Source organism: Neolamprologus brichardi, chromosome 14 (genome assembly GCF_056152115.1).
Source record: "Neolamprologus brichardi isolate AB-2024 chromosome 14, ASM5615211v1, whole genome shotgun sequence".
Lineage (NCBI taxonomy): Eukaryota > Metazoa > Chordata > Actinopteri > Cichliformes > Cichlidae > Neolamprologus > Neolamprologus brichardi.
Genome location: NC_142117.1, coordinates 24,586,114 through 25,162,829, shown reverse-complemented (window position 1 = coordinate 25,162,829; position 576,716 = coordinate 24,586,114). Strand labels below are relative to the sequence as shown.

The 576,716-nt window shown below is 40.3% G+C and overlaps 17 protein-coding genes across 27 annotated transcripts; 9 read left to right on the top strand and 8 right to left on the bottom strand.

Annotated features, from left to right (window-relative positions):
- Nucleotides 1-15,434: 15,434 nt before the first annotated feature.
- LOC102799608 (ras-related protein Rap-2b) lies at nt 15,435-18,068 on the bottom strand. The gene is made up of 2 exons (XM_006795298.3): nt 17,149-18,068; nt 15,435-16,570 (listed from the first exon to the last, which is right to left on the bottom strand). Exon 1 carries the CDS (start codon nt 17,749-17,751, stop codon nt 17,200-17,202), a length of 552 nt encoding a protein of 183 aa, XP_006795361.1. The 5' UTR covers nt 17,752-18,068; the 3' UTR covers nt 15,435-16,570; nt 17,149-17,199.
- A 20,015-nt stretch (nt 18,069-38,083) lies between these two features.
- On the bottom strand, nt 38,084-42,314 carry p2ry1 (purinergic receptor P2Y1). Its single transcript, XM_006795299.3, has 2 exons — nt 41,993-42,314; nt 38,084-41,736 (listed from the first exon to the last, which is right to left on the bottom strand). Exon 2 carries the CDS (start codon nt 41,705-41,707, stop codon nt 40,646-40,648), a length of 1,062 nt encoding a protein of 353 aa, XP_006795362.1. The 5' UTR covers nt 41,708-41,736; nt 41,993-42,314; the 3' UTR covers nt 38,084-40,645.
- Nucleotides 42,315-67,174: 24,860 nt separating this feature from the next.
- On the bottom strand, nt 67,175-133,919 carry LOC102800179 (muscleblind-like protein 1). Of its 5 annotated transcripts, none has more exons than XM_006795301.3 (10): nt 133,730-133,919; nt 110,624-111,634; nt 88,651-88,821; nt 82,189-82,413; nt 79,237-79,476; nt 76,198-76,348; nt 74,321-74,356; nt 73,407-73,498; nt 73,041-73,110; nt 67,175-70,901 (listed from the first exon to the last, which is right to left on the bottom strand). In XM_006795301.3, exons 2-9 carry the CDS (start codon nt 110,795-110,797, stop codon nt 73,054-73,056), a joined length of 1,146 nt encoding a protein of 381 aa, XP_006795364.1. In that variant the 5' UTR covers nt 110,798-111,634; nt 133,730-133,919; the 3' UTR covers nt 67,175-70,901; nt 73,041-73,053. The 5 variants fall into 5 exon arrangements, with proteins under 5 accessions (XP_006795364.1, XP_087707147.1, XP_006795363.1 ...); XM_087851021.1 differs by lacking the exons at nt 73,041-73,110; nt 133,730-133,919 and adding exons at nt 77,182-77,235; nt 126,859-127,006; XM_006795300.3 differs by lacking the exon at nt 133,730-133,919 and adding an exon at nt 126,859-127,005.
- Nucleotides 111,120-166,545, top strand: LOC102783319 (succinate receptor 1-like). The gene is made up of 3 exons (XM_087851638.1): nt 111,120-111,170; nt 111,348-111,662; nt 165,592-166,545. Exons 1-3 carry the CDS (start codon nt 111,120-111,122, stop codon nt 166,543-166,545), a joined length of 1,320 nt encoding a protein of 439 aa, XP_087707764.1.
- Nucleotides 166,546-168,786: 2,241 nt separating this feature from the next.
- On the bottom strand, nt 168,787-175,888 carry aadac (arylacetamide deacetylase). The gene is made up of 5 exons (XM_006795306.2): nt 175,435-175,888; nt 173,870-174,098; nt 173,253-173,322; nt 171,994-172,165; nt 168,787-170,076 (listed from the first exon to the last, which is right to left on the bottom strand). Exons 1-5 carry the CDS (start codon nt 175,573-175,575, stop codon nt 169,462-169,464), a joined length of 1,227 nt encoding a protein of 408 aa, XP_006795369.1. The 5' UTR covers nt 175,576-175,888; the 3' UTR covers nt 168,787-169,461.
- Nucleotides 175,889-193,505: 17,617 nt separating this feature from the next.
- igsf10 (immunoglobulin superfamily, member 10) lies at nt 193,506-207,413 on the top strand. The gene is made up of 10 exons (XM_006795307.3): nt 193,506-193,610; nt 193,888-194,166; nt 195,785-195,914; nt 197,194-197,584; nt 198,184-198,948; nt 199,182-200,960; nt 201,068-202,648; nt 202,916-203,819; nt 204,745-205,111; nt 205,201-207,413. Exons 2-10 carry the CDS (start codon nt 193,964-193,966, stop codon nt 206,749-206,751), a joined length of 7,671 nt encoding a protein of 2,556 aa, XP_006795370.2. The 5' UTR covers nt 193,506-193,610; nt 193,888-193,963; the 3' UTR covers nt 206,752-207,413.
- A 12,590-nt stretch (nt 207,414-220,003) lies between these two features.
- p2ry12 (purinergic receptor P2Y12) lies at nt 220,004-223,494 on the top strand. The gene is made up of 3 exons (XM_006795308.2): nt 220,004-220,139; nt 220,462-220,718; nt 221,173-223,494. Exons 2-3 carry the CDS (start codon nt 220,467-220,469, stop codon nt 222,013-222,015), a joined length of 1,095 nt encoding a protein of 364 aa, XP_006795371.2. The 5' UTR covers nt 220,004-220,139; nt 220,462-220,466; the 3' UTR covers nt 222,016-223,494.
- Nucleotides 223,495-232,584: 9,090 nt separating this feature from the next.
- p2ry13 (purinergic receptor P2Y13) lies at nt 232,585-235,586 on the top strand. The gene is made up of 4 exons (XM_006795309.2): nt 232,585-232,988; nt 233,581-233,784; nt 233,897-234,286; nt 234,625-235,586. The coding sequence occupies exons 2-4, from the start codon at nt 233,599-233,601 to the stop codon at nt 235,117-235,119; spliced, it is 1,071 nt and encodes a 356-aa protein (XP_006795372.1). The 5' UTR covers nt 232,585-232,988; nt 233,581-233,598; the 3' UTR covers nt 235,120-235,586.
- Nucleotides 235,587-241,043: 5,457 nt separating this feature from the next.
- Nucleotides 241,044-250,610, top strand: mfsd1 (major facilitator superfamily domain containing 1). The gene is made up of 17 exons (XM_006795310.3): nt 241,044-241,273; nt 241,450-241,502; nt 241,837-241,949; nt 242,096-242,138; nt 242,280-242,347; nt 242,717-242,825; nt 242,937-243,039; nt 243,425-243,523; nt 244,450-244,561; nt 245,220-245,276; nt 245,469-245,625; nt 245,840-245,937; nt 246,495-246,607; nt 246,734-246,781; nt 246,969-247,035; nt 249,722-249,827; nt 250,032-250,610. The coding sequence occupies exons 1-17, from the start codon at nt 241,129-241,131 to the stop codon at nt 250,089-250,091; spliced, it is 1,551 nt and encodes a 516-aa protein (XP_006795373.2). The 5' UTR covers nt 241,044-241,128; the 3' UTR covers nt 250,092-250,610.
- A 59-nt stretch (nt 250,611-250,669) lies between these two features.
- Nucleotides 250,670-251,659, bottom strand: LOC102783896 (P2Y purinoceptor 3-like). The gene has a single exon (XM_006795516.2). The coding sequence runs from the start codon at nt 251,657-251,659 to the stop codon at nt 250,670-250,672; it is 990 nt and encodes a 329-aa protein (XP_006795579.2).
- A 467-nt stretch (nt 251,660-252,126) lies between these two features.
- schip1 (schwannomin interacting protein 1) lies at nt 252,127-469,326 on the top strand. 2 transcript variants are annotated; one of them, XM_006795311.2, is made up of 15 exons: nt 252,127-252,228; nt 252,471-252,558; nt 261,002-261,069; nt 262,235-262,321; nt 264,696-264,837; nt 319,796-319,860; nt 320,913-320,984; nt 321,215-321,350; nt 429,438-430,223; nt 457,294-457,412; nt 458,747-458,864; nt 459,490-459,687; nt 466,337-466,460; nt 467,131-467,224; nt 468,311-469,326. In XM_006795311.2, the coding sequence occupies exons 1-15, from the start codon at nt 252,206-252,208 to the stop codon at nt 468,360-468,362; spliced, it is 2,172 nt and encodes a 723-aa protein (XP_006795374.1). In that variant the 5' UTR covers nt 252,127-252,205; the 3' UTR covers nt 468,363-469,326. The 2 variants fall into 2 exon arrangements, with proteins under 2 accessions (XP_006795374.1, XP_006795376.1); XM_006795313.3 differs by lacking the exons at nt 252,127-252,228; nt 252,471-252,558; nt 261,002-261,069; ... (3 more) ...; nt 320,913-320,984; nt 321,215-321,350 and adding an exon at nt 426,099-426,632.
- A 2,917-nt stretch (nt 469,327-472,243) lies between these two features.
- il12a (interleukin 12a) lies at nt 472,244-473,605 on the top strand. Its single transcript, XM_006795316.2, has 7 exons — nt 472,244-472,262; nt 472,376-472,521; nt 472,649-472,738; nt 472,888-472,929; nt 473,036-473,179; nt 473,293-473,334; nt 473,471-473,605. Exons 1-7 carry the CDS (start codon nt 472,244-472,246, stop codon nt 473,603-473,605), a joined length of 618 nt encoding a protein of 205 aa, XP_006795379.1.
- A 777-nt stretch (nt 473,606-474,382) lies between these two features.
- Nucleotides 474,383-504,663, bottom strand: si:dkeyp-97b10.3 (uncharacterized). Of its 2 annotated transcripts, none has more exons than XM_087851019.1 (17): nt 504,535-504,663; nt 487,890-487,921; nt 485,297-485,329; nt 484,014-484,085; nt 483,457-483,486; nt 483,251-483,286; nt 482,825-482,866; nt 482,681-482,730; nt 481,654-481,706; nt 481,338-481,564; nt 480,960-481,213; nt 479,375-479,500; nt 478,551-478,686; nt 478,376-478,423; nt 478,208-478,279; nt 477,773-478,060; nt 474,383-475,646 (listed from the first exon to the last, which is right to left on the bottom strand). In XM_087851019.1, the coding sequence occupies exons 1-17, from the start codon at nt 504,540-504,542 to the stop codon at nt 475,618-475,620; spliced, it is 1,536 nt and encodes a 511-aa protein (XP_087707145.1). In that variant the 5' UTR covers nt 504,543-504,663; the 3' UTR covers nt 474,383-475,617. The 2 variants fall into 2 exon arrangements, with proteins under 2 accessions (XP_087707145.1, XP_006795384.2); XM_006795321.3 differs by lacking the exon at nt 504,535-504,663 and adding an exon at nt 490,179-490,665.
- Nucleotides 500,764-501,844, top strand: c15h3orf80 (chromosome 15 C3orf80 homolog). The gene has a single exon (XM_035909745.2). The coding sequence runs from the start codon at nt 500,962-500,964 to the stop codon at nt 501,607-501,609; it is 648 nt and encodes a 215-aa protein (XP_035765638.2). The 5' UTR covers nt 500,764-500,961; the 3' UTR covers nt 501,610-501,844.
- A 174-nt stretch (nt 504,664-504,837) lies between the features above and the next one.
- On the bottom strand, nt 504,838-545,603 carry ift80 (intraflagellar transport 80 homolog (Chlamydomonas)). Of its 3 annotated transcripts, none has more exons than XM_087851017.1 (20): nt 545,244-545,603; nt 545,054-545,112; nt 544,607-544,830; nt 542,735-542,845; nt 542,533-542,601; nt 537,059-537,168; nt 535,994-536,083; nt 535,777-535,914; nt 520,000-520,179; nt 518,471-518,589; nt 517,763-517,837; nt 517,016-517,179; nt 516,861-516,925; nt 512,485-512,617; nt 512,180-512,327; nt 510,395-510,566; nt 507,986-508,075; nt 507,647-507,819; nt 507,296-507,419; nt 504,838-505,553 (listed from the first exon to the last, which is right to left on the bottom strand). In XM_087851017.1, the coding sequence occupies exons 2-20, from the start codon at nt 545,086-545,088 to the stop codon at nt 505,443-505,445; spliced, it is 2,331 nt and encodes a 776-aa protein (XP_087707143.1). In that variant the 5' UTR covers nt 545,089-545,112; nt 545,244-545,603; the 3' UTR covers nt 504,838-505,442. The 3 variants fall into 3 exon arrangements, with proteins under 3 accessions (XP_087707143.1, XP_087707141.1, XP_087707144.1); XM_087851015.1 differs by having other exon boundaries at nt 504,839-505,553; nt 512,485-512,620; XM_087851018.1 differs by lacking the exons at nt 545,054-545,112; nt 545,244-545,603 and having other exon boundaries at nt 504,840-505,553; nt 512,485-512,620; nt 542,735-544,252; nt 544,607-544,726.
- Nucleotides 545,604-546,058: 455 nt separating this feature from the next.
- On the top strand, nt 546,059-564,945 carry smc4 (structural maintenance of chromosomes 4). Of its 2 annotated transcripts, XM_006795323.3 has the most exons (24): nt 546,059-546,246; nt 547,607-547,758; nt 548,748-548,938; nt 549,480-549,671; nt 550,706-550,882; nt 552,888-553,052; nt 553,434-553,561; nt 553,811-553,951; nt 554,554-554,704; nt 556,470-556,634; nt 556,721-556,954; nt 557,056-557,241; nt 557,331-557,492; nt 557,646-557,871; nt 557,997-558,073; nt 558,659-558,811; nt 558,979-559,105; nt 559,375-559,564; nt 561,526-561,670; nt 561,896-562,069; nt 562,339-562,521; nt 562,800-563,032; nt 563,965-564,148; nt 564,593-564,945. In XM_006795323.3, exons 2-24 carry the CDS (start codon nt 547,617-547,619, stop codon nt 564,755-564,757), a joined length of 3,891 nt encoding a protein of 1,296 aa, XP_006795386.1. In that variant the 5' UTR covers nt 546,059-546,246; nt 547,607-547,616; the 3' UTR covers nt 564,758-564,945. The 2 variants fall into 2 exon arrangements, with proteins under 2 accessions (XP_006795386.1, XP_006795387.1); XM_006795324.3 differs by lacking the exon at nt 546,059-546,246 and having other exon boundaries at nt 546,995-547,758.
- A 218-nt stretch (nt 564,946-565,163) lies between these two features.
- trim59 (tripartite motif containing 59) lies at nt 565,164-574,821 on the bottom strand. Of its 2 annotated transcripts, none has more exons than XM_006795325.3 (5): nt 574,674-574,821; nt 567,726-568,030; nt 567,399-567,620; nt 567,098-567,307; nt 565,164-566,910 (listed from the first exon to the last, which is right to left on the bottom strand). In XM_006795325.3, exons 2-5 carry the CDS (start codon nt 567,978-567,980, stop codon nt 566,308-566,310), a joined length of 1,290 nt encoding a protein of 429 aa, XP_006795388.1. In that variant the 5' UTR covers nt 567,981-568,030; nt 574,674-574,821; the 3' UTR covers nt 565,164-566,307. The 2 variants fall into 2 exon arrangements, with proteins under 2 accessions (XP_006795388.1, XP_006795389.1); XM_006795326.3 differs by lacking the exon at nt 574,674-574,821 and adding an exon at nt 568,151-568,255.
- Between the last annotated feature and the right edge of the window lie 1,895 nt (nt 574,822-576,716).

The following is a 576,716-nucleotide window of genomic DNA, read 5'->3' as shown; positions in this document are numbered from 1 at the left end:
GTTGGAATTCATATTATTGCAAGACCGAATCAGGCAAGGAAAGAGAAACAGCAGTCCATCATTACTCTAAGAACTAAAGGTCAGTCAGTCCACAAAATTACTAAAACTTTGAGTGTGTCCCCAAGTGCAGTCGCAAAAACCATCAAGCACTATGACTAAACTGGCTCATGTGAGGACTGCCCCAGGAAAGGAAGACCAAGAGTCGCCTCTGCTGCTGAGGATAAATTCATCCAAGTCACCAGCCTCAGAAATCGCAAATTGACAGCACTTCAGATTAGAGCCTGGATAAATGCCACACAGGGTTGCATGGTTCCCACAGTGAAACATTGAGGAGGAGGTATAATGGTGTGGGGATGCTTTGCTAGTGACTCCACAGTCACCTGACCTAAACCCAATCAAGATGTTTTGGGATGAGATGGACTGCAGAGTGGAGGCAAAAGGGCCAACAAGTGCTTAGCATCTCTGGGAACTCCTTCAAGACTGTTGGAAAAGATCACAGTTAGACTTAAAACAGGTCCTTGTACACCATTAAACACATATAAGAAACTTGTGTTTCTCAAGCTGCTGTTTTCTGCCTCGTGTATACAGGTGACAACAACAGTGGACATTTTACTGTCACGCAGCCATGGTCATGGTCAAATTATAACTATGGGCTGTAATGACAGCTTACACAAAGTGGTTGCTTTTTGAAGAAAGTCCTAGCGATAGTGCATCTGATAAACTATTCACTCCATTTACTACAAAGTTTTAGTCCGCATTAGTTAGTTATTAGTAAATAACTAATGTTTGTTCCCTACACACATTCAAATTCATGACTTTACAATCAAAATGTTGGTCATGTAAATCCGTCACATAAAAAATGTGTTTTACTCCCTTATCATATTAACACTGTAATCACATTAGAATGATATGAATGAAGCATGTGATCACATTAACTCAGAAGTTGAACAAGAGGCTGCATTAAAAAAAACAAGCGAGGTCAGTGTGTTTGTGGGTCTCTGACAGGGCCTCCATTCACCAGAATACAATGGTGCCAGCTAGGACAGTCGCCCTACTGTCCCGTCTGGTGGCCAAACGGCAGAATGCAGAGTGACCTACAGTATGGCTTCTCTTTTTCATTTTTTAGACTTTTTTGGGGCAGGCATACTCATTCACACAGCGCACAAGAGCCTACTCAGTCCAGGAGTGAGTAGAAGCATTCATCAAGGGAAAACAGTGAATATGGGAAACCATTTGGCCAGGAGGGGAGAGGGCAAATGTTCAAGCAAGCAGCACATACGCATAGACACAAATTTGAAGGCACACATTTCCACCCTGTTTTAGCTTCCTGTCAACGGCTACAATAGTATCTGCCTGCAAGCTGTGTAACCCAACCCTATCTTATCAACTGCAGGCTCAGACACAGCCACAAAACTCTACAGTATGTGAGGGAGAGAGAGAAAGTGTGTGTGTGTCCGTTAGTGTGTGTTCCCCAAGAGGCATGGGGAATGAATTCACTTCACAGGAATGCACAGCTGAGTCTGGGTGTTTTTACATCAAAACACCTACTGTATGTTTTTTGATAAAGCTTCTCTACCTTCTCCTAATTTTGTCATCGGTTGTGCTTTCCACTGATTTTTTTCCCCTATTCTCTGAGGTAGCAAAAACCCAAAGTTATATTTTTGGATAAAAATAAACAATTTTTAAAAGAATATTTTTTTTCTTAAATAATTTTTTTTCTTTTGACCTTTTGAAAATCCAATTTCTGGCACTGCCTTGATCAGGATCTACAGGATGGGTAGAAATGTTTGCTAAAGAAACATCTAATGCTACATAAGTTAACAAACAATGTATTTTCCATTTACAGATAAAGACAGGGTTAGTTGTGGTTACGCTGTGTTAAATCCTATGCAGGCTTTGCTTTCTATTACTGATTTTTTTATGAATCTACTCCATAGATGTATAGCACAGTGAGCATTTGGGCTTCTTTCATCCTATGTACACATATGATTTTTGTCTTCTTATTGTCCTCTAACCATGCCTGTACTTCTCTGTCACTGCAGCTGTTACAATCTTAAGAGAATAGCTCCATCATGCCCTGGCTTGAACATTTACTTCTTACCGCCTACAGTTCTCTGAAAATAGACAAATAACTCACAGTGGAGCCTGAAAAACACATTTAAGGCTCTGCACCTTGAGACACAGTAAATTGTCTTTAGCCATGCACATTACCATCATATCATCGTGCTCTTAGTTCTCCCGCTCGTTCTCCCTCTCGTTCTCATTTTTTTCTACATTTTCTGGAGTGTGTTTAAAAAACCTGATGATATTAAAGAGGATGGAGGACAGGCATAATTAAAGTGAAATGTTAAAACCTAAAGTATCTTGTCAGACACGGATTCTGAGTGTGTGACAAATGTATTCATCACATCGTCTACTGCAAGCAAGATTGAACCTTAAGCTGCTAAAACCTCTAGACATTATAAGGCTTAGGTGAAAATGCAAATGATAGTTGTTAGTTAGTTAAACATTAAATGATTTTTCCTCTGATAGCAGCAGAAAGGTGATGCAGTGGCTAGCACTGCTTCACAGCCGGAAGGTCTTGGGTTTTAATCTGAATGCCAGTTTTCCCTGTGCCTGCATGGGTTCTCTCTGACGTCCTCCCACAGTCCAAAGACATGCATGTTAGGTTATTCGGCAGTTCTAAATTGGCTTGTATGTTTATGTGAATGTAAATATAAATGATTATCTGTTTCTCTATGTCGGCCCTGCTATAGACTGATGACCTATCACCCAGAATTGGATAAGTAGAGGAAAATGTATCAATGCATGATTATATGGATGGTTGTGTGTGTGGATGGATGGATGGATGGATGGATGGATACCCAGACAATTTTCTACTACAGAATGTTGTCGGCTTGTGATAACATGAGAACTGCTCAAGTAATTGTCTGGTGTATTCACAGCATTCGTCATATGCCCTGCAAGTTTTGTCCAGGCAGGAGTATTTTCAGTAGAGAAGCTGACTGTTTTCACACCTGAAGCGTACCATCTTCTCTTGTGTGCTGTCTGTGTAAACATCAAACAGTGTTCTGACCTGATTCAACCAACCCTGTTCAGAGTTCATGGACGAACTCTTACAATAAATTGTTCTGTCTGACAAGAAGCCTGCAGCTGAACTATGGCTACAGGCTCATCTACAGTGTCTCAAACATCTCTGAAAAACATCACTCAAACTGCAGTCAATAAATACGTCGGGCAAAATAAATATTAAATTCAGTATGTATCACAGGCACAGTGATCCTAACCACTGGACTTAATCGTTCATCCTCATTTTATTGATCCAAATACTCAACCGTAATATGATCTGACTGTGATGAAAGTTGATGCGTACTACTGTATTACATTACAAACCATGCAAATGATATATACTATAGATAAGTGGGTTTGTGCTTGTTTGTGATACCCACAAATCACTGTGCAATTATATACTGTACATAGAAGGAGTGGATTGAGATACAACAGACAAGTGCAGACAGCACCAATTAAATGGTGGTTTAAGTGTGTTGTTGTCATGGTGACTAAGCTAGTGGGCTACCTCTGAAATTCTGTTTCATATTAAATGCCATTGCTTTTGTTCCTGTGCACGTCTCTATTCTTCACCTCCCTCCTCAGTGCATGCATTTTACTTCATCCCCGCCTGTATCTCTTTGACTGGCTGAAAAACATCAAAAACAATCCCAGTTAACCAGCTTTCAAATGCCTTGTCTCGTGCACTGCTTCACTCTTTGTATGTCTCTTTCAGTTTCTCTCCCAGCTGTGCCCTCATCCATGCTGCCACGTTAGACAGTTAGCAGACATTGTGGCACAAGATGCAGTGGGGGTGGAGGATTTGTGCCACAGGGGGTTTACAGTCTGTCTCCCCCCACATTTCTAAAGGAAACAACATGTTTCATTGTTTACCCTGGTGTACAGAGACACTGAGGTAAATGGTTTTATGTGATCTGCCTAATCTGTGAGAGAAAGCCTGACTAGCGGAGAAGCGTGGGAGCTTTGGAGTATTTTGATTTTAGTGACCTTGCACACGCAGGCAGACAGCCACACAGACAGCAATATGCACAACAGGATCATATCAATATTAGCTCCTAAACTTGAAAACATGGATAGATTTCATGCCTATTGTCATTAACTACATACATAAATACAAATACTTTTGTAGTGATAGGGAACAGCTGAGAAGAGACAACACGACATCATTCCTGCAGTTGGTCTAATGAGAATACAACAAAGAAAGAGGAGCCGCACAATCTAATGTCATGATGTGATATGAAAGTTACCTTTCATCTCCTTTTGGCTACACTTAATTGCGGCAGATTGTTCATGTTTTGTTTCTTATCAAGAGACATTAGTAACTTACTTGGTGAAGGCAATGTTAGTTACTTTTGGCAAGGTCTAAGAAAAAAGTGAAAGAGTTGATATTTAATATGATATAAATACACAGAGTCAGGCAGATGGAGGGAGAGAAACAAACAGAGGGAGATGGAGAGAAAGAGGCAAAACTTTCTGAAGCAGCAAATTAAATGTGAGCCGCTGGATGTGTGGGAAGAATGTATAGTACCGGACTTATATGTTACAACTCAGGAAAGGGCTGATGACTCAGAAGGCTGTGGGCAAGTTGCTTTGGAGTAAGATGGAAATCAAGGGATGTAGACAAGTATAGGCAGGCAGGTAGAAAGCAAACCAGCCTGAGAAAAGGAGGAGGGAAGAGCGAGACGAGCAGACAGACTGACAGATGATCACAAGACAGGCCTGTTGGGTATCGCTGTTATACAACAACAGACGTGAAGGTGCAGACTAATTACAATATACAAGTACATGATACAGAGAATAGGCTAATCGTGTGAACGTGTGTGCACTGGTGTCTCTGCTGCCTTTGCATGCGGGATTTATCTTTGCCCAGCAGGCAGTGTTGTACCATATGGTCCACAGAGTAGATATTCCTAAAACAACACACAAACACTCACACTTAGATACAAAGACGTGCAGGCTCACACACAAATGGAGACATTTGCAGAGATACACACACACACATGCATGCACGCACACAACGTGGTAGAGAGGAAGAAGAGGAAGAGAGAGACAGAGAGTCATCGGTGAGCACGATAGAGCCATCTGCCCGGCCTGGATTGCTGAGATCCACAAATCACAAACCAAATAATAATTAAACAACAAACTAACATTGCCCTGTGACAAGCAGTGAATTATATTTGCAAATATGCAAAATGTTTGGGCTTACGTAAAATCCAACAGGCACAGCAGACGGACTGAATCAGAGAAAGTGAGAAACTAAAATGATAGTAGCTAAACGAGTTATTATTTTTTGTCAGGACAGAGAGTTTGAAATAGCTGAAGAGATGACAAGACGCCCTCCGTGAACTCACTTCAGACAGTAGGTCCCCCCAGGGGGGGACTGGCTGGAGGTCCACTAAGCCCCTCGGAGCCCATATGGTTTGAGGCTTACAGACCCTGAAATGCCCCGTGAAGGCAAGCCCACAGGAAGAAGATACAGGGGTAACTGGGTGGTGTTTGGGGAAAGGTGGTGGGGTTGGGGGTTGGGGGGATTGGCAGCATGTTAAGAGCGTTCAGAAATGTGAATGAAGGGCGTATTCTAGGGAAAGCGCAAGTTACAGTTCTGTGTTTGCGCATCTGTTTGTATTTGCTTCAAGGTTTTAGTGCGTTTGATTGATCGGCGTGACGTGCGACACGATGGAATTTATGTATGAGCTTGTGTGTGGGGATAAATAAATAAAGAGCAGTAATGACCGTATGTCATATGATCTTACTGCACAGTGACACTAATGGCATCAACAGATAAAATTCTCCTTCTGCTATTTAACAAACTGCCACGACGGAATGACAGACGTGCTGCTTGGGCTCCTCCTATCTTTAACACCCCTGTGTTTTCTCCTCTTGTCCCCTCCCTCTGTCATTTATCTTACACTCTTCCCTCCCTTCTTCTGTTACATTCATCTTGTTTATAGACTTCTTTTTAGATTGTCTGGGAAAAACTATAACATTTAGGCCTATTTGCCATCTTGGAGGATTTTAAGTAAACTTGGTAATAAACATCCCAGTTATCAGCACGACAACTCAGAGGTGTAACGAAAAGGATGCGAGAAGTGTCAGGGCGCCGTGTACGGACTATTAAGCACACAAGTACCTCGATTGCTTGCTGTATATATATCAGTACCCAGAGGCGTTTTAGACTTAAGTCATTGTGGAAACACTTTAAACTGCTCGTTGAACATGCCGGTTCCCATGCTCATTTTGTATAACAAGTCATTATGTTCTCAATCCTAAAGATGGACCCAGTCTGCTATCTTGGAAATATAGAGTGGTTATTAATAATGCTGACTAAATAATGCTAGGAGTTTGTGCTTGTACTTAGATACCTCTAAGTAATCATCACAAAGGTCTCTTTATCAAACTCTCTCTATTTCTAAGTTCAGCTCTTTGGTGGGACTAGGGTATTTTCAAGTGGCCTTAAATACTTGGAAACACCTGAGTCCCAATAAGGGACTGATATGTTAAATTAATTCTTTTATACAAGAGTTAGGAAAGCATTATTTTCTTATGAATTTATTGCCATTTAAGAAAAGTCCTGCTAACCTAATCTGGTGGCAAATTCAATAAACAGTTTGAGATCAGGGACTCTGGTTATTTGCTTTCTTGCCAAGTGTTAAGTGAAAACATCAAATGCAACTGGTACTCTTAGCTTATCATGCAGAATGGAAATGGGCAAACAAAAGCTTCTCCTCAAAGTAAACCACTATGTCCACGGCTCACTTCACGAATTATATCTTGTTTGTTTAGTCCAATAAAATTGTACAAAGCAATGATTTGTGGTTTATGATGGGGTTGTGTGCTGGACTACTTCTTGGCAACACACAGTGCCTTTACAGAGTCTTGTTATCACGTACCCAGCCTGGAAATCGTCCCGTAGATAACCTCTTAGCTAAACACAAAGGTTAAAGAACACATGGTCAAAAATGGTAAAACTTCAAAATACAAAAGTTTCTCTTGAATCAAATGTTACCATGCCATCAAAAAAAATGTTGATGGCAACATGTTTTTACTAAATCTGGACCCATTGTGGAACATTTTAAAGGAAGAAAACGGTGACAAGTAAGAGAGGATAGGTTTAGACATGCCCTGGAGGAGTGAAGGGAAAAGAGCAGCACAAGGATCGACACTGAGTCACACAACGGGACAGGAAGTCTTAGATGGAGACACCCTTCCTTCCTGTCAGTCCACTGATCACCAACACTGGACACCATTCAGTCTCACATCAGATGACACATGTGGCAAGTATTATGGCGTACAGCACCACGAGTTGTGCTGTGTAGGTGTGCCGCTTACATGGAGTAGTACTCTTCTGTGTGCTGCCTCTAGTAGCCAAATTATTAAAACTCAAGTCTGACACTCTGGCTCCACGTGAAGCCGCTCAGTGTGGAGCCTCTCAGGGAACAACATAGTTTTCTTTTGGGAACATTTCAGCAGCCAGACAATAAGCTTAAGTACAGGTTGATCAGCAAATTACTCCCTAGCATAGCAATGGGCGCCAAAGGCAAGAAGAAAAAAAAAAGCAAGTTCCAGATTTATGAGCAGCTCCCAACTGTCTACATGCTTTTCAGTCATATTATTGTGCCTGCAGCACAGCAAGATTTGCATTTGAACAGACTGCAAATATCATTTTAACACCTTCTTTAAATGAACTGAGGAAGCCTGGGTACAATTTTCACAGGCAGATATTGGCTAAGTGAGATCACACTACTAAGAGTGTGATCTGTTTATATGGAAGAAAGAAAACAGCCAATGGCTACAGTGTCCTCAAATTAGATATTAACCACGCCCGCATAGCATAGCTCCACTATTATTCCTGTTGTCACGACAAACTCCGGGATGTAACTCTGATTCTGAGATGTGAAGAATTTCTGGAATTTGTATACAAGCACGAAAGATAAACAACTGTTAAGACACTATTAGCAATTACATTTCAATTAGAAAATAGACTGAGTCATATATACTGTATGAGCCGTGTTGACTGTATATCTTATCAGGGATAGCATTTGGCTACGTGCACTTTAAGCTCTGGTTTAAAGCGAGTCTGGCCTTAAAGGCAGATGAGTTAAAAAGGCAGGAAGTACATCAACTGAGGGTCTGCACCAAGGCCTGTTAGATAAATAAATAATATTTTCAACTGTGTGTCATCCAAAGCTACTTTCACATAGCCCATGAAAAGCAGGCTCATGTTTTGTTCTGTCTTAAGCAGTACTAGCGTGAACACAAACAGCTACGTTTGTATAAGAGGATCCTAATTCTATCACCAGTTTCACACTTTTCCAGTGACAGCAATGTGATGCCGGGGGACAGAAATAAGGAAAAGCTACAAAAAATAAACAAACTAATAGCTCATAGGAGCCGTGCAACTTTCAAAATGTTACAAACACTTGCAAATGTGTAATGATGAAGGATATCAACTGTATAAGGCTTCAACTATCCAAATGATGTGATTTGTAGGGAAACACTGAATGCTAACAGCTGTTGTTTGCAGACAGAAAAACTCCCCGGGGCATGTTTAGAATAATTGCACCAATAAAACAATGTGACGTCTTATTCACTTACTGATACTGACTTGTTTTTGTTTTGCTTTTTCATTTGGCCTTACACTGCAATGCAACACTGCTGGCTACAGAATAGCTGAATCCAAAGTCCACTGATGTGGGTCAGTAGACTGGAGACTCCTGGTGTCATAGGAGACTTCCTTTTCCACAGCTCCACACAGGATATGAGTAATTTCCTCTGAGCCTAGCCTATCCAAAATTCTCAGAATTCAATTCAGTGCAGAGGGTCATATCTAGGGCATCTTTAGGATAACATGTAATGACAGCTGTGTGGGCATTATGCACATGAATGCAGGAAGAACGAGTCAGTCTGCAAACAGGTAAGATTGAACATGTACACTCTGTCCTTTGCCAGCACAAAAATATCACAGTGGTTTTGGTGAAAATGAAAGAGACTGATGTGTGACTCATGTGGTAATAACACGGCGCTACGTGTTAACACTGATTTGGCTGTGGAGGTATGAATATTTGTTTCTGACTGCTGTGCTGTCACACTTACTTCCTGCAGTGTTGTGTTTGAGTGTGAGAATGATACGCTGGCATCCTTGGGTGGGGCTATTGTGCAATTTTTACAATGTAAACTCAGTGAACACTCAACTCTGCCACACGCTTCCTGCCGGGACCAAATATGGAAAATATTTCCGTAATGTAAACAAACACGCTCTGGTTAGGAGTCAGAAAGCAATTTGAAATTGTACAGTAAGTTTTTAACTGTGTGGGTGAGCTGGTAATGTGATGCTTATGTGAAAGCTTGCAAAAACATTTTGGCACTGTCAAACCATTATTACCACATTTTGGACCGAAATAGAGCCTCACAAATCTTCTCTCCAAACTGACAGGAAGATAAATAACAACAGTGTGTTACACATATACTACACATAAAAACTTCAGGTCTTCTGTTTGTAGTTGCTCTCTCCCACAGAGTTCTTTTTCTGCACTTCGGTTGGTGAGGTTATAAAAGAGCTGTTGCATAAACCTGCCTCAGCAGGAAAGTTTGATGATAAATCTGGACGTTTAACAGGCACAAGAAAAGTGACCAATGGAGAGCTGCAGAAGAGGGGTAACAGACGTCAACACTGAAACTGAAACACTTAGGGCGTTCATTGTCAGGCACATCATTTTGACATGAGGGCAAAGTATCACTAGGAACAGGTGGTAGAGTTCACTGCACACAGCGTCATGATGTGAATAGTAGGGAACTCAGCTGGGAAATGGGGTAAAGATGATGTACAGAGGGGAATAAAAGTGGTGTGTAAATGGGGGAGGAAGGTCGTGGATGTCATGCCATGTTAGTCAGAATTTTGAATCTGCTGTTATGACAGGAGGGCAAAGCCAGTGTGGTAGGACAGTCACATGACCCAGCATCAGGCCTTGGATGTCACTTCTTCCTACAACATCATTTCTACCAAATTGGGGTGACTGGGAAAAAACAGGAGGGCAACAGAAGATGACAGCGAGTTGTGTTTATGTGAAACAGCAAAAATTCTGGAACCATGCTGGATTTACAGAACTGAAAACGCAGAAGAATGATTATATAATTGTTGGAAGACAAGATGTCTTTCACCAGAAGAAGCTAACATTAAGCATTCCCAACAAGCAGTCAGCTGCACTCAGTCTTTTCAGAGGTTTAAACTTAACCTAGGCTATAACATATTTCTCCATGTTGGGCACATCAGAGAGCCCTAAAACCCACTTTAGCCCTTTTCCCACAGAAAACTGCCGCTTTGTGTAGTCTGAAAACAACACTGCTTAGAGAAGACGATTGCAAAGACAATTCCATCTAAAGCTGATGGATGTTGAATATTCATAAATTTAGTTGTTTTAATTGGGCACCCTGATTCTGGAAATCCCAAGGCAGCACTAGCTGGTAGATTTTAAGAGGTAAGCAGGGATTTTATGCATAAACTTGGTAATGTGTTTAAAAATAGCTAGTCCAACCCAATCCAGATATAGTGATAGTGTGCTGTAGCAGATTTTGCCCTAAGATCTCTATGTGATGTTGCTAGCAGTGGTTAAGGGGTGTGGGTATTATTATATTAGAAAAAAAATCTCCATAACCTTTATCACAACTAGTAGTTTAAACCTTTAACTGCACTCTGTGGTTTCACCCTAGACGTTCCAGCATCACACAAATAGCACGACTTAGCCACGACATCAGCTTGCCTGGTCGAAATGTTACATCATGTGCCATTCCTAAACATCTGATCAAAGAATGAAACACACAATCAAGAAATTATTTAAGGACATTCACTTCCTGTAAGTCATCTGAGAGATAAGCCAGCCTGTCAGCCAAGCATTAAACCACACCCAAACCACAGTAGCTTCATCTGAAGTCGGTCGTAGAGCACAGACGTTAGTATCAAGTTTGAGCTACTCGGGTCAGAGGTAAAACTGACTTATCAGAGGTGTTACTGAAGGTGTTAATGCTTATTTAAGAACTCATTTGTTCAGCTCTGGATTTTAATTATATAAGTAATTATACCTACAGAAAGATCAAAATCCATTGTGCCATGCCACCACACAATCCATGACCTGATTCTTCCCCCATCATAATTAAAACACTGAATGAAACTGAGCTCAATTACAAATCAGGTCCTTAAGCATTACTTGTCCTCGCTAACACCGCTGAATAAAATCTATTAATCCACACGAGGGACGCTGCAAGTGACTAGTCCTGTCTGACTGGCTCCTTTGGCCTAGTTTCCTTTTCAGATCGAGCTGTGGTGCGATCCGAGGCAACTGTGCTATGATTATCTAAAGATGGATATAAGGAGCAGTTTGACTGCGTGCCCAGTGGGATCAATCTTGTGACACAGTGGGGCGGTGTCTGGGGGGCCTGTTTAGACAAACCCTGGGCTCTATCTTTTATCCTTTATCACAGCTGCTCGTTCTTTCTCTATTGTTGTGTTAGTTGTAGCCTCTGGATCACACAGGGTTCTATCGGGGCTGTGATCAGAGATCTTCAGCAGATAAAACTCAAGGCCAAAGTACTGAAATTAAGCATGCAGAACACATTTATACCGCTTCTTATCATATCACGACTTCTATCCTTCGCTCTTTTATTTCAGGCTAAAGACATGTCCAGACATTACAGTTAAAGGAATGAGAGGAATGGGAGGAATTCTGGGGCATTCCCATCTTGGCACAGTCACCTCTGAGCGAGAAGGCCACTCCCTGAATTACAGGCAGAGTTGAGGGAAGGAGATGATTTGCCATCAGTTTACCGAACATCAGCCTGTTCAGTAAACACAGACAATGAAAAGTAAAGAGGTTAGACTTCAAATTTACAGCAATATGTCTAACTTATGAGTGTTTCAGAAGCTGCTGTTAATACTACCACAAGTAATGCCAGTTCAAGGAAAGGTAGAAGAACACGTAAAACAACTGCAATGATTTAATACATGGTTGGTCAGGAAACTATTAGGTCTAAACCAGTCTACTGTTCCTGCTAAGGAAGTTAGTACATCAGAGGAGGTGAGAATAGCTTAAGTGTAGCGTATATGTGTGTGTGTGTGCGTGTGTGTGTATATGTGCGTGTGTGTGTGAGTGAGTGAAAAAGAAAAGAAAAAAAACAACCTTTAACGGTAAGACAAACATGGACATTCCTGCGTTGTTATGGTAATGCCCTGCACAAAAGGAAATAACACTGTCACACAGAATAAATTAACAAATGCTGCTGCATTTAAAGCGAATTAGACTTTTTGTTTGTGTGTTTCGGTGTGTTTGTATTAGGGTCAAGTGAGCAAGCCTAATAAAAGTCAAATGGTTTTCAGAGCATATTGCTTTAGACAAATACAGTACACAAGAGGCACATCTGCCAAGAAGAAAAAGGCAAGACCGCTCTCCTGAACACAACAGGGCCTCAAAAATAGCATGATGATGCTGGGAGAGAATGAGAAGCCTGTAATTCAACAAGGAGCCTATATAGTGATTAAGTCCCATGTTAAAAAAAAAAAATGCAAACACACACCACCCACTCTCACTGGCTCAGTTGCAACATTTCCTGTCAGAGCAATTGCTTCCAACAGAAGAAAAAAAGAGAAGTCTTGCATCAGTGCAACAAGCAGCACACTTATCTTAATCATTAAGAAATCGATATTTTTGCTTTAATGCAACCAGAGCTGCATATTCAAACCTTACAATTATCTTTACGCTCCAGAAATTCTCTTTAAAGTTCAGTCATGCTTCTTGTCAAGACCTAAGAAAGTATATGTTTGTGGCAAATGAGAGAAAAGTGCTCAAACAAACCGGCACCCACCCTTCCTCAGCCGACAGTCATCATTCCAGCAGTGACCAAACTCTCACAGGTCACGAGGCCACCCTGAACAGCCATACCACATCCCAACCCCCTCCTTGACCATGGCAACCACATCACATGACTATCACTCATGATCGGGAACCGCTGACAAACTGGACCGTCTGTAAACCTGCGCCACTGATTTCCTGCCGACTGCAACTGAAACCTTTAAAAATAGTCAAGATGTGAAGACAACGCGACAACTCAGGTATTCAGAACGTGACGACAACAGCAACAAAGTGAAACTGGATATCTGAACGGCTGAAGCCAATTCAACCCTGAACGCGGAGATAGCATCAGTGCTGAGTTTTGCACAAAATGAAGGAAGTGAAACTTTCACCTTGTTGCTCCCTAGAAAAAGACAGATAAAAAGAAGCTTGAACTCGACGGGTCCTTTTCTCTCCAAAGGGCAAATTCTTCTGCTATCAGATGTTTATACCACAGCAAGAGATTGAAACTGTGCAGCAACAGCAGCAACAGAGGAGAGTGGTGTACATTTACAGTAACTGGGGCACTGCTGTACAAACTCCTGCCATCTCATCCACTACCAGTTCAACAATATCGTTTCAAGGCAGAGTTCAGTTTCAGCTCTGTTCTTACCTAATTGCACAATCTGTATCAGGGCCTCAGAGGAAACATGCTATTATCCTTGACTTCACATAGATAACACAGCTGGAAAGTAGCCACGGCTTGTGGTCGATCGGAGGGGAGAGTCGAGAACTGCTATCAAGAGCTGCGCAAAAACAAAGCTCTTCTGCACACGCTCAAACCGAACATTAACGTGTGAAGATGTTGTTTGAGCTTCAGGGGTAAAAATTTAGAGTACGTGTGTGTACACGCTCAAGCTGCTTTCACTCACACGGGCAAACTTGAAAAGGAATACGAAGAATATTTATACATTCATATATATATATATGTAAAAGATAGCCAATAACTTACTATTACTTATTCAATATGAGTTAAAAAGTAACAAAACTGAGGATAGATTTTTGTGTGACATATTTACCTAATATAATGGAAAGCAGAAGAGCAGACTAAGCAACCTGATTACTCATTTGTTTTCTCATACACCAACTACAATGTCATATCAATATAAAATTTTCAGAGTGAGGTAAAAAAAAAACAAAAAACATTTTAATACCACAGTATTGATCTCAGTCATATTGCCTCATCTGCTGTGCAGCAGTGTTCAATTGTAGGTGTTAGAAGTAATATTTGCACTCCACTGCACCCCTGGCTCGCCATGCCCCACAGTCACATGGTATTGGCAAAGCCAAAGAATGCATATGATACCAGTGCTTACAGTGGCTACCAGGCATAAACACACGAGCAACGGTGATGAGCAGGAGCGTGCGCTCAGACTGGCAAGACACATATAAGAAATGCTGCAACACTACAAACATACTGTGCAGGCTGAAAAATCAGAGCTCATCCACTCTCAAAGACCGGACTTTATGCAAAGCTCGTCTTGTGTGTGTTTACTCTCTCCCCCACCTCAAGTCATGCTGTGGTCTACCAGCCAGCCGGGGCTAGGTAATCCCCGTAGGTAAACAGAGGCAGAACGGTGGCCTGCTCACTCATACCCGCCTCTCCACATCACACCACAGCACCCACACACACTGCAGCCAGGCTGAACCTCCGGACTGGAACATTGCTACACCCACACAGTTAAAAAGAGATAATTCCCGGGTGTAGCATTGCCCGGCCTCTTCTATTAACGTCTGTGAAGATGCTGAGTGGATAGAGAGAATCTGAGTCCATTTTGTTGGTGAATCCAACCAAATTCACCTACGATGATTGTGCAGCTACTTTACCAGCTTAGAAACAAAACAAAACCCCTAAATCCCAAAGCTTACTTTGCAAGCTTCATGTAAACACAAAGGAGCTACTCATCTCTTTCAAACTAGTCATGTATGTACGTTCTATTATCTTTCAGTTTTTTCATTTTACGTCACAGTGGTCTCTGTCTTAACCACATGACAAGTTTTGTTTTTAATGACGAGAAATAACAGCGGTAGAAAGCCAAAGCTTGATTTCTAAAGCAATGAAAAGCAGCTTTCATGTTTCCACAAACGCTGCAAGTAGCTGAGCTTGTATACAGCTGCCCATCGAGTTTGTGACACAAAGAGCAATAAACACCAGCAATTTTGCAGCGTTTTCATATTGTAGTTCTATTTCCTGTTAGGAGTAGGTCCACCACACATGCTAAACCGTGAAACAGCTCATGTAAATTTGGGTTGTTTTTAGGGGGGGGTCATGTTACTGTAACATAAGCACACTGAACATTTACTTTTTCAGCAACAGCTTACTGCGGGGTTTTCTAGTAGCCAAATTATTTGTGTGCATTTAAACAAACCTCAGCTGCTGTTTAAGCTAAATTCTTCACCGAACGTCTCGTGACATGTGGTGAAATGCTCAAAATGAGTAGATGTCCCCAAAGAAAAAGAAAAGAAAAAAAGAAAACACAGCCTGGGTTCTTTTTTAAAAAAGCCATTTGTATTAAAAGTCTTTTTTTTTTTTTCAAAACAGCCAACTGTTAAATGGCTGGTCTGAAATTAAACTTACAATCAGGTTAGATTTGTCAATGGTACATTATCACATTTCCTGTTAAAAATAACAAAAGGAACGGAACAAAACAGAACTCCTTTGAATTGATTGGCCTGGAAATTAAGTGTCGAGTGTTGTCATCATGTCTAAGGGGTTCCAGTACCTGTGCATTTCAAGACATGGGTTCATCCAGACCAAGCAGACATTGCAAAAATGAACACCTTAGACTTCAAAAAGGCCAAAGTAAAACAAACAGAAAACTGCCATTCCATTCAAGAGAAGCCTGCTGTAGTTTTTCCATTGTCAGCTTCCATCCTTACGACACTATCCAGTAGAAGAGTTCACTAGTTTGTGGATTGTGATGTTGAAGGGTTGTTTTGGTTGTGGGTTGGCACTAAATCTGAACAGCTGATTTGTTTCGGAAAGGCACTTGACACAAGGGCGATCGGGTCAGTGTCCTTGTGTCACTTCAGTTAGGGTCCTCTCACACACTTAAAGAGAAAGTGAAGTAAAAACAAACAAAAAAAAAAAAAACAAGAAGTGGCACTCGTCACATTTTCTCCACCACCAGAGACGTGGCGTCAATTTCTTCTGACTTTGGAAAAGAAAGCAGGATTTGGAGTGTTGTGGAGCGTTGCTCCAAATTAGATCAGGCGGCCCAACTCTTTATCTGTCCCAGACTGTGCAGTTACTTAACAAAATATATACTCTATCTCCCTGTGTTTTTCTCATACAGAAATATCCATTTATGAGTTTTCTTTAAGTGTTTCTTTCCATCTTTTCCATTGGGATGTAGCTCCAGTTGGAAGTACAGTTGGAACCGGTGAGGAGGGGGGGGATGAGGCTGAAACTCTGGATCTGACACTGTGTTGACATCAATGGCGGACACCGATCGTGCAGTACAGATACTCCAACCCAGCAGAATTCCTGAAGAGTGGACCCCTCCCTGTCTCAGTTGCTCCCCCTCCTCCTCGTCCCCCTGCAGCATTCCTCCCTTCATTTTCCTCCAAGGCCAGGGCGAGTCACGAAGAAGAGCTCAACAGTACAGACTTGCTGCAACACACTGCCACAAACAAGAAAGGTGGAGAAAAAGAAAGTGTCATGAATGAACTAGAACAACTTCTAGGGAAAACAGATTTCTTCCAAAGCTAAATCTAATCTCGAACTTGCTGACTCTTGAAATGTAGGCCACACAAAAACACTGGAATCTCCCTGTAAACCCTATTGTGGAATATGGCATTTGGCAGTTCTTTTAATAGCTCCGAACTGTAGCTGCACCGATTGAGCCACAAAGTTTGTAAACCTAATTAAGTGTGCCACTGGCATGCCACATCCAGTTCTGCAAATGAATCAGAGACTTCCCCTATCTGCAAAACAATGGACTGCAAGTGTCCCACTGTACGTTACCGGTAAAAAGTACTGCTGAGTTTTTATAGCCAAGTACTGACAAAAAACAAACTTTAGGCTACGCATTAAAATGAAGACACGTTTAGCTTACATCCGGTGCTTTGCTGCTCGCTAAACAGTACTTAATGCGGGCAAGTTGGTAATAAGTACGCTGTTTATTTATAGTTCTTGTCACTGTAGTGAACAATCAACCGTGTCAGGTTTACACTTTCGGTGTATGGTGTTCAAACTTACCATTGCAAACTTAAAACCGAGCAAAGAAAACTTTGTGATTGTCCATTTTCCTTAAAGAATAACACAAGACGAGCAGCACTGGTCGTCGCCATTTGGTGTTGAGGCATAGTTCATCTGTCGGACTATTTCTGCAAACAGTTCGTCCACAGAGCTTTTATTTTTGGCTGAAGTTTCCATGAACGGGCAGTTCCATTCGTCCGCCAGAGCCTTCCCTTCACCGGACGAAACCTCCCTTTCCCCCTCCAGGTCCACTTTGTTTCCAACCAGAATCATCGGCACTCTTTCGTACCGTTTCACCCGAATGATCTGATCCCTCATCGGTTTGATGTCCTGGAAGCTCTGCTGGTTCACCAGGCTGTAGACCAGAATAAAACCCTGGCCGTTTTTGATGTACAGGTCTCGCATGGAGGCGAACTGCTCGGTCCCAGCCGTGTCCAGGATCTCCAAGACGGACGGAGAGGAGTCCACCTCGATCTCCTTTCTGTAAAAATCCTCTATCGTGGGGTCGTATTTTTCTATGAAAGATCCCGTCACGAACTGGACGGTTAGTGCCGATTTACCGACGCCCCCGGACCCGAGAACCACTACTTTGTACTCTCTCATGGTGCCTGAAACAGCCGCCGACGCTGCTGCTGGTTCCTCTCCGCTGTGAGCCCGCTAGCCGCCCTGCTGGGTTTCAAACCGCTCACCGTTGCACCTCCGCCAGCACTTTTGTACGGGCTCCGGTCGCTGAAAACGGGGCGTGGCTGTCAACTATCGCCGTTCAGGAGGTGAATACAGTTGTTTTGCGCCCACGCTCACCATTTGTATTGTGGCATGCTGAGGTCCCGAATACAGCCCTACCGGTTCTTGAGCAAGCTTCCCCCGTTTTCGTTCAAGTAGCCACCGTGCGTCCGTAGCTTTCTTTTTCACAATCAAGTCGAATGTAGCGGAAAACAACTGCTTCCTGTTTGAACCTTCAAAATAAAAGTGCTATATCGATCCATGCAGTAAATTTCACCGTATTATGTTTTTATCACTCATCGAATACATTATCTTTTTTATTTAAATCATATTCAATTTAAATCTAGATTTTTTTTATTGCTAATTAATCGTTTTAAGGAATTTATCATAGACTCCCAATCATAATGCTTTGATTTCCGGTGTGAGCATACTAACTTCTGGATACCTGACAAAGAGCCTGCCCTGCCTGCCCACACTCGTCACGCAGTCTGCGTCTTACGTCACTCAGTAAATACTCTGGCCAGTGTTTAGTTAAAGGTGCAGTACGGCTGTTATCGCATAGTCAGCGTGGTTGATAGCCTCAGTACTCATACAGACTTGCCACACCTTAGTTTCGACATCACTGATCTTTGGGCTTACTACCGCTTGACTCATTCTAAATAACTTACGGGAAAAGCCAGCCTTTTGTGATTTCTACACACAGCTTGTTGCGTAGCCATTAGCAATGATGTTTTTCCCCCTTCCTCTCATCACAAACATTTCACGAGTTTCAATATTTCCAACTAGGATTTAACAAGTCAAGCTGAATTACAATATAAGATGTTAATTATGATAATGATTAGGAAATATGTGGCCGACGTGCTGGTTGTGCTTAACGAGGGAAGGGCATAGAGAACAATGAAATGCCTCATGTGAGACGTGAACCCCCCACCCCCCTATATGTGACACATTGGAGGGCTTTCGTCTCCAGTGTGTTTATTTTTTATTTGTTTGTAAAGAAACCTCGAATCAGATAAATCTTAATTTCCTTGTTCAGCAACTTGGTTCTTTGGGCCACTTTTGTGAGTCAGCCAAAACATTACACATGCAAACCCACCAGGAAGGAAAGTTGTTTTTCTGTCATGCACAACTAATGGCTTGTGTTGCAAACTTTAATCCCAGTGAAAAGCCATGTGATAAGCTTTTAATAAAGTAGTTATTTAAGTCATCCCATGTCTTTGTACGTGCATGTGAGTGTGTTCACAGTCATCATTATGTCTGCTTGTAAGCTTGTAAAGTGTCCGCTGATTTCAATCAGCGCCTGGAAGCAGTGACGATTAAACCACAGCTGTGACATAATCACCTCCAAGGATGCCTTGGAAAATTCTTCTGAATCAATAGAAGTTTAATCTTTCCACAACTCACCATCAGTGATACACCACACACTCATGAAGTTTGATTATAATGCAATAATGAACTAAACCCATGAGTCAGTCTTAAGCCAAAAGAATACACTATATTTTAAAACATTTACACACAGATGGAAACAGACTTTTCCTTAGAAAGTCTGAGGATTTTCCCATAGGTTTAGTTTGAGGCGACGGTATGGGAAATGTGTGGATTTCACCATCGTGTGGGCTTCCCAAAGGCCCTGCAGGCAGCCCCTACCCAAATCCCATTAAGAAACAACAAGCCAAAGCCTATATGAAGACAAATAGCACTCAAGCCTCGGGGGAGTGAAGGGTAATGTGACTTAAAGCCTTGTGATGTGGATTGTCACATCTGTGAGAGTGGTCACTGTGAATGTAAGGAGCAGACCGTCCTGTTGGAGTTTATTTTCACACACTGCTGATAATTAGATAGACATGGCCACATTAACACTAAACCCCAAAGTGAATTGTTAACAAGAAGCTATCAAAGAGCTGAATAATTGTGATCTTTGGCCTTTGTCTGGCTCCGTGAACAAAGAACAAGAGTTGCTGGGGGGAAATTTGAAAAACATGGAACATGGAAATGTTCTAATCTTTTAAGTCGTGTTCATTTCACCAATACAGCTCAAGGGAGAATATAAAGAGTAGTACAGAGTAATATTTTGATGTCCAGAGTTCCTATTTCTTTTAACGCTGTTTTTTAAATACACCAACACTTGAGGGAAGTAGTTGGCTTGTCAGCAGTGGAATGCTGCCTCACAAATATTCAGCATCGTCTGACTGGTATTCGGTGCTGGGCAGGTGAGTTTCTAAAGAGTTAAAAAAAAAAAAACATGTTTATCTAGAGGCTGATCAGAAGTGACACCGAAATACAGGTTACAAACCAGAAAATCAAAATCTGATAGTTAAAAACAGACACACATATTACTGAAGTAATATTTATTACGATACAGCAGACTTACGTAAAGTGGACGTTTAAAGAAAAAAAAGTTCTTGACTTCGAATCTAAAGAATAATGTCACACTGAAAGTAACAGGTTGCTGACGCCGCCTTTTCGAGATTGTGTTACTTTAAAAACATGACGTCAAAGCAGGCTGAAGGGTAACTGAAACTTCTATTCCAATAGTGTGAAAACATGTTGGAAAATCCCTGATAGTCAAAATAATTATGGGACAGAAGTGTTCTAACAGCGTGACGTAAATGTGGTTTCATTCATTTACATAACTGTGGAGTTGTTTTAAGAGTAACATTAAATATTATTTGGTCAGTATTTAGGTAACTACTGAGCCCTGAAGTGTGGCTCTGGGCCATAGTTCATGCATGACTGTCAGAAGAGATCACTGGTGAGTTAAGGATATGGATGATAGCCAGATCATGATCATTTAAGTATCTGCACTGTAACACTTGTAGGTGTTTCTTGTGTGGGCTGATTATATTTTTTAAACACAATGTATTCTTATTAAGTGCTTTATGGCTGCCAGTTTGTCTTAGATTATGTAAAAATATTCCATTTTGTGAAGTAAATGACAAAATGACATCTGAGAGGAGTGTTGAAAGCGATTTGTAAAAGCTTGATTCACTAAAAACTAGAGGCACAGAATTCAATTTGCTTGTTATGTCATGTCTTCAGCTCTATATAGGTTTGCTATGCAAGCAGCTTATTCCAGTACCTATGTTTTAATTTAGCTTAGCAGTCTCCAGCAGATGTTCCAGGTGTGTCATATGAAAGAGCAACATAACCCAGTTGCCCACACCGAATTTCCATTGAGAAAACCCTCTAGTAGCTGTAGTAATTATTTAGCACTTATTATACATTGCATTGATTATACTTTTAATCCAGAGATCTTACATTTTACTGTAATTTTTAACACGGGACCCAGGATCATATTGCCCATTACCTTGTGGTTTGCAATACTCCAAACTGATATAGTATTGATCTGTTACCAAGATCAATACTTGGTAACAGTATTGATTTTGGTAATACTTTAAAGGTACCTTATGTAGGTACCTTTAAAAGTACCTACATAAGGTACTTTTAAAGGTACCTTATGTAGGGGAAGAGCAGTATCATTTATGAGATCATCATCAATTTGCCAATGTATATATATATATATATATATATATATATATATATATATATATATATATATAAAAAAACAACACCCAGCTCGCCCCTGCGGGCGGTTTATCCTTCAAGCTCGGGTCCTCTACCAGAGGCCTGGGAGCTTGAGGGTCCTGCGCAGTATCTTAGCTGTTCCCAGGACTGCACTCTTCTGGACAGAGATCTCTGATGTTATTCCCGGGATCTGCTGGAGCCACTCGCCTAGCTTGGGAGTCACCGCACCTAGTGCTCCAATTACCACTGGGACCACCGTTACCTTCACCCTCCACATCCTCTCGAGCTCTTCTCTGAGCCCTTGGTATTTCTCCAGCTTCTTGTGTTCCTTATATATATATATATATATATATATATATATATATATATATATAGATAGATAGATAGATAGATAGATAGATAGATAGATAGATATATAACACAATTCAGCAGGCAATATACTTAACTGAGATGACGGAAACAGGGTATTGCTCCTATTGCGCTAGTATCAATCTGATATCATTACTAGCATTGATATACTACTATATATTATCGATATTTGGATCAATCCACCCACCTCTTCTAGTTAAACCTTTATAATATCCATAATATCTGGAGGACTGTTCTCTCAGCTGAACATCTACAACAATACAATAAGATGTACAGTGACGGGTCTTTAATCTTCACTCCTGCTCCTGTGAGAGTTACAGTAGACTAATTAATATGTCTGCAATCATCAAGCTAATTAATGACAGTGAAGTCTCCTCTAACATTTTCACCCAACAGAGACATTTGACACAACAAGTTTTAGGCTCTAATTTCAAAAGATGGAAAGTGTTACAGCAAAATGTTATTACTTGGTTCTGATGTGGTGTCTATAGCCTCATGACCTTAGTTTAATTGCTTTATTTTTATAATTTACTGTTATTCTCTGTGGCAATGAGTGTGTTTTAATTTAAAAATCCAAATGGTGAAAGATGGCCATTCACTAACGTCACAGCACTGTGTAATGATTTTCAAACACATTATGTAAATAGACTTCAAAGTTAGTCATGTAGCCACAATTGTGACATAAAAACCATCATCCATTGTATTTATATCTTCTTATTATCCACAAAAGAAAAAAAATTGGCAGCAACTGGTAAGGACTACACAGACACTGATTAGAGATTAAATTTATCATACCTCTGCTGCCACTAGTTTTTGCATCTGCTAGTATGCAGGGCTCTCAAGTGAAGTCTAAGACATAATAACATCACCAGTGTTGTGGCTCTTACTCAAAAAAAAGAAAAAGAAAAAAAAAGCAGAACATAAATGTAGGTTTTCATCCGGCCACAATTCACAGGTTAGCGTAATGTGTGAAGTGCAGGAAGAAAGTGATAACGTTTCTTGTCACTTGTTGGCTATATTAGTCGAATTAATGGGATTTAAAATCCAATGAGACTCGCAAACAACATTTGCCAGACAAGTTAATCTCATTCAACACCAAATGAAGGTGTCTGACGTCAAGGGTTGATTACTACAGTTCAGTAGTAACTAAACTAAAAAGCATATATCAGCGAGTCATAGCAGTGTCCGTATTACTGATGTTAGTATAACAGTGATAAGAAGGCACCAACCATACCTTCTGTCATCATGACCACAGTCATCATGATTAACATCACGTCACAGGATACAGGTGGTATGTAACATGTGTGGCAAAAGACTATTTCCCGCTGTCACATCATATGGTGTTCCAAGAAGTTCTTCATCATTTTCTAAATGCAAAATGTAACAACAGCAAGAATCTTATGTTACCGATGCAACAGCCGTAGTTCTTGACTGCTCTAATGTAGTTCAGAACATTAATTATGGCATTTACGTATGGCAGAGGGGCACATACAGACTCTCATCTAATAAACATGACAATACTCTTGGGTGTAGTAGTTCTTATAAAAAAGGACAATTGCCAGTGAAATGACAAATATGACCTCAACCATGAGCGTAAATTGTGTGAAGACGCATTAGGAGATCATTGTATGTAAATTTTTGATTGAATTCTGGCCAACGCTGTCAGAAGAAGAGTAATGGTTCCTGTGACTTCTGGACAGATGGCTTGATGCCTCGCCATCACATGAGCTCACCTGTTATGGCTGGATGAGCTAATAATTTAGTACATATCTTTATATCTTTACATTTTTGAGTAAAATGTACCAACATTGCTTATCTCTGCTTTTGTCTTTTGTTGATCATCACCTTTGGCTGCTTTACTGGGATGAGTGTACACAAGCTTAGTGTTAGCGTCATGTATAAATGATGCTCTTGCAGGTGGGTGTAGAGCTTTGATGTTGTGGTGGATTGCTGTTCCGGGACAAAAAGCAGTTTCCTCTTTTACATCACATTCCTGTAAAGAGGCAGGAACACTCCTAACATGAATTGTTCCTAAAAGACTGTTAATGGCTCTACCACTTTTGTCCTATTCCTGAAATGAGGTCAGTGCAATTGTTGAACAAAAATGCATAAAAGGCAAATGGGATCAGTTTTTTTCCTATTCTCCCCGCATGACTTAATTGAAGAACGTATGCAGTTCAAGTAGTGACTTAATGGTTTGATTAGTAAGTGCAATATGATCACTGAATGTCATACGACAATGCATTATAGTACTGCCTTACACACATGAGAGATGTGATTATAGTAATGGGTTACTTTAGAGCATGTTGAAGCCAATGCTGGTTACCACAATACATCTTTTTATGTGTAGGTTGCTAATTTATGACATCATGGCCCCAGCCCTTACCCCAACACCAACAATCTTTTTTCATGATTTTGCAGCAACAAAACAGCTAAAAATGTTTGTGCCTGGACACAAACCTTGAACCATGCCTGAGTAAATGAATAATTCCACAAAGTTAAAAAATAAAAGTCAGATTTATTCATTCATTCAGTATGACTTGAAGCAACTGAGCCTATAAACTCATACTGAAACATTTTTACAGAGAACATAGAGTAGTGGAGCCAATGGCTGTTTTTTACAAACAAAGCTTTTCTGCAACCACAGAAGTCACCTCCTGCTGGTAATTGCAGAGAATAGCAGTATAAAGCACTTGGGCTTGGTTTAGGTTCTTAGGCTAAATTTCCACACCCAGAGGCTATGTACATCTTTACATTCAGTCTGGAGGTGGATGTGTGCTTATCCTCCACATCCTCCTCCAGTTTCTGACCTGAAAACCGAACTACAAAGGCAACGGCTCTACATACATCCACCACGTGATTCCAAGCAGAAAAAAAATAAGTATTTCTGACAGCTGCAGAAATTATGGGTTCGCATTTATGTTTATTTTGCAACAGCCTTGTTTATCTGCATCTACTGAAGATGACATTTACATCATATGCACACCAGTGCATGACTTGCAGATGCAGAAAGTATGACACTGATGCAAGATAGGCCGCTTACTGCACAAAGTCACAAACTCTAATAGATTCCTATTTCAGTTTTAACTGAAACTAACACTGAAACTCAGTAATTCAGGTTTCAGCTGATGCACTATGGGGGTTATAAAGCTCTACTTTTCAAAAGTTGATCAACATCTGAGTTGTTCAATTGTGATTGCAGGTCCAGATCAATCTGTCTCCTGCTTCATAAAACAGAAGAGTTAAAGTGTGTTCTTGATCTAATAGTTTGACAAACAAACAAACAAAAAAAAAACCTCGGCTTTTCTCTAAATACATCAAACATGTACTTAGCAAAGTTTAGCAGCTTGACACTGACTTTTCCCAAAGTTTATAAACAGGTGTTCACACTGATTGCATGTTCCTACAGAATACTGGGTCAAGGCTTTTGGAGACAGCTTTTGCATTTTTTTGACAACATGTCTTTTCATCTCATCAATATCACTGATTGATGCTAGAAGTGCTGTGGTCAGTGTAGAAGCTGTATTTTACAGTATTTTAACAGTATTTTTTGAAGTTGTCTTGGTTTTTGATTTATTTTTGTTGAAATTATAAATGTCTGTTCTGCACTTTCCATCAACAGTTTTGTTTTAATATAAATCTGGGAAAACAGCGTAAACTACACTTGAAGCTACTCAGTTGAAACAAGACTGGGCTGTAATTCTTAACCCTTACAATTTTGCAAATTTGTTCCATATCTATTCAGATGGATTTTAGACCCACAAATGTGGGAAAATGATAGTTTTAGAGAATCTTGAAACCGTAAAAGTGTGTGCAAAGTTCAAAGGGGACCTTGACACTGTCACAATAATTGTCTGTGTTCCCAACACTTTTTCCAGGTTCCCAGGCACTTTGACGGATCAGTGTAACAGTGTAAGAGTTGTATGTGGTGCACAGAGGTCAGAGGAAGCCGTGGTACAGACACATGATGTGTAATAGAGCAGCATGGTGCTTAGCACTGTCATCTAACAGACACAAGGTTTCTGCTTCAAATCTGGGTGCTCCAGCTTCCTCATTCAGTACAAAGACATTCCTGTTGGGTTCATTTTTTACCCTTAACCAGCGAGAGAGATAAAATAATTGAAGTGTACAGAATAAAATGTTGTATGAATGTGTATAGGACTTGTGTGTAGGACTTGTAATTAAACACACGTTGAGTAGTCAGTAAGACTTGAAAAACACTATATAAATGTGAATATGTTTGTATCCACAGTGTAAGAAAATAATCAAAAATGAACAACAATCACTCTCACAAGGTTTCCTATCACCACTTTGAATGCAGTATTTTGCAAATAAATAAATAAATCTTGTGTTATAAGTTTTAATTAAAGGTGAATTAATATTGGTAATCAAAGATGATTTTAGATTGTAGTTTACATAATAAATACCAGCAATTCCAGAAAGTTGTTTCCATTTTAATTTTCATTTAAATTATTACATTATTAACTCAATAAAAATTATTTAAATGAAAACATTTAAATGATCATGGTTGTTATGTTTTTGTTACTTAACTAATATGCACTTATTGTGGGTGTATTATGGTATTATTATGGGTCAAAACTGACCTGCACCACACTGTGAAGACATTAAAAGTGAGTAGTATGTAAAGGTTAAATGAAAACCAAAAATACTTTTCCTTAAAGAGTCGTTAGCTCAAAAGCTATGAATAGATGGACCAGAGGATCAGGTCTGTCTTACTTTTCTGCATTGGCATGCATTATCCAGTGGAGGGCAGCAGACCTACATCCATCCATGCTGATGTGGTGACATTTTGTACATTGAATTAAAGGCGGACAAGAAGGAAACCCTCAGGTGAGTTATTTGTGAAATTTTAAGTTATTTTACACAAAAAGGAAAAAAAATGCCCAGGAAAATGTGTGGGAGTTGACATGTTACTGTTATATGATTTGTTGTGATCTGCTATATGATTTTGCTTTTTTTTTTTAAAAAAAAAAATGCAAAGATTCTGAAACAGAGGCATATAAAATTCACAAATATACCACAAAAGAAGATTTTCATTTAATATTACTGGATACAAATTCAGTATTGTCCAGAGGAAATGGAGACAAACGGCTGTTGTGTTCTGTGAATTGCCACTATTGTCACCAGCAATGCCAGAATAGTCTGGAGAAACTGATGGGGCCATTCAATCTGTGACATACAACTTTATAGCTGATCAAAAAAATTAATCAGAAGAGCGCATGAGGATATGTAATCCAGGACAAGGCAGAGGACAAAAAACAGAGAGGACTGGTAAGCAGAAAGAAGCAGGCTGAGAAAGAAAGGGGAGACACAGGGTCTTTCATGCAGACCACAAAGCCGGCCTTTCATGTGTGGAATTTGGCCATCATTAATAATACATACATACTCTATACAGTTCAGTACAGCTGAGTGCTGGGGGTTAAAGTTTAGGGATGAGAGTCACAGAAGCCATCATCATCACAGTGAAGAGTCTGACATTCCCACTTCCTCAGTGAAGCTGATGGGGGAAGTTCGTTAATAATGAGAAATGCTGTAAGCGAGTGTGTTTGCTTCATGGTTTGGAGTTTGAAGGTTGCCTCGAGAGACTGCGGCAGCATTGCAAGTATTCTTGTCATAAACAGATGTCATTCGGGAGAATGTCTAAGGTTCAGTGTTGTGGTCAAAAGGAAGCTACTGAATCGCAACAGCGATGCCATTACTGCTGCTGCAAACACAAAGGGAGTAATTCATCTGTTAAAATAAGAGGCACTGTTCCTCTAACCTACTCCAAGCACACAGACACACACACACACACACACACACACACAGTGGAAACGGCTTCGAATAAGCACAAATAAAGTACTTCATATATCTTTGCCTTCCGCCAATGCAGGATGTGCTTGAACAACATTCAAGTTCACACTATGAGAAAATATTTGTGTGTCAAAGGATGCCTGCACTTCAGGATCTTTGTTTTTTTTTTTTAACAATTTCATCTCTAATAGCCAAATGCTATTTTGGAGCATGGCACAATTTTTTGGGGGAATTACATCTTGGAGCAGTATGTTTGCTTTCTTGAGAATCAAGGAAAAGAAACATGATGATGAAACATACAGTATTTATAAAAACATCACAGCAAAGTGAGCATGGGACATGTTTAACTGTATTTATCTAGAGATGGACTGAACAATAATGAAAAACCAATGTGGTGTCTAAGCAAAGCAGCTGGTTAAACTTTGGAAATTTAGTTAACCAAGTGATTTCTCACAGATGTTAATCTGGAAATGTTGTTGGACCTTTAATCTGTGGTTCACATTTAGGGTCTGTGGTTCAAGGTGGTTTAAAGAAAAGAAAAAAAACATCTGTTATGATGATAAATGAGAATGCTCGTTTGTTTTCTAATGGTAGCTCTATTTCCACACAGATGGTAACTGATTTCAGAGAAGTGAAAGCAGAGCCAGCAGCAGCTTGTCTAGTACGTTATTCTCCCATCAGTCTCCTGTCAAAGACCAGAGGTTTATCCACAGTCTGCATTAGCAAACAACCTGCTGCAAGCTGCCGGCCTCTCAGCTTGACAAGCTCTAGCCAACAAGGGCATAGACCTACCCCATACAGATTTTAGCATCTCTGTTTGTCAAGCTGCATTAATTCAGGTTCCAGAGGCAAGAGCCAACTGCAGCCACAGGATGGGAAATATATAACGGATGGATGCAAACAGATACGAGACTTTATGACAGAACGCTGTCTGAAATGAAAAAAGAGAGACGATTTTACTTTGATATGTTACAATGGATATTCATTTTTAGATTTCACTTCACAAGCCCTGCCTGTCTTCCTTGCCCTCAAGGAACACCGCTGCTTTGGATGGACTGTTTCTTGGCCTGACATTATGACTCCATGCAGTCTTTTCTAATCTTTACTCAAGCCAGAGTTTAAACTTTTCCACTAGACAGACTGTGTGAAATGAATATATTAGAACTGTAATCTAAATGAAAGACTAAAATCAGTGGTCCCCAGCAATGACTTGATTATCTTACCCCACTCATTTATTTTATAAACCATTTATTTTATAAGCCATCAACCCACCAGGGACTGCTGATAAAGAAAATATCCCATGTGTCATGGTCGGACGGTCCTTCCCGGGGTGACCTGCCTGTGTGTATGTGTGTCTTTCTCTCTCTCTCCTTCTCCTCTACCCAGTGGCTGACACACCTGCACCTAATTTGCCACCCACCTGTCACTGATCATCCTTCGTTGTGGGCTGAGGTATTTAACTGTGTGTCCAGATGGCAGTCGACGCTGGATTGTACTTGAAGCTCGGTAGTCAAAAGTGGTTTTTGACTTGTAGCTTAGCTTTAGCCGGCTAGCCTCCTCATCTGGTGTTTTTGCTCGTTTTTAGGAGGAAAAGATACAGAGCTGGAGGTTGGAGAGAAGGAGACCGCGGGGTTAAGCTATTGGAGGAGAACACACACTTGGATGCAGTGTTGGGAAGGTTACTTTCAAAATGTATTCCATTACAGAATACAGAATACATGCCCCAAAATGTATTCTGTAACGTATTCCGTTACGTTACTCAATGAGAGTAACGTATTCTGAATACTTTGGATTACTTAATATATTATCATGCTGTTTACAACTACATGAATGTACTATTGCTGTTTATTATTACTGTTACTGAAGGTCCGCGGCTCCGAACCGTAGTAAAGGGACCTCTGGCTAATACGGTGGGTTCTGTGTCGGGCTAGTAGCTGAAAACTAGCTTTACTTTGTTGTCTGGGTCAACTTTGCCAGCGAGAGACAGAGAGAGGCGTTGAAAGGCTGCTCCAACGGAACTTATTGTTTTTGGAGGAAAACACGAACACAGCGTACAGTCGAGTCTTACTTACAACTGGGCTCGTCAGGCACTCTTCTTGGCTGCAGTGGTTATTATTATATTTACATGCTTCCAGCTCCCGCTTTTGCTTGATGACAGCTCGTACTTTTCCTTTTTCTCCTCGCTCACAGACACATAACGTGTATGGCAGTCCATTCTCCCTGCAGCACGGACTACACTGCCCATGATGCTACATTCTTTAGAGCTATACCTGTAGCATTCTGCCTATTAGCTTGGCACAACAACAACAGGCGCTCTCTTACCCAGGAAACACGCAGAGAGAGAGCGTCACCCTGTAACCATGGCAACCGTAACGCTGCCGCCTGGAACAACAGAACGTAGCTGTCAAACAAAACCCAAACAGTCCTGACCCGCCACAATATGAGACAGGAAAGTACCGCCGTGTAATCCATTTATTTCAACAAAGTAACTGTATTCTAAATACCACCTTTTTAAACGGTAACTGTAACGGAATACAGTTACTCATATTTTGTATTTTAAATACGTAACGGCGGTACATGTATTCCGTTACTCCCCAACACTGCTTGGATGTCACTTTGGAAACTCACCTGCGCACCACTGGGAGTTTGGAGAAGATCACTGTGGGACTTTGCACTTCACTTTGTGTTTTGAAACTGTTTTTGGGCACTGTAAATAAACGCACTGTGTACTTTGCATCCAGAGCTCTGCGACTGAGTCCGTATTTTTCCATTACCCGTGACACCATGAGGCTAAATCTGGCACATTTCCATAATGGATCCAAGTTCTCATGATAATTAATGGGTATTTACCCCTTAACCAATCAACGTAAAGACTTAAGGCTTATGGAGTTAAAACCAGTGCTTTTCATTAGCAATCATAACTGCGTAATCACCAAGGCTAACTGCAAAAATCATGGATATCATGGATTCAGTAGCAACATAGAAGATTAAATTACTTTGTTAAAGGCTTGGACTCGTTCAGCCTTTGAGTAAAACTAAAACCTATTTTAGTCTTTTCAGTGAAAAGATAAGTGACCGTGAGCCATCATTCACAATGCCAGTACACTGAAAGTGAAGGCACTAACTGAAAGTCAGCCTTCACTGATTTTATTATCTTCTTCTGTGTTCTTCCTGCTTTCTCATGTCGAAATTTCCTTCAGTAGAAAGGGCAACAGAAATACAAATATCCACAATAAAACCAGAAAAAAAGGATATATACAATCAGAAAAATAGATATCATGCTGTAATCAATGTTCTAATAAGGCCAGTGTCTCAAAAAGGAATAAACCAATTTTGAAGAGACAATCGCAGCTTTATTCGTTTATTCGTCTGCCTACATGTGGATATGAGGGAAAATGACTATATTTAATATGTATCAGTACGTACATGACCTTAAACCCACTGCCCGCCTGCAAACCTCAGAGTCCAGCAGAAGTGACTCACACAGCAGCCACCCACTGCTATCCTCAGCTAGATCAATATTCATTTGATCAGCTAGTTTGTGTGTCCCGAGACCCGCAGGCTAAAACTACATGCAGGTGCATGGCAATTTTTAGTCAGACAAAGGTTTCTGTTCAAACTAGCCTCTGAATAAATCATATCGATGATCATTCAGTCATTGCTGCAGTACCTTGGCTAAGTTTAGCAGGGAATCCAGGACAAGTAGATCACCTTACACACACACACACATTAGTACAGAGAGAATCACAGACATAGGAAACAAAAGTTTGTACAGGAAACTGTGGTATGGTGCACTTTTGTCTTAACGGTCATTTTAAGCAATCGCAGTTTCACTGAAAAATGCTCAACTCCTTTTTTAATGCTTATCACTTCCACTTCATTTTCACTACATCCCCCTTTCACTTCCCTCTGTGAACCAGTGCACTGAGACACTATTTTGTTTTTGAATCTGTTTTTGTGCAGAGAGACATCTACCCCAGACAAGACATTAACAGGACACCTGTAAAGTGTGTGTGAAGTATGTGCATGTCCGTGTACGTGCATGTGTGTGTTAGTTGCCATTCTTCACCTCGCCTAAACCCAGACCATTAATCATTTGCAGACATTCGATGGCCACTACACTCTCATACTGGCACCGCATGAAGCCTACACAGACATCTGTGAACACAAACAAACACACACACTGAACTGCTAGGATTAATAGGGTGAGGCAGCCAAGCAGCACAGGATAATAGAATCTAAACAACAAGGCTGGAGGGAAAGAAAAAAGAGGAGAGAGGAGAAATAGGGGGAGGCATCTGGAGACAGAGTGACTAATCACTGCACGACATGGAGAATGGAAAGGGGAGAATATAGGCAAGTTAGAAAGGTCATGGGTGAAACGGGGAATATGAAAGCAGGTGTTGTATATAAAAACTGTACGTTTTATTGCAATTTTGTGCCTTTCTTCGATTAACGTTTGGCCCTTTAAGATGTGGGCAGGTGCTGATGCTTCAGTTTTAGAGGGCAGAATGTTTCATCAGCTCTTTTCTTGAGAGGAGAATGCACTTGAAGCTGATTGTCTCTTTCAGCTAATGGAGAATGGGTACAGAGTGCAGATGCAGAGAGTGGATGCATCTGTGCATGGGCTAGTTCATATTTGAGTGTGTGTGTGTGTGTGTGTGTGTGTACCTAGAGCTGAAAGAAAGTATGTTATGCTATGTTAGGTGGTGCGAGAAGACCAAAGAAAAGGATTACACACTATTTTCTGGCTGACTTATTTTCTTAATTTCTAGCTAGCTGATGAAGCCTTATCTTCATGTGGGTTTAATGGGGAATGACAGGACCTTCCCTTAGTACATTTTACACTTTAAACACACCTAAACCAATAGTGCTGTAGTAATAAAAGCACAATGCACCCAAGAGTCACCTGCTAAGCATGCAAGGAAAAACACTCCTCCCTTGGGAGACTTCTTATCTGTGGTTGATCAGTAATAGGCCAGGATATGCTACACATGGTGACTGGGTACAAAAGTACTGTCAGTGTGCACGTTTCTGAGAAACAGCTACACATACCATAAGTGCGATACAGTGTTAAATGAATGAGGCGCTAAATTAAAAGAACTCTGAACTCATTAAGTCGGAAGAAACTAAATCAAAAATACAAAGGCAAAGTAAAATACCAATTAGCACAATGTGTCAGGCTCAGAAGGGATCTGCAGTCGCTGCTTTTTCATGAGTGTTTTCAAAGCTGCCGTTGCTAATTAGATTCTAAAGAACTTTGCAATGTTTAAAACTATATTCATTCAAAATTTGACGAATTGTCATTGGACTTGTTTCTAATGTTTTGCTTTGCTGAAGCTGAAACTTTTGAAACACTATTTTCCAGTGTTATTAAAACTGCAACACCCTGCAGCGCTACATGCTGAGATTCTTTTCAGCCTATTGTGATTATATGAAATTATGGCACAGAGGTTTGACCACACAGTTGCAGAAATAATTACAAGCTAAATTTGTAAGAGAATTCCTTTACATGATGTTCCACATGCTGAAATCAATGTGCGTGTCGCATGGTGCCATGCTCATAAATCTCATAGAGGCTTTTGAAATGTTTACACTTTGTTTTTCAGTGCTTTCTTAAGCGCTTTGCTCATTTTCCATTCTTCAGTCAGAGAGCAAATAGTTAAACCATTAGTGCTGAAAATATTTGGAATGTGGAGAGGCAGAACATTTTCACAAATGAATTCCAGAGAAATTTGCAGGATATAGTATTGTCCCACCTACCCTTTTGCATTTGCATCACACGGGAAATGAGAAATAATTTGTTTGGTGTAGGTGTGGAAGCTGCCTGGATTAAGGGTGCTGTTTACTCTGAATTCACCCGACTCTTTCCTTTTTCAATTCCCATCCTGTACAGCAGGAATGGAAGAAATCACATGGACCATAACATGGAGCTCGCAGGCTCCAGGGCTCCAGCACAAGTGGGACAAGAGTTCTGTTCATTGCTCACCGCGGCAAGATGAGGGCCTGCTATTAAATCATTCAGAGTTAGGTGCAAGCACAAACAGAAAAAGTGTGTTAAAGATGTAGTTCCTCGGGCACCTGGAGGGAACATATATTAATTACACATATTAATTATTAATTAAAGCAAAAGACTGGATATAAGGATTTATTAATCCTATTATTCTCATTTCAACACACGCTCCAACTGTATACAGCTTGCAAAAAGAACAGTGTAGTGGTTAACAGATTTTCTTGTCAATTTGTTTGATTCAGGCCAGAGACACAAATCCTCTTTGGGTTTGTGTCAGGAAGGACATCTGTTGTGAAATGAAACATGCGCACAAGCCACTTTCTGTGGTGACCCTTTGTGACAAGGGAGCTGCTGAAAGTAGCCTTTTTAGGTGATGTATGGCTTTATTTATTAATTTATTTTAGGTCAAATACTGTACAGAAAAAAATTAATTAAAGTCATGACCTTAGGATATGAACTCGTGGCAAAAGCCCTGAACATCAATGCCCTGACCCAAGCTTTAGGGTGAAATTTTAAGAGACTCCTAAGTCTTCCGCCAACTTAACAAACAAATAACCATTTGTGGTCATCTTGCAAGAGTCACCATAATATGATGGATGCTCTTAGAAGCCACGTGATGGCCAAGACATGACCCCTCAGCTTCTGAATATTTTCTACTTCTAAATAAAAACAATTCTGAATAAATTCAGGAAGTTCCTAATTTCCATTATTCACCTGCTCTGTACAGTACTGTGAATTGAGTTCACAGGAGTGCACATATGCAAAACACATGAAGCAGATAAACAGGTTGTAAAACCGAAAGCCAGAGTTATTTTTAGGCTAATTTAGACTCAGAGAATTCCACATCAAGCATTTTTGACACTGTCCAAAGAAAGAAAATCCAATAAACAGGTACAACTAACAAAACTGTGGTGACAAATACAAAGGAAGTAAGACACACGGACAACTAAAAAAAGGAAAAGACTGAGTATAATTACAAAGATAACTAAGTGTGGGAAAGACTCGGGTAAAATTAAGGTCAGAGAAAGGAAGGGAGGAAAGGGTTACAAAATAAAACAGGAAGTACAGTGCTGGCATGTACACAAATACAAACACACAGAAGATAAAGAGATAGGGAAACATCAGAAAAGAACCCAAAACAAATTATGGAGCACAGCCAAGTAAAGGGTGTAAATTAGAGCATATCAATGACTTGCCCTAAAATTCAGTTTTTCCATACACAGAAGCTTTTTTCCATTTCTGCTAATACACACACTAGCCCACTGTAAATATGGAAGTGTGAATGTAATCTGCTGGAACATAAACTTTGATTTTGAGAGATTTATCATCCATCCTTCAGCAGGGCAATTAGCAGACTGATAGGCTGCCAGCTAATAAAAGCATTAGACTCTCAGAAGGGTGCATAGCTCAACATCCTTCAGAGGAGTTTCACAACTTACGGACAAGCTGCAGGCAAAGGGAAGCCAGTTTTATATTCTTCCTTTATTACAGCAGGCCGTAGCTATAGCTAAGTTAGCTGTAACTCTTAATTTTATTCCTTTTTTTTTTTTTTTTTTTTTACATGTGAATGTTCAGTGATTCCATTAAAAGTAGCTACTGCTGAAGGCTTTGCTATCTTTTTCACGTTATAAAAAGCTCTTGGCTTTCTATAATTCATAGTAATTTCAGGGTGTATTTAGGAAAACACATCTTATCTTTCAAGAAAAGGGCACCAGACATTAAACAACAGACAAATGATGTGAATGGAAGACCAGAGCAGCAGAACATGCACGAGCCTCTTCGATTATTAATCTAATATGTTATTAAGCAAGCCTTTGTTTCTTCTGTTTGTAGCCCTCCCCTGCCTCATCCTTTAGTAATGTCCTGTATGTATACTGTAATATGGAGTTAATAAAGTGCCTTCATGTACCCTTTTCTATCTTGTGTTTCTTGCCTGTTTTTCTCCTTATGTTTTTATGTCTCCACAACACATTTGGTATCTCCTCAGTTCTCACCTTCTTGTTCTAACACCTTACACCTTATCTTATCTCGTCCCTATATTCCCAAGCAGTAGAAGCCCTTTAATTTAACCTCAGTTCATTTTGCAAGGATACTTCCTATCTCATAACTCTTATCAGACAGTCCGGCCTTTCTCTGCACTGTCTGACAGCGCTATCATCACCCAGCGCTACTAGGCCCTCGGCAAAACTGCATCTTTTGATATCGGTTAAAAGGGAGTTGATTTTCCTTCTTAGGGTTTCTCTAATTTGGGGATAAACTGCTTGATGGGCTAATTTTTACCCCACTGTACAGAATCAAAGGCGCAGGTTTGTGGATGTTAGCCAGTGAGACAATCGTTCAAGCTGATTGATGACGATGCCAAGAAGCGGCAGAAAATCAACAAGAAGCGAGACAAGAGTGGCTGCAGAGATATTGATCATATCCCTTATGACAGCAAAAATATGACAGCCCTTCCTCTGCCTCACACCCCCCCTCACACACTTGCTGCTCCAGCCTGATCTAATCCTTCCACATCTTATATGCAATAACACACTTCTATGAATGGTACTGGCTGCAGTCCAAGCCATACGCATTTGTGGTAAGTGTTTAGAAAAACACTGAGCTACCACAGAGTATAAAATTCTGAAAGTCCCCATTCATTGCTGTGCATATTCCATACGCTTATTCCAATATGCTCACTTCAGCTGCATTTCTCCACCTATTCCAGGAGGAGAAAGGCTGAGATCTGACAGGGAGAGAGAAAGAGAGAAGGACAGCACCCAGCAGCAGGAAACACAACACTATGTCACGTAACAATCATATTATGCGATAATTACTGGTGCATATCTAAGCGGCAGTTTAATCTTTCAGCCGTGTATGGAGGAGCAAATTTTTCCAATATTTTATGCACTGTTGGCTGGTTTAATTTGCTGGATAATTTTACATACTCCATATCAGTCTGTAATTTTAGCATCCAAAAGATAGCTGTGGACTTTTGGTACTTAATGTAGTTGGTTTATTTCACTGTTTACAAATGCTTATAATATGTGGACTGTAACACAGCTTATTTCTCTAGCTGACTTTCCCTGGTAAAAAAAAAATAAAAAAAAAAATCCATGGACCCATGATGCAAATCTCCTGTTCTGCCGCATCCCAAACGCGCTCTATCGGACCAAGAATTTTCAGATGATTTGAGCTTCGTGACATAGTGTGTTATCATTCTGGAAGCAGCCATTAGAAGATGGGTACATTGTGATGAGAAAGGAATAGTCATAGTCAGCCACAACACTCAAGAAAGCTTTGGGGTGAGGTGAATGATGATAAACTCGTACTGAGGGGTCCAAAGAGAGCTAACAAAATATCCCTCACACTATTACACCAACTCCAGCAGCTGAACCACTGATACAAGGCTGGATGGATCCATGCTTTCATATTGTTTGTGCCACATTGTGACTTTACCATTTAACAAAGGCAATGTTTTTCCCAACCTTCTGTTGACTAATTTTAGTGATCTTGTGTAAATTGTAGCTTCAGTTTCATGGTGTTTCGAGGGACTCTTCTTCATTGTAACAAGTGCTTACTTGCCTTCCTTATCAGCACAAAACAGTCAGGCCATTGTCTTCTGACCTCTGACATCAACAAGGCCTTTTCACCCAGAGAACTGGATATTTTCGGATCATTCTGTGGAAATCCTGGCACTATTACTCTGCCTGACATAAAAGTAAACACTTATACTTGTAATACTTCTTTTTTTAACAGTAGCAAAGCAAGTTCAGGTTGATATCTGACCTCCAAAGTGTCATCTTAGTTAGGATATCTTAAATACACACACGCATTGGCAAAAGGCATGCTGGTTTGCATTTGGGCATGCAACAACAGCTTCAGTCCTTTCACGGGTATGCCAACTGCCAATGAGGTGTGAACTTTCCCTACCTGTCCGGCAGTGTTTGGTCTGGTGTTAGAGTGAGGGTTCTTCTTTCTCAAGCACGCTGCTGGCTCATATGGGTGTGGTTAATGGGAAATTTTTCATGAATTGTTTTCTTTTCTTTTCTTTTTTTTTTTGTTTGAAGTCTAGGATAATATCCAAAATGTGTCAAAGCAGTCTGACTTTACCAAATAAGTGCAATAACTTTTACCACTGTTCTGCTGTGGGTCGATGACTGATAGGAGCAAGTAAATACATGTTAATATCAAAGCACATCAGTATCAGTACTGCAGCACTGTAACCAAGAGTCACATAGCGAAATGTTTTTATAACATATTTACTTGGCTGCAGGAGCAGGAAAACACATAACTGGTTGTGTGACTTTTCTTGTAAACTGCTCCATGTTCTGCACAAACAAACAGTTTCATGCTTGTAAAAAGCACTTGAAGCTTTCCAGGGCACTTAAATTGTCCCAGAAGTGCAGTGTTTTCTATAAGGTTTTGTGCACATGTGTCTTGTAATATGTTACTATTCAATATCATGAGGCTTTTTCAGAGTTCACTGATAACACAGAAAAAATTGGAAACTTATGTAAACAGAAGTTTATATTGCCTTGTGGGTATTACAGCACTGTCACATGACGTGAATGCAGCCACTACAATTTGTGACCTAACCACAGCCTTCTCTTGATTGTTTGTATCACAGGACAACACACTGACATTTTGATTACATTTGTTGTTTTGCGGTTAGGGATAGTTTTTGGCTAAAGCGGACAGTGCTCCCTGTGATGGATATGGATCCTGTGCCAGGTCCCACTGTAAATCTGTGGAACAAAGTTGTGTGTTTTTGTTTGGCTGTCTTGACTGTGATTACTCTGCAGGCCCTGTACCACCAACAGGGTTCTCTAGAAAAACAAGCACAAATTTTCTTTCTCCGCAACTCCCATTACTCTTTACACTTGATTCTTCCTTCTGTTGTCCTCCGTCTTCCCAACAATTATTCAACTAACATTCTGCCTCAGGGTAGTAAAGTAAAGAAAAGGTTATTTTTTTTCTGATGCTAAATTCAGAAACGAGAGAGGAGGATGTTGGAGAAAAAAGGTGAAAGGTGGCTAAGATGGGAGGAAAGAAGTACTGGCAAGCATCCCAACTGTTTGCAAGTCAAGATTTGACGCCCATGCGCAAAAGCACTGATGTTGGCAAGATATCCTGCTGTGGTCGAATTTAACCTTCCTTCCATGTGCATGCAAACAGTAGCTGCTTTTGAAAATTAAAACACCACTACCTAACACACCAAAATAAAGGCTACAACAGCCACCCACTGGAATAAGGTCTTCATTGCCTTCAGGCTGTCTCATACAGACACACGCACAAACAGCGAATACATACACACACACATTTGCAAAGGCCAGATATGCAGTTTGCACCTCAAAGCCAGGAAATCAAAAGCCGTTTGTATTCACGGGCGCTGTGTGGAGGAGGAAAAGGGTTGGTTGCTTTCCTGTGCCCGCAACACTGCACCGCCGCCGGGTCCTGGCGACAGCTTCACACCCCTGTCTGCTTCAATGGGTCCGTGGCATTGTGACGGACACAAAGAAAGTCTTAGGATAAGCCAGGAGGAAAAGGTGCCACTCTTTATTCCTGACTCGTCCCCTCATTTCCTCCTAGCTGTGCTAAAAGAGAAAGTCAAGAGCAGTGATGAGAACAAGGGGGAGCAGCGAGAACAGAGCTCTGCACGAATGTCTCCAAAACAAGTGGCGTTTGTTCTCTCACACCTCTGCGAACATTTAAGCGAGGATGCGTGCAGCTGGTACAAACAAGGTGAAATTATACAAGTGCTTATAAATTGTCGACTGTAAATACAAAGATGTACTGACACAGATATGTGTGGCCCCGTATCTCCTGTATAACTGATTTACTTCCTTCCTTGACACTTATAAATGACCACATTACAGATTTACAAAGGAAGTACAGACAGCAAACATTTACACAGACCAGGGTAAAATATATACCGATAATTTCTCCAGAATGTTTACAACAGATACACAACAGAAGTGATTATCTGCCAAAACTCGGACACAGTGCACCAGTTACTTTGAGGTATCTCATTCAAAAAAAATCTTCAATATGCAGATTGAGTCACAAAGCAGGTTATAAAGTATGTGTGTGTTTATGCGTTTAGATCATTTAAAAGCTGATAGTCTTTATTTTGTAATATACACTTGAGTACTCAGAACCTGTTCTGGTGATTCAGTCTGAAGATACTGATAATGGATTTTGATAGTAGGCTCATGTATGAAGATCTGCACTAAAGATAGCGACAGTTAAAAACACAAAACTAATCTGGAACATCACAATATTCTGCATAGTCCACCTAAGAGAAACAAAGATATTATTTTTAGTATCATATACACAAAATACTGTCATTATTTTAGTAGGTAAAAGGAGTGAAAGCTTGCTGTAACAGAGCCGTTGGAGACCTTCACCTCGGAGCTGTCAGAATGAAAAAGTAGTTGACCACATTTCACACCCCTTCAGTAATAGAAAAGAAAGAAAGAAAGGAGGAGGGATAGGTAGCCCTCTAAAGGGAGAGGTCCCAATCATAGTGCATTACAATGTCTGTATGGCACATCCATGCAGCAATCTCAGGTTCAGTGCATTTAGTTTTTTCCTCTAAAGGAAAAAAAAAAGATCACCCCATGTCCACTTCCTTAGGCACAAGCTCTTAGGTGTTCAATAGCTATTGGTTATTAAACGTCAGCTTGTGAATAGAAAATGTGCTTCTAAGTCCTATTTTTACTGAACAAATAAATGAACAGTTTTTTAGTGCCTGTAGGAAAACCTATTTCCCCGAGCCTGGTTCATCGCAATGATCACTAATGATAAGAAAGAAGAGTGATTGCTCTACCATTTAAAGTACAATACAAGTACAGGACGATACAGTACAGTAGCTTATCAATATCAACAGGCTGCAAGCAAGCGATATTTATCACAGGGTTAAAATGACTATTTATCCTAGTTTTATCAACTGTTGTCCAATGAATTCTACATACAGTGTTCAGGCCACACACACTGCATTTATTTCTGCCAAGTCCAAAATGTTTTCTAAAGCTAAAAGAGATCCACAACCTGGTACACACAGGTACCTCGTTACAGCCTCCGGCCCCCATTCTCCACATACTCAGCTAGGCTGTTAAGCGCTGTTTCATCACTCTTTGATTGAATGACATTCTCTCCTTTCCTCGAAGTCTTTTTAGTGGCCCGTGACAGCTTCCTCCTGAAGGTGTCTCCAGCCAGGAAGTACAGAATAGGATCCACACAGCTATTGAGGCTGGCCAGACCCCGCGTCACCTGATAGGTGGCATAGACGCGGTTATTAAACTCACACATGTCAGGGGTTTGGAAGTACAGCCTGGCTCTCATGTTGAGGTTCTTCATCACATGGAAAGGCAAGTAGGAGACGGCAAAGACTGCAAGCACTATGATAACTAGGTGAATGGATTTCTGCCGCAGAGGCGCATTGTTCATGTCATTGCAGATTAATGCTTTGACAATCATGCCATAGCAGCAAAAAATGACAATAAATGGGATGCAGAACCCAAAAACCGTCAAAGTCATACTGTAGATGAAATACCCCGGCAACTCGTCCTCTGTGGTGGTGTCGTAACAAGTGGTTGCGTTACGCTTTAAGCCAGTCCGGGAATAGTAAAGGATGGGGGACATGCTGATAACAACCAAAAACCACACCAGTGCACTGGTAATAACTGCATTTTTCTTCTTCAGTCGACCCAGAGACTTGAGCGGGTGCACCACTCCGGTGTACCTGTGAACACTGATGCAGGTCAGAAACAGAATACTCCCATAAAGATTCACATGGAATATAAAGCGCTGCAGTCGGCACAGAACGTCCCCGAATATCCAGTCTGTTTTGTTGAAGTAGTAGAAGATGAGGAAAGGCAGTGAGAGGACGTAGCAGAAGTCAGCCAATGCCAGGTTGAACATGTAGACAGAGATGCTGCTCCAGGGTCTCATATGGCAAACAAACATCCAAATGGCCAAGCTGTTGCCCACCAGCCCAGTAATGAAAACTAGGATGTAAACAGTGGGCAGGTAATAGAACTGGAAACCTGTCTTGGTGAGGGAACATCCTCTTGTGTGGTTATGAAGCTCTGTCACATTCATTAGAGAGGTCAAGTTCAAGTCTGTGGTCATGGTGTCAGGGGCAGAGGAACGTCCTTTCACTGCATGAAAGCAAAAGACACATGAGTAAATATTTAGTATCAGCTGAACTATATCAGGTTAAACTGATCTGTTTTTCACACGCTATAGGCTGGCTGCTTTGTTTAAAGATGACCTACGCCTGAATTCAAAAAGCAGTTGAGCGCACACTTGGCATTCAATTGCTTAATTTAGCAGAATTCCTACAGTCCGACAACCACTTGTGACTGAACACACACGAAGCGAGCGGGGGAGTGACAGGCACATTACGGCACTCACCGTTGAGGCAGAGTTGTATTCCACATTCCTGAAGCCTTCACAGTTGGACAGATTTCAGTCAACACGCTGACGGGGCGTCACGAGCTGTCAGGTATTCCTTCCGTCTCCTTCCAGTAATGGAAATTGATTAAAAGTTGCGATTTCCTTCGGGTTAGCGCTGATACACTTTAAGGGAGTGGAAAATCTGCTGTCTGTTCGTCACGCGGGACGACGATTTCCCACAACAGCGGCAGTGGGACGCAACTGAGACAGCTGCAGGCTCTGGCATGAAGAGCAGAAAACAGGATCCGTAAAGAGAAAGGAGGCTCTTTACGCGCGAGAGGGGAGGTGCGCACACACAAAACCACCGCACGGTTCCCAAACGCATTTTCTGCTGCTCCCGCCTCCTCCTTCATCCGAAAGGCGTGCGACAATTCATTCTAAAGAAACATGCCTATAAATAATCGCCTTTGTTTACCTTTAACAATTGTTATGCTAGTTAAACTCACTTGCTTACAGTTGGAGTCAGTTTCAGTTGACGTCCCTGCTGTTAAAATATAACCTTCGCAGATCTAAGATTTTATTTAGCTGTAGATTCGTCTAAGTATAGATTCACAAAGCAAAAAGTTCCCTAAATAACAACACTGTTTTTCAATTTGACGTCTAGTGGGAAATGTTAACTATAAGAAGATAAATCAAGGTGATTATCTATTCAAAATATTCCGAAAGTTATTATTGCTCGGTGGTAATCGAAGAAAAACAAATACTATTTAAGTGTGAAGTGGGCAGACTCCTCATTTACTATAGTGATTTGTTATATTTATGGGTTTGTCTTTGCAACTCTCATTTTGCACGTTCCTCCACCATTACTGTCAAAGCTTAGACAAAATAGACGCATTAAAAAATCTAATGTGTTTCGTATACATGGACATCGATGATCAGTTTGTGTCTCCTGAAAAGCTGAGACAGACAGCTGGATGTGTGCATCATTGCCAAGGACAAACCAGACACTGGCAGAGACATGGAGAGGCTGGTGGAGAATAGTGAAGGCTGTGCAATGACGGAGCCAAAGGTTAAGTTAATTTAGCTGCGATGCCAAACATCTTAAAAATGGTGGAAAATGCAGCGAGCCAAGATTCAAGCAATAATCTAATGGATGGTATTAATAAGACAGACAATAAATGGCCACCATTAACTTGGACGAAGATCTATCAGTGGATAAAAGATAAGGTAAAGTTACCACCCCATCCCCCCCAAAAAATATTAATAATAATAATACATTAATACACAATTACATATATTGAACTTAACAAAAGTGGACAAAAAAAAATGGCAAAACTCCATCAAGGCAGCTCACTCCATGGGCAGTATTTACTTTCACTATTGCATTCTGTATATATTAATTTTGTTTACTTTGTTGTTTTTAAAAATACTTTAATAAGTTTGTAGTTCTGTGAAATTACAGATTACCTTAACAGGAATAGGTAATGGAGGCTTGACAAGACTTTCTTTAAAGATATTTTGGGGTCAGGTTTAAAAAAAAGGCAAATATGAATTGTAAAAGTGAGGTCAGAGGTCAAGAACATTACATTTGAATAAAATCTATAATATGGATAAATATATATAGAGAGGGAGGGGCTCAGAGTAGAGCCACTGCTCCTCCACATCGAAAGGAGCCAGCTGAGGTGGTTCGGGCATCTGACAAGGATGCCTCCTGGGGTTGGTGTTCCGGGCATGTCCCACCGGGAGGAGGCCCCGGGGCAGACCCAGGACATGCTGGAGAGATTATATCTCTTGGCTGGCCTGGGTACCACCTCCAACTTATTCCCCCGGATAAGTTGGAGGAGGTGGCTGGGGAGAGGGAGGTCTGGGCTTCTCTGCTTAGGCTGCTGCCCCCGCGACCCGGCGGATGAAGATGGATGGATGGATATATATAGAGAGAGTAGATGCTTAGAATCCACATATACCAGCCTAATTTCCTAAATGCTGCCAATACAAACAAAAGCAGTAGAATTTAAAGCATAGTTTCAAAGATAAGACTGTGAAAGTCTGACCTTATTTGACCTTGAAGAGGTGATATCAGTATAATTCCATATATGCCTATATGTTGTCAATATAAATAATTACAGTAAGAAACCACTTTAAATGGTTCTATATAGCATAATTGTCACTTTGACCTTGAATTCAATCTGTTGGCTTTGGAGGAGAGGTCAGAGGTCAACTGTGGCATGATATTTAAAATCTTTACATGGTACTTTCTATCCTGACAATACACACAACACTTCAGATCAGGATCATAGCTTCTATGTTGTACGGCTTTTTGTCAATTTTGACCAATAAATCATTCAGTTGACATTGAAGATTTTGGTGGATGTAAGACACATTTTAATGGATCGTTAACGTGACCCTGCTCTACACTCTACAAAGTTTTATCAGAAATGACACCATTCTTTTTGAGCTATTGTGTTCACAGGCAGAGAGAATGACATGTACGAAAACACTAATAAAAAGATAACCACTTCACTGGAGGTAATAACATTGTGCAAAGGTTACTGACAAGAAAAAACTGGTATAACCCCCTAGACTTGTAATTAATGATTACAACTAATAAGCATACTTTATTCCAAGCAACTGCTTCAAGGTTAAACTAGAAAAGTGCTTTCCTGGTTCGTTCTTCAAAGCGCCAAAGATATATGCTTAACAAGCACAGTAGGTTTAGTTTCTCCCAGTTAAAACCAGCCTGAGGTTTTGTGTAATGCTGTGAGTATGCTATAGTTAGAAAAAAGTGCATGATTATGATGTGTAATAAAATAAATAAACTGAAACTACTGAACTCAAGTCACAGCTTGGCAGCCAACATGAAGATCCGCTATTAGCTACTGTACAGAGATGCTTAACAGTCACATATCAAAGTAACTCTCCCGTGAAACTGTATCATTCACATGAATGAAGCCATCACATGAACAGATGGGAGAATGCAATAGAAAACCATTAATGGAAAAAACAGTTAAAAGGTTTAACTGTGTGTAAACATTAAGATTAGGAAATGACAAAATGAAGTAATAAGCAGAGAACATATAGGGCAAATTTGGTCACAACTATGCTTCTTCCACACTATTTGAACATTTGTGGCCCCATACACAGTTATAAAGAGTCGTTTAAGCATCTGTTTTGGAAACCTGCAGCATGGTAACTCTCTTTAGGTATATAATCAGTTCAAGATATGAGATATGAGATATGATAGGTTTTGCATCTGCCAAAAGTGAAGCATGCTGGTTGTAGTTTATCCTGTCGGTGCACTACAAACACAGCAAGTAGGCACTGTTGGGAAAGAGTCAGTCAAAACAGATTTCTTCAGGCTTTCAGCAGAGCAAAGATTGACATGTGACATTTAGATTTAGAGTGTATCTGCTTCTTCTGTTCTGTCTAACGTATGTCCACGCCAAGCACTTGTCTTATAAGACCGAAGTTAATGGAAATATGTAAATCCAAGGTTTTGAGGGAGGATTAGCAAAGTCAGAAAAATGCTGCCTGCACTTGCCATTACGTTTCCTGCCAAGGACTCTATACTATTTGGCTCTAGCCTCCATTTTCTTCCCCAGAGGCTGACAGGGACAGAGACATATTGGGCATGGCTTGATGCTCACAGTAAGTGGAATTTAAATCTAGAAACCACCGACACTGGCAAGGTCAGTGGACCACAAGAGCAATTATGCTTGGTTAAGATTTTCACCACCTTTGTAAAGTTTGTAAAAAAAAAATTGTTGTGATTCACCCATTTAGCAAAGACCACAAATAATAAAGAGTATGTCTAAGGGGCTTGGACTTCTTTAAGTTGCCTGAAGACGTTTCACCCCTCATCCGAGAAGCTTTTTCAGTTCTAAGAGCAATTGGTGGAGAGTCCCAGATTTTAAGCCCCATGGGAGTGTCCCCAAGAGGCTCATGGACTGCCTGTTGATCCTCTACCTAATCACATGAGCCAAGGAGTGAAAACACGTGTAGGTCACAATCAGCCAAGGTTTCAGGTGAACCTGCTGTGAAACCTAGCCCAACCCTATCATGTGATGTCCTGAGGTCAAAAGACCCAGGATGTGAGTGGGTGTTAAAGCGTCTAGGAAGGGATCTCAAAACTGGATTATAGATGGCAGACAGTTGATGTCGTAAAACACAGTTTACGACATCAACTGTCTGCCTCCTTAGACTACAATGACCTGGAGATTTTGCACACAGACAAAGAGTGTGAGTTTCTACAAGTCAGTAATACACACACACACACACACACACACACACACACACACATATATATATATATATATAATAGTTACTTTTATATATTGTATTTTTTTTTTTCCAACAGCTGCTGACATTTTGATTAAATATACCTGAATTCAAGAATGAAAAGATAAGTTCGCCTCAATGTCAGGCTGTAACCTCCAATGAAAAAAGATGTCAAACACTTAATATACACATAATATACAAGATTTGGTAGTAACCTAGAACACTGCACAAAGGGATGGACCATCAACAAAAATAAGTGATTTCTGGCTGCTCTGGAGCTTTCACTGATATCACATTGGTTGTTCTTAGCAGACAGAGTTGGCAGTGTTTAGTATTGAGGTTTATATTGTCCTAAGTACAATGTTAAGGCTCCAGTCACACAGGCCTAGAGACCACTCCACCACCATCTAGCAACCCCTAGAAAAAGACATACATATTGCCTGATTGGTTGGCAAGAGGCTGCTGATAATCACTGGGAAATTGATTGTTAAAACCCCAGATACACTGATATTGAGACCAGTAGGTGACGCCCTGGCAACCACTGGTTGCTAAGATAAAATATTGGCAAAAACCAGTTGGCGAAAACCTTGTGATTGTTGCTTGTGTTGTACTTTTCATGGAAAACTCCCACTTGTCTACAAGCAGTTGGCAGCTACTCTCTGAGGTGTTTTACTACCGTTCAGCTCATAATTAGATATTATTTACAGGCAGTTTGATGTCTTTTAGGCAAACTACAGGTGACCGCAGATATGTGCTAGCAAACCAAGCACAAGGAGGTTTTTGGTGCACCACATATTTCACAGCCAATTTCACCTAGTAACAGCCAACAACCTCCAGTGACCACTCGCCAACTGCTCGGGGGATACATATTTTTTTCCTTAAAGCTGGTGGTTGTATCACACCAAATATGACAGACAGCTCTCAAGCAATGTCTGCATGATGTGATGTGAGGAGGTCCTGAAGGTGATGACATTTTTCTCACCAAAGAATTTTCCCACAGTTGACATGGATTAAAGATTAAATAAAAAGTATACACATCAATTTAAATATTTAAAGTTTATCCAAAAAAGCACGTTATGATTTGTTTGTTTTTGATGAAACATTATAATGTAAACTATAACTGCAAAGTTGAAGCCAAAAGCAATGAAACATGGCCTTGAACATCTCAGTGCGCTCAGGGGGTTTGTAGCTTTAATGGTTAGAAGCTAAAGGTGGCAATCACATGACAGACATTCTTGTCTTTTGAAAGGATCATTCATTTTTATATAGATTTCAATTATGAACGTATTTGTATAGTTAAATGATATTGATAAATCAAATATGAAAAAAAAACTGCAAGCCCAGTGGCATAAAATCTGCACTCATTACAATTAAAAAAACACTGAGCTGCATGATGAACATCATTTATGGATAAACCTGGCCTGACTTTCCCTTACTCTGCACACACAGTCATGGATTTTGGTGAGTCAGCTGTTCCCAGTCAGAACCAATCCGTGTCTGAGGGAGCAGTGTTCCCTGCACATGCTTCCAGGTGTGAAGCTAGATAAGGACAATGCTGAAATTACCTTCTGCAGCTGTCATGGCCTCACCCCCATGGATCTTCAAAATATCTCAGCTGTCAGTTTGATTTGTGTAAAGGCAAAAAGAGAGCAGCAAGAAGCACAGCTTTAATTCAGGCACTTTAAAACAGGTCACTGTTTGAGAGCTATAATCGAAGCCCATCCTTAACTTTGAAAAGCCCTTTGGATCCTGTTGTTTCTCAGTGGTTTCATTCCCAGTGTGAAAATTCTCTAAAGTTATTCCTCATATCACTGATATGATCATAAAGTAAGCTAGAAAGCAGAGAAGGGGAATTCTATGTGTCTCCATCTCTGAACTGTGTTCATTTACATCCTATTTCACTGGCGCCTCTCACAACCCATTTATTGCAAGTTACGATGGCTATCAGTGTTTCCTGCTTATTTTAATTTCATTAGCTGTGGAGGAACTGTGCCCCTGAAAAAGAAGTAACAAAGATTAAACCCTAAGTCGCATTAGTATAGTTAGACCAACATCTATCTTCCTCAGAAGCAAAATCTAATTTGGCAAATTGACATATGTGTGAGACAATTATTTCCCACTGTATCTCCTAAGCTCCAACGACTGTACCCCAATTAGCTCTTTTGTTCTTCTTCTGTCCTGTCTGTCACCTTTTTTTCTTTGACAGTCTTTCCCCCATTTTTTTTCTGATAAATTAAAAATTTTCCAATTCCAGCCTCATCACATCCCCACAAGAAAACCAAAACACGCATGACTGTGATGAGCATCTCAGCTGGTTCTGATCTTTCTTATCTACGTCCAACAGACTGGGGTGGAAAATAATGAATTTTTCTTTTGCAATTATTCTGCATCACTCATCCGTTCTGCTTTCTTTTGGGGGCTCTTTTGTGTCCCGCGCTCTTTCTTTCATTCATCTTTACTTGTTTAAGATGAACGTGGCATTTTTTTTCTTTTTCCTTGAGTGAAAAAAGCCTGCAGACGAGAAATGGCTGGAGTTTAAATGAGATTAAAACCCAACACTGGAACTAATGGTAGCCTGTGTTTTCTCAAGCCAGTGAGTGGCTGTGTTCCCAGGCTAAACACCTACCAGTCTTCTTTGAGGGGTCTGGGAGAGCAAAACATTTTGCCACATTTCCAGTAAGAGAACGTCTGATTGCCTGCTTTACTTTCCCCCGCGAGACCCTTGTTGTAATTATGCTACCAAACACAGTGTGACACAATCTCTAGCTCAGTTTTCAAAAATGCTAGTGCTGCGTTTAAAATAGCTATTAGCAGGGCAGCAGGGCTCAGATTTTGTTTTTAATCTTTTATATTTGGGATGATTTATTTTAAATTACATTTTTTTAAGTTGGTGTTGAGAATGTGTTGTTTGAAAGAAGGTTCAAGTTGGCAGGATGAATAAACTGATTGCACAGCTCTAACTATGATGATTTGTGTAATCCCTGTGAATATATAAATCCATGCTGGGTCTCCAATTGCACACTTCTATACTTACACTCCTCATTTCAAGTGCTTTAAATGTGTGTTCTCTAACAAGTATAGCTACACCCATTTTGTGTTAAGGTCACAACAGCTAAAAAGTTGAGTTTGGAACCCTGCACAGTAAAAACAGTGTATCCTCCAGTTCGAGGACAGTACATGTGTTGTTGATTTGGCATTCATGCATTTCAATCTGTCCAGGAAGACCACGCCTAACAAGAACATGTGTGGCCTGATGCTCGATAAGCTGTGTTACTATCGCCATTTAGTATTATCTGGTTAGAAGTAACAGCTTTATAGAAGCGCACAACAACAATGAAGCCTATAACAGCGAAAGAGCAAGATTACTATATTACTATAAGTCATGGTTGGAAAGACCACACCAAATCAATGCTAATTTTGCTTACTTCTTAACAAGTTTGCCCTATCAGCCCAAAAGGTGATAATATATGAATTCTGTGTTCACTGCACATATTGTTACTTGTAAACATATTATTTTACTAACCTTGAAAAGTTGTTATTCATCTAAAGTGCCCTGCTGATCTGCTCGTCTGCTATGATTGGCCAAGAGCAGGCGTTCTCACTGAATGGGCCTTGAAAGAAAGGTCAGTTAAGTCAGGAGCGCTCTTTAGTTTTTAGTAAACAGCTTGGTTGTGTTCGCACACACGAGCACACACATGCTCACTCAAAGGTCAGCTGCACCCTAGGGCTCCTCTGCCTGCAACTGTGATCAACAGGCTAAATCTTTTGACCAAACCTACGTACAGCCTTCTCTCTTCATCTTTAATCTCTCATCTCTCTCCATTTTCCTATCACTCTAAATGCATCCTCTTATCCACTGTGTGTCCAACTTAACCAATTGGCAATGCATCCATTTACATTTGTGGGCCCACATTTAGCAACTGACTTTTTAGAACGTGATCAATTCAGTTGAATGTCACAGAGGCTTCCTATCAAGTAGAGTGAAGGTCAGTGTGTCTGTTCTGTCTAAATACCACAGTAACATAGTGCCAGACTGTTTACAGTGGAGAGATTCAAAGGGTGGCTGATATTTGAGCTTTTGTAAGCTGCAATGTGAATAGAATTTTTTCATGTTCTTCTTCATTCAGCTGCTCACTTTAGGGGTCGCAACAGCGGATCCTCTTCCTCCAACTCACACTATCCCTAGCATCCTCTTTTGCCCCACCAACCCTCTGCATGTCTTCCTTTGCTACATCCATGAATCTTCTCTGAGGTCTTCCTCTTTTCTACCTCCTGGCAGCTCCATCCCCAACAACCTTTGCCCACTATGCCCACTATACCCACTATCCCTCATCTGCACATGTGCAAACCATCTCAGCTTCGTCTCTCTAACTTTGTCTCTGAACCGCTCAACCTGAGCTGTCCCTCTGGTGTGGTCATTTCAAATCCTGTCCCTCCAGCTCACTCCCGCTGCAAATCTGAGCATCTTCAACTCCGATGTAAACTTTCACTTTCACTCTTGTTGCTAAACACCACCTCTGACACTCACCATCTGCTCCACCCTGCCTGCACTCTCTTCACACCTCTCGTGTCCACTTTCACCAGCTTTAGTTTGTTGACCCTATTTAAACTAATCTACTTTCACAGCTTGTACTTGCATCTAAGCAGTCTCCTACCTTTGCCTACTCTGCATATAGCTCACAATATCATATGTGAAGATGAGCCCATGGTGACTTCTGGCTGACCTCACCTGTCCATTATCAGAGCCACATGTATGCTCAGCAAAATCTGAGCTGATTAACAAGTGGGGCAAAAGATTTTGAGTGAAAAGGCACACGTTAATAACAGATGTTTTTTGTGCCTAAATACCTTCTTAAGTTGAATCTAAGGTGAGATGCTGTTCACATAGAAGCTTCAGTGTCATGAACAAGTATGCACTTGTATGGACACCTACAACAACAGGCAGCAGTTTGGTATAAGGCAAAATACTTCCATGCTGGATAATTTAGTTCAACAAACTTGGTGAAAAAATTTTAAAAAACACTTCAGATAATCACAGTTTAGGGATTTGTTATCTCATCCAGTTGCTGATCCTCTTCTTATTCTCCCTTTTCAAAAAGTACAGAGACCTTTCAGCTGGTGGTATTCGTGGTTTCCAGTGAATGGGAGTAAGTCATCTGGCAATTAAGGATGTAAATGCTTTAATGGAGTGGGCCGCTGCAGTACGCTGAATAAAGCAAAAGGAAATTTTGAAATATCTTTGTGGATGCATTAATGTGTTAGGTAGTGAGATGACTGGCCTCCACAGTCTGACATTAGAAGTCTTTAATGTCAGAGCCACGATGAAAGTGATCCCCACGTGGATCGTGGGGCGATCGTGGCTCAAGAGTTGGGAGTTCGCCTTGTAATCGGAAGGTTGCCAGTTCGAGCCCTGGCTCGGACAGTCTCGGTCGTTGTGTCCTTGGGCAAGACACTTCACCTACCGCCTACTGGTGTTGGCCAGAAGGGCCGATGGCGCAATATGGCAGCCTCGCTTCTGTCAGTCTGCCCCAGGGCAGCTGTGGCTACAACTGTAGCTTGCCTCCACCAGTGTGTGAATGTGAGAGTGAATGGGTGGATGACTGGACGTGTAAAGCGCTTTGGGGTCTCTAGGCGGGACTAGTAAAAGCGCTATACAAATACAGGCCATTTACCATTTACCATTTAAAAGGATTACCATCTGACCATTAAAAAATTCTGACATGCATGGCACTATTTAAATGGACACTTAAAAAATCTGCAAAGTCAGACCATGAAAGTGTATAATTCAATATTACCTTCTTTTTTTTCTTTTAAAGTAATATTAACTATAGCACCCTAAACAAGAAACAGAGCTTTCTAATGTCACAAGCCAAAGTGCACAGTATTTTTTGTTTTTGCAAAATGATCACCACACACACACACCAGGAACAAAGATACAGGAAATCTTTTTCACAATTTATTGTGCATATTATGAACTATTATGAAATTTACAGGGGATATTTGTACACATATGTTCGTTACATTTATAGACTTTGTGGTTGTTCATGGGTCTGTGTGCATGTACTTTGATGTCTTACAGTCTAAACAAAACCAGTTAAAGTCTATGACATGACAGCTGGATCAGGAAATAGCTGACTAGACATTTCAGTTTTATACACTTTCATGTAATCCTTAACCAGTAAAATAAAATCTGTGCTGATGACAAGTAGTTAAACTAAGTGTGACCCTTAGGCCATGAAAGATGCTTTTATCCAATCCCAATTTTATTTGTTTACCTCAAGGAAAACCATTTACAGGCCAAAGTACATTTTTCAACAGCGAGCCTGTAAAAACAGACAGAGACAAAGGCACATAACCTGATATATGAGAGGAGCAGGGTCAAATGATCAACCATGCCCAAAGTGAGTTCAAAGTAGTGTGGTGGGTAGGAAAGCTAGCAGTAAGGGTGAATAATGGAGAGAGCTTTCTGTTAATTTTGTTGTCCCAGTGACTGGAAACAAAAGGAAACTGAGATGTTTCAAGCAAAGTGGGAGTGAAAGAGGCTAATGCTGCATTAGCGTAAAGCTTCTTGTGTGGCAATATAGTGGAGCTAATGCTGACTCACAAAGACTAAGGAGCTTAATTAAATATACAGGATGTACATTACTATGTTTTCAGGAGAGCCTCTATTGATCTGGGGACAGAACTAAGTGACATTATACTCAAATAGTTAAGGATCACTTTCATTTTTACAAATCTTATCCATGAATTTTGCACTAAAGAGTAAAAAATGTGTTGATATTTCTGTGCATATTCACGTGACTTTATATTGTTTGATTAAATATCCTCTCTGGTATGAAAGAAGAAAGGAAGAGCCATCTGAATTCACAGACCTGTTGCAGCTTCACGTGTTTATTCTTAGATCGTTTTAACTTCCTTCACTTTAAAGCCAGCCTTCCTTTAAGCCAACTTTCTTCCAATTTGCTCAAGTGGGAATTATCTAATGTCAGGAAAAAAATAAATAAAAATTAGGAAACACAATTTAAGGAATGCATGTAAAAATGCATATATGTATCACTGAAACTGCAGTGTCGAGTATTTAAGAACAATTATCAATGCGTTAGCATAGCAGAAAATCCAGCTTCATATTGTGCTCTGATGAAGTGCTTTGTCCCTGAAGAAGGTCAAACTATTGTAATATTCCCACAAATACAAAAGCATTGTTTAAAAATGAAATACTCTTATGGAGAGCTGTGCCTTTTGCTTGCACATGCACAGAGCTCTTTATTTGAAACTTTCGCTATGTTTGTGATCATGTTACAAATGTGATCACCCACCAGAGAAGCTCTGATTCACACAACTGGAATAAAGCAAGGCCATTAAAGATGGCAGTGACAAACGGAGGGTAAAAGGGAGCAAAAAGAAAAGAGAAAACAAAGTGTCAAACTTTTCCCATTAATGATGCAAACTGGTGTAAAACTGCTTCCGAGTGTTTGATAAATGAGGTGCCGGATTTTTAAAAGCAATGTGCACTGGTGAAAAATACCAGATTTATTATATTTGAGACAAAGCATCAGATGTAAGAAGTAATTCATTTCTCTAGAGTCGGTACTGTACGGTGTGTAAACGAGCATGTCTAAACGTGCTTCATGGCTTTACAGCATAATCAGCAATAACAATGAAAGAGAGGGAAAGGAAGACTGAGTGAGCAAAGGAAAAATGAGAGGGTAAAAATGGAACGGGCATGATGCAACAAGTTTATGTCCTTATACACTCGCACGCCGTGTCTCGTTCTCACACACACTTGCCTTTAGCCGTGCAAGAAAATTAATGCAATTAAGTACTTTTTATCATGTTTCAAATAGGGATTAACCAAATTCCAATTCCCTCTTGATTCAATCATCATATCCATGGTTTACCACGAATCAGCTTGCCAATGTCTCACAAATAATGAGGAACATTATGTGTTATATGAAAAGGTTTTAGAAGGAGTTGCAGTTACGGGCCATCCCTGTTAGACTGTGAGTTATCAGTATTCAGCACCAGGAGAGGTAGGGAGATGGATGAATCCCAGGAGGGAAGAAGGCTTAAAAGGCAGATGAAGGGACGACACATAGAGAGGAGAGAGATGTGACGACGGGAAGCATTAGTACAGAGAAAGGGACCAAAGGGTGAATGAATAAAAGCGAGGAGGAGGACGACAAGAGGGAGACAGTCAGAATATAAAGCACCAAACAGAGAGGGAAACTGGCAGTTATGAAAGGAGAAAGGGAGCAACAGTGTGTTACATCTGGAGAGGAGGGAGCGCCAAGAAGTGAAACAATTCATCCTTTCTTATTATTGAAGGCAATGAAAGAACAGGAAGGCAGCAATGCACCATGGGAGTTCTGAGGCATATAATTGGAGATGAAGAGAAGCGGGCCAAGAGGCAGGTTCAAATTGAGTAGCCCCCCAAAAAATTATTTCAGACTGAGAATGAATAACTTTCCTAAAAGTATCTAGCTTTTGGAGTGTGAAACGGTAACTGTGAAGTTTGGCTTCAAAGGTTAGAAAAACTATTTTAATATGCCAATAAAAGCACAAACAGCTGAAGGTCTAACCTTTTAAACCAGTGTCTCCCAACCTTCTGGAGCCACTGCACATATTTCACATTAGAAAAATCAAACGGCACACATCCAAAGAAAAAAATGTCACAAAAAGCATATTGATAATTTTTCCCCGTGCACCAGGTATAGAGGAATTGTCCCTTGCCCCACAAGGGACATTGGAGGAAAAAAAACATGAAGATGAACTTTTGAGAAATCCCAAATTACCTTTGCGAGATCTCGCAAAATAGGCAGCATCCTTTGGAGGCCGACAGCTCAAAGCTGACCAGGAGGTCGAGGTACGATGTGCTGGGAATGCGGTGTTCTCGCCAGCTCTAGTGTGCCTCAACCTCCCAGTCACCTTCGAGCTGATGGGTAACAGAAGTCTCCGAAAACCTCGGAGCACTTTTGCAAATATGTGACGTCTTGATGAACCGAGCAAATATTTGAAGTTTACACAGCTACATTCTCGCCTGAAAATATCTGAAAAGTTTATTTTGTGACTCAGAAAGAGTAATATTAACACGAAGTAGCTGCCGCCATTGTTGGAAAGTGGAATTGCCTGGGCCGCGCTATGAATTCTGGGATATATTGGGCCACGACTCCCGACTCATCCATCAAATTCGGGGAAATGAAGGACGCATTTGGAGCAGCCTTCGAATTGGGACAGCCTTCGTAGCCTGGCTGAGACGTAATCAGCCTTCAAATGCGGCCTCCAAAGGATGCAGCCTAACTCAGGATCTTGCAAAAGTTTTGTGGGATCTTGCAAAAGTTAATCTTCATTTATTTTTCTCGAATGTCCCGTGCGGCGATCTGTAGAATTGGCTGGGTTTGTCCCCAGTATATCGTTTTTGCTTTCTTTGCTTTCTTTTGACTACTAATCATGCTAGGGCCTTCATCTGGGTCTCACAACATGATTGTTATGTAATTTCTTCTTCATCTTCTCCTGTTTTCCTGGCAGTTGGCAACACATTTAATTAGAGCAGGTAGTTGTGCTGCCCTCTAGTGGAAGATAATTTAATTGTTCTGCCCGTTACGCCGATCTCTTTAGTACTAATCATGTGGAACCAGATAAACTTCCACGGCACACCTGATCATGTCTCACGGCACACCACTGCGGCAGGTGTTTGGGAAACACTGCTTTAAACATGCAGTGCTGGGAAGTATTTGGCCCCTTGATGACTTTTACATATTTGACCCATTTAAATGTTTCAAATTCTGAAACAAATTTTAATTTTCTATAAAAAAAATTAATTGCTTAAACACAAAGTGCAGTTTTTCAATAAACATTTCACTTATTTAGGGGAAAAGTCTCCAAACTACCGGCCCAGTGGGGAAAATAAAACTGCCGTATACGTGATTAGTAGCAGTGCCTCCCTTGGCAGCAAGAACTGAACTAACAACTGAGTGTTTGCAATAACTGGCACTGAATCTTGCATATCACTGCGGAGGAATTTTGTCCCACTCTTCTTTGCAGAATTGCTTTAATTAGCTAGAGGGTTTTTTAGTGTCTTTGCAATCATGGCTAAGCATCTCAATAAGATTTACTTTCACTTTGCTTGGTTTTTTTCTTTGTTTTGTTTTGTTTTTTAGCCATTCAGAGGTAGACTTGCATAACTCAAGTATGCTTGGGCTTCGGGGCATGAAGTGATGACCAGACATTCTCCTTTTTCTAGTAGAGAGCAGAATTCATTCATTTGGCAAATGTGGGATGATCCTTTGTCTTCTTTTTGGTCTGCATTGGTTTTCTGGGCTGTAAGGACAGCAGTGGAGCTCTCCTATGGATGCCATTTTTCTCATTGTTAATTCATGAATCTTAACTGAAGCAAGTGAGATCTACAGTTCTTTAGATGATGGTCTGGATTCTTTCGTGACATTAATGAGTTAATAAGCTCTTAAAGTACTTATGATGGCCCAGCCACTCCCAAGAAGGTTCAGTATTGTTGCAAGTTTTCTTAATTTGCTGTCTCAGACACTTAGAAACAGCTTTGTAATCCTTTCCAGACAGACAGATGTCAGTGCCTTTTTTCTCTCAGCTGTTTGTTTAGATTGTGGCATGATGTGCTGCTTGTGGAGCTCTTTTAGCCTACTTCTTTTTGTCAGACAGGTTTTATTTATATGATTTTGTTTCTATTCAGCAGGTCTGTCTGTAATCAGGTGTGGGTGTGGCTACTGACATTGAACTCAGCTTCCCAAACAATGTAGTTAATCACAGTTATTCATGATTTAATAAGAATTACTTTCTTACATAGGAACAGATAAGTTTAGATAACCTTTTTAAATAAATAAAATCATTATTTAAGAACTGCAGTTTGATTTACTTGGGTTATCTTTGTCTAATATTTAAATTTATTTGATGATCTCTTTAAAGTGCAAAAAGAAGAAGAAAAAATTAGGAAGGGCAAATATTTTTTCACAGCTTTGCAGCTGTATGAGATGATGATGTCGGAGACTTCAAGGCATTAGAGTTGGTGGACATTAGGGATGTTAAAGAAAGCAATTTTTAAAATCATGTACAAGGACATGAGTGGGCCTGATAACTATGATTTAATGGCTTTAAGTAGCAGATACTATAGACAATGCTAATGTTAATTTGTCTCAATATGGGAAGCAAATCTGTGCTCCAGTGGTACTGAAGAACTGCTTACTTACAGATAAAGTTGTGATTTTAAACTTGCTCTCCAGTCATTCATTCACTGACTCTGTGATGCCCTTATTCATTTACTGCAACTATTGCTTTCCCCTTCCCTCACATTCTCCAGTCTTTTTTCCTTCCAGCATATCTCACAAATTAAACCAAAGGAAAGTTATGCTACATTTTTCACTTCACATTAGATAGCCGTATGGTCTGGTGAGCACCATTTTTCCGTGCCTAATAAGGTAAGAGAAAGGATTACGAGAGCGTGTCGGTCCAACTTCAAAACACGCCTTCATTTCATCCACTGGAACCTGGTGATTTTTTGCTAATTATTAATAGTAGATCTGCAGATATACAGATTATTTGATTTTCACAATCATACAATCCAACAGTGACCCAGATAAAAACTGTGTCCTGAGGAGCTGTGGTTTTGGGGGAGGGTTCAGGGGATGCTCGTTTTTTTGGTGTCTCTGACTGTCACTCTGGTTTTAAAAATTATTCACAACCAGGTTCATAAGAAGCTGCGTGCCTTATTTTTGGCTGTCTACGTGAATACAGTCAGGCCAAGGTCACATCAAGGAACACAGTGGTGGGATGGGCTGGGGAACAGGAAATAGCAGAGAGATTATACACACAGCAAAGCACTATTTTTCTCCACCCTGGTGGGTTTTTAAAAATACTAACATAATGTACAAAGATTGTGTTTAATGAGCCTTTTGATGTACTCTGTATACTGTGTGAGTTCAAGGGATGAAAAAAAAAATAGAAACAAATGTAGGAAACCAGAGGAAATGAAACATGTTCTGTGATAGCTGTCTTTTGTATGCACGGCAATAAATGCTTCCTGTTTCCTGTTGGTGCCAAATAATTAAAGCTAAAACAGGAACAAAAACAAACAAGGAGGAGGTGCATGAGTCCCAAAATCTGATGTGGCATGACATGCTAGAAAAGAGTTAACTGATAAAATTCACTTTTTTCTTTCTTCTTTTTCAAAGTGTTACATGAGAAAGTAAAGACCACTCTCCCATCTGGCCATTAATCATATGATTATGCAGACTGATCTCATTTATGTTTTTTTACTGACGATGAAAAAACGAGTCACTACTAATGACTTGTTTACAGTAGACGCAATGGAATGTACAGTAACAGAAGGCTGCTAGGTTGTTTGTTCACTTGTTTGCGAGTAAGAAATGAGCTTAGATTTCAGTTATTGGAGATAAGGTATCGGAATTTCAGGAGCGGGACCACACCTCCAAACGCGCTCCTTCCGGTTCTCATCTATATATGTCCCCCCAGCTCTACAAGCTGTTCATTCTCGTTGATGTGCCCCACCCACCTTCCCCTTTTCAATTCTTTAACTCCTTCACTTCTGTTTAGTACATGAGCCGTTTGGGGACCCTTCAAGGCTTTCCCCAAACCGCAGCTCAACTCATGTCCAAGCCATTCACCTTTACCTACTAAAACGCTGTCAAACCTAAAATGAGGGTGGGTGGGTCCAGCTAGTGAATATAGACCTAGACCTCCTTGGCAACCACGGGTCACAAGGGGAAAATGGACACTTTAAGACCAGCTTGTGAGTAGTTGCTGGAAGTTGCTGTGAATTTGTAGTTTCTATGTGATTCTGTGAATTGACTGCAAATACGGTGCTGTACCGCAACCCCCCCTTTGTGATTGACTTGAATGCTAGCAGACTGCTATGATTGTCCCTACTTGCAGGACACCAAAACATGTTCCAACTACTGACTGAGCAATAGTGAAACTGTGAAAAGTATAACAGAAATTGAAAATGCCTTCAAAATCTAAGTTGCCCATTTTGAAACATGTGGATTGCAGCATGTTTCCTTTTTGAGTCTCACTTTTTCCAATTTCACTTCTGCTTATGGTGAGCGTTTGCAGACAAGTCAACTATAGGCAAGTGCAGCAATACACTAGCAACCAAAGTAATCACAAAGAGGTTTTTTGCCAAGGCACCCTTTTTGCGACTGATTTCACCCAGCGACAGCCAGCAACCAGTCAGGGATAACAGATTTTTCCCGAATGACTTGTGGTTGCCAGGGGTCTCTATGCCTTTTTGACCAAGGCTTTAGGGAAACAGCTTGCTCTTGCATTTTGCTCTGCTCAAAGGTAGGTAATGCACTGCCTAGAATTCAGAGTAGTAGTGCACTCAATTCCTAAAATGTAAAAAGACATATAGGTTTTAAGGATTTGGGAAAAATAAAAAGATGGTCACATTTCTGCACTAAGCCATGCTCAGCATATGATGGCTTATGTCACCATTAGAGCACTGGACCACTCTAGCTTCATTTGTACATTCCCAGAATCAGAGTCAATCAATCTTTTCTTTCCACTCACAGCAAGAAAGTATATACTTGTACAACGTCAAACTTTGGTTTTTAGAAGACCTGTATGTAGCCCAGAGAGTAATGAAAAAGCAAGTCTTTATTGGATATTTTTGGGATTCAGAAAAGTGTCAGCTGCAGAACCAGAAGTAGATAAATGAAGCTGAACCTGATGAAACACAGTGAGCATTCTAATGCATACATATATCTGCCATATCATGTGCCTTACAATAAACTGCCTTTGTGACTCTTCCTAAATCAGAGTGAATTAATTAAACCATCTGTGATTTAGGTGCCAAGTGTCGCTGTGCTGATAGCCTCAGTGAACAGGCTGCTTTATGAGCGAAACAAGAACCACACAGATGGACTACATAAGAAAGAGTGAGGGGTAAAAGAAAAGAATAAGCTGTTGAGGAAACCCATTAATCAGAGTAATGGTTTAAGGGTAATACACATACACACACAAAACATGAGCAGCATACTGATTTCCGCTCTGTCTTTACATTCAAAGCCTGTGAAAGGGCGATCCCGACCAACCTTTTCCCATTTCTGCCCTCGCAGACTGCATGCAGGGTGACACTGTGAAAGAGTTGACTTGAATCCATTCTGGCCTCTCACTCATGACTCCTCATTTCATCCTCTAGCAGTCCACAGTCCTGTCACAAAGCTGAAGTTTGGCCGACATAGCAGCTGTTGTAACAGATTTTTGTTTTCTCTCATTCTTCCTGTGGGCTCTGGTATCACTGTGAGATTTTTTCTTTTGGGGTTAGGATTAGGGTTTGTCTGTCTCAGTGCAGCTCTTACTCTCCATCAGGTCCTCCCAAGTGCAGTTTCATATTTCCCCAAATAGCACTGCAGCTCTACAAGGAGAAACGTCCGGCGAATTAACTCACAATAAGGGATATCATACAGTGTGCCAATACTATAGCATGCCTCTGGTGACCCTCAGTCTCTCTCATTTATTCCCGTCTTTGTGCGCTACACGTAATGCCGAGGGACATCCTGTCACCAAGTGAATAGTGGCTGTTCATCTCTGGGTACAGCTGTGCCCTCACTACCCTCTTTGTGTGACCCATATTCTGTCAACAAAAAGCTCTGCCAGTTGTTATGTACCCCCTTCTTCTTACATTATCTAACAGCTAAAATATTCAGTCAACTACATTCTATTCAGTATCGGCTAAAGGACACACTATATACCTAAAAGTTGATTTGATTGCTTTTTGTCTCATTATATTGCCATATAAATTATGAAATGGGACATATGTGCCCACTTTCTTGCTTCGATTTTATAAATTAATATTAAAAAAAATGAAATGAGAAGGTGTGTCCAAACTTTTGACTAGTAGTTTGTATCTGGCTTAGAGTGCACATTTTTTGCATCCAAGGCTGGTTCAAGGCTTCTAACCTGGGACCAGTGGGACAGTATGCTTCCTGCTTGCTGCCCACTCCTGACCTGGGAAATGCAGGGGTTGGATGCAAAATGTGTTGCACATCATCTCTTTATAACTAGCTCCAGCCAGCTGTCATCTGTCTGTTACTGTCCCCAGTATAGATGGCTGTTGAGAAGTCAAGGGGACTTCCATCCATCGGTGGTACGCTCAACACACTGGTGCAAGATACAGTAGGTTACAGGCTTACCAACAACTTGTGATTTGTGGCTAAGCTGGTAAAGCGTAATCCCAATAGAAGTTTGTCTTGCTTGGAGAGTTGAGTTCCAGTTGGTGGTGTTGTATGGTAAATCAGTGCAATTGCATCAGACTGGTGTCCAGCAGGGGTGGGGAAGTCCATGTGTGTGCTGCACCTTGAGGGGCCCATATGTAGCCATGTGAATCCTCTGCAGGACAACTAGTTATGAAGAGACTAGTATGTTGGCAGGGAAGGCTTTCTTAAAAGTTGCTAACCTTTTCACTGCACAAATGTAGCAAGCAAGCAAGACTCAAACCTTGTTAGTACCAACACCAGAGAGGAGGATAGTGCTACCGAGGGACCAACATCCCGTCATACTCCCTAAAAGGTTCCTATAATATTTGATTTAAGATATTTGCAGGTAATTTTTGGTCAATTTATGGGACAGAATAGATTATTTACTTACAAGGTTACAAGACTTATGATCCCCTCTTGTAGCCTGAGTGCTACTGGCCAATCACATTTAAACTGGCTTTGATTTGTTGCTGTTAAACAGTCCACATGGAGAGGAAAGAACAGATTGTGTCTGGTGAAATTCAATCTGAGAAAGATTTTGTTTTTTATGACCTCTATTTGCAAAAAGTAACTCACACTCCGAACATTAAGTCTTGGCCTGGAAATGGTTTATTGTATTTACTAGGACATGATCCATAAAAATTTTTTGGAAACAACATTTAGTAGTTTATAATATCAAAAGACACCATAGCTTTACTGCAGATGAAACTAATACAAAATCATGTAGTTGTCAAGATGTTGCTTTGAAATCAACACATAAGTGAGAAGTTTGATCTCACTCTAATTTACAGCTTAAAATGTTCAAGGTTTTTAGCCAGGCCTAAATTGCAGCTATGCATCCAGCATCTTTGGACAGGCTTCAGTTACACGATATCAAAACACAACCAAACACATGCGTGTTACTGGCAGAGCAACAGAGAGCTGCAGAGATTCTGCAATGGACTTGAGCTGGTCGGATCGATACCTCCCTTCTTGCTGGAGGAGATGCGATTAGCTTAACATGCGGAAACTCTTCCACACTGTCTCTGTTCCACCAACACAAGAAAATATTCACAGACACTTACTGTAAGCAGACACAGCACATTTCTGTAAACAAACACCTGGATGCTGACAGACACACACACACACACAACATCCCACTTACACCCTAGAGAAGATCGAGCATTTCAGCTGTGCTCCACGTAGCAGTCAGTGAAAGTCGTAGTGACTCAGCAGTCAGACAGCAGTGAGGGAGAGACAGCGACATCACTCAAGTGACGGTGGGGACATCGGACAACAGAGCAAAGTAATAAAATCATTCTGTTAAAGTAAAGGTGACAGTGATAATCTATGCTGTCTGTCTTTGTGATCATTGTCTATCAGCCTTGGAATTACCTGCCACAAATCCCTTTATGATGCCTGTTTTCTAAGATTTATTATTTACCTCTGGACCTAAATGAAAAACACGTGCGCTCCCTTTAATGTCATTGTGCATTTTGTTTTTCCTCTCTTCCTTTATTTAGCTCTCTTCCCCTTTCTCTATCTCCTATTCCTTTCATGAGTGCCTTCATAATGAGGTCAGAGCATTAGTCCATTACTGGGTCACTTTTAACTGCTTTTCTAACCCCTTACTAGAGCAAACACACTGCTCTTTACACTGTATCTATAATTTAAAAATAGAAGGACTCTTTTTTTTTTTCATTACACTTCTCAACATTTTTCTCCCCTGAGAGGAAATTCATTAAATGATATTTATTGTGTTTTAATGCACACTTATGGCTGAGTGCTCAGAGTGCAACTGCTTTTTGTCCACATGGCAACTTGTCTGGAGGTTTCAGTCTTCTTGTATCCACACAAACAATGCACACACACACACACACACACACACACATTCAGCTTTATATATTGTTTTAAAGGGAACCTAATTGAAAAAAAACGACGACATGTTGAGGGGGTAGTAGTAAGTGAGATTCGTGATGTGTTGAGGACATGAGGTCATATATCATACTTTGTGCAGCAGGCGACAGAAGTTGCCATTATTGGATCAGCACTGCTTCATTAAACCTCCACACGCCGTTGGACAGAGAGATGAAGGGAGGGGGAAGGAGAGAGAGAGAGAGACTTGAGAAGGAAAAGTGAGGACAAGGCAATAGAAGGAGGCTTATCACTGAGTGAAGGAAGGGAGAGAGGTAAAATAGTTTTATTAAAAGACCGGGTGGGGGGGGGGGGGGGGGGGGGGGGGGGAGAGAGGTAATGTGGAAAACAAACAATGTAAAGAAACCTCAACCATCCAAAATGTTCTCTAATGATTTTCTTGTTTGTTTCAAGCAGATAATCTGCCCTCGCCTGACAGTTTCCTTTCAGTGCTGTCAACATTTCCCCAGAAATTGATGCGTTGGGTCAGCAGCCCACCAGATCTTACAAGTTCCACAGGTTGATTTCCCAACATTTTTCTATCAGTCTAATCATAATGTAATTTCCCTGACATCTCTCATTGTCATTCTGTTTGATTTAGTCAAGTTTCAGAGCAAATGGCATCAACAGAAAGTTATGGAACCTAAAAACTGTCATAACTTTCAAAAGTGCACATTGAACCGGGCAGCACTTTTTTGAGGATGAATGGAGATCTGTTTGGATGCCATAAAAATTATTAACTAAAAGATAAGATTGAAAATTAGTATGACCACCTTGCGGTCTGCCTAAGAGTTGCAACCAGCTCCAAGTGACTGAAAAGAAACTAGCAAGGAACAACCATTCAACTAAGAGAACCATCCTTTATGATATCTACATTACCTTATCTTTTAGTTGTGGGCATATTAAATATTTAGATAGGTTATTAATAATAGCTCAGGCTTTGTTGAATAGAAAAAAGACTGGCATCTAAAATAGATTAGGCACTCCTTTACTTGATATTGGTATGGCCAAAGGAAGGGACAGCGTCAGAAGCAATCATTTCAGTCTATATATAGACTTATTACTAATTTAAAAAAAAAGAACTGTTCAGAAGCCTTAATTCACAAAGAGAGGGTGCCATCTGGTGGGTGTTATTTGAATCGCACTTTTGAATCAACATAATGGTCCAGCATACGTGTTGGGTCTCTGAAGGGAAAAAAAAACTCGACACCAAAAAGCTCCTGAAAACTTGAAGTTATACATTTTTATGAGTGTGTAATTAAAAAACAAAAAACAAAGAGGACGGCTGAGTGTGAACATGCACGTGGTCTGTCCTGTGGCTCCTGAGCACTGGAAATACAACTTGCTGACAGCAAAGATGGTGTAATCCCGCGGCAACTTGATCTTTACTGTCTCATCAACATCTTCTGTTTTGGCTGATTAAAGATCCTTTCGGATTATATGGGATAAGGAAACGTTACCAGTGTTAGAGAACTCTGGGGTCATTTTAAGGACTAAAATGCTGACATAAAACTTTACAAAATCTTCCTTTAATTAAAGTATTGTGCCAACAAATCACACAATTCCTCATTCTAATTAGATAGCTTGCTTTTTAAAAGACTGCAGCCAAGTCACGTTTAGATTCTATCGGTTATTGCATCTCTATCTCAATTAAAATCTTTCCTCTTAATTAGAAATTTCGGCAGGCAGGACAAACTGATCCATCATATATAGAGAGATAAAACAAGATTTTAATGAATGCTACAGTATAAATGTAGCAAATTGCTGGCTGGAGGGGGGGGGTACATAAAAATTACACGTATCTTATTTGAAGACAAAAATCTTTAACTGTACACGATAAAGACCTATCATGTTTGTAATGTGAGTTTACAATACTGCATTAAATTCCTACTGATTTTGTGTGGTGGCTGTCATGTATCTTGACATCATCCTTTGTGTGGTTGTAGTCAGCTATGACTGCTGAAACAGAAGCGCTTAAATTAACTAAAAGGTGAAGCCTGCAGCTCATTAGCGTTAGCTTGGCAGAGAGAGCGGAAACAGCTTTGTCTTTAAAAAAAAAAAAAACAGGTCGCAGGCAGAAATTTTATTTGTCTGCAATGAAATAGAATTTCAAGGCATTTCATTTTCAATTACAATGTAAATGAAAATAAAATGCTACAGCCTCATAAAGGGAGAATAAGAGGGTAACAAGCTAGGTTTTCACGGGAAACAACGACATAATTATATTGTAAGTAAATTTAAGTACTGTGTAAGTAGTGTGCAATTTTATGGTAATTTTGCAGTAAAACAATATTTACACATTTCAGATACTAAATTTACTGTACTGCGCTGTGTGTGTGTGTGTGTGAGAGAGAGAGAGACTTGTTTACCTTTTAATACTGCTCTTTTATTTGGATACGAACAGAATGTGTAGGCCTACCTGTCAGGCAGGTTGGCAGATTACAGATGCCTCAAACACAACACACTCACGCTCCTCTCTCGAATCAGGCAATGTTTTAATGCTGCCACTTTTAGCCACGACTTCTAAGAGAGGGCGCCATTGAGCCAAAAAACGTCGCAAATACATTGCTGTTATTATGGGAATCACAGTGGAATTAGATGCAACAGTAACACTGTTGCAAAGGTAACTTACAAGAGAAAAAATGTGCAGGTCTGTGGAGCCAATTGAGTTTTTCTTTCACAATCACTGTTGAAAAATACAGTTCAAAAGGAGAATACAGGAAAACAGTGTCCCCTTTCCTGAAAAAATCCCTGTTAGGCAAGGTTATGTAAAATGGGGAAATATCTTTTGTTTTGCTGCAAAATCACCCCAAAACTATTCAATGCTTCAGATTATAACAAACTACTTAAATTTACTTAGAGTATTATTATTTGCTTCTTGTGAAAAAAAAAAGACTTGTTGTTCTCTAATTCTAGTGTAACAACATTTATGCATTTGTGGGTAAATATAAATAATTTCAAATAAAATTAAGTATTATGAAGTGTTACAGTGAAACATGTAAAGGCCACTTGTTTAACACTGAATATTCTGCTTAATACAGCATGTCAAACATGTGGCTCGGGGGCCACAATCGCCCCACCAAAAACTCAAATCGGGCCCACTGGAAGGCTTTGGAAAATATGAACAAAGACAAACATTTTAGACTTTTAGTTGTATTTTTGTAAGTTTTGTAGTTTTTTAAATGATAAAAACTCCTGGGATCAATCATAATACGCTAGACTATTGAAGTCATTTGATGTCAATAGATCAACATTTAAATAACATGTTTTTTTTATAGTTAGTTTCAACAAAAAAGAAAGAAAAAAATTAAAGTGAAAATTATTACTACTCACAATTCAGTCCCAAAGAGTCATTCTAACAGATTTCTTCTATTTACTATAGAAGCATTTCTTTATCGTTTACTGTAGAAAAACAGAGACATGTTGTTGAAATAGTGCTTATTTTTTCTTGAAGATATAACTGAGGGTTTCAGTGCGCGGTTAAACTTCTTAACAATGACAGAAAGGGAGGTTTCACTGGTGTGGCTCACAAAGGACAAAGTGGCCTGTATGTGGCCAACAATGTAAAATAAGTTTGACATTCCCTTTAATACAAAAATAAAGATGAATATGTTGCATTAAGCTTCATTTAACGCTTGTGCTACACACAGCCAGGACAGCCGCTCGCTTCTTGTTGTGCACAGAAACGAGCTCTAGTATTGTAATTTGTGTTCCCTTAAATTACCCAGAACATCCCAACCTTGAGCTCAAATGAAACGACACATTTTAAACAAATTCTCCTTTACTTGAGTTCATTTGTAAATTTTTATTACATTTTTTTTATTCATAACAGCAAGAATCAAATATAGCAATGCAGGCCCCGTGAATAAAATGGGTCACGTACTTTTTCTCTTAACTCCACACATCCATCAGTGTTGGCACAGCACACCACAAGCTATACTAACTACCTCCATGACTGGAATTATTGCATGATGCTATAGTTAATAAAAACCAAGGCAAACACAATCCTGTGAGATCCAGAACATACCACACCCCACCTCTTTATAATTTTTCTCATATTTCATTCAGATGATTGGATTTTATGGCTTTAGACTGTTGCAATCAGTAGTTTTCTCTACACACGCTTTCCAGATGAGGTGGCTGGTATGCAAACATGACGCATCCTTTCAGGGGGCCCGGAACAGTAAAACAAGCAGAAACAAACTGCAGCAGAAGACAGAATACATCATCTTAGCACTACAAGCAGAGAAAACAAACGACAAACCAAAAAAAGTTCAGTTTACATTATATCATAAACGTAAGCATGCGTGCTTGTAGAAGATGAGAGATGACTAAGGTGATCAGGACAAAATTTCAAACTAACTGGTTAATAACCAAACTACGAAGCAGTATATCATTCTGCAGTTATTCTTAAATTCTGACCTGATGTTGAACTACGATCGGGTTCGGTCAGTTTCATCTACTAGAAGCACAGCTTACATAAACATAAAGAACATACTTATAGCTATGGTGTTTGTGTTGCATGTATTTTAACTCTCCAAGTGGTGAAACTTCAGTGAGTATATTCTCAGGAATCTTTTTTTTTTTAAATAAACCACTATTCTATTTTTATATTTTTTTAATATATATTTTATTCCATTACATTGATAGAATATTGTATACTGTAAATACATCTTTCTGTGTAAATGTTTTCTTAATCAATATTACTGTGTTGTGATTTCTTTTTTTAAACTGTATATGTATTTCCTTTAACATGCATTCCTCTCTGAGTACAGTAAAGAGACAGGACGTGTTGTGATTGGTTGGGCCTGGGCGGGCGTGGCCATGACACACACCTGTGCAGTACAGGCGGGTTGGGGGACCAGACAAACCCAGTCAGGCCCTTACCCTGGAGGGTAGTGGACGCCTCCTCCGGAAGGTTACCTGGCAAACTACAAGCTGCTGACAAAAAAGAAGAGCAACACTTGGCCTTTTCTGAAAGGGGTAGGAGAGTGAGAACTCGGTGCCCTTTTGATGCAAGCAATTTTGTTCAGCCTTTCATAAGATTTTTTTTTTTTGTTATCCTAGCAAAATTCCTTGTCTTGATAGACATTATTTTTTTTATTCAAAATAAGATCTCAATATACATGATTCTTTCTTTTTTGACTATGTACAGAAGTGCAAAAAAGTCAACCATTATCACCTCAAGATTTCCCACCCCACCCTTGTTGTTTGCAGATGGCTGGGTAAGAAACGAGAGCTCAGACTCGGTTTCCTACTCGCCACGTTCACCTGACCCCGCCAGCAACGCCCCCAAAAGTGATCAAATATGCAGCTTGTTTTCCAACATGGCCCAATTTCCAGGGAGAGTAAAAACATTAAAACAATAGTTACTATTTGAAATGGATACAGTAGAAAATAACATCTTTACTCTAAACATCTAAGAACTAGATTTTTATAATAGTCTTTTTTTTTTCTTATATGACTAGTTACAAACCTTACAATCGTTAAAATATTACTCGTTTATTGGCGACGGTTGCCACAGCGACAACCTGGGCCTCTCTGTTCTATTATTTCATTACTTTTAGATACTCATATAAAACATCTTTGTTCAAAGAAGACAAAAAAAAAAGACTAGCGAAATGAACAATATGCATACAGTTCAACAATATGCATAACGTAGAAAATATTGAGTTTACAATTGTAATCATACGAAAATTAACATTACATGGAATTTCAGGGAACTGTGCATGAGGAACACGCAAACACACACACTGTACCTTATATTCATTATAAGAAAGATAAATATAATAAGCCAAACTGAAAAACTGAACTAATATCAAAAAAAATCATCCAAACAAAAAAATCAAACAATTGTTGTTGTCTAACAAAGAAAACCACAAGAGAGTTAAGAAAACACAGACAAAAAAAGTGACAGTTACATAGTGCTCTCGCTGTGTGTTAATATGGCGTGGATTAGGCAACTGGATGGTTCAAAATGGCATGTTGCATTGTGCTGACCCGATAATACATTCTAAGGCTTTGGATGAGTTATACAATCGTTTATATTCTTGCCACTTTCCCTGTACTTTCCACCAATTGACTATGCCTGAAAAAACACCCAGAATATTAAAAAATAAAATAACATAAAGAGTTCTAGAGATCTACTCCAAACACTCGATCCTTCTTTGGGCTACATATTTTTAAGAATTTAGCCCCACTAGTCTATCCACAACACCTAACAACAGTGACACGAAAAGACTTTGGCTGACTATCTGAAAAACAGTTCTCAGGTAGACATAAGAACAAATACTCTTAAATATGTCTGACTTTATATACACTACACTGAATTTACTTTAACCTGTCTTAAAATATGAATAACGATACCAATGAAAAACAAATCGGGTCGTACAGGTCGCGTATTTGCCAGTCACACTGTAGATTTTGACTTCTGTCTCACAGCAGCGTGGACATCATCTGATCCTGACCCTGTGGTGTCATCATAACAGTTTCATCGCTGAGAGAGCTTCTTTGGTCTCTCACCCAGGCTGAGATCTCACAGTCTACTCGTCTGATGTTTAGAGTCAACAGACTTAATGGCCGCACAGAGCTCGGATTACGAGTCAAGACATTTCACGTCTAAACAACTGACATCAACAACAAAGTTGAAGAAAATAAAATGAAAAGCTAATCATTCAGTAGAAGATTTATGTAAAGCACACGATCCGGGGACGGTCATCTAATCAATGGGGCGATGGTGCTCTTAGGGAATCACAGACAATGACGGGCTATGACATTGGACACTTCATGCTGTCCAAAAGAGAAAAGAGACGTATTAAAGGGAGTCGTTGAGTTGCAACACTTTGTAACACTGCTTCTATACCATTCATGTAGTTTGAGATGTATGGCACTTTACAGGGAGGCCTGCAACATTAAAGACATGTGCTTAAGAGATAGAAAGGTAGGCTACAAAGGTTTGAAAGACACCTCACAGACATTCAGTTGCTATTTTGCCTCTGAGTGCACTCATGTAATTTCCCTTATATCAGGTTTAACAAAATCAAATCATTAACAAAATCATTGTGCATGCATATGTGATTCAGTCAGATTATTTGTTTCGTTTTTCCTCAAATGAAATACAAGGTGCACCTTTGTGTAAACAAAAGACCAACAACCGATGAATAAACACGCACAACGTAAGTCATGATTCTTGGTCAGCAGACGTACCGATTCAGTCGACGTGTTCAGCGACTGCTCCACACATTTACCTTATGTTAACATTCAAAGTGTGTCTGGTGAATAAAGGTCAGTTGCCTCTACAGAACGCAAGGCAGTCTTTGATGCGATGTTGTTCTTTTCTCTTGTTGTGTAATAGTGTGCATGAAGTACACATGAAAACGCTTCTAACAAACTGTGCCTCCTATGTTAACATGCAGATTTATTCCAAACCAGTTCGGTCCTCCGTTTCGCTCCTGATGTTACGAGCATGAAGGGTGACCACTAATCTTGGACTTGACACCAGCACGCTGCAGCTCCATCTGAAAAGAAGTGCATGAAGTGCAGGAGGTCAGTTGTGAGCAACGACAAAATGGCGAAGCAAAGTTAGTGAGTTTACTGCTGACTTAGAGTTCAATCAGACAATAATGCTGATAATGGAAGCCTCGAAGTTTCTTTCTAAAATTTCTGTCTAAAACAAATGAATGTATGGTTTCCATAGTAACTGTGAATTACAAACTGTACTTGAACCACTCATTTGTTTTATTATTTGTTTATATATACATATAAAGCGCTGATTTTTAAAAAAAAATGTGCAATCATATATAGAAATACATCATGTAAGGCAAAAACTGATAATTTACCATTTTAACAACCTTGAAAGTCAATACTTGGTATGACCACCTTTATTATTCAACGCTCTAAGGGAAGCTCTCTTGCAGTTTCTTCAAGTAATAATAATAATAATAATAATAAATTTTATTTATAAAGCGCCTTTCAAGACCCCCAAGGACACTGTACAATAGATAAAAACACAAAGTAGTGTTCAGGAGTAGTTGTACAAGATTCTTGAAGGACAATAATGTGATCCAGGCTTTGGAAAACCACTGAATAACTGGAAAATGTTCCACTTGTTTTTCTATCTGTTGTTACTGCAGTGTGTTTGCGATCACTGCCCTGCTGAAAAGTGAGGCGGATGGTGTTGCACGGTGGATCAAAGCGAGGATAATTTCATCAGTTATGTTCTCCAACACCACAGGCTGAAATACACCTCTAAACTTTGACAGAGCCTCAACACTGTTTTACAGAGGTCTGTAGATGCTCACTGTTGTACTTGTCTTCTGACTTCTTTGCATATTGATGATGATTTGAATCAAAAATTCAAATTTACTTTTTAACAGCTTCTTGAAAACCATTCAGCAGATCCATTTATGATGGATCAGCTGAACTGCGGCAGCTGTGTCAAACTCCTTGAAAACAAAATCTAATGAATGAGAGGTGGCTCAAAACTTTTGTACAATAATGTACAAAGTTATAGTTAGCGAAAATCAAGGCAAACAAAAAGGTTAAATGAAGATCTCTGAGGGGAGGCAGACTATTTCATGCACTGTTACTGAATATTAGAACCCATTAGCTGCACAATTGTCCAATATGAACATATTTCTTAGAAGCACAAGCTGCTTTAGAACAAGATGTGATATTTGACATTTTTGATGTTACTTATTTGTCATCAACGTTATTAGTATTTTATTATTTCATATATTATTTCATATTATTAATATTAACTATTTTTATGAGTTTTATATCGACACAGGTTATATCAATCAATTCTATAATACATTGTTTATGTTCTACTTTACTAAAACACTTAAAGAGCTGAGATATTCACAGCTGTATCAAAAAGAAAACAAGATTTTTTTTTACGGTTTTCATACTGATTTTGAAAAAATATGTAAAAGTATGCAAACACTGAGTGGCTGAAATTAATTTGATCTAGTTCAGCTGTATGATGACTATCATATCGTAAATCTCATCAGCGGGGAACCAGGAGCGCAAGAAAATCTGATGGATCACTGTGAAAACTTCCACAGTGGCCAAGTCATACAAGACAAACAGGATATTAATTCATCTCTGTTGGCTTGTGCTGTTTGATAGTGTGGAAGCTTATTTGCTATTCCTGGCATGTTGTAGCTGCTGGCAGCTTACAAGCTAGTTAATGTTTCCAGCAACCATTTAGAATCACAACTTTAAATATTGGCAAACATTACTGTATAAATTTCAACATGCAGGGAGGGAATGTAAACAGATAAGCACTCGACGCTCTACTTGGCAGCTTTTAATACATTTATTTATTCATATTTCATTTAGTTTTTTTTAATTCTACCTGTTTTGCTGTGTTTCTCTTGATTATTCTAAGCTAAGTTAAGCAGCTCCTGACTCCAGCTTCATCTTTAACCTTCAAATATGAGAGGAGACGTAATCTACTCTTCTAACTGCTACCAAGTAAGTAAACAATTTTATTTTGTAAAAAACATTCCTGATTAGAACCTTAACTCCCCCAAAAAGCAAACAAAAAAAAGCTTTTGCAACTCTGTCACATCAGGGGTTTGGAGGTCTTTTTCAGAGGAAAAAGATTTATTGTTCGAATGCATTGTGTGAGGTGCTGGAGGTGCAGTACATACTGTTCTGAGACTTCTACATCTGGGTCACATACTTGTGACTAGTCAGATGGTCTGCAGATATTATTGGAATCTGATTGGGAGGAGAAAAGACAAATAGGGGAGGAGGGGGGAATGGGAAGACAGAGGGAAATAAACAGAAGGGTCTACTGCAATGAGGACAAAACCACAACCGCTAACAAGCATAAGCATAGCGATTATGTCTACAATCACAAATTGAGATATTTAGAAATAACTAGCAAAGACCAGAGGTGAGCCTTGTGCACCACTCATGCATTTTTCATTTCATTCACATTGAAATTGTACGATTAGAGGAGAAAAAGTCAGAGGTGATAGCAGACTGTGAAAGAAGGCAGGAGAGGAGCAAACCTGATTGGCTGTTGCTGTTGCAAAGGGAACACTTGTGGCAGATGTGGTGGCTGCAGACACAGTGGCTGGGGTAGCACCGTGCATCATGGGTACTTGGAGGGGGAAAGATCACACAGGCAGTTGAACCAGAGCAGATTTAAAGCTTTTAATGCTTGACACTTCATTTGTATGTCTGTGTATAGAATGCTGATAAACATGAGATCTAAACAGGTTCAGATTTATTGTCTGCTTTCTAGCAATCTTTAACGTTCTATCTACAAATATCCCAGCAATTTGCGTAAACTCATAGCAACTCACCTGCTGTGGAAAAAGAAACGAAACGTCAGGGAAATTATTTAAATAGCGGCTAATTGAAATTTGGACGAGCATATCATATCAGGTGGCAGCGTGTTATTTTCTTGGCGGGGAGCATTCAAAACTGAATAAGAGAGTTCACTGGGTTTTGCAAAAATTACAGTACAATCAGGATTGCATAAACTTCACACAACATCTCTATCCTTTCTTCCGCTACCACTGATAAATCCTCATGTTTATTTGGCATTTATAACCGGACAGTATAATGAGGTGCTCAAGAGGTTAAAGAGGTTGAAATGTAAGTTAAACAAAGCAGGGGTCAGGGGATTTTGAACTGCAACAAGCATTAGGTGACAGACAGATCTGTGGTGAAGCAAAGAGGTCTACAGTACAGAAAAGTAAAGCACATCATTTCCAATTGAAATTACACAAGTATGCTCACAATCAAAATTTGCAATTTACATTTGAATAGCCTGTGTTGAAAATACACTGAATATCATTTTGAGTACATTTCAAAGTCTAAATTAAAAAAAAAAACTGTGCTCACTTTATGTGGTGAGTTAAATGAGAGTGACTACAATGGGGTTCAAAGATAATCAATAAGGAAAGCTGGCACCTACCAACACTTGTTGCAGGTGTCATGCACAATATCGAGCCTGCCCATCATGCATTGCAACAGGGAGTGGAGTGAATAGGGGGGAGAAGAAATCAGCAAAATGCATTACAAGTGTTACAAAGTCAGACAATATTGGATTCATTCTGGATGTAAACATGTGAACTCTTTCATAGAGTGGCCACAGCTTATTATATAACAGCATTGGTTATTATTACTTTCATGGCTTGCAGTTGCTGTAACTGCACATACTGCATATTTAAGAAAACATATGCATGCAAGTTCTGAGTGGGAAGAGGTGTAAAAAACTGAAAAGAAAACAAAACTTGCTGGCCAACCCCAGTTTACTGTTCAACTTCTCCATTAAAGTGAAGGGCAAATTAAACGCTACCACTACCCCAATTTTCCTGTCAGGGCCATGGCAGCTGTTTGTACGGTGACAGGTTTGAATGGCTTGCTTTTTAAGCCCTCGAACAGTGTAGCTGTAGTGATCTGACAGTCCAATAGAGTGGGACATATGAGGATCTGAGGATCTGAATGTCTCACAGATGGGAATCGATGGCAGGCTATTGTTAGGCTGTCACAGGAGAATATGGGGCACAGTTAAAGATGACTATGCAGTGCCCAAAGAAGAACATTTTAAAAAGCTGTGTGCGTGTGCATTTTGTGCATGCACATGTAGTGTACACCTTGGGTATAATTTACACTGGCAGAGAGTGAGGAAGTGCCCCTCATGTTCCAGCAGTCGTGGATTGTCTTGCCCCATTTTTCAGAATTTCAGTTCAATTAAAGTCATATCTTGCTCCTGCTGTTCCTTGTATTTTATATAATGAAAAAGTCTTATAATGTTTTTATACCACACAAAACATTTTGAGCCCAAAATGTTGATTTGTGACTAATTTAATTAAATGTATATTTCCCATGTAAATGTAACATCAAATGGTCAACTTAATGAACATTTTAATAAATATTTAAATAAATAAAAACTTTGATTTATTTATCTCAGTTGCATCTTATTCAAAATTACTGCTTCCTGTTTATTAGGATGATCTTTTGAGCATGGTTTATGTGTATTACTAAGGGTGTTTTAAAAACCTGCAGTGCTTAGTTCATTGAAACTCTGGTTTGTTTTTTCCCTCAGTGCGATCATTTGGGCAGATGTGAAAACAGTAATTGGACTCGGGTGTAAAACAATCGCACCGAGACCCTTTGGTTCCGAATGGACTCCAGAGCAGTTCGTTTTTCATGTGAACATGATCCGACCCAACTGCGTTCCAAGTTTGAGCTCAAAAAGTTCCCGTTACCATGTATGCTTTGTATTCTGAATGCGGCAAGGTACTATAAATGTGCCAAAGTCTGTGCGGGCAAACAACTAACCGTGAAATGAATATAAACTCTCCTCTAGTCTAGAATGCAGCACCTTCTTCCTGTATTTACTGTTGTTTCTCCAGCCCCAGACTCATCTGGCCAATAAGCAGCCTAAATATTTTCACGTTGTTTTTGTAGTGAAGCACTTTGGTTCACTTGGATTTCTCCGTGTGTGAAAACAAAACAAACCACCGGGAAAAGCTACAAGTTTACAAACTCATGAACTGACTCGGGCCAGAGAAAAGAAAAAAAATACAGGTGTAAAGACATCCTAGCACTGCCTGCCTGTTTATAAATGAAAAAAAAATTAACCTTTTGACTATTTCTCTTCCCACTTGTGACACCAAAGTTATGCCCATGCAGTACATATATGTGCAAATAACACTGTGCAAGTTTTTCCCCCATCATTTCACACATTCAGCCAGTCAGTGCAGATACCAAACCATAATCAAAGGAGTGTGAAATGTGAATAGGATAACTGCAACAAACACCAGTTAAAGAAGACTCGGACCTTACCTGATGGTATGAAGGCAGCCTGCTGCTGAAACTGCATGTTGGCCAGGGCCTGTTGGTACGGGAATACACCAGCATTGAACATAGTGGTGGCACCGTTGGCTTTTTCAAGTGCAGGTCTCTTTGGTAAAGGAGGCAAGACGGGAGGGAGCCCCTGAAGAGGGGACAACATCAAAACAAAAGGATGGGAGTGAGGGAAATCAAAGTATGGTAGCAGTGACATTCAGGACAGAGAGAAGAAAGAAATTCATTAGAAGATTAAATTGCCCATCAAAACAGCGATCAAATATATTGGCAAGCAAGCAGTGGACTACATTACTTCTGTCAGAGCAGGCGGACAGAGGTGCTAGCTGACAAAAAATTGTGTGACATATATCTTACGACAAGCATAAAAGTCCTCAAGATATTGTCATGAACCTTTTTACATGATTTTAGAATATTACAGTAGATACAGTCAATATTTTGCTGGCTGAGAACTCGAATTTTCTGTAAAGAGAACTTAGCAGCTGCTTAATATAAGCTGAAGCACAGATTGTTGGACCACCAATGGAAATGATGTAGTTAGGGAAAGTTGCGCTGTCAGCTCCATGATAATAGTAAACTATACGCCATGTTAAGACTGTCATGACATCTCTTTACCAGTTACACATGCAGTATGGGAAATGACCAACACATGCAAAGACTACCATAGCTTATACCACAATAAACATTTGCATTTTCATGCTTCCAGTGAAGTGTTTTTTGAGATTCACTTAAGGTGATGAACTGACATTGGAAAATGTAGTGCATTTCCAGTTTTGAGCCACTGTCACATATTCTTCGCTGATGTGATTGGAATCTGTTTTTAATCTTAAAACGTCAAACCAAAGGTTACAATCAGTTCATCACCCTTAAGTGCTTTCTCATTTAGTTAGTTAAACACAGCTTCAAACTATATCTATCACACCACAGCTGCATGCCAAGCTAAAAGGTGAAAGGTCATAGTACCAGATCAAAAGTTGCGTCGAGGGGTCGCTTCAGTGATTTGACAGCCGACTGAGTCTTAATTAGCAGGCAGCGAGCACATGATGGCAATGGGCCAATGGGGTTCAAGCGCATTAACAAAAACCAGCAAGCGAAGGTGCGTCATGGGGGCAGCAGTGCAGTGTGGGTTGGTGAGGAAAAAAAACAAACAAAAAAAACAAACAAACAAACAAAAACAAATCATTGGAATGCAATATACAACAATTACAAGACTTGTGCATGCACATTAATGGCTTTAGGGTTACTGAAAAGAATTACAGCCCTTGGCAAACTTTGCTGTCAGAAGAAAGTTTTTATTTTCATGAATACGAAAATTCTATGCTATGGTCCAGAAAAGATTATTAGCCAATGAATGAGCTTTGATCAAATACATTCATTTGAAACAGACTATAAATATTATCTAATGTGATTCTGCCCTCTGCTCCAGATGCACTACTTTCTTAAAGCCTGTGGTGGCTGGACTATGGCAACTGCACTGAAACAAATTTCCTAAAGTGGCACATGACTCTTGGTCCTAGGCCCGTTTTAAGGGTCTTAAACGACTGCAGTTTCCAGTACTTGTGTGATTCTCCTCTTCCTGTTTTTTCTGTTTCATTCACATGATTTGAATAAACCATAAAAAAATCACTGACATCTTCAGATGTGTTTGTTCCTAAATTCTTACTATAATGATCCTAGGGTACATGTATATATCCTATCTTCTCTTTAACAGGTGGGCCAATCTGAACAAAACTTTTGTATCACATACACTGATTATAAAATTGTAGATACATTTTAAAATGTTTTATTACTAAATCCTTTGTCCTGTCTCTGTCCCATCGCCCCCAGCCGATCATAGCAGATGGTTGCCCCAGATGCTGCTTCTGCTGCAGGTTTCTTCCTGTTCAAAAGGATTTTTTCCTTCCCACTGTCGCCAAGTGCTTGCTCATGCAGGGTTGTCTGATCATTGGAGTTTTCTTTCTAATATTATAGGGTCTTTACCTTACAATATAAAGCTATAAAACACCTGGAGGTGCTTGTTGTGTTCTGGCGCTATATAAATTAAATTGTATTGAATCATGTCATCCCCCTGCGAATGCGATGCTGTGTTCTCTGTTTGAGATTGTTTCATGTGTCACAACTAAATACTCAATGAAGACTTTGAAAAAGCGTCACAGGTCCGGCTATTTGTAATAAAAGAAAAAAAGAGAACAATAATTTAGTCTAATTCTATAGATACACTGTCGTAATAATTATCATTGTGCCATTATATTCATACTAATTGCCATTTTATATCCCAGGAAGTTACTACATTTTATTTGGAAAAGATGAGATTGGACATGATAAATGGCAGGCCTGCTCAAATTGTGCTGAATCAATCGAAATAAACAGAAATGAAAGGTTAACTGAAATAAAGCTGACCCATATTTTTGAATTCAGTGATGCACAATATTATCTACTTGGCGGAGCACGACCTTTTTACTGTCTCTTTAGAGAAACCGATCACTGCATTGCGGAAACAAGATCCAAAATATGCCGCAGTCTACACAATTGTCTTCTCAGCAAAAAATGTTACACATCTATCGATTGTGAAAAAGCAAAATGTAAAACTAACAAAGCAGCAAAACAAGGAGGAGCAGGCGAGGGGAGGCTCAGTCACATACTAGCACGATTACTGCTGCTGCTAATAAAGCACACATTGACACAAGCTACATCTGTATCGTTTTAGGGCGTACTGAGTCAGAGCTGCAGAGGCACAACGGCGACTAAAGGTTGAGGTTAAAAGCAGGGTAAAATGTACTGGCTCAAGCAACGCTGTCGATACATAGAAAATTATCTCCAGATTAGAGTATTTGTGGTGCAATGCTTCTGCTCCAAACTAAAAAAGAAATTATTTTTGGAAAAACTATACATTTTAAACTTTAATGTACATTAAATGACATTTAGCTTTAATTGCTAACAGCAGGTTGTGAGATTATAATACATGAATGTTTCTTAGTTTGATTTGCTTTTGGAGGTGTAATGTAAACAGATACCTACCATGGCTGCAGCAGCTGCAGCTTGGTTGACTTGGTGTTGGGCGGCTTTGATTTTGGCCTGCAGGTGAGCCGGAGGGTGAAAGTACTTGCACTTCTCCCTCGAGCAGCGGCCCTTTATGTAGTCCATACACACGGTGACTGTGTTGTCGTTGGTGTCGATCATGGTGCTATCTGCAGGATGGGCAAAGCGACAGTCGTTCTCCCCACGCGTGCAGTTACCCCTCTGATATTCCCGGCATACCTGGGGCAATGGTAAGGATTTGATCATAAACCTAACACACATACACACACATACACAGTTACACACATAAGTTACAAAGTTACTGGTGAGTCCACGTGATAAAGCAATCAATCTGCTCCGTCATTTCACATGGTATCAGACAAGGTAACCGATCTTAATGATGGGTTCAGCCATTAATGTTGATTGATAAGCAGAACAGATCCTAACCAACGTTTACAGACTCATTAATCACACCGCATTCATCCATTATTTAAATGAGAACTGTTTTTGTCCTTCCTGAGTCTGACAGAAGGGGGCAGCACTTGCATGAAGAATTGGGAAAATGCCTTCTTCATTCTGAACGTACAGACTCAATGAGGCTCATGGGAAATATGAAGGTGGTTACCCTCGGGGGAGGCTGTAGCTGACGTAATTGTCAGCCGCTGGCACACAGTAGCAAACACACGCACGCACACACACACACACAAAAGGTGGGTGTGTATATATATTATAAGGCAGCACTGTTTTTTTTTTTAATTTAGGCACTTAAAGAGCCTTGCAATAACTTCAGATCTCTGCTCTCGGCGCTCCATCAGACCGTTGAGTCTGAACTGGATTCGAGATGCAATCCTCCACCAAAAGAAATGCAATTTCATGGTGCGTTGTATTGATCTATCAGTTACTGTGATGGAACAAGCCATTTACTAAGTCTGTTTACCAGTCTCCCTGTCTGCGTGCATAAAGGATTTGATTTGTGGTGGACCGGCTGCCAGACAAAAGGCCACCAGCACCGTTATCTGCAAACTGCTCTGTCTCCAGTCCTGACAGCTCATCATCTACGTTCACTGACTGCTGTGAGTGATGGCGTTTCTCTCTTTGCCTGTCCCTTGTTTCTCGTGGGTACCTCTCCCTTTCTCAGATATGTATGCCTACACGTGCACACCACCCCACCACTGCTAACCAGTAACTACTGTTACTTGTCTTATTTTTTTTAAACGAGAGACTGCCTTGTTGTCAGGCAGATGTTGTAGAGGCGGGTGAGGGAGGGAGGAAACTTGGAGAGAAGGGAAATGTAAGCGTGGTTGACGAATATAGAGTAAAAAGACGAGGATGGAGATGGAGGAGAAAGTGAGAGCCTTTGGTGATGAGGTGTATGTAGGCTGTCATAGGAGAAAAAAACAGGAGAGGACTGAATGATAGGATTTGATGTTCTCGGGACCAGATGTCTAACTAGCCCCCTGAGCCACTTGCATCACCATGGTTGCAGGTGACCAACATATGACTTTATGCATGATGACATGTTGCAGCATACCGTATGTAAGGAAAAGACAGCAAGACTTCTGGAGCATATTTTCTCAGGAAAACTGTCTGGGGCATTGTCTTCTAAAATTGGAATTTCTCACAGCCTAAAGGAAACAGTCCGAAACACATCAACTGAGCGGTATGTGTGTCGCTCCACAGAATTCCAGCTATGTTTACTTTGAACGACACACACTGGAAACTGAAATATGACTGGCCCCTTTCTCTAAGATATTTTTAGCAAACCTAGTTCCTTTCAAATTAAGAAACTAGGATATGAAATCTCCTCATCAAAAAGCTTCACCCACACATGCAGCCTCACTACCTCTCCCGCAGCCTGACCACCGCAGATGCCGTTGACCAACAGGCCTCTCTATCTAAAAGGAAAACAAAAGTGGAATGAGGAGAGTATTTCTGATTTGGCTGATAAATAGTTCATATCCTTTTGCTATCGATCTTTTGCAGGACAAATCGTTTTAATCCTTTGTCTGAATCGAGAGGTGCATGCTCTCCTACTCGCAGCGTCTTGCCTCCACTTATCCTTAACCTCTACAGCATGACTTTTACTAACGCCTCCATAAAATTCAGTCAGCGGCCTTTGCTTTGTTTCTGGTATCTCTGTCTCTGCCTGCTCCAACCCCTCCCCTGATGACCACAACAGGTCTACAAATTGATTTCCTATCTTCCGCCTCCATCTCTCTTTCCTGTCAGTGACCTGTTCTGTCGCTCTGCATGTTGTCGATTCATTCACTTGGTCCAAAGACTTACTCAGCCTCACCCCCATTAATTACCCAGCTACCCAACATTACATCTTAAATGTAACCTTCCTGCATTCTTGCACGCCTCCTGCCTGCCTCCAACGATTTCCCCATTATTCCGCTGCCACTGTTTCTCGGGTGGGGCTACATAATGGATGAGATTGACTTACTGTCCAATTAATGATTATCTGAACGCAGCTGGAGGAGGGGCGCTCATCAGGTTTCAAAGAACTAATTGCTTTCCGAGAAGAAGTAAAGATTTTTCTGAAAATGACATATGTACATTATAACCCGAGCTTGTGCCAGACAAAATTATCCCCTTCGTATCGATAGAGTCAGCAATGGTAATGTTTGTGGATGCTTTCATTAACATCTCATTCTCTTGCTTAAGTCTGAGAAATAAATCTGTCTTGGTAATGGCATGTAGTTAGTGTAACAGGAATGGTGTATATACACAGACGTACAAACAAGACTGTTAATATTGAACAGACAGATCCTACATCTGAAAAGCTTCTGTTAGAAAGGTGTGAAAAAGGTATTTCTCCCAATCGTATTTTATAATCTGCGAGTATCAAAGGAATCACAAAAAATTATGCAAATCCTCCCGATGTGCTTACATATATTTTTCCCCCACTTTTTCTTGCGAATGTGTGTAAATGTTTGTGTTCCTCCTCACCTCCAGTCTGTCTGTCCTCATGAGTTTCTGTGCAGCAGCGGCGGCAGCAGCAGCAGCAGGTATGGGAACGCTGGGGTTGCTGGTGACCAGTACGGGGGCACTGGGCAAGATGTCAGCGGGCATCAGGCCGGGCGACACAGGGCCAAGGTAGGGGTTAAATGCAGCAGCCGCTGCTGCAGCAGCATTGGCATTGGTTGCAAGGCTGGGTGTGACTGAAAACATGGGCTGAGAGCACATGCAAAATAAGAGAGTTGGTCAAAATTGATCCACAATGATTTCTCACAGTCTATGTATAAAGACGCTACATATATAATCACATTGTTTCTTCCTCATATAAATATTACGCCTTGTGGATATACAGCATATGAGGCAGAAATAGAAGATTATCAGTAGCAAAGCAAAAAATAGGAACTCTGATTGTGGATGTGGAAGGAAAGATGCAAAAACAGATAATTAACATCTGAGGAAAAAGAACATGGCTGCTTGTCTTTCATTTGCACTAACGCCCAGAGCAAGCGTCAGTATGTGGTGTCACCTTCTTCCATTGATCAGATGGAATCACATGCTTCATACCCCAGATATCAGACAGTTAGCAGTACTGATGAAGGACGTCAAGCTGTGTGAGCATGTGAGTGGGGAGAGAGGCTTCACTGTAAGATAAAGTACTGCCTGTATGCGTTGCACTGGAGTTTGACAGAGAGAGGAGTATGCACTGCAAAGTTTTCCCTGCCTGATCCTGACCTCAGCCCCAGTCTAAGAATTGTCTTTTGAGCCCCTGCCAACAGGACACAGTGAGTAATAGAGGAGCGGCAGCCAGGGCTGTACTGATACATTCTTCCTAAAACCTCCTCACTGCTCAGCGATGACTCAGAAAATCAGAAATAATTCTTTCGGCACTGCCCTCTGGAATGTCTGAAGAGTTGTTTGCGATCATAAGGTGCTCTGGAAAAGCAGATGTGTCTCACTCCAGGTGCTCAGATATCAGTTTGAGATATTTGCAGCTTGGGGTTTGGATGGAATAAGCATGATGTCATCTAAAACATTTGCGGTCATGGGGTTTTAACTATGCAGTGATATCATCTTGCAAAGAGTTTGAAAGCTTACTAATAGGCCTTTTTTGGAACACGTCGAAGTTTCAGTATTGATATGAAATTGAATATTCACATTAATTAACAAAAATGTTATAACAGAAACATCTGTAATTGCATACAGGGCTTAATTACGGTTCAGCAGTATTTGTTTTCACTATTCCCAGTAAAATTTGTTATCCTCTCTTTTTCTGGGCATGTTTGCTGTTGTTGTTTTTTGCATAACGGTGGAAAACCTAAAGTTAAGTTTTGCTGAAAAGTCCCCACTACAATTATAATGATCATGACGGTAAAATGCGACATAACAGTCATTGCACAACTTTATTTATCTAAATTGTGGTTTTACCAATTAGCCACTGAACTGGTTATAATGGACTAAGAAACATACTATATAAAGATATTCAATACATATTGAAACTCTTTTTAAACAAGCTTAAATTCAGATTTGAATATTCTAAGATTTGTACGTCAGACGCACTGACCTAGTTTGACCTTTCTTTGTTGTAGTGCAAACACTTTGCCACATGAGCCATAACTTCAGCTCCTAAATATTTAAACACAGAGATGTGGCCAATTACAGCCAACCACTGGAATGTCATTGGATTGTGGCTTCATGCTTTGACTTATTTTATCTTCAAAGAGGATCTGTACTAAACAGGTCCTTTCCTACTGTGAGTGAGTGACAACCAGCTGTGACAGACCGTAACCACTTCACTGTGTTCATGGTCCAATGCATGAAATTAAAGTAGGTTACCTACATACACTGAGGAAGGATGGATAGCTGCAGATAAAAGAAAAAAAGGGGGGAAATAAAATGTGGTAGAGATACTAAGGGTGGAAGAAGGAGACTGAGCTACAAACACACGGTGAGGTTAGGAAGAATAAAGTCTGATTCCTAGAAAGGTAAGTACCCGGTTTTACCCTTTGATCCCTGTGCACAGAACATGCTCTATTTTCTTGACTTTTCTTTGTAGTGGAGGTCTAAAGCCATCTCTCCTCACTGCTGTCATCCTATCTCCTTCACTTTACCTACCTGTCTTACCCTGCCCATTTATCTATTTCGGCTGCATTTCCTTCTCCCTTTCTTCTTCTGCTGTGTCCTTCTTTGTCAGCTTGTCTTCCTGCTTCTTCTCTCGTCTTGCTTTCTCTCACCCCATGACATAAACAGAAAGGAAGGCTTTGCAGTTCCAGGGAGATCTATGCTTCTTTAAACCCCATCCCTCCCAATGGGGCTCTCAACTCAGCCTCTCTTTTCTAGATAGGGTTGATAAGCCATCAGCTAAGTGTGCACTTGCAGATGTGCGTCAAAGCACACAGCATCTTTTGAACTCCTTTGAATAGTGTTAGACAAATTCACTCCAGTGCTCTCACTTAAACATAAAGTGGACAGTGGAGATGACAGAGGAATTACTTCAAGCCTGACTGGCAGTTCTCATTGTTTCTGTAAGGTCTCTGGATCGGTCATGGAAGGATTCATTTGGCTGAACGGGGCTGTGGCTATCACCTTGAACATCCTTGAAGCATGCTGCACATACATAGAGCAACATTTTAATTCAGTTTGTTGTGTGTGTATGTTATATGGCTTTATGGATGTGCTGCTAATCATTTAAAATAATTCCCTTCATTGCCTTATACCAGGACTGGCTATCCATCCATCCATCCACCCATCCATAGTTAGAACCTAACCCAACTGCCTATTTAATCCATTCTGATTTGCTAAACATAAATGACCAAAATAAAGGTTCACGTATTAGTTTTGTAAAGCAGTTACTAGTTTTTTAGTTTTCTATATTATGCAATGTACAATCGAAAGGGAAAGTAAGAATAAACTTTCATCAAATTAACTAATTCTGTCAATTTTCTTTAAGCTAAACATTTTTTTCAAACTCATTCACAGAACTGTTTTTCATGGCTTTCATGTTTTTCAAGTTCATTTAAAGAACACTAAACAGACAAACAACCCAACCCACCAGCAGTCCTATGATCGGCCTAAGTGCTGATCATATGATTGCCCTTATGATCGGTTTACATTGGACAAATGCTACAAATATTATTTTTAGGGGGGTTTAAAATCAGGAAAAGAAACGTTTTTATTAACCCTTACAACCTGTTTATACTTCATACCTTTGTAATATGGTCCTATTTGGAATGTATTTGTTTTATTGAATGTGAAACTGGCAAGAACATTCTGGAACTGCTGGGATTTATTATATAACCACTAAACCTATAAACACTGTCTTTATTGTTGTCATTAAGCAAATCCTAGGAAATTACCAAGTATAATTATGAATGTTAATTTAGCAATAATAAACTGTTAGATGACAAAGCACACAAAATTGCTTATTGCAAATTAGTCTGTGCATTCACAGCAGTGGTAGGAAACTTTGTGTAGGACTGTTTTTCCTATACTCACTGAAATGGCATGGATTATGGTCCTTATGAGCCTCATGTCTGATCAATCTTGTGCTATTTCACATACAGTGCTTAACAAATTATCAGAACACCCAGTATAAAGTCTGCGTCACAGATGATCTTAATTACACAGCATAATTACCAAAATCACTGCTATCATTGTTTCTGTAGTGATTATTCCACCAGTAAACATCAGCTAATCAAAACTATGCTCCTAATGTTAGAATATAATTGCTGCTGTTATCCATCCAATTTTCAAATGTAATGTTTTACAAAAGAGTTGAAAAAATAACTAGAATATCATTAATTAAGATTAAGACGCAACATTTCAATTATTTACTTGCTGGACAAACAAAAATGTATGTTATGCTTGATTAATTTCTGACTTCTCAGAGAGAAGTCCAGTGTGCCGACTATTTGAGTCTAAAATGTGAATTCAGTTTGTTAGCTGTTCAATAAATACCAATAAAACAAGACAGCTTTCTGAAATATTTGTGTTTTTTTGTTGTTTTAATGACAAGTCGTCTAATAAATTTGTTAAGATCTGTAGAGTGGTAAGCAGTATGTGCTGCACTGACACTCGATCGAGCCAAAGTTTTGGCTGGCTACTGTGCCAAATCTGTACTGTGTAATTTTTTTGTGCCTGCTCACTGTCTTCATATAGAGTATGTGTGTCTGCTTCCCATCATTCTTTGTTTCTACTGGTCATGTCAATGAAGAAGCTTCCGAGACAGCATGTTTGCATTGCACCTTGCCAAACCATTCATGCACGGTACAAACCACAGGAAATAATGGTTTTCAGAGGGCAGCGGTGCTGATGTCACATTTCGGGCCCTCTTACAGGAACCTGGGCAAATATGGTGGGAACGCAGCTCTCGTGACAGTGTCAGGTCTCCTTTGAGCTGTCACTACTGTCTCATAGAAAAAATTCACACTGACATCACATGTGCAGTTACACAGTTTCAAAATTCACTAAAACCACCATTTTGACCCAGACTAGTGGACATAAAATCCATCTAAATGGATATGGGCCAAACAGAGCCCTCAACTCATTAACATCAAAGGACTGACAAACACAAAACACCTTACAATACTCATCAAAAGACTCAAAAACAAAAAAATCTTACACGAATCCACTACAAACTGTATCTGGGAAAAATATGCTTATTTGCACACTCAGTCACATAGTTACTGAACACACATCTAAAATATACTATATTTGCAGATTTTGCATCTTGCACATCTTCGTCTTGTCTCGTCTACAATATCTTGACAATAACTTGAACCAAAGGAAAAAATGGAGTCAAGCTAAGTTCAATGGATATAACTTTTTAGGAAAATTTAAACAAGAGTTTGTGCTGGCCTTTAATTCACTAAAATCTAACTTCTATCCTTTTTTAAACCCTGATATAATTGTGAGTATTTTTCCGATATCAAGCAACATTTGAGAACCGCTGCTATAAATGACTAAATTCAATTAACATTTTGCAGTTAAATATTTTTTACCTGTTGAAAACAGAACATTTTAGACATATGGTCATTGGTATGGATATTTATTGTAATAATTATCCATAATTAAGCCCAGAATGTTCAAACCGTTATATTAATAGGTAAGTAACCGTAAGTACTCTGTCCACTGACAAGGTCCAGCAAATCAGGCCAACTTGCATATTAAAAATGGATGGCTGTAGAGTGGTTATTAGTTTTTTGGACGTGTATTTGAATAGAATTTTTTATATGCAATGTGCAGTTAATTGCCACTTTATTAGGTACATAATTATTAATAGCTTTAGGCCCCATTTTGCCTTTAAAACATCTTTAATTCAACAAGGTCTTGCTCAGAGACTGTTTTGAAAAGTGCTTTGTTGGATTAAGATCTTGTGACTGGAGCCCATTGGAGTACTGTGGACTCACTGCCATGTTCAAGAAACCAGTTTGAGATGAGTCTGAGCTTTGTGACATGGCACTTTAGTCTGTTTAAAGCGGGCATCAGAAGGTGGGTACACTGTGCTCATAAAAAGATATATTCAGGTAGGCTGTGGTATTTAAATGATGCTCAGTTAGTATGATGGGGCGCCAAGAAATTATTCGCTACATCATTAAACCACCACCACTGGCAGCTTGATAGAAGGCATAATGGATCTATGCTTTCTTGTTGTTTTCGCCAAATTCTGACCTTACTACCTGAAGGTCACACTAGATATTGAGATTCATCACACTGGGCAAAGTTTTTCCAATCTTCTGTTGCCCACAAGATTGGAAAAACTTGAACCTTGAAGCAGTACCCCATCTACTTCAAGGTTTAAAAGGTTGTGCATTCAGAGAAGCTCTTCTGCATACTTTGGCTGTAGCAAGTGGTTAGTGGAGTTACTGCTGGATTCCTATCGGCTCAAAGAAGTCTGTCCATTCTCCTCCGACCTCAGGCATCAACAAGGCATTTTGCTGCTCAGTGGACATTTTTCAGAGCAGTCTCTACAAGCCTCCAGGGTTTGTAGAGAGGTGTAGAAAGGTGGACAAGAATATACCTGCTGCTCGGTCTGTGGCTTTTTGTCAGACTCCGGGACCACGGCGTTGTTCTTTGTAGACATATTTTCCTCATTGCCTTGTTTAAACCGCCAAAAATGCTGGTTTAAATTTCGTGACTCACTGACGAACCATTTTGTGGCATGCAGTCTAACGACATCACATTTTGGTGACTGCTCGGATCACTTGGAACCCCAGGCGAGCAGATACTAAAAAAGGTACCTGGTACCAGGGCACAATGACCTAATGGAAAACCCTGAAAAGGTGGCGAACCGTGCCAAGTCGATCTGAGTGGGTACTGATGGAAAACTGACTTTTGACCATGTCTACATGCCAAAATGCACTCAGTTGATGCTATGTGATTGGCTGATTAGACATTTTTGTTAATGGGCAGTTGAACAGGTGTACCTAATAAACTGTCTGGTGAGTGACTACTCACCACTGGTTGTAGCTGTGTGCCGGGCATCATGGCATTAGCGAGCTGCATCTGCTGGGCCAGCATGGCCATGTTTTTCTGTTGGATGAGGTTGTTTCTTCCATTGATCTCCAGCTGGGTCTTTAGGTGAGGAGGAGGATGCAGGTACTTACAGTTCTCTCTGGAACAGCGGCCCTGATGGGATGAGAGACGAAGAGGAAGGAGGAGACAAGGAGGGCAAAATCAAGGGAGGGGGGTGGGGAAGAAAGACACATGGGAAGTGGTGGATTAGAATCCTGTTCCCTTTAACCACAGCCTAATGTATAGACGTAATGAGCCTTGAATTAAGTCGCTTCCCTCCTATTTAACCGGCGCCGACCTCACATCCTTGACATCTGGGCCTGCCACTCTTTTTGCCATAAAGCAGACCAATCAGTTCTGCAGTAGATGTGGGCTTACCACCTTCTCTATTTTCTCAAGGTCCCATTGGGAGACAAATTAGCTCCAAGAGCAGAGATAAAGAGGATTAACTGTCTATCTGCTCTTTCTAAGAGATTGCTTTACACAAAGCAAACATTCAACAAACACAATGTTGCCGTATACTTGTGATAACAGGAACACTTCATTGTCTGGAAATTATTTTTTTGGTTTCATTTGTTTATTATTTGATCAAAATCACCAACTTTGTGATCATAATTTCTTCAATGCTGAAATAACATCTTTAAATTAAGTCTAATTTTAAAAGTAAAAACAATTGCGTTGAATTGATTCGGCATTGTTGGTCTAACCCCAAAGAAAATTTGTTTTGGGAATCTAAATTAGCAAAAGCTCCCCAGTCTCCTCTATCCTACCACCTAAGAAGCTGTTCAACTTGATGCTCGATGTTTTAAAAAGCCCTGTGAATCACCATTGATCTCCACTCATTTCAAACAAATGAGCCATGTGTCAATATCGGACATAATTTCAGTAAAGATGAGGCGGGAGAACTGATGTAGGATCGATACGTGATTGGAGACTCCTGTGACACGAAACATAAACACATTATGGCAATCTAATGCTGTATTATGCTACTATGCTAGAGACTGTGGTCTGTGTCTGTGCGGACTCACTGCTGTGGGTGCTTATATTCATCCTGCAGCCAGCAGCCCAAAGGGAGGAGAGAATGTAATTTACACTCTCATAATGCCTGCTCCACTGAACACTCCCCTGGCTAGGTGTAATATCTTAGATATCTCCACCTCTCTTTCACTCCCCCTTTCTCCCTCATTTTCTCCCTTTCACATCAATCCCCATACATCCTGAGCCCCGTGCTGATATTTGCTCTCCTCATCATGAATACAGAGCAGCGCAAGTGCCGACGTACCGCTGTGATCTGTGTATATATTCATGTATGTGTGCAGCATTTGTACTACTCCTTGCCTTTGTCAGCTTCTCTCTCTCTTCTTCTTCTTGTGCCTCAACCACCTCATCAAAATGCATCCTCAATCCATCTATTCCCATTACTGCTTTATGTAAATCTTTTTTCAGGGGGACTGGGAAACCAGCCCTACGTCAACTCCACAGTGTCCCCTCCCATGGGGAATTAAAGGTTGGCTGTCATGCGACTGCTTATCTCAGTGAGATTACCTGCTGCTCACTGTGGCCTACTATGACACCTTCCTTCACAGCCTAACACATACACTCTCCCACTCTGGCTTTATGCTTAACACCTCTCTTCTTTCTCCTCCTTTCACTTCCTGGTCTTGTTCTGTCTCTGCCTCTCTCTCATTTATTCTGCCTAGCTACAGCATGAAAGGTACTTTGCATTGGAGAGTAGCAGAATGTCAAGACTTCATCCAGCATTTTGATTGGCTAAAAGCTGTGAGGAATAGCATTCCCAGCCTGACCATTGGCCCAAAGGCACATATTGACAATGCTCCAAGTCATCCCTCCCGGTTCATCCCTATGTGGCTGTAAACTATTGATCAGTGTTAATTGGTTAATGTCTTTTGATTTTCAGGGTACATTCCCTCTGGACTCAAGCATGTCAAATCCAGCCGTGTGTGTGTGTGTGTGTGTGTGTGTGTGTGTGTGTGTGTGTGTGTGTGTGTGTGCGTGTGTGTGTGTGCAATCAACTGTGACAAAGCGGCCCCTCAATTACATAAATTACAGCTCTATCTGAGGGCTGTAATTTATGTAAGCTCTTTTTCAGCGGGGTTCCCTGCATCAGTTTTCAGTGGTCAAAGCTCAAAAGGTTTTAAACACTTACACATTTTAACAAGCCATACTGGGAATAAGCTGCAAAATAATTACTTCAAGAATAAGAAACTTTTGTAAAGGTTTTTAAAGAAGAAAAGGTTTAAGCTTCTGGTAAACAGGTGGTGGAAGTGCTTTTCTATGACGAGCAAGAATGTAGTTGATCTCATGTTGCCAGTTTTTTATCGAAATATTTATATAAAAAACAACTACCTGGCATTCTGGTGCTTTTAACTGGCACCACTCAATCGTTCACTGCAGTCAAACAGTGTTATTTTCAAAATAACATGGACAAAATTCTTAGGTTATGTTTTCGACAAAAAGGTATTTTCTTTCTCGAAGATGAACAATATCAGCAAATTACGTGGACCCTGATAAAGACAGAATCTGAATTATCATTTATTGGCTACATTCAGAAAGGTCAGCACCCTGATATATTCATCCCCTCTATTTTCACCAGCAGGGCCATTATCTATAGCAGCGTTGTTGTTCTCCGAACAATGCCATGCATGAGCCCGAGGTCCTTGCCAATCATTGTCTGTGATGTTAATGTTTTGGCTTCTCTCTTGTGCCTTTTCACCTGTCTGCCTGTCCTCCATGGAGACGTTAATATGCTAACAGACTACTAGCATCTGTCTCTCAAGCACTCTCCCTACTGTTCCATCTTCTTCTCCTCTCATCTTATTTTTGTCTCTTCTGTCTTTTTCCAATTCATCAGGTCCAGTTCTCTGCAACTCCCTGCCCCATTCTTTCTTCTTAAGAATTAAGCAAGTTTCACATGTTTGGTTCACTCTCCTAATAATGAAGGTAGCTATTCCTCAAATCCAGATTCTAACACTTGAACCAATTTACCTTCCCAATATTTTAGTTGCAGCAAAGAATAGTTAAATGGTTAGCACTTTAAAGACAGGAAATCACTTTTCACTATTAAGGTGTATGGAGAATAGAGCAATCTGTTCTTAAAAATCCCCTTAACCTCATTAAACCAGATTTCTCCCGTGTTTATTATAGTTCCACACATGCAGGTTATTCTGGTTCGGCACCCAGTACCAATTTTCCAGCTGGTCTTCAGCTTCACTATATAAAGGGGAGAAATCTCATTAGCTTTATCATGCACACCTGTCCCTCGAACCTCCCTGACACTGTCCCTTGAGCTCACAGTACCAAACCTCCCCTGCAGCTCCGCCACAGTAAGTAACAAGGAAGTCTTGGCCAAGATGTTCGACAGCTACACTGAGAGTTTCTGAAACCCACAGAGGCAATAAGTCATAAGTAATAATAACTTATAAGTCAGTAGATAAACTGATTGATTTCCAGATTGTGAGTTTAACCCAGCAGTTTAACCCAGAAAATTTGAGTCTTGGTCGAGAGTGCAACATCCTCAACGTCTGGGCAACCACCTTCGGTCACAAGGTGCAGTCGCAATCCTTGTAGAAACTGCAGTTCCTCTCACACAGATTGGAAAATGTTTACAAATAATTGCTTACCAAATTGCTTGCTAACTTAATAAATACAACAAATTGTTACCAGATTCCAATCAATCTGCCCAGATGAGCAAAACTCGTCTGTGATGAGTCTCTTTCCAACAGCGGACTTAATTCATTTAAATGCAAGGTGTTTAAGTTCTGGTTATATTCCTATATAATAGCATGGCTGCCAAGTACCTATGTAGTTTCAGAGCAACAGAGACAGTCAGTCTGCTGACTGTCTCTGTTGTTTTATCACCGTCTTGACGTACCAAATTCTCTCTGAAAACGGCACATGACTGTGAGTCGTCATAGACCAGGTCCCTAACTTTAACATGGCCATTTCAAGCCATTTCAAGATCGCAAGTTTATTGCACACCGTTGTAATAATTCTGTGACTGAAGCCGGTACAAAGATCAACAAATCAATTTGTGTCAGCATGCAGTGATAGATAAGTAAGTGGATATGAAAAGATTTTATTCTGAAATCTTTAATCTTAAGGAGACCCTTGGTTGTGACTTGTGGGGCACAGAATTGGTAATTATCTGCTTTTTGTTTTTTCCTAAGTATGTCATGTATTTATAAGAAGGAATAAAACAATTTAATTTCAGGAATTATATAAATTATTACTGCTGTAGTAGTAGTAGTAGTAGTAGTAGTAGTAGTAGTAGTTGTTGTTGTTGTTGTATTATTAATACTACTATTCCATAGCAGTAATTACTGTCAATATGTTTTTTTAACTGCTGCTTTATTTTATCATCAAATGTAAGTGTATTTTTTGTCATGTCTCGCTCCCATCATCCCCTGGTTCTGAGATTTCTTCCTGTTAAAAGGGAGATTTTTGTCCCCTTTGTTGCCAAGTGTTTGCTAAAAGTGAATCATTTGATCATTTTATTGTAGAGGTTTTACCTTCAAATATAAAGTGTCTTGAGGCGACTGCTGTTGTGATTTGGCACTATATAAATATAATTTAATTGAACTTAAAATGTATTATATACATAAAGGGATCAAGGGTCAAGACACTGACCCACATGTTTACGAAGTCATCGAATCACTATTTTTGCGTACATGTGAATGTTTTGGGGCACTGTGATCTGAAACGCGCAATGTCGGTCTTACTTGTTGCCTGCGGTGCTTTGACAGCTCTCTGAAAGATGTGCCTGAGGAATTCCAGTGAATAAAACCTGTGGCAGAACTCCTCTCAGAGATTGGCAACAGAGGCAAAGACAAGAACAGAAGAAGTAGAAGGCAGACAGTCAGAGAGAGCTACAGAAAAGCAAAAGGGAGTGAGACAGACAGAGACACAGATGCAGAGTGTGCTTTTCATATTAATATTAATCAAAGTGGTCTGTGCAAGTGATTTCGGCTGTGCCTTTGTTGGCATGTATCTACAGTATATCCTCCAAAGGGCTGAACGGCACATTGCTTTCCACAAAGTCCTTCTGCGCGTTCACTCCCGTAATCACACACTGATTCTGAATGATCTTTTAATCTACCCATCCAGAATGACTCATTTCAACATAATCCAACAGCCTCTGATCTTTTCCGCATTTTCACTCTGTCTCTCCTCTCGGTGTGCCTGAGCTCCCCTCAAACCACGGCTGCACCGTGAACACCGTGACCAGTGTGACAACTGTAGAGCTTAAGTCTGGACGGCCACCGTTCCAAGTCCCTTTGCATTATTAATTCTCTCTCAGTGGAACTGCCTTTCCCTCCTGCTCCCAAAGACAAGCATCAATCAAGAAAGTGCCGTCTGGTTGAGGGCTGTGGGGAGAATACACAAGCTCACACGCAGACACGCACTCTGGTGCATGTGCTTTCCTGACCAAAGGTTCCTGTTGGCAAGCATACGTCAGACAAAATATGACATCAGATACGGTACAAAGAACAGCCTGTCTGAGGACTCAGAGTGCTGCCAGACAAGCCAATGTTGTTAGTACGCGCACACATACACCCCACAGACACACGTACACACTCTAAAACAGAATTTTATTAAGCAATACAGTTCAGCTGCAAACCACTGGCAAATCAGGCAGTATGTTAGCAGGTAAACTCGATGACAAACATGTTTTTCGGAGACAAAAAACATCCTGTTTTCATTGCCTTCCCTTTTTCCACCTCTCCCTGTTCCATAGCTAATACCAGCCGGCTATATAAGTCTCATTATCTCGATCCAATCATTTATTAAATCTGGAACACCCCAGGTGCATTAGTATATTAGCCTGGATCAGTTAATGACCTTAAAATCTCATTTAACTGGGCAGAGGGATAAGCCGTTGAGACAACGACAAAGATAGACGTGTGGACAAAAGAATCACAGACAATGATAGACGAGGTGACGCAACACACCTGGTAGAAACTAGTAATGGAACATAACAGCGGACGAATACCACCGAACGTCACGGCTGACGTAGAATCCGAGGAAAGCTTTTAGCTGCAGTGCTCAATTAGCCAAAACACCAATTACATTGCCCAATAGCACACAGAGTATTAGCATGTTTTGGGTGGACGTTGGTACAAAATCATTAGTGCAGGAAGTTAATGGCGGGGCAAAATCATTAGCCCCCGTGGCTAATGACAACACTCTGCTGCTGCTGAGCTGAACTGCTCTGAGTTTGTGATCTATTACCATACATGACGGACATATCTAACTCAAGTAGCTCATGTCAAAGGAGCATTTGACATTTTGATTCATTTATTACTGGCTATCATTCTCCTTTTTTTAAATTAATATTATGCTCTGCATTAATCAGTCCATTTTCAAGGTAAGATACAAAGAGAGCTCACAAATCCCAGTGCTTCTTTTATTTGCTCTGAATACACAGGCTAAATCACATCAATCAAAATATCAAAAACTAATGATAAAAGCCTAGAATTAGGATTTGGTAGGATTTTTTTGTTAAGATTGTCTGGATTTAATCATGAAAAAAAAAACAGATCCCATGCAGGACAGATTTTGAAATTCTTTCCATTTTGCTGTGAGGAAATGAATGAAAGTCTCCAAACAGATGATCAAGAAACAGGCACTTGCTGAAATCACATGAAGTGGACAGAAACGTCTGAGGAATTACAGTGGCATTGCAATTTTACCACCAGTACTGACTTATTTCACAGTGGGCCACCCGACAACTAAAGGAGTGCACTGGAATTGGTTCAGAGAGTGTATACCATGTAATCATTAGACTCCCTTGAGGCCGGGCAAATGAGGATAAGGCATACCTTCTGTATCTGCTGCTGACCGGTCTGAAAGTGAACACGAGCATGGTTAAAAAAAGTCAGCATTAGCACCCAAGAAATAAAAAAAAGGATTAAATGAAACGTCAGCAGCAGAGCCTTTTTTCATCTTTGCTCACTATGCTCCTTTTACTAAAATCACACAGCTCAGACTTCTTCATTTTATTTTTCACTTGCTTATAGGGCTGTTCGATATAACGATATATATCGGATGACGATATAAAAACGTCTATCGTTTCATTTTACGCTATCATTTGTTTCGTGGTGTCGCAAAATAAACTGTTTACGGCAATATTTTTTCATCGTTTTGATGGTCACTGTAGTGGCTATATTAATTTCTTAAAGTTCTCTCTTTCTTTTATATTTAATATAACCACACTACAGACAAGCGCTTGTTTTTATGCGTTGTCGTTATTTTCACATAAACCTTTCACAATAAAGCTCAAGATCCTGTTGAGACTTTTCAAAAATAAACTGAATCACGTGAAAGATCTAGAGTATTTACGGATGAGAAGCAAAAAAGAGCAGTCAGGTGCTAAAAAATAAACCATAGACTCAAACAGAACAGGCTTTTCCCCGCAGCACGCTGTGTAATAAATACTCACAAAGAAAACGGCGGCCGTTACAACCTATGTCTAAAAATGTATAATTTCATGCATTGGTTAAAACACTCGACTCCAAGTACATGACGCCCAGCTGGAAACACTTCCCACAAGTCGAGCTGCCCGAGATTCACAGAATTTACAGAAAATGTTACATTTTTGTGATTTATATTGTTATCGGACGATAGATGTCTTAATATCGGGATATGAGATTTTGGTTATATCGCACAGCCCTACTTGCTTATAGAATCTGCTTTAAAATGCGGGATGAAAACGTTCAAATAAAAAAAGTCTCTGGGGCGTCTGACCCTCTCGGCTGCATTATAGGTGGGAAGTGTTATCTTGGCTCCAGCGGGAACGTCATTGTAGAGTTGGGTAAGGCAAAGTCCCTAATTAGCTTTGTTCTCATTTAGTCTACAACGCTATCTCCCCTCGGACAGACAAATACACACATTTTCAAACACATATACACACATATAGACAGCAATGCAGAGAGAGGCGAGAGAGACCACCCCACAGCCCCTGAGATCTGGCCCTTCTTCTCTATTTCTCTTTCAATTAACCCTCTTCCTCCATCCGTTCATCTTTTTCTCTCGGCCTTTATCTCTCCTTCACTCTCTGTCTGAGCGTTCCCTATTCACAATCTTTAAAGTTTAGTCTAATTCAGTTTTATCTCCCATTCACTCTGTCAAAAAGGCAGGCAAAGAGCAGACCCATTAAAACAGGCTTAATGGAAGACTGTTGAACAGGCAGACAGGATTCAACAGCTTTTAGACCTAATTATTTCCTGCCCATCGTTGTAACGCTCGTTCTGCAGTTATACTGTATGGGCGTCACTGGCTGCTGGGGAAGGACCTCTGTTCTTTTTTTGGATTTTCTTCATCTAAACCTTCCCCCTCTTCTCATATCTTGCTCTCCATCAATTTTCACTCTGCTTAAATTGCTTTACACTTATTGTCATTAAGTGTTCATTAAGAGGTGGGCTAAAGAGGTTTTTTTTTTTTTTTAATTGTTTGCTTATGACTCTATTTCAAGGCGGGGGAAAAAAGATGGAGTTGTCCTTGTAAATGAACAAAAGATGCTTGCTGACAAAGAATGGCAGCTGCCTTTGGTTTGTGCTGTGATCTTTAGCAGCTACATAAAGTGGCTCCGAAGTGAAAACAAAAGATGCTGTTGGCAACAGGAGACGGGCAACAGAGAGCGCTGCTCTCAGCCAGTGAAAACTGCATTTGACCTGGTCGCTGGAGAGCAAGAAGAACAGTTCGATGCCTTCTCTGCATAATGACCTGAAGAAGGCCTTAATATCAAATGACTGTTCTTTTTTTATGAGTCAAGATCAGATGCAGTAAAGTCAGCTGGCTGGAATGTTTTATTCAGCTCCTCTGATGAGTCATGGGGGACATGGCAGATAATCACAAGACCACAACCTAAAGCTTCAGAGTGTGAAAAACTGTGGGCAAGTTGTCAAATGCTAGTAGAGACATCTCTTCTTACATCCATGTGTGGCACATCTTCATTCACGCTCACACATACTCCTTCAACAAAGGGTGTCACTGTACTGGCATCAGCAGCTAGTGTCATTGCCTTGAGGTTAAAGCAGATAAGAGAGGATTAGCATTCATTACTCCACAGAGTGATGATACACCCACTGCAAGCACACACAAAATGATGCACGGGCATTCTTAAAGCACACACACTCGAGGAGCGTAGCCAAATGCTTTTCTCCAAAGATTATATTAATAATAGAAGGGAAGTACAAAGGAAACAACAGTAATACAGCATGTAATCCTTTGTATCATCAACAACTGCAGAGCTGGAAATCCTTAAACTGAAGCCTTTGGGATACATGACGAGTTTTGGCATTGTTGGGGGAAAAGAAAAAGAAAATAAGCACAACAGTAAAAAGGAATTAGCTATTCAGTATATTCCTTCTATTTCCATAATGGTTTCATGATGAAGTTACCCGTTTCCCATGTGCACTACCCAAGAACACTCAGAACAAAAGTAAGAATTGTTTAGAAAACTGATAAATAGGCGTCTTTCCCCCCTCAGAATCTTGTCTTCTCTACAGGAAAGGAGCATTCAGCACAGAGTGTCTTTTTCCTGTAAAGAGCCAAAAGGGAGCAAAAGTAAAAGACGGGCAGAAAGAATAGAGACAAAGACTGAGATGGAGTCACGGGTTAAGGATGTATTCTGTTGGGGTGATATATCATGTAGAAAAGCATGACACAATGTGTCTTAATTCTCTCCCACACACACTGTGCACAGCAGAGCAAAGGGCCATCACCCCCCTCCGTCTTCACATAGCGCCTTCCGGCTGCACACTCATCCACATCGATCCACATTGATCAAAGTCGGCTTGTACCACTTCAGCAAAGAGCGGGGACACGCTGGACAGGCTGATCACCTTCTCTAAGCCTCTCTCACAATGGACTCATCTTGTCAGAGGTGCCACTGCCACGTATTGTATCCCGCTGTAGTCGCAAAACGTAATGTTGTCCATCCACAAAGCCAATTAGAAAGAAAAAAGTATGAACAAATTCGGGCTAAAACTGAACAGAATTTATACAGGAGCTTACATGAAAAAAGCTTGCTTGAGAAAATAAGGATCTGACTGCACTCTAGATGTCATTCACATCAAATATTTGTGAGGACATGTAGTCCAGTCTAGACTTAAAATACCAGCAGGGAAGCTGCGGTGGTAGACACTGCGGTGACAGACAGCAAGCTGTCAGCAGACCCAACACAACACAGCTGCTGTAGCCCTTCTGATGGCTGAGCCTGATACCGATGTAATCCGGTTAAAGCCTCCTGAAGAATCACAATGTCTAACAGCAAGCCCTGCAACATGCACTATAACAATAAAGGGATATTACAGACATTCTTCAATATTGCACATGCCGAAGAGCCGACTGGCACCACTCCCGTTCACTTCCGCACTCCCTTTCTCTGTTATTACTTTCCTTCCATCTGCACACCATCTTCCTGCACTTCCCTTTTCTCGACCTCTCCATCATTGTCCATGTGACATAATTTGATTTCTGTCCATCACTCTTTCACTGTCTTTCACTTTATTTCCTTGCTACACAGTCTCTTTTCCTTTCTGACGCCACCCTCGTGTCTCATCCGTGTCTCTGCAGGGATTACACTCTCGGTGTCTTTTATGTCACGATGATGCAACTGGTGATGCAGACATTTTCTGCAAATGACACAGTCTCATTGCGTCATCTCACCTTGTTTTATTTGTCATTGTTTACTTGTTTTATTTCATTTCATGTGTTCATTTGCTCAGGTTTGCATGAGTTGCATGTTTCCGGGTGGGTTTTACAGGTAGTCTTTGTAGGAAGAAAAAGAGAGAAGAGCCGTGCTGAAAGCAGCCAAACATCCGCTCCATAATGGTCACGAAGGATCAATACTGCATGGCGACAAAGTGCTGATAAACAGTGTGGTTTCTGTTAATTAGCACTTCTCTAAAGATCTCTCTCTCACACACATTTTCTCCTCCTCTTTTCCCTACTCTTTCACTTTCTGTACTTCCCTCCCACCCTCTTCATTCCCGTCCATTAAAACCCTTTGTTTCTCTGACTTGATCGCTTGGTCACTCCTCTAAGTCTGCTGACGCTGTCCTCCCAACCAACACTCTATCTCCGAGCAAAGAAAACAAAGTGAGGGGAGGAATCCGAGTTCTTTTCACAAGCGTGATGAATATCCCACTCCTGTGTTTGTGGCTGACGGCTCTCAAGGATGAGATTTAATGAAGCTCTCATCCAACTCTGATTATTTTCTAATTAAAGGAAGGAGAGATGAGGGCAATAAGTAAATTCATGAATGCATGTTTATAACTGCGAGGCAAAAAACCCCCCAAAAAACAAAACGACAAATACGCCAATGACAGACGCCAAAGACAGCAATCATACTCAGCTGAATCTTGTTTACTGCGCTCCATTGGGAATGGAGGTCATTTGGCAGGAATACACGATCGTAGCACTTAAACAAATTACAAATCTAACACAGAAGTATGTTTAACATGTTCAGCAAAATGCGCATGCAGCTGCTGTAAATATTTTTTCTTACTTGCATTAATTCGGCTGGACTTCATGGCTAAGAAACTGGATATCTGCAAACATTTTTCTTAGGATGCTCGGGAGTTAGGAAACTTTAGAGGCAGTTTTTCATACCTCTTGTATCTTGCCATTCAGTTCTTGTACCAATAATTTAGTTATTTGTCAAATGTGTTGCTTAGTTGGCCTTTTTAGAAGGTGAAAAAATAAAACCCTAATTAATATCTATGCTGTTTAATGTAAATGTTGTGTTTAAAAGTCCTTGTTGTATTTCAGAACTGAAGGTTGTACAGAGAGCGCAGCTAAGGTTTGGTTCTGCTAAGAGTAGTCACCAAGCGTAGCTGGTCAGTAAATCCCTTCAAAATATCAGGCTTAACCATTTCTAATTTAATATGTCTTCACATTAAGGATGTTAACCATTAGTTTTTTGTCAAATGTTTGTGAAAATAATAATAATATGAATAACAATCAAAAAATACCTTTTTAATGAGTAATGCATATGTTGTTTTTATAAGTTATTTTTTTGATATCAATACTGATTGTTAGGATCCGAGGTTTGCTTACACAAATACATTTCTTGTCTTTCAGTGAGGCTTTGACGTTTTTAGCAATTAGCCTAATTAGCCAAGACACTGTTTTGTTTTCATCCTGTAATCAAATGCACTGAGTCTATACTCCCTAAGCGTAACAATAAGACAGCAACAGTATGCAGTATGGGCTCAGTGTTAACACCAGCTGTTTAGAAGTAAAATGTTAATAATGACAATGATCCCAAACATAATGCCATGCATGCATGTTTGCAAACCATGATAGAAAAACATAAAAGGGAACACTATGAGTTACGGATTGGCCTCCCCAGAACCTCAACATTATTGAAGCACTGTGGGATCATCTTGACCCTAGAATGAAATAAAAGGCAGCCAACATCCAAAGAGGAGTTTTGAATGTCCTTCAAGAAGGCTGGAAAATGAGAAAGCTTTGCTAAAAGTGTTCAGGATGCGTTGAAGTCTAAGCTACTTTCAACTGCTTGCTTGCCACAAGGGGACACCACAGCAAGTAGCTCTGCATGTTTGATTTCAGTTTTTATGCCAGATGCCCTTCCTGACCCAACCCCAAGGGGCATGTGTGTCTCCAGCTAAAATCGAAGCAGAGACCTTTCTCTTGCTAAACAAGTGTGTTAACTACTACACACTGGAGAATAAAACTGTTCACACCAAATATTGACTTGTTAAAATTGTATAACCTCTGTTTTTGCCTTATATACTATGTCTTAATCTGTGTTTTTACATGTTTCATGTGACCCGGGAGCAGCTAAAAGTAGTTTGTTTCAATCACTGCACCTATTTCTCATTGTCCTAGAAAATGCACAGTACTGTAGATGAAAAACAATTTTCAAAGACACAACAGTTTGTCGTGTGGAGACATTCATTTCAATCCAGTTTGGTTTCACACAACACCACAACTATCAGCCTCTTATTGGAAGCAGTGCTGCAGACTGCCCGTACAACACGTCTGCCTTTGTTTCCACTTTGATCATCCATGATTCTAATTTCTCTGTTCCAATGCGTTGTGATTTGCGAGCTATCCTGCCGTGGCTTCCGTGACGACATAATCACTTCAAAAATGTCCAATGACACAACAGCGTGAGACATGCCCAGCCTCCAGTTTCCTGCCTGCTCTAGCCTGCAATATCATTAACCAGGCACCAAAGCCACTCTATCGTGATCACCTACCTGAGGTGAATACTTATTATTTTTCAGGACCCTTTGTGCTTTACTGAGATCAGCGAGTGTGCTTGTGTCATTGTGTGAGTGGGTGTCTGCAGGCGAGAGTAAGTCTTTGTTGCTCATGTCAGTTTGTGTGTTTATGTGTTGGAACCTGAAAGTGAATGATTACACTTCAGAAGAGCTACTGCACGATCCCCGCACTGGTGCGATTGGATGAAGAGTGCGGGGTCAGTGACGGATAGAGAGAAGCGGAGATGGAGCAAAGACGGGGGTAGGCAGAATTACGGTGCAGCCAATCGACAGAAGCAGGAAAACAAGTTGGCAGATGACTCTCTGTCCTGGGGTGAATTAATGTTCTGTTGCTTCCACTCTCCATTTACTTCACCCTCCACCCCCGTACACCTTACTTGTCTGCAGTCTAATTTAAATGTTTGTTTTATTACATTAACCTGAAAGAATTACAAATGGAGAGCTTTGAAAGGAGCCCGAAGATAGAGAGAGGTGAGGTCAAAAAAGGGGAGGAGGTGGAAGAGGAGGAGGGACAGCGATCAGCACACGCGGAGAAAGACGATGAGTTAGTTTGGTGAGACGGGGGACGGGGATGGGGGGAGTCGAGACAGGCTAACACGAATGGATCGCGCCATAACTGATTAGATATTCTATCCACAACAGCACTAGCAGCAGGAGCAGCAATAGCAATGGGACATCACGACTCAGCACGCAGATATGATGTTACCTTCAGACTTTCTAAATGTCCAGGGCCCTCCAGTTTGTTAAGAAAACACATGCAGAAGTACGCATACGCAATGCAGGAAGAATGACACACATATTTGTAGAGAAATACGCAAAGAAAGATCACAAGTTGAAAAATGAAGGGTGCCAAAAGGTGAAAGAGGGAAGTTTCCATGAGCTGGGAGGCTATTCCTGAATGCCCTTGTATATATTTTGGCTCTGGTGTTGTTGTGTCATGTCTCCATGCTGATGCAGCATGTTTAAAGATGGATGTGTGTGTGTGCGTACGTGCGTCTATGCTGATGCAGTGTATCCACAGATGGATGTAATGGTGGCCTCTCTGAGGACAGAGAGACATTTAGAGGAGACGTTTCAAGGGAGGACCTGCTCATGAATATAGCCAGACAAAGTTAATAGCTGCTGGCTGCGTGTTTTCACTCCTCAGTTCACGGCAATGTGCTAATAAAAGTCTCTCTTAGGCCAATATGTGTGAAAGATTATATATAGTATATCCTGCTTAGGAAGACCAGACAATATAAAAATGGATCTGCAGAAACCGTAAGAAACAAACAGAAGTATAAAAGTACTGATGATCCCACAGTGACCGAAAGGTGACTTTGGGGTCAAACGGAAATTTGTATCAGCTAGAAAATCAGCAAATACTCTCTGGTATGTAACTTGTTCTGCACACTTACTTGGTAAAAAAAAATAAAAAATACAGTCTAATTTATTTCACTCTAATTTTCTGCAGTGAAGCAGCCCTTGACATAAGTGTTTTTGCCACAGAGTGTAAAGTCTAATGGGAATCACTGCTAATTTTAGCAATCTAGACTAACTAGCTTTCACTTCCTTAATTTTTCAAAGTGTAATGGGAGCTCCCAAATGCCAGGACACAGCATCTGCTAACAATGCTCACCTGTGTTTGCCCAGCAACTGATTACTCAAAAAAAGAAGCTCGTTTACTAAAATATGTTAAATATGCAAAAAAGCATAATGATTGTAGATTACTGAAGTAATTACAGTGAAATGAGCAAACAGCCTGGAAACAAACTAAAAACTGCACTCTAATTAAAAAAATATATATATAAAAGAAATAAAACTTATGTAAAAATATTACACCATAACTCTGGTCCCCGGAAGGCCAAAGATAACATTACAAAGACGCTTAAATTTTGTCCATCGTCTAACTAATAAAGCCCCAGACAAACAAATGTCTCACCAAAATATGATGAAAAGTGATAAAAGATAAAATCGCTGTGTGTGAAATGGAAATGAAAGTGTCTGGGATGCCTGTAAGGTAAAAAAAAAAGAAGAAGAAGAAGAAAGGGGAGAAAGAGGGACGGAGGGTGGGATGGGTTGAGTAGAGACAGATTAACAGAGGTAATGAGAGGAGAGGATGAGAGCGCAGAGCATGGCAGGAGAATACAGATACAGAGCAGATTAACTCTGTCGGAGTACGTTTCCTTTTCAAAGAGTCCTTATTCAATATACTGCATCCCTCTGTGGACTACACACTAACACACGCTCACACCTCTCCTTCTGTTTTCTGCCGGGCTCTCATCTCAATATATATTGCCTAGTCTACTCTGCTGTTATCTGTTCTCGTTGCTTTCCTCTCGCCCGCTCTTGCTCACCCCTTACATTTTTGAAAACGTTTTCAAGGACTTTGAGGTATACAGTATAGCTATGTAGGTCACTATACCTTCCCAATGCTGCTGGCTTGTGTGTCTCCGCAATGTGGCGATGTATGTGTGACTGTTGAGTGTAGCTTTTAAACACTGATCACTGTGACAGGGACACCAGGTGATCATTGCGTAAATATATTTGTATATCGCAAACTAAGCATACAGTATTGATTCAAACACTAGAGCTTTACAACACAAATACATCAGCGTTGTTGGTTCAGAGGATAATGAGTTTACCAAAGCTGGAAAGTGGGTTTTTTTTCCACTGACTATCTTGCATGAATTATTAAGGTCCTTTGGGCGACTTTAAACAAACATAATAATACTCCATCTTATTTGATTAGAATGTGCTTATTTAGTCCCCACTGGTTGGTACATCAAAGTCTGTTTTTTTAAGTAAGGATTCAGCAGAAATCAGACCTTGTTGTAGACTACAGCCACATCCCAGCGACTCTGATAACAGCTAACCTTTTTTAAATATTAACATGAGCTTCTGTGGGTTTTTTCAGTGCCTACGAAGCTTTTGCTTTTTACAAGAAACCATTGTAATAACCTCACTTGTTGCTTGCGCCACTCTATCGCTTCCTTAATGCACTTGAACAGGCACTCTGGTGTTTATGGCGGTAATAACACACATCACCATTGGTGTGATGATAGCAAAGGATTCTCTGTGTTATTGCAATAATACAGTCACCATATCTCAAGTACACGTGGAATCACTGGTATAATCTTGAATGCTAAATGTGTGCGTGGAACATTTAATATGCATAAACAGTGGCAGGACTTTATTAAGCTCAGACAATAAATGCACATTTACAGGCCAAACTTTCAGTTAAGAACTTGGCTGCGTTGGGTCAAACAAACAGCATCTTGGAGAATATACTTCAAATGCTCTGCTGAATGAAAAGATCCAGGAAGGAACGGCACTTGTGTGCTCAGCTGTAGGCCGTCTGGTTCTCCAGGGCTTTATGTGACACATCACTGGGGTTTGGCTCAAGTGTGAAATGAACATCCCCTGGATTGCCAAATCTAAATATGTCCTTACCTAATAAAAGTCAGACCCCACACTGGCCATAAAACTTGAGACAAAAGGATTGCAGGACTTCAAACAGTGTTTGATCTTTCATTGCTGAACTTTCTCTTTGTCTATGTTAGTTTTCTTTTGCCTTTTTCTTTCTGGTAACTATAGTTTTGAACACAATGAGCAAGTCAAATTAAATCAAACCAGCACCCCTCTATAAACACATTCTTTATAAGATGTTTTTTCTGGCTTTGTACAAAGAGTCAGAATTGAAATCCCTGCTGCCTGATTGGTTAATTACCATAAATCCTCTAACAGCCCATTATTCAACATTACATCAGAACAAAATTGCTGACAGACTGTTAAAATTGTGATATACTATATTTACACCATACGTTCGACCAACTTGAATGTAGGCCACCAAAATACTTGTAGCTTAGTGTAACATGCAAGCATGTTTACTCAACAAAAACTATTAATAATAAAAAGAAAAATATTAAATTGTGCAAGAAAGAGAGAACAACTTGACAGCACGCACTATGCTGTTTTTCACATTTATTCACCACATGGCAAAGAAAGGCTGCAGATTCAGGACACAATGCCCTTGCAGTTTACTCAGTGAAAAGGTGAGGAACAATTACAAATACACTCAAACTAAATATAACTTTTTCTCTTCATAATCTTTCATGTAACATTTTTTTCTGCCAAACCTCAAGTTCCACCAGCATAAATAAGAGAAGGGCAGAGAAAATGCATTACTTATACAACATTTAATGCTCCCTTCTCATCACAGAATTTCCTTTAAAAACTACTAATATATGTCTGTGAGGACTTTGAAGTTTTTGTGTGTGTGTGTAATGTTGTTTTCTTTGAAACAAATAATTTGATCATCCTCAGCGGGCTTGTTAGAATTCATGTAAATATGGAATAACAATATATTCCGTACAAGATGAAAAAAATCTTTGTAGTGAAATTGTGATTATAAAAACTCCCGCTCCCCAAAGAGCAAAACTAAGCTTCCTCACGTTTCCTGTTAAAATAATGTATTTTTAAGAATAGAACACATTTTCAACAATGTATCATTTAGTAACTTTGAAAGTAGCTATTCAACACACACAAGCTTTAAAGGGTTCTTAACTTCTTATAGAAAAAAGCCAATTTACTACATTTATAGTGGAATCAAGTTTAATATTTTAAAATAAATACCAATGGCCAATTAAAAAACAGAAGTTTTAATGAGAAGAAATTGCTGAGGAAGTCAACTCGCTGTCAGATAATTTTAGCACAGTCATCAGTAGCCAGTCAGAACCCCTTTGGATTTTTTGGCTCACTCTCACCTATTTCCCATCACAGTCCAATGGTAAGTTTATTGTATTTCGGCAGCTTAAATGCCCCCAGATTTGCTTTTTATTCACTTGCAGTGAAACCAGCTTTCTGTCCAGCTGTTAATAGCAACAAGCTGTTGAATTCCTTCAGCAGGAGACAAAAGAAAGAGCATATCCCACTCTTTTCCATTCTCTCAAACAGTTACAAAAATACATTGTTTGTTCAAATCTTCTGAAACGGACTCTTTAGCACACGTGAGTACATCCTGATCTGGCATCTCTTTCTGTTTAAATGTAAATCATTTTAGAGACTATACAAGGTCACTCCAATGCCATGACATCTAAAGGGGAATTTCTGCACCAGGACATGGCATCAAGCTACTTCTGTGCTTGGCAGGCTGAACGGAGAAATTTTTCAATACGACACAACTGCACGCAAAGTCAAAAGTGAACACCAACTCACAGAAACTCACTGTTAAAAATGAGAACTCAGGTTGTAGACATGTCTGGTTCATTTGAAAAACTTGAAAAAAATGACCTATTAGAGAAGAGTTTTGAGTATTTGAACAAAGTGGTAGATGCTGTTTGATTTATTATCGTAGACGACCTCTAAATAGAATGATGGCTGAAAACATTTGAAGACTGGTAAAGAAGCAATGCATTACATTATCATTACTTCTTCCAATAGTAAATTAAAACTAAATAAAATCATTTTGAAGTTGTGCTGTATACCCAGACAGATACCTCATGTCTTTGTAAACATCGTATTCTTTGTTCCAGGCCATGAGGGTCAGTCTCACTGTAATATCGGCCAATCCTAAAGAGCCTCTGCCTCATTTCCTGTCTGCTTTTATCAGTCCATCCTCTGTTATACGCCCCGTAAATGGAACTTTACACCATATTCACCACTGACAAAAACCTATTTTTGTGACATTACCTAATGGCTGAATGAAGTTTAGGTATAAATAAAGGTATTATCATAAGAGACCAACTGGTAAGAATTCACAAGGCTGTGATGTGAAAATAAAATGTGCATTTACTGAATCTGAGAAAGACTTGATTCAATACATAAAGAAGATAAAATTAAGGAAGCTATCCATGCGTCTTTCTATTTCTCCTGCTACAAGTCCTCCTTTCCTTTGCTAGCCTGCATTGTAAAAGCACCGAAGGGCGGGTGGTGTGAAAAATTATCCAGGGGTGGGAAGCCACGTTTAGCACCATCCATCCCTTTACTCCTATTTTTCTATCCACATTCTCCTGCCTGTCCTTCCCTTATCCCCTTGCCCCTTCTCCATGCCTGGCTATGTATTATGAATTCATCTGCAGATAAAGCAGATCTATCATTCTGTCATGAAGGCAGGGAAGGGAGGTAGACTGTGGAATGCCCTGGCACTGAGAGCAGGGAAGGGCTGTGCGCATAGTGCTATGCTTCCTTGCGCATTCCCTGCTGCGCCTGCTCTTGCCCTCTCCAGCTCTGTCTGTCTGTCTGTTCTCATGATCCATGCAAGGCCCCAGCTGCCCCCCTTATCCATTCCTGTCTTACCTGTACCAACTAAACCCACACAAGCCACCTTAGCTTCAACCAAACAGCCCATAACTGTAATAACACAGTGCCTGGCTTAACAAGAAATCCATCCCCAGGTATAAACCAAGGCCTGCACTGCTTGACTGACTCTCAGCTCAAGTCTCCAGTTACACAGAATAACACCCTGCTTGCCAATCAGATAGGGGACAAATTACAAGACGTGCACAAGAGAGTACACAGAGCTCTAGGATCCAGAACGATTGTGCCCATTGGAGCCAAAATATAGAGATTTACCTCACCGATATCTCTGCATTCAACACATATGAAACATATGAAGTAATGAGAATGCAGTTAGAGGCATGTGTGTGCATGTTGTACATTTGTCTTGTGTTTATCCCGTGTACGTTCACTTTTATGATCTTTCGATGCAAAACAACCTCTCGGCCATCATGTTTGGCTCTCAGCCACTGCACAGCCTTTACACACAATCTCGTTAATGTTGATCAAATAAAAAATGAACTGCATATTCGATGTGTATGAGTGTTTATAACATTTTGCAGAATCAAATTTAAGAATACATCCATCCAATTTTCTTAACCAATCGAATTCCTATCCCAGCTGTCATTGGGGTAGAGGGTGGATAGAAACAATCATTCGCTCTCACAGTCACACTTAGAATCATATTTAACCTAACGTGGTTTTTGACTGCAAGAGGAAGAACCCAGCAAACCGGCAGAACCAAACCCAGGACGTTCTTGCTTTGAGACGGTGCTAATCACTGCACTGCTGTTCCACCTACATATGTGTGTTATCAAAATTTACCTCCTTGACTGTCTTATTTTCTCTTCTTTTTCTTTAACTAAGTTCACATCTGACTCCTTAAAATTGTGTTTTATCTCAAAAGAAAAACGCCTGAATTAAATTACGTCAGCATCTCCTTATCAAATTAATAACATCTGAGATATCAAAATGTTTATGTTGGCATTTGTTCCCCTAGAGTATCTGCATTTCAATATACAGAGTATAATGTCAAAACGAGGTGTTTATTCTTTAACTATGCTAACATTATGGTGGTAGGGTAAGTTTTGTGTCTTCTTGGTGATTTCCTCCAGAATCACCAAGAAGCAGATGTTTCTAGTTTGGACTGAACATTGTTTAGACTGATTTTGTTCTATTTGTAAAAGTATTAACATTCCCATCAGTCTCAGCTATACTTTGTGTTTAGCTGGCAAACATTTGTATGCTAACATGCCAAACAACAATGGGGGCAGCTGTAAAGCAGACACATTAAACATTATCACTAATCTTAGCATGGCTCTAGATTCAGTTCTGCTCAAAACTGGCTCAAAATCAGAAAACTCTCCAACCACAGTGGTTAGCTGCCGTGAGCTAACACTCATGAGTCAAGATGCAAAACCTCTCCAATGTCTCCAGTCGCCAAAATCAAACCTTTGTCCTCTGTCCACCTTTCGTACCACTTACACTGACAACAAAAGCAGTTAAGCTTATTGCAAAATGTATTAAGTAAATTTTTTTGAAAGCCTATAAACAGATTTGGTGACAAGCTACACTGCGACATAAATATCTGTGTCATTTCTTCTGGAAGTTTTAATCAAAACTTTACTCGCGCCTAGGGCGTTTTAATCTCTTTTAAGCATTGGATAAATAATTCTCGCCCCATTTATTATACCTTAATATATGTATTTGTGTTTTCTTCACAACATCTCAGCTCAGTCCATTTTCCTCCCTCTTTCCATCCACTCTGCCGTTTGATTTTTCTTCCCCTGTCTCGGAGAGAGGAGTTGCATAGTGGGAGTGTGTTGTCTCAGTGCCAGGGCAAAAATAGACAGTAAATTACAGAGCCTTCTGAGAACACCCCACTGTGCTGCATGACCTCAAAATAACACACACAGACATATACCCACAGACTTACATACAAACGTGAATTACACAGTATTCTGTCCTACTTCTCTATTTCCCATGCAGCCCGTTGATGTGACGATCACACAAAATCCTTTGCAACTTTGTGCCAACCAACAGTCCTGCACCAGAGTTATGTGCCTGCAAAGGAAACTTTGAGTCTGATTCACAGATGTTAATGCGATTATGGCCTCATCTCAGCTTACCCTGACACACAAACATACTTTTAAAAGTATTTATACAGATCTATATGCATTCTATTGCCAAAGTATAACCAAATGTAGTCATAAGAAGCACAGCAATAAAATAATATTTTGCCTATTTTGTAGTCGAGTTAAACAAACTGATCAATTCTCAGACCACCCTTGTCAGCAGCATAAGCTCAAAAATAAAAATAAAAACTCCACAAAAACAAAAAAACAGGGCAGTGCTGATTGAACATCACAGGTGTTTGTCATACTCACCTTGAGAGAGTCAAAACAGGCAATGACTCTGCCATTTTCCACTTGACAGCTCTTGGCGGGGTGGGCGAACTTGCACTCACTGTCTGGTCGTGAACAAGTTCCTCTCTGGAATTCCCGACAAACCTCCAGTGTCAGCCACTTTGTGTCCCGGATCGGTGTCACATTCACCGCCATTTTAAACCAGGAAGGAGGGGTCGATTAAGAGTAATAGATATCCAGCAAATGCAGTTATGTCTATTTCTGTATGTTTCTAATAACACTGAGGAAAATGATGAGAAAGTACAGATAAAGGACATGGGAAAAAGGCAGACTTTACAGGTTTTCTCCCCAGGGTTTGACTCTGAATTTAAGCCTAAGAGGCCTTGCTGTCGTCTACCACCTGTGGCCCATCCTAAGAGTTTGTTTGGGGCTCCTTCAGCACCTGTCACCCAGGGCTTAGGCTGCTGACGGCCAGAGAGACCTGCTTTGTAATCGCTCTCTTTCAAACACCCACACCATGCACACCAGTTCTCCCTGTGCCTTGCTTGCTCCTCAGCTGAACTGTCAGGTGAGATGAATGGCAAAACACATTATCGATCGAGTTGGCCCATGATGAAAAGATGCATGGCTGGAGGAGAGAAGAAAGCAGGAGAGGAGGAGGAGGGGGAGAGGGGCCGGTGGAGGGGAGAGCAAAGAGACAATCTTCTTCTGCTAAAACGAGCCGATAAAAACGCTGTGTCTTCAGTATCGGCCTCTGTCTGCGGAGAAAGGTGGCGTGTTTGACTTCCACAGAGGAGGGCTGAGTAGCATGGGTGGAGAGAGGTCTGGCTGGCAGACAGAGGAAGAGATGGAGGGGAGGAGGGAGGTGTCAGTAATGTGGAGACAGCCTCAGCGGACGAGGCTGGCAATCATGGCAGTCCTGGTGCTCGTGGTGTGGCTGGCAGCTCCAGCAGACATGGACAGGCGCAGAGGCACACGCGGCTTCAGCGGAGCCAAACAGCCACAGGGGTCAGCGAATGAAGGCACTTCTCTCTGTGGAGAAGGAGGGAAGAGTATCAGGGTAACAGCGCTTATTGCACATACATGCTCACAAACACAAGGCTAATACTCTTCCTCTCAAACATACACAATTGGATTCAGACACAAAGCCTCATTTGAACTTGCCTCCCATTCATTTTGTCGCGCACGCTCTCCCACAGTAGCTCTCGCAGACACTACCAGGCTCTCAGCTGGAAAATCAAACACCACATTGCTAACAGGAAAGCTCAGCAAAGCTCAAGCATTCAGGCACAGACAATTTATTTCAAAAGTCGACCATGAAGAAGAGAGAGGGGGGGAGACAGAAAGTGGAAGAGGGACAATTATGTTATGCATCTTCGGCTGCATCAGTATTAATTAACATTTAGAATTAGTGCCGTAAACAAACAGAAAATAATGAATGACAAGTGAACGATAACGAGACAATACAAAGAAAAAAAAGAAACACAATAAACAAAAATCAAGTAACTATACTTCAAAATACTGCAGCCAGTACTTACACGCAGCTAATGGCGAGCACTCAAGTATCAAAGTATTGATTCGTGATTTAACAATCGGCCCATCCCCAGTAAGATTAAAAGTAGCCTATCAGCAAGCTAGACGGTCCGAGCGTCACTGCTGGAAGGTTGCCAGGTAGGACAAACAAGGCAATGACTTGTTAAAGGTCGCTACAGAAGAGGGAAATATTTGGGACGTGCTTCTTTGTTTTACTTTTGTTAGACTCATTTCTGTGTGATATTTAAAGCATTTTATCCGAGAAAAAGTGGTTGCTGAAAGAACATGACTGTCCCTCAAATCTCCAACAGCTTACAGGAAGTGCCCAAAAACCTACATCCCACCAGTGATTACATCACTTCTAGGTCTCCCACACTTTAAGAGATGAAATGTTTCTGTGACAGTGCTATCATGAAACAGTGGTATGATGTTTATATAAAGCATCCAACTCGATAGGAGTCCTCTGGTAACTTCAAAATGACCTTATTTAGAGTGACCTCTCAGTCAATCTCACCGTGGCCTGTGATTCACACAGAGGCTCTATTCCTAAATATGTATTCCTGGTATTAGGTAACGCCTCTTTAACTCCAAAGCATGGTATAGTTTCAGTGGGGTTAAATTAGCATTTAAAGTGTGTAGAGGAAGAAAACTAAGTCAGAAAAAAAACAAGCAAATCAAATCAAGTCTGTGTGGATAGATATCAAGTCTTAAACATGACTTTAAAACTTACTCTCAGGTGGTTGTATTAAATCAAAGCATTTATCTCACTGGGCTGTCACAAAAAAACCCTTAATGATGCCAGATATTTAACAGTAGAGGAGCATCAAGGACCAACTTTTTTCAGATTTTTAATCAGTAGCAATGTGGCCAAGAGTTAAAAATGACAGTTTGAAGAAAAATGAAGAGGTACATGACTTAGGAAGGGAAAAAGCATAATGAAATGAAAGTACTTGGTCAAGCATTGATTGCTCCTATTTGGGCCAGTCACCACTTCGTGAACTACTTTTTCAGCCCAAAGCTGATATTTTGGGCAAGTGGCAGCAGAGTGAATAGAGAGATGACTACTGCTTGCCAAAATTAGTCTTCTACATCACCCACTCTTTCTTCCTGACCTTTCTGGTATCAACATATATTCAAACATTGTTTTTATTTCTGCTGAAATCTCTAAGACACACATGTCAAGATGTGAGTCAGCACTTCCTGTATGCAGACAGAAGTACAGGAAGTACAAATTAAGCATCAACAACTAACAAGTCAGGAAAACCACCGGTTACATTCAGGAACAGGAAGCCGTGCACCGAAAAAAGAAAAACAATTCTTTGGACAGATGAAATCAAGATTAACTGTTAACAGAGCGATGGGAGAAGAAAAGCACAGAGATGGAGAGAAACGGTTTATGACCTGAAGCATACTGTAACATCTGTCAAACACAGTAGAGGCACTGTTATGGATGCTAGTGGAATCGAGTCACTAGTGTTTATAGATCATGTAATTGCTGATAAAAGCAGCAGGATGAACAGTGAAGTGTACAGCGATATACTCTCTGCTCAGATTCAGCCAAATGCTGCAAAACTAGTCAGATAGTGCTTCACAGTGCAAATGGATAACCCTTAACAAGAGTTTCCCAAGAAACCCAAGAGTTTCTTAAGGCAAAGACATGATATATTCCTTGGTGTCCTAATCAGTCACCTGATTTCAGTACATCAGAGCATGTTTTTCAATTATTAAAAGTAAAACTAAATGCAGAAACCCACAAGCAAGCAGCATCTGAAGGTGGGTGCAGTAAAGGCCTGCAAAGCATCTCCATAGAGGAAACACAGAAATTACTGATGTCCATTTGTTCAAGACTGGACATTCATTGACAGCAAAGGATTTTCTTTGAAATGATATAAAATGATGTCCGCCCAGTTACTTTTGATCATCTAAATGTGTGATATAAATGTATAAAATGGCTCTAATTCCTAAGCATTTATTGAAAAACTTTTGTTAAACCCCTTAAATTAAAACAGAAAGTCTGCACTTCCATCACATCTTGACTGCTTAATTTAAAATTCAAAGCATCACGAGGTCAAGCAAAGGCTTGAAAGAGAATTCGTAACAACTTTGGAAAAGAGAACCAGAAAATTGAAGGACCCAACTAAATGGTACTTAATGACTTGGCAGCAAATGTCGTGGGTACGTTGTAGCTGCTGGAGCTGAAACGAAAATATTGTGAAGATGAACTAAAAAAAGCACATCCATGATACTTTAACTTGTTGTTTGTCTTTGTTTGTTTGTTGTTTTGCAGGCTATATAAATGTGGACATCTGAAAAAGATTACCTCATTACCAACGTTGTAATTTTAAAACGCTGAATCTAAAACATATAAAATAGAATAAAATGTTTGTCACACTGAGATTAGTTGCTCATCCTGTAGATTTATATTTCTCCTATCCTGTGGATAAAAACATCAAGTTCACCAGGGAAGACACAAAGGATGACTGTTTGCCTTTCCTGGACTGCGCTGTGCACATTGAAGAGAATGGCAACCTCAACATCGAAGTTTACCGGAAGCCCACACACACGGACCAGTACCTCCTGTTTGACTCCCATCACCCTCTGGAACACAAACTTGGAGTAATTAGGACCCTACACCACCGGGCAGAACATGTTCCCTCTAAGCCTGAAGGGAAAAAGAAGGAACACACACATGTAAAGGAAGCACTCAAAACGTGCGGCTATCCTAAATGGGCGTTCTTAAAGTCAGCAAAGAGGCACAGAAAAGAAGATCAGACACCAGCGAGGGAGGATAAGAAGGACAGACGCAACAACATTGTCATCCCCTATGTAGCCGGTGTATCAGAGAAACTCAGGAGGGTTTTCTCCAAGCATGACATCCCGGTGTACTTCAGACCCAGCAACACACTCAGACAAAAACTGGTTAACCCGAAAGACAAAACGCCAAAACACAGACTTAACAATGTGGTGTATGCCGTACAGTGCAGCGAGGAATGCCCAGACCTCTACATTGGAGAGACCAAACAGCCACTTCACAAGCGCATGGCACAACACAGAAGAGCGACCTCCACAGGACAAGATTCAGCTGTCCATCTGCATCTTAAGGATAAAGGACACTCTTTCGAGGATGCCAATGTTCACATTTTGGACAGAGAGGACAGATGGTTTGAAAGAGGAGTGAAAGAAGCCATCTATGTCCACTGTGAGCGACCATCTTTGAACAGAGGCGGTGGTTTACGACACCAACTCTCTGCCATCTATAATCCAGTTTTGAGATCCCTTCCCAGACGCCTTAACGCCCACTCACACCCTGGGCCATCTGACCTCAGGAATTCGCATGATAAGGTGGGGCCAGGTTTCACAATGAACTCACCCGAAACTCTGGCTGACCCACACCCAGTTCCACACCTTGGCTCAGGCGATTAGAGGATCATCAGGAGGTCCTTTTGTCCCTCTGTGGGGGGACACTCCCACCAGGTTTACATCTGGGACTCTCCACCATTTGACCTTAGAACTGAAGAAGCCTCTCGGATGAGAGGTGAAACGTCTTCAAGTAACTTAAAGAAGTCCAGACGCTTTTCTTTGCAAGCTCCTTTGACTACGATGACCTGGATGACTGAGAACCTTCACAGACATTTCTCCTTCCCGCTGTGGAGATGATCCAGTGTACCTCAAGTCTTTATTAAGGCATTCGGCATCTGTGACTGAATTAAAATTAATTAATGATAATCCTGAAGTCTGGCAATACAGCAATGCTGAAACTGATGGTAAACCTTAAATTTATTGTACTGATGTATGTATTCACGCTATTTATTTATAGCACACTCTCTAAATCTGTCATGGTCCCTGTGCCTCACCCTGTGTTTTTGCTCTTTCTTTCTCTCTCTCTCTCTCCTGCCGGGGCGGTGCTCATTATGGGCTCCCACCCCTGGCCCACGCACCTGCTATCTCCACACCTGCTGCCTATCTTCGCAATCCCGAGCCCTACTTAAGATGGCAGCACGGTGCTACTCGTCGCTGGATTGTTGAGCAATCAGCGTCAGTCCCCCTGCAGTCAGAAAAATAGATTCTGTGAGTTTCTTTCTGTCAGTCTGCTTCTAACCTGAGTTTCTGTGTACAGATCTTTCCCAGACCCGGGAAAGTAAATAAATTCCCTGTCTTCCTTGCAAGGATCCCTGGTCTGCGCGTGAGTCCGTTTACACCCCGTGACAAAACCTATTAAACCTTGGTACTAACTAATGCAGATTCTAATAAAACAGCATGATATCCATGGCTCACCCACGAGAATAACAAACTGTTGTATGTCTAAAACATATCATCACATCTACAAGTTATAGTAGGAAATGCACCGGTAATTAACATTTACACGATTTGTGTAATCATTTTTTTCCTCGAACAGCTTCGAATTCTCCGAACTAAAGCCATTATCTTCTTTCCTCTTATTAAAGATGCACTAGTGCATCCGATGGTAAGCAGTGTGACAAAGTAGGCACCAAAGTACCTTTCCTTAGTATTTACAGAAGTCATCTGTCTCGTGTTATGGCTGCCACACAGACGCTTCCAGTTTGAACCATTACAGAGCAAAACCTTCACTTTCATACAAAGCAGCATACGTTTCTCCGAAAACATGTATTATTGTTGCCTTTATAAGTGTCAGCTATCCCATGTGCTCTGATTATATTTGAACTGTGAGTCAAGTGGCTATGATGTCATATTTAAATTTGATTTGCCAGACTACAGGACAGTATTCTTCATAGGACAGTTCATAAGCCTTGCAAACATTTCCATTGCAGAATCATACCCTATGAGTTAATCACAATAGCTGTGCAGCATTCCTACCAACGTTTTTAAGGGACACATAACTTTTTCTTTTCCAAAATCCACATTAAAAATTCAAAGTTTCAACATTTTTTATTGTTTTCATTTATTAAAAGTAGTTTCAAAAGTGTAAATGTCTCACATGCACTATATTATGTTTATAATTTTTCAAAGTGTTGATCAGCATGACCAGAAAACGGACAACAGTTGTACTTTTCTGTAACCTAAGTTAACAATGTAACACAAAATAATGGAATCATAACTGAAGTGCATCAAAAACGATATTCCCAAGTGGGGGATGATCCTGGGTCTCCTGGTTAAAAGTCTTGTTTTATTTGGTCTAAGCACAAAGGACATGAGACATCAGAGCATAACCCCACAGTTCAGTTGCACTGAACTCTCGCATATGCTCATATAAAAGGGAATATGCCTCATTTGCAAGGCTGCATGGATAAAAAGAAAGCAAACAGAGAATGTACATGGATTTGATTAGACAAACTTACCCTTGGGTCCTAAGGCAATGGCATGCTAGTTTTCTGTTAAGAGTTATGCTTTCTGCGGGTTCTGGAATATCCTAAATGAAACAGCTATGACAAAATAATATAGATGTAATGGGGCTCCACGTTTACATGCATTATTAGTGCCAGTTCCACACGGGGGAGGGAGTGAGACCTTAGTCGACTCTCACCTCAAAGCAGGATTAAAACTAAGAGGTAACAAATGTGAGAAATGACTCTGGCACAGAGGAAATATATAAATAAAGAAGTCATCAATAAGCATCTTACCACGTGTGAATAATGCATGTGGCCATTTCCCATAGCCTGAGGCAGAAGATATTATTACACCATCAGATCAACTAGCCAAAGTAATAAGTTGGAGTGCAGAAACCTGGGGATGTTACACTCCCACAAAACACCCCGATTTCTTCAAACCCCAAACAGACACATGCACCCCTACACACACACACACACACACACACACACACACACACACACACATACACACATAGAGTTCATTAAAAAGAATAAAATACTGGCTGAATATTCTGTCTCATTCCAGGCCAACCCCAGCTGTTGACACGTGGTCAGCACAAAGCAGACTGTAATGCCGAGTGTCACCAGGGTTCACGTATCTGCTCGTTTAAAGAGAGCCATCTGATCTTGTGTTAATCTGTCTGGTAAAACGGTGCCATTCATTTGGCCCAACTCTACATTATTTCATGCATATAACAACTGACCAGGAAAAACACACTGATTTAGCTTAGAGTGACACCCCTGCTGTGGAAGTACTGACTACTAAGACCCTCTTACTAACATATCTGCAACACCTTTATAATATTGCAAAGGTAACACTGATTTGGCAACTAATTTGAACAAAAATAAGACTCAACAAAAATAATATCATGTTATGTCTGTGAGAAGCTGCATGTAACGCTCAAAATGGAGAAATCTGTGACCCCATGAGCGACTCAGCCTCTGGGGACAACAGCCAATGTTTTTGTGGCTTTCTGTTATCCAAATATTTGAGTCAAGATTTCCATTTTTGTCCTCTGGTCATTGTTTCCACATCCAGATAAAGAACAAGAAGGTAATAAAAAGTTACAGCTCATGGTTTATGGACGCTATATCCAATTTGCTTGCCAAACGCAGGTTTTATCTGCATGCAACCACAGCCTGCTCACACATGAAAAACTCAAGGTAGGCTACAAAAACCTGAAAATATTCATGTAGCAAAAAGACTAATTTGTTAAGTAGCTATTGGTAGTAGTAGAGACTTATCCACTATTAGCTAGAATTGAATGAAAAGATCACCAAATTTATTGTAAATCATTCTGAGCTGCACACCAATATCAACTAGCAGTTGTGGCATTTCACATAAAAATGCAAATGTCACCCTGCAGGTGGCACCACTGAAAAAGTCAGCAGGGTTCATCCTCTGGGCACCATGAACGTCCACGTAAAATGTCATGAGACTTAAATCAGGAGTTGTTCAGGACGTCTGAGCCAAAATGGCAAGCCAGCCAATAAAACAGAAAGAAAGGCCAAACAGAAAAACAACACTGCCATTTGTAGCATAGATATAACTAATTATACATTAGTTGCTCAGAATGATGTCAGTGCTATTTTTTATATAGTTGCATACCATGATATTAATTTGTACTGTTGAGCATAACACACATGAAACTGAGCTGTTAACTGAAGCAACATGCAGCCCTGCATCTGAGAGTAATGAACAGACAAAAAGAGGAAGAATGAGGAAGATTTTTGTGAACACAGGCCAGAGATCTGAGTCATTTATTCACCTTGAATGACTTCCAGAAAAGGGAAAAAAAATAAAACCAAAGGTGAAGAAAAGAAAGCTAGAAAGCAGGTTCCTTCATGTTTGATTTCCTACGGATGATCTACCAAACACAGTTCACTGAGAAACAGAAGCTTGCTGCAAACTAAGAGAAAATAATATGCTTGAAAACAGAATTCCCCAAGAGAGTCACACGGTAAACTCTGATCTACTAAAGTGCCTTCGGAGTTGCTGTCTAGCATTTGAAATGTCTTGTGTGTTCATGCAGTAAGTTGATGGTTCAGCCACTCTTTAACTGTTACAAATTCAGCCAAGAGTTCAGAATCTGTTTTTTATGCTCTTTCTCTCTGGAATTTGGGAATACAGCAGGTTAGAAACGGGGATTTTTATCTTCTGGCTCAAATTTAATTGTTCAGTAAGTTTGCACTGCGGGTATTAAGGAAGAAGTTGGTGGCGTAAGAGGCGAGGACTGGGAAAAAAGAGAAGGGGAAATTCAGTAATGTGAGAGGTTAAAGGGCGCTGACTGCAGCAGCAGCAAAAAGCAGATGCTGGACGCTTCGTATTACACCGCATCACCGGCTGACCAGGATATCATCTATAAACGACCTGAGCTGCCCTTTATACTGATAGGCACATCAGGGAGAGCCTGCGAGAGACAAATAGAGTAAAGAAGACCAAAGGTGGTGACAGGAAAAGGCTAGAAGCTGGAAAGCGATTGATGAGAGGCAAACAGGAGCAATTAGTACAAGTCTGTAAGAGACAGAGGTCGGTGTCTGGTAGTAAGACAGGAAAATCAAGGTGTGAACTGGCAGGTACGCAAGAGGAGGAATCAAAGGGGAAAGCAGGGAGGGGAAAAAGCAGAGTTTTAAAAAGCACGCCTGGCATTCTGCTGTGATATCATTTCAACATTTCTTGTACCCTAATCTCCACCTGTTCTCCTTTTCTGTTTCTTTACACATGCATGCTTCAGTGTTTCACTTATTTTTCTCTCCCCAAGTCTTTATTCTTCAAACAAATCTGCTCGCCTTCTGCTAAGTTGCACTCGCAGTATCATGTGACATAAACAACTCTGTGAACGTGGCTAGTCTTTTAATAGTAGCTGTCCTCGTTTTATTCGCCCACTGTCTCAGCCCCCTCTATCTCTCCTTCTCGCTGTCTCTATACTCATTCCTTGTTCACACAACACCTTATGCTGCAGTACCACCAGTAATGTGCTGCAAGGTCACCATCGCCACGGCAACTAGATAAACCATGCTTAAAGCAAGGACAAAGTGGTTAATGGTGTCAGGTCCAGCCTCATATCATAGCAATATAAGGGAAAGACACAGAGTTTTCAAATGACACTGTGACATCGGGAACGGCCACTGGGCTGTCCATTAATGAGGCTGCAGTGGTTAGGAGCAGGGGTAGCGCAACGGCAGGAGACAACGCCTGTATATATGCATATAGCTTTGCCGCAGGAGTGTCAAGCATAAGGTCCGGGGGCCAGAATCGGCCCGGCAAAGACTCCAATAAGGACCATTGGATGTGAAGGACATAGATTTTGGACTGGTAACTGCAACTTTTTGATATAAAAGTTTTAGACAAAGTTATTAACTTACGGATTTGGGGGCGATCGTGGCTCAAGAGTTGGGAGTTTGCCTTGTAATCGGAAGGTTGCCGGTTGGACAGTCTCGGTTGTTGTGTCCTTGGTCAAGACACTTCACCCATTGCCTACTGGTGGTGGTCAGAGGGCCCGGTGGCGCCAGTGTTCGGCAGCCTCGCCTCTGTCAGTGCGCCCCAGCGTGGCTGTGGCTACAATATAGCTTGCCATCACCAGTGTGTGAATGCGTGTGTGAATGGGTGGATGACTGGATATGTAAAGCGCTTTGGGGTCCTTAGGGACTAGTAAAGCGCTATATACTGTAAATACAGGCCATTTACCAATTAACAGATTTCTGTCATTTTACTTCTTACGATACATGTTGACAGAGTTCTTTAATTTAATACAACAGCATTTCAACATCCATACATTCTCTTCCGCTTATCCTTTTTAGGGAGCCTATCCCAGCTACCATATGGCAAGAGGCAGTGTACACCCTGGACAAGCTGCCAGTTTGTCATAAGGCTAACAACCACTCGCACTCAGATTCCCACCTCACATTCACACCTAATTTGGAATGACCACTAACTGCATGTCTGTGGACTGTGGGAGGAGGCCATAGTTTCCAGAAAGAACCCAAACAAACACAGGGAGAACATGCAAAGTCCACACAGAAAGGCCAGGTGGTGGAATCGAACTCAGGACCTTCTTGCAGTGAGGCAACACTGGTCTGGTCTTTAAACCACACATCTATCCAAGTAGTTTCAAAAGTTGTTTTTGGTTATTTTCTGGCCCAGAATGGTGCATACTATTTAAATACATTTTAATAATGGAAATAACAGATACACTGTGCTGCAAAATTGAAATTTAATGTGCTATGACTTAACACACTTGATTAATGGTGTCCTTTCTGACCTGTTTTGGAATATTGCATGAGGGATTTTGTTTTCTGAATACAAGTTATATTGAAGGTTTACATGCAGTCCTAATTAGAGAGGAAACTAATTTCCTCGATACGAAAACATCAAATGTCACAGTGACAACGAAAAATGGATTGTTGCCTTCAGATGATCCGCAGTTCTGCAGCGAGAGTGCTGACAGGGAATAGAAGGAGAGAGTATAATTTTCCCATATTAGCTTTTCTTCATCGCCTCTCTGTTAAACTAACAATCACATTTAAAAGTCCTCACATACTATAAGGTCTTGAATAATCACGTCACATCTTATTTTAAAGACCTGATAGTACCTCGCTCTCACACTGCTGGCTTACTTGTGGTTCGTAGGATATTTAAAGTTAAATGGGAGGCAGAGCCTTCAGCTTTCAGGCCTCTTAAGTTTGGATTTGGGAGACAAACACCCTCTCTACTTTTAAGATTACACTTAAAAACTTTCCTTTTTGATATAGCTTAAAGTTAGGGCTGGATAAGGTAACTCTGAACCCTCCCTCAATTACAGTGCAATAAGCCAAGTCTGCTGGGGACTTCCTATGATCACTGAACTTTTTTTTTTCACTTTTATTATTTGTTATTAGATTAACTATTACATTAGTTAATAATTAATGTCTGGTTCTCTTCCACATTGTGTCTTCTGTCCTCTGTCCCTCCCCTCGCTGCCCCTCCCTGCACCTGGTTCTTGAGGCTTCTTCCTGTTAAAAAGGAGGTTTTTTCTTCCCAACTTTCGCCAAGTGCTTGCTTGGGATCGTTTAATGGTTGGGGTTTTCTCTGTATTATTTTAGGGTCTTTACCTTACAATATGAAGTGTCTTGAGGCTACTGTTGTTGTGATTTGGTGCTATATAAATAAAACTGAAAACTGTGCCTTAGTTTGATTTTAGGCAATTTTCTCTTGAATCTACAGTACCTCAGGAAAAATAAAGTCTTTGCTTGGTTTCCTCCCTCTCAAGCTGTTAGAGGAACAGTGAGGGGGATCTTAGTCATGGCACAAGTGAACTCAAATACCTTGCTGGGGGTTTAACTGAAATTATAGGGCTCACACATGAACCCTGTCAAACAAACTCAAGCTGGAGATTTGATCTGACAGTCTTCAGCTGAGTGTTAGTCATTGTGGAATGATACTCCATTATGATGACGGTTAGACAGATTGTACCATCAGGGTAATCTTATACCTCATTCTGATGCCGAGTTTGCGACACTCATACACACACGCATTAGCACTGCGACAGCAGGCCTGCATCAGCTAGAGGAAACACAATTGTAGTGATCAACGTAAGGGTAACCAAGTGCATTTATAATCAGGATACTACCATATGAGCGATACATATGCATATGCACATCAACGATCTCTCGTGCACTCTCTCTAATTCACACAAACACATTAACCACACAGTCTGTGACTCCCTCCTTTAGCTGTAAGACAAACAGAGGGGAGGGGAGATGACAAGGGGCAGTCAAGTGGCACGTGTGCAAGCTGTCGTCTGCACTGTGGTATCAGCACAAGTGTTTAAAGAGCCTGACATGCACATTGACAGAAGGGGGAGGCACTTGTAGCACACTCATATGACTTGGGATGTGTGAGATCATACAGATCATACAGATATGTGGTTTGGTATGCTACACAGGGAGAGGGGATTACATGCAGTCCTCATGTACACATATATTGTGTGGATGTACACATTGTCTTCCTCATTTACTGCAGTACGGCTACTTTGCTATGGTGATGCCAGCCTGGTGTAATGCAGCGGCAGCAAGGGTGTCACTGAGTTCATGGACATAAACCAACCCACTGCCAGACCAGTCTGCTCCTCTCTGGAATAGCAAAAGTGTGGGTGGGAGGGTAGATTTTGAAAGATTGGAAAACGCTGAGAATGAGAGGAAGAGTCACAGACCGAAAGACTGATAGAGACAGTGAGTGATAGAAGAAGATGTCCAGGGGATATAGATTTAATGGCTGGAAAGGTGGAAGACAGATGCTCTTGAAAAAGGAAAAAAAGCCAAAATTGTAAATTCACTTGGCGTCTCAGCATGTGTCATTTCAAGCACAGGGCCATTTTCAGCAAACGCATAAACACAATCGATGTCACTGACATGACTGTTCAGTTTAACAATGTCTGTTTCGCTTTGAGACATGTCAGCCTCGAAAGACAATACAGGCAGACAAGTGAATGCAAAAGTTATAATAAAGAAAAGCGACACAGTTAAAGTGACAGACAGATGGAAAGACAGGGGAGGGAAAGGTGGCATGGCCTGAGAAACATAACAGATATTTTGCAATAATGAGAGGAGTGAGGAAAATGAGCAAAAGGTACAAAAGGTAGAGCAAAATGAGAATTATTTATGAGCTACTTGGCTGTGGAATTCCTTTACAGAAAAAAAAAAGATTAGTAACTGTGAGATGATCCCCGATAAGGAATGGAGGTCTGAAAAAGCTTAATAACGTAACGTAAAGTTCAGTAGATGAAGATTATTAATGCTAATGATTTGACCTTCTGGGACTTTTTTCCACATCCAAGAGTCTGGCATTTTTGATCAAATGAGGAAATACCAAAGAAGTGCCCCTCTCAGAAGAAAATATCACCACCACACCCACATACGAAATGCAGGATCCATGGCTTGTCATCAGATCAGCAATCGGCCAAACATGGGGATAATCTGTACTCTTCAGCTGTCTCTGACCAGTGATTCTGTTTGACACCTTAATCTGTAGAAACCACAGAGGGCTGCTCTATGGAGCCAACTGTATTTACTATAGATTACATCTTCCACTAGTGTGCATTAGTCCGGTGACAGCTTTGCAGACTGCAGGGAAAACAGCAATCATACACCATTGACTGACTCACTGTGACTTTGCCACTCGCCAAATGGCCTCGTAGGACTTCCCCAACCATTTGTCTGAGTGGCTGTCTATCTGCCACTTACACGCTCTGTGTCGAATTTCTGAGGCTTGGAATTCAAAGTCGTGTCCGCTCACGTTCTTTTGCTTTCACCTTGATCAAAGCATCCACACCATTTTCTTATTTTCTGGTAACTGAATAATGCAAATCAGAGTAAGGGTGAGTTCATGTTGTTATGCACATACACTTTAGCTTTTTCAAACAAACACACTGCTCATCTGCATTCAACAGACTGCCCCATGGCTGCTGAAGACAGCAGGGAGATGACATCACTTCGAAAGGACAGAAGAGGTGGTGGATGAAACTAGAAGGTGGGGGAGGATGAGAAATGAGGACAGACCTTTTCTACATTTTTTTTTAAATTGCAAAAAATTCACAAACGCAGGTAATCAAGCATTCTCTCGCTCTCCCTATTAGAGCATCTTCTTGCCTTACACACTCCTAGTTGATTAGTCAGAGTTATGCGTGCTGTGAAATTCAGTATGTATCTGAGTGCCTCCACACGCCGCTGTTCTATACCCTAATGACCTTGTAGATCTGCAGAGAAGTTCTTTCAACCGACTCAGACACTGAAAGAGAAGCAAAGCGAGAGCCACAAAAAAAGCAGGCAGACAGAATAAAACTGAAAGCTGCAGGGAGAGACAGAGACAGAGATGTGCAATATGAGAAAGTAATACTGTGAAAGAGAGTGGCAGGTGTGGAGATAATGATTGATAACAAGCAGCAAGGAGCGTCAGTTTGTGTATGTGGGCTCAAATATGGTACTCGTTTTACTTCTACCACTATACATAGCGGTAGGTGTGCCGCCCACAAACAATCAACATTCAGGCATCATTGCATTTTTTTTCTGCTAAATTTTAAACCTGTATTTTCAATTTTGTGAGTCACTATCAATTGCCATGACACTGGAGCAAGATACCATTAAGGGAAAATCACCTCGCAGCATCAAAATAAGTCTTTTACCGGTAAACCACCGCAATGCTTTTATTGTGTTTTTACTGCTCTGGAAAGTGATGGTATAGTCCTAAATGTGAGCAGCTATAAGCTGTGCCTTTGATAAATTAATATTTTACCTTCTTTTTGATAAAAAAAATAAATCAGAAAGTTCAAAAGATTTCATAGAGAATTTTAGGTGTGAGGCACTCATGAAGCTTAAAATGAAACCCTCCATTCTGTCATCGAAGAGACATCATGCACCACAACCCCTTTTTGTGCAGTGTGGAAAATGTATGTAGATGAGTGGCAAATGAGATGTGCATGAAGATAAACTGGGAATCACATTTTTTAACAGAAATTATGCACATGTAATAATCATAATTTCCTCACACGATTGCTCCTCATTTCCTAACCAATCCTGGTGCAACGATAATAGCATTTAATGTACTTTTCTTAACGGACACACAGTTAAGCCCTGTACATATTGTGAATATTTTACATTACACACAATATTCAACAGATTTTTTTTTTTCTTTTTTGCACGTGCGTTTGTGTGTCAGTCTGAGTAACGTTCAGGTCATTTCCTGAGGGCAGCTGCACTGTAAACACCAGTAGCCTTGCTTTTGTACAGAAGTGCAGGACTGTTCTCGAGTCAGAGATTGAGTTGGTGTGTGTGTGCGCGTGTATTTATGTTTCTCATTCAGGTATCCATCAGGGTGAGAGCATATTTAGCATTAGTGTTACCAGCAGTTTTCACACAACAGGGACTTTATTGCAGTCCAAAAAAAAGACAGACACGGTGTAAACTGCCAGAAAAGGGAATGTGTGTCACTGTGAGTGTGTGTGTCTTTGTGTGTGAGTGTGTGCTAACTACTCTGCAAAACATTAAACACCAACCTTACCCATTCTTTTTTGTCTGCTCAGCTCTTTTCCACATTTATGCTCTCGCAAATCAAAACTACCACACATTAGCAGCGAGGCGCAATGTCAATCTGCACATGTACACACATACTTAGAAACACTCATAAAACTCACTCAAACACCCATCAACACATCAACACACTCAACGTCCAGATGGCAAATAAAAATGTTCAAAAGCGAGTCACGGCAGAACAAAGGAGAAAAAGTAAGAATGGACAACTCGGTCTTGTTAACGCAGAGTAGCACGCAACCCACACAAACACACACACTCACACACACACAGGCACACACACATATAAACTGAGTAAACAGCAAGACTTACTGTATCTCTGCATGGACTCATCTGACTGCTGCTGAGGGGAGAATGGAAAGCGAAAACCTCATGCTTGCTTCGCGGCACTCCTCTCTTTCACTCCCTCTGCCACCGCCCCCTCCTCCTTCCTTTTTCCTTCGCTTTCTCTCTCCCTTGCCTCTTTTCCTTCCTCCTCCTCCTCCTCCTCCTCCTTTTCTTCTTTCCCTCTCTCCCTCCTTCCTTCTTGGCAGAGCCTTACAGTATTCAGATACACCAGTCTCCATATAAGGCAGCACAGCTAAACATGTCACACATAATTTATCCACAGCAGGCTGCAAGTTCACCTTTCACAGCCCGTGCTTGGATCGTATGCAATGGAGGGAGGGGAGGAGAGAGGGAGGGCAACGCAGGGGAACAGACAAACTTCTGCTGTCAACAGCCACGTTCCTACGATTTGGCTGCGCGAGGGAGAGTGCATGCATCCGTGTGCACGTGTGTATGTTAACAAATGCTGACAATCAGACCGTGACAGTGCTACCGGAGACCGAAATGCAATTCACCTGCACTGTTCCGACACCTCCCTCTCTGTCTCTCCACCATCTGTATCTGCAGTCAGTTAATCTTATACAGATGATGTTTGCGAGACCTGTCCACCTGCACGCCCCCTCCTCCACCACCACCCTGCTCTCAGGAAAAGAGAGAGAACTGCAAAGGAGGAATACTTTTAGGAAGACTTGAAAAAAAGACAGGAAGAGTTATAGTCTGAAAGAGGGAGAGGCAGCAAGTGAGAAGGGTGAGATAAAAATAATATGTCAACAAATAAGATGCTATCCAGAATGCTGTCTGGTTGCAGCAGGGAGAATCAGCGCAATTCCCTCTGATGATGTGTCAGGTTTTGCAATCGATGGCTTCAAAAATACATAGTTCCTGACCTCTCTTCTGCCTCTCTCGGTTGAGTTTTTCTCTTTTTTTTCTTTTTTGAACCTCATAGTCTTTCTAACGGTCTTGAAGAAAAACAAAAGCACCATAAAGATAGCTGCTGTGAAAGGCAAGAAGAGGAAAAAGCAAGAAATAAGAGAATGGGAATAATAATAGCTGCACTTGAGAAGCCGTGTTGGCTGTTAGCTTTTTCCTCCCTCCTCCACAGCTTCAGTCCACTCACAGGACAGCAAGAGTCACAGCTCTGTTGCCATGGCTTCTAACTCCATCAAACACTACGTCAGGTGCATGTGTGTATGTGTGTGAGCATGTGTGAATATCTGGCTTTGTTTTTGCAGAGGTGCGTGTGTGTGTGCGTTCATGCATGTGTGTGTGTGTGTGTGTGTGAGGTGGGTGTTACCGAGTGACTCAGAGCCACATCACTGACTTATAGCAGCAGTATTTCATCCTGTATATTATTTATTTGTGCATGTGTGTTGATGTGTGCGTGTAAGACAGTAAGTGAAAGGTGTTGACTGAACAGCAAGCTAAAGCCCGCCTTCAAAGGCACCTATGATGGATCTCTGCACTGCTCTAAGTGTTTAGCTCCAGCTTCTATAAATATTTATCGGTTCGTTCATAGAGTCAAAGCAACACAATACAGACACCAGCAATACGGAATTCAGATTTTAGAGATGGCAAGTCATTGTTCTGTGCCCAAAAAAGGTCCTGTAGTTGGCTTACAGGACTATGCTCAACTGGGGCGCTGTGTGTCCAAATGTGTACATGTTGCACTGTGATCTTTTATAAATCAGGTGAACTCTAAAACACTAGGAGTTTTAGAGTTCACCATTTTTGCACTGGAAAAAGCATCATCTGTAGTCGGACTATGCATGCTGGAATAGTGTACTTATGATAACAGTGAGGAAGTTCAGTTTGGAATGATGCGCACCTCTTGCCCTTAATTATGAAGCAGCGTGGGAAGGACAACCAACCCTGATCAGAAATTACATCACTGCTAGTCAGCTAATATTAACAGCCGCTGATGTTGTGGCTGCGTTTGGTGTTAATGTGCATAAAACAGTCATTTTCAACACAGAAGAATTTAGTACCTGATGTGTTTCAGAGGCTCGGCGAGTTGTAAATGTCCAATAAATGCAACAGTTAATGTGACACATTCAAATGCAGCAGTGTTACTTCAAATAAGTGCACAACTTGCCCTGTCTGATTTGAAACTATCCTGTCAAAATTACGCAAGTGTACATAGTGTCACTACTCATGTACCTCATTCAGAACACTCACCAACACTTCTGCAGGCAACACGGCAAATATTACAATGTTAAAATGATCCTTTTAAATGGAAGAAGAATATTGTGGTTAGAATTGTTGCTTCACAGCAAGAAGGTTCATGAGTTCAAATCCAGGCTGGGGCCTTTCTGTGTTCTCCCCATGTCTGCGTGAGATCTCCTCCCACAGTTTAAACACATCTATGGGGTTAGGTTAAGTGCATGTGTGCACTTGTTTGTTAATGTGTTTCTGAAGTAACCATGGGTATGGATGTTTGTTTGTCTCTATATATTAGCCCTGCATGAGATTAGCGACCTGTCTAGGGTGTACCTAGATGGATGGATGAATGGATGGATGGACCGATGAACGGACGGATGGATGGTTAATATTCATCTAGGTCAATTAGACACACATAATATAACTTAATATATATACTTTGTCTACCCCCAAATGTTCAAAAAATATTTTTCTCCTTAACAGCAAAATATTCTGTGTTCATTAGTCTTGAACTAGGATCTCACTGCCCCTTGCTGTTGGCTGGGTAGGGTAGCAATAGCTCTTGAAACAGTGCAGTGTGTTCGGTGTCAACACAAGCAGTAACACATGCTTCAGTGGAAGGCAGAGCTAAGTCTGTAACTGCAGGTTGAGGTGATAATGTTTTGTGGATATGTCATTAGGGGTGACATGTTTTACACTATTTTTGCAGCTTGTCTCTTTGCTAACAGAAAACTATTGATTAGTCTTATAAAAAGCTACTCAAACTTCAAATGTAAAACTGCATTTCTTACTTCAGAAAATCAATGGCTGTGCGAGTGTTACAGAGCAGCTATTTTTATTTGTTCTTTAAAATGCAAGATGTATACAAATGTTAAAGATGACTGAACCCTATTTGTAAGGAGCTGATGTACTCTGATTACCAGCTCCAAGGTATGAATCTCAACCGCATATGTTCCATCTGAGACAAAGTGTAAGTAGTATGAAATGGAAATAATCAAGTAAAACGCAGTTCTTTTAGAATTGTTTGAGTAAAAGGACTTTGCACAAGCAGCCTTCTAGTCAAAAGGGATAAATACAGTGATGAAAAAACAAGGCAGAGTGAAAGGTCTTGGACTTGCAGATAATTGCTGCAATTGCAGAAAATTTATTGCACACTAAGGTTCCTGCTCACCACTCTGCTGATGTCTGTGTATGGAAGAGAGAACGACAAAAGACTTTTGAGTCACTGCTTTCGAACATAAGCCGTTACACGTTCAATCCTTTCTCATGCTGATCATATCAAAATGAGGTCATGGACTCGTGAACATGTGGAACTTGTGTTCCAGGTCAATAAAGGCAGGAATGAGGGAAAATCTCAAGTAGAACACCAGAGACAGCCTCAATTGTAGTTGAACGTGCAGATCTGGACCCATATATCACTTTTGAGCCATGCTGCTGAGCAAAGCCAGGGTTGGGCCCAGACCAAAAGAAGAGCTACTACGGTACCTTAAGTCAAAGGAGCTTGCAAAGAAAAGCGTCTGGACTTCTTTAAGTTACTTGAAGACATTTCACCTCTCATCCGAGAAGCTTCTTCAGTTCTAAGGTCAAATGGTGGAGAGTCCCAGATATAAACCTAGTGGGAGTGTCCCCCCACAGAGGGACAAAAGGACCCCCTGATGATCCTCTAATCGCCTGAGCCAAGGTGTGGAACTGGGTGTGGGTCCCAATCAGCCAGAGTTTCAGGTGAGTTCATTGTGAAACCTGGCCCCACCTTATCATGCGAATTCCTGAGGTCAGATGGCCCAGGGTGTGAGTGGGCGTTAAGGCGTCTGGGAAGGGATCTCAAAACTGGATTATAGATGACAGAGAGTTGGTGTCGTAAACCACCGCCTCTGTTCAAAGATGGTCGCTCACAGTGGACATAGATGGCTTCTTTCACTCCTCTTTCAAACCATCTGTCCTCTCTGTCCAAAATGTTAACATTGGCATCCTCGAAAGAGTGACCTTTATCCTTAAGATGCAGATGGACAGCTGAGTCTTGTCCTGTGGAGGTGGCTCTTCTGTGTTGTGCCATGCGCTTGTGAAGTGGCTGTTTGGTCTCTCCAATGTAGAGGTCTGGGCATTCCTCGCTGCACTGTACAGCGTACACCACATTGTTAAGTCTGTGTTTTGGCGTTTTGTCTTTCGGGTGAACCAGTTTTTGTCTGAGTGTGTTGCTGGGTCTGAAGTACACCGGGATGTCATGCTTGGAGAAAACCCTCCTGAGTTTCTCTGATACACCGGCTACATAGGGGATGACAATGTTGTTGCGTCCAACAACATTGTCATCCCCTATGTACCCCTATGTATGTAGAGAGGACAGATGGTTTGAAAGAGGAGTGAAAGAAGCCATCTATGTCCATTGTGAGCGACCATCTTTGAACAGAGGCGGTGGTTTACGACACCAACTCTCTGCCATCTATAATCCAGTTTTGAGATCCCTTCCCAGACGCCTTAACGCCCATTTACACCCTGGGCCATCTGACCTCAGGAATTCGCATGATAAGGTGGGGCCAGGTTTCACAATGAACTCACCTGAAACTCTGGCTGATTGGGACCCACACCCAGTTCCACACCTTGGCTCAGGCGATTAGAGGATCATCAGGGGGTCCTTTTGTCCCTCTGTGGGGGGACACTCCCACTAGGTTTATATCTGGGACTCTCCACCATTTGACCTTAGAACTGAAGAAGCTTCTCGGATGAGAGGTGAAACGTCTTCAAGTAACTTAAAGAAGTCCAGACGCTTTTCTTTGCAAGCTCCTTTGACTACGATGACCTGGATGACTGAGAACCTTCACAGACATACGGTACCTTAAAGATTTTGCAGAATCGAAAATCATACAGGGACAACCTGACATAGCAAGTCTGTTGTTAAACATTCAAGGTCTAATCGCAAACACTCTGTGTACAAGTACCAACATATTTTGGGGCCCTGCTAGTGTGACTGTACTAAAAATGAGGGAATCTTTCAACACAGCGCTTTATAGCAGACCAGTAGTAGAATATGTGAATATCATTTGTTTTAAAACCTCTTAAACTCACCACTGAAATAGTTCTGGTATAACCACTGTTATTCAGAGAAATTCTGGATTTACTCTCACAATCCGCTTGAGCCAAACCACTATTTTTCAAGCCCCCCCCGCCCCCCAAACTTTTAACTAAAGACAGGCAGGCATTTGGAGCGTCTGCAGAAAACACATGTAACAAAGCAGCTATGCAGATACATACATGAACAAACCTGGAAATAATCAAGTACATTTTTAAGCACCAACACAGCTACGGAGAAGATTAAGAGGTAAAGAGGATACAGTCAGCAACAGATAACATGAAGGGAGACAATTAATGAAAGCAACCATTATGAAAAAGAGAATCAACTCCATTTTGAATTTGACAGGTGGATTTTGAGCAGTGGAACAGCAAAGAGACTGTTTTTTGGCCAGTGCTAAATGGAGACAAGCTGAATATTCACAAGACATTTTTGTGCAATCTGCACTGTAGTTTCTTTTTTTCTGTTCTTTTTCCTTTTTTTTAAATTTTATTTGCAAAAAGCTCTTTGCATAGCCTGTTAATGTTCAGCAAAAACAGATCCCATATCTACATAATTGTTTCCAAAAGGTGCAAGATACACAAATATAGTTCCTCGTGTCATAGCTCCTTTGAGGGCTCTTTTGTGATAAAGCACTATAATAAAACTAATTTCAGCCATATTTCATTTAAACACAGAATTTGTATTTCTTCAGAAAACACATTCAAAAGTCTTTCTGAAATTATGATTTAATCCAAAATAACCAGTTTTACTGACTGATTTGGGTTGGGGTTTTTTTGTCTTTCTACTTAACATTGTTAAAACATGATTTTACACTTGAGTCCCAGAGGGGAGACTTCCCAGTTGAGTCCGGAGGTGATAAAGTTTAAGAGTGTGTGCGCTAAGCTGATTCAATTGCGCTTTTCAGGTTGCCTCAGTCTCTGGCGCAAGAGATATGGTCACAAGCCTCTGTGACAGTTAAACCGCAAAATGACCCGTAATACAAAAGCTACCCTTTTACCTGTCAGCTTACACCAGTGTCATTTAGGGCATATACAGTAGACTACCTTAAAAACGTATACGTTTTACACAATTGTATAATTGTTGTCTTTTTTTATAGATAAATAAATTTTTTGTCCAATAAAAAGATATGTTTTAGTATAAAATGAACATGTTATGCTGTTTCTGATGAATTTAACTGTCCAGAATGACAGAGCTTTACTGAAAGTTTCATCATGTTAACCAGCACTATCTGAACAGAAGCACGCACAAAAATCACATCCAGTGTATTGAAACTGGCTACAGTTAAACAAATCTGCTAGATCAAAGGAAAAAAACATGCAAATACCAAGCCAAGTAACAGCCAAAAACTGACATGAATATATCACAGGCATATCAACTATTTTGATTCCGCTCTATTTAATATACTCTTCTTCTTGAATAATCCTAGTTTCAGGTTTTTTTGAGACAGAATTTAGCAGCAGTCACAAGCAACAGGCAAAGAAGTTGTCGGGATCATAACATGTCAAATATTAATCACACCCTGGCTTCTGTATAGAGCCACTCTTCTCTTCTCACTTGGCAGGGGCGAACAGAGAAACAGACGATCTCGAAAAACTCGGCGCTATCTGTGCGGTCAGAGCAAAGCTGTCTTACCTGCCTGGACGTCCGTGTATTTTCTTGCTTCGGTCTGGGTGTATGAGTGCGTGTGCGCTCACAGACAACCCCTTGAACAGGAACTGATGAATCTGCACGACTTCAGCCCTGCAGCGTGCGGTGCATTATGGGGTTTCAGTCAGGCTCTCTCTCTGCTCTCGCTCGCTCTCTCTCTTCCTCTCTGGCACAGTGTTAGAGGGGGATGTCCTCGCCTCCTGTCTGAAGAGAGGAGGGTGAACTCACACACGCTGTGTCCATACACACACATGCAAACACACACACACACGATGCAGAAGAAGCCTCGTGATGACGATTGCCGCGGCTTTGGTTGCCATGGCAACAGCTTCCCTCCCACCCCCCTTTGCTGTTGTAGTTCAGACTGAATATTCTGATAAAATACTGATAAAGAAAGAAAATACTTCACATGCTGAAATCTCCCTGCATGCCTCGATTTCACATCTGCTTGGAGCCAGCTGACGCTGAAACGAGGAAAGACTCTTGTGGTCATGTGACCACTAACTGTTGCTTCTGCCTTCTTACGTTAAGAAAGAGCAGTATGTGGAAAGAGGAGAGAGACAGATAACGAGTGTCTGTCTCGCTGTGTGTGTGTCTGTGTTCTGAGCATGCGGGTTGATGTAATGGTTACTGGAAGCAGGCTTCCTCTTTGCGGTCTCTTTCCTTTTCTCCATTGCTACTGCCAGTCCACTGAGGCCTGCTGCCTTTGATAACACATTTCAGTCACATTATAAACAAGGGAAGTACAGCTGGATAGCCCAGTAAAATGACTGGGTGGCTACACATGTTCATGCAGGCATACAGACGGACATACAAAAAGACTAACGGTTCCCTCCACTATTCACTTTTCTGGAGGTTGGTTAGTTATTTACTGCACAGATTTATCAACAACTGTAGACTTATAGACAGAAAATGAACAGAATCAGAGGGCGAACAAAGGAGCAGTATAAAGAATGAGAAGTAGAGGGAATGAGACTGAGGAAGAAAAAGAGACGAGGTCTCCTCTCTACCGTTGCCCATGGAGACAGAGTGGGTGGAAGGTCGTGGCTGTCCTTCAGGCCCTATAAATCAGCATATCACAGCTGAGTCCTGCAGCGCAACCATCACGCTGGTAACCCCCAACGCTCAGTCTTTAAACGTCTAGCTTCGCTTTTCGTTTATTTTGCATCTTCCACCGCACTCTCTGCCCCTCAGTATCTCAGTCTTGGAGCAAACCATTCTGCGTCTAATCCATTTGACCCCAAATTAATCAACAGAAACACATATTTTTGCATGTTCCAAAAACTTAGTAGACAACACTTAGAACAGAAACATCCCCACTGTGTTCTCTGTCTTTTCGGTAGCCATGGGAACAGATAAGAACTGGGATCAGTGAGCATCGATTGCTGAAATTGTTTTGACAATAATTTAATCAGTGAGTTTGGCAGCAAAAGGCAGAAATCCAGGGTAAAGACGAGGTCAGAGGCAACAGGTCATAGTGAATTTAAGCATGCCAAGATAACTGATTGAATTTAGAGATTTTTAGTTTAATGATATAAACTTTATATTTATTAACTCTACAGGTCCTTGTTTGAGCTGCATGATAATAAGACCTGTACTTGGATTTAGGCAACAAAACTTTACACTTATGAATGCAGATGAAACCCTCGAGGGGGAAAACATGAACTAAAAGCTCTGTACATTAGTATACTAAGGATTTATGAGATGTAAATGTTTATGGTCAAATCATTATTTAAGTCCTTTTGTGCCTGTGTCATTTAGTTTTAACAATTTAGTGTGACCTAGGCCGAGCTAGCAATGCTCGACCATGAGAGTGACTCCTGGAGTAATTAATCACATGTGACTAATGTTCCTCTCTATTAACTATGCGCTACATGGAGTAGGGAAATTATGACAAAACCTGAGGACAGGATACATGTACAATGGTATGCAGTTAAATTTGACAGTATAATGGATACCTAAATTACAACCAGCATTACATAGGATCTATACTTTGGTGTTAAATTTGTGGTGTAGAAATGTAATTACATGTAACTTCTATGTAGGCCATAATGATTGTGATTGGCCTGTTTAGTATCATCATTTTCTCTTATGCATTTCTGAATACTTTTTGATATACCTTTTGAATGGATCAGTGACAGAATAATAACCCCAGCCTCACTATAAGAACTCACAGATGGCACCAAATTCTCAAAACTAACAGAAAGGATGTGAGACAACATACAAATGAGTGAAAAAACACGAGGGATGCAAAAACGTTTGCTCTAAATCCACGAGAGAAAAATTCTCAGCATTTTATTGCCACTGCATATTCACTACAGAAGTTTAAATCAACAATTATTGTGTAAAGCTCTTATTCTACATACAACTATATACTCACGGGTTACCATGCTTCTCTGAGCTGCCAACTCAAACTCACCACTCTACTTTTTTCTTTAAGTATGCAGAGAACATGCCACTAAGTTTCAAGCTGCTCCTGCAGGCAATTCTCTGAGGGGCAGAAAACTAAATTAAATACACTGGGCTTTTCCATGGGTTTTCCATTTTTGCCTCTAGAAGAAGCATGTATCAGTACAAGGACTATTGCTAAACACTCAGGTGGTCTGTGTAATGAAGGGTCCTTGAAATTGAGGGACACTGAATCACCTGCTCAGATATGAAAGCCAGGATGATTAGTCTGCTCTCTGGGACTAATGGTAGTAGCAGGTGTCCACAGACTCTGGGTGCCACATCTATTCATTAGAGACATTAACACTAACCCCACACACACACAGAGCAGGAGTGAGTGAGAGAGAGGCAGAGAACTCACTGCTCATTGGAACGATTCATTAACAACACTTTAGCTCCCCTTAAGCGCAATAGCCATTGATTAGGTTTATGCATAATGAAGGTGGTGAAACTGTTTAATTATTGCAGCTCTTAGATTTTTGTCCACTTTGGTTTAGATTTGTATAGCACATCTGCACTGTAAACATCGTGCACCTGTCTACACTATACTTTGGGAGTATTCCTGTATACATTAGAGAGACTAATGTGTACAGGAACTACAACTTCATCAATTGCTCCTGATCTGTGCAAGCAATTTTTCTCCGTGCAGCATTGTTGCAGGGTGGGGAGGTGGGACTCTGTGGCAAGTAACCTACTGCTATAGATAATTCACAAATATAATACACCCACAGACTTTATATAAATCATGAATGTAGCCACCGTGATGTCCCCCAAAGGCTTAACATTGGTGGTTTGGCTACAAGTTAGTTTGAGTTACTCCTTTTAAGCCAGAAGCCACCTCCTTTGGATAAAATGTCGAAGTTATTAGCTAACGCCAGTGAGATTGGTTAGCAAGGTGTTTCCAGAAAACCAATGGCACAGACACACATATTTGCTAATTAGTACTAAGTAAAAGCCTATTAAAAAAATGTCACTCACCCACACTGAAGGACGTTGAAGCGCTAACTTTCTGGATGGGTTGCACCACATTATTTGTCACATGATTCCATTAAACATGGTAGGTAGGGCCAGTTCAGTGATTGGCTAGCTGAGCAGCCCTAGCCAGGAACTAACTGGCTTCAGCTGCCTGGGTTGGGACATCTGTCAATCAAATTGATGAAATCCCTAAATTCAGTTTAGAGATGGATGAGTAATTAAATATCTATAATTATAATTAAATATTATTTAATACTGTAAAGTTGGGCAGTTTAACATGGAAGTCTGTGGAGATTTATGATCTAATGGAGGCCACTGGAGTATCTGCAGTTTTTGATATTTCCTCTTTGGCTACATTTTTCATTTCGACATTTTATATTTCCTTGGAGATTACTAGGTACCCTGGGGACAACAACTTGTGCAACTAATGCAAAAAACAAAACAAAACTGGTATTAACATAAAGTTATCACCAGTGTGTTAACTTTGCAGAATTTGGTTTGCACATTTGCCTAACTTGTGAAGTCCATTTGGGCTTGTATCAGGATGGGTATCTAATATAAAAATCTTCCAAATTAAATATGTGGCATTATTTGCTGGATAGAAAAAGTGTCACGGTTCTGGGTCAGGTTCGACCAAGCATTTTGAGTTCTTATGTTTTGGTTTATTTTTGAATGATTGTTTTGTTTCTCTGATGCTATGATGATTATTATTATTAGAGTTCCATGTTTCTGTTTATCCGTGTTTAAGGATTTGTTGTTTCACGTATTGTTTGAGTTGCATGTGTTATATTCTGTCTGCCTCTCTGTCTGCATCTTTGTTTAGTGGTTTCTTGTTTCCTGTTTTATTGTGAAGGTCTGTGTCTCATGTGAGTGTGTTCAGTTCTACTGCCCCCCTGTCTCGTTAGTCCAATTTCTCCCAGCTGTGTCTCCCTCCTGTTGCCCATTCCCTGATTACCACCCTGTGTATATTAGCCCTGTGTTTTCTTGTGCTCAGTGTCGCATTGTACCAGATTATCAGATTATGCCTGTGTGTTTCTGTTCTCAGTATTCAGTGTTCACTTCATGTTTTGTCTTCATGCCAGCAATAAAGCTGAAGTTTTGAGTTGTATTCAGTGTCCGAGTCTCGCATTTGGATCCTCCTCTCCATCCGCCTGCACACAGAGCCCTGACAAAAAGGTTTTGCTCATGGAAGTTAGAAAGTAACGTTAGCTTGCATAGTTGAGTGCCAGTCTGCTACCAGACAAAATAAACAAGTCTGGTTATATATCTGTACTGTGCAAACAATTTGAAAGCAAAAGGCTGCTCACAGAGCAGAAACGTACCTCTCATAATAAATGCGGAAAGAGTTGTAGTTGGTATTACAATAAACAAATATATTTTAAAAAGCTCCAGGGAACAAAAAAATGAGACCTAGAGTCAAAAAATTCCCTTTTCCGTTCCAGTTACTGAGAGCATTTTTTGTTCTTATTTTTGTGTTATGACACACCTCACAGTGTGATCACTTTATTCTATTCAATGATGCTCTGATATGTCATTTCATATCAATGATATGACACATCAGTGTGTCACCTTGGCCCCAGCTAGCTGTGACTACCTGTGGAGTAGGTCATCTACCAATTAGAAAATTGGTGGATCCGTCACCGGCTCCTCCAGTCCACATGTCGAAATATTCTTGGGCAAAATAGCGAAACGAGAGTTGCCCCCTGTTCATCCATCAGACTGTGAGGGTATGCTTAGGTGCAGATAAAAGTGCTGAATGTGTGCGTGACTGGGTGAATGAGACTTGTAGCCAAAAGCGCTTTGAGCACTCAAGTTGAATAAAAAAGGTGAACCAGACCATCAGAGCTAACCTCAAGAAGAGTTTCAACTGACACGATCTTCAAGTGTGCAAGAAACTAAATTAAATCAGTCAACTAACTAATTAATCAAAAACCACAACCTGAGAGGTTGTTTGGATTTCATCTATTATTTTAAGTTTATAGTTGAATCCTATAGGTGCTGTCACTCTCAGCACATTACGCTGGGATTGACAAAAAATATAAACACTCAGGAACCACAATTACAGGACTGTGGACATCATATGATTTAAAAAAAAAAAGGTTTGACGTCATGATCATAGCAGAAGGGAAGTCATTATAGGAGTTTGGGATAATAATGGTCTGAGGTAATTACGATAACACCATCGAGGCACCCCATCTAGGAATAAGGTAATGATGAATGGACTCATTTTGTGGCTCTCTATGATATGTCACAAACTTTCACTGAGGCAGTTCCAGGAGTATTATGCTAATATTTCTCTCACCTCTTTCTATATGAAGACCTTTATAGACAGTGTTTGAGCGGTATCTGCATAGATGTTATTTCAAGCACATCTTTTTATGTATTTATGTCATTCAGAATGATGGGGGGAATTCTTATGCACATATATTTTCTATCTTTATTCTCAGCAATATTACACTTCAATGGATGATCTTGCAAAGGTTGATCAAAGTTTAAAAAATGAGAAATTTTGACACCGTTCATCATGGATCCAAGTACACCAAGGTAGTGAGAAGGAACAAAAACATCACATGCAAATTTATATCTAAAACCATAGTTTATTCTGACAAACTCCAGGACATTTATATTTTAATTCTTTCCCTGCTATCAGGGGATGTAGAGGCTCTGCTGGACAGTTGCCATTTGATGTAGTCATCAGGGTGCTTTATTATATTGCTTGCAAAATGAAAAGACCCCTTTTTGTGATTACACCCATAGAAGCAGAGCAAAAATATTTTATATCATACATCTAAATAACACTGAACCTGTGATTAAATAGTGAGCGCTTAGATTAATCTGTAAACAGCAGAACGTCTAGTCAAGACTTGAGTTCCAGTTGCTGATGACGGTCTGAGCAGGCTTTATAAACAATATATCTGACAGCAAAATAATATTTACCCATTTATTTTTAAACACATCTTCCCTCGTCTCTCTCAGAGAAATGGAGCGGGGATGGGCGAGGGGTTCGATGTCTGCCTCTGTAATAATCAGACTCTTCCCGCTGAGACAAACTCACACCAAACAGAATGAACAAGCATCACTGCGATGAATTATTTTTAAAATTCATTTACATGCAGATTATCAACAGTGCCACTGCTGTATCATCCAAACAATATGAAGGAGGCTATTGTAGAACAATCACAAATCAAAACCAAATAAATACAATTATGTTTTGTGAAGTCTACAACAAAACTGTTTTAAAACTGTTTAAAAGAGACGCAAATGCACAAATACCGACCGCTAATCAGTCTTTTTCCTGCCAGAAACTCAAAGAGAATACCAAAATGTTGTCATCACCCTTAATTTAAAGGTTGTTGAGCCTGAGTAAGTTCTGCTTACACCAGTGAAATGTCAAGAAGAAAAAAGCAGCAACTCTCAAGAGTTTGGCAAGAGTCAAATGTCAAATTACCAGTAATTCTTTCAAAATTAGCAACACATTTTCACATAAGCAATTTTTTTTTCAGAGCTGATATTTTCATTACTTTTTGTTTTTATTTGAAAATGGTACTTTAGTTTAGTGTGGGTATAAATTATTCAAAATATGAGAAGTTGCTGAAAATACATAAGCGCGCTATATATCCCTGTATGAAAAAGAAATGGAAAAATACATAGTAAATGTTTATATGAATCATACCTACTGAAAACATGAACGTGGGCACTTTTGTCAATAAATCATGAGCCACTTTCGCATAAGAATTCAACAGGACAGCAAGTTTTCCAGTTTTTTTGGAGGGGTAAGGGAGTTGGTTGTTTTGTTTGTAGAAAACGTAACTAACACACGTGACGCCCACTCATGTATGGGGAATGTACACGAACGTAACATAATGCATACTTTCTTAACGCCCATAGGGAAAATACACCTCTGCATTTAACCCATTCACTCAGTGAAGCAGTGGGCAGCCAACAATCCAGGCGGGGAGCAGTGCGTACCTTGATCGGGGTAGCCGTTCAACAGATTTGAACCGCCAACCTTCCGACCATGGGGCAACCACTCTGCCTACTGAGCTATCCCTGCCCCTGCACCCCTGTACAAGACCTTTAGTTATGTTATGTGCACAGGCAGGATAAACAGTGGGTAATATCCAATAAAACTGATTTTACCAATTATTTACAACCAAAATCTTGCTCATGATGGACCATAAAAAGAAAGCCATCATTTATGAGATGTGAGAACTTGTGGCCAATTGCCATTGCTTTCAGAGGTTTCTGTAATGGCAGAACTGTAATCACAATCTCATCACACATCATTCATCTGCATGAAACCATACAAGGAAATGTCTAAACTGTAACTGCAGGGTAGAACAATTAACTTGAGTGCAACAGAATGCATCACAAATAACTGGAAGTGCATTCCTCCAGAACTGACAGTGTTCAGTGTCACAATACTAATGCGTAGATTCCTTCCCCCCAAGAGTTGCACGCATTTTGTGTGAAGGTTTTTAAAACTTTTAGTTGGTAGTTCATTTCACTATTGTGAGTTTGTTGACCACAAGGACCAACAACCACACTGTAACTAAAGGACAACAAAGATAAATAATGGGTTAGCTATGCAATCAGAAATATTATATTATATTACTATGCAAAGAAGACAAATAACCCTGCTTGTTCCAGTTATTCAGTCAGATCTGCTCACCAGGTTGGATTGTCCTCTGGCTGTCAGCTTGACAAGCAGTTCAGCACTGCCGCCCCTGACTGCCTTCCACAGATGAATGCCACTCAATTGTTGAGAAAATAATGTAAATTGTTGAAAAGTGTTCAATAGAAGAACATTCGTCGCAAGTGCTACTCAAACAGAATAATGTAATCTTGTTGCAACCTTGCTTGTTGCTGCTTAACTCGGAAAAAAATGTGGAGACACAGAATTATCAGTTACCTAACAATGCTGTTAGAAAATGCTCTGCATCAAATTTAGACTCAAGCTAACCTCAAAATAAATAATGGAATGGGGCTCTTAAAAAGCTTTGTGTATGAGGTACAGTAGGAAAGGCGCTGTATGCGAAGGAGGCCTTGATGTCTCAGATAACGTAGGTTACTCTTGGGTTTGATCGAAGTATACCTAAGGCTACTGAGAGAAGAGTTAGAATTCTGAAAAATAAAACACACCCGGGCAAGCACATATACATACACAGCACAGTCTGAAGCACACAGAAGAATGGATGCATGCACATAAAATATGGTGGGAGTGAACAAATCTCAGCAGATTGCCCTTGGTAACTTGGTGTTGGTAAATATTAATAAGGGCAATCTCTAGACTCATTGCAAGTAGCAGAAAGATGTGTAAATGTGTGAGATGGCAAGGGAAGGACAGGGAGACATAATGAATACTGAATAGAGTGCTGAAGAAAGAGAACAGATGCTAAGACATAGAGACAGACGGGTGAAGGATAACAGAGGAAAAACAAAGCTTTGGTTTAATGACAGTTTAGAAATAGTTGAGAAAGAAAAGACATGCTTTGGTCTAAGAGATGCACATACCTTTTTCAACTAACTGGCTATTATAGTATGTTACAATGATACAAAAAACGTTGTTCATGCGCAGATTTTATCTGATTAGTAATGCATGAACAAACATTGACTTTCTCTACTAATGGGCTTGAATTTGAAACCCCAATTCTAGAAGTTTTTCAAAACATGTGAGTTTTTATTGCTTCATTTATTTCAGTAGTAACCCTTTTCATACTTTGAAATGTGGCCAAATTTCCAAGAATTCCAAGTGAATTTGAACTACGAACTGCAGATAGTAGTTAGAATGTGCCTGTGTTAATAAATAGATGATTTATTCTGCTCGTTTCAGAGGGGGTGGGGGATTTGGGATTCTGTTTGCAATACCACCTATTTAATATGAGATAAAAACACAACAGCCACAATGAGTTTAAGTATATTCTACAAAAAGTGAAAATGGCGGGAACATACTGGAGCTGATGGGATTTATTATAAAACCTTGTATAAACATTACAGCAGTGAAGCACTCGTCATAGAATCTCACCATAAAAAAACTGTCATAACTACCAACTATAATTATTAATACTAATTCAACATTAATTAATATTTAGAATACAAAGCATAAAAATTATAAGGTAATTGGAAAAGTGGTAGGAAAGCTGTGTTGCATTTGTGTTTTCCACACTCATTGAAATTGCACTGATTCAAGCTTCTCAAAAATCACCATTGTCCTTGAACTGACTTACACAGGTGGATCTAAAACGAATCTAAACAGATATGGGTTCAATTTGACCCAGAACACTCTTGGTTTATAAAAATTAGTAGCAACTGTACAACTATGTCCAATTTGTTTCAAAAAATATTTTCATTTATTTCTGTATTTTGGGTAAATTCAGGATAATTCATCTAATTTGAGGCTAAAAGAATAACATTTGAGGTGTTTTATTGTCAAAACAGGTCAAATTTGACTTAAATTGTATGTAAGAGTTAAACTGCTAGCTCTGTTGTAATCACAAAAACCTAAGAAAATCATCTCCAGCATCAGCAGGCAGTATAAAAGATGTTCTGTTTTATTGGACAAACAAATGTGTTGTGAAATAATTTTGCCATGGATAATTGTGAGTTCTTGATACACACTGCACACATTCGTAATACTAGTATATTTACCAAATGAGGTGATTAGTGATTTAGAACACTTATTATTTTTTAATTTTTGCATTTATTTTACATTACTGAATCCAAGCAGCTTACCCAGAAGGCATGCATTCTTCGTTAACAGCTGGTTTATAACTATGGGGAAAGCCTGATGGACAATCAAGAGCATGCCTCCTTTGTGTAACATGTACTGTATACTGAAATCCGCTGATCTTCCACATGTTCTTTTTCAGTAGTGATTTACTTTTGCCTTTAGGGTCTCTGAGAAAGACTGTTTTATCATCCCTTTGAACATCATGCATATTTAAACATTCTCATGTATGCACTGTAGTGTATGCCTGCTACCAGAGGAACACAGGTACATTATATGGATAGATAGATAGATAGATAGATAGATAGATAAAAAAATATTCTAACAGACAAATAGGAGAGAAGCCAATAATCTGTGTGCAATTTTAACTTGACCTTTTTTGAGGGGAAAAAAATACAGTCACAACATGTATATATATCTCTTTTAGCTAAAAATAAGTCTGCTTCTCAGAGGTCCTGGCCAGCCTAATAGACTAATTAACTCAAATCTCTGGAGTACTTTGATAGTCAAAAGAAATGTAAAAATAAATAAATCACACAGCACTTTGCATTGAAGCCATGGACTTGCTGTCTTTGTTGGTGTGCATCGGTTTATGTGGATTTCCTTTACAAAAAAAAAAAATTCTTTCAACATGGATCCAAACATGCAAATTTCTGTCACACACACATTCCCTGACGGAATGATTTCTCACTTTTCACACCCTTTTCCCCTTTCCTTTGGAGACAGTAATCCCCAGCTGCAGCACTAATAGCATTAGCAGAGCATATCCAATCCCCTTATAGTACTCTGCCAGGGAGCTCAGACCTACCCTGAGACAGATACTCTGCAAGACTACATTACCCATACTCCTCAGGAGTTACCTGGTTACCTAGTCCGGTTTGGATTCGTGTAAACTAAGACAAATATTAAACACAAAGTAGAAGGCATTTTATACAAGCTACTGTCTACTCTCAGTTCTACCACAGAGGCACAGAGCACCAGCTTTAGTATCACACAGTTACTGCAGTGTTTATTGCTTTGTCACAAGTTGGGAGTACTATGGAAAAAGACAGCACAGGATAAAAAGGGCTAAGTGTAAAATAAGGTAAGCCCTACATGTTTAAGTTTAGTCATTATACAGCTGTGTGAAAAATGATACTGAAAGGCTGCAGCGCGTTAAAATCAATCAGTGTTTTTTTAAATGTAGGTCCAGGGATGGAACAGTCAAAAAGCTGCTTAAGGCTAAAGAATCTCAACAATTGTAACACCAGTACAACATTTTGCACATTTATGGATCCAATCCCTATTATTACTCATAAGCAATACAGCTTTTACTTTAACATTGAATGATCTCCTTTTCTCATTTGTGGTGCACTCCTCTTAGTTTTGCAACCACTTGGCAAGTAGCAAATCAGCATGTTACATATAAACAACAGGTGACTGTGGCAATCTGCTAGAATCCAAAGCAATCTCAAGGAGCTTTTTAGTTCAACAACATATTTCCCATTTGCAAGCCATTACATGCAGCGACAGCAAGTGACACTCACCAGCTAGCTGGAGAAAATAATTTTTTTTTCTGTATCCACTGGTGGTTACTAGGGGGTCATGGGCTGGTCTCCTGGCTGGTATGACTGGAGCTAATATAAAGGGTTAGAAAATGTGTGTAAGAAAAAGAGAGAGAGCCCTTTTGGACATGATCATTTTCCAGTGAGACAAGTTTAACCTCTCATGGAGTTAGCACCGAGATTTTTAAATTATGGATCTTTGTCTAATCAAACTAATTGTTAGTATGGGGTCTTATTTGTAAGCAACTCACATATTATTACATATCATTACAGACCAGACCAGATTTTTAAAAAAAGATTATGACAAACACGCCTTGCATATTCATGTGTTTTGAATGAACAAATAGTATGAAATAATTTGAATATAAAATTCCAGACCGGCATTAACAACAGCATCATTCCTGAATTATTCATGTACACGCAAACACCACAAAGCACTGTATGCACATTTCTGCGCAGACATACTTTTACTCACAAGTGCTCTTTTTTGTGCTAAGAGAAAATAAAAGTAGACAAATAGGAAGGGATGCAAAAAACAAACCCTGTTCCCAGACACAACCATCTAAGGCAGAGCAGCAGAGAACTTGTCTTCCTTCATCCCAGCCTCTGTAAGCCAGCTCTCAGCTTCTTGACTGCAGCTCCATCTCTCAGTCCTTAACCATTGCTCACAGTGAGTCATTTACTTAAAAACAAGCTGCACTCTGCCACGGCATCAGCTCATAAGTAATCATTCTACTGTGCAGCGTAAATATTGGTGTTTATAAGTGTTCTTACTTACTTTTTTTTGCATGTGTCCAAGGAATGATAAAGAAAACTAAGCAGATATGGGAAGGGAACACGGAAACCAGAAAGGGGTTAGAAATGAAAGAAAGATGGGGAAAAAAAACGAGGGTTGTGTGTCAGGCCTAAGAATGAGCTGTAACCTAATGAGTCTAAATGAAAGCTGACTGTCTGAGTTAACTCAATTCTTTGCTCCGCTAGTCACAGTTCTTAACTTAATGATGTTTGCTGCAGACTACTGATGCAAGAGCCAATGCTGGATTGTCTTTTTTGGTCATATGTTTTCCTGCGTGTGGCGTCCCTCTTCGCCACTTGCATGTGTAGAATGTTGAACTTGGCTCAGGGAGCACACGTGATGACATCATCCACACTGTGGAGCAGACATCCATTTAAGATATGTTTACCGTGCTTAAACCATCGGCATGCCTCTGTCCCTGCTCGTGTAAACACAGAATGCGGCTGACCATGTGCCCGCTTGCGTACCATGTGTATACAGCGTTTACACAAAACAGATAAAGAAATAAAAACCAGAGTGGGGAGTGCAGGTAGAGGAGGCAAGGCTGCAATCTGTGGCGATTTGGTTAAATATGGAACAAAGATGAAGCAGCGCAGGGGTGAGGATGTTCCAGGGAGGTCTCTCTGCAAAGGGTATAACAGATTTGGAAAGGAAATGTGTAGTGTGTACACAGAGGTGAAGAGAAGACATAATTCATGCTCAGGAATGCTATAAAGCTGTTTGTATAGTCAGCAGGCCAGCCCAGCCTAGGTGTTGAAGCTTTTTCGTACAGAACGTTGGCAAAAAGAAGAGAGCAAACGCAAAAGAAATTGTGGGAATTGAATAAAAGAAAAATAAAGGATCTATAGAGAGAAATATGTCATGTTATAAGTCAGAGAGAGTTTTTAACTCAGCAAGAATCCAGGCGCAGATTAGTGGAATCTGGGAAGCTTTCTTTAGAATGACATGTAAACTTCCTCCTGCCCTACTGCACCATTTCTACCCATTCAATGGTCTTTGTTTCAGTGTGCTTATGAGCAGCACATCTGCTTCACACATCATGTGATTCCAGAGCAAATTTACTATATCTTTCAGAGCCAGGTTTGTGTGTGTGTGTGTGTGTGTGTGTGTGTGTGTGTCCCCTGGCCCAATATCACAAAGACAGAGAGCAATTAAGTCATGCACACACCGGAGGGGGACACAATTCATGGCTCTCCCCTGACTTTTTATTGCTTGAATTCTTCTCCTTCTCAGTTCAATTTGTTAGCAAAAATAAATAAATAATTGAAAAAGCCTAAAACCTGGTTGGATGTGCTACCAACAGGGTAATGAACCCATAACTAGCATTTCATAAGCTGCAAGGCTGGAAAAAGGAGATAAAATTGGATACAGATGTGAGAAACGATGAACTCGGCAAACTTATTTTTTTAGGTTACTGTATTTCTGTGACATAAGCTAAAGCACTTTGACAGTGTGCATCTTGTAGTAGAAAGTGGAGGTGGGCTCTGCTACCAGAAGGCCACGAGTAATGTTATTTCCTTGTACCATAGCTACAGTGGCTTACTAACCCAAGCTTAACGATACGAGGAGCCAGAGCAAACCTCTGACATAGGGAGGGCTTGTGTTTTTGAGAAAGTTTCATCCCTCAGTTCATATTAGTGGAATTTCCTCTCCTGTGACCAAGGTCTAAGGAGAATTTGTTTTTTTTAAAAATACACAAAGCTAAGTAATGTGTGAATGTGGTAAAATACAGGTTATACAGGTAAACAAACTGGCTTTTTCATGGTAAAGAAACTCGTTTTAATAGGAAATTTTATATCTTTGGATTTTTTCACTGGAACCAATACTGCATGTGGCTGGTTTTTGTGTCTGCAAACACAAAAGAGCAAAATGTCCATTATCTTGAATTAACAGATTGAATTTCATGACTATTTCATAAAACTGCCATGAAACTGTGCTGGTGTTCCACTACCGAGGCAAAGGGACAGAGCATATATATCATAGAAATTGTGCTTGTGAAGAAAAATGAGTACAGTGCCACTGTGGTAAAAGCACGCTATCCAAAATGTAATAATCTGAAGTTGACGTTTGAAGGTTTGCAACCTTTAAACAAAGCCAGGTTTTAGGAAAAAATACTGCTCCCTATACAGATAGACTGAACATTAAACCTAAAGTGAGTCTACAGTTGTGCTGTTATCTACAGATGTACAGTAGTGTGCAGAAATCTTAAGCCACACTTCATTTCTTTATATTTTGTTTCCAAACTTGTAAATTTTTTAAATGGTCTTGAACGATTTGTTCACCAGGCTTTCTGAACGTTTGTACACTGGACATTGGCCAGTTGGCTTTCTCCTGTTCATTATCAGAGGTTTCTTTTTCCTTTTTGTTAAGGTACTTTATAAAGCATAAAAAGGCACTTAACACAGAACACAAAGGCTACCGACAACATACAACTATAGGCACTATGCACGTTTCAATTCAATTTTCTTTTATTTATATAGTTTAAGTTTATATAGCAAGATTTTACTTGCGCAACAGCTGTTGCCTCAAGACACTTTACATTGTAAATACCATGCAGAGAAAACACCAACAATCAAACAAACCCTTTTGAGCAAGCCCTCGGCGACAGTGGGGAGGAAAAACTCTTTTAACATGAAGGAACCTTTGGCAGAACCAGGGAGGGGCAGCCATCTGAAACAAACAGTCGGGGTTGATGGCAGAGAGACAAGCGAGGCAGAGATTAACAATAACATGTGAAATTGAAGATTTTGATTCAATTCATCATCATCAATATGTATGGACAAAGTCAGGAGAGAGATACAACAGTGAGTGTCTAAAGTTGTCTGTATAACACATGAACACATTCATACTTTGATGCACCATGAAATACCATCTGGATTGGCACCAGCTTTATACCAGCCTGGAGATCTATTCCCGAAGACTACTCTATTTTACATTTTCCTAGAAAAGCATAAAGGGGTGAGGGGTGACTCAAGACTTTTGCATCTTTTGAATCTGCTCCCCTATATCTTCACCTTTTGAGGATTGTCTGGGGTTTTTCTTCAAGTTTAGTTTATGTCTGGTTTATTCTGCTCCACGATCACGACTGTCTAAACCAACTCTGACAGGACGCAGTCACTATCTCGCAGTGAGATACAGTGGGGCAAAAAAGTATTTAGTCAGCCACCGATTGTGCAAGTTCCCCCACTTAAAATGATGACAGAGGTCAGTAATTTGCACCAGAGGTACACTTCAACTGTGAGAGACAGAATGTGAAAAAAAAATCCATGAATTCACATGGTAGGATTTGTAAAGAATTTATTCGTAAATCAGGGTGGAAAATAAGTATTTGGTCAATAACAAAAATACAACTCAATACTTTGTAACATAACCTTTGTTGGCAATAACAGAGGTCAAACGTTTACTATAGGTCTTTACCAGGTTTGCACACACAGTAGCTGGTATTTTGGCCCATTTTTCCATGCAGATCTTCTCAAGAGCAGTGATGTTTTGGGGCTGTCGCCGAGCAACACGGACTTTCAACTCCCGCCACAGATTTTCTATGGGGTTGAGGTCTGGAGACTGGCTAGGCCACTCCAGGACTTTCAAATGCTTCTTACGGAGCCACTCCTTTGTTGCCCGGGCGGTGTGTTTTGGATCATTGTCATGTTGGAAGACCCAGCCTCGTTTCACCTTCAAAGTTCTCACTGATGGAAGGGGGTTTTGGCTCAAAATCTCACGATACTTGGCCCCATTCATTCTGTCCTTAACACGGATCAGTCGTCCTGTCCCCTTGGCAGAAAAACAGCCCCATAGCATGATGTTTCCACCCCCATGCTTCACAGTAGGTATGGTGTTCTTGGGATGCAACTCAGTATTCTTCTTCCTCCAAACACGACGAGTTGAGTTTATACCAAAAAGTTCTACTTTGGTTTCATCTGACCACATGACATTCTCCCAATCCTCTGCTGTATCATCCATGTGCTCTCTGGCAAACTTCAGACGGGCCTGGACATGCACTGGCTTCAGCAGCGGAACACGTCTGGCACTGCGGGATTTGATTCCCTGCCGTTGTAGTGTGTTACTGATGGTGACCTTTGTTACTTTGGTCCCAGCTCTCTGCAGGTCATTCACCAGGTCCCCCCGTGTGGTTCTGGGATCTTTGCTCACCGTTCTCATGATCATTTTGACCCCACGGGATGAGATCTTGCGTGGAGCCCCAGATCGAGGGAGATTATTAGTGGTCTTGTATGTCTTCCATTTTCTGATGATTGCTCCCACAGTTGATTTTTTCACACCAAGCTGCTTGCCTATTGTAGATTCACTCTTCCCAGTCTGGTGCAGGTCTACAATTCTTTTCCTGGTGTCCTTCGAAAGCTCTTTGGTCTTGGCCATGGCGGAGTTTGGAGTCTGACTGGTTGAGGCTGTGGACAGGTGTCTTTTATACAGATGATGAGGTCAAACAGGTGCCATTCATACAGGTAACGAGTGGGGGACAGAAAAGCTTCTTCCAGAAGACGTTACAGGTCTGTGAGAGCCAGGGATTTTCCTTGTTTGAGGTGACCAAATACTTATTTTCCACCCTGATTTACGAATAAATTCTTTACAAATCCTACCATGTGAATTCATGGATTTTTTTTTCACATTCTGTCTCTCACAGTTGAAGTGTACCTCTGGTGCAAATTACCGACCTCTGTCATCATTTTAAGTGGGGGAACTTGCACAATCGGTGGCTGACTAAATACTTTTTTGCCCCACTGTATGTGATCTATGATGTTGCTTCTCATCAGTCAGACAACCAAAAATATTTCAGTTTTGCATGTTTTTTACAGTAAAACTTTGCTCTTTATTCCAAATTGTCTCACTTTAACAAAATGCAGGGACTAAAGCTCCACCGGGACAAATGTTACAGCTACTGTAGTGTTGACAAAGACTAGTCTGGCTAAGTCTATGTCAACAAAACCTAGTAAGTTTTTCATCTCAAGATAAAAAAAACAAAACAATAAAAAAAAAAAATTCATTCAAAGGATTAAAGACTTAAAATGTAAGCGTTTATGTAAAATGTAAGCAACATAAAATTATCCCCAATGCCACTTTTCCCCATTGGAGACATTGGGGATATGTATCATAACCATCTGTATACAATGTTTGTGTAATTATTTTCATTACCAGCAGAGACAAAAGTTCCACGCTGCAAGATTTAAGCAGTCAGTGTTTGCCATGTCCCCCATCTGTTAGCAGCAAGCTAATATTGCAAATGAGCCCTTAGGTAAACTTTACTGACTTCTATTTTTTCCTTTATTTTCTAGGTATTTGCTCATGAACTGTTTTGACCTGATATTTGTGTGAGAGTCGAGGAACCTTGCAGTTCATCTGAAATGGCAATATAAATATTTCAGTTATGAATAGAAATGCGTGCTGACAGATGTACCCAACATTGCCATTCACAGAGAGGTGCGGCGTGTGGAAAATTTAAAACAAAAGTACTGTTTGTATGATTTTTCTAAAGACAAGGTCGTGTTTTGAATTACAAATCGAGTGAGGAATTGTGGCACTGACAGAGCCGAGATTCTGCGCGGGGTTATTTTAGTTTTCCATCTGAGCAAAAATCTAATTTAGCTCCATCCCTCCCTGACCACATACCCATGCAGACTCTCCCTTCACAGTGCAACATAACTCAAGGACAGTGAGTCAGCCAGCCAATATGAGCCTAATCAAATCCACGGTCCCGAAATGTGAGCCACCGTGAGACTAGCAGAGAGTTGGGATGTCACAGGGCAAGACCTTCGCCCCATCTACCTGCTGACAGAGGCAATGACAGAGGGCGCATGAGCAGAAATGGCTTCCGTTTGTTCTGTTACCATTTTTTCCATGTATGTGTGCACCAAAGCACAGAGATTAGACACTGCCGTGAATAATTGCCACCTGGGGAGAGAAAAGAGAAGAAGGCAACGTTACTGACCAATAACGACCATGAAGGTAGAAACACTAGATAGACTGCTTAGATAAACAGACCACGTGCACTAACAATGACGAGCACATACAAATATGCATCTATTATGGATTTTTCTGTATTTCTTTTATACATATCTAAGTATAATAAAAGAAACCGAATAACTGTTCCTGACCACAGCACAACCATTGAAAATCTTAATGGTTTAGTTTCTCCTGGTGAGCACCTCCAAACATCATCTCTCTCCATATTTCCTCTATTTATTTTCTTAAAGCCAAGCAGACCAAGAGAAATTCCTGTGGGTGTGCTATTTAGGAGAACTTTTGACCACTTCAACAATGGCTGGCAAAGTGAGCCCCGTCATCTAGTGCCAACACATACAAAACAGGAAGTCAAAGAGGAAAGTCGTAATTCTTCACCTCTGACACAGATGCCTTTTATAGTAAGATATTTAGACTTTAAGCTGTCAGGCTTCATATTGTGAACTCGGCTAAGTGTGACACCTTAGTTCATCATGTTACTTTTTATCTTGTCAAACTGATGTGAGAATACCATCCACCTTCTGCTCAATGCAATATTTTCCCTCCAAGCGCCTGTTGCGAGCTCTGTGTTCTTAAGCGTGGAGACAGATTTCAGTGAAGTTCTCTGTGGAGCCTGAAAATTTCCTCGTCCCCTGACACTTTGTGACACCAATTAGGAGGTTGCTGGTATGACAAGCCATTGGTCCATTGACAAAAAAACCTCCCTAGCTGTGTTTATGTGAGCTATGATTGATTTTATACTATAGCATAGTGAGGGAACGAAAGAACGAAAGTAAAGACCGTTGCAATGATGACGACAGAGAAACAAGAAGAATCCAGACAGGAAGAAAAAGGAAACAAGCTGAAAGTTTTTGTTTGCTTTTGTTGTTGTTGTTGTGTTTTTTTCTTTGTTGGCCCACTTGACTGTCAGCTGATAGAGATACTGATTTCCAGTGAAAGAGTGATAAGAGAGCTGGTGTGCTCATTAAATACTCCTGTTATGAGCACCTGCTGTCTAGAGCAATGTACATGGCTTCAGAGTCATCACAGCAGTTTACAAGACACTCGCTGTTCTAAACCATTACAGTGGGCTTTACATAATGTAACCTGTTTCACGGCTCCCAGGTTCCCCATCACCAGCAGCAGTATGATGTCATCAAGTCAAGATGCAGAACAGGAGGACCATTATTTTGTGTGCACCGTGGATATGTTCACATCAGTAAAACTTGCGATGCCAGTAATGAAACAAGAGAAGATCCTTAAAAGTGTGTGTGTGCATGTGTGCGTGCCATGTGCTTGGAAATCCTCCACAGAAAACTCACACCTGCCAAATGAATGATAACAATTCATGTGGACTCTGAGCACGAGCAGGCAAATCATAGACAGATGCTGCCATTTAGAGTGCACCCCTGTGTGTGTGTGTCACAGTAACTGGCAGTTTAATATGGGGAACAAGTTTCGTAGCTAGTGAAAAATCTACAAGCTACTGTTGAGGATAATTGAAAGCAGGTTGCTGCTGACAGTCCTGACAGTTCACCGTCAGAGAACATATGCGCAACCTAACCAAATGTTATCTGAAGCTGTACTGTAGGCCATGAGCACAGCAGGACAGCATTATAGCAGAGAGCTCGCATGACCGTAACAGCATACAACCATAAAGCGTCTGGATATAGCCACAACTTAACCTTGTGCTTGACTAACTCTAAGGGCTGCCGATAAGAGATTGAAGTGAAAACATGTAAAGGTTATACGCAGCACTTAGCCGAGGCTGAGAAATTTAGCTTTCAGCAACGTTTTCAGTGACTAGCGAAGCGATTAGCAGACAGTTAGCTGACCTGATGGTGGTTTTGAATTTATGTGTCCCAGTAGACAGAAGAGGCAATCATATCAGTAACGCTGAGAAAGCCTTACACAGCATACACCACCAGCGTGTGTAAAACAAGCTTCTGGAACTGCAGTGAGTGAAAATGAAATAGATGCACAGCACAGCAAAGAATACCAAACGTTATCAAAGAAGATCACGGTTCGCACTAAGAGCGTCTGCAGGTCCATGAACACAAAACTCATAAAAGAGAGATATGGCAATCGTGCTTATTTAATTATGTTATGTGTGAAAGCGAACCTACAAAAGTAATTAGCATATTAGCTTATTAGCATAGCATATTATTACACATTTTCATACAGATTTTAAACATAAAAAAGCACAAAAAAGTAATAGTGATCTATATCTAAGAGAAAGCTGTCCAGTTGTGGCATTAATGTGGCTTCTTATACAAAAAATAAAAATGTTCATTAAATTACTTTTTTTTTTAACTGCTTATGCGTAAAACTATAATTTTCAAAATTGTCATTTTGATTAAACAGCTTGTGCATAGAGGTGGATTATCCATTACAGAAACATTTTTTAAAAAGTGTTAATTTAGAGCAGCTGTGGCATAAAGCTTACATTGGGTGGTGGGCTAATAAATTACATTAATAAATGGTAAGCATCTGACATGGATAAAACATTCTGAGTCTAAACAGCTCTGAAACTGCCCCCATTCTGTCGCTGTGGATTCCCACTTGAACAATGAAAACAAGAAGTGTTTGGAGGCTTTGAACATTTTTAAAATCAGCTTGCGTAGCTGGACCTGCCTGTGACCCCAACAAGGGGACAGGAGCAGGTGAAGCCCCCAATCTCCCCTCTGTCTGTGAAGGCCAATTTGTGTGCTGCTCAGACAAACACTGAATGAATTACTGAAACACGGCCTGATCGTGCCTCTGAGAACATTTTGGAAATTGAGGGCTGGAAGAAAATGAAGGACATGATTTAAAAAAAAGAGTAGGTAAGGCTGAAATGATGATAGAGGAGAAACATTGAAATAAGACAAAAAGGATTCAAAAGCGCATTCATGTAGAGAAAAGTTTATGACAAACTCAAAGGTTTTGGACATATTTGAAGAATTGAGGTAATTTATCTCTCATCCTCACCTCTGTAATTTCATACATGTTAAACCTTTACGAGACCATTTGCTGTGTCGAATTGTGATCCAATTAACCCACTGTCAAATGTGAACCATGTCGATAATTAGTGCAGACTTGTAGTGATAAAGCTCTAAGTGTGTCACCTTCCAGAACTAGGACAGCCGTGTAAGTTGCAGAGACTAATGGGAACACTCACTGAGAATCAGCCTGCATGAAGCAGACATTCACTCACCTCACTCATGTTTTACTGCACCATGAAAATGTCCTTTAAATTATACCAACTGTTGTCAGACCAAACAATATGGCCTTATTCTATCAACAGATGTGATTTTTTTTCCTTTTGGGCCACCCACTCCTTTCTCTTCCCTTTAGTCATTCTTGTTTTCTTCATCTTTGTGTTTCTTTGTGTACACACAAATACCTCATGGTACATTTGGGACTAATTGGTCGTCTCAGGTGGAGAGCGTTCGTCTAAGCAGATTAAGTTTGTCTCAAACACACATACACACAAATACAAATTATGAGAGCGCTATGACATTGCAGGAAGATGCATCCTCTGCTCTGTTATCTATATTCTTACTGACTCTCATTCTGTCTCCTTCTGCATTATTTTACTGTCATTCACTATCCCACAAAAACGCATCTTTATGATTCTTAACTTGTTCATTTTTAGCCACAAATGTTGATACTTTTTTAAAACTAAGTTCTTTGTCTATCTACACAATTCTATCTATGTATTTCTTTATAAACTAAGGTAGGACACTTGGAATTTCAGCCCGATATATGAGTATTGACTTAATGCTGCCCTCTGCTGCAAAAAATTGGCATCATACAATGTTTGCTGAGGCTGGTACACAAAATTTACAAATGTAATATAACCATGTTATGGTTTGTATACAGTTCCCGTGAATATGAACACAGTCTGCTTATCAGTGGATCTCATTTATACGACATGCAGCTTGTCTTTTGATGTAAACAACAAACACAACATGAATCACATATTTACACTTTCATGGTTTCATTTTACAGATGCTTTACTCTGCTCCAAAAGCACATACACGGCAGGTTTGAAGTGGACAGATGCATTTTGTTGTAACTGCATTCATCATTCAATAACATCCAGTTAGTGCAGCAGCTGCACAGAGTTGGCAGGCCAACAAGAGGGGCAAACAACAATAAAACTAAAGTAAACCATATAAAACAATTATGCTACAAGAAATTCAATTAAATTGTTTCTCTTTTTCCCGTTTCTTGTAGCAAAATGTCTTATTTCACTCCAGGATACTACAGAGCACCAAGTTGTGCATTGGAGAGTCACTTTGAACTGTTCAAATCACAAAAACCTCAATTCCTCTCCACGTGGTCAACGTAAAAACACAAAAAAATTGTAATGCAGACTGCATTTGCATGAAATGTCAACAACCCTTCAGCTGCACATGCTGTCATGAAGATACGCAAGACTTACGTTTGCTTAGGCCTGCCACCAGAGAGCACTCTTGTCCTACACAAAACAGCAAATAAAAAGATCTTGAACTATATTAAATATAGGAAAGGTATTATTGTAAAAATAATAATGTGACTGTTTCATTACGCTATTTAAACAAAGGCTTGCACGCTTCTCTTTTCCCAGCAGCAAAACAATGTAAAAGAGATGAGATGGGGAAAAATTATTTTAATTAATAGGACTTAATTAACTTTGAGAAAACTAAGTAAAGCATATTTTATGAGTATCATTATTTAAAGAAATAAATAATTTAAATAAATTAAACTAAAAAGAAAAGCAGGCATATCTAAGTTGTTTTTTTTTGTTTTTTTTTGAAAGGGTCATGTTCCACATTTATGTCCTTTTGTCTGCCTTAATCACAGACCACTGCTGATAAGACTTTTGTGTTTGGTTTGGTTTTTTGGCTTTTTTGGGGGGGGGGGTTTATGGTTGACTTTGGATAACCGTGTCTTTTATGTAATCTGGAGAATAAAAATGAATTCATAATTCAAAGGTGATTATATAGCCACTGTAAATATAGGCAAAACATAACGTGATTTTTCTCACATGAGAATTAAAACAGACCTACATCTTTGCCCTGGCGCTGGCCTCCGCTAGAACAAACTGAACACTATTAAAGACAGGAATGCTGAAAGATTACTTTTGATCCCGTAACCAAACAAACCTCTCACAGTCCCTGCCTGGGTTTCATAAAGACATGCCAGCTGTATTATGTCTGGCTTGCTTTATCTGGAGTTTAAGGTTTTTCAAAAAAATCAATAAAGGTCCAACCTGACTTTGTCTCACGCGAATGTGATCTTATGATCTCTCAGCACTATGTCATGTGCTTTCAAAAGGCTGCTAAACATTGTAAGCTCTGTTGCCAAAATATACTGTAGACTCATCATCAGGCTCAACATAATCACGATTAGTGTGTTATGTAACCACAGGACAGGTGTTGAATACAATATGCTGGAAAATGAACAAACCAACAATGTCGCATTAACATATTAGCCATTTGATTTACTCTTACTGATGATGAGAAGTGTTTTTATTGATGTGTAGACAGCATTTTCATATAGGCTTATTTATATTGTGCCAAGTCACAAAAACAGTCATCTTAAAGCACTTTATAAAGTAAGATTAGTAAACTACAATATTAGACATAGACAGACGAATGGATTGGAGAAGTCCCCTAGCAGCTTAAACCTATTAAAGTATACCTAAGGGTTAAGGGTTAGCTGACCTAACTGAACTCAAACTGAAAACTGGTTCCACAAGAAAAGAGCCTGTGAACTGAAAACTATGAAGTGCTCTGCTGGGATAATATCATACTATTAAGTCTTTAAGATATGAAAGAAGCTAATTTTTTGGGAGATGGATCCTAAATTCTGGATTTAACAGGTGCCAAAAACAGGATCTCCCTTTTTAGACCCTGCTAAGCACTTTTGCTGCAGTGTGTTGGATCAGCTAATGACTTATCAAGGAGCTACAATAGTCCTGCATAGAACAAATGAATGAACTAGTTTTCAGCATCAGTCTGAGACACGATGTTTCTAATTATGGCAATACTGTGCAGATGAAAGAAGGAAGCCCTAGATTTGTTTAATGTGCAGATTATAGGACATATTCTAATCAAAAAGACACACACAGCAGTTTTGGAGGCCAAGTCTGAGTTTTTATGGACAAAAATAATATAACTTCACTATTTGTTTTTTGTTTGTTTTAGTTTTTGATGTTTTGTTGTTCTGGATGAAAAATTATTTAAACACTGCATATGTGCCTAGCACGCAGTGAAAAAGAACATTATCACATGACTGTGAAAAACAAAGTATACCTACACTGCTTCCTTATGAATTAAGAGTCTGAGTAGCTGCTAATGAAATGCACTTGTGAGCAAGTGTGAGCACAAGTGTGAGTCAGGTGGAGCTCCTTTAGGGGAGTCAAGCCTCTCTTACTGTCTTTGCAACTTTGTACTGAGTACTGAGGTCTTCGCGAATAAACTCTGAATTCATTTCAATCAGGCAGTGCTCGGGCGACCCCACTGGCCTCTGGCCCCAAGGAGAGGCGCCGCTTGTCACCAAAGTAATCTCAAGTCAGACGTTAAGCCAACAGCTGAAGTTTGGGCCAAACTGTGTCATGCAGCAGGGCATTGATTCCACAACAGCAAATCTACAAAAGTATCAAGGTGTTGGAATGGAGCCCTGCATCAGATTGGTGGCCTGTCCAGTGTACCCACACTGCAATGAAAAAACAGGACTTCATTTCTCATGCACTGCAGCCCTGAAGCTTTCTTGATATTGCCTATGTAGCGGTGCCAGGAGGGGAGGAAAGGATTTGGCTGAGGCAGGTTAACGCCGAACCTACATCTCCTCGACACACACCAAATGTAGCGGCGCAAGGGATTACAGAGGAGTGAAACACCACCAACCTAAATGCTATTGTTTTCGACAACGCCACCTGGGGGTAGTTACACCCCAGGCAAAGATGATTAATAGATGTACCAATTATCACAATCACGCAGGTTTGTTATCTGCAGCTGCGGTGGGGCAAAGAAACAAACAAAATTACTAAAAATACTTTATTTGATAATCATCAATAGAAGTAAAAAGGTTCATTAAAAGGACTGCCTTTGTACAGTAACAGCCTGACAAACAGGTAAACTAAATAGAAAGGGGGAATACCGACCACTTGGAGGCAGACTACAGGGAGGAGTGCCCAGTGTGCCACCCGCTACTCACCCGTGCAACTTCACCGCAATCCTCACTGCGATCTAACTGGTGTGTTATACCTATACCCCAGTGTACACACATGCATGCTTTGGAGGAAGGGAAACCACCACACATGCCTAGTCTCCCACAAACGGCCGGACCTTCTCGAAAGAAAAGGACAGAAGAATTACACAAAATAAACAACTAAAATAAACAACAAATACGGATTCTATCCTAGAGTCTCCTTTAAACACACTTTAAAACATCACCATCAAGCGTAAAATACCATCACACAAGGGGCAAATAAATGCCGACCCTAGTTGGAATAAACCGAATTAAAAGTAGAAACAGGACAACAAGTAAACAAGACCATAAGACAAGACAGCAGTGGTGTAGCACGATCCTGTAATGAAACAGAGAGAAGCAGTAGTCAGGGTCCAAGCCCGTAAGAGTCTTGTTACAACTCTCTAAGGGTGATACTAAGTGAGCAGCTTTCCTGCAGTGCTTCCTGCGACCTGGGGAAGATGATGTGGATTCAAGGGCATCCCAGCATTAGCCCGAGTAGTCCTACGTAAAGGGGCCACACCATTCTGGACATCAGCAATACCTGGCAGCGGATCTGTGCAAACCACAGGGGACATTGAGGGTTCTAGCTCGACTGGTCTACGGGGGCTAGGAGTCTCCAGTCTTGGTTGGCAATTTCTTGGGGCCGGAGTAGGTTCAGAAACCAATAAAAACCACTCACCACCTTGCATAGGTTCCGCTATGGGGGCAGTTTTTAGTGGTTGAACTGGAGCACTGAAGGGACAAGGGGTCTCAAATTCCACCTTCTTCTGTAATAGTGAACGGCGAACATGTTTCACGTGACTCAGGTTATTTACCGGAGCAACAGTGTACATGGACCCATTTTGGTCAGGGGCCTTAAGCACTTTATACACCACTGAACTCCAAATATCCTGAATTTTATGACGGCCTCTAAGCCCAACTTCCTTCAGATAAACCAACTGACCTTCTCGCAGGGGAACTTCCTTTGCACGCTGGTCGTGGCATGTCTTACACCAATTAGCTTCAGGAATTTGCTTCGGTTGGGATGCGGGCAAATGACCCAAATAAACATTAGGATGGGTTTGCGCATCTTTAGCCGACACTTTTGCTCACACTCCTGGCACCACTGTTGGATGTCTCCATACATCCCTATCCATTGAGAAAATGACAGGCCATTGAGCACCATTGAGAAACCACATCTACTGTTCTCCGAACACCCTGATAACCATGCTCCTGGTGCAGCTGCTGCAAAACCTGACCCTGATGGGACTTGGGTAACAATACCTGCAGCGTCTCTTCTCTCCCAGGATGACAGACCTTCCGATATAGCACGCCATCCCGCTCCACTAACCTATGCCATTGCCTGACCAACCCGAGGGCCAGCCTTGAAGTGCAACCACTTTCCTTGGCATCAGGCCCCCGTCTCCAAAACTGCAGAAACTCCCAGATCATGGGGTCAGTCACCTGCAAAACATGAAGGTCAGACAATGCATACCCAGGGAAGACTGAGGTAGTGGCTTGGACAGCGGGTGTTACTGGTTTCCTACCAATAACCTGGGGCAAAGGGTCAGGTACTACAGACTCTGAGCCTAAGACGCCTCCACCTTAACCTCGGCTCAATGGTTCACGGGGCGGAGGTTTCCCTGAATGGAAGAACAAACAACATTACTTGAACTGGCTTGCGGTGCTGTACCAGCTGACTGAGCAGGCATGACTGTGGGTTCACCAGGGCACTCTCTGGCAAAATACCCAACCTTCTGGCACTGTCTACAAATTACGGCCTTATTACGTGAGGCAGGATATGGTTTGGAAGCACTATTCAAAGCAGCAAGACTCTTTGCGAGCTGATTCAACTGCTCTTGCTGACTTTTAAGAATCTCTTTCAACTCCTGTATTTTAGATTCATAGGGTGCAATACCTGCCAGACTACCTCTGAAAGGGACCTCCTGGACACTGTGCTGAAATCCTAACACCGGGGGAACCGAGTAACTTCTATCCCTACTGCCCCTTGGCATACCTCCACGCTCCCATAATATAGCCTCCCGACGAACATGCATCAAGGTGGCAGTAGGGTGGCCACGGACATACTGCTTTAATTCTCTGTGTAAGAAACAATCATTTTCAACAAACTGATCTCTAAGCAAGACATCTTTGTTCAGCAGATCACGAGGGGACTGTTTCACAACCCTATGCATGAGACACATAAGAGTAGGGATTCTTGTTGAGAACCGGTTCCCACTGTTTCAATTCCTTGGAATTGTTTGCCATTTTTGCAAATGATTCCCTTATCGATTCCACCTGGCAGGAAACACGGCGCCTAAGCGGCTCAAACGCTAAAAAGTTTGGTCATACTTTACGAGAACGGATGACAACAGGGCAACTTGCAATACTTGCAAAGTAGAGATTTCATTTAAGGGAGGAAACACTACGAATATGCAAAAGCATTTGCTCACAAAACACGCGATGACCTTAAATGAATGTCGTGTTTTTAATTCCACTCCAGACTTGAGAATCTCAACCCAGCAGCAGCGGTAACGTTTGCACGTCCTCTCCCGTTAATGCAGCAGGTAAATAATCAACTAACAGTGCATATTGTGTTAGCGCGATCTGCCTTATTATAAAACCTGCCATTATTGTGCATTTAGGTGACCATGATGAGAGAGACAGACAGAGTCTGGCTGGCGCTCGCTGGCAATTCTCGCTGCAGTCTACCGGTAGCGTCTCTTTTCAGGCCGGGATAGACTAATGTCACCGAGCAGTGACTACGTTTGTGGTAAAAGGCTTGCACCCATTTGCCACAGCAGATGCCCTCAAATTTTCAGTAAGTGAATGTGTTTAATTATAGGCAGGGACATTACTGGATATTCTTGTGTAATTGCTACAGAATAATTTATGTTATACTTTGTTATTGCTACAGAAGAATATTTATTTAATTATTTGACATTTACAATTTTTTTCCCCGGGGACCCTGTGACACCCCATAGAAGAGCTGTAGGCTGGATCTCTTAAGGATCTCACTGTTGGGTTTGTAAGGCCATGCTACTCCTAAATTTCTATCTTGTTCAAACAGAAGATATAAAACAAAGTTCTAAGCTAATCGACCTTAGTGTTCTCCTTTTTTAAAAATAATCGATAAAGAATCAAATCGTTAAACAGAATCGAAAATGGAATCGGAATCATGAAAATCTTATCAATCCCATCCATACATAAGAGCATGTGAAAATTCCTGTAATGTCTCTCCCTCCTGCTGTCATCTTGAAAAGAAATCCTTCTGCAGAGAAACATATGACTTAGTACACCCATACAGTTCCTGTAAAATAGTCAAAATCTTTTCACGATCGTCTTTCTCCTCTGGAAGCTGATATTTAATCTCTTCTCTGGGCTCGCCTTCCAGGTGATCATAGATAAACAGGGTTTGGTCGGCTGGTGAAAGATGTCGTACCCTCAAACAGGCCTGCACCTCTTCCACCCACTCGGCAATACCTATTCCAGTCTTACTGTTGAACCATGGGCACTACCTCTCCCGAGGAAGATAAATCAGTCTCTCAGTCACGGGAGCTTAAATAGCAGAATACCCATGGGTGAATGAACCCGTAGAAGCAGCACTGGTTCCAGGTTGCTCCGATTCTCGCTTTTGCCCCATCTGCTGATTTTCTGCTTGCAGCTGAGCAACCAAGTCCTTTAGCTGTGCGAGCTCTTCCTCCATAATAAAACAGAAGAGTATTAAAATATCACATTATAAAACCAGAAGTCCGTCCTGCCGCTGCCGCTGTCTTGTCACTACCCCCAATAAACCATACAAACGAACTTGATCCAAAACAAAAAACTGCGACACGTATGCTCTGCCTGCAGAGATCCTGTGAAACAACACCAGATTGTGGTGGCACAAAGGAGGATAGCGCGAACATCCACTTCTCCCCAGCTAATGATTAGAGGCCGTTGTAAGAAACAGCCATGCTTCACTACACCTACATACAAATGCATTTGCAGTGTCAGACATTGCATAGTCTACCAGCTGCCTTGTACAAAATCGTTGTGATGCCCACTAGCAAGAATTTGAGTCAATATTGTATTAGCACAGATAATAGTCCCATGAATTCATGCCTCCAACATGGCCTACTCAAGTAGCACACTTGCTCAAACTGCATACAATTTATTTAGAAGTGAGAATGTGGCATTTTCAACATGTGCAAAACCACTTTATTAATAAAGTGCCTGAGGGTGCCATGCTGAAATTATCCACACTACTGATTGAGTGACTGATAGTGAAGAAGAAAAATTATTTTGGGTTCTACATAACACATTATTTATAATACAGAAAGAGGAAGTATGAGTTTACTTTGAAGTGAGTAAAGAATTATTTTGAAAATCATGCTCTAACTAAAAAGGAACTCAACTATTGGTTGATGCAAGATGTACGTGACTGAAATTTTTGCAGCTTCTTATGAACAAGTATAACCATACAGTGACTCAAAAATACCTTCTAGAAAACATTTCAGTGCTCTTAGAACTTACGTCTTTAACGTTTGAACAACAAATTCCAGGGAAATAGCTCTGTATACAAAAATAAAGTAGCATTGAATGACTAGACAAAAAACAATGAAATAAAAACATTTTTGATTCATTTTTTATGAATTTTGCCGTTTTAGTCAGGACTGCAAGAAGCTACCAAGCAAGACCATCAGCTCAAAGGAGACTGTAAGTAAAATTATAGAATCATGCAATGAGTATGATTTTACATTTTAACACATTGTTGCTGTTTTAACATAAAATGCATATAGCTTCGACTTTTATTAATGGATGAAAATATCTTCTTTATACACTGATGCTGTGCTTTAACCAAATCCACTGATGATGTGTTTTTCAGATTTAAACACATTGTTGCTTTGTTTACATATAAAGAAGACAGTCTCAACTTTAGTTAGGCGTGGCTGAGAAAGGGTGAAAAAAATCTTATTTTCACACTTCTATTGATATTGTGGTTTAACCAAGACCACACATGATGTGTTCTAAAATTATAATTTTTCAATATGGGAAAATAAGACCTTCAGTAACTAACTTTTGAGCATCAATAACATTGGAGAATGTACTGTCGGACAATCCGGTGGAACTGACATGGAGGTTTTATCTTGAAACAGCACTCAGTGAACCTGCTCTGTAACTTTATGCGGTCTGTCACATCATGGCTAAGTCACTGTGGGTCATAAATCATTCACTTTGCAATAATTTTATTATGTCAGAAAGGGAAAAAAACGGTTGCACAAACTGACATGTTGCAACAGTGGTTTCCTTTTCCCACACTTGAGTTCAGTGAGCTCTTCGGAACAACTTATTATTTTACAAATGTTTGTAAAGGCAGCCTATGGGATCAATTCATAGAGAATAATAATATTGAATATATTACAGTGATGCTAGCAGTCATGCATTGTAATCAGACAATATAAATATTCGAGCAGAAATATGTGTTGACAAAATAGACTCAAATATGTTTATTTTATTATTCAGATTAGGAAAGATTTCAAATAAAACTATACGAGTCTTCATCAATTGAATGCAAATGTTTACATTTTTTTCAAAAATTCAGAAGAATTTAAACACTTGATTTGGTTGAAAATTTGAAAAATAAAATTTGAAAAATTCATTTTTTCCAACCCTTATTTCAATATCATGCTGGTAATAATGGAGGAGAGCTCATCTGAGCTTTTGATAAGAAAATTATATTATATATATAGCCATGTTTTCTTGGGCGTGCATCATGTTTCCACGCTGTAAATGCAAATAACTCGCAAAGTGTTTGTGTACTTAAACAATAAATGAAATGGCTATTTATGTCATATCAGTGGCACCAGTACCCTGACTACTCTGTGTTTACTGTTTCCAGTGTACAGAGGGAGGTTGCACCTGCTCACTACCGCACATCATATTCTCGCTAACAGCAGCTTTCAAAACAACTACACCATGGTAAGTCTTATCTTTACAAATATAATGTGTATTGTGCTCAATGTGTTCAGTTTGAGTTAAGGAGATCTCCTTAAAGTTTTCTTTTCCAGAATGTAAGACTTTGATATAACTGACTGGATAAATTAGTTTGAATAAATAATTTACTTTGTTTTTTCTCTCATTTTGCCCCAATCCTTCCCTTTGTCCTCTTCCTTTCTCCTTCTTTCACTCCTGTTTTCTCTTTATTCCTCTTTTGCTACAGGTGCTTAATTGTACGCAGATAGTTGAAGCACTGGAGACCTATTACCTTCCAACATTTTATGGAATTGAGTTCTCTGTTGGTTTCCTTGGCAACCTGCTGGTTGTACTTGGTTATATAGTTTGTTTACAACAGTGGCAGAGCTGCAATATTTACCTCTTCAGTCTTGCGGTTTCAGACCTTATTTTCCTCTCCACATTGCCACGCCTCTGCTACCTTTATTCAAATCACAAAGAAGAGAGCAATCTCTATGTTTGCGTTATCAACCGCTACGTCCTGCATGTAAATCTTTACTCCTCCATACTCTTTATGGTTTGGCTCAGCATGGACCGCTTCCTGCTCATAAAGTATCCAATGAGGAACCATTATCTGCTCAGGCCACGAACAGCTCTGATTGTTACAGGGTTGAGCTGGATAGCTGTCAATGTTGAAGTTGCCCCAATGATAACACTGATGGTGCAGGACCTAAAAGAAAATAATTGGACCAAGTGCCGAGATTTTGGCAGTCTGAAGGGAGATATCAGTGTGCTTGGCTACAGCTTGGGGCTGACAGTGACAGGTTATATTCTCCCTCTGTTTGGACTTTGTGTTTTTTCCTACCAAGTAGCACATCTACTGCGTGTCCAGGAAAGGGCTCTGCAGCGCAGCGTGGCATCATCATACAAGCGGCCTCTAAAGGTGGTTGCATCAGCGGCAGCGCTATTTCTGGTTCTCTACACTCCCTACCACGTGCTTAGAAATGTGTCAATAGCAACTATGCAAGACTGGGCAGGACTGGAGATTTGCACACGGATGCACATAAAGACTATCTATATCTTGAGCCGACCTATAGCCTTTTTTCACAGCGTAATCAACCCCATCTTCTACTTCCTCATGGGTGACAAGTTCAGAGACCTCCTAGAATCTAAGATTAGAAATATAGTCAGCAAAACAGTGGTGCAAAGAAACCCTTCATGAGTAAGGGTATTTACACCTCACATTATTATTAAGTAATAAAAAGATGTAATAGCATATTCTTGAAGTAAAATTATGAATGAAAGTTTATTGTCACATTTGCTGAAACTCTTAACTTTGCATTGCTTTATCATTGTTACGTCTTATTTGGGAATGTTTGCACATTATAGTGCCATATAGCTTCTTAAGCTAATAAAGACTATTGAAAACTGTCTGCTCTTTTATTATTACCTAGATTTCAACGTTTTCTCCACAAATCATTAAAGGGGGTATTTGTTAAATGAATATAAATTTAAATGAATTTTGATTAAATAACCGGACCAAAATTACAAAAAGGAAAAAAATATTTGCATGATCTACTAGAAGCAAATGCCATAGTCTGAGATGAGCTGGGTGTGGAATGACAAAATGAGTACCAATTACACAGTTTCAGCTCCTGTATTCACTTAATAAACCATAGTATGTAAAAATCTGGCTGACATAGTCTAAATCAACAAGAATGATTCAAATTCGAACAATTTTGGTCTGGTCAAGTTGGACTTTCCCATTTAAATGCTGCATGTTCTCCATGTGCCAAAGAAATGCATGTTAGGTAACTTGATTATCAAACCAAACACGATAAAATCCAACTAGAAAATTGAATCATAGAGGCGTCTCATGCAAGGATTTTATGCCCATCACGACTAACCACACCATGCTTGACCTATCATTTTATTTAGCCTGGACTACCTTCCTGATATTGAGACAGAGCAAACAGGAAAAAAAGAGATGAAAGTATGCCAGGACAAATATAACGCCTGAAGCTCTATATTACTTATAATATGATTTGGTGATATACTAAAACAGTAAATTCTCTGGGAATATTACATTTCAGACCACCAACGTCACAGAGTCATCATGGGTATCATTTACAAAGGTTTTATCCTGATTGCTGTATGTTGAGAACAGTTATTTAATTTAAATGCCGGAATGCATTTGAAACATTTACTCTCAAAATCCTAAAATCAATTTTGTATTTGACATTTGAAATTACAGATTAAGCTATTAAGCTTCATGAAAGTTTGATTCTTGCAACATTTAATTACTGGAACATTTTGTCATTGGTGAAGATGGTGTTAGTGCTAGCAAATCAAGTACAATTAACCAGGAGCCAAAGTAAGGATCAAGTAAATTTATTGTCAGATAGCTTAAAAAAAATGCACCTAACAAAGGAAACCCAGGACAAATAATAGAAACTGTTATATTGACAATTGAGCAAGTGGAGCTGTTTGAGGAAATAAGCTAGCTTTGTCTGTTAACTTGAAATGTTGCAATGTTTTTTTTACCAACAATGTTGGTAAGAAAAAAAGAAGCTAAAAATCAATGAAGACATACTGTGCCCAGTTTCATACACATTTCAAAACTTTCAGACCAGAAAGGCATAGTGTTAACCGCAGCTTGTTATTTGGATATCTCCCATATGTACAGAAGTCACAGAGGTGGTGTCACTCAAGAGAGAGGAAACAGTAATGCTCTAATGACAGGTGATCAGTTTAAAGTCACCTCACCGTTGCTAAAAGAAAAAGCAACTCAACTTCTTGTGTTTGTTAGAGATAAAAACAAAAGTCAAAGACAAACAAACAACTGTCATAAATACGCAATCAGACGTGCATAGAAAGCCAAATTACCAACTCTTTAATCGCACCTACATACTGTTCACCAAACTGGCAAATGGTCTTGTACTTACAACTCCAGCTAAGTGCCCTAGCCTTTGAACCATTGCTTATTGCGTATGAAGCAAAAACAACTCTACATGCTACATTCCTGATATGACGACTTTATATTTATGACTCTATGTTCCCAAATGAGAGCACTTTCTGGTTTTCCAAATGTAAAGTAGTTTATTTACATAATGTACTACCATAAAAAATTATCAGCTCATATTATAGGAAGTGAGACTTGTAATAATCGGTAAAGGTTAAGGCTCCAGATATTTTTCCTCTCTTTTTGCCATATTGCTTCTTTACACTGAGCTAAGCTTTATAGCAAAAATGTGTTTATGCCTATGGCGAAGCTTTTCTTTGCAGCATGCTCTTTATATACAGATGCCAATATTCTTCATGGAATGTGGATTATTTTATTTCACTGCCTGCAGCCTTGAAATGAAGATATTTTAAAGCACAATGCAAGTAGATGAGTTTCTGATGAGGATTTGAAGTTGTTTTTTTTCCTTTTATTAGATTAAAATGCCATTCATTCTGCAGTTTAAATTAAGGGTATTACCATAAGCAACTCTATGTGTACCATTTACATTTAAGGGATACACAACAAAAGGAGTCATTCTTTTTTGTTTTAAACATATTGTGATTATGCAAGCCAGTGTTTTTGATATTTTCTAACATCACCTCAGGCTTCAGTGACCTGCAGCTTGGATAAATGTTAGCTTTGGCTAAACAGACTGTTGTGAAAATTCTTTTCTGCTGTGTCAAAACTTACACTGGATTCTTTAAACCTCTAATGGAATATTTCAGAATTCTCAGTGGTATGCATTACTAATTAAAGCCATAAGATCAGACTAGATATGAGGTGCTGTGGATGGAAAACAATGAGGAGAACCATAACAGGCCAAAGAAAGTCCACAGATATTTTTACCCTCATATTTGCCTGTTGAGCCAAACACAACACTATTATTGTACTTTTGTGATGCCGTCATGTGTTGTGCTGCATTCAAGCCACCTTATTTGGAAAGAAAATGTTCTATACTCTCAAAATTTTGTTTCCTACTCCTATCCATTGCAATAAAATTTCTCAATAAATACACACAAAAACAGCAGGACCACAGAAAAGGAGACACCGCCAAAAAACAAAAGTCTACACCCAATCAAAACATTCTTGCATTGTGAAGAAATACTGGAATAACTACTACTGATCCTCAACCTTTTACAAATTTTCCTTGAGCCATTTAATATAGTTGTCTGTCATGCGACGTGCAATCAGGAAGTCAGTTGGCCACACGGTGAACATCAATGCTCCGTGAAATCCTGTGTCATAATGTTCATGTGTCACCTCAACGCCAGCAGCACGGAGCCGTGTGGCATACATGATCCCATCATCTCGGAGAACATCATACTCGCACGTCAGAATGTAGGCCTTGGGCAAAGAGCGTAAAGCTGCGTCTGGAACAAGCAGAGGCGACGCCCTCGGATCAGCAAGAGATCGAGATGGTCCATCTATTGCAACTGTTCCCTCGGTAACTGCGGGAGCACTGTAGTTGTACTTCCTATGATACGTTTCTGGCAGAAAAGCACTCCAGTTGACAAACTTCAGCAGGCTTGAAGACTCTGGGTTGTTGTGGGTGTTGGCCATCATTGCTCTAAAAAAAGCTTTGTCGCTGGTGAAGTACTCACTCCAGAAACGCACCATAAGAGTGCGGGGCAGAATGGGCATGTGCTGATTCTGCTGATATGAAGGCGTGTAAAGGTCCAGAGCCTGCAGCACAGGATAGATAAGTGCTTGGGCCTTTAACTGAATCTGCTGACTCGGCTCCTTTTGTAACTGTTTTGACAGAAAGAGAGAACAAAAGAAGGATTAAAATGTAAGTTAGCCAAGAAATGCATGTGTCATTGTTGTTGACTCATTTCACTTCAGTATTTTCTGTTGGGCTTCAAGTGTTGACTTGTTAATGACCTGTTAATTTCAGTGTTGTAATACCTACAAATTTAAATAGCGGAAGTAGCAAGCATGTTGGATTAACACAGCTGCCCACAAAAACAGGTCCTTGACCAGCCTTCATGCCTTCCAAAGAAATAGCACTTCTGTTATTTATAAGCCTAAGAGCCATTTTTGATAATACAGTTTCACACGCAGTGCTTTTTCTATACTTAAGCACCTTCGCATACACTCACTCAGGGTTCAGTATCTTGCCCAAAGATACTTTGAGTGGCATTTCAAATGGTATTGAGCCACCACGCTACAGCCGCCCAAAAGACACTGCTTTGCAGCGGACGCATTAGATGTAACAGTTCTTATTTATCAGTTAACCACTTCAATTATTTTTAAAGGCCAAATCAGGTCGTATGATGGTTGTATTTTAGGTGTTTTTAAGACCCAAGGTTCCTTGGTTGTTTTTTCCTAAAAACAAAACAGTGATGGTATTTGTACGGTATGTGAACTGTACAAAAGTTGAAATAAAGTATCTAAGAATTGATTTGCAATTCCTTAACCAAGAGCAGCATGGCAAAATTAAATTCCAAAGAGATTCCTTGAGAACTCCTGGTCTTGCTAAGACACTTTTGTTTTAGTAAATCCTACAAGCTGCTAAAACATCTTTTTTCATCTTTCAGAAACTTCCATGAACCTTATATAGAATAGAATAGATCTTAATTTTCGCTGTTACAAGAACAATGAAAGACAGTTTGGCATCTCTCCGTTAGCAGCATGTAGATTTTACATTAAAATTCCTTTAGAATAGAGAGAATAAAGAGAATCCACCCAAAAATAGACATAAAGTTAAAGAGGTACCTACACAGGGAACGTATGTATCTACACAGATATGTACAAGATATATGTGCCATATAAAGCAGCAGTTGCCATTTAAAGAGCAAGTGATCAGCGCAATGTAAGGTGCAATGCAATCGGTGGTAGTGCACATTAAGTATGATGGTTGCATTATAATAAATACAGTTTTTAAAACAGTTGAAATTTCCATAAATGTTAACAGCACAGTTAACCTTCAATCAGGGTGGAGGTAGAGCATGTTTGACAGCCTGTGGGTAGAAACTTTTATTGAGTCTGTTTGTCTTTGATCCGATCGACCTGTAGTGTTTTCCAGAGGGGAGGATGGAAAAAACGTGAGTGTCCAGGGTGCGAGGGGTCCTTGATGATGATACTGGCTTTCACTGAAGTCTGCCAGTATAAATGTCTCTGAGGGGGGTTAGTGAAGAGCCAATTGCCTGCTCTGCTGCCATCACCACCTGCTGCAGTTTCCTCTTATCCTTCACAGTACAGCAGTAGGTCAGAAGGCTCTCGATGGTGAGCGGTAGAAGATCTCAGATTGCTTTGTTCTTCTGAAGTCGATTACTGTGTTCAGATGTAGGTTCTTGATATAAGGCTCATTTGTGCTGGAGGTTTCTTTCTGTTAAAAGTTTTTTTTTCTTCCCACTGTTGCCAAAGCGCTAGCTCATAGAGGGTTATATGATTGTTGGGTTGCTCTCTGTTTTCTTTGAATTAGTGAACTTACCTTACAATATAAAGCTCCTTGTTGTGATTTGGCACCATATATATATAATATTGAATTGAAAAACTTGAATTGAATATAAAGATACCAATACTTAGATCCAAGACAGGAACAGTCTTCTGTTTCATGGTAAGAGAATACTATTTATCACACAGTCACTCAATAACCTATTCTTCTGCCACCTCATGAGCAGGAAAACAGATTCGATGTTATAAACAAAAGAAAAAAAACAGTACCTGTTGGGTGACTGCAGCTGCCAGGTTCCCCCCAGCACTATCCCCAGACACAGCAATGCGTCCAGGGTGCACATAGTACTGGGCCAGCACCCCCTTCTGGAGGAAATGTTTGACCACACGGTAAACATCCTCATAGGGGATTGGGAAGTGGTGCGCTGGAGCAAGGCGATACCTGAGCAGAGTTAACTATTTAAGTCATGTTTACAGACAATATTTCAGCAAACAAAGCACATTGGGAAAAAAATGTAATCATTTTTTTAAGACAAACAGACATCTTTCAAACTGAATAGGCAATAAAGAGACAGTAGAGTATAGAAAGGTTATAAAAATGAAAAGAACTTATTGCCATTTAGTTATTAACTTGAACTATAACTTACATAATGTGCAATGGATATATGTCTTTAAAATCCTTTGTTTTATGTAATGAAAAACTCAAGGAAAAGAAAAAATAATAATAAAAAAAGTATAAATATCTGGTTGCATAAGTGTGCACAGCCAGCTATATATAGCCCATGTCCAGAATCAAACAATCACTTCACAACTACAGCTGCTGCAAACTGCTTCTATGCTGCTGAAATATGGTTGACACAATAAACGGTTTTGTTTTGCTCTGACCTTTGCAGTGCTGGTGTCATCTCTACGAGTATTTTAATCTATTTGCCAAATGTTACGCATGGCTGACCCTGAGACTCACTAATGCTTCAATTACGCATTGAACCACTGGCAAAAAGCAGAAAGGAATTCAGATGAGCCAGATAAGGAAATACCCTACACACCCCAAACCCATACGCTGTCCACTTTACTACACAGTGGGTTGGTTTCATGACTATGAAAATCTACATTTTAAGAGGTAGAAATACCCATAACTAAAAAGATGTTTAAAAGGTGAAAAAAAATTATTTAGCGGATAATGTTAGTATTAGCAAACACACACACAGACAAGGAGGCGGGTGTGCCAAAGAATAGCAGTGGAAGTGTTATGATGGGGAAAAGGCTTACAGAGTCCCAAGCAAAAAGAAAAATAGAGAGCTTAACAGCATCATCACTTCAATCTAGCCTGTGACTAATGAGGGATGACGGGGACGTGACAAAAGAAAATTGTGTGTGAGCAACAGGGAAAAAGTCCGGGGAAGAGGATGAGACCTATTAATACCACAAACAAAAAAGAATTTAAATAATGACATAAAAAAAACATGCTGCTTCAGCAATACCTCTTTTTTCACAACAATATACATGACTATAAAATACAAAATACTTACTCCACTGAAAGAACAACAGCATCGAGCTCAGTGACGACTTTTCTGGCCAAGAGATCATATGGACTCATTCCTAAGTAGATAGTAGAAAAGCAGGATGAAAAAGACTTAAGTAACACAATACATCGCATTAAATTTCATAAATTTGATGCTACAGTAAGAGAGATGAACCTGGCATTCAGCTTAGCAATACTTCCTGGAAAGATTCATGTTACTGTAATTGTGAAAGGCCTTTAACAGATTGCACGAGCAGCGTGAGATGTGTCAAACTGCATGTCTCGTTTTTGGATTAGCAAGGGTAACCACCCCCTGAGGTCCCCACCGATCCTGCAGAAGGCATGCTATTTCCTCAGGAAACTGAAAGCTTTGTGATTTGTGATTCACAGTTTGTTCATTATTTATGATCCTGTCACAGTCCAGCCACTGGGAGTCGATATGAAGCTGTAATGTCATGAACCGCAATCAATCAATCAGAGAATATTACCACTACTCACTTGAAATAACAATGGTAATATTCTGAGATGAACACACAATGTGTTCATCTTTCAGTTCACCTTTAAAAGCCACAGAGTCATTATTCAGTGTGATAAAGGAGAACAGAGCCCAGCCCAACTACTTACTGGAACTCCCCAGACACCATCCTCCACCGTGCAGGTATATGATCGCTCTCCTGAGGTCTGTGTCACTACCTCGGTGCTTTGGCTGATATAACACCACCTCTACTCCATCAAACTTTTCTTCTGTCACCTTGACATGCTCATCAGAAACAGGTGCAATCTTCTCTAAAAGAGTAATGAAGTACATTACCCCCATGTAGTCCTTCAGGCCCAGTAATTCGCTTATGTCTGCCTGGAAATGGAGAAAGGCAAATGTAAGGTATAGAGAAAAACACATCACATAATTTGTTAGTGTTTGTGAAACATGAGGCATCTCTACTACCTTTTGTACAAATGATAATGTTAGGATAAACAGGCTTATACTATGTACACTTATGCCAGACTAACATCCATAATATTCAAAACAGAAAAGGTCAAATATGCCAAACTTGTGACCATGATAAGGAGGAAGCAAGAGAAACAAGGAGTCACAAGAACGCTGTCTGGCAAAATGTCAAGTCCCCTAAAGTTAACCGTTGAAAGAAGTCATATCTAAATGAAATAAAAGCATGACTGGTACTCCATTATGTCTGCTTGCTGAAGCAGTAGAAACCTGGCTTCAGGGTAATCAGCTGATGTGCCCACAATAAACTAATCAGAGTCATCTAGGACAAGTACCATCAGGAGCTCCTGTCAGGCAGTAGTTTTATTAAAAATACAAAACAAAAAAAACCACAAGAGGGTTCCCTTTCTTGGCATTTCAAAGACCAAACTGATGTGTACTAAACATTTTAGTATTAAATCAAAATACAGGATTTTGTTACAAAATGGTCATTACATCTCCAAAACAGATGATTTTTTGTAACTCTCATGCTCTCATGCTAAAAGGGAAAAATGAGATACCACTATCTCCAGTTTAATAACAGAACTGTCCTGTGGTGTTCGAGGTAGTAGCCTGCACCTTTTTTTCCTAACTGCATAATAATCAATATTAAAAACAAGTACAGCACTAAGATTTACTTAATACTTAGGATGTTAATAAGAAAAAAAGGTGTTCCAAAATAAATCCACTAACCATTATATTAAAACTACACTGTAGCCCACTGTAGCCTACTGATGATATGGTGCAACACTAATCTATGCAAACCGCATTTGAAGACAATAAAAAAACCCACCTCTATTAGCCGTAGCACAATGGGCTACAGTAAACCACCGGCGTCTTATCCGTCATAAACGCAGACGGGTTCCCTTGATAGGTTCTATTATTAGAACAGGTGAGCAGGACTATACAAAACATGGATTAGCATCTGACATAATCTGGTGTAACCAGCATGTGCATCTACATCAGCAAAAAAACAAACGTTTAACCTGCCACCTTAGCTGCTCAGAGAACAAAGGCAGTTTACCTACCGTTTCTCAGCTTGTGGCTATATAACACACATACAGTGCATTAAAGTGATCAGAAAGGTGTGTTCATACATCCACAATACTGAAGAGCCTACACTCTTTGGGGTTGTATTTCAGTAACAGCAGAGCGGATTATCAAGATAGACGGCAAGAATAGTTCTTTTATTTTTTATTTTTCTTACCAGATGGCTGAGACTTCTAAAGAAAGAGTTGGTCAGCATGAGTTTCCATCTCTCTTCTATCTCCTCAGGAATGGGCTCGTAAACGTAATAAGCGGTGAAAGAGCAGAAAGCGACGAATAGAATTATGCTTCCCAGCCTCATTTTCCAGCGTGGGTCCCTGGCCACAAACTGCGGGGTGCAAAACAAACGGGCTGTTGCGCTTGTTAAGTCACTTCGCTTCGCGACTAAGCTTACTCACGGAATCAATTCTTGGATCCGCGCGAGCTAAATTCTACAGCGAGCGCTCGGTGTCATTTTGTGGTCATCTGTGCGCAAATTCTGAGCTTTTCTCGATGCTCCAGTGGGCTCCTTAGTGCGTGTCTGTCTCGTGGAGCTGCAGAATTAATTGAAGTGTCAGTGATATGGAGACAGGAGCGCGCACGCTGTGTGCTCACGAGGCAGGAACCGTCCCACCTTGGCCTACAACTCAAATTCCTCAGGTGCCTTCTAATCGCTAGATTACACGGGGCGCGCGACTAAACTTTATGCTAAGATGCACCTGATGCACGAATGTCGTGGCTTGGAGCTCAAACATGGCTGGTGCATTCAGAGTTCCCCTTTTTTTCATTTTCCCTTTCACTCTTTCCATTCCCCGGCTACAAGTTTTCCAGATTAATTCATATGAGAAGAAAGTCTGTGTAGCTTCCATGTGGACACAGCTAAAGTCTGTTGCAGATTTGGTTGCAAGGCTGTCCAAGCTAATTATATAATTGGTGACGGAGCCAGCTCTGATGTCTGCTTTCTTGGTAGGTCTTTCAAAAGCAACATGACTCTCTGATGCACTCACGTTTTCAAACGCTGCAGGAGGGACGATTGCTGCTTGCTGCAGCAATGGGAAGAAGAATTTGCAGATGCAGGACTTTTTGGTTTAGTTTATCTTATTTTCATGGGCATATCTTTGTGTAGAAAAAGTGGCAAACTGGTTCAACAGAAGTGGCGCGTCACAAGAGATGTACTCGAGACAGATGGAATTTATTAAAACAAAACCGTTCAAACCAACACTGGAGCAATGCCAGTAGTGAAGGCTACCCTAGCATGTGCACTGTCAAGTTTTCTAAACACAAAAGAAGGCTGATGCCAGCTGGATCATCCTGGATCAAGATGAGAAAAAGAAGATGAGGGCCAGCCTTCATTACATTACTTCATTGCATTTGTTTGGTAAACGGTCCAATAAAAGACGGGGAAGCTGAGGTCAGTAAATAATGAGGAGCCCCTTTGCTGTCAAAGTTGCAAACTCTAGCTGTTTATGTTTTTAAATGAAATGATCCATATAATAAATCCATATCCTAAAGCCTTGGTCTGAAATAGTTTGATTTCTCTATAGGGTTCATCTGAGAAATTATGAACTATATACCTCCCTATGACTTAGAGTTGACCTCTCTGTTATGGTCTTTTTAATTTCTTTTAGTTGAACTGGAATATAAAATTGGCTGGTGTTAAGGTGCAGGTACGTGTCTCCTTCCATCAGCCGTCAAACTCAATTGAGATAGAATCTGCACGATGCAGGGCGTGACAGTGGGTGAAAGCATCCATGAGACCGCTCACTGCTGAGCAGTGGAATACTAAATCTCTTCTCTGAATACAAAATCACACTTCAGACACTCAGGGATTCTCCCTGGAATTCCCTCCCTCTCGTTCGCCTCCAACAACTGGCCTCATCTCTGCTTCTGATGGAGACCACCTCAGATCACTTTTAAATCTTTTATGGAGCTCTCTTCACTCTTTGCATCTTGTTAATGGGGAGGATGGGTGTCAGAAGATGTGGGGGTGGGTATGTTGTCTTCATCTACGTATAGTCATGCTGTGCAGTGCTATGCCACGTGACTCTCCAACACCCTGCTGCGTGTATGGGTAGCTTAAGCAGATATGTACTGAAGTGTAGGAATATGTGTTCATGTGCTTGCTGGTGTAATCAGTGTAAACTCACATAAATACATATGAATGTGTGTATACACACAGATGGACACATTCTTGGGATTACCAAATCTACAGAGGCACTTCAAATAGTTATAATTAAGGAACTCAATCCAGACCTCCCCTGCTTATAAGTATGAGTGGCAAACTTTGTAACTTTTTAAATTGCAGAGCCCCTGCTGAGGCAAAGCAGCTGCCCTGCATGACAAGAGGCATCTGAAGGCACTTCATTCCAGAGTCCAGAGTGAGATGAGTGGAAGGAACATTTATTTGATATAATAATCAAAAAATAGGTCAGGTTGCATGGCCAACTTTAAGCAACTAACCTCAAACAAAACCCAAATCTACAAGATTTTTCCAATCTCATTAAATTAAATCATCATATATAAACATACCTGAACACAAATATTAAACACAGATATTAAACTCAGGCTCTGCTAACTCTTAATTCGAGCTTCCAAAGTTGTTTTCATGCAAAACGATTGTTTTCAAAGTGTGTTACTTAGAAATGTAATGCCCAGAAAAACACAAAAAGCTTTTTGGACTATGCTCTTGATTTTGTTTTGCATCTATTCTTCTATTCGTGTATTTTTTGTTTTTACAATAAACAGGCTAAACAGGGTCAAATAACTGTCTCTGATTTCAAGCTTTAGGCCAAAAGCAGAGGCACAACTTTGGGAGGTTGCTTTGTGTTGTTGATCCACCCTAGTTACATATTTATCATTTAGGGATCGCTGGCTTCATATGTGAAGGGCTGAACAAGCTGTAACTTTTTATTTGAACTCGTAAAGACTGACCTACAAATGCTTGCATACTCTATCTAGAAGAATGGAAGAAGTATTTTGCCACAGAGTGAATAAGATAATCAGCATCTCCCTTGAGTGAAGTGAATAAGACAATAATATTTACATGGAACATATGCGCTGTCAAAGGTTGTGAGGAGTCAAACGTTTGCCCCTGTTTCACATTAGAAATAATATACAGTGCATTCCAAAACAAACTCATTGTTTTTTTCCAAAGCTCATTTTGTTTGCACCATAATACACAGTTCCACTATGGTTTTCTTTTGCTTTGTTTTTTGGGGCAGCAGCATCTACACAAACACTTTCTTACTAAATCCATGCATGGCAATATTTGAAATATTTCTTATTTTAAACAAATCCAGAGAAAGGATCAAAATCGGGAACAGAATTATCCTCCTGACAAGCAGACCTCTATTGCTGCCAAAAAGAAAAAAGTTACTAAAACAGTTACAACTAAGAACTTCCCTAAGCAATTTTCTGTCATTACAGTAAACATGAACAATGACATTTAATTTAATACAATTGTTACGGCCCCAGGCCTCAGGTGGCCCGCCTTCCTCTATGGAAATCAAAGCATTCCAGGACTCACGGGTGATTGGCTGGCCAGGGACCTATGCCCGCCCAACTTCATGCAGATCAGAGTGTGCCAGACCACTCACACCACTGGCTGTTGCAGGAGCATCATCAACCATCAAATGCTCAGCAACCCAAAGGGGTGGGTTTTGTGAAAGCTGAGGCCTGTAATGAGGTTCATGGTTGTGGTGGTAAGGACCCTTGTTTCGAACCATTCATTTTTGATGGCTCAGTATCGCTAACCGGCAATCCCTCTGATTTAAAACCTGTGCGTATTTCAAGGGACACTGGAGCTTCTCAGACTGTCATCCTCTCGAGTGTTTTACCATTTTCTGCTGAAAGTGAATGTGGTTTTAATTCTGTTCTACGGGGGATAGAGATGGGTTACGCTCCTAGACCAGTTCACAGAGTTTTTATCAAATCAAAACTTGTTACAGGATTTTCCCCGTTGCTGTTTGCCCGGCCTTGCCAATAGAGGGTGTGGCCATGTTGTTGGGCAATGATATTGCGGGAGGGTTAGTGCTCCCTTGTCTGGAGGTTTTAGACAACCCCCTAAATCAGAAGACTTCTGATGTTTCCGTGCACCCTGGGCCAGCCTGTGCGATTACTCAAGCACAAGCTCGTAAAGATACTGATGTTGCCAACTCTGATTCGGTGTTGATGTCCTCATTTTGCGAGGAGAATGATGTACCAACTAAAAGAAACAATGTTCTGTCACCCCCAGACTCAGTGAAACCTGAGGAGCCTGATCCATTTCCAAAGGTCTCTTCGCTGCCCTTGACTAGAGACCAGCTGTCAGCAGCTCAATTAGCTGATGACACACTGCAGAGCTGTTTCAAACGTACGGTAAGTGCTGAGCAAGTCAATAAAGAGCAACAAGCCTTTTTTGTAGAACATGATGTTCTAATGCGTCAGTGGTCTCCACCAGGTGCAGAAGGTGCAGAATGGAGTAATGTCAAGCAGATTGTCATGCCCTCTGTGTACCAGCAGAAAATCCTGGCTCTTGCCCATGAAAGCCAGTGGTCAGGACACTTGGGCATCACAAAAACATACCAGCTACTATTAAAGCATTTCTTTTGGCCTGGTATGAAGTGTGATGTTTCTAAATTTTGCCGCAGTTGCCATGTATGTCAGATTGCAGGTAAACCTAATCAGGTCATACCCCCAGCTCCGTTGTGTCCCATTCCTGTAGTGGATCAGCCATTTGACCATGTCATAGTAGACTGTGGGTCCACTACCTAGAATAAAATCAGGAAAGCAATACGATCATGTGTGCAGCTACCCGTTTTCCCGAGGCTGTCCCATTACATAAGGTTACAACAAAATCAGTTGTTAAGGCGTTGACAACATTCTTTTCCGTGTTTGGCCTGCCAAAGGTCATACAGACTGACCAGGGCTCAAACTTTCAATCTAAGTTATTCAAACAAGTGGCTAGCACTCTAGCTGTCAAACATATCGTGTCCTCTGCTTATCATCCTGAATCGCAAGGTGCATTAGAGCGGTGGCATCAGACCTTAAAGGCGATGCTACGCAAATACTGCCTAAAGTCTGAAAAGAGCTGGGATGAGGGAGTTCCATTTGTGTTATTTGCTGCCCGTGACGCTGTTCAGGAGTCACTTGGTTTTAGTCCTTCTGAGCTGGTATTTGGCCATAGACCACACGGACCCCTCAAAGCTCTGTAAGATGCATTTTTGAGCCCACACAGAGCGTCCAAAGTAAATGTAAGCAGGTATGTAAAACACTTCCGTGAGCATTTGAACCAAGCCAACGCTCTGGCTAAACAGCACCTTGCTGTTTCACAGGGGAAAATGAAACGCCATTATGATAAGGCTTCTGTTAAAAGAACCTTTCAGGTGGGTGACCAGGTTCTTGCACTCTCGCCTGTTCCGGGCTCAGCCTTGTCTGCTAGGTATAGCGGCCCCTTTAAAGTCTGTGAAAAGAGGGGAGACTGATTATGTAATTTGCACTTGCGACCGCAGATGCAAAACATGCGTCTGCCACATAAACATGTTGAAATTATACCATCCTCGGTCGACACCAGAGCCTGATGGCATCTGTGCACCTGTTGTAGCCTCTAGTAACCTAGAGGAAGGAGGGGTGGACGAGGTTGATGGTTTAAAACTAAGTTATCCCACCTGTTCTAGACCCTGTCTGTCTAACTCAGAAATGCTGAAAGCATTGCCGAGTTTGCTTGAGCATCTGTCTTCAGAGCAACAAGAAGACATAACTGTCTTGATTAATGAATACACCTGTTTATTCGGGGATGTGCCAACTCGCACTACAGTGCTAGAGTATGATATTGATGTCCAGGGAGCTAAACCTATTAAGCAGCATCCTTATCAAGCCCATAAACGCTTGCTCATGAGACAGGAAGCTGACTATTTGCTGCAACATGGCTTAGCGAAGCCCAGTCAAAGCCCCTGGAGCTCACCTTGTATAGTGGAGTCTAAGCCAGATGGCTCGCCCCGTTTTATTACAGACTTCCGGAAAGTGAACTCTGTGACTGTGGCTGACTCACATCCCCTCCCAAGAATTGACGATTGCGTGGACAGTATTGGGACTACTCAGTATGTCACTAAATTAGATTTTCTTAAAGGTTACTGGCAGGTCCCTTTAACTGAACGTGCCTCTAACATCTCTGCCTTTGTAACACCTGATGATTTTCTACAGTACACAGTCATGGCATTCGGCATGTGTAACGCTCCTGCCACCTTCCAGAGGCTGGTAAATAAAGTTCTCCGTGGCCTGTCCAACTGCAGTGCCTACCTAGATGATCTAGTAATTTATACTGAAACATGGCAAGATCATTTGGAAACTCTACGTCAGGTATTTCACCGTTTAGCTCTAGCTACTCTAACTCTCAACTTAGCTAAGTGTGAGTTTGCCAAAGCTACAGTGACGTACTTGAGCAGGGAGGTGGGACGTGGACAGGTCCGGCCCATTGATGCCAAAGTGGCAGTGGTTAAAGAGTCCCCCACACCTACCACCAGGCGTGAGTTGCGTAGGTTTCAAGGGATGGTGGGCTACTACAGAAACTTTTGTAAAAATTTCTCCTCTGTAGCCAAGACATTGACTGACCTACTCAGCCCAAAGGTTGAGTTTCTATGGTCAAGTGAGTGTTAAGATGCTTTGAGAGTGCGAAAGCCCTTTACTGTCACACTCCTGTGTTAGCTGCACCTGATTTGACGCGACCATTCAAACATGAGGTTGATGCCAGTGCTGTCGGGGCTGGGGCAGTGCTGCTGCAAGAAGACTTGCAGGGTTTGGACCACCCCGTTTGTTACTTTTCCCGCAAGTTTAATAAAAATCAGTTAAACTACTCCACCATTGAAAAGGAGACCCTGGCTTTGTTGTTGGCTCTTCAGCACTTTCACGTATACCTGGGGTCCAGCATGTTACCTCTTGTTGTGTACACTGACCACAACCCACTCGTGTTCCTTGCTCGCATGTTTAATCATAACCAGCGCCTTATGCGCTGGGCTCTGTTGTTGCAGGAATACAACTTAAGTATTTACCACAAAAAGGGGTCTGAAAATGTTTTGGCTGATGGTTTGTCCCAGTTGTAAACATGTTTTGTGGTGTTTGTTCTTTGTTTTTGTTCACACTCTGTAATGTCTGCTTTTGCCCAACATAGTTGGTATTTTAAGGGGAGGGGTGTTACGGCCCCTGGCCTCAGGTGGTCCCACATTCCTCTATGAAAATCAAAGCGTTCCAGGACTCACAGCCAGGGACCTATGCCCGCCCAACTTCATGCAGATCAGAGTGTGCCAGACCACTCACACCATTGGCTGCTGCAGGAGCCTTGAATACGACGGACCAATGACGCGGCTGCCTGCATTTACCTGGGAGTATAAAAGGCTGAGGAGTCTTCATGCTGTAACCCTCCTGTCTCTGTGCTCATTTATGTTACATCCCCTGTCGCCTAGCAGAGCCGGGTCGTAACAACAATGCATAAGGTGGGGTCTTTCTTTTGGTTTTCTCTGAGGTCCCTGATACACATGGTCACATGGTCTTTGGGGACTGTACAGTGACTGCAAATGAGCTGTTTACCTAAAATGTTGAACTTTAGTTTTCATCACTTTTCACCACCAGAGCCTCCCTATGTCTATATCGACCAACGCTGCAGTTTATTATTTCCACACTGTGCCTCATGATCATTAGACTGGGTGTAGGAGAGACCAGTGGAAAAGCTCTTTATCAGTGCTTACCTATGCAACACTTCTATCTTCAGGAATGTTGGCCTCTAACCTCAATTCCACATGAATTTCTCCTGTTATCACCAGACACAAGGATATCCAAGGGGGGTTGCATTCAGCTACACATTGACTAAACAACTCAAAACATAGATAAAAAGCTCTGGAAAACAGAATAACTCAGCCATTGCCTGTTTTAACCAGTTTTGACAAGTTATTTGAACTACAGCCCAAACATGGCGGAACATAAAAGGTTTGGAGTTTACATCACGTCTGACATATTAAAACTGGAGTCTACAGCTACATCAGCAGCTTTGAGGCTGTACTTAAGCACTACCTAAGCCCAGCTAATGTCAGCACACTAACATGCACACACTGATAATGATAATATTTGAATGCGTAACACATTTTTTTCTTCCATTTTCTCCATCTTATCTGTGTATGTTAGAATATGAGCAAGACTAAGCACAAAGTACTTTGCTGAGGACGATGGAAGAACCTTATCCACAAGCATTTGGTGATTAAGCTAAAATATAACAAAACTCGAGTTGTTGATTCCACCAAGTGACAAGTCAGAGATCGCAAAATTGATTATAATTCATCTCAAGCAAGGCATAAATACACTAAAATGAATGACAATACATCCAGTACCTGTAGGAAAGCCACATTCAAAGGCACAAATGTGGACCCAATGGAGCTAGAGGGAAGGTTGAGGAATCATATAAATCATATAAATCATATAAATCATTTAAATCGCAACTCCAGAAAAAAGACAGATGATATTGCTTAAAATATACTGTTAGTGTGAAAACATCCAGTATAAATTGTAGTCATCAGAGAAAAAAGTAGGAAAGAAAAGAAATGTCTAAAAAAAACAACTAATTTCCTGGTAGCTGTCACATAAAATACAAAGCACCATCTGCTATCAGCTATCTTTGTACAACATTGGACAAAAGCCTATTTATAAAAATATTTTATTCCATGTATCGCACTACATAAATGATAGTCACGACTACTCAAGCAATACTTCTTAAATGAACTTTTACAGGAAAATTACAAATAGCTGCAGTGCATTAATACTTAAGGTACAAACCCTGCTTGGTTATTGACTTTTACTCTCCAGCAGAGGGTGCTCTGTCCTAAATCAACTACTGCCAGGCTTCAACACATTCACTGAGTAACATTTTGCTTTGCTCGAGTCAAAATCAGCTATTCCCCAAAAGTGTTTTATGAGGAAAACCTTAACTTTTAAAACTTCTGCAGGAGGTAAAGGGTGTCCAGGGTGTAGCTTACTTCTCACCGTATAACGTTTGGAATAGACTCCACCCGACCTGCGACCCTGAACTGGTTAAAGAGTGAAAAAAAAGCACTTTCAATGTGCAAACAGCCACAGGGAGTGTCTGTCTGAACTGAGCAGACAAAGAAGCAAGCTGAGAATAATTACACCAGAACAATGTGCAAACACATCTGCTGCTAAAGGCACTGTCACCTCTTTGCCAACATATTTAACACTACTGAGTGGGCTCCTAGGAGACCACATGAATAATTAACTGTAAGACTAGCAAAATAAAAGTAATAATACTCTTATTATTTTAATAATACAACAATATTAAAAATAATAATAATATCTCCAGTCTTGATGTTACCATTCAGATGATGAAGGTAACAATGGCATCTGAAATGGTTGAAACGCGATGATATCAACACATGCTATCACAATGATGTAATATCATTAGGAACAAACTGATTGACAAAGTCATACAAAATCGAAATGATTAAAAAAAATACCTGTGAGATATCTCTGCATGGACCCCATTCGGTTGGATAAAACAGGGTTTAAACAGGGTTAAACAGGTGCAGTGTCACATAAAATCCCCCGTTTCAATCATCCTAGTAGTTTCCAAACTTTTACTAAGTCAACAAACTGGATTTTCTGTCGTTCTCCAAGGCAGATGGAAAGATAGGACCATGCTTTTACCGCTGCCTGAAAGTGAATAATATGATCCTGTGACTAATCCCATTAACTGAAATTCTGTTTAGTAAAGTATAAGGTCATGCAGGATAACAGGTTGGCTCATCTCTTCCTACTTTGGACCTCGGTGCTTTTTAAATGTCAGGATTCCTGGATGTTTCTGGATATTCCAGTTCTTGTGAGAGAAAACTTGGCCATCAGTGAGGACAAAGAGATATTGGAAGAACTACAGGGTCTGGAGGATCAATAAGCCACATGTTCAATTTTTATGTCCTTTTGGCATCCTTTGAGACACAATAAGGCCTTTAACTGTGGATGAGTGATGTAATTTACAAGCCCCTCAAACACAGACAATATTTTTAGTAGTGTTCTTTCAGAGTTTTGTAAGGTATCCAGAACCTACATTACAGCTTTATTTTGTAGTGTCTCAGACTGTTTTGATTCAACTGTAGAGCTCTAATCTTGCAAACTCATCAATGATACATCTATGTCTCTTTACAGACTTAACTTCTGAACCTTCCCACTATTTGTGATGGGTTTATCGATACAGATTGTTATAGGGCATCATTATATATTCAGGAAATTGTTTGTGTCATTATCTTTAGTGGCTAGTTAAGTGTTATCTTAAATGTAAACTTATTGTGGAGGCAGGACAGGTACAGTAAGGCAGTACACAGCAAACAGTAATTAGCTACTGAAATGAGCGAATAAAGATAAAAAGGTTACGGTAAACAAAGCAAACAGAGAAGATGAATGCAAAAATAAACAAATCATGAATCAACATGAGTCCACATAATGAGGTTACATTATGTGGACATTTATATTGTGTAATTTACAGTACAGTTGCTCAGCAAGTTTTCTACTTATTATATAACCTGCAGCATTTTGTAATCCGCGTACTTTTGGTTTCAGCGGTCGTTTAATTCGTTACGTGGCTGTGAAAGACTCACATTTTTGGTCATGGTTTTAATTTTATGCAACTGACAAACTGCAAGCTGTTTTCCATTAATAACATTCTTATTCAGTGAATTAACTCACACATGTGTTCAGTGTGATGCTTCCCAATATATGCAGATAAAAAAAAAGAAATGTGATCCATACCTAACACCTTGGCCCTTGATATCCTTTAATGGCTCCAATGGAATGCAGTGGTTTTATTGGGGCCACTAGAGCCCAAAGGATCACTAGGTATGGAAATATAGCGGGATAAGTAAGGTAGCAAGGGTTGTTTTTGTTTTCATAGTCCTGGGGCATTAGATCAAAAACACATGTTGTTACACTTGCTTCACGATTGGTTTAGTTAGTATCAAAACATTGTACATTAGAATTACTACACGCAAACAAAAGAAGGCAGGATGTGTGCACCACTGGGTCCTGCTACACCAGCACAGGCTGTGTCGTTTTTTTTTTGCTTGTCTGTGTGACCAAGAGTAAGAAATATGGCATGCTACAATGATTGAGATGCAGAACTCACGGCGTGCAATACAAAAAAAATACTTCATTTAAATAGGATCGCTAAGGTCAACTGATCACTGCATTCAGAAAGATAATCAAAACCTGAAACACAGACGTTTACAAGTCTGTCAACAGTTGTGACAGTTTGTATTGCTTGCATGCTTCTATATATCACAATAAGGTCACCTACATTCACACATGCTAACATGTTTGGGCGTCTATATATCAATGATGTCAAGCACATTCAATGGCTTGACATGGCATACTGACCATCAATTGCTGGCCACATACACACAGCACAAGCACAAACATAACAGGCATTTTTCACGAGTTTCCAACATCAAACCTCAAAAAGATTCAAGGGATGGTGTAACATTTTGACTAAATGAGTTTTACCTTGAAAACAAAAGTAAAGCGATAAAGGTAAATGGAAAATATCAAAGAGCTAATTATTGCCAATTATTCTTCTTTTCCCTTCAGTAACAAATATTAGATCCTGACTTACAAATTTGATATGGTTGTAAAGCAAATAAAGTTGTAGCAGTCTGTAAAGCATGAAAAAAAAAGGAGAAGAAGAAGGAGAATCGAATTACTATTAAGTTAATATGTGATCAGATCCTGAGGTTTCTGCCATGTATAGCATATATAAACTCCCACATATATAACCTCACTACACTTTATCAGGTACACCTTACTAGTATCAGGTTAGACCCTGTTTTGCCTTCAGAACTAAGTCTTTGCAGCATAGATTCGTTCCTCAGAGATTTTGGTCCATATAGCATCACACATGTGCTGTGTGAGATTTGTTGGCTGACAGGCAAGCAACACATTTCATTGTCATATTTAAGAAACAAGGTCCAGATGATCTGAGATTCATAACATGGCGCCTTATCCTGTTGGAAGCAGCCATCAGAAGATGGGTAAACTGTTGTCATCAGACCACACAACGTTTTTCCAGTCCAATTATGGATGAACAAATGTGAACTGTAGCCTAAGTCTGACAGGTGCGCCATCTGGTGTGGTCTTCTGCTACTCTAGTCCATGTGCTTCAAGGCTCAGTATGTATTTCAGAGATGGTCTTCTTCACACTTTGGTCTTAAGGGATTGTTTGGGTCACTGCTGCCTTTCTCTCAGCTCAAATCAGGCCGGCTATTCTCCTCCAACGTCTGGCATCAAACAATGTATTTTTATCCAGTGGATTTTCTCTTATTTCCTTGTAAATCCTGGAGATGGTTGTATGGGAAAATCCCAGCAGATCGACAGTTTCTGAAACACTTAAACCAGTCCATCTGGCACCAACAACCATGCCATGTTGAAAATCACTTAAATCACCTTTCTTCCCCATTCTCATGCTCCGTCTGAACTTCAGCAAAAAATGACACATGGAAAAAACAATAGTAACAATATGTGAAAGATCCTAATCATTTATAACATGACTAATGAAGTTAGTCCAGAGCGGAGGTCTGAGCTACAGAAAACTGTTGTCATATTCAATAATAATAATGGACTTTAATTTTAGGTCACGGTTTATAATAAAGGGATGCTGACAGAAGATACAAAAGGTCAGCCTGATAGATTAGAATTACGTCTCTGGTAAAATATTGTTTACAGATTTCTGTCTTACGGAAAAAGCAATTTAAAGCTAATTAGCCGCTAGTCTGAGACAAGTACGGATAAACATTACTATGAGGAACAAATAGTTGTTGACTAGCCAACATTAACAAACTGATGACTGATAAAGCTGAAAATAATCAAAAACAGCCACATGTGTTCATGGTACTATAAATGCTCATCAAAGCATTATTTCAGCTAAGTCCATTTTCAAATAATCATGATAGTCCGTGAGCATACAATCCCATGATAAAAGCAGTGCTGCAAAATCACTGAATTTGACAGTGAAATCCTCCATAAACCAATTTTTCAGAAGGAATTTAAGTTTCACATCTGTTCCCTGTTCACTTTTGCAGTTTTACTCGTTTTGATTCCCCTCAGCAGGAATAAGATAGTAATGGACAGACGAATACAGATGTGCACATAACACAAAAAGGAATATTAGAAACAGGATAAAGTCCAGCAGAGTTCAAAAACACGCGTCTGTCCTAATCAGGAGTACAAAAAATGATTCTGACAGCAGAAGCCAGTCCCAAACAGGCTTTTGCGATATTGAATTTAAGACAAAAGGATCTGAGTAAAAAATTGTTGTTGAATTGTTGTGCCTCATTATTCTAACATCTGTTTTTACTCATGAGGCCAAAATCCTTCTGTCTTTGTTTTGCTGTGGTCACAAAGACTAAAATACTCACTAACAGTAATCAAACAATCACAGTGCAGTTGTGAAAATGAGAATATACTGCTGATCTTAAAGCAGTAAAACACAGATCAATTAGGAATTTATTAAGCAGCCTGCTAAGAAACTCCAGCATTTTCTTGCTATTGCAAGCATCCTGCTGTGGCTAAAACGCTTTTCATTATCGCTGAGATGTAATTGCTTAATGTAGATCAAAGCTGGCTAGTTCAATGCCAAACAAAGCAGGATTCTAAGCATATCAGTGATTAGTAAAGAAATACCACCAAATTATTTTTAAAAAGTGATAGCTGAGCAAAAATGTCAGAGATACATAAGCTGCAAATGTATATCCATCAAACACATCAGTTGCACTCAGATTTATGAGTTTTTGTAAACAAAACTATGCATTAAACTGAAATTTAAAATCTCCAAATTTAGTCAAACAAGTCATTCTAATTTATCTCTGTGTGTGAGAGAGCGTGAAATACTTGTCAAAGAGACTGTTTGGAAATTCTGTTGCTCTCATACAGTCAGGTCATGTGATTTCCTCAGTGCTAGAGTGTGACTGACACTTCAGAGCTAACTTTAGCTACCTGACCCTGGCCTGGAGTCAAAGGCTCAAGGTAAGCGTGCTTTTGCACAAGAAGACTAATGTGTTAACAGTGTCAGAGTCTGAATGGCAACAGAGAGCATGTTTCTTCACTCGTTATATATCAGCCGCATAAACTTACAATAAACAGAGGATTAAACCATCAACAAAAGGCCCTACTTTACCTTTACCTACTTTATCTTTACCATCTGCCCTACAGAGCAGACGGTAAAGATGCTAAGAATAGCCAGAAATCTCAACTTATGTTTGGAAATTGTAAAAGACAAAATATTGAGAACTATCAAATCCTGCACTTATCTGTTAAAGCATATCAAGCCAACGTTTGCTTTCACTTTCAGGGAGTATTTCATTTAGCACATCTTGAATCACAAAGGGTAACATACTGAATAAATCTGTGAGCAGATGTTTTAGCTTTCAAATAACAGTCATTTTTTGCAAAAGAATTCATTCATCATTATCTAATAAAAGGGTGCGGTACAATCACAAGTATTGAGTGTAAAATGTACAGTGCTGACAGGAAAGAATGGTTGTTTCTTTGTTTTTGTTTTTTTTAAAAATGCTACTGCTGAGGTATCTTTCATCAGACCACTGCACTTAAACTGTTCCAGAAAACCTCATTACAGTAGCAAATGTAGCAAATCGCCTTCATGTTATCTATGCAGATGATATGCAAACTTGATTAATAAAGTTGCTATACAACAAGAGACTTTTACAAAACAACAACAAGATATGGGAAACGATAGGGCTCTCTGACTGAGCCAAATATCTTCTAACCTTCCATGTCATGACCCATAAATGCCAAACGTCACGTCAGCTTCACAGCAGACAGCTGTTAACAGTCTGACTAATGTCACATTGGTCAGGCATGTCAGGAGAACTGGGCTCGCTTTCATCAGTGTTGTTGAGAATTTGTGAAACTTGAGTAAAGACCTTGTCCAGGAGTGAAACACAGAACTGAATTCCAGTGCAACAGATTTTCCAAAAACTCAGACAACACACAAACTAATGCACTCTGCACCACACTCTGTATATATTTCATTTTCTTACATACATAAACATATTTATCAGCTAATGGAACTGGAATTAGAATTTCACTGTTACCTACTGCTACAATTATAAACATGTATCTAGACTTTTTCATAGCTTAAATAAGGCTGGGACGTCATGTCAAGTAGCTAAAGGAACAGTGGGATTGAACAAAGTGTATGAGGAATGTCAGAGTAACAGACTGAAAATGACTTAAAATAGTAGATATCTTACATCTGACAAAGACAGTCATTTAATGACTCCACGAAAGTGAAATGTCACCCATTTCAAATCATTTTCCTTGTACATTTGTGTAGCAATTTGTAGACAGTATCCAAATAAATTTAAATGACATGGGGATGGATGGCTCCCAACCCACACTGGTCTGGAAGGGTCAGATGAACATATGAGAAAAAAAAGAAAATGTTCTCCTACATTGATGCATCAAAGTAAGAAAAAAAATCTGGCTATCTGTTCTTGTGTCTGCATGGCATGGATTTTGTAATCCCTCCTTTTGCTAAACTCTAGGTTTATGCAACGATCAATCTTTCCAGTCTCCCTAATATACAAAGCCTGTTTGACGCTAAAGCTTTTCAAAAAGACCTCTCGGTGTGTTTACTGCTCTATAAAGCGCACCTGCAGATAGATGTGTAGACACATAAACATCAGTTAATTTGCATATCACAGACACACAGATAGACCAGATAATTAGAGAGAGTTTCATTTTTAAAGTAAACTACATACACAGATGTATCTAAAGTAAACATTTCTTGATACAGAAAAACAGAAAATATGCTGAGTTGTTATGAGGGAAAACATGTCAGGGATGTAGAGAGTGTCTCATGTCAGGCGATATTGTTTTCAAACCACACTATTCCTGTCATTCACCCCCTCAGAGGAGGGCCCCCAGTGAAAACCAAGCATTGAATGAGAAGGACTAAAACCAATGCTGTGTGTTTCCAGAGATTTCTCAGCCACCAGCTACCACAACATTTCTCCACATTCCCTTTAGCCTACACTGAATATTGAGAAAAGACAGCAATATGGCATTAACCATGGTGCTTCTGTGTGTATAAACGGAAATTTTCCATTAGCTGAACATTATTAATTAAAAAAAAACATAGTCTTAAAAAACCACCTTTAAATCTAACTTTAAATTTAACATTTTAAGCACTTGGCTTGGAGAACAATACAGCTGCCCTTGCAGTGCTCCTCATCTGGAGTGAATTAAAGCTCAAGAGAAACAGTTTCGTCAGCCAGAAGAAGGATGGAGCAAGCTCAACTTTCTGATCAGTAGATTCACAAACAAACAAATCCTGTTGTACTGGCCACATGGCTGTCCACATGCAAGCACAGGCTGTTGTAAACTATGCTCTTCCCATCATCTCCCCTATTCAGCCCACTAAGCCTCTTATCACTACCCTTTTCCATGTCTCAGAAGAGGCTTAACTTCTCAGTTCTAATGATGACTTGGATCAAGACATAATTAGCTCAAATATGTGTCTGCCCAAAAGAGAGAATAAGAAATCTGTTCTGTTAGCAGATTAAACCCACTTTAACTGGGTTGGACATGAAACTCGACATAATTTAATTAAGTCGTGTTTGTATAGGATTACTTGTGAAAGACGAGAAGAGAGGCTCACTAACTCCAATCGTTACAGCAGTAGGGAAGTAAATCAAAAGTGTAGGGGTCAACAGAGTGGGAGAATACAATATCAGTACAATCTAACCAGTTAGTAAATCAAACGCACACTTACATCTATCACATAGTGACAGTTGCTCGGCACTTTATTTACTTCATTTAAGTCAGATATCACAGAGAGAAGAGAAGAGAAGAGAAGAGAAGAGAAGAGAAGAGAAGAGAAGAGAAGAGAAGAGAAGAGAAGAGAAGAGAAGAAGAGGTGTTTGTGTCCATGTGTGATGGTGTGTTATCCAGATGTACAAGTTAAAAAACAACACCGATGGAATATGCCAACCTTGCCTGTGACCAATGAATGGGAAGCCCTATATCTACACAAATAACTAATCCAAAAACACACAATCATCTCTTCATCCTCTGTGGTTCTAAATGAATCTAAAAGGTTACACAGTGCAGTGACTCATTAGTCACAAGTATCTAAAAAACGAATACCAGTCCACTTTCTGTGAGTAGTTTCTGATAAACTGAGCCAGCTGCTGAGTGTCACAACCATAAAAGCTTCTTTTATTGCTCAAGATCTTAAGCCATTCATCATTATTTTATTAGTATGATAATATATTTTATTAAATTTTTATGATCCGGACATTAATTCATTTTGTTTGCCCCATGAGAAAAGATGGTATCTGATACCTGGTGGTTTCTGAGCAGTGGCTACAGAGATTAAAAAAAAAGTGGCAAAAAAGCACAATATATCCACTTTATCTTAACAAGAAACCAGGTTATAACAGTAAATGAATGACAGTTTGTGTGCATTGTGTATAACTTCAGTGACTTTTGTGATAAAACACACTAGTTAAATGGATGGTATGTTTTTGTTTTGTTTTGTTTTGTTTTTTATGGGGGGGGGGGGGGGGGGCGATGACTCAGCTCCCCCTTTGCATGCCAGAATAGTGATTTATGTGTGGAATTTATCATAAGAAAACCCCCCAAAAACACACACAAAACCAATTTATTCAAATGACCCATTTGATAGGAGAGAGGGAAGAAAACCGGCTGCTGCTATAATGTGTAACACATTGTGGCTTAAATGTGTTTTAATCTGACAGAAAGACTTTCACAAAAAAGAGTTTGTGGAGTATGTGTGGACAAGCTTGGGGTACGTTTTTAATCACAGAAAAGCAGGATTCAATGAAAATATGAAAGAAATATACAATAAATCATATCAGGAAAGTGTCAGCTTCTTCAAAAAGACATATGACCTCCTTCTAAGCTTGGTCATATGAGTCAAAAATTATTGTCTTGGCAGCAGTTAATATTTCCAATATCATCCCCAGTAACTCAAGATGAGGAAGACTTTTGTTGGCCTTTAACTGTCTATGAGATCTTTCAAACAAAGCAACTCCCTGCATTTTTATTTGTAGTTTGTCTAGAACTGCATTACTGCAGTTTATAAAGGAGGAGGAGAAGGAGGAGACTGAAGCATGTGCTCTGCTGCAGGCGCTCGCAGAGAAATGACTCTAGTCCCTCTGTGCTTACAGAGTGTGCTCATCTAAGAACTCAAACTGGAGAACTACTGAAACTGAATGTGGACTTTAAACAGTTTGACTAGGAATTTCTAATTCGTGCTTCTGCAGCAATTCCGGTTTCTACAGATGTTTTAGTGCGGTGAGAGAAACTGTATACAGGCTATCTTTTTTTCATGGTTTAAATTCTTCTGTCTGCAGATATTTTACTTCTGCAGAGTTATTTTTCTCATTGTTTTTATTTTATTTTGCAACTGCATGGACACATTTTGACTTGAATGCTTATCCTTCCCTAAGTTTTCTTCTTTGATAGCAACAAATAACAAAGACGGAAATTAAAATATACAAGAATAGAATGGAACGAATGAAGGAAATGGCTTGGAAATTAAATCTATATATCTTTGTCATTCTCTCTTCAGGTGGTTTTCATTAATGGTTCACGACAAAGTTTTGCTCTAATTTCCTGTGCAACTGAAGCCCCCAACTCTGTGCACAATGACTGAGTGTGTGTGCAGCTCTTCATACCTGCAGAGGTGGTTGCTAAAGACTTTGTTGTTCCTGGCTGCTGCGCTGCCTTCAAGTGCTGACTGTCCCAAACCATGCGCCTGCGATGTTACCACTGAAGTGCACTGCACCTTCAGATACCTGACTTCAATACCTGACCACATCCTGCCAGCTGTTGAAAAAATTTACTTCGGGTAAGAGTTGAAGTACACATACTCTTGGTGAAGAATTACTGAGTGATTTAAACTGCAGACTTTGTAAACAGAATAGCATTACAAAAAGTATTTCTACAAGTCAAACAGCTTTAGTCTAATAACTAGACCACATATAATTACTGTATGGAAAAGAAATAACCTTTCAGAATTGAGATAAGAAATGTTTATTTAAAATGTCATTGACTCAAGAAAACACAACTTTATAGCTTCAATTTGTGAAGCTGGTTAATCAACATGCAAATATTAGCTCAGGTTAGGCGACAAAGCCAATCTTGCCATTAGCTAACAAGCAATAGCTAGCAAGCATTAGCCATCAACAATCAACAATCTTAACCGGAAAACTTTAGCAGTGTTTAGTTTTATGTGCTTTGAGAGGCTTAGTTTCTCAAAAAATAACCAACGACAAAAAAAAAAAACAGCAAAGAAGTAAATCACCACTCTAGTTGGCATCCCATTGCCATTGTCATCCAGCTAGTAGCTGTTACCACAGCCACTGAATGAATTCATCATAAAATTAATCATCATTCATCACCAAATCGTCTACTGAATGCCTCTGGCTGTTATTATGTTAAAGATTCTGAAATACATGATGCATAAGCAGAGCTGCCTTACCTCTATCCTGTCTGTGGTGGCCTGGTGCTACTTCAGCCTGCTTGTAAAGCTATTTGTCAATCAAATGACACACAAGTGCATTCAATTATTGTAATTAGGCCTAATTAGGCCTCATTTCAGAATGTGACCAGGCCAGAGCAGAGTATTTACTGCAGACATCCTGAGATGTCTTGGCAGGATTAATACAGGCAGAATTAACAGTTAATTATGTAGTCATAATTTCCTCTACAAGTGTCAACTCCAAGGGCACGTCATGGTGCCTGCTGACACATACAGAGTGAACTCAAACATTACTGGGTACACACTATGAATTGTTTTCATTAATATGTATCACGATATTAGTAATTAACAACATTTACTGGCATTGTTTTAAACTTGTCTTCACATGCATGTATGTTTCAACATGGTAAAATGTGGCCCTGACCTAGCATGGCTAGTACTACCATCCATCATGTGTTAGAAGTAGTGTAACATGAGAAAGAGCCAAGGTCCCTTACCCCCCAACCCCCAAACACACACACATGCAAAAACCACCTTTAAACAGTTAAAAAATACTTGAAATTTTATGTATACTGATTCCTGCTACAAGAGCTTACTCTGAGATGCTTTAGTATGCACACAGCCTGGCAGTTTATGGTATCAAAATGGTAATTAAAATTATTAAATTAATTATTGAATTAAATTGCCTGAATGAGGAACAGGTAATATAGTCAGCACAATACTAATGTCCAGTATGTCAATACTGAGGGCAATATATACCTATAGTTCACCTAGTGAGGTTTTTTCACGTATTTGTCTGAGTAGACAGGTTCTGAATTAGAATGAATGTTTTTTTTCGCTGAGATCTTTCACCAGCATTGCCCACCTTTTAGGTTATATGTGCAGAACTTCAGTTGCATTTCAGTAATATTTCTGCAAAGTATATTTGAAGGCTCATTAAAAATGATGATCAGTAACCAAAGCTTTTTCATTTCTATGCCGTTAGGTACAACAGCATAACTATCCTGAGAGAAAATGATCTTTCAGGGCTTGAAAACTTGGAACTGTTGTTGCTGCACAGCAACATGATACACACTACTGAAGACAGAGCCTTCAAAGACCTTAAGTCATTACAGGTAAAATCCTTTGTAAACAAATTATTCGCCAACCTCACTGCAACATCCAAAATATATCTTTGTGTGACAACCCTCATTTTTATTTCATTTTGACTTGTTATTATTTTCTAGAGTAGATTTTCTTATTTCAGTTTATATTTTAAATTTGAAAATGTGTTGTTTTAGTTATTTTTAAATAAATTAGTTTACATGTTCGTTTTCATTTTTGAATGGAGGGCATACGTCAAACACAAGATTGGAGAAAATCAATAATGGTACTGCAATAAAAAGAAAGAATTTTTTGAAAGTAGTTGTAGACACCCACAGTTTCAATAGACATGGCTCATCAGTTGTAGTTGCAAGTTTCAATAAAGGTTTTACGAAACAAACAGATAGTAAAACCAAGGATATCTAGATTTTTTTTTATTTGCAGTTAGTTTTCCAAGTTCACAAAATTGAGGGGGTTTTTTCTCAAAAAGTATAGTTTGCATTTTTATTTTACTTTAGTTAACTATATTGTTTTTCACATCTAACTTTTGTTTTTAGTTTGGTTTTAGTTTACAAAAATAGCCTTACTGCTGACATCATATAGTTTTAATTCAGTATTTCTGTGATGACATACACCCATCAGTAAGTAGAGCATGCCTACATAAATATGTTTTTGTTTGTTTTCTGGTTTTTAGATAATATCTGCTTGGAGGGATGAAAGGTTCACAGCTGATTTTCTTTACTATGACTGTTGTGTCACATTTCCATCCATAATTAATTCAAAAGGACAAAAATTTTCAAAAAGCATAAAAAGACAACACAAATGTGAGGGGAAAAAAAATAAGAGTTGTCCAATTACAGCACAGGGTTTTCACCATGGCAAAATTGATTCAGAAGTATCACCTTTGCCTTTGCAAATCTAATTATAAAGTAATGAAATTTAAAAAAAGAACTCAGGCACAAGTAACTGTGTTTAACCAATAACAGGCAGCATAATTCAATACAGAATTTCAGTGTCACAAGTCCAAACTTGTAAAAACAGAGTTCTATCAACTCTTTTGTGGTGCATTTTCACAAAAAGTAAATGCCTCATGTTTCACAAAGAATGTTGAGTGATTCACAATAATTTTATATGTGTGTGTGTTATGTGAAGGATGGTCCTTGATTCCTTGCACTTTTTCAAACTAAATAAACAGTCTGACAATAATTCATGTTATGTCTATAAAAACAATGTAATTGTGTATTGACATAATAGCTTTCAGTTATCATTGTTTTGACCACCATCTCCATCTTCCTAATTGTGTTTTCCAAGGTCCTGAAGATGTCATACAATAAATTAAAGATTATCAACAAAGAGACTTTCGAAGGCTTGGATAGTCTGCTGAGACTCCACATAGACCACAACCACATTGAATTTATAAACCCGGAGGCTTTCTTTGGGCTTACCAACTTAGAATTGGTTAATCTGGAGGGTAACTACCTCCAGCAGCTCCACCCGGACACATTTATCACACTGAGACACAGCCAGGTTTTCAAGGTATCATCAGTAAGAACCATCCACCTGTCAGACAACCTTCTGACCACTCTGCCAGCAGACATTTTTTCAGGCTGCAGTCAGTTAGAAAATGTCTTCCTCCATGGAAACCCCTGGAAGTGTGATTGCCGTATGAAGTGGTTCTCACTTTGGGCACAAAGAAATACAGGTAAGGAGTGCATCTGTGCTTTGGACAATTTCCAAAGTACTTAGAGGCATATAAAATTGAACCGTGGTTAACAGCTAAGAAAGTCACTTACTGAATCTAAACAGTTTCTTTTTCATTAATGCCAGAGAAACTTTCTCTAAACCTCTGTAAACCGACATTTGCTACCAGCTTTAATAAGACCCATCTGGTAAAACTGCTGGCAGTATTTGTGGTTGTACTCAGGTTTGAGCATAGTATGTTTTTCTCTTAAAACCTAATAGTGCATGGGATTGTATCCCAAGCAAGACAGGCATATCCAAGAGAAGCATATAAATCTTTGCAGAGACATTACAGGAAGCAGATATCATATAATCTTTTCATCATGTGGGCCACAGAAAACAATGAAGACACAGAAGAACTAAAGTTATACATTTTATTTATGACTTGGCAAGCACAAGGGTTAACTGAAATGTCGCAATTCTGTATTGTGATTATGACCTTTCGCGGTTCACAGGTTTTATTAGCCAGTTTTGGTTTGGCTGAAACATAACTTTGAAAGTGTGATTTTTTTTCTTCCATGAATCCAACTAAACATTGCACTGCTTGATAATTCTTTCCAGGTGTGCTGAAATGCCGGCGAGACAGGAGATATCCCAGAGGCCTATGTCCTGTTTGTGAAAATCCTTCACTTTACCACAAAAGGCCTCTATCCCTTCTACCCAACAATGCTTTTACTTGCACCAAACCTTTGATCCAACCTCATCTAAAGCAGAAAAACATCAGCCTGGATGAAGGGAACTTCTTTCCTGTTTCCCCCAAGGACTTTATTGCCCCATTAGGCTCAATACAAATGAACCTGACCGACCAGTTTTACAATGATGCCAGTCTAACCTGCACCGTACAGCGGCCCACTTCTTTTGAGAACCTGACTCAAACCCTGGAGGAAGGAGAAGGAAACAATGTCACCATGCTTACCACTTGCATAACTACGTATTTGGTGTGTAATATTAACCATGAACACATCCAGCAACTGTGGCAGATCTTAGCCACCTACAGTGACTCTCCTATGAGGCTAGAGAGAGGTTTAATGTTGGCCAGAAGCCCAGAAATGGTGTACCGATATACTCAGATGAAAACAAAGGATCTAGATAAAGAAATAAACACAAACATTAAGGGTGAGATTAAAGCCTCTCCTGCATGGTTAATGCAGGGAGAAGTGAGCTTCCAACTAGACCGCACTGCTACCACCTTCTCTACTCTGCACATTAAGTACCAGTCTGTGGTAAACCTACGTTTGGAAAGCACACCATCTAAGAGGGACCGGTATTCCTGGGCCATGATCAAACGAGATAATCAAACTAAGACTGAGCACACTGTACTTACAGGTGGGAGTCAGAGATTAATGCTTAATATATTAGCTCAGAGGTGTGACTTTTACTTAGGTCTGCACATACCAGTAACTGAACTATTTACTTATGTATGAAAATATACTGATCATTTCACTGATAAAATAGGAAGCATTTAAAAAAATGTATTCAGAATTTCAAAGACTAAAAAGTCTTTTCTTTTTAGCATGAAAACGGTTATGACATTATCAAATGTTTTCCTCCTCACGTAGGTGGTGTGGTACAGTTGAGCTGCCATATCCAGGGTGATCCAAAGCCTCTCTTGGAGTGGATTTTACCAGATGGAAGCAAGGTCAGAGCTCCTTATTCCAGTGAGGACAGGAGAATAATAATTACTGCTGAAGGAAAGCTCACTCTTCGAGGTGCAGATACCTCTGACACAGGCCTCTACTGGTGCATTGCCACAAACTACCTGGATGCAGATATCCTCATCTTTCGAGTGACAGTTCTGTCCACTGATGTGGAAGAGGCTGAGGTCAATGGTGTTCAATTCTCTAGGCCACTGGGTGAAAAGCTTGTTTTTGACTGTAGCTCCTCGGGGAGTCCTGAGGCCTCAGTGTCTTGGATTCTGCCTGACCATTCAGTGCTTGACAAGCCTCATGGGAACAGAAACATTTTTAAGAATGGGACATTGCTGATTCAGGGTATCACAGCAAGGGATCGAGGATTTTATAGGTGTTTAGTTGCTAATCATCTTGGAGTTGACCTACTCGTTTCTCAGGTGACAGTAACAGACAAAGGGCCCGTAACAGCAAGTGTTTTCAACAGTGAGGGATCAGGGATGGTGACGGAGGTTGCGATGGATTCTAGCTTGACACAAAACACAGTCAAACTCAGTGAGATACACCACTCCCAGCATGCTGACAGAACTATCCAGGAGTCCAGGACCATTACTTCAGATCGGCCTTACCCCAGACACAGATCACGTGGCCGAGTAGGTTTTGGAGGTAGACTGGGACAGAGAAGGAGGGGGTCAGTCCGCAACAGCCACATCTGGAGTAGTAGGGTCTTTGATAAAGCTTCCAGGAAAGTAGACCCGCAGAAGTTTGCAGAATTTATGAAAAAGGCTCAGGGTGGCTCAAAAATAAAGAGTGGTAGAGAAAATGAGAAAGTAAAATATGAAAACACACATATTGGTTATTCTGGTGACAATGAAATTGGCTCTGGTGAAGCTCAAGATGAAGACCATCTCATAATTCTCCCAACAATAGTCCAACCAACAACAGATAATCCACAAAGAATATTTGCTCAAGACAGGCAGACTGAGACAGCAACAACCACACAAATTGGTGAGGGACATATTTTAGCAACAAAGGAAAATGGCATGGAAAACAGATTCAGCAATCATATTAATTCAACTAAAATAATGGAAAATAGAGACATGGCAACAACAGAGCCATATATGCAGTCTACATTCACTAGAGATCCAAGGTTAGTTGAGACAAACAACTTTTACACCCTTGAAAGAACCAGCATGCCACCTTCGAACCTACAACCAGTCACTCTCCAACCTACTGTGACGGACACTTCACAAGAAACCCAACTAGAGTTATCAGGAGAAGCACCTGCAGAACCAGAGACTTCGACAGAGGGTGCTTTTTCTTCAACTACAGACCCTAATGTTACTCCAATGAGAGATGAACCAGGCCGAGTGGAGCTAGTCCTTCACACAGACCCTGAAAGCCAAACCTCATTTACAGCAATCACAGCTACAGACAGACAGCAAGACAAGATCATTTTCCATACAACCCAGACAATAAAATCCCCGCGCCTGCCTGCAGGATCTACTATCATCTCCCGGCAGCACATCCATATAATCCCACGCCAAAGTAACAGAGGAAAGGTTGGCAGGAGGACCTTCCAAGGCCGCAGAAGGATCATTAAACCAAACAGGATCCATGACATGCAGTCCTTTATTAATAAACTTAAACAATCCACGATGAATAAAGAAGGGAATGCCTCTGTGCCATATCAAATTCAGTTGACCACAGGTAAGAAACCATGTTCTTAAAAACCCTGTTGTTTTGTACTTCTGTGTTGCATAAATAATCAGTCATGAAACAACACGTATGTTTTTAACATGGTTCTTTTTTCTCAGCCTGTAACTGTGATAATAAGGCAGCAACCACTGATTTGGCAGTGGTCACACCAACAGCATCTTCTAGTCCATGTCTACACAAAACAGAGAGACCTGCTTATATGCAAAAAACTCTTGCTTCTACCACAAGTCATTACATGACTTCAGATGCCACATTCAACAATGCGGAGTCTAGATCAGAGACTTTCAATGAGTACATAACGTTTGCAGTTGCCCCTGAACTGGATCCTACAACTAAAGTCCCAACCACAACTGCTACTACATCTACTTCTAAGATCATTCGGGGGAAAATTCCATGGAACAAGTTGTTTGGAAACAAAGGAAGGGAAAGGATGCTCAGTAGGCTTAAGAAGCCATTAACTGCGAATAAAACCTCAACTACGACTGAAACAAGAGGCACCCTAACCACAACCATTGCTCCTACACCCATTACCTCTGCAAACTTATTAGTTAAAGTTGATAGTTTGTCACCATCCAGACACACACAGAGTAGTTCATTAGATGATGACTATGGAGATGCATCCTCTGCTGATTTCCAGTTCACAACACTGGGTCCCAGCTTGGACTTTATACCTGTTACTAGTTATTCTGGTTCCTCACAGTTTTATACCACTGCAAAAACACCACCAGAATTACAGACTCTACCCTCGCCACCCACTGTCAAACCCACCCAGCAGGAAAATCTTGATGTAACCTCATCTGGGTCTGGAAGACTGTCTGACAATTTGCTTATAATCAGACAGAGGCCTGGTGGGACAAGAGGTAGGCTAGGGCGGAGAAGGAGGCCCTATAGGAGAAGAAGACCCCTAAGGAAACCTGGAATTCCCAAAGCCCGACAAACTACAACAACTGAGGCAACAACTACAGAGGCAACAACCATGGAATACACAATGGAGGCAACCACACTTTTTCAACAAAGTGTTTCAGAATATAATCCCATTTACACACAAAAAGATGCCACAACCACAGTATTGGGTACCACTGAAAAAAGATCTGAGGAGAGTGACCTATATGAGGACTTTGACTGGACATCTAGCGGTTCATCCAGCTATCCTACCACCATGACACCTCTATTTTCCTCTGCCACTTATGATCCTGCTACTACACTGATACCACATACAACTAAGCGGCTTTACACAACAGCTCAGACAAGAATCCAAAGCAACATCAAACCACCAACACAAAGGAATGGTGACACCAATCGCAGTTTAGTGTTGGAGAGAATTAGACCTACCGGTACTCGAAAAAGCAGTGGTACTAAAGGCAGTGTAGATAACTCTGATACACTGATCCTTCTAACAGCTCAGCAAGGCTACATGATCAGTACCCCCATTCCTTACATTACAGACAAGGATTCTGCCACCTCTACTATTTATAATCAAGTCTCGGGATATGATGCTTCCAGTGCCAGTAATGCTGGTTTTGAACCCACTACAAAGGTCATGTCAAGCAAACCCAAGATAGTGGGTGGAAATGCAGCTAGCTTTACTGTACTGTCTAACTCTGATGCTTTCCTGCCATGCGTGGCTGTTGGAAACCCACAGCCAGTTATAACATGGAAACAATTCTCCTCCAGCACAGGTACAAAAATGATTTCATTCATTCTTATCATTAGCAGAACCAAAATGTGATACATATTAAGATATGGGAGTGACGGTATTTTTGGCATCATGTAGAAACAAAATTTTTTGTCTGGTGCAAGTAAAAGCCATTTATAGAAAATGCTGCAATAATAAAGTAACACTACTGTTTAAATTTTGTCAGTTGTTTTAAGTGATTTGTGTAGAATGTTTTGGTGTTTGTAAGGTAAATATTTCATTGTCTCTGTATTTTTTCTTTGTCCCACAGGAAGAACCATTACCATTAAAGAGAGGATGGGCAAGTATGAGGTGTTGAGCAACGGCACGCTGTCAATCCCAAATGCCAATATTAAAGATCGCGGCCAATACTTCTGTCTAGCTGAGAATGACCATGGATCAGATAAACTTATTATCACCCTCTCAGTGGTAGCCTATCCCTCTCGCATTTTAGAGCCAAAGATGCGCGAGATAAAATCTTATGCAGGAAACACAGTTGAACTGAAATGTAAAGCAGAGGGCCGGCCCATGCCTGTGATATCTTGGATCTTGGCCAACCGTACCCAAGTCATGGGTCAAAACACTGAGAAGGAAAGAGCATCAGTATCTGCTGTGGGGACTCTGGTTATTAAAGATGTGTCTGTTTATGACAGAGGTCATTATAAATGCATTGCCAGTAATCCTGCTGGAGCTGATACTGCTACAGTCCGACTGCAGGTGGTGGCAGCTCCACCAGGTATCATGGAGGAGAAGCGGCAGCAGCTACAAGCTATTCTTGGCCACAGTTTACAGTTACCCTGCACTGGTCATGGTACACCTCAGCCTAGTGTTCACTGGGTTCTCCATGATGGGTCAATGATACAATCTAACAGGCCTGTAAGTGATACACGGATATCCATGTATGAGAATGGGACGCTTCACATTAAGGATGTGACTCCAGCAGACAGTGGAAAATATGAATGTATTGCTACCAGCTCTACTGGTTCAGAGCGAAGGGTCGTGACTCTGACAGTAATACTACAAGAATCTGCTCCTCAGATATTGGAGATATCCAAGCGCTTGACTGAGTTGTCATATGGGGATCAGTTAAGACTAAACTGTTCGGCAACTGGAAACCCTAAACCTAGGATAATCTGGAAACTACCTTCTAAAGCTGTGGTGGACTATTGGTACAGGTAAAAATACGTTCATTGGTAGAACAGGTATTTATTGTATTATCTTTTATATTAAAGTTACAAAATTCTAATAATTTAATGTGCATGATTTGCATAAATATTGCTTAGAAAAACTGTAGTGGTTTAGTGAACATTCTATGGAAGAAAGTGGATAAAAATCACCAAAACAGACTTATTTTTGCCCTTAGCCTTTCATGAAACAGCTAAACTGTTGAAAACAATTCAGTGGCATACTGTTATGCTTACCAAAGTAAGCACTGATTGTAAATAGAGTACATGCATTTATATTTTTTATAGGTTTTGTTGCCTGCACTGATTCATTGAATGTCCCTCATAAGTACACGTAAAACACGTAATTCTCTCTAAATGTAAAGAAATGAGACGCACACATTGACTATACTTATTCAGAGCATAACTCACCACAGTCAAATCAAGACTGAAGTGAAAATATTTTCAATACAATGGTTCTCTTTCTATGCTTCTATTAGGATTGAAAAAAGTTCAGTGTGATAATAATGCAAGCATGTCTTACCTTAATTTTACGTCTTTAAAAAAACATTGTATGTTTAAACCACATTATTTCTTATACCCCCAATACTCATGTATATAAACACTTTGTGTGTCGGTACATTGTCATTTGCAATGTCTAACACCAGAGAGAACAGAAAGACTGAGGCAATGTAAAGCAGCTACTGATTTAATTGCTATATCTTCCCAGTGGCATTCTGTACACATTTTGTTTGGTGTAAGCAGATAAGACACTTTTTCACTGTTACCGTTTTGATTTTAGCTGTTTGAAAAAATATATGAAACCATACAAATTTATGCGTTTTGCTCTTAATAAGCATAGACAAGGAATTCTGCAAATTATCTTAATGCCAGGTTTGTAACTGTCTCTCTTATTTTCTTTTATTTGTTACTTCAGGGTGGGCAGCAGGATACAGGTCCTCGATAATGGTACGCTTACTGTTAACACTGTGAGTGATAAAGATGCCGGAGATTATCTCTGTGTGGCCCGAAACAAGATTGGTGATGCTCTACAACTCATGAAAGTCAGTGTATCAATGAAGCCAGCTAAGATAGAGACTAAGGTATACAGCAAGAAGCAGGTACCCTATGGAAAGGACTTAAAAGTAGACTGTAAAGCCTCAGGGGCACCAAAGCCAGATATTTCCTGGGGTCTACCAGATGGTACAGTGGTCAACAGTGCTTTGCAGTCTGATGCCAGCAGTAGAGGAGGACGAAAACGTCGCTACACTCTGTTTGACAATGGAACTCTTTATCTAAACCAGGTATTGAATTGGATCAAACACAAACTGCACAAACATATATACATATATATTATGTTTATATATCATGTTTTCATATCATGTTTCTCCAGGTTGGAATGTCGGAGGAAGGCGATTATACCTGCTTTGCTGAGAACCAGGTTGGCAAAGATGAGATGCATGTACATATCACTGTAGTTACTGCATCCCCTAGGATGCGTCCATCCAGCCAGACCTATGCTAGAGCGAAGCCCGGAGGAAGCATCCGCTTTGACTGTGAGGCAGTTGGAGAGCCTAAACCTAAGATATTGTGGATACTTCCCAATAACGATGTAATAGCAGCATCACATGAACACTACTTAATGCATGTCAATGGTTCTCTGGATATTAGGGATGTCAAGGTAATTGATGCAGGGGAGTATGTTTGCATGGCTCGCAACCCTGGCGGAGAAACCAGAAAAGTTTACAAGCTTGAGATAGGTGGGAATCCACCTGTGATCAATGGCTACCATCAGAACAGAACAGTCATTAAAGAAATAGTGTCTACATATTCCAGGAAACTTATAGATTGTATGGCTGAGGGGACTCCCAGACCTACTATAACTTGGATTATGCCTGATAACATCTTTCTAACAGCACCCTACTTTGGGAGTAGGATTAAAGTCCACCGGAATGGGACTCTTGAGATACGTAATGTCCGCCCTTCTGATACAGCAGAGTTTATTTGCTTAGCTAGAAATGATGGAGGAGAGGCAGTAATGGTGGTGCAGTTGACGGTTACAAGTATGCTCCGAAGGCCAATCTTCAATAATCCCTTCAATGAACGCATTGTGTCTGGGAATGGGAAAACCACAGTTCTGAATTGCTCTGCTGATGGGCAGCCAATGCCAGAGATATCATGGACTTTGCCTAATGGAACACAGTTTATTGGTGGAACCAATCATGGTTCTCGCCACCAAATAAACAATGATGGGACTTTGGTCATCCACAGTACTCACAAAGAAGATGCTGGGAAATACCGCTGTGGTGCCAAGAATCTCATGGGCTACATAGAGAAGCTAATAATTTTGGAGATTGGGCAGAAGCCTTATATCCTGACAAGGCCCAGGGGTATCATACGCAGCATATCAGGGGAGCCCCTCTTCATTCACTGCCTATCTGATGGGAGTCCCAGACCAAGAATCTACTGGACCGTTCCTGGTGGTCACACTCTTACTCGGCCTCAAGTCCTCGGACGCTACCAGTTGCTAGAAAATGGTACTCTTATAATTCAGAACACTACACTCCATGACCGCGGAAACTACATATGCAGAGCTCGAAACGATGCTGGTGAGGCGGTACTTTCTGTCCCTGTTATTGTCATTGCCTACCCTCCACGGATCACAATGGGGCCACCCTCCAATGTGAGGGCAGAGACTGGGAGACCTATTCAGCTCAACTGTGCTGCTACTGGGATCCCCAAGCCAGAGATCACATGGGAGCTTCCAGATCATTCAGTTCTATCAGCAGCAGAAAAGGGGCGGCCTATGGGTAGTGAACTGCTCCACCCTCAGGGTACACTAATCATCCAGAGGCCCACACCCTCAGACTCTGGAACATACAAATGCCTTGCGAAAAACCACTTAGGTACAGATTCAAAGGTCACATATGTACTTGTGCTGTGATTAAAAATAATAGCTGAAGGTTGACAGTATATGCTAATATAAATATTAACAGACACATATTGTCTGCTCACTACACTACCTATCATCTTGTGGATTAGTGAAGATCAAGGCATGTGTAATACAGAAGCTGATTATGTGAGTAATTAACAAAGCACAAAAAAGGGAATTTAAAAAAAGAAACTCCTGCTTGCTTGTAACATTGGAAGCTGGGGTCTGGAAAATCAAAGTTGTTACTCATTTAGGGTAGTCCTAACAAGAGCAACAGAGCCAAATCATAGAGCCAAACCTAAAGTGATTTCTCTGACCTGCTGTTGGACATAGTAGCCAAACAGGAAAACAGAAATTAGAAGAGGGGGTTGGTACTCTCAAGAGGTCATAATTGGACATAACAGCAAATTTAAAAAACAACAGAATATGTAGTAAAATGTATTTTAAAAGTAATTCAGTGTGTTTTTAAGTGGGAAAAAGGGTTTATTCAAATATATATATGATGCTTGTCTTACACTGGACATGGTATATTGTGTGTGTGTGTGTGTGTGTGTGTGTGTGTGTGTGTGTGTGTGTGTGTGTGTGTGTGTGTGTGTGTGTGTGTGTGTAGGTGTGTGTGTGTGTGTGTGTGCGTGTGTGTGTGTTAATTAAGGTTTATATAGATTCCTATATGTCTATTTGGAACACAATGGAATATAGTACATATTACCAATCTATTGTGTTGTACATGAGAATTTACAGTAATGTTATACATTATGCCAATAATAAAGTCCATGTATATCTATTTGTAGTATCTACTTTATCAAAGTTTGGGGAAAACATGGCTCATGTCTTTTTATGCTACTATTTTCTAAGTTGGGGATAAAAGAAATACAAAAGGTATTAAATTATAGGGCACCAAAAAGTCACAAACAGAAGCATATTCAGCTCTGGAATTTTAAGTGCAGGCCAGCTATGAAAATAGTCCTTCACTCTCTTTGTCAGTGGGCAGGATCCACAGGGGAGCCATTAATTTTTGCTTGTCATGCACTCTGATTTTACTGTGCTCCTGCAAATTAAACTGGAAGGTGACGAGTAATGTTAAGACAAAGGAGGTGAACTTAACATGAGTTTGTACTGCTGCTTGAGACTGCCATCTGAAAATATATATTACATGCTATACACGTTATGCAAGGCTTATTATGCTTGCTCTCTAACCACACTTACTTGCCAAATGTCAGCTGATTCACACCCTCTCCTTTTTCTAAAGAAATAGATACATGGTATTTTAGTCATGCCCTGTGCCTTAGGAACAACTGGAAATAATTTCTCAGTGAATTACTCCAATTTTGAATTGCCCATAATGATGCATGCTGTTCAATAGGAAAATCTTAATCTATACAAGACCTCACAAAGAATGCTTTATCTTCTAGTAAGTATACTTCACCCTTTGTGTAAAAGTAAAAAGAAAACAAAGACATAAAAGTTAATTATGAATCAGTCTGACATGTTTTGAAATGCTGTATGCAGCTACTGGCCATACCATACCATACCATACCATACCATACCATACCATACCAGCATGGCTGATAAGGTTAAACACCACTTTGAACATTGGAATGTACAGTACCTGCCAATAAATGCAGTTTTTAGATTTCAGAGAAATAAAAAAGGAAAAAATAAAATTCCAAAGTTTAAAGCCAGTCTGCACAAGTGTGATATAACCCGGGCAGATATGGAGGAAAACGGAATTGTCCTCCATAAACTCTGGAATGTGAGGTACTCGCTGTGTGATTTGAGAGAAAAGTGCTTTCATATGTGAGTTTAGTGACAAACAGATACAAATCACAGTAGTTATGAAGGACCACTTATTCTTTACGTCTGGTACCTCAATGTAAACACCGGGTGTCCTCTTGAGATGTGGACGGTGAAAAGTTTATTTGTTCAGTTCTGGTTTTGCAGTTCATGTTCAGGGAATGATGGAGTTTATGTTCCACTGACTTGGATATTTATGAGGATTTTGAACATGTGATTTTCTCATTTTCTCCTTTTCCCTTGGATATTTAAAGGAAGAGGTTGGAAGTCTAACAAGTACCATTTAAAAATAAGGTTTTATGAGAAGCTACTGAGAAGAGGACTGGGGTTTTTTGTGAAATTCACCTTCACCAGGTCAAAGTCACTTTTAGACCCAATTGCTGGCCATAGCTTTTGTAACTAGACTTTTCAAGCATGAAGCGCTACACTACGGTGTTGCGAGAAGATAAGCAGAGCCTGTTTTTACTCTCAGTGGGGTAGGTGGACTTATGGCCACTGCTTGGCCACCTTGAAGACTGTGGAAAAACAGAATATACTCAGAATCAAATGACTTGCTAGAAATGTTGTGGCAATTTGTAACAGTCTACTTATAATACACAACGTTAATATACACAGTTAGATTTAAAACCGTCATGAACTTGCTAACTACCATTTAATGCATTCACTAGTGAACTAGAGCATTTTTCTTATTCTGTACATGTAGTGAATCTCCTTTTGGGATTTTCACCATTCATTTTCTTTTCAAGAACCACCAGTACATATGAGTATCCTACCACAACATCTGTGTGGTAGTTAATCCATATTTTCATCTTAATATTTAATCAAATTGCACCTTATGTGAAAGCTATTGTTCATATTGTTAAATCCATAAATAACTACTACAGTGTGGTATTTCCTCTCATCTCGTATCACTTTCACATGATATGATATTGGTTTGATAAGAGATCTAATAGATGGTGTTTCCAACCATCATCACAATCCAACACGGGAATGTATTTTAAAAGAATGATGTTTCATTCCTCCAATATAGTTGCAGAGAATTGTTCTATTGCGCTAAAGCTGGTCTTGCAACATGTGGCAATCCAGAAGCTTAATAACTCGTTACACATCTTTCTGTATGGGAAATACCTGCAATAAGAACTGACATTTAAAAGCAAGAAAAGGAGCAAGTGAAAAAAAGTGTGAAGGAAAAGGGATGTTTACAGAGTGGGTAGATGAAGGAAACCAGAGAAGGGTGAGACATAGTTTTGGTCTGTGGTATGAATTCCATACTTAAACTAGAATGCTAGCAGCATGAACATGGAAACTGAGATGTCTGGAGAGCACTGCTGGGTGCTGACCAACAGGGGTTTCAGACAGTACTCTTCTGTTAACTCACAGTCTGCTTCACTTCTTTGAAGCTGCAAACTTGGCAACAAGTAAAGTCCCCAGAAAAAATGTAGTCACACTCCTGCTGATATTTTGCTGCCTATGGGTGGAAAACCCTTTCAAAACAAAAATGTAAAAAAAAAATGTCTCATTCTGTTACACACACAGCCTTTTTAGCCTTGTGGGAATACACACACACACACTTGCTCATACAGTCGATTGGAGTTTCTGTCAGTATCTGAGCTACGACTAGAATTTCACACCAGCAAAGTAGAATCCACACATCCACACCACACCATCCATTTTTGCACCTTTCTTCAAGGTACAATCTGTCATTCTGGGATGGTGGTTCCCTGAGTTATTGCTTTTCAGTGTTGTGTTTAATCATCTTTCAGTTTGAGTTAATATTTAATATGTAATTAAAGAAAAATAAGGTAAGCACCTGTAATTCAGATAAAAAGCTCATATAATTATTCATCTCTACTTTCAAAAGCCCTAAAAGTTTTCTCTTTCTTTTTAAAGTGAGCCTTTAGTCACTACCTAGAAGCAAAGTATTTGCACCAGGGAAAGTACATAAATCAGCTTCAACCATAAAATGGCTGAAGGTTTCAGAAAGTGAAATGTTGAAACCAAGAGGGTCCTAAAAAATTTAGAAGTGTCTGGTGTGGTACAGTTTTTATATATAAGAACTTGTATACAGATTTTAATGAGACCATATCCCACAGTCTTTATCTTGAGGGCGGTGGAAGTACTTCACTCTGAGTTCTTACATCTGATTATGAATGCAGATGTGGTACTTTGCTCCCCAGAGAATAATCAGATGGACCAGTGCAGCCTATTTCTGTTTACCTAAGCATTTTTCTTTCAGTTACACAAACACCCAACTAAAAACATCAAAGTACCTCTAAATTATTAGGTCCCCAAGGGGACATGCTTTCAAATGAGCTCTTTCACCCAATTAGACGGCATCAGCAGTGTGGCACTGCCACTTTACGCCTTAGGCTGATGCTTTTTTTTAACTGGTGGGTGGGTCAGCTACATAAGTCTTACATTGCATAGGGGTATTAGCATATTTTTAATCACTGTGCTGTCATTATGCTACACAGAGCTTAACTGAACCATACCGACTTTATTATTTTAAATTCTTTAATTATTTTCTTATGTTGTTCAATCATTCCTTGAATTTTAAGCCTACTGAATGTTGCCGTTTGACTGGCTTCCCATATTCTTTTTGAACCCTAATTATTTCCAGTAGAAGAAGACCAAGACAAAGCTGGAGGACTGCTGTAAAAGAGTCATATGTTTGCAAATTACATTCCTTTACTTAGACACATCTCACATCACATGACAGCATTTCCTCGGTGCCTCTGGAGCTAAAGCTTAATTTACCACTCTCCAATAAAGCCAGCGTGTAATTTAGATGCAATCTGGAGGAGCTGGAACACAGCTGAGGAAACATTACACAGCTATAAATTAAAAAAAAGAACAGCACCAGCAGAAGCTCATTACAAAACCTGAAACCTGCTCCAGTTTACTGTGACATTGATGGTTTTCTATAAACATCTATTTTCACTGTTATGTAAGGTGTCAATTTTTTTTTAACTAGCTACAGATTCAAACAACCTTGATTTTGTTAGAGAACACAGAACAAAAAAGGTTTATTTTCCAGAAACACACTACACCTTCACTGACCAGTTCACCTTCAGTTCTATATGCGAATTAGAATTATTTTGCTGTGATTATACAAAGTACAACACAATAATAAAGTGGCTACACCTTGCAAAAAAACAAAACAAAAAAACCCAAAAATAAAAAAAAGAGAAAAGCAAAGAAAAACATACAGTAATTTACACAGTAAATATAAAGAAGTACCATGTATGGTGATGAGATTATGGATAGTGACAAAAAGCAGGTGCATGTATTTTGAAGTTTTACTGTGATTTAATCAATAATGGACAATATTACACAGAGTATTCTAATAATTTAAGATACTGCTCATTGGGAGTTTTCCCTTCCCACTGTTGTCAAGTGCTAGCTCATAGGGGTCATTTGATTGTTGGGTCAAAGAGGTGAGAGCCAGGATGTGATGACTCCTTTAAAATGTTTCTGGGTCTGCTGAGACAAAAGGGAGGGGAGTGAAAACCTGACAATCTTCTGAGCTGTGTTGATGATCTGCTGAATCCTGCTCCCCTCAGTACAGCCCCTGTACCATGCAGTGATACAGCATGTCAGCACACTCTCTGTGGAGGAGCAATAAAGTCTCTGTTCTGTCTTTCTTGTGACTGCTGAGGTATTTGGAGTCCAGGATAGGTCAACAGAGATGATGGTACCCATGAATTTGTGGCCATTGCCACAATTGATGTTGAGAAAGGTCAACTCAGGGCTGTTCCTGAAGTCATAGATGATTTCCTTTTTTTCCCCTTTGCTCAGTGTCAGGTTTTTGGTGAACTCCAAGCTGAAAATTTCAAAATCTCATCTTTGACATGGCTTGGACATGGACATGGCTTCTTCTTATAATAAGATTAAGCCACATGTTATCTTTTGTCAACCAACCAACAGATGGCATCAATAGACCCAGTTATGAAAATCTATGTCGTTCCAAATAGTGCTGAGAAAATACATGTAAAAATATGTAAAGGATTTAAATCTGAAAATCATTTGAAAACAAATATAAGTGTCCCAGAAAATGAAATAAATTGGGTTCTTTTTGTAAAACATGCAAACTGTCAAGGTTTAGTTGTAAACAATTTTACATGACTTCATCCAGCTCACCTACTGTGGCTAGTCTGCCTCACATAAATGGTACCCTAGCAACCTCAGAGAGCACAATGACATCACAGGGAAAACAAACCCTCAACAGCTCTGAGTTCAGCAGTCGCTGCTAAAGTCATCATAAAGGTTGCTTTAGACACTCTCTGAACATTTTATTGCTTTATATCTCATGTTGAAAATGAATGATAAACTTGTTGGGGTGATTTTGTTTCAAGTACAATGATGAAAATCTGCTTTCTATTTAGTTTGCTTTAAATATCTGGAATCTATGGGCTTTATAAAGTGTTGTTTAAGGTTTAAAACATATTAGTATCTAATTCGTGTTTGTCTGTGAAGGTTCTCAGTCATCCAGGTCATCGTAGTCAAAGGAGCTTGCAAAGAAAAGCGTCTGGACTTCTTTAAGTTGTTTGAAGACGTTTCACCTCTCATCCGAGAAGCTTCTTCAGTTCTAAAGTCAAATGGCGAAGAGTCCCAGATATAAACCTAGTGGGAGTGTCCCCCCACAGAGGGACAAAAGGACCCCCTGATGATCCTCTAATCGCATGAGCCAAGGTGTGAAAACGGGTGTGGGTCACAACAGCCAGAGTTTCGGGTGAGCTCATTGTGAAACCTGACCCCACCTTATCATGCAATTTCCTGAGGTCAGATGGCCCAGGATGTGAGTAGGCGTTAAGACGTCTGGGGGGAACTCAAAACTAGATTATAGATGGCAGACAGTTGGTGTCGTAAACCACCGCCTCTGTTCAAAGATGGTCGCTCACAGTGGACATAGATGGCTTCTTTCACTCCTCTTTCAAACCATCTGTCCTCTCTGTCCAAAATGTGAACATTGGCATCCTCATAAGAGTGACCTTTATCCTATAGATGCAGATGGACCGCTGAATCTTGTCCTGTGGAGGTGGCTCTTCTATGTTGTGCAATGCGCTTGTGAAGTGGCTGTTTGGTCTCTCCAATGTAGAGGTCTGGGCATTCCTCGCTGCACTGTACAGCGTACACCACATTGTTAAGTCTGTGTTTTGGAGTTTTGTCTTTCGGGTGAACCAGTTTCTGTCTGACTGTGTTGCTGTGTCTGAAATGCACCGGGATGTCATGCTTGGAGAAAACTCTCTCCGCCATTTGACCTTAGAACTGAAGAAGCTTCTCGGATGAGAGGTGAAACGTCTTCAAGCAACTTAAAGAAGTTCAGACGCTTTTCTTTGCAAGTTCCTTTGACTAATTCATGTTTGTTTGTTACACTGGCCTTTTAGCACATCTAGCCCCCACCTTTGTGGGGACCAGATGTGACACTTTCTGGCCTGCCCCTTGGCCTGCCTGCCGCATTCTTTGTGCACACAGGTCTGTGCTGAGCACACAGAGACACTCTGTCAAATATGCCTGGTATCCCTCACTGGCTAGCTTCTAAAAGAGAGCTGTTGTTCATATTTTTCAAATCTCATGCTACAGTTATTCACCCTGCTCTCCTGGTCAGTGGGTTTGGGGATTACCAAACAAACACCCTGATGAGACTTTAAAAGTAAAAAAAAAATATGCCACTGCTGTCAGGTGCGGGCAGCAAAACACATAACAAATATATGTAGGTGTGTGTTACCACTTTGTATTCATAGCAGCTTTTTCCTATTACCTAGCTTATAGCAGGCCTTCTTGCCTAATTAGGACATGCAAGCAGATTGGTTCCTTAAACTGAATCATCAGGAGGTTGCGTAAGTGATAGCTAGTGATGCTGGGTAAATTCAGTTTTGATTTGAGGTGAGGCTGCTACATACAACAGCTGAGCTAATAGTCATTTGACTTTCTCCATGCATCTTGCTGTGTAATCACAATGTCAAGTAGTATCAACACAGGAACACACATTAAACCACCACTGATTGTGCTGATTATTATGAATAATCTGGGTAGTTTTTACATAAAAATGCTCAAATATATCAGTAATGACAATAGTTACTTGGAATTTTAAAAAACTTAAGTGAAGAAACAAACAAAAAATGTTTTAACAATTCAAGACAACACATTGCAATTATAGGTATTGTAACAATTCATAAATGGTTATACTTGTGGTCATGGGAGGCATGAACTAGGCCACATAAGTAAGAACTGTAATACACAGTGTAAGTAAACAGCTGTACTGATGGTTTGAAATATACATGTAAGTACTTTTAAAGGTATAACTTTACATTGTGTTATTAATTCTATATGTGACACCGAGCACAGTTACAATCATGTTGCATTTATTAAGATATATAGTTACAGTGTCATTATATATGTATTCAAAATCTGGAAAAATTTACAAACTTTTGTTCAGCACTTCTGTTGGTGCATCAGTCCTCATTTATAACCAGTCGTACGGAAAACAACACTTCCACTAAATTGTGACAAATGGATAGATTTGTGGAAAAATCTGTTGCGCAAGCCAAGTAGTGTTTCTAGGTCATTCAGTGATGCAAATGCCAGACCTCAGACATGAATAGTGATATGTAGCAATGCAGAGACAAAAGCTGTTGCTAGGAAAACATCATAGGAGCAACAAACTGGAGCCTGACATGGAATGAACTACATCATTCACCGGTACAAACTCGGAGCCAGTTGGATCCACTGATGGTCTTGTATTCATGCCATTTCAATGCAGACAGTCAGCACACCTGTACTGGACACATGGGGATCGTGAGAAATGAAGAATGTGCTTAAGTTAGCAGTTACCAATGCAGAAGCATCAAAATGCCACTAAAGAAATAAAAGTTGAAGCTAATTATGACACTGAGACCATTTCATAAGAGTTTTATCATAAATATGTAATGGCAGTAAATATTGTTTCATCCTTGATAAAAGCTATAGATGCTGTAGCTCATTATTTTTAGCTAGACCAGTCTACCTCTGTATGATCTCTATATGATCTGTGTCAAGTTGGTCAAGGTGGATAACCATATGGAAGGCAGACCCACGGGAAACTACACAGAGCAGCACACAAGTAGGAGCGGTAGCTAAGAAAACCTTACACTGTCAAAACAAACTGTAGCCCACACATTTCAACTTTGTGGAGAGAGACCAATTTGAAAGCCAGCCAAAGGAAATGCATACATATACACATGCGCACATAAAGGCAAAAGACTGTGTCAAACAGACCACAACCAAGTACGGCCCTCACTGTTTTTCTTTCTCTCGCGAGGTAGTAAGAAGTTTTTGTCTTACGTCTTTAAACCTGTCATCATGACAAAGTGATCAAACATAAACTTTTAGCAAAGATCAGAGGTCAAAGTTCAGCGTCAACTTGCCCGTGCATCAACCAGGCAAGGGGAGCATCTTCAGACAGCTTTTAGACCTCGTTGTTAAAAGTTTGATATTTTCCTGAAAACAAGACTTTCTTCCATTCTGTCCAACTCCATTCAAAGTTACCCCAACCTCACAGGTCAATTTAAGGTTTTGCCTAAAGCAGTGCTACTTAAAGTCATGTGTTAAACTGAGAAGTTTTTCTATATGCGCTTTCAAGTTTTTACCACAGGCTGAAAAGAGTAGCTTGACGCTGCTGGTATGTTAGCAGTGTTTAAGTTTGTGGATGATCGGAAGACTATGCGAGTGAATAGAGGGGGATAGTGTTGCGAAAAGCTCAAGTCTTGTGTTACGCCTTGTGTTATGCTTTTTCCTCTATTTTAGCTTTTGTTTTCAAATATTTAACTTTTGTAATTATCTATTAATTACTTGATATATTTGAAGACGTGAAATAGTGTCTGTTCAATGGAAATGAATGAATAGTCACTTGAAGCAAACCTCTGATAAAATTCTACAAGGTTTACAAGAAACTGTCAGTTGATCACAACCTACATGCTAAAGACACAAAAGTCGCCAGTATCTGTCATATCTGCAGGTGTAGGTGCATGCCAGGTAGGGTTCTAGACCCAAAAATACTGGACTGAACTAAAAATCACAGCTGGAAAAACAGGCAACCAAAAAAATAAAAGGCAAAGGACAAACTAAACAGTCACAAAACATAAAATAAACTGATTCACTGACAGGAAGGAAAACAGGTGGACAGAACAAATACCTGCTATGCATGAGAACATGACAGCGAACATAGACAAGGGAAACACAGACAATATGTACACAAAGAGGATAACGAGGGAAGCAGTCACAGGCGGGAGCATAACTGACACTAATCTGAGTGACGTGACAGGGGAAGCAAAACTGAACATAATACACACAAAGCAGGAGATCATCAAAATAAAACAGGAAGTACAACCACTGAGACTAAGACACGTGGGTTTGACATGGGACCGGAGAGAACAGAAGGACGTGGGTACATGACTGTGAAGGCTGAAAGACACAGATATGAGACTAGGAAGACTGAGCTCCAGAGACACAAATACAGACTAGAACATAAACCAAAGCAAACACAAAAACTGGGTTGAGCACCTGGGACCATGTGGCTGTGTTCGGTGGGGATTTTCTCCTCAAGGCTGAGGGGTTTGCTGAATGAGGATTTGAGGAAAAATAATTTGGATTCTGTTTATAGTTCATGCATCTGAAACTGTCCAATAAACATTTTTCAGACATAGTTTTCACCAGTATTCGGAGACAGTGAAGTTAAGTTAACCAAAACGGAAAATACTGCAAAGTCTAGTTGTTCTTAATTGTGGTGTGTTTTTGCATAAATGCCATTTTCGGTCTGCATCTTTAACATGTGATTTTGCCCATACAGTTCCCATAAAAGGTTACAAAAATGACCTTCCCTGGAAGTAAGCTGTGATTCTTTTAAATAAAACTCTGCAGTGGGTAGTGCTGACCAACTTATGTCAGACCTGAGTAAAATCTATGAAAACCAAAGCTGAAAAAAGTGGGGAAACCAAAGAGACAGACAGATTAGTGTTAAACTGAAAAGAAGCATGTGTAGATCCTGGGTCCAATCCAGGAGAACGCATGCTTGATTCAGTCCTGATCAAACCCAGATGTGACGAGAACATAGCTGCAGAAAACATAACTGGATAGAAATATGGTGGATTGGAAAAATGACCTTACATATAATATTTTAGTTTATAGAAAGTTTAGAAAGTGATATTTGACACCACATGACTAATAGATGTAGGCACAAACAAATTTAGAAAAGCATTTCTAGGAACTGAATACTGCTGATAATGCCAGTCTTAGTCCAGACGCAGGAAGTTGCAGCATTGCCATGCTAGCTTCTGGGACTGACGAAAATTCTGGGCAGAAGGCCATCAGGATCATGTGATGGGCAGAGAAGTACAGACATGGGCAGGATGTCTTGCTTAAAAAAAGATTTAAAAACAGAGGCAGCTGATCCCCCAAACATACATAAATGTATACCAGTACACCAGTATGAATCTAAAATATCAGAAAACGCAGAACAATATCAGATACTACACAATGGCTTTATGTTACAGAACAGTAACACCTGTCAGTGTAAATGTCATCATAACCTTCACACTCAAGGTTTGACGCACTTACAGTTTAGAGTAAGAATCAAAATAATAACATTATTTCTTTTTTAAACACTGCTATTGTATAGTTTATTCATAACCCATTGTTTTTCCTCTTTCTTGAGCCCTGAGTTAAGTTTAACAAGTTAACAGCCGCCAAATGATTACGCCAATCTTCCAGACACAGGAAGTTGTTGCATTGTCATGCTAACTGCTGGCATTCAGGAAAATGAAGGGCAGAAGGCATCAGAGTAATGTGCTAAACAGAGAAGTAAATACAGGCCTTCATAGCCAGTGTTCATCAGCAAATCATTCATAAAATTATAAAACACAACTTTCTAACTATCGAGCACAATATTCTGAAACTGTAACTGGACTGAACATCATTACTTGTGCTTATTTTGTTTTAAATACTAATATTTACAGCTTAGGTTTCAGTGAGTAATTTTCTTATTTGCTGTGTTTTTAAGGCACAGAAAATGTTTCTTTTAAAAATGTTGTTGAGCATGTGACATATAATTAAGATTATTAAACTTAGAACCCTTTAAAGCCTTCAAAACCCTTCATGAAAACAAATGCAGGCAAGTGTAGCCAGGGGTCACAAAACAGTATGGCAAGGCGGAGATAAGAATGGTTTGTTTTACTATTTATTTATTTACTTATTTGTTTATTTATTAAAAGGGTCGTGATGTTTTTTGGTTTGTTTGTTGTTGTTGTTGTTGTTTTCTAAAAGGCCTTTGGACCAGACTTAAAATATCTCATCACAGATGGCTGGTGTTTCTTCAGGCTCTGACTCCAGAAGAGGGAAGTTAGAAGGTGAGCCTGTCTAAATGGACACGTTTATTTCACATCATGGAACACGGTTATAACTGTTACAATCAAAATGACATGGGAAGGCACTGAGTTCAAATTCTGAATGGAGCTCTGAGCGGTGGAAAAGTTTTACATCAGTGAAGCAGCTGCCAGAAACCTGCCAAAAACCCCTTGATATTGTTTCACAATGGAAGAAAAGGTATTACTGCCATATGCCTCCCAGCCGTTCTTTTTTGTTGTTCTTTTTTATTTTTTCCTGTGTGTGTGTGTGTGTGTGTGTGTGTGTGTGTGTGTGTGTGTGTGTGTGTGTGTGTGTGTGTGTGAGAGAGAGAGAGAGAGAGAGAGAGATTTTCCATTATCAAAATCTAAGCAATGCAAGATATTTTCAATATTTGCTGAAAAACTGTAAACATGCTACATCATATTTAGATGGAAACTAGCGAGCTAACTCCCTGCTAACTTCTAACTCCGTTAAATACCATAATTGTTACACCTGGTAGAGCAGAACGCTGATCATTTTATTACATATGAAAGAATTTAGACAGTTCTTCAAGTCTCAGTGATCAAGCAGTGATCGTTTGACTTACGGACCTGCAGCGGAGTTTGGGCCCAGACACGGCTAAAGACCGGATAGTTTTATAGAGAAATGTAAATAGCTATTAATATGTGTTGGTGTGTTCTTTGTCCCCTGACTGCAAAGACTTGGGAGAACAATTTAATAAAAATAAAAATTACTGCCTGAAAAAATGCCTATACAAAGTAGAAGCAGTGAAAGTTACAAGCTAAAAAAAAAAAAAAAAAAAAAAAAGGGGGGGGGGGGGGGGGGAGAGCTGATTCACTTGTATTATAGTTTAAAAAATTGATTTATATTCAATTCAATGAATTTTGCTGTACTTTCATTATTTTGTTTCTTTTCCAGTAAGATTGTGGTATTATTGTCATCTGTTAAAGAAGCAAAATAAAATGGTGTTTGTGTCTGATTACACAACTCTGGAAATGACACATGACAGGAAAGTGAAAGAAGAAGGCAACAAGAAAAACTTCCTGTGACCTACACATCACTACCAACACACGCCCCGTTTTTCAAAACTTTGAAACTAGGAGGACCAGACAGTCTATATCTGGTAAGAATTGGAAGTAATAAAGAGCGAGGGACCATTAAACCCGAAAGACACCACGCTGGGACTTGATGTGGATTCACTGACAGAACGCAAGAGAACTTGTCAGGTGAAAAACAGAACCTTACAGCCTATTTTTAATAAAGGTGTTTAATTTGATGTTTAGCAAATTTTGAAATAATTCTGTAGCAGTCTTTGCTAAAATATACAAAACAGGTGTTAAAAATTGTGCAGTTAAGACAGGTGTATTGCACAGTGTTTGTTTTCATGAACATTGTGCAAAATGGCATTAGCAAAACAACGCTGTTTATTTCTGATGTTTTTAGCCACTTCCTCCATACAGCATGTGGCTACACAAAGATTCACTTTTTCATGACTAAGGTTCTTGAGCAACTGAAAGAAAAACAACTTCCTCTCCCTTTTTTTTTCAGGCAACATGGAGAGAAATACAGCTTTCCCCCTGTTCGCTGGCAATCACAGCCACGCCAACAGCACTTGCTCCCGTGACAATGTTTTGAAGAATGTGGTTTTTCCCATTCTCTACTCCTTTCTTTTCCTGGTGGGAATGTCACTCAATGGTCTGGCAGTGTGGATATTTCTTCGCATCCCCTCGCAGTCTCACTTCATCATATACCTGAAGAATATTGTGGTTGCAGATGTCATCATGACCTTCACATTCCCTTTCAAGGTTTGCCACGCTTGCATTAGGAAATCTAAATGGGTTAAGGATTTATTGATGGTTAATTATAAAATTATTGGTATTTCATAGGTTATTTGTAAGTTTTTTTTTTCTCATCGTTTTAAGTTCTAAGAAATGATTATGAGCCTTAGTTGTAAATATAATTAAGCAAACAAATTTGCAGTTGGTAAGTCAGAATCATGAGTTCTGAACTTCAAAGAAATCAAGCAAGAAGTGATTAGTTTTAAATTGTGAGCCCCTGATGAATAAACATCTATTAACTCTAAAGATCAGATTTTTAATAAGAGAGTTTCCTGTGAGAGAAAATTAAAAGACAGACAATTTATGAACCATACATTTCAGGGTAATCCAATGAAAATAGGTCCCATCAAACTTAGAGATAGAATTTGTGGTTTGAATGTGGAATAGGTGTTTGACAGCACAAATGTTTGTGTTTCTGCAGGTGTTGTCAGACTCCAACATGGCGTCCATTGGCCTACGGATATTTGTGTGTCGAGTTTCCTCCGTGCTTTTCTACCTCAGCATGTATATCAGCATCCTCTTCTTTGGCCTGATCAGCATTGATCGCTGCAGAAAGACCCTTAACCCATTTAAGGGCACTAATTCAACTCGGCTGAAACATCGAAAACTCCTTTCGGGGGCCATCTGGACTTTCTTCGTAATTCTCTGTCTTCCCAATGTAATTCTAACAAGTAAAACCCCGACTTCTCGATATTTCCAGTGCAGCAAACTGAAGACAGAGGGGGGGCTACGTTGGCATGAGATAGTAAATCATGTCTGTCAAGTGATTTTCTGGGGCAACCTGTTAACTGTGATAGTTTGCTACACTCTAATCACCAAAGAGCTGTACCGTTCCTACTCTCGCACAAAGTCTCACAGCACCGGAGGCTCGATATCTCAAGCAAGTCGGGGAACAGTTAGAAAGCCTCACAAGGCCAAAAGAAAAATGAATGCAAATGTGTTCCTTGTTCTGGCAGTGTTCTTTGTGTGCTTTGTGCCGTTTCACTTTGCCCGAGTGCCATACACAATAAGCCAGACCCGAGCCAAAAGCTTTGACTGCAAACTCAAGCTCTTCTTCTTTCAGCTGAAGGAAAGTACACTTTTCCTCTCATCCCTGAATTCTGTCCTGGATCCTCTCATCTACTTCTTTCTCTGTAAGTCCTTCAGGACCACTCTGTTTAATACCCTGCACCTACTTCCTGGTACTTGTAGCTGGCTAACAGGAAGAGGATCAGATACCGACACGTGCAGCTCCCCTCAGGGAAACTCCACTGCTAGTACATAAAATCACTGGACCTGAGAAAGACATGAAGGCATTTATGATGATGTATAGCAAAGAAGTCAACTAGATCCAAATTCAACTGTATGACATACTGCAAGGGACAGATATAGTGATCTAAAGCCTGTCACTGGCTGTAGAAGAGTAAGCCACGGCCCATATTTGTCTTTATTACCAACTTATAATATTACAAAAATACTAATAGCATTGTAAATTACATTAAACCATATATTTGATTTTACACTGTCTTTGAAAACAGTGTGAATCAAAATTACCACAATGAGAAGCTGAAACGAATCAACACATGTACGCGGTGTTGCCGATGTTTGCTTTTCTAGTCTTCTTCTCTATCACTTTTTCTTACTTCTTCTTTCTACTTCTGTTGAAGGTGGACATAACATTTTGGGGATTTTTTTTATTCTCACACTGCCAACAAAAGAAGAATTGAGAAGCAGTCATAATACTAACTTTAAGACTTCCAGAGAATATCTTACTGTGAAACTATAGTAAAAATCTGTATAATGAACCCTAAGTATTATATGCAATCGCCTGTTAGTATACTGTGATGTCTTTATGCTGCACGGGGGTGCTTGCTGCTTGCATTAGCACTGAGTGAGATTTAAGGATAAGTAAACCATAGAGCAGGTTATGCAGTCTTGTTATTATTTTTATTCTGAAGCATTAAATGAATTACAACGAAACTAAAGTTGGAATGGACATATCAGGGATCTCCAAAAACAAGCGCTGCTTTCTCTCATAACTGCATAGCAAAAAGAAAACAGAAACACATTATGAAACAACAATAAAGGAAGTCAAGTGTCAATTACAGATTTTCTGTAGCTTTTTCTCACACAGGCTATTATTAAACCCTGCATCGCTCTTTTGTAATTATTGTAGGACTGTCTACTTCTATAAAAATCTATTTAATTATTCACATTTCAAAACAATACCCAACTAATTTTTTTTAAAAGTCCAAAAAAGCTAATACACATTAGTAATAAATGCTTGTAATAAAACAGCCTCGATTTCCAGCTTCATAAATCATTTCCCTCTGACCTGAAAACACAAGGCCTACCAATATGTGTCATTTGAATCTGCTCACAGATTTGCATCTCTCTGGTTGAAAAGGCACATAGACACTTTCAATTCATTGTTTACTGCATTAATCTTTCATGTTGTGCAGTTTGGAGTTAAGGACTTGACCATTCCTTGTGGTGAGTGGCTTAACACTATTTTCACTATTATCTGAAACTAAATATATATGTAGGACTGGTTAACATCAGAGTGATAAATCATTCGTATACCTAAATGTTGTTTGTTTAAAAAGAGCATAAGGTCTCTTTATGACTTAACATGCATTTGTATAGCTTCAGTTTTGTTTACCTGTGTCCCTGCGTGTCTCTGACTGAGGAAAAACAATCAGGTCTGCTCACTCACACAGGACACGCTTCGGCTCTTCATGAATTCAAGCTGAAACATATTTACTGACATACATGTGTAACTCACTGAGAACAGAATCATGTTATTGCCATCACCAGGAACCAAACCGTCAGTAAGTACTTGATATGTTAAGGAACCTATGAAGCAAATGGTTTGTATTAGGCTGAAAGGGAAGCGCCTCAGTACACTTCACGAGATAAAGCAAGGTTGTGACTCAATACATGTCATGAGGTATTTGAAAATGTAGTTATGCTAATGCATCTATAGGTGATTGCATGTGTTATGTACTGCATTCAGTGAGGCAAAAATAAAACCTTCAGTGGCAAAACAGCCATCATTCAGGATGCATTCAAATAGTGTGGGGTAGCATTCAAAAACAAATCCAAGTAACAAATGTCTTCTAAACTATAAAAAATGTAAATCATGTCAAAGTGGGCAAAGTGGAAAAATTTACACTGGTACAAACAAGTGCTACAAGTAATCTCGTTCCAGCTCATTTCACGCCCCATTCTTTATCCTCTCCGGAGCTAAGTCACTCACTGTGTTGTCATGTCGCACATGAAATATCGCACTCTTGCATGATTCGCAGCTTATTTGTGTTTGCTTGTTGCACATACTGTAAATGCAGGCATAGGTCCCCTCTCATGTCCAGCACCGCCATTCACCTAGCATGCACCTGGTGCATCGCATCAGTAATATTATAAGCTCTGAACTTAAAGAGACGCTGTGAGCGTATGTCTGCTGCTACTTGCATTTGTACAATTCATCTTTCAAATCATTGCGAGACAAGCCAATAACTTCTGGAGGGAAACTTCACAGATTTGGGGAAAAGAAGAATACATCTTCCTGTAGACAGCAATGTACTGCAAGTGTATGGAACTCCTCAGCCAAAAAACGACCAGGCTAGACTAGAGTGGATTTCGACCAGACTAGAAAGCACTATGAGAGCAACTATGCACACAGTAACTACAGTTAGTCTGCACATCTGCAGTGTAATGAGGCCTTAGTGGGAGAGAAAGGTTGGTTTTGCCAAAAAAACAGACAAATGCTTAGTTTGATTTTGACCCCTATGTGTTTTTTACCAGATATTGACGATGTCAAACAGCACAGAACGCCTGACGCCTCTGACTGTCGCTCTCCCGGCCTGGTGGCCTTCCACATAGTTCTCTCATATCTTTTATTCTTCATCTTTCCTATTGCATTATTACTTAATGGAATAGCAGGTTGGGTGTCTTTACATCTAGAGTCCACTTCTACCTTCATAGTGTATCTGAAAAATCTGGTGGCTGCTGACCTTCTCATTACACTCATGATCCCACTACAGGCAGCCAGCATGCTTCCGGGTGCAACAGTTGAGTTTAGGGCTTTCATCTGCCGTTATGCTGGCGTCTCTTTCTACTGCTCTTTGTACACAAGCATTGCATTAATGGGTCTCATCAGTTTGGACCGCTTCTTCAAAATTGTTCGACCATGTGGAAAAGTCCTGGGACAAAATATGAAGTTCAGTGTAATAATGTCCACCTTGGTTTGGATTCTGTTGTTTGGTGGTACTGCTATTCCAAATATCATTCTCACTGACCTGGTTCCTGCTACTCAAACTGATGATTTATGTATGTCTTTGAAACCTCCAGCTGGCAAAAACTTCCATAAATATGTGGCTTTATTTATGGAGATTCTTTTCTGGTGTGTCAACATACTGATTGTGTTTTGCTACATCTGCATTACCATGAAAGTAGTGCAGTCCTTCAGAAACTCTGGGAGCAATAACAGACGGGGAAAGAAGAAAACCAAGCTGCGAGTCTTCTTGATCCTTCTTGTTTTTTGGGTGTGCTTTGTGCCACTCCACTTAATTCGCATTCCTATGACACAAAATGAATTCTCTGACACTGATGTCTGCACTCCAACATGGTTAAAGATAGTCAGTGAATTAGCCACCTGGATGTTTACTATCATTGCCTGCCTAGACCCTCTTCTCTACATCTTCCTGTGCAAGGAGTACAGAGAAAAACTAGTGCAGATGAAGAAAAGTATCTGTGCTGGTGTTCATTCCAGTGACAAAAATGTGATGTCACAGTAAACAAAGTAGGACAAAGGCTATTTTTCTTTATTTGTGAACCTTTAAAAACTGAGATATAAGTATTTGATCTTTGGTAACAAATTAGGTGAGTGTTTTATGTTAAATTTATTAAACTCTGACTTACTCAGAAAACAAAACCATAGCAAGCACTTTTGATCTTTAAAGTTTGTATTGTACCACCATCTAGTGCCCCAATAAGGATCAGCATCTATTGAGAGTGAAGGTCCCCCAACAGAAATAAGACAATGCATAGATAGATTAATAAATGTTATGTTGCTTGCAAAATAAGTACAATGCAATGTAAATTTACAGTTCTATACTAGCTAATCAAAGACTCAGCAAATCTCAATTTGCCTTTTGTTTTAATGAAAGCTGTGTTTTTTATACATACATGTGCTGGTTATTCTACATATGTATATAAATATACAGTTCAGATTATTTCGGGACCACTTAAATCACAGACTGGAGCTTTAACAGTGAAATATTCAAGTTGAAAATCTTCACTTAGATTAATTTTGAAATTTGTTGAGAACCAAAATCATCAACTCTGGATTCCAAGGGCTGGGTTCAAAATCACACACACACACACGCACACACACAATTCAAATTTATTAGTAGTCCCCTAATTTAAAAAAAAAAAATTTTATACTTACATAAACACATAAATTCAGTTTCTTATTTTCCAGATATAGTTTTTGGTAGTTTTCTAAAATATTTGTGTCTTCTTTTTTTATGACAGCTTGACTAATTAATGTGTTAAGCAATGTACATATTCTTTGAATGGGTGAATATGTGGATGCTTAGACGGATGGATAGATGGATGTTGTTTTATCATTATTTCAGTGTTTTAACTCAATTATCATCTGTTGCTTTGTTTTTCACACACCATAGAAAGATAACTCGACTTTATATAAATGCATTTCTGCCGCACAAAAGAATGTAATTGTGTCTTTTATTACAAGAGCTAAACTGCTACTGCTAAGCGCTAACCACAAGAATTCTCATAAATCCTTTTTCAAGATATAATAAGATTACTGTTAAAGTGCACTATTAAGTTGTCAGAATGTAATTCATGTAATTCTTTTGTTAGAGTTAATTTATTATTTAGAGACTTTTATAGCCTGTGTAATTTTTTTTCAAAATCTTTAATCGTTCTCTAAGGAATAAATGTGTATATGCAACTGTGTCCTCTTTGTTCTTCAGCACAAGTCCTCACTCAGCACGATAAACTTTCTTGACAGCTATTGCATTTCCTTTTTTAAGAAGACAACAAACTTCACTTTGCTTTAACATCTGATATCATGCTTTGGTCACTTGCTACATGATTGTCAATTTATTTCTTGAACTAACTAGGTCAATAAACAACCCATCGATGCAAATGCAATCGGTCTATTAAAAACACTGTAATAATATTTTTCAGAAGAACGTTTATTTCCTACATTGGCAATAAAAGTCAAAACTATGATGAGTGGAGAGTAACTTTGAGGATGACGAGTTACATAAAACACGGGAGTTAGAGGTCTTTTCTATACACACCCATAAATGCTTCAATCTAAAAGTGAGGCAGATGTAGTGATGTGTGAAGTCTATATGCAGGCACTAAAAATCATGGGTCACCCTGACTACACTGGTTCACCCCATTGAATTTCAGGTCTAAGCACAGTTTACACTGCGAGCTGGATTTATGGCATCTGTTTTGTTTCTCGGCAGAGAGCAATAAGCTGTTATTGTTTTTGCATATGCTCTGATAAATTACCAGACTCACAGCTGAATTTGTTTACCATGAAAATCAACAGTATTTCTTAAGCGCCTGCCATGTCAGTGCATTGCCAAGCATTATCTTGTGCCTTAGAAGAACCACTCAAGTCATCAACTGTAAGTTATTCTGAAGATGTGCTCTTATCTTTATTTAAGAGTATAGTGTTCACTTTGATAGCATAATCAGGGGTGACAAAAATAACCTCTCAACTAATTACTTCTCAAGAGTAGTGTAATAACATTGAATTTAGTCTACAGTTGTACACTGAAAAGATTTTTCTGTTCTAGTTTAGTATAATTCATTAAATATGTCCTGCATAGCAAAGTTAAACAGAAAGACTTTTCTGTAAGAAATGTATATGTTTCTAAACCAACAAACATATTTAACCATTTAAACAACCACTGTATAGAGTATTTCTTGGATTAGTTATTTTTCTATCAAATCTCCTTTGTAAAGTCTATAAAGAGAATGAATTATCCTGCCAGGATAAGGATGCATATCTTATCGTATCGTAGCCTTTGGATTATAATGTATTTACTTTTTGATTAGCTTTCATAACAGAGAATTCAGAAGAGGAATTAACACCGAATACAGTTATTGAAGGACGTCATTTGGAATGACGGAATGGAAAATTGAAAATAAAATACTGTTAATAAATAAATGTATTTAAAACAACATAATAATACACCACTGCTTTTGCCCTGTTTAGCCTGCAGCTTGGACTAAGATAAGCAAGAGATAATGGATGCCACGTGGGATGCAGCCTTTCAGAGTAATCAAAGTGAGTAAAGAACTCAAAACACCAAAGTAATAAAAAAGTCATGAATTGTTGAACATTAAAGTGGACTTGACACTTTACATGTATTAAGGCTAATTTACACCATGGAGCCCTGCTCTAAAGACTGTCACTGTGTCACTGTAATACAGATTCACTGGGTTGGTTTGTTGATTGGTTGCTGGTAATAAACATGAATTAGCTTATGTAAGCTAACAGTAACAAAGCCAACAAGTGAGTGGAAAAAAAGAAAACTAAAATGGGAAAGCAGTCTATGCAGGGCTGTAATAAGGAATTTTAAAAAACCTGCAAAAAAACAAAACAAAAAAGGATGCGCTGTTTACTTTAACTCTGTGTCTTTTAAGCAATAATTTGTTTTTAGTTGCTGTCTAGCTGCACTGAAATGCAAAAATCCGCCTGTTAAACATGATGTTAGGGTTTGTAGAGCACTTTACAAATGAGGACCCTGTGGAGGAGATCCTGTTTGAGTCAGGTGCACCGAAGTCAGAAACTCAATTTTTCCTGTCATTTTTCCTGCAATACCCTGATGTTCACAACATTCGATCAGTGCTGTTTTATGCAATAACATTTTGTGGAATCTCAAACACATCCAAACAGTTTACTACAAGTTACTACATTCACCACAAATAACCCTATAAGTTTCTTACCAAAGCATCATCAGGAATCCTAACATAAAAAAGTCCAAATCTAATTGAAGGAGAGGATTGTTTCCCTGCGGACACGCTGATGGATATAAGGATTCCCAATTTTGCTTTGGTAAATGGCCTGTATTTGTATAGCGCTTTACTAGTCCCTAAGGACCCCAAAGCGCTTTACACAACCAGTCATCCACCCATTCACACACTGGTGATGGCAAGCTACATTGTAGCCACAGCCACCCTGGGGCGCACTGACAGAGGCGAGGCTGCTGGACACTGGCGCCACCGGCCCTCTGACCACCACCAGTAGGCAACGGGTGAAGTGTCTTGCCCAAGGACACAACGACCGAGACTGTCCAACCGGCAACCTTCCGATTACAAGGCGAACTCCCAACTCTTGAGCCACAATCGCCCGGTTCTGGTAAGAAACTTAATTAGGTTTGTGGTGTTACATGCATGTAGTAATCTGTTATGGTGTAAACCGTTTAGATGTACTTGGGAAAAGACTATTTTATATAAACAAAATTCCCCTCTCGCCCGTGCGGATGGTATATCCTTCACGCTTGGGTCTTCTACCAGAGGCCCAGAAGCTTGAGGATCCTGTGCAGTATATTAGCTGTTCCTAGGACTGCGCTCATCTGGACAGAGATCTCCGATGTTGTTCCTGGGATCTGCTGGAGCCACTCGCCTAGCTTGGGAGTCACTGCACTGAGTGCTCCAATTACCACTGGGACCACTGTTACCTTCACCCTCACATCTTCTCAAGCTCTTCTCTGATCCCTTGGTGCTTCTTCAGCTTCTCGTTTCCCTTTTTCCTGATGTTGCTGTCATTTGGTACACTACGTCGATCACTACGACTGTCTTCTGCTGCCTGTCTACCACTATCATGTCTGGTTGTTTAGCCACCACTATTTAGTCTGTCTGTATCTGGCAGTCCCACAGAATCTTAGCTCGGTCATTCTCCACCACCCTAGGGGTGTCTCCTATTTTGCCCTTGAGGTTTCCAGGCCATACTCGGCACAGATGCTTCTGTATACTAAGCCAGCTGAAACACCAAACTGAATGTCAGACTCCAGCTTGGCTCTCATCGACACAATCCTCATTTATAAATGCTCTACAAACCATAACATCATGGTTAACCAGTGGATTTTCCCATTTTAGTGCAGCTAGCTAGCAATGAAAAAAACAATTAATGCTCAAGAGACAGACGGTGGACTTTTATATATAAATATAAAACTTAATGCTGCAGTCAAGGGCAGCATAAATTTTACCCCCTTAGACTGCTTATCAGTTCCAGTTTCCTTGTTTTTCACTCAGTTATTGGACCTGTCACTAGTTAGCTTACATAAACCAATTTAAGTGTCTTAGCAGCAACTAAACAACCGCTAACCAGTGACGTCACTTTCTGTACTGGCACAAAATGGCACTAAACATGTCCTGAAAGCTTTCACTTTAAGCACTTAAATCCAACTACACAGACAGTTTTAAATCTATTACAGTTTTTTTGTTCAAAGTAGCAATGATACATGTAGTGTTTCATGTCCATTCAAGTTGAATGCATTCAAGGAACAATCTGTTTAAAATACATACGTTACTAGACTATATAGGGATTTTCTTTTCTGGAACTATGGCCGTTTAAAACATGTTTTCCTTCTCTAGGTGGAGCGATGCCAACTGCGACAGCTCAAAATGATTCAAAGTGCCACAGTTTCACTTACAACCCAAATGTTATCCCAGCCCTCTACTATCTGATGTTCCCTTTAGCCTTGTTGCTGAATGGTGTAGCAGCCTGGGTGTCCCTACACCTTAAGTCCACCACCACCTTTGTGGTGTATTTGAAAAATCTGATTGCTGCTGACACTTTAATAACCTTGATCGTCCCATTCAAAATTGCCTCTGACTTGTCGGGTGCATCACAAATTCTATTCGAACTGTCATGTCGTTATTTCAGTGTCGTTATGTACAGCCTAATGTACATATGTATTGGTTTGTTGGGTTTAATTAGTGTAGACCGTTTCTTCAAAATCATGACACCCCACGGAAACTTTGGCCAGAATGTGACATTTAGCAAAGTGATAGCAGGCATAGTCTGGATAACAATATTTGGAGTCTCAGGTATACCAAATATAATTTTAACTAATAAATCACCCAACTCGACACAGGCCATCAGTTGTATGCAAATGAAAGGAACAGAAGGATTTGTATATCATACAAAAACAGTGATTTTTGTCAATATTTTCTTCTGGATCGTCAGTTTGGTCATTGTGGTTTGCTACATCTGCATCACAAACAAAGTCATCGAGTCATTTCGAAACTCCGGCAGCAATAACAACCATGGAAAGCAGAAAATCAAACTACGCGTTTTTCTTGTTATTATTGTCTTTTTTGTGGCGTTTGGACCATATCACATAGTCAGGATCCCATACACGTTTCAGCAAGTCAACTATGCCAGTAATTCCTGCTTGTTTGAACTGAGCAAGTTTGCCAAAGATGCCAGCCTTTGGCTTGCCACCACAAACACGTGCATAGATCCACTTCTCTATGTCTTTCTGTGCAGAGAGTTCAAAGAGAAACTGGTATCTTTGATGGCAGATGTTGCCATCTCACTTAAATTGGCTTCAGCACCAGAGAAACCAGACACCACTTTGCAACAGACTAAATTCTGATAGATCTTACAAAATATTATCCCCGATTAGATCGGCTCAGATGTTATTGCTGTAGTGAACTTAATTATTCCTGTATTTATTAACATTTAATTGCATTATTTACTCTTTTAAATCGTGTAAAATTGTCCTTTTAGTACTAAATGTACCACATGAAGAGTTTGAAAAACTGTAACATGAAACGCAACAGAGTGAGTGGTATTTTCATGCTGATTTTATGTAAAGGTAGCACTGCATTTTAATCAGAAGGCGAATGGACACAACGCAATTATCATGCAAAGCATTCAATCATCTGTCTTTCATGCAGATGTTTTGTAATGACTGTGGTTAAAGTAAATAAGGTTCATGGCAATAAAGAGTTTGTCTAAAAGACATTTTTTGTATGATGTTAACCATGTATGCAACAAGTTTATGTCCTACTGCATTGCTTACTAATTATTAATCTGCTAAAATATATGTCTGTATATTCCATCTGATCTCACTGAGCTTTTACTTATATATTTTTCTTTGTGTGTGCCAAACTGACTGTTGGTTCATGGAATTATATTGTGTTTATCTGTCATGATATGTATCTATATGTGTGATGTGTGTTAAGCAACAACATAATTTGGAGACTTGTAATAGAAACACGCGTGCTATTTCTCAACTTGCTTTGCAGCTGTCATAATTCTTGGTTCAAATCCAAACAAAAACCCACAGGAAGTTGCTTTTGAAATGTTCTCAGAATGTCCTATTTTTAACAAGAAAGTGAGAGTGGAAGGGGATGGTCAATCAGTCAGTTGTTGTTGTAATTTGATACTATTTACAGAAAATACACGCTATTTCAAACAGAGGCAATTTATAATAATATCATTTTCTTCCCAATTTTTTTTACATTAAATATAATGCATCATGGTAGAGCTTGCTTGCTTTCAAGTGAAGTCAGTAAGAGCAATGTGCAAGCTTTGCATGTTACTGTTGCCCACTAAAACCACAGCTGGTGGTGGAGACTTTTTGAAACAAAGCGTAAGTATTGAACATTAGTTGCGAGGTGGAGCGAAGAGCTGTAGGGCGCAAGAGGTCTGCAAATAAGTCTGTGGCTGTGGTGTTCGCCTCTTAACAGCTACTAAGTCTGACGCAAGCTAGCGGAGGCAGAGGGACTGGCACGGAGTAGAGCAAGCTTCTCGGCAGACAATTGGAACAGGAAGCAAGGAAGGAAAGGGTCTTTCACCCGGAGGAAGACTGGCAAACTCATTGGGATTGTGACAAGACAGCCACACATTAGCTCCAGGGACCACCCATTGTAAGAGCATCAAACACACACACACACAAAAACACTTAAAAAGAGAGAGACAGAAGGGGAGGAAATACCAAGAAAGACATAAAGATTCAAGACTCAAGCCAGAACCAGTATTCCTGGACTGATTAAAGAACTAAAATAACAGCAGGAGGTTTTCAGTTTTATTTCATTTTTTATTTTCCTTCATTTTTTCCTGTGGCTAAGAAGAAAAAAGAGGAATTTGCTATTTCACTTCTTCCTTTTTATGAAACATTGTATTTTCCGTTGCATTTTGTCATTATTCTTCTCACGCCCCACCTACACAGACGATAAAGACACAAAAAGAAGGTAAGACTCAATTACTGGCTTGTCATGTACATCTTGCAGATAAATTACTTTGTGAAACTGGGCACAAATACTTAATTTGCCTAACAATGTAACTTGCAGAAAATCTAATTAACATTTGAGTGCACACTAAACCAGACAAAGGTTTGAAAGCAGTGTGTATTAGTTGCCATAGTCCATGTGTATAACCTCAGTGCTATTCTTCAGAGCAAAAAGAAGAGAGGACATAGGGAGTATAGAATGAACAGAAGCACAGACTGTGCATTTAAAGTATATATTAAGTCTGTATCTACATGACAACAACAAACAAAGTATTGGTACTTTTAAGAAGAGGGTAGGAAGCAGCTGTAAAATGATCTGATAATTCCTGTGGTCAATTTTTTTGTAACTCTTGTCATATAAATGAATAAACATCTGTCATATAAGTAATTAAGTGGAGTACTTCAGCTACATTTTCTTAGGGACTTTTGTGAGATAGACAAAACAATGCTATAATTATCTCATATTAATTCTAGAAACAGCACATTACAGTGTTTTTATCATTTCTTGTGATGTCTCTGTCATCTTTTTTTCCACTCTCTCACCCTGTCAAAAGCCAACTAAGGATCACAGTATGAACAACACCCTATCCAACACCACCTCCTTCAAGTGTGTTCGGGATACCAGCATAACAGCTGTGGTTTTCCCCTGCCTATACAGTGTCCTCTTCATAGTTGCTCTGATACTGAACTCCCTCGCTGCATGGATCTTCTTCAGTATCCGAAGCACTTCAACATTTCTGGTCTTCCTAAAAAATGTGGTAAGACACCAAGGCTTTTACTTTGTAGGTTTAGTCTCGGCTGCAAAGTAAGGAAACAATAAAAAAAAAAAACAGCATTGCAATAACAAAGTTAAAATTTGCTCAACAACAGGTGGTGGCTGACTTGCTCATGACTCTGACCATCCCTCTGAAAATCTTAACGGATGCAGGTGTGGGTTCCTGGCAGCTACGCGCCTTCCACTGCAGATACTCTGCGGTGCTCTTCTACATCACCATGTACATCAGCATCCTCTTGCTGGGTCTCATTAGCTTGGACCGTTACCTGAAGATTGTCAGGCCCTTTGGGAAGTGTGCCCTTCAGCGGGTCCATGTTGGTCAGATACTAAGTGCAGCTGTTTGGGTGGTCATGCTATCATTAGCGTTACCCAACGTTATTCTAAGTGACAAGCCGCCACGGCCGTCTGGAAACAGACTGAAGTGCACGTCCATGAAGAGCCCGGCTGGCTTGCTGTGGCATGAAGGTTTCAACTACTTCTGTCAGGTAACTATGAATTAAGGAAATACTTTGAAATTTAAGCAAACTTTCATATTCAACCTCCTTCCATAAAATTTCAGAATCAGCTCCTTTAAATGTATCCCACAGATGACACTGCTGTCAGCTTTTTAATGTTACTCATAAGCATGTGTGTAAGCAAATTTCGCACAGTAGAGAAGTGTTGCTATTAATATATCTGAACTACAAAATCAGCTGATTTAAACAGAATACACGATGTCCTTCTGCAGTTATTAGAATCTTACTGCTAATGCTGACCTAAATTAATTGGAGAAAAGCTGCGAGGTGCTCCTCTGATTTCCCCTTTTCTTGTTTTGTTTTCCTAGGTTATTTTTTGGGGGACGCTTGCTTTGATGGTAGTCTGCTACACATTCATCAGCAAGAAGGTTTATGAGTCATACAAAGCCTCAAAGAGTAGATCTCGGGGTGCCAGTCGCAAAACCAAAGCGAAAGTCTTCGTTGTAGTGGGTGTGTTTTTCATCTGCTTTGCACCATTTCACTTCGTCCGGGTTCCCTATACCCTCACCCAAACACGGAGCGCAACAAGTGACTGCAAGGCTCAGAATGCCGTCTACTTTGCCAAGGAAACCACCCTGTGGCTTTCAGCAACAAATGTATGCCTAGACCCGCTTATCTACGTGTTTCTATGCAAGGCGTTCAGGAGAAGACTGACTGCTGCACTCTGTATTAAGTCTCTCCAAAAAGGTTTTGACTCAGCCACATCAACGCAACTTGAGATCTCACAGATAGCCTACAGTAAAAGGCTGTCACACAACGGCACGTCAGAAGCCAGTGAACAGTGCACACTGGGACACAATTAATAGCACCCTGGGAGAATGTTTATTTTGTATATAGTAATTCCTCCTAATAAGATGGTTGTAAAAAAAAAAAAAAAAAACCATGTAAAAACGAATGCAAGTTTATAAGAAACTGATGAGTAGACAATGTGTCAAAGAAGGAAAGCCAAAAAGTCTCTGTGAGCTACAACTACTGCTTTTCATACAGTACTAACCAAGTTTCTTTGTTTTTTTGCTAAGTCATCCATCACATTTCCTTGCTTGCACTTGCTGTCATTTAAACTTCCTCCTTTCTAATCTCACATAAACTGCACTTTCCCTTTGCAAAGACTTTGACGTGGTGAAGATCTTGACAGCACAAATTTTCCCACGATTAGTGACAAGGGGCTGAATAATCATTGAAAAGAAGAATAATAGACTTTAACAAACTCTGCTTCCAGTAATTAAAATGTTACTATCAGTTTAATAAAAATTATATTTTTCATGCTGCAGTTGCACAGTGTTCACTTTTATGTACTTTGCTGAGGCTAACAAAGCTCACACAAGCATAATTGGTGGCTAAGCTAAAAAGCAAGCCAAAACCTATACAACAATAGCTACATACAAATAGATGAGGTTTGAAGTTAAGTTTAGGGGGGCTACCACGAGTTGTAAATATGTCTTGAACTAGCATTAGTCATGAAAATGAATCTGTTGTATTCTTTTTGTTGGTTTCTGAACACAGACGATTCAAGTATGAGAGATCGTGCATAAGAGATCATGATCTTGACAAAATGTTGTGTCTGCATCAGGTGATAAAGTGCGCTGTTTACTAATCAGAAGGTCAGTGGTATGGTCCCTATCTTTAGTCTGCTTAAACTGAATTGAAAGTGAATATTAATAATGAAATAAAACCAAACATAATGGCAAATATAAAATTGAAATATCTGTTTTGGGAAACGTAAATACCGGTGTTGGTCAGTCCGTCACATCTGGTACTTAAAGAAAAGATGCCAATTAAATAGAAAGAAAAGGTCAGTGCATTATGAAAGCTTGACAGGAATATGGTTGAGAGACACAGACGTTCAAATAACTTTTCATGGTGTTTAGTTATTTGAATTATTTGTTTGTTTGTTTTTAGTGCTTGCACACTTTACACTAAATGATAGATGACAATATTTGCCTATTTTTGTATCTAATTTTAGTGTTATTTCATATTTGGGACATTTTTTGAAAATAATAATGAAGGTAAAAAAAAGGAACAATGAACAACACCCTGTCCAACATGAGGACAGAAACGCAGACACACAGCACACTGCAGGAGATCAGCTATTTGATAACAACCACTGCAGCCCAACTAGAACAACGCCCAGCAATGCTGCAAGAATTTCCAAGTATAGTATATTGCCTTTCACAATGCTGCAGCAGCTTCTGATGAATTTTCAAATTGAACAAGGGATGAGAAAAAGAATACAGATCTGGAATTAATGGACTTTTCCCCTACACTACCACACCCCAAAGATGGGCTTCTGGACATTCACAAACTGGTTCGGCAGAATTAATGTCACTTCCCACCTGATTTATAATCCAGTCTGCATGTGGGTTTGATTAATATAATAATGAAATATGATCTTTCTCCACCCCACCCACTGTCGGTTACGACAGAGGCTGATATTTGGGCAGGAAATTAATGAGCTACTGAGTGGGGAGAGTAGCAACTGCAGCCGGGGGAAGGACCATTCATCACCTTCAGATTAAATCCTCTGACAGATGATAGTAGTGAATTATGAGAAATACCAAATTACATTCATGGAAATTAAATAAACCCCCCAAAGATAATGTTACCTACCCATTTCCACAGAAACAGAATTCTATGACTAGGGATCTATAACAAGAGGTAGGGACTGTCATTTAGTTGCATGGTTGTGTGAAGGCTGAAATGTGGACCCAAAAGCAGACATGTGGAAACACAAAACATGAAACATCTAGTACCTGAGCTAGACGAACAGACGACAAACAAAGGGAAACTCACACAATATATACACAGAGAGGTGGCAACAGCTGGGATGAATGGACATGATGACACAGCAGAAGTAAAACTAAACACACTGAACACAGGACAAGAGACTGTCAAAATAAAAAATAAAGCAGGAAAAATATGGAGACGAGGACTAAGACCCGAACACACTTGTCAAGTAATGTTTTCATGTTAGAGCTGCCAACAGTTTTAAAACACTCACTGTCATTTTAGGAAGTTTATTAGACTTAAACTGCAGGTCAAATATGTTATTTTTACACATTTTAGATCACCACAGCCAGCTGTGACATAGTTGTCTATTAATTGCAGGGTGAGTTCAAACCACTATCAGAAACCAAAGTCCACACAGCAGTCTCTGCAGAACACAAGAAGCTGTTCAACAGTTTTTTTGGTTTGTTTCTTTTTATACAGAGCCAACGAATTAAATATGTTAGGATGATATATTTATATTGCACGGAATCTACATTTGGTTACAATAAAGTAAAAAAAATCGGAAAAAATGTATACATAGAATCAGAATCAATTGAAGTATCTCGGGGTCTTGATCACGAGTGAGAGGGGAGAGCAGGAGATCGCCAGACAGATTGGTGCTGTGGTGCTGCAATGAGAGAGCTGAGCGTAAAACATCGAAAGGAGCCAGTTGAGGTGGTTAGGGCATCTGACAAGGATGCTTCCTGGACGACTCCTGGGTGAGGTGTCGGGGCATGTCCCACTGGGAGAAGGCTCAGGGGCAGACCCATGATATACTGGAGAGATTATATGTTGCAGCTTGCTTGGGAACAGCTTGGTGTTCTGCCGCACAACCGGGAATTGGTGGCCAGAGAGAGGGAGGTCTGTGCTTCTCTGCTTAGGCTGCTGCCCCGAGACCCTTCCCCAGATAAACAGAGGAAAATGGATGGATGGATGGATGGACGGATTGATGGATGGATGGATGGAGTGATATAACATTGGGTTATTTCACAGTGTTCGTCAGAGTGACAGCCTAGGGCAGTGGTTCCCAAACTTTTTTCGCTGGGCCCCCCTTTGTTTTACAGAAAAATGTTTGCGGCCCCCCCCCCCCCCCCTCGCGTGCGCGCACACAGGCACGCGCACGCACGCACTAACACATCCTCCAACCACACACACCCATATTTTGCTCAATTGCGGTTTATTTCACACCTCAAACATTTAGTAAACAATTAAGCAAATACAAGTAATCTGCAATCTGCAGTAATCTGATAGTAAGAAAATAAACTACTAACTATTTTACGCTACGTCCGCACCTACACAGGTATTTTTGAAAACACAGCTGTTTCGTCCACACGTAAACGGCATTTCGAATCACCGAAAACGGAGATTTTTTAAAACAAATTTTTTGCGTTTATGTGTGGACGAGGAATACAGAGTTCATCAGGCAATGTCAAAGGTATGTGCCTTTTTTCACGTCACGCTGTGCGCCACGTTATTATTTACGTGACATGAATTGCAGAATGGCAGATAGTCAGATTAACAGTATTTTGTCTCGATCTTCAGGTTTTACACGCTTACATATACACACGCAGTTACTGTCGCTCCATTTAGAAAGGCAGAGGCGTCATGGTGTGATTATTTTACATGTAGTTGTTTTTTTCCTGTGTAATAATATTCAACATTGCTATCAATACATTTGTCAAAAAAAATGCCTCTCTGTACAAAATGAGTTTAAAAACATAAACAACTGTGGGATACTGTTTGTCCGTGATTTGAACCGAGGGAACAAATCGTGGCAGGATCAGCCTGATATTATTTGTATCCCCCTGTAACTTTACTGTATAAAGAGCTAACTTCTCTAAAATGTCAGGAGCAGTTAGTCATTACAACAAGTGTTTGTGAACTAAAAATCAAGAATGTAGGATACTGTTTGTCCGTGATTTAAACAGCCCAGCGCTGCTCCCGACACAGGGAAAAACAATCCTGCAGGGAGACCTACCTCAGCACTTGTGCAGGTGAAATCAAAGGGAAGATATGCTTCACCATATTTTCTAGTCTTTGGCTTAGAATGAAGTTGGTTTGGAAACATATTCAGCGATGCTTCATCTCCTGCTTTGCGTTTGTTTAGGCTCCCCATGCTAGCAGTGTCCAAGCGTTTTTGTTTTTTTTTTCCCTTTTCATGCCGCGCCCCCCCTGCAATGGCTCTGCGCCCCCCCTAGGGGGCGGGCCCCACACTTTGGGAAAGTCTGGCCTAGGGGAAGAAACTGTCTTCTCTGCTAAGCTGCTAGCAGCTAAGAGATGCTAACAGCAACTAACAAAGTACCAAAGACAGCAGAGTACCAAAGACAGCAGTCCTTACTGACAAAAAAGTTCAGGAGTTCCACAACAATTGTGTCTGTGTCATCGGACAGCGACACTGACTCCTCAACCTGTATCTGTCGCCTTTCATAAAACGTTACAACCTCCTGCAGAGTAGACCCACCGCATACTGACTGCTTGCTGCGATAAACAGTGGACAGTCAGCCTACACGTGCTACAGATGAACACCGGGTACAGTTTTTGAGGTGACTCGCTTGAGGGTAAAAACATAAAATACCACAAAATATCGAATTGGCACATGGGTCATGCCGTTCTTAAATCAACGTGAGCATTCTGCTCAGCTCTCTCTGATTTGTATAAAAGATTTATTGTCCAAAGTTTGGACTGTTATCAAATTTAAACTTCATATATCAAATAAGTTTCAAGATGATCGGTTGACCCCCTTTTAGGCTTTTTTTTTACACGCTGTAAAATGTTTAAACATGAAAATCTTGAAAACTATTAAAAGATAAAATCCTGGTCTGTCACTGGTCTGTCTTACCATCAAATCAGCGTCTGTAATTTGAGACGAATGCATCATGAATGTCTGAGTATGGGTTTTTGAAATACAATTTGTCATATTTGCTCAATCTAACATGTAAGTGTAATGAAAATAGCATTTGTTTATTTTGTGCCTATCAGTACCCCCCACCCACCAAGGTTTTGTAGTTTGTAGTTTTGTATAGTTTTTGACATGTTGATGTCTAAACCTTGTCTCATTTTTAAATGTGCAACAAAAAAAAAATCCATCTTGTAAAGTATTTCATGAAGCTAAAATCTGTTTTATTATTCCTGATTTACTGCTAAGTATTCATATTTTTTAGGTGAATATATAATGGAAAAAACACAGCACATAGAAAAATCAAATGTGTATAAAAAGGTTTTTATACACAAACAGCAGAAAAAATTATTTGTCCTGGTAAAAAAACAAACAAACAAACAAACAAAAAAACAACTTTAATATATATTGTTATCAGTAGTAATTTAATGGCTGAAATATAGTTCATTACTATTTCATTGTTATCATAACATACACGTGTTGAGTTTTTACACAGTCATCACATTCATTTCTCACTTTCTGGGAATCACCTGTCAGGTCACCTGACAATTCAAGTCCAATATAGGCGATTTAGCTTTATTGCTTTATTCTTCCATCTCCTATGAAGAAATATAGTCTTTAGTTTTCATTAACCTTTATTCTCACCATCTTTGAATCCGGTGACCAACGAAACTAGCTATCACAATAGTTTAAGCTTTTAAATTAAAGTGACTACTTTATCTGTCCAAAAATACTGACACACATTTTACTGTAAAGTTTAAAACCACTTGAATCCGCTTTCGTTTCTTCAAAGAAGAATTTTTAAACGCAAACTCCGCTCTTCTTTTTCAAAACATCCCTAAAAGACCATCTTTAGTTTTCAGGGAAAGGTGATCTCAACAGTAAAAGCTTTTGGCGTCTAATATTTCATGCTACATCGTGACAAACGTTACTAAACGTTACTAACTAACCGTTTGTGCTCACTGTGTAAGACGAAACCTCGTCTGTTATTTACAGTCATCCCACTCCGCTCAGCTGACTGTGCGCGCTCCCGAGGCGTACGCCAGCTTCACTGCGCGAACATAATGCCACGTGACGTGCATAACGGGTCATATGACTGACACTCTTAGGTATTCCTCTCTGCTGCTGTGAAGCTCACAAATAATCGAACATGGCGGATTTGGAGGAGCGGCAGAGATTGTTGGGAGACGAGGACAGGGGCAGTGGACCCGGCAGGCCCATGCTCGCCATCTGCGACCCCAGCCGCTTACTGCACCGACTGGTTGTCCTTTTTTTTATGTGCTTCCTGGGATTTGGTAAGGAGTAAAAGGCGGCACGGCGAGCTATTTGGGAGATTTGGGACTAACTAAAGTTAAATACTATCAAGCTAGTGTAAATAATGCACGTTGTTGTCTGCTTATTATGTATGAAATGTATAATAAATGCAATAGTGTCATGTCTGAGCCCCGCTAATGTGGGTGCTTTGTTCCAGGAAGCTACTTCTGTTACGATAATCCCGCTGCACTCCAAAGTCAAGTCATCCAGGTATTTCACACATAATTCAAACTTTTACACCAGGGCCTTAAAACCAAATGCAGACATTCATATTAATCCCACACTAACACGCCTTTGGAGATTTCTTTTTATATAGAAGAGAGGTTATCTTTTAAAGATCACCATACTCTATGTAAACAAAAACAAAATCTACATAATAAACAACAAGAACAGTCAAATAAGATTCCTAGTAAATGGTGTTGTTACACGGATTTATTCAAAAACCTAGAGCCTACTATGCATTGTGCTCAACACAAAATGATAGCAAAAACTAACACAAAGCGAGAGTCTAATGTGTGTTGTTTTTCTTCTGTGACTTGCCCAGGATTTGCATCTGACGACTGCAGACTTCATGCAGTTGTACGCCTGGTACTCCTGGCCTAATGTAGTCCTCTGCTTCTTTGGGGGATTTCTGCTTGATCGGGTCTTTGGTGTCAGGTAACGAGAAGAACCAGTCGGTTGTATGTTTTTTGCCAACTATGTGTTGTTTATGTATTTTCACCCAAAAGACAAAAGTGAATGCTCCGTATGGATTTTGTACATGTCGTCTTAATTGGTATCTTTCCCCATGTTCTTGTTTACAGGTTGGGAACCATCATCTTTTCCCTTTTTGTCTGTGCGGGACAGGTAATATACTCTTGAAGTTTCAGAAGAATGCAGTTACTTAAACAGATATACATTCTGTTTAAATCCATATAGCTCAATAGAAAAAATCCTTGGGAAAACTGTGGTGATTAGATTGTTTTTAACGTTTCTACCTCTGCATAGGTGGTCTTTGCTGCTGGAGCTTGGACAAATCAATTTTGGCTAATGGAAGCTGGACGGTTTATATTTGGGTAATAAAACCAAAACAAACTGTCTTCTAGTTAAACCTTTTTATTTTACTAGAATGTAAAAACTTAAAAAAAACAAACAAAACAAACATTGGTCCTTTTCTTGTTTGAAATAGTAATAAAAAAACATGCAGTTTCTTATGAGACTGATTCATATCAGCTTACAGAATATGAATGATATAGCCAGAAATACCATATATGGGGGATTCTTAGCAAACCCGAACACACATGAAGTCGCTAAAACAAAGTCAGTGTGGTGTTATTCAGTCACATATATTTATCCGTCAAGAGACATTAAAGTCTGATTCTAGGGCTCAGGTTTTCAGTCTTGTTGCTTACATGATCCCTTCTATGTTGTCTTTTCTTGGGTAGTATTGGAGGAGAGTCTTTGGCAGTAGCCCAAAACACATATGCAGTGAACTGGTTCAAAGGCAAGGAGCTCAATCTAGTATTTGGCCTTCAGCTGAGCATGGCTCGCGTGGTAAGAAAGCTCCAAATGAAAAAGTGCATTTATACAGGCTTTGAAATACTTGTATTTTTGTTTGTTTTGATATTTTCAATGAGGTAAGCTGACTTCTCTGCTCATCCCAAGGGCAGCACGGTGAACATGAACATAATGGGCTGGATTTATAACAGAGTTACAGATGCTGTTGGCTCGCCTGGACACACCGTGCTGGGTGCATCACTCTTGATAGGTAAATGTTTTACAGTTGCACTTCACTGAACCTGACTTGTCAGGTGAGTTTTACACTCTCAGACTCCAGTTACACCCCCTTTATTTCCTTGTTTGGTAGAAATGCTACACCCTTTCTTTTTTTACTTCTAAGTTCAAATAACACAGCTAGCACAAACCAACAGAGAGAAGTGATACAGAGAACTAAAAGTGCTGCAGACTGTTCTAGATGAATCACAAGGAACAGAAGAAGTGCCAGTTCTTGTAATGTTATCCTGTGACATGCAGACGTTTCCACTTTTGCACAACTTGCAGTTTTGTGTTGTTTCCTGCTGCTTCTAATTTCACTGAACATGTTTAGTGGCAATAAAATGATTCTGATTCTCCATTTCTTTTTCTCCCCTTAGCTGCCATAACGTGCGTGTTTTCCCTAGTCTGTGCCTTGGTTTTGGGATTCCTTGACAAAAGAGCCGAGAGGATCCTCAACAAGGAACAAGAAGGAACAGGTAATGTCTTCCCACACTTTCTCCCTCAATTTTGTGTTTTCCCTCTCATCACACATCAGTGAATGAATACTAGAAGTTCTTCCACAATTGTCACAGATTGCCCCCATGTGCAAAGTCAAATTTAGTTTTTGTTTCATTGAGCTCTAAAACCAACTATCTGGTTTGATTCTACTTTCTCTGTTTGAGAAAGTAGAGTCTTTTTGTTGTCGTTGTGTTGGTGGCAGTTATAGCCAGAGGTGATTTTGTGGTTCTAACCCTATTCACATGACAAAAATAACCTCTTGAATTTATTTACATTTAAAATGTCAAGAATATCCACTTGGACTTTAGGTTGAAATTACCAGAAGTTAGTTGTCAAAGGTCTCTCTGACCTCTCAAAACCTTTTTTTTTTTTAAAAAAAAGTGTAAACCTTTTTCAACATGTTGATGCCGAACTTGCACGGATAACCACACTCTCTGTTCTCGCTCGATGGTTGCATTGTGTGGTTTCATTAGTTAACCCATTTGCTGGCTTGTCAACAGTTTAATTTCTCAAAAACTTTCAGCAGAAGCAACATTAGCAAGTTGAGTTGGCATCGCATGATGTCACCCTATTAAAAGGGAAATGAGAGGTGAGAGCGCTGAAGCCTGAAATGCATCCATGTGAATCCTGCCTAACTCATGAAGTAATTATTTAAAAAAGATCACGCACATCAAATATGATAAAATAATGAACTGATGGCATTTTTGTATTCAAATGGTTTAGTCTGCAAAATCATGGATGAAAACTACTACTCGGCAGGGAAGAAAATGGTTAAATTTGGCATGCTGTAGCATTTGTCAGTAAGAAAAAAGGTTGACATGTGTTAAAGAAGCATTTATTCTTTTAGAGCTGGTCAAAGCAAATGGTGTTCTCAGACAGATTTGTTTTTTGTGTTGCATGTTAGGCGAAGTGATCAAGATCACGGATGTGAAGCATTTCCCTGCAGCCCTGTGGCTTATCTTCATCGTTTGTGTAGGCTACTACGTGGCAGTTTTCCCCTTTATTGGACTGGGACAGTGAGTACTCCATACGTCTGCACTCTTACTCTAACACCATGTTTCCTCCAGTGGTCCTTATATTGCTTTTATAGTATATATACTGTCTGCAGAATGCTGTCTGCTCTGTGCGTCCCCTGTTTCTCATGAAATACAGGAAGCAGCACATGGATCCCAACATCCCAAGTGCATTATCTTTGTTTGTAAATGGTGTATTTTATATGTTATTCATGTTAAAAGTGACCTGATTTAGTCTTTCCTGAAGTCAACATATCCTGTGATGTGCCCATAACCATTTAGCTTTGAGTGAAGAAAGAACTCCCACTCTAAATAATGCACTGTTATGGTTAAAATGCCTGATAAGAATTAAATAAAGAACCTTTAGCAAGGTAGTTGTTCAACCTCACAATGTTGTGTTGGGATTAAACTACAAAGGGAGTCTTTGACAAATAGCTTTGAAGTGAAAGAACACAATTGCAGCCATTACAAAATGAATTTCCTTCACTGAAAGGCATTCTCAGATCACGTAGCAACTGACATGGATTTGCCACAATGGGTCATTGCTAACTGAGCAGATGGCTGCTATGAAAATTCAATCTCTCCTTTTGTTGTCATAACAGCCAAAAAGCTAAGCAGTGCTTTGTACTGTGAACGCATCATCTTGTCTTTTCATTCGCAGGGTGTTCTTCATTGAAAAATTCAGCTTCTCCCCAGCTGAAGCCAGAGCTGTCAACAGGTAACTCAGCTTAGGTGTTGCCTGTTGGGCAACTGAGACAAAGCTACCTTAAGATATTAGCACTCTTTATATTCTGCAGTTTTTGTGGCAGGTGAATTTCCTAAAATAGCGTGTTCTTCATTTAAAATAAGGATATTCATTATATAATGTTTTAACATGAATCGTTCATTGTCCATTGTCTATCTTTCCTAGTATTGTGTACATCATATCAGCCCCTGCATCTCCAGTTTTGGGCTTCATGGTTGATAAGACGGGGAGGAACGTGTATTGGGTATTGCTTGCAGTGGCAGCAACACTTGCCGCTCACATGATGCTGGCCTTCACTTTCTGGAACCCATGGATCGCAATGGTAACTTCCCTGGCAACCTTTTACACTGCACTTAAACATTTTGCACATTCATAAACAGTTATAGTATGTCTTGAAAATTGAATCTGTTCATGTGGATGCACTGAAACAGATTTTCAGTCGGAGAATTGTTTTATCTCTTATCCAGTTAACTTCTTTGGTCTCAGCCAACTGAGAAATTGTAAAGTGAGATTCTGTGCATTTGCTTGATTTCCAGTCCCTGCTTGGCGTGTCATACTCCTTATTGGCCTGTGCACTTTGGCCCATGGTGGCTTTTGTCGTGCCTGAACATCAACTCGGGACAGCCTATGGCTTGTATGTGCCTTTTTTTTTATCATTAAGACTTAAATTATACATATTCTGCTTGTTTGGGCCACACATTATGTCAGGAGATTTTTATTATTAAGACATTTTATTAATCATTATTGCTGATATACTAAAGCTAAAAGTGTTCATATTTCTGTTTGCACTCAACCAGCTGCACAACTAACTGTCTGCACCTTGCCTTAAAAAGACTTGTTTGCTCTCACATTATCTAACTTTAACAGGAAACCGCCAACCAAGAGTAAGAAACGACCTTTTAAGAACATGACCTTTTTTGAACATAAGTTCCGAGAAGTCACACCTGCCTGTTTGACTAGAGAATGTTGCTTCCTTTCTTGTATGTTTCATGCTGTGTATAAATAAAGGCAGAGAGCTTCTGCAGAGGTGTGAGTCTCCCTTGAGCTCTCACCCGTGCACGTTGAACTGTTACAAGTGTCTGAGTGTTAATTCATTATACCTGATTACTTGATAAAGAATATCTCTATCATATTAACATATAAATATTGCTATATTGACACTGATGTGTGTTCTCTGTCTTTGCACATTAGTATGCAGTCCATTCAGAACCTGGGACTCGCTATCATTTCCATAGCGGCAGGGGCGATCCTCGACAGCAAAGGGTACCTGGTTCTGGAAGTGTTTTTTTGCGCTTGCATTTGCGGTCAGTACTTTTATGTCTTTTTGTTTCCTCTTTTTTTTTTTCTTTCTCAAAGTCTTGTTAGACACTTGTGAGTGCCATTGTTGGTTATTTCTTTTTTGCATTGGTTTTCCTTCTACTTTCTTGTAGTTGGACTGATAGCCGCAGTGTTGCTGTACTTCGTGGATTACATTAAAGGTGAGAAAAGACTGGAGTGTTGAATTCTCCCACATTTTCACTCCTCCCTGTTTTGTGTTTCTTTATTGTCTCCGATTTTCTTCATAAGCCTTCTCATATGACATCTTTTCACTTTACTCTCACACTCTTTTCCTTACCATCAGACTCACTCACTGCTTAATCTGCCTATTTCCTTCTCTTGCTCCAGGAGGAGATTTGAACCTGTCAGCTGCAGCCAGAGCCAAACTCAGTAAAGAAGCCAGTTCAGATGCAGAGTGAGTAGCTTTGACCTTCCACACACCGTCAGTGCTTTTCCACCCACTTGCGCATCAATTAGACAAGCATCTCAGAAACATATTGAACACTTCTCTCATGCAGTCAAGTGACATAAACACATTGTAGGTAGACTTCCAATATAGACACAACTAATAGGTTTAACTACAAATAATAGTTAATAATGTATAGAGGTCATAAAACATACCAAAAGTTTTGGTCGATTAAACTTTAATTTGTTCAGAGTGGTTGTTACAGAAAACAGGGTTATGGACTTGCTAGGGGTATAATACAGTGTATCAATAATGTTATGTCTTCTTATTATCCACACTTAAAATGCAAGAAACCTGTACATAATGTATTTTGTATGTATTATATATTATACATGTATTACACATATAATAATTATGCGGACAGACAGAGACTTCGTTGTTGGTTCTGCAACAAAGAGAAATTTTAAAGGTAAAAATTGTTTATTAGGTTTTAGTTTAAAAGTTTCCAATTCTGGAATATAGGATAAAATATAGGATTTTATCTCATCAGTTGATAGGTGTTCCTTTTTTTTTCTTTACACACACACACACACACACACAGGCAAACATGTTTTGAAGCGAGTCTTCTTTTACTTCAGGAAGTCATTTTCTATATTAGCTGGCTGGGTTATGTGCTTCGGCTTTCATATTTATTTGTACTGACACGTGCATGTTAGCTGTGGTTGGTTTATTTTCCACTCGCAGCACTGAATGAAACCAATACTTCTACTTTCAGTTCACAGTTAGAATTAGAAAGAACGATGAAAGTCACACATGTTTTCTGTACTCATGTATAACCTGACTAATCTCTATTTTTATGTGTTTTATGACTTGTGCAGACTGATTAATATCTCCTGGTTCATGCCTTAATTGATATTTTCCAGATGATGATGATGATGAGCGAACACACATGGTCCTGGGTTTCAGAGCCAGCAGGCTGCAGTGTCCACCCCTGAGCTTTCAATCTGCTACCATGGGGCAGGACTGTGGTTCTGACTCCGCCCAGTGATGTCATCTGTGGTTCTTCACACCAGAACTGACTGTCTGGATTTGGGACTGTTGTATAACCTTGCATAAATGTCTAAATGCGATTTTACGGGACACTTGACAAACGACATATCCTACTTAATCCACAGTTACTCTCCAACTTGTCAAAGTTATTTTCACTCACTACTGACTTTTGTGTGTGTCAAAGTTCAGCATGCTTGAAAAATATTTGAATTATCAAAAGATGACATTTGTACTTACAGCACAGAGGGAAGGGGTCCTTTGATTTTATCATGTACTATTTATTGTTAATTTAGCTTTTTAACATGTAAAATGGGGCAACTGATTTTAAATGTTTGGGGTTTTGTTTTGTTTTTTTCTTGTTTTTACAAAAAAAAACCCAACAACATTTCTGCACAACTGTTATTAGCCTGGTTGCAGAAAGCTCTGCAGTTCATTTATGTACACACCATTTGTCACAATTACTAACCAAAATCAGCCTTATTGGACTCTGCTTGGGCACAATGGGCTCATATTCAGTTCTAATATGCTTCATTGACCTCTGTGTGGCAGGTTATCTCAAAAAGAGCAGAGCTCTTTGTTTAAGTCTTTACTGGCTGATTTCTCTTATTTCTTCATTTCTTCATTTGCTCTTTGCTGATTTGCAAAGTTCATAAAAGTTTATTTTCTATTCCATCATCAAATGTTACAATTACCTTAAAGATCATTTTATCTATATATCTATATATATATATATATATATATATATATATATATATATATATATATATATATATATATATATATATATATATATATATATATATATATATATATAATATGATACACTTTTGACGCGTGTACCCATGTAATGATATTCACAGTCTCAACTTTTATAAACTCTTCCATTAATGTGACCTTTATTTATGTTAGGAGTCAGATCAGTTCCACGCAAGAATTGTGTTTTATCGATTGTCTTTATTGCTCTTTTATCAAGCTCAGGTAATTAATTCTTTCTAAGCACTTCCCCAAATTGATATTTGCTTTATCTTAATGGTGTAACAACATATTCAGCTTAACACTGACCATTCCAGTAATGAGGGAGGAGGATTTTGTGTTAATGGCAGGGTCACACACTGTGGATGATTAACATTCACTACCTCAGTTGGGCAAATGAACCCTTATTCGAGTCTTAACAAGTATTACATACATACATACATACATAAAGACAGTACAATTAATAGTACAAAAAGGAGAAAAAAAAGGTGGTTACACATTAAAATGACTATACTCAGAAATGGCTGCTCGGTCAGCTTGTTTGCTCTGTGGTGTCGGGAACTCACTGCAATTGTTTAACAGAGAATACTTGTATTAAACTTTAACTGACATTGAACTGTGTACAAGATGACTGAAATTGTACAGAAAAATTCAGTTATTGAAAAGATCACATTTGATGCCATGAACAATGACATTAAATTAAACATTTTTTTAAATCATCTTTTTTTTTTCCACTGAAGTAGTTATTCTGTAATACTTTTGTGTCCTTTTCTCTGTCTTCTGCAGCAGACTGGGTGACTAATCCTATTGTAATATTTGCATAATTGTGTTCATGTTAGTGTTGGCTGCAGAGATGTTCAAAGTGTCTATGCTATTTTATTTTTTCCTGCAGGAAAGAAAGGCAGCCAAGTAAGCCGACACAGGGTGAGCTGGCTAGACTGGCACCCATGTCTGCTTTTGGCTTACGCAACCGCTATCTCTCCAGGCTGGGCGCACAGGTATACACACACACGCACACTTTATGCAATTCATATTCAAAGAGAGCCATTTATTAATCCGTTCAGCCTCTTATCTTTACAGTGATAGAACATTATGTTTTTTCTATTATTGTTCTGTTTGTAGGCTTTGCTTCTTCGCTGTTTTAACTTCCACTGTGGGGTTTTTCTTCTTCATTTAATCTGTCCTGTCTTCTCTTCGCTCAGATCCCAGACCACTGCTCCAGCCATCTGTCATCTCTTGCTTACAGGAGTGTTCTGAAATGATGCCCTTCATTCAGCTGTCTGCTGCTCCAACACTGTCACTCTGTGCCTCGAGACAAGTATATGCTAAAATAGACGATGCTTTAAAAAAATGTCCTATTTTCGATGGAAATTTGAAGCACTTTTTACCTCCAGGTTATTTTTAATCTTCACTTGACTTACTGTTCCGAGTGTTCGCGGGTGTGTCTGTTTTATGGCTACATATTGTCACTGTTTGGAATATTTTGGACCTATTTTATTTTCCATGTTTGAACTGAATATTTCTTCTCTTTTAGAAATAAGATTCTCTACATACGACAGAGGGCACCAGTTCCCACAAATGTTTAATGTCACCTATGACCACAGTGTTGCTGCTTTCTATTGAGCAGTCTGTTGATTGTGGTGTTGCTCCAGTTTTGCAAGTTAATTGCAAGATGACCTTAATATTTGCATAATAATTGCACAATTGGTGAAATTTTGTATATTGTTTAGTTATGACAAATGCATTTTTTTAAAATTTAAATCAATAAAATGAAGTATAAAACACAGAGAATGCGTTTGTAGGATAATTTAAATCACTGTTGTCTACCGATCACATCCCTTCACGGATTATACCCTTCACACCTCTTGCTGACCAGACACACAGTGGGCTCCACTCTTTTATTCCTCCTCCAGAGCCAAGTTCTGAACTTCAGACGCTTTGGATGGGAGCTACAGAAGTAGATGAGAGGATTTACGCAGCAGTTTAACACGACAACCGGTTTCCAGACTTTAAACGTGATCATGACCAGGTTCAGCAGATGACAGTTTCCTGGCATGTAGACTCTGACAAACATGTAGACGGTGCGGACAATATGATACGGCACAAAACAAACGGCAAACATGAGGCACACAGTTAAAAGGGTATACAAGCACTTTTTGCGCACACGCTGTTTCCTGGTATTAGAAATGCAGTCCGCGGCCCCGCAGTACAGCACGTTTATCATGGAGCAGTAACAGGTGACCACGACCAAGAATGGGACCAAAAAGCCCGCTATAACCAAGAACAGCCCATACGGAAAGAACATATCAAATTGCGTCGGGCCGGTCATTTCAAAGCAAACAGTCATGTTGTTGATCACACCCGTGTGCGCAAACACAAATGTCGGTGAAATCTCGGCACTGGCTAGAATCCAAATGGACCCTGACGCAAGGATGGCGAACTTTCTGGTCCTGAGGCGCACAGCAGCGATGGGATAGCACACCCCGATGAACCGGTGAACGCTGACGCAGGTGACAAACATTATGCTACAGTGGAGGTTGACCAGAAAGACAAATCTAACAGTTTTGCAGAAGATGTTGCCGAAGGGCCAGAAGTTTCCCATAGCATCGCTGATGATAAGTGGAGGAAGGGCCAGCACGAAGAGGAGGTCCGCGACTGCGAGGTTGGTCAGGTAGATCACCGTGTTGCTCCAGCGGCGCGTCCGACAGATAACGCACCACAGCAGGACGCCGTTTAAACTCAGGCCAAGCAAAAAGACTAGGCTGTAGGACACCGGGATAAGGATCCTTTTATAGTAGGTGGACACCGGGCAGATTTGGAAGTCCTCCATCCAAAAGGGCAAATCTGATGGTTTGATAGGCCCTACAGCAAAACGACCCTTAAAGTAGGCCTTTTAATATTTAGGCATCTTTATACCTCACCTCTTCGGTTCTCACCTAAGCCTCTGTAGGGTGGCGTGATATAAAATATCAATCGTGCTGTTTGTTTAACTTGAGTCCAACCCACACCCTGGAAGTTAGTTGCTAAGAGCAAATAAATTGGCACACCGTGAGCCATTCCCAGCAACCCCCCCCCCTCCCCCCGCACGCACACACACACACACACACACACACACACACACACACACACACACACACACACACACAAAAGATAAACCGCGCAGAATACAGCGATTAAAGTCGATCGCCAAGTTAAATGACGCCGTGTCAACACGCGCACGCGGGGGGCGCTGTATTGAAAAGCAAAGGCGGGGGGCACGCGCACACCCTCAGCATCCCATTGGCTGCGAAAATTTTCCAAGTGTGGTCGCTCACCGGCTGCTCCCGACTCTAAGTGTTCACTGCATCTCTGTCTGACTGCGGGTGGAGAGCTCGTCATGCTGAGGAGCGGCACGTACAGGTTAGTAACCCACGCATCGACTCGCCTTGGTCCCAAATGTAAAGCAGCAGTGTTTGTTATTTCGGTTAAACGGGAAGCTCCGGTAACGGCTGCTTCAAGCACTGAGGAGTGATTTTAAAACCCTACGTATCGGTACTCTCTGCAGCTGGACACAGAGTACAGGCTCCTCGCATGCCGAGAGATTCTGACATATTTCATATTTTTGAGAGTTTTGCACCCTAACTTGAGTGATGTCCTTCCAGAAATGTTCACCAAGGAGAGGAGGTGAGACTGCGCAGCGGGAGTCTGGCTCGGGAGAGGAAGCACCTTGCTCTGTGCATCAATAACCAGGTAAGATGCAGCCTGTTAGTATTGTTGTCATTACTGTAAAATAGATTATATATAATTGTCTGGTGCTGGGAAAGTCATGTCTGTGGATGGATGACAGACTGGTTTTTTTTTTCGGTGAGGGAACAGTTCAGTAATGATGTCATTCACTTTGTCATTCTTTTTTGGAGCGCTAAGTTGACGCTTTCACTGCTGGGCACCACACACTTCTTGGAGAGGAGAGAAGACGGCGTATGTTGCAAACATCTATTAAAAATGTCTTTCATCATCCGCTTTTGGACTTCTGTTGCACTTTGGAAAGACATTAGAAAAGCACCAACATTATGCACAATGGAAAATCTTTTCCAAAACTATATTAAAGCCGTTTTTCTCTCTTGCTCCCTAACTGCTTTGAATTCTGCTTCCCTTATTCACCATTTAAAATGGTAAAACTGACTGAGTTCAGTTTGGTTTAGGAAATTGCTTTTTTTATGTTGGCTCGGGGCCACTCAAAGATTATCGTTGTGGCCGCAACTAAAAAAGGTCTCATTAATACTACATATAGCGCCCTTCATTATAAATGACTTCATTTTCAGAAAGAAATAGTCACGCCATAGTTGAGCTGCTCAGCTGAATGGGGCTGGCATGTGTTCCTCATTGCAATGAGTCCTGAGCTCATGTATAGGGTTTAATAGCTCTGACATCTGGTTAGAAAGGAGCAGTTGTTGCAGTTGACTTGCTAATGTAAATTCTGTTCTGCTCGAGTCATCTTTAACAGACTGTTTCCTTTGTGTGCTCGAGGTGAGTGTATAGGTGCACAAGTTCACCTAGGTGTAGCGAGCCCCTGAATATTTAATGCCGGTGATGTAGTGTTGCGCATTATCGGTGGCTGGGGATATTGAGCCTGTGAGATCTGAAAGCAGAGTTCCATCATACATTTTTCACTTACTCTGCAATATGGTGGTGGTGCCCCCCCCCATTTATTTCACATCCTCCTACACTTGCTCATTTTGACTTCAGATTTTATCCTGATGTGTTTCCACTGCACGACCTGACAGCTGAATTTCATCATCACTTTCCCAAAAATGACATTTCTAAATTGATCTAGCTCAGCTCTGTGATTTGCCACATCAGGGTGGATTCATGCAAGACTGCTGAGGAGGACGCGAAGAAGCTCGGTGAAGGACCAATCAGTAATTGGCATTAGATATATATGAGTGAGGATACAAATGTGGGTTACTGAGGCTGCTCCACTTGCTCCGTGTGCATGAGTGATTCCGATTCATTGCCGAGGTGGGAACCCCGTGAGAAGCGCATTAATCTATCTGGCTATTACCCCGTAATCAATGGAAAAGCTGAATTTTATGGCCATGGGTCCGTGTTGTTAATCATTTTACAGAGAGATTATTTAAGCAGCATGCCAATGGGGTCACATCTAATGGGGTTAAGTATAAAATATAAAAGGTGGAATATTTGATGCACCACTCACAGTTGGAATCTTGAAATCTGTTACCAGTATCATGCATGAAACTTATAATTCAATAAAAATCAAGAAAAAAATGTCCCAGTGTGCAGTCTTTTTAATGAATATATTCAACGGGAGCTGAATGTCCATGGATTTCATTCAGATCCTGTATCGTGGGACAGGGCAACAACAGAGTCTTGCATTTTAGGCACAGCTGCAGCATTCTGATATGCAGAGGGTTGTACATAGTACGAGTGTGGTGCCAGGGAAGGGTGTCATATTTCAGAAGTGCATTACTGTAGCTCCCTGAGTGGGACAGAGCAGCGCTGAGTGCTGTTTGCGCTAGCTCACTCAAACGCCCCGCGATTGAGTTGTAATGATGTGGACGAGCAGCATGAGCTTGCATGTTGACGGACAGATGTGTTCTTTGCCCACCCTAGTGTTCATATTCACACCGGAATTTAGTGCCACAGGTAAATAAAAAAAAAACACCTCTCCCCACCTCACGGTAAAACACACGAATATCTGCCAGTTCTTTGGTGATTTCCATCTCATCCCTTTAAAATGTCCCTGAAGGCTGGTCAGGTCTCAAAGTGTGAGCTTACAGTCTTTGATCACTGAAAGAAGCCCCCTTACCGATGATGGCCTTGTCTATATGCGCTCAGAACTTTCCTCACCATATGTTAACCGGAGCAGCTCTCTGCTGGTTAATAGTACCGGCTGGGGAATACTCCCAAGTGCTCCATTTTGCATTTTGATGGGGTGTGTGATCATTTTCTCCAACCTCCTTCATCTCTTTTCATCACACCCCACCCACTTCATATCTTCTTCTTCTATTGCATTTTTTTGAATAACCCTGTGCTCACTTCTTCTTAATTGATAGGCTCTTGCTTCCCTCATTGTACCTCACCATTTTCAGCCTCTTGAATGTTCTGCATTCTTCACCGCAGTGCCATATGCTCAACACAGGCAGTTTTGAACGCTCATATCGAATAAAGTATATTCTGAGTGCATCTGTGCGAAAGAGAGGAATCTGCCGCCCAACCAAAACAGCTGGTCAGCAGAAAATTGACAAAACTAACAGTTTTGAGATCTGTCATCACGTGTCGAGCAGAATTACCTCGCAGCAGCAAAAGACGGCAGATCAAAAGAGGAACAGATAGTTAAAATATGTGCCTGTTCAGCCTTAGTGTCAATGCTGTGTAATGGCTCTTCCATTGGAGTCATTTCTTTTGATTTATAGATATTAAATCTGTGGATGTCTTTCAAATAAATAGGTATGTATGAGGGTTTTTTTTTTAAACTTTTTAATTACAGCCCTTCATCTACTTTTTTTGTGTTGCTGTACCTGATTTGCTTCTTCTAGCTTTACTAGATCTACTCCAGCCAGATATTGATAGCTGTGTAAGTACAGCAGCCTAGGATTTATGAGAATGTATACATTCAGCTGCACCTGCCAGTTAAAGGTCTCTACATGTTATAATATAATCAACATGTAACTATTTTCACACGACACTTTCATTTGGATTTGTTTGTCTTTTCTTCTTTCTCTCTCCTAGTTTTCTCGTACCCCTTTCTCACCTCTTAAAGGATATAAAGCTTTCTATATAAACACATTTATTGCCTCTCTTTTACTGCATAGCTATAATACTAAGAGAAAACAAGATTTCAAATTACGTAATCACAGAAACACCTCAGTAACACTATCATCTCTCTGAATGCTCTTTTTGTACTTGGGGACTCGGACGAAAGAGTAAATGTTGACTTCCATATTACTCCTCTCATGCACTGCGCATGTAAATTGATTTCCAATGTCACAATTAATGAGCACCTCCAGTGGTACAGCCCTCTTGATTGGGTATTTCCTCGGGCTGATCGGCAAGTCGAGCGACAGCTAAAGAGTCAATAGTGTAATCCAGATGTTTCGGCGCATCAACACACTGTAATGAAATCCTCTGAGATCAGACTGAGGTGTATACGTGCTTGCATACATGCTGCTGTGCACGTATTGCAGGTGCATTAACTGTTCTAGTGCAGTGTTTGTGTCCACGGGCTTGTGGAGGGGGGCTTTATCCTGTTGAGAGACAACGCTAGACTGAAGGGCACAAAGGCCCGACCATCTCCCACAAGTGTTTTGTGTATGTGTGCAAGTGTTGTAGTGTGGACGTTCAGTGGTGCCTGCCATCGATCTTTGTGATAGAACTAGGACGCTGAGAAATAATGATTTTAATAACTCATCAATTAAAGGGAAGCAGACTTTCTGCTATGTGCTGTTGTTTTCTCTCCCCTTTATTCCACTTTTCCATCCATCTCCCATTTTTCAGCAACTTAATGCTTCACTTTACCTTGCATCCCAGTCTATTGATTACCCTTATTTTGCTATCGAAAATAATGTGATAAACTTGTTTACATGCACAGGAGCAGCAGGTTTCACTAATATCCCCGTTTCTATGCAACCATGTATTCAGGTGTTGATTTAATCGATTGCCCTATAGACTGCAAGCAATATCCCTCCCTTGATATTTCTTATGTAATTGTAGAGCATTTTATCTCGTTCAGAAACCCAAGAGATTACAGTTGGTGGTGAATAAATAGTAGCTGAAAAAACAACAACAACAAAAAACATAGCTTCAGTAAATATTAGTAAGTAATAATTGGCTCTTTAAGCTGTGATTTGTCAGCTGATCTTTATCATAATCAGTATCATGAAGAGTAATTATTTCTCATCTCAGTAGTATCCATATATTTTAGCATATCAACATTTTTTATTAACAAATATTGTATAAAATATGCTAACACATTCATTACATTTAACACTGCCATTGCCATTAGTCATGGATTCTTATGTTGGCTAGAGCATCTGGATGGAGTCTTCATTTGATACGGCATAACACTTGTTGACACACTTATATTTTAAATCCTTACTGGCCCTTTGCCTGGCATCTTGAACACTTAATCCATAATTGGCTTTGGTTGGTAGATATGCAACATTTAGAAGAGTCAAACTATTACAGTAACAGCACACAATGCCTGTACTACATGTACCGAAATGTGCAAAACATACAGAAAATGAATGTGCTGTGACACTAAATTTTGCTCAAAAGATTTGATTTTGTATGTATTGAATACAAAAGGCTGCAGTTGAAATTATGAACTCTAGGATGTCTGGCCTGAGAATATGTTCCAAAGTAGTCTTTTTCTTTCCCCAACAAGTATAGTATAAGTTTGTGTGGCGATGTTCAAACTGGGGTTTGTGTAGTAGTTCTGTAACTGGACAATGCCAAGACTACATACTTTAAATAGTTTCTTGTCATCTCAATGGGCATATTGTCATCTAGAAAGAATTAAATTTGGAAACACAGGTTTTCCCAGACCTTTCAAAAGTGCATTTTGTCTTTTAAACTCAACAGAACGAGTTGTATGAGAAACACTGACATATGAAGTTCATACTGCCACAGGTGATCGTTTATACATTTTACGTGTATTTTAGTGTAATAGAAACAATATTTGTTGGTTTGTCTGCAAACTACTCCCACACAATCAGTTGTGCAACCAAACTTTTCACACAGGTATCTAAAAGGCCCCTAAAGGTTCTTACATATGTAATCATGTTGCCTAGCAACCACTATCAAGCAATGATCCATTAGTAGTGTTTATGCACCTATAACGCCTTATAAAAGAGTTGTATCATTTTAATTTCCTTGATTTAGCCAGGTTTATTTTTATACTCAATGTTGATATTTCTAAATTTTTACAATTTAGTGTATGAATATTATGTTACATCATTTGGCACATTAATTTATGAAGTAAGGTTTATTGTATTTAAAGATGAGAACAAAAACGTAAAGTTGGATGAATAACTAGATAAATGTATTTAAGGCGTGTGAATTAGTTCAGCCTACAAAAATCACCATTTTTCCAGACACATTGCCAGTCCCATGCCCAGATATCAGAGCATTCGGCATAAAATCGAAATCAATCAAATCATCAAGAATGAGCTTTCCATACCAAATTGGTCATGGTCTGGTTTAACAACAACTGCCTCCAGTGCTGTTAACTATCAGGATGCAAACTGTGGTACTGTTGGCCAAAGACAAAGGAAGAAGCGAGGCTGAAAGTGTGTTCTGAGCCAGAACAAGAGAAACGAAACGAAAAGAAGAGGCTGGAATATGGAGATGAGACTAGGGATTTTAAATGTAGGAACCATGACAGGTAAAGGGAGAGAGTTGACTGATATGATGGCGAGGAGGAAGGTAGAAGTATTGTGTTTGCAAGAGAAAGGCTCTGGGTGGTAGTGAAGAGTTTCCAGATGACTGGAAAAATACAGATGAAGCAGTAAAGGACACTGCCAAAAAGGTATTTGATTCTCTACAGAGGAAAGAAGACAAGGAATTGAGGAAAGTATTCAAAGGAAAAGGTTAGAAAAGAAAAAGTCTGATAGGCTGGGAGAGGTAACAAAGGAAAAAGCTTATAGTGAAATGTGTATGAGGTTGAACACTAAGGAAGGAAAACTTGTATTGATTGGCGAGATGGCTGGAAAGGATGTGCAGCATGTTAGGGTGGTTACAGATAGAGATGGGAACTAACAAATGAAGGAAGAGTGTTGAAAACAAGGAAGGAGTACTTTGAGAAGCTGATTAATGAAGAAAATGAAAGAAGGGGACAAATAGAGAAAAGTTAGTGCAGGAAGTGTAGAAGATTTGTAAGGAGGAAGTGAGGACAGCTATGAAAAGATGGAAGGACTGGTGTTCCAGAAGACATACCTGTGAATGTGTGATGGTGTCTAGAAGAAAGGTCAGCGGACATTTTAACCAGAATGTTTAACACAGTCCTGGAGAGTGAAGAAATGCATACGTATTTGCAACAACACTGATAGAAACAGTGCTGTCTTTACTTCCTGTAGCTGACACAGTGAGGCAAAGAGCTCCTCTCCTCACTAACAACTAAAGAAGTTAACGTTTATGACACTGAACAACACTTAAGGAAGATTTTCAGTCGTCAGTAAACCTCCTGTTTCAACAACACTGAAGTTTTAGACAGTTATCATAAATGTTAACCTGTCTGGCACACACAGTAACATTAGCCACTTAGCAATTATCACGTAGCAGTGAGGGAACCATAGCTGAACTTAGCATAGAGTCCAAAGTTTCAAGACCTAAACAGAGCAAATGAAGGGTGAAAGTCTGGAGCAGAGCAGCGGTTTCAGGACTGATGAGTAGCGCTGAGGATGCAAAGAGCTGCAGAGAGAGAGCAGCAGGCAGCAGCAGGCAAGATGATAAAATGTAACTTTTCTAGTTTTACAGTAATTTATTAAAATGTGTCACTTATTTTGATGTAGCAAACTGGTCAGATTTAAAAGTGAAGTGACTTCTTTTATTTTATAATAATAATAATAATAATAATAATAATAATAATAATAATAATAATAATAATAATTATTATTATTATTATTATTATTATTATTATTATTATTATTATTTTAAGTATAAGTAAAAGCACCCTTTATCCATAATGTATTTGTAACTTTTCCATAATGCTCTTCTACAATAATGACATTATTTAGATGTTAGGTATTGTGCTGTTTGCTGAACCCTTAGTTTATTAGTATGTTCTAAAATATATTTTATCTTCAGGGTCTGTAAAGACATTATCTAAATAATTTGTGAACTGGATAAAACTTCCAAACTAACACCTTTAAACTTGATCTTAATTTAATACCTGTTTTGGTAAATATAATTTAAAACTGGGAAAATTAGTTGGAAATTAACAAATGCACTTTTTCAAAAACTTTTACTTCTGTTGTTGCAGGAGGGGAAAAATCTTTCTAGAGTTTTCAAAATTGTATGGAGTCCTGGGTATCGGTATCGAGTTTCCAATTGCAGTATCGTGACAAGCCTAGTAATAACTACAGAGAGATAAAGTTGATGAGTCATACCATGAAAACGTGGGAATAAGTGGTTGAAGGGAAGGTTAAGGACAGGGGTGATGATCAGTGAGCTTGGCTTCATGCCGTGAGAGTACTATAGATGCAATGTTTGCTTTAGGAATTTTGATAGAGAAGGTGAGAGGGTTTTTTTGTGTCTTTGTGTATCTAGCGAAGGCTTATGATAAGGTACTAAGAAAGGAACTGTGATACTAAATGAGGAAATCAAGAGTGGCAAAGTGTGGTGCAGTACAGCGAGACATCAGTGAGGTGTACAGTAGAAGTGACAGTTCAAGGTGGGAGTGGGTGTAAGCTCAGTGATGAGTGCTGAAGCCCTTCTTGTTTGTGGCAGCGACATGTTGACAGATGATATTTGCAGACAACACTGCCGTGTCTAGTGAGAGTGGCGAGCAGATAAGGAGAGCCTGGAGAGGTGGAGGTATGACCTCGAGAGAAGAGGAATAAAGTCAGTAGAAGCAAGACAGAATACATATGTGAGAATGAAAGGGAGACAGGCAGAGTAGTAAAGATGCAAGGAGTAGAGGTAGTGAAGGTGGGTGAGTTTAAATGTCTGTGGCAGACCATTCAAAGCAACAGACAGTGCATGAGACAAGTGAAGAAGAGGTGGAGAAGAGCTGCCAGGGTTGATTTTTAACAGAATAAAAGCAGCAAGAGTGAAAGGCAATGTTCACAAGATTGTGGTGAGACCTGCTATGACCTACTGTTTTGGAGGTTGGTTCTTCTTAGCGGATACCCGGCTAGCTGGCACCTGCATACGACATATGCTGCTATGCATCAGCATTATTCCCACTTACAAATCTGTGTTAATAAAGTGACTCAAATATGCGCCCTTATTTGAGGTTAGAAGGGACTGATAGCAACAACAAATTATAAATCACCTGATTTGACTCAGTTATGTAGCTATGCCAGGCAGTATGTGTGTAGGTGTTATTAATTACACATACAGATAGATATACTGCAGATTTATTATCATACAACTTTTACACTGTCATATGCGTATTCCATTAACACTGAGAATTATAGACCATGCTGACATATTGATGTTTTTCAACTGCCAGGAAGAAGTGAAAAGGTATCATCGCTACTGCAACCACAGCGGAGGCCAGGCTGTTCAAAAGATAGAAAGGTGAGACGCTGTACAGAAATCTGCCTGTTCCTAAATGAGCAAAACACCCCAAAGCACACGGCATTCTCCACAATAGGAAAATGCAATGTTGGAATTTAAAGCTATCAGAACCATTTTGCCATAACAGCACCTTATTTTACAATTCCAAAAAAGTGTAAGATGTAAACAAAAAAATGAATGCATGAATCTGCAAATCTTATAAAGCTATATTTTATTCATAATGGAACACAGATTTAAAAGAATGTACCATGTACCTTTTAGCATTGATGGTACCTTTCCACATATGCAAGCTGTGACTTTCATAGGCACTTGTGCCCCCCATACCATCAGAGATGCAGACATTTGAACTGACTGCTGATAACAAGCTGGTTCTTCTTCTGTACGTACACATGTATTCTTCTTTAAATGTTCCTATGTTGGAATTCTGTCATGACTTCCATGACAGAATCATCTGTTTTTAATACAGATCTGCCTGAAGAACCTGAAGCTCATTGACATTCCAATATTGACTTTAGGCTGTGTCTCTTGCACATAGAGATTTCTCCAGATTTTTGAAATGTTTTAATAATATCATTGTGGCGGGGCGTGGCCTGCGGTGCCGTACAGGTGCGCCCGCCTCCTCTGCACGGCACCGCAGGCCACGCCCCGCCACAATCATATAATGCAGATGATGAGATATTCAATCATAGCAAATGCCGAACATTATTCTAAAACAATTCAACAATTTGTGCATACATTTTTTTTGCAGATTAGTGAGCATCTGCCATCTTTACTTTTGAGAAACTATGGGTCAAATTACTTACCTGTTACGAGTTAGCCTAATTAGTTACATTACCACTTAATTTTCCAACCTTTGTTTGCCCTCATGCCAACTTTTTGAGGCATTTCCATCAAATTTAAAGTGGGATATTTTTCTTAAAATGGTGCATTTTCTCATTTTAAACATTTGGTGTATTTTCTGTTCTCTTGTAAATAAAATATGGATTTATGACATTTGCAAAACATTGTTTGCTTTTATGTATGTTTTTGGAATTGGGGTTTCACGAGCCTAGTATCTGCAGTAACAACTTGGTGTATGATTTGCATACACCATGTTCTGTGTTGATGCCAGTATTTATATTTCCAACCTCACAATTATTCTTTATCTGCACTGTTATCGTTGTAGAAGTTGTCCACGTAGGAGTGAGATGGAGGACGACAATAGCCTTCACCGCCGTGATCAACAACAGCACCTAGAGATAAAGGCTGCTGTGTGAGTATCACTTTTGGCTGCTTTATGTATCATTATGATTATTTGTACAATACCCAGTCATAACAATAGATTCTTACAATATGAAAGGCTTTCATTTTGAATGTCATCCATGTTCAGTTCCTTTCAATTCTTTCTGTTCTTTGGGGTCATGGACTTGTGGGGTCAAGGGTCACTTTTTAAAGCATTAACTCTTGTCAGCTTTCATCTACGCAATTACACACTTGTAGGTGTGACAGGGAAGAACAGCTCTGGCCTCAGGCTCTGACTTCATTGGAAGCCAAGGATAGAAAAAAAACTATTTCTCTATAGGATAAAAAAATGTTGACAGATAAGGAAAAAGTGTTTGGATGAACTCAGAGAAAAGTCAATGAAACAGGAATACACGGAAATGGAGAGACTGAAAAAGCAAAGGGAGAAGAAAAAGGAGGAGTGAAGGAAGAAGAAAAGGTAGTGGCTTGGAGCTAGAAGATGTGGTTTAATTCAATTTGTTCCATTTGCCTCAGCTGTCTCTCTGCTCCACTGGAGGTGAATGTGTTTCTCCATCGGGTAATTGATCCTACACTCCATCCTGGAGTCTGCTGTTGAGGTGACTACTGGGATGAAAGTGAGCGGAAAGTGAAAGATGGGGAGAAAGCTGTCTGTAGGTTGGAAATATAGGCAGGGAGAGGACAAGGAAAAAGGAAAACATAGACAAAGTTAAGCAAGAAACTGAGGAGAAAGATGTTTGAGAATGGCCAAGAAGGAGAAGTTGTCTTGGAAATTCAAAGAGCTAAATAAGAAGATGAGTTAAAGAAAGAGAGACAGAAATCTGGTGTGATGCACTCGTTTACTTAATATCTTGCATCTTGGCAATATTCCTTCAGTTTTATGAAAATTGAAAAGTGAACTATTTCACTTCCAGTTCTGTGTTAACTGTGTTTGTGCTTTTTTGTTTGTTTGATTTTTTGGTGAGCATTCAAATTTAAGTTAACCTTTATTTATAATGATAGCAATTTTTTTTTAAAAAGCAAGAAACCTGTTTTGGCTCAGTCTTACAACTATGCCAGACAGACAGTATATATACTCACACATATACTGCAAATTCATTATTGTATGCTATCATACAAGAACAAGCCCAGCAGTACTGCAGATGTGCTTAAAGCTCTGCACCAAAGCTGTTAAATTTGATAAAAAATTAAGTGATCGGAGAATAAAGAATGAGCTGTGTTACGTTTCTTTAATGGGTAATTGTTAGACTTACTTCTTTACGCCTTCTTAGGTATTTCTATGCTCACCAACCACTTTGTTAAGTAAATTGAATTATTGCCAATCACGTGATACCAACAAAGGTATTTAGAGGTTGTCTTGACCTCCTGAAGTACAAACCATGTATCAGAAAAGGTAATAATGTGATTTGATTTGATTCAGAAAATTTTAAACTACTTAACATTTATCTCAGGTTTATGGTCAGACAAAGAGAAAATAGTGAGCATCTGTTGATGTTAGAGGAGAATAGACAGACTGTGTTGATCTTACAGCAATGCTACAGTGACAAATAAGTACTTTTTACAAGCAAGGTATCAGAAGAGCATTTGTGAATGCAGAGCATATCCAACCTTGAAGCAGATGGGCAGCAGAAGACCACACCAGGTGACACTCCTGTCGGCTAAGAACAGGAAGCTGTGGCTACAATTCACACTAGCTCACAAAAATTGGACAATAGAAGACTGGAAAAACGTTCTCTGGACTGACTCTTTCTGCTGCGTCACTGAGATAGTAGAGTCATAATTTATGTAACACATGAAAGAAACAATTCAGGTGGGTAGTCCTGGTGTAATAGTGTGGGATATGACAGTAAGTTTACTTGCCTCCACAGTCACCAGATCTCAATCCAGTATAGGACTTTTTGGATGTGGTAGAATGGGAGATACAAACCATGGATGTAAAGCTGACAAATTTGTAGCAACTGAACACTATCATGTCAGTATGGACCAAAATGAGGGATGTTTCCAGCTCCTTTGTGAATCTATGCCATGAAAGAGTCAATAAATTTTTAAGACAGATTGGTGTCCAACTCTGCCGAGCCTAATATCTAATAAAGTGTCCAATGAATGTTGTTGTCTTTTTTACATTATTTTTCTTATTTTTAAAGTGAGTAAGAAAAAACACTTGCTTGCCTTTGGTTATGGCAGCACAACATTGTGCATTTTATGCTCAGCAGCTATCACTCCAACAATCGTTCATCAAACATCCTTGAAGCAAATACTTAACATGGCTTCTAAAAAGCTTCAGCAAATCCATTTCCTTTCACTGGGAACTCCAAAATTGAACACCCTTTTTTTTTAAAAAATGCAAGATGTCTCAATAAATACATTTTGCTGACTTATGTCACCAGGATCCAGCGTGCCTGGCGTGCCAGTATGTCCCGTAGAGAGAGCTGGCAAGCACAAGACGAGAACCGAACCAATGATCATTGGAGAGAGACGGTGCCTTCAGAGAGCCTCCAGGAACCTGTGATGACCACCAATATTTCACCGGTAAGACTGCGAAAACAAAATCAGACAGCCATATGGTGTGACATGAGAATGAGCCAAGTGCTCAGAGATGTCTTGAGTGAGTGATCAGCGGTGATCTGTTGTTACAGTAGAGAATGAATAACAAATGGGGGGAGAGGATGCACGGATGGGTAGACTAACAAAGACGAGAGTAAAAAAGAGGGAGCGAGGGAGGGATGTTTACCTCTAGTGTCATTTGGGGGACTGCAGGGGTGTAGGTGGATGGGATGCCAGCTGGCACTGTGCCCAGATCTGTAATTAGCCGTTAATTAGGTAAATTTTCAAAGCTGGTTGATTGATTAATGAAGTGCCTATGCCCTTGTCCTCCCCCATCTTACCCCCACACTCCCCCCAATCTCCTCAGGGAATGTGGGGGAGCATTAAACAATGCTCACAGGGCATGGCAGCCAAACAAAAGCCAGAGAAAAAAAAATAACTGCATAAGCAGCGGCTGATAAACAGCGAGAAGACAAGGAGAAAAGAACAAAGACAGTCAGAAGCAGATGCAGAGATAAGGAGATGATTGCAGAGATGAAAAAAAAAAAGATGCCTTTAGATCGCCTCAACTTCTAAGTGACACATGCGGACGCAGAGGCACGCGCGTTAGTCTGCTGCGCTGATTCCCCAGTCTGTGTCGGCTCTCACAGTTTAGTAATCACACTGAGCCACACACACACACAAGCTACCCGCGCACTCCTGCCCACGTTCTTTGCAGAGACTCAGCACAGGAAAAAAAATGATGTCATGTCTCCGTACTCACTAGTGTGTGTGGGTTGCATTTGTTTCCCACTCTCTTTTTAAGCAGTGTTAGAGGAAGCAAGAATCCCTTAGCAAACAGATGGGCTAGTATCCTGGTGAGACTCAGTGAGTGTGTGCATGTGCTTTGTTTATTAGGTTGTTTGTTCTGGTTGAAAGAGTTTGTTGTTCATTAAACAGCAGCAAAGTGTCTCGCTAATTAGAAACTTGCTGTAACTTAAAAACCAGGATGACAAAGAATCCCCTCTTTTCTTGAAAAATCACGTATGTTACTCTTCACTATTGCAATATATTTAATAAATAAATATATTTTTTTATTTGCAAATTTTATGTTAAAATATGCTGGACTCATGAAAACGATGGGCTGTAATATGCTACTTACACTTTAGTCCTATATTATAATAAATAGTTATACAATTAGAGGAGACGTTGAATAGAGTTAAATACTTTTACCTTAATTCTGGCTGTTAATGGTATTTCACATCGACTGAACAATTGAAATACTTGTAATATCACCAAGCAGCCCACACCTATGCATGCTGGGGCTGCTGGTGTAATGTTGTTAAGTAACGCTTACTCAGTCTTTTCCTCCGCTACTTCAAATTGAATGGTGTAAAATCTTTTGAGATTAAACACTCACTTTTGCTGAGAGTGTTTACTGTGAGTCACTCACTCCCCAATCTGCCTTACCTTTTTCAGTTTGAAGCTCTATTTTGGTGGAGTAATGCTGGACAAGCTGTGCTGAACCTTTGCCCTCTGTACCGCCTTGCCTTGCCTCCTCTTGCACCTCCGCCCACAGCACACTACACTCTTAACTCCATTTTTTTTCTTCCCCTCTCTGTCTTGTCACCACTCTCTCTGCATCTTTCTCTCTCTTGCTTCGTCTGTCCTCATTCAGACTGTATCACTCTGCTGTGGCTCTTGTGGTCGCTGAAGGACAAACACTCATCAGCATAAGGCCTGGGTGCCATACTATGTGTGTATGTGTGTGTTTGTGCATGTATGTTTGTGTGGTTCTTCATGTTGGCTCATGTGGGCTTGAAGGACCTTGCGGCTGGCCTGTAGGGGAGGGGGAGGTTCAAACATACTTCAATATCATAGTTCCATGAAATATGCATGAACACACACACATAGAGGAGACACTGCAGCACTGTGGTTTTTCCTTCTTTACTTCTTCCAACATTGGAAAACCTCCTAGATTCAAGCTCACCTTCCCAGTACCTCCCAGACCCAGAGGTGGAAAGTAACGAATTACATTTACTTGCGTTACTGTAATTGAGTAGTTTGTTTGTGTATTTGTACTTTTCAAAGTCATTTTTCAAGTCTGTAATTTTACTTTTACTTAAGTATATTTTTTAAAAAGTATTGTAGTTCGCTACGTTTTCAATCACACCCGTTACTGAGTAAATTAAAAAAAACAAAACATTGCGCTTCGGAAATACTGCAGGGAATGATGGGTAGTAGAACAAATTGGCGCTAAGGTCACGATAAAGATGGAGTCTGACATCGGTGTTACGGATCCAGTGAAAAAAGAAGCCCCGTCGAATTCTACTGACCCTGAACTCGAAGAAACGGATGTGAACCCCTGGCCGTATTTAAGGGACCATTTCGGCTTCAAGTGCAAGAAAGGCAACAGCTTTATTATGCAGTGTAAGCTGTGTTTGCCCAGAGAGACCTAGTTAGCAGCTTTTAAAAATTCCACATCAAACCTGCGCAAGCATGTAGAGGTACGTTAAATACAACTCGTACCGTTATGGTAGCAAAAAGGCTGTGTTCAAATTAATCACATTAAGTTAAGACATTTGTGAAAAACACAGATAACGTTGGTAATGTTGGTAAATTGCCAAAAGAAAATGTGTTTACCTACGTTTTTCCTGTTTGTTAATAATAATAATAATTTATTTAAAAAAAAAGTTAAATTAAAGACAGAAGCGGCTACTTTCTTACTTAACCCACATATGTTCACACTGCAGGCAAAAGAATAACAGAGCGCTCACTTACCTTAGATTAGTCAAAGACAGCTGACTTCTGTTACTTGTTAATTAGCACTTGCAACCTCCCGTTAACTAGCCTGTTACTGTCCAATAAAAAAAAAAACACGAGGTATATTGGTATAATTTACCAGCGGTAGCTATGTAATGCATTGATGTCTTATTAGGGACGTCAAAAAACTTTCTCTCAAACTTAACACTGGCCTACCTGCCTCAGCTGCCTTCGAGCGTCTCTTTAGCTGTGCTGGACTACTGTTCACTGCAAAGTGATCAAGGATGAACTCTACTAACTTTGAAAATCAACTGCTCCTCAAAATTAACAGGAAGTTCAGAGAGTAACACTCTAGGATGGATACAAAGGAACTTTAATCTAGAGGTACAGTAGGGCAGGGCCAAGTTTAAAAAATTAAAAAACATTTTTAAAGCAGCTGCCGTTCAGTTCAGTACTTGTTCTCTTATTTGACAGTTTAGAACACATTCTCATGTGAAAGAATGATATGGTTTTGTATTGAAACCACTGTGATACCTGACAGTTTGGTTGATTGGTTTGGTGACCATTATCCATTTTCATGTATAGACTTGCAGTTTAACTGCCACTGCACTTTAATTAAGTTTTTCTTTTCACTAAAAAAGAACTACTTTGAGATTTATATCCCACTGTCTTTTTTTTGCACTACTCAGAAGCGGCTGTCCTCCTGCTGACAGAAAAGTAACTATGTAACTTTTACTCTGAGTACATTTTAAATGAGCTACTTTTTACTTTTACTTGAGTACATTTTTAGACAGGTAATTTTACTTGTACTTGAGTAAAATTTCAGCAAAGTAATAGTACTTTTACTTGAGTAAAATATTTTAGTACTCTTTCCACCTCTGCCCAGACCTCAGCTGTCATTGCATCAGTGTCAAGCTGATGTTGCAGTTTGCAGTTGTACTGCTCTCTCGGATAATTGTCGACCTCCTTGAAACAAGATGTTACATCTCAAGGGATTTATCCAGATACAACAAATTTCAAGTACTTGTACTACAGTTAACTATTTCCATTTTATGTTTCTTTTTTTTAAAACTTCTGATTGGCACACGGGCTCACAACTGACTGGTTGCTACACATAGCTCATGCTTCATGTAATGATGACTTCACCTCCACTTAGCCCATGCACTTGTATTAATTAAAACATGGACATTTGAGAATCAGTAAATGAACCTTTCCTGCCAAGGATATTGACCACACGAATTGCCAGGTCCAGAACAACAAACATTTTTTTTGTTGAGCTGGCCTGAGTGTACTCCATATTAAATATGCAGTTATCAATCATCACTTCCAGAAACAGTACTTAAAACACTGGTGTCCACCAAAGTACTTAACATGCTGAAGGCAAAACCATACTAATACAAGTCATGTTTCTACCAGCCTTCGGGCTAAACTAACATTCTGTATGTAGACATATCTGGGCAAATTTGAGAGCTTACCTGGGAATTGATTAGCTTCACTTTTGAATGCTGATGAGGTCGTGTGGAGCAGTGAAAGCAGAGATGCTAATTCAGTGATATATAACAGAACATTATCTGCAAGCTGGAAACAAATTATGTCTCTGTGCTCCTGCTTTATTTGACCATAATTGTAGACTAGTATTAGGTACCTTGTACAGTTTGTTCTGCATTTCAAATATGCTTTAAAAAGTTTATGTGTACATTTACATTTGAGCATCTATATGAGCTAACTTGATTGCACGAGTAGATCCCCATGATTCACAGCAGAGTGTGGCCCCCTGGGATGGTTTGTTGAGGTTCGTTCAGTCGCACAAACCGAAGATCAAAGCCAAAGTGTTGAGATGAGAATGAAGATAAAACGCTTCAGCTTGGTTGCTGTCATTGCAGAGAAAAAGATACAGCAGGTGGGCTGCCTGATGAAATGATTTAAGTGATGTATAGTTAAGAGGCGAATAGGACTGTGAGGAGAAGGATGAAAAAGAATAAAAAGCACAGAGCTGACTGTATTAAAAAAAGATAAATTGCATAACATCCTCTATGCTTAGCTGCATTCAGCTTGTGCATCCATGGCTGCTTGTCTGCTAACTGTGTTTGTGGACATTGATTTCCTCCTGGCTCTGTGACATGTTTGCACTTTTCCTCTTCCTTTTGTTCAGCCCAGGTGGAGGGAAAGTGTCACTGTAAGCATTTCTGTAGCCTGCGTGGGAGATCACTCTCTCATCTCTCACCGCCAAGAATCCAAAGCAAAGTGACGTCTTCATCTATGCCTCCACCTCTACCCTACTTAATCCCTTTTCACTCTATGTCAAGGGATGACATAGAGTGAGGGTGGCTCACTCTATGTCATCCCTTGCTTTCCCTCCCACTGCCTTTCCATGCACAGTTACACATTCACATTCACAAATGCACCCCATGCCCTCCCCCTGCCGTGCATGCACACGCGCGCGCGCACACATCCCTTGGCGTTTCTCCTGACAAATTCTAACAAATGTTTTATTGGTGTCAGTTGGTGTCTCATTTGAATTGAATTTATACACCTCTGCTCCAGAGTTGACATCGATCGGGCTTAACTCATTTAATAGCCATGACATTTGCCTATTAGCTTATTTACTGTCAAAACAGGCCCAGGCTCAGCTGGCTTCCTGAGAGACACTAACTCTTGCATTTGTATCCGTTAGGGAAGAAAATGTGATTGCTTGTGCAAAATATAAACTCAAGAAGAATGTTCCGCCCTGAAATACACACAGGGATGGACTAAAATGAATGTGCTTCATCTACAGTTAGGTGCATAATTTGTAGAGTTTTGTAGTTTGCGTCTGTACACCACCACAGTGCTTTTTAAATCAAGCAGTCTGCATGTGATTGAAGTGCTGACTTTCCTTTTTAATTACAGCCATATTTATACATCATGCTCCATTTTCTGAGGTTCAAAAGTAATCGGACAAGCTAACATAATTTTAAATGCAAGAAATGTTTTTAGTTCTTGAATAAAAATGATTTGTAGTCAATGTTTGCCTAAAGTCTAGAAACTATGCATACTTATAAACAATGTGGGTTGCACAGCATGCACAAGACTAAGCTTATAAGTGAGGTGCTTATAAATTCATCTTGGCTATGTGACAGGGAGATAAAATGAGGAGAAGAGAAGGCTAATTTCTCCAAAGGCAGAAAGAGAATGATGGATGACTGAAAATCTGAAAGGATTAGGAGTTAGAAGGTAGATAAGATGCGGCAGATTTTGGAGTGATTATGACGATAATAACTGTGCCTTTGAAGCCTTTATGACTCTACATTTGCGTGGGTATGAGATCAAGTGTATGCACGGGCACAGGTATGTCAGTCAAAGTGTCTGATTCCTTCTTTGTTTCTATCTTCATAAGAGGTAGATGTTAACTCTTGCATCCGTGGACCTGGAAAAGCACTCGTAATTACACGCTCACATCAGCTTGTGTACACACATATAAACACAGCAACAGTCTTCAGTGGCACATTAAAGCCCTTCCAAAACAAATCAATGAAAGCTGTTACACAAATGAGGAAAAAGATGACAAATGAACAAGAGACAGACAGCAAAATGGATGTCGATCCAGAAGTAGGAGAAAAACGCAAAGTATCGTGAGGGAAAGGGGAGTCCTCACTTTTTATTTTTGCATTTCCTGTTTTTTGTGAGCACATGGTCTTGAATCGCTTGATTGGATATTTAAAGCAGGCTGTGTGCAGCATTTAGATGAGAGCAATGGTTTACAGCTGGTGTATAGCGATTTGATTAGATGCTGCAGCTCACTGCAAACGCCCCACAAGCTTCTAATTGGTTATTTATCTAGAAAACATGCCATTTAGCTGACATTACTTAAACTAAACAAGCATATAGTGACATGTGTGCTCACATGTAGTCACGTACAGACAGAGATGTGGCACACACACATACACACACTCACATATATATACTATAGCACAACATAAATCTGCTGAAAGCATCTCCAAACCATCTGCAGCAGTAATAACAATTTGGTACCTAAGGCTATATGCTTCTCTTTGCCCTCACACCTTTTCTCAGATTGCTCCCCCCCCCCCCGCCCCTATTGCAGGTCCCAGTTTTTTTTTCCCATCATGCATTCATTCTCTCTCTTTCACTTTGTTTTCTCACTCTTGCTTACACTCTTTCTCTTAAGCATGATGTTTTGTCCCCCTCTTTTTTCCCCACTCTTTAGCCTATCACATACGCTGATAGGCTCAGTTCTCTAGGCCAATGAGTCTTCCATAACGAGATCCCCTGAGGAGAGAAGAGTGGTGTAAAGAGCAGCAGGGACAGAAAATGGGAGGGGAAGAGTTGGGGTTTGATCTCCTTTCTGACCTGGACAAATAGTGCAGCCTCTGACTCAACCTCTCACTACCACTTCTCTTTCTCTCAGTCTCCCTTAACCCACCATTTACGTGTTCCACTCCCCTCTGTTCAGGAGCCATCTATCATTACTGTCCATTGACCCGATCAGATGCATTATAATCTTCTTCTGACAGCACTCCTGCTGTGTTTGCAATACACTGCACAGCGAGAAAGGCTGAGGAGAAGTGCAGACAGTTGTCTTTACAGAGGAGAGGGAGTCTGGGGTAAAAATCAAATGGGTGCATATCTAAAAGTGAGACAAAACGTTCTTAGGAAAAAAGGAGCTTTTACAAACACTTACCCACCCATGTTCTGGAGTTTGTCACAAAACTGATTCTTTAAAGATTGATTTTCTGCTTTCAATAATAATCTCTCTCCTGTTATTTGAGTTCACTACAGATTACCCACAGTCCTTATTTCATCGACCAAGAAAGTCAAGCAGAAAGGAATGATGTGCCAGTCAATGACTGTTAAACTAGAGTTACCTCCCTGATATCATAAGTCCGGGCTGTGGCAGCTAGCTGCTGTTTGCCTCATTAGTATGTGCACTAACAGAGTGGCAAGCTGCTCATCCTTCCTCCGACAGCGTTTTAGCAGTTTAAGCAGGAGTTCAATAAAAGGGACTCTTAATGAAATGCTCTCTGGCCATTTAAGGAGACATGGTCTCTGGCAATTTTGTAGTGGTTGTCTTTACACAATCTGTGTACTTTCATTGACTTTTGGCGTATTTGTCAAGGCGCACCTTTCAAAAGAAGTGTACAAATGAGCGGCAACCAGCATAGTCTTGTGTCGGCACGGCATGATGGATATGTTGTAATCATAGAACATATCCATCATGCTCCCTGCTTTATACCTAAACACAATTGGTTTAGGTATAAATGTAAAATGTGTAATTTTATTTCTGTATTGCTAGAGCTAAACTTAAATTGCAGGAGATTTTTTTGAAGAACTCCTCAAAAGCTTCTCATTCTCGACTTTCTTGCTTCAGGGCTCAGTTGATTCTGTGTCAGTGTTTTTGAGACAAGATAACATACTGAAAAATGTGAGATCTATGGTAGCTTCTGCACAGTTAACAGTTACTCATTCATCCAGTATTGTAACATTGACACTTGTGACAACACACGAATAATATCATAAAAATGTGGCTAGGTGTGTGAAGCTCACTCAGGTACGCTCAGGCGATGTCCTCTGTGTGAGTTTCTGACAGCTCAGTCTGCCCTTTCTCGTGTTTTTTGATCAGAGAGTTAGGAATGAAGGGGCAAGGTGTTGCCCTTTTATTTGATGCATACATTATGCACCAATAGTTTTCACTGCATCACAAATAAATAAATAAAGCAGCACATTAAAGAAGTCAAAGATCTAAGATTCCTCTGGATCAAACACCTTTTTTCTTATGCAGACCATGTGTACATGTTGATGAATATAAAGTGCTTTAATGTTGTCGGGCTGTAAGCATGCTATTGTTAGGTCAGAAATCTTCTCAGCAAAGAGACTCTGCTTTGAAGTTTTGCATTTGTCTATAATAGTTTATTAAATCTTTGAAGCTTCTGTGAAGATGCTTGTCTTGCATATGCATTCATACTAACTGTACTGAATAGAGCTGTGTGTATGTGTGGATCAGATCCATACGTACATGTGTATCTGCACGTCTTTAATGTGCACTCACATACAGAGCACCTGTCTAGTTTCCCCTGTAGCAGTTTAAACACGGGCCAAATGTGTCCTCACAGTCTTCTAGCGTCACCATGGTAACAGTGAACTTGCTCAGAATGCCCTTATTTACTTATGCAAATGACTTCCTGCAGCCCCCCAGCCTGTCAATCAAGATCGCAAGCATATTGAAAAAAATATAGTTAGAAAGGTGAGAACTTTCAGTCTTTGCTACAAACTTATGTAACCCTCACTTAGCTCCAGTTTGTATAAATCAGTGCCTCCATATTTTTTTGTCTTCTAATGCTGTGGTAAATCTCATATTACCTAACGGACCCTTTGTTGGGTTTCAAGTTGAAGCTTGTCTCTCATTTATCCATTTGCATTTATCCTTTAATCCATCCTGTTCTTTGTTGTGTTTCCTAATGCTGCTTCTTAATGCTACTTAATTGTTAACTGTCTGTGCCAGTTTCATGCTGATTCATCTGCATTATGTAATTTGTTTGCAAGATACAAATAGTGGGAATGTTTTGTGAAATTAAAATTGTCTGTCCCGAGCCAGACTAGCTTGCTTATGTACTTTTTCCAATATTTTGCACAAGCTACCAAATATCTTTCCGCTCTCGTTCCCTTTTTTCTCTGTCCTTAGCTTTCGCCCTCCTTGAGGTTTTGCTTGTTTATTCTCTTCTTCTTGTGACTTCTTCCAGCTGCTTCGTCTTTTGCTTTTATTTTTCTATCTGCATTTTGCTCACTAACCCACTATCCTTTGAAATAAGAGAAAGGAGAGTCATTCTGATTCTTTAAATGGTGGCAATTACTTCTTTTATATACGATCCTCTGAAATAATCATATTTCTTGAGCATTTCTTTAACAATATTTATTTGTTAAAATGATTTTTTTTAATGCTGTATTATGGTCAAGGCAATACTAGTATAAGCTCTCTACTTAAAATCTGACATGAGATGATTTCCAAGTCAGGTGACAGACTGAAGCGCTGCCCCAAATGAAGCAATTAAACAATGTCTTGGTGCCAGGTGAGGCAGACAGCTGAGGTGGTTAAGCCCGATATCTGAAACGGTCAACTAATTTTAGAATTGGGCAGAATTGCCAGATCACTTAATGTCCAGCTGAGTGGGGTCACTGCATGTGATTTATCACCTCAGTCGTCAACAACCAGACGCTCAGATTATGAGATGGATTTGTGGTATGTCTGAAATGTTAATTGGCTGACTGTCAGCTTGAGCGGTTCAGCAGTCCGATTTTCTGCTTTCAAAAGATCTCTTATTACACTGGTCAACAATTTTTCAGACGTTATCTGCTTTAGAGGTAGAGAGGTGAGCTATTTTTTAAAAAGATTTTGAGGTGCTCAAATATGACAGTTAAAATAGATGATTGGCTACCATTTCCAAGATATCAAATTTTTTATTTTAACACCTGTGTTTGTTAAATAGTTGAGTTTTAATTCTGAATTGTTAACTTTTTTCATTTGTTTATGGTCAATTCATATGATAATATTTAATCTTTCTTTGTTGTGTAACAGTTTAAAAGATATATATATATATATATATATGTATTAACTCTTATCTCTCCGTGTATATAGATACACGGAGAGATAAGAGTTAATATGAAACACATATACATCATATTTAATGGAAAGCACAGCAGGGCTATTTCAGTTCACAAAAAAAACTGGACTGAAATTATTTAGAGCCCAGCAAGCCCAACCAGGGAGGTCAAGATGTTGTGTCAAGGTGGCATGTTGTGACTTGTGATTTATGTCTGTGGATATCTCCACAAGCAAACTTATTTTATTTGATAAGGTAGCGCACCAGAACAGGAAATGCAAAGGTTATCTGCCTTTTGGTGGTGCAAGTCACGTTATTTTAACAGCATAGTGTGAAAGAAAATGACAAATATTACTTGTGAGACATATACTTATTTAACATTTTGACAGTACAGTGCCATGAAAAATTGTTTTCCCTCTTCATGATATATTTGTTTTTTTGCACACTTACGGTTTTTAAGTCATTAAACTTTCAATATTAGACGAAGATAACCCAAACAAATACAAAATGCATAATTTGAATGATGATTTTATTTATTAATGGAAAAAAAACGTAGACTAGTGTAAGCTAATAGCTTGTCCCAATCTTACTCAGTTCTTTCATGTTGTGGTTCAACATGACAAAAGCCGTGATATGAAACTGAGTTTCAGGACAGATGTCGTCTGCTCGTTGTGAATGTGTTAGACTTCATTTCATTACCTTTTTCTGGCTTTCCATTTATATTAGAAATATACAAAGTAACATTACCATCTTATCTTTCCAGCCAGCATTTGTGAGGACATAGATGACATAAATAAAGGCTGTTCATCAGTAGATAAAACCTGCCAGAGTTTCTGTGCAGTGTGAGTTCCATTGATAGTCATTTGATTGTACAGTCAGTGACAGTTTCTAGACCTCTGAAAATAACTCCTTCCATATCTGATCACAGTCACTGTGTCAGCATTTCAGGCCTGTCCAACAGGGATTAGATCCTCAGGCAAACCTAAAACAACATAGAGCAAGTCTTTGTATCGCTTTACAGACTGGTCTAAAGGAGGTGGCTAGGGACATGTCCACTGCTTTGGTGACCCCAAACCAGCAGAAAATGAATCACACTCTGAAATAACAACATGGATTTTTTTTAATGGCTTGGGAGAAAGATCCTTGACATTTTGGGTTCTTTGACTGGATGATTGCCACTGGTGGTTGTAAGTATGTTATCGATTTCTCGAAGCAGAACCTCTTTGTGGAGCAGTTTCACAAAGCTTGTTTGGTGATAGCAAAAACGAGACACTCTGGGTCTATAGCTGTGTGTGTGGCCAATGACTATTCATGAGTTACTGTTCAGTCTGTGTGATCGTCATGGTGTGGTATGTGTGGAGAGAGGAAGAGAGGTTTACTGTTTACAGTTTTAACATTTACTGCGAGAATGAGCTCATGTTTCTCCTCCTGCTGTCATTTAGCAGATGCTGTTTCTTGTCAACAGTGAACAGAGAGATGAGCAGAATTAGTATCAAACCCACGATACTAAGACAATAATGTAAGTGGCAGAAAGACAGTAAACAAACACTGACAGAAGAGAGACAATGGCATCTGCTCTAACTGAGCTGCAGAGTGAGTGAAACCTCACGTCTCTGATGTACAAAAGATCCTTTTTTAAAATTAAATATGTATTTTTTAAAGTTAAACTTTATTTTCATTTCATATTTTTCCATTTTCTTTTATTTAATAAGAAGCCTATTATTGCACATGTATCATGGCCATATAAAATATAACGTCTCATTTCCTTTTTTTTTTCTAGGCAGCTACAACCTGTGTGGTTTCATTGTTATTAACCCAGAGTTTGTCATAATTATGTGATGTATATTTTGACATTTACAGAGCAGGCCTATTACAAACTCTAATTTCCATTTCTTAAAGAAACATTTCTAATATCCACTTCTAGTAGGTGTGTTTTGTAGATTTCAAAGCTAACCTTCTTTTAAAATAAACATTTTGGTGTATGCAGAATATTGCACATCTGTCTCCCATAACTGAGCAACAAGCAAATCCTCACATTTGAGAAGGTAGAACCCTCTGGTTATTGATTAAACAACCTTTTAATCAATAAGTTGTCCATGAAGTATCTGTTAATCAACTAATGATTCTACATAAATCTAGCAAAATATATATAGTTAGCATATAGTCTATCTATCTTCTATCTATCTATCCATATATATGTATATATGTATATATATTAGATGAGATGCATTGTGAGGGTGATGGGAGGGAGTATATGTGTGTATATATATATATATATATATATATATATATATATATATATATAAATCTGGATCTGTTGTGTATAGCAAGCAAGGCGTGTGTGTGTGTGTGTGTGTGTGTGTGTGTGAGAGAGAGAGAGAGAGAGAGAGAGAAAGTGAGAGTAAGTTAATTTCATGCAGTGTTACCTCATTTTGTAGCATAAAAATTAGGATGATACATCATTATACATATTCAGTGAGAAGCTAGCTTACATGCATAAGAAGTTGTCTGAGGGATGAAGAGATAAAAACCTTGCAGTTTTCAAGGAGAAAAATGTTTCAAAGATAAAAAAAAATTTTCAATTTCTGGCCACAAAGAACTCTTTAAATTGGTTGAGTTGTTACCCTTATAGCACGTAGCAGTCTTGAGATTGCATTTTGAGTCTCCGGCGTATCCTCTGGAGGAGTTTTATTTGACTTTTGAAGTGAGCAATTACCCCCCCCCCCCTCCCCCCCATTATATTGTTTACTCCTTTAATTAAGTCAGTGTTTAGTCATTCCTGCTGATGGTGAAAATGACTTTATAGTAAATCAGTGTAAAGTAAAAGGAAGACAGAAGAAAGACAGCTAGCTGCATTTAAAAGCACTGTTACTTCTTATTACACTCACACACTCATATAAATAGTCATTATCTTTTAGCTTCATTGTTTTTTTGTTTCATTTACTCAAAAACTGCATTTTAATGCAAAACAACACATTATTTTTTTGTAAAAGTGACATCTGCACTTCCAAAATGAAATAACAAATTTAATGCATGAATAGCCCAAGGCTATTGAAAATGATTCAAGATTTGCAAAACTATTATGTGAAGAGCATGAGATGATGTTTCTTTTTGTGTGCTTTTCCAGCTCTATTTCACATTGTGACTTTTGTAACTTTCATTTCTTTTGCTCTTATACTCTCTTTTATATTTTACTCTGTCATTTTTCTTTTCTCTCTCCAGATTTCAGCCAAAAAGTATGAGACCTTATTAAATCATTTCTGGTGCCTTGTGCACCTTCCGCAGTGGCAATGCTGGACAAGGTCAGAATACTGATAAATGGAGCACACGTGTACTCGGGCAGCCAGACATTTTTTATTTCAGGCCATACAGCTCAGATAGTGTGAGGGAAGCAGATCGGTGATTTCATGTGTTGAAATAGAGTCTGAAATTCAGCGCTGCCCCGCCTGCACAAACCCAAGCATTTATTAACTCCTCGTTAACCTTCAATGAAGAGTGTCTTTTTTGCGTGTGGTACAATAAAGCATCCAGTATCTATCTCTTAGATGTCTTTAATGTCACTTCTGTATTTTCCACTCTGTCTGACACAAAGAGGACAAACATTGCACACCGAAGCAGAAGCCTCACAATGCTTCACCACCTTAAATGAGAATGATGCTTCGAGATAAGCCCTGAAAGCCGCAGAGACATAAAAGATACAAAACTGGTTCTATAAATAGTAGCAGTCTGCACAGATCCTCAAAGCAGTAGTTTTTTTGGGGAGGAAATATTTTTTCCACTTTCTTGTCTTGCTTATTTTACCACAAAGACTGGAAGCTGCTACCCTGGCTCTGCCAGAAAGTCTACCTGCCGAAACCTCTAAAGCTCACTAAAGCCTTTCTTACACATGGCTCAACGTAGCTAGTTTTGTGAATCGGTTAAAGTGACAGCCTTTTGTCATTCAGACTGAGGTCACCTTTACATCCTTATTCCTCGGTGCTTCATTTATACACAATTCAAAAGGCATGTAGACTCTTGAAAATGTTTTCACTTTCATATTTTTGCTTAAAGGTACTGCCGTATATGCGAGCGCTGACCCTTCCCATCGCCTACAGGCTTCAAGAGAGCCCTCTTTTGGGTTGGGTTGAGATAAAATGTTATTAACGTCATATAATTGTTGTTTAAGGCATGCACCAGAGTTATCCTGTTTTTTGCAAGCTAAACAAAGCGTTAGACAGTCATATATTTGTGCCTGATTATTTGTATCGCTGCTACATGCAGCTCTGAATTGCGCCATGCTGAAAATGAATATGGCTGAGCGCGTATTGCCTGATTACCATCGCAAAGGGATCACATTGCTCATTCATACAAGAAAGGTGCCGACAGCTATATGTAAAGGAATTATTGCCGGAGAAGGCATTAATAACACATTATTATATGGTATACCTTTTTATTTAATTCATACAAAAACCTTGAATGTCTTCATTCAAGAAATCATAAAAGTCATTTAAAAGCATTCAAGGATATAAATATCAAAACACACCATTAAAATAGCACGATTCATTTTACCGTTACACCTCACTGTGTAGCCAAATGCACTTGAGCGAAATCAAGATAATTCAGCAGCCTGTTAGAAGTAGGTTGGCTGTATCAGTGACAGCAGGGCTGGTGCCTGTAGTAGCATGTGTAGAGGCTATGTAATGGTTATATTTAGCATCTCATCTCCCAGACGGTTCTCTGAGCACACAGTCGACTGGCACAGCAGCCTATTCTGGTGAGAACTGTGAACACTGGGAACAGTTAATGCCGTTCTGGCAAAGCGATATCATCGGGAGTAATCTTTTTTTTTGGACAAAAGTTTTACTACACATGCCTCTGTGTGAATGATGAGTTTTCCAGCATCTATCAGTTCTTTTCTCCAGCCTCACTTCTAATACAGATACTGATTTCCCTCTTTTCTGTAACATTTTGGAATTCCTGTGTGTGTGTGTGTGTGTGTGTGTGTGTGTGTGTGTGTGTGTGTAGTTTTTCCCTCTCTCACCTGTATTCTCTTTTTTACCTTCTTTCATTCACTCCCAAAGCTTGTTTCCCTCAGTAATCTTCCTGCCAGAATGAGAGTTGGAAAACAGGCTTGTGTTTTTGTGACAGAGTGTGTGATGTTCCTTGTGATCCCTCCCAGTGTTTGAAGCTGCATTACATCAGACTTTCCATCCTGCCTGCAAATCCTGACTTTCATAGTATTTGTATGTAAGCAGGAAAATGGGTGAGCTGAGGTATCGATTCCCCCCCAATATATTCTGTATAAACATGAGAAACATTCACATGCACTGCACACAACAAAAATTTACTTGCACATACTTGCAGGTTTGCACACAAGCACAAAACTCGTATCTGAATGCACGAATGCTGCAGACTTTTTGAGTTACAGGTATGCACACAGGATACACGCTGACATCTGTACATCCTGCTGCTGCTGTTTGCTGCTGAAACACTGGGGCTTACTCCTCTGCATTATAGATGAGGAAGCTGTGAACAGCTTGTTTGCTTTCTAAATTAAGTTTTTCTCTCCTTTCTTCCTCTGCTTCTGTCTCTCCCTGGGTTGCTGCTCCTTTTGCTTTTTACACCCTGAGATGAGCCAAAGCCTCTGCATGCCAGGATGTTTTGCTGCTTTCCTGCATTTTTGTAAATGTGTAAGCAGCCTCTCTGCTAACAATGGGTATGAGAAGGTCTCATCTTTAATGTATGTTGCCCTGTGTATAGAAAAGTAACACCTTCAGAGCCAGAGACTTCCCTGCTGGCTAGCCTGTAGTGGATTGCAACTATAGCCCCTAAGCACATACTCACAAACATTCGTACAGCCATCTATTAGCTATATCCGTTTTAACCCATGGAGGGTAACAGAGCAGCTTGATGGTCAACTATTAACCATAGCCAATTAACCTAAGATGCATGTCTTTGAGCTGTGGGAGGAAGTTGGAGCTCCTTCAGGAAATCTGCAGAGCCACAGGGAGAACATGCAAATTGCACTCAGAAAGACCTCAGCAGACCAGCAAGATGTAGCCCAGAACCTGTGAGTGAGGCAACAAGCTCAGCACAGCTGTGCATTCCCACTGCACAGAGCTATAATTCTCCTGTACAATGCAAGACTGGATCAAGTGTCATCTCTCTCTGATTCTTTTTCTCTCTATATGAGTTTTTCCTACATTTCCTACAATTAGACTGCACTAAATAAGGGTTCAAAGATTTAGAGCATCCTAAAGTCAGCAGAGAAACTGAAGTCATTTTATTTGAATATAATGTAAATAACTGCTTGAGCTGTTTGCAGTGGTCTGTCTGGAGTCACTTGTTTCTGATACTTTTGAAGTCTTCTTCCCTTGCATCCTCTTTTGTCACACCAGCCCTCTGCATGTCCTCCTTCAGCCCATGTATCATATATCTACCATTCCTTCTCTCCATCATATCAGTCAGCTCTCTCCCTTTCCCATAGTCTCTACATTTAAAGTCCTTACTCTCACCTCCACACTACAGCCTTTCATTCTCGCTTACTGGCCTCTGAAAACACCTCACCTCTTCCTCTGTCTTTAGCTATAGAGATAGAGGAGGAGAACCATTTCCATCAGCACTCATCCAGTATAGAAATCTTACTGATGATCTGCATGTTAGTTTTCCTGACACTACACTCCCCATTTATCTGGGCTCGATCTCTTTGCCATAACAAACTTGTGCCTTGTGTGCTCGCTAGTTGCTTTGCACTTCATCTAAACACATTAGCTTCATCCAAGAACCATATATAAAAAAAACATTGAATCCCAGCTTAAAGAATCACTCATAACATCCATGGACAACATTACACCCACACTTTAAAGCTACAGTACCAGTCAGAAAGTTGGACACTCGTACTTGTTTCCAAATGAATTCAAGTCTGCTTTTCATTTTTCTTTTTCTCTATTTCTCTGTTATTGCTATATTAGATGGCAATCAGATTCATTTAAAACATGAATTGGGTAAACAGAAAACTTTCTTTTTGTACACTCTGTTCGGATTAGTTCAGAAAAACTGAATATTGCATAGACTATAATGAACTAACAAAATTAGACCTAAAAACTGCAGAGCTATTCCAGTGACATTTATTAGCGGTAAATCAAATGTTAGACTATATGCTGTTCCACTCTATTATCTGTTTTACTTAAAGTAATAACACTTTCCTGGAAAGTTGGCATTTATACTTCTCTCCTGTTGTCAAACAAATTCATTCTAAATGGCAGGATTACCTTAAATTATGCCTGCGATTTTGAGTTTCATAAAAAAAATATTGTAGCTTAAATGATATTCAGACTATGTTCAGTGAGTCGCATCTTTCATTTCAACCACTGTAGAAACCGCAAACAGAAGCCCACTGTGACTAATGGGATACTATCTGATTTCTTAGATACTGTGGCATAAACAAAGCTCTGACGCACAAAAAAGAGATTAGGAGTGTCTGTCTTTCTATCTATCAGCCTTCCTGTCTCTTGAGCCTGTCTGTGTCTTACTGTGGTTTCTGCTCAGCTCTTACTGGGGTCTAGGTGGGCGTATCAGAAGTTCTAGCACTTCTGTACAAGCTTTCGCCGGGCTGTCCTTTCCATCCTTCTCTGGTTTAATTTTCTCTGGTCAGACTTTGACTGAGCTCGGTCAGAGGCTATTGATTCACAGAGAGACAAAAAGGAAGGTCAATGAAAGGCAGCAGAGTTGCTTGAGAGTTGATGGGAACTATGAGCATGCACACACACACACACACACCTGCTGTGCTTTTCCAAGAATGGTTTGATTTGTGTTTGCTTGTACTACACATACAAGCACAAATGAAAGCATTGCCTCTTCTTAGATGGATGGCAGTGATTGTGCTGTGCATGCCTCTGGATATATCTCTATCATCAACAGACTTCAACATGAGGTAGAGCTCTAACCTTGCCTGCTCATGTGTTCACCCAAAACAGAGCGAGAGAGTGAGGGAGGGAGAGAGAGGCATAAAATGAGATCCAGTAAACATTATAATTGTGTGTGATATCTCTCTCTTGGAGCATTCTCTTGTTCCCTAATCTGTTCACATGCCAGGCACCTGGACTTCCCTGAATGTCAAGGGGAAATGGCTTATCAGCCACCCCCATCCATTTCTTTTTCTCCCCGTCTCACTCTCATTCCTCTGTCCAGGCAGTCTGTCTGTGTGGCTCCCAGAGGGAGGCTACCCAGAGGTCAGATTTCCCTCTTCACCTTTTCAGTTCCTCTCCAACTTTTTGTCCAGGCTGCCCAGTGGGACGGAGGGTCGCTGGCTGACATTTATCTCCATGGATATGGAGTATGCTCTCAGAATGGGAAATGGGTTTTTCTCCTGCAAGGCAAGAGCCTAGAGAGAAGTATATTTTCATTGGTGTCATTTGGTAAAGAGATGGAGCGTGGACAAAAGAAGAACTCATTTGATTTTGATGTGCGTCCAAATTGCTGCTGAAGAATTGGCTTTGCTGAAGCACCGCGCTCTCTGAGTGATCTGACTTCATGTTTTCAGTGTGTATGTGCGCAAATTATGTTTCTTTGATGCTCAGTGGAATTACTGTAGCTTGTTTGCTAATGGTGAAAGCTTCAGTTACTGTAGGTGCTTAGTCCATTCAGCTGGGTGATACATGTCAAAGTAATATCCACATGAATGCCAGGACCACAAATTTCCAAGCACACGTAATGAGATAACCAGTGTAATTGAGTTCACCTGTCCGTAGTGTCATCTTTTTTTTTTTCTTTTTTTTTTTACCAGCGTTAACATCATGCTTATGCACAGACAGTTATCTCCAGGGTGTAGTTTTGATGTAGCTAGCTAAAAGCTGTTACAGCTTCATTCAAAGTTCTTTCAGGAAAAACTAAAAAATTCATGTTTGACAAAAGTAATCTTTGCAGTAGCTTTTCATGATTTCGAGCAGCAGAATTTCCTCTGTTGTTGGAGATAGAAGTGTTGAATTGTCAGCTTTTTAACTGGGTAACATGAATCTGACATCTTGGTTTTATGGTTTTTGTCAAATGCTGTTAGTGGATCAAAAATCATTTTTCACACTTAAAAGCCAATTCATGCTTTTCATGTTGGTGTGTCTGTTGGATTGTGATTCATTGAGCGATTTCAAGTGTCTCTACACACTATGATGAGCCCTATTTGTTAGCTGACTTGTTTGTCAGCACATACAAATGGTGTTTAGTAGCATAGGCAGTGGTAGTTGTTTCTTGTTGGTAATAAACTACATCAGTATGACTACTTAAAATATGTTTCAAGATGTCTAGAAATTAGAATATAAATCGAACTGGATATCCTCTATTTTCTTCTGGTTATTAAATTAGAAGGGAACTAGAATGGATTCAAACCTCGAACCTTCTTGCTGTGAGGACACAGCGCTATCCACTGCACCACCACGTCGTCAAAAACATTATTAATAGGCCCGTTTGTCACAGAATCAGCACCAACAATTCTATTCATCTGTAACTTAATTGTAGATATCTATAATGAAAGCTTATAGAAAAGAATGGCAGCTATGTCACCATGATATAGCAAACATAAAAGCAGCAAATCATCACTTTTTGACAAGCTGATATTTTCTCGAAGGAACAGGCAACATATTTGATTTTTACTTGAAAATAATTACAAGGAAGCAGAAGAGACAAACCTCTCATGTGGTGACATTGTTTGCACTGCTGAATGCTGTAATTTAATTTTCACAGTGATAGTGTCTTCAAACAGTTACAAAGTTAACACGTTTGAAAAGGGCCTGCTTTGCTCATTAGCAGCTGGGAATGGATCTTCTCACAGCAGGGAGAAGATGAGGCTCTGCCAGATGTAGATTTTGATTATTTGACCTGAGCTCTTCTAGGACTTAAAGGCACTTTGTAAGGCTATGTCTATCGTTTTCTCTCCGTTTTGGCCTCCCGTCCACACTGAGATGGCGTTTTCGCTCATGGAAAACGCTTCGTTTTCAAAGCGCTCTTGAAAACGCATACATTTGAAAACAGTGCTTTCGCGTCGCAGTGTGGACAGCGAAAAAGCAGACTTTCTAAAACGATGAAGCACGTCATATGTCATATGATGCAGTCGTGTGACCAATTAAACTAAAATAGCGGAGGGCATTATACAGCAGTTGTTTTGTATGCTCTCAATTTTGACAGCCCTATTAAAGATTAATATCAGTCTGTACATGCTCCAGGTAGCTTTTCTTCAAATTCTTTAACTCTAACTCGCTTTTGCAACTTTGTACTTTTGTGTTACTCGCAGCAACAACTCCACCTTATTGTTAGTCCATTTAAAAAACTCGGTGCTTTTCCTCAACATTTTGCCGTTACGTTTCAAAGAACCGGAAAGTAAATAAGCGGCAGACTAAATGAGGCAGGTCGAATCTTCTTGCGTTTCACGCATGCACAGGACTGGAACGTAAGCGTTTTCGGCCATTTCAATGTGGACGCACAACTATGTGAAAACGACTGAAAACGCTAGTGTGGACGCGGAGCGTTTTTGGGCGAAAACGCGTTTTCAAATCTATCCGGGCTAGTGTGGACGTAGCCTAAATGAGTTGCTGGTCTTGGGTCTTGGAGGAAATCTTTCAGACTATCACTGTGTTTCTATAAATGTGAGTTGTACAAAAAAAAGGTGCCTGTTTACTGGTCGTCTTTTCTTTGTGTGCCTGTGTGTGTGTTAGTATTTTTAGACGTGGTGCAGAACACAGTGGTAAAACAATTACAGTTCATCATCTAGAGCTTATCCATTGTACTGCTGCAGATGTGCAAAACACATGTGAATTCAGCACGGTCCCCTCCCTTTTTCTACAGGATTGTATTGTTGGCTAATTGAGATTCTATACCAACCTCAGCTCTGTGTGCATTGCTTTTATCAGTGGACTTTCATCTCACCCCGCTTCATCCTCCATCCTCCCGCCTCGACCGAGCAGTCAGATATCACAGCCTGCCCCTGAGCCCTGAGCCCCGCAAGCTGCCGGGGTGGCCAGCTGCTCCCTCCGGCTCTCTAACACCACTAATTGAACCATTTCACTACTGACGATGGGTTGTATGCACAGCAGTATGGGACAAAAGCTTCAAAGTTTTTATGTGCATTACAGTTCTCGTGTGCAAGCAGGTGTGAACGTACAATCGCAGTAAAAAGGGTAGATCAGAGCGACGTTGTTAAGGCTTTGTTTACAACGGAGATAGTCAGAATGGGTTTATCGGGTAGTAAATCAGTAGGCAGCTTGTGTCTGGGGAGCTTTTAATTAGATTTGTCCAATTTTCTCACTTGCACCGACTCCCGTACACGTTCTTTCCTTTTGAATCTCTCGATCTCTTATCGTTCTCATTCACTGCATGACACACTCGCACCTCTTTCATGTGTTACTTGTGCTACGAATGTGTAAATATGGCAGGTGCATAAACCCTGACAGTTTAAAGGCGGTTGGTTAAAGAGACTGATATGTAAAACGGGTCACGTCGACAAGAACGCGTTCGTATCGCTGAGCGCATAGATCCGCTTGTGTGGGTGTGTGTGTGTATGAATATCTGCTGACATAGGCTATGTGCCCTCCAGCAGTTCTCTTTGCTTACCCAACTCTTATTAAAGCAGTAAATACGGCCAGGACATAAATTTGACGTCATGATTTAATTCCACTCTCTCACGCCCTCTCTCTACACTCCCTCGCTCTCATTCGCTCTGTCTGTCTCTCTGTTTCTTTCTGTTTGTGTGTATGCGGGCATGCTGATGCTCGTTAATATAGCATTAATGCTGCCTTCTAATTACAAGAAGCCAAAAACTGCTGGGGGGCGAAGTTTGATGCAGTCTATTTCAGGGTGCTCTTTTGAAATATGCCCACCTTTCCATTTCTCATCAATCTAGTTTAGAGGGGCTGATATATTGCTGCTGTGTGAGTTTTTATGAGTGTGTGCAATTGGAGTTTTATGTAGATGTTCTGGGGTGGTTAAAGAGCCAAACAAGCTGCAGGTGTTAGTGCCTCTTATCCTCCCCAACTTAAAGGCACTCTGGATAGTTGCAGAACAACCTGATATAACAGAGCGCAACCAGGTACACAGCCTTCTATTTACAGTACTGGCCTTTTTCCAAAACACTACACCAAAGATGATCAAAAACCTGAAAAAGATGAAGTTGTAAATATAATTCATTCCCTCCTTAATTTTACTTTGAGATATATATCTGACAACCTTTCACTGCTCCACATAAAACCCCAAATGACGCGATGACTTTCCTTGTGGAGTGTTATATTGCGTAGAGGGAAAACTATATATTTTGTTTTTGTAATTTTGTGTCTATGTTATGCCACACATCTGGTGCAGCCCACATGCAGATGCATTTAAGCATTGTTTGGACTACTTTTGGTGACTGCAGCTAAATGATGGCTTTGTCCGCTGTTGAGTGAGCCATGTGAGCCCCACAAGTCAGGAGTTAGGCTTGACAAGTGTTACGGCCAATCCTAGGAGGTTCTGGGAAGAGTGTTTACTCCTTTTACCACCCTGTTTAAGTGTTATCAAGCTGTGGGACCAACATGAACATCAATTTTCTTTTAATTTAAATACCATTATGGAAGTTTTATTGGATTTTATTGGGTGTAATGCAAGTAGAGATAAGACAGGGCCTTGCAAGCGGCGATAAGGGGAGTGGATCGAGAGAGGAAGGAATGACACATGGGATGTATATGAACATCTGGGGGAGGGATGAGGACAAGTTTTAATGTTATGTCAGATTTGTATAAAATATCAGGTTCAACTTTTAATTGGGCTGATGAATATTATTATGTGGTACCCAAACACATCCTCCTTCTCCATCTCTGCATCATAAACTTTGCCTGACTAAGTCACACACACAAAACTAGTTTCTTTTGTGAATAGCTGTGAAGGAGGTTTCTGTAACTTGTGAAAAATGCATTTGGGGCAGTGCAGAGAAGAAATGGGATGAAAGCACAAAGGAAAGAACACTTTAGCCACACTCCTAACCCGCCCATCATGCCTTTCTTCTTTCCTTTAGTCTGAGACGGAGTGAGACAGTGAAAGTAAGCATTAGGTGTGAAAGGAAGAAAGGGTGAAATCTGGACTCCTCAAGGCTTCAAACAGGAACACGGCTTTCATCACCTTACAGATAGAAAGAACAGAGTGATTGTTCTGTAGAATATGATCATATATTTGCACTGAAATAAGGCCGACCGAGCTTTGTGCAAGAGACATAAAGTTAGCATGTGGTATTAACTTAACCCATGTTTGGTATTCTATTTTGTATCTCTGGATATTACCTATTGAGTTATTACTGATTACAAAAATTACCTTTTTTTAATTTCTGCTTCTACAGCTGTGCTCATTTCACTTCCTGTTCTCTCCTTATCTCTTCTCCATTCCTGTCCCGTGGTTACCTGGGAAACAGTTTCCTTTGCAGTGATAAAAAGAGTCAAATTTAGTTAATGTTCTCATCCCCTTCAGGGCTGACATAAAAATAAAATAGCATTGAATGGCATTGACATGTTTCCTGCACAAACGTGTGCGACTCTGCGGCATTCATTAGGTGCTTTATTAAAATACAGTTTCCCCCCGGTGTCCATAATTTGTAGTGATTTTTAGTTTTTCAATTCCTGACATTTTCTTGGTCATACCTTCCTTGGTTTTATTAATAAGCCACAGTCTTCTACTGGACACATGTCGTCTCTGACCACACCCAACCGCACAATTACTTTAGCCTGTCTTCAGTTTCTCACTTTTCATTGTGCCTGTTGAACTGTGATCGGAAGCAGGTAGTTAAAGCTGTGTAAGCATATATATAGACAGTTAAAAAGAACAGTTTACCCCAAAATCAAATGTACATGTTTCTTGTAACTTCAGCCAGATCATTGCAGAAAGAGGCATGCACCTTCTTGTGTCAAAAGAAGCTTGTGACATTGTGACAGGATATGAACCTGTATTATTAGGCATTTATTCACTTCTTTTGGAAATCAGAAAATATGGCTGGGTTAAGAGGTCATCCAATTACACAGTGGGGAGGTGTGGTGGGGGAGGGGGCTCATGTCACTGGCAGTAATAGTAGAAAGAGGCTACTCACTGAATAAAGGTATTTTCCTTGTGTGTATGCATGGTTATTCCTATGTTTATATTACACAAAGAAGCAAGTGGTATTGATAAATGAATTCCAGTAGCTATTAAAATCATCTAGGTTATTGTTTTTTAGTGCCATTTATCTTTCTTTGCAGATGCATTCGGATAGTAAGCGTTGCCACTGAGATATTGAATTTTTTCTTCCTCTGTTTCCAGTTCAGGAGGATTGTTTTCTTAGAGACTGTCATTGTGATCAATATGGGTTACTCATATTTCAGTGGTGATTCAACTGAAATAACATTTCCAAGCAGTCAAATTGATGGAGACGCTGCAATGCTTCAACTCATGTATGAAGATAATGTTTTGGTGATGTTTATTCAGAATGTTTAAATAGCTCGGTATAGCAAAGGTGGCATGTAGGTAATTATGTGCGGTGATTAATGTGCAATGTGTGATGCAGAAACTGTGAGATTGTGAGAGTCATATAAAATATATTATTGCACATGTGTCCAGTGGAATTAAAATTCCCAATTTTAAAATGGTTGTGTAAAAAAAAAGGAAATTTTAAGTAAAAACTGAAATAATTTTGCGAGAGATATCCTTTATTATTACTTGTCAATAGAAATAGTTTTGTTTGTTTTTTTTGTTTTTTTTTGGGGGGGGGGGCGTCTCTCCTGTGTGTGTTTGTTTGTGTATGTACGTGACAGGGACCCAGTGTGTGATAGCTGAGCCCTGTCACCCACTCCCACAGTGAGGTGAAATGCTTTTCACTGCTCGCTGCCTTTATTTTCCATGCTCCTCGGGCTGCATGAGCATCCAGGTGGGACAGCAAGCAGAGAATATTGAAGCCCCGTAGCTATGTGCATGAGTGTGTGTGGCGTGTACAGGTATGCATGTCTGTTTTCCAGCATAGCTGCGTGCACATGTAGTGTGTAGCTGCATGATTTTCAACCAGCGGAGTGTATCCAAAAGCTGAGGCATCCCTGTAGGCAAGCTTTCACTATCCAGCAGTCCCGTCACAAGCCTTTCTCCGTCCTGCTGCTACTTTTACAGGATTAGAGCTGCCACCAGTGCCTCTTCTGTTTGTGTGGCTGTGTGCTTCACAGTGAAGATGGCAAAATGATTGAGCAAAGTTGGAGGCAGCAATATCCATCATTTATATAATGAAGCCACTTTTTTTTTATTGAGGTGATGGCAGAAAAAATTAGCTTTGCAGCATGCTATCCCACATCTATATGACGGTTGTCCTTTTGGCCATCATTGAACTGTCTCAGTCGCTACCTTATTAACTGTAGCATGCAGCTGCATGACTAATAGACTAATATTACACTGATAACAATCCTTACTGTGGTGTAATTGCATGAGGCAATTTCCATCCGCATTAGCCCATCTCTCCTGCACTGATAAAGAGCTGGGAAACCTTCCCATTAACTGCCTAGAATTAGTTATTAGATCAACAAATATCAGGCCTCAGAGTTGCTCATGAGATCTGTCAGAAATATATTAAATGCAGATGGGATGTGTCTGGCACCTGATCATCTTTCAGATACAGAGTGTCTCTGTAACAGTTTTTAGAAGAGAGAAAAATAAATTTTATGACACTTTACAAGTGTCGTTAAATCAGTAAAACCCAATTTGTTTATTTGAACAAGTAAGAGTGTGAATACAAGAAATCTTCCACATTTTTACAACACATCATTTAGTCATCCTTTCATCATGATTCATCATTTCACCCAGCTTGAACTGTTCATTCACATGTAGCTTATAGTTACATAGCAACATTGTGTACTAATAATTATCACGGACACCAACATTTCCCCATGCACAAACATATACATAAACTTAGCAAACTCTTCTGGGAACTTAATATTATAAAGGGTATTATGGTGCATCATGTAGGTTGTATACAAGTGCAACTGTTTTAAATCTGAAGCTTGATTAAGAAATCCCATTTACATATAATACCATGAATTTAAAATGAAGCCTTAGTTCTCAATCAGCTCTGTGGAATTTAGGAGAGTGGCCAAAATGTCCTCGCTCTCCAAAAGTCCACAGCGCAACCTGATCCTCACAAAGACAGCCAGGCAATTAGACACACACGTGCACACATCACATTTCCTCCCACGGCATGGCGACGTTTGTCCGTTTGGAGAGCAAACATTAAATTCAAATAGTTCTCAGAAAATGGCTGCAAAGCTGGCCAACTTTCACACTCTCTCACACACATTCATACATTTACTGAGATAAGCGATGGAGCTTATCAGTCAGGAGCACAGGCTGAGACATGGTAGCCAAGTAACCTGTCTGCTCCCTAACAGGAATCAATAAAGATATTCACAGAGCACAAATGAACACGCAAGTGTGCATGCCCTTCACCGCGAACACAATGACGCAGATACGGTTTGGGAATCATGTCCGTTTTGAATAATGACCCATTCACCAGCGCAGCCAAAGATACATCCCCGATCCAAGTTCATTAACCTTTTAAGGATTTTCCCAAGTGTTTTTTCAGAATTCTCCTACACAATGCTGCAACATATTGGAGACTTCATAATGTAGCAGTAACACCAGATTATATTATTTACAGAGAGGCAACACATACACACTGCAGGTTGTGCTGCCCATAATCATAATGAAGCGTGGTAGTTCTAAGTTCTAAGTGAAAGGGCCATGGCAGGCATGGGTGGAAATTTCTCCTCTCTTACTCCAATCCTGATTCAGTTCTTAGTAATAAATTCTAGATGTGGATTTGCGTACCCGTCTACCCATAAATCTTAATGAGGCAAAGAGCACTTCTAAATATTAAAGTTCTCACTGTAAGGTTTCAGTATTACCTGCTGTTTGATCTGACTGCTATTTACAAAAAACAGGCAGGTATATAAATTATACTCTTATTATCCTGCCTCATGCATAAAGGGCAGCAGCATATAAAACGAATGTCAGATCATAATACAGATATTGTAAAGCGTAGCACGGAAAGTGTTTTCAGCATTTGCAAACACACTCACATACTCTGTGATGTACCCTGCTCACTGTTCATAACCCTAACAGAACAACACTCTTTTTTCTGCTCCATCAAATCACATTTTTTCTGCTAATTACTCAATACCATATATAGAAGAATTAGTGTTTTCTTTAGCTTTGAAGCAAATGATTGAATTCAACAACTGCAGTCACATTGAACTCATAATCCTTGTTATGCATATCAGACTAGCAGTCACAGAGATATTTATTATTTGTTCAAGATTCAGGGATTGTCAAAATAAAGCAACAACGCACACACAGACACATTGGAGCTCCTTTAAAGACATCTGATTGGTCAGCCTAGTTTAACTTAAACCTTGAGACCTCATTTGGAAATACCCACAGGCGTGACAGAGAGAGTGCATGCCATATGTAAAAGATCAGATTCTACACCAAGTTAACATGTAACTTGACTGCCCAGTAAAATAATACATCTGGTATAAAACTGCTCTGAAAAAGAACTTAATGCATCTCCTTCCACATTGCCAGCTGCGTGACTTCTCCGTGCTTTTTAAACTCTCTCAGCGCTGTAAGCTCAGCTGTCCTCTTATCCCCCGAGTGCCACGCTTTCATTTAATGCCTTCTCCAGTGCTACATGGTGATTCATGTATTTTGGCCTTTCATTCAAGTTTTAGGTCACTAAAAATGAACCTTTTTTAAAAACTCCTACCAGGGTGAAGACATTGAGAAACTCTATTGACACTGTACAGACAGGAAAAAGAGAGTGATACTCCAATCTGTTGATATCTTTTTAAACAGGCAATACTGTAGCCCACCTGTTTTTGGACTTTATTTATTGGTTGTTGTATTATTCTGTGTGTACCCATCTGGTTTGGCAACTGTATGCACTTCAGATGCCATCAGATCAAAGCAGGAAATCTTAACAGAAATGGGAAAAAACCCACAAAATTTGAAAATAGATATTTGTCCTTCTTATCAGAAAAATTGCCTTCCAATATGCTGAAGTTACTTTAGGTTTTTTGCTTAATCAAACACTTGTTGCCTACTACAGTTTTAACAGAAAGGGGTACACATCAGAAGGGGACTTTGCTTTTTGTTAGGTTTTTTTTTTTTTTTTTTTAGGGTGGGGGTGTTCCATCATCATATTGAGCTCTTTTGGCCAGTGTATTCTCACTGAGGGTTGTTATCCAGAGCACTGAGCTCTCATTTCATCTGTAACACAGACAGGCACTGAAACATGGCATGGGCTCTGTTAGTGCATGACCATGGACAGTGTGTAGGAATATGTGAGCATCTGTATATCCCTCCACCTGCGAGTTGTTGAGTGGAAAGATGCCATACTGCGAATAAGATGGGCTTGTCAGCAGCTGCGTTGTGGCCCATTGAACATCCCTTCTCTTTCCATCTATCCTTTTCTGGCTTTGCTCATTCCACTTGCCCTCCATTGCCTTATTCACCCTCCCTCTGTTCTCCATAAACCTTTTCTTGCAACCAACTCAATGCCCATCATTCTTCATTTCACCTCTTTTCATACATCTTGCAGGCCTTCCCATTGACTCCCTTTTCCTACTGTGATACCTCTTTGTATCACTTTCCCTTTTCATGATACTGCCCTTATATTATACTCCTTTCTTTCCTGGTCTCTCTTTGTACTTCCCCTCTGGTCCTTGTCTTACAGTTTCTTTATTCTGCTCCATCTGCTTCTACATTCCTTTGGCGTGAACGACGTCTGCCTCTTATTCTTTCTGTTTGGTTCTTTTGCTTCGTCCTCTCAATGCTTTACCTGCGTAAAAGAGAAAAAAAGAACCTAGATGTGCAGAAAATCCAAAAAGTGATGTAACAAAACACAGCACAAAATAATAGCAGAACTCAATAAAAAGAAAAAAATTACATCAAAAGAGCCTCACACAGGGAAGTCATGTAGTTTTCACCTAAAAACCTGCCTGAAATGGTAAATGGCGCTTTACTAGTCTCTAAGTACCCCAAAGCGCTTTACACATCCAGTCATCCACCCGTTCACACACTGGTGATGGCAATGGGCGCTCTCTCAGTGTGCCCATTGGCGCACTGACTCTTTCCTTGAATGAGTAATTTTGGGGCGATTGTGGCTCAAGAGTTGGGAGTTCGCCTTGTAATCGGAAGGTTGCCGGTTCGAGCCCCGCCTTGGACAGTTTCAGTTGTTGTGTCCTTGGGCAGGACACTTCACCCGTTGCCTGCTGGTCAGAGGACCCGGTGGCGACAGAGGCGACCCGCACTGACAGAGGCGAGGCTGCCAGTGTCCGGCAGCCTCACCTCAACAGAGGCGAGGCTGCCAGTGTCCAAGGCTCGACACTGGCAGCCAGTGTCCAAGGCTGACAGCTCGAACCGGCAACCTTCCGATTACAAGGCGAACTCCCAACTCTTGAGCCACAATCGCCCCAAAATTACTCATTCAAGAAAAGAAATAGATTTTTCAGACTTAGGTCCAGTTAACCTGGATCAACAGAGTGGTCAGTGACCCCTGGCAGATTGTTATGGAGAAAAATATATGAAATATGAAAAAAATATGCAGGCAGTTGTTAGATAAAAATGTACGGTGCTGTACTGAAAAACCTTCTTACCATTGCTTTGGTTGGTAGCAGGTTGCTGTGATCGCAGCAATATTCACTACTGCTTTTTATTATAGATTTTAAATACTACCTAACTACATACATTACTGACACACGTCCAGAACACCAAAAACCTGTTTTGAAAAGAAAAGTGCATGTGCCAAAGTTTCTAGAGAACACGACAGTTTGATAAAGTACATGCAAAGACCAAGGAGAGGACGGGGAGTGGTAGAAAAATATATGTATAAATAATAAACTTTAATGGGCGATTAGTATCTGCATTCACGACACCCATGCTTTCTCAGCTAACGTCAAAATATGTTTTGATTGCAAAGGGCATTAAGTGGGAGGAGAGACCTGTCATAGCATCATAACAAAACAGGTGGATGGCTTCACCAAGCTAACTGAAAGGAAAACAGACAGAATATCACAGGGTCATGTCTTTTTTATCCAGGTCCTATAAGATAAACTGATTTTTCTTTTTTGTGTGTGTTATTTTGTAACATCTTACACCCCCCCCCCCCCCCCCCCCCCAAAAAAAAGCTCATCTCAGATCAGCTCTTTGCTTCACCTTCTTCATTTCCTTCTCTATCTTTGTTTTATCTCCCTCACTACCACTCCCTCTAACCTTCCCTCTGTGTATTGTCTAAGCCGGCCTCTTGGCTCTGCTTTAATCTGCTTCTGTCCTGAACATCAGTCAATCACCAGCAGTCCAGCCTGCCACCTGTCTCAATTTCAGTCAGTACATTGTGTAACACTTTACCTTCAGCTGGTCCTTCATCTTTCATCCTATCTGTTCCCCCATCCGTTCTCTCACCAATCACCCGTCTCTCCTCCTAATTTTCTAATTCTTTTTCATATATATCTTAAGTGTTCTAGGAAAAGCACACACTTTTTAATCACCTTTCTATATGTGTTTCTACAATGTCCACATTCGTCACTTCTGTTAATGAAAGTGCCCGTTAGCTCTGTGTGTCTTTATGTTTAAAGTACATTAATGATTTGTTTAACCTTAACATAGTCCCGCCTTCCAACCTATCTATCTATTTAATCGAGATCAGCATTGACCATAGAGGTGGGTGGTGACTGACTACTTCATCCATGTTATATTATAATTATGCAGGATTGAAAAATTATCTATTCCATATATACTTGACCTTGAAACGAGGCTAGTGAGATCTGAAGCGTAAGAAGGGTGCAGACAGCAAATAAAGCTATCCATCAGGGGGGATGGAGGGAAACAGAAGCAGAGCTGTTTGGGGTGAAAAGAGTGATGGGTGGAGATGTGGAGGTAGAGAAATGAGGGGACGAGGGCTGGTGGACAGGTGAGAAGACAGAGAGGTCTGGTGATGGGCAGAGGGCAATCCATGGGAAGAAGGAAAGGATGGGAGAAACAAAGAGAGAGGGATGAGGAGGGAAGAGAGAGAGATGGCTGCTTTAAGGAGATTAGCTTTTTTAGATAGATTAGATGAGACAGAAGGGGAGTGATGATGGGGAAGTTGGAGCTATAAAAGCAAGAAAAGAGAAAATGTGAGTGCTCGTGAAGAGCCCGTAAATGCTTACAGGGTTTGTTTTACCCCAATCTGATTAATGAGGTTGTTTACTGGCTGTAAACAGTGCAGGATCTAGAAAGTGCAGATCAATTGAATGTCACCCTTAGAGAAAAAAACATAGCATGCTCCATAAAGAGCCCCACCATCTCCGCTCAACCGCATCCACCTGACAAAAGACACAAATCGAATGACACACAAAGTGTTTCTCGAAACAAAGATTACAGTGTTTGATTTATCAAATTGTGCCTCCTTTAATTATGATGTTTGTGTACAGGTGTAAGTGTGTTGGAGTTCTCGTTGGATGAAACTTGACCTGTTTATGAGGCACCATGACACAGGATTTATTCTAAGGGATAAATGAAAACCTAGCAGGAATGAGGCCTAGGTTGATGTAGGTAAGATGGATGGAGTGATGAAACGGTCAAAAGCAAGGGTCAGTAATCACGCTGTGGTGCACTTTTCCAACATTACCGAAACCCAATATTTACTATGTGTACTGAATGCTTGACATCAATACAGCCGCGTATAAACAAATGTAGATTTCATTCTGTGCCACCTTTCGATACACTTGTTCTCAGAGAAATTGAAATCAACACAGAAATCCATTTTACTGCCACTCTCCTCACAGCTTATTGCCATCAGGGTTGTTTGCTGCTTTGCTAAGTAAAACTTGAAGTGTGTTGCAAGACTATTGACTGCAGTGCAGCCACAACTCGTCAATTGAAAGTATGCCCAAAAGGCGGAGCCGGTCTTCTTAAAATGCACTATTGGGCAACATCTTCAAATCCCAAAGTGATGTGAAGTGGGAGAGGCTATTTCTGACAGCCAGTTGTTACAAAATATGTTCTGAAAAATAAGTTGTAATTCTAGAAGACTTGTGGTTAGTCTACAGTGAATTTCTCAAATTCAAACAAGGTTTGATTTTTGGTTTTGTTGTTAAAACTGCTAAAACGAACAAAAGTTTTTGAAAAAAAGCAGAATTTAGCACTACTTTTTTACCATTTACTTCAGTATAAAGAACTCAAAAAAAATTCCGTATAAAGAACTAATCAGTTGACTGTTGACTATTGACTTGACAGCTCACTAGACATCAAATATCTTGGCTTCAACTAGATTTTAGCAAAGCTAAAATTACATTTGCAGTAGCTGCAATCACACTACGACCTTTACCATGAATGTTTTTTGGGGGGAAATTCCGTGGCCAGTGTTGTTTCTGTGTTAAGGCCAGAAGGTGGCACTGTGGTAAACTTAAAAGTATTGTATCTGTCAAGTGAGCTAACTAAGACTAAGCTAATTAAGATATCAGTCATACAGAGTGGTTTCGATTACTAGGGAAATGTTTATTCTGTGACGAGTTGGCAACTGATTGCTAGAGGTTGCTGGATGTCACCAGATAAAATTGGTTGCAAATAGGTTGCTGCACCAAAAAGCTTGTTGTGATTGCTTTGGTTTCTAGCAGATTTCTATGGCTTGCTACAAGATTCTGACCTGTAAAAAAAAAAAGTTGTGCCTTTTGAAATGTGCAGGTCACAGTAGTAAGGCACTGTGCAAGTTTGTGTTGCAATTCTTCAAATGTGACTAAATGGTGAGAATACCAGTATTCCTTGGAAACTACTGGCATCTGCAAATCAATCACGGGGAGGTTTTTGGTGCACCACAACTTTATGTCTTTTTGCGACTAATTTCACTCTAGCGACTCTCAGCAACTCCAGAAACCACTCGCCAGCAGGCCGCAGAATATGCACTTCTACTACACACAGTCTCTAGTAATGTCTGGATAAGTTCATAGAGACTGCCGCCAGCCTCCAGTAACAATTTTTTTTTTTGCCTCATAATTGGTGGTTGCTAGATAGTTGTTGGCAGGTCTCTCGGCACGTGTGACTTTGGCCTAACTCTGTTGAGAGCTAAAGATGTAGGTGCAGAAAAACTAAAACCACAATCTAAACCTTTTACTTTAAACTTTCTTTTTCAGTTTTATTTAAAAAAGCAGATATGACACCATATTTTGTGGTTTAAATTCCCTCCCAAACATATGATTCACAGTTCATAGCAATAGAGCCCAAGGCTCAGACCTGTATCAAACAACAAACAATAGACAATTTATCAAGAACTATATTGGAAAAAAGTTTTATTTTAGTGTTCTTGGGCGAAGTCTGTAAACTATCACAATCAATAACCTGGAAGTCAGTACCTCCAAAACAAAAAAAGCTAGTCATCAACTTCGGGAGGTCCTGTACCTGCAGAATACACAAAAGCTTCTAAACACCATTTATTTTATTATATTCTATTCTACTCTAATTTAAATTTGAAATGGGAAGATGGACTGGGAAGATACGCCCCACTAGACAAAGCCACTTTGACTTCATAAACTATATGAGATAGACTGATGTATCAAAAGTGGTCACGGTGTAGTTAGAGGCCAGAATTATACATATTTAAACAGGAGGGTGAAGTACTGATATATCAAGGGGCAAGTAAAGTACATTGGTTGACTGTATTGATGTGTCTTGTAAACAGAGATAACCTCTAATTAGTGCTAAGTAACATGCTAATGAAAGATTAGAACAATATTCACCAAAACCAGAGGAGAAACTTACTGCATGTGATGTATCATACAGCCAGAGCTGTTATTAGTCAGATAATTGGAGGGATTGTTGCAAAGCAACAATCACACTATATGTTATTGTCATCAACCATTTTTCTTCTTCTCACACCATTTGTCCCACTGAGTTTGAATGGAGCGCAACTTCCCTTTTAAACTCTCCTTTACTGACATTGTGTCAGAGTTACCACTCACTCAGTTCTTCCTTGTATTTTGAAGGTTGTGAGTTCAAGTACAGCATAGGCTATTTTTCACAATGATGTGGGGTTTTCTTTGTATGCATTGTATATTACACATCGACACACTTTTCAGAAAACAACCTCACACTATCATGGTGAGTCACAGCAAAGTGCACTGTGGTACAGTTTGGTTTTTTTTACGATAGAGACAAACCATTTCTGTCCAAAGGTATAATCCTATTTTTTTCTGTTGGGAAGTTGAGCACTTTAACGTGATGGGACTGTAGGGGCTGCTTTGCTTTTGTCCTTTCTTTGGTGGTATTCAACTTAAAAACAGCATGTTATAATTAATGTTGACCTTGCGTTGCCAGATTCCTCTCCCCCTCTCTTTTCTGTCCTTTATTTGTTCCACCATTGTTTTCAGCCCCTTATCTCTCTAGATACCCTCCCTCTTCATCCTGTTTATCTCGACTAGCTGTTCACTTATCTTGGTCTTCTTTTGAGTGTTGCTATAGTTACTGATGTTAGAGAAAAGGACAACTGGTGTGAGGCAGCAGGGGGCCGTGAGACTGAGCGATTTAAATGAAAGCCAGGTTAGGACCTGCTGGAGTGCTACATGTTGTACCCAAGTTTAACGCACACACGGATGCATCCAAACATTTGGAAACACAAATAAATACAAATAAAGGGAAAGGTCAAATTGTAGAAGACGCTAATTAGCACTGCATTAAAATAAGGACTATCTCCTGTCTTGTTACCAGAAATGAGCCACGTCTCTCGAGTAAATTCTCATGTGTGACCTTGACCTTGTGTGGGTGGAGGCAAAGATGGAACGCTTCATTCTGCTGGTTTCATTGTTTATGGAACTTAAATACTAAACAAAAGTCTTTCATTCTCACTGCCCCATCTGCCCAGGCCTCCTCCTGCTCGCCTGCCTTGCCCTCTCATTTTGATGAAACACAACACTTTTCATTTCTACTCCTCCATTCCACCTATATCCTTTTCCTCCCACTTTGCTGTCCTCACCATCTCTTCTTGACATGCTTTCTCGATTCACTTCGGCTTCATCTGTCTGACCCTTTCCTATCAGTTCTTCTTTTTCTTAACCTCTTTCTATGGTCTGTTGCTGCCTATACATTTTCTCCCTCTTTCTGTAATTTAGATTTTCATCACACTTTGCTCTCTCTCTGTCTCTCACAGACTGCCTTTCATTTTATTTCTTTTGATGACTATCTCTCTTTTTCACTTCCCCATCTTTGTCTCACCCCGTCTCTGTCTCTCTGCACCGCTTCAGTCTCTTTCGGGCTCCCTGCCTCACAGACTCACAGTTCTCCTCTATTAGCATTCCCCCAGGGTGGCTAGACTCCACAATGTGTCGTGTGTCACCTCACCAGAAGGCAAACAATAAAGAAAAATGAAATGTGCCTTTGCATGGAGGAGAGAAGTTTTAAAGAAGAATAAGGAGAGACAGACAAGGTGGGGGGAAAGGCGCTGTAATTGAATGAGACGAAAAAAAAGACACAGACAAATTTGGTCATCCATATGTATGAATGGTACAGAGACCAGACAAATGGATGCATATGAGCCGTGAGTAACTACCCATTTTCCTCTTTTCCAATAAAAAGCAGCCCTGCACAGGTGTGGTGCAGTGCCGCACGTCAGTGTATTCCTGCCCAGCGACACAATTTGCAGAAAATCCACAGAAAAAAGCATTCCCCTCAGCTTTGGTTTGGTTCACAGTTTGTTCTTTTAATATGAGACATGGTTTGGTATTGTTATCAGTGTAAGAGTCGTGGTTCAATATATGAGCGAGATGAGGCAGATTTTTTACAACTCAAAGTTTATCTGAAACAGTTTTGAGTAATTTATCATGATACATTCTCTTAAGTATTTTTTGGTCCTTTTCTCTGTTACACATCACAGTAAACTGAATGACTTTAAACTTTAAAATCAGAAAAACTCAAAGACTTGGAAATCGTGACAGGCAAATTTCACTCAAAGAGAAACTGATAAAGAAAAGATGAATAAGAATAAGACAAAAAATGATGCATATTTATATGCAGTTATACTGTTGCAAGTCTTCATGTAATTCCCTCTGTATGTGCCATCACACAGTATGCTGTCAGATATATTTTTATCACTATACCATCCCTCACAGCACAACATGAGCGTAGCAAAGTGTACTTTTCAGATACGCCGTTTGCTAAACAATGGCTGACACTTACAACCCTGAGAAATCCTGTCGTCTTGTAGGGTATTCATGAAATGCCCAAGAAATGTATGGAAGCTGTGAATATGAAATGCATGCATTATTCTCTGCGAGTGTGATCTAGTACCATATCTGATTTGGACCTCATGCTTGTCTCTTTACAGTAAAACACTGGTGACAGTCGCGCTCCTTTTTCATTTGCTGGAGAAAATATGTGTCCAGCGAGAGAGCAGTGTCCTAACTGTTTGTTGCTAGTATATTCATAAAAAGGTGCACAAATACATGCCTGTTTTCAGGTAATACACATAATCGTGGTGTGCACAGAAGTGGGAATCCATCTTCAAACTCAAAATCAAGCAAGCATTCAAGGTTTCTTTTTCTTACACGCGCACACCTCATCGAACATGAGAAGAGATAAGTCAGACTGTGATATAGAGGGTGTGTCAGCGTGCGTGTCGTGTGATGTAACTCACGAGTGTGAGTTAGTGACAGAGCGAGGAGGAGAACGGAGGTGGGTGACTAAAGGGCGAAATAAAGAGAAGACGGCCTGAAAACACAGCACATGAAAGCAGAGAATTGTCACGCGCCTTCCCCCTCAGGACCCAGAGATCACCCCCATCTTCCCATCTTGTGACACTTGAAAGACACACCGTGTCCAAGCAGGTCTATCGGAGATAAACACAAACACACAATGATGCTTTTCCCCAAACTCACACATGCGTCACACAGACCACCCACAGTTTGACAGCCACACGCAGTCTCACAGAGATTGCAGTCATAAGCACGTCTGTCTCACTCATCTTTATACCTGTATGAGGTTTCCAAATTGCAACATCATCGTTCGAAATTTTATCTCAAAATGATTCTGACACGTTTGACTTCGAACAGGAGAGCTCAACCCAGGAGTGACTTTGCAAGACTGGAAAAAGCAATGGGGCAGTTGTTGTGTGTGGTTCTTTGTGTGCTGCACTAAGGTGCCCTCCGACAAATGTTCGTGCCCACACAAACACACACACACTGACCTTCAGTGGGTACCTTAGTAGACAGGTGGTGGTGCCATTGCCTGTTGCTAAGCAATTACCAAGTCCATTACCCCTGCAACATGTCCATAATGTACATTTTTTTTCCCATCTGTGTGTGTGTGTATGTGTGTGCTTGTTTATGTGATCTTTCACTAAAGCAGATGCAATCTACAAAGTGTTTCTTGCTATAAAACACTGACCCTTCTGTTATGCAATTCCCAATTTACATTTACTCATTCAACGCCTCTTAGGTTCAGTTTTTAAAGCTGTTTTTCGTAGTTGCAAAACAGATTCAATTGAATTAATGCCACCTCCTGAATTTGGTCCTTTATTTGGTCATATGGTGAGCAAGTCTGTAACACAAAGCCATGAGATGATAATGCACCACAGAGATAAAGCATCTATGGTGCATTATGAGAGCTGGCTGGCAATTCTCTTTGGGTTTATGTCCGAGTGCCACATTCATATTGCTAATGTGCACATGCATTCAGTATTACAGACTAGGCTGGAACTTCGTTTTCCTTCAGAACTGCCTTAAGTCTTTGTGGCAATGATTAAGCAAGGTGCTGGAAACATTCTTCAGAGACTTGGTCGATATTGACATGACAGCATCATATAGTTGCTGCAAATTTGTCAGCTGAAAATCCATAATGCAAATCTCCTGTTACATCACATCCCAAAGGTGCTTTGTTGGTTAGAGCTGTTGGCTTTGCAGGGCATTTGAGTAAAGTGAACTCATTGCCATGTTCAAAAAAGAGATGATATGCAGTTTGGTGTGTTTTCCTGCTGGAAGCAGCCATTACAAGATGAGTCCACTGTAGTCATAAAGGGATGGACTTGGTCAGCAGTGATACTGAGGTAGGATGTTGTGTTTAAATCATGCTCATTTGAAACTAAGAGGACCAGAGTGTGCCAAGAAAATATCCCCCACACCATTACACCACAACTGGCAGCCTGAACCAATGATAGAAGGCAAGATTTACCACTAGAATGGCAACACAGATTTCAATACCCATCAGACCACCAACATCTTCCTCTTCTGTAGCTTCGAGGTGCACATGTTGTGCATTCAGAGCTGCTCTTCTATATACCTTGGTTATAACACATGATTATTTGAGTTACTGTTGCCTTCCTGTCAGAGGTCAGAAGCAGTCTCTGACCTCTGGCACAAACAAGGTTTTCACCCAAAGAACTGCTGCTCTCTGCATATTTTTTTTCTTTTCAGACAATTGGGTTTGAACTTCACCAGGTCATCTTGACCTTGACCTGAATGCATTAAGTTGGTGCCATGTGATTGGCTAATTAGATGTAGCTGTCATGCAAAGTCATTGCACGCCTTTTCTGCGTTCTCTGTTGTTTTTTGTTCATTTTGTTCATTTTCTTTGTTTGTAAGAGGATGGGAATTAGGAAGTGAGATTTATTATTTGCACATTTGGTCCGTGTGTGTGTGTGTGTGTGTGTGTGTGTGTGTGTGTGCGTGCGTGCATGTGAAAGAAAGAAATATGTACGCAGCCTGATATACAACACACTAGCTAAATGCAGCAGCATGTGTTGGCTGTAAATAACCAGCAAGCTATTATAAAAGGTTAGACAACTGCAGCTGGTGCAACATAGTGCAGACTGAAACACACAGATATATACAAGAGCCACCTTGATCCGCTGCAGGTACACAGACAGATGAACAGACACCACTAGATGTTAAACAATTCAACCCTTCCTCTTCCCTTCACTCTGCCTGAAAGAGACTGAATGTGATTTGATCTTTAGCATGAGATAGACAGATACCCTCCCCTAACAGTCAGCCTATTCGAGAAACCTATGTTTGCCCCTAATGCAGAAATGATTGGTGCTTGATGCGATTACTTCTCCCCAGTATTCAATTAAAATCACCCCTCTGAAAAAGAAAAAAACACATTGAGGCAAAAAGCATTACTTACCCTGTCTGACTGCTGCCTCCTCCCCTCCCACCTCTTTCTTCCGTCAAGTTCATTTCACCTCTGCTCGTTCAGTAAAGGAAAGGGTAATTAAAGTTGAACTTCTCCTGCGCAAACATATGCCGAGAAGTGATTGTGTGCACAAATAGTACTATGTGCACTTCAAGAACAATCAAAAGGAAAATGCACATTTAAGAACTTTTTAGGTACTTATGAACTTATTGGCTAATAAATATTATAACTCCCTCCACCCATTTTCACCCCTTTGTTTGTTTTGTTCAGAATTTTGTGTATTTGTTCCTTCATTTACACAAGCCAAAGAAAAATTGTTGCAAAGTAGACGTCTAGCCCTGCCAAGCGAGCAGCGCTTGTCTCAGTCAAGCCTTTTGATGTGATTCTGAGATCCTGAGAGTCGTTTGGGCTCACTAATCATTCAGTAGATGTCACAGTTGTATTAATCCATAAAGATGAGTAGCTGGGATGGCAGTTATGTGCATGAGTGAAAATCACTGCCTCTGGAAAGCAGTTTATGCATAATGTGTAGTAGTTCCAGTGATGATCTTATTACTTTGTGTCTGATTTATATGTACCCAAATTACAGTAGTATTTTCTTTTAACACGAAACTAAACTAAACCATGCATGAAGAAGATGACTTATAGGAGGTTTTAATGGGTTTCTTGAGAAAATAGAGATTTCTGTAATATGCTTATTTCCAAACCAGTCTCATGTCTGTATGCTAAATACAGCCATTATCTAAGCACAGCACAGAGAGCTAAACTGCCAGTCTATGAATGTTGATTTTTTGCACCGATTGAAAAAACACATTAAGAAATGTTAACTGGTGAATTTGTGCTCAGTGGATTTTATTACTTTTGCACGTTCTCCTTCATTTCCATCTTTCTGCGAAAGCTAATTCACTCTCTCCCGGCTATAGCTTCACTCTAAGGCCAGTCCACAGCCTGTACATCTGCCCGGCCACTGTGGTTTTGTAGGGATCATGTTTTGCGAGCACACAAAGAGGAATGATTCTTATAGTGTAGGCAAGAAAGCCTGCGGCATGTGTTTTGTATAGCAATATAATGAACTGGCAATCTGTCCATGTGGTCCCTGCCTCTTGCCCTATGATCTCTATATAGGATAAGCTCTCCAACTTTGAATTGGATAAATGGACGTTCATTTGATCACTTTTTAGCAAGTTTCAGAGTGTAACCAAACAGTTGAAATTCACATGACAGAACTTACCTGTGTTTTTTATTAGGTATGTTTCTAACTGTTTGGTGCAGCAAAATAGTTTTCATCATGATATTTTTTATATTCATGACTATCTTTCACTTCATGCTACGACTTTATTTTATTATTACCTGCGTGTCTTTCTTTTTCATGCTCGTACTCATCTTGCTCCTCTCCCTCTCTCTCTGGGTAAGGGCCCTGTGGTAGAAGTGGTGATTTATGGTTTATGGCTGCTGGCTCCAAATGGGATGTTTTATTCAGTTGTGGGAGGAAGTTGCTGCCTTTCTCCGCTGCATTCTGGAGAGTTGCGTTAAAACGGCATTCACACAAGCACACACACAAACATGCGCAATTTAGAAGGATGATTTACCGCCAACACTGACATTTCTGCTTTAAGTTTAAACATGTTAGACAAGGAAAGATGAACTGAGCGAGATGGACAGATTGACAGCCATTTAAGGAGAAGAGAAACGGAATAGAGGGTAACTTCTGTAGCTACTGTGGACTTTACCACCTTGTGTGAGTACGGTATGTGCTTAAAGTCAAGGTCACCCCAGCGGGCTGCATTTCCATAGCTGTTGTCAGCTCACATGCTGACAGCTACGCATAGATTTGTGGGCAGAAATGGAAATTTTTCAGTTTCTCTGGGGGTTTTTTTTCTTTCTTTATTTGCATTCACGTGTGCGTCCAAATGTGTTGGTTCGTGTTAGGATGCACGAATGTAAATGTGCATGTTTATGCATGCGCCGAGTGGATGCAGTGGAAAGATCATGCTTCTGAAAATAGTGTGAATATTCATCAGCTGTGTACTGGTGACGGTTACCCATGTACCTGTCTCTCAGAGTCTCTGGTGGTTGCAGCTACACATAGACACACATCTGTAATTCGGTGACGTTTGCTATATTCTTCTTCTGCGTCGGGATACTTGTTCACTGTCTCGTTTTTATTCACACATTGGATTCATGCATGCTTGAGTTTATATCGATGCCGTGTGTTTGTTTGAGGGTAGGGCATCCACTGATTTATTTATTGCTTCTGTCCCTTAGAGACATCCTGTGAGCAGGATAGACTGCAGCTTGTCTCCACTCTGTGTTTATGACCTCCAGTTGATGTTCTTGTGGCAGAGCTCCCAAACTCTATGCTTTAATTCCAGCAGAGGTCCTGCTGGAGAGACAGGTGCACTAAACATGACTTATCCCTCACCTGAGTCCCCTACGATTGGACGCTAATTGAACTTCTGTGTACATCTGTGTGTGTGCATGTGTGTGTTTGCTCATGCTCCTGTGTATATGGCCATGACTCTGCAATTGAAACGCACGCACTTTCACACACATATATCTCTGGAACTAATTTCAACTTCATTCTCGTTGTGTGATCTGGAGAGCAAAGACAAGTCATGCAATAGCTCAGCATGGAGCCGTAAACACAGCAGGTGAAATGGTGCTCAGGGAGCACACAACTCTCCCTGAGCTCCCCAGGAATATTCAGATAGTTTTCATTTTCCACAAGATTGACTCTGGTTGATGGCCACTCGGTATGAGATTGGGACATAGCAAAATAAAATAAGGGGAGCCACACCAAGAAAGGGAATGTGTGTTTGTGTTTAACATAAACATTTCTCTGTCTCTCGTTGAGGCGAGTTACAAGCAGATGGTTTTTACGAGGAGTGACAATATGGATATTTTCTTTCTGGCTGTATTGCTTTGACGGGGGGGAGGGTTAACCTGTTGTCCAGCTCATTTGCCAATTATTTTTCATTATGGCATAATAATGTATTTAGTAACCTGCATTACCTGGCCAGCTTGTGTTTTTTTTATATATGCACTGCAGGGCAGATTAACAGCGCGTGAGACATGCTGGAATGAAGTCAGCGTTAAAAAAAAACACAGACAAAAATGTCATAGTTATTTGAAATAATGGCAAGAAGGACAGAATGTCATATAGTAAGCCAACAAAATGAGTGAGTTTTTGATGGAAAGCTGAGGATATGGATAAAAGATAATTGGTTGTTCAGAAAGTAAGAGTATGGAAGCTTTGGCTTCCTGTCTAAACTGTAGCTGACCTTTATTGAAGGAAAAATATTACTGAGTCCACCTGTCCTTCAAAATCATTGTGTTTTTCTGTCTTTTCACTTTTCTCCATGCCTTTATGCCCCTAACCTATTTCTGGACATCTGTGTGTTTGCAAGTTCTTTTAATTGTGTGCGGTACGCCTTTTCCCGTGTTGTTACAGCTTCGCTCGTAGTGATAAATCTAGTTATAGTGTTGCCATAGGGGCGGATTGCAGAGAGACAATCCCCCTATTAAAGCCTACTATTCTTAGCTCAAGCAATCACAGCACTCTCATTATTACTCAATAGGATGGAGGCATGCAACTCATCATCTCTCATCATCTGTACATCCCCGGGCAATAAATGCACACATTAAAACTTTGCACATGCACATTCACATCCTCTGCTTATTACATACTATTGTAGCTGATGTGTTTTTGTATTGTTGCAGAAGTGAAAGAAGCAGCAGGGTGGGGAGGAAGCGCTTCATCAATACTCACTGTAACATGAGTCCCAGTGCTCTTATAGTGCCTTAGTTTTTACATTCAGCAGTGTGAAAGTCATTTATCTATTTTAGATAGTCTGATGCTTTTATTGTGTTGTAATAATAATCTACAATGAGGGAACCTCTGGGGATTACTAAAAACTATGTTAAGATACAAAAATACAGACAACTTGGACTTAGACTTTCCAGCTTGTTCCAGCAGCACAAGTAACAGGAAGTAAAGGTAAATCAGGGATGTAATTAGAGATGTAAAAAAAGCCAAAATGCTATACTATGTGCAGATGGTTACTATATACAGTAAATTACACTAATAGTTTTTTAAATGTACATAAATGCAGGGGGAATGATAATAATATACCGATACTTTTAGAGAGTTTTCATCCAGTGTGTGTATGTACAGCCTGGATGCTGTCGGAATGAAATACCTACGATAGCGTTCAGTCCTGTAACAGTCTACTGTTAAAGAAGCTGCTCAGAGGTGTTGTCCATAATGAATATTAGCTTAGCTAACATCCTCCTCTCACTGGGGCAGCCAGTGAGAGGAGGATGGAGAGGAGTCGACTAGTCACGATTACGTCGACTATCAAAATCGTCTACGACTAATTTAATAGTCGACCTGTCGTTTGCTTTGTAAGATCCCAAAAGACGCAGGAATAAGTAGTAGGATTTAAGAGTGTAATAACGGACTGAAACAGGAGATGGCAGCACTGCATGTACAAGGATGCCAGCTGCCGTTAAACCCCGAAGAACAAGAAACTGTGTCCCAGAATTCATAGCGCGGCCCTGCTCAGTTTCCAACAATGGCCGCAGCTAGTTAGTTTTAATATTACTCTTATTATTCTTTCTGGGTCACAAAATAAACGTTTAACATATTTTCAGGCGAGAATGTAGCTGTGTAAACCTCAAATATCTGCTCGGTTTATCAAGGCACCACATATTTTCAAAAGCGCTCCGATGTTTTCGGAGACGTCTGTTACCCACTAGCTCGATAGCTAGCCGGGGGGGAGGCTCACTAGAGACCGTGAGAACACTGGACTCCCGGGAAATAGTTTTCAAACCAGTCTTTCGCTACTCAGGTTAAACATGATATACAAGTCACTTAGATAACTTTCAAATGTTATTGTTTGGCTTTTTTCAGTATTTTATTTGTTCATGAGTAAATCGGTTTGGCTGAGATTAAAGTTATAGTTTTTACACAGCTGAATAAATGTCAAGCAGACAACTGATTATCAGAAGCGTGAGATGCTCAGAATATACTCCGGTGTCCTGTTATATTTTAGATAGCAAGGAGCAGACGGCTGCGTTTATTAAGCTCCACCGAAACAATCTGCAAATTTCATTTAAATTTAATAAACTATCATCTTGTCTTTATTTTTAGTTAGCACATACCTTAAACACTTAAAGCTATAAGCTAATGATAGTTATATAAGAGCAGATGCATGCTGGTGCAATAAGCTGTACGTTTTACGTTCAATGGATGCATGATCTGATTAGTCGACTAATCGCAAAAATAATCGGTGACTAGTCGACTATCAAAATAATCGTTTGTGGCAGCCCTACCTCTCACCCACCTTCTCAGTGGAGTCAAGGGGGCTGTCCAGGACAGAGCTGGGCTTCTTTACCGAGCCTTTTCCTCTCCCTCTCCGTGCTGCCACCTCCCCAGCAGGCAACCACATAAAAGACACCAGAAACCATCACAGTGTCATAGAAGGTCCTTTACAGTCTAGTTCAAGGCCATTTGTTTTATTATGACTAAATTATTTAATGTGTGATAATGGCTAATAAAAGTATTTGAAGCTTATACGAAGCACACAGTAATTGCACGTCATTTGCAGACATTCCACTGGTTGCCAAGGTGACCCTCTAACGTGTTTTCTGCCAGCTCATATCTCAATCAACAGTATTCTTCACTCTCATCTGTAGTTACTTCAGTCCTTGCCTGGAAATTGAGAAACGTTTGTCTTGGGTTCTGCCCACTTCCTGCCACCAGCGGTTATTTGACCCATAGTAGCTTAAAGTTGCAGAATATCATTCGTTTTCTATAGTCTCTGGTCACAGCATCATTTCAGTCTATATGCAATTTAATGCTTTGGAATATAAAGTAATATTATTATTTTCAGAAGACTAGATTTATTTTTTTCACAAGTTGCATGATGTTATTGATGGGCATCCATCTTTAAGGACAGAGTCAAAGTAATGAAATGCATGATAAAGAGCGATGAATGGTCCTAAACTTTTCAAAAAGCTCTGAGAGAACATCACAGACAGTTCTAAAAAGAAAACATCTGGGCCATGCCATCAGTCAGTCTGGTGATCTGTAGCAAGTGTGACGTGAGACTCTTTATCCACCTTATCTGAGGCTCATCTCTACAACTTTGCTCTGCAGGATTTAACTAGAAAAAACTTTTTTAGATTAAAAAAAACCCTTAAGATCTCTGGATTTGTCTGAGTAGTTCAGAGAAACAGAATGAGACACAGAGAGATAATGAGAAAGAGAGCCGGGAGGAACAAGCGGCACAGCTCCTCACCTCTCCCTCTCCCTGCTCCCACTGTCATGAGAGTGTGTTCGTGGGTGTGTTGGACAGGCGAATGGCTTGTTTATGGGCAGATTAATTGCTTTTATGGCCTTTTTTCACCCCGTGAATTGTGCTGGGTGTTTTAATGAACACCCACACTCCCTGCCTGCCTCATAAGCCTGGTATGCCATTCCCACTGCTGATTTTTAGAGCAAAGCCAAGCTTTAGATAGAGCCCAGCAAAGCTAATTGCCTAATGCTCACTCCACAGTAAGGAGCACAGTTGCGTTTGTGTGTGTGTGCGTGTGTGTGTGCGACTGCGCACCGTGCCTTCTTAAGAGGCCCAGCACAGGTGGGTGGTTCAAGCCGAGGCCCACAGGGCTGAGGGTGACCAGCAGCTAACTGGACCGTGACTTAATAATTTCCTGCTGAGCTGAAGAGAAGTGAGCCAGGCTTTCTGCAAGCTACTGTTAAGCTACTGTCATGGACACAAAGATGTTTAAAAAGACCTTTCAAGAACAAGATACAATTATATCTTTGAGCAGAGGCGAGCATTTAGTAAATACACTGAAGGAATTAAGACGGGATAAAGACATTTAACAGGGCAGCTTGACATGGATCAATTAAAAACAGTAATGGAAAGTCTGTACTTGCTAGTTCCCTGTCCCTTTTACTTCTTGCTTCATCACCTCTAACAGTGCAATTTTGGGTTTCTCTTTTCTACTCTGTTTTTTCCTCCTCTCTTCCGCTACCTCTTTCCTCCTCTCATTAATTAGGTCTGCAGGATTTCTCTTGCTTTTGGCTTTCTACTTCATTAAGCCTGAACAGCAGTGGACCATTGCTAATGGACAGTCTCAGCTCTAACTCACAACTAAAGCCCAGCGTTAATTGTTTGCTTTGTGCAAAGTATATGTGTGTGCGGCTGTATTTGCAAGTACTGAACTGTGTGCATGTAGTGTGAACACAAAGGCTGTAAAGAAAACAGGCTTTATGTGTCATTTATTTGATTATGTGTTCAGAAAGTTGCAAGAAAAACAGCATGTAGACTGAAGCAGCCATGATGGCCCTTGATTTATCTCACCTTTAGAAGTTCAGAATAGCAACTTTTTGTGTTTCAATCACTTTTGTAGTTAAAGAGGTGTCTTGTTAGTTAAGTGAGACCTAGTAAAATTACTCCAGTAATGTCACTCTGGTATCTCAGCTTTGGCTTGGACTATACAAATTTAAAACATAAAAACTGAACAGTTAACTCTTCAGGCTTTAACTGTTTTAACAAAAGATAAAAGCGAGTTACATTATCAGTCTGGATCCAGTATCTTTATAGTTTCATGTTATGGAGTTAAAGTCACGATGCCTTGGTAGAGTTTGCAGCCTTTACTTTAAGCGCTATGCCTAATCATTTTAATGCACTTTAGAGGTCTTTAACATAACTTGTTCCGGCCTTGTTCAGATGCAAAATAAAGATCTGAATAGAACCATATCACCTGAACTAAAAAGCCCTTAGGGAGCTCATATTCCTTACTCTGCATCTCTTTTACTACTCTTTCCACAACTACCTTTACAATCCTATTAAGCAGCAATGCCGATCTTCCCATTTGACCATAATGCCTAATAAAAACAACTTTATGGTTGCATACATTTACCTTCAGCTCTTTGCATATATATTGCTCTTCATCCAACAGTGCAGTCGTTAGTACTGTGGTGTTATGCTCAGCTGCCGTGGAGGACAGGTAGTATTGATTGGCGCTGTAAAAGGAGGAACTGCTTTACAGTGTGTTTGTTCTGGCATGTTAACGGCTGGCTTTACCGCTCTGATTATGGCCCACCGGGAGCCTGTTAACTACACATTGGAAATGCTGCTTGGAAAAAAGGACACAAGGAAGCGACGGTGTACATTTCCTCAGGCTGTGTGTGGCTTCACAGTGAAACAAAATGATTCCCCTGCCTGTGTCAAAGGATACATTGTTGTACTTTGATCTTTCATATCTGGTTAAAAGTTCAGGCCTAACTTTCTGACAATTAAGATCATTTCAAACTTGGCTGATTTCATCCGTCTGTCTGTCACAGGACACCTTCATGTTGTAGTGTTGAAAGTGATGCATAAATGTTACGAGCTGTGACCTTGTAAGACTGTCATTTCTCCATTAAAAAAGGCATAAGATTAATGCAAAGGAGTCTTAAAGGATCTTTATACGCTATTATATTAGTATGTCAACATGTAAAGGGCACAGTAATATCATATGACTCAACTTGGGTGTGCTGTGTTTTGTTACACTGAAAGTCGTGTTGCCCCTCATTGGTTTACGCCTGAATGCCTGCATTGCTAACAACATTCTCTCATATGAGTGCAGTTTTTGCAAATAAATTGATTGTTATTCTGGTGCGACAAACCCCCCACAGCTTGTGGTCTGAGTCTGAATTTCTAATTTGATAACTGCAAAGAAAAAAGATACACTGCATGCACAGAATTATGTTTTTCCACAGTGGACCGGTTCCTGCTCCAATCTGACACCACACAGATGCTCAGTCTGTTGCCTCGACAACTGGAGACCTCTGTGTGTGTCTGTGTCCCTGTGTCTTTGTGCATGTGTGTATGTTTTGCTCTCGACTCTTCTCACCTCCTGCTGCTGGCATTGCTCACGGTGTGGCCCTTATCCACTTAACTGAACTCCTTTGACATTTTAGGTTCAGCTAAATCATTTTAGCTTTTACCCCCTTTACCTCTCTTGCCTATTAACAGCATCATTCCATCTTCATTTATTACTGTTTGTGTTCGCTGGCAGTGATGTGATTTTTCACCTTTTCTCCATGGTATTACATCTTTAGGTTGTCTCCTTGCTCCATTTCCTCCTCTTGCAGTCCGTCCTCTCTGTCTCTGACACCATCAGTTATTAACCTAACTCCCAAGGCAGAATGAAGGGCTCTGTGTCTGTGTGTGTGTGTGTGTATGTGTCTGCAAAAAAGAGTGCCATAGAAAAAGTATAGGCCACCTCTAGTTGCAGGGTCACTCGGGGACGACATTGCCAGTGTCTGGACACCGAATCCCAATGGACACTGTGAAAAATCTGCACACACACACCCACACACACATGGAAGCAATAAGACACAGTGCCCAGGAATAGCTAGAGATAACAGCACCTGTTCTCGGGTTTTACTATCACTCCCACACACAAATGCAGGGTGTTCCGACAGGTTCTGTGTCCCTGTGGCAGAAGAGAGCGATGAGGATGTGAGCCTGATGGCAGAGATGGCGCCGGCTGGCTGGCTAGGCCAAAGAACCCCAGGGAGGTTTGACTGATAGAAGCTGCCTCCAAGCTCTTTGGCTAGCGTGTCTGTGTGTGTGTGTGTGTGGGAGAGAGAGAGGGAGGGGTCTGTGTAGCACCGCAGATGGTATGACAGTATTTAAATTAGTTAGGTTACCATCAGTGGAAGACCACATCATGACAGCTTTTTGGCTGAAAGGTGAATGGAATAACTCCTGGCCTCAAGGTTATTAAGCTGGGGGAACCTCCAGCTAGATTTAGCAGGAAATAATTTATGCATGTCTTTATTTGTTTGCTTGGTGGCTGACATATTGTTGATAGATACACAGTCATACATCAGTTTCTGGGATTGAATTAATATGAATGTGTGTTCAGTCAAGCACTGGACTAATATTTCAATTACTGTTTTATACCATTACTTCACAGCCATTAGAGGGACACAGTCTGCAGCACATCAAAAACAAAAAACATACATCAAACTTTGACAATATTTATTTATTTTTGACAAATTATCCTGTGTAATATCTTGGCTTTACTTGAACCAACAGTTTTATGACTTTATCAGTCATAATTAATATACTACAAAACTGTCTAGCACTCTGAGTTTTTCCTTTTTTATGACAGCAGTGAACATTTGCTAGTATTTTATTATTGGAAGCACATTGTTCTATTTATTCTACACAAATGTGTGTTGTCTGTTGTGATTTCATTTAATTGAGTATGCTTATCCTGCTTTGTCTTAATTACTTAATTTTGATCTATGAATTGAGCATTTAAACTGACCGTGATTACCTGGTTAAATCACGTGTGTGAATCCCAAAACGTTGATTCTGTTCATCTGGACGTAGCGTTTTCGTTGTGAAAAGCGTTTCGGTACTTATCTAAAGTGACTTCTTCAGTCTCAGAAAGACCATCTCATGCTCCATCTCGTCTTTATGAGACTGAAGAATCAACTTTTTGGGATTTCCTCACCTGGATAATTGAGTTTGCAAGACACGTGTGTGAGTGTTAGTATGTGTTAATGGATCAGTCAAGGTACAAGAGACAGATTTACACTCGTACAGGAGAGATGAAGGCCACTTCCCAGGAAGGCCATTTCTCTCTTCTCCGTGCTGCTCTGGCTAGTTGGCCTTGGTCCAGCTTAATTCTTTCTCAGCACACAGGCCAGTTCTTCCGCCTCCAAATCCCTTCTTTCCTTTGCCAAGACAGAACCTTTCACCAATTCTCTTCTTCTTTAATACCTTCAGCAACTTCCAACTACATCATTTTAAGAGAAAAGTCATGGCTGTCTAGTTTTCTTTCATACAGCGAGAGAGCACGTTTATGCAACATCCAATATAAAAGAGCAAAATGTAAAAATTATCTTAAATATACAGCACTTCTGATTGATCAATCTTCTGTTTCCAGTGTGCAAAACAACACAAACAGTCATTTTTATGTTTGAATTCATGTCAGGTAGAGCCATTCTTTATAGTCCCATTTTAGAAAATGTGATGTGCAGCCAGGTATTAAAGTATTAACAAGATAATAAGGCAGGAACTCCACAGAGAACTGTAACACAGCAAAACAATATTGTAAAAGCAAAACAAAAAAAACACTAAAATAAATATATAAAAGCAATAAAAAGTATAAAAAACAATGTAATATGTGTAGCATCAGTTAGCACAAACCAGCCTGTCAATACCACCTTAAAAAACACATTTTAACAATTGGTTTTGAGCCCATGATATAATAAGAAGGGTTATGGTAAACTGCCTATTTAAAAAAGTGTAAACACTCACAGGTTGTTAATCAGAAATTTTGGATATTACAGAACATGAATCAGCTGTTTTAACATCTTTCAGCCTGTGCAATTTGAAACACCAAACTTTACATGTGGGAAACAAACCATCCATTGAACTAAGAAGAGTTTAATTATAAGGCTTTCTCCTTCATATGGCCAGGATGCACACTCCGCAAGTAGCTGTGGCCAAGCTTTAAAGCCAAATATATAATAAATGTGTAGCCATGTGAGTGACTGGTAACCAGTCCCTTGTGTACCTCTTGGCCTGTGACAGCTGGGATAGGCTCCAGCCCTTTGTAACCCAAAGTTGGATAAGTGCCTGAAAAAGAAAGATGAACGATGAATGGACGGTTGGGTGATTATGAGTAAGTAGTGTTCTGTCATGATAGCTACAATCTGAAGGGCAAGAGCTCAAACTCTTAGTTCAGAGTTGCCAGTAAAGGGTGTCAATATTGAATGCATTTGGCCTTCCCAGACACTTTCTGCCCATCCATCGTTCTTGACATGTCCTGTCAAGCTTATTCTTAATGGCCTTATGACCAATTCTCAATACCATTTCAGGTGAAGTGTATACCTGTATTTTCATCTATTGATTGATCTTTACATAGATCCGTACACACACGACAAAAAAGACCTCCAAAACAACTACTAGTCCACTGCACTCTGCTTTGTCTGTCCTTATTCCTAATGCCAGTATATTTCTCACAGTGTGATTAAATTGCTGACTTTCCTCTTTATCATCTCCACTAATTGTGTGCTTTCTCTTCTCATTGCCTCCCTGTGCCTGTCTTGTTTTATTTTCATTTATTTTCTTGGAAAGTTGAGTTAAGGAGAAAAGACTGATGAAGGAAGAAAGCAGGGATAGAGAGAAGAGGCGAAGGAAGGGAAGATAATGAAACAGGTCTTGTGGTCTGTATTTGGCTGCCTTTAGCTCTATTTCCTCTGTTGTTATTTCCTGGGGGTTCAAGGTCTCTTCTGCATCAGCATCCCTCCCTGCCTCCCTACTCCATCCTCTCTCTACTGTGCCTGACTTTACCATAAATCCACCAATACACAGGTTCACATATACACAAACACACACACCAATCAATACAAGCCTGCTTGGCACTGCCAAAGCCTAAAATGACTATAGATTTTCTGTCGACTCTGCCACTAAATTATGCAAACCTCTGGTTTATGTTCCGGTACATTTTTGGTATTCCTTCTCTAAAGCTGGGATGGTGGTTTTCCATGCAGATCAGAATGGAAAGATACAGGTACGGATAGCAGGAGAAAATACTTTCAAACAGGATCTAATAAATTATTTTCCTCTGTCAGTGCGCCCCAGGGCGGCTGTGGCTACACTGTAGCTTGCCATCACCAGTGTGTGAATGTGTGTGTGAATGGGTGGATGAGTGTATAGTGTAAAGCGCTTTGGGGTCCTTAGGACCAAGTAAAGCGCTATACAAATACAGACCATTTACCATTTACCATTTATTTTAATAGCACGTTGAGCTTTTGGTTTGGTACTCAGTAACTGCAAAATGTTTACTGCTACAGGTCTTAAAATCAATACCATGTATTAAAGTCAATGTAAATGTCCCCCTGAGTTCAGGATTGTGTTTAAGTGATGAATAACGCACTCCTGATGTTTGCGTTGCAGTTTTTGTTTTTCAAGCTCCCATACGCACAATCAAGGATCAAAAAACAGTGATGAGAAAAATGACGTGAAGGATGAGGTACTACAAAGACTTAAATGCAACTTACCGTAAATAAACGACACCTTTTTAAATAACTTAATGTTGATCTATTTTTATGCTAAGTACGGAAATAAACTTTAAATCTAAAAATGAAATTCAACAAATTATTGACTGCAAGTAAAATATGGTAATTAGGCATCTTAATAAAAACTTAATAATGTGTTTTACTATCTTTTTGGATGTTTTTGGAAAATACAAATTTGAAAATGAATTCCTAACAACAGTAATTATAGATAAATATCATTTCAATTTAAGAGTTAGCACGTACTAGTGTAGCGTTAGAGAAAATAATTTTGGTAATTTAGGGCACCTGTGGCATAACTGTGGTGTAATAAACTTATAAAGCAATGTGTGTGTGTGTGTGTGTGTGTGTGTGTGTGTGTGTGTGTGTGTGTGTGTGTGTGTGTGTGTGAGTGTGTATTGTTCAGAATTACTGATGAATGTGTGAGAAGCTGTATGTTTCTATGGACATTTACAGTGTAAGGCAAACACATGTTTTTACTGTTTAGTTTCATTCTCTATGTTTTGTGTGAGGTTACGACCCATTTAACGCGACTATTCTTGCACTAAACTTTTCAGTTTGCATGCTGATTAATTAGTTTTAGTTGTACTTTCTTCTTTTCAGTAAAACAATAAATAAGGATTCAATTCTGTGTGTCAGCTTGTGTTAATGTTTGTGACGCATGTCTCTATGTTAGTGCCTCCTTGTGTGCTTGTAAGTGTGTGCTTGTAAGTGTGTGCATATGTGTGTGTGCTGAACTAGGCTAACAGTTTGTCTGGTCAGGCTTGTGACAGTACCATCAGTAACTCGAAGGGGAAATTGAAATGATCGCCTCATTCAGTCTCCCAGCACCTCTATTACTCAAAACCTCACACACACACACACACACTCATTTATACTCTGCTTATCTCTACATCATGTTGTTTAATTCTCTGGTATCTCTTTCTCTAGAGAGAGAAAGTGTTTAATTGGATTTCTATGTGTGAAACTGGTGGATTCTATAGCATAAAACTGTCTTTCCAGGGAATTTGGAAATGCAAAGGTGACTTCACCGGCTCTCAAAACAAATGACAGTTCAGGGAGGTCTGGGTTCAGTGGAGCTGCAGTTGTGCTTTCAGTGAACCTTTTTTCATCTGAGTAAACGGAGAGGAAAAGACAAAGTGAAAAAAAAGAGAAGGGGAGGAAAAAGCTTCTTGAAACAGTCATTGATCACTAGTCAAAGTCCTTGATTCTGCCTAATGAGCTGCTTGTTCCTTCTGGGAGGCAGAGAAATTAGAAAAAAACAACACTGCCTGTCACACTGAAATTAAGCAAACAGCCAAACAAGATATTTTTATAAGCCTAGTTCTATAATATATTAAGACAGTGGTTCCTACACTGTTTTACATACACTATTTATGTACTACGTTTGTGTAAGTAACACTTCAGAAGGACAGGACACTCTTGCATAGTTATTAAGTGGGGAACTTGTATATCAATGTATATAATGAATATTAAACACCTTGAACCAAAGCATCAGCTAACCACTTGAGTGCGGTGATTTGTCTTAGTGTGGTCATACATGTGCGAGCTGCAAAAATATTTCTTTGTGCAGGTTTTTTTACAGCCCACTTTGCTATTTAATAGATGCAATATATTCTTTTGTGCATAGGTCATTATGCAGTAATGAATTAATAACAATAATAGCCAAATAAAATTGAAGGTTGCCCATAAACACACATCCACAAATACACTGGGATGACGCTGATAGATGCTCGGTGCCCTGATGCGACTCGCTTGGCTCATCAGGAAGAAATGCTCCACTTAAACATTGTTGCTCCTTTGTAATTGAATTAGTATGTTCAATTATGTAGAGGCAGGCCTGTCCTCATTATAAAGCACTATTAAAACTCAAGAATGGAGCCAAGGGGAGGAGAGCAGCTGGCGAGGACTGGAGGATGGAGCTAAAAGTAATTTTAGTAGAGGAGTAAAGTTTTACTGCTCTAATCTCCAATGTGATTGGCACATCTGTACAGCTGTGCCATAGCTACATCAATGATGTCCTTTGCGACTTATTTGCTCTGCCCTGGTCTCTCTCTTTCTCTCTGTGTGCTTCTGATCCAAATGCCTGGAAAATGCTGAGCCAGCTCAAATGGCCCAATTTTTTCAAAGCTTACTTTACTAACTTCTCACGAAAACATTTAAGTGAACCAAAATGCTGCCAAACCACATCCCTCAGGGGTCCCTGATCTCAGCACAATGATCACACATCTGGCACACATTCATTCATATTTGTGCACGCACACACAGAATGCTGGGATCTCCTCTCATCTTCCTCATCTCATCGCCTCCTCCTCCTCCTGTTCCCAGCTGCTTGACTTGTCCCTCTTGTGTATCTCTTACACAGATTCATCTCAAGAGCCTCCAGAGTGGCTACAAGCATGTTAATAATGAAGGCTTCCAGCTACACAGGTGAGTTTGGTTATACGTGCACACATAACCGACCCAGAGTAGTCCTATATATTTATATTTATGACTTCAAGTCTGACTACAGCATTTACGAGAGTATCATGGTGTGTTTTTAATGCAATCAAATGCGCAGTATTCTCAGTCGCATGTTTTCCTCTTCAGACACAGGGGATCCAATCAGACAGTAACAATGCAAACAGTTCAGTATGCCAGAATTATATCCCCCTTCCAATTATGTCAATTCAGAAAATAACACATAAATTTCCCGCTGCAGTAATTCTTACATGTCAGACGACGACCACAGTCTTTAGTGACAGACTTTTCTGCTTTTTTCTGCTGCTGATCCTCAGCAGACTTTTGAGTTTGAGAGTCAGACAATGTGTGAATATGACTCTGCACTTCAACGTGCACTACAGCATCAGAGACGACAACCACTAACTTGCGAATGATTCAGCAAATGACGATCAGGTTACGGTTGATATTTTCAATCGAGACTGTGGATGCTTCTGTTTACTTACTCATCCCAGCAGCTCCACCATCACATGCAAACCCATGAAACTGTGCTCGGAATTTCTTCAGAAACTCCTCCATCGCAAGATTTTCTAACTGCAGGATGTTGCAGACAGCAGCCCTGGTGCAGACCTGCAATTTAACATATTGAAAGAAGAAGCTGCATAAGCCACCTGTGTAAGGACTTCTGATGTCAGCGATCAGCAATTTAATTTCTGTTTTATTTATTTCACTCTGAAACAGTTGTTCTTAGCAGATTAATGAAAAGAAGAAGAAGCATCAAGGGGGCGGGGGGGGGGGGGGGTATCTCTATCCCCTTTGCGGCATCAAATCACAGCTTAGGTAAACTTTATAGCAATAAACACAGAGACAGAATGATTATCCTGCTCTTGTTCTGCTGCAGTTTCTCTGTAGGAGTGATTTACCACTGTTTAATTACTGATAACATAGACTGGACCTGTATGGATGTATGTGTGTGTCTTTGTGTGTGTGCCGTTTGTTGTTCTTTGAATGTCTTTACACCTTTCCCCTTTTCTTCTGCTCAGTAATCACCTGACTATGAACCTAGACAACAACATCAATGTCAACCTGCCACCAATTGAGAACAAGGTGTTGATGTGAGTATTTCTTTTATCTGTCTAAAAAAGGGGCATTTGCAGATTTTTGTTTTAATTGCAGTCATTAAAAAAACATTTAATAAAGTGCTTCATTTCTTGTGTATAACTACTATTATGTTAATTTCCATCATTGCGTTCATGAGATTTGAAAGTGTTTGTGCCTGTTTACCTCTCTGTAGCTTTCAGTGAGTCACAGTTCAAATGAATCTTTCTTTATCTTTTACATGCAGTATTCAGCGGGCTTGGCGTGACTTCCTGCAGCGACAGGAAGTGGAGAAAAGGAGCCCTTCCCCACCGTCCCTCTCCTCCTCCGATAAGATGAGCATGTCAATCAGCATGTTGACCCTGTCAGACGGCAGCACCCCAGTAAGTCACGCCCATGTCAAGCAAATTTTCTATTACAAATGTATGGCTTTAAACAACATGCTACATGTGTGATAGCATTTGAGGAGGCTGCGTGTCTGAGGGTGTGTGTGTGTGACAAATGACTAGAAATGACTGCCAATAGTCACATGTTGGTTGGTGCAGTCGTTGTACGTTAACAATATGTCATTCTATATGCAGGCTTGTGTTAGAAGTATGTGACAGTACAGTGGCAAGGAACAAATCCTTTTGATTTACCTGTTTGTTCTGCACTACTTGTTCATAAGATCTCATCTGAGCTTCAGAAGTGTAGATCGGTAGGGTCTTTACTTTACAATATAGTGGAGGGGACTGTTGCAGTAATTTGGTGCTGTATAAATGAAACTGAATTGAATTGATCAAAGCTCGACAATGTTTCCATTCAGCTCAGCTAATTTTGCTTTTTGTTCATATATATTTTTATCAAGGCAAAATGTCTGGCCTCTAATTTGGTCGCTCTTCAATGTGGAATTTAGTTGTTTAAACCTTTGTTGTTTTACTTGACTTTTAGGGATATTGCATTGCTGCATTACCAAACCTTTCCTTAGGAGGGACCATGACATGTAGGAATTAATTTCCCCTTTAACATAGTGAGCAGCACAGTAGCTCATAATTACTGGGCTCCCTCTACTGTACTACTCTGGGATGAATGCCAGATGTTGTGTGTTCTCTCCAGTTTAGTTGTGCAAAGGTTTCTTTCTTTGGTTTCTTTGTGCCGTCTTGTTAAAGACACATGAGCAGAGATGTTAGTTAGCTTATCTGGCTGCTTTAAGCCTTTGGGTTTGACTTTGGGGTGTGTGGTTTACCTCGTTTAGTATTTTGTGTCATTTTAGCAGCGTGAGTAAGAGCAGTCACTGTGTTGACTTTCTGATGCTTTCCAGCTTTATGCAAACAAATCAGTCAAGGACAAGTCAAAGTAGCTTCAACCTACGCATTCCTGTTTTGTTTTATTGAATGGTGTTGATTGTTTTTCTTTCTACTTTAATTTGCTGTGTAGAAACAAACAGTATATTTAAATTTTATTAGATGAAATACAACAGTGTTTTGGATTTCTTCTTTTTCTCACATGAGACTTTATTTTTACATAAATACAGAAAATTCACAAATTTTTCTCACTTTTCTTGTCAGTGTTTTAATATGTTGCTATGTCAAGCCTTTTGTAGAGACTGTGAAACTGTGCTCGTAGTCCCACTTGTGTCCACAAGGGGGCAGTATCTTAAAGCCAGTTTTTTTGCTCTGCAAACTTAGAACCAGCCACTATCAAAGAGTAAATATACGGGGATGTGGTTTCTCTTAAACACACTCTCAGATCAAGCGCACGCTGAGAATAGAGAGCAGCCAAAATGCCATTCTCATTCAGCACATCTTCCGATCTTCCATTTAACCAGACCACAGTAAATCCCTGGGATTTTCTCTACTGCTTCTGTTGTGGTCATTATAATTCTGTACTGACGTCGTCTTCAGCCTTCTGGCTGAATAGCAAGTGTGTGTACACTCCTCTACTAATCTCTGAGCCTGAAGTCAACAGGCAGGTTAAATCTCAGAGACGGCTGGGAGAGTTCTACATTTGAGCACACTTAGGTGGTACTTGTCCACTCAGTCACTACAGAGAAAAGCTTTTACACTGAAGAAGATTTGGATTTGGATTCTTGAGGACAAAAGGGGGTCGAGTGGGTTATGAGTGAAGAGAATACAGAGTGCTGTGGGACAGAAATACAATCTGCTGGCTTAGAAGCTGTCAGGCGACCTATAAGATTCGCAGCTGGTGGTTGATGACGTTATACGCACGCATCCATCCTGAATGTTTGCGTATAATGCCATCAGCCAAGTTTGTACACACGACAACAGCACACAAACACACACAAAAGAGACATCGTTTATGTGGCGGGGAAATGCTTAGCTCAGTGACTTCAACCTGCTGACAAGGCCAGATGATCATCACCAAGAGAGAAAGAGAGAGCGAGAGCGTGCGTGTAATAGACCCTAAGGTCACGGGAGACGGAGGAGAGTGGCGGAGAGGAAAGGCGGATGAAAAACAGACGTTGCTTCACCGGTTGAATGTGCTGATGCTGTAGATCTGCCCTCCTCTGCGAGAAAGGAAGAGTCAGCTTCTGCGCTCTTGTGATTTCAAGAGAATTGATCGCAATAGCCCAGCGAAATCTGCGCTATTATGTTGAAGCTGTCTCGCTTCACACAGGTTCTCTCACTTTCTGACCTTTCCCTCCCTTTGTTTAGTCGTCCTGCCTTTACGGTAATGTTTTTGCTGGTTGTGACATCTCTGCCCTGTTTCATTTCTGTTGACCCAGCTATTCATTCTCAGCACACATTGGTGTTTGTACATTCATGGATAAACACACACACACATATGCGGGATGGAGTCATATTTTCTTGAGACACGGTGACGTGGAAGCCATCCCTAAAGTGATTGAGTTTCTAACCTTTGTGACTACAACATCAGTCTTTGACAAAACCTTGCTGCATTACTCTGCAGCATGTGTGTGACTTTGTGTGGGTGGGTGTTTTTCTTTTTTTTCCCCCACCCTTGTGTGTGTTTAAGAGTGATGAGTGTACTGTTCTCAGCCGAAAGATATGGTTGACATGTGACTTTACTGTGTAAATTACTTTTCGCACTGCAACTCGGCTCACTAATTGCCATGGCAATCCTGCAAAATCGAGCAGCTCTAGATATCTCTCTTTATGATCGATCCCTCTGCTGTGTGGCAACGCCATCGAGGGTGGCAGAAATTATAGGTTTCATTAACGGGGAACCTAACAAAACTCTGGCTTTTATGCTGAGACATGAATCAGCTGTCTACATTTTATTGTTTCATAATATTGTGCTGCATCAACACGGCTAGCCAGACCACCAGCAAGTACACACACACACACACACGCACACACAGACACGGGCACATGAACACACAGTCCAGTGCAGCTTCAATTTTAGACTGTCTAGATGATAGATGTCTTTTTATAACCAGACATCAATCAATACTGTTTTGGGACTGGCTGAATCTGTTTTTTATACCTCTAGCAGTGTTGTTGCTCAATTACTGGAGAAATGAGAATGAAAACAAACATCCAGATATCTAAAAAATTAAACAAGAGGTTTGTTATTTTTAAGTATAAAAATTTGAGGGCTTTGATAGAGGTTCTAGTTTGGTTTTCTTCCTTGTTTTTTTTTTTTAAGGTAATTTGTGGGACTGTTTTTGGAGTGTGGGAGCTGTCCTTTACTTTGGTGCTGATCCATGCTCTTTAATGTAGTAGCAGAGTTTTGACAGTAGAGGGAGGGCCTGTATAACAGTCGAGTTTATTGGGTTTTCTTTTTAATGCGTACTAGATTAATACAACATCTTTAAGATCTAGCAGAAATATAATAAGTCAGATACTGCAACAGTAATTAACTGCTCAGTAATTACTCTGTAAGTACATAGAGGCCTAATACTTTTACATAAATTCAACATCACAGTGTGAAACCAGCATATTATAGCACAATGCCACTTGGCAGAGAATAGTCATTTACCTTAATAGACGAAATAAGCTAGTGTTCCCGAAAATATAACTAAATATATAAACTGTGTGTGTGTGTGTGTGTGTGTGTGTGTGTGTGTGTGTGTGTGTGTGTGTGTGTGTGTGTGTGTGTGTGTGTTGGCTTATGAAGGGCACAGAGGGCCAACTCAGTCCATCTGGCCTGCTAAGGTGCAGGGAAACTGAGCAGAGGAGCGCCGCCGTCTCTGTCTGCCAGCTGTCATATGTCTCCATCTCTGCCCCCTCCATCAGTGCTCTCTTAACACTCTCCTCCTCCTCCTTTCATGTGATAGTTTATTTAGTTTATGATATTTTATTTTTTCTTTTCTTTTACAGTATTTTATGTCTTTCTCTTTTTCCATCTCAGTCTTAATGGCTCTCTCAGAGCGTCCCTGCATCTTTCTCAGTTTCAGTGTCTGTTTTTATCATTTGCTTACCCACATACTGTTCTCTTGGCTTTATCAGACCAGGCAGCAGCAGCAGCTGCGGAGGCCTGGAAGTAGAGATAAAAGAGGTTAGGCAAAGTTTAGGGAACTTTTGTGAGCTTACTGTACTGTCTGCTCTTTATGTACAGCATGAAGTAGGAGATGGCTTCAAAGAGAGATTAATCTTTCAGCAATATAGCACTACCTATTTAGGTCTTCGGGTTAACCTCTTGCATGTTTGTAGCTGTCCTTAAATAACCCCGACTGCTCTGCAGACGACTCAAATTCAATATTACACAAAGCACAAGAACTTCAGCAGATTACTGAGCCAGCAGGCTGCACAGTCTGTACCCTGTGTCAAAGCATTTAACCCCTCACATTTGTTTCACCCATTTAATCCAGTGCAGCTCACATAGTTTTAATGACGGATCCTTTAGTTTACTGCACAAGTCAACCTTTCTTTACTGTATGTAGAGGAAAGCAGCAAAGATCACCTACTGTGTTACACAGGTAGAATGGTGATTACCTCAGTATTGTCATTGTATAAATGGCTCTCCCTCGTGTTTACTGCGGCTTCATTCTGCTGTATTTACTGTATATTAAGCTCATAGTGCAGCATTCCCTAAAAGGTACCTTATTCCAAGGTCATGCTGCATGAAGTATGAATATTTTTAAAGCATTCCTGAAACTGTTGCCACAAAGTCAATTAAATCAAATCTGTTTCTTTGTAGCCAAATATCCCCAATTTATCTTGAAGAGCTTCAACGTTTAGCGCATCACCTGCAATGTTAAACTCTTTGAACAGGTGAAAAAAACATTACAATTATCTGTTATACTTACTATTTGGATATTTTTCCAGCAGTTTAAAAAAAAGTTATTTTAACGAAATGATTCGCTGATTGTTACAGGGGGAAAAAAAACTCTAGTTTCTATCACGACATACTTAACTTTGTTTTTAGAATAACACAGTTATTCCTTAATCACCACACTGCCCGCTAAGTCAGCAGTCTTTTGCATGCTGTCACCTTCCCAAACATTTCCTTTTCCCAATAGCGTTTCTCTGTTCCCCTCTACTGTCGACCAGAACATCCCTGCACTGATTTATGGTAATTATGCAAATGAAACATAAGGCTTTGGAAATTAATGCTAACCCCCACCAGTCTCTTCGTCACTTGAGGACGGGTGTATCTGGAGCCAATGCTTTTTCAATCCTGTTACTGTAATACCAGGGACAATGCAAAAAGGCTAGGTCAGGAGATTAAGGATTGCCTTGAATTAGTTTAGGTTTATTGAAGCCTCATTGAGGCAGTTCATTAGGGAAGAAATTGATTGAAAAGGTATCCTACACATGGGTTTATACTCTTTCTTAGTCCTCGGGAGTGATGCTGAGTCTGTGGGCTGCAGATTTCATTGACATAATCCCTCTTGTCATAATCTCTCACCTAGATGAGATGTGCCGCATAGTAATCGCGTAGGCCTGTGTGTGCTGGGTCTTCGCTGTGTCTGAGGTGCACTGAGTGATGGGCCTGACAGGATGCAAAAGACTGCTGTGACACACCAGCCATGGTATTGATTGACAGAATCATTAGTGACCCCGCACCAGTCCGTCACCGTCTTATGCGGAGACGGTCTGGTTCTTTATCTCAACGTTGCTGAGTTTTCTTGGCTGTAACCAAGTCAAACTGACTTAAAACAATCTGAGTCTCTAATATGTGCTCCAGCTCTAGTCTTACAACCACCCTGCAGACATGTGAAGGACATTCATATGACTCTTATAATTATGTATAAGGGAGATGGAGCCTTCTGCGTAATAATATCTAATGGAGGGCACCGAGGTCTGACTCTCTGTTAATCACCTGCCAGCAGCATGCCAAGTCAAACATGGGCCCTTTCTCACCTGGGACATGTCACATCATACACTCCCTGAAGTGTGTAATGCATATTATGTGACATTCTCGACGCGATGCGTGTGTTTGCGTGCGACTGTGACGGACGTGGGACTGAATGAACACCGACTCTCAATTAGTCAAACGCTGAAGTTATTTGATAGGTGAAATTCTAAAAATCAAAAATACGTGAGTTCACAAACTGCACGATCATTCATTGGAGTTTAAATAATTTTTACATATTTGCAGGACAGTAGTTTGTAAATGGTAACAGCCCTCGCTTCAGTGTGACGTCATGTTGCATTTGTGTTGTATATTAGAATCCACAGGAGGTCACTGTTCTGCTTTGCTGGGATAGACTAACCCAATACCTGGGAGGAGTCCAGGTCCAGTAAAAAAAAAAAGCAGAAAAAAACCCCTTTATCAAAATGGATCTAGTGTTTACTCTGCAAGGTATTCATTTTATTGACTATCAATTACTTTATCGATCTGGATTCAAAGGCACACAGTTTCAGAACACCCTATCCAGATCTGCAGGCATGCTGATGTTGTTGCTGTGTAGAGGACACTCTCAGTTTGTAAACACCCCCCCTTCCCCTTCTGTCTGATAATGCCAGTCAAGGGCCTCTTCTTTTAAATTAATAGCTCATTATCAACATATTTGTAATTAAAAAGAGAGGTGAGCTGCTTTTTTTTTTTTATTACACTCTCTTATCTGTCTCGCTCTACCTTTCTCCCTGCGTCCCTTCTGTTTTTGCCTCCCTTTCCTTTTCTCCTTGAGCCTTTTTAATTTCACAACACTTTGAATTAAATATTAAAGGGTTTCAGGATGACATCAGACTTGTGAACAAGCTGCTGGGTTTTTCTAGCCCGCCTTCTATTTATAAAATGTCATCCCTCCCTATTTTTTCACCCTTTTTTTCCCCTTCCAATTTCATTCTCAACTTCCTTTACATAAATTTGTGCTGTCAAAATATGCTGGGATGAAAACAGAAGAAAGATCATGATAATAACAGAGTCTACGAATAGTAAACAATGGTGGCTTAAACTCCCTTGAGACCTTACGGAGGAATTTACTCCCAGCATTTCATTTGAGTGACTGCATTGATATTACATGAAATGTAGCGCATTGTATGATAATATCAAATTATTATTATCCACTGCTAGCTAATATAAACATTTGTTTGATGATTATTTTCAGGTTAGGCTTCAGCAACTGATGTGCTTTACAAATCCCACTTTCACACTGAGACGTCAGTATTAACCAATGCAAAGGGAGAAGAGAACAGCAGCTTTGAACAGTATTTGTGCAACACCACGGACAAGCAAATTGAGACTTGTTCCCAAACCTTCACAAAGTCAAAAGATACTCACACGTGCATCATTCTATGATAACATTTTAATATAAAAAAAATACATCTGCTTGAAAAAAGCTAGCATGTTACAACATATATCATTAAAAGGAGCAAAAAGCACCTTCTTTCCTTTCCCCTTTTCTCATACCAAGAGTGCCTTTCTGTCTTTACTGATCCCACAACCACCATTACGGTATTTCACTGATCTCCTGCTCGCTCCATAAAACAGACGTAATTGATCATCAAAGCCTGATTGGAGACAGCGATGATTTGAAGTGCAACAGACTGATACAATTATTCATTATCTTAGCTCTAGAATCTATTGATTGGGGCTTTGCAGGGGTAATCAAGAGCAGCCACGCGCTGTAAAGTGTGATACTTTATTCTGAAAAGTGTCCAACAGTAAGTAGATGTTTCAGCTGATGGACACAGGACTCAATTTAATTCTGAAAGCTGATAAGCTTAGATAGTGGGAGTTACAAAGAAAGCATCTAATATTTTTTTTTTGAGAGGACCGGATAAGAGGATGAAGAGAAGGAATATGGATTATCATCAGTGAGATAAGAATTCTGTAAAAAAAAATCTATAATAATAATAATAAATATAATTCATAGTAAATAACATGTGGTGTTTTTTTCATGTTCTCTGTAATTTTTTTGTTGTCTGTTCTGAACGAATAAGAGCTCGCTCAGTATTTATCCAGAGCACTGGCTATTTCATTTTGAAATAAAGTGGGTATTAGCACATCAGCTGCTACCTGTAGCTCATTAGCAGTGCATTTGTGCTGCCTTTTAGGCGACACTGAAAAATAGAGATGAAGATGGAACTGCGTCTATTTTCCTGTGCCACAAGTTCTGCCTACCTATAACTAGCGCTAGTAATGGAAATGTTATTTTAATAGGGAAGTGCATGCTCTCTGCTTCAAACATAATCCATGCTATTCATGCATAAGTGCATCACACATACATGTGCAAGTGTACGCACATAGGGAAAAAAGAGGTAATTAAGAGTATGTTACCGTAGCGCTCATTTATACTTGACATGATTTTACACATTCATACCTCAAGAGCTGGAAGATATCTTGAGGTGTGTGTGTGTGTGTGTGTGTGTGTGTGTGTGTGTGTGTGTGTGTGTGTGTGTGTGTGTGTGTGTGTGTGTGTGTGTGTGAGAGAGAGAGAGAGAGAGAGAGAGAGAGAGAGAGAGACACTGAGAGCAAAGGAACAGCCTGCAGCACGTTTTATATGTAGCCTCATTTACCAGATTCCACTCCTCCATTATCAGCTGGATCATTATCCTCTCTCCGCCCTGCCCTGGCTGCTCGCTTCAGCTGGGACTCAAGGTGGCACACTAAAACATCAACGCATGCATCACTTACTTTCACCCAGAAAGCTTAGTATTCTGCATTTCCTTTAAAATGTGAACCTGAAAACTGAAAATAGTTCACTTCTGGGTGTATATGTGCACATAAGGGTGCAAAGTTTTCGCCCTGCTGCTGTTGTGTGTGGCTATCTGTGCACGTGTCTTCTACTTGTGAGACGAGTGGTTTGCAGCTAAAGTCGAGTATCGAGATGGAGCGATACACTTCTAAGTTTAGATAAAGGTTTCAGTTCTGCCACGAGCACGAAACCACTCAATGTCATACCGGTCGTTATCTTCTTTCATGTACATGTACTGTATAATGCTAGAATGCACTTTATGTGGCACAGCTAGTCATACGTACTGTAGGTACTCGTGAAAGGACACGTTTGTCTGTGTACACCGGCAAAGATTACAGGAAGTGGAGCATTAACTTTTCAACGACTGGCTGTTTCACTATGATAATAATTACTTAGAATAGATCACCGAAGTGAGCGAGGAAAATCATTTTACTTCTGTACAGAGAAGTCCTTTCTTTGATTTTGTACACTTGCTGCTTTTTTCCTGTTTCCTATCAAGATGGCAAAATTCCCCCACTCAGACAATGAGTCTGTTTTCACAGCCTAGTCTGAACTTATATTTCAGAGAAGTTCTCCATGTTGTTATTCAAGTTGAACAATCCCACTGCTTATTCAGCCCTGTGAGATCCCACTAATAGTCACAGTGACTGCTGAGGCGTGGAACGGTAGGATACACTGAACCGACTCTGGAAATATAAAAGACTGCATGCATACCAGAAGTCAGTTGTTGTGTGTGTGTCTGCATACATTTTGGTGTGTATGTGCTCTCTCAGATGTGACCATCTAAGCTGTGATTTTTATTAAAATACTGAACATGCAGTCTGTTTGAGAAGGAGAGAGTGAGAGAGAGGAGGGGGATTTTGTTTCTCGGTTTATTGGTTTGGCATTTAGAGACAGGAGAAATCCTGAGGAGAAGAAGAGAGGGGAATGTATTGAACAGAAGGGAGATAAAAGGGGGAGAGGAAAAGCCTATTCTCCTTCCCACTGAGTGTTCTGGTCCCCAGAGAGAAACAAACTGATTTGTGATTAATGAAAAGATGGAGAAGAGGCTTCCTCTCCTTCTTTTTCTTCCTCCACAGTCCCTTTCTCTTACTAACCTAAATCTCTCACCCAGAAAAATCCATCTTGGTAATGATGTATGTGTATTGGGAATGATTAGAGAGCAGATAAAGAGGGAAATCAGTCAATAAAATAAAGACAAAAACATTTTATAATGTTATCATCGCACAACCACTTTGTGCCCCATGGAAATAATGTGCTATCGTGAAGTAAAGACCTCATCGCTTGGAAAAGTCTCATCTCTCTCCTGTGGAGCTCTCCACTTTCACAAGTGAGTGTAAGTTTTGTCTTCTAAGTAAGCTCACAAAACTTTCTACCTTGCTGAAACTACACATTTGCTCCACAACTTAAGATTCGATTTTTTAAATTATTTTTTTTAAGTGAGAAACTTTGATAGAAGACACAACCGTAAAGGGAAAGAGGGAGATCCTGAGCTCTATGGAGCAAATTCATGCTTCATTAGCTCAGTGAAAACCAGCTTTGTTCCCTATCATCACACAGTGCATATTCCTGTGCCGCCCTGACATTACAGGTCATTTTTAGTAAATCAAGAGTGGGGACAGGAGGATGGAGGCGTAAAGGGAGAGATGGTAATTAGGAAGAGGAGAAGCATTTCTGCTGAAAGGCAGAATATTGAGAAGACAAGCTTTGATTTTACGCATAAATTCATGGAGTGCCAAGGTGAGCGGGTGAAACTAAGTGCCATCAAGGGGTGTGGCAGCAAGTCTACTGAGGCAAATATGAGGAAAGTAAAGCAGGAGATTTTGAGCACTTTAAACAGGATAAAACAAAAAAAAGCATGATAGAAGTTTATATTTAAAAAAATACTTTTGTGTCTCATTGGAGCTTAATGCAATGTGAAAAAAAATAAAGTGAGAAAATTTAAAATATCATCCATCCATCCATTCATTCTCTTCCAACTATCCTTATCAGGGTCTTGGGATGCCTGGAGCCTATCCCAGCTGCCATAACACGAGAGGCGGGGCACACCGTCGATAGTTCGCCAATCTGATGCAGGGCTAACACAGAGACACAACCATTCACACTCACATTCACACCTATGGGCAATTTAGTATCAGCTGTTAATCTAATCCCACTAAGGCAATGTGTTTTTACACATCAAAAAACAAAAAAAAAAAAAAGGTTTTTGAGTAAACAACAAGATTTTAGCATCAGAGACATATAACTTTACATTCACAACTTTCAGCTGTTCCTTTATTTCCAGCAACAGATTCAACTCCATATTTGGTTTGGCACAGGTTTTTATACCAGATGCAAATCCTTCCATTTATCCCGGCTTTGGGGCCTAGCTTGTGGATAAATGGGAGGGCTGTCAGGAAGTGTGTCTGGTGTTAAAATCTGTGCCAAGCCAAAAATGTTATTGTTAGCCTCATAGGAATATTGTGATTAGGTGAAGAAGAAGAAAATATAAGATGCCAGAACTAAAGATTAATAAGTAAACAGGTGAGAAAATTCAGAAAGCTCAAGTAGGCATGATTTTGTGGTAAATTGACTGTTACTTAAATAGTGCTTTTCTCTCAAAATACTACAAGCCTCATTCATCCATTCACACACATTTAATTTAAGGTGGTGTTCATACACTCACACTCCAATAGATTAATTGGGGGCAACTTGGGGCTCATTGTCTCGCCCAAGGATTCTTCAACATGCAGACCAGAAATCAAACCGCTCTACCTCCTAACCCATACTGCCTTAGCTACTAAGTCACCTAAATTGGCCACTCATTGAGGATTTTCAAGGCCATGACTCAACTACTATTATGTCTGGATATATAGTATACAGGTAATTAAATAAATGTTGATACTAAGTGTTTCAGTACAGTAAGGTTAGGTAAAGATTTTGGTAAAGTCACTGGTTACTCGCTGGTTTCTGAAAGGTTTCCACTTTTGCTTTCTTACTTAGTTACAAAAATTAATGACTTGTGTTTGTCATTCATAACCAATCATTTGCATTTGCATACCAGATAATCCTCAAAATAGAATTAAGCTTATATTCAATATGATCCGAAATGAGTGAGGTCAAGACAGAAAACCGCAGGCATGTGACCACTAACCATGTGACCACTAACCATGTGACCACTAACCATGTGATGTTAACTGTCTTCCTTTGGGTGTTCATAATAATCTTGACAATGTAGGATCAGTCACACGTGCCTAGAAACCAGCCCATGACTATCTGGCAACCAGCAGTCAAGACAGAAAAATTAGTATCCTCCTGTGAGTGGTTGATGAAGGTTGATGGCATTTGCTGGGAAAATGATTGCTAAAGCCCCAGTTACACAGCCCTATGGACAAGGCATGGATCCCCTGGCGACTGCTTGTCACTAGGGAAAAGTCACTAGGTCATGGCTTGTAGTTGTAGTTTGAATAGAAGTGACAGACTTGTCTACAAACGCTGTTAAGATGTGACACAAATTGAAAATGCAGACTTTTGCCTTCAAAGTGAAAGTTGTGCTGTATGAAGCATGTGGCTGCAGTACTTAGACATAATTTCTGGTTTGCTTTGTACATTTTCGACTTGTAATTAGCAGGTTTTGCATCCAAACATGAAAAACCACAGCCAGTTCTGGCAATGTGCTAACAACCAAAGCAATCACTGGGAGATTTATAGTACAACTAGCCAGCAACCTCCAGGAACTACTGCCAACTAGTCGGGTAACACATGGTTTTCCCTAGCAGCCACAGCTGTCGCCATCTGGTGTCTTCATATAGAATGCATGAGTATATGCATGTCATTGTCAAAGGCAGGAACAGACCTCAGCTTGTAAAACTTTTAACTTCTCTCAGTGTTTATTTTCCCCCTTCTCACTACATTAAAATATATCTGATATGCCTAACCTGCATTTGTTCATTTAAGCTAACAGCTACACTTAATGCACAGAAATGTGTAGTTTTTGTTTAAAGTTTCTGTGTATTTAGGAATTTTGCAAGTGTTGCCTCAAAGACAGCACGTCTACTCTAAGTGTATCCTGAGTGACAACAGGCATTCTGCACCAGACAATGTTCAATGTCTGCGTATTTGCATCAGCTGTCTAGGAAATGATGCATGCAGGATTCATAGAGCAAACAAAGAATGGCTGACAGCTTTGATATGACAACGCTTTTCCTCTCCTATGGAGCTCCACGGTTTCAAAATCAGTCATTCACTGAGTTCATGAACTGTGGAGAAAAAAAATGGCATGTGCAGGAGAGAGTACGACAGAGAGGACAGCAAATGTAAGGAAAAGAACAGAAGTCTTCCTACAGAGTGCTTCCTGAACAATTCTTCTGTGGCTTCCCACTCCTGTGAGGAGAACATAGGGTTTGCTGAGAAAAGAGATCACATCAGTATTAAATCGAAGGCATTTTAACTGCTTTGTAGGAAGCAGAATTAACTTGGGGCTAGCAGAGGTAGAAAGTTCACCAGGTACACGCAAGGAGAAGCTAACTAGTTTAGAGAGAGAGTTTTTCAGTTCCAGTGTGTAATGTTTTGTACATTGTAATGTAATGTTTTATTAATTGCAGTTATGAAAATTAATATCTCACCAAATATCAGAGCTTTAGGCTCCTCTCTGTCCAATAATTCTCTTATTAATTGAAAGGCTCTTTTTCTGCCCACACACTGTTTTGTTCTTCAGTGGGGATAAATATTTCATTTGATGATTTACATTTCCAGGAGGCAACTATCTCCCCTAATGCCATAAAGGCTAGAATATGGAAATGGCCTGAGTTGCTTTGGCACAGTCAATGCATTCGAACCGCAGAACATCAATCACAATATATACACTTCTATACCACCATTCCTTATTTGCATATGAGTCTTTTACAAATTCAATATTGTGCTCTCACGAGTACTGTTTGAACGGAGAAATGCACTCTGCATGCATAATGCATCACAAACATTTTTTTTAATTGAACACAATTGTTTCAAGTTCCAGTAAGACTCACAATCACAGCACAGACACAACATTTCTCCGAACACTTCAGCAATTTGTTGAATATAAGATGATTTAATATATTTCTGCAACCACAGGACGCAAGATCAGTTTTCTGGTACAAACATGAGCAGTAGCGCTGTCTACTGGAGATCATCAGTACTTATATTTAATTAAAAAATAATAATTAGTAATTAGTGTGTTGTTACACATCAAGACTGATATACTATGTCAAGTTAAGATGCAGTTTTCATGGCATACCCCCAAGTGCTGGCACTCCGGTGATGTACCAGCATCTGGGATGTGCTTATAGAAAGGAAGCCACTTCCATTAATTAGTATTATATGTGGACAAACTACCAAAATAAAAGCACTACCAGCAAGGCTGTTATTGGAAATAAGAGGGGAAAAAATGAGGAGCGCTTCAACAATGACTTCACCACATTCTGTAATAGCATGGGTTTTGAAATAACATATTTCTAATGCATACATTCGAAGCTTAGGAGCTACTGACTGCCAGAACTGCGAACAAAGGAAAAGGTGAAACAATGATCTGTGTACCCTTTTGTCTACGTATACTTTGCACATCTTTGGAGCCACTCTCTTTTTCTTGTTTTATTAAACGGTATGAATAATGTCTGTGCAATATTAGAATGACAGGGGGTTTGAACAGTGTGTTAATGCACTGCTGTGTAATACCTAAAATGTATCCAAAGGCCCTCTCAGCTCATCTATAACGCCTCTAAAAGGACAACCCTTTTTGCTTATTTATACTGAACCAAGCAGAGCTGACCTAATGCCACAAGAGAGATTTTTAGTTAGCACATCGCTGCTCTGGAATTGGACTGTAGAGATGCAGGTAATCTCTTTTATTGTAATAGAAGAACACCAAGCAAAAAATCTTCATACCTCAGCTGCAGTTTGATGAAGGGGTGATGTTTTGGTGCAGGGAGAAATGAAACTTACACTGTATGGCAAAACTGACTGAAGCAGAAGTCTCACTCCACGAGATGAGAGTGTGACATCCTTACATTAACACCCAAGCTGCAATAATTACAGCAGGCCTACAAGAAGTGTTTTACAGCTAGCAAGTTCATTATCAAGGCAATATTCACATTACATGTCCAAGTCCTGTATGTGTGTATGTTACACTTATACGCGTAAATGTTCTGTTAAAAGTGAAACTGCTGGACCGTGCCTTCACACACGTCTGGCCGCGACGTAGCCGTGAAAGACAGTTATGCACTAAGATTAGAAACACAAAGTCTTATTCGATCTTTGTAATGAGAAACCTGTCCTCATTTCTATGCTACTGATTTGTGGAGAGACCGGAGAGGTCCATGTGCGGTGAGAAAAGAGCAAAAGCCAATCAATGTTTTCAAAGTAGAAGAGTGCACTGCGGCTGCTCTCTCCTAACAAAGAAATCTCCCATAAACCCATGCAAAGAATTAAAATGATTTATTTATTAGACTTGCTGTTTAGAAATAGTTCCATTTTCATCATCGTTACACGGTGTTTACCGTATCATCTTTAAAGCAACATGTTTTTGCGATTTTGCAGTAATGAAAACCAAAACAGGTGTCCCTAGCAGTTTGAAACTTTACCTAGGAGGGATTTTCCATAAACAAGTGTCATGTCAGTGAACCAGTGTTCATCTCTTCACAGCTAATTATCTTGTAGGAGACGGCACATAGCACGGTGCTTGGATCAGTTTCAATCAGCATACTGCATGTGCTAAACCAGGCGCCGCAGGAAGTGGAAATCACCAAAGGACGCAGGGAAATCTCGTTGCTACACTGAGGCATAGAGTGAGATTAGCGGTGATGGGTTTGACTTTGCTGTAAACAGGCTGAGCAGTAATGCAGTTGTAATAGAACAGCTTCTATCACAGGCTGCTGAAATCGCCTCCGATGCGATGTGGGTGCATTATTGTGTCCCTGACGTACGTACCTTTGATCAGCTGCGATATTTAATTACACTGAAGAACACCCTGAACATCTGAATATGTTTCCCCTTTGTTTTTGTTTTTTCATTTACTCCCCTATGCATCTATAATAGAAAACAGCTGGGCATATCATAGGGAGCAATAAAATGTCTTATCCCGAAAGCCTTGCTATCATAGCTGTTTGCATTCATGTTGAGCTCTTTTGTGCAGGGTGACGCTTTATGAACACAGATGTTCACTGAACGCAGAGACAGACAGATTAAGAGCATAACTGCTCATTTACAAATTTTGAAATTGTTGAGTGTCAACATATACACAACATTTACTACGTAGAAACTAACAGCTGTCAGAGATTAAAGTAAAAGGGAAAAGATGCCAAAATGCACTCGTTTCTCACCAAAACCCCAAGTTCATTTTTACGTCATAGCTACAGCACAAGCGCAAAGGGTGGAGACAAGATGTGAGTTATTGAATTTGTAATGAATGGTCTCAATGACACCACTAGCTGCCAGATTGCATATTTTAGCTCAATCCATCACTAAAGGGACATTTTCAAATCTTACCCTGAAGCTGAAATATGAAAATCACAGCCACTCTGCCTGGTTTTAAGAGTGAAGCCATCAATCCTCTGGCCCCCATCTTTTCACAGCCTTAATTACATGGTATCTCTTGTGCCATCTGCCCTCCTGTCCAAGTCTGGTTGTCGTTCAGTATAAAATGAGTGAGATGAGCCTGTTCTAATTAAATAAGAAAGAGATAGACTGGGGAGATTACAATATGTGTGTGCAATATGAGCTGGGTGGAAAAATGTCTGTATTTGGCGGTTGGTGTTTATGAACTGCTTAGCTATCGAGTCATGCCACATTTATATAGGATAACTGAAACAAAAGATATGAAACCAACCTCAACAGAAACATCTGTAACAGACAAATGCTGTATGTTCTGCTATCAGAAACCTGAAATACTGCAGTATTTCATGCTTCAAAGGCCACCCAGAGGAACTGCTGCTACTACAGCTCATTCAGTAAATAACAATTACACATGTCGACACTTGTATGAGCACAGCATAAGCATTTTGTGTTAGCAACTGTGTTTTTCGTGTAAATTCATTAACACATATTGTACTCTTACCCTCGTTTCTTTTTGCTCCGTCACAGCAGTAGAAGGTAGAATTCGGATTCTGTTTCCCTTCTTATCCGCCGACAGTGTGACTTATAATTGGTGGAACTGATCAAATGAAATGAGTGAGCTGATGCAGCACATCGCAGTGCAGAGCAGAATAGTGTCAGACTAAAATTGCACATGCACAAATGAATGACATTTACGAGATCAGACATTTACACAAACTCTGTCTCGCTTGCCAGCTTTCACAGAAGGCAGAAGGCACCTGCAGAGAGAGGAAATGGCTCACTTTTTGTGCATTTGGGATGCTGGGTGTTACTGGAAATTCCCTGAAAACAGCTTACTCATCCCTGAAACAATATATCTGTTATCCCCGTCCAGTTCGTGTATCCCCACTGCACCAACTGATTCCCCCCATTTGGTGCGTGCAAACATGTGTAGATGGCTCTTACGGGAAGGTGTAGGTCTCAACCCTTGCAAGTGTTATCTCTTTAACAGAGCATGGAGCACCCTGTGGCGCCGATCAGCTGGGCAGCCATCTCTTCCACAGCACGACATGCACTGGTCAGAAATACTCGCTGCTTTGCTTTTCTCCGAGGGTTAATCGAAGAGCTGCAGGTATGCCGTAGGGGGAAACAGGTGGAAAGAAGGATTAGGTTAAAGAAAAGAGATCTCGTGAATGTGCGTTTATTGATTAAAATGACTAGTTGAGTCTAGTTATTTGAATCAATCAAAGCTGATTCTGTTAAACAGAATCAACTTCTGGAAATTTCCTTACCTGGATGATTGAGCATGCATCAAGAAATTAAAATGACTAGGTTTTCAGTGTTTTTTTAATCAGTTTCACTGAGGGACATTTCTCCTCATGCATACCATCCAAACCAGTGCTTTGTATTGCTCTTGCTCCAAAACAAGGTCAAATATTATATAAAGGTCAGAGTGATTAAATTTTACCTGTGGTTCAGACCCAGTTCATTGAATACATGAGACTTAACTCACAGGGTAAGATCAAAAGTCAAACTCCTGAGTCCTTGACCTTAGATCTCCTCCCAGTGACTTCACTGATTTATCTTTGTTGATGACCTTGCAAGGAATAAAAAAGAACATCTGAGTTTTCTTTCATGCAGGTATGCTTTTGTGTCCGGTGAGATACACTGGTGCATATCTTCCAGAAATTTGGAAGTATGCGGATCTAGTGTCCATCTCTGCCTTCCCCAGAAAACTTCTCTGCCCCCTTAGGCTTTGTGCCCTGAGCTGAAGACACAAACGACCGCCAAGGCTCTGCCAGTTTCACAGCAAACAGTCGCTTGTCACTTCACAGTGGTGAAATCAACTCGGATAAGAGGATTATGTGACTGAGGACAACTGAACAGAACATTTAGTGTTGGCGCCAAGAAACAGCTCGATCAACAGCTAAGGGTTATTAGGCAGCTTGCAGACTTGAAGTCCTCGCTATCTTTCATTTACTGTCCTCGACTCCTGCCGTCATCTTCTTCTGCCTCTTTCTCCTGCTAGAGGTTTTCTTTTCCTCTTTTCTTACGCCCACTTATTTACTCCTCTGTTATATCTGTAGCCTTGCACCTTTCTGTTGAGATCACTTACATCTTGCTGTTCAGTTATTCCTCTTCTTCCATCCTTATTATGGTTGGTAATTCATCAGTTTGCCAGCATGAGAGTAATATTGCAGTTTGCATTAATCAGAAACTTGTATAAACTGTTATATGGCTGGTAATAACACCACGCGTGTGTACGTGTTTTCTCTCCTCTTATTAGGATCGTCAATTTTCCAGCAGGAAATATATGTTCACTTCTCGTGCTTTAATGTGTGTGGAATGGCTGAGTGCTGTAAAAGAGAGCCATAATTGTACCACATCAGAGAGAGCGAGGAAAGTGAGTACCCCCAAAGGACCTGCAATACAAGAAAAGATACTTACACAGAGAGGAATGCAGTGACACAGTCGCTTATCCGATAGACCATCAGTCACACCACTTGGATAGGTGATCTTGGAAAACCCTTGAAATTCAAAGGAACAGAAATATGGTTTGTAAAGTTTAGATATTTCAGTTTTTATCGTATTACATTTTTTTATTTGAGTTAACATTGTGGTTCTGCTCTCATTCCCAGCTGCAGAATGACTTTTAATGCCAGTTGGTCTTCATTTCTGGCAAAATATTTTACCTTGAGGGAGAGAAAAGAGCTTAATGTCTGGCTCCCTGCTTCTTGTTTTCACTTTTTATTTGTGTGAGCAATGAAATGATCGCAGCAGAGCTTGATTTTAATGCTGTTATTTGTTTTAACCACCAGAGATATTTGAGTTTAGATTTAGGCAAATGATTGTTTGCTTACTGAGCACGAATGTTTCGTCAGAAACATCTTGTCTCAGTTGTAGCACAACCCAAATATGCCATAGAAAGTGAGACATGAAATGCCTGCATTAGAGAGTACTGAATACTCTTCATTAAAAATAAAGCATGGAGGTAATCTTTAGCATTGACTAAACTGTCAGCTGCTGTTTTATTATTAACACTTGTTTTAAAACTGCAAGAGCTGCCTTGTTCAAGAGGTTTTGTTTAATGGAACAAGAGGAAGAATTTCAAATATTACCGAGCATTGCTTATTTTTTTAACACAAGCAGCTCGTCTGATATGCAAGAGGTTGGTAATCAGGGCTCCTTGTAGCAAAAAAGAGATGAGCAGTCACCCTTTCATGACAAAATATGGTGAAAATCCTGTATTAAAGTGCTGAGGGCAGGGGCGATTCTAGGATCAGAGCTTTGCTGAAGAACCCCCAAAAATGGGCTAAAATCGCCCCTGGCTGAGGGAAAAAAGATCTTGTCCAAGTGTGCATAAGAATTCACAGATAAAAATCCACCATGAGATAGAATCACACCAGCTTTAAAACCACAGAGCTCTCAAACAGCAGAAGAACAGAATTTCATTGTGGCCTCAACTATCCAAACAGACATTTTTGGTTATACAATGTGTCTCACATTTCAATGATGACACACACACACACACACACACACACACACACATATATATATATAAACCAACAAGGTGAAAATAATACCCACTACTTCAATCTAACAGTTACATCTTTTAATACAGAAGAAAGAAATGCAATAGAAAACTTGAGGCCATTTTGGAATGGGATCACCTTAGCTGCAATGGCAGTGAGCTGTCTACCTTTGAACGTATCATTTGCTTATACACCAGGTAAAAATATCCAGTATGGGGCTTTAAGAAAACAGGGGACAGACCATACCAATCTTCAAGCTTCTGTCCAAATTTTAAACTAAGCTCAGAAAGAAAAAAAAGGCTCCCGGGTTGAAAACAGTACCAGCCTTTCTGTTGCAAGCATAACAGAATTCCTGCCAACAAATGGACCAACTTTATCATTCAGTCTCCATGCCCTGCTTTTCCCAACCAGTTTGAAATAAGTAATTTCCAACTCATAAGCTAGCTTTCTTCCCAAGTGCCTTCCCAACTCCCTCTCCAATGCACACTCATTGCATTCGTCCAAACAGCCATTTCCTAAGCTGACATTTGTTTTGATGCAGTGTTACGAATGCGGTAACACTGCAGAGCTCTCTGAGTTAGTGTTTAGTGAATCAATGCTGTTTCATTTAGCTTTATCCTTAGTGTTTAAGGGGACTCTGGAAAACACAACTTTACTTCGTCGCAATGCCAAGAACCTTCACTAGTCTATCATGATGACAACACATTAAGTTAAATGCATTAACCCAGAGATGGAATAAAAGTCAGAGCCAAGGAATCAATCACACAGCAAATGGAATACGTTTGTTTATTTGTTAAGACGAATGATAGGGAGACAAATGAGAGGGCGTAGCCAATTACAGCTGATTCTGTGTGAGGAGAGAGAAAAAGCGGTTCATCAAGTTGATGAGCGAATGTTTAATATTTCATCTTGAATGTTCACCTTAAAGACTGATACCCTATTTCACAGATAAATAGCTTTTACACAAACAATTATACATCGTTCAATAAGCATTTAAAAATCAAAGGCTGTTTCTATTGCCAGCGATCTGGTTCAGTGATGCTTTTTTTTGTACATGTGCTCAAGAACACATTCACACACATGTCGTCTTTGAGCAAGGCTTTCAAATTCAAAAACCTTGTGCTGTCTTGTCTGTGATGTTTTGGCATAAAAGATCCAGTCATTTCTAAGCTCTAGTACGCACTCAGTCAGACCCCCACAAGCCATTTACTCACTCAGTAGGGTGCCAAAGGTATTCATTCCCTATTCCAGCAGCATTTGTGACTCCAATCATTTTTCAGTTGTGTCTTTTTTTTGTCTAATTCAGACATGATGCAATGAATTTTGGAATTGGTATCTGAAGAGCTAAAACAGCAAAATCATCACCTTTTCCTCTGGCTTTCAGCTCTGCAGTGTTTTATGCTCAGTGCAAACATGGGGGGGGGGGGGGACTTTCTTTAATCTTCTCTTCTTTTATGTGAAGTGACATTCTCAGGACAATAATAACTAAAAGTCTTCTCGAAACCAAAAAAAATGTCATCTATGGGTGGAAAATTATTTTCAGATTTTCTATCTTCTCAACCCAAGAAAACCAATTTCTTCTTTATTGTCATATTTCCAGCAAATGAATTGAGGGTTTTTTTTTTCTGTAGCGGTGAAAAAGTTCTAATCCTTATTGCTACAGGGAGAAAAATAATTGAGTCAGGGAGAGGTCAATAGACATCCGTGCAAAGATAAAGGCGCACGCACATAAGCTGGTTTTGTACTGTACATACATACATACAAAGACACAAAGTAAAACAATACATTCGCAGGGAGAAGCATAGACATGTACCCATTTCATTCAAAAAATGCACACATCATTTATCAATGTCATTTTTTTTGGCACTGACATGTTAACATACCCACAGCGATAGTGGTAACATGTCAATGTCTGTGTTCACCTTAAAAAGGTAATATTGTAACTTAATTCTTCTTATTTAGAACAGAATATCCATCTGGGGCTGGCATGAATGTATTTGTTTTGCAGGTGATAGTTATAAAGCACACTACTTGGAAAATGGGAGTATTTTTTTTACAAATTTTTACAGCAATCCAACTAGTAGAGAAGTAAATGAGGCTGACAGGCCAACAGAGAGATTCGTAAAGCCACTTTAAATTTCCATTGTCTCCAAAAAAAGCATCTAAAACTAAAAAAATATTATCTCTGGAGTGATAATAGGCAGATTATTTTCATTTTCACTTTGAATAAACCGGATTCAGTGATCAACAGGACAGTTTTAACTGATAAGCACTTATTAAAAAGGGCAGCAACAAAAAATGACAAATCTGCAAACTAACTAACCAAAAACACAGGTATTGTTGTATTGTGGGATAGTACATGCTTGAGTGTCTTGTAAAAATGCCACGCTTTATGAGCATGGGGCACCAACATCCTCTCCGGACCAGATGTAAACAATGCTATGGCCTTCCTTAGTAATATGTGTGTAGAGATGTGAATAATCATCAAGTGCGAGCCCCTGGCTGACTGTGTTGCCAGGGGAAATCAAGCTGAACAGCACGCAGTAGGGACCCTTCCATTCCATTAGCTAAAGTACAGGTGGATCAGCCCTGCCTGACTCCTGCTCCACGGAGGCAAATGTGTGTTTGCCCACGTTTGCAGACTACTGTGCACAAGCTTGTTTGATGCCCGTGTAGCACGGATACTGGGACAGCTATGGCCTTGCTATACTGCCTGCCTTCAGCTCCCCAATATGCAGCCATTAATCATTGAACAGACCCTATAAATAACTTCTAAAGGGATTTCTGTTGTGTAAGAGTCTGCGCTTGTAATCAAGCAAAAGAAGTACCCCTGTGGTGTGTTTTTGTTGCTGTTGTTATTTTTATTTTTATTGTTTTTTTGCTTTTCTTCTTTCTCTGCCTTTTGAGGCGTAGAATGGAAGGTTATTGTCAACAATGTCATCCTTAACTGTCCTCGCCTCATCTCTCTGATGAGCACTCTCTTACTCTTGTACAATAATACTTGGTTTGAAGTTGACAGCTGCTAATAGTCATGTTTGGAAACATGCATGTGCACATCTTTATATTCATTTTTCGTGATTAGACGTGTGTGTTTATGTGTTTGTGTGTTTGTGTGCATGTGTGCCTGCGCTCTTCCATATGTTTGAATGTGGCTGGTCTGTCTTTGCCAGGTCTCAGTCATTAGGATCGTATCCAAGTCACACGAAGCTGAACCTCTCATCTCTCATTTAGCCTGATGGACACCCACTTGGGTAAGCACAGAGGGGAGGCACGTCCTGCTCTGTCTGTCCTTCTTACTTTCTCTGTTTGTTTGAGCGTGCAGGACTATGCGTGCCTGTCCCTGAACGGCTCAAGGGCACTGAGTGTAGAAACTTCCATTAAAATAAAGGCTAAAAAAATCCAGTACAGAAAACTTGAGCCTTTCTGTCATGTAATGGCATTAGCTCATGTTAAGGAAATTGAAGATTTTTAAAGATATAGGTTTTTTCTTTTTATAATAGATGTTGTAACAGCACTTGAACTTGCAGAACAAGTGCTTAGGTTAAGCCTAGCATTTAAAAGCTGTAAAAGATATGAAAGGTTGCAGTCATTTGTTATAATTTCCAGCCTAAAGTTGTTTATCGAGATGGGAAATAAATGCATTTTTATTTCTCATATTCATCCTGTAAAATTTGTTTAAAAAAAAAATGAATAAGCTCCGGTGTGAAATTTATGGTTTTCAGTGTTTTTATTGTTAACTCGGCTTCCCTGGGTCTTTTCCCGTGTGTTATGGATAAATCTTCTTTTTTTTGGTACCGGTACTGATTTTATTTTGTTGTATTTATCCGTGACACCTTAAAGGTCGGTCTATGAATATATTGTCGGACATAAACCGGTCTGTGGCCCAAAAAAGGTTAGGGACCCCTGCTGTAGTGGATCACTTACAGTTTCTAGACATTAAAATGCTCAACCTTAGAGCAGAAATTCACATGAATATATATATAATAAGTTCTGATTTAATGCACTTTGTTTCAATAGCGGCCAGCAATCTTCTCAGAGTGGCACAAATTAGCGGGTCCAAAAGAGCAGGGTATGTGCAGTCTGCAGGCCAAAATAATAAGCTGTAAGCGCACGTTTTCTATTGTGTTAATATGGCAATTTATAACAGAGGCAGCTGGAGAAGAAACAATATGTTAGCCTAACTCTTCTGTTAGAAATTGCTGGGGACTCGTGCTTGGTTTTGTAGGTTTAAAAACAGCTGTTCTCTGACTAAATCTGGACATGTCTGATTTTCCTTATTTGATTCATTTTGACAGACCTTCAGTTTGGTTTGTAACAGATTGATACCAGAGTATGTGACATCTGCATACCGCTCAGCTCGATGTGAAAAGTAACCTGGCTGTGGGTAAAACAAGATGCACATTCTTTTTCTCCCTTAATCTTCAGCTCAGTTTGGCTAAGCTCTGCTCGGTTTCATCAAAATGCCAGAAATATGTGACTCAGGTCTAGCCAAAGTTTTGGCACAATGCTCACAGCTTTGAGCAATCTACTCGTGCCAGTTACTCACTCATTCTGATAATCTCTCCCTTCCTTATTAAGAAAGAGCACTTCTAACAGTAACTACCACAACCATACATAAAAACGACGTTCGTCTTTTCAGCACTGAATTCAATGGAAAAGTTTCTTTTTAACGCCTCAAGAGGATTTCATGCCACTACAGGCTGTTAGGATCTGGGTTTGGGCCTCAAAGCCATTTTTAACACTGTTGTCTAAAAGCCAAAAAACACTACTGCACAGCTATTTCACTGGATGCTAGGAAAGGAACAGACGCATCCAGTGTTGCGCGCTAATTTGCAAAAAATAATAATAATTTGCAAAATGGCAAAATTCAAAAGGGTAGTCCACAAACCAGTGGGTGATGTCATGGTGGATACTGTACCCCAGTCTTTGCCCTACAGTATGCTAACCAAATCTCCTGGCTGTATCTTTATTAACAGGCAGATACGAGATATGAAGTCAAATATTAAATGTAATTATTATGAAGAAAGGGAACAAGCTTATTTTCCAAAGAGGTCAGTTAAATAAGCCTTAATCACTTCCATTTAGCTCACTAGCAGGATTACCGACCAAGAAAATGCTCGTATTCTGACAGTTACCGGTCCTCAGTGTATTATCTGGCCCGTATTAGTGATAGCACAAAGCACAACAAAAGCTTCAGGATGATCTGCCATCAGCATAATTCATAAAGCTCCTCGGGCATATCAGTGTCAAACATATGCCAATGCTGTTTAATTACTAGACTGAGATAATCCACAGGTAATTACTCCTTTTTATTAATTTCCATTTTTAATGTCCCCATATTCATTCATTTGCTTTGTTGCAGCTGCCGGGAGACTTGGATGGAAGGCATTGAGTATTTAGACAGGTTTCATTTAAAATTTAGTGTTTTCCTGTTGCATGGAAAGGAGGAATTGGACTCATGTAAATAATGTGATAATTTGCCAAAACCTAAAGCCCCAGTATATTCTATCTCCACATGCAGCATTCTTGGCTTTGTGCCTCAAGCACTCAAGTAGCATCCCTACATACAGCCAAGTCTTGGTTTTAAGTGCATTCATATACTTCTTTTTCTCCATTTGTTCAATTTTAAAATGCTTTCTTCATTTGTGTTGGTTGAGCTTAGCCATCAGGCTGAACATTTTAATTTTAAATGGGTGGACCATCTTATTACTTAGCCTAGATGCATTATTATGAAATATTTTGAAATGTTTTCCTGAGGTTGTTTATTTTGTTTTATATTTCCCTCTATACAAAAGAAGCAGACTTTAAGTCAAGAAAAATGGCCTCGGGCATACAGTATTTGGCTAAAAACAACTAGAGAACTGTAAGCACATTGGCTTAAGAAAAGTGAGAGAACACAAAGACAACAAAGTAATTTAGGGGGGAAAGGTTGTAGAGAAGAGGGGATAACAGGGTCGTTATGTTTCACCACAGAGTACATTCCTTGGACATCATTCTCCTGCTTCCAATTAAGCCCTCCAAAAACAGATCTTTGCAGACAGGAGGAAGGCACTCAGCTAAGACCCTGAATGTCTCCCACTGGTCCAGTTTCCCCAGATAAGTAGTGGATCAGTGCAGCCCCAGCGCTGCTGTGTCTGAGGCACTGGTACCTTCTTTGTCAAGTTGAGGAAACTCCAGCTGTTCTCTTGCTATAAGGAACTGAGGATGCATCTTTTTCCCGGATAAAATGAGCTTGCCTGAAGGGAACAAGAGTTTGTGGATTTATAGCAGGCACTTTCAGCACAAGCCAAATGGTTCACTGATATAATCAGGCTCCCCATCACAAGAGACACAGCTACTCTATGCCCTTTGTCTATCACATATTCACACATGCAGATATCCACGGCAATCTTTTTTTCCTCTGGTGTATACACACACACACACCACCACCACCACCACCAGCACGAGCACAGTTTACCTACCATCCAATTACACATGTGTAGTATCTAGGGCTGCTACGATTAGTCGACTAGTCATGATTACATCGACTATCAAAATCGTCGACAACTGATTTAATAGTCGACGTGTCGTTTAAAGCTTTGTAAGATCACAAAAGACACAGGAAAGTAGTAGGATTTAAGAGTGTAATAACGGACTGAAACAGAAGATGGCAGCACTGCATGTACAAGGATGCCAGCTGCCGTAAACCCCGAAGAAGAAGAAGCTGTGTCCCAGAATTCATAGCGCAGCCCAGCTCAGTGTTCAACAATAGCGGCAGCTAGTTAGTTTTAATATTACTCTTATTATTCTTTCTGGGTCACAAAATAAACGTTTAGCCTATTTTCAGGTGAGAATGTAACTGTGTAAACCTCAAATATCTGCTCAGTTTATCAGGACACCACATATTTTCAAAAGCGCTCTGACGTTTTCGGAGACGTCTGTTACCCACTAGCTCGATAGCTAGCCGGGGGCATGGCTCACTAGAGCCGGTGAGAACACCGGACTCCCGGCAAATCGTTTTCAAATCCACCGCTGTCTTTCACTACTCAGGTTAAATATGATATATAAGTCACTTAGATAACTTAAAAATGTTATTGTTTGGTTTTTTTTTAGTATTTTATTTGTTCCTGAGTAAATCGGTTTGGCTGAGATTAAAGTTATAGTTTTTACACAGCTGAATAAACATCAAGCAGACAACTGATTATCAGAAGTGTGAGATGCTCAAGAATATACTCCGGTGTCCTGTTATATTTTAGATAGCAAGGAGTTTATTAAACTTCACCGAAACAATCTGCAAATTTCATTAAAATTTAATAAACTATCATGTCTTTATTTTTAGTTAGCACATACCTTAAACACTTAAAGCTGTAAGCTAATGATAGTTATATAAGAGCAGATGCATGCTGGTGCAATAAGCTGTATGTCCAATGGATGCATGATCTGATTAGTCGACTAATCGCAAAAATAATTGGTGACTAGTCGACTATCAAAATAATCGTTTGTGGCAGCCCTAGTAGTATCCCATATGGAAAAGAAATAGAAAAAACTCATAAAAGACTTGCATCAGATGTGGCCTACTTCATATAGTGAATCATATAAGGCTTATATGATTTACTCATGAAAGTGGCCACTTTCATATATTGTTTTAGTAAGTATGCAAAACATACAAGTTTCATTTATATAATTTTTCTAGGGATCTTATATCTTATCTTATATCACACAAGACAGAAACAAACTTTATAAGAGTTATATATATCTTTTCCAAATGGGATGCTTCCTCTGCCCATATAGTATTCAGTATATGTGTCCATACTGTACAGATATCATCAGCTTAGACCAGCCATGTCTGTGTTTTTTTCCCCAAAGGATCAAACATTTCCTTGTCTTGCATCATTATAAAGTTTTTCAAGGTGTGCGGGAAGCTCAGCCGTGACTTGGCGCTTTGTTGATGAGTCATCCTAATCATTCCTGCCGTCCCTTGGCTCTTGCCATGCATTCGTGTGCCTGCATTTACATTATATCCTAATAAGTGTTTCCCAGCAAGATATCTGAAACTTTCTTTCATTGTCTTGAAACCTCAAAATGAATACAAATGTAGATGGATTTGATCAGTGGAGATGCCGCTGATTTAAGTTTCCTCGATGTGCTCAGCAGCGCTGGATAAGAATGAGGTGCGTGTGTGTGTGAGAGAGAGAGAGAGAGAGAGAAGGTGTTGACATCAAGTACACTGTGTGTCCTGTAAGATTGTTGCTAGGATGCACATCTCTCAAAAGGAAATTAAATCTGGATGATGTTACAGCAGCAATCAATTAATCCTACTTGAAGTCGGGACAGAGTCACACGCCCTCATGCACACATGCACACCAGTGCACACACACACATATCTGATTGGTCTGTATTTCAAGCTGTCATTGGTGCAACTCAGAGTGGATTGTCGTATCATCGTGGCATATTATTCGGTTTGTTTTATGCCATGTTTTATTACTTTTTTTAAAAAAGTTCATAGTAATCTGTTTTGTTGTTCTCTATTGGTAACTATAATTTGAAAAGTGCTACTCAATTTGAACCTATGACCTTTGCTCCTGAATTTCTGGGGGTATATTTTTGCATCAGGTAGGGGAGTGCGTTGCTGCAAGAGCAGCAAGAACAATTGGCTATATTCAAAGTTGAACTGCAAAGTGAGAACTCCCACACAGTAACACAGTTAGCGCTGAGTTTATGCAGCAAGTCATTGGCCTTATTGAACCACAAAACTGAATGAATCTAAAAGCTAGACAGCTCTAGTGGCTTATGAATAATGATCTCTAAGCTAGGTAATTTGATTTATCATTGCATACTTTTAGCCAGAGTCTACTTTTTCTTCTTTGGTAAATTGATTCTCAAGGTTAAGAGACAGCAGTATGATAGTACTCTGGCGTTTGTTTGAAAGCCTATTTTTTTTTTCTTTTATTATAACTACAATGTAAGAGGCAGAGGTTAACAGAAGCATAAAACATAGAAAGTACGGTGAACCAATCTAACATAAACACAACAGGGGTATAAATGTATATATCAACATAAAGCAGGAGCACAGCTTATTTTTAAAATGTTTTAATAGATTCTTTGATGGTACATTGCTTTATGTCCTTTACTCCTTCGCTTTCATGATACCTTGTATATTGTGTTTTGCATAAATTCTTAGCCAGTTTTCTTAATCAACAACTTGTGATGCTTTAGCCACATAAAAAGCATCAGTGTGGCCAATGAACCTACACCGAGACAGGAAAAAGAAGTGGATGGACACAGAAACGGTTTTAGTGGCACTCTGTTGGACTACCAGTTGCTGCTTATGGGGTTTATAGCAGCTGGGGAAGTCTTGTCAAAGAAATAGTGTGCTGTAATTCTTCTGACAAACAGAGAAACACAGTAGTGTCAAAGCTCGATGGCTTTTCTGTGTCGTGCATTGTGGGATGGATTTTGCTGAGGTGTATGTATATATTGGCAAAGAGCACAAGATAAACAGTGAATAGAAGAAGTGCTCGTTCACTAGCATATCCTCCCAAGAGTGAGGATCTCTTTATACATGACAGAAATATCAAAGGCCTGTTTGATCTCACCACCGGCTTTTCACCCTCCGAAACAAATCGACACGGTTCAGTCTTTTTTCCCCCCTTTCTGAATAGCTGCTTGTTGGAGTTTTGATGATGAAATGTTGCAGTCTGTTCAATCCCTCATGCTCTGAATTTCTCAGCTCCTCCCTTTGGTGTGCTTTCTTTTACCAGTTTTACTCTCTCAAGTCAGGCTTTCTTCTTTAAAGTTCAGCATCTCTCCTCGTGTGGATGTGCAGCTATTTGCATCTGGATGAGCTCTGGGCCAGCAGTTTCTGTATGGGACAACATCCTTAGGTATCAAATGGGAAGAAAGAGGAGAGAAGGGAAAGGGAGAGCAATATGCTGGCTTAGTTAATTCGAAATGTGTGCTATCACAGCCCCATCCAATCTTACTGCCACACACTCATACTGTTACAGGCTCTTAACCATTCCGTCTGGTCCAAGTTACTCTCAGTGTGCTTAATGTCCACCAATTAGGCCCAGGCTCATTTTGGACTTGGCATGTCTTATTATTTGTCATTTGTCCCATCAGAGCTGTGTTGCTGGACTCATAACTGCTACTTAATTGGCTGGGAGACAGAACACTGGGTCTATATGGGTTCTTATGCTGGTTACTGACTGATGATGATGGCTAGTTTGGGACTGAGAAAGCCTATCTGTGGGGTAATGGAGTCTGAATGGATGGTGCCCTGCAGATGTCTTGTGCTTTCTATTTAGCCCATATAAGCCCTTGTGTCTAGACTGGAGGTGCCTATTAGAGATGTGCCAAATACATGGTGGTGTCTATGCTCTTTGATTAAACCTACACGTAGACGGTACAATGCTGCAGTACTTCCTTTTTTTGTGATAGAACAGACAGAGAGCACTTTGCTGGATGGACACGTCAACATAAATCTTGTTTAAATAGGACAGTTAAAGAGTAAAGACTGTAACAGTGGGCATGGAGCCATTTTAATTCCTTTTGGAACAAAGTGGGTGACGAAGCACTCTTTTGTCAGAGGGCAAAAACCCTCTAAGTTGCAAGCCACTTTGGTTAATCACAGGTCGTTTCAGATGGAGAGCGTTTCGTTTGGTTCCTCCAGAAACTAAAACATTGCATTTTCCTCCAGATAATAAAAGTTGGATTTAAAAGGAGAAAATTCTCCAGGAAAAATACACTGCAGCCTGTAACCTTCAGGTATTTTATGTTTCATGAGACTTATATGTCTCATCATGTAGATATTACACTATAGATTACCCATGAACGTGTGCACTTTGCCCCTTTGGGGAATTTGCTCATCACGCAATGACTTTCTTGAGCAAAAATATTCCATCTTCAACTGCATGAATGTTATATGCAGTGCTGGAAAACAAGGTGAATTCTAAGCCAACTTTTTCAGTGGTTTTAAATAAGCAGAAAGCCAGTGCCTTGTCACCTGGAGCAGATGGACAACACCTCTGCAGATAAGACCATAAAATGCGACAGATAAACAGCCAGTCTGATAAGATCCATTGAATCGAGCTTTGAATAACTGGCTCAATGAACACGCGGAAGGAGTAGATTCAGTTGAAGAAAGACTTGATATAATGTGGAAATTTTAAACACACACACACACACACACGTATAGGCAGTGTTGGCTGTTCCTGGAAATAGAGTAGTAGCCAGTATGTCCCTGACTACATATTGGAAGAGGAAAAAGCGTGAGAGAAATAAAGGAAGGATTGGTTAAGAACAAGGGGTCATGACTGCTACAGCTTGTATGTAGTCAGGCTGAATCTATTAATTTCACACTTCACTTCCATGTCGACTTGCTCCTCTTTGGCTTCATAGTCTTACAAGTCCCGTTTCATTAAGGAATATGAACATATTCTCTAATCCACTTTCCCATGTACTGTAACCATAACAACCAGGAGATCTTTTTTTCTTTCTTTTTTTTTTTCTGCATGTTTTTCATTTTATTTGACTTCAATCTTTGTTTTTCCTTTTTTCTCCCAGTTTGGTGAGGCCACTTCCCCTGAACTTCCGATTTTTTTTTTCTTTTTTAACTGCAAAGGCTGGAGGGCATAGATAGTCTTGTACCTCCACTTACACGCACGCTGTTACCAGCTGCTCTTTTCTGCCTTCAGAAGGCTGTAATATGCCCAGAGATTTCCTGGTTGTGGAGTAATGAAGAAATGGGTACTACTGTGAAATAAACCCAGATACTAGGATGGGCAAGTGCTTTTCCTAGGCCAAGCCACTTTACTGCAGCATATCCTTAACCCTTACTTCATAACTTTCATTATGTGCCACTCTTTGATTATGTATGGTTTATGTTTAATGACGTTTCTAATCCCACATTTGTCATTTTTATCAAAAAACTTTTTGCTTCTATTTAGTATGCATTTGATTGTCATTTTGTGACCTGCGTGTATTGAAAACATACTATATGTATGTGCATCATTTCTATGTGGACAAAACAAAACTATGGCAGTAATATGGTTCTCTGTGGCCCTGCAGCAGCCCATAATGAAAATCTGAAAGACATTTACCTTACCTGTGTGCAGTTAGGCAGTTATATAAGTGTGTCTGTCAGTAGTTCTACCATCCACTAACTCTTACTATTGTGATATTCACTCCACTAACATGAGACAGAGGCATTCAAGGGAGAAACTGGGATTCAGCAATAAGAAAAAGTGAGCAAAGAAAAGAGGAATACTGTAGGTGACAAAAGGAAGCATATAGAGAGAGACACACACAGTAAAAGCAAGCTGTGTAAGTAATACGAAAGCCACTGTTATGGAACTAAAAAGCAAAAAGGTCAGCTTGTCTGTTTGAGAGAAGCATTCTTCTGGGCTCTGCTGCTCGATCTTCTGTCCCCGCTTGTTTTCTGCTTCTGTTTTTATCTGCCTGCAATCTCTGCCACACTGCAACGAGCAGTTGGTTTACATCATAGACACCTGTATTATGATCAGGAGCACTGAAGGGGGATATAAGACAGTATAAATTTGATTTCACAGTGTAAGAGAGATTTATCAGACTGATGGTGTTATGTATCAGTATACACAATGCAAAGGGGTAAACCCAGATTCTATCAAAAACAACATCATGTCTTTGACTCCTCTGTAAACTCATTTCATCCCATCCTCACTACTCGAAGACTGACCTGTGCCAGACAGACAGCAGATGGGTTTGGGGTTTTTTGTGTTTCTTTTCTGTTGTGCTCTCTCCCTCGTTCTCTTTCTGTTCCTTTCTTTCACTGGTGATGTCACTGATGCAGAGATAAATATGCTGCTTTAAAGACCATCTCACTGCTGAGGGACAGTCCGCAGTGCGGAGAGGAGGGAGTCAGAGGAATGCTTAGCAGAATGAAACAATGTGTAATAGACAAAAAAACTTAGTTCTAACTAAGCTCGCAATGATGATTCCTACTTGCTGTGAAGAGTGAAGAGTCTGTGGTATAAGTAGGCATTGATATTCTCACAGTGCTTTAGATATGCATCACTAATAATCGCTTACAGTTTATTTATTATGTGATAGTGATAGTAATCTAGAGTATTTCCATATGCAGTCACATACATCACTGGCCACGCCCATCAGCATGCACGCAGGCATTCATAAACTTCTGCAAACAACCAGAGAAAGAAGAAGCCAGGCTCAGTGTGTGCAGATGTCTTGCAGTGTAGATGATTTATTGCCCACCAGCTCATTCCTAGATGAATTCTCCCATGAATCATTGCACCTGCAGTGGTGATGGCAGACAGGGCAGTGTCACTAGCTGCTTCTTTTGCTTGGCTCTATACAACTTTGTTCAGAGAGATTTGCTATTTCTACTCTCTTTATTCCACTTGACTAGCCTTAACTACACACATACACACACGAGCTTGCTGAGTTTTTCGTTTTTCTTTTTAGCATCTTTTTGACCATCTTGCAAATAAGTAGCCAAAAGTATGATGAAGATATAGAATAGATTGTATAGTGCAAGAATAAGCGGGCGGGCGGGGGGGGGTTAAGATGCCAAGATACCAGCCATTGATATCCAGGCCCTACAGTCCTACAGTATGGTTGTCAGTCAGTGGTGCTTAGAAACCTATCTGCTTGACCATGGCCATGTTTCTGAGCAGCCTTATTCAATATAATAAAGTAATAGTGGGATTTTTTACTTGTAACGCTTTTATTTTTAATGGGTATGTTTTGAATCTTTTTATTTCCGGCCACTGTTCTTAACAATTTTGAGGTTTGTGGCTAGCATTACCCTGAGCAGAGTACTGCTATTAGGGCTGGGCGATATGGCCCAAAATCCATATCACGGTATAATTTTAAGCATGTGCGGTAACGATATATATCGCGATATAACATATTTTACACAATATAATGCACACTTAAAATCATTAATTTTCTCAAAATTCGACAGTGTGCCTTATGTATGAATTCTGGTTGTGTCTACTGACCTCGAACCGATTTTATGTAGTAAATCTGTCAAAAAATGTTTTAGTATGACTTTGGTAAGCTATGAAGCCGCACTGCTTGATGGATTGCCGGAGCATTACGGCTGCCGTAGTCAGGAGCCTCGCAGAGTAATCTGGGTCCAAAAAAGTCCATCCGCTTCAGGTCCCAAAGTCAAACGAGCACTGTGGCATCACTGAGAGTTAAAAACTGTCTAAATTCTTTCATCTTTAATAAAATGATCAGTGTTGCTGCTTTACCAGGTGTAACAGTTAAGTTTAACATCCAGGCATAGAAGTTAGCAGGAAGTTAGCTCGCTAGTTTCCACCTAAACATGATATAGCATGTTCTAACTGAGAGACTTTTGAAACTAATTAAAACGTACAGCTCTGCTATCACTTCCAACATAAATGAAGACAGAAAACTAAACAGCAGTGACGCTTGCAGGGTTACTGAAGTTGGACTAGCTGGTATATGATGATGTGCTACGTGATTGCTAGCAAAACAGCTACGTTAGCATAACATTAGCACAGTGAAGATGAAGGATGAACGCTAACTTTTTTCCACTCGATAAAAGTTAACGTGAGGGATTCTGGTGGTCAGGGACAAATGCAATTGCATGGCAGGATGCTGTAAACGGACCAAACTTCAGTCAGGAGAACAACTTAGATAATCCATCCACAATACGAGGTTAGTCATTAATATACTGCAACAACATGGGAATAGAGCAGCTGCGAGAGAATTCAACATTAATGAATCAATGGTAGGGAAGTGGAGGAAGTGCAGTTTTTGGCTTTCCCCATATTCCAGAAGTGCTTCGTCTCTTTGCCATTACTGCCGCCCGGCATAATTTGCAGATGATGTTGTTTGCAGCCACTGTAATGCTTTCGACCAAAACAGGCGCAGCTTGATGATGACACCGTCAACACTACCGTTGGCCAATTTATATCGTTTCTACCGTATACCGTTTATACCGCCCACCCCTAACTGGTATCACTTCAATTAGGTTTCCAAAGAGAAGAAGACAAAAACTAAAGGACTTAATGGATTCAGCATTCACAGGCCACCATGATTTCTACCAAAAAAAAGGAGAAAGAAATTTAAAAAACCCTCTTCTTTATCATGCCACTGTACCCTGGTGTTGGTGTTGGTGTGTTTGCACATACCAATTGTAAGTCTCATGGAGTGTATAATATTCACACTGTTGTTTTGCGGCCCATACCCTATTTGCTGTGTCGTCAGCTGCTATGTTCTCGTCCTGGGTGTAAGTGCTGAGTCGCGTTAGTGTAAGCCCAGATAGACTACAAGCCTGCACACATATTTGTTTAGAAAAACGCAAACGCAGCTCAACTTGGACACTCTTGTCAGAGTTTGTAGGGAGTGGGAGGCTGAGGAATTTGCTGAAGGATTTTCTGCCTCTCCGTCTCTAATCACAATACTAATTAAAGTTTACTGGCTAATTGTGGCTGAGATAGTGTTTCTGTATGTTGCCTACTTCTCTGTGCTAGTGCCTGGCAAATTACAGAGCTAATGGTCTATTGGCCAGCTCTGCTGTGGACACAGCTCTAATGCATGAACAGTAAAGTGATGGATTACAGTCCGTGTTCATCAGTCCTGGTCCCGCTGGAGCTTCCCATGGGGTTCAGGTTTTTGCTCCTGCCCAGTGATGAAACTTGAACACTGAAAATCATCCCACTCCCTACTAGCCACAGCAGTCAATAGCTGTCATTTCATGCTAGCTCATAAGACTTCTTATCAACCTGTAGTATTACACAGCTCATCCACAGACACCCATATGCTTGCACGTGGCACAAATTCCTTTCATGCATGGCCACTTCCCTTCAGTCAGGTTAGAACGTCGACAGCTGGTACTGACAGTCTCATATCCCGAGGCTAGTGCTAGGTGTGTGTAATGTTTGTGCATTCATCAGCCATAACAATGATTAGCAGGGTTAATTGGGCACAGTGAGGCTCTGATTATGCTGCAGGATAACAAGGAGCTGGTGGAAAGCTGTCAGAGTACTACTGGAGTGTTGAGGTGTACCCGAGTTCTGTCCTTGCAAATCCCTGCAGATCAAGTCAGGGAGACGCACAAATCTTCAAACGAGGACTGGCTTTCCGCGTCTTTGTCTGTATGCTCTAACTTTGCTTTAACTTTGCCCATGGAATATCACTTATGTTTTGTGCAGTACACTGCAATATACTTCCCAGCTAAGGACACTCAAAATATTGTTATTAAGATGCTAGCGGCCTTGCAGGCAGCTGCACTCTCGAGCAAAGAGAAGGACTTGCCAACAGCACAAAATACAAACTGCATACAAGCATCATGTTGTATTCCCAATCCCACACACCAGAATTCCTTTACTCCATCATCCTCCTGCCTGCTGGGGGCTCGGCTAGATAACAGGGTTTTCAAGGAGCATTCCAGAGAAACGAAAGCACAAAACATCTTTGGAGATGCTTTTATTCAATACATACAGGCGCTCACATATTAACGAAATGATCTAGTGTGTGCCTTGGATGTGGAATTCTGCTCCATACAAAAGCACAGGGGCATCTCTCTCAGAAGCCAAGCCTCTCATAAGCACAGTTTCTTTTGAATGTTCCTCTGTGCATGTGTCTTCTTGCATGTGTCAGTGTGCTTGTGTCCTTTGTAATCGGATCTCTGTGATGTCTTGACTGTCTGACGAACCAAAGCCCTCTGCAGGCAACAAATGATAAACACAAGGGTAAAAAGAAAGAAAGAGAGTCCTATTTGAATTAGGGATTCATCTTTCTTTACTGCATACTTTGAAGCTTAGGACAAGCCTGATGATTGGATCAAGGATGCTGTAAGAAATGGGATAAAGGATGGGAGGGGAGTGGTGGGAATGAGATTTTCCCCTCTCTGGGAATGTTCTAAGATTTCTTCATGCCTGCACGCTGACATTGACATTAAGCTTGACATCATTAAAGAGCTATTCTGCGATTCTATGTGAGCAATAGGAGCGCATATTATCAAAAGTCCTCATATCTCTATGACCGTTGGACACTCACACACGCACATTGAGGCATGTATTCTTAATTGCAGATCATTTTTAAGTCCTCCTCCACTGTATCAGATTCTTGATTGAATTAGATCAGCATGCTTTGGCCTTGAGAGGATTTCTCCACATGCATTTTGTATGAGACTGTAATCGGCACTGTTACTATCACTCCTGCTTTTCAAGAAGAAGCGGATTATTAGTACAGATTACAGGAGACTTTTTAAGATATTCTTCAAAAAAAAAAATCATGTGCTCATATGCCACCCACAGCGTGAGCAAACACTGGTGCCAGAGGGAAAGAAATGATAAAACGGCAACAAAAAGCTGAGAAGAAAGTATTATGCATAGCTACTTGGCATAGTTTCCCCTCTCTGATATATAATAACTTTGATCCAAGCTGTGAGATTCTTCTTGCAATTTTAGCCCAGTTACTCTCTTTTGTGCTGACCCGAGCCTTTTATACATATGTCTCCACTTTAACATCCGCTGTTAACTACGTGTCTGTGCCCTTACTGCAGTGCCCTGCCTCGCCCCACTGTCTGGCGTATTGATCAGGACGGCTTTAAGCTCCCTGCATTGAAGCTCCCCGGAGCCCAGATGCTTCACACCGCTCTGAATGTGGACTAGAAAGTAGTGGTTTGTTTTGGCCTTGAGTATTAAGCAAAATACCTCTATACATTGATACTGCTGATGAGTACACATACCTCTGTAAAATGCTATCACTCTTTATTCAAGCTTTCGTCAGTGTGGTATTTTGTTTGGTTTTGTTTGTTTTTTCCTTGGTTTTGGCTCGGATCCTGTCTTTCATTCTGTTGTCTGTGTTTAATTTTCTAGTTAGACTACAAGACCAAGAGCGAGTTTATCTCTCCTCTCCCTCTCTCTGTCAGATCCCCTTGGTGAGTTTGTACCTGCCGCCTGTCTCTCTGTGTGCCTTGAACTGTGCTTTGGAGTAATTACCTGAAGAGACAGAGAAATGAGAGGGAACACCTAACCTTTAAGTCTTTATCAGCCCACAGGCCTGGAGAGGAGAGCACAAACACATGCAACTGAGATAAACACACTCACACAGAATACAGTAATGACACATACAAAGTAGACCTGCAACAACTCTTTGAGCAATTCAGATATACCTGATTACAGAAAATCCTCAATGCTTCATGTCATTGCGGTCCAAATTGCTTAATGGCTCAGTCATATTGGAGTAAATGATAAGATGGCAACCTCCTCGTAAAAAGGAAAAATCTGTGGTAAAATTGCACTGAGTCAGTGAGCACCGATGCTCTTGAGCCTGTTTCAAAGGTTTTAAGGCACAATTCACTTTATTGTGCCATTTATTGTGTGCTCTGATGGGTGGTTTGACTTCTACTTTTTAATAATAAGCTCAGAGCATGAACACCTTCAAGTAAGTTTTCATCCTCAATAGGTTGTGGCTGGACCCGTCATATAAGCAGTTAATGTGAATTTCTGTCTCATATGAACTTCTGTGTATGTAGACAGCAACAGATCTGCAACAGTTGGCAGCAGATTTGCAATTTTTGACAGTTTGTCACAAACAGATTGTATATAATTGCCAACTTGAGCCCATTCAATCATACCCTGATAACCAGACTGATAGTTGACCAGTTCTATCTTGACGCACCAAAGTTGCTTTGAAGATGGCAACGGCTGCAGGTGGTCGCACACCTAGAACCCATCTTCAAAGAAACCATTTCAAAGGCAACAAGATTTGTAAGTTTAGTCATGCCATGGTTTGCAGCCTCTGTATTTTGTAGTGTGACTATAGCATTAAGTCATCATCCTACTTTCATCAATAAGATTCTTGCCCAATGACACACTTTCCCAGTCTTCCACTGCTGACACCAACACCAATCTGTGAGCCGGGGATGAAAACCTACCTGAAGACATCACTGTGTTTGAGCTCGGAGCTTATTATTATTTAAAAGCAAAAGTCAAACCACACACAACAAGTGCTTTCTAATTAGTGGTGACATGATCGTGTAGTGCCGGCCATTTTTCTTAGTGAGTGGCGTCCGTCCAGTATGTTAGCTGGTGAAGCTCTCACTAGCACATGGCACGACTTAAAACTTTTGAAACAGGCTCAAGAGCATCACTGCTCACTGACTCAGTGCTATTTCATTCATTTTCTAAATTCAATTGTTGAGTAATTGAAGATTAAAAAGACAAGATTTCTTATCCAATTAATCCATGGAATGGCCAGTAGAAAACTTGATTATCAAAATAACTGATCGCTGCAGCACTGACACCAGTAGAAGTCTAAAACTGTGTTGCGCTGAGTGATGACACACCATTTCAGTGAGGGATGTGGTCACATGAGCCAGGCACATATGGCAGGGCTTAATTAGAATTGCCCACAGATACACATAATTGATCATGTAATCGGTTAATTAATGTGGCCCCGCCCCACCCCTTGTTTGTGCCCCATGAAGCCCATTTGCTTTTACAGGTCATTAAAATGATGAAGGGATGGAAGTGGTTTGAAATGAACATAGGTAAAGAAATAATGAGTCTGCAGAGGCTTGTGTGGAGGAGTGTGTGTTTGGAAAATGCCTGGAGACCGCTATCTGTTCCTCTCATTCCTTTCACAGGCGTTCGCAAATATGAAAATACACACATGCAGAAGAAATCTGCAGGTAACTTTAAAGAGTAATTGTCTGCACAGCCTGTTTCTTCCTTCATAGCATTTGTTTCTCACTCTTATACATTTTCTTACCCTACATAACTAGCTCTACTCTATTTGTCAGTTTGCCTCTGATTCTTATTCATATGGCAACTGTCTGCATAAACGTGTGTGGACACACAGACACACTTACACACAAGTCTGAGGGAGGCAGGTGTGTGAATGTGTTGACAAATGAAAATTAATGAGGAAGAAAGTTTCCTTTTGCAATGGAAAGAAATCTAGCTGATTATTCAAATCAGACTTGGCTTTGTAGTGAAATGAGCTTGGCAGTCGTTCAGAGGAATGAGGCCGTAAAGAAGGAGAGAGAGATATAAGAAACTCACTTTTTTTTCTTTTCACAAGGAAAAAGCCAAACCATCCCATGTGTCTGATAGTTTCCCTGAGGGGGTTGGAAGAGGGGGCTTGGTTGCTTTTAGGTGAGGAGGAAAAGGGAATTGTCTGTGTTGTTTTCCGGTTAGCAGCACAGAGGAGAGGAGACTGAAGCAGTGATTTAACGCACGACTGCTGTCTCGCTTCATCAGTGTCCTGTCATCTTCCACATCACCCTGCCTTAAACGCTACAAACCCACTGCTTCATCATTCACACAAGAACTATGAGTTGTAGAAATTATAAGAAAGCATACAGCTAGTCCAGCCTTCTAACCTTTAACGCTCAATTCAGAAAACATGATTTTTAATTGTAATTTTCAGGAATGAAGTTTTCTTAAACATCTTGTTTTCTTTCTCGGTAATTAAAGGTTGATCTGCTTAAGTTTGCAGTGCTTTCCAGTTTCCGGTGACACTGGTTCACAAAACACTCTTAGTATCAGATCCAGTTAGCTAGTGGTCAGATCCTTCTTCCTGAAACATTTTCCCAAATTTGATAAACTCTAAAGGTTAGAATAGCAATTTATCTGAAAGTTTTTCAATTAGCCTGAAAGTTTATCCTTAAAGGACACATATTACATGCACACTGATACATATATAATGTTGCGTGTTGGACGTTCATATTGCAGCTTCAAGTAATCAGTTAAAGTATGTAAAAGTGGTTGTTCTGAGCTGAAAGCTCATGGGTCAGGCTGCTTTGCTTCCTTCATATCATCTCATGTTTCTGGCAAAAGCTGAAACCACAGTCCTCCTGGTAAGTTGCTGATCACATTGTAGCAAAGCAGCATGAGTAGTGTTAAAGGCATTTATTGCAGCATAGAAATAAACAGTGGTGCAGAGAGTTACTATACAGTTGCTTGGAAACAGCAGAGTTAAAACTTCCTAGCCAGATTATCTTTAGTATTTCCTGGGAGTCGACACTTTACAATTCACTTGGCATTTTACAGTATTTCCCACACGTACATCTATTAACTGGGGTTTAAAATGAAAACATTTTATGTATGGCTTGTGACTGCAGCGTAATGTTTACCAAACAGAAACATCAGACTGCAGTCTTTGTTGTTGTGAAAGTTGCAGGTTAAATTCAAGCTCAAACACGTAATGGATTTATTTAAGATGTTGTAAAATGAGAAATATTGTTACTAAGTACATTTACCATTACTGGATACACTGTTTTGTCAAGTCTACATACATCTGTGCAGTACTGACCAGGTGGTAGAGGCATAGTATCCACTCCCAGTCACTGCTGTGCATTACTGAGTTTCAAAAAGTTCCATACTCTCTAAAATTATAGTAACATACTGACTTCCCCATTAACGTCCCCATCAACTAAAGGGGATTATATATCTTATTTTTCTATTTTTAAATGTCCTGCGTGTCCTAGTGATACCATGCAGACAATCTGATGATTGTAAGCAAAGCAAGAACTATTTGTAATTGAGCAGTGCATTAGTATGACAAAGACATTGTTTCATAATAGAATTTGTTCTTTTGTTCATAATCTTATATACTTAAACATCTCTCCAGCTGCTATGACCCAGTTTCTCTAGAGGAATCATTAAACTTTTATCCTATTGAAACTGCTCTTGGAGCAAAACCTCCAGGCTCTCCAGAGCTCACTCCAGATCACACCAGCACACTGCAGCCGCATTCATCCACACTGGCTGAAAAACCCTTCCACAGCTTGCTACTTTAACAGCCCACTCAGTGGATTCAGAAGACAGCGAGGACTGGAAAAGCAAAGGAAAAGTAGCACGAGAGCAGGCAATCATTATAGCTAGCAGCAGTGCAGAATGACTAATGACCTATCAACCAAGTGAGACAAAGTAAAACAGGGAGGAAGTTTGGGTTAATGTGTGGAGGGTTATTTGCACGTTTGAGTGCTCGGCCTAATAATAAATATACTGGCACAGAGACTCACAGAGTGCTTCACCTGCCTTATGTTGAAGTGTTGTCATATTGATTAATGGGAGGCCATCGTGCTTACATACAGTCGATTTGTAATAGCATTATCAAACAACATTATCTAATGAAATATATCACCCCCCATTTGTATGACACTACATTCTGGTTAGATATGTGGGAATATTAGTTTTGCACATCTGAAAGACGACGTAATTTCTAATCCAGAAATCTGGAAATATGCAAGTTTTTGCAAAAAGAGACAGAAAGCATCATTTACTAGATGTTAACTGGGGCAAAAAGAATAAAGTTTACATGAAGTTAGAGGAGAGGAGAGGAGATTTGCCACAGTGTAACATGTGTTGCATACTAAGATAAAATGCTTGAGGAGAAAAAACAACATGATACAAGAAAGACAATAAGAGGCTGACTTTGAAAAGATTTGCTGTGTAGAAGTCAAACAAGAGATATGAAAGAAAAGAGAATAAAGATATTAAAGCCTGAGCAAACCAAATATTACCCATTGAAATCAATGATCCCATTAAAGCCTCCAGCAGCTGTTCTTTGTTAAACGGAGACTGGTCGGCACCGCTTCACATCAAAGTATTGACAAGCAGTACAGCTCCTTCTTACCATAGTGGATATTAAGTCAAGCACCAAATGATTTTAACATAAAGTTCTTTTCATAACATATTACGTACACAAATAAATTAGGCAAGACTTTGTGCAATCAATCAAAACGTCTTTCCTCCTTATGTTTGGGTTTTTCTTTGTGTCTGCTTTTTATCTCTGACCTGCGGTGACAGTGGTGTTGCTGCTGTGCTCTCGCTGACATAAAGAAGAAGACTGAAAGTAAACTCTTCGATAATTTCCTCCTCTTAAAAATATCAATCCAGAGTTAATAAAGTAGTCACAGTTTGAACCGGTGTAAGTGCATGTGAGAGAATGTCTGCTGGTCTTTATGAAAGAGAAAATTTCATGCATTGCTGGTTATAATGGGAGCAAGAGGGCAATGGTGTGGGCTAGAACGGAGGGGTGGTGGAGATGAATTACGAAGATGGACCTGGAGGAAAGGATTCATGCTGTAATTTATGCAAATACTACTCGCCCCTTCACACTTGATCCTCCCAGCTTTTACAGCATTCCCTCATTTTAGAGCCCAGTGGACACAGTTTTCGACTCATTGCACAACATCGATAGTTGTTGTACGTTTAACAGTTACAAATGATACTTGTTACTCGCTGGGAGCCGTCTTTGTAATGTTTTAATTTGATGACAAGTGTTACTTCACTGGCTTTTGTAGATTATGGCGAGATGTTTTGTACTGAAATCAAAACTTGGATATTTGAAGCAACAGCTCTACACAGTATAGTACGATTATTCAGTCTGTGAATCATCTTTATTTCTCGTATATATATTATGGAGCTTACAAAGACTGGGCCTACCTAAGAATGACTTTCATTGTTTTTACCTTTAAGAGCACCTTACAGTTCCCTGAGTTCATTGCGTGTTAAAACGATTCACCGTGTCGTCTTCGCTTTCTTTAACTACTGGTTTTTGTCTTTTTGTTCTGAAAATCGAGGTGCTTTGAATAATTCCATGTGGAGAAAAGAAACTTTTACACCATGCATTTTCTTCCTTTCAATTAAAAAACTAATTAACAACTAATTATAATGACAATGACTCTGGGACTTGGAGTTTATTATTTGTTTTTGTTAAACCTCAAGGTGATATTTCCAGAGGTTAATAACAAATGCAATAACTTGACACTTTACCTCAGCAATTACAATTGCTAATACACTATCATTTTAGTGCCTTTCATTTCCATGTTTGTATGGCTCACACTTCTATCATTTCTCTGTGACACACGAGTGCCTACCTTCCTAATCATCCATTTTCCCACCTACACTAACACAAACAGGCACACAGCTGAGAGACAGACAGAAAAGCATCTCCTTCTCTCTGCACCTTTGACCAAATGACAGTGGCCATGCTGTCATCCATGAGAGAGGTGTCTCTCCTTCAGAGTCTGGTTCTATAAATCACTCAGCAGCAGGACACTTGCTATTCCCCCGACACAAACACATCTGACAATCAATTCATCACGGTAGTCTGGATACACTTTGGGAGGAGGGCATCACCAAACTTGTGCTTGTTGGGAAAATAGAATTTAAGGGTTTGTGTTTTTTACCACCTTAAGCTGTGTCTACCCTGGAAGTGATGTGGTAACCAGAGACCATATAAAGTGAATGACATTTGACAATTTTCAGGGATCACAGGGACACAAAGTGGGCAGGACCTGAGGTTAACCTTTCTCAACTTCCAGGTGAGTGATTGAAGCGACTGCCAATGAAAGTGCGAGTTAATACTGATTGATATATGACCTAGTAATATAAACCTGTGCTTTATCTAGGCAAGTGGAACCTGGCATGTGCGCAAGCAATCAGCATTTAGCATCAAAGACATGTGCAACGAGCAGATCTCTCGAGTGTGAATGCAGGTTAATGGCTCATAGCAGAGGAAGAATAGGACAATACCATCCTAGTAAATGTGGTGGTTTCCTGGTGATTGCTTTTAGTTTCTTCAGTTTCCGTGCAAGTAGCTGTGTTAACCAACTGTTAGGCTGTGAGGGTGTTGCACATTTAACCTCTGGGCTAGACTTTTGATCACAAGGAAATTGTCATCTGCTGAGAGGGCAACCTATTTCCAAACAATTACGGTCTGACTTGGACTAATTGCAACTACTCACAGACAGATTGGAAAAGGTTTGCAAATAATAGCCACCTAATGTATAACTGCAGACAGATTGCCAACACGTTGGTATCAGATGGACGGTATCAGGTTGTGCATAAGTGAGTTTACCTCATTTGCAATGGGTCTCTTTGAGGCAGGGGACTAAACTCAAAGATGGATGTGACTGCAAGTGACACGGCTGCGCTGGCAGACCGTGGGGACGTGGGTAAGGAGGACCTAAACGCTGGACTCTTTGATGAATGCAGTGCGTTTAGTTACAGTGACGTAAAGATAATCCACACAACAATAAATCCCCATGCGTCCCCGACTCCCACTCAGTGTCTTCTCCAAGTGTCTGTGCTCCGTGTGTCGGCTCCCTAGTGCCCGTGTACTCCGTGCCTGCTGCCCTCTCGTTTCTGCACTCCTTCCGGGAAATCACAGAGGCAGCCGTTTGTACAATCAACTTCACTGGCAAGCTCACACTTGCAAACCGACTAGCTGGAGAACTGACGGCAAGTCTCACGCAACGATCCCACGTGAATGGGAGCTCAGCAACTCTCTAAAGTAGCTCCCACCAGACGAGGCTGATCAGCTGCAGGTGTGTGGCATTATCATCATCCTGGGTGCGGCCAGCCACCTGGCAGGGCACACCCACCAGGGCTGATGGTACCTATAAACTGGCCTACCTGCACACAAACACACACACACACACACCTGCAAGCAGGAAAACTATGGACAGCAGCACAATACATCCAATATACATATAACATATAACATATAAGTCCAAAACTGCTCATGGACCCTGGGTCCCTCAGACCCTGACTGCAAGAGGTTGCAGACATGATCCTCATCTTCAACACAATCATTCTAAAGGCAATGAAACTAGAACAGTATATGAGTATTTAATTAGCTGTCTCTGGCAGTCAAAATGTAATTGACTTGGATAACCATGTAAGTGCTAAATAATGTAATATAACATACACTATTATAAATCTGCATGTAAAACCTTCCACTTGCAAAGAAAAGGTCTTAGAAATACCCCTGTGATCAACTTCCCTCTCTTCTCCCTGAAGATCAGTTCACAAAAACTGCTGATACAACCCTGAGATTCAAAACATGTTAAACCAGCTTCATATAAAGAAGCTAGCTTCGATCCAACACACATAAGGAAACACAGACACACATGCAAACACACATAGGCAATCCACTCTGTTAATAGGCAGAGCAAGTCAAGGCCTTGAGGGTTAAAGGTTGTAGGCAAAGGTTTGTATTCAAATGAGGATATTTGCAGTAGGTGCAGACTTAGAGGATCTTGTGCTGTTTAAAATTACTAGAAGCACCCATCATGGGTCAAGATGTCAATATTCATGCATCACCCCATCACTTGAAGGTTCCAGGAAATGTGCATGAGAGGTTAATAAGGGCAGATTTCTGGTCTTATTTGTCTGCCTCTTTGTGCACGTGTCTGTGCCCTGCATATATTGCATGTTTGGTGTTTATTCATTAATTTTTTTCCCAGTATTTCTGTCTAAACACTGAGTGTGTACTTCTGTATGATTGTGTCTTTGCTGCTGGCCCACATGCATGTTTATGTTTGCTTGTGTTGGTTATCATCGGCCGAGCACAGCATTTAACGAGGGAGATGGGAGGAAAATAAATATAGTGGCTTTGAAAATGATTTCATCTCATCCTTTTATTGCCTCTCATTTCCATCCATTTATTGTGTGGGAGAGAGTGTATGGAAGCACAGAGAGGGAGAAAATTTGAATCATTACACCCCAGTGTCACCATTAGTTTGTCCTCCTTTATGCCTCTGTTCAGCTTTATTCGCTCCTCTTACCCCAGCTGTGCACGGTGAGCTCTGTTTGTTAACATTAGGACAACTGCAGTTCAACAATAATACGGTTTGTGGAAAATGCGTGTCCTTTTAAGTGAAAAACAATTGAGTACACCGCAGATCACTCACATGTGTAAATTATGCAAATTGTGAAAAAGTTTTAATGTGACATTCTTCAGCATGACAGGCAGAATGTACAGAACGTGATACTTTAACTAGCGTGGAGTTTCAGAAGCATAAGTGATAGTCAAACCATGCATACAAGAAACTGAGACCACCTTTAGAGTAAAATTTGTGCCCTCTCAAGTGTTTTGGTTTCAGTAGTAAAACAGAACTTTTCTTTGAAGGTGGTCTCAGTTTCTGGATTCTTCACAATATCAGCATCTTCCACGTAAACTCCCAGCAGTCGTTGCAATCCGCTGGTGACCGAAGCAAACACAAAGAGATTTTTAGGCCAGCACTTTCTCGTCAACAGATTTCACCTGATTTCAGCCATTTGGGAAAAAGACATGTTTCTGTAGTGTCCAGAGGGGGTGACTTAGCCTCTGTGACTGAGGTCTTGTTATTTTGTTCATTTGTTTTGTAATGAAGGCATGTAGCTTAATACTACACAGATATAGCTGCTTCCTTGTCTAGAGCATGCTGCCTTTCCCCTTCTCATATTGTTGATTGGTATAACATTCACTGCATCTTACCTAAGAAGAAGCTGTTTTTACATGAGCCACCCAGTCGGCGTGGTGGAATGTGTGTGATTGTGTTTGATTGCCAGTCTAAGAGCTCATAAGCTTTCCAAGTACCAGATTGGTGTAATTTCCTTCCTCTTTTTTTCCCCTACTTAAAGTAGCAGAGCATGGTGAGGCATTGTGCTTTCTGTTATCATCCCTCATATGCTTTATTGATTGTTATTCAGTGATAATGTTTTAGGGGCAGGGTGAAATTTAGGTTTTGGATTGAGGTATTGTAGAGTTCCTTTACTTTACAAGTAAACTGCCCTGATTTTGCCCGCACTGGTGTTCACATAGAAGTGAGGCTTCAAAAACTAGAAGACCATCCTGATGGTTGACAAGATAAAAGACCTTTCTAAAAAAGGTTTTACACAATGACTTCCTTAAGAAGGAAGTGTGTTAGTATTTGAATGGACTGGAAATCCAGAACCAAGTGTATTCTAAGGCAAAAAGGGGTTATTTTGTAATTGGCTTTAAAGCAGCAGACTTGCAAATCTGACGGACAGCTGCTTGTGCCAGGAAAAAGAGCATGTGACCACAAATTACACAGAAAATAAGACATTGTTGCAGGTGAGGGAGTAAAGAGGCAAAGAGAAAAAGAGACCGTGATTGGGAGGTTGCAAAAGGAAACCTCGTCCTTTACATAATGCTTCTGTGATTAGTCTCAATTATGACTTCAGTTCAGTGCAAGGAAACAAATCTCAACATCTTATTACTTGCTGAACCATAGTTACACATTGTATTTTCAGTGTATGTTTAATTCCAGAGAGATTAAGATAAGATCGTTCCTTTTGTCTGTGGCCGCTCGTCTCTTAATTAAAGCTGTTGTGTGTGTGAGGTCAGAGCCTACAACATTAGGGTTATTACCCCACGGAGCTGAGAATCAATGCGGTGGGCAAGGAGCATTCTTTTTGTCCTTTAACTCATCGACTCTCATTTACCTCCACCCACCATCCATCGTCACCACCCAGTAAAGCGTGCGCAGAACGACCAGAGGTGAATTAATAAGACTTTCAGAGTGTGCGTGTTTGTGTGTGTGGAAGTGGATATATGTGTATATATGTTCACTTTCAGTAAATAGAACAGTATGTGATATTTATGTTGATAATCTTCTGCTCTTTAGTCTCCTTCAGTCACTCTATTTTTCCTCAAACACAGCACCTGCAGGCTCACTGCCTGTTACCTCACACTGATACCACTCTTACGCCTCGGCACAGCTGGAGGTGAGGAAACAGTACGTGAACATATGAACCATGTTTCCCCTCAAGCCCCTCTCTTGATCTATCCTACATGTTCACCCTATGTTCACTCCTCTCCCGCCCTCTGCAGCATTTCCGTACTTGTCTTTGCAATCAAAATGGGAATAACAGGGCACCCTTCTAACCTTTTTTCTCTTTTCATTTATCAAACACAAATCACACGGTCTGAGAAATGACACATTTTTTATTATCTACACCCCCTCTGTATCTGTAACGCTCTCCCTCCATGACCATTTTGTAGGTGTTGGTATTATATGATGTGAGGTGCGGCAATTAAGAGAGTGGGCAGGAGGCTGAGCTCTTAACTTGTCTCCTGGTATATAATATGTGACATGTTTTACAGCCATCTGCTGTGTTCAATAACACCTCAATCTCTCTCAGAACAAAGACACTGCTGAACCTCCGAACCCTAGCAATCTTTGTTAAGGTTAATAAATACAGACACTCAATACTGCATGCTTCTTGTATTTTGTATGTTGTATTTTAATTCCACTGCAGTGACCCTTGGGTTGCAAAATTGTGAAATCAAACAGGTGTCATTTCTCTTCAGTCTCAGTAGCAATTAAACCCAGTTGTAGGCAAAGGATTGATATATCACTCTGTGCAGTTTCACTTAATATTTTTCTCTTTTAATCATATGATTGATGACCACGCAACATCACTATGATATTATGAGTCACTCAAATCGCTCATGCTAGCAAACTAACAGAATAATGTAGTGACATTAGCAGCATTTTGCACGCGCACGCATGCACATTAATTTGTGTACTGGCCGTGTGGTGTTTGTGCACGTGTATTTGTTGACTACAAGGTTATGTGGGAGAGGAGTGCACACATATATTAGCCCTCAGCCTCATCACGTATTCTGCGACAGCCTTGCAATGCAGTGTCCCGGGACTTTTTACAGACCATTTTTCTTTTCATTGTTGGGAAATATCAGCCATTATGCAGGGCACGGGGTATCAAATCTGACTTTTAAATTGTATACAAACACTCATCTCACATTCGGTGACATCTCCTTTCCACTGCGTGCCCTCAAAGGATTTCTGCTCTATTTTCTCTGTTTGCTGTCTCCCCGGGGAGAACTCATATGAAAGGTGCGTGGCCCAGGGACATGCTCTTTTAATAGCCCACCCCACACACACACACACACACACACACACACACTTAAAGTCTGAAGTCATCCATAATGCTACAGTACAACCTTTTCATACACATACACTCATAAGTGCACACACAAGCGCACACTTTCTCCTCTGTTTGCCCCGGGACATATTGGAAGAGGAGTCCTTTGGGATCGGTGTGGAGAAGGATAACTTTGACTGGATAAGAGGAAATGATTGAATGTGTGACCTTGGAATGGTAACAGAGACAAGAGACAAGCAGGTAGATTTTGATTAAAGGGTTGCTCTAGGTGAAAGACAAGCTTGGGTTTAACAGTGGAGAAGAGTGTCAGGGGATGGACAGGAGTAATAGTGAGAGTCCTTCAAGAGGGGGGTATACGGGCTAAAGTCAGAGGTTCAGGAGATGCCTGGGTCTACAGAGGAATAGCCCGTATCTGTTCATTTCTTTTTCTGCTTCTGGGAGTGCAAACCTATTCCATGCATATTCATCAAGATTCTTTGTCATGAAATCATGATTCACAATTTGCATCACAAATGCATCAAACCTTCTAATGAGATGCAGCAAAAAATATTTTTGGAATTAGTTCCTCAGGAAACTTACTCACTGGGTCTAAATTTATCTCATTGTTTCATAACTTTGGAAATAAAATTCAAAGCTGGATGCAGGAATAAGGTTTCAAGCAGGGTAGAGTTCTGTGGGCATTGCAGCTGTGTTACGTCACTAAGTGCCGATGTTTCTGTTCCTGGTCCCCCTTTGAATATTTCACACTGCCATTTGCTCCTGAGTTCCTTCCCAGAGAAAGGGAACCAGAGTAAATTGTGCTGTGCCAGATCTCCCCTCTTCTCTTTACCCTCTCTCTCCTTCCTCCCTCTCAACCTTTGTTTCTCCCTTCTCGCCTTTCTCTTCACACTTAACGTTACTTTTTCATAAACTTCAGTCCTATGCTCTCCATCCCTCGATTCCTCGCTTATACTCAGACACCTCCTTTCCCATTTTCCCTGATCAGAGACATAATAGGTTAGAAACATGTATGTGATGTAATCCAAACAAACTGCACTTCCCTCTCAGGAATACCTCTCCCTCCACCTGCGCCCTGCAGTCTCTTTTAAGACACAGTGAGCCTTCTAGTCCATATCCCCATGTTTTTGTGGCTTGTCTTCACCTTTTCCCACCTTTAAATAGAAGATCTATGTTCGATCTGCCCTCAGTTCCTTAGCAAGGACCTTTGATACCAATTCGCTGTTGTGATGTGAGATGAGCTGCAAGAAAATGAAGATAAAAAAGCCCAAATCACGTAGTTCCTTTTCGCAGTGACATTTAGCAGTCTTTTGCCTGTAACTTTCTTTCTAAGTGTGGGGCAAAAGGTGAATCTCTTCATTCAGGATGAAAATGTTGTTTTTGACACCCTCGTAGCAGTTGCTCTGTAGCAAACCTTACAGCTATAATACTTCAAATGTACTAGAAATGAGTGGCAGATCATTGCATAGCTGACCTTGTGAACCGTGGTGGCCCTCCGGGCGGCAGACAGGTGCTGGGCTGATCAAAGGCTGCTTAAAGGCGGTGAACTTTTGTACCAGCATATATCAAAATTCTCCTCTTTCCGTCAGCCATTTGCTAACTTTCTCTTCCTCTCTGAGGAAGAAGCCTGCGAGTGTGTCTTGTCAAAAAGCAGCGACACTTTTATCTGTTCAAGCAAAGAAGGGAAAAAGAGTCGGGATGGGAGAGAGGGAGATGATGTGGAATGAGAAAACGTGTTTATGCATGGACAAAGAAGAGAATGAGAAACCAATAGAAAGAGAACAGCAGGGAGAGAAGAGATGGAGGGGCAAACGAAAGATATTTTAAGAGCCACAAGAAGCGTATTCGCTTAAATATTGACAGCAAGGAATGTTAGATTACTTCTCTGTTATCTGGCAACTGCTTTCTACACAGTCTCTCTTTGCTTTCCCTCATTGTGTCACAGCACTCACCCTGTGCTTAGACACAGATGTTTGACCTCCATCAAGAGTCCTCAGTTGTCTCCACTTTCCATTTTCTGATCCTTTTTTCATAATAAAAACCCACTCCTTAGGAAAACGAATACACAACACTATTTAAAGGAAGCACTTTCTCACGTATTCGTATTCATTATGTGCTAAACCCAAAAGTAGTATTGCTATCTACATAGCAGGGTTATCCGAATTCAGTGATTATTTAAGTTTATTAATCTACCAGTAAAATATATTCATGTTTAGAGTCTGTTTTATTGCTTATATTAGCTAATGTGGCCAAATAGAGTTGAAAGGATTACATTCTATCATCCCCATGTTGCTGCAGTTTGTATTAACACCCCATTCCAGTGGCTTACAAATGCTTGCCACTCGTATTAGCCTCATGAACCGCTATATAACCTAAATATTTAGCCCATGCACTGTGAATATGCTGCAACGATGCCCATTGTTCTCAATCTTTTGCAAGCCATGAGACTGTAATTATGCTTCAGTAATCTAATGGCTCATTGACACTGTGCTTTTCTGTTGCAAAGGTCTGAGCTAAGCACTGGCTCAAGTGGATGCAAAAGGAGGCACACTGCACACAGGCTCAGCAGTGAATTATAAAAAGAAACGCATCTAAGTTTATTCATTAGCACCTCGGCACATGCTGACAGCAAGAAGCCCTCGCCGTGGTTTTACACACACATGCACACGGCACAACATACCCACACACATTTGTTCCCAAAAACAAAAGCCTCTGTCAGTGCTCCATGGTAGCACAACTGCAGTGCTGCACAGCCAGATTTGGGTCAAGTGCTGGATGGTGGCCGTATGGCTGTGGAGCTGAGTTGTGGCTTTTTAACAGATTGGATTTGCCCTCTCATCTGCTCATGGATGGGTTCTTACTGTGGTTCACAAAATGCTGTGAGCATGCAGATTGAGTGAAGCATGAGAGGAACGAGAAGAGATGGAGTTGGATTTTGCCTTTCAGGGAAATTGTGGAATGTTTCCAAGAAGACATGAGCCTCGGTGGTGTATTTTAATGTGTTGTATTTGAAAATATAGCGGTCCAGTGCTTACCGTGTTTTGATTATGGTGAATGAATGATGACTGAACACCACAAATAGCTAACAGTCCAAAAAAATAAGTAAAAAAAAACAAATCTGAATTTCATATTTTGTAGAAAATTATAATTGCTGTTTGCAGGACAATGCTTTACGTAACACTCTTTGTTAACAGCTTTCTGTTAACAGATGCTGTCTTCTCCTGATTATGCAGTTTTATTTTAGCTGCTAATCTTCTTACTCTATTCAGGCTAAGCAGTGCTAGTGCACAAATTATATTCTGGGTGACACTATGAAGCTGACAGGTAGTTTCTTAAAGGTCCAATATTTTTGACTTATTAATAGAAAAGAACATTGTACTCATAATTATATACTGTACAATGATTAGTTTGTAATTACATCTTACAAGAAATTGATGTGTTCTTATAAACTTAGAAGAAATTTATTAACAATACATAGAAGTGGGCGTCAGTTTGTGGAAGTCACCCTCTTGAATACAGAATGCCAAGATGGGCATTGCAGTTCAGCCTGATTGCATTTTATGTCTGTGGCTAGAGAACGGCCACAGACATAAATGTAGTAAGCCTTATAAGTTACCTTTAATTTAAAGATCACAAATAGTTCTGTTGACCTGTGTATAACATTTTTACATTCTCTTCCTCCATTGCTGCTCCCTGCCCTCCCTTATTTCCTCCTCTTCTTAGTCACCTCCAGCCTCATCTCCTGAACCCAAGTCAGGGCTTGCATGACAACGTGCATAAACATGTTTATTTATTCCCAATTTTGTAGCAGTCACTCGCTGTTAGAAGATTAGACATGTAAACGAGAGCAACCACTAAGCTAAAATTATGCTAGCGGCCAGTGAACATACAGAAGCCTGCTGCCTTTGACCTGACAATTAGTGCATCCAGGTTTATGTTATTATAGGGCACATCAGACATTTCATATACATTTGTGTTCACTGTCTTCATATAATTCAAGAAGTATTTCAGGAATTGGGTGCTGTTAAACTCATTTCAGGTCCTTCATCTCTAAATCATTCTTCTAGTGTTTCCAATATTACTTTCAAAAAGTGTCCACATAGCCGCTCACCAGGGACACATTCATTCTTGTTTGACCTTTAAACTTGCCACAGGCAGGAAATGTCGTTTTCACTAACCCACTAACATGTCTAGTGCCATTTAATTAATAACAGTGTTCATCTCTACAATTCATGTATGCACACATACAATTATGCAGTCGTTACTTAGGTATATAGGAGAAATATATTTCATGGACGCGGTCTTTCTGGTATCACAGACACAAACACAGATGCACATGCACAAACTCATCATCATTTCCCTAACTTCTTCCTGGCAGGACATCAAGTTTGTCTGATAAACACTAATGCCATCTCGCCGCAGAAGTAGATCAATCTATCAGAATGCCTCTTCAGTTCCAAACTGATACTGTGAGCATATAAAGTTATGTTATTATAACGTTCCTGTAAAAAAAGGAAATGAAAAGAAAGGGAAGGTAAGTGTCTTTTCTCCGTGTCAGAGTGTCTGATAATCAGTCTCTCTCTGCTAAAGCCTTGACTTCCAGGGATTAAGTAAGACAGAATGAAAGTGTAGAAAGTAAAAGAATAAAGAGGCTGTAATTTAAATTCACTCACTAAAACCATGAGCTACTATATTTCACCTCAAGGTTTTTATATGTAAATGGAATTTTCTATCATCTGATTCGCTCCCCACCTCCGTGACATTGCAATAATGAGCTGCACTCATGCCAGAGTTTAGATCAAGTCTTCAGGCTGTTTGGTGGGTGGTGGAACACACAGAGTGCGCAGAGAGGAGCTCAGTCAAAACTGTGTGGCAGCGTTTCGAAACCTAAGAAAAGCAATTCTGTTTGTGCTCTGTATTTTTGGCAGAACATTGGCAGTTTGACTTCACACTCACACATACAGCGATCTACAAGAAAAGCCCTATAGAAAAGTGGACCGATTTTTATTTCTCAGAACATTCAGAGGATGTACAAAGATGATTATTTTTTGAACCGGTGTTCCTAGCAGGGCATTAAACCTAAATCACTGAACTGATTTTCACGCTCTTTCATCACTGCATCACTCTCCCGCACACCAAAAGAAACAAATGAAAAAAAATCGATACTGTGTAGTATCGTGATATTTTGTTTGCTAATAATGTATCGATACAGGGACAGCAGAAATCGATATTTTGTTACAAAAAAAGTTTTTGTGGACTGGAACATGCTCTGCATGTTGATCCTTTTTCTGAGCAAGAATCCTGACATTCCTTCACTGTCCAAATGTGTTGAACTTTTTTTTGGGCAGCAATAAACATGACAGTTTACTTATTTTATTTTAAGACATGTTTTATTTTAATTAAGTTTAAAACTTTTTTATTTCATGTAAAATTATATTTTGTTTTAATTTACTTTCAAATTCTTCAGTTGCTGAATGGGCTTCATAGTTTTCATAAATTGCATAGTTCAGAATAGCTATAATTGTACCAGATGGTTGCGTTCAGTTAAGTTGGACTAGACTGTAATACAAACCGTTCAGTTTGTCAACAATACAACTGACTGAAATGAGAGAAAGACTGAGTGTGAGACTTTGATATTAGATAAAATGAATATTGATAAAGTTTACCTTTATGTACAGAATCTGAATATTGCAAAATATTTTTAAAAAATTGCAATAATATCGTATCGTGCGTTAAGTATTGTGATAATATCGTATCGTGGGATGTATGGTGATTCCCACCTCTAGTTGTGTGCCAGTATTGTAATGTATCATTATCACTTAAGCAGTTCAGATTCTGTGTGCGTCCAATGTGTGTAATGAATTACAAAAAAAGTGCTTAGTGACAGGCCACAGAAGCTACAAGCTGGAATATGGTTTCCTGGGAAACCTCCTCTCATCTGCTACATTAAATCTCTGTTGCGTGTTCTATAAAAAACAAACCAGAGTTCAGCCTAATACGTTTATTTTACTGGAGTTTTTATATCACTATTTGCTCTTAGACAAGTATTCACCTTGAGACTTGAGAGTTTATTTTATTGACAGTGTCATAATTTTTCTAGCTGATCGTCCTTTATATTTCATAAAATTCTTCCATTCAAATTTAGTATTTCGTGACAGAACTAATGAGCACAAAGTCCAAAGATGTGTTCTGTCACCCTTTATAATTCTCTTACAATATTGCATTCGTCACATGAAATTTATTTTAAGTGAGTGGCTTGTTGTTTTTTCTCTGTTCAGGAGAAGATTGCAGTTAGTTGCCCATGAAATGTAGAGCAACAGCTTAACACACGTCCATATGCACCAACATCTGGGGCTGAAAACTGAAGCCAACACAGTTGTGTGAAAGACCTGAAGTTCCTTGAATTGCTCAGAAAGGGAGTCAATCGCCAAATAAGTCTTAGTGATATTACTGTAATACATGAAAGATATGGATATTTTCCCACTAACTCATCCTTCACAATTAGGAATTATGTGACCAAAATTAATGCCCAGGTTCTTATTTGTAGCAGATGGGCTCCAGGACCCTTGTTACCCTGATAAGGATAAGTGGAAGAGGGTGGATGTACTAACAACACTCTGTTTGGTCAGGTCTATGAGCATGGGTGGTCTCTGCCACCCTTTTTTAATGATCAGTCAAAGGTAAGCTGCAGAGAGCTAAGTAAGCAACATAGAAAGCACAAGTGCCACTTCTAACTTCTAACTGGATTGCCAGCTAAAAGCTGCAGATGTAACGAGTAGCATGCACACTCCAATCCATCTACCCATTCTCTTCCACTTATCCAAATCAGGTTAATGGATGGACTGGTGTCTTTCCCAGCTGTCACAGGATGAGAGGTCACATATCGTTTCATTATCTGTAAAAGAAAATAATCAGAACTCATTAAGAAGACTTAAAATCAAGGCTAAGCTTCTGTTTAGGCTCAAGAGAGAGCTTACCACTGTTTATTAATGTGTGTGCTTTAGTCATGAATTGGTATTCATAATATTCTTCTCATGGAGGAAATGTACTGAATGAGCAGCCTGACAACATAAAAACAACTTTTATATTTACGTGTAAGCTAGGGCGTGAGACATTTAATGAAGCCATTACAGTTTGTTTAGTGAATGCTAACTCGGTAATTGTTTTTATCTTGAGTTTACTGCAGCTGTAGCAGCATTATTTATAGCAGCGTTTAACCGTTTTGACACAGAAAAGCTGGACAGCAGACAGAGGTTGGTCAGAGTCCTCATTTGTGTGTCGGGCGTGGGGGGGCGCAGATGTTGATTTCTGCCGTTTTTGACTGCTGTTTTTCAGCTTGTAGAAGATTTCAGAAAACATCTAAAAAAACATCAGAGAGATGATGCTACCATCTGAACAAGGACTCAAACCTCTAGGTTACTATTTGTCTGCTCTAACCTAGAGTCTTTGTCTCAGTCAAGTTGCCAACCCAGGTCTGGGACTGGCTCAGATTGAGAGTTTTATTTAAATCTTACATAAAGGACGTACACACATAAAGGTACATACATGTGTTTTGCATGTGGGACGTGTGGGAGGGGTTAGCAATGATGTTTTTTAGGATTGTTGTTGTCCTACCTCATTAGCATCGATGCTATACAGTCTGTTTATGGAGCAAAGCCAGCTGCTTTTACCTTTTTCGTCATTCTGTAGAAGAGCTAATAATAGTTACATGTTTCACTCAGCCTGTTCCTCTTCTATTCTGAGCCAAACTCTGTATTGACAAAGACAAACTTCAAAATTGATCTGCTGAAAACCTCCCCTTCTCTTCTATCCCACAGGAATGTTAAAGCAGGACAGAAAAGCTTATTTCTCCCTTCCTCCTCGTTTCTTTTTCATTGTCCTCTCTGCATTGCTGCCCTGGACTGCCCTGCAGTAATTCAGAACTTTGACACATGCACCGTCTTCGTGCAGCTGTCTTTCTCTCTATGCGTCTGTGTGTGTTAGCAGCTATAATGTGCAGGGCGTGACTCTTTTACAATACGTTCAATATCACACCACAGGGCTTCGCAACCCAGACAACAACTCTAATGATGCAGAGAGAAGGAGCGAGATGGCAGGATGTTAGAATATATGGCACTGAACTATCAGTGCAGAGTAAACCCATTTGTCTCCCTCTTCCCGTATTTGCAACACCCCCTACAGCCTATAAAACATACCACACTAAACATACCCACGCACACTAACAAAGAAACATTATAGCTTCCAAATTCCACATTATCCATCCCCCAGAAGCTGAACAGCTCATATTTCTAGACATGCACTATTCTCCTCAAGCTTTGCTTCAATTGTCAAGCCAACAGGGCTTAAAAGGGAAGACAGATTTACATGATTTGGACTATTATATTTGTAATCTTGTAAGATCTGTGAGATCAATGTGCTAACATAAGCTGCAGAACAATTTAAAACAATGTCAGGGTAATTTCAAAAAAGGCTGTCTAATACAGCTTAATAATTAGAGTCAATATCAGACATCGATATCAATATTTTGCCATTACTGGTGTAGTACGTTACAGACTGGGAAGAAATGAAAACGTTGTTCAGTGACACAATGCTGCAAACTGGGATCAGATCAAATCCAGGCTAATATTAGCTTTTTATTTATTATGCAGACATGGCAACACATTAAACATGCAGATTATCAAGAAAAGAGATTTCCATACTGGATCGGTCGGGGCCCGGGTTAACAAGGATCGCCTCTGGTGCTGTTGGACAACAGGGTGCCGGTGGAAACTGTGACACTGTTGGCCAAAGACAAAGGACATGCAGAGGTTTGGTGTGACAGAGGAGGATTCTAGGGATTGGGTGAGATGGAGACAAATGATTCACCCTAAAGGCCCCGGGCAAACGAGAAGACATGGTAACATGTCTCTCTTTCGTGTACCTCTTCGCAAGATAGCAGTCAATTACTGCATTTCCCAAAATGTCCGTTATGCTGTTTTCTCCCAGGACATAAGTCGTTTTCCAAAAAATATAACAAACAAAAAAAAAAATCATATGACAGTGACTTCATAAGATTTCAGCGAAACTCAATTAATAATTTAATCCCTATTTAATTTGCAACGTAATGATCCATAAACAGTAAGTGACAGTTACTGTCATCCCAAAGGACATACAGTACAGCTTGAGCGTTTCAGTTTTAAGAGCCTGTCAGGATTAACTGGCATGCTGCTCAATGGACACCCACAAAGTTTTTGAACACATTTGTGATTTTCTCAACACAGACCGGGCCAGTGAAAGTCTGACAGGCAGTTGGAGTGAAAGGAGACATGTGCTAATATTTGCTTGGTTATCCATTGATCCATGCAGATGTGTGTTGAGGCTTTGTAGATTAGGTGGCCTGCCTCGGGGCTCTGTGGAAATCAGCAGGATACACTCTCATATCAGATTGTCTTAACTGATTTCTGCTTAGAGGGGGATTTAATCTCACTGTCATGAGCCTGACTAATAAAGGTTTTAAAACATTGCCAAGTTGTTAAAAGTACTGAGTGATTAACAGTAGCTCCCAGATGGTAGTTGATCCGACCTATATGCAATTAGCAGTCATACTGGGGTATAAAGTTTTTAGCTGCATTCAGAGACTCGGTTGCAGTGGTGCGATTTAACTATCCAACGTCTCCAGTGATTTTTGTGTAAATGCTTATAAACACTGATCATTTGACAAGTCAGGCTTATTACTTTTCCCTCAATAGTGATAAAACTGCCCTTGGGGTGTATTATCATGGGAGGGAATATAATTATTGTGTTTGCTACTTACTAATGTGGCTTTGATTAAAGGGGGTTTCCAGTGTCCACAAGATTGCTTGAATAGCAATAAACACATGCGCAATTACCATTTCCATTTCAGTCTCAATTGAGAACACATTGAGTATGCGATGGTCAAGTGAGCATTGGCCTATAGGGAAAGACATAAAATACACAACTACAGTGTGGTGTGTTATGAAAAATAGGAAGTGACACCACTGTGGGGCTTGGTCTCCTTTACTGGACAATTGGTCGTCCTTAAATAGAGAATGAGTGTTTCATGCTTTCCGCGTGTGTGTGTGTGTGTGTGTGTGTGTGTGTGTGTGTGTGTGTGTGTGTGTGTGTGTGTGTGTGTGTGTGTGTGTGTGTGTGTGTGTGTGCCAAATGCAAAAGCAGGACAGACTCTGAGTACCTCTCCACTATTCTCTTTCACATACATTCCCTAGAGATGTATATAGGCTTGTTTTAGAAAGCAGAAAAAAGGTAGGAGGAGCGAGAGAAAAAAGCTGATGAAAAGTAGGGATATGCTTTAACCCTTCACTGCAAAGAGAGTTATATAAGCAGAAAAATAGACCCTTGTATGTTTTCAGTCTCTAAGCGGACTCAGTGAGAACAATCCACCTGTACCTGCATTCTTCCTTTTCCTCATCCATTCCACTTCTTTCCTCCTCCTTGCTTTTCTTCACCACCCACGATCCCGCTCTCACATCTTCTGCTTTATACCTGCTTGCCAAGTTTCCTCTTCTCTCGCCCACCTGAGCCCAACACCTGTGTGAGCAGTGAGTTCCAGGAAAGAGGGCCAGACCGCCATGGCAAGCAGCCTGTCAAGAAGTTCTCTCCTGCTGCAAAGCTACCTCACACAGCCAGCCTGCCTCCCTCTCTGGAGGCCCAGATCTACCCCAGAGATTGTGTTTCTAGGGTAGGTTCTTTAAGCTGCGCACCTTTGTTGCGCTAGAGACTTTCCTGTCTCTCTGCACTTGCACACATATTCACACATAGAGCCGAGCACACACACCAACACAGAAACACATTGTGCTCTTGGAAAACCTGTTCACAAGTGTGGGCTGCTTAGTGGTAGTGAGTCGTGATAACCCTCTTACCGCCACCAGATGGCCTGCTCTCACTCATCATTGTAATGATCTGGCAGCCAATCACATGCTATGTAATATTCATGAATGAAAGCAAGGCTGGATGGTTGAGTAAAGTGTTTAGTGAGGGGGAACAGACATTATGTTTGCTTCTCTAATTTTTTGAGATTGAGAGCAGTGTCCCACATTTTATGGTGTATGGTTCCTTGATGGCACCCGAACATCGACTCAGCACTGAGTGAGTGATTGTTCATTGGTTTGTTAAGTGTAAAGTTTAATTTAGCTGCATTTGTCAAATCAAGCTGAGTCCTTGAGCAAAATACATTTCAATAAATAAATACATTGTTTACTATCCCCTAGCTGAGAAACATTTTTCCACCATTAATGATGATAAGGAAACGATCAAATGTAAAATAAACAAAAAAACAATTAAAGGCTACACATAGAAGAAAGACTTTGTCTTACAGTCTGGGTTAGAGTTTTCATTTGTTGGTTTTTATGTATGAAGACCAAACTCAGAAATGTCTTTGATAATTCCAAGTCACTGCATTCAGACATTGATTTATTTATTTAAAAGAGCATTTAGGAGGACTATTAAGAGGAACACAGCTGCATATTAATAATCAAAGCTACTGAGATTTCCTTGTCCCTACTCTTAAGTATATTTTTCCAAAAAGATGAACACTGAGCATCATGGCACTGTCAGCACTACTTTATATGTTTAATACAACATAGAAAGAGCAGCAACTAATGTTGTTGGTTTATTGAGTCAGGCCACTTCGGTACAAGCTGAAATATTTTAACTCAAATGACAACTGGGGACAACTGGTACATAGCCAATGATGAGTATTACTTTCTTTTCCTATGGTAGCTCAGTTATGGGGGTGGATGTGGCTCAAGCAGTAGAATGGAGCTTCCACCAATCAGGAAATCAGTGGTATAATCTCCAGATCCTCTAGTCTGCATGTTAAAGTATCCTTGGGCAAGATATATAGAAAGCAGTAGAACACACTAAAAAGACAACAGTCTGGATAAACGCAGTAGGACCTTGGACCCAGACCCACGGTTGAATCGCTAACATTTAAAAAGTTGATTTCATTTCTAATACTTTGGTTCATGATATCTGAAAAACGAATGTCAATATAGTTAACATATTTTATCTGTTAATCGTTAAGTTTTCTTTTCAGCTATTGTGATTATGTTAGCATAGTGATGCTAGCGTTTAGCTTTTTAGCTAGTTAGCATTAAGCCTTTATTGACCAATAGAGTTGCCCTAATTGGGTTATGTTGTGATATTTATAACTGTATAAAAGAGAGGACAGAAACAACATGCAAAGCTTTCAATTTCAGACACTAGAACCAGCTAATGGGAATTAAATTTTCTGTCAGCTAATAATTCAATGAATCAGTCAGTCATTTCAGCACAGTTCAATCATCCAGATGACATTGTATTTACAATTATCATGCTAATTTATTTATATTGTGTTAAATTTAATTTCAAACATGCCCAAACCCAGCAGAGAGCAAAGCAATGGAACATGACACTGCTTTGTTATCTCCGGCAGCCAATTAACCTCATCCACTCTGCCTAGGCAGCCACACAAATATGAATAAATACACAAACACACCAGCACAAAAGTACACGTAAACAACGTAAAGCTGTGGTGTTATCTGTGATATGCAATTAGGCGAATATTTACCATTGTGCTGATGATAGCAGCAGTGACTGTAGTATTAATCTATTAGTATGCACAGGCTGTCTGGGATTTGCTCTGGAACACTACCTTGGATTGTTAATCAGAGAGAGAATAAAGTGTCTGCTGCTGTTTTTTCTTCCCTCTCAATTCTTTGTTTCTCTCTTCTCCTTTCATCTCCCCAAATAACATCCCCTTTTCTTTATTGCGTTTGCTTTTCACATCACATTTTTTTCCACTCATGGATATTACTCATTACCCCCAAAATTTCCATTTTGTCATTTTTGAATACTCAGCTGCTAGTTTTATGTCAGCAATTGCTTCATGAGTCTAGAATATTTTGTTTTGAACTCTCTCCACTTTTCCTCCTCTTCTTCCTCCTCCTGTTGCTCCCCAACTCCCTGGTGTAATGACTCATCTAATGAGTTGAAGTCCAGCAATTTCAACCAGGCCACTGGCCACACAATCACACACAAAAGGGAGACAAGCTTGGACCTAATCTGTACACTGCAGCCAATCATCTCCTACAAACCAAAAACAAGTGGTGAGATGGACGGGGAGAGCAATAGGTGAAGAAGAGGAGAAGATCAGTGACATAAAGGCAGGACAAGGTAATAAAGAGAGACCATGAGAAAACAGTGTGTGTGTGTGTGTGTGTGTGTGTGTGTGTGTGTGTGTGTGTGTGTGTGTGTGTGTGTGTGTGTGTGTGTGTGTGTTGGTGGGTGGTGCGGGACCTTGTACAGGAAAAAAATACGTTGAGAGAGAGTTTGAACCTCATAGTGTTTGCACACATGTAGAGTCAGTCCCCAAGCCTACTTGTTATTCTGCTTGGTCGTCCAGCTTGAACCTGTTGTTAGCTTCAAACTGCACCATAGAAGTTAATTTAATAAAATAAAATAATTATCCCTGTTGACTCCTCTTTGAAGGACATCATAGGATTGTAGGGATCACTGTAGAAGACCTGCTACCTCCTTCTTCAGCCTCTCTCTCATAAATAAACACAAATTCCCCTCTCTGTCTCCACATTCAGCGAGTCATCGGTGATGTGTCAGAGCCAGATCGATACTGGGTGTCTCTTGCACAGATAGAATGGCAGAAACTCCTTGGAAAGGAGGAGAAGTTAGGCTATGAAAATGTGTTCTGTCTTGACTGCTAATATTGCCATTGATGTATTCCCCAGGGCCTTAAATCACACGCCAAGACTCACAAGTGAGAATTTGAATATCGACCTTTTGCTGTAAAAAACATTTGTCTTTTCAGGGCTTGTAAAAACAACTTAGGTGTATATTTTACATAATTTAGGTTTGAAACTATAACCGTGAAACAAGAAAATGTTGTTAGGTATTGTTTTCTATATGATGCTTGATGGCAGTCGAAGTGCTCTGTGGTGTGGCTGTCAGAAGGGGAACGTAGTTCTATTACGCCTTCAGAAAAAGTTTTCATCACACTGTGTTCTGTCTCCTTTATGCATAGGTTTTTTAAAGTAGTTTCAGACCTAATTTGTTGTAGTTATGAAAACATATGGGCAAAGTGAAAAAATTGCAGCATATATGAGACAGGTGAAAAAAAGAGTTAGTTGCTTTATTTAGCCAACCACCCACTGCAACATCATAGCAACAGGACTTACTTTAAAGTTTACAGCCGCATAATACAGGCAGATTGAAATCAGTTGCCAACCGCCTAGCAACCACCAGTTGCTAGGGAAAAATGAGTACTGATAAATGACAGGTGCTATGAATTCAATAGCTAAAGCCCCATAAAGGCAAAAAGAAAAAGTATGTGTTTTTGAGAACGCTTTGCCAGTGATCGCTGGAGGTTGCTGAAAGTCACTAGCATGAATTTGGTCTCATAGTGGTATACGAAAAGATATTTGCATTTTCTTTGGTTGCTAACAATTTGCCACGGTCTCCAGTAGTTTGATCCCGGTCCGGACCAAGACGCTCCTCGCAGAAGGTTATGATCTAAAACCTGACAGGGTGCATCTTTTTTAACTGGTAGAGCTTTTCTGATCTTTACGGTAGCAGTTCATTGGCTGAAGAAATGCAGAGACTAATTTGGTGCTAATTAGGCCACATGATACGACTCAGCCAATCAAATCTGTGCATCCCAGGCACTAAACACTGGGACTCTACAATGCTGACAGCTGAGAGTTAGTAGTGATAAATGCAGAAAAAAAGACAGGGAGAAATACAGATGACTATCCGGAGAAACGGAGGGACAAATAAGGAACAAACGGTGCTGTGAAAAAAAGAAAAGTGGACAGTGAAAATAGAGCATTGGCTCCACACTCAACAGTGAGGCAGTTTTCTCCACAGTGACATAATCGAAACTAAATGTCATTCCCAGCTCACCAATGAGCACCTCCACATGTGTGTAAGAATGGCCCTGACTCCATTCAAGCCCAGGTTTAAAATCCTGGCAGGGCAAGCTGGAGCTCAATTCTCTCACTGAGCAAAAAAGGGGGGGACTTGATTAAAAGAGTGGAAGAAAATGACCCTCTAAAACTATTCACAACTGTTAAACTGTGTTAAGATTTATTATCTGTAAAGTTCTTTGAGACCAGTGAGGATGTGAAACAGAAAAGGGGAAATTCAAGTTTTTCCATCATCCATCCATCCTCTTCTGCTTATTCTTGTCAGGGTCACGGGGGGGCTGGAGCCTATTCCTGCTGTCTTAGGGCGAGAGGGAGGCAGGGTACACCCTGAACAGGTCACCAGTCTGCCGCAGAGCTAACACATAGCGACAGACAACCATTCACACTCACATACACATCTACATTCACACCTATGGGCAATTTAGAGTTATCAATGAACCTATCCCCACTAAGTAATCCCCACTATCCCCACTATGTTTCCTCCCTTTGTTTCATTTTTCTGAATTTAAGCACTTCATTGGAACGTGCACAATTTTCACTCTTCAATGGTGAGAATTTTCAGCAGTCATACTGTTCAGTTCTACTTCTCGTGACCAAACATTTGTCAAATTGCTTAGACATTATGATCATCCGGACCTTTGCATCAAGAAATTTTTTCTAACTGGATCTCTTTAAATTTTAGTTGAAAACCCCTGGTCTATGTGTATTGGCCACTATATAACCAGCAGTCATCAGTAGTCATGTTTCTGGGCAAAGAATGGAAGACCATAATTTCATTTCCTGTTTACACTGTAAACACTTCACTGTTTTGATATAATTCATGACTTTGTCAGTTTCCCATTTGGTGTTTCAGAAGAAATGCTTAACACAGAGCAGTCATCCTTCAACGTATTCATCCATCCATTTTTGCTAATTACCTATCTAATGTAGCCTTATGGGGTGGCTGTAGTGTAGTACAGTTCTCACAGCATGAAGGGCATACCACACTCAGGACATCCTTCACATCCACACCTTTGCCAAATTTAGAATCACCAATAAGCCTGATAAGCAGGTCATTGAACTTGATTTATTTATCTATGGCCATTGTTAACACGTGTCCCATATCTTTTCATACATTTCACACCTGGCTGCCTGCACATCAAAAACATCTAGCAAAAGATCAATACAACATTTATTTAATTAGTCCATCCTGCCACAATCTAATGCACCTCAGTGTCTGTCTTTTCGATCTATTCCGGGAAGAAAGGCAAGTCTTTGGTTCATCTTAAGGTCATCTCAAACTCTGATTGACCAGACACTTTACCATCTGTTCACACTTCTCTACTTCCCCCCTTTTCCTCCTGTGTTCGCCTGGATTTTTTCCTTTTTGTGTGTAATCTTTGTGTTATCTATTTGTTTTTTTTACGTGAGAAGTCTTTGTTGTTAAATCCATTCAGTCAATTGCAGGCGGCCTGAAGCCATCATTTGCACACATATCTGTGTATTTCACTTGAGTCTCGCTTTGCAAAGAGCAACCCTCAGTTGAATCTTCAGACCCTAATATGGTTTATTTGTGTCTGAGGAGTGCTGATATTACAGTTAATTTCTAGATGTACTTTCTGAGCATGGATTTAAGTTGTAATTAAATATTCCCCTTAGAGTAAGCGAGCAGCTATTTTTCATTTTAGTTGAGAAATAAAAAACACGTTTTCAAAAAATCCATTTTGAAAACAATCATTCAATTTCTCTTAAATTTATTCAGCTTAAGATTTTTTTTTGATTAAATGAATATTTTAAATTCAAGAGTTGTTTATACTAGGCAGCTAGCATTCTGGCACCATAAACAAATAAGTTGTATTCAAATTTATGACATTACACGCTACAATTTCTCCTGCCACAACAAGTTGTTTTGACCATTCTAACTCTAAAACGAATCACTTGTGATCAAAATAGATCATAAAATATTATATAGTGCATAAAAGTAAATAAAAGATGAATTTGTGCATTTTGTGATTTATCTTACCTTTTCAGAGAATTAATTTCTATAGTTTGTTGGTTCTTGTTCCATCGTTCAGTGGGTTCCCAACCAAATCCTGCTCATTATTTCACCAGAAAACACTCCAGTCATAGGCCTCAGTTTATCACCCACAGTGACCCTGTTAGTTTTCACATTCATGTCTGACAAGATAGCAGGTCAACAAATCCTGAAATATGAACTGCAGAAAATAGCTTACAGCACATTTTCAAGCAGAAATAAACCCCCAAAAATCTGTTATAACCAAAGTCAGAATTGCTCCTTTTCTAGTTTCAGCCCCGCTCTTTAAAACAGCTTTAGAGTGTCTCGCCCTTAACTACCACACCAAGCACCACCCCCTCAAGCACATTATTGTTTGTTCAACCACATGCATTTTTATAAATTTCTCCTTGTGCCTTCCATCTATAATGACAGTAGCTTTCTTGAAATTAATGAGATGTATACCTCTGTCGCTCATTTATCAGTTATAGCTGACAAGCAGATGTATATATTGCATATATTGCTTTTTTATATGGATGGATAATACAATTCAACCAGATTTAGCAGCATGTTTCCTTTTTTAACTGTGCTTAAAAAAGGCTAGCTGTTAAAGTCCACAGAACCACTAAATAAAACCATTTCTGTTCTTTCTCTGAAACATTTACCATATTAACCATTTACTTCATAACCTGACTCGTAAGTCCGATTAGTTAAATCGCATTCTTTGGATTTACATGTTAAATGTTGCTTATTTAGCTTAGCTGGGTCTAAAGCTTTGTTTGATAGCAACCAAAGATTCAAAGCAACTACATCCCTATAGATTGTACTAAAAATGGTATTTTACGGCCAAAATCAGAAGCCAGTTGTTATCATTGGGGCATCAGTTAGGACCACTTTGTTCACTTGGTTTTTCCTACTTTACACACAAAGTGTATGTGTGTGTGCATGTGTATTCGTGTGCTATGATGCACTTGGTTATGGTGTAACTGAAAATTTTGGTCATTTCTAACATTGGTCAGTTGTCAACAAAGGCCCATCCATAACAGAAATAACAATGTTTCCCTGACCTTAATCAAACTGTTTTATGTAGTGCCTAAACTTGTAAAGTAAAGTAGTTTTTACTGCCAAAACCAGTGAATGAAACTGAAAGCACAAACGTAAGGAGAAAAAAAGAAAGGTCCCAACAGCACACAAACTAGCATGTCCTGCTGAGTGTGCCATCATGACCCCTCCAGCCTGGTTGCACGCCTGTTAAATGTGGCTGTTATCTCTCACTGGACAATATAACCGCAGTCAGAGCGGCGGAGGTCATGGTCACTTTAATTGATAGACAGGTGCTGATACACCGAGCTACAGCCCAAGTGTGAGTCACTGAAGTCGTTTTTGGAGCCTTTTAATGAAAAATAAGTGTGATGCATTGTTAACTGCAGTGTGTGTGTTTTTTGTTTAGTGAATTTTCCTTTTATTATTTTTTTTAATATATATAAATGGTGCTTGTATGTATAAATGCATATTTTATGAGTACATACTGTTGCATCATTTGTGATCAAGTTTTTAAATAGTTTTTTCCAGCTTCTTGTAAAGATGTTAGGGGCGCCTACAGGTCTGGGAAATAAATGCTCTAAGAAACATAGCAGATTAAAAAAAACAAAAAAACAAACACATAGGCCTTTGAGTTGAATAAAAAGAGAAAAATAAAGTGATCTCTGGTTCCCCACATATTTCAGATGTGACTGTTTATCAGTAGTCCTTTTCATACCTAGATGGGAATCTGCATCATCACTGTTATCATGGCCGTCTTTTTTTAGACAGTCATTTGTGCATCACATGCTGTTCTCCATTGAGCTGGAGAGAGAGAGCACATCACCTGATGTGGAAGTTGTATCATGCTGTTTAATTCACTCAACCTTTTGGTTGTTTGGGGTGGCTGTAGCTCAGGAGGTAGAGCAGGTCACCTACTGATTGGAAGGTTGGAGGTTCGATCCCAGGCTCCTCCAGTCTGCATGCCAAGTATCCTTGGGCAAGATACTAACCCCAAGTTGCTCTCCGATGCATCCATCGGAGTATGAATGTGTGTGAGTGTAGTTAGAAAGCACTCAGTATAGAGATAGTGCTTGTGTGATTGGGTGAATGTGGCGTGTTGTATAGAGCGCTTTGAGTACTCCGGGAGAGTAGGAAAGCGCTATATAAGAATCAGTCCATTTTACCATTTGTTTTAAATTTAACTGTTTTCTAGTGTCTTCTAACTTTATAGCTGCAGCATAGAGTACATGCACACACACACACACATCTACAGCTACCATGTTTGTTTTGTTTTTTTCATTTCTTCAACGCTGGCTACTCTGTGCCATTGATCTGTTCTACTGATTTATGGCAATGGTTGAAGGGTTCAGTCATTCTTTACTTTCACTTTCACATGAGCAGACATCTATATACTTTTGTATACTTTTGTTTGGCTACACACAAACAAACACATGCTGTATTTTACTGTCCATTTTACAGAGTAAAGAGAATCTGGGGAGAAGAAGTCTGTGTGATTCAGGTTCTTTATAGCCTACAGACTTTGTATTATGCAGAGTGCAGCTTATTGTTCACTGTGTGGGCTGCGCAGCTGTGCCTCAAGTAAAAACAGCAACATATAAATGAAGACGTAGACAAAAGACAAGTATTGCAACTTTTTCATACCAGATGTTGTCATATTGTGAGTCTGAAAGGCAGAAGGCCTGGGTCAGGCTAAGTTCATGTGGCAGATTTATCCTAACCAGAGAAAGATAAAATTCCTTTCATTTTTGTTTATGGGAAAATAAAAAGGCAAGGAAAAGTCTAATGTTGCCAAAAACAGGATTGGTTGAAGAGATTGGTGATAACACACACCTGGCTTTTTGTGTGCACTAACACTGCAGCTGCAACGGTTTGACCTCGCATTGATAACTGAATAAGGAAAAGCTAAGTATATTGCATTGTGGCCAGACTAAATGTTTTTTTCTCTGTCTCTCTCTGTTTAATGATGTTTAATGAGGTTTGATTACTCAGATTTGTAAGAAAGCTTTAGTTAAAGATTCAAAGAGTGCAGCCTCGTGGACATAAAAAAAACTGTGGCCTTACATCTATAAAGCCAACTAGTCAATATTGACCTTTTTCCTCAACAGTTAATCCCTGACTCCAGACCACCCAGGACCTGAGTCCCATGAACTCATCAAACACCTCTCTGTCACTTCACCTTTCTCTTGCTCAACCTTTCTCTCTTTTCATGCCTCATCCTCTCATCTCAGTGACTGATGTTGCAGTCAAACCCTAGCTACCTCTATGACTGTCTCCCTATCCATTACCACCCCCTTTACCTTCTCATTTCCAGTTTTTTAAACCCTTGTATTTTAAACCACGATAACAGCAAAATAGTCTTTATGACGCTCGTGTTTCATCTCCGTCTGGCTGTTGCCGAGTTCAGATTTTATTTATTAGAGCGTCCTCTGATATCAAATGTTCATATTGATGAAAAATTAATGTGAAGTTATTTGTGAAATTCGTGGTCAAATGCAGGATAATTCATGAATTCAGATCTCGTCTGTGTTTACATTTGAACTAGCCAAAAGTTCCCTAACTTTCTCATTTTTGTACCGATGTATATTTTTTGTCTCAGGTTATGTGAGCTCTGTCTGCCAAACTGGATCCTGGCACATTTATCTGACGATCAATGTATTGACAAGTAATGTAACTGTAGGTTACTCATACAGAAAGAAAGTTTAGCACAATAAACAGTTGATAATTTGTCAAAATGAAGAAAAAGAGCACCTCATTCGAGCTGCAATCATGTATCAGGTTGGACCTTCGTTTTAGATTTTGATGGCATAGATTCCAAAAGATTTTAGTGACAAATTGTTGTAGAATCTCCTGATTTGAGCTTTGTGATATTATCCTGCTGGAAGCTGACTTGAGAACGTGGGTGCAGTGTGGCTGGTTATTTGAGTTACTGTTACGGTCCTATTGGCTCGAAGAAGTCAGGTCATTCTCCTCTGACCTCTGGCACCAATGGGCTATTTTTTCCCCAGATAACTGCTGTTCACTGGATGTTTTGTCTTTTTTGCACCATTCGCTGTAAACCCTAGAGTTGGCTGTGTGCAAAAATCCCAGTAGATCAGCAATTTCTGAAATTCTCAGACCAGCCAACAGCATCAAACACATAACATTTAAAGTCACTTCTTCCAAATTCGAATGCTCAGTTTGAACTTCAGCAGGTTATGTAAAGAAATGCATTAAGATGCTGCCCTTAGATTAGATTATTAGAGATCTGTGTGAACGGGTACTTGAATACAAATCTTTAATCCATAAGTGGCCTGAGTGTATATTGAAAAGCTACTATGGATGTAAACACCCATCCGCAATCATTACCCTTGTTATTTTGAACTACAGCATCTATCTAAAGTCCAGCAGTAGATGAGCCTTAACCAGACCTGTTTATCGTTGTCTGGTTCTCAGGCTTCCCTGTCATGAACTGTTGTACTGCCGCTGAGACTGCGGGTTTTGTCATCTGCTAAAAATAATGTCACCCAATTAGCACTTTGTAATTACCTCATCACCCAGATAAGCCTGACGCTGATTGGTTAACCAAAAATGTGTGTGTAAGTATATGTGAGGATGTGAAATCTTGCAGGGATTTTGTAACCGCTGATTTTCAGCACAGTTTAGTGTCAGTTAGTGTGTTTTGAGTTACTGAGCAAAAGAAATTCCCTTCCTCCTTAAAATGATGTGACACAAAACCTTTATGGAACCAGACACATTTAGTGGGAATCAAAAGGCATTACTGGTTAATGTAGATACAGACACACACACAAATACACACATTCACAGAGATATGTTTTCATCAATTTCTCATTACCAACTGTTTAGCTCATCAGGCACTGGCAAAGTGGCCATCTCTATCAGATCTGCCCAGATATCACAAACACACAGTAATTCAGCTCAAGGTGTTGATTGTGCACATTTCTGCGGGTATTTGTGTGAACATGTGACATTCTCTCAGTCTGCAGGCTTTCACCTCCTCCCTGAATCAATCATTGTCCACCCTCTAATGAGGGTGAAAGAACAGACTCATTAAAACACCTCCATTCTCCCACCGATAGAGCCAAACAGAGTAACAGTTAAACAGAAAGAGAAAAAACTCTCCGATAATCTTAATGAAATAGAGAGAATTAACATATGGAGTGGGGGGGAATGTGAGCGAGGACTGCTGGCGAGATAGATACCTGAGATACAACAAGAGTTAGAGGTGGAGAGGACAGACGGAGAGCTGAAGAGCTGGCCTGAAAGATAGACAGAGGGAGGGATGTGGGATTCCTGGAAGGCGATGAAGAGCGCTGAGTTTGTCGGGGTGCACATGAATGATCATTGCATTTGTGCAGGCCTCCTCCATAGCAAATGGAGAAATTGCCCAGATTTCCTCTTTTCATGTGTTGTGTTTCTGATGCAGTGCCAATCCGTCTGCCTGGCCAAAACTCTAAAGACCCATATTTAATCTGTTCACTTCTCCCTCTCTCCACTTTCTGTTGTTCTTTCCTTTCTGCGTAAGTCAGAGGCTTGTCAAGAGCTACTTTAAGCCCCTCACGTTCAGTGTAAGCAAAAGATTTTTCATCTTTTTTATAATAATCCCATGAACCACATAGTATTGCCATTTTTTTTATGTTCGCGACCTCACTGTGTAACTAAATGTATAACTCAATCTTTCGCTAAAGTGACATCATTGTTCACAGAATCTTCTTCATTTAGATGCTGTTTGTAAATTTCCCTGTTGTCTTTCACGTTGCCCTTCTTAGACCTCTGTGTGTGTGTTTGCTTGCCTGTGTGGAAGGTTAGTGGATGGGAGGTGAGTACATGCTGCTATGGATGGATGGCACCAGGCCCAATATTACCCTGTGGAAGACAGAAACACTGTACCACAGGATTAACAACTCTTTAAGCCCCTGCGTCTGGGGCTGCTGCACTCTGTGCTCTTTGTGTGTCTGTACAATTTTGTGTTAATGTGTCTGTACATTTGTGTGTGAATGTGCATATTTGTGCTGGCACACCAATGTGTGCGTGCAGAAATGTCTGCTGCTAGCAGATTAGCACAGTGTGTGAAAACAATGGCCAAGCTTTGAGACAAGAAAAGCGAAGAGAGAAAAAAGCAGGAGAGAAGAAAGAGAGGGGAGGGAAATTGCCGAGTGATGAAGAAGGAAAAGGAAATATTGACTGATATTGGGAAATGACTGGATGAATAAGAGAAGGGAGGCTTTAAATAGGAATGAAAAGAAGGTGCCTCTCAGCACTGAGTCAATGAGGTTAGGAAAGGTTTGATGAGATTTGAAAATAGAATGAGGAAACTTGAATACCAAAGATATTCATGAGCAATCCAGGCTGAGCTTCAGATAGAAGTTTAGAGGCCAGAGTGTGGAGAGGAGGAGATGGATGGACAGATGATTGCATAAAAGGCCACAGAGTTAGGCTCACTTATCTGCGAGGCAGCAGTTAAAGTGCCTGGGGCTTCCCTATCGCTTCCCTCCCTCTCTTTTTTCAGCCCTGTACCAAAGCAGCCTGCTAATTCTGCGGGATTCAGCATCTCGTCGCTTGTTATGCATGCGTGCACACTCAGATGTCTGCTTAAACATTCATAAATTCGCAGTGTGAAGCTGTACATGTGTGATAGATTTGTCTTTACATGAATGACACACACAAAAACAAACACACACACCTAGTTGCTAACATCCATCAGTGTTGTCCCCAGTGTTTCCTGCTCTTGTCCACGGCCAGCAGGTGTCACATCGAGAGGAAACTTGGCTCGTGCTGAACTGCTGGCAGTAGACCAGGCTGTCCCCATGTCAAATACACAAACACCAGGACTCACACACTGTGCTTACACACAAATATACACTCGCTAATGTACACACAGAAAAGGTGACAAACACTCACAGCTGCTGGCATGCCTCAGTTTTCTGACAGGCCGACAGAGGCCTGCTGGCTTTACACCCACACAACTGTGCAACCCACTGGCCTTGAGCTCCATCAATCTCTGTAACATAAAGCATACGCATGCACATAAGCCCACTGGCATGCAGATTGTGAGAAGAGAAGAAATATATAAATTATATATAAATGAATGCATTGTATTAGAAATTGTTTCTTTACATTATGGCACATCCCACCTTAACATCCCACTCTCGCTGCCACTGAGTTACAGCCCTCATATACTGGTGTAACTCTAAACAGTAAGCTTGATTCTGTTAATTTCAGGTCTGACAGACTGTGCATATTTTTGTGTAGCGCTCTAGGCTACTTCCACACTTCTGCATTCACCACCCACATCTCAGATTTTGCTGGGCAATTTAACTTGTCTCTGCTTTTACTGAAATCCCATCAGTGCCTGAGTAGATGGGACTAAGGTTAGGAGCATCTCCAACTGTCTCTAAGGCAAATATGGTGTAACACACAGAGGACACCAATACTCTTATCAAGGCTGTGGTAAACTGAATAACCTCAGATGAGAGCGTGCTGAATTTATTTTTTCATGAGATTATTTATTTTCCCCTGTGCTTTTGGGAAAAGGTTTTATTCATCACTCGGTCCTTCATACTTGAGGAAATGGGCTGCAAGGATTTAGGGCTTGTAGTTCCCTCTGTCACCTTTTTGACAGCATACTTTAAGCAATTTAATGGAAATAGAAATTACAGATACAGGGCAAGAACATTTCTAATCCCAACAGAATATCAGGACAGAAAAGCCCGCAGCTGTTTGTTTGTTCAGGTCATTAGCATCAAGTCGGAACTGTTTACAGATGTGCAGGAAATTAATGTCATGCCAGAGGTCTAATGTGGCGTAGTTTAAATGCACAGTAGATAAACATTACTGATGTTTCTATCACCATTTGGTCATATTACATTTTCCTCTGCACCTGTAAGCTGTAATTGTTTCTCACTGCTGGAAAACTCTGAAAACAGCTCGAGCCTTGCACCATGTCAAAAGAAAAGTGATAATGGGAATCTGCTGAGCTAAACAATTACATTATTTTAATCCAGTTTAACTGTGTCTAATCAGATCATTTTAATCCCCTTGTATTTCTGCTATATTACGATTTACTGTATCTGGATGTATCCTGTGTTCTCTATGACTGACATGTTGTTATCAATGAGCTCTTAAATCCCTTTTCTACCTGCTCAGTGTCTCATGCTAACCCACCCACATAAAATGACAGGTGTCCCACCTTGGCAGCTCACCTTGAACGGTTAGTGGCTCCCTCATTATGTGCCATTATGGTTTGGAGGGATATCTGGCAGAAGAGCAGAGCACGGCTAAAGCCAGAAAGTGACAGCTGACAGAAACCAGCCAGCAGACCATGAAGAGGAAATCTTGTTTCATTTAGTAGAGAATATGTGGTGGCGAGGATCTTTTCTACCCACTGTTGTGGTCAGTGTTCTTGTGTTTATTCTGGAGCCTGTTGTTGATGTTGTTTTTGTCTGACTCTTGGCTGGGGAACAATCATTCAGGCTCTTCATGCAGTGTATTTGATGGACTGACTGTGTGCAGCTGGGCAGGATGATAGAAGAGAGGGAGAAGCCTGCAACTGATTGTTAACTGAATTGAAATGCAACTGAATCCTGCTTTTAATGGGATGAAAATGCCCTTTGCATTAAAACACCTCCATTCTCAATATTTTTTTATTATTCTTTCTTTTTTTTTTTTACTGAACTATATTTAGTAAAAAACAAAAGCACGTTTTTGTTTGTGAACTATAACATTAACACAAATTAACACAAGGAGAAAGGAAATGAGTACAGTCGCATCATCTTTGGCAAAGTGAGGAAGGTGATCAAGAAGCAGCTCAGTGTCATTAAGTGTCATTATGCTGCCACTTCTGATGTTTTGTTTTTGTTTCACCAAATGACAGAAAAGGAAGGTGTGTTTAGGTAAGCCAGCGCTTGTTATTTCAAAGGTAAATGGACGATGAAGGACAACTGTGGCAAAAACCATGTGAACTTAAATTGTTCATGTAATTTGTTGCTGTGACTGTAGTCTAAATAGCATCCAGTAACACACACAAAGAAAATAAGTGTGGTCACTTTGTCGAACAATGGTACCAGAAGATTCACAAATAATCGCATCATGTGGATATATCATTTAGACAGTAAATGTGCCAGTAGTGTTCTGTCGGGGCAATAATGTAAGCAGTGCATGCCCAGTGACATCTAAAGCTACACATCTACCGGTCTCTCTCCCTTTATTTCCACCAGCGTTCTGTCATAAACGGTCTGCATCCATCATTTAAATTACTCCTATCTTGTGGCTGCAGCTGGCTATTGTATCTGGAAGCAGGCTTAACTCCGCTTGACTACAATCCATTGGAATCTGGAACATCTGTCGTTATCATCATGTGTCGTCCTCACAAAGGGGCAGGCTCTAAGGCTAGAAACTTTGTAGCAAATGTTTCACTGTAGATAAACCTGTGGTCTTTGGCAGGAGATTGATGGAAGGCTAGAGTGCTTGAGAAGCTTCTGCTAGCTCTGTTTTCACCCTTCTTAGATCGGTTGCATGAAAACAGAAGGAGCATTAGCAAGTAAGTGAGTTACATTGTCATTTATCATCTTAACAGATTTCCTCATACTAACCTCTCTGGGAAACGTGATGTATATTTAGCACATTTGCTAGGACCGTCCTGATTACAGAGAGGAAATGTCCACTCCTAAATAAAACAGGCAAGTTAGACAGGTGTACATTCCACCAGCACGGTCTGATTAACATCACTTGGTTGAACAAATGTTCAAAGCTTAAGTGCTGTTTTGCTAATACACCACCTTAATTCATGTATTAATATTTTTAATGCCTCTTTAGATACTGACAGTGAACCACATCACATAATACTCAAGCCTTTCAATTCAGCTGAGATTTTTGTCATTTTATTAATGTAGTTTAATTTAGTTTTTTCAATCAAAGTTTAGGCCTGTTTTTCTGATATCATTGTACTCTGTTTATTCAGAGAAACAAACACTGGACAGCTACTACAAACATTTAAGTGGATAGAATATGATGTATTATTGCAGTTTTAATGAAATATAAAGTATTTTAAGAGACCTTAAATATTCTCATCCTTAGATATCTGCAACAAGTAATTATCTCTGCTTGGCTTTCTGTAAAAGTCGCCCCATGAATTTGAATCCTTGTGCTTTTTTTAAATATTCTTATACAGAAGTCAAGTGATAGTGGAGATTTTTTAAAGCATCGCAGGAAAGGGTTCAGTGTATGTTTATTCCAATAAAAAAAAATATTAATATTCCACTACAGGTAAAAACCATCAAAAACACAACAATGAATCAGAGCTGCTGGTTCTTACATAATTATTTAATTTCAGTAAAATAAATGTAAAAAAAAAAATCATAAAGCTAGTTATGGAAATATATATTGTTATTTGTTCATACACTTCGTCCACATCTTGTGCAACATTTTAACTAAAATATACTATGTAATGTCTGCAGTAAGCAGAAGACAATGTGATAGACAATATTATAGTTAGTCTTTTCCTTTATTCAGCATAGTTTTCCTTCAAGACTTATGGATTTCTCAATCTCACACAAAACAATCATTTGTCTTTGGCTGTAGATGAATGTAACATGTAGAGATAGAAAACTAAAAAGTGGGAATGAAATGATCGACAGAGGCCTAGTATGAGGGAGAAAGAAGAGATTGAAGGTGAATACCAATGCACTGTGGTCCAGATCAAAGTGCTGGCCTCCTCTTATCCTTCTGCTCATCAGTTCCCCATCCTCACTCTTCTTTCCACACTCACTCTATCCTCCCCTCCCACTCACTCAGCTTTGCTGTCTCTGCTCCAAATCTTTTAATGCCTTTAAATTCATCTCTAGGCATTCGCCGCTTCTACCAAATTTTCCTGCTTCTTCTCGGTCACTTACATCTTTTGCCCACCCCTGAATTCCTTCTGTTTTCTCTTTCTACTCACTTCGGCCATCTGAGGAATGGTCTACACCCAAGTTATCTCCTCCGTGTTACCTCAAGCCTCTCTCTCTCTCTCTCTCTCATTGTCCCTGTCTCTCTCTCTCTCTGTGTAAGGGATTGTGTACATTCAGTAGCCCAGCTTTCTCCAAATAGCCCATAAATCATTGAGGTTTGGCATGGCGGGAGGAGATGGCCAGCCAGGGCAGAACTATTAATGCAGCTGAACCACACTTATCATTGTCCCTCTCTGCTTCTCACATCCTGTCCCTTACTGACTTTCAGTGATGCGTCCCTGTTAAAGTACATATATAACATTCTCTGTTGATCATAGACAGTGAGTACAATTAATTTAGTTAAACCATCACCTGCTAGGATTGATTTGAATTAAAAGATCAGTAAATAAACAGATCAGTCAAGTCAAATTCTATATTGTGCCTATAGAGACACTCCTGCAACTAAGCAGGCTTTCCACACAAAAGTTCCAAAAAGTAACCTTTCCGAGATGGTTGCTCCTTTTATTTTCCAAGAAGCAAACTGCTTGGAAAATACAGAAACTAAACCTATATTTGCCAAGAATGTTCCTTCTTGTCATTTCAGTCTGCTGGATGCATTACCCACAAAATACAGAAAACAAAGGTTTTCGTAAACTGAACCGAAGACTTACCCTAATGCATCTCTTTATTATGCTGTAGCTTGTTAACCAATATAATCTTTTTAGACAACTAAAAGTCCTTATTTGCATTTCAACCCCTGTGTTTATGGAGCCAAATTTTTCTCTGGTTCAAAATTAATTATATTAAGTGCCAACTGACCCACTTTTTTAAAGACCTGTGACCTGACCCAGAAAAAAACAGACAATCAGCATGCTTATGAAAGGAAGTAGTTCATACAATATCAACAAAAAGAACCACTACTGAAATCTAACATGGCCAGATTATCATGGAGAGGGGGAGATTCAACATTGTTTACATGCTTCATTCAGTCATTCACGTCGTTTTCCATTGCAAACCAAATAATGGTCCTCCACTCAATGACACGTCGCAGTCTCGCTGCAGTGAAGCCAGCATGTTGAGCTCCAGCTGAGCTCCAGTCAGCCAACAGATGGATTATACTCCGTCACCGTGATGTATGGCATTCATTTACCAGTTTGCTGAATGCATTATGTACTTACTCATCGGCATTCATTGCTTCTAAATGCCTCTCTGTATGATGGCCATTTAAAAAGGCTACAATACTACTGTGGGGTTCTCCACGCCTAGCTGAACCCCTTGTGGGCAGAGGATGGGGCACCATTACTGAGCTACAATCCCTCATATCCCTCCCTCCATTTTCTACATTAAAAAGAGAATGATTCGGATAAATTAATGAACCCGTACATTTACAAGAAGAAGATAATTTGAACAGGTGCACCTAAAAATCTGATATTGAGCCTCGCTCTTTCATTTACTGCATTTCATCTGTTTTATTTCTGGGCAAGTACCTCCCCAGAAACCTTCAAGGAAAAAAGACTAACTACTATGCCACAAAATCCCACAGCACCCAGCTGCTGGGGAGTAGAAAGTTTGTGACCCATGTAGAGAACAGAAGAGAAAGTACGGGAAGAAGCGAGGAAAACAGTTGTGATTCCTTTTATCTCCTCAGCTTTTAGAAACATATGCTTTGCTTTGAGCTTGGGACAGACACACTAATACACTGGTCTAGATGTGTCAGTGGTATGCAAATTCATATTCATTTAAATATGTGCTGCTCATCGTCAAGTCATGGTGTCCACCCTCTGACACTGCAGCCAGCCCATCTGTTTATTCAATACATATTCATGCAGTATACATCCATCCATTAATAGTTGCTTTCTTAGTGTTGGCCTCTCCTTCTTCCTGGCCTCTTTTTTCTGCACTTGTAATTGTGCAGCCATATTAAAGTTTTTACATCGAGTCTTAGGAGTTTCATGGGAACACGAAGAGAGATTACTGATATTGTTTAATTTCCCTGGGGTCCAGTGTATTCGAAGAACCCAGAAGCGTATGGCCGCCTGCCTGCGTGCTTATGTGGACCAACTTACATTTGTTTGCCTTTACATATGTCTTTGAGTGTTTTTCTTGAAACTTAATGGATGAAGGGATGAATTTTGCCAAGCTGTCTCAGTTTTATGTGTCTTGGATATTGCTCTCCGTGAGTTTGTGTGCAAACTCCGCTTTTTATCCCACATTCAACAAAAGGATGAGGAAATTTCTGGCGACCTTTCTGTGGTTACTGAACCTGCCAGCATGTGCCTTTCAGCCACCTGTGTCTTCTCATATAGCTTGTGTCCCATAGGACTCAGATGATTGATATGTCAGGCAGTTTGCTGGCCACCTCTCCCGTCCTTATGCCACCGAAGTCCCATCCCGGTAGTCCAAGGATGACTGATTTGTCAGGCAATGTCTCCAGACACATTTTTTTTTCTTTTTTGCAGGGCCCCATGTGAGTCAGTGAGTCAGTTGAACAGACTTCTAGGAGGGATCTTGTCACCTTTCACACTACAGATGATAAATGCTATGTTTTCTCTGTATTTTCTTTCCTTTTCATATCCCCGTTGTCTTCCTTTTTATTGTCTTGATCTTGATCTCTTTCTTTCTCTCTCTAGAGCCATCTCAGTCTCTGAATCTCAAATTAGTTGCTGACTGAACGCATGCAGAGTTATGATGTATCTCAGATCTAGTTGCTTGTTCTGCATCAAAATGCATTAATACACACTGGGCTTTTTATACTTCTGTGTGTATTTGTGCATGAGGGCCGTAATGGTGTACTGTGTCGTATGTAAAATTTCAATACGTACTGGCATAAACATTCCTAAGCTTGTGTAATTTGATGTAAATGAGAAAGAGTTCAGCAGAATGAGTTTTGCCTGTCCACCCTGGCATTGCTATCATATCAATGTGCTGGGTTAGTATCAAGACGATGACGGATCTGTCCATCCCTTCCCTGATACAGGACTCTGAGGAGGAGGAACCTTTAAGAAAAAGTTAAAAAAGTAAGCTACATACAAAATTAAATGCGGGAGTCGGGGTTGAGATCGACTAGTTTGAGTTAGCAGTCCAAAGAGATGAGCAGCAAGGTGGAAACTCAAAACTTATTCTTTATAGTTGACGGCTCTGAAGGTGAAATAGCTTTTCAGAACTATAGGTAAGTAGGAGACTGAAGGTGGGTTACCAAAAGTAACATCTCTCATCTTTAGAGTGTAAGGCAGCAATCAGGAAGCAGAGATGGACCTGTTCATTAGCATGGCACACACATTCTTCAGTTCTTCTTCCTTCTCTTTTCACCCTTCATTTTGACCTCTCATCTGTTGCCACAGTTTGACAACATTGACTTTCATACCACGGCAGCATCCTGCTGATACTGTAACACAGAAGAAATACTTGGTGCTGAATTCTTACAGTGCTGCAGTCAGATAGTTATGCTGCACAGGAGAGTCAAGCTGGAACAACACTAAGACTGAGAATGAGGCTTTGCTGGCAGACAGGGCAAAGGTTGATGACACACAAATACACATCGATGCAGTATATGCAGTTTCTCTCTGCCTGTCTGATTATGACCTATTTTCCTTCTTTGCTACTGTCATAACAAAAGTTCTCACGAAAAAATGGTTAATTACTGATAACTATTTCACAGCCTTATCTAGCATGAACATAGACACACACATTTGAACCATGCCTCCGTTACAAACCACACTCATGTCTTTATTTGTGTGTTATTTTGCATGTCACTTTGTTCAGGCTGAGTTTACATCTTTACATCTTGCATCTTTACACACACCCCTGACAAAATGGCACAGAGCTACCAACAACCACACTACAACAACACAAGTACAGACCAATGCAAATATCCTCCAGACAGTGGGTGGTAGCCAGTGGCAGTTTAAGGGAAATTAATGAGCTCTTATAATGAACGCATCAACTAACCTGTGTGCTGTTGCCTGTGGGAATATTACAGAAACTCTGACACACACACACACATATATACATAAGCACACGCAGCCCACAGGGAAGACTACATTAACACAAAGAGATGGAGACTGCTCAATCACTATGGTTACACAGATGGGCCCCAGAGAGAGGCCGGCCAGCCTAGAGTCTGGAGGCAAATCACGCATAAACACATGTAATACAGATAAATTGATAGACCTCGTATATTGTCACATGTTTACTGACACAGTCGGTATCTCTGAATGAAAGTGCAGAAAAAGGTGTCTCACTGTGCCTGCCTGCCTGTCCTGTCTGTTTTTGTGCATTTAACTGAGCCTTTAGGCCCTATAGAATATGGCTTATAACAGCTCGGCAGACACAAACTCTTTTCTCTTCACACTGTAAAGTTTCATTGTCCCTTTTCTCATCAGGGAATTGTAGTAGAGATAGCATTAAAGTGAACGATATCGCTGGTGTGTGCTCCATATCCACAGGGACAGCCAGAGAATAAATCGCTTTGAGGAAAAGGGAAGTGGGGCAAGGGGAGATGGTTTAGGACTTTTGTGTATTCACTCGCATACTGTATTACATCGTGGGGTTAAAGCACATCACAGACTATAACTCTTCTTTCGTCCACACTGTCTTATCTATTTCTCTGTTCTTTCTGTCCTTCCATTCTGCCATCCTTTTCCTCCGTCTGTCCCCAGTTGATCCCTGAGGGGACACGTGTTGTCATCCCTTCCATCTCTGAGGGCTCCTCAGCCTGACAACACAGCAGCCTGTTGTCCCCCAGGGGCCAAGAGTGCAAGAGAAATAGAAAGTTACATATAGGCTTGAGGATGGAAACGGAAAGAGATCTGGCTGAAGCTGAAGCCAAAATAGAATTCATGAAGAGGCACAATGTGAGCATTCACATGTGTATATGAATGTAAAGTGCATGCATATAACAAAAATCCTGTTTACCCATGGGTAATGCGGTGAGATAAATGTGAGCTATAGCTATTCAGCATGTGTGAACTATGAGGCTTCCTCAGTGGGTCGCTGCTTCAGACACATGGCTGACTATTCTTAGCATCGAGACAAGACACTGAAATACTACCTACTCTTTACTGGGCTGCAGCTACACCTGTCTGCTCTGGAACTGAGGCAGCCACACACACAAAGAGAGCAAGCCTTGACATATATGCTTATGCACTGCTTTTTAGGCCATGTCATTTATTATGAATCATTTTTCTGATTCTGTTATGTTTTTCTATTCCCATCCAATTTGTCAGTGCGGCTATCAGCGCCGTTATTTTTCCTCATTTTTATCTTGTCACCTGTCCATGCATCTTCTCTGCCACTTTATTCAGTATTTATTCATCATCATTATTACAGAACTGGGCAATATATCAATATAATTGGCGCTGTGATGAAAATAAAATTCAGTATAGTCTGGGACTGATCAACATAATGCAGGGATCCTCCAACTGTGAAACTAATCTGAATAAAAAGGCTGTTTGGGGGGGTTTTGGAAAACTTAAACAGATGTTTTTATATGGTAGTGGTCCTTTTTTTTAAAAAAAAATTATTTATTACTTTTTTATACTTATTGTCAGGTGAACTTTTCCATTTCTGTGACACATTCCAGCAAAGGTTTAAAAACTACTGGAATAATGTCAGTTTCAGTTAAAACAACTATCAGACCAGTTCTGGCCCATGGTATAGGATGTGTGCACACAAGAGCCAATAGTTACAGTTATAGTTATTGGTACAGTGGGTCATAATCAAAGATTACCAGCACCTGGCAAAAATCACCACATCCACATCCTAAAAAAAAAAAAGTAGCATGACAGAAATTTTTTGGGGGGAGGGCTGGTGCTCCACAGTGATTCTGTCACGTCTGCGAGGTTGAGCACAGAGTGATCTGCCAGCTGGTGAGAGCTTTTTTCTGCCGCTTAGCTGTGTACAACTGTGTAAACAGGGAAAAGCAAAAGAGGAATGAAGTTTCTTTAGCAAGATAGAACTGTAAATTACAGTAACACAAGCCAGTAACATATACACACAGCTTCAGTTGCCATCATCTGCTTACATTGCTACCTTGTGCTTCCATGCTGATGTGAAGGCGAGATTGATTGGGGGGACGGCACAATCTGTCATGTCACAAGAATATTTTCTAACTTTGTAACTGACTATTCTTGGCTAATCTACTCTGAACCCTGTATAAGACAAGATGGTGACAAATTAAGGTGTTCATGAGGACGCAGGAAGGGAGAGGCTGAGCCCTAGACCATGAAATGTCAATGAAATTCAGCGTCTTGTAGCGAGGATGGGTGAAATAGCCATTAGCATTGCAAAGTGGGCAGGTCCTAAGTTGAAGTAGTGTCAGTTCTACCAGAGCAACTGAAGCGAGGACTAGTGGACGGCAAATAATACCCGTCATTTTTATATCAGCTGTTTTAAATACATTAGAGGGTTAACTACTCAATGGGAGCCACGACTGTCCAGTAGCAAGCAGCCATCAGCTACAAGTGACAGGCAAAACGCTTCATATGTGCACAGGGCTTTAGTTTGCTTTGACAAGTCAAAACATTCTCCATTAAAACGTCTATCATGAGGTAAATGCAAAGGAGAGAGCTTAGGAGAGAAGTTCAACCCTGTCAGCACTTCACACCGCTGTGCTGTCACCGTGTCAGGTAAGTGTGAATGGCGAATTGTTGTTTTCAGAAAGAAACAAAAAAATTCACACCAACAAACAATAATGGTAAAGAGGTGTGGAAAGAGGTCTGACCCTCCAACAAGCATGTCATTTTATACCCATTACATTTCATTTGCAGTCATTTCCCAGTCTGTCGGTAGTAATTGTTGTGCTTTATTGTCACTGTATTATTGGGGATAAGGTTATGGTAAATAATATTTGAGTTTCACAGTCCTTTTCTTTATTGTTGTATGGTATATACATTTTTTATATTGCCTACATTCTCGTTATTCTCCGTTACCCTCTGTCTTTCAACTCGTCACCATTCAGCCTGATATCCCTTTCCTCCATAGCTGCATCCCTTCTTATGAAAACATTATATAGGGCCTTATAGTGCCTTTTATGCCAGCTATATTTCCTCCATATAGCCTTCTCTGCATTCTTGTAAAATGTTGTTTGCAGTAAGTAAAAGGCAGGATGGCGAAGACGATGCAGCAGGCCGAGTTAAAGTAAGTCTAGGCGTGATCAGACCTGGGGAGGTGGTGGACTCGTCGTGAGCGTGTGACACGGGGACTGGCTAGCGCTGCCAGACAAAACCAGTCATGTGAAAAACTAATCTACCTATCCATTTGTCTGAGAGCAGCAGAGGTAGACGGAGGTGGTATAATTGTGCTCAGTGTTAGAAGGATTGCCAGCCGCTTTTTGTTTCTCACGGCTATGGAGGCCGGATTTCACAGCCCATTTTTACAGTGCTCAGTTCGCTCTCTAAGCTGTTTTAGATTGCGCAGACATGCTGATAATTGAATGAAAAACAGGTCCTGCGTAGGTAGGTGTGTGTGTGCATGTGGGGTTTAAAGCCTGGCTGCATCTTATGAGCAATAAGCTGTTGTTTGTGATCCTCTGTGGACGCATAGCAAATGCATGTCTTAGTCAGCAGACTGGTGGCTGTATATTATAAAACTGCGATGGGGTAATTGACTGAAAGGAGGTGAGACAGAAGAATATGGCTGTAAGATATAGCTTTATTGGGAATAACATATTCATTGATGATACCATCAAAATTTTGCACGTTATATCTTAATCCAAAGTGGATATGAGTTTACACTTTCATACAATCTGTAGGATGCAAATGTATCGCCCAAGTCAATAAAACGTATGACTGTATAATACCTTTGTATTACATTAGCATCTTTTTTCTTCTTTTTGCCGTTCTGACCAAAGAGCCCAGGTAGTTAAAATGTTAATGAGTTGGATCAGTTTAATAATGTCACCATAGCTAGAGTCATCAATCATGGCTTCATATGAGGTGCTATAATGCTGACATAAATGCCGACTCGACGCAAATGAAGTCATTAGGCTACGCCCCCAGCTTCAAAGAGAGAAAAACGTCGTCTTTTTATCGTGTTTATGCTTTTCTTTGTGTGCATCTATCATCTTTCCTTCTCATTCCTTTATTACCTTCCTTTCATGCTTCTGTTCCCTGTCAACTTCTACTGCTGCTCTCCTGCTTGTCTCTTTTAAATGTGTATCTTCTCTCCAGGCATTCCCTTCTTAGTTTTGCGCTGTAACTTGCTGCTGTTTCTTCCTTTAATATCTGACAAGGCCCCCTGTGCTGAGTTTTTCACGTTTTTTTTTTCCCACACACAGCACAACACACACATACCACATACACGCGCAAGCAGTTGTGTTGCAGTCTTTGTTACTATGACAGTACTGTCATTTCCATCTAGATGTTAGTTTAGATGGGTTGAACAAGATGGCAGAGCGTACATCCACCTCTCTAGTCCTCGTTACTGCTACTCTGAGTGACAGTGTGATTATGGATGAGTATGTACCACGTGTGTGTGTACCTTTGCTTGATACTCATGTTCTAAATACATTAATTTCACATTTTGATGTCCTTTTGAAAATCACCATATTGTAACTTATTGCATTTGAGGGGAAGGAGATGATTTATCTAGGAGTTAAGTTTATTTCATTTATGGTTGTGGGCTGGATATGTGTAAAAAGAAAAGAAAAGAAAAGAACATAAGCCAAATGTAATATCGATTGAAACATGACGATGTGTGTGTGTTCAACTCACTGAAGCATGGACTCTACAAGACTGCTGAAGATGTCCTTTTTTTCCCCTTTAAGTCATTTAAGTTTCAGGGAGCCCCACAGACCTTGAATAGATTTCTGTTCCTTTTGTCTGGTCATAAATATGCTCAGTGGGTGCTTCATAAGGTATAGCACATAGTGAAGTGGCCAGTACTGGGTTGCATTCAGAATAGCTTTAATCCTTCATGGCACACAGTCAACAAGGAGCTGGAAACATTCCTCTGAGATTTTGGTCCATATTGACATGATAGCATCACACAGTTGCTGCAGATTTGCCAGCTGCACATACATGATGCTAATCTCCCATTCCACCACATTCCAAAGGTGCTCTTTTGGATTGAGATCTGGTGACTGTGAAGGCTGTTTCAGTACAGTCAACTCACTGTCAAGTTAAGGGAAGCCACTCAGGTAGGATGTTTAAATAATGCTCAGTTAATATTAAGGAGCCCAAAGTGTGCTAAGGAAATGTCCCTCAACTCATTACACCAACATTAGCAGCTTGTAACATTTGCAGGATGGATCCACGCATTCATGTTTACTCCAGATTCTGACTCTACCATTCAAATGTCGAAGCAGAAATGGAGACTCATCAGAGCTCATGCAAATTGATGCCTCAGTTTCCTTTTTTAGCTGACAGAAGTGGCATCCGGTGTGGTCTTCTGCTTTTGGAGTCCATCTGCTTTAAGATTTGATATCTTATGCATTTAGAGATGCTCTTCTGCATATCTTGGCTGTAACAAGTATTTAAGTATGTATTCTCCTCTGACCTCTGGCATCAGAGTACAAGACAACTGCTGCTCACTGGACGCTTTCTTTTTTGGACCATTCTCTGTAAACCTTAGATAGTTGTGTGGGAAAATCCCAGGAGATCAGACGTTTCTATAAGACTCGCACCATTTTGCAGGTCATCTGAACATGCCTAAATACACTGAATTTCTGCCATGTAATTTTCTAATCACATATTTGCATTACCAAGAAATTGAACAGGTGTACTAAGTAATCCCAGACCTTGACTGAACGGTTATTATAAGATTACACCAGTCACTACATTTGTGAATTTGATTACCAGGAGATTCCTGTGTGTCTGTACCTGGAAACATTAAAGAAAACATTAAGTTAATATTTTAGGATAATACTTTTGAAACTGACGTTTCCACCCACTTAACAAAAGATTTATTCATATAATCTACTTTTACGGTATAATATCTTTCCACAGTACATGTATAGAAAAGCAAGTACACACTACACATGCTCTACTCTTTAGGACTAAAAGTTTCCATCGAGCTGAGGTCAGCAGTTTGCACTGTTGTCACATTCTAAGCCTAATTAGTCTGTTGAAAATGTATAATCCCAGTTTCTCAGTGCAGTGAGTTAGTTAGTCACACTCTAATCTTTCCCTGGCGCATCACTAATCCACATAACATACTGTGCATCTGGATTTTCTTTCCTATTACTTCTTTCAGCATTTTGTCCATGTGTGCGATGCTATTTTGTTCATCTTCATCTCTGTGCCCCACTCCTTCTTTCTGAGAGGCTATGCCCAGTTCAGGTTGACATTACACACCCAGGTTTCAGTCCCAGGAGAATGTCTGTACAACTTGTATGATAGTCAACTTAGTCTCAACAAGTTAAAATCAGAAGTATCAGGCGTAACTGACTGATTGATTGCATGTAATCTATGTGCCACATGGGCACTCAGCCAGTCTGTTAGAGCCACATTTTCTGTCTCAAATGCTCTTTTCACTCAGTGACATGCAAATAATAATAATGGTATCCTGCCTCTCTCCAATAAAATGAAACTACCATAAAAATTAGAGACTGTTCATTTCTTTGCAAGTAAGCGAACTAACAAATTCAGCAGAGGATCAAAATAATTATTTCCCCCACTGTATACTTTAATATACTTTTTTAAATTAATGAACTCAGGCCTGTTTTTCAGGCACATCCACACATCACATCCACTACAAACATATAATTTTGTACAATAGGATGTATTACTGTAGTTTAAACAGAAAATAAATATTCTCAGTCTTAAATATCTGCAGCAAGTCATTAGCTCTGAAATAATTACTTCCCCCACTGTAAGTGTGCCTGTGTGTGTGCAGCTTTGTGAACACTTGTGTGTCCCATGTATCCTATACAGCATACAGCATTTCTAATTAGTATGTGATCGATAGCTGGTTGTTGTGATGCTGTGCATGGGGAGCCGTGTCGGAGCAGGGAAACAGTGACATTTCAGCGGACAGGGATTACTCTGTTGACCTTATTGTTGTGATTAGAATTCAGCCTCAGCTCCCCCCAGAGATGACCTCACCTTGTTCCACACTGCACCGGGATGCTGGAGGTTATTCAAAACGTACTTCTTTCCTCCTTCCTATTCCTCGCTGATGTTGTAAACCTCTGAAACACACACACACACACACACACACACACACACACACACACACATATATGTATATATATATGTGTGTGTGTGTGTGTGTGTGTGTGTGTGTGTGTGTGTATATATCTTGTGCTGCCATGATTAGCAGCAGGGTGCAAGATGCTAGCAGGCAAGGCATACATGGCACGCCATAACCAAGTGGTCGGCATAGTATACAGGAACATCTGTGCCGAGTATAACCTGGAAGTCCCGAGGTCAAAATGGGAGATGCCCCCAAGGGTGGTGGAGAATGACCGAGCTAATATCCTGTGGGACTTCCAGATACAGACGAACAAAATGGTGGTGGCTAACCAACCGGACATAGTGGTGGTAGACAAACAGAAGAAGACGGCCGTAGTGATTGATGTAGCGGTTCCCAATGACAGCAACATCAGGAAGAAGGAACACGAGAAGCTGGAGAAATACCAAGGGCTCAGAGAAGAGCTCGAGAGGATGTGGAGGGTGAAGGTAACGGTGGTCCCCGTGGTAATCGGAGCACTAGGTGCGGTGACTCCCAAGCTAGGCGAGTGGCTCCAGCAGATCCCGGGAATAACATCGGAGATCTCTGTCCAGAAGAGCGCAGTCCTGGGAACAGCTAAGATACTGCGCAGTACCCTCAAGCTCCCAGGCCTCTGGTAGAGGACCCGAGCTTGAAGGTTAACCGCCCACAGGGGCAAGCTGGGTGTTGTTTTATATATATATATATGTGTGTGTGTGTGTGTGTGTGTGTGTGTGTGTGTGTATATATATATATACACATATATATATATACACACACACACACACACACACACACACACACATATATATATATACACATATATATATATATATATATATATATATATATACATATATGTGTGTGTGTGTGTGTGTGTGTGTGTGTGTGTGTGTGTGTGTGTTTCAGAGGTTTACAACATCAGCGGAGAATAGGAAGGAGGAAAGAAGTTTCTGCTTTTTTCCCTGCTTCTTTACATGTTACTCAATCTAATGCTATACTTTCAAGATTATGTGTCATAAGATGTTCAGCTTCTATTAGATTGTTACTCTTTTTTGTGTGGCATTGTGCAGAAGGGCTTGTGTGAGTGTGTGGACCACAATATATACATATATTAAAAAGACAGCAAATCAATGAGGCATGTTATTTATATGCAGTCTCTTTTAGTTAACCCTTCTGTAATCTCCAAATACAAAGCACACACAAAGATACTCAAGCAAATTTGCATTACTCTTTTGTGTTGATCTTTTTTTGTTTCCACATAACCTACAAATAAACACAAAAGGTGAGAAACGAGAAAAGATAAAATAAAAGAAAAACAATGCTTTTACAAAAAAGTGTTGAATATTTTGTTTACTCTTCTCACCTGTTTGTTTCTCCTTGTTGCTAGTAGGAATCACAGATCTTCCAGTCTCGTTCCGTGGAAGCCTTTATAGATGAAAAGAAAAAGTGGAGCATCATGAAGGCATGGTGATGGATCAAAGCCGTTCATGAATATTAGCTAATTATTCACTGACCAAGGCATTGCTGGTAGGTTTTTTCAAATATGCTTTTTACATCTTTATAACCATAGATAAAATCTCAGCCACTGCCACTGCATTGCAGCAGTCATATCAGAAGCTGAGCAAATAAAACATATTTCTGAAGTTATAGAGTTTACGAGGTTAAATAGGAGAAAATGTGTTTTTGTTATGTGAGAGAACTACAAAGTTCCCACTGCTTAAGACTGATGTACAATTTTGTTAAAGTACAGTATCTGGTATTCACAAATGCTTTTAAACCCTTACATATGATCTAAGGCCTGCAAGATATTTCCACTCAGGTTATTTGGTCGATTCCCATAACAACAGGTGGGTTCAGAAAAAGCACAGTTTGATTTTGCAGGTTTGAAACAAATAATATGACTAACTGAGAGGATAATCAATGATTACCACGTGCTGAGAGAAATTGGTATGCCACTTTTCTAAAACCATTTGCACTTACTGTATTGATGTGCTTATAAGCAAAGCTGAGAAGCACTCACTTCAGTGGCATAAGCCACTAAAACTTTGTTTGTACTGCAGTCTGTTTGCTGGAGCTCACTCAGTGGTATTTCTTAGTACATGATGGTGGCATGCCCATGACTACTGGATTGTGGTTACCTGTCTGAGGGTAATAACTGCAGCATGGCAGTTCAAGGTTGCATCATTTTCACTACAGGACCATTGGGTGACTAGCCCCGAGTGGCACATGAACTAGGGGGAGGGGAAGGTTGCAGAATTGCGGATTTAGTTGCAGCCTTTTGGTTCCGCTAAGAGGAGGAGGCTGCTGGTGGTGGGAGACATACAAACCTGTCACACCTGTTTGATGTCCGCTCTGCTTATCGGGGGGTTTCCAGCTCAGAGACATAGCTATGACACTATGTCACTATGGAGGAGGGGAGAGGAGAGGAGAGGAGAGGAGAGGAGAGGAGAGGAGAGGAGAGGTGAGGTGAGGTCATGGCACGCACATATATTGGATCGAGGGAACAGATAATGGTATAATGGTTACAGTAGTGAGAGAGGAGGACAGCTGTGGAGCAATGGCAGTAAAAATGGAGATGGAGAGGTGGAGGGCTGGATGCCACCAGGGGAGCGTTTCGGGCATAAGAATTCCTCTGTAGCCTCCCACTGCTGCCAGTTTAGTGATAACATGCATGACTACACCTAAGGTGAAAGGAGATGGGAAGATGAGGCGAGAGTCAGGGTGGGAAAAGCGGGGCAAAATTGACAGATTCAAAAGAGCAAAGTGGTCTGAAAGCCTTCCCCATCCTCCCTCCTTCCCTCTCCTGCATCCCTGTCGCTTCTCATAGGGGAGCCTGCTAAGGACCTTAGCATCCATTAAAATTGCAGCATGTTTACATAAAACGAACACAGGCTTGTGCTGTCTTTACCTCCTACCTCATCTCACCCTCCTACATAACACACACGTACAAAAACAGAATTCTGTTTATTCACTGATGTACAGCAAATGCTTTCAAATGTAAATGAACATGCAGTTTAAAGCCTTTATCCTCGATCCTTCTGACACTGTACAGACCTGTCTCTCGTAAACTCCCAGTGACCCCCTTTCCTGTAAATTAAAACAGTCAGAATATGCTGCAGATCAGAAGCTCTTCCGCATTGCTTATAATCATTTTCCTTAGCTGGATAGTATTGTGTACAGTACAGTAAACAGCTGCAAAGTAACGCACATACACAAACACGAGCGCATGCACATCGTTCACCTATCAGCTCCGTATGTCGTATCCTGTTGCGTAGCTTTTGAATGATTCAACACGCTCTATCGCAAGGTCCATTTGCTGTCTGATTCCTTCTGTCAGGGTAGTTTTCTCGATATTCTGCTGATGATGCCCTACTGCTTGCACTCTCTCTGCCAGGGAGCTGTGGGCTTGATGCCCTCATGCCCATTTACCCTCCCAACCTCTTCAGCAGCATCTGATGGTGCATAGAGCATCAGTGATCGCACAGAGAGTCTGGAGGGGAGAGATGAAGAGATGGTGAATGTCGAATACAAAAGAGCAGAAAGAGAAAGGAATGAGGCCATGGAAGATGAAAAAAAGACACGAGTGCTTCATTGATGAAGGAAGAATGTGACAAATGAAAGGGAGTAGTTTTACCAGGGAGTGCTCATTGTGATAAGGCCCTCCTTGTGGTGTATTCTCTGCCAAATGGCTGAGGTGCGGCTTTTGGCAGTGCCTCTAACAGGGCATACCTCTCTGCTGGAGTGGCGGGCTACCATTATGGCTCTTTCAGTGGTTCAGGTTGGACTAACCCTGCGTACTTAATGACTTTTATGTGGAGAAAATGTTCAAACCTTGAAGTAACTTCTTCTTCTTCTTCTTCTTCTGCAGGCGTATTTGATGAATGTATTTTAACCGAATGAAATACATGTCATAGCATCACTGAAATCACGAACAGAGGAATTCTGCTCATGGAAAGCAGTCCTATGATTATCTGCCCTACTAGTTCCCCTGCTGTTAGTTAATAGCAAAACTAAGATGACCAGAGGTTTGTGGACATCTGTTCTTTTTTAACCCAATCTCCTCAGATTGGCTTTATTAACAAATGACAGATATTACAGCAACCAAACCACAGTTTTCTGGTAGTTTTCTGGCAATCCATTCACTGATTCTTCCATTATCCGTGCACCGTGGTCGTGGATTAGCTCTAATCATCGCTGTTGTATTATGTAATCCACTTCAAAGAGAAGTCCATTATAATTTAAACTACTATAATCTGATCTCATTTCCTCGCTGTCATCTCAATTACTGTATCATTAGGCTACTTTCTTAAGGCATATTCTGTGTGTGAGTATTTTGCAATTAAATTATCTGTTAGGTTCTGTTAGATTTTACAGGAGTCGTTGTGATGCAAACACGATACTGCTTTTTGTCAGCTGGTCCATTTAGGGGTCACCACAGCAGATCAGCTGAATCCATCACACCCTCTGTCACACCAACGCTCTCTTTGCAACGTCTGCAACCATCTGTCCTTTTCTCTGTTCCGTTCACCTGCATGTCCACTGAAGTCTGCTGCAATCACCATCCTAACCTCCCTGCGGACACTTTACCATTTCATCCAGCTTACTTCAGAATGTTACTTTCTCTTCAGACTGATGGAGCATACGCATCCACCTTATTTAATATGTATACCCCATCCAACTTACAGTGTGGGGCATACACACACATGCTTTTTTCACCTCCACAATATACTCTTACTCTTACATACTCTTGCTTAAAGATGACCTTTTCTTCATTTCTCTTTCTCTACACAGTGATAGAATAGTTTGGATCCATCTCCAATGCTCCCGGCGTTGCTTCCCTTCCAAGTGGTCTTCTGCACGTATCGACCTTCCTTCTCTCCATCATATCAGCCATCATCATGTCTCAACATTTAACCTCTATACAGGGATATTTGGTGTGTCGAGGTACTGCTCTCTGAACACAGACAGAAGAAGTCAGTTCCACCTAGATTTTACCATGTGCGCTTCGTATTACAAATTCTTCATAACCATTTTGAGAAAATTCAAATGGTTCCTGAAAGTAATTTGTAATTTTACGTTTACAAAATAAGTCCATTAGGCCTGTATAACTCTTGGTCAATAAAGGGTTAAAGTCCCTACACTCACTTCCACACTCATGCCTTTCCTCCTATCTCACTGCTTCATCACATGCCTTAATCACATCACATCCTCTTGCTTCATCTTCAGCCAGCAGTGGCCTTACCCTAACCCTGCCTAACATTAACCCCTCTATATCAGTTTGCAATGGTACCCTGTTGGCCAGCAGCACCAGAGGCTCTAACAGCTCCAGTTTAGAAATCTCATCCTTGATGATCCACATGTTTGTGCTAAAGACATGAAAGAAGTGAAACTGCAGCTGTCAGTTCGATAAGTGACTTGTAGTGCTAAGTGGTTTGATTGGTCAGTAAGACAAGAAAAGTGCTATATAAATGCAATCCATTTACCATAAACGCTGTACAGTAAGTGTGGAGTGATGATATGGACCATTAGCTGTGCAATACTCTCCTTTTTGTGAAAGTCTATGATCTCCTGTGGGGAGGAAAGGTTATTAAATCAAAAAAGCCTGCTGACTACCGTTTTTAAAAATGTCAAAATACATCCATTCACAGATGCTGAATAATGGACAGCACAGATGTATTTCAGGGGAGATATTGACTTTTCAAATTTCTGAAACTAAGATTAGATTATAAGAAAAATAATGTGTTAAAGATCTTCAAAAGTGCAGTTTAAGGAAGCTCTCATAGCATTTATAACATAAAGACAAACTAAGTTACCGTTAACTGTGGTGAAATTTTAGATTAAAATATTGAAGGGAAATTTGACCCCATTATCCTTCACGGGACGAAAACCAATCATTAGAGAGCCATTACATGGATATCTAATGCTGCTTTGGGGGAGAAGGAGCAGGGAAGACATAAATGAGTTTGTGCACACTAATAGGCTAAGGGTAATCATTTTGATTTGCATGCTTTTAGGAATTTGGAAAAATAATGAGATAAGCTATTAAGTGAAAGAATATACACAGAAGCAATGCTCCCCAAACAAAAATAATATATTAAACAAAAATCAATTAAATTTTGGCAAGACATGATAAGAGAAAAATTAAACCAATCCCCTTTATCAAAGCTAGACGTCACTGCAATTACGAGACTTAGAAGATGGAAATGAAGTCCAGTTAGGAATGTTATTGAAAATGAGTATCGGGATTTGTATCGTCCAAATGCCAATGTTCTCCTACAACAACTTGAAGAAGACTTTTAAGGACACAAACTATTAATATGTAAAAAAAAAAAAGTATGAAAGGCATGATGCCCTGCAGCATATCCATCAGAATAATACTTAACCATCCGAGTCACTGGGAAACACATGGCTGTTCTCTGTAATTACGGTAATAAACAAAGAGGCCCAAGATTGCAGCTTGTCTGTTGAAGAGGCTGATAGTTAAATGTAAAGACTGCTTTTGGTTTTACCCGATACACAGTATTTGAACACTGATACACCGCAACAGTGGGTTTCAAATCAAACATTCAAGGTCTGCTTTAAGTGCAGACTTTCAGCTTCATTCTAGGAGTTTAATAAAAAAAAAAATGGAACAGACTGTTGAGGAAATAAAGTTATTTTTATACCTAGCCTCCCATTTTCAGAGGCTCAGAAGTAACTGGACTAGCTAACATATCAGGATTGTTTTTAATGCTTAAATGAGCAGTCACTGATTGCTACCTTTGGTTGCTGCTTGTTTGTTAGTCTTGGAATTGCCTGTGGGTAACTGAAAAACACCCTCTGTTGAGCTTAGATCAGGTGACAGTCTTGGCCATTGAAGAATATCACATCTTTGCCTTGAGAAACTCTTGGGTTGCTTTTACACTCTGCTTTGGGTCATTATCCATGTCTGAAGCACGTTTGGTTGAGTCTCATCAGTGAGTATAGTCCTGTACACTTCACAATTCATCCTGCTTCTTCTATCAGCAATCACCTCATCAGTAATTACTACTGACCCAGTTCCAAAAGCACCTATACATGCTCATGCTATAATGCTGCCTTCACCAGTTTTGACAGATAATGTGGAAGGCTTTGGATCATGAGCCGTTTCTCTCCTTTGCTGCACTTTTCTCTGTCCATCCTTCTGGCACAAGATCATATTGGTTTCTGTCTAAAGAATTATTTTCCAGTAATGTGCAGGCTCGTTCAGATATTTTCTGGCAGAGTCTAATCTGACCTCTTATTCTTTAGTGTAACCAGTGGTTTGCACCTTGCAACCCTCTGTATTTACATCAATAAAGGTGTCTCTTGACTGTAGTCTTCGCCTACCTCCTCAAGACTGCTCATTTGATTGGATATTGTGAAGTTGTTTCATTTAACGGTGGGAATAATTCTGCTATCACTCACTCACTCTTCTGCTGATCAGTGTTTTCCTTCTTTTTAAGAACGATTCTAAATCTGTCTGCTTCATTTTTTGCTGTTTCTCCAGAAGTTTATTTTTTTTCAGTGATGGCCTCCATCACTTGCATCAATATCTCTTTGGTCCTCATACAGAGAGTTCCCGTGAAAAGTCCAAAACTTCAAGCTCAACGCTTGGCATTAACTCTAGATCGTTTATCTACTTAATTTATCAGTTAATTGCTCATCAGTTAATTATCTGATTACTTTTGAACCTTGGAAAATGATATATGCAAAACAAGGACTGCTGAAAGTCTCCACTTTAATCGTATCCCACTTGATCAGTGTGGTGATGTGCAGAGGCAAAACTACAAAAATTATATATTTGTCTAAAAACGTCCTTTTTGGACTAAAATCAAAAAAGAGAAAAAGGGAATCCGTGTTTAAAGGACTGCTGAGAGGCAATTAGCACTCAAGCACAGATTTTTGTCTTAAGATACTGATAAAATTTTAGAGTCATGTAGTGTGTCATTAATTTGTGAACTTTGGGGTTTAGACAAAGTACTTAATTACCTGCTTTAATTACCACAAGGATTCTTGGAATTTGCGTGTGGATGGACTCTGGTATACATTTTAGACAGAACCGGGTTAAACGAATATGATTTATGCAGAAAAAACAAGTTCGTGTGTTTGTTGACACTATTGTGTCAACTTTTATTTTGTCTAAAATTTTAAAATGCATAATTTTTCTTATTTTTGTTGTTGAAAAACATTTCAGAAATACTGCTTTTATAGAGGGTACTTTAAACTAATGTAAATGTCTGGGTGATAATTGATCTGTCATGCCAGATAAAATGGGTTGCATTTGGTCTCGCTGAAGGTTTCGCAAATGTTAAAAACACAATGTTTACCCATACATTTGAACCTTTAAAGTTTAAAGCTCTGAAGATAATACTAGACACTGAGTAAGTAACATCCGCGACCTGTCAGATGTATTGAAATCCCAGAGCCACCTGCTGCCACATCAAGACAGGACAGTATAGCAAGGACGCTACAGCTGCTGTTCTTCTTCTTTGTCATGAAGGCACATCTCACGCTGATACAGTGTATTTCATTTCAATCAGTGATTGCAGCTCTGCCAGTTACTGCCTCTGTCAAGTAGTATACAAACAGAACTGGGCCTGTGTCATTGGATCCCCAATTCTGCCTTCCTTTGGTTCTTATATATCTTATAACAGTGATATATACGTTTACTATTAGTTGTGGTATTTTTCTGTTGTTACGAATGAGTCTGGGAGACATCAATAACCAATTCAGACAGTGTACCATTCGTGTATTACTGCAACTTTCTAATTAAGTATAGCTGACCTTAAGAACACTTTGGCTGGCTATATACGTATGCATTCAAAGTGTATAAGCTGAAGGTCATCAGTGCTCATTTTAGTGCCAGACTGGTTCTAAAACCTGCAGACTAGTGTGAAATACATGGCCTGTTTTCGACTGGGTGAAAAAGATTCACTGCAAAGAATAGAATAGCCTCCTTTTGTCATATCACCCATCAACCTATTTCCTTTCTTTTTTCCAGCTCGTTCAGTCCTTCCTAGTTTAATTTGCTCCTTAAATCACCTCCCGCTGCCTCTCCTCTCTCCTCCTCTCCAATCTCTGGATGTTTATTCGTTTATGAGAGGAGGTTGGGAACAGCAGGTGCGAGGCCTGCACAAAACACCAGAGAAGTGATTGAATTTGGTGTGGGCAGTAAATTGTGTGGACATATGCGCACAGCACAGCGTGGAGATGGGCACAGGGCAGTGTGGATGCATATCTCTGTCTGGCTGTATTGCTGACAGGGCGCAGAAACCACAGAGTAGGGGTGCCAGGCGGCATCAGAGAGCGAGTGAGTGAAAGAGACTGAGGATTGGGACCTGACATAGTTTCAGAGTCTCTGTCACTATAATCTGACTCTTAAATTGTCGTGGATGTTTTCTGCCATGTTGCAGAAAGAGAAGAAGAGAGCTGAATGTGGTTTTGGGAAAAGTAAAGAGGAGTGAGAGCATTAGGACCGTCATGCAAACCTTCAAGTCTCTTCAGGAAAATGTTCTCCACAGTCCTGAGCCCGATTCTTTCCACGGCCCCACAGGACGCCTCCCCAGGCTGAGCTAATTGATCAGATTACAAACCTTTGCTTCTTTCACTCTAATTAGCATTAGTGCGCCGTCAACTAAATAGGTCGGGAGCAGGTCTCGGTCCTCGACTCTTGCAAGAGATTAAGATCTTTCGCCACAGCGGTGACTATGGTCATAACTTCATTAATGACTTGGATGACTTTTTCCAACTCTGCTGGTCGCAGTCCCCCTGGGGAGGTTACGTCTGAAATTTGCTTCCCTGCAGCATAACGATCTTTGACTAGATTTAGCAGGCTTCTAGTTTTACTTTGTAGCTGTTTAGATGTATGCCAACCGTATTGGTTTTGATTAATCATGTTTGTTATCGTGATCATCCTCTCACTGATAACTATGGTGTTAGAAACTATCATTTTCATCAGCACAAGCATGGCTGTAATCATTCTGATTTCTCCAGTGATTATCATTAGAGACATTCTCATCTTCCTCAACATCTACATCTCTGTAATTGTCTTCCTCCTCCCCCTCTGTAACACTATATGCTCTTCCTTCCTCACATTTATCACTGTCTGAGTTCCCACCCAATCTCTCTTTATGGTTATGGCCATATGCACATATTCTGGTCTTTTCTGTAATTGCTAGTTTGGATTTAAAGCTTCTTTATGAATGCTAAGCTGTGCAAAACACTGCCTACCACTGTGAGCGAGCCATTTATCCTATAAACCAAGCTAGATTAAACAAATTTGGTCTCAGTTTGTCCACACTGCATATGCTACACTGCAGACTGGAACCTGACGTGCTTCCCATTTAAATGAATCTAATAGCTGTTAGTGCTTGTATGTACGTTGGACAAGATGTTGCTCTCACAATTCATTTCACACTTCGTTAGCAAGTGAAATTGTTGGTTGGATATACAGTATAGGAGGGAAGATCAATATATTACAGTCAGGTATTAGCGCTGCAGTCAGACACGGGCATCGGGGTTCGACAGATTGTGTAAACACCATTTCAGAAACACAATACGAAGTGCAGTGCTATGCCTCACAGCACACATACACACACTTACATATAGTTTCCTGGGAAATAAAGAACACCCAGAAATTCACAGACACACACACACACATACGTTCAGTCTTTCCGTCTCTCAGTAATTTGAATGGAGTAAATCATCATTGTGTTTGGGAAGGAGATTGATGGCCAGGCTCAATGGTTTGGCCACCCATTCTATTTAGAACAGCGGGTCAGTCGGCCAGTTACGGATCCAACCTCTATTGTTGCCACCTGACATCTCTATTCATCATCACACAGTCTGCATCCTGCCGCTGCTGTCTCAAGGCACAAACTGCTTTGTGTGGCACTTTGTGTGCATGTTGCAGGAAATGTGGCAAAAAGATGTATGTACTCAGAGGCTTTTGATGTATTAAAATTAATAACGGTGTAAATAACTCACCCTTTAATGACTTGGGGTGTATTAGAACTGCACGGGAGAGTTTAGCGCTTCATTGTAATTTAGCATGTATGGAATACATGCTATTTTATTATCTGCTCCTTTTGTTGCTTGCCTAATACATTTTGTAATTTAGGTTCTGTAAAGAAAAAATAATATTATTATATAACTTTTACAATAATGTGATGCTTATATTTTGAATGATCAGATTTAGCGTTTACTGGAGATATTCTGGTCTTGTTGTTTTCTTTCGTTAATAGGTTTTTAACTGATTCTCCAGACAATTTAGTCTGAAACCCTTTTTATTTATATTGCAGAATGGAAGTGTAATTTGAATAGGAGTATGCCTCAAAAGTAACACATCACATCAGTGTTTTGTAATTTATTATGGATTTTTTATTACATTAGACACAATATTTAGGTTTATATTGAAAATTGTGTCCAGTGTTGAATTAAAGTTCATTTTTTGGGGGGATAAGATGGACGAAAGGAGACACGAAAGTAGAGAGACAGGGATGATACAGGAATTGGTCTGGGATGGATTCAAACCCAAGCTCCTTTGAGCTTAAAGGCTGCCCAGTCATCGTATTACAGCAGCTGCTCGTGGAGTTATTTCAACACTTTTTCAAACATGTTCAAATTTAGTAATAAAATATTTCAGGCTTTGCAGGGGTTCCTTCTTTAACTTCAAAACCATTTTAAAAACAATGTGAGCAGTGCCCAGCAGACTTCTGGCGGGTGTGCCCACTAAAGGTCTGCTCACCTGCTGGTTAAGGTTTGAGTTAGGCTTGCAGTGTATGTCATTATATGTCTGCCCGTGCCTTGTTAAGTGATAACCTATAATTTAGTGTCTCGAAAATAGTGCGGCATTGTCAAGCTGTTATGATGTTGGGTTAATGGCAGCTTCCACGAATCCACCCAGCTACATACGAGTGTTGCACATTGTTTCCTTCCTCCTGCAGTTGACAAACAGACTCATCACTGCTGGTGTTACCAAAAAATTGAATTTGAGTGTAATGAGATCTCTAACAAGTTGAGCTGATTTTATAAACTCACTCAAATGACGCCAACACTGAAGAACATTTTACTTTGGATGTGTTAATAGACACTCTTGGGGAGCTGCAGCAGTTTGGAAATATTGAAGTCTTAAACATTTACAATTTTTGCTGTGTTCTTGCATGTTTGATTATATTCTCCTACGTGACTTTGCTCATATTTGTTCATTTATTTGTGATGCAGAGTCACTATTCATAGAGCTATAGTTATTTATAACATGTTTTTTCATTGTTATCATTTTATACTGCTATACAGTTTCTGTGTAAATGTCACAACTTATTCGCTGTGACAGAGAGCAGTGTGTTTTGAAGAGAGGCTGTGCAATAATAATGGCCTTGCTAGATGTGTTTTACTGAAGACTGCTTACACTTACTTACTTCAAGTTGCCTTTGTTTTCAACAGTTTCCACTAGCAACCTAAGCTGAGCTGCTAATGTTTTTATATAGTTACAGTTTTGAGGAGGAGGTAACAACATAACCCGAAGTATCGGTAGAAATCTGCATATGTACTCACCGTAGTAAAGAGCACAACTTCTTGACACACAAGCTTTAAGTGGGTAATAGAAGTGTGGACAGGGTATGCAGTGAAGTATAAAGATTTCATGACAGCCAGGATTGCGTCTTCTTCACCTAAAAAAGACATGACACTGTGAAAGAACTGTGTGTTGAGTGTCTGGCCTCTTTTTGCCCCGTGTAACTCATAACCAGGCAGGACATTTCCCATCTGCAGTTGTACCACAGTCATGTTTCTGATGCTTCATTTTCTGTCAGCTGGCTCGATCAGAGTTTTATTTCAGGGTGAACTCCCTTTCTCAGTCCCCGAAAAGAAGGAAGTGAGAGGGAGAAGAGAGAATCCTCCAAGGTCACTTTTGGTGTCTCTCCATTGGAGTCAGTGAGTTCCTGACAAGCCAGAGACAGGTTCAATTTCTCGCTGACTGTCAGGAGCTCCCTGTTTTTTAAATGCCTGTGAGACAGATATAAGCAGAGGAAGATGTTGCCTGACTTTTCAGTATTATCTGAGGGGCATTCTTTTCTCCAGCCTTATCTCTCTGTCAGTAATGGGCCTTCAGTGATTCCTGCCAGATATCTGCTACGGATGGACTGGTAGGCTGGCAGATAGAGCAAAGCTTTCCCAGATACTGTAGATCTAGAATGGGCTGTTTTTCCACGTTTTCCTGCCCCTCGGTGATTGGTAAAGCCTGGTGACCGGCAGTTTGACAGGCACCGCACCTCTGCTTCTTAGTAAAGTAGAGGAGGGAAAAACAAGAGTGAGAGGAATGAATGATCTGAGGCAATGGAAGTGTTGCATGGTGAACTATCTTTGACCACCTCCTCAATCAAAAGTACAGAAAAAAAGGCATCTTTTTTTGCCAGGTGTGATGAGGACATACATCACAGAGCTTTGATGTGATAGATCGTGGACGTCTTCATCTGGCCCTCCTGGCTCTGAGCTTGTTGCTGCTTTTATTGTTTTGTGGAACAACCCACTGAAGGGTAGGATGCCATGTCAAAACTGTTTTTAGAGTCTTTGACGCTAAAGAGGAATGGAAACTTCAAAGACAGCAAACTGTGTGTGCCTGCGTGAGTGCAAGAGTGACCTAAACAATGCTGCCCTCCTGTTGACAAATTAATGATAAATTAATTGCCTGGTGAACATGTGAACTTACAGTCTTCAAATTCTCTACAGGATAACCCCAACCCCCCAAAGCAGTTTATCCGCCTTACAGGCTCTGAGTTAACTCTACAACTCTTCGTTTTACTTGACTATGACCGATTAATGTTTGGGGAATTAGGGAGGAAATGCAGAGGGGTGGAGTGGAAGGGTTGATAAGAGAGTTGAAAGCAGCAGTGGGGAATGGAGTGGTACCAATAGGCAGGACTCCTGCTGTCTCCTCTTTAGGGAGATCCCTACTAGTGCTGTCCCTACTGCAGTGTAAGGACAGGCTCAGCCAGGGGTCTTTGAAGTACTGCTCTCTTATTATATGGATGAACTCCTTTATGCTACTATTATATATGCAACGCACCATATCGGAAGACAGCTCCCATCCTTCAAAAAAAACTACAAATCTCTGCAGAGCCCAGCCGGCCGTGCAGAAAGGGTAAAGCTGTGAGGGACTGAGAGATTCTCAACATCATCGCTGTAGTGCTTTTATATTTTCAGATGTTTGGCTTACCACTCGAGAGACACAGAACCGGCCTCTAATCAAAACACTCATTATACAAAAGCTTTGGACTGCATTTTACTCCTGCGGTGGATGAGATTGGGTTATCATTGACATTTAGCTTGATCTCGATTTCATGCTATGTAAACTACCAGCTGCTGCAAGAAGAAACAGAATGCAACATGGAGATATCATGCCAAGTTGGTGTTAACCCCTCTTCAGCTCTGACACCGCAGCTGACGTGTGTGTGTGTGTGTGTGTGTGTGTGTGTGTGTGTGTGTGTGTGTGTGTGTGTGTGTGTGTGTGTGTGTGTGTGTGTGTGTGTGTGTGCGTGTGTGTGTGTGTGTGTGTGTGTGACAACTCATTTGACTGGTTTAGTGATTTCATCCAATCAAAGCCGTCCCTACGAAGGAAAAAAATAAATCAATTAAAATGAAATAAACATTAATACAGATTAATACATGCCGAAAAAGAACTGAGCATCTGCTGCAATCACAGTGGAAAGTTGTCTTACATCCATCTGACTGATGTCGTTAATTATATGATTTAGTGCAATTTAGAGTTGTAAGTAACAATTATTTTCATTACTGATGATTTTTTTCTTGAAAATGGGACAACGTTGCCCATGAAAATAGAGCTGTCACTGATTTTTTTTCTTTGTCTATCCAACAGCCCAAAACACATTCAATGCCTTAATTCTTCATGGCATATATTCAACAAGGTGCTGGAAACATTCTTCTGAGATTTTGGTCCATATTGACATGACAACTTCACACAGTTGCTGCAAATTTATTGGCTCTACATCCATGACGTGAGTCTTGCATTCCACCACATCCTAAAGGTGCTCTACTGGACTGAGATCCAGTGACTGTGGAGACCATTTGAGTGCAGTGAACTTAATTTCATGTCCAAGAAACCAGTTTAAGATGGCACGTTATCCTGCTGGTACTTAGGAGCCCAGGATGTGCATTTCGTCACCATTAGCAGCCCGAACCGTTGATACAAAGCGGGATGGATCAACGCTTCCATGTTGTTTAAGCCAAATTCTGACCTAACCATCTACATGCTGCAGTACAGAGTCTCATCAGACCAGGCAACATTTTTCCAATCTTCTACTGTCTAATTTTGTTGAGCCGATATGAATCAAAGCCTCAGTTTCCTGTTCTTAACTGAGCGGAGTTGGACTCGGTGTGGTCTTCTGCTGTCCATCTGCTTCAAAGTTGCACATCTGTGTTCGAGGATGCTCTCCTGCATACTTTGCTTGTAATGAATGGTTGAGTTACTGTTGCCTTCCTATCACATCTTCTCTGACCTCTGACCCCAACAAAAGAACTGCCATTCACTGAATATTTTCTCTTGTTTGGAAAAGCTGTATAGATGTGAGCCTACCTGAGGATTCCAGTAGTGCAGCATAGCCATATGCAATCAAGTGTTTGGTAGTCAACTTGCCCCTTTGTGCTGTAGCTGAATAAGTATTTATTTTTACAGTAAAAGTGCTGTTATTACAGTGTGTTTTGATTTTGCTTATACCTTTAATGGCCTTTTAAACACGTTTTGCGTGGCTCTCTGGCTGTGGGGCTATGCAGACTTTAGTGTAAATCACCTGAATACTCCCCTGTGTGGCATGATCTCAACACAAACTGAATGTTATAACCTTCACGAGGTTGGATTTATTGCCGGGCTGTTGCATTGGATTGCACTAGGTGTACCATTAAAATGGTAATTCAGTGTAAGATGAAAATGACAGTCTTTGCTGTAAATGTTTGAAGCCAAATAGAAGATGTAACAACAGGGTGTGGGGGGTGTTCTTGATATCCTTGAGTTTTATAAGGGCTCTAAAACAAGTCTGAAACTATTCTATATTCACAACACCAGAAGTATGTTTAATAATTCACCTAGATAGTTTCCTCTCTTTTTTATATCTCTCCATCTCGCTCACTCTCTTTCTTACGACCATTTGCAAGGTCAGTGGGTGCAGAAGGTTGGGCTTTAGTTGTGTTTTTCCGTCGTCACTCCTCAGAGTGGCAGGCTGCGACAGACTTAAATAGGGAGGGAGAGAGAGAGAGTCTCCACAAATATAAGATCTGTGCCTGTCGGGGAGCAGCGGCATGCTTGTAGTGCGCTTAGTTTTTAAGTCTTGTTTCTGAGTAATAACTGGGCAATAAACGCCGCCCGGTTGTGTGGAATTTCTATAACGTGCGCAAACCCACAGTGTAAGGGGACGCACTTTTACTCAGAGGCTATTTATTTCCCGGCTGACGTGGGAGCGAGAGAGCGCTGGCTAAACTGTCGGCTGGGCATCTCTGCGCGCCGGGAAGAAGAGGAGGGAAAGCAGCGTTGACCTGCTGGGATTTAAAGACATCCGCGTTATTGTTTGTATTTTCTGTGAGGTCTCAGACTCCGGCTCTCTCTTCTGTGGGTAGACTACACACTCAGTTGCGATGACTGTACTGAATTATCCGCCGGCTGTCTGTAATTTCTCCAGCGAAACCAGCCCCACCGCCACCCGCCCTTAGAATAAAGCTGCTGTAAAGCGAGTCAGCACCGTCGCCGTTGTCTAACAGCTGGGATTTTACACTTTACCATGTCTTGAGACGTGGAAGGGAAGCTGCAAAGATGATGACAGTGAGTATGGATTCGTTTAAATGGCAGTGATGTTGCATCGAGGCTACTTTTAGCTCATCTCCCGGCTTCGGCTTTAATATTGACCGATTATGTGGTACTGAGTAGGGGTCAGCTTGGTCACAGTAGCGGATGACATCCGCGGTGTGATTGTGTGATATCTGGGCGTTTCTGTCACCGCTGTTGCCGGGGGCATCGGGTTCCTCCTGGGACTTTTTTGGGAACATTACATCATATGAGTAGCCTATGAATGACTGTGCAAATTGAAGAAACACATGCGGGTTGCCTTTATTTATTTATTTCTTATGACGTGAGTGCTGTCTTGTTCCAGTCGGTGTTTCTGTTTCAATAAACTATATGTTGCCAGATGTAATCGTGCGGCTGCCACGCGTGGAGAAATGTCACTTGGACTGAGCTCGACGCACGCAAAAGACTGGGCGTATGCGATGATGCCCCTTTGGAAACCTAGGGGACGACCGACAGAGTTGTGAGAGTAGTCTTTGGCATAAATTAAAAGGCCAGCCCCCACACCCACCCCGAACACCCAAACGCCCGCCCGGCTGCTGCGGGATGGAGGGGAATAGGTGCAGCTGTCAATTTGCATGTATTCCCGTATTTTGTTGGCCGAATCCAGCCTATAGTCTGCCTGCGCTCGCTTAATCCCACGGCGGATCAGCTTTAGCAGCCCCAGCCTGCCCTCATACAGCGCCTTCCGCCTCTTTCTCTATTATATTTTCTCTAAATACTTTACATGATTAAATTATTTTTAATCGGGCTCTCGTGACCGTCGTGTATCGACGCGTTAACGCGCAGACACCCGGCGGTGTTTGGAGGCTACAGGAAATGAGAATTAACACTTGAAGAGAAGGATTGGTGACTGAGATTTTGAAACGCGATCGTAGCTTGGATATAGGCTACTCTGCTTCTGCTTAGCGGTCTTTCCACGCTGGAGAGGAAAGCCCACCCAGTTCTTGAATCTATTTCTTTACTTATAAAGGGTGGCGAAACCAAAATGAAAGCCTGGTGAGGCTTTTCATGAGCAAGCCGGTAAGGTTGTTGTCTTCTGTAAGCTCCTGATAAACTGATCACGAATCCGAAAATACCAATAGCCTTGCTACATTTCCAAGCCTAAATGTTACACTGTGTTTTACAATCTCATAACAGTGACGGATGGCGCACTGGGCTGCTAAAAACGGCTCTAATCAATTACTATAGCATTAGCCCACAAGAGCGCAGGTATAGTGTCGCGCCCTTAAGTCCTCCCCCTTCATTTGTAAACACAAAGAAGCTCCTGGAGCTTTTCATGCCAGGAAACTGATTATGGGATGTTACATGTTGTTACTGTCTGGGAAATTAAACTAATGAGACCTTCTTGTGCTGAACTTGTTCATCACGCAGGGAATTAATACTAAATTTGCTCTCCTTCCAGTCAAACTGAAGGTCTCAACACCTCAGTGGCTATGCACTATACAACCAAAGTTTTCTTTCATAACATTGCTCTAACTAGGTAAGAACCACCTGCTGTGCTTCATGACAAAAATCGTATCTTTTGTGTCCCCACTCGTGTATCTGGTGCAGACAGCATCCCTGCAGCAGCTCCTCTCCTATTCTCTTTGACCTGTTAGTATTTCACGCAGAAATGCAACGTCCTCAGCGGAGGGAGGCTTTATTTTTCTACACCACATCAGCACTTTTTATATCTAGTCTCTAAGATGCTGAGTCACATCCCCCCCACCCCCCCAGTGTAGATATTTTCTGCATCCTGTTGTGATGCCTGGTGTCTGCACAGGTGTGATCCAGTGGCCATGTCTCAAGAAAGCTTTTTGTTATTAAGATAATACTGTGTTAACATTTCTCTCTCATTAGTCTTCTGCAAGAGGCAAAACTACTGCAAGTCCTTGTGGTCTAAACCAGTAATCAGCAATCTTCATAATTAATTTCAGCTCATAATGCGGTCGCGTAGGAATGTGTCGTTAATTTCTCTTTGCCCTGGGAGAGATTTTGGTGCACTTTGCTTTTCATTATGCTTTAAAAGTGTTGAGGCTCCATGATAATGTGCTCCTTTAGAGACAAGACTAACTCTGTGAGAGAAGGCTCAGGTCAAGTTGAGATTTGTGGATGGCTGTAAACACCGTCAACGTTTTCATTAGCTGGGAACTAATCAGTCAGGTGGAGATTGGGGCGCTGCGGGAGCATCGCAGTCAAGGTTAGAGATCCGCTCCAGACTCATCTGTTCGTGTCACAGTTTGGTGTGTTGTGTACTGACATGTCGTTGTCACTCACTCTCAGCTCCTCACTGTTTTGTCCCTGTGGAGCTTGGCAGACGTAGGAGGGAATGGCAGCATTTATTATTCTGACATCTCTGGCCGCACAGACTCTGCCTTCGCTGTGTCTGTGTGTGTCAAGCCATTGAACGCATACACATTTAACAATGTACAGGAATGTAAAAGGAATGGGATTATCTGTTAGGCAAACAAGCAAGAGTAGGAGAGTCCAGAGCACTGCGAATTTAAGGCGAGAGGAAAACAAGTACAAAAGAGACAGTGACTGCAAAATGTTGTGCAGAAAGGAAGTTCCCTGCAGGACAGGAAGTTTTTGTGGTTGCCCGACTCAAACCACAATACCGGTGTGACTAATCTAAGTCTACACACTTCCCTAAATTCTTTTTGCCGCCTTCTTTTTTTATGTCATTTTGCTGATTCTGTCAGACCAACAATATGGCCCATGTTCCCTGTACCACATTTTTCTTTAGGGTACTGTCTCCCCAGTCCTAAATCTCTTTCTTTGTCTCTTCTTTTTTCATTACAGGATTATCGGGAGGATGGCATGGACCTGGGGAGTGACGCATCCAGTCGCTCCAGCTCAGAGTCCAACTCCAACAAGGTCACACCTTGCTCCCCTTCTCTTGACCTGGCTACTTTAGAGGACTACAAATCCTCCCCCTCTCTGGACCTGGTTACCTTAGAGGACTATGAGGAAGATGAGGACTACCAAGAGTATAAGAAGAAGGTGATAGAAGAGTGGGAGAGTGAGTATGGAGAGGACTATACCTCTCCACAGCCCTCTGGTGAGGGGGACGGCAGAGAAGGCATTGTGAGTGCTGACAGTGCTGGTGAAGGCTACAGGAAGACAGTGAACAGTCGCAGCCTTGCTGAAGAATTCCAGGATGTCAAGACCATCCCGCCCTTACCGGCCCCCAGCGGACGCACCGCCACGTCATCCGCAGCCGTCCCCGATGAACTGAAGCAAAACGGCAATCTGATTTTGCCTAGGAACAACCAACCCCAATCTCCTGGCACACCGCAGGCAGGCACGGGGACTCCTAAGTCCAGCCACCGGAGCACCAGTCAAGGCAGGGGGAGTCGCAGCAGTGGCGGAGGCAGTGGTGGAGGAGGTGGAGGAGGAGGAAGTGTGGGGACTGCGGGGATAATGCGAGGATACAGAGAAGAGGAAGGGGTAGAAGAAGAGCCTCTGCCCACCATGGACTGGGCAGCCCTGGAGAGACACCTGGCTGGGCTGCAGTGCAGAGAGCAGGAGAACCATAACCTCAACCAAAACCAGAACCACAACATGGGCAAGACCAACTACACCTCAGTGAGTGTGCAAGGATTCTTCTTTTTTGTATGTTATTTTTGGGAGTTAAGATTTTATCCGCTTTTATCTATGTGTGTCAGAGGTCCTCAAACATAGTGCACCGATGGGCAGCTGTAATCCAGCAGTTATCTGTGTCAGACGGACCCAGGAAACATGAGGTCAGGTTAGCTGGAGGAAGGTCGAGAGATTAGTAAGATAATGTAGCGCTAAGCTATGTGGCCCAACTCCTATCCATTATGGAAGTCTGTACAGCTGGAAGGAAATGAAGTGGGGCAGCAAAGCAACAGGGTTTCAATTCATCTTACTTCAGATTCAACTGGATGTCCAGGAAGTACACAGATTTAGCTGAGACAACTTTAAAACTATAGATCTACGACTAAGAGTTCATACTGATGAGTCCTGACAGCATTGTAACAACGATTTGTTGCTGACCTTAGAGAGTTACATCTGTCTAACCTAATTTCTACAAGTTCTAAAAAAAAAAAACAAGTTGTGGCCATGTAGTGCTTCTACCAGAAGAGGTCAGTGTTGCATTGACATTAAGCAGAGAGGTGCCGTAGGCCTTTCATGCCTCACCAGCAGCACCAGCAGGAGAGGCTGTCATGATTCACTTACTAATTTATTGCATTACTCAGTTTAAATCACAGTCTCAGCCAGAGCTTCATGGTTTGTTGTCAGTTTATGGGTCCAAAAGGGTGTAACTTTAAAATATTTAGGGTGGGAGTGGGAGAAAATTGTTTAGAGCTGCTAGAGCTCCATCGCCAGTTGTCACAGAGTAAAACTAAGTGAGGGCAAATGAAAAGGCTGGATTGGTGTTCTCTATTGATGTGCAAGCACCAAGGCCTTTTCCCCCGATGCGCACACATAATGGCTGCAACCTAGTGCTATTGTGAGTGTGTCGTGTGTGTTGTGCGTCTTTGTTTGTCTCTCCTGGAGGCCCTCTCTGTCTCCCTGAGGCATGTCAGGAATGCAGCGGGAGAAGTGGGGGATGAGCGGAAGGAAAGAGGGAGTAAAAGGACAGGAGGAGGACCGGGCAGTTCAGGGCCACATTTGTGTCAATGTTCATTACCTGCTGTCTAGCTTAAAGTGGAAGATCACCTCCTTAGAATGGGAAAAATCTGCTCCCTCTCTCTCCCTGTCTCTCGATCCCCTCAGGCAGTGGGCTGTGATTTAATTGACCCGGGTGGAGGAAAATCTCTCAAAAGAGGGCCTCTGTGTCCACATGTAGCTACTACTTTCTCCACGCAGCTGCACAAGCACATGAAATCATGCATATGCTCCTCAGACATTTTGATCTTTGCTTGTGTCTTAGATATGAGTGCATCGAGGCTCGGAGTAGTAGATAAGAGATCAAGTGGTCTTGATGATGATAGTGACACAACGTCCAACTATCTTTCCAGGAAAAGCCTGAGAAAAATCGGGCCTCAGATTTCAGTGCTTTAGATAAGAAATTGGAATTAGTGTTGTAATCCCACCAGAGCAGGGAGCAGAAGTGAAACACTGGAAAAGGCAGGAGATATAAAATAATATATCCTGGACAATCCCACTCTGCTTTTGCTATTTCTGCAGAACTATGCCCATCAGATTTGACCACATTAATTAAAAACTAATAATAATTTGATGGTTTGGTTCCCTTAATCTTTCATTGTATCTCCAAGCTTCCACATACAGTAAAGGCCAGACTCTGTTAGCAAGCAAAAAAAAGGAGTCATGTGCAAATTTGACACTCCCAAGAGATATCTTCGGTTTATTTCTGTGTCTGGGATTGTTCAGATCTCTTAATTCTGAAACCTGCTGGTCTTGGCCAACACTCGGAAGAACAGAGAGACTGGTGCTTTTAAAATGTTGTTAAATATTTAGTCGTCCTGTCAAGCAGAACCCACCAGTGAACCAGTGCATCAGCTGGTGCACACAGGGGTGGGTCTGTCTGGTATGTCGCTGGAGGTCCAGTGGGATGGAGATATTCATGCTTCACTTGAGCTTCAAAAGCATCTAAGCCTTCAGAAAAAGACTGGGACGCAGTAAAGTCCAGAGCTAATAATCTGTAGCGGTCACTTTGTGCCTGAAGACTGGGTTAGTTAATGTGCTGTAGTAACAGAACTGAGTTTTGCTTATGTATATATATATATATATATATATATATATATAAATGCGGAAAACATTCAAGTGTCACCAGACTGGACACATAGAAGGCTTTTCTGCAAATTTATCCTGCTCAGTTCTCAGTGTCTTTGCTTTCCTGGTAGAAAATTACAGCTGAATAGTTGTATTAGCTACTACTAAGCTGTAGATTTATGGAAAATGTGATGGCTGCACTGTGTTCTATGCCATGAAAAGCTACAGTTATTGAGCACTTTGTTTTATTTCCACTTTATTTTGTATTAAGTCTTGTTGTTGCAGGTGTGTTTACTTAGGGTGTGGCTTTTGGCTCCTGTAATCTCAGCGTCTGCCTTTGGGCTACAGGTGTGGCGTCCGGAGGATTCATGGTGATGGGGGGCCTGGTGGATTTTTCAAAAGTTGATTCTAATTAAATCTGGAGGCACGTGGCTAAGAGGGCTCCGCAGGGACCTCAAGTACACCGGGGGTAAATTACCTCTAACCTCTAACCCTGCATTTAGCTCTGCACTCCTGAAAGGTGAATGATAATATTAGTCTTCCTATCCGGACTTGAGGTTAAAAAAGCAGAAATGGGCTCGGGCTACATGTATGGTTATCCGCATGCAGAAATTTGCCTGTGTGTTTTCTGAGGTACGTGCTGGAGAAGTATTAAATCTGTGTCTACAGGCTAGTTCTTTTTCAATCTCAGAGTGCACACACCCAGACTTACTCACACAGTTTGAAAACACCCCACGGGCAAACTGGCAAAAAAAAAAAAAAGAAAAAAATATAGGACCTGTGCTGAGACCTGCACACGCTTAAAAGTGCGGGCATGCTCTCTCTCTCTCTCTTTCACACACACACACACACACACACACACACACACACACACACACGGTCATGATAAGGCTGAGGCATTTACTTCATATGTTTCACAGCATTTTCTCAACTCAAGGAAAACCAGCCTATGTTTTACTTTAGCAACATCCTGATTTGAATACTTGACACTGAGTTTGGAAAGCTGTAACAGAAAAATGAATTATGAAGTTGCATTATAGGAAGCATAGTTGCCATGTTTTTGGGTCTTTGCCCTGCAATATAAAGCACTTTGAGGTAACTGCTGTTGTGATGTTGCACTATATAATTAAAATTGAATTGAACTTAATAATATGTCCCGTGAATGTGCTCCATCCTTATGTAAATTCCCAACAAAATTGCTGCAGTTCGCTTCTAAATCATTGATAGTGTAATCATAAATGGCTTATTACTGCATAACTATCAGTATGTGTGAGATTACATATTGCCAACAGTTATCTTAGGACAGATGTGATGATTCACCTTTGCTCCTCCCCAGCTGTCGGAAGAAGTAATAGGTTGATGAACAGAACCTTGTATCTCAAGTGTCGCTCAGGCACACCATATAAAGAGTAAAAAGGCCACAAGCCAGATGAAACTGTACAACTGTGGAGTGCTTTGCCCCAGAAAAGCACTCAAGGGCCGTGGAAAATAAAAGAATGTGGAGGAATCAGAGAGAGGTTAGGGAAAAGAGCAAAGGAAGAGATCGCTTTCTCTTTTTCTCTTTTTGCACTCTGTGTTTATGTACAAGTTCAGCAGTTGAACCATTCGCCAGCCTCCACTAACAACTTAACGACTACCGTCACCCACAACTCAGACTGTGCCACGTATAGTGGGAGAGAGGCGGCGGGTAAAAGAAGAAAGAAATTGCAGGGTTTGGGAAGTCACGAGCACATTTATAAAGGCTATAAATAGGTACAAACAATCTGTATAAAGAGGTTGCACTAGAGTTACGTCTTGAATGGGGGAAACAAATCGGTGAGGCCTGAAATGAGCGATAGCTGTAATAAGCAAGAACCTGTCAAAGTGAACAGGAGCTCATAGGACGTGCATAAGTCCAGAATTGTGGTTTGAATAAAAATGGAGGCAAGCCAAATAGGAAAGGATAAAAAAATGGTTAATATGTAAATGAGTTGGAGGAAACTTTAGAGATTGGGGGCATGGCTCTAACCAGGTGTAGAGAACTCGTGGTGGAGCACTAGTGTCTGGTTCAGCCTCCATGGCTTAACACTGCTCCAGCACTGTGTTTGAGTGTGTGTCCATGTGCAGATACCCGCTGAAACATGCCCAACCCTCCACACACCAAACCTCGTACACACACTCACTCATTATACAACTCACTGCACTGTCTGTGCTTTAAAGTAAAGCAGTCTTCTGTCTCCTGTCAGTCCACACATGCACAAACTCAGCTCACTAAATCATATCAAAGGATATATTTGTATTCTCACAGTATCCTGAAAGTCTGCCAGTGCTGGCAGATGTTTTTTTTTTTTTTTCCTTTTTTCTTTTTTTTTTCCGTGGAATATTTTTCATCTCAGCTTAACCTTGGATTCCTCACAGCAAGTCGGGCATTTAACTCAGGTAAAGAAGAATGTGATCAGTTTGTAAAAGTGTGCTCTGTTTCCTGCTTCTCAGACTTTTCTGTGTTTATACATTGTGATGTGGAAACAAATCTTTCATGCACAAAGTTGAATGAGTTGTTTGGAAAGCAGCTTTATGTGTATTTATAACTAAGTGCACGACATACTTCTGCTGGGAGATGTTGTTTTTTGACTCTGTGCATTACTCAAAAAGTTCAATATTTTGAGAATAGAACCAGAAAAGAACCAGATGCACGTCCATAGATCTCATTTTCCTTTGAATGAAGTTGTGACCCTTTAACAAAGAGCAGGTTCATGCTGCCTTCTCCGTTGCCCTTTTTTTTGGTCAAAACACAATGTGCTGCACACGTGTGTTTGAATTCTGTTTTAAATAAGCAAATGTTTGCACCATACAGCTGCTTTGAATGAAAGGGCAGAGAAAGTTTTTGTGAGACACAAAGCCCTGCTAAAAGAACTAGCCACGACAAAAAGCCAGGCAATCAAAAGCTTTATGTTGCCTCTGGATAACCACGTCTTCTGTCTGCTCTGTAAACACAGAATAAAAGAATGAGATAAAGTGCAGACGGTTAATGCATTTCACCTGTGTTATCAGTGGGCTGTTTCTTTTTCTTCTATTTTTTCCTGGTGAAAGAGGAAGGGAAGCTGCCAGAAGCAAAACACAAGAATAAAGTACCTTAAATGGGTAAAAATCAGTGATTCACAAGAACAGTCAGTCAGTTACCTCTAACACTAATGGTGATTCAGCTTGTTCATTCATCCTAATGTGCCTGTTGGCCAACTGTCTACTAAGTAGGCCCACACTGACCCCACACCCTCAAACATCCAACGACCGGTGAATAAGTGAAGTCAGTTTGACAGTTTAGTTAGTCTGGTATACCAAAATCAGATGTTTTGCTGCTTAGATTTATCTGCCTGCAAAGTGTACGCACAAAGGCAACACAAACATGGGAGATAAACCACACGTTATTAAGTTCAAGTTTCTTAGACGGCGTGCATGGGAGTGGTGCCTAAACTGCTCTTGTCTGGTGTCAAAGTACAGCTTAATGAGCTGCCTGACAACATCTCCACAGAACCAGTAAACTGACACAAAAACACCGCCTATGTGTATTTATAATAATACTGTGATAGTATGGATGTGGCTAAACTGACAGAGACAGGCATCCCATCTGGGTACTTAAAGTGGAAGCACTACCAGTTTGGTTGATGATCCAGAGAGTGATGTCACCCAGGCGAGCAAGCAGGAACTAGACAGAGGCACCGCTGTGACTGGAGATAAATGGCACTTTTAGGTGGAAATTCACAGCCTACAGCTACACATTCCTCTGCCTCTTCTGTCTCACACTGATGAATTCACAAAAGCTCACGCGAGCACACCCTTCCACTGATTTATTCACTCGTGACTCACCACAGTGTGAGAAAGGTGGATAAAATGCAAAGTCAAAACCTCTCTTCAGCATGTGTTATATCCTATCCGGCATGGAAGTCAGCTTAGGCTCTGACTCGTTTTACTACACTGCTGCAAATCTTCACCTTCTCCCCTTTCCCTCGCCGTTTAAGACGTCCCCTGTCCTTCACTACTGTTCCCACTCCCATTCCAAGCTAATTGTTTTCTTCCTCTAGCTGTCAGGAGGCATTATAGCCTAATGTTTTCACACAGCCAAAGTTACAGCAGGAGACCATTTCCCCCCTCCTTGCTTGGTTCCCCCTCTCCACCCTATATGAAAACTATCAAAGAGAGGCGCAGGCTGTGAGTGGCAGAGCGTGCTGTGGAGGAAATAGAGGTTTATGTAGCAGCGAGGAGATGGCCTCCAATGTCATAGCTTTGTGTCAGAATGCATACGACACAGCCACTTCAGAGCTGAGCCGAGTACACACATACACTACACACAGGCTGGCTGTATAAGTAAAAACAGGGCTGACGGAGATAAAAAACAAGGTTTGCTTTAAGAAAAGAGGGTGTTTTGCTCCCAGTAAAGGATTTAAAACTCCTATCCATCTCTGGTCAGAGATGGATGCACATATACAAAGAGACACGTAGTAGCCTGTGTTTCTGTGCATTTACATGGGTGGAGCTGAAACATGAAACACTGGTCTTCTCTGCTCCTAATTATAGAGCGTGTGCTTGGGTGTATGTGTGCATGTGTAAGAGGTAGAGATGTGGGCTGTAAACGAAGTCTAAAAATAGGAAACGTGTTTATTCACGTCTGCAGAAAGAGGCAGACTTAAAAAAGAGGTTTTCTGTCTCCATGACTGTGTGTTATCTAAGCTGTTAGCCTGTTCATGTGAGAGACAGAGAAAGAGATATTGTGCCAGGCCATGCTGAGATCTTCATCTGTTGCTGGAGAGCACAGAACATTTTCATCCCTTCACATGCCGACAGCAAAAAAACCCATTTCATCAGATTAAGTGAGGGCTGCAGCTAATGACTGACCTGCTGGTAATTTCCTAATGAAACACTTCATTGTGAAGGTTGTGAAGTTAAAACAAGGAACAAAAATAAAGTTTGAGCCTGTCGAGTCCCTAAAGCAAAAGATGACCTCTTTATAATGCTTTTTTTTTTTTTTTGCCTTTTATTTGCTCCAACCAACAGTAAACACCATCAACCGAGACAGAGGCAAGTAGAAAATCAGTAGCTAAAAGTGGGGGAAGGTTTGGACATTTATGCTTTTCCAGTGTACATTACAGCAGTGCAGTGGTTAGCGCTGTCACCTCACAGCCAGGACATTCTTGGTTTCAAGATGGTTTTTCAAGGACATGCTCGCCAGGTAGACTCAAATTGGCAGTGGGTGTGAGTATGACAGTGTGTGGTTGTTTGTGTTTCTGTGATGGGCCGATGAGTCATCCAGGGTGTATCCTGCTAGGATATTCACTCATTCAAACTCCAGAGTGACTGACTGACTGACTGGAGAGATTCACAGAGAGCATGTTCACTTTGTAATTGGACTATAGCAAAGCTGGCTACAATAGATCTAGAGCAGGGGTGTCAAACATAAGGCATCAGATGTGACTCCAATGTGGCCTCTCTCGCCCCTGCAAGTGGTCTATCCTTCAAGCTCGGGTCCTCCACCAGAGGCCTGGGAGCTTGAGGGTCCTGCGCAGTGTCTTTGCTGTTCCCAGGACTGCGCTCTTCTGGACAGAAATCTCAGATGTTGTCCCTGGGATCTGCTGGAGCCACTCGCCTAGCTTGAGGGTCTCTGCACCGAGCGCTCTGATTACCACTGGGACCACTGTTACCTTCACCCTCCACATCTTCTCGAGCTCTTCTCTGAGCCCTGGGTACTTCTCCAGCTTCTCATGTTCCTTCTTCCTGATGTTGCTGTCATTCAGTATCGCTACGTCTATCACTACGGCCGTCTTCCTCCGCTTGTCTACCACTACTGTGTCCGGTTGGTTAGTCGCCACCACATTGCAATCAAAGTGGGCTGTATGTGGCCCACAATGTGAATGAGTTCATCACTGGTCTAGAGTGAGGTAGTCATCGATCAATAGGAATTAATCGAGCTAAATGGCTTAGACAATTACTTGCCGCTGTTTTCGGACAAGTGCGATCGTGGTTTAAGAGTTGGCAGTTTGTCTTGTAATTGGAAGGTTGCTGGTTCGAGCCCCGGCCTGAACACTCTTGGAAGACACTTCACCTACTGGTGATGGCCAGAGGGGCCGATGGCACAATATGGCAGCCTCACTTCTGTCAGTCTGCCCCAGGGCAGCTATGGCTACAACTGTAGCTGCCTCCACCAGTGTGAGAATGAATGAATAGTGAAATTGTAAAGCGCTTTGAGGGTCTTAAAAAGCGCTATATAAATGCAATCCATTATCATTAAAAAAAAAAAGCTGATATTTTAAAGATAATTTTGCCTCCAAATATTTTACTACAATCATAAAAGAAGTTGCAGTCAAACTGTCTAAAAACCCCAGAGTTTGGTCAGATGAGATGAAAAGATCTCCACAGGGAAACACTGGGAAACATTGTCCTAACACAACAACAACCCAAATCATAGTAACGATATGCTCTTAGTGAAGAACTACCTCCAGAAGACCAAATTGAACATTACTAACTAGTCTGGACTAGTTAGTAATGTTCAGTAATGTCCCCCATATTTATTCTAGACTATTTTGCACACACCCCTAAGAGAGGGAGGTTAGAAAATCTGTTCTTTTCTGTGTTTTCAAGCCATCTTTTTTGCTTTTGCCATTTTCTATCTGCTGCCAACGAGACATACCATCCCATAGTTGTGTCTCAGCTGCTTGTTATTCTCTGTGACTCACAACTGCTGTTTCATAATGGACTTCATCATTGCACAAGTGTAACTGGTGGTCAGTTAGTCATTTAGTTCGCTGGTATTTGAATGTTAATGCACTGATGCGCCTTTAAAAATGCAAGGCAAATATTAATACAGGCTAGTGATCACAGCAGGCCCTGTCTTTCCACCACAAACCGTAGGCGTAGAGTCCTCATTAGAACAACCTCTAGTGGCTGGTCGTCCACACACACACACGCACACACACGCACTCCTTGGCCTTCCACATCAGTTCCTCCCTGTCAGAGTGAGCTCATTACCGCCAGAATCTGGCCCTCACACTGAGCCAACCTGCTTTGCTATGCAGTGTTTTTACACTGGCACAAAATGTCAGCTCGCTAAAAGCATCTGTGCTCCTCTCTTCCCGCTGAGCCAGAGGGAGGGGGCGGGGGGGGGGGGGGGGGGGGGTAGCAGAGAAGGAGCACTGGGGGGAATGAGGGGGAAGATGGAGAAAAGTGGCAAAAGAAATCAAATGTAGTTATGCTGAAAGGCCAAAGACAGAGAGGAAGGAGGGGTAGATGGCACAGCGGATAAAAAGAGAGAGGACAAGCTGTTTGTCGGAGAAAGAGAGGAGGTGTCACAGCGTGCTTGAGACTCATGTATTTTCCATGAGCTCTGCAGAGTGTTACGGGACATTATTTCCCACCTACAGCACCACTTCCTGTCCTCTCTGTATCCCACTAGTTACAGAAGAATGAACAGCAGTATTATTCACTCAGTGATCATTTACTTATGATGAAGTATTCATTCCTGCTGTTTTCCTGTACAGATATGCCCACATCGCAAAGCTAAATACACACACACCCCACACAAGTGTTGTTTTGATGTGCAAAATGAGATGAGGAAAAGAAGAATGAGCGAAGAGTCCTCAGTGTACACAACATACTCTCGCAGCAAGTGGGACACACAACAGCAATTCCCTCTGCTCTGTGCAGGCATAAATTACATATGACTGTTAGAGTTTACATTAGAATCAGCAGGCAGCTATTGTATTTTAGCAGAAAGTCACTGCTGGTGGAGATCCAGTGAGTTAGTTTTAGCATCTCATAACGTGGCCAGTGAGTGGGAGGCAAAACTGCAGTCTGCCCGACTCAAGTTAAAAAATTTTGTTCTGGGTTTTCTTTGTAGTGTTTTAGGTCACTTACATAATCACAGCTTTTTAAAACTTTGTTTGTTCTGTGTGTTTGTTACTCTCTGTGTATATAATTGTGTGTGTAATTTGAGAGTGGGGGTCTTCACAGTGTGCAGTCTGGATGGAGTCTGATATTGTTTCTTTTCTTGGTGTGAATAAAGAGATGCTCTCTCCGTCTCCACCTGTGCTGTGACTCAGATTGTAACCTTGACAACCCTGTGAAGGTCAGTGTGGGGGGTGTCTTCAGACAGACTGCTGCCATGGTGACAGAGGAGGGGAAAGGGGGTGGCTGTGGATTCCTCTATCAAAGCTAGGCTCGTGATGTTGAACATCAAAGTTGTTTCACTGCTTTGTAGTGTTGGCTGGATGCATATACTTGTGCAACAGAGAGTGAAATGACTACATCTGTATTGGAAAACACAAGAGCATCTTGAGGCTCCACATACTGGACTGAATCAAGTCATTGACTCATTGCTTGTGGGAAGTTGTTTCTTTACCTGTGGAGCCTAAACATAGGCTCGCACTCATGGTTTCACTTAAAAAAAAAAGAGAGAGAAGTTCAAATTCTGACAAGCGTCATGGGAGCATCATCCATCCACCCATGTATCCATCCATCGGTTCAAAACAATTCTTCTGAATTTAAATATACTTTACTGATTTTTATTTTTATTTCTTTATATATTTATTTATTTATTGCTACAGGGCAGAAAGTAACTACCAAAGCAAACCTACAATAGCTGTTCAGTTTTTATAAAGTTCTGATCAAGCTGCAACCTATTCTAGGGCTGAAAAATGAATCTGCGTGCTGAACATTGTACTTTAAAGCTGACTCTAAAAAGCAAGCCAGTCTCCACACAGACTGTTATAATTGCCAGCCTAAGAGCACAAATAAATACGTTTATGCCCAAATGCACACCAAAAACTGTTTGGGTTTCATTACAGCTGCACATTGAGCACATTTCTATATCTTTTTTTCCACTCTAATGCACATCTGGAAGTTGTACTATACACTATAATTTGGGATGTCCTGACCCTCTTCATATTTAGCCACTTTGAGCTTGTTTAATGTATGCTTATAAGCTTAAAAGTGCTTTTATGAGGCCCATTTGGTATTCTATGAGAAAAAAACGGGTTTATCATACAAAGATAATTATATCATCGGTGAGTGTCACAGTATGGGCACTCTTCCAGCCCTCCCCAGCTGGGCACCGTGCAGAAAGCTAACCCAGAGCCAATGATGCGCAGGCTTGAGCAGCGAGATCAGAGCAGGGAGCTCATCGATCCATATCCAGGTCATTAAACCCAAGAGTGCTCTTATCGGAAAAGCAGCGTCACCCAACAAAGATCAATATCGGATAGAGAGATTTGGCCTGGTGGACGGATGAGATAACAGGGTTAGTGTGTGGCTAGCTACCTTGCCACAAAAGACGAACATGAAACTTGAAACAGATGCATGTTGCAACGGCATGAGGATCTCACATCTTCCAAACCGCTGTTGGAAGTTTTTCCACTTCCTCTGATGGGAATGTTTATAATGGAAGAAAGCACATACTTACTGTAGAGTCCAAACAGTTCTGTAGCTTCAGTATGCTGGTTTGTGTAGTTGAAAGCTTAAAATGACTATTTTAGAGTGTTTGTGCAGTCATTTTAAAGTAAAAAAGATTCGGGTTACAGTAAAGAGAAGAACACATCCATCTCACTGGAATTAAAAACAAATAGATGGAGATATAAAGGTTATGGGTAGATGCCAGTGCAACGGGGGGAAAGATAGAGAAGGTAGAGATTATCTGAGGAGGTTGACCTGCATGTGGATTATAGACCAGCCATCTGCCACTGTGGGATTATAATCTTACAACGAGGGAGAGAATGACAATGAAGGGAAGCTGAAGATGAACATGTATACTTTCACACAGTGAGGCAAAAGTCACAAAAACGTGCACATAAATTAAGCGAGAGACACACTGCTTCACTTTAAATAAGGAATGTTTGGGGGGGAATAACTAAATAAGTGAATGATTTGTGTCTTTTCAAACATTCAGTGCCAGCTTTTGATACTTTCAGCTTTTGCATACTTTCTGATTACAACACATTTCAGGTTGAGCTTTTATTCAGTGCCACTTTGTGCAACACACATGGAGATTAAGATAAAGGTTAAGGAATGAAAGTCTCTCCACTGCCCTTGTCTTTGGTCCGCTTTCCGTGTCTGGTATGACTTTATATAAAACAGCTGAATGACATCCTGGCCCGGACCCACACCACCCGCACCCTCCCTCATCTCTTTTCCACAATCCCCTCTCCCCACTGGGCATACATTCAGCCCCACAGCTCCTCCCCCTTTTCAGTCCAAAGCAGACAGAGAAAGGCGAGCGGGAGTGTACTCTGCTTTTCACAGCGTCTTTCCCTCCCTCTCTTATTCTCACACCCCTCCTCCAGCCTCTCACTCCCCTCCCTCTTTCAGCTTTGGGGAAGCAGCGATCAGACCCTGCCCTTTTCTGTTAACAAACAGACAGAGCAGAAAACAAGCATAAAGAGACAGAAAAGCACAGGGTGAAGACTGAACTGACTGACAACGAGAGGCAAGCAGTGGTAGTGGCAGATTGTTCTGAGTTTGGATCAAACGCTGAGTGGGATCTCTCCTCTCTTCTCCGTTGGAATACCACTGCAGGGCTGGGAATCTTATCCCAGTCCCGCTCCTGTTCCCCCAGCTTAGGCAGCTCCGCTCTAGGATGCTGTGAAGGATGGTCCACCAGGAAAACTGTTCGTACCAGGTATTTGTCTGACCAAAATGACACAACAAACATTGCTGTGCTTCAGCTGGCAGTCTTACAGGCGCAAATTGATGATGATTCTTTTTATTTTGTTACGTGTAGCGTTTTATAAATCGTAAGTTTTTCCCTTCAGTGAAGCTTTAAATGTCACATTTGAAAATAGGACACTCAGCACACATGTGCAGGACTTGTGTGTCACTACTGAGAATCAGACCTGTGTGGGAGTGTTGCTCTGTCTTTTGCAGTTACGTGATTGTGTTGTGAATCTGATGGCTGTCTGGTTGCTAAGAGAGAACTTGACTCCAGGGAATAATGTCCTAACTCCCATCCACCTCCTCGTCATACAACCCCTATAACATGGAAACATGAGTTTTGCATGGAACTGCAAGTTTATATTCTCACAACTAGCCGATGTAAAGGATTTTCAAAGCTGTGAGATTCATATAGCGGCGCAACAATATTCGTTGTATGGGGCAGAAAACATCGTGATCAATGGAATTTAAATGCTTGGAGGGTGTGCTTGTGTGTGGATTCATGTTTATGGCCGTGTGGGTGACCCTGGTGGGACATGTGACAGCAGTGTCCTACTTTATCTAACTAAGAATTGGGAGAAATGAAGCATCCGTGATTAAAGGCAAGCATCACATCAAAGCTGTGCATCCGGTTTTCTATAACCAGCTCTTCTCAGGAAGAAAATCTGCAATGCAGTGAAGATGGAGAGTGGAAACAAGCAGAGAGGTAGATGAAAGGCACAAGAAATGAGGGGATATGCCGGGGGAGGCTGCGAGGAAGGAAAAGATGGAGCTTCTTTGATGAGAAGAAACAAGTGTAGAGAGTCCCAGAGAGATGGACGGGCCTTGTGGGTGTACTTAAAGTCTTTCATCAACATGTAATATGGAACTTCAAGATGAAAACTCCATATTCTGTCCTTTAACCGCAACATTTTGCATGTAGCTCAAATTCACTTGCATGAAACCTTCAGCTGAGTTGATCAAGCGTACTCCCAAGCGGGTTATTAACAGTTCCCAAATGCTCAAGTCTCTACAATTATCCACATTTGTGCAGTCTGATCTCTTGGCTGTTTCATGCAAGTGCTCTGTATTCTTAAGATTATCTTATGGAATCAATAAACTGCCCTTAAAAAGATATAATATTTGTATTATTCCCTATGCGTCCTCCACATATCAGTATTTGCGTGTCAGGAGGGCGGATTTGCGCTCGTGTTGGGTTAGGGAGCAGTTGTGTAATGGGATAAGGATTTCCTGCCATGTTTGTGGCAGATAAAGGCTCGATGGAGTGACTGAGAAATGGCAGGAATGAAGGAAAGAGCACAAGATAACCAGAGATGCCAAAGGGATAGTGGAGATGACAGATGAAAGGCAGAGATGAAACAGTAAGAAAATTGACACCTCTGGCTGAGCAAAGTCCAATAAGAAGTGTGCAGACAGCAATGACGAGCAGTCTTGCAAGGCAACTATAATAGATAATACACATGAAAAAATAATCATAATCATCTCCAGTAAAGAGGAAGGGAAAATTAAGGAGATGTTAAAAAAGTTAAAAGCAGAGATGGCTTTAATGTGGCAAAAATACTGGAAAAGAGCGAGATGGAGAAAATAAGAGAAAGAATTCGAGCGGTAAGCGGAAGAAGAGGTTCAAGCTCTTCTGATAACAGCTACTCTCTAGAGGCCTCTCAATTAGACTGGTAACCTGGCAACCAGCAGGCAGACAGCGCCCCTCACACACACACACACACACAGAGGGATGGTAAGTAGCAAAGGGCAATGGCGAGACAGGATTGAAGAGAAGGAAAGAGTGAGGGGTGTGATGTGACATAAAATTGTCAGAGAGTAGATGAAGTGGAAAATAGAGAGAGGTCAGTGTGGCCATGTATGTGCCCATCTCTTTTTTAAGATCAGCATCGGTGTTTTGTCCTGCTTTAAATAAGGTGTGGTCCTCTGTGTTTGGAGGTTAGCAGTTTAAATCCTCTTTTCTTCCCTTTCTATTCCCCACATACCATATCAGGCGAGCTCCCACTTAATGTCTGATACCATTAGCCAATTAGGAGGCAGGCTGACCCTGGGAGAACAAGAAAAGCAGCCATTTAACCCGCAGTCATCTGAAGCCATCAATCGATTAAGGTTCTAGTTAGTTTAAAGTCCAAAAAGAGGAAAACATTGTCTCTTTAATAACCAATCATCTGCTAGATCTCCTTTATCTCTGTGCTGCACGTCATTTCATTAAGTGTTTAAGTGAGCCAAAAGCTCACGCAGACCCTCTGTGTGTTTACTCGAGTCTGAGGTCTCGGTATGCCGCCCTGTTTTCAGATTCTCGTGTAAATCTATAAATCTCGCAGCGCCGTATTGCTGTCAGCAGCAGCAGCAATAACCAGCAGGGTGAAGGGTGATGGGGAGATTTATCAGCTTGGCCACAGTGTGTCATCCTGGGCTGGAGGAATATTGTCAGCTTGCCAAGGCCTGGAGGTGTGTGTGGGGGGGGGGGGGGGGGGGGCACTCTCACTGAATGCTGAGTACTCCCACACGTAGTATTTGTATGTACATATGTATGTGCGAAGATTGTTGTATATTTATGTTGGGGCTACATGAGCTCATGCAGTTTTCCAAGCTTGATTGGAAAACGATGGAGAGAGTTCAAGTGTAACTGTATATGAGGTGTGGCCTAATGAATTATAAATGAGAGTACAGTAAAGTAGATCGCACTGGTAGATCATTCCAGCCTGACAGAACCAATCGATAAGTTGGTGCAATAAGCAAAAATCTATGGAATTACTGTCAATATTGTTTTCCATAGTTCACTAGGCCATAGACCTTAATACATTATGTTTGTATAATGTAAGTGAAAGGCATAAGTTTACACAGAGATAAACATATGTATTTAAACTTATTTCCTTTTCTCTGATAATACTAACTTGAGCTTTATGTGCTTCTTTTCATGCTTTTCAAATTTAATGCACAAGCATGTGATGCTGTACAACTTCTTGCCAGTGCTCATGTTGCTTGTTGGGCCTGTTTCTGATTTATTTTTTAATCAGTCCTTTAGCAGTACTGGCCCTAAGTCCAGCTCACAGTTTGGCTTTCAAAATTGTGCAAACTGCAGAAAATAAGGCTTAACTTTTGGACTTTCGATGCATTTTGGTGCAAAGCAGAGGTCTGAGTCATTGTCGGTTTTAAAACCCTTTTGCTGACAAACATCCCCCATGGGGTAATGTCGTAATTACCCAAGCCAAGATGTGGTCCTGATATATTTATTTGATTCACAAGCGCAGTGTTTCTTTGTAATGTGGAAAAACTGACACTGATAGTTCAAAACCCCATTTGTTTTTCCTAAGACGTGTCGAGCATGTGTTTTGGATTTTCGGATGTGGACGTTTTCAGACCTTTTCTTTGTAGCCCGTGTGGAGGTTTTACTTGTGTGGCCCACTTGAGATCAAATTAGGTTGCATGTGGCCCTTGAAATACCTTTCGATTTATCTGGCTGACCTAAATACACCCCTGATTTGGCAGGTTATACTGTAGGCCACACTAAACTCAGGACAGAGCCGACACATAAAAGGGAAATGTTATGAAATTATATTGAAAAAAATACTAAAAACTTTTGTGCATATCGTATTATTAACATAAAACTCATAACTCATATTCCCTTGCCTATATGGACAGGAAGATCAGAAGGGAAAATAAGAGCATTTCTTTCCCTAAAAGACACCCAGACAGTATCATTTTTGGATTAATTGCATTGCATCATGATGTATGTGCCTGGGATTGCATGAGTTTTGAGTTCCTTAACATCACTCTAACAGTATGTTTAATATTGTGCAATTTACCAGAATTGGAGCTCCCTCAAAAGCATGCCTCAGTGTGAGTTTTGCAGACTTCCCGATGGGCTGCCCTGTGTTCCTTTCACAGCCCAATTTGTTTGGAACACAGGGCATCGCCATGGAGAAATTCTTACCACGTTGCTATGGTAGCAGACCCCGTTCTTTTCCTCCTCTTTCCAAAATAAGATCAGATGAGAATATGTGGCGTTACTTTCAAACGTGTCAGTAAAACTGATATGATAATGACATACAGATATTAGAAAGATGATAAACAGTAAAGATGTGATTGTACAGCATGTGCACACGCATGCGTTTGTTACTATTATCTTTGTGAGGACATTGGCATATTATGTATTTCCTAAAGCTAAACCTTTATCCTAAAGCCAGGTCTTCCCCCTTCAACACACCTTGTGAAGTGTGACAGAAAATGACGAGCAACCAGACTGTCCTCACTTCCTGCAAGTGTCCTCACCCCTAAGTTCTCAATTCTGTATTGGTCCTCACAAAGATAGATATACAAGTACAGAAACACACATAGCGCCACTGGCCTTGGATCCCAGGCGTACAGGAGGTGCCAGGAACCCTCTCCCACAGTCACCCTCTGTTCACTTGGAACAATAAGCCTTTCTGTGTGTATATGTGTCTCTCTGTCTTTCATACTCGCTCTCTCAGCTGACCATAAAGTCAAGTCATCACCTATACTAGAAGAACTAACTTGCATGTGTGCAGGCTCATGTGTGTGTCTCAAATGTAGCTTAAAGTACCCACAGTTCACTTTGCCTTTGAACTGTCAGTAGGGAATGTTTGCACTAGTGAGTGGATGTGCATTTGTTTGCCTCCTTTGCCTAGGTAGACCAGGTAACCAATTCCTCCCAGCCTCCTATCACACTTGAATCAGTGGTGACTTCACCTTCACGATGAAGTCAGCCTCAGTAATGAAGTCGAGATCCAGCGGGGCAAACTCTGCCCCACCCTCTAACTCCAAACAGGCCGCTCTCGCTGACGGCTACCACTGGCTTTATCAGCCTGCGCATGTATGTGTGTGTTGCATGTATTGTCCCCAGCAGCACCCCAGTGTGGGTGGATTCAGGAGACAGCCAGACAATTCGCTGTACTCTGCCCATAATCCACAGGGATCAACACTGAATCAAATCCACTTCCTATTTTCTCCACTTAACCCTTCTGTGTGTGTGTGTGTGTGTGTGTGTGTGTGTGTGTGTGTGTGTGTGTGTGTGTGTGTGTGCGTGCGTGTGCGTGTGTGTGTGTGTGTGTGTGTGTGTGTGTGTGTGTTCAAAAGCTCTTTGATGTTATCATCCAATTGCATTATTCCCCAACTGTCTTCCTCTTTGATATTTTTTCTCGTGTTATTCTCATCTGCGCGCTCTCTCACTCTGAGCAGAGAAACAGATGAATGTGACTCATGTTCATCAGTACCACTTGGCATTCTCTTCCCTCTCGTCTTCTCCTCACAATCCTCGTGTACCCCTTTGTCCTTGGCTGGGTATTTTATTTCTTATCTGATATCCTCGTCTTTCATTTAGATCCCTCACTGTTTAGCGTGATACATCATATGAAGCCACCTGTAGGCGGTGGTTTAATGCTTCAAAAAAAAAAAAAAAAACTCTATTTAACTTTCATGTCTACTCTGTTTGAGATCAGGGTTAGCTTGTCTAATTATACAAGGCTACCATTGTTTCAGTTGTTGTTCCTAATACGTAATAATGATTTTAAAATACTGCTGCAAATATATCGTGAATATCTTAAGCTGTTTTCCCACATGAATTACAAAGAATGTTTGAAAGATTAGAGTACATATAATCCAGTACAAACAAAACATGAAAGACAGTAAACAAAAAGTCACCTTGAATTGTGAGAAAAAAGGTTCAAATTACAATGTCAGATGGAGCAAATGGTCATTATGATCTTCCCCCCAACCTGCTGAGGGTCCCGGGCAATTGTGCCCTTGAGATGACCCTCATTTCATACAGATTCTGAAAGTAACTAAGGATGGCACTGGATCCTGCATGGTCACTAATGCCGTTTGATACACCCTCTAGCTAGCTAACACCCTCCACCTTCAATCAGGCTGGAAATTTATCCAAGTTATCTTATTTCTCATCTAGTACACTAACTACTGGAAATGATCCTCGTGGCCTGGGAAGGCCTTATAGGGTATACGAGAAGCAGCACACATGTTACAAGGTAACATTGCATGTGTAAAATACTTTTCACTTCTGGGATTCTTCTTCTTCTCAGATTTCCACCTTTGGAAATACTGTGTGTGTACTGATGTATCTTGTTTTCCATTAAAAAAAATAAAACAAACCTGAAAAATACAACTGTGTATTGAATGCATTGTGCCTGAATAAAATTTAACAGGAAGGAGTAAAAACGATAACATCAGTTGTAATCTGTCAGAGATGTGCTGGCATTTTGTCATTATGAAGTAAAAATATAAGTGAGTACCAGATTTGTCATTCTAAGTTCTCGTCGTACCGGCCATTTTTCTGTGTAACCAGCTGACGGTGTGTGTGTGACTGCGTGTGTTTGTGTGAAGTCATGTTCCCTGCAGTGTGAAGCTGCAGCCATATCTGGATATAATTTTCTGTCTGGGCGGCTATGACAAATATATGAGTCACGGGTCAATAACGTCTCACAAAGATGAGATCATTACACACCGTGGAGAGCTCAGATTGAAATTGTAAGTCACCGATACAAGGCACAAGCAATCTCTGTGTGTATGAGTGAGTGAGTGACTGTGTGTGTGCTTGTGTGCCAGACTAATGGTCTATTGTGCTCTGTCAGGGTTTATTTAGCTGGCCGGGGCTGTGGGGTTTGCTGGCTTTGGAGTCTGGACCAGGCACTATTTTTACCTTAGCAGGAAGGGAGTACACCACCTTCTCTGTTACATATGCTCACTCTTAAACATTCATTCACCTTCAGTGTATAGTCTGATTTGCAAAGTTTTATCATACGCAGAAATCCTAGGTGGGATAGACTGGGAAGAAATATAAAGAGCGAGAGATGACGCCCAGGAGGGCTTTTAGACACAACAAAAACCATCAAAAACACACACAGTCCCCTACACACACATACTGCGGATATCCCTGTCCCATCGCTGAGGTGTCTCTTTTCAAACTGGTGGTGAGCAGCTGCTGTCCTCGTGTCAGGGCATGAAGATGAAACAAACACCCGTCTGAGTTTCTCTCCTCGCTCTCTCTCTCTCTTTCCTGTCCTGAGCTGTGAGAGGCTGCCCTGGCCAGAGGGTGGAAGGTAGGGAGGGTCTAAAGGGGCTTTACCTCTGACAACTATGCTTTTTCAGTCCTGTGGGAGAGGCACGATGAACCTATAGACCAAGCGTGCAGAGTATTCAGAGAGTGCAGGGAAAGAGAAACAGCGTCACAACATGTTAGGGTAAGACGAGGAGAAGACACCAGTAGAGGAGTAGATAGGGGTCAGTTGACTGGGATTATGATGCATTTTGACTGGACTAAAGCTCAGGAGTCAGTGTGGACTACAACCTACTGACTGGGACGTAGAAGGGAAAAGACAGGAAAACGGAGAAGGAGAGAAGGATGAGGGAGGCACTGGATAAAACGGATGTATGTGGAGGGGTGGATGATGTCATCAGGCAAGCCTCCAGTCTCTACCTCAGTGATGATTATAAAGAGGTAAAAGAAAGTATGGAATCAAATTTTGATCATTAATTGCATGATTTGAAAGTGTGTGACGTCAGCAGGTGGATTATTTTAGGTAATATCCATCCCCGTGGTTATGTTGGAGGTTTCTTCTACTTCGTGTCTGCCAACTTAAACCACTGAACATACTTTTGCTCTGCTTTGTGACAAAAATAGAAGTTCAAACTTAATGCAAAGTGTAAAAGCGCTACTACAGAGTTCGGAGTTAACTCAGTTCCTAATGCTGGCATCTGTCATTTATTTATAATCAGTATGAAATGTTTTATTTGTTTAATCCAATCCAATGAATACACTAAATTGTGCGTTTTATGATGGCCCATTAACCTCACTGTGAGTAAAAGCCTTCATAACTCCACCAAGTCATTCTAGAAACAAGTCTTCTACACCTTTAAAGGCACTTATTTGGGAAGTTATTTGGAGGCCCTAATTTAACTTTAATGGTCATGGGGAGAAAAAAACTCTACAGAATCTGCTTAAAATCTGATAAAAATGCTTCAAACGTTTTCTTGATTTAGGCCCAAAATTAAGTTTTAAAAGCTCATGTGCCCTGAAAGTTAAACCTCCACCTCAATCTTTGGTGGAATTTTCCCACAGATTTCAGTTCAGGGATCCTTTGAGTGCTTTGATGTCTTTATAATATAATAATGTCTCTTACTGCAACTGGCTCAGAAATAGTCCAACGCAACACTGCACTGTGTAAGACTGACATCATTAGTTCAAGGATTTGCTAGAGAGAGAGCTAATGGACGAATAGTTTTTGTTAGTTCCCAGTCTCCTCGGTGAACTAACTCACCTTCATACTGAACAGAGACGTGATAGTGAGTTTCAGCTTCTGATTTAATTTTCAGCAAGAAAAGTAATAAAAAAAAAATCCAAATGGCTGAACTTTCCTTTTAATCCACTTTTGCGTTTTGTGCACAGCTGTGAATGCAGCTCAAAGACCGATGCTGATGTAGTTTGGGTGTTGAAGCACTTACATATTTGGGCCACTGTTATGACAAAACAGTATGAGTAACCAGGGTTTTATTCTGTAACTCTGCTGCACTTTGCTCTACAAATACTCGGCCCTTCTGCTTGAAAGAATGCTCTAGTGTCACATGGTGGACCCATTGTCCTGTCCAAACCCACTTCATGCTCCTTATCTCTTCTGCCTCCCTTTGTCAGACCCCCCCCCCCCCCCTTCTTTTTTTCCTTTCTCCCACCAAAACCCTCCCCCACCTCTTTTACCCCACATGAACATTCATGTGTAGCCCAGTGCCACTTGTTGAGTTATTCCCTTCCAATCTGAGTGACAGGAGCAGCCTTGCACTGACCTGCAGATGAACCATACGGGGGGTCAAAGGTCAGGCCTCTTATCTGGGATGGAATGTTCCACTGCCTGGACAGACGGGTCTCAGATAGCATGAGAAAAGAAGACAGTCTTACACACACAAACACACACCTCTTTAGAGACATTTAAAGAAATCTGTGCACTTCGTCTGCTGCTGAGATGAGAATATCACTGCCGTGTAGATGGGAAGGCTCTTCCAGTAGTCAGTCAGTTTAGCCTACAGGGTGTAAAGCTGTCCTCATAAAGCTGTGAAGCAGGTGCCATCCTCAGAAAGTCATTGTATAACTATATGCCAAGAAGACCACGAAGATTTGACACTTTGTTCACGTTGATTTATTTAGGAGTTACTTAAACAAAATCTCATGTGCTATTTTGCTTTAGATATGCTTCTAAGTAGCTATGCTGTATAATGGATTACCAGCTGCTGGACATGCACTCACTGTTTTCGAACTGTAATTGTACATTACAGTGGTACAGACAGTGCAGACAAGCAAGAAAGCAAAAATAGAAATGAGCATTTTCCCCTCGATGTTACATTTTAAATTTTAAATATAGTCAAGTTGATCCAGTTTTACTCTAAGCCTGCAAGAACATCTGTGTGAAATGTGAAAGTATGTAGCACAGTCATAACAACTGGCTCACGCAGAAGACTTTGTGGCCTTGTTTCTGTTTGTAAAGCTGAGGGTTCAGCAGCATCCCACTGTTAGTCCTGGAAAATATACGTGAGTGAAGTCATCCCTGTTTGGATTCACACCATCACACAGAAATTTCATAACGCAGCAACGCACACGCACATCGACACAGCACCTTCGCTGAAAACAAGCACTTAGTCATGCCCAGGTGTGCTCCACTGTCATGCATTTACTAATAATATACATGAAGACCTGAAGTCTGTGCTCACAAGAACGGCATTTTTGTGCAAGTGCATGTGTGATAACAGTGGGTTCTTGTTCTCAGTCAGGGAGTAAGGTCCGGGTCACTGAAAAGACTCCATTGTGCAGAAAAAGAGAGACCACTTTGTAAGGAATTGTGTGAAAAGAGATGAAGAAACCTTGTAGAGCACTCCTCAGCCGAAGCCAATACCATATGTCTCAAATTCAACAAAAGTGATCCCCATCTGTTCCAAACTTTAACTTCCCTTGCTCCACCTGTCCACCAAGTCTCCAGACACTCAGCCTTTAGTTTTTTGGGTTAATCTTGATGAAAAAAAAGATAAAGTATGCAGCACTGATCACATTCCTTAGCCAGCGCCTTCGCAAAGGAGTGAAGGGGTTTATAAGTTTTAAAGAAACACTATCTACCACATATTTTAAGTTACAGTAAAAGAAGGCTTTCAGAGACTGAAATCAGAGAAAAGTCAAGCACAGCTGTACTGATTCATGCACATCCGCATTTACATGTAAACACGTCTCAGATCTTAACCACTGAAAATATTCTGGCCACGAGAGCCAACAATTTTGTGGGAGGCAGAAGGAGGATGCTCTTTGCTGGTGCGGATAATTAAATTCATCTCCCTTCTCTAATATAGATTTTCAGGGAAGATTTGAAGGCTCAAAACAAGCACCCTGTCGTCTGCTGCCAGGCCTAAATCACCCTCTAGGCCTGCGGATGAATGGTTGTACTGCAGAGTGGAGAGGAGGAAATGCCTTTGTCAATGAGGGTTTTTTCAGCAGAGGAAATTGCTTGGTGATTTTGAGGAAAAACAGAAATTAGTCCAATTGTGTTGGTCCCAATCTAATTTGGAAAGTGATGGCTCTAGTGTTTAGGCCAGGAACTGATGGAGGTAGTTGGGATGATCTCTCATTCGGTGTCTCTTACTCGTTTCATGCATTAAAATGTTAATGTAATGGATCCAGCAATTTTCCATGTCATCGTCAAGTGGAAATGCTCATTTGTGCTCTGTGGATTTTTAGTTTTTCTTCTTTCTGCGGAAGGATATTTAGCAGAAAAATTACAAAGTAAAGCGCACGGAAAAATGTTTGAATAGCAAACCTAATGAAAAGGGTTTGTGTGCCTGGAGCCTGTGACTTGCAAGGTTTGCTTGTCATTCAAAAGTCACACCTGTAAGAGGTGGAAGTGAATATGGAAACTTTGACAGGATGTGATAGCTTCCTGCGTTTGAAAAGTATGTAATTAAACTGATTTTCAGTCAAGGCAGAAACTGAAACTAATATGAAATATTAACATTTAAAGAGAAAAAAACATGCACATTTTTTTTCTGCCCATTTCACACTTCCTCTTGTTAGTTGCATATCCAACACCTTTCTAAAAGGTTTATGGATCTCTCATGATGACTGTTTTACCACCTGCACGCACACACAAGCGCACAACGCAAACAAGCAGTATAGCAGATGACGCCTATTCAATGACAGGAAGTTGTTTTGTCAGGCAGGTGTCAGGTGCAGAGCTTTGCAGAGCCACATCTGCGTGATGTAGTCGTCTACTGTCACCAGGGGGCGATGTCAACAATATAACAGCCAGTAATGTGGGCAAACAAATGTGAAACCAATATGTAGTGCGCTGTGGTGCTCGCCGAAGAAATGAGAATAAGTCTGGGTAAATTCACCACATAAGAACTTATCAGTCACAAGTCGTTAGCCAGTGACCACGCAGTGTCAGATCCACACCTCACATTATCACCACCAGCAACACGCATGTGCGTCTCCATAGCCTCTGGTTGGTTGGATTGTAATAATCCTTTCCTCTGTGTAGTCAAAGAGTTATGCTTACGGACACAAACACAGCAACATTAATCCAGCTTTAATCCAACTGCAGATCAGTGTTACAGTTTGACTCCCAGAGATTTTCCCACTTCTTTATTGAACGTAATGTTGTTTTGTGTGTCTTCATATCAGTTTTGACAGTGCATCACGACTATACCTGGCAGGGGCGTAATTTCCAGGGGGGTTAGGGGGTTACGACCCCCCCAATAATCAGACCCAGCCAATATAACCCCCCTAATAAAATTAAGAATTATCTTGCATTAATAGGCTGTTAAATTTTCTTTACTCATTTCAGAATTTATACAGATTTACTTATTTGTTTAGACAGAGATCTTGACCCCACCCCCACCTCCACCAAATGTTCAGCACAAAGTTACGCCCATGATACTGTTTTCTTAAACCCGCTGGTCTGCTTCTTTCCTTCTTGTTTTATACCATATAATTACCAAGTGGATATCTTTGTGTTCTGCAGTGTTAGTCAGACAGACGACACGAATGTGAAGATGTAACCTTGAATGAATTGAAGGATTTCTTGGCTGACTGAGAAAATATTCAGATTAAAAACAACCCTGGCTTTCCTGTATTCACTGTTTGCATTATATAAAGGAGTCGAACCAGCTTAAGAGTATAACAGTAAAACTCATAAGCAGTGCTGTTAATTATTGCTCTTGAATATCATCAGTAACCAGCGTGTCCTTGAGCATCCCTGTTGCACATTATTGCAGCATATGCTTTGTCTTCTGCATCACTAATGTATTTAAAAAACTCTGAACTCTGATGACTGGACATTAAATGTAAATCTGTGCTGCTGAGCTGAATAGTAAAACATTACTAAAAACTGGATAAACACAAAGCTGTTAAATAGAACTGCATCTTTATTTCCACCTACAGTCTGCTAACAGATGCCCCATAAGGTCTTCAGCATGTCTTTACCTGTTGTTAAGGTGACATTAATAACATCCAAAATATCCCCTGAGCCTTCGTGAAGAATTCTTTCCCACCCATCCCTCATTTTAGTCTTTTCTTAGCGCTCACCACATGAGCGGAGCATGCAGTTACCAATGCTCAGTGAGCCTGCTGCTTTTGATTCTTACCTTTGCTTGGAGCTACTGTTCAGTGGAGTAACATGAGTGACAGCTTTGTTGCAGTCAGTATGAGTGATGTGTAGTATACGTGTTTGACCTGCACTGTGCCACACAGGCTGCTGTTGCACCTTTGAAGCGGTGAATTGAAACTTTCAAGTGTGTTCTCCAGGGAGTGTCTCAAACAGAGCAGTGCCAGGTCCGCTCCTCAACATGCCAGTGCGTGTTTATGTGTGTGCGTGCTCACTGCACAAGGAGTGTCTTGCGGCCTCTTGTGTGGAGTGGGATTATGTTAATATGTTAATTTGTCCTCAGTGAAGGCACTCTCACCAACGCCTGCACACAATTGTCAAGAGAGACAGGCAGTGAGAGAGGAAAGGTGGGAGAGAAGGAGTTGAGAAAACGAGTGGGAGAGAGGTGAAGGTGTGATGTGCGATTTGGAGTAGCGTAACGAACAGAGGGTTAGGATGGGCCTGAGGATGAAGATGAAGAAGAAAGCATGTAAATGGAAACAACAAGACAGATGAGCAAGGTGAATTTTTTGAGATGGTTTGCATGAAAATAGGAAGGAGATAAAGTAATGGACAAACTCACAAAGACAGGAATAGTGACTGTCAGTCAGGCAAACACCACAGGTATCTCTTTCCTGCTTAGCACATTCTCACCTCAATCTTACGCTCTCCTTTTTGCCAATTTGCCTTTTCTAAGACAGAAATACAGGCCAGAAATATGGGAAAGAGAGAGACTACAGACAGAGCAGGAATGTAGCAGTTACATGATATATATCTTAGAACAGCACCCTGGTTCCCATAAGACATTAATATGTCATCATTAAGGATAGCTTTGCTGTGCACAAACCAAATAGTTGATTTAACCTCAAATCATGTAAAGCTTTGTTTTGTAAACCTTTCCCTCCCTTCAGGTCCCCAGACTCCCATTTGAGAGAAGGACGTTTAAGCACTGCAGTGTTTGGGGCAACTGTGTATCAAACAACCTGCAAAAAATTCTGCAGAGCTTGTCCTTCAAAAATGTGACGCCACAGCTTAAGTGGGTCACTAGTAGCGTGCATCTCTGTCTGCTGTGTTCACCTGTTATCAGCAGAGGCGAGATGGGTAGCTGGTGCAATTTTGTATGAGCACTACCCGTGCTGAAGCTGTCCTGAGCTACGGGAAGAGGCAAGGCAAGAGAAACTCTGAAACTGTGTTGTTTGGACTTTCTTGCACCTTTAATTATGCATGAAATGTGCATTAGAGTAATTTCTCAGGGGTTTATCCTATATAAACTCTTGCACGTTGTCTGAGATATCAAGTGTTGTTCTCTGAATCAACAGTACCACCTCCTGGTGAATCCTGGTACTGTCAACTTCTAAAGGTCTAATATTTCAAAAACAGGTTGTTGTTGTTTTTTAGTAAATCAGCCTACACCATGCTTTGTATCAAAGGTGGCTAAGACAGATGCTGCTATAGATATGCTTGCATCTTTGGTTTGTACAGTCAGAAAGTGATCAGGGTGGCACTGCTTTCTATCTGTGCATGTCCTGCGGGATGAAGCTTACTAAAAGGGAAGACACTTGGCCTAATTTCGAAACTGCAATATCAGTCATCAAAAAGATCACAAAAAGTAACCAAATCCTGTTAATTTACTGTTGCAGGCCCAGAAGAATGAGCGGGAGTCTATCAGGCAGAAGTTGGCCCTGGGCAGTTTCTTCGATGATGGGCCGGGCATCTACACCAGCTGTAGCAAGAGTGGCAAACCCAGTTTGTCCTCAAGGTAACACAGCTGACATCTCCTCGTATAAGCATGTGACTAACACTTGGAAAGTGTTTGATTGTGTGTGTGCGGTTTTTTTGTTCGTTTGTTTGTTTTGTTGTTTTATTTTGAAGTGTGTGTGTGTGGAGGGGAGGGTGTTATGCGGTCACATAATTCTCTAAATGTGAAAGTGCGCTGAATCAAAATGTATATCTATCAAGTTCTCTTTACTGTCATTGGCAGCTGAGTGGGGTAATGTCATATAGTCAGACCTTGTGGTTTTTCACTTCCCAAGAAAATACCAACGTGTGTATGCACAGAAGCACACACACATACACACACAACCTCCTACTTGTACCTTACTGGAACTGCAGTGCTCATCGTATCCCCGTGATTCGAATCAAGTGGATTTCTCATTATTTGTGGTTAATCGTCAAAGGGCAGTATTGTGCAAAATAAGATGCACTCATCAGTTTGACATTAACATGATGTTCTCGAGAAAACCCTGAAATGAGGAGCTTAGTACATTTATGAATTTTTCATACTGGAGCACCAAAAGACTGTTTACATCTTATGACACACGTCTCGGGCATTTCCATCTCTTTCTATTCAGTGCTAATTGTCAGCTGATATATTAACCAATGCTAATATGACTGAGCCAGATTTATATTGCCAACCACATATATATATACATATATCAGCCAGGCCCTACACTGTTTATTGCTGAACTTCTGTTTATCGTCTCCTGGCTGTCAAAAAGTCACTTTAGTGGTCTGTGCAATTCAGAGAGTGTTTTGATTCTCCTTCTCTCAAAAAACCAACCAGCCACTCAGGTCCTATTTTTATTGGGACTGATTGGATCTATGCTATGTAATCAATCACCTCTGTTTGTAATTACTCTATTGAATTAAGCAGATTATTGATCCACAGTGGGATGGAGCTACACCTTGCGACATTTTGTTCTTCCATGGCACAAATACACCCCCTCTGGTCCAGGCAGATTGCAGCAGACCTAGCTGAGGCCACCTGGATCGATGCAAAGGGGAGATGATTAAAAACAAGAGCTCTCTTTAATTTTATCTTCAGCTGGCACTTTTCTCTGCTCATGAAGGGCACTTGTTTCTATTGGGCTCTTCTTTCTTATTCCTGTATTTCTGTGTTTTAGCACATCGAAGTTTGTGTTTGCTCTCTTACACTCGCAGCACTCTTTGTAAGAGCAGCAGTGCATCAGTGTTCATTTTGGTGTTGCTCCAAGTCTGCGTCAGTCACTGCAGAATCAACTAACAAGTGAACCAACTTAACGTCTGCTTTGTGCTAATATTGTTTTTCTCTGTGTTTTCACGCCTCTCTTTCAGGCTGCAGAGTGGGATGAACCTACAAATCTGTTTTGTCAACGATAGCGGCAGCGATAAGGACAGCGATGCAGACGACAGCAAGACGGAGACTAGCCTGGACACACCTCTGTCCCCTATGGTATGCACAGATGCCCACACGTCCACCACTGAAGCCCGTGCCAAAATTCAAAAATGGAGAAGAAAAAAAGGACTTAAATCCTGATATCACTATGCGATGTTTATTAATGATGATATGAAAGTAGCAAAGTGTAAAGATTTGATTGTATCAACGGAAAATCAAGAAATGATAAGAACGAAAGCAGATTAGTGGGAGGGATAGTGTGTTCAATATGAATCAGAGAGATAACTGGCAGTTTAGCACCTTTATGAATTTCTGTCCTCGTGTTTTCTGCGCTGTTCACCAGTTCACAGTTCCAATGAAAAGCAATTTGGTAGGTGCTCGCTGAGGCCACGGGTGACTGGCTGCGATAACCTGTTATCACACTGAGACATACTTAACAAAATGAGAGGGAGAAAGATCAAATTTGAGCCTTTTGTCGCACCCATGTGCATAATGACACTCTCATCAGTGTTAAAATCTGCATACCAAAATGCCAAGAAGTCATGAGCGTTAACTCCTTATTACTTCCTCTTTCTTGTGTGATCCATCCGTTATTTTCCCTCTAACTTCCAATTGTGTTTCCTCTCTCCTTCAATTATCCTATTCCCATTTTACCTACTCCCTACCTTCCTCCTCCCTGCAGTCCAAACAGAGTTCTTCCTACTCGGACAGGGACACCACAGAGGACGACTCGGAGTCTCTGGAGGACATGGACTTCTTGAGTCGACAGAAGAAGCTGCAGGCAGAGGCTAAACTGGCCCTGGCTATGGCCAAGCCCATGGCCAAGATGCAGGTGGAGGTTGAAAAACAGAACCGCAAAAAGTCACCAGTGGCTGACCTGGTCAGTTCCAGAAATCTGAGACTGTCTGTTTAGCTGTTTATTCATGTATTTCCTTTTTTGTGTGTTACTCATACAATCTTTGACCTTTCACAAGTCATTTTAAACGGACTGGCATGACGGAGTGGTGATTAAGCGCTATACAGATATTATTAGACTTAAACGTTCTTGATTAAAATTAATTAGTTTTTAAAAAAACAGGGTGATGATGTTGTCAGTGTATTTTACATTTTCTCTTCTGGGGTCCAAAGTGGCCAAAACATCATAAATATTATTATTACAGGACTAAAAAGACAATTTTTAACAATGTATGGATCTAACAGCTGACTTCTGACTCATGTAAACTGTAAGATAGACTGTTTAAGACACTATACATGCTGGAGTGACCCTTTTTAACTAAAGTAGCAGCTGAAAGAAGCTCGTGAAGCTCATGTGAACAACCTTAGTTACTTAGAAGCTTTTTTACTTTTGCTCAGAGAAGGTTTAGAGTATGTCTCGGCCAGATCCTGTTTTTATATGAGCCATAAATAATTTTATTTATCCAAGAGTAAAAGCCTAGAGAAAGTGAAAGATGAGCAGTTTAGGTGATGTCCCTGAGGACTGACACTTTTACTGTTTGCTAATAATCAGGGGAAGAGGCGTCTTGTAGCCCTTAGGATTGTTAATGCTCTCTCTCGGTGGCACTTTTCTGACACGGCTTACGCTGGGATGTAATGGAAACAAATACCAGTCAAAGCCCACCCACCCCTCCTCTGTTTCCTCTCCTCTTCTTAAAGAGAGGAAGGTGATGACAGCCCCGCTCATCATTATTTCATTCACTTATGTCTGCCCCGCTGCCTCCTCCGGAGCACGCACGCCAAGGGACACTCACACATCCACGGTGTCACAGATGCACACTTTGTTTCCACGCGCACTTGAAGTCAGAACTTTTTTACTTATTCAGAAACGAGAAGGGCAACTCGCCCGGGTCCATCTATAATTCATATGCCAGAAAGCATCGACTTTGGTGTTCAGGGATGTAGCAGTGCTCAGCAGTCAGAAGACATCACCGTCACACGCTGACACGACCCGCAGTGAATTTTAAAATGTTTTAAGGCTACAGCTGCCCGCCCTGTCCGCAACACCAGAGATCTGTTAAACTGCGTTCATTACAAATGTCAAGTGGTGAACGGTGATTCCCAGCTAAGAGTGCTTTTACCACAAGTGGTTCATCTGCAGGCCTCAACTAATTTGAAAAAGTGTAAAATTATAATTAGTTTAAAAAAGACGTCCTTTAAGATATCATTACAAATTAGTGTAATGCTTATCTTAGTGAGCTGAGACAGAGGAAGTCAGAATAAACTACACCCTGTTTAAATTCTAAGGTTTTACATATTTAAAATAATCTGGTCCTTAGCAGTTCTTAAATTTAGGTAAATACCTCAGGTGAACAAACCATGACATGTTATACTGTGTCATTATGTATTTAATATAAAACTGAGCCAACGTGTCAAAGCAGTGTGTGTGAAAACGTAAGAACACCCTTAATGCTTCCATAGGAAGTGTAAGCAGCAGCAAGGTGCATGGGATTAACGTCATCAGCACGTGTGAACAAATCTGTGAAGTTTCAGGTGTGGGTTAGAGAAATGCCAAGGAGGAAAGACATAAGGAATGACCATGCATCATTCTAAGAAAGATTATTCACAAGTGGAAAATACTGAAGGCTCAAGAGTGGATGTCCCAGAAAATTCACCCCAAAGTCAGACTGTGCAATGCTGAGAAACTGTAAAACCCCCAAAGCCACAGCTCAAACTCAGTCAGTTAGCATAATAAATGTTAAAGTTCATCACAACAAAATCAGGAAAAACACTGAACAAGTGCGGCTTATTTGGAAGGGTTTTGGGCAGCAAGGCTCTTCTGTCTTAAAAAAAAAAAAAAAGGGGAAATGCACTTTTTCAGTTCAGTTTCATTTATATAGCTCCAAATCACAACAGCAGTCGCCTCAAGGCGTTTTATTTTGTAAGGTAAAGACTCTGCAATTATACAGAAAAAGCCCCATCAATCATAAACAAACAAACAAACAAACAAAAAAAACACGACAGCACGGATTATGTTTGCAAAATTACAACTGAACGAACCACAAGACTTGTGGAACAGTGTCCCTTGGACAGATATTTGGTCACAGCACTACATTTGGGAAAGTCCAAACACTGCAAATCAACACAATCAGCACAAACACCTCATACTGTGATGATTCGGATTTGTTTTGCACCCCCGCGACTCGAGCAACTTGCAGCCATTAAGTCGACCGTGAACTCCTGTGTTTCCCAAAGTATTGTAGATCTAAATAGACGATTTCTCCAACAGCTAAAGCTTGGCATAAAGCGTCATCCAGCGGAACAATGACCCCAAGCACAGTGCAGATGTACAACAGAAAGGCTGAAAAAGAAATGACTCAAGGTGCTGCAATGATCCCGTGAAGGCCGAGTTTGTACTATGCCCTGATATGTAAAACTTTTTGTTATACACAGCTTTCAGTAACCCCGAGTCAGGTGTAGACTTTTAATGTTTTATACACAATCTCTTTATAAAACCTTAAAGCAAAGACATCTTGAAGAAAACTAGCTTTTCCAAAGCAAGAATGGGTCAAGATAATTAAAGTAGCCCTAAAACTCTAAGGATAAACAGGTGAAATAGTTAATTGCTAAATCATTATCCTTCTTTAGCTCTGTGTAGATAAACTAAAGATAAACAGGTGAAATATTAGTTAAAGCTAATAAAGCTAAAGCTACATTACTAACAAACAGTTAAAATATATACGAAGAGTTTTAATATATACCTACAGGTAACAGGTTGAATAAAAAATTAAAGATAATCCATAAAGATTTTAAATATGAGCTAAAGCTAATGCGTTTGTAGCTAATACTAGATGCTAATACTTCATTGCTAATACTACTGGATAAACAACAGAAATGATACGCTAAAAGTAAGTGATGACGTTTCTGATGAAGTGGCCAGACCTGTGTTGTGCCAAAAAGTGATTGTCTGCCAAAAACTGATTGCTCGTATTTAAACTGCTATAAGTAACTTGTTGGCCTATACTATGTGAAACATATGTCAAATGCATCCCTCATGGATGACACAAAGTCATATTGAGCCACAAACAACATTCGTGTAACAAGGTAGAAGCCGCAATCAGTTTTTGGCAGCGACTTTTATAGAACCTTTATTTATGCAGTTAAAAAAAAAATCTCATTAACATTAAAAATGTATTTTGTAAGATTAAGTTGGCCAGGAGGACAGCAGAAATGGCAGCAAATATTACAATAGTTCTGTAAAAATATTTTAAGTGGAGATAAAGGACCGGATTGGTTATAATGTGAGTACAATAACACAGAGTTAGCATTGTGGACTATGCAGGATACTTGAAAAAACAGATAATCTTTTAATTCTATATATAACCCCTTTGTAAACGCTGTTCACCGAAGTCTATTTACCAACATACATAAAGATATTACACATAAAAAATACACGGAAACATTGGAAATCACTTTTTGGCAGGCAATCACTTTTTGGCACAGCACCTGCCGCTGGGCAAGAGAAAAGAACGGAAACTGTGGCCTGTGCAGTGAGATTACACCTAAACATCCGTCTGCTGGTTAGAGAGTCGTCCTAAAATTTCAAGCAGAATCACTGAGAGAAAGTGAGAAATGAGTGAGAGGGAAATGGGGGCAATAATTTGTTTCCACTGTAAAGCCTCTAGTTTCTTTCTTGACTTCATTCACAAAGCGTTACAGCTCCTCAATATGACACAGAGTCATCACTGGAAATTATCTTTCTGGTTTTCAATATTCAGATGACAATTAGCAGTACGGTCAGTCTACCACAGAAACTCAGAAGTTGAGTCAGGACTAATACCAGTCTCAAGCCTTTCCCATAGCCCACGCATGCTGACATCACATTTCTCCTTATGTCACTCTCAAGTGACCTTCTTGTACATAGCCAATTTCCCGAAACTGAAACTTACGCATGACAGCCTCATATATACTTGCTCCGGTAGTAATGTGAAAGTGAAATGAGACTACCAAGAAGAGCGAGCCCACGCACCCCTTACGAAAAGAGAGCATGAGTGCGTTCTCTACGCGTTTATCTCCACTAAGGCTGGAGGTGAAAGTGGGCCACGACCGAGGAAACGGGCGCTGGATGCAAAGATAAAGAATGCAGACTGGTTGAGACATATTGTTAAGAGAGGCAGAGACAGAGAGGAAATGATCCGCCCAGGTGAGCCTCACTAAGCACACGTGATGCTTTAGTGCTTTTATTGCATCTGAAGGAACCGGTGCTAGTGCAAGGAGATTCTGACATACACAAAACCAGCAGAAGAGCCTAAAAAAGTTTAAAACATATATATACATGCACTAAAATGCTACACAGATTCTAGCATGTTAAAAGTAATAGTGAAGGGAGAGTTTAAATATCTAATTTCTCATCTCTTTCTCTTTGATTACATGCTCGGTGTTTGCACTACAGGTGCAACCGACTGTGATTTCTTGCTAACTTGCAGCATCAAAAGGTTCCAAGAAAAGAGAGGTGATATAAATGTAAATTAGATATGAGATGACTCTGTGAAGTAAAAATAATTCAGTGGTCTCACTGTTGGCCCCTGCTGGAGAGACAGCACCCCACAGAGACACCGAGTTCATGTGCTGTGGACTTGTATAAGGTGCTGTCAACATGTTTGTGAACAAACAGTAGCGCCTACTTGAAATCCCCCACCTTTACTGCCGCTCAAAGGAAAAACAAAGGGAAATATATCCTTTTGTTTCACCAGGGAAGCAGGAGCCTGGGATGCATTCATTCCTTTTGCAGAATGCAAACAGAAAGCTTTCAGGCAAAACAGCTGACTCTTTTATTTCCCACTCGGATTCAGTTTCACTGCCCTTATTCTGCTGATAATTCCTGACAGTGTGGGTTTAACCGGGTTCACGTTTGTTTTTCTTAAGGTTGTTTTTTGAACACAAAAAAAAAGCAAATCTAATCAGGCTCAGATGTCAGATTTAAGAGTCTGGGAGCAGTGAATGACAGATCAAATAGTCATAAGATTGAATGAAATCTGCCAATGTCTGAAGTTTAAAATAGAGATTCAATGAAACATAATTCAGAACTTGTTCTTATCCATTAAAAAATATGTCTCTTTTCTTCTAAATCATGAAAAATGACATTCAGGTTCGGATAGTACAGAGTCTGTTTTGTTGCAAGAGTTAAATCATTTGACACAAACACTTAAGGATTACCGATTGGATTCAGGGTTTTTGCAACTGGAAAACAAAACAAGCATTCGTTGTCATCCAGAAGTCAAAATGTTGCATTATTAACTCAAAATTTCAAATCAACGTTCAGAATAAATATCTAAAAAAATGAGAAAATCCATTGAAATTTTGAGATATTGAACTGAAAATTGATTTTTCTGGTTATTTTTCAGTGGCAGAAACAAGCTTCCACAGTGAAGTTACAATAAACTCAGTAAAACTGAATTTATAATCTTTTGTGATTTAATAAAACTCATTGGAGTTTATGTTGAAATTGAAATTACATAAGTTAAATTTTATACTTCTATAAGTTATATCAAAGATAAAATACCAGCTTTAATTCTGTGGGGTACATAATGTATTTCATGTGTGTTTGGGTAAAAACACACATGAATACTGTACTTTAAAAGAGATTGTCAAGAAAAAGAAAACACGTCTAAACATTAAAAGCCTTAAAATGTAGCGAGCTGGTAATTCTTAAGTTGGATCAAATGATGCACGAATCAAAGATTCTGTTATCGCTGCTGTCAAAAAGTTATTAAAGTTATGACTTAAGCGTTTGAAAACAGAGCAAATGAGCAAATCGCTGGAGAGCAATTTCTGTGTTCACAAAACAATCAGTCCTTCGGTTTCTGTCGAGGAAATAAATGTGTAGAAAAGCTGCGGTGAGGAACTGAAAACATGTACAGCATTTACCATGTTTTACCATAGAAATATAATTAACCCTTTAAAGCCTAAACCACGAGATAACTGTCAGAAAAATCACATTTGTTTAAAAAAACTGGAACGTTTATTGAAGCCTCTGAAAAATTTGAAATAAAAAAAATGAATATCAATTTGAATATATGAGTTTTCGCTACATTCGGCATTCGTTTCTTTAAACTGACATAAACATATAAGGGGGTTAAAAAAATCACTGATGATGTAGAGGTCTCGAAAACTGACGTATCAAATATGATACACTTGGCGTTACAGCGATAAAACGTATAAACATAAAATATAAGACGATGAGGATGAGCCACTTTCCAGTGGCGTGAGGGTGTGAAGGGCAATTTGTTTCTAGGTTTGACTGTGTGGTTTAAAGGCTCAGGATCATGAGCTGTAGTCACAGCCTTTATGGAGCTTTTTGCACGTTGGATTTAAGGAATATTAAATGCATCAGTTTTCTATTAATTTGATCATTTTGTCATCTGTAAACATTCAAATATAATTATTTTTAAAAAGTAAAGAAGTCAGTTGTGCATTTTGTGCTTTGGTTATTAGCGTGAGGTTTCACTATCCAATTAGGGAAAACACATTGTCTAACAGGGTTTTCTGCTCTTGTTTTTTCTCCCCTACATAACTCTGTGTGTCTATTTCGGCAGCTTCCACACATGCCACACATCAGCGAGTGTCTAATGAAAAGGAGCCTGAAGCCCACAGACCTGAGAGACATGACAGTGGGACAGCTCCAGGTTATAGTAAACGACCTGCACTCCCAGATTGAAAGTGAGTTGACCACACGCCCAGAATACAAACAGAATCACGCTGACCTCTGCTTTCACTTGCAGAAATGAGCAAGAGATAAACTGGGGAAAAACATGCACATACATAGTGACCCCTACCCTTTTTAGTGGATGTGAAAGTACTTTTATATATAAGTTAGTCACTTCAGAGAGTTGTACCAGTTAACAGCTTCCCCTGAGCATTTACTGTTACTGCACGGTACACATCATTGATCCCTGTACTGCTGGATGAATAATCTCGCATCTTACCTAAAAAAGTTCCAAAAATCCCCAGGAGTCCAAAAGCACGAGTTTGTTTTTACTTACAAAGCAGACTTTCCCCGTTGAAAATATCTTTAGTTTATGCTTCATATTTTCTGGCACTGAAGGGACAATAGCTGTAACATGTGATATTAAAGACAGCGAGAGCAGCGTGAGTGTGTGTGGTCAGACTGCTGATAAAGTTTTCAGTGTTATGAACCCATAATGGGAATTTGAGGGGATCACTTCCAGTGTTTCTTGTAGATTTAGTATCTATTGTTAGGATCACAATGGAATACTGGTATGATCAGTTGTGGTAATTGTGGTGTTTCCCTAGTTTCAGTAGTTTAAATATGAGATTATGCTTTATCATTGTGGTCAGTGTCTGTTCCGCCTCTTATCGATCTCTCCAGGTCTCAACGAGGAGCTCGTACAGTTGCTACTGATTCGGGATGAGCTACACATGGAGCAAGACGCCATGCTGGTTGACATAGAGGACCTCACCAGGTGGCAAAGCACTTTTCAACTATTTATTCACTGCATGTCCCACTATTTATTTATTTTTTTAACTTATAAAAAAGAGCGCGAGGGATTCATTCGTACGCAGATTTTGCAAACTTCAACGGCTCTCTCAGTGGCTGCAAAAGTCTTTGCGCAACTTCTTATCACATGTGAAGTAGTTCTTCCTGAGAATTGTAAACACTTGTAAGCTTTAATGTCTTAAATGTGCAGAGTTCCCCTTTGAGCAAACATTACTCAAATGTGAGTAAGTAATCCATTTGTAAGGGACTGTTTTCAGCTATGCATGTAGCTCCTGAAGTAAAACTAATGGTGATGCATGTGAAGGTGAACATGCCACCCAATGCACCTGTGCACCTAAGAGATTTTAGTAGATTTTCCTTTTTTTTAAACCAAAGAAGTTTTTTTACATTTTACACTAAGAGGTCAAGACTTTTCAACTTTTCAACTTAATAAAAAGAACCTCAGCGATCTAACAGTCCCTTATGAGCAAGCACTTGGGGAGACAGAAACTTCCCTTTGAAAGGAAAAAACCTCTGGCAGGCTCAGCAGGTTAGCCAGGGCATGTGGGGATCAGATATTCAGCTTTAGCTGTTGGTGTTGTTCTCTGTGTGTAACCGTTTCTGTCTGTCTGTTTGTTAGCAGTCTAGCATCCACAGTTTTCTAAATTTGGTGTGATGATCGATACCAATTTGTTGTCAAGGTGGTACCAAATGCAAAAATCCTAAAAACTTTATATTATCCACAATTTTTTATTAATCATCTTCAAACTCCCCAATAACATACTAGGCTTTGGGGGACATGAAAAAAAAGTCAAGAAACCAATTCGAGTAACTTGTTGTATGAAAGGGCATGGAGAGAGCTATACAACAGACTTTGTGTTTTTAGTACGACGCCCTGCAACGTCATAACAGGCTTGGCTCATCATATTGTGACAAAGTTTTAGTGTAGCCCTCGCCCTTCAGGGGGAGTTGCCCTGCTTGAGTGCTCTTGTTTATCTTTGGATTTGTTGAGTCACTTAATTCATCATTTAAGTGTCAATATAAATATAATGTAAAACTTTTCTCTTTCCAGGCATGCCGAGAGCCAGCAGAAACATTTGGCTGAGAAAACCCTATCCAAATAAGATGCCCCCCACCACCCCAACCTCCACCCAAGCACCCCCCACCCTAACACTCCCCACCCTCACCTGCAATCCGCTTCCCTATGCCAAGCTTAGTCCCCTGCTCCCAAACAAGCTTTCCCCCTCCAGCCATTCCACCTCTGCCCCGTGTCGATCCGAACCCCTCCCCGCTTGTCCGAAGTACTTTGCTCCTCGCCGCTTCCCTGTCTGCTCCCGAACCTCCCCATCTCCCTTTCTGTCCAACTCACTGACTTCAGCGGTAGCAGCAGCACAGAAGAAGGCCGCCCTCGTTCATTCGCTTCTGTGGTTTTCTCCCAGTGCAAAGGACGGTGTAGCACGTCCTGTTTCCTGGGAGAGGAGGCAACTGATTGTGTGTCGTCATGGATTCTGTCCCCCAGCTTCCTGTGCAGTGATCGGCCTCGCTTTGCTCTCGTTTCTTTTTTTTAACTTTCTACATTCACCACTAAATTATGGCTGTTCAAGCTCAAAAATTGTGGAGAAAAAAACAAAACAAAATAATAGTGAAAAATTTAGTAGAAAGTCAGTCATGAGATTTTAAAAAAAGAAGAAAAAAAAGAAACAACGCTGTATGAGAAAAGAAAATCATGGAAAACTAACTTCAGACCATTTTAAGTTGGACGGTAATTTAAAAGTATTTCAGAGTCGACCCGTTTTTATTCTGCACAAATGGTCGTTTTCAGCTGATGAGAAATGTTCGTTTGAAGGTGCTATAAGAGTGTAAAAGGAAAACATGCCTGCCTTGTAGTGGAGTTGTAGATTTTTTGGTAATACGTTCACTCTAATTGCTCTTCAACATTTTGTGAATGTTGATTTTCTGACACGAGTCATTTTAAATGAATAAGTGTGTTAATATTGTTTTCATCCTACTGTATTCAGATACTTTATTTGAGGGAAGAAATGTTTATGTACAGATATGTAAAATAAAGAATAAACTTTGTTTCATATATGGCGGTTTGCTGTGCACTTCTACTTGCTGCTGCTGCTGCACAACATAGAGACGAAATTACGCTTTCAGTTGAGCTTCCTCCTTGAGGAAAACTCACAATAACAGTGAGAGTACATGACATCACATCACACGTAGTATGACTCAACTCCCTTTTTCGGTCTTGCCTCATCATGACACTCGTATAGTTTTCACTCTTTTATTGGGGTTGCTTTTCTGCTCTTAAAGGGACTTCATATCAATTTGGGCAACCCCTTTTGGGTCACATTCAGGGATTTTTGTTTCTCAAGAAAAATGACAGTTTGTGGAATTAAAATATTTAACGAATGGCCACTTGTGGTCCAGTGAAAGGTAAAAGGATACAGAAATAGTTCTATATGACTTGTAGGTTTGGTAATGAATACAGTGCTTTTACTTGGAAAATCTCCCCTTCTTACTCTCGCATCATATATCTGAGCATATGTTGTATTGTATAAAGCGAGTGATGGTAAGTTTAAGTCTGATGGTCCAAAGACAAAGGCCAGGAAACTCCTCTCAACCACACGATGACCACAGTTTCAGAGAATGCACTTCCCTTCAAAAGTGGGTAAGCACAGTAGACGGCAGTTTCTGAAAACTGTAGTGAGAGAGGAGAACAAAGTAGTGCTTTGTGTGTTTCAAAATTTCACATTACTCTCATTCTGAGTCTTGTGTAATTCTCCGATCCTCTGTGGATAGATAGAAAGCAGATATCTCATAGCATAGACACCATCTAAAAAGAGTTCAAAGTTTATTTGTCACATATGAAATAGACATTGTTAAAACAGTCTCACCTTCACTGTTGTTCTGGAGGTTTTGATCATATCCACAGCCTTCCAGGGTTAGAGTTAGGATTAGCCTCAGTGAAATGTGTATTTAACACAGGTTAAATACACATTTCACTGAACATGAACACTCATCTGTCTGTTTCATCTTTTTTGTTATTTCATGTAAAAAAAAAAAAAAGAATAAATAAAAATGGATAGATTAACTTTCCTTTCACGGAAAAGTAAAACCGATTTAAGAGAATTTATTTAATTAAATGTTTCAAGTAGTAGGGTTATTTAACAGCTAATTTTGATATCCAAACGCCACCTGAAAATTATCTTCTTGTAAATACAGTCACTGTGTCACGACACAAAACTATTTTAAAAACTTGCAAATACGCAGTTCAGAACTACATTCATGGATACTGGGTGTATTCGCCTTGGTGTTCCCCCGGATAAGCTGGAGGAGGTGGCTGGGGAGAGGGAGGTCTGGGCCTCTTTGCTTAGGCTGCTGCCCCCGCGACCCGGCCTCGGATAAAGCGGATGAAGATGGATGGATGGATGGGTGTATTCATATAATTTGCTGGAGTGGTTAAAAGGTAAATTAAAGTTCATTTATAAGTCAGAAGGAGCTGGTATATATATATATATAGAACATAATCTAAGTGTAGAAGAAAGTACCCGTTCTGAAGAACTTTTCTTTTAAACTTTTTTTTGGACTTTTATTATCCAGTGATTTTATTCTCTGTCCCTTAGCAGCATTTTAGTATCACACTGCTGGGACTACATTGTCAGGCGGCTACACTGTGTAATTTAAATGTTATTATTTTATATTTTATGCAAAGAAACTGTAGCTTTAGCCAATATTTCTCTAATAGATTTGATATTCAGCGCTATCGGTGTTGTACTGGCCAGGCTACCGTGTTACCCTGCCCTGTGGGGATTGGTTGGCATTGCTCATTGTTTTCCAAGTTTGAGCATGAGTGAAAACAAAGCAGACATAAACCACAACCACCTACTCCTCAACACGAGGAAAATAATAATAATAATAATAATGCCACCTCCTCTTCATTGACGTTATCAGTCAGTTGGTCAAGAACATGCGTAATTAGTCATGCCTGAATGGACACCCGGTAGTATCTGTTGGGGAGAACGTCCGTGGAATTAATTACCACAAGTGAATAAAGCTCTTACTCACCTAATGACAGGCCACTGACAATTTACCACCACAGACCACAATGTTGGTTTGGCCCCTACTATGATTAGTTTACTATCAGCCGCTCCTTTTTACCAACAGTTGGGTTATTTTATTTCTGTTTTTATGATTTATTCTGCAACCAGGTCTGCAGGAATCAATAACTGTGCACCTCACAAGCACAGACTGCTGCAGTGAATAAAATGGTACACGTGCACTGCATCTTTATAACACTGCACACTTTCTGAGGACAGGCTGCGCAGTGCATGCGCTTAAATGTACTGAAAATGTTGCTTAAAAAATAATTTCCCTTCATCGTCATCCATCCGTGTTGTTTTGATTTGATGCAAATATGCAAATGCCGTCACTTGACTATACTTTGATATGTTGCGGGTAGGGCGTCGTCAGCTTCCAGGACTGTGGGCTATATATAGTCTGAAAGTAAAGGCACCGGATGCTGAACGAATCCCAGCTTGTGAGTGTATATAGTTTATCGAAAGTGCCCCTCATAGATGCTTCTTGTCAATCTGCAACAGTCACATCGGCAAACTCCTTGTTTATTTTCCCCTAATATAAAAAAGATCTCAACGATTACCTCACTAGAAGGCTATTCATCATTGTGGACTTTTTTACACCTTGGTATATAGGAAATGCTCTCATAAATCGCGCTTTAATTTTTCCCAGAGCTGGGTATTTAAGACTATTAATCAAAGAAAGAGAGAGAGAAGGGAGAGAGAGAGAGAGAGAGAGAGAGAGAGAGAGAGAGAGAGAGAGAGAGATCTTTTGTTTTTCTTTCAACCATACAAAAAATTTTAGTTAAGGGAATCCCCCCCCTCCCCCCCAGCTATTAAGTATATAAACCCCAGCTTCATACGGAGACTGAAACAGTGCTGATTTACCAAGCTCCGGCCAAGTTCCCTATCTGATCAGAAGTAGTCTTATGGCAAACTTTCAACTATGTAAGTCAGATTGGCTGTTATTTAAATTGCTCTGTTGCGTGCTCGTGCAAGCTGGGTGTCGTAATGCCCGTGTAGGCTCGTGCGTTGACGGCTGTTTCTCTCTTTCCTTGCAGACGTCGCCAGCTGTGTGCTGCTGCTGTCCCTGAGCTGGCGCACATCCGAAGCTCTCCCGGTGCCCGCGCCGAGCCCGGGGACCGGCGGTCAGTGCGCCGACTTCTACAAGATGCTCCTGCTGAACATCTCAAAAGCTCTGGACAGTGTGAGTACAAATCTCAGCAGCGTGTGATTTTTTTGCATGATTTTCCTCCCTTTGTTTTCTCGGTATCTGTGTCGTTTATCCGTGATTATTCTACTCTGTAGCAATATTCTTTTACTGTGTATTACAGACTTATTTGAGTGATGGTATCCAATCGGAAAAAATTGAGATGAGGAATACTGGGGAGACAGTACTGGCCTGTGCACCCACTCTGACTCAGGTGAGCCTTTTCCCAAAGCAGCACAGTTTATGGGGACAGCTGTCATAATTTCAGTTCAGCTTTCACTGTGTTTTAATTGGTTGGACAACTTCAAATGACTGTAGTGTAAACATTGCTGCTTTTAAATGTCTGTTTGTTTTCCTGCACAGAACTTAGGTTGCGTGACACAAAGAAATTCTTCCTTCAGTGAGGTCAGTGTCAGACACACTGTATATTCTATAAAAAGAAGTTATGATTCATATGCATGTGTTGGTATTGTAGCTGAAACTGAACGGGTTTTTCCCATTGTTTTGACAGAGTGAATGTCTGAAGAACATAAAGAAGGACCTGCTCTACTATCACGAAGCGATTGCATCTTACCTCACAGGTCCTCTCAAAAATGGTCCAGAGGAAATTAGACTTCTGAGCCCAATCGTGGAAATCACAAAGAATCTCACAGAGGTGTGTTTATCTTGCAATTTTTTTTTTAAATTGAGACATCGAGACTTCAAGGTGAAATAGTTTGAATCTCCTGGGAAGTACTTGTCTAACTAAATATTCCTTGGTTTATACAGAACTGCTTTCCACAGCTGGATGTAGAGAACCTGCCCTCAAAGGTATTTTTATATTCTTTGTTCCATATTTACACCTTGTCTTTCAGTCTTTAGGATCACTGATCTTGAGTATTTGGGGTTTCTTTTCCTGAGACCATATTGTCCTGCATTCACACTCTATCCTCTCCTGTTGTAACAGGATGCCAAGGTGTGGGGCAATGAGTCCTACAACAACCGGCTGGAGATGAATAAGATGATGAAAGGCTTCCACATCAGAGCCATCACTATCAACCGAGCCATTGGCTACATCTCCTCGGGAGACCACAGGAAGTAAACGTCCGGCAACCTCTTCGACTTCAGCCTCATCAAATAATAGCACAACAAATATCAAATCTCTATTATCACATCAGAACAAGCTGTCCTAATTAGTCACTACCATCTCTTTCAACTACTGACCAAGTTCTACAATGTACCTGCTGCACAACTGTCTGCACTGAAGGAAGTTTACTCAGGCATAAGCTAGCTGGTTCAACTCCAGTATCTTCATTCAGTAAGTGCTGAAGAATGTTCAAATTATTTGAATTATTTTATTTATTTATTTATTGCATCTATTTATTTATTTGATCTCCAGTTGTGTTATTTATTGTTATTTAAATAAAGTATTTTGTTATCAAGCATCAAAGTTGAAGTGATTTTGATTGAAACTGTTCACCATCAGTTAGAAGTTAAGAAATGAAGTAAAAAAGAAACATGTAGGAGACTTTCGGTTGTTTCCTTCAGTCAATAGCGCTTCGTTATTTCATCTCTTCTGCCAAGGCTACTGCCTGTTTCAAAATATACAAAAAGTAAATGAAGGGAACACCTAAACAATCTTAACTTTGATTTTTGTCTCGAGCTCGAATCCTACCCTTAAACGACAGATGATTTTGTTTTCCACAGTATTCAGTTCTTCATAATCTGATTTGTTTCCTTTTATTTGAACAACATTCTAATAATATTACGTAAAAACTAAGCAGCTGAAACTTGGTGAGACATGATCAAAAGCAGGAACTATTCTGTTTTGGTGTGAATTCGGATCACTTTCCTTAAAATGATGAAACAAACAGTGATTTCACTTGTTTTATGAAAAGTCTTTGGAGAGATTCTGACATGATTTAAAAAGAAAAAGGAAAAAACAACAACAACAACAACAACAACAACAAACATTTGTAACAGGGATAAATTGGACTGTTAGTGGTATTTTTCTTTTAAGGAAACAACCCTTTTCTCTTACTGAAACATTGTGGTTTTCTCAAATAATGTTTACAAAAACATTTGCAATTGGTACCTGAAAGATTTCCACAGCTGTTCCTGCTGATTTTATTGTACTTAATCATACCTGAGGTCTAGATCTGTGAAATAATCCTCAAAAAACTGAATTCAAATATACTTTGCTTAGTTTTAGCTGCACTCACACAGGTAAAACACCTAAATTTATCCCTGAATCCCAACATGCTGCATTTTTGTTTTTCATAAAGATTACACATTTAGGGAAAAAAAAACAAAAAAAAGAAAGAAAAGAAATGCATTCAAGCCTCCGGAGGGCAGGACGTAATTCCCAGTTAAACAAAATCAGCATCATTTTCTGGTCCTCGTGCACAGCTGTTTTACAGAGTCACGGTTATCGCATCAAATAAAGGACATGTAGACAAAAAACAGACATAACTGGCTTTAAAAAAACATGAGTGACAATGAAATGGAATCTATTTACAGGAAATAGTGCGGACAAGTTTATAAAAACACAAACTAGTTTCATAGTTCAGTCTGTAATTCTGTGGACAGTCATTTTCACGTCCACGTGACATAATGCCTAATTGTTTTATAAAAATTCCCACAAGCCCAACATTCAAAAGTGAAAGAACACACACAAATGGATGGATTTTTCCAGATGTCTTTGCAGTTTCAACACTGCAGCACCAAACATTTACATCTGTTACTGGCTACATAATTAGCTACTAAACATCTCAATGACCTCTACGCCTCTACTGGTCATTTTTTTTACCTGCTTAAAAATAAAGGTAAGCTAATTTACTTCTGTATCCTTAGATACAGCACAGTCGGTTCTGTACTCACCACAGAACCCAAGAAACCTACAGCTGAACTAAAGAAGGGAAACAAAATGATTCCTTTTTATGAAATGCAGAACTATAAACAAATCAGTTTCATATCTAGAAAATATTCAAAGAGAAATGCAAACTGAAGGGAGACGTTAACTCTGCTCTGTTGCGTTCCTGAGATCCCGTCCTGAGATCGTTTCTTCCCGCCGATGATATCCAAGAGTGATGGAATTCACTTTCATTTTCCCTTTCACTTTACCGCTTCGTTAACCATCATATCTGAAAACAACAAACAACAAATAATGAATTAAGATTCTGTACCATCCTTTGAGTTTGAATTTTCAGTGCTCTTCACCTAAAGAGTTAAAGAGCTGCTGAGACAGTAACATTTGTACTGCAGTACATAGAATCGGTGGGATTGTCATGCATACTTTATTTAGGTAAGTAGCAAGAAGTTTCAGCTCATCGCAAACACAACTACTCTGATGAGTTGGCCTCTGGGAGCCAGTCCCATTCTACGGTTCCTGGAAATGAGCCTTTTGTATTTCAGGTTCCCTTGTCCTAACCGTGATGGGTTTTAGAGCAGTTTTTCAGTTAGATGCCTGAAATAAAGTCAGTGACTAACAGAAGCTTGGAGTATTTTTACAGTTTGTTTTAGAGTAAAAGTTGTTCGTTAACAAGCGGTTTCATGATCCTTCAGACGTTCATGTCATCACACTGAACATGCCTAAGCTATAAACTCCGATGTTAGCATTTTACTTTTCTCCAAGGATCGCAAACTTGCATTTGGTAAAAGATTTTAATTATTTACACCTATTAAAAAGTAAAAATATACTAAAAGAAAAAACCCAAAACACATAAAAGTACAAGAATTGGTCAAGATTGTCTTGCTGAATGAAACACGTACAGTCATAACCTTTTATTTCCCAGTTTTGTTCTGCAATTATCCACGAAGTGGAAAAGTCCCACTGTTTTTTTTGTTTGTTTGTTTTCAAAGGGAACCAGGTGTGGTCCTCAGTCCCAGGGTTAGCCTACAAAAATACATCAAATAAAATATGTCATCTCACTAGTACTGTATTTTTCTGGGCTTTTGGTGCATCCAGGGGATATCTGGACTAAGATTTTCCTTTCCATCAGCTAATATTTGTTTGACTAATGCAGAAAAACAAGATAAATCGTCAGCAGGCAATAGCTGATGGTTATCTGACGCATTTTCTCAAATGGAATCCATCTTTTGTGCTCCGTGGAAAGGACTGTTTATCTGCATGCAACCGAAGCTTGCTCAAACATTACCAGCTTATGCATACTGATAACAAAAGGCTTGTCCCTTTTGTACAGATTCTACATGAGCCTGTACAGATAGCTATTTGTACACACTGCTCTAAAAAATGAAAAGGAACACTTTTTAATCTGAGCAAAGCATCAAGTCAGTTAAAGTTCTGGGATTTTGTCCTGGTCAGTTAATCAGCAGAGGGTGTTGTTAATCGGTTTGAGCTGCTTTGGTGTTGATGAAATAAACAACAGGTGTTGCAAGAGGAGGAACAATGAGACAACCCATAAAACAGGAATGTTTTACAGGTTGAGGACACTCGCATTTTTTCCCTCCTCATCTTTTCTGACTGTTTTTTCACTAGTTTTGTATTCGGCTACGGTCAGTGTCACCACTGGTAGCAGTTGGCCATACCTAGACCCAGCACGTCAATACGTGCCTTTGCAATTGACCGGCAGAGTCTCAAGAGCATGGAGGAGATTCCAGGAGACTCTTATTTAGCAAGCTTACCCTGAGCACGTGTGAGAGAGGCTGGAGAAGCCGTGGAGAAAGTTATGCTGCTTTTAACATCGTTCAGTTACCTGTTAACCGGTTTGGTGGTGGGTCAGTGATGGTCTGAGAGACGCACAAACCTCTGCAGGTTAGGCAACGGCACAATGACTGCAGTTAGATATCAGGATGAATTCCTTGAATCGTATTGTCACACCCTAGACTTGTGCAGTGGGTACTGGCTTCCTCCTGCAGCCCGGTCACACGTGGAGAGACTATGTAGGTGGTTCCTGGAGGATGAATGCATTGATACCCCTGACTCGCTGCCATGCTGCCTGACTAAATCCAATCGAGCACCTCTCAGGTGTTCAGTGATGCCCTAGTCCAGATATGGGAAAAGATCCCTTAGGATACCAAGCATGTGTGGGTCATACAAACTACTTCCTCAATAGAATTTTGGTAACACAGACTAGTCTGCTGGATTATTTTTTTACTTTGATTTTTGGGGTGTCCCTGAATTCAGCCCTCTGTAGGTTGATCATTTTGATTTTCCATCTAACAACAATTTGATTGGTTGACTTTTACATGCCTGCTTTTCACGAGCATTCATCACCATCTTAAATTGTTTAGGTTTGCAGTGTTGTACCTTGTAATGTCTGATGAACCTCATTTGGCAAGTCATCCAGCTCCTTCACACTTTCCAAAAGATTCCTAGCCGTGGCTTCTCCGGAATTCCTGTTCTTCCACATCAACAGCATCTTCAACTTCTGCATGGTCACATCTGTCTCTGCTGTCTGGATATTATCCAGCTCCTTGGAGGTAACATCTAGAAAGATAGCCACCTGTTTCCACTCCTTCCCGAGCCGCTTGGCCACCTGTAGCAGCTGCTTCTCTGACATGTCCTGGCCCTGAGTAACCGCTGTTTTCACTCCATCTGGAGAAAGATGCACATAAACACATGGGTATTTATTTTTAGTAAGACTTTAGGCATATCTGGAATAGTTCAGGTATGAACTGTTGACTTGGCCATAAAGTTGTTCATGAAGTTTTGCTGAAATCACAGTCAGACACTTAAAGATACCTGGCTCGTCTTGCATTCGAGTTCTTTTAAAGGCTAGTTCGTCTTCTGAGGGGCTGCTGCTTCTCTGTCTGCCTATTTCAGAGACAGATATACCATCAGTTAATGTTTTCAAGCTAAAAACGTGCTAAAGTCTAATCGGATTACAAAAAAGTGAAAGAGCCAGCATACTGTTTGTCCTTTTCCTCGGCTTCTTCTCAGTGTTATCCACACAGTCACCTAAGGGAAGAGCAAAAGATGGACGTGGACCATTGAATCCTTTTTGGTTTATTCGGTTTTCGGTCAACATAAACACAAATTCCCAAAAGACAAAAGTGTCTCCAAAGTAAGACTCATGCACCGGTACCTTCTCTGATGGTAGCAGACCATACAGTCTCCTCAGTGTTAATCTCTATGAGAGACAATTTAAATGGAGGGTGCTGCTCAAAGAAAGCCTCAAAGTAGCCCTTCATCTTAGTGACTGCAAGGGTGAATTTCAGTTCCTGTACAGAGACACACAGCCACAACTTAGCTGTGTAGTCAGTGAAATACAAAAGCAAAATCTTATAAATGAGATCAAATCAAAAAGCACCTTTGGACGAGTCTGAACTACTTCTAGTTCTCCTGCTATTTTTAGATCTTTCTGTGGAAGTCCAGTTCTAACCAATGTGTCTTGTGCAGACATCAAACTTCACTGTCAGCCTGGCGAGACTTTCCCGTCGTGGATTAGCAAAGATAATGAAAGCTGGGTTTCCAGCTATGGCCAACAGACCAAGTAGCATTTTCTAGTTAAAAAATCCACAGGACAGGAACATGTTTGTCTTTCTTTTAGCCACCCAGATATTCATCAGGTTGTTTGTTGTAAATTTGTCATTGCAAACTCTAATGCCATTCGAATCTCCTCAAGTATCTGAGGGAGAACATATGATGAAGTGAGTGAGTCTTCTTCTCCAAAAAATAAGATTTCGTATTAGAGTCACCATTTTTACACCAAGGAGGAAAAGATCCAGCTTGCCTTGCTGGCTGAACGTGGACAGAATGTGACTAACACTGAGCAATCAAAAAATAGCAGCAGTGCTGGAAGCCGCCCTGAGGTGCACAAGGAGATCGCATTGAAAGCCCAAATTTAAGACGTGTAAGGTTTTTGCTTTTTGATCCACGTAAATTGCAGATTTGTTGAGAGACACACACCTGAGGTTTGATGTCTCCCTCCGGCTCGCTCAGGAGACGATACGTTCCCTCGTCCAGCTTGCACGTGGGAGGCTTTACTATTTCAATGTAGCGAGTCTTGTAGCCCCGCACCTGATTCTTTATATCCTAGTTTAAAAAAAAACATAGCAGAGTGTTCAGTTTGTAGGCAACGATGACAGAGAAGTTACTAAACTGAGGGCGTCTCATAAGGACTCAGAGTTCACGGTGAATGACGGTAGGACAGAGCGACGGGAAAACAGCAGCAATGGAAAAAAAGACATCATACGGGGAAAAAAATAATCAATGCATTTTTAGAAATAGCCCTTTTTTTTAGGTTATAATAAATGAATGACTATTCACCAGCAACATCCTCAAAAACAAACACACATGCTCACAAAACCACAAACACTTCCTGAGTGAGTTCAGTAGTTCAAGTTTTTTTTTAAAAAAATGAAAAAAAAAAACCAACAGCTTTACAGCTTTAATGTCATGTAGCCGTCATATTTACATGGTACACTTACAGTAACGCAAACACTATTTTGGCCACTGACATTTTTCTTTCATTTTGATATGACTCTTTGTTTTAAGAAGATGAATACTCGAATCATTTCCCTGCACAAACCCTGCGCTTCACTGTAAATAACTAAATGACAGGTGGTTTACTAAGGCCGGTAGCACAAATTGTAGCTGAAATACAAAATCCTGGAAATCTGCACCATTGAAGCTGTTGGTAGTGTGACTAATTAACAAAAAGTGGAAGCTACATTTCGAACAAATTTCTACAAAATTTCAATGGTGAGGTATTTTTCTGGAGTTTCGTCCAGAAAGACGTGGCCGTGACTGAAAAACACAAGGAGACTTTTGATGGTCTCATGAATGGAATATTTCTGTGTGCTGCTCCTGCAACGAAGGTATTTTTGCTGCAGTTTTATTTTTGAACTCTACTCAATGAAAAAAAAATTCCTCAATTGAAACCCAGAATTTACTTTTCACTCTAAGAGAAACATCATGAGAAGTCGGTCAAAGCGTCGGCCGGTCGTGTTCTTCTAAAAGTGGGCAGTTAACGGTTTTATATCTACACACACACACACACACATACATATGCATTTTCTATAAATGTGAAACTGATTACTGTCCTCAGTCGTCTGGGTTTAACATGTGCATTTTTTTAAACATGTGTGTTCGTGGTCAGGCATGATCAGAAAATAACCTTGTGTAACCATGTGCATGCTGCGTTAGTGCAAGGTAACTGCAGTATTTCGTTATGGAACAGAAACAGATACTGGGGGGGGAAGAAGTGCTGAATCCCAGTTACACTTTTAAGAATGAAAATAAACAAGGCACTTTTTTTAAATCGCGTCATTAACAATTGCCAATCCCCGTTTCAAAGAAGTGTGCTCTAACTGGATGTTGTGGAAATGAAGACAGAGAAAGAGAAAGAAAACAGGATCCTGAAACCCGAGGAGGGTTTGGTTAAATTTGACCAAATTTCCAAAACCATATGTCAGGTTTGGAAATACACCGCAAGTCTACTGACAACCAAAACAGAGCTGGTTGGAGATCTTTTTTGAAAAACACCACTTACCTTGATGTCAGATGCACTGTTTGTGCCCAGATAAACGTGGAAGCTGTAGCTGTTGTTGTCAAGGGTGAGCTGCTTGTAGACCAGAACCACCCCATGGTGCTCTACAGCTTGGCTCGTCTGAATGATGGGACCAACGGGCGATAGGGACGTCACATTCCACTTAACGTGGCTCCCTGAGTGATCCACTGTAGGCTCAATGACTGGACGGTTGCCCTTTATGTGCAGGACACTGAATGTCATGTCATTGTCAGTATCTGTGGTATAAGACAGAAAAACAACATTTCACATTTAAACTGAGTAGTTATTGTTGTACCGAGTCAGAACTCTTGCTTCATTGACACAGCGTAAATGTGCTGGGTGAATGCCCTACGAGCTTACGAGCAAGGCAGATGGAGTGTGGGAACTGGATGGACTTGAGGACAGACGCGTCCTTATTGACTGTGTCCACATTGAAGATGGGTCCAGCAAACTTCCAGGAGTCATGTAGAAAGGCGCCAAACTTGGACCAGGATAAGACAGAGTACCGCACAAGAACGCGCTCGGACGCTTCAAAAACCAGACCAGTGACCGAACACTCATATGTGCCCTCTTCTTCTAGCTGCACCCTGAAAGACACAAACACAGAGTCAGTGATGCTGAGCAATCAGAACAAAATAAACGTGAGCATGATGCATGGAGACAATGTTCCACTTACTGCAACCGCCCCTTGGACAGTCTCTTCGGGGTAACGAGCTCACTGCCATGGCTCTGTGAAAAGCAAACAACAGCAAAGCACACAGTAAGGACAGAAACAGGTAAAAGAGTGTGCTACAAAGCGAGATTAATGGCTTAGCAAGCCGTCTCAAGCTTAAAATCAGAGTTTTCTGTGTCATAAAAGTGGATTTTTTTTCCAGCTAAAACACCGTGGTAACTTATGCCGAATATAACCTGGTCAACAGCAGAGTTTGGGTTTAAAATCAGCTGAAAGTGCCAAGTTTAGACTGATTCTTCTCTTCTCACAGAATGATTTAAAAACTACTGAATAAAGTACAAACCGTGTGTCTCATTTCCACAGGAATGTGCATGTGTTAGTTTGGTGATGCAGAAAATGTTTTAATGTAGCTACTAAAACAGAGAAAACACGTTCGATCGATAAAACTAATTTCACTTTGATCTGCCGACAAACTAAAGCCATCTCCACGTCTCCATTATTAGGCTTTGGAACAATAAGCTTTAAGTTTCAGAGGTCTAATGTGTAGCCGTCACCTTACAAAGAAACAGCACAGGGAGCGTTTTCAGGGATGTGTGATAAATCCCAAGATTAAGGATTTTCTGCAGCTTTAATCTCTGTCTTATTTTCAAAAGTGTTTACAGTGTTTAACGGCCATATTTTTATATTCTTTAAAGATTTTTAATAACCATTTTATCATCATCTGATAATATTTCTGATTGGAGTGGGCTGCACTCCTGGGGTAATTTTGTGTGGAAAAAGAGTGATATGACCCGTGAAACAATCCTGTTTTCAGGCCTGAAGCTTAATCTGATAACTGCCGCCTTGACACCCGTTATCTCTAACAGGGGTTTCAGGTTTTGTCGAGCCAGCTAATGCACAGAAAGCCTGGCTGTGTTGAACTTTGTTCAGAGTGTAACCCTGTGATGAAGACAGAATTAAGGGTCAGACGAAGTTAAACGGTAGCTGTAAAATCGCATTTTGTCAGATAGCACCTGGTTTCTGAGCTCACCTGTTGGACGGCTTTGCATTTTTCACAGCATGACTTGAAGGGCCTCTCATCTGTCAGCATACATGGCAACAAACGGGAGGTTATTCATGAGCCGGGCAACACTATCATGAGTGCAGCGTAGCGCATTACTTGGCATGGGCTTACCTTTCCCATTTAACACCCCTGCTTCAGGTCCAGCACCTGCCTCTGTGAGGTAAATGAATTCTGATCAGCAACTATCACATGAGAATCTTGCAGGCTGAAATCCAATTTTAAGCCTCTGAGATATCCCACAAACAAATTTTACAGCCAGTCCCAGGGTGTGTGTGTGTGTGTGTGTACGCGAGTGTGTGGATGTTTGCGAGAGGGTGGAGTGTGTTCAGTTACATTTTAGTTTTGATTCCTTAATTAAAAAGCCAGCTGAATCTGATATTTGTGACATAATTATGTAGTACTACTGCCAGTAAAACACAGTTGTGACCATAGACTACGGAGTCATCGCTAAGGTTTAGGCAGCTCCTACAAGCAGGCACGAACATCTACATGTACACAAACAAGCAAAATAAGAGTTTATTTCCTGGTGTGTCTTACTGTTTATAGAGTCTTCTTCATGGGCTTCTTCATTCTCTGGATAGGAAACAAAGCAAATTGAAGGATTTATAGAAAACTCTTGAAACCAAAATGCAACACATCAGAATACAATGCCTCAAACAGTCACTTCTGTTGACTTTAAACTCATTCATTTGATCAGCGGCAACACGAGGAGTCGTGACTCTGGTGAGTCAAACAGATCTTACCTTCCTCTTCTCCATCCCTCTCAGTGCCTCCTGTTGAAAGATTAAATGATAAGGAAAAGAAGAAGCAGGAATATTAATGGAAATAGTTCAACGTTTTGCAGCACATCTCTGCACATCTCTGGGACATCTCTGAGAAAAATCGGCACTTTACAAACAACGCCTAATATAAAAAGTACCACCAGCAGCTCGTTAACTTAGCACAAAGGGCAGAAGCAGGGAAAGGTCAAAACCAACTCTGCCCACAGCACCTGTGAAACTCACTAATTATAACAATTTATCTTGGGTTTTTTCCCCCCACCTGATGACAAAACTTCAGTACGTCACTGCCCCAGAGTGTCATCTTAGCAACAGTTTTATTCAGATTAAACAACGTGTCACTTAACGAGTTTTAGAGGAGCTGGAAGAATAAAAAAAAGGTGTTTAAATCTATCCAAAGCAAAGGTGACACTTGCTGTCTGGATCTTCATATTACCAAGGAAAACAAGAGTGTGATTTTTCTCATCGTCCTTTCCAAAAAGAAAAATTATTTCATCAAGTTATGAAAATGTGGTTCTCACCATAAGCCTCATCCTCCTCTGAATTGTTGTCTTCGTCCTCTGAGCTCTCATCGGTGGATGTTCCTGTGTTTTCTGTTCAACAAATCGATGTGCAGAGTATGTGTTAAAAGAATTTATCTTTAATAAAAAAATAAAAGAGATTCATGCCACAGCTGGCTAAACATACAGTGCTGTGGAAAAAGGCTTGAGCACCACTTATTTCTTTTTATATTGCTTCCAGGGAGCCAGGCTGTCTAGTCTTTTTAAAGCGGTCTTTGGCGACGGTTCTCCTGGCTTTCTGAAAGTCTATCAAAGATCTAAAAGACCTAATTTTCACTCTAGTTTTCTAACTTTATTTTCAGAAGAAGGTTTTTGTTTGCTACAACCAATTTTTAAATTGCATATTTAGGACCTTTGTCACTAGCAGGCAGCCACAATGTTGTACCATCCCTTTAGGTGAATCTACAAAAAAAATGTTTACACGGTTCAGCGGACATACAACAGTATTTTGCACCAGCAAGGTGATTCTCAAAGAGCTATTAGCCAAAGATTTGACATATTTCATCATGACGTACTTAAAAAAAATATGAGGAAACTGACCAAAAGAAGTGGCAGAGCTAGAAAAGCATCTATAGCGGATTAACTATATCTGAAAGTCACGTCCTTAAGAAATAAGAAAAAATACTTAAGAAAGGGGAAACAGGAAGAAAAACTTGGGGTGTGCTAAATTACACAAGAACTGCAAGGGCAATAGAGAAAACAAAATTTGAAATATTTGGTTTAAATCATCATGTGAACAGAAGAGATGCTGTCATAGGGGATTTTTGCCAAAATTGATGGAATTACAAAAGCAGAAAAGTATCATCAGACTTTGATCCACCATGCTATGCCATCTGGAAAGAGTCTGACTGGGCGCAGCTTGACAATGAAACATATACAGGCCAGTGTAGTAAAAGCAAACGTGGATAGAAAAACACAGAGTGAAACCAGCATCAGTCATGGACTGGCCCCCCCAGAGCCAAAGAAGAGCTTTGGATGTCCTTCGAGAAGCGTGAAGAAATATTCCTGAACACTACTTGAAGGAATTACAAGAAAGCTGGGTCAGAGAGTTCAGGCTGTGTTGAAGAATAAAGCTGGTTGTCCCAAATACTGACTTTCAACTCTATTTTTGCCTCAAATGTAGTATTTCCATGTGTGCTTGAACGTTGCAATAAATTGCTGAACCCATTTCCAATTTTGTAAACAAAATATAAAGAAATGAGGGGTGGCTCAAGACTTTTGCACAGTGCGATATTTGTGCTTACCTGAACCGCTGCTGTCATTTTCTGCCAGATTATCTGTAAACAGATTAGAGAAAACGTTGAGACGGCTGCTGGTTATTTAGGAAAATCTGATGCAATAATTTCAAAATGTGAGAAAATCCAAAAACATTTATTTCCCTCAATTTTATTACTCACTACTATACATATGTCATTGTGATTGTCATTATGGCATCATCACTACTACGGAAACTAGAATACTTTAAATGGTTTGATAATCAACCCCCTCTTTAGTCATACTACCCAGGACCCTGACAGCTGTCAGAGAGAAAAAAGCTGCTGTTGTTTTCCATTAACCAGAAAAGCAACCATAATTCTGCAGTAAAAACAGAAACAACCAATAGTATGTAAATCGAGGGAAAGCTAAATTATTCAAACCGTTTCTTCTTCTACTTCCCCCACAAAGTAAAACGCTTATTTAAGAGAAAGTAAGCCTCAAGCGCTCAACACTCACATGGTTTAAAAGTCAGAACAAAGAAAAAAAACTAGAGTGAAGCATGTGATGCATCACAAAAATAAGTACAGAATTAGAACAGGTGCAGCCCCAGTGAGAAACCTCCAGTTTTAGTTTACTTCTAGGTTCGTGCAGTGTGTGGTTCTTTATGAGGCTTCATTCATATTAGTCACCAAAAAGCCCTGAGCAGGGCTGAAGTACACCAGCAGTTTTTTATAGATGCGTCATTCACGGCAGCTGAACCGCAGCACCCCGTGAACAAGCCTGTGATAAGTGCAATGCATTAACATTCTGGCACATTTACGTAGATGGGGTCCAGAGGAACTGCTGCTGCTTCTCTCTTCCCAGCAGCACTGACTGTCCGTGGACCGGGCCATGTGGCCGAGCGCCAGGCTGGCTAATGGATGGAGCCCCTCCTCATCTGGCCCAGAGAGTTTTATCTTAGACTAACAAGCAGATGCTGTCTTTGCAGCTCCGCTCACAGCGCCTCCCTCATCAATCTCTCTGTCTCACTTTGCTCAATTCGTCTGCCTCACCTCTCCCTGCACTCTCTTCTCCATGCCTCCCTCCCTTGTCCTCATATGCCTCCTATGGCCCATCTCATTCACTGCAGCTGTTGCTGCTGCTGCTGTCTCGCAGCTGAGCCAGCGGGCATCCCTCTTCTTTGTTGTTTGGGCATGGCTGCTTCCCTTCATCAGGCTGACAAACGAGGTGGAGAGCAAGTGCCCGCACAGATGCACACATGCAGATGCAATCACAAATATGCAGAGAGTGCTAGAGGCTGTGTGCAGCCTCAAGGATTTGGTTAGTATTGAAAGGTGTTGGCTGCCATCTGCTGGCTGAAAACCATAATACAGAAAAAAAACAAAGAGGTTAATGGGTTCTTTTTGTGACTTATTAACTGACTCATTACTCCACCAGTAGATTTAAAGCTATCAAAATAAGTCAGCTTTGTCAGATCCATATTGGAATTCCCGTTTTGGAAATATTATTTCAAAGACTGTAGATATTTAGTGAATCTAAATATACATTTATCCTACTTTAAATAAGACTAAACTACCAAACACTGGAAATCTGATATCCAATCCAGCTGACTGACATCGATTTACAGTGTACCTGATATCAGAATGGTAACATACACTCGCTGGCCACTTTTTTAAGTACACCTGTTGAATCGCTTGTAACCACAATCAGCCTGACAACAAGTCAACATCTAGGCACGTAGACACGTTCAGGATAACCTGCTGAAATTCAAACTGGGCATCGGAACTAGGAAAAAAGGCGATGTACGTGGTTTTAAACATGGAGTAGTTTTTCAGAAACTGCTGATCTTCTGGGGTTTTCCTCACATAACCATCTCTAGGGTTTACAGAGAAGGATCCAAAGAAGGGGAAAATATCCAGCGAGCAGCAGTCCTCTGGCTGAAAATGCCCTGTTGATGTCAGAGGTTAGAGGAGAATGCCCTCACTGCTTTTTGCACCTCGATACACTCGAGCTATCTGAATGCAAAATGGGCTGCAGCATCATCTCCCTGTTAGCTTAGAACACCGGATTGGACAAACATTGCCTGGTCCGATAAGTCTTGCATTCTGCTGTTACATTCAGATGGCAGGGTCAGGTAGGGCAAAAACAAGATGAAAGCATGGATCCATCCTGCCTGGCATCAACAGGTCTGGCAGGTGTAACATTTTCCTGGTTGGTGACCATCCCTTTATGACCACAGTGAACCTTTTTTCTCCATATTAAAAAGCTCAAATTATCTCACACTGGTCAATTAAACATGACTGTGAGTTCGCTGTACTGAAATGGCCTCCACAGTCACCAGATCTCAAGGTAATAGCGTAACTTTTGCATACGGTGTTACAAGAGATTCAAATCATGAAGCAGCAGCTTGCAAGCCTTTCATGCAAATGATATGGAAACAAGGACAGCAAACAGGAAAGGTGAGCCAGCTGGGAAAATATAACGAAAGGACGAGTAAAACAAAATACAAGAAGTGATAAATAGACGAGGATGCACACTTTTCAAATAGCAAGAGAACAACTGAGAGCTCAGAGAAAATGAAAACATGAAGAGCTGCTGAAAGAGAGGGGGCAGGAAAGCAATGAACCGGCTGGTGTTTACCTTTGTTCTCAGGTGCGGGGATATCGCCGTCTCTGTAAGGCAGAAGAGATAACATTCAGACAAATATAAATCAAACAGAATTCTCCTTGTGTAAGATTCAAAGTGCTTTTTTATTTATTTTTGTTTTTAAAAATTGTGCAGCTGCAGGATCACGCAGTAGCTGGTACTTCTCCTTTTCTGTACGGCTGAGTAAATCAGTCAAAGAGGAAGTGTGTGGCTAAACGGCCTGCATCACACTTTCACACGTAACTCCCTTTTCTCAAAAGCTGTTGATAGCAAAGGAAAGAGCTGAGGAAACATACAGGCTGGGTCTGTTTCCCATTCAACAACTCAGGTTGGACTCTTTTCATTTATGGCTTTATCATAAGACAGCATCAAGCAGAGCGTAAATATGGCTGTCTATTTTCAGGGCCATTGTGTGATATTATAATCATACAATGTTAGCTGGCTAATTATTGAGTTTAAGCTCTTTGTTACTTTGTCCTACACATTTTTATGCACATGACAAGTTTTATCAAATACAAACAAAAGACTGATAAACGGATCGCACCACACTAAACATCACTGCAAGCATCTGCAGTATGGTACTGCTCCTATATTCTTCTTAATACTGCAATAATATATTCAGTGACAGCACCCAGTCTTCCTGACTGTCCAGGAATGTTGTAAACAAAGCCAGACATGAACGCTGTCCAAGTGTTCGTATATGCTGTGTGAAGACTGGAGCAACCTGTTGATGCAGTCAGAGCAAGACAAAACACGCCTGTTCAAGGGTAAAAAAAAAAAAAAGCCAACCCCACAAGAAGAACGAGTTTACCACCAGCATGTGTTAAAAAAAAAAAATAGGTCAGCCTTTGTTTTTTCCTGTCTCACTCTCGCTCTGCTGCAATTATGTCCAAATGAAGCAAATGAATCAGGAAGCCTGAATTATTACCAAAGATCAAAAAGTGATACTTTATTTCTTTTGCTTGGCGGCTGTTTCGCCTGATAAGGAGCTGAGGCTTTCCTTTGTTTTTAAACATCTGTCCAGGAAGCTGAACTTTTTTTCTCTCTCTCTTTCTCTCTTCAAGGTCATCTCATCAGCGCCTCTGCCATACAGTCTCACAACAACACCACTGGGGTCATTGCCATGGTAATAGTAATCATCTCTTCCTGTATGAGTCCTCATGCCTCCTATGATCTTACATGTTTAGAAATTAAAAACATACTCGATAACTCAAACTTTTGTGTGGTTTGTCTGTTTGTTTCTGCTTAAAGATAAAACCCGGATCATGTCACAGTCGCAACAGCTTCCCACAAACAGCACAGAGAGGAGTGCGTTTGTGTATAGATAAACAACTGTCACATAGCACCAGCAGTGGAACAAAAGAGCCGCCCTTTGTCCCGGTCATTTATTGTCCATACTTTACTGCTTTTATTGCATTTACAGCAAGTTAGAAATCTCTAATCAAATCATAAAGTGAAAGTTGGCCTTTTCCTGTTATAACCTCACAAACAAAGCGGAGCTGGAATTTATTTCTATCACATTTAACAGATTCATAGATCTTTAAGGTCTTTTGGCATCTGATCATGTGTTTGGGGACTTTTCCTGCCAGGTGGGGCGTGATGCCGTGCGAGTAACTCAGTAGCTCCGATGACAATGAGTCATCAGTATCACTTCACCTGTCTGTGGCTCACGGATGAACTGATGGTGAATATAACAGAATCACTAAAGACAACTGAATGAATTAGAAGAGTACAGTCGGTTAAAACCCGCTGAAAATTATCTCAAAGCATCACCGAGCCGCGTGGGCACTGTCGTGTTTCGCTCTGCACTGCACTTTAATGTGAGGCTGTGCATTAACGTGAACGAAAACCGATGTTTATTGTGTGTTTTTAATTGAACTAAACTGTTGCATAAGCTTTGCTTTACAGCTTCAGCTTTGGCACGCGCTACCAACTCGCTCGGTGATACGTTGTTGTCACACACAATGTTTAACAACAGAGCGGCGCGAGCGCACAGACACCAACAAAGAGATTTCAAACAGACCGTGTTTGCAACGAGGAAGCGAAAACTAGGCAGACATATGTTGTTGTCGTTGTTGTTGTTGTTTCATGAAATGCACGAGCAGATGAGCCCCGAAAAGAATACAGCGACAATGACTCCCACTTCCTGTGCGTGGGGGACGCGAGGCGAGATTTTTAGCTCTGCATCCACGCCGATTCGCCCAAAACGGTTCACAATTGAAAAACACAAACCGCCGCGGATCGCACACAGCAACGCTTTCGACTGATCTAGTAACAACTTACCCATCCTCGAGGTGGCAAGCCGCACCGCAGCTGGCCATCTCCGCCACCATCCTCCGTCTGTGGCCCCGTTATGCTTTCTCTTCTCCACTAGCGTGCAGAGGCTGCGCGTAAAAACACCTGGGAGGCAACATGAGCCTCTCACCGGCGGCGATCGCGTTCTGGGTTAAAGGGCTAAGCATTTATTGGGGGAGACCTCTTTGGCTGCATTACTTATTTCACATCATGCGTCCCGCAGAGTGTAGCCTTTCCTCTTTATCGAGGAAAAAAAATAACTCGGTTTGACTCCCCCGGAAAAAGCGCTCACTTTCCTAAAATCCACAAAAAGGAAACATCAGAGTCCCCTTTTGTGCAGCCTAAATGTGGGATGTGTTGCTTTCTTTCACAAAAAAAAACGTGCTTGTTTGTAAAAAGAAAGAAAAAATACAGACCACAGATCTTCACATCATAGGACCATCCGAATGTCTTTAGAGCAGCGCCATTCTCAGGATCAGCGCTGCTGCGCAGTTATTGCGCATGAATATGGGCGGGCCTGCAGCATCCCGCCACAGTGCAGGCTTTGTGGAGTCTTGTTGATGATTTACAGCCCCACGCTTAACGCTTATTAAATAAGCGAGCTGCACAACCTGTGCGAAAGAAAAGTTTACTGCTGGAAGCCTCAGACTGTCTGAATATGAATAACGGAAGATAAAAACCACACCGCTTAACTTAAGGACATGCACAGAGTTTCCGCATGCAGAGGCCACCTTTTTGCATGAGTAAGCACAGCAGAGGGTCCCCTGAAGCGATCCCCAAAGGTATTGAAAGATATGGTGATGATGATGATGAAGCACAATTAGAGGTTTATTCTAATCATTCATGTAATAAGTAAAACAAAGTGTATAATGAGGATAGTGGGAGCTGGACGGTCACTTGGTTTACTTCAAAATAAAACAGGCATTTATCTGAGAGACGTTCATTGCACTGAAAGGAGCAACCAGCTTCCCGTGATGCAACTAGGTCACTTTTGAGCGGGAAAAAATACGCCTGCATTACAGAGAAGTAACCAGCAGATGTCGCATTAGACAACAAAACAAGAAGCACATTCCAACATGATTGATGCACGCCTCTGATGCGAGGACTGATCACTGTCATCATACCATAAAGTTACAGTGGAATCAAATCAGAGAAGGTCAGCGTCCTATGGTGGATCTTGGCTAAGCACACTGGCCAGCAGAGAGAACAAAAAAAGGCAGGAAGGGCGCTGTGTGTCTGTGAGATGTCCGGTGGGAGGAATGAGTGAGGGATGAAGGGCTTTCTTATTGATCTTCAAAGCACCTTTCTCCTCCCTCCATCCACTCACCGAGTTTGACAAGTGGATGTGCGGTTTATAGGCAAGAGAAAGGAAACACAGAGAGGGAGAGATGCCACAGACTAATGGGGGCATTATCCTAGTCTCAGAGTCTAAAGGGAGAGATCAGCTACTCCTCGCAGGGGTGAGACGATATCCCCAATACCTCAGGAAATCAGAGGAGATAAAGCAGAAGTGGTGGAAAAGAAGGGTGAGAGAAGTAGAGGACAGGGAAGGTTAACTTGATGAGAAGATAAGAAGAGATGGGGGAAAAAAAGAGAAAATATAATAGGAAAAAGGGGTCAGTTAAATAGGTTAAGATGTAAATCATGAGAGCAGGAGGCACAAGACTTAAACCTTTAACTCAATTTGTCACTCGAGTTGCAAAAACGTATAATTTAATATAGGCTAGTCTGGTATGAGAGTTCATTTGACCTGACTTGAGACAAAAAGCAGTCGTCTCAAGGTGCTCGATGAAGATTCAACGACCACACCTGGTGTGGTTTTACGCCGACAGAGTTAGCTGTGTTAGCGTTCTACAATTTACTCTTTTGCATGTCAAAAACCAATGCAGTATCAGAAAAATGATTATTTTGAACTCATAATGCTGCTGCAGTAAAAGTTGTTAAGACATTTGACCTCATGGTGGAGCTAGAGGAATCAAGAATATCAGTCAGTGGGACACATTGTGGGAACCATGAAATGCATCTATCAAATAATATGTCAGGCCGTGTAGAAGTTACTGACATATTTTAATGGTTAGATGGAAGCTTTGACCTCAGAGTGATGAGGAATATTTAAAGTATGACGAAAGTCACTCAGTATGTTTCAGCTGCTGGGGATCTTGCCTGAAGTTACAAAGGGTTATCTGAATCCAGACTTAAAAAGCTCTGTGGAGCTCTGCTGTGGAGCTTTTTGAGTCTTGATCAGAGCGGTGGAGTGATGGACCAGGCAACAGGTGACAGAGCAATGCTGCCATCTAAAACGCCTCATCACCAGCTACTAAAAATGCTGAGCTGCTGCACAGAGGCACTTTGGGCATTCAGTGTGGATTGTTGCCATTCTGGTTATACTAAGCAGGGAGGGGAGGTTAAAAAAAATCAAAGCTTTGAGTCTTTATCTTAAAAATAGGTACTGGGAAAGCATCTGACTTTCATTCCTCTGTGACTCAGTTAAGACAGTGTTTCACTGTATGAGTGTATGTGTGTGTAATATGACAGGGCTTTTTTAATATAGACCCACCAACCAGTTTGGAAACCATGATGTCACACACCCTCAGGGGGTAATACGAGCCCTCAACGTGCCGACTCATTATCCATCACGTAGATACACACTCAAAACAACACACACACACACTGACCTGATGAAGCACATATGAAGATGCTTCATCAGGGTGGAGGGAAACTCATACCTTGGCCATTTTGCCAACAGGCCCAGTTTATCACATGGAAAGATGCAAAGTTACTAAAGAGCCGTAACAGCTGAACGCCTGCATAAAGAAGCTAGAGAAAGGGGACTAGGTACAAAGAGAAAACAGGAGAGAGACTTGGGAAATCATTCAGCCATGGGAGCGTTCAAAGGAAATGTATGAGCCTAAAATTCTTCCATGTGTAATGAACATAATGAATTTCCCATTTTAAAGCATTAAAAAAAAAACAGCGTGGAGCTGTTTTACTCAGATGCAAAGCTTCAGTTTAACGAGGGAAAATGCCTTTGAAAGTCTAATCTGAATAAAGTGCAGATAACTCCTGGACTTAGAGCTAATGCTAACTGCTTGTGACTGGACTGTGAATTCACTTGTGACACACCCCTCTCCCGCTTTGATTTCCTGCTCATTATCTGAGGTCTATATTTGTTTGTTCTGTATTTTATGTAGTGTTGTTTTTCAGTAGTCACCTCTCGCTGCTGCCATCGTGTTGTTTTTTCCTTCCTCTTGGGTAAAAATGTTGTATGAGCACCATTTTCACCTCACCCACACAGTTTACACTCTTTGTCTTCCATCCCCCCCCCCCCCCCCCCCCCACCGACCCACCGAGCCCCCCTGAAATTGCTGTCACATTTTTAAAAAAAAAAAAGGTGTGATAATGCAAGAGTTCCTCTGCTGTCAGGAAATTATTTTTGCCAAAATGTCCTTTTAGTCATAGAATGTAACTAGGAAAATTTGAAATTTCTTATGTCTTTTATAGATCCTGAAATGATTTTCTGCTTTGTTTCAGGATCTAAAATTAGATAAATACATTCTCAGATGCACTACACCACATGACATATTGTATCTTGTCATTATTTATCAAAAACTGACGCGAAATGCAGAAGCAGTGTGTGAAAAATGAACACACCCCAGTTTGTAGAACCACTTTTACCAGCAATAACTTAAAGTAATGTTCTTTTGTATGACTTTATCAGTGTCTCACATCGTTGTGGAGGAATTTTTGAACCACTCGAACCACGCACCAGTGCATTGAGGTTTGTGTGCATCCATTTATGCACAGCTCCTGTAACGTCTTGCCATAGTATTTAAATAGGTTTGAGGTCTGGACTGGCTGGGCCATTTCACCACCTTGATTCTATCTTTTTCAGACATTATGTTGTCCTTGAGTTAATGACTGGAGGGTCCCCGGGTCCTGTGGCTGCAAAAATAAGCCCAAATCCTACCCCCTCCACCACCATGCTTGACAGTGGGTATGAGGTGTTTGTGCTGATATGCTGTGTTTGTTTGTTTGTTTCCAAATGCTCTGCATTATGGCCAAACATGTCCACTTGAATCTTATCTGTTCAAGAGACATTATTCTAGAAGCCTTGCGGTGTATTCAGATTCAGATTCAGGTTTTCAAACATGTGCTCCAGTGTTCCTTTATGCAGAGGTTATGTTCTGACAACCCTTTGAAACAAGCAATACTTCTTCAGTCTTTTTGTAGTAGTGTTGTCATTAACCCTAAAGTTTTAGTATGCTCATTGAATCATGTAGATCTCTGAGATGTAGCTCTTGGTTGGCACTGGCAGTGGTCTGATCTTAGGGTGAATTTGCTGTGACACCAATCCTGGGAAGACTGCCTTGAATCTTTGTCGCCATAGAATGGTGGACTTCAAGTAGTTTGTAAATGGCCTTATAACTCTTGCCAGATTGAGAGGTAGCAACAGAATCTGTGCTGCTCACACATGCTGATGATCAAGTAATCAAGTGCATGTGATGAGCACCACCTGGCTGCTACTTACTCTTATAATTACTATAGAAGAAATAAGGGCGCACTTAGTTTTTCACAAAATGCTTCTGCATAATGACTTAGTTTTTGTTCTACAAATAATGACACTGTGTGATTCACTGGGCAGCCAAAAAAAGTTAAACTCTAAGATTTCATTGGACAACCTTTAGCTTTGTTGGCAGGACACAATCACTGTGGTATTTCAATTAACTTATGCAATGTCACAATATTTATTTCCATCCAGAGTTTCATGAATTATTCACAAAGATCTCCTAGAAGTGACGACAGGAGAGTTGGACTGTTAAAGTCTTCTCAAACACATCCCAAAGATCCTCAGTGTGATAAAGGTTTCAACTCTGTGGTGGCCAATCCATGTGCGAAAATGATGTCTCGTGCTCTCTGAACTATGAATCCTGGCATCCCATCCCATGTCCATGCAATCAAAGAAGAAACAACTTGATCATTTTAGGTATATTCAGTTAGTCAGCTCATTTTTTTGGCACTAAATATTGCTGAACCTAGACCTCAGACCTCCAATCCAATGAAAGGCTCTCACCTACAGTGTCCAGGCATGTGTCGTTTGCCCCAATATATGAAATCTCAGAGTTTAAAGTAAAGTTTCAAGTTCCAAGTAAAGATACAGCTTACTGTCCCCATATATACATATTAAAAATATACTTAATACTTTGACAGCATCACATTTACTCTTTATTCTGTGAACGCTTATTCCAGCATTTTGTTATATTTCTTAGTTAATACTCACATCCAAATGGATATTTTCACATTTGAATGGTTATACTGAGAACTGCAGTTTCCTAACATTCCCAGCATATTCAAATGCTGAAATTAATTTAATTTCAATTTAGTTCTCTTCTCTTTTATTCAAACAACAGTTGCCTCAAGGTGCTTTATATTATAAGGTAAAGGCCCTGCAATAATACAGAGAAATGACCCCCTTTGAGCAAGCACTTGGTGACAGTGGGAAAGAAAAACTCCCACTTAACGGGAAGAAACCTTGAGGAGAACCAGGCTCAGGAAGAGGCAGCCATCTGCCATTGGCTGGGGTCGGGGGGGAGGAAGATAGAACAAAAACACACTGAGAGCTTTCAAATAAACGCTTAATGAGTTTGAGAAATGGCCTCAATAACCAAGTTCAGTTCATAGTGTCTGGTTTCTTGCTGTTTATTGTTTGTGAAAGACATGGGAATCATGGAAATCTCTGAAGGTTTTGCATGTTGCATGCTTTCTAAGAAGAAAAATATCTGTCCTTGATGCTGTTTGGATTTGATGCCTACGCATACTAAGTATTTGGGAATCTTCGCTTGTCTCTCCGTCACCAGAGGAGAATGATTTAAATTGCTGTACATTTTCACATTTCCTGTTTCTGGACATCTGTAAAACTGCATGCTGGGAAGTAGCAGAAGAATGGAGGTCATAATTTAGGCAAAGAGGGGGGTGGGGGGGGTGGGGGTGAGAGAAGTTAGTGTCTGCATGGCCTCTGGGGAGCTTGGTTACAAGTTTTTAGGTGACCCCTCTTCTGTTCTCCTGTCGCTTTAGCTTACACCCTCCCATTGCTTACACAGTCTATGTACTTATTGCTCTATACTAAGCCCATCAGCATTTTGTATGTGTGTTGTGTCATGGCCTCTTTCTCTTTTTATCTATCCCGCTTTCCCTCCATGCTGTTAATGCCTTATTTTGAGAGTTCCCTCAGGGAACGCTGTGTTTTCAGGGGCAAGAGAAGAAGGAATCCTGGGATATAATGTGGGCGTTTGGTAAAAGTGCTGAAAGCCATAGTCACCTTCTGAGACACAGACCACCCCCTCCTTTTAGTGTGTCTCAGCGCAGGGGTGTGGAGGCAGGGGGTCAAAAATCCTCTGACCTCCACGCCCACTCAGAACATGTGGGAATGGTAAAATTATCCTATATTTAACCCCCAGGTGTCTGCCTTGTGTGTGTATGTGAGTAACAGTAACTGAGTCATCTGCAGCTGGGTGGTACATGGGTTATCTTATAGGGCGGAAAAAAAGTGGGTGGGTTTGGAAAAGCTGTTCTCCCCCTTAATACACCACAGTCACCTCCCTGGGATAAGAACTTTCTCAGTTAAATATGTCTGAGGTTGAATGTGTGTACATTAGATATATGTGAAATCCAATCAAACATTAACTGTGTGGTTACAGAAAGCCACCGAGAATTTAATGGCAATCTCCCACCCTCTCAGCTAGATAATCATACAAAACTTAATGCAAGAGAAGAACAAAAAAGTCACCTTCAAAGAATAAAAAAAACATTTTTCTTCTTTGTAGAGTGAAAGTAACACATAATTAATACTTTTTTTTGTTTTACACAGAGAATATTGGTGCTTATGTGGCTGTGGAGGGGGCATTTGCACATAAAATATTTACATTTTCAAAGAAGGCAACAATGCTGAGTCAAATAAATTAATGCTATTACCCATCAAAAGGGCAGCTTTATATGGTTATTCACTATAAAGTGAAAAAAAAAAGCTTGGCTCAGCACAAACCTTCCAAACATCTGACTTACTAAGAGCACTGAGTAATTCCCATTAGTCAGAGAAGGGATTTTACCCCTCTGTCTTCTGGTGAGGATTTCTTTAAGTCTTCGTTCTCAGAGGAAGTCTGGATTCTGATTCATCTCCCTGCCAAAAACTACACAAAGCTGGGAGAGCAAGCCACATTAAGGTGCTCGTTAAGGCACACACTTTCCCTCAAGTATATTTGTTACCACATGCTTGTTCAAAGGCGCAAAGTTTACACTATGGTGTATTTCAAATGAAGTCTGTCCCGTGACCTGTGCCACGTCATCTCTTCTCGCCTCCATTTCTCGTGTCTCTGTCTACCACATTGTCCAGTTATACAAAAAAAGAGAAAAAAACGAGAAAGAATGAAACCATACAAAGACACCCACACAAACAAACTCAAACATAAATACAGTTGCCCCATACTCTCAACACGCACAGTCCGTACACTTTAAGACCTCCGAGCCAGCAGAGCGATAAGATTAGAGGAAGTATGTGGGTGTGAAATAGCTGCGGTGTGGGACTTTCTGGATTCACACAATCTTCACTGACTGCAGGCCCTGCTTTTTATTAGAGTTCCAGCTGATGGGAATACACAGACACTGATGACACCCACACTCATATCCTGCACAGATACCGAATTCATACACTAATATGTTAAACAAGCTAAAACTTATGCATCAATCCTCCCCTGTCTGCAAAGCCAGACGCAGCTATTCTTAGGTACGATCACACAGAAAGAAATCCTTTATATAATGTATATTTGTGGACCTGAAACACTGCTATCATTCAAAGAAAAAAAAATCTCAGCGTTTCCATAAATACTGCAGAAAAGAAGCTACGGAGGCTGAAGTTGATCTCAGGGCAGTAACCCTGAGGTTGTGACTTCTGCTCTGGAGCAAACAAAGTGAAACCCAGAACCATCAGTGGGTCCATTAACAAAGCCAGAGGCCGGACAAGGCTTTCTTTGTTTCATAATTAATGCAAACATGATAAGCGTGACATTGACTGTTGGGCGGGCCGTACATCAGCGTCCTCGACACATGAAAATGAACGTTGCCATTCATCATTAAACACGGCTAATGGACCCCACAAGACTGAATTATTAAGCACAACACAAGAGACCTTTGTGCCAGATTAATGGAAGCACACAGGACGGCGTATTTATTACAGTGATATAGAATAGTGAAAGTGTTATCACAGCGATTGTTGGCCATACAGGAGGCTGAGACTTTGTGCAAGTTAACGCAACAGGAACACAGTCGCCTTTGTGTTGCTGGTGTGCATATAAAATATCCATTGTCGCATTCTGAATTTGTGTTCAAGGATCAGGGTTTCTACTTGTGTACATCAAATATTCCAAACTATAAATATACTATGCGTTACAAAGAGGGGGGTGAATGTTATTTTCATGTTTCCTGTGGGATGTAGTCGGTCTCCAATTGGTTTAATGTGTTTGCTGGAAACTGCTAGAAAAGACAAAATGGGGGGGGGGGGGGGGGGGGGGGGGGGGAGCAAGGCAATCGTGCAGATGAACAGTGAAAATAAAGGAAGGATTCGTTTACACTTTGATTTTTCTTCAGGATAAAAAGATTTATTTACATTCTTATCTATATAGTTGCTCATATTGGCTTGATTTGAGTCAGTTAAAAGCCAAAAATCCATAGTTTTTCCTCCATACTATACAGGTTGCAGCATTTTTCTGCCTTCCAGACACTGCACAGAGTGAAAGCTGTGATCAAAAATAGCAGTTGTTCTCTGTGCTTGTCAATAAGAGCCCTCCTGAGAAGCAGACTTGCTGGAAAAACCCTCCAAACAGGGGAGAACTGAGAAGGGTTTCTGAACTCTCAGAGCCATGGTCCACAGGCTATTGATTGTTTATTTGGTTGGAAAGTTGCCCTGTGATCACATTTCCCTAATTGAGGTAGATTACAGAAAGAAATACAATGCTGCATAAATTAGGTTGCATGGTGCTCTTCTTCTACTGAATTTCATGTCATAATGGTCCAGTAATTGGATTTGGTGTATTGTGCATTAGGCCTTGTTTAGGAAAGAGAGGAATACAGACTGACTATCAGTAACAAACAGTAACATGAAGACAGGGTGAAATGTTCCTGTAATTTAAAAGGATTCACCACAATTTAAACAATGTAGACTTTGCAAAAGACTCTAAAGTCCTTATATTTATCAGTACAACCCTGTCTTTTAAAATAGAATCAGAGGCTGTAGTCTTCTCTGTAATGTCTTAATATCATAAATGCTATTCACCGCAGAAAGAGAGAGAAAAAGAAAAGGACAACAGGGCTTTGAAAAATGATGCTGGTCGATCTATACAACCACAGCGGAAAATTATTCAAGTTGCTAATTCATTGCAAGACAACAAATTAAGCGGAGTGGTTTAATTAATCAGTTAATATTCAGGACTTGAGGAGCAGCTTAGTGAGCCCGCTGTTCTTGGATGTTATCCAAAGGGACATCTTTAGCATAAATTAACACACGGGGCACAGAGACTATCGTTTAAAGCAAGGAATTAGTTTTATGGTTATGTTCTTCAATGCTGCAGACACATGGTTCTCTAGGGTGATACTGAACTAATGGGAATCCAGACACTCATCTAATGGGGGCCATTACAATCCACATTGCATTTTTAATGAGACGGTTGGAGCTGTTGGCGCCTTGTGTCAGGGACATTCACCAGTGCTGGTTTTTACCTGGTTCAGAATTCAGTGATGGGACAGTTTTAAAGTCTTTCGGGTGCGATGGATCATAAAGTGGCATCTGGGGACGCGTCAGTCTCAGATATTACAGCTGTTTACCTCTCTACATTATAAAAGGTTTCTATTAATTTATACTAGCCTAAAGAGTTCAGAAACATATGATGATCTTGGGACAATATGGGAAACATTAGCTCCACCTTAACCAAAGCCAACACTGATATCCTACTCATCCACAAATACTTCATAGTATCTTCTATCATTCATATTACTGTTAAGTGAATTTGTACATAATCTGCACTATTCTACATTTCCAATGCAGGATGTTTACTTGCAGTTAATTAATTCTGTATTGCAGTATTGCTGCTGTTCCTTGGCTTAAGGACCTCTGCTCTAAATCTATCACTATAGAACAAAGACTTGTTTAAATTTTACAAGGTACTAAGGCACAATATCTTCACTCCTTCCTCTTGTCACCCCTCCTCCTACATCTACAACATTCTTTATTGGATCTTTAAAGTATAAATCATGATGCTCTGCAGCAAACATTGCACGTAGTGATCAGAGAGGGGGGCTGCTGATGCCTGAAAACTGGTGAGATTGCATGTGTCTTTGTGCAGGAGACTTCAGGTTAAGGCTGAATATGTAACCAGGAGCACAGGCTGGCTATCTGTGGGTTTCACTGGTGTAAGGACATACTAGGACCCAATAAAGATATCTTCACCTAATAATGATGTAAGATTATTCATGAATCTCATCCCTGCTGCCTTCAGACACTGAGGTGGCTCCACTCCGATCGCCCATACTAAAGCAGACAGGTCGTCCTCAGCAGGGGGAGGGGGGCCACCTGCTGTCCCGCTCCTCGCTGCAGAAGCTGTGACAGCACATATTTCGCGAACAGCTGGAAGGAAAGGCAGTCCTGCAACACCTGAGCGGGCTTAACGATACGACGTCGTGCGCACTGGAGACGCGCGATAGCTGCTCCATCCTGGGGGATCCCGAAATGATGCCCCGTGTGCCGGGCGGCGGCCGGACAGCATACACTGGCACATTTCTGTCGGCATGCCTGATCTCTGCATGTCAAGCCGCACAGAGCTGTGGGGAGGTCCAGTGCGGCGTCAACCAGCACTGCTGTCCGCCCACCGTCACAGGGAACACCAGTGCCAGCTCGAAGGTGAGCTGCTGCCAGCTCTCCATCCACGCATTTTTCGACAACGTCGGCTGGTTCACGCGGAAGCTGTCCGGCATCCTGATCCTGTTGCTGCTCTTTGCCATGGGCTACTTCATCCAGCGGATCATCTGCCCTCGGCCCCGGCGGCACCCGCACCACGACCGCGGCGAGGAGCCGTCCCTCTTTCACGGACACACATCGGCGTCCCAGGATTCCCTGCTGGAGCGGTACCCCGAATACAACCTCGGGGGCTTTGCCTCTCCAAACCTGCCGGCCTATGACGAAGTTAAGTATTTGCCCACCTATGAGGAAAGCATGCAAGACATGCACAGAGACCGGTCCGGTGAGAACTTGTTGTCCGAAAACGAGAGTGGCGGCCAGGGCAGAGGGAGAGCAACAGGACCGAGATCCGGAGACCAGAGGCTGGCTGCCCTAGAGGTCTCAGGACCTCAGAGCCCAAGGACATCCAACTCTGTTTGACGGAGACTGGGCAAGACTACAGAAACATTATTATTCTTATTTTAATATAGTCAGGGTAAAAAAAAATCTTGCAGAGATACAACGAACAAGTGCAATTATACTCCTGAATGTAACGAATAAAAGAGAAGGCTGAGAAAAATGCAGGACTACGTGTTTTCTGAGATAACAGGAACCTGCTTTCCTTTTGTATGCAAATGACCGCTTGGGTTATGGAAAGCAGATTATAAAGTAAGCGGAGGAGGCTGAAATTGAGGCGCTTTGTGTTGGGAATAGCTAAATTGGCTCCGGTACAATCGCATTAAGCTTTTTTCAAACTTCAGCACCTCAATTTAACGGCAGCATGAAACAGATTTCCTGTCAAACTGAGGTTCTCTCTTAGTGCTTAATATACTGCCGAACCTGAAAAATTCTCATACTATTTTGTAGAGCTTTTTCTTTATTAAATTTGCATCCAAAAAAAGAAAATAGTTTTTTCAGTCCCCTTAGACATGGACTGAAAGAGAGAAAGGATTAGGCAAATATCTGTTATAATTCTTTCTGAGACACTTTTTTTTAAACCAGCCAGCCCTGGAGTCTAGCTTATCAGCATGAAGGCAGCAATCTACCCCCACATACACACTTCACTGGGAGCTGATAGATGAGCATTATATAAATGACCTGCTCGATGCTTGACATCTCTCCTGTGAGTGAAGCCTTACTGCCCCAGGTCCCAGCTTATGAACTCAAGGAGAAGAAAAATATGAATGAGATTACAGCTTCCAGACTGATAAGAGCTAAAGTTGCACTTTTATGAAGGCATGTCAGAGAAGATAGCTGCTATCCCAAGGAGCAAAACAGAAAAATACTAGCTGACACGCGCCACTGAAGAAAATGTAGTACTTTCTTTGTTAAAGCAGAAGGATTTGAAGATGCCAGATGAGAATACCTTCAAGTCTGCTTTTGCAGATGCTAACTGTCCTAACAAAACAAGAAGTTACACTTTAGCTCATCTGAAAACTAAGCAGATTTTGAGAAAACATGCTTTCTGTGAATTAATGCCATACATATGTTATAATACTGAAAATGCAATTTTGTTCATTTAGTATTTCTTTACCTTGTGATTGACTGGGTGTCTGGTAAATAGTCACCCTCTCCATATCGTATTGTCTTATCTTTAGGGCCAGGCCAAAAATTCTAATGAGAATCTGCATTACTGCTGGATGTAAGCCAGCCAAACGTCTTTTGTTGTACGAACAGTATTGGATCATTTCTAATTTACAATAATGGAAGGTTCTGAAAGATCTGCATTTTTTTTACATATGAACTGAAAGAAAAAACACTTTTCAATTTATTTGCCCGTCAACTTCAAGATGGACAAATGTTTTCAGTTTCTTGTGCAGAAATGAAAAGAGGTGTTTGTATATAAACAATGCACCAAATTAAATCCCATTAAAGATACAAGAGCAGGTGTAAAGCAGATAATAACCATGAGCTTATCAAATCAACTAAACTGATTTATCCCAGAAGCTCCAAAGTGCTCATCTTTCATCATTCCGAACAATGCAGAACCGTATCTGTAAAGCTAGCCTTTACAATTAGAGACCCTGAGTTGATCCCAACTCTAAAAGTCTGAGTGTGATTGTGGTGGCTTTTGTAAACCAATATCGCCTGACCATAATGGCAGAGCCAGTAGTGATCACTGATGGCTTTCTTTTCCTGAGGGACATTTGTGGGCGGCTGGAGTTTGGACTTAAAAGCATTAAATCCAGACTAAAACAACCACTGATGGGTATATGAGGTAAAGGATCTGAGACCCTGAGCGGCATGAGGCCATGTTTGAGGGCTAATGAACCCATGAGAAGTGTGATTGTTGCGTTTCATTTTCTCCTTCCTAGTCAGTGTAGTTCACTATATACCGACTTCCATTTGTAAACATCAACAGTAAAGCTGTATGTCTTCTCTCAGGGGAGAGGATAGTTATATACGCTCATGGGAGATGCAAATCTATAAAAACACAGGGATAAATACAGTATTGGTACACTCAGTGGGTTTTGAATCAGAGCCCATAATTCAGTTATCGTATTGCTCTCTGGTATAAGGAACAGACAAACTTCAAAACGTCAAATCAATGAGCATTATCCTTCTCTATCCTCATAAATTCTCTATTACATCCGGGAAGTGTATTTTTGGGAGAGCTTGGCTATCAATTTAATATATGAGAACCAGCCAGATATACACTTCTATGGTTTAATAAAAGAAGAGCATCTGTTTGGCACTGTGTGCTGTGTAGCTTCAAAAATATGAAATGTTTACACTGACCATTTCATTGTAAGATATTTGCCACTGGGACTCAAAACTATAGAAAGTCTAATCTAAATGTGACTTTTATATTCTTAACATTAAGATATGGCTGAAGGTAGAGGCGTGGAATTGAGTGAATCAGGTATATCACGCAATGCATGGTTTAAGAGAAAGCATGAACTGATTTCACATGTTGCTGTTTATTGTGTGTGGCCACTCCCAGCAGTAATGGATGTGAAACGTGGTCATCCAGTTCCACCATTTAGCTGTTTTCTCACATCTATATGGTTTGAGGTGAAGGAGTTGTTTGGATAAAGCGTGCTTGATGCCAAGCACATGATGCTCACTTGCTTTGTGTTAAATTACAGGAAAATCGTCACTACTCTTGTATTATGTGGAATTTGAACACGGAAGACGTTCAGTGAACCCAACTAGCTTTAACCTCAATGACTAATTAATGATTTATTTTTTCTGCTCTTAAAAATACATTAGTTCAGATAGATAGTTGGTGGAAAGACAGAAATAAAAAGAAGTGAGGTGACCAAAACTGCAGGAAAACTGCTAAGAAAAAAAAAGCAGCAAGAGAGACCCAACCCAAGAGAGAGATTTTCCTGTTTTCTGTGATGTGTGTCTGTTGCCACTCACTGTTTCATCTTGTTCACTTTCAACCGTATCCATCTGCATCTTCATGACATAGTATAGGAGCCCTTTCTGAAGAGCCCTGAGAAAGATGTTCATCCTCCTGGACCACTAGTGGAGATGAATAGGCTATTACCCTCTGCTGATGTAGTGGCCCTTTGCCAACCAGGGGGTGGAGCTCCGTGGCAAGTGGTCTGTTTCACACCTCAGCAGCGGAGGAAATACAAGAACAATTTAAAAAGAGAAGCCCTGCATTATTTTAAGACTGTGAAAACACGCATGCACACAGTAATACCTTCAGGGTGCATGTGCAAAGCTTAAAATAAATGTTCAGACCTCAAAGACAGTCCCTGATCCTTGTATAAAACCAGTAAAGTGTCACGACACAAAGGGGAAAACAAAGAAACAGGATTTTGGATCAATGCATACAGTATGGTTCACGTGCTTTATTAATGGACATTCTCGTGTTTCCACAAGGCAACACTATAAATGTGTAAACTATAAAAATATATTTTAATGTAAAAAAACAAACTGAAACATGACAAAAATAACACTCATACAAATTTACAGATGAATGCGTATACCTAGTTAACTGTTAATGAAAACAGATTAACTTTAAACTTGATTCACTCAAAATCAGTCACTACAACAGGAAGGCCACAGGTCTGTTGGTCAGAAATACAGACAGCCTTAAAAAACTTTTCAGCCACCCACAGTAACAGACTGTCATATGCGATTTTGTTTAAAGCTTTATATGTAACTTGACAAGACTATGTGTGTAGTGTAAGTCAGGTATCACAAACATCACAAAATCTCAAAATTGTTCAGTTTTGGTTTTTACATGAAGGTAATCGTACTTGCTGTACTTATTGTGGACATGACCCTCTTAAAAAAATAAAAAACATTTTTAAAAATTAACGGCGTGAGGCCACGCTGCTCCTCACAGAGGTGTTAGCAGCTCGCTCTCTCTCTTTAGACAACTCCATCTCTATCTTCGCTTGGATTTTTTCCCAGTCCACTTCAACCTGGAAGACAGTAAGATGAGATGAAATGAGAAAGTAAGAAACACTATTTTAACTGATAAACAGTTCCGGGAAGCATTTGGTAATGGGAGTTATCCCCCATTAAAAGAGAAGGAAAACAAGTTATAGTAAGCGTCTTAAAAGACTGGCTTTCAAACGTTAGTCTGGCTAAGAAAGCCGCTGCTAGATCGTCTGTAAATCCCTCCAAACTGTAAGGCTGGCTGAGCTCGGGTAGTAGAAAGTAACTTGTAATGCATTACAGTTTCTGTTTAAGAGTAATTAGTGTAAGTACTGCAAACACTTTTAAAATTAGAAATGTTTACTGAACAATTTACAGGAGTTGGGAAGGTCTTGTAGGATGATAATGGTGCTTTTTAACCTCCAGTGGTGATCACATGGGTTGAAGTCACATGCACACATTTTTCCTTGCAGTCTGACTGAAATCCTACCTACTGCTGAGTTTTTTGGGGTTAGCTGTTTACATGGGATATGATTTAGTATGGTCTGGTTATTGTATGCGCCAACACTACAAACTGGAAGAGTTTTAGTTGTGTTAAAAAACCCCAAAACAACTGTCTTATCTCTTTGGCACATGTTTGATCATCCTATTAAAGATGGATATTTACTATCTGTACAGTCCAGTAGTTTCCATTATTGTGTCGTTCTCAATTTTTTAAGAGTTGGATTAAAAACAAACTGTCCACAGAAGATCAGTTCATCTTGGAAGCTAGCATTTTTGGGAAGAGTAGACACTGTTAGGTCCATAATGTCTTAGAAAAGGACACCATTTTTATAGTTTTGCCTCACTACACTACCACAGTGGATTTTAAATAAAACTATATGTAATTGAAGTTCAGACTTTCAGCTTTAATTCAAGGGGTTAACAAATAAGTTTGGTGTTAACAGTTTATTCATCAGTTTATTATGAATTACAGCCATTTTTACAGATGGTCCCCATTTTTTAGAAGCTCAAAATTAACTGATCAGACTAACATGATTTTACATCTTATGTTATTTTAAGCATTTTTAATACTTGCATGAAGAGTCTTGAGAGAGGGACTGCACTTTGATTGAGCTTCAGATGTTATGCCTGCCTCATTTGTAATCAGGGAAACATGCCTCGTCTAACTGCTCGTCTGTCTAAATTAACTCTGAGCCTCTGACAATGGGGCCAAACTTCACTGTGGTTGTGAACAGAGGCAAAACAAAAACTGTACATATATATACCTAAAACTTTTTGGCATGACGGCAACAGTAATCAGAATGGATTTATCTTTCCGTTAACTAGTTTACAAGAAGGTTTTAACCATCTCAACCACCTTTTAAAACCAACAGAGTCTCTGTGATTCTTTTTGTTATATGGAACTTTGTTTTTATTCTATTTGCACTTTGAGACTATAATTATAATATTAGGCATTGTTGCAGTGATAAGCACTCCAGTAACACTACTGCAAGCAATATTTGGGATTAAATAGCTCAGGTGCAGCTAGAGATTTGCCTCCTTTTGCAGTTTAATGCTGTAGGCTTTTCTGATTGGGTGGTAAACAGAAATGCTAAGGTAAGATAGTTTTTCCCTAAACCAACTTTTTTTTAAGGCCACTTAGAGTGTATTAGCAGAGCAAACAAAGTTGATAACCCATGGGAAATAATTAGAAATAGACACCATCCACAGCTAAAAATGTTTCCAGTGTGTTGCTGACTAAGTCAGTTTATACAGTGCAGCAAGACAGGCCACCATAACGTACCCCTTCAGAGTACTGCAGGAATCTCTTATTGGTCTCCTTCCTGCTAAATTTTTGTAGGAACTTCTCCCTATAGGCCAGCACAGTGTCCACATGGGTCTTGTGTTTAACTGCCAGCTCCAATGCCCTGGACACAAGATGACATGATGCAGACAGACATGCATCCTCTGTGAACAAATATGCTTCACCTTAACTCTTTAAAAACTACGTTTAGACTACCTCCATAAAACAAAATCCTTACACAGCCAAAAATACAAAAAATACATACATGAATAAAAATCTCCCAAAACTGCTTATACTGTCCCTCTACTAGCTGTACATTTCCAACATGAACACATATACACAGAATTATACCTTTCCCAGTTATAAAGGTCAATGTTGACTTGTATGGCCTGGTAGATGAGACCAGCTTGTAAGAAAGCAGCTTCAGCTTCCTGGACCTGACCACTGAACAGCAGCATGTGGGCCAACGATGACTCCTTAGATGGCTGCTCCCTTAGAAAGTTGATGTATTGAACTCTAGGTAACTGAAAGAGGTGAAGCAGCAGATATGCAAAGAGAGAAGCTAGAAATACAGTATCTCTTTTCACTGACAGATTCACTGAAGTTTCACTGAATTTTTATTTTTTATGGTTTTCTGGTGGTTTACAACACTTGTGTTTAGCTGAACTAGCCAATAAGCAATGCTCTTACCTCTCCGATAGCAGCATAAGCCATCTCTGCAGTAGTCAGCTCTCTGTTTGCCATTGCCATGCCAGCGAGGCATGCCCACAAAGATTGGTCCTAGGGATAAAGGGAACAACAGCAGAGAGCATCTTTTAATGAAACTATTTTTTTTCTTTAATTAATATCGACCTATGGCATAAAAAAGGCACCTAACTCAAGGGAGGAACCGGTGTGGTGTTTACACCCTTTGCTATCAGCAGCCTGTAATAAAAACACATAGTTTGTTCCCTTTTCTTTTGCTGAATCTATGAAAAATGCCAAAGATAACACAATTTGGCAAACATAAAATAGTATAATTGCACCACCAAAGTGAATCCCAAAGAGCTATTAGCCAAAAATTTGGCATCTCTGCAGAGTGTGCTTTAGAAAAAAAGGAAACTGGACAAGTGGAGGACAAAATAACTTGCAGGCCTAAAAAAAAAAAAACATCTACAGCAGATGAGCAACATCTGAAAATATCTGAAAGAGTCTGGAAAGCTTATTGGCAGCAGCTTAATTATTCATCATAACAATGCCAATGCAATAAAACATACTGGGATAGAAAAACACAGATGAAACACTATCAGTCATGGATTGGTCATTTAAAGCCAGACATCAACATTACTGAAGCAGCGGGAGCATCGGCAACCTTTCTGATGGCGAGTGCCATTTAAAATTTCCTCAGAAGTCAGTGTGCCATATGATTGCATTAGCAATAAATTTACTGTCCACCAAGATGAGATTTACAACATACAGTACTAGGCAAAAGTCTTGAGGCATCAAGACCTGCTGCCACAGTTGGCACGCGTGCCTAGGGTTGCCGACCCCTGATCTAGATAGACGATAAAATAAAAGGCAGCCAACAGCCAAAGAAGAGCTTTGAATGTCCTTCAAGAAGCCTGAAGAACTATTCCTGAAGACTAGACAAGAAAGTTTGACTAAGAGTGTCAAAGAATAAAGTGGTCATACCAAATACTGACTTTTAAGCTGGTTAGAATTGCACAAACTCCCTTTAATCCTGCATTTTCATGCACCTTTGCACATGTTTCAATGAATCACTGCACTGCATTTTCAATTTTCCCAGCTGTGCTGTTACTTACTTAGTTTTAGAAACCAATTGCTATGGAGAGATGAAGTAAAAATTAAGTCCTTTGGCCACATTCACAAATGACATGTTTAGCAAAAAAGCACTTAATGAAAAGAGGATGTATCAGTGGGCATAAGGACAGAGTACGACTGTATCTTCAATGCATTCTGGTACACTTTACTCATACTTTAACCACGTCTTTAAACATGCATGACACACACAAAAACAGGAGGTATTTGCAGTACAAAACAACTATAAATGTAAACAAATGTGTCACCACTTTATTTCCTGCAGCTGGATTAATTAAAATTTGACCACAAATGGGCCAGCAGTTGAGCAAACTGAACTCCAGAGTCACCACTCTGTAATCTCCTGTTTTTTTCAGTATCCATCACTAAGAAAAACAGCTCCAATTAGAAACCACTCCTGCAAACAACAAATATCATCGGCAGGACTTGCCAGAGATCGTAAACATGACAACACAACTTCACGTGAAACAATTTCACGTGAAATAAACCTTTTTTTGCCTACTTAATTGTTAGGTTATAAACTTTAGTCACTGTATGTTAGGTCTGTGCTTCTTGCCTTAATTTATAACATGTTTCTGTTGACTCCTGTCAGGTGAGCACTTACTGACAACAACTGTGGTTCTGGGAAAAGCCACCAAACTCTTACCAGAAGCAGAGAGGATGGGGTCAAGGAAAAAGCTCTTAAAACTGGTGCCTCTCTCCATCCCTTTTGTTCCAACCACCCTTTGCTACTTGTTGTCCGTTTCTCCAAGCTTGTGGTTATTGCATCATTGCCTAAGCAAAGACACAGTCTCACACTGTGCTCAGTGTGTGTGAGTAATATGTTTGGAAAATCCACACATGCATGCAGCAGAGTGTGTATTTATGAGTGAGGTCTGGGGGGTTAATCTGGTAAATGGAGTCACCAGGCTAATTGAAGCTAATTAAAGCCTGCTGGTCAGGTCCCATAAACCTGTCTACTACTTTCTGGTTCAGACATAATATCCATGCATACACGTGACATAGGCCATGGGAAGCTGAACTGTAACAGAGCCCCAAGACTGGAGGATATTTAACACTGCCACAAAACTGCTAACATAAATACAACGTGAAAGAAATGTAGTAATCAATGCTAAAGTTTAATGCTCACTATGGCTTTGCTTGTACAGCTAATGCAAAGACATACACAGTTCTACAAACACTGAGACTAATTATACAATGATGTCACATCACTTACATTAAGCACATATAGAAATCACTGACACAAGTAGAAAAGAGTAAAAGACATTTCCAGTATCTTACTTTTGCATAGCAGCAGAGGCGCAGTGCATCCTCCCAGCGCGCAGAGATGCTATATTCATGCAGGAGGGCAGGAAAGGGTAGTACACTGCTGTACACCAATGAACCATCTCCTTGGCGCAATGTCACTTTGGTGCCAATGTAGTTTAGAACTTGGGGTGCACGTCTGAACTCACTTTGCAAAGACACACACAGTTTGTTACAGTAAATACTGCATTGACAGAGGGCAGAGGGAAAAAATGAGTTTGTTATGCATAAATAACATGTAAATGATTCCTGATGCTGCTTCGACAGACTCATTAACAGTGCAGATTTTACCAGTTTCCTCTACAAGCACGGCATATGTAAACCTGATAAAATGGCCCAACAGCCATGGTACCACTGTAACTTGTACTGTTCTTAGGGCGTCCTGCTTCCTGTAGTACACCATCATTGGTCATTTTTTTAGATACACCTTGCTAGTACTGGGTTAGGTCCCATTTTGCTTTCAGATCTGCTTAATTCTTCATGGCACAGATTCAAAGATTTTGGTACATGTTGACATGATAGTATCTGACACATCACAGCTTTTGAAATACTCAACCTGCCTGGCACCAGCAACCATGCCACATTCAGAGTCACTTAAACCACTTTTCTCCCCATTCTTGATGCTAAGCTTGAACTTTAGCTGGTCACCTTGACCATGTCTAAATATGTAAATGCACTGGGTTGCTGCCACATGATTGGCCAATTTGGCATTTGTGTTAATCAGCAGTTGAACAGGTATATCTAATAAAGTGGCTGGTGTATATCCAACAACCTAAAGAGAAACTTTCAGAAATTTGCAGTTTCTGATGATTTATTAGCTTTTGCCACTTAGACTTTGGTGTTCCTCAAATTTCTGCCTGCTTGAGCACTAAACGGGAATAATAAAACCAGTGAGTGAGTCCAAAATGTGCACAAAAAGTTTACAACCAAGTGTTCAGATTAGTGTAGCAGACACAAGTATAGTTTACAATTGCCTGTACTGACAGTGCAGGCACTCTGCCTTCAATGCTGGCTAACGCTGAGGAGTTCTGGCCAGAAAGCTTTGCACAGTTTGATAGATGTTGGCCATATGCATTTTGCTTTGGAGAATGAGTTAAAAGGTACAGAAAAGCTGCCTCCATTTCTGCTCTTAGTTCATATTTGACATCTTTTCCAGAAACCTCTCAGATGAAAATGCAAGGGCACTGAGAGGTTCTCTTATATACTTCTATCTACTCTGGCCAACTCTAAACTTGAATATAACCTTTTGCTGCTTTTGTAATAGGAACTTACTCGCCATTCCGGTGAATGGTATCAGCTGTTACATGCTAAAGTCACCAATTAATTCTCATCCCCATTTCTTGTACTGCATAATACCTCTCTGTCAGAACCTCTAGAATCTCCCCACGTAAGGTGGTTTTTAGAGTTGGTGCTTTGACACACCAGAGATGGTTAAATTGGCAACTGAGTATTAACAGGCACATTTAACAGAAGTGTCAAGTCCTCATAAGGAGGTTGGAGGATTGGTGGTGTGACATCTATTAGAATTAACAGCCAGGAGATGCTGGTTCACATCCTACTGGAACCTTAGTTTTGTTTTGTTTTCCTTTTACATCCACTTGCATCTACCTGTAACAACAATAACCTTTCTTTTTGAAAAACAACTCATTGGCCTATGACCAATCACTCTCACTAATGCATTACCCAGTGTGTCAAAGCAAAGACACTAATTGTTTATTAATTAGTCACACCAGGGGCTTTGCGAAAGCCCAGGGAAATTACCTGCCATCTTTTATGTACAGTGTCTTCAGTAATAATTCCTTGTCAGTGAAGACAACACTTGGGTAGTACCACACTGTGAGCTGGTTGTCTTGGATTCCACACAGGATGTTAGCAGCATCATTCCAGGCCATACTATGAACCATGCTGCCTAAAAGATAGAATATGCATGCAGCTATTACAGTAATCTAACCTTAGTTACGCACACACACACACACACACACACACACACACACACACACACACACACACACAAAACAAAGAAAGTCATCACCGATCTTGTTAAGTGCATTCCCTCCATGTCTCACCAATTTTGCAGATTTTGGGTTCTCGTCCAAGATGACGCACGGTGGTCAAATAAAGGTCACGGTTCTTGTCTATCAGGGCAATTTTCCTGTCAGTAGATGGGCCGCACTGATCCAAAGCTATCTCCAACACCTCCTGCTACATGGAAATGCACACACACATACACACAAACAAGTAAATAGGTAAGTGGGAATAGGAAAGGACAAAAGATCAGGAAAAGAAAGGAAGAGGGAGAGGCAGTTTATACCGTGACCCAACAGTCTTTCTGCCAAATGTGTGTGCTTGTAGAGTGAGGGAGAGAGAGAGAGAGAGAGAGAGTCTGTGTGTGTTTGTGTGTGAGAGTGAGTGAGAGAGAGCGAGAGAGAGAGAGAGAACCTGTGTGTGTTTCTGGCCAGAATTAGCTGGCTTTGGTCCAGTATCTTGGAGCTGTAGCGTGCTGGCAGACAAAGCCATGCTGACAAACAGTAACTACTGCTACTTCTACTTCTTTTCCCTCTCTTCTAATTCTTTTCTTCTTTTTTCTCTCTCTCACTCTCACTTTGATTCCAAACCCCATCTCCTATTTTTTTTCTTTTGTCTTTATTGTCTCTAATCTTTTGGGATTTGTGGTATATTTTTCTAAATCAGACTGTCCAAAACTAAAATTTCAACAAACTGTGTGTATGTATAGATGGAAATTAGCAATTAGAATCATCATTGAATTTCACTAAAGCTTGAAGGTTGCAAGCAAAAAGTCAACCTCCTCAGCAGGTGATCCTAAGGACACGGAAAATAAGGAGTGGAGATGGGTATTGCCAGCCTAAATTATCAACATGATCGATATTTCAGGGAAAAATGCTTTTAACACAGCCCCATTTCAACAATTACAGCAATGAAAAAAAAAAATGCCAGGACAAAGATTTACAGTCAGCAGTTTCAAACTTTTTTTCTTTCCCTTTTTCGCAATGACTTTCACAGGGTCAGGGTATAAGTGTAATGTAACCTGTTATTCCACAAAATAATCTATCAAACTACACTGTAAAATGCTATTTAGCAAGACCCGTTAGCACACCTCTACTCATGGAAAACCATAGCATTCAAAGTTCTAGATAAAGTGATCACTGCGGCATTTATATTAAAATTAATTTGGCCTAATCACAGTAATCACTAGCTGAGGTAAGTCTGCAAATTCTCCCTACTGATGAGCTATAGATCGTAACTTTTGATGAGGAAGCTAAAAGAGGCTGCTATCCTGGCTAAAAACCATATAATGGTACAAATACAGTTGTGGTCAGAAGTTTCCATACACTCATCCTGGACACAAACGTCCGAGTAGTTTTGATCTTATAATTTCTTTGAAATATTCTTTTTCTAGAGCAGAATGATTAAACAGCATGCATCTTTAATGGCTTTAAAACACTAGAATTGGGTGAACAAGTTTGAATTTATTTTGGATTTTCTCTAATCCACACAGGACAAAAAACATGCATACAGGCTCAAATACATAGATACAGTGGGGCAAAAAAGTATTCAGTCAGCCACCAATTTTGCAAGTTCTCCCACTTAAAAAGTTGAGAGAGGCCTGTAATTTGTAGCATATCATTCCCTATTGTGTTGTACATTTCATTGTTTTTCTTTACGCAACCTGTTCTGACCTGTTTCCCTGATGTGATGTTTGTGTATTGTATCGGAAGAGGTCCAATTTTGCTGCAGGCAACTGCAAGTGACAAATAAAGGCTTCACCATCATCATCATCATCATCATCATAGGTATACCTCAACTGTGAAAGACAAAATGAGGAGAAAAAACAATGTGATTTTCTGAATTTTCTTTCCTAATTTTGTCTCTCACAGTTGAGGTATCTATGATGAAAATTACAGGCCTCTCTCATCTTTTTAAGTGGGAGAACTTACACAATTGGTGGCTGACTGAATACTTTTTTGCCCCACTATGTAGCCCCAGTAATGTTAAATGTCCCTTAACTAGTTACACCTTCATCAGATATTGTTGGTAGCCATTAACAAGCTTCTAACAACTGTGATCAGATTCCCGGCTGTTCTATCAGTATAAAGTTCATGATAGGCTTGAATCTGGGTTGTTTCTGAACATCCCAACTAATTTCCTCTCATCTGAGGGTGACGGTTGTGGTCTTCTTCCAGACCTCGGTAAAGACGTGAGACATCAGAATAACTTGTGAGTAAGTACAATTATTTGTAATGATGACATTGGAATCTGCAGTTGTTTAGAAATGGCTACAAAGAATCTTCCCAAATTGTGTAAATCTGCAATTATCCTTCTTAGACCTTCACTGAATTCCTTGGACCTTCCAATTCTTTTGAGTATTGGTCAGTCCAATGAATGCTGTCAAACAAATTATTTTAATGCTGACAAAGAGAAACTACCAGACATAATAGGCCTAGATAGATAGATCAAGTTAAAATACATTGTAGAACTTTTCACAGCACTTAATAAACAATTTAAGTGAGTGTATATATACATTTGAGCCTCTATGTATACTTGACCATGTGTATTAGAGAAAATCCAAAATAATGTCAATAAAGTTGTATGCTTTACAATCATCGCATTCTGGAAAAAGAACACTTCAAAGAAATCATTAAAAGCCAAGTCATTATCATGACTTTTATGTCCATGATGAGTGTATGGAAACTTCCGACCACAACTGTTTGTCACCAAGGTCGCAGCAGCACTGACAAGGACACATACATTTCACTATATCCCTTTTTGATCAGATCATGCACTAAATTCTGCCCCTTTAACATGATATGGCCATGTTTTTAAAAAGGTATTTATTGTTACTAAGCTGTAACTGAACAATTCATGCACATGGAGACAGTTTATCTAATTAATTGGAAGATTTCTTTTTCATGTAACTTCATCTTCTGCTGCTCAAGATAATAGGAGGTTTTGCTGGCAATACAAAATTAAAGACAGAGCATTTTAGGTGTAAATTCAGAAGGCTCATATCACTACTTATAATTCAGCTCAGTTCACAGAAAGAAAACATATCTTGAAGGAAGACGCGATGAACAACATGGATGTATTAACGTACATATTGCTCTTGTGGCATTATTTTCTGTATGAGGATTAATGCTATGAAAATACTTTATAATCAGTATTTGTCATCATTTTATGATAAGCATCTGTAAAAAGAGGGAAAACCCCAATAATTAGGCAATCCCCTGCGAGCAAGCATTTGGCAACAGTGGGGAGGAAGAACTTCCTTTTGAGAGGAAACCTCCAGCTGAACCCAACTCAGCAATGGGCAGCCATCTACCGTGACCAGATCGGGGGTGAGGAGAAAGAAAAGAATGAAAAGTGGAGCAGAGAGAGAGGCCAAAACAGAAACTACATGGGAAGGAAGACAAAACTTCAAGATGTGCAGTAGTTGCACGTAAATGAATCAGAAGTTTAAAAAAAACATGTTCCCATGTGAACATTAAAGTAATGATCTAATTAAAAACAATTGCAATTAGTGTTATTACTGTTATTACTACAGCAAAAGGCTTCAGTTTGATGAAGCATGCATAAAAACCTTTCACTTTTCACTCAGCTGTAGAAAACATAATAAATACAGCTTGTTACACAACAATGGGAGGCTGCGTTATACATAACTGAACTGTGTAATACTAAAACTAAACAAATGTGTGTTCACTCTGACTCTGTGTTTTGGTTGAAAAAATAAACACACATTTGAACAGCCACCATCAGACAGCTTCTGTTATTATGTCCTATCATATCAACACATAATAAAACACAAATACTAACGCATTCTAACCAGTCACACTGACAAAAAACCCCAAAACATTTCTACACTTCTCTGCTTATCCATAACACTCTGCATTATAACATCATTTTAAGTATCTTCCGAGATGTAGGTCCAAGCAACAGATATGCTCACCGGGCACTTGTGTTGGGTACATGTGTTCAACTGCTCATTAACACAAATATCTGATCAGATGGCAGCAACTCAATGCATTTAGGCATATCACAAAGCTCAAAGCACCTCAAAATAATTTCTCGACCATGATAATGACTTTACTGTACTTAAATGACCTCTACAGTCACCAGTCTCACTCTCCCCTTTGGGGTGTGGTGGAAGAGTATCATGGATCAGTAAAAACTGTGAGGCGCTATCATGACAATATGGACGCAAAATCGCTAATGAATGTTTTTAACACCTTGTTGAATCTTTGCTGCTAAGAATTAAAGGGGGTCCAACCGGGTACTAGCACTGTGTACTTACTAAAGTGGCATTTGAGCATAAAGTTATCTCGTTTTGTGTAATCAAAGTTTAATAAATAAATAAATAATCTGATGTGGTCAGAGAACTTCCTTGTTGCTGAAGTACATTTGGTCAGAAAGAAAGCAGGTTACTAACCTTGTGGGTCAAGGGCTTCCCATCACCAAGAGCCTTTCCAGTCAGGGCATCAAAGAGAAGGATAACTTGTGAGAGAAAAGGAGAAAGAGGACACAGTAAAAGCACAGCCCCTATGATTTTGAAATTTTATAGTAAGCGTGGAGTTTTCCCCTCACCTTTTTCATCACTCTTGTCCCGAATGGCTATGGTGTCGTTACTAAGTGAGACACTCTGGGCATTTAGAATATCTGGTCTCATACCCGGGAACTTTGGGGACGATATCAATCGTCCTTCATAGGAGAACGTATACAACCCTGCTCCATCCACTAGTAGAAAATGTCTGGGAGGGGGAGACCAGAGAGGCCAAGTTACTGTATATGCTGTATATTACACATTATACGACTGAGGTAACATGGTGAGGAATAAAGGGGAGCAAACAGGGAAATTAAATACATAACAGACGGTAAGAGTTAATTAACTGACACAAGAAGGTAATTTAAACATTTACTGAACAGCAACACACTGTTAACTTACTCAGTATGACTCATCAATCTAAACTGCGATTACAAAATGGCCAGTAATCTATTTAGCTTCATGCTGAGTGTCAGGGACACTGCACTGGAGTATTGCACAAGAGCTACTCCATATTAATCTAATTCCCCCCAGTGGTTTCACTCTCAGCCTTATTGTATGACAGGGCTGGCTGAGCTAGAGCACAACCCGGCTGTGTGTGCGTGTACGTGTGCATGCGTACATGTGCCCGTGCGTGTTTTTGTGTGTGTGTGTGTGTGTGTGTGTGTGCTAGGTTGGCTGCTGCTTGATGAGTGGCCAGTGCAGAGTAATGAAGCATTAGAGAAGCTGATAGATGATCCAACAGCCTGTTCTCTCTCCTGCTGCTTTGCTCCTGGAATAAAAAGACTCACTTCTCTGCTTGTAGGATGAGGCTGACTGTTCCCTCCTTTAGGTCAAAGATGAGAGGAGTATTCCAGTTTCTTGAGCTGGCAAAAATAAACAGCACAGTCGCAGACATTAAATAACTGTGCTACATCTGGCACAACTGCAGAGATGAGGGAAGAAAAAAAGCAAAAATACGACCCAGAGCAAAAGGGTGAAAAGCAATAAAAGACACAATATTTAAACAATATCAATGAATGGAGAGGAGATAAATCTGCAGAGTGAGCATAAAGAGTGCAGGCCTGAAAACAATCATTATAGGATGAAGTCTGCAGAACATGTTCTCTTGTTCCTAATCCTATTATTTTTCCATGAAGTGAAACAAAAACAAAACAAAACACACGTCTCCATATTTTACAAAACACACAGATCATGAAGTAACAATAGCCTGAAATGAATCAGCAACTTGGTAAGATTTGGTTGTTTTATCCTCCCATCAGAAGCAGTTTTTTCTGTGTGGTTATGTTTTATTTTTGTAGGTTTTTCTAGCTACACGGCATGAGATTTCAGTATATTCTGGTTGAATCAAAAGACTCTTCTCATGCTTTTCTCAGTAAAAGAGGAGCATGTTTTGTACAACAACAAAATATACTGAAAGCACATGATGAGAAACTATGACTTTGAATAGAGGATGAGAAGATTAAAAAAAAAAAGACAAAAAAAAGAGCACTACTCACTTGTAGACATAGCACTGGAGGGAAGTCGCAACCACTAGGTGACCGTATGCCAGAGATGCTTTGATGACTCGATCTCTAAACTCCAATAAGTCCACTGCATCGTTCAGCACATTCCTCACCTGTGGAAAAGGGAGGAAAGGAGAGGAGAGAGGGGGACTTAAAAGTGGAAAAAAAGTGTAGGGATGACTTGACTTTGCAGAAATTATGACGCAGGCACAAACTTTATATTACTGAGCAAACAATTCTCATTTAAAATGCAAAAAATAAGAAACCCCAACAAAAAGGAAAGACGCTAGCTTCACTAGCAGAGGGCTGAACACAGTCACATACACATTGGAGTGTAGTTATTCGTAATATACACAGGAAACTATATACAGTAAATCCAAGTATACGTAGGTCAGCTGTGGACACAGGGAAAGCAGTTCTTACTGTTTTAAGTGTGTGCGTGCAGCGGTTGGTACTAATTTTTTCACCTGCGTAGATAAATACTTCCCTCCAGCTCTCTGTGTGAATGAATGAAGGAGCCTTTTCCAGCACCAGGTGAAAGGTGGGGTTATTTTTACAGCTTTACAAATCTTCCTCCTCTGCTCCCTCCAGCAATCCAAATTTACATGCAACACAACCAGGAATAAAAAACATTTGACCGCAAGGTGGTAAATTTAGCTGGCTGATTCACAAACCACTGGCAGATGTGCAGTTTTAAAACGGACTTCGAGGAGGAGAGAGGGAGGAGGGAGACAGAGAAGCGCCTGCGAGGCTGAAAATAAATGGCTGATGACCCAACTTTGTTTGGTTTACACAAACTGCACTTGGTAGAGTTGTCTATGGGTGCACATGTGTGTTGGCACACGTGTGTAACCCTGCTTCTGTAGGTGTGTGTGCGTCCCTGCCTGAAAATAAACGAGTGTGTGTGTGTGTGTACACTTGGGTGTGTTAACCGCATGTAAACGCTACCTTGTGGTGAGTGCAAGTTTAAAGAGTAGAGAATGGTGAAGCGAGGGAGGCGGCGAGACAGGCTGGTCATTGTCATTGCAGGGCTGCACACTGGCACATTGGGAGGGTCCTCCTATAATATATGGCCACAGCTAGCCAAGGCCTGGAAGGCATTTGCTTCGCTATATAGCATATTTACTCGCCTCTGTATAGTTTGCCTATAGCATTGCACTATTTTTCAATTCTCTTGCTACACCAACATAACGTAGTTGGCTCTGTTAAGTGTTTGGGTAAATATCCATACTCCATTTCCCTAACAGGCAAGCTTATTTTCAGTGATTTTGGTTTCAACACAGACAGCTCTGAAGAGCAGAAAAGCAACTTTTATTATAGACCAGAAACAAAATGATTTTTACTATGATTCTTTTGGACACGTATATGATTACACCATTTATTTATGCACAAGTTACTGAAACATATTTGTCTTTTGGTTTACTTTAGATTCCGTCAGTCTTTTATCACCTGCTTTGTTAAATTAGAGAGGAAAACTAATTTGATGCAAACACAAACTCATTTGTATGAGGTAATCTTTCTACCTGCATGGTTCTCCTCTTTGTAAGAGTGATCACAAAATTCTTCCACTCCCAGTGCTGCTCCACCACATGGGCAAAGATGACATGTCCGTTGCCGCAGGCCCCGGCCAGCTGGGTGCCATCCGCAGACCAGGCCAAGCTGAACACACTCCCTGTGTTGGGCTTCTCCAACGCATAGGACCACTGAAGAGAGGGGCGAGATGAAGAATGAAATGGTAAGTTGTTGGTGATATTAATAAACAATGTTAAACAATTACCTGTGGGGCAGTTTAGGAACTACTGACAATGTGAAGTTTAGCGAGCAGAAGCAGTAGAAGTCAACACACATGTGAGTGCTTATATGTGTGTATGTGCACATAATATAAACTCTGCCAGAAAGACATCGGCCCAGTCAGTCATATAGCAGTAATGAACTGTGAGACACAGACAGAGAACTTAGCTCTGCACCGCTCATAAACATACACTGCTATTTTCATCGACTACACTGATGGGGGGGCTGGGAGGAAGAGGGAGGGTTTATGGGTGTCTCTGAACTAAAGCTAATTAACAAAATTTCTTCCTTCTTTATATGAGAATAGGTTCAGTAAAGTCAGGGCTGAGAAGGATGGGAAAAAGAGGAGCAAAGAAAGAAATAATGACTCTTTTTCTTGTCTGCTGTGCTGCATCAGACAGTCTGTCTGATAGTACAGAATGGCAAAAGACACAACTGTGAGATAAGGAACTCCTTACTATCCAAGTCAAGGCACCCCTCATACTGCCCACCTCCTCTGTTTTTCTACTCTGGCATAGAACATAAGAGCAATGGCTAAGGCCATTATGTTTTGATTCAGCAAGATTCTGTTGAGACAATGAATAAACTAACAGAAAAAAAAAAATCCAGTTTGTTATTTTCCAGAATGATCTCTCTGAAGGCCATGGAGTAGTAGATAAAGTCACAATGAATATGTTTTGTGACATCGAAATTGTTGTTATTATCCATCATCTACAATAACTAGAGCCAATTTTCCTCACACAATAAGCCCTTCTGCCACTAGAGTCCCCCTTCCTCATCCTCCACAGCTGTGCCTGACCTCCTCTCTTGCCTTGAGCGCAAGTAGCTGGCTGACCTGAGTTTCTTAGCTGCAGTCTTCCACACAAACGCATGCATTCACACTGTAACCTGCTTATTAGGGAAGAAAAGTGCTAATGTTAACCTAGCCCTGCCTGCTTGCCTGCAATGGAGAGACAGGTGTGGTGCAGTGGGCCAAGTGCTGCGGTGAACCTTGGAGCAAAGGCCTCAGTGTGCTCGCCGCCTAACACACACGCAGCTGCGGGATGTGAGGTGTATCGTTATTTCCTCTTCGTTGCCTCTGACAGGAGTAGAGGTAAAGTCAGAAAGCTACAGGTTTCTGGGCAGCTGCTTTGATCTCTCTCCTTCTCCTGGTCCCGTCTGCCTCATACGCCCACCACTCAGCTGGTTTTGGTCAGCACCCTCCCAGCAGTTAATGTCATATCAGGACCCAAAATAGCTTTAGGAAAAAGGACCTTTCCCATGTGGACAAAGGCTAGTTTGTTAAAGTGAGATTAATTTATATTTATCTTTTTCTCCCCTCCCTTCTTCCTTTAATTTCGGCAGCTTCAACTTCCCTTATGCATTACATTAATTACATTTTCTTTAAATCAACATACTTTTTTTACATGTAGATTTTTTTGTTTTCCTCTCTTCCAAAAGAGTGAAAGTGTTCTTGCTTGAGCTCCAAAGCAGAGCAGCTTGGGCCAGCATTTACAATAACAACAGAACTCATTTATTCTTCTGCTAACATCTTGAGATGACCCACTCTGTGTTAAAGCACACCAGGGGGAAACGAGAGGGGGGGGATGGAAGACAGAGCGATGGATAGATGGAGGGTCAGAGATCAAGCTGAATGTATACAACAGATTGTAATGAAGCAGGACATGTGATATCGGCCTGAGGAGCACTGCTGGATCCATGCTTACCTAATGCTTTTAACACATTGAGCCATTTGACTCTTTCTGGAGCCAGTGAGCGTGTGTGTGTGTGTGTGTGTGGAAAGAGGGAGTTGCTTTTATATGTGTGCAATACACGGCATGTGTGCACCTAAGTTTGAGTTGCGTGTGAGTAAAAGTACAAAGGAAATGAAAAAAAGTTTAAACAAAATGAATATACGAATGCAGGAAATAAGACAACAGAAATTCAGTGTGAGTTCACATGTTGCTCTAATGTGTACATGTGTGTAAAAGAGGTGAAAATCCTCTGGCTTGTCAAGAGTTGTCAACCAGTGTCTGACTATGGGACACGAGGGGGGACTCCTATTGCTCTCCTGAGATGGGCGGACTGTGCCTGGAGGACCAGGGATACAAAAATCTTTTCCAGAGCAGCACTCAGAGGAAAGCTCACTCTCTCACTCCATCTTTATCTCCTTCATCTACCTTTCTTTCATTTATTCCCTCTCTCCTTATTGGAAAATAGTTGAATAATTCTGACACTTGGCTGCTTAACAAGAAACTGGTTAGAAGAACAGAAAGTCCTGCATTAAAAATGACCATACGAGAATAATAAAACCAGCTGACTTAAAGGCAAGGCAGGAGGTTATCTAGAAGAACAACTCTCCTTCTGCATCCTGTGCTGTTGTTTGTATACAGCAAAAGGAAGAAAGACAGGCACAGTCTGATTGATGACTTAGCTTGGCCGCAGTAGGTTTAACCTCATACTCAATTATATTGTCTCAGAGTGTCACAGAATCACAGAAATTTAGAGCCGATAGATATTTGACTTCTAAACGTTCACCCCCCCCCCCCCCCCCCTTTTTTTTTTTTTTTTTTTTTTTTTTTTTTTTAGATACACTGCAAAGCCAGACTGGTGTGCTCCGATTTTAAAGAGGATGTGAGACTGGTAATAAAGAGGGGAGAGCAGATCACTGACTACTACAAGAACAGTAGAGATGGGGGAGCGCAGCAAGGGAAGGTGAATCCGTCTGTGGCAATACATTTGGCAAATGGTTTTACTGCAGCCCAGAGGGGTGGAACTCTGCTGGATACTTGAGAATTCTACTTGACAAGGTTGCAAGGAGATTTAAGATTAGTGCAGAGAGATGTTAAACAGCATCAAGAGAGAACACGCAGACAAGGACATGGTCTGTATAGAGGCCAAAATAAAGATTTGGCTGTGGGATGTGGAAGGTGAGTTTCGGCCGTCATCTAGCCAGAGTCCACTCTGGTCATTGAACACCGTATATCCATAATGGGCAGCTTTGTGGTCAGAGGGAAGGTGGCAGACATGACGTTTAGTTCTCAGCTGAGGTTTGGGGGAGAGAGGGTGAGACCCCTGAAAGTCACAATGAGCTTATACAAAAAAAAGGAAAAAAAGATGAAACACTTTACACATAGCAGCAATGCTATGTATGCAAGTCTAGGTGTGTACTCCAATGCAGATGAAAACACACTCACACAAATTAAAGTTAAGCAGTTAAAAACTGCTGTGTACCAACATGAGAAGTTCTGTTTTGTATTCATTGTAAACAGTTTGTGTTTTACGTCTTCTTTTTTTTCTTTGTAAACTATATCCACAAATACTCAATAAAAATATTTTGAATTAAAAACAACTGCTGTGTATTTATGAGACAGATGCAGGAAAATGGAAAATAAAGTGCAGCAACTTATTTAAACGTGGAATTATGAATGGATATACAGTCTATGAAGCAAAAACAGAGTTTCTGCAATTCTAATGCGCTTTGAAGTCAGTATTTGGTGTGACCAACTTTTTTTTTTTTTTTTTTTTTTAAACACAACCTGAACTCTCTTAAGCAAGCTTTCCTGTAATTTTTTTAATCAGCCTTCAAGAATACTTGAAGGACATTCTTTGGATGTTAGTTATCTTTGGTTCCATTCTATAGTTAGATGCTTTCACACTGCTTCAACTTTTGAGGACTCGCAGAGGTCAGTCCATGACCGATTCCAGTTTGTTCTCCTGTGTGTTTGTTTATCCAGGTATGCTTTTACTGCATTTACAGTGTGTTTGGGATTACTGTCACGCTGAAAAATGAAGCTATTGCCAATCAGTTGCTTTCCAGGTAGTATTGCACGATGGATCGAAATCTGATGCTGAAATGCAGTTCCAAACCATAACAGAGCCTACACAACATTTTACAGATGACTGTAGACACTCACTGTTGTACCTCCGTTGTAAATACTGACAATAATTTGAAAGTTTGAAGTTTCACATTTGGATTTGTCACTCCATGAGACCTGTTGCCACTGATTTTAAGCCCAGGTCTTGTGTAATTTGGCATACCTCAGCCTATTCTGCCGGTTTCCCTTCCTTGAAAATGGCTTCTTGACAGCCGCCTTCCCCTGAAGCTCTGGCAAACTGAAGGGCCAGATACATCTCACAGGAAAATAAAATAAATAAATAAATCCAACAAACACCTGACACAGGACCTATTTCTTATGGACACAACTTTTAGACACTAAAACAGATAAACAGATTTTCTTTAACTTGCACTTGTCTAGGATACACCAGGCCAAGTTTCTAGCTAATAGCACTTTGGGAATCACCTTAGTGGGATAGAAAAATACTATTTTATGCCTGTCAAACTGTGTTATCTTTGGCATTTTTCATAGATTTAACTAAAGGGGGTACAAATTATGTGTTTTTGCAAAGGCTGATAGTAACAAATTGCTTTTTTGTTAACCTGTATTTTATGTAAAAACAACACTGGTTCGTCTTTTGAGTTAGGCGGCTGTTTCTGCTTGAACAATTTTTGGATTAGGGTTAAGTGACTTAACAAAAATAAAACATTTCTCTTTTAAAAATGGTCAGGTACAAAGACAGGAAATGAACACAAGTAAAAAAGCAAAAAACAAAAAAGGCCTTCAAAAAGCCTGGAGAGCTACTGGTGAAGACTACCTTATAAACAAATGACAAGAAACTAGATCATAAGCAGCAAAATACATATTTGAAAAAAGGAATGGCTCAATAGCTTCAATAGCATGAAATAAATAGTTTAATAAACCTTAGTATGTACTAACCTTTACCATATTTAGCTGGCTGGTGTTACTACTTGGGGCTATTTTTATTTAAGCGATGATGCGCAGACCCTAGCTTGCAGCATGCAACCACCTGTAAGTGCACACAAGACTGCACACAGTCTTTTGATGCACGGCCTCTTCGAGGAGCGTGCGCTTGCTCTCCTCCTCCTCTCTTCCTCCTCACGTTCGGCATTTCTTGACATATGTTTACCATTAAGACTGGCAGGTGTTGTGGGCCTGCCCCTTCTCTCTATTGTTGCCCTGTAGCTGCAGCCGACACAGGGACGACTGCAAAAAGGTTATTTTAAGAGAAAATTAGATTCAAGGCAGACTCAAACTTGTTTCTAAAGGCACAAGTTTGGGTAATAATGTTGGGCCTTCTAAAAGTCAGGACATTCCTGCCTTGGAGCAAACGTTCTGTTAAAGTAACCATTTTGCATATGCCTTTTCTATACGTCTTTCTTTCTAAAGAGGCATGACTAACTCTGTCCTGTTACTTTTTTGAAGCAGTTTCTTGCCTTAAAAAAAAAAAACACAAAAAGCCATCCTCCCACAAATTACTCGATAGTAGCTCATTATTTTAATGACAAATACTTATTCCCTGTAGGCTTGAAAGGAGGCTGTTGAAACACTGCCGGTGTTCAGCTTGAATTAAGCTGGCTACCATGCTTTCTAACAATGACAGCTTTGTGGCAGAAAGAAAAGTCAAAATATCAAGGTTACTCTGCATGGGGAGCTATTTCTATTTGTTATTAGCAACTAATTATCACAACTGCAAAACTGAGTTGCATATTTACACGTGTCCTGGTTAAAATGTGAGTGTTTGCACAAAAAAGTGGCTTGTCTGGCAAAACTAGAGTGGAAAACCCCCCAACGCATTGATACATTTTTCTTTTTTGAAAACCATCATGTTTCACTGTAACTGAAATGAACCAGACCAGGCATTCATACTCAATCTTTTACATCTACTCTTGAAACCAAGCAGTGTATGACTAATAAAGCAAAAATATATATTTATTAGCATGTAGCAAATGGCAGAAATTATTACATCGCTCCTGAGCTATATGCAAAAGTTGCCCTATATATATTTAAAATAAATTAATATGATAATGCTAATAAAGCACAAAAGCAAAAATAAAAAAATAAAACAGTAGAAACTAAGTCAAAGGAGAAAATAAAAGTGCGACTCTGTGCCACTGAATTTCTGTCTCTCTACAGTACCTGAAAGTGTAGGGAAAGGGTTAATGACACATGTCTGGGTTAATGGCTCCCAGTGGAGCTATCTGCTGATTCAGCCCCATTACTTCACAAGCATTAAATATATCTGCTCTGACCGCTCTCTGCTCCCCCCCAGCCCTAACGCAAGTCAACAACATGCTAATCAGAAGGGGGGCATGAGAGTTTCAGACTCTCTGTGCTTTTCTAGCCCTTCATCTTGGACGCTCCTGACACATTTGCAGCAAGCGTTTAGAAAAAAACTTGTAACTGCCACATGTGTTAATGGGTCGAACAGACTCTGTGACCCATTAACAAACTTGTATTTAATGCCGTTACAACCCTATTTGGCCTTGTTATATAGAGCACACAATGCACATACTTTTTTCATAAACATAAGCATATAATTATGTATTTCTAATACTTTACAGTTGTACTTCAGACCATATGCCATTGTTTAGTTATGTTTTCAACTTGAAATTAAAAATATTGCTCAAAGTGTGAAAAAAAGTTTATCTCATCATTACATAACATAAACAGTGGAGAAAAAAACCCCCACACGGTTCAAACCTACAATTTTCTCCACAATTTTTAAACAGGTGAAAGGAGAGCTATTCTCTGTTAGTTTAACACTGTGCTAGTGAGCTAGTGGGAGCTGACCTAGTCCGGGGTTAACAGTCTTACATAAATCAGAACAGATGGCAGACTCTCTGCAAAGCCAGCTGGCTTTAGTTTGCCTGTGTGTCTATGTGCAGGACAGGACCTGGCAGTGCAGGTACAGAGTAACTCCCTGCACATAATAAACACAAAATATCTCAGTGTAATGGACACTAGACATATACAGGCAAGTATCAAGCCCTAAACAGACATAGGGTGTACATGTCTGAAAATGCTGACACCAATGTTCAGGACCAAACCTGAGCTAAACCCACTGTGAAGTATATATTAAAAAAATGCTCAAGAGTGAAACTAAAAACAAAGCAATTTGCTTTGTGGAAAAAACAAGAAGGTCGTTTTGGATTAGGGCTCATCAATCTCTCAGCAGATTAGGAGACCTTGTAAACGTCAGCTTGCAGTGAACCCTCCATGGGGGATGGGGTTGACTATTAGGATAAGGACAGCTGGGCCTATGTCCAGGACTGGTCAGACCTGTGTGTGGGAACGTCTCAGGCTGGGAGCTGACTTCCAAGATGGATTCTACGTTCCAAATACCCACACCTTTTCTCGAGATGGTTATGTTACTTTAAACCAAATAACTTTTTTAAATAAACATTTGTGCGTAACTGCAACATCATTATAGTGTTATTTAACTGTACATCATCTATGTATTGCAATTCCACACTGTTTGTATTTCATGCTGCATGTATTTCATGTTTCTATGTAAGTAATCAATAGTATACAAAGTGATAATATTAGTTGCTTTGGTAACAAGTGTGCGCACGCACGCACACACACACACCTACACACACACACACACGTAAGTCTACAAGTGGGGCATGGCAAGACAGAAGTAAAAAAACTGTGCACATGAAATGCATTAAAGATGCAACTTATGAAGAAGAAATACATAAAATTCAACCGATAACTGTACTGTTTGTTAAAGTACAGTTACTGTCAGAGACACAAAAAAGAAGAGTCCTTCAGTTTAACAACATCACTGCAAAACACTGTTATTCTAAAAAGTTGTCCTTCAATCTGTTGTCATCTTGTCTGCTTTCATTCAAAATCGGCCTTGTAAAGAATCGCTGTGTGTGCGTGTGAGAGTGTATGCAAAACATACAATACAATCAAAGTAAAGATTTCAGTATTTACTGTGCAATGACAAAGTAAACCATTTGCATTTCCTGACTCTGCAATAACACACTATAGTTATCTTATAAGCCCATTTGTAAACATAGGCTAGAGCTCCACAAATCTCTGTATTGAAATACCCATTTGGCTTGGCTAACGAGATACAGAGGCTGGGCCGTAGACAAGCACAGTGTGGCATAAGTTGGAGCTTTGGCAGAGCGAAGGGAAGTGGAGAGAGACGGGAGAGGGACGGCGGGGGGGGGGGGGGGGGGTCAAGACAAACCAGAAGATAGCGAGAGAGAGAGCGAGAGAGAGCGAGAGAGAAAGAGAGAGAGAGAGAGAGAGAGAGAGAGAGAGAGCGAGAGAGAGAAAGAAAAGGGGAGAGTAATGATCTACACATGGTTTCATGCTGAAGCCTCAACATAGTAACCATAGACACATGCTGGGGCCTCCTGGGACTCATCAGCAGGACACAGCTGTGAGCTGGACAGCAGAATTCTATTAGCACCAACTATGCACATATGCACTTGCAAACACACACGCGCACAGACACGCACCCACACAGGTAATTTGGGTGTTTAAAAGCATTTGGCATGCTACAAATGGCACAATGCACAAGACCCCACTATATCAGTGATGACAATTTAAGAACAGACGGGTTTATTTTGGTCATCATATGAGCAGCACAGACTAAGGCTTTGAGAATGTATCCAGCCCTATCTGTGTAGAACACTTGTTGATACCCAATCTTAATTCCATCATTATACCATGGCCGATTTCTTCTACTGTCAAAGTATCCACACAGTAGAGCATACACAAAGTAAACTACATATGACAGGACAAAGCATTATTCCTCTGTTGAAGCAAACATATATAACAAATTTGAACAAATGAAGGAAGCAGTCATTAAATTACTCAGCATCATTCTGCTCCATGTGGAGGCCAGCAGAGAGGGGGAGGGAACCCTGGGGTGCAGCCAAAATTAAACCCTTTCAAATCATCCTCTTCTGGAAGTTGGTCCAGTGCCTCCAGCCCAGCCCTAGCCCTCAATAACGGCCCTTAATGAACTCTGGGCTGGCAAAAAATCTCAAAGTGATACCCCCAGTTCCACACATACTAGGCTCTCCCCTACTTGTGTGCACAACCAAAGCCCGTTATTTGCTCCCTGCCTTCGTCACCAAGTATCACCCTCATGGCTTTATCCCTCTTTCCTCTCTTTCTCCCTCTTTCTGTCTATGAGTGTGACATGTTTGTCTAGCTAGTGGAGGTAGTGATTTAGCGTTGCTAAGAATGATGACTCTGCCAGAGCGGCTGGCAGGGCACTGTCTTACTGTCGTACTCTTACTCCAGCTTTGGGGGGAGGGAAGGAGGGTTTGAGAAGAAAAAAAAAAAGAAAAGAAAAAAAGAGAGAGAGAGAGAGAGAGAGAGAGAGAGACTTAAGGGAGAGAGAAACCACCGTCTTTTATGGAGACCAATCCTCCAAGCCTCACTGCCTAGGCCAACTTTAAAGGATATATTGGACAGTTCCACACTACCCCACCCCCCACCCCTCCAACTGCTCTCTTTTCTCAGCTTTTCATGCTCCCCTCCTTTTTGGTTTCCAACAAGGCAAGCCTTTAGCCGAACTCGGGAGAGGTGTAAAAGTAATACCATGTCAACAAGTGCCTTTTACTCTAACCCACTTTACGCACACAAGCACTGACTCTCTCTCTCACACACACACACACATACACACAAACTTACACAAAAAAAATTGGGGTCAATCATCTGCAAGATGGACCTAAGTATACACTGTTCCACAGAGTGTGCCAGAATGAGTTCAGCAACACAGAAAACCAAAGCCTGTTCGACACAAAGGGCCTCGAATACAAAGGAGAAATCATTATCCTCACATTCTGGTAGGGGAAACTAATGAGCTCCTTGGGATGACAGATTAAGTCTACATGTAAGTATTGCATCTAATAGTCTTACACTATTCATGCTCGCAAAGGTTTCATCAAGACTGGTAACCTCATTAAAATCTGTTAAAAGAAATGAGAAAAATTATTCCTATGAAAACAAGGATAAACTGTAGAGGGAGAGAGCTGAGAGAGGACGGGCAGACCTCAGATTCAGAACTTGAGTTCTTTTTCTACAACTTCACAGTAATATGGAGGAAGCTTTCTGTTCTTACTACAGCGAGCGAGAGAGAGTGTGCATAAAGGAAAAGTGCAGAGTGCAGAGAGCAAGAAATAGCATGCAAAAGCACAGATTTTTAAGGGGAGGGAGAGAGTGAGAAAGAAGAGAGTGAGGGACAGAGAGCGCAAGTGGGAGGAGGAGGGAGAGAGAGAAAGAGAGAGGGGTAGCCCTACCCAGTTGCCTGGGGAGAAAACTGCTCTGCTGCTGACTCAGGACTCTCTTTGTTTGACAACGCTCCCTAGCTCTCCCTCTCTCTCTCCCTGACACACTCACACACTCAAACTTACTTGTCTTTTTTCAAATACTAAGACACCATGTTTTTTAATGTGCACATGGTCTTTCTTTGTCAAAGCTACACCATTAATTTCACTCAGTCTCTGCTGTTTTTCTACTCCCTATCCTCAATGTGTGTGTGTGTGTTTCTCTCTTACTTCTGCTGCCTAAAAACATACTGTACTGAATGCCCCAGTTTCTTGTGATGAAAACAGATAAAGGTTTGCACTGTAATAAATCTACAGTGGTTTCTTTTGCTTTTTCATGCTCCACTAACAGTGGTTCACAATCAGGACCAGAACTCTTGGCCATTTCATTCTTTTCCAACAGCGGCACTTTCCAGATGTTGGCTGGCCAATGGCTGGTAGCAAACTTGCCAGCACACGCTCAGGTATATGCTCCCCAGTGGTAAAGGGGGAGACCTGTTAAAGGGACTAATTGATAAGCCGGTGGTGACTGATGCCTAGCAAATAAGAGTCTACGGCTCAGAGGGAAAATAAAGACAGCAACAAGTGTGGCAGGCTAACGGACAGTCAAGAGGAATACACTTTCTGAGGACATAAACAATAGCTAGCCGTGTTAAGGACGGGTGGACAAAGATCCTACAGACAAAGAGGGTGCAGATGAAGACACAAGGGATAAGGAAGAAAGTTAAACATGGACCAATTCCAAAAGTGGCAATGCTGAGCAAAGCCCTAAGGGGACCCCTAGACTCATCCAGAAAAAGAGAGGTAAAGAGGGCCTCGAGGAAGGAACAAGGGAGATGGAGCCAAGAGGGGGAGCACTGATAAGCGCAAGGTAGTCAAACATACCCAAAGGGAGTAGGGAGGCATGAGAAGCAAAAAAAGAATGATAGAGAAAGATTTAGACAAATGAGGTAATTCTATGTTTAAAAAAAGAAAGAAAGAAAAAGTAAAAACATGCAAGATAAAGAAACAATTAGGAGCTCAGTCTCCTGCATAATTTTACCCAAAACTGACACAAAGTGGATGAATAAAATATTCAGTTTGTTCTAAAGACAATGTGGCTAGCAGAAAATCATGGATAATCACTGATTGTTATGAGTGAAGACCATTTCGACTTTTCAATCAAATAGAAAAATCAAAAAAGGTATAACAGTGGTTTAACACTTTTACATTCTCTGCCTTTGAAAGCAATGCTACTATTATGAGGTATAACATTAACAGATCATTTTCTCAAAACTGTGTGAGGTTAACAACTGTTAGTTCTTTGTGTACCAACAACTGCAACACCCAAAGGAAGGGGATTTTTAACTATAAATGACAAAGATATTCATAAGAAATAGGGCTCACCCTTACGCCAACTTTCCGAGTATTCAGACTAAGCTAGTCTCCTGTGCACAAGTATAATTTAACAGAAGGGGATTACAAAAGAGATGGTGGAAAGGAGAGTGGAAGAGTAAGATATGCACTTCGAGATTATTGGTGGGACCATGAGAGAAACCTGGATCATTCCAGGTCAACCATATTTTTAGTAATACCTCAGTTAAACGAGACCAGAGGAGAGACAGGAGCTGCAATCATTAGGTTCAATGAGGTATACATCTACAGCCACTTTCAGATTGACATCAAGCCCTGCATGAACAATCACAGGCTGATTATTCGTTTAAATGAGGTCATTCTGGTAAACACTCAGATTTTCAGCAAAAACAGTTATGCCTTCTTGATCTGACTCTGCTTACGTGCCTTTGACCAGCCTCTGAACTTGGGATGATGTCCTGTGCTCTGTGTCTCCTACAGCAGAAGAAGAACTTGCTCTTCGTGACCAAATAACGAAAGCAAAAACATAAAATCATATTTTTTAAAACAATCTATTAAAAGTTTAAATAGATAAACAAATAATATTCTTATTCCTTCACAATATTCTTCCAGGGAATTAGAATAGCAAAACCAGGCAGCTTTTACATTTATGCATGTGAGCACGGTTGTACAGCAAAGAGAGAGAAAAAAAAACAAGTGTACAGAAGAGAAGGGGGAGAAGGGGTGGAGAGCAAGAAGCGAGAGGGTGCTTGCCTGGCACAATGAGTCCTACTTGTTAGCTAGTGACAGTGTCAGGGATCGTGACAGGGTCCAGACGCTAGACACCAGCTGCAGCGCCTCGTAAATAGACTGCTGTCTCGCAGGCACATTTGCACGGCAATGGTTGCACACAAATGTGCACACACAGGCATGTGGGCACATGCATATACTATGGCAGGCACACAGACAGACACTGACTTATTGTGTCTCCCAAATCTTGTAAAAGGGACAGTGAGCCTCTTTGTGTCTTGTGTGATGTTAAACCTCCTGTAAAAAGTGCTTTACACAAAAAGCGCTCTACACAAAAGAACTCTAAGCACCATAAAAGTCTAAATAAAAGAAATAAATATGTATTAATAAATCAGTTATCTTTTAATTGTTAAGAAAGAAATGCTACAATCAGTCCATGGGTGACTTGCTGGAACTGCAAGACTAATTTTTTATTTTTTTTGCTACTTTTGTATTTGCGTGTGTCCACCCAGCCTTTCCAGCGATAATGGAGAGGGGTAATTCACTACATCTGCCCTAAGGCATGGAGGAGAGAAAGTAAAAACGTAGACGAGAGCTGATAGTTTAGAAGGAGAGGAGAGCCAAGCTGGAAAAGGGTGAAAGGGTTAAATCTGCAGGACTGATCCTGCTGAGCCAGCAGCAATACGTTAAAGTGCAAGGTTTCATTGTAGCAGATACAGAATGAAACTCCTTCCCATTAGTCACGCTAGTAACTGAAAAGGCTCTTCACGCTGTTTAACCCTCGCTGTGCCGCAAACAAACCACAGCAACAACACAGGTAAAGCACTTGTAAGCGGCTAATGGTTTCTGTCTGCAACTTCTCATGCACAATGACATTATAATAAATATACAACACTGGCCGAGGGTGCACATGTAAGCAAAACTTGAACTTTTTCTCTGATGCATGAAAGAACCTTCTGTCTGAATTCACACATAGAACGCGACTCGGACGGAGTGACCTTTTGAGGGGGATTTTCTTTTTCTAAACTCTTTCCCCCCCCCTTATTCCCTGCACCCCCACTCCGCTTCTCTTCTTGAGCAAGCCTCCCACACCATGCTACAGCACACACTGTCTCTGAGGGGCTTAGGGAGGAGAAGGCATGCATACCCTTCCTCCAGTCAGAGCAGGGCAGAACCATAATCATCATAATTATCATCATCATCACACTGCCTTAACCAAGACACACCACAGCAAAGCAAGTGGTGCAATGATGAAACAATGGAACAAACCAACCACGTAAACAAACCCATAATGGGAGGACATAAGGTTACTCGGGTCATTACAAAAAAATAAAGGAGCAAGTTGTAATTTTAATAGTACATTATTTTTAGTTTTGTTTACACGGGCAAAATGGATATGAGCTGGCTTAATTTGAATCACTTCCTCAAGCTGCAGCAATAATCTGGCAAGTTACTCCAAAACAAGTGAAATCGCTGGTTCAGAAGAGCAAAAGTAACTCTACCAAATCTGTCTCGCAACGCAGATACAAACACACACCTTACTCCTGTAGAGAAGACATACTGGTTGGTCCCGACCTCTCTCTAGCACATATGATTTAGTACCCCCCCCCCCCCCCCCCCCCCCCCCCAAAAAAAAAGAAAAGAAAGAAAGACATTTGATCCTAATTAAATCAAAATGAAGCATGAAATGCCCGATGATCAGGACACAAAAATCCCAGCCCAGGTTGTTTGTTTTGATTACTGCGATCTGATGCAGCAGTACAGTGACATCTGAACATAAACTCAAAGAAGCCCTAAACGTCCCATGAGGGAACTGGTAATATTGCTCTCTGCCAAGTGTTCAGCAATAATGAAACAACAATTACCATTCATCATTCTCTCATTTCCTTTCTCATTACTGAAGTTACCATCAGCACCAGGTAACAAGAACATGTGGCATGCAGCCTAATGTGATTTAAAGAGATGAATGATGTATAGAAAACATGTGGCCTGTAATGAGCTACACACTGTAAACCATACTGCATTGGAAAAGCTGACAATGTGCTATAGACACTGTATGTTTCGAGGAAAAGGACTTCACACACTACATAAATGCTACACTGGGAGATGTACATAAACTAAAGGAAAAAGTACACAAAAAAGCTAAAAAAATATGTGGAAAGTACATGGCCCTGATGATGTACAGCTTCTGCTCTTTTTTTCCGGCAACAGCTGCATATAACTGAGGTCAGTCTGATTTCATGAACTATCACTTATGTAGAGTATGTCACTGAAAGGTAATAGTTAAATTGTTTTTGAGGAACAAGTAGTTCGTTTAAAATGATGAATTTTATGATATCCTCAAAAAGTGATCAAAAACCTGGAATTAACTTAAGCACGTGCAAACATACTTTGATTTTTTTTACTCAATATATATACTTTTTCATGAGATTACTGCCACAAAGTTGTTGTTTTTTTTCCTGTAGGACTATAACAAATGCTACAAATGCGTGTACTTACTTACTGACTACATGTGTAACCAGAGAGGAGACATGTATTACTGAAAATTCAACCTTAGGTAGACTTTTTGTAAAAAGATTACATATGGCAAATGATTATCATCCTTATTAAAACAGTTCCTGGTCAGGTGTAAAAGATTAGATTAGACTGAGTGGTCATTTGAGTGTGTCCGTGTGCCAGGGTTGTGTTGAGATTAGCTAGTTACTGGCTGATGTGGGGGAAAAAATCAACTTCCACATTTTATTTTCAAAAAAGCAAAAACATGCCACACAAGTTTATTTATTATTAAATATTAGTAAATTAATGAATCAGGTTGAAATTGTAAGGTCTTTACCTGACAATATAAAGCGCCTTAAGGCAACCGATGTTGTGATTTGTTGCTATATAAATAAAACTGAATTGAACTGAACTGAATTATGGTTTACTGACGGACTGTAGTCCTGCCCATACCCTACCTCCAGCATTTCCTGTTGGATACATGGGTAAGACAGTAGATGATGAATGTGTAAGAGGTGCCAGAAATCTCAAATTAAGTTCACTTTAAGTCATTCCAGGCATATTAAAATACACCGGGACAAAATTATGTTTATGAAAGCCTGAGTAAGTGAAAAAATAAAAAAATAAAAAACCAAAGAAAATTTGCTGTTTTGAACCCTTTTGCCAAAACTGTGTCTATTAATAACCTCTATTTCACTTCTATAGCTAATTCCAGACATCCCATTTACATTATACTATGTTCAACATTTAAAAAATAAAAATACATGGAGGTTATAATGGGTTCACTTACTCCAGTCTTATCACAGAGCCGCAGGGTGTTGAAAGAGCCCACAGCAAACACCTCTCCATCTGGAGCCCAGGACAAAGATGTGACTGGGTAGTCATGAGACAGTGAGCAGTGAAGCAGATGTCCAAAGCTGTCCCATACCTGTTGAAGAGGCAAATGGTTTTAAAAAGGTATTCAGTAATTACTAAGACATCAACAAATACACTAAAAAGCCACTGACCTTATATTTACAATCTTCCCCACCTGACAGGATTAGGTCATTGACTGAATTCCAGTCTACCTTCAGAATGACCCCATCATGAGCCTTCCACTAGGGAGATAAAGATAGAGAGAAAGCATACACGTAATGGAAAGAATGGGGGGCAAAAAGAAAAAGTTAGGTTAAGAAACATAATAACGTCATCAACACATAACATTTTGGTTTGAACAGATCTCTAACAAATTCCTATACTTTTCCTTTGTCCAAAAGGAGGATAAAAATAAGCTGGCTGGAATAAGCACCCGTATGGAATTTATTTTTTGGTCACGACCACAGTTACAAGTTTATAAATTGTTTCATCTTAGCCAAACTGAGAGCTTACTTTTAACATTACGTGTTATGTGTTACACAGAACAGAGAGCCTGTTCCCAGCCTTATCTCACCAGACCTAATGTACCATTCTGTTCCTACACTTTTGTACACTGGTTACTTATTCCATGTACCCAAGGAAGACACAGGTAGATATTCTGTATTGCTGTCTGTATGAGGGACTGCAAAGGTCAAAGAGGATGATGTTAGGGGGTCTGTGGGGGAGGGGGGAGGGGAGTTCATTTGTTTAGTTCATTGTGTTGGTCTTCAGGGGATCTCAGAGGGAGATAATGAAGTTGGGACATTGTGCTTGTATATGCATGTATGTGCAGTAATAGCTTAGTAATAGTTTTCTTATAAGCCTTTAAGTATAGTGTAGCAGAGATGAGAAAAAAAAACTTCTCTTGTTTCAGTGTCTTTTATGAAATTAATGGCCTCACTGACTCATTTAAATGGAGAACTCAATTTTGCTTCTGTTAGACATAATAATTTCAAGTTAATAATTCACTACAAACTATACTATACTGAGAGGTCATGTGGTCTGGAACTGGTTTTTATATACATATGAAATAGCATATTTTGATCTCTAAATCCTACAAGCCTTTGTAAATGTCAGTAAAATGAAAACAAATATCCCCAAGTGTGAATTTGCGCTCAAGCAACATGTGTGAGTGACAGAGAGAGTTTAGTCTGTCGACTCAGAAAAAGTTTGTGTACCTGTATGATTTTGGCGCTGGGCTGTAAAGGCTTGATAATTAGCTGTCTTCCTGAAGTGTAGAGAATTCTGTCCGAGTCCGGACCCCAGGCCACAGAATATACAGGAGATCCTGGAAAGACATCCAAAAGCATAGGATGAAGAAAGCAGCAATCTTTTATTAATCATGAGCCAAGACCACGGAGTTGTGTACAAATGCCCCCTCTCTCATTTACAAATCAGAATTTGCTGTGAACAATAGCTAGAAGATGAAGCAGACCCAATTCCTCCTCTCAAAAGATATCATACTCAATCAGAAATCTCACCTCATTCAGTCTACGTAACAGCACTTTGCTTCACTTACAAGAAAACCAGCTGAGAAAATCAGTCTAACTTCTACTGCATAAGCACAAGTGTGTGTCTCTGTGAGCAAGAGCGTGTGTTGAGCTGTGCCTGTGAGTGAGTGTGTGTGTGTGTGTGTGTGTGTGTGTGTGTGTGTGTGTGTGTGTGTGTGTGTGTGTGTGTCTGTGTGTGTGTGTGTGTGTGTGTGTGTGTATGTGGGGGTGTGGGGTGGGGAGTGGGGGTGACATTTAACCCTACTCCAGGTGCATGGGGTTTCTCACAAATGCCAAATGGTCACATGATCCAAATCTGACGAAGGCGATGAGAGGGGTTCAGACAAGTTCCTTTTTCCTCGCTCTCACTCTGTTCCAACCTCTTCCTAGAGCTCTCTCGTAAAATGGGTCATAGTATCCAAAAAGAACAGTGTGCTCCTGTAATTTGTGCATATATGTGCATGTGTGAGAGAGAGTTTGTGTGCGTTTGTGCGTGTGAGTGTGTGTTTGTGAAGCTGTAGCCACAAAAGAGAATCAACACCTGCAGTGATCTGGGTGCCATGTGGAGAGTGGTGTGTATCTGTAGAAATACTACTAAATCCAGGTGTTGCACAAATGTACAGCTCAATCCCCAAACACTAAGAAAAAAACATTACTACATACTGGGCTCAATCACCAGTCCCCAGCCAGGTTTTACACAGCACCCATCAATCAGGAGTGGCATACAATCAGTTTCACCAAGAAGCCAGTTTTTACCCCCCAAAACAGTTACATCTGACTTCAACTGCACAGTGATTAATAAGTAAGATCTGAATGCTAAGGAAAGAACTTTAGCATCAGTCTTACTTGAGATTTTTATGGCTTTTAGTAAAACTCCACTTTAAAAAAAAAAATTATAGTGCCTCTAATTATTATTTTTAACTTATACCTGAAAACGGACTCACATTTTGGCAGTACTAAGCATGATTATCTTCTTAAGCCTTGATTATACTCTGTTTTGAAAATGAACAGCAAAGCCAAATAGGCATCCTGGTTTCACACTTCTTTCAACTCTGCTTGAAGTCCGTCACCTTTGCAACATGCGTAGTTAGTGTATTATAATATAAATTCTCTATTAATTTGTCCACACAGTCACTAAAAATAGGTAGGCATGTTTTCCACAGTCTGACATCCCGTCTTCCCTTTAACAGCAGTCTATAAACATGTGGGAGCTGAGGAGACCAGCTGCTGGACTTTTGGGAGAGGAATCTTGTCCCCTTCTTGTCTGATACAGGATCCTAGCTGTTCAACAGTCCTGGGTTTTCTTTGTAGTCTTTTATAATGAACCAAATGCTTTCAATTGCAGAAAGCCCAGTTTGACAACCACACCTTTCTACAATTAAGCCATTGAGTCTGGATGGACAAAAAGTATCAGAGAAGATGGTGCAGATCATGTTCATTATGTACTATAGTTGACGACAAATTCATTCATTCTTCAAAATTTTACATTGAAAATTCTGAATTTGTTACAGAATTTTTAGATGTAGTTTTTTGCAGATAAACCTGTGCCTTTAATTCTGAGAAACTCTGCCTCTCTAAGATGGTCTTGGAGGAGAAACTCTAAAAATCTATCAAACATGAGGCACTACACATTGTGGTGTGGTTATATACCACCACTAAGATTTTGTTAAATGTTCCTTAGCAAGTTGGCCCTCAACCAGATGCTTTTGGTAGCCATTAACAAGCTTCTGGTCTAATTCTGGCTGACCACTCTTCTTGGAAAAATTAAGTTAATTTAAGTTCTTTTAAATTGGTTTGTTTCCTGCCATGGATCCAGCTTTTGAACATAGTCCACAAATTTTCAATATGGTTGAGGTCCAGGATTTAGAAAGGCAATTCCAGAAGCTAATGTTGGCCTGCTTTATCCATTCCTAAACCAGTTTTGATGTGTGTGATCATTGTACTGTTGGAAGAGCCGATTCTTCCCAAGTGTAGCTGTTTATCTGAGGTGACATGAAGAACTTGGAGGTAGTTCTGCTTCTTCATTATTCAGTCTACTTCGTGCAATGTATCAGTAGCACTGACAGCTAAACAATCCCAGAGCATGATGCTACCACCACCATGTTTGACAGTTTGTACATTGTTCGTACACTGTTCATCTCGTCTGACCAATTTTCCGTATTGTAAAATTCCTGTTGAGTTTAAAGATGTGGATTTTGGAGCAGGGGCTTTTTTCTTATTTGTCACTTGTCAGTCCATGGCAATGCAAAACTTGATTCACTGTGGACAGAGACCCTGGTGTTCTAGCAGTTTCGAGTTCATGTTAGGATGAACCCTGGTGGTTCCTAGGTTGCTCCTGAACATCCCGAACAATTTCCAATCATCTGATGATTTTTGATCTTTTTCCAGACCTTGGAAAAGTGGTGATGTATCCAAATAACTTGCATTTCCACACAATTGGTTGAACTGATAATCTTGGACTCTGCAGTTGTTTAGAGATGGCTCCAAGAAACCTTCCCAACTTGTGTAAATATACAGTTATCCTTCTTAAGTCTTCACTTACTTTCTTAGACTTTCCCATTATTCTGAGGAATGGTCAATGCAATGAGGGCTGTTAAACAAATTATCTTTATGTTGGCAGAGAGAAAGTACCAAGTGTATTAAATCATAAAAACTAATGAGAAGTTAATATTGTAGACATTGCAGAACCTTCAGTACCACTTATAACCAGTAAAAGATTGTATAAGTGAGTAAGTGAGTGTATTTATACATTTGAGCCTAAATGTATACTTTTAACCCTGCATGGATGAGGGAAAATCCATTATTAGTTCAAACTTGTGCAACCAATTCCCCAATTCTTTTGTTTTAAGTCAATAAACATATATGTTGTACAATGACTCCCACCTGGAAAAAGAACACTTCAGAGAAATCATTAAAAGACCAAAATTACTATGACATTCATGCTCATGATGGGTGTATGTAAATGTTTGACCACATCTGTTGGTATCACTCACAACAAGGAACAAGTCTGCAATCACATTAACAAATGTGATGAGGACAGAGTCTGCGACATGTCAGCTTAACAAGTTTTGTCAGTGATGAATTAACTTGATTTCTAACAGAAGCAAGAGACTAAGATTAAAAGTTAGTTTACTGTTTTCACTTGTTTCTTCTGAGATTAGTGCATACTTGTAGCATCAAACGACAGCAGAATCAATGCAGAAGCTTTTCCAAATCAAAAGAGCTCTACACATTAATGCGCATTCTGAACTACTATATTTTATATTACTTATTTTGCTGCCAAATCTTGTACATAACACATAATAATATTGTTGGAATCCCTTTATGTCTTTAAAACACTGTTTACACAAGCAATGACAGCTATCTTATGTCTGAGAAGGGCTACAGTTAGATCAATAAGGTTTTGAACAATTATACTTTTTTGGTAATTTTAGCTCTGCATACCACCACAGTGTATTTTGTAAGATAATACATGATTAATTTGCAGACTTATAGCTTGAACTTGAGAAATTTAACGAAATTACTGCATAAACTCTTTGGGCATTACAGTTTTTTAATATCATTCCTCATTTTCAGATGCTCAAAAGACAATGGACAACTGACTGACAAGCAGTTACATAGCCAGGTGAGGTCTGCTCCCTTATTATATCATGCAAACTAAATAGTTTGCACCTCACCTCAAGTGAGGTGGACTCACTTGAACCCTTCATGTAAGGGCCACAGAGCTGTTGATGCATGTGAGGGAGGGCATCATTGAACTGAAAAATCTAAAGAAATCTATTCAACAAATAGCAAAAATTAAATACTGGACAAATCAACAATCTGTTATTTTCTTTAAAAAAAAAAAAAAAAAAAGTTAAAAAAAAAAAAAAGTAATGCACTGGCCAGCTGAAAGACTACAGAAGACAACTAAAGGAAAATATTGCAAATTCTTTCATTTGTTAAAAAAGCAAATAAACAAAAAACCTTGTCCTTCACAATAAGTTCAACTTCAAGTCAACAATACTCTCAAAATTTTGCCGTATCATTGTCAAGGTCTAAAATCATGAGAAGTTTTTTATAAATGTAAATACAGAGGGTTTACAACAAAGTATAAACCACTGGTTACACTCAAGAACAAGAAGCCTAAATAAGACTGCTAGAAAACATCTAAACAAAGTTCTGTGAAATATTCTTTGGACAGATGACACCAAAATCAACTTTTACCAGGCTGATGGACCTAGTCAAGTACAGAGAAGGAGAGAAACAGCTTATGATCCAAAATGTACAGCTTATGATCCAAAATGTACCATATTATTTGTCAAACATGGTGGAGGCAGTGTTATGGCATTGGCATGTGTGGCTGGTAGTGCAATTGTGTCTCTAGTCTTTATAGATCATGCGACTGCTGATAGAAGTACCACAATGAGGTGTTAAGTGTGCAGGGATGTAGTGTCTGTTTAGATAAAACAAAATTACCCACAACTAATTAGACAGCACTTTGCAGTGCAAAGGAAAAATGACCTGAAACATACTGCAAACGGTACCCAAGAGTTTCTAAAGGCAACGAAACAGGATATTCTTCAGTGGCCAAGTTTGTCACCTGATCTAAGCTCAACAGAGCATGCTTGACCCACAGAGTGACCCAAAAACAAGCAGGACTGAAGATGGCAGTACTAAAGGTCTGCAGTGCATCTCAAGGGAAGAAACAGCATTTAGTAATGTCCATGCTCTCTAAACTCATTCACAAGTTGATTGATTGGTTTGGAATCCACTGTGATGGTGCATGGAGCCAAAATGGCAAAAAAAAAAGTGCCATTGCCCAAAACCATATGGAACTAACTGTATAGTGTTGCTTTTTTCCCTCCAACAAATCAGATTTTTCCCAGATGCAAATAATTTTATTAATTATCATCTGTTATTCAGGTAAAAATCTGATTGAGATTAAAGTCTTTTTTCAAGTGAGGCCGGACCAATTCAGACACATCAGGAAAAGTTGGGCATTTTGTTAACTATAAAAAATTTACAGATGCAACTGTTTTCCTGATCAGTTTGATCTGCGTTTTGCTTTGCTAATTAACATGTTAGCGCTTAAATAATAAATGAAAAGTATGCAGTTTTACACATGCACTAGATACACATTTGCAGCTCTGCTTCAGTGAAATTAAGGTTTTAAGCCTTACCTTGGCTGGCTAGTGTCGAGCGTAGCATCCCACTTTTTGACCAGATTTTAATCTGCCCATCTTCTCCAGCTAATTAGAAAAACAACCAGAATAGGCCTTAAAGACATCTTGATTAGATTCTCATTTTGATTTAAAAAGAAAAAAGGCTGATTAGATGAGTAGTTGTCAGATAACAGAGGAAATGAGTCCTAGTCATCTTTACCAGTGATAAGAGCAGTCCCGTCATAGTTCCATCTTCCAGCCAAAACAGCTCCTTTGTGCGCCTCAACACTCTTCTCAATGCGACCCATCTTTGAGGTTAAGTGGAACTTTCCTGCAACAAATTTACAAAAAAAACCCCCCACATAGATGGTGTAAAGCCATTCCACACACTAGGCCTGGGGTGATGTAGGCGTTTTCAGTTGTTTATAACTCAAATACAGAACTGAGCGTTGTAATTCACTCAGTAAAGTTTCATAAATCTGTGGAATTCTAGTTACTGTGTAACGGAAAACAAGTTTTACTGGTCAAGACAAAATAGTAAAAATATATAAATAAATACGTATTTTAATCAAAACACACAATAACTACCAATCCATCTCCTAACACACAAATACAGACAAATTTATATTCTCTCCAATCAAGTAAATTACAAACTTCTGGTATGAAGCAAATGAGTGAAACTAAAAAGGCTTCTGTCGGGTGAATTAGGGCAATTTTCTATGCGGTAGACACGAAAGGGTGATCAGCCATGGAGAGTTATTGAAGACGGTAGCCTACCATATACTTTGTGGCAGTGCATATTAAAAATTCTGAATGTTCTATGTAATTTCTGGTGACCTAAAACTGCAAATCAGCATGTGCAGTGCTCTCTCATTTCTAAATTTGGACATCCCAACAAAAGTAGATGTAACTGATCCAGCAGGTAGTCAGTTTAACAGGCACGTACAGCTGAATGACTCTCTTAAAAGAAAAGCACACTAGAAAGCCACATTCTACATTGGAAATGCTTAATTGTTTGTTTGCCTGTTATCTGGAAAGCCTCATTTTCTGATTTCTTATAAAAAAATATAATATATATAAATATTTTTAATAGGTATGAAATATTATACAAACTCCAATACCATGTGTGCTTGTAATTTAAAACGCTGAAACTGCTTAGCATCATACATTTGAAAAAAAAATCACAAATAAACTTGTAAAAGGGAAAGAAGGCCAACTAATCAAAAAAGGTTAGGAAATCCCAAAGATGCAAAGTCTTCAAAACTAATAAAATCCAAGTGGACTGTTTTCTCTTCAAGTATATCATACAATCTAATAGGAAATCCAACAAAGAATCCAGATTAAAAACTTTAATCTGGAGCAAAAGAAAGCTTTCAGTGCTTCAGTTAACATTGAAGTCAAAATAAATGAATAAAACTCTGTTTCTATTCCCATTGCAGGACCAATAACTTTTGCAATACTAATATTTTTAACCGTAACAAGACAAGAAGCAGAGGAAAGTTGCAAAATGGATCGTAACACTTTTCACTAGTCTCTGGTCTGCCAGAGAAAATTGCTGCTTCAGTTTGTGGGTGTGTTTATGCAACCCTACACTGCCATTAGTGTTGTGACCACACATTGCCCGCCATAACAGTACATCCATATTCTGTGTGTTGTATCTAACACAGGCCAAAGAAGAGACATGTACAGCAGATTCATGTCACACAAATTGTGTCACCAAGGGGTCGGTATTAGAAACCTACAAAACAAAAAATGAGTTTTAGAGTTTTAGATTTATACTGAAAGCTTCATAAAAAGAAGAATTCAGATGGACTCTACTGGATCCTACAAGTATCAAATTGGTAGAGATTATTTCCCTTAAATATAAATAACATGTCTTCTAAAAAAAAATATCAAAAATTAAGGAAGACATTGCCATCCTGTAGATAGCCAATTCTGTTACTTAATTTAATTTATTTATTTCATGAGAATGTCTTTAACTAATAAATGCATAGATATGACTAAAAACAGCAACTCCCACTGATTATATGAGTGAACTCTGAAATAAACCCTTTAGCATTCTGGTCAAATTTTAGAGAATACAAAGACTTGCCATCAGTGCTGGTAAGGACAAAGATTTCAGCCTGGGCCTGTTTCTTCACACCAACAGTTTTGGGGAACCAGTGAAAGTCAGTAGGATAAATTTCCTCTGGCAGTTTGACAATCAGACTGGTCTCACTGGTCAGCAGGTTCCACTTGAGAATCTGATGATCCTCACTGGACGAGTACAGCTCATCTGCTGTGGTCCAGCCAACGCAGCTCACAAGTTCTTTATGTGATCAGCTGTTAAGGAGTTATAGTAATGAACTGATTCTAAAACCATTTTTTGTGGTAACCTCTGCAATAAATTGGGTTTTCTGAAAAATGGACAGAGGTTAGAGCAACACAGTGATGGGAAATATTACCACTGCCTCAAATAGCACCACTAATAATTATGATTAAAAGTTTTGGAACTGTGTCACAGAATTACATGTGTTCCATAACTACAAAAAGGATATGTTTGGATTCCTTTAGGAGCGACGTTTTCAGTCTCATGGTGGATGTTCGTTCTGTTGATCACTAAACGAACAGAAAAATGTCAGAGACAGTAACGTACCTGTTATGTTAAAGCTCTCTATATAACACTGTTGTCAAACCAACACAAAAAATAATAGTACAGAAGACCTGAAGCATGGGTGTATACAGCTTACCCGTAAACTATGTAAAGCAGCCGTTTGCATTCTCCGTTAGCAGTAACGATGAAACAAACAAGCGTCCGCTGTTGCTACGGTACCTGCTACTGTTGCTAACGGAAGTCCTCAGTTATCCCCTGAGTCTCGTCTGTGACTTGAATGCTAACGTTAACTTGTTCTCTTGTTTAAAATGGACATCGTTTTCTCGTTGCCGAGTGTGCTAAGCGAGTGTCAGCAAAGCGTGCGTGTAATTTACTCTACTATGAAGCCCTATTAGAATACGCAAAAGTCTTATCTATCACCAATCAGCAATTTATGCCCCAACGTATAAAACCTGCATTTGTGTAGCCATTTAATCTGGGTCAAAAACAGCTTGAAAAACAAATTATCGCGAGAGTTGCATCTCCACTTCCTTGACAACGGAAATTTCGAAATATTTCTAAGTTCAAAAACGACATCTGTTAAATAAATGTATTTATGCAAGTCGTTAGAATCGGGATCAACCAACACTAACAACTGATCTATCGAGCTATATTTCCTCACTTATAAACTATTGCTCGGGGCAGGTCCTTTATCGTACTACAGACAACGGTTTGAAGACGTAGGAACAACATTACGCCTTTAATGAGAATAAACTTTAATAATATGAACACTTTGCTGTAAAAGCATTGCATGGCTTTTATTCCTTTTTGTTTGTTCTTTATAGTCATGTGAATGCGGTTTGTTTGGAGTGAGGCGGAGTTGGCTTCGTCCCCTTTTTTGAATTTCGTCCCCCCCCCCCCCTGCCCTTTGAACGTTCCATGGTGCCTTGCGTCAGTTTGTAACGAATTTGGTTCGACAGCGAGGTTTAGGCGCCATTTACAAGTTTGAGTTGTCAACTAAGGAGAGCGAGTCGGAGTGACACGGGAGTAAATTTTTTGGATTATATTTGCCAAACTTTGGATTGACGATTATTTTTTGCGTAATAGCGACTGTGGTCTGAAAGGAAGACTCTTGACAGATCGTGGTTATACTGTGGAAGGTACATGGAAGTATTTTAGCGGAAAGTAACGACTGGGTTCCGTCTACTTGCTGAAATGTATTACGTTTGAAGAGGGACTTAACAGTAACTGCAAGTTAAACTAAGGCTTGACGTTAGCTTCTGATTGAAAGCGAGCAGACCATTATCACACATACTAACAGAAATAATGAGACCTAATCACGTTTCGTCTTAACTTATATTAAGTGACACTCACTACTAATAGTGACATTTCCGACTTTCCGTTTAAGTAATGCTCGCGTTGCAAATAGCTCATAACCGGCGGGCTCTAATGTATTTACTCGTTTAACTTTAATACTAGGGTTAACAACTCCTTTCATTTCAGATAACACGTTGACGTTGGATAGGATTTGCGTTACATTTATGCCGACACTGCATTTGACTTTATAGAGCCCAGCAACTCATACCTTTTATAGTTTAAGTTAGCTATTATGTTAGCTTTAGCGTCGCAGCGATATTTCATTTCATATAGTTAGCCAATCACTTAGCAGAAGTAGTAGTAGTACAGCTAACTTAACGGTAACGTTAGCAAGTAAAAACAGCGTGGCAGAGTTTGCGCTGCCATTGCCAAGTTACTTATTTGGCAAACGTGAATGTAATTATAACGTTATGCTAACACGGGTAACGTTGCATTAGTTGTTTGAATGTGCGTACCAATTACCTAGCGAGTTAGGTTGGCTCGTCTACGCCTCCGCCCCAACAAAAACGTTGTGGGGATGAAAGTTAATATTAGTGTCGGTTTGAAACCTCGATCAATTTAGGACGTTGGGTCTTCACCACCAACTTCAGCCAAACTTCAGCCACATTAGCAGTGGCTGTGTAACGCAGGCTAGGCTAAGAGAGCTAAGGGGGAAAATAATTAGCCTATTTGCACATTAACTGAGTCGTTTTTCACTTGCTGTGACGTTAACCTTATTTTTGCTGCGTTATTTACCGCCTAGGTTCGCGAGGCAAAATAAAATGCGTGATATAGATGCCTACTAGAATTATTCTGTGAAAGGATGGGATTATTATTTTAATATAGATTATTTTAAAGACAAATGATGTTTAATTTTAAACTTAAAATAGATTGTTTATGTGCAGTCATCGGATTGGTGCTATCTCATTTTAACGTTTTCAGCAGGAGTAACTCGTGTTATGCTGGACTCATTGTTGTAACAGCAATGTTAAGATATGCAAAATATACCGATTAACAGTTAGCTGGGCGTCAATAGGATCTGACTGTGGTAATGATTAGAGGCTGACAGAGAAGCTGCGTGTAACCGACTAAAAGTGGAGTTGAGAGATTGACAGGCACAAAAACCACTCATGGATATTCCCTTTTTACCAATGACCCCTTCAGATTTCAAGTCATGCCATCTAAAACTGCAAAGAGCTCAACTGCCTCCGTCAAGCCAAGAGGGAAAGGGTCGCAGTCTGACTCCGAAGACGAGCTAGATGTACCCCCTCAAGAAACCAACTCCAATGGCCAAGAGGAGGCACCGCCGAAAACTGGCAAGTAACAAAGGGTGTTTTGGTGTCTGTGAATCTAAATAAGTTGTTCAGTCAAAGCCTTTGCGTGTATTGCTGTATTGGTAGGGGCCAATTGGCACAGCTGTAAAGCTTTTTTTTCTCTTCTTGCTTAAACAACACGGAGTTAGAATGGCTGATATATTTTTCACTAAAGTGCCAGTCATCAATAAAATGATTTTGGAGATGATTTTGATAACGCCGAGTGTACTTCTTCCCCGAATCTTCTCAGCAGACGAGGTAATTTATTTCGAAAAATAAGGTGCTTTGTGTAGTAGATCAGAGCGGTGTTTGACTTAATTCTCGTAAGCTTGATATTCACTGATTTGTATGCGAACCCTATAAGATGCACATAAGCAGTGGGTGATATCTGTATTTTGTAGAATATGTTGAAATGCTTCACTGGGTGTCTGGCTGCGAGGTTTTAATTGACAAACATCGACATCTTAGCTTGTTTATGCTTATGTGAGCACAATAGATTTTGGACAGGTCGTTGTGGCTTTGTGTGATGGCAACATAATCGTTTCTGCGTTACACATTATTATCACAAAACACCAGTTTTCCTGTTTCTGTTTGAGCACAGACAGGCATGAGTGAAAATGTGACGCTGATGGCTGAGATTTCCACTTTAGTTATTTGTCATCGACAATGTGGCGCATCTGAGTACGTACAAACGCTTCTGGTGGAGAGCGTTTGGATTATAATGTGGGTTCGTTCATAAGCGGCCATGGTCTCTTTCTTTTTTGGGGTTGGCTCTTGTTTGCAGAACAAAGAAAAATAACGCCTGTCAACTTTTCTTTCTGGAGTCGTACTTTGACTGCTCTTGTAACTTGGTGCGTGTGTTTTGTTTGTTTTTGTTTTTTGTGTGTGTGCGCGAGTATGCTTCTCTACCCCTCCCCCACGTACAACTGTCCCCCCCCCACCTGAAACGACTCGAACAGAAGAATAAAAGTTGTACTTTTTGTGTGCCACAGATTCGTCTCACGGGGAAGCTACCGAGACCGTTGATAATAGAAGTTTGGAGGAGATTGTCGGTAGCATCCCTCCACCTCCGCCCCCAGCAATGACCAATGAACCGGGCGCCCCTCGCCTGATGATAACACATTTAGTTAATCGAAACTTTAAATCATATGCAGGCGAGCAGATTCTGGGGCCTTTTCACAAGGTACGACCAAACATGGTTACACATGTAATCCCTGCCTGGGAAATACTCTTCTGATGTGTCACAGATTTAACATCACTTGTTGTGTATCCCACTCTTAATTTATTTTTTTTCCTGTTTAATTTCATATGATATAAACCCATAGATTTTTGCCTCGTGTAGTAGAAAAGAGAACATGTCACAGAATAATTTATCCTGCTATATTTTAGCATCATTGCCTTAAATAAAATCAAAGTGGAAAAAGTCAGACTCCTCCATTTTGATTTAGTGAGTCTATCTCACAAGAGGTAGTGATCTAGTGGGGTGCTAACTTCTCTTGAAAATTATGAGTTTCTGTAAACTTTCTCTTCATACCTTTTTATGTTTATTTGTTACTAAATAATTTATCTATGTTAAAAACAACTTTAACTACACTCACATGGAATATATTCAAATTTGCAGTCTTGCTGAAATAAAATGTTACTGTTTAACTCTACAGCATAGACTCTGTTTTTACATTATTAATTTTATTTATTTTTTTCTATTTTCTCTACCTTCTTCTTAGCGCTTTTCCTGCATCATTGGTCCAAATGGAAGTGGGAAGTCCAATGTGATAGACTCAATGCTCTTTGTGTTTGGATACAGAGCTCAAAAGATCAGATCGAAAAAGCTCTCAGTGCTGATTCACAGCTCTGATCAACACAAAGATGTGCAAAGCTGTACTGTGGAGGTGCACTTTCAAAAGATTATTGATAAGGTATATATGTGTATATCTATCTATCTATCTATCTATCTCTGTCACACAGATGCATGCTGCACTCACTCTGAATTAATAAATGGGTAGCCCAAATGCAGAAAGATGAGAAGAAATATTTTCTGAAGGATAGTGGTGTTTGTTGAATTAAAAAAATATTTTTTTTTCTGTTCTCTGTATAATATTGCTGCATAGTGATCACAACAGTGAGTAAACAAAGACTCAAATCAGTCATGAAAGTTACAGCTAACACCCACACATGCCATAGTCAGTTCATATTGTGCTAGAGTTGATCCCTCTATTTTTAAATATTTTTTTTTTAATTGCAGTTCAGTAATTAGCCTCTACTCATTTAACTGTACTGTGAAAAGTAAAAAAAAGTGGCTTTTGTATTGAGAGAGAACTTCAGTTGGGTGGATAAGATGACAGATTACACTGAAAATCGACTGAACTGTAGTTCAAAGAATTAAACACGTTTCTATATTTGATCTGCCACAGGGGGTGTGAGAAAGTGTTTTGCCTTGTGTACTCATAAATGTGTCTGAGCCTTTCTCTTTGCTTCATTAGCTCCAAGTAAATTCAAATCAAGTTGTTAAACTGATGGTCAAATTCTGTGTGCTATATCAGCTTTAAACTATTATCTAAAACAAAAACAAAAAATCAGAAGTAGTATAAACAACTTAAAGTTTTAGACTTTCTTCTAAAAGTACTTAATTTTCTGTTTTATGCTGTATTTTCACTGTCATTATTTTATCTAATAAACTGTTTTAATTCTCTTCATATGTTGCACTCTATACACTCCAGTATGTATAGGGTGTATTTGCATGTTACTCTGGCCAGCTTTATATACTTTTTAAAGAAGCCTTTTTTTCTTATTTTGTTTTTAATGTAGTGTGCTTTTTGCCCTAGCCATCCTAATGTATTTGTTAGTGTTATAAATGTTATAAATATTGCAATTTGCTGTGTGGAGCTGTTTGAATTTCTTCTTAACTGCTCTCTTCTAAGCTGCTCTCTGTCCTCTGCCCCTCCCCCATCAGCAAGGAGATGACTACGAAGTCATCCCCAACAGCAAGTTCTATGTTTCCAGGACTGCCAACAAAGACAATTCCTCAGCCTACCATATCAATGGCAAGAAAGCCACATTCAAAGAAGTGGGTGCCTTACTGCGAAGCCATGGTATTGACCTAGACCACAACAGATTTCTGATCTTACAGGTAAATTTTTTTTTATGCAATTTCCTCTTCCAGTTCTAGCTTTGCTTTTTGTTTTTTGTTTTAGTTTAGTTTTTTTCCCTGCTGTGACCATCCCATTTTGTAAGATTTCCTGCTCTCTGTTCTACCCATGTCTTAGTCCACTTTGAGTCAAAGTGTTTCATATAACTTAAACCATGACTGTCTTTGGGAATAACCTGTTGCACTGGATTTGGAAAATAGATGTGCCCTCTGCCAGCCCTTAGACTACTATAGCAGCGCATCATGGTTTGAAACAATGTGGAAAAGGTGCGAACCATAATTTGCTGCTTTAGGATTTTAAGGAAAAGATACAGTTTTATCCACACTTGGACCGGCATGTGAGTGGCTGTAGTTGGATAAGTCACTAAGATTTTCTTGTGGGGGGAATCTTTGAGGCTGACCCACCAGTGGGGACAGGTTAGCCCCCGCCCTCCCTTTCCCATGTACCTGCCACGCTTTAGCAGCACGTAAATATTGGCGTGTGAGAATAGACCCCAACCCCAATATTAGCAGTGCTGCTTCAGTGTGGCTGGATCAAACACCCTTCATTACCATGGCTTTATTATTGGTTCAACATGTTGTTTGTTTAGTTTTTTATGTATTTATTTCAATTTACCTCAACTGTGAATGGAATGCAGTCCTGAATATTTTTTTATTATTTTATTTGCATAATTTTACATTTTTATTTGTATTTTATTTAACTCTGTGTTGCTCTGACTTTTAAATCATTTCACTTGTTATACTTCTACTTCTCTTCTTCTTCTTCTTCTTATTACCTGTTGTTACTGATGAGCTCAGAGACATGTAGGATTGCAACTGAGTAAAGCAGAATAGCTGATAATAAAAAAAAAATTGTTTTCCCAGTTTTATTTATCCATTAAGTTTTTTTTAAGTGGGGTAGTTTCAGGTGAACACTTAAACCTGCTCTGCTCGACATTTTTGTATTTATGTGTGCATGTCCATTTCTACACTCCTTGGATGTCTCTTGTCAGTGATATGGCTGCATGACTATGGGAAGAGGCTTGAGTTTGTTTTCCAAGGTCACTTTTCCAGGCCTCTGGCAAAGGGAAAGCTGTCTATTTTGTGCACTGGTCAGAGCAGAGGATGACGTGGGATTTCCCCCTCCTTCCTCTAACTGGCTTCTCCTTTCTTTCATACCTAAAAAGTAATATATGAGCTGCTTTTTTCCCCCTAGACATAAATAAAAACCCAATTTGAGACTTAGTTTGTTTTTACTACAACTAGATCTAATTTTTGTTTGACTTGAAATTTCTTACCTGGCAATATTATTCTAGCCAGCCTATTTAAAATAAATAAATAAAAATGAACACATGTTCTGACAAATATAATTATACTGTAGAGTTGTCCCTAACTTTGGGCCAAGTAGTACATGTACAGTAATATGAAAATGTAACTGTGGTGTAGTTACCAGAAGTCAGAATTTGCATGTTTAGACCAGCATTTGTTTTTCAACCACCTTAAATTTGGATATGATAAATTTAGCATCTTTTAATGTGCGGTGATTGCTGTGAGGCAATGTTTTTATTTTAGCACGAGTATTTCTGAAGCGTGTTAAGCATGTGATTACAGAAATTAATCATTTAACAGATTTCATCTGTTTTTATTATTATTAATTTTTTTTTAGTCAGTTGTTAAGTAGTTGAATTTTAATTACACTCATTGTTTTCAGCTTCTTTGAGTAAAAGTAGTAAAAAAAAAAATACTCCTGATTTGTAACTTAAAAAATTATTATTATTATTTTGCACAGGATTTGTGTGTGTGTGTGTGTGGCAAACTAGTGTTAAGTCAAGTTTAGAGCCATAAGTTCAGCTGGCTACACCCTAATGGTTAAACATGTGGATAATTTAAAAAAAAAAAAAAAAAAAAAATCTTATTTTACAAATTATTATTACCCATTTCATTTTGGCTTTCTGTTAATGGGTGCAAGCAGTATTTTTGCCAATGTGCTATTGTGGACTTTGCCTAGGGTGAGGTGGAGCAGATTGCCATGATGAAGCCTAAAGGTCAGACAGAGCATGATGAGGGCATGCTGGAGTACCTGGAGGACATTATTGGCTCCTGCCGTCTCAAGGAACCCATCCAAACTCTGGCTCGCCGCATTGAGCTACTCAATGAGCAGAGGGGAGAGAAGGTGACAACTCAAATACTGTCTGCTCACACAGTTTAGCTAACCAACTTTCCTTCCTGTGTATGGACTACAATTGTTGAGCATCTATTCAGTAGTCTCATGAGGCTTTCTTATGTGTGTGTATATGTTTTGGGGTACTTTCAGTACACATGCCTGAGATGAAAATGATGCACTGACAGGAAACTATGAAGCATACAGTAGATTTAATAATTGGGTTTTATTGAAAATTATTTTTCTGTTGATTGTACTGTGTTACCATGTTGACAAGCTTTTTTTCTTTCTTTTTTTCCCTTAAAGTTATTATTTGAATATTTTTTTTATACTATGCAAGTAACTAAGTTTTATCACCAGACATAAAATACTGCTATATTTTGTTTACCCAAGCTAAACAGAGTAAAGATGGTGGAAAAAGAGAAGAATGCTTTGGAGGGAGAAAAGAACAAAGCTGTGGAGTTCCTCACCCTGGAAAATGACATCTTCAAACACAAGTGTCAGCTCTGTCAGTATTACACGTGAGTACACCAGTACCACCTCTGTTTTGTACATGGAAAAATTTCATCAATAAAAATAAAAATGCAGACCCAGCAGTTGTACAGAAAAGACTTCTCCATTTCAAATACTCAAAAGAACAGCTGGGCATGTTTCTCTGCTGTCAAACATCATAGTCTTTTGCTTTCCATGTAAATGATAAAGTTTTATCAGACTTTTTTTTTCCCCCCTTTTTTTCCTTCTCCCTCTCTCTGATTTCTCTTTGTCATTAGTCATGATCTGCAGAAACGTGTGGTTGATAAAGAGCAGGAAAAGCAAAAGATCTCGGAGGACACAAAGGAGCTCACTGAGAAAAATGCCAAGTTATCAGAAGAGATGGAGAAAATGAACCAAGAACTCAAAAATGTGGAAAAGTGAGGCATTTGCATTTCTTCTCCTTCTGTTAACCAATGTAACTTTTACCACATTACTCAGTTTTTTTTATGACTTAGTAACATTTTGTATTTGTTTGTTTTATTAATTTTATTATTTATTTATTTTTCTTGGTTGCTTAAGCATCTCTTATCTGGAAGGTGTATCAAGTGTAACAAACACGGGTCTAATTTATTTACACACAAAAAATGTTTACACAAAGAAGCGTATGTGCTTGAAATTTATATATGCAATAATTTTCATAATTTTCGGGTTGGTGACCATAGATAATTTTTAAACTGACAAATCATCTCTAAAATAAATAATGTGCAGGAACTGAAAACTGGAAGAACATTAATGATAAGTCTACTGTATTATATATATATATATATATATATATATATATATATATATATATATATATATATATATATATATATATATATATATATATATATATATATATATATATATATATATATATATACATACATGTGCTTAATGTATATATTTTGTATATTTTTTTTTCAGATTTTCACAGTTTATATAATATTTCAGTAGATGGACTTGAATGTACCCAGTAAAAATGCTATTCCTCCACCAGGAAACAAAATAAGCTCAACAAGTACATTGAAACCCAGAAGGAGAAGTTCACCCAGCTGGATTTGCAGGATGTTGAAGTGCGTGAGAAGATTAAACACTCAAAGAGCAAGAACAAGAAACTGCAGAAGCAGCTGGAGAAGGACAAAGAAAAGGTGTGTTGGACTTTAAATTGCAGACAACTTTTACACAATTGTTTCAGAGTAATTAGAGCCACTCTGATAATCACAGTGGGCATTCACATGTGATTCAGAGGTACAGACACACAATCTGTCAGTATGGTGTAGTTTTGTCCCTTTTTTATTTAATGGATATTTAGTATACAAATCCATCTGCAAATACAAGGTTACACAAAGTAACCAGTGGCATGGTTACCCTATTAGTTACTGTATTTAATTTGTATGAAGGCCAAGACAGAAACGTGGGCACTAAAAATACGTTTTCTTTTGCTTGTCAATAAACACCATGGCTACTGTTTTGAAGCAGAGAGAGGAAAAAATGTTTTTAACCCTTTTACAGCAACTTACTTAAAATAAATATATGACAGAAACTACATTTGAGCATTTTTGTTCAGTGTTTCATTTACTAAAATCATTTGTAGTCTGAGAAGTTTTCCACCGAGTACACACAGCTTCATGTTTTACAGTTGTCAGCAGTGTTGTTTTAAACTTGGGCTTACAGAGTGATTACCAATCATACTAAACGCAAAATATAAAACTAACCTTAGTTTGTATATTTTAATAATTTTTTTTTATTTTTATGTTGTTGTTTTTTTTCTGTCATCTTTTAAGGATGATACATATTTGTGTGAACAGAACAAAGTGAAGTCTGACTGCTGGCAGAGGATGTATGACAGCCATAGTAACACAAAGCAAAACTTTCTATATTGAAACTTAGTACACAAGTGTTTGAATGTTGCTGACACATTTTTAGTCTTAAGCACAAATGCCATATGATACTGAAAGATAATTTTGTATCCAAGTGTATAGGGGCTTTGCTTTAATTTTTTTTATATATATGTGTGTGTGTCTTCTTACTTAAGTCAAGTTTCTGTATTTTATAAATTAACTGACATTATTCACAGGAAAAAAATAAAGCCCTATATGAGTCCGGAAGGGCTATCTGTCTTAAAGTAGCCACTAGGGGGCTGTGAAGTAGCACAAGTTGATAGTGTGTGTGCTCTGTTTCACAGTTTGCGGTTGTCCTGTCACTTAGACTCACGTTTTTTTGTTGCTTAAACACGATCTTAAGAGTTTTTTTAACAGTAACCAAGAGTTGTCTCATGACTGTCAGAATATTCTCATTTCCCTCTGCTCTAAAAGCCAATCTGCTCCACCTACAATGGCTGTGCTCTGGAAACATCTTGGTCAGAGGGGGAGCTGGGCAGAGGCAGGCAGACCTCTGGGGAGCAGTGTTCTGCTGTATGGTAGTCAACTATGGCCTGGCTTGTGTAACGCTCCCAGCAGCTACATTCACATTTCACCCGCAGTTAACCCTACAAAACATAGACTATACACACACGCACCACTCCTTGGCTTGTTTCAGCCCTGCCAAGTGGCAGATTGTTGTGCCAGTCTTAACCAGAGCTTGCTCAGTCCTGAATATGTGTTTATAGTTGATTACAGTTGTGTGTTTTGGCCTGTGTCTGGATGCGTAGCACAGTTTCTTTGTAACTGTCGCTGTCAAAAAAACCCAAAACAACAAACTTACACCTCCTATCTCCCACACTCTTCTCTTGTTTTATCTTTTCTAATTTAGGAAGTAAACGGCTGTTTCTCTGTGGGTGGTAGAAGTGTGTACTACTGATGTTGTCAAGTTAACCCGGAGGGAGGGAGGGAATGTAGCAACTGTTGCTTAGATTTTGGAGTTGGACACATCTCATATGTTTTTGCACATTGTCCTGTCTGGCTCATCTTTCAGCTGGAGGAAGTGCGTGGTATACCAGCCAGCAGTGAAAAGGCCATCTCTGAGGCAACAGCTCGCAAAGAAGAACTGGAGCAGCAGAAGGTGAAAGAAGAAGAAAAACTTAAAGATGTGATGGAGAGTTTGAAGGAAGAGACCAGCGGCTTGCAGCAGGACAAAGAGGTATGTGTATACATCATGGTTTTTGTTGTGTGCTCACTGAAACTTTGTTTGTTTTAAAAACAAAACAATCTTCTTGTATAATCCAGAAAAAAGAAAAGGAGCTCATGGAGCTCAACAAGGCTGTAAATGAGACCCGTTCTCGTATGGACCTCGCTCAGTCGGAGCTTGACATCTACCTTAGCCGCCACAACACAGCTCTGACACAGCTCAACACAGCCAAGCAGACACTGCAGACGACCTCTGACACACTGCGGGAGCGCCGTGCCGCCATCAAAGACCTGGAGGTCAAAATACCTGAAAGGGAACAGGATCTAAAGAAGGTAGAACCAAACATCAGCACTGTCAGTTAGATAACATTTTGTGGATAATTTGTGTTACAGCCATCATGTGTTTTGAGTTTTTGCCTTCTGGTTCTCTGCAGGATGAGAAAGAGTTGGAGCAGCTGATGAAGACTGATAATGAGGCAAGGGAGGTGGTGAGGGAATTGAGGCAGAAAGTAGATGAAGCCAAGAGCTCCCTGTCCTCGAACCGCAGTCGTGGAAAAGTCCTGGATGCCCTCATGCAGCAGAAGAAAAGTGGCAGAATCCCCGGCATCTATGGACGATTGGTAAAGAAAATACAAAAATTGCAGAACTCCAGAACTTTCCTTTGCTTGTTTCTATTGATTGATGATTCTAAATATATTTATGCCTGTAGGGAGATCTGGGAGCCATAGATGAGAAGTATGATGTGGCCATTTCATCTAGCTGTGGTGCTCTAGACAACATTGTAGTTGATACCATTGACACGGCTCAGAAATGCGTCACATTCCTAAAAGAACAGAACATTGGGGTTGCTACCTTCATTGGTCTTGACAAGGTAAATATGAAAGATTTAAACAACTTCAGTCAGGCGAAATATAATTTTTTAAGTCTTAACGACTTTAGTTATATTTTCTGTGAAATATTGTGCCTTCAGATGGCCTCCATATCTTGCTGCTCCTTCTCATTCATCTTAACTTCCTTTGCACAGATGAAAGTATGGGAGAAGAGCATGGCTTCCATTCGCACCCCAGACGACAGCCCTCGTCTTTTTGACATGGTGCGAGTGAACGATGACAGTGTACGACCAGCTTTCTACTTTGCCCTGAGGGACACGCTGGTGGCCCAAAACTTGGAGCAGGCCACAAGGATAGCCTACCAAAAAGACAAACGCTGGAGAGTGGTCACCCTGAAGGGAGAGATAATAGAGATGGCTGGTGGGTGATTTATCTTTTCTGTCTATCTTGCTCGCATTAAAAAATATATATACTTATGACCCTCTCAATCAGATCATTTGGTTAAAGTTTTTAAAAAGCTTGAATAATTTTCCGATGTTTCACAGGAACCATGACTGGAGGAGGAAGAGTCATGAAGGGCAGAATGGGCTCTTCTATTGGCACTGAAGTCTCCCAGGTGGAGGTAAGTTGTTTGAAGCTATAATGTTTAATACAACTTGTATTTTAATTGAACATAGCATACGCATACATGATCTTTGCCTCTGCAACCAAATGGTCCACAGATACATCTGGACTAGGAGAGCAGATGGTGCCTAAGCTTTTCAGTACTAGTTGCACAAGTATCAATAATAATGGGCACCACAAAATGCAATGTGAGAATTCAATAAACATTTAAAAGTGTGTGAAACTCTCTCTTGGTTTTGAACTAACTGGTCATTAAAGTGAAACATTATCTTTGAGTCCATTTTTAGTCACCAGACTACTGTATCTGTCGGACTGTCTGTTTAGTGTTTATTGCAAACCACAACTGCAGAGAAAAACTGCAAGACAGGAGCTTGGAGTTCTTAGTTATTCACTCTGAAAGGTCTCCTTTCAGAGTGAATAACTATTCCTTAATCCACATGAGTGATGTGAACTTTTAAAATAATAATTCTTGCCATGAGATTTTACTTTATACACATTTCCCAGGAGTGATGGATAGTAGAAAACATAATCACAGCTAAGCATTTGTGTATAGGACATGATGATTTTCATTTGTTTTCTGCAGCTTGACCGCATGGAGAGCAAGCTAAATGAGAAAGTGTCGAAGCTGCAGGGATGCCAAGAGAGAAAGCTGCAGCTAGAAGAGAACATCCAGCGCCTGCGGCCACAGCTCCGGGACATGAAGAACACCTTGGAAAAATACACCAACAGCATGACTGTACATGATTTTCATTCATTCTGCTTCTCTCACTCATTTGGCTGTGTTTTTGATGTAATTAATAACCCCTGCTATTAGTAAGCCATCAAATAGGACAGTTTTGACTGATTAAAACATTTTTTTGTATTTGCAAATCTGAATTATTTCTTTTTCCTTGCTTCTTTCAGAGTTTAGCTGACCAAGAGACTCACTTGAAACTTCAGATCAAGGAACTTGAAGCCAATGTGCTGGCAGCTGCCCCAGACAAGGCCAAACAGAAACAGATGGAGAAGAGCCTGGAGGCCTTCAAACAAGGTAATGTCCTGTAAACACTAAAGAGAAATACTGTTGTTAATCATTTAAATATGGTAATGTTCACTCTCTTGAGATGTTTAAAAATATATATATAATCACTTGGTAGTGTAATTTTGTTTTAAAAAAATCTTGTCACATTATTGCTCTTAATAACCAGATTAGCCTTTGTGTATACATGAATTTAATTCTTGAATCCTTCTAAATCTATCAATACAAATATCTTTGTCTTGTTTTTTTCTCCTATATGCTGTTCCTGTTTGTTCAATCAGACTATGAGGCAGCATCCAGTAAGGCTGGGAAGGTGGAAAATGAGGTGAAAAGGCTCCACAATCTGATTGTAGACATCAACAGCCACAAGCTTAAAGCTCAGCAGGACAAGCTTGACAAGATCAACAAGGAGCTAGATGAGTGCTCCTCTACCATAACCAAAGCCCAAGTGGCCATAAAGACAGCTGGCCGGTGAGGAAATGATGCTTGTTTAAACTCATTTACATGTGCATCCACTGATCGTAGACGAGTGGCTACTGGTGAAATCACTGTGAAGCCTGTTATTTATAATTCTGACATGTGTATGAGTCTCTGCTCGTACATAACAGGTTAAATACCTAACTTATACAAAGAACATAAAAGTTATCTGTACCTGGTATCATGCCCCTCAGTAATATTACAATATGCAGGAATATTCTGAATTATCCATGCAGCTGGACAGATGGTTGATTCCATGAAAAGTCATTCAGTACCTCCCACCTGAGCCCCTCAAAATCAGGTGGTTGTTTTTTTGATTTGGTTTTTTTTACAGGAACATTATTATAATAAATAGTGAAAATTTTCAGAGTTAGGAGTGTGCAGAATACACAGGAATGGGTTGAAATTTTGGCACTTTTTGAGCCTCTATGACTTTATAAGTACCACAGATGGCCACATGACATTTTGAGGGCTGAAGGCTGCCACCAAAATTTTACCAAAATGCTGCCTGATGGACTATGAAAGTTACAGGGCATAACTTTCATAGTATAAAAGTGTTTTTGTTTTGTTTTTTTGCATGGCTTCATGGAAGTTTTTGTATTGAATCAGCTGCTTCTGAGAGACTGGGAAATATTTTTTTTTAAAAGTGAGCTATCTCTCACTTTTATCTAAAGAGGGGACACCCTATAGTGTTTGTTTTTCCTTTGTTCTTTTTTTTTCTTACGAATATTCAATACTAATATCACATGTAAGTAGCATTGGGTTTCTGTCACTAAATTCCTGTCTCCTGTTGTTGTCATTGGTTTCTTTGAATTAATCAGTGTTGTGGCAGTGGTGAGTGTGTTGGATGTCTAGTCTTTGGTGTCTGTGGCTGGAACATTAAGATTGATCATGTAGGCAGGACAGCCTGGCAGTGCGCTGTAGCAAAAACACACACTTGGTCTGTGTGTGATGTGGTTTGTCTGGCATGACAAGCTGTTGAGTCGATTACGAACAAAGTGGGAGCTTATGAACTGACACACGGAAGCAGGTCTGAAAGCCAAAAACATTTACTTAGACAAATGAACCTACCACCACAGTTACACACGTTGTGTATGAAAGAGATTTTAATCTTTTAGAAGCCGTTGTGACTGCAGTTTAAGTGAATCTGTGTTTGGGTAGCACTGTATCTAACCACAGTAGATTTTATTCTAAGATCCGAGCCAAGTTTCTAACCTTGAAGTTCACTCTGTAATATGCAAAGTATGAGATTTGACTGTACACACGCGCCATATTAATGTGATTGACGGCCTCAGAGTGCAGCAGTGCAGGGATTACTGTTGTTTTAACAAGTAGTATTTATGAGCCGTGTCAAATCACTTTTTTGTTCTTTTTTCCTCTTTTTTTTTTTTTTTTTTTTCCCTCACGGCACAAAAAGAATAGTCAGGTAGGACACCTGGGATATACATTTGCCTTTTAAAACGAGTTGCAAGTGTTTTGTCTGACAGTAGTTCATTACCAGACAATAACTATAATACACTTTTTTTATTATTAGGTTTTTTTTAAATACTGTTGACGACAAACTAATAAGGAGGGAGATAATGTGGATAAAATGTTAAGTTACTTTGGTTGTGTCAGTTTGTGTACTTAGTGGGAGTTTTTTTGTTTGGTTTTTTTGTGCTTCAGGATTTATTTGATTTGTTTGATATTTATTTGCACATACGTACAGTTGTGTTTCAGGCTTTGAATTGCTTCCAGAATGGCGCTGACCGTTACTTCAGTTGTCTTAACGCATCCTGTGTAGGCGGATGAAGCTGCTGCTCTAACATATTGATCAATTTACAGCTGGCCTCCTGTGCAGGCAGGATGATTACAGGCATTCTGTAATGTTTTTGATCCACTACTGATCATCAGCAGTAATCTTTCTAATATCATGTGTCTGTCACCAACTCTGACTGTTGCCGTTTCCTCTGTAGCAACCTGAAGAAGTTTGAGGAGAGTGTGGCTTGTGTGCAGCGTGAGCTGGAGGAGAATGAGAAGTCAATAGCTGAACTCACAGAACAGCTGAAGAAACTGGAAGACGAGGCTGGAGAGATCATGAAAGACTGTCAGGAGGCTGAGGTTGGAACTTTTCATCCACTTTGGTTGTTTTATTTTTCTTCACAGGAAAAAAAAAAGAGAAAAAGATTTATTTATTTATTTTATTTTTTTTGCACTGATTTATTCTCAGAAAGATTTTACATTTTAGCAAGTTGTTTTAAAACATTGCTGTCCCACTTGCATTTTGTAAGAAAAAAAATGAACGTGTGAAGGACTGATGTTAGTTGTTTTTTCTGTTTCTTCCAGGCTGCATTGCCAGATGTGCAGGAGCAGTATCAGGGGGTGCTGAAGGAGATAAAGGTGCTGCAGCAGCAGGAGCACGCTCTGCAGGAGGAGTCCCTAGGCGTCCGGCTCCGCATCGAGCAGATCGAGGCCACCATCACCGAACACAATAACAAAATCAAACACTGGCAGAAAGAGGTGGGAGAGGAAAGGTGTTGCTGTGAATTGATGTACTACTATAGTTTTATTCTTGTAACAATAACATTAATGAAGATTTACTCAGCAAACTTAAAGCAAGGGACAAAAATAGTCCAGTGATAACAGACACACTTTGTTTTATATTGATACTTTTTTCATTTTCTAATTGTGAATGCTTTAATCATATCTGAGGCTCTTTGATTTGTATCTCTGTTTGCTCTACAGGATGATGGTGTAAAATAGTAAAAACTATTGTTTCTATTCCACAGGCCTCCAAGCTGTCCCTTCATACCATTGAGGACAAGCCAGCAGAGGAACTCCCTGTGCTCACTCCGGCTGAACTCGATGAAATCTCAGATCCCAACATCATTATCAACAAGATGATCACATTAGAGACCCAGTGTGCTCAGATGAAGCCCAACCTCGGGGCCATCGCAGAGTACAAGAAGAAGGTATGCACAGACGCGACAGGCAGCCTGCTACCTAACAATTCGCCGTTGCTGAAACTCACAGTGACTGTTGTTAATACTGCTGTTTTATTTGATGTTTTTTCTGGATCTGTTGGCTCATCTAATGCTGGTTCAGCCAATGTGTGGAGCATGTTTAGTGGTACTCTCTTGGTCCATTTATAGCTTTATTTTAAGCAGCTCTGTTTAGAATTTATAAAAACGGAAATGAGCTCACAGCCTAATTTTAATGTCAATCTGCGTGTGCGTGTTTGTGTTCTCAGGAGGAGCTTTACTTGCAGCGTGTCGCCCAGCTTGATGAGATCACTACAGAGAGGGACAAATTCAAACGTGGCTACGAGGACCTGCGCAAACAGCGCCTCAATGAGTTCATGACTGGATTCAACATGATCACAAACAAGCTGAAGGAAAACTACCAGATGCTTACACTGGGTGGTGATGCAGAGCTGGAGCTCGTGGACAGTTTGGACCCCTTCTCTGAGGGCATCATGTTCAGGTAAAGCATGAGTGACTGTAGGTGATCACTGCGAGGTCATCAGTGCAGAGATTTCATCGCTTGCTTTTGAATCAATTTAGTTTTTTCATTAATGTCGAGGACATCTGATAGAAAAACCAAACACTTGTTTACATCCCAACAATCCAAATAAACTAAAAACCAAACTAAATCCTGCCTGCTTTGAATTAAACAAATATTCAGGCCAACTTATTGTAAAAATCTAAATTCTTTAACACAAAAAAAAGCTCTCAGACCCTTTGAGAGATCTAGTTTGTCCTTCAGTTTGTCTTTCACATTAGAGGGATAAAAATAATTTCTTATTCTCCTTTTTCCAAATGCAGTAATCTTTTTGGCATTTAAAAGTCTGAGATTCATTCATTTCATTATAATTATGTTCCTCAGATTTTGTAGAACTGGCTTTATGATTTTTCTTACGTCACTCTGACCTCTTCCTAAAATGTTCTGAACTTTCTGCCAAGCACAGTGAAACTGTTCTTTTAGTGTACGTCTGTTTTCTTCTATCATTAAAACTGATCCCGAATCTTCCTCTTAACATTTACAGGACTCAAATGAAGGATACTGTTGGTAAAAACAAGTAACAGTACTGAACAACACACATCACTAATGCCCTGACCTGCACATGGTCAGGTGTAAGCATGTGATGTACTTTTACTCATGAAGTTTAAAATAGCAGTTACAGCTGTGTGCAGCTGTTGGACTGTGTTAAGCATTGTTTGCTATCAGCCATCTTGTTTGCTGAAATGTGTGAGCTCGAGCACTGAGATATGGAGTGTGTTCAATTTCTGGAGATGATGAATTACACACAGCGTCTTTCTAAGATCTCACACAGTCGAAACATGAGTATTTTTTGTTTTGTTTTTTTGGTGATGATGCAATTGCTTGACAAACAAACTTTTTTTTTTTTTTTTTAGTGTTCGTCCTCCCAAGAAAAGCTGGAAGAAGATCTTTAACCTGTCGGGAGGAGAAAAGACCCTCAGCTCCTTGGCTCTGGTGTTTGCGCTACACCACTATAAGCCCACACCACTCTATTTCATGGACGAGATTGATGCTGCTCTTGATTTCAAGAACGTCTCCATTGTGGCCTGTTACATTTATGTGAGTATGGAGCGGTTGATTCTGTTAATGCCTCAAACATTCACCCTTTTGAGTAGTAGTGCTACTTTAAAAAGCAGCAAGGTAAGTGTCATTTTGTCTTAAACTTCAGAGGGATACCTTCTACGGAATATGGTCTAAATGGACAGACTATGTCAAGCATATGAGGTGTGATTTTGTATATGATGCTACAACCCTGAGTACTACGTAAACCTACCTGCCCTGCTGCCTCCTAACCCTAGTTTTTTGTTTTCTTCTTTTCTTTTCTCTTCTTTTTCTGTCTTCTTTATTTTTCAATTATAAGTTAAAATGTGACAGCAAAGAAAGTGTAAAAAGGCAAACTACTGTTATGTTCAACAGCTGTCCCAATAATAATAATAATAATAATAATAATAATAAAAAGCAGCAAGGTGGTGTAAAACTAAAGGAAACTTATTTTTCTTTCAGGAGCAAACAAAGAACGCACAGTTCATCATCATTTCCCTGAGGAACAACATGTTCGAGATCGCTGATCGTCTCATTGGCATCTACAAAACTAACAACACCACCAAGAGTGTGGGAATCAACCCAAAGACCATCGTCTTTAAAGAGCACGACGCCATCACTGCCTAAACCCAAGAACCCCGTTTGCTCTTCTACTTTACCTTTCACACATCATGTAAATATTGTGTTCTTTATGATGAAATGCTGCTATTTTTATTTTCTCATATGTGCTGACAAATGTTTTGCATTTGTTACAGCAGCTGTCTGTGTGTAAAATCTGAGATGTACTATTAAAATTAAATCCTTTTTATATTAAATGTGTAGTTAAATGTCTTTACAGTGATACTGGAGTTTTGCTGGTTCAGCCAACAGTGTAGGGAGTTTGAATACCTGAGCAAGCTTTTCCCTTTGCAACTTAAACTGCAGATATATTTGACGCTACTGGCTCGGTAAAGGGAGCTCACTTAATAATCATTCTCATTGCAGCACAAAATGTTTCATCTCACCTTTGGAAAAACTGAACACGACACAAGTATTTAAATTTATTTATAAGTTTATTTTCAATACATGAGCTGAAGTTTATAAAAGTACAAACACTACAACAGGTGTGACTACATTAGTTCAGTCTGATTTCAGCAGCATATAAAATCCTGGTTTGTATCATGCCTGTGCAGAGTCTACATCACTGCACAGATATCTGCTGGATACTCAGTAAAGAGCTGAACTGAGTAAAATAAAGTAACAAGTTTTAAAAGTTGACTGTAAATCAGGGCAGCATTTTAGGGGCTCTTTTGTTTTTTAAGGTAAGCTCTGTCCTGGGAACGATGTATTGGTCCTGGTGGAATTACTGTAAAGCTATTAAGCGAGGCGAGCTGAAGGCATAATGGCTAAAGGCACAGTCAGGGAGGCGCTCGGCATCACTGCAACATGATCTGTGGTGGCTTTAACTCAGGTCCAACGTGTGTCTGCTTCCACTCACCAGGCTCTAAATTTTACATACTGCTCCAGTCACCGTAAATCGCTCCGTGTGAGGGCTTCTACGTGTAGCCGGCTGCGCTCGTGTCCCAAGTATAGAAACGGCAAGAAAGCTACTGAAATGTTCCATAGCAAGACTGGACAGAGAATGACCGAACTGTTCAAGATGGATTAGTGTTTGATGTTCTGAACATTAGAGTAACATGCGTCCAAAGAAGAGCAAAATCAATAACACAATAATAGAGGAAAAAGGATATAAAGCTACACAAAGTGCACCTACAGAAGGTTACAGGAAGCTTTGAAATGTTTGTGCAGAACAAGCAATCACATTAGAGAAAACATACATACATGTAACCTTTTGAGTGTGACTAAAGGTATACTTGTTAAGGCATTTCTAATGAATCTTTTATTAATGTTTTGCATCTATTGGTTGACTTTTTGTTATTGTTTAGAATGACCTCAAGTTTTCCTGTTCGTGAAAAAGGTCACTGTCCCAAACCCTCGCTGTGCAGACGTCAGCAAAATCTCATTCACCATTGTGGCTTTCGTTTTGTTAAACAAAACAGGAACGTAAAATCGCGAGTAGCAGCTGTTTACAAACTGTTTTAGGGTGGATTCTTTCCGTCTCTACACTAACAGGGAAGTGAGACTTAAAAAAAAAATCTAAACACATTTAAAGGTTTTCTGAACCTGCTTGGCCGTTCTTATCGAGACGTCAGAGTTTTAAATAAGGCAGCCAGGTGCTCAAACACCCTAACACCCACCGCAGAGAGCTGTGAGCTCCATCTATCTACAGCCACCCCCGCCGCGGTATATGCCCTCCCCACTGTGTCCCACACGCAGGTGATGAGTTCGCTGCTCAGGCTGTGGACCAAGTGGCTGAGCCGAGACATGAGGGAGAAGCCGAGTGACGCCCCTCCGACCGGGTTCACCCACAGCACCACCAACAGCAGCAGCAGCCCCAGCAGCACCACCGACGTAGTAGGTTGTAGCTCACCCCACACATCCTGAACCCCTCTGCTGGAGCGACCCCCTCCAGCTTCACTCCCAACACCGCCACATCTGGCACAACAGCGCACCTTAGGAACAGGTGCCTCCTCCAAGCTCCCGATGGTCACGACAGGCCAGTGCTGCTGGAGGTACTCTGCTGCCCGCGGAGTGACGGACAGGGTCATCACAGAGGGCAGAGGGGTTTTAATGAACTCCTCCACCCGCTCTCTGAACAAATGCACCTTCTCCAAGAAGACCAGGGGTGAGTCTTCATCCTCTACTGACGAACCCAAGGACACCAGATCCAGCTGTTCTTCCTGCAGGAAACAGGACTGTTATTGGCTCAGGTGCATGCCACAGGAGCAAAAACAGAAAATAATATGAATAAAAACTGACTAAAAATAACAAACCTTTTCTGCTTCTGCTTTCCAGATTTATTTTAGATTAAATAATTCTGTCTGATGAGCACACAACTGGTTTTATAGTTCTGGTGTATGTACACACCTGTAGCTCCTTTACTTGGTGGATGAGAGGGTCATACGCCCGCGACACCTCAGCTCCAGCTTTATCTAGAGCGTCCAGGCAGGCTTGCCTCTTCCTGGCCAGCACCACCTCCAGCGTTTGAAAAAACTGGTTGACTTCCTGTCGGTCCTGCCTCACTACACCCTCACAGCAGGCCTTCTCCTGCTCCAGCTGTTCCCCCAGCTCACACACCTGGCAGACGAGAGAAGATTAATTTACATGTAAACTAAACTTTAATAACTGGGGAATTTTTGAGTGTTGCAAAATTGAGAGTCATCTCCACCTGTGCCCATCTCTCCTCGGAGAGCCTTTTCAGAAGCTGTGACGGCGTCCGTTTTTCTCGGATAAAAGCTGCCTGCAGGTCGTCTATGGGATGGCCGTGGTGCTGCCCCACCGTCAGGCACAGCCCGCAGATTAGCTGCCGGTCCTGGATACAGTACATGTTCAGAGGCTGCCTGTGGTGCTCCGGACAGGAAGGTGGTCGCGGCTCACTGTCCATCTGATACTGAGGACGGCACACAGGCAGAACAGATGTGAGATCAATGAAGACAAACTGAGAGAGAAAAGCTCTGACTGCATGTTACACTTCATCTCAGTCACTCTTTCCTACTTTCTCGACAATAGCCCGCAGAGACACGTTGGTGGGCAGAGCATCTACACCCGCGGGGGGCAGTTCCACCACACTGCGACAGTGGGGGCATTTTAGCGGCAGGCGGAGCGGACGCCAGATGGAGTAGTTAGTCGACACCTGGAGGAGGTTGTCCAGGCAGGTCTTGCAGAAAGTGTGTGAACAGGGCAGGACTCGTGGGTCGGAGAACAGAGAGTAGCACACGGAGCAAGTCAGGTCCTCCTCTAGGTTGTCCATGATGGAGACTGGCGCTCAGGTGGAGGGGTGAGGGTTTGGGGAGAGGAAATCTGGCAGGATATAAAAACAGTTGTTGCACATGTTTAGAGAAATAAATGAAGTGTTAGTGAATATGGGCTTAATTTAGACTTAAACTGAAAGCCATTGTGAGGATCGAGTTATTAACCTACAGGGCTGGTGTGAAAAACCGAATAACTGGTTGGGCCTCCTTTACCAGCAAGAACTGGTGTGTCAGGTGTGGAGGAATTTCTGCCCACTTTTCTTTGTAGAATTATTGTAATTCAGCAACATTGGAGGGTTTTTGAGAATGAACTGTTTGAAAATCGGATTCATCTCAGGACTTTGACTAGGCCACTTCAAAGTCCTTATTTTTGCCTTTCTTTAGCCATTCAGAGGTGAAATTGCTGGTGTGTTTTGGATCATTGTCCTGCTGCAGAACCCAAGTGCACTTCAGCTTGAGGTCACAAACAGATGTTGTTAATGTTGTTCTGGGTTCTTTTGTGACCTCTTGGATGAGTTGTTGATGTGGTCTTGGAGTAATTTTGGTAGGCCAGTCACTCCTGGGAAGCTTCACCGCTGTTCCAGGTTTGTGGATAATGGCTCTCGTTGTGGTTTGCTGGAGTCCCAAAGCCCTAGAAATGGCTTTGTAACCTTTGACTCTAGACTGATATATGTCAGTGACTTTGTATCCCAGGTGTTTCTTTAGATCTTGGCATGTGTTGCTTTTTGAGATCTTTTTGTCTGCTTCACTTCGTCATTCATGTTCAATTTAAGGGATTTCTTGATTCAACAAGTCTGCCAGTAATCAGGCCTGAGTGCGTTTAGTGAAACTGAATATAGCTTTCCAAACTATGTGGTTAATCAGTTAATCCGTGATTTAACAAGAGGGGCAATTAGGTTTTCACACAGGACCAGGCAGGTTTGGATAACTTTTCCTCTCTTAATCAATGAAATCATTATTTAAAAACTGTATTTTGCATTTACCTTTGTTATATTTGTCTAATATTAAAATGTGTTTGATGATCTGAAAAATGCAAGTGTGACAAATATGCTCATCTCTAATCCTGTGCCTCCTAATAAAAATCTGAGGATATTCAGCTCTGCCACCTCGAAATGCTGTCTTTTTAATCACTGCCACTGTCTCCAAACCATCACAGCAGGTCTCACTACCATCTCATAAACTTTTCCTTTCATTCTCATTGCTATGATATCATAAAATCAACCAAACACTCATCTCCACCTCTTTTGTACACTGTCCGTTACTTTAGATGGTTGACTCCAGGTATGTAAACTAGGGCTGCCACGATTAGTCGACTAGTCACGATTATGTCGACGACTAATTTAATAGTCGAGGTGTCGTTTGAAGCTTTGTAAGATCCTGTCACTACCCGATCCGTACCGGAAACCCGATCGGTACCCCGCATGCGCAAATCTTACGTCACTTCCTCTCTTTGCCAACATTGCGACATTCAATATTTGATTGATACAGTTAGCTCCTAGCATTTCTCAACAGCTCTGCCTCCTTTTCGACTGCCCGGGACATTTAAGCAATGGATAATCCGTATACAAACAAATTCATGCTTTTCTCCTCAACAGAGAGCGTTCCCAGATTGAACAACGGCGCCGTAAAATAATAAGAATGGCGCCTTATTACAGACTTAATAATATTGATTTAGCAATGTGTCACGTGAAGATTCATCAGCCAGATTAAGTGTTTACTGACAATTGACAGTGATAGCGGACATCATCATCACTATTCCAGTCAATCCTCTCCACACAGACAAGCATAAACACACTCGACTATCACTAAATCAAATTTAACACGCGTTTGTAATGTTGCCAATTCAGTTTACAATAGGGTTCATTCGCTCGGTCAGCAGGTGGCAGTATCCTCATACACTGGGGAGTAAACTGCCATTAAACGAACAGAAGAAGAAGAAAACATCTGCACATGCGCGGTATGGATCGGGTAGACCCGATTTGTACGGTCCGACTTTGCACATGCGCAGTAAGGATCGGGGAGTCCCGATCCGTAACCATCTTTTTATTTTTCGTTTTTGTCTAAATTGTACTGAAATGCTTCATTATTGCAAACATTTTAAGATATACTTATTATTCTTAACATCTTAACCGATACTCTGACCCATAACTATCGTAAAACGCTACGACCGGAAGTAGACACCTTTCGCGCATGCGGGGTACCGATCGGGTTTCCGGTACGGATTGGGTAGCGACAGATCCCAAAAGACGCTAACAGCAGTATTAAATTAACAAACGGTACTTCACCCAGATTTAACATACAAAGAGGGATAAGACAAGGCTGTCCCATTTCTCCATACCTGTTTTTGTTAATTGCCCAACTATTGTCTAACCATATGAAATCAAGCAATGTAAAAGGTATATCGTTAATTGGCAAAGATTTACTCATAACACAGTTAGCGGATGACACTACATTATTCCTAAAAGATGAAGATCAAATCTCTATTGCTATTGAAACAATCTCCATATTTTCCAAAGCTTCTGGATTGTACTTGAATATTCCTAAATGTGAACTTATGGCGATAAAAGAATGTTCGAAAACAGCTTTGTGTAACATTCCAATAAAACAAGAAATTCGTTATTTAGGTATTATAATAACCAAAAATCAGGAAAGTAGAATCACTCAAAATTTCTATCCTATTCTAGAGAAACTCAAAAACAGATTTAATCAGTGGCTCTTAAGAGATTTGTCGTTAAAAGGCAGAGTATTAATAACGAAAGCAGAAGGCATCTCTCGTCTTACATACGCTGCATTGCCATTGCACCTTGATAAAAAACTCATAAAAGAGGTTGATAAGTTACTTCTCAACTTTATCTGGAAAAATAGGACACACTACATTAAAAAAACAGTTCTTATGAACTCCTATGTTAATGGAGGACTTAATGTGTTAGATTTTAACACTTTAAATAACACATTCAAAATAAATTGGTTAAAGAATCTAATTACTAATCCTACTTCCATTTGGAATACTATACCTGTGTTCATGTTTTCTAAGTTAGGTGGCACGGAATTTTTTCTTACTTGTAATTTTGATATTGATAAAATCCCTTTAAAAATCTCTTCTTTTCATCGTCAAGCTTTTTTAGCATGGACTCTTATTTACAGCATAACTTTAGTCCACACAGTTATTATATCTGGAATAACAAGGATGTTTTATTTAAAAGAAAATCTCTCTTCTTAGATAGTTGGTTTAGGAATAACATTGTTTTAGTCGACCAATTATTTGATTCAAATGGTACGCTTTTCTCCTATGAAGAATTTTGTTTACTTTTCAATTTAGCTATAAATCGTGATGATTATACAAAAGTATTTGAATCAATACCATCAGGGGTTTGTATGTTGTTTAAGAATCAACCTAATATCACTTCATTCCACAGGCCGTTGGCATCTCCCATACAAACTTTTGTTGGCAAGATTTGCTTTTCTAAGCAATCTAAAAACAACAATAAATCAATCAGAGCTTTATTTCAGAGTACCATAACCACGCTACCATATGTCATTTTTTCCTGGAACCGGCTGTCAGATGGTATTATGTGGAACGAAGTTTGGAGACTCCCTAATCATTTTTTAATTACCAACAAAATTAAAGATATTTCTTATAAGTTAATACACAGAATTTATCCTTCTAAAGATTATCTTCAAAGCAAATTCAAATTAGACATTGATACAAGCTGTAGCTTTTGTAAAACTTCCAAGGAATCTACTATACATCTTTTTTGGTTTTGTAACCTTGTACAAGATTTTTGGCAAAGTTTTTGTGTTTTTATTTCAGAAAATATATTTAAAGGATTTGTACTGTTTTGGAAATATGTTTTGTTTGGTCTGCACAAAAACCAAAAACAATTCAACTTTGATAACAGATATATGATTAACTTGTTAATTTTAATGGCTAAATTTCAAATTCATAAGTCCAAATGTTTAGGAAGACATCCCTCTTTTTATGTATTCTCCTTTGAACTTGTACAGTATTTTAACTCAATTAAGAACTCCACTAACCCAAAAGCTATAAAAACTATTGGTGTTTGTGAAAAAATCCAAATCTTTCAATCACTTTATTCTTTGGCTTGATCAGTTACTTTTCCCCTAGCATATTTATATTGTTGTTTTTGAATACTGTTTGTTTATCTATACATACAATTCTTTTGTAAGTACAACACCATTATTGTGGTACTGTTTAATTCCATTTTGTATTGTACTGATGTTTAAATAAAGGTTTAAAAAAAAAAAAAAAAAGGATCCCAAAAGACGCAGGAATAAGTAGTAGGATTTAAGAGTGTAATAACGGACTGAAACAGAAGATGGCAGCACTGCATGTACAAGGATGCCAGCTGCCGTTAAACCCCGAAGAACAAGAAACTGTGTCCCAGAATTCATAGCGCGGCATGCTCAGTTTCCAACAATGGCGGCAGCTAGTTAGTTTTAATATTACTCTTATTATTCTTTCTGGGTCACAAAATAAACGTTTAACATATTTTCAGCCGAGAATGTAACTGTGTAAACCTCAAATATCTCCTCGGTTTATCAAGACACCACATATTTTCAAAAGCGTTCTGATGTTTTCGGAGACGTCTGTTACCCACTAGCTCGATACCTAGCCGGGGGCAAGGCTCACTAGAGCCCGTGAGAACACCGGACTCCCGGCAAATCGTTTTCAAGCCCATCTTTCGCTACTCAGGTTAAACATGATATGTAAGTCACCTAGATAACTTAAAAATGTTATTGTTTGGCTTTTTTCAGTATTTTATTTGTTCATGAGTAAATCGGTTTGGCTGAGATTAAAGTTATAGTTTTTACACAGCTGAATAAACATCAAGCAGACAACTGATTATCAGAAGCCTGAGATGCTCAAGAATATACTCCGGTGTCCTGTTACATTTTAGATAGCAAGGAGCAGATGGCTGCGTTTATTAAGCTCCACCGAAACAATCTGTAAATTTCATTTAAATTTAATAAACTATCATCTTGTCTTTATTTTTAGTTAGCACATAGGCTACCTTAAACACTTAAAGCTGTAAGCTAATGATAGTTATACAAGAGCAGATGCATGCTGGTGCAATAAGCTGTACGTTTTACGTTCAATGGATGCATGATCTGATTAGTTGACTAATCGCAAAAATAATTGGTGACTAGTCGACTATGAAAATAATCGTTTGTGGCAGCCCTAATGTAAACTCATCCACCTTCACTGTTACACCTGTCTAGCTCTCATTCATACGCATGTAATGTCTTGCGTTCTTCTTCTTTCCAGAGAACACCTCCACCGAGGATGTCTTACCTGCTCCCACTACAGATCACAATGTTGCCTGTAAACATCACAATTCACAGAGATCTGTCAGCCTGACCATCACCACTGCAAACAAGAAGGGGCTCAGAGCAGATCCTGGACATAATCCCACCTCCACTTTGAAGCCATCTGCCACTCCTACCACACTCCTGACCCCCTCATACAGTCCCACAGTTCTTCTCTTAGCGCCCATATTAATCCTCAAGTTAGGCTATCATATTAAAAAGGCATTATTACCTCGCCTGATAGCTCAGCACTGATACTAACAGTCTCCCCTGCTAGCATTTCATAAGAATACCTATGAAAACACTCTGGTTAGGGACAGTTCCTTTTTTGGTGGGTCTAAAGGCAACCAGCCAAAACCTTTACCTGAGGATCTAGCTCAGAATGTATTTTCAGATCACTGAGAAGGGTTTGCCACACTGCCGCAGTGTCACTGGAGATGACACAGGTTAGTAAAACAGTCCTAACTACAGTCTTAGTGCTAAATAATTTATTGACATTTAAAAAAAAAAAAAAAAAAAGAAGTGTTGAATATTGTGTTAGAGTGCCTCAGATTACCTGATAAAGTAATCTGGGTGTATAATTACTACTTATCATATAAACACGTTCAAATCTAACCAATGTGAGAAAGAGCTGATCATTCACTGAAAAACAAGAACAGCCAAAAAAGGGCTCAGCTCTTATTACCGGATCGGTTATATTGTAGTGTTCGTGTGCTCTCTCCTCCTGTTACAGCCAGGACCGCAGCGACAATAGGAGGCCCTCTGCCAGCACCCACCCAGTCCAACACACACACACACATACACAGCGAGAGAGACCGAGTTTGTTGTGAGGACACGCTGTTCATCTGTCCCCTACAAAACCTGATCCATACACGGAGTCTGACTGGGGCCAATTTGGCGCCCAGATTCAAACAGGTGACCGATGTCCAGCTGCCCGCGGAGAATCGACATCAAGCCAAACGTGGTCTCCTCCACGTATGGAAGTGTACATCCAAAAGCATTACTTTAAAACCATCTACACCGAGGTGTAAAGTAGCGGCAGAGACTGCTACAGTTCACTTTTCACTCATGTGTCATATATTACATTCTTAATGTGTGTGGAAAAAGTAGTAACACGTTAAAAACAGTGTACATTATTAAAATGTGCTCTTTACCCGAATGTTTTTAACTTAACTGTGCTAGCCACACAGCAGTTGCGGTCACTAATTTAATAGCAACTAATTTTCCTCATCTGCTGATTCTAATTTTGGCGTGAAAAAGAAAAACAAAAAAAAAAACCCACAAACTTTAACAACTTAAGCACCACTTTTCGTGTAGAAATCTCCTGTTTAAAAGAAACAAAACAAAAACAAGACCAAACTCACCGTCAGCTGGGAGAAAGCGTCTGTCCAACAACAGAGCTTTCACTTCCTGTCAGCTCCTACGCGTGCTGCGTTCACGTGTACTCCCTTAAATCCTGTTAGCGATGAAAGAAAGAAAACGGGAAAAGGCGCTAGACTTCTAGAGCGCATGCTCGTAAATAAATAAATAATAATAATAATAAGCGGAGGCTATTTTTTCGCAATTATGCATTTTTAAAAAACCCTTTTCACGGTCATCCATTTTTCCGATAGCGCCGCTATTTCCGTATCACGCACGAGCATAAGGTTCCTCTCTGGCCAATCAGGACTCGATTTTCCCCTAATTTGAAAAATTGTAACCGTTAGGAGAAGCGAAGACATTATCAGGGACACAACAGATCACACACACACGCAGTCTCTCGATTTGGGTTTCACTATTTATTTTCTCGAAGACAACCTATCCTGTATCCTATCTCCCCCGAAAAATGAGTTTGCTTTTGGAGGGAAGCCACCTCATTCATTTATTTATTTTTTTCTTTCCAAGTCTTAATTTTAAATTTGAAACCACGTTTGCTAACAAGGAATGCTGCAAAAAAAAAATACCCCTATGTTCAAACAGAAGGCTTATTTATGAGCACAATGTGTAATCATTACTACAGTGTTTGAAGTTAACACAAAAAAATGAAAGGGGTAAGCTTGTACACCTAGCTGGCAGAAAGAGGAAAGGGGAGTATTGGGGCTAAAGGACTCAGGTACTAAAGTTACAGCAAACTTGTTCATGGGTTTATATATTATTCAGGAAAACCCACATACTCCAGTCTGATGTGTGGGACACCCTCTGACCTTGAGGGGAAAAAAGTGGGGGAGGTTAAACCACCTGAAATAAACTCATTTTCTCACTAAAAGCATCCTTGGATTACTCTTGAAAGACAACAGATTGTGGTTGAGTGAGTGATGCATATTGAGATTTTGCTGGCAGGTCAAAACCTATAAAAACCCACCAGCACACCTTCAGAAAGACGTCAGGCCTCACTTTGCAGTACATGTGCAAAAACCATATAGATTATTTAGCAAATCAGACACTAGTGAGGGAAAAGGGGAAGGAGAAACATGTAACATTTAAGCACAGTTTTACTTAAAATGAAAATTACACTGTATCCACAGCCTAAGGAAACTAAAATACCCTAAAAAAATAACTGTGCTATAGTTTAGTACATGCAAAGGTTATGATTCACAATCCCACGTGAAATGGCCATTGTCCTCTTCTCCCTTGGTGACAATCAAAGCTATGGCTTTACATTTACTTTACAGTACTGCAAAGCAGTGATTTTGCTGTTAATTGAAGGGAAAAGGGGTGGAAGTGGGGGGAAATAAAGGAGTTACAAGGAGGAACGGGTCATTTGGTTGATTATAAAGTGAAGGTGTCAACAATTTCACAGCATCAAGCCCATATCTGGTGTGTAGGTTAGGGATGTGGTGTGAGGATGGAGTACGATGGTCATCAATCACCTTTACAGAAGCGATATGAAACTAAAAGCTGGAAAACAAAGTCATAAAAAAAGGAAAAAAGAAAGAAAAAGAAAATACACTGGAGGCAAAAAGAAAAAGAAAAAAAAAAAAAAGCCCAAAAGCCACCAAATGCATCTTAATACAATGCACTGCTGCTCCACACCTGCCAATAACATTGTCCAGTGTCAATTAATACTAACTTAATAAATCAAAAACAAAATCCTGGTGACGACGATGGTTTTCTCATATCCACAGTTCCTTCTTTCAGGGATTTCGCAGATCAGCCTCTCAAAGGCAGAATTTCTTCCTGAAACCTTTGCGAACCTCATTGTTGCAATTTTCTCTTCTCTTCAGATGTTTTTGTATCTTTTTTTGTTGTTGTTGGTTGTTTTTTCATTTTTCCTCATCTCTGCATGCGTTCTCACCCAGTCTCGCACACTCCCAGTTCACGCACGCAGCCAAGCACACACGACTCATCCGTCCACTCTCTCGCAACATGCGAACACGCGCAGCCGGACTCCTGGCCCCGCCCACCAGGGGGAGAGGACTGCGCCCCGC

Excerpts from the sequence above, each read along its gene's own strand:
- trim59 (XM_006795325.3), bottom strand. The coding sequence starts at position 567,980 with ATGGACAACCTAGAGGAGGACCTGACTTGCTCCGTGTGCTACTCTCTG. Across the intron at positions 567,308-567,398 it reads CCGAGGAGAGATGGGCACAG|GTGTGTGAGCTGGGGGAACA; the intron begins GTGGAGATGACT and ends CTCGTCTGCCAG. Across the intron at positions 566,911-567,097 it reads ACCAAGTAAAGGAGCTACAG|GAAGAACAGCTGGATCTGGT; the intron begins GTGTGTACATAC and ends TGTTTCCTGCAG.
- c15h3orf80 (XM_035909745.2), top strand. The coding sequence starts at position 500,962 with ATGATGCCCCGTGTGCCGGGCGGCGGCCGGACAGCATACACTGGCACA.
- mfsd1 (XM_006795310.3), top strand. The coding sequence starts at position 241,129 with ATGGCGGATTTGGAGGAGCGGCAGAGATTGTTGGGAGACGAGGACAGG. Across the intron at positions 242,348-242,716 it reads GCTGGACGGTTTATATTTGG|TATTGGAGGAGAGTCTTTGG; the intron begins GTAATAAAACCA and ends TTTCTTGGGTAG. Across the intron at positions 247,036-249,721 it reads GAAGCCAGTTCAGATGCAGA|GAAAGAAAGGCAGCCAAGTA; the intron begins GTGAGTAGCTTT and ends TTTTTCCTGCAG.
- il12a (XM_006795316.2), top strand. Across the intron at positions 472,522-472,648 it reads TCTCAAAAGCTCTGGACAGT|ACTTATTTGAGTGATGGTAT; the intron begins GTGAGTACAAAT and ends TGTGTATTACAG. Across the intron at positions 473,335-473,470 it reads TAGAGAACCTGCCCTCAAAG|GATGCCAAGGTGTGGGGCAA; the intron begins GTATTTTTATAT and ends CTGTTGTAACAG.
- smc4 (XM_006795323.3), top strand. The coding sequence starts at position 547,617 with ATGCCATCTAAAACTGCAAAGAGCTCAACTGCCTCCGTCAAGCCAAGA. Across the intron at positions 550,883-552,887 it reads ACAGATTTCTGATCTTACAG|GGTGAGGTGGAGCAGATTGC; the intron begins GTAAATTTTTTT and ends GACTTTGCCTAG. Across the intron at positions 556,955-557,055 it reads GGGAACAGGATCTAAAGAAG|GATGAGAAAGAGTTGGAGCA; the intron begins GTAGAACCAAAC and ends GGTTCTCTGCAG.
- p2ry1 (XM_006795299.3), bottom strand. The coding sequence starts at position 41,707 with ATGACCACAGACTTGAACTTGACCTCTCTAATGAATGTGACAGAGCTT.
- p2ry12 (XM_006795308.2), top strand. The coding sequence starts at position 220,467 with ATGGAGAGAAATACAGCTTTCCCCCTGTTCGCTGGCAATCACAGCCAC. Across the intron at positions 220,719-221,172 it reads CCTTCACATTCCCTTTCAAG|GTGTTGTCAGACTCCAACAT; the intron begins GTTTGCCACGCT and ends GTGTTTCTGCAG.
- LOC102799608 (XM_006795298.3), bottom strand. The coding sequence starts at position 17,751 with ATGAGAGAGTACAAAGTAGTGGTTCTCGGGTCCGGGGGCGTCGGTAAA.
- LOC102783896 (XM_006795516.2), bottom strand. The coding sequence starts at position 251,659 with ATGGAGGACTTCCAAATCTGCCCGGTGTCCACCTACTATAAAAGGATC.
- LOC102800179 (XM_087851021.1), bottom strand. The coding sequence starts at position 110,797 with ATGGCGGTGAATGTGACACCGATCCGGGACACAAAGTGGCTGACACTG. Across the intron at positions 88,822-110,623 it reads CCTGTTTTGACTCTCTCAAG|GGCCGCTGTTCCAGAGAGAA; the intron begins GTGAGTATGACA and ends TCATCCCATCAG. Across the intron at positions 79,477-82,188 it reads TGAGGACAGACAGACTGGAG|GTATGCCGGGAATATCAGAG; the intron begins GTGAGGAGGAAC and ends CCATTGCCCCAG.
- p2ry13 (XM_006795309.2), top strand. The coding sequence starts at position 233,599 with ATGAACAACACCCTATCCAACACCACCTCCTTCAAGTGTGTTCGGGAT. Across the intron at positions 233,785-233,896 it reads TGGTCTTCCTAAAAAATGTG|GTGGTGGCTGACTTGCTCAT; the intron begins GTAAGACACCAA and ends GCTCAACAACAG. Across the intron at positions 234,287-234,624 it reads GTTTCAACTACTTCTGTCAG|GTTATTTTTTGGGGGACGCT; the intron begins GTAACTATGAAT and ends TTGTTTTCCTAG.
- schip1 (XM_006795311.2), top strand. The coding sequence starts at position 252,206 with ATGCTGAGGAGCGGCACGTACAG. Across the intron at positions 320,985-321,214 it reads ATTGAGAACAAGGTGTTGAT|TATTCAGCGGGCTTGGCGTG; the intron begins GTGAGTATTTCT and ends TTTTACATGCAG. Across the intron at positions 467,225-468,310 it reads GACATAGAGGACCTCACCAG|GCATGCCGAGAGCCAGCAGA; the intron begins GTGGCAAAGCAC and ends TTCTCTTTCCAG.
- aadac (XM_006795306.2), bottom strand. The coding sequence starts at position 175,575 with ATGAGGCTGGGAAGCATAATTCTATTCGTCGCTTTCTGCTCTTTCACC. Across the intron at positions 174,099-175,434 it reads TTAGAAGTCTCAGCCATCTG|GCAGACATAAGCGAATTACT; the intron begins GTAAGAAAAATA and ends CTCCATTTCCAG. Across the intron at positions 172,166-173,252 it reads GCTGTTGTTCTTTCAGTGGA|GTATCGCCTTGCTCCAGCGC; the intron begins GTAAGTATTTTG and ends AACTCTGCTCAG.
- si:dkeyp-97b10.3 (XM_006795321.3), bottom strand. The coding sequence starts at position 490,228 with ATGGTGGCGGAGATGGCCAGCTGCGGTGCGGCTTGCCACCTCGAGGAT. Across the intron at positions 483,287-483,456 it reads GAGGGATGGAGAAGAGGAAG|AGAATGAAGAAGCCCATGAA; the intron begins GTAAGATCTGTT and ends TTTCCTATCCAG. Across the intron at positions 478,687-479,374 it reads AGGGAGACATCAAACCTCAG|GAACTGAAATTCACCCTTGC; the intron begins GTGTGTGTCTCT and ends GTCTCTGTACAG.
- ift80 (XM_087851015.1), bottom strand. The coding sequence starts at position 545,088 with ATGAGACTGAAAACGTCGCTCCTAAAGGAATCCAA. Across the intron at positions 542,602-542,734 it reads CGGGACTGCTCTTATCACTG|CTGGAGAAGATGGGCAGATT; the intron begins GTAAAGATGACT and ends TTTTCTAATTAG. Across the intron at positions 505,554-507,295 it reads TCCTGCAGTACTCTGAAGGG|GTTGAAGTGGACTGGGAAAA; the intron begins GTACGTTATGGT and ends ACTGTCTTCCAG.
- LOC102783319 (XM_087851638.1), top strand. The coding sequence starts at position 111,120 with ATGCACACCAGTTCTCCCTGTGCCTTGCTTGCTCCTCAGCTGAACTGT. Across the intron at positions 111,171-111,347 it reads CTCCTCAGCTGAACTGTCAG|TATCGGCCTCTGTCTGCGGA; the intron begins GTGAGATGAATG and ends CTGTGTCTTCAG. Across the intron at positions 111,663-165,591 it reads AAGGAGGGAAGAGTATCAGG|GTGCTTAATTGTACGCAGAT; the intron begins GTAACAGCGCTT and ends CTTTTGCTACAG.
- igsf10 (XM_006795307.3), top strand. The coding sequence starts at position 193,964 with ATGACTGAGTGTGTGTGCAGCTCTTCATACCTGCAGAGGTGGTTGCTA. Across the intron at positions 200,961-201,067 it reads TCAAATTCAGTTGACCACAG|CCTGTAACTGTGATAATAAG; the intron begins GTAAGAAACCAT and ends CTTTTTTCTCAG. Across the intron at positions 202,649-202,915 it reads ACAATTCTCCTCCAGCACAG|GAAGAACCATTACCATTAAA; the intron begins GTACAAAAATGA and ends TTTGTCCCACAG.